The sequence below is a fragment of the Phoxinus phoxinus genome (genome assembly GCF_949152265.1).
Source record: "Phoxinus phoxinus genome assembly, chromosome: 22".
Classification (NCBI taxonomy): Eukaryota; Metazoa; Chordata; class Actinopteri; order Cypriniformes; family Leuciscidae; genus Phoxinus; species Phoxinus phoxinus.
In genome coordinates this window covers 16,937,598-17,514,313 of record NC_136897.1, presented here as the reverse complement: position 1 = coordinate 17,514,313, position 576,716 = coordinate 16,937,598, and the positions used below count along the sequence as shown (strand labels likewise).

General features: G+C 38.0%; 12 protein-coding genes and 1 long non-coding RNA gene across 63 annotated transcripts in view; 7 read left to right on the top strand and 6 right to left on the bottom strand.

Moving 5' to 3' along the window:
- Nucleotides 1-9,723: 9,723 nt before the first annotated feature.
- atp2b4 (ATPase plasma membrane Ca2+ transporting 4) lies at nt 9,724-134,877 on the top strand. 7 transcript variants are annotated; one of them, XM_079598106.1, is made up of 23 exons: nt 9,726-10,398; nt 11,763-11,826; nt 71,468-71,811; nt 88,045-88,242; nt 89,744-90,001; nt 90,473-90,598; nt 91,458-91,577; nt 93,652-93,687; nt 99,814-99,993; nt 100,656-100,870; nt 101,052-101,294; nt 102,442-102,686; nt 104,409-104,637; nt 107,131-107,310; nt 107,391-107,478; nt 107,691-107,797; nt 109,790-109,981; nt 110,591-110,804; nt 116,911-117,122; nt 117,976-118,083; nt 119,424-119,606; nt 124,838-124,927; nt 133,853-134,877. In XM_079598106.1, the coding sequence occupies exons 3-23, from the start codon at nt 71,616-71,618 to the stop codon at nt 134,093-134,095; spliced, it is 3,663 nt and encodes a 1,220-aa protein (XP_079454232.1). In that variant the 5' UTR covers nt 9,726-10,398; nt 11,763-11,826; nt 71,468-71,615; the 3' UTR covers nt 134,096-134,877. The 7 variants fall into 7 exon arrangements, with proteins under 7 accessions (XP_079454228.1, XP_079454232.1, XP_079454230.1 ...); XM_079598104.1 differs by having other exon boundaries at nt 124,838-125,039; XM_079598105.1 differs by lacking the exon at nt 93,652-93,687 and having other exon boundaries at nt 124,838-125,039.
- A 6,616-nt stretch (nt 134,878-141,493) lies between these two features.
- On the top strand, nt 141,494-150,536 carry mdm4 (MDM4 regulator of p53). Of its 4 annotated transcripts, none has more exons than XM_079596697.1 (11): nt 141,494-141,755; nt 142,304-142,401; nt 143,128-143,202; nt 143,311-143,444; nt 143,900-143,949; nt 144,429-144,493; nt 145,629-145,734; nt 145,843-146,003; nt 146,131-146,319; nt 146,420-146,488; nt 148,418-150,536. In XM_079596697.1, exons 2-11 carry the CDS (start codon nt 142,318-142,320, stop codon nt 148,979-148,981), a joined length of 1,497 nt encoding a protein of 498 aa, XP_079452823.1. In that variant the 5' UTR covers nt 141,494-141,755; nt 142,304-142,317; the 3' UTR covers nt 148,982-150,536. The 4 variants fall into 4 exon arrangements, with proteins under 4 accessions (XP_079452823.1, XP_079452825.1, XP_079452826.1 ...); XM_079596699.1 differs by having other exon boundaries at nt 141,583-141,755; nt 146,146-146,319; XM_079596700.1 differs by having other exon boundaries at nt 141,603-141,942; nt 146,146-146,319; nt 148,418-150,530.
- Nucleotides 150,537-156,301: 5,765 nt separating this feature from the next.
- lrrn2 (leucine rich repeat neuronal 2) lies at nt 156,302-210,262 on the bottom strand. The gene is made up of 2 exons (XM_079597420.1): nt 210,005-210,262; nt 156,302-160,500 (listed from the first exon to the last, which is right to left on the bottom strand). Exon 2 carries the CDS (start codon nt 160,181-160,183, stop codon nt 158,015-158,017), a length of 2,169 nt encoding a protein of 722 aa, XP_079453546.1. The 5' UTR covers nt 160,184-160,500; nt 210,005-210,262; the 3' UTR covers nt 156,302-158,014.
- Nucleotides 174,257-180,932, top strand: LOC306990495 (uncharacterized protein). The gene is made up of 2 exons (XM_079597389.1): nt 174,257-180,330; nt 180,786-180,932. Exon 1 carries the CDS (start codon nt 174,286-174,288, stop codon nt 180,163-180,165), a length of 5,880 nt encoding a protein of 1,959 aa, XP_079453515.1. The 5' UTR covers nt 174,257-174,285; the 3' UTR covers nt 180,166-180,330; nt 180,786-180,932.
- A 52,202-nt stretch (nt 210,263-262,464) lies between the features above and the next one.
- On the bottom strand, nt 262,465-269,117 carry LOC306990501 (uncharacterized protein). 7 transcript variants are annotated; one of them, XR_013795877.1, is made up of 7 exons: nt 268,641-268,904; nt 267,850-268,307; nt 267,222-267,286; nt 265,582-265,698; nt 263,751-263,875; nt 263,156-263,610; nt 262,511-263,013 (listed from the first exon to the last, which is right to left on the bottom strand). XR_013795877.1 is itself a non-coding variant. In XM_079597421.1 (6 exons), exons 1-6 carry the CDS (start codon nt 268,819-268,821, stop codon nt 263,231-263,233), a joined length of 1,326 nt encoding a protein of 441 aa, XP_079453547.1. In that variant the 5' UTR covers nt 268,822-269,011; the 3' UTR covers nt 262,465-263,230. The 7 variants fall into 7 exon arrangements, 4 of the variants coding, with proteins under 4 accessions (XP_079453547.1, XP_079453548.1, XP_079453550.1 ...); XR_013795878.1 differs by having other exon boundaries at nt 263,171-263,610; XM_079597421.1 differs by having other exon boundaries at nt 262,465-263,610; nt 268,641-269,011.
- A 1,052-nt stretch (nt 269,118-270,169) lies between these two features.
- LOC306990499 (uncharacterized protein) lies at nt 270,170-279,024 on the bottom strand. The gene is made up of 5 exons (XM_079597419.1): nt 278,719-279,024; nt 277,955-278,409; nt 277,377-277,441; nt 273,176-275,772; nt 270,170-270,810 (listed from the first exon to the last, which is right to left on the bottom strand). Exons 1-5 carry the CDS (start codon nt 278,897-278,899, stop codon nt 270,788-270,790), a joined length of 3,321 nt encoding a protein of 1,106 aa, XP_079453545.1. The 5' UTR covers nt 278,900-279,024; the 3' UTR covers nt 270,170-270,787.
- A 10,196-nt stretch (nt 279,025-289,220) lies between these two features.
- On the top strand, nt 289,221-292,051 carry myog (myogenin). Its single transcript, XM_079597426.1, has 3 exons — nt 289,221-290,354; nt 291,018-291,123; nt 291,259-292,051. Exons 1-3 carry the CDS (start codon nt 289,818-289,820, stop codon nt 291,375-291,377), a joined length of 762 nt encoding a protein of 253 aa, XP_079453552.1. The 5' UTR covers nt 289,221-289,817; the 3' UTR covers nt 291,378-292,051.
- Nucleotides 292,052-292,099: 48 nt separating this feature from the next.
- Nucleotides 292,100-386,347, bottom strand: ppfia4 (PTPRF interacting protein alpha 4). Of its 13 annotated transcripts, XM_079597394.1 has the most exons (31): nt 385,381-386,347; nt 348,909-348,975; nt 328,532-328,633; nt 327,017-327,181; nt 325,719-325,793; nt 322,188-322,271; nt 318,280-318,501; nt 317,090-317,236; nt 315,569-315,703; nt 313,748-313,831; nt 312,037-312,168; nt 310,671-310,733; nt 309,543-309,634; nt 309,268-309,400; nt 308,674-308,900; nt 306,414-306,642; nt 306,241-306,276; nt 305,847-305,977; nt 303,518-303,636; nt 303,309-303,390; nt 301,941-302,022; nt 301,545-301,745; nt 300,657-300,719; nt 300,253-300,279; nt 299,374-299,549; nt 299,188-299,285; nt 297,720-297,895; nt 297,524-297,592; nt 296,349-296,529; nt 295,995-296,091; nt 292,161-294,038 (listed from the first exon to the last, which is right to left on the bottom strand). In XM_079597394.1, exons 1-30 carry the CDS (start codon nt 385,509-385,511, stop codon nt 296,030-296,032), a joined length of 3,591 nt encoding a protein of 1,196 aa, XP_079453520.1. In that variant the 5' UTR covers nt 385,512-386,347; the 3' UTR covers nt 292,161-294,038; nt 295,995-296,029. The 13 variants fall into 13 exon arrangements, with proteins under 13 accessions (XP_079453521.1, XP_079453526.1, XP_079453524.1 ...); XM_079597395.1 differs by lacking the exon at nt 348,909-348,975 and having other exon boundaries at nt 292,100-294,038; nt 295,995-296,088; XM_079597400.1 differs by lacking the exon at nt 348,909-348,975 and having other exon boundaries at nt 292,100-294,038; nt 295,995-296,088; nt 308,674-308,879.
- Nucleotides 386,348-386,975: 628 nt separating this feature from the next.
- On the top strand, nt 386,976-393,520 carry tmem183a (transmembrane protein 183A). Its single transcript, XM_079597388.1, has 8 exons — nt 386,976-387,328; nt 387,436-387,525; nt 388,560-388,724; nt 389,686-389,845; nt 390,275-390,455; nt 390,547-390,627; nt 390,709-390,864; nt 392,191-393,520. Exons 1-8 carry the CDS (start codon nt 387,265-387,267, stop codon nt 392,374-392,376), a joined length of 1,083 nt encoding a protein of 360 aa, XP_079453514.1. The 5' UTR covers nt 386,976-387,264; the 3' UTR covers nt 392,377-393,520.
- Nucleotides 393,521-394,919: 1,399 nt separating this feature from the next.
- tfeb (transcription factor EB) lies at nt 394,920-430,784 on the top strand. 4 transcript variants are annotated; one of them, XM_079597385.1, is made up of 11 exons: nt 395,013-395,141; nt 408,774-408,834; nt 409,910-410,002; nt 418,269-418,534; nt 422,886-423,173; nt 423,901-423,993; nt 426,870-426,987; nt 427,774-427,830; nt 428,331-428,406; nt 428,536-428,683; nt 429,846-430,784. In XM_079597385.1, the coding sequence occupies exons 4-11, from the start codon at nt 418,334-418,336 to the stop codon at nt 430,350-430,352; spliced, it is 1,488 nt and encodes a 495-aa protein (XP_079453511.1). In that variant the 5' UTR covers nt 395,013-395,141; nt 408,774-408,834; nt 409,910-410,002; nt 418,269-418,333; the 3' UTR covers nt 430,353-430,784. The 4 variants fall into 4 exon arrangements, with proteins under 4 accessions (XP_079453513.1, XP_079453510.1, XP_079453512.1 ...); XM_079597387.1 differs by lacking the exon at nt 408,774-408,834 and having other exon boundaries at nt 394,920-395,141; nt 427,783-427,830; nt 429,846-430,579; XM_079597384.1 differs by lacking the exon at nt 408,774-408,834 and having other exon boundaries at nt 394,931-395,141.
- A 13,013-nt stretch (nt 430,785-443,797) lies between these two features.
- Nucleotides 443,798-489,135, top strand: LOC306990934. Of its 13 annotated transcripts, none has more exons than XR_013795987.1 (6): nt 443,798-443,968; nt 444,650-444,840; nt 452,200-452,312; nt 459,835-460,045; nt 474,798-474,981; nt 489,004-489,074. It is a non-coding gene; the product is annotated as an uncharacterized lncRNA (long non-coding RNA). The 13 variants fall into 13 exon arrangements; XR_013795989.1 differs by lacking the exon at nt 489,004-489,074 and adding an exon at nt 479,108-479,963; XR_013795991.1 differs by lacking the exon at nt 489,004-489,074 and adding an exon at nt 479,108-479,963 and having other exon boundaries at nt 443,966-444,077.
- On the bottom strand, nt 487,832-515,821 carry mdfi (MyoD family inhibitor). The gene is made up of 5 exons (XM_079598282.1): nt 515,258-515,821; nt 514,501-514,641; nt 502,772-502,912; nt 489,426-489,692; nt 487,832-489,298 (listed from the first exon to the last, which is right to left on the bottom strand). The coding sequence occupies exons 2-5, from the start codon at nt 514,601-514,603 to the stop codon at nt 489,045-489,047; spliced, it is 765 nt and encodes a 254-aa protein (XP_079454408.1). The 5' UTR covers nt 514,604-514,641; nt 515,258-515,821; the 3' UTR covers nt 487,832-489,044.
- An 8,370-nt stretch (nt 515,822-524,191) lies between these two features.
- Nucleotides 524,192-576,716, bottom strand: part of foxp4 (forkhead box P4) — a 288,002-nt gene continuing 235,477 nt past the window's right edge. For 4 of the 9 annotated variants that reach the window (XM_079596522.1, XM_079596523.1, XM_079596525.1 and 1 more), the window contains 16 exons: nt 572,449-572,571; nt 565,706-565,792; nt 560,483-560,620; nt 558,872-559,025; nt 554,328-554,532; nt 553,768-553,863; nt 552,030-552,134; nt 544,879-544,966; nt 540,934-541,017; nt 537,714-537,915; nt 537,539-537,615; nt 537,152-537,253; nt 531,725-531,846; nt 529,670-529,736; nt 526,842-527,011; nt 524,192-526,255 (listed from right to left, as the gene is read on the bottom strand). In XM_079596522.1, coding sequence (XP_079452648.1) covers nt 526,108-526,255; nt 526,842-527,011; nt 529,670-529,736; nt 531,725-531,846; nt 537,152-537,253; nt 537,539-537,615; nt 537,714-537,915; nt 540,934-541,017; nt 544,879-544,966; nt 552,030-552,134; nt 553,768-553,863; nt 554,328-554,532; nt 558,872-559,025; nt 560,483-560,620; nt 565,706-565,792; nt 572,449-572,571 — 1,968 coding nt within the window. In that variant the 3' untranslated portion in view covers nt 524,192-526,107. The remainder of the gene's footprint in view (nt 526,256-526,841; nt 527,012-529,669; nt 529,737-531,724; nt 531,847-537,151; nt 537,254-537,538; nt 537,616-537,713; nt 537,916-540,933; nt 541,018-544,878; nt 544,967-552,029; nt 552,135-553,767; nt 553,864-554,327; nt 554,533-558,871; nt 559,026-560,482; nt 560,621-565,705; nt 565,793-572,448; nt 572,572-576,716) is intronic. The other 5 variants (XM_079596529.1, XM_079596526.1, XM_079596528.1 and 2 more) reach the window with 2 other exon arrangements.

Sequence of the window (576,716 nt, the reverse complement as noted above, 5' to 3'; positions counted from 1 at the left end):
GTGTGTGTGTGTGTGTGTGTGTGTGTGTGTGTGTGTGTGTGTGTTAGTGTTTGTGGCTTGCATGCTAATGATGAGGCAGTGGTACCAAGCGTGGGAGAGAGGGAAAAAGGTCTAACACAGCCCACGTTGATGACGTTACTCAAGAGAGGCTTTGCAGCAGCAGAAACACAATTTCACACTTTCATTTAGGATTACTGATTTCAGAAAACATATCATAATTCAAAACCAAATGTGTGGTACTGCAAACACATTTCACTTCAGCTGTATAAACTGGAGGATTTTAATCAGAATTGACAAAAGTAATGATTGTTATTCAACAGTTTAGCCTGTGAGAAGAGCTTCAGGACGTCTTTTGAATGCAACCGAGAACCATTATGACAAAGAAATAGATGAATTCTCTTGGGTCCTCTTATGTTTCAGTCTCAACCACTTCAAGATAAAGGTAGAAGATCATCCACATGGAAAAAAAAGTATTGGTTCAGAAGTGGAGATGGTTGCCGTTTTACTGGTTTACTAGCACTAACAGTCACTTTTGTTTTCTGCAAGCTCATAAAATGAGAATACATCACATAAAATGTCTGTGCTTTTTCCTGACTGGAACATAAAGACGGAAATAGTCTTGCACTCTTCTGTAGCTATAGTAACGCTAAAGTATCCAAATGCTTTGTTCTTGGCGTTCCATATAACATTCCTCTGAAAATGAGTCATTATCAAAATGCTTCACAATTTCATATTATGGCTTGCAAGGTATCTCATCATATCTGAAGGATTTCTTGTGTATATGCAAATGCAGGCAGCTTGTCATTTCATGAAATCAATAAATTGGTAAAAAGCTTATGTTTATGGCCAGCATAAATTTGTGATAAATCAATTACATGAAGTATGTCAATATTGCAATATGAGCTAGTTTATGCTAATGACATGGACAGGTGGCCAAAAGCAGGGACAATGCTGGTTGCGTGATGCAGTGCACTTGACGCTCATTGGAACTCTACTAAATTAGTCTAATTAGACAATTGGTCTCCAACACACTGTAATCACTCGCTCATTTTCTGATCACTTTCACCTGAAAGTCAATAAACTGAGGTAACTAATTGCAAATTAGTGTTTGGCATCCTCACTAGAAATGACTCTGTAATATGTAGTAGGATATGATCATGAATAAAGGTGGTGTACCGTGCAGAAGCTTATATCCAAGTGTCTTTCTGCAGCATGTTTGGAAAAAGCTTTGTTAGAGCTGCACCACAGGGCTCATGTATTTCTGAGCCTCAAAATCACCCCGGTACCACATATAATTGTATTGCCAGCAGTGAAAGGTAAGAGCAACAATTCTGCCTACAGGCCGGAAAAAAATTATTCCTCTGAGGGTGTCACACTGTATGTGGAGTCAAGACAACCCTGCAGATGAGGAAATATATTAAGTGAAAAAAAAAGAAAGAGCGATGCTTTACAGAAAAAGACAAGTTGAATTATGGGCTACTAGTATAGACATTCTGAATAATGCGTTTAATCATGAATACATTATTTATCTATAGGCTAAATCAAAATGCATTCTGAGTTGTGTTGAATTTAATTGAGAATGCCTTTTAAATTCCAATTCAATTCCTGAATTTGAATTAAGCAAACTAATTTATTTCATTTATTCAACTTAAAAGGTGAAACTAATATATTATACAGACTCATTACGTGCAAAGTGGGCTATTTAAAGCTTTTATTTGTTATACTTTTGATGATTATGGCTTATGAAAACCCCAAATTCAAAATTTGAATATTGTGAAAAGGTTTTCTGTAAGCCATAATCATCAAAATTATAACAAATAAAGGCTTGAAATATCTCACTTTGCATAATGAGTCTATATAATATATTAGTTTCACCTTTAAGTTGAATTACTGAAATAAATACATTTTTGCATCATATTCAAATTTTTTTAGTTTCACCTGTACATGTTATTTTTTGGCTTTGGGGATGGACACGACAACGATGTGCTAACATAAAAGTTTTTTCTTTGTACAGATGACAATGTCATCAAAACGATCCTCGTACACAAAGGTCTGTGAAAACGACAAATAACGCTGGATTATGCAAGCCAGACAAGTCTGAACACTACTTTGTAAAGAAAGACTACGCGTCTGCGCACATATACGCATTATTTTACTATGTGCAGTTGAGCCGAACACACATGCCTACACAAATTATAAAATCTATCATTTGTTTTGTCCGATTATCATTCTAAGGATGTTAATCTTGATAATACTGTATTATTGCTTGTTCTTCTGGGTAAATTTCATCTTCACAAAGCATGAACCATTCACTGTAATCCCAATTTTAGAATGTTCTCTATTATAAAGTCCCCTTTTACTTCCATTAAGAAAATGTCAAAACCTTTGAACACAAAGGCTTTGAAAACATTTATCATCCTTGAGTCTGTTTGTTAGGAACCTTTAATTTTTCATGATGACAAAATGTTGTATTGTGTTGATTTGTGTAATTCTTATTACCACTTGTGATGATTTCTGTATGCCCCCACCCCCCATTTATTACTGTTAATATCTGTATCCTTTGATTTGCCAAAAAAAAAAAAAAAAAAGCCCATGTGCATGACGTCACCGTTTTCACAGATTTGTGTTTTTGTAGTTTACACTGAGATTATAAGGGTGATGTTTTCAAAAGTTTGCGTTTTCAGGCCACTTAAATGCAGTTGTCAGGAATGACCAAAAAAGAAAACGGTGCTCCTTAGTTTCATTGTGTTTTAGTTCTGTTTTCCTGTGTGACCTAATTAGTCTGTTTGATTCAAGATTCCGTTCACTTAATTCTCATTTAGTCTGTTTTTATACCCCGTTTTGTTCAATTCTTTGTCCGTTCACGTGTAATAAAGTGGTTGTAGCCTATTATCTTTCTCTCCGGCGATTTCCTGAGTTTTAAGTTTGTGGATTTAAATAAAAAACTTTTCCTGTTCGTTTGTTGTGAGCTTTGATTACAACCCATGACACATTTAACTGTAAGTTTTATTTTGTCAAGAACTTTGACAAGAACTTGGTCTTTGAAAAAAAGCCTTGAAGTTTAAAGGTTCCAGCTTTCTCTGTGTTGTGGCCAATTCAAATTCCAACAAAAAAAGCAATTTAAATTCCAACTCATGTTCAGAAAAAACTGACATTTTGCACATTAAAGCAGTCTAATCTAAATATATTGACAATTATTAACAACATTTTTCTGTCCACATCTTTTACTATTATGCATTCTTTTTATTTTACATCCATCGGTTGTCATCACTAGATTTCATTTCTTCAGAAAATGTTTGGCAAAAAAAGTTCCGGAAGGCGAACATTAAGAGGTCAAAGCATCCATAGCAAGTTGCAGGAGAAACATAGATTGCCTGTCAGAGTAGCCATGGAGACTTCTTGTCGCACGTGTTCTTAGGTGCGCACGCTCACGCTCACACTCACACCCACAACCCACAACCCTCCCACTTATACATAGACAATTATAGACACTGTATCATCACAACCATTAGCTTAAATTGTTTTGAATATACCTGATTGCAAAGGAATAGAGATATGGCTGATAGTGAAATATCCACATTGCAAATACTGTTTGAAAATGTAAATAGACATTAAGAAAAAAAAATATGATAACACTTTATGATAAGGTTCAATTAATTTGCATTAGTTAATGCTTTATGTTTCAATGAACAGCATGCTGTAGTGTCCATTATTTAATGTTAGCTGAAACATTACTGAATTGAGCCTTGGTGTGAAAGTAGCGTGTGATGAGGTGCACTAAATTCTCATTGTAACTGATAAGAGGTGGCTTCACAAATTAAGAAATTAGTCTCTGACACACTGTCCTGACTGTGGCTAATAACCTGCGCATTTCCAGCTTCAATGTTGGTTTTCTCCTCACGTTAAGCCACAACTCATCTAAAAGTCAATTAACTCAAATATCAAAGTGCTAAATTCCACAAGTTAAGGCCGATGAGAACATATTTTACAGACCCACACAAGTGCCCTTTCCTGCATGGTAGAATCACCAGTAAATATAAAATAAGAGTAAATGTGTACAATCAAGAAATACCCATTAGTGGGAAGTCCGCTAGGTTCATAAGCTACCTATTAGTAGATAATTTGATTCAAAGTGACAGTGACATATATTATTCATGTACGTACATCAATTGCAGTGACTCTCCCTCTGGAGAAACCTAGGATCAAGTGTTTAGCACAAGGGAATAGTGCACAGGTTCAGACCTTCTCAAACGCCTCCTGAAATCTGCAGATGTTGTGTTAGCAACACACATTCACTATCCATCCCTGTTCACAATGATATTCCAGTCTGTAAATAAAACTGCAGAATGGTTTATCACAATCTGTAGACTGTGGATAGCATAGACTTTCATATGCAAACTGGATATGAGATGGGTGTTAATGGAAGGAATTTTTAACCTTGGAGCTTTCACACCACACGGATGACACACTTTGAGGTGAGGTGTTAATCTGGGCTGAAACTAGTGTGTGTGTGTCTCTATGTGCTTCACACTGTGGTGCTTTAGAGTTAGGTGCATGAATTTGTCTGGCAAATAAATGTTGCCAAGAAGAACTGGAATGTTTTTTTTTTGTAAATCATATGGTACTTTTGAGGTTTGTTAAACTGGAAGATAAATCTTTCCCCAAAAGCAAAAAAAAAGTATAAATAAAGACAGCAAATGTGTCAATATTTCCATGAAAACAGCTTATAATGCATCCTGTCAGAGGGAGTATGTTTACATTATGTAAACCCATTCAGAATGTGTTAAGTGCTGTTGAGAGTGATTTGATGGAAAGTTCCAAAGGCTGACAGGTCTGCCTCATCAACTAGCTGATCTAAAACAGAAAGAGCAGCTATTGCATGCATTGTTCTGTAGACAGATGTGAATAAAAAATATAAAGGTTTATGTAATGTTACATGTAAGGAAACATCTAACCTTAGCTCTTCAAGTTTTGCCAGCTACAGTCAGACAAATTATGCCACAGATGTGTGCATAGCAGAGGCAAAACCCTAACACCCAAGAGCACTGTTTCCGAAGACTCCCTCTAGAGAAAATCATAAATAATAAAACAAACTACAGTGCATTAGCACTGACAGATAAACAGTGAGTCTACTTTCTGCAATCATCCTTATATCTGACTCCATGTAAAATTTAACCCACTGACAAAATGTTTTGCCCTATCTAATAATTTATTCAAACACATAAAATATGTATTCATACAGTGAATACACCTCATCTATGATGCACATGCATTTCATTTTCATAATTTTAAATTATTTTGTATATTTTTGGGGGGATACTGTCCTGATATACCTGTCTTTTATTATAATAAAATAATATTTAAACATAATTGCTTATTATAATTGTTGTACTTAATATTTGAAAAAGGTTTGTCTGTCTTTCTAATATTTTAACAACATTGCTTATTATTATTACTGTTTTAAAAAAAAATCTGTTAAATAAAAGTCACAGACCCTCATAACTGTGTATTAAGGTCAGTAAGTCCCTAAAAATATCAGAATTTGACATTGTGGCAAGGCAATGTTATAGTTCTGGTTGTAAAAAGTAAAGAAAAAAAGTGTTGATATATGTGGCATTTCTAAAATATAAGTTACTTTTTACCTTGAAAGCCATTTACAAAAAAAGGTTGTTTAGAAATATTAGGCCTACATGTATTGAAACAACCCGACCACACTAAATGCGTCTCTATAGCACGCAGTGTGTTTATAGTGTAGGCCTAATTTATTCGCGAAAATACGTTTTTACGTGCATAGGATACGCATGGGTTGGTTAGGGTAGGTTTAGTAGTGGTGTGGGGTGCGTGTGTATTACACGCAATGAAGTGCGTATCAAATGCACGAGAAAACTGCGTATCATATGCACATAAAAACTATTTTTCACGTATAAATTGCACGATAAACACACTGCGTGATATAGTGACGCATTTACGTGAGAACAGGCTGATTGAGAATGTCATTAAAAAAATAGCCCATGCAGTCATTTCGTTAAAATATTATCATTTTAGATGGGCCTACTGAATGTTGCAAAAAAAAAAAAAAAAACACACCAAGAGGACGTCACGGTAGGAAATGTAAAGTTTAACATTCAAATTTAATTTCAACTGATTTTATGTTCTCCTGTTCACTACTCATGGCCCTGCTATGTTACAGTCTATTTTCTCTCTCTAATATTTGGCCAATGGGGATGTAAGAGCGATTTCTTTTCTTTTTTTCAACACACAAAGGAAAATTAAAATTGAGAAAAGCCATTAAAGCTTTAGGCGTTATCTCTCAGTCTGCAAGGAGTCATCTCATTTACTGTTTGCCATCGCTCCGCAACATTAACATTTGAAATGCAAACCCTGACTATTTCTTCTCACTTGTAAAGATTTCCCCTTGTCTCTGGATGGGCTGTCGGCGTCCTCTGCCCTCGGACTTGCCTGCCGTTTTGAAACTCCTATTGCGTCTGCATAATGCATATCACAACAAACATGCATGCAATACTTTTATTTTCATATCGGGATTACTTAAATATCTAAAGATGTTTCTTGAACAGCTCTAATCAACACATTTGTCATTTGGGTGCTTTAATAGCGCAAGCAAAGGCAGGCTGTTTATTGGAGAGATCTGTTTAAAAGACTCCATTACAGAGATGAATATCATTACTATAACAGACTGAGGACTGTTTGTCTTAATTGTTTACTTAATTGACCTTGCAGTGCTGGTTCATGAGACCTAAAAGAGACAAGACTATTTTTGTGGCACAGCTGAGATGAACCATAAGGTCCGGATGAATCATCTTATAGACCATTAGCAGTGACGGTCCATACATCATATAAGAAAGCATTGCCCTCGTCACTTTAAACATCTTTGACCATCTGCACAACATAGCTTCTCTAGCAGTCATTCATCATCATCCATTCCGTGTGTGTTTGGTAGGACAATCAACAGTTTATTCTTGGCTGCCGGCTTCATTCTCCAACCTTCTGCCGCACTGCTGCCACAACACCACTTGTATCAAATGTAAATATGCCATTCTGCAGTCAGATCCTTGAGTAAAAATTAGGCACACAATACTTTGGGATGTCTCCCCATTCGCTTCACACCATACATGTCAAGTTTCTGCTCTCCAAGAAGGAACATTTTGGGAGTCTACACTTTCTTAATGTAGTCCTTCAGATCTGTTGACACCCTGTGTAAATACTGGTATTTAAATAGCCTTCAGCAAGGACGTAAAGTGTAAACAAACAAACAGCAGAAAACCAAATACAGCCAGATCATTTAAGATGATTTAAAATGATGCCATTGAAGGAACACTGATATTAGTTATGCAACTCGTTATTCGGCCGGTGAACTCTTAAGCGGTGAATCAAGACGCATGAGAAGAGGATTACCACACAGTTTTAGTTCGTGTTAGCATCTAAATAAATGATGACTGCACAGTTGATGTTGGAATATCATCAGCATTGGGAACCTAATCTTATAACACGATCAAAAGTAAACGTCCGTGCACCAATGCAACATTTCAACCTTTTGGTTTTCATCAGGGCTGAGAGGTTGAAATTTGCTGAATTATTTTTGGAGTAATAATATCAGCAGGCAATTTCACTTTTTAAAAAAAAATCCATGTTGGTTGCATTTTATACACCTCTACCTGACATGCATGGGACATGGCCTAAGGGGCTGTTTACACAACACCGTTTTCAACTAAAAACGTAAAACCTTTAATGCTTTGGCTGTTTGTTTACACGACAACAGCGTGTTGGGTGCCTAAAAACGCAAACTTTTGAAAACGGGTTTCAAAGTGCAAGTTTTTGAAAACAGTCTCTGTACATGCACATGCGTATTAAGTGCTCAGTCTATAGTTTTTCATCACCATCTAATGACATGGCAGCAGAATACAGGGTTTTTAGTCGGTTTGTTTTCGCGTAGATCGTTTTGACAATGGTGAACGCAACCTAAACGTACCCTAAATTATATATTTATGTGACATTCAGGTGAGTATCTGCCCTGCCCTATCTAGCATGTTTCAATTCCTATCTGTTAAGTATCAAAAGCACTTTTATTTCAGAAAGGCAGAGGTTTTCCTTTTCTAAGGATTACAGCTTTCTATGTAAACTAAACAGTGGCAATCACAATAATTGTGAAACTCATAAGGCCTCAGCCTCATTATATAGATGCAACAGTTACAGAACTGTCCAGGGAATAAAAACATCTATGAAATCTCAAAAGACATGGTGCAGTCACCCTTTTAAGAGTATGCAATAATGATAAAATCATAGGTAACCATGGCTACTAAACAGTAATGGGCCACCTGTGGGCTACTGGTTCAGTAAGGAAGCCGGAATGAGCTTAGTTTCAAAATACTGATGAGATCACATGTCTGGACAAAATAAAATGATGTTTGTTAACCACTATATAGGCCTATTTGACAACTATTCTCTTGTATCATGCTACAATTATCATGTCTTTACATTAGTCAGTCACACAAGAGAGGTGTGAAATGTGAGAAAACTTAGTTTTACAATACTCCCATTCTCATTTTCAAATAAGTATAAGCAGACACCAAATAGACAGTATTTCCAAAGCCCAATATTGTGTTGAAATAAACAGACTAAAACCCAGGATTTTCACATGCTATCTGAATTATCGTAAATTAAATTTTCCTAGTTAAAAATTGGACATGCTGAACGCCTTCTCAAGTCGGATTTACCACTGGGAATCTTGGGCGAGCCATAAACTTTAAACATGGCGGAGGGGAAAGCGATTGCTGCTTTGATTCCACATCAGCTACATCGCCTTGTGTTGCCATTAATATAGGCCTAGTGCAAATTTACATGAATAAAATGTTTAAGTGTATTGTTTTATACACAGTGAAAATTTCCTGAATTTCACCAAAATTACAGAATTTTTACTTTTCAGTCAGCGTGGTGAATGTTTATGGTCGTCAATGAATAGAATGTAAAATATCATTTAGGCTTTAATAAAAAAATCCGCCATGAATCCCGTTCTTTCCGCCAACAAATTACGTGAATGCAACGAGCTCGTAATCACAACGTTGTGGGAAGTAGGACATTTTTAATAGCACATGAAGGCATCATTGATTTTAGTCCCTATTTTGCATTTGTTAATGGATGTCAAAACAGCTTGAGATGCATTTCCGCCATCTAATGGACTGGAGTGAAATGAACTTTGAAACCGCAATCCACAGTTGCTATTAGTAGCTAAGCTACTACAACATCAAGCACATAGACGCGCATGCATCTTTGTAGTCCTTCTAGAAACTTGTTAGCACATTCATTAAACAGCTTTAAAAATCACATTTTAAGTAGGGTTTATGGAGACTATTCATTTATTTACGTCTCTTTACGTAGTGTCAGTCACAAACTTTTTTCATAAACTCAAAACCGCCATCAAAAAATAATATAAAATAAATAAAAATACATGGCTGGAAAATACTAATCGTCATGTCTACAAATTGAAGAGCTCAGCGCTTGCTTTATGATTGAAGCCTGGTGGCTTTTCAACTTTGTAGGCCTATATATTTCAATCACATAGGCTAAACAAATATTTCTGTTCCACGCACTATTTATAATTTACTCCTGTCTAGCAAGTCGAAGTGTTGGGAGTTCCAGGATCTGACCATTCATTGCTTCAATTTTCCTTGTGATCCACCTTAAATGACGGATCCCACACACAAGTCCCTCCCTCTCCGCCGCAGCTCTCCCAACCCTCAGACTGAATCTCTATCTCCCTCTTTCGATTTCCAGCCACGGCAACCAGTGATTGAAACTGTCTTTTTCGTTGCGCGGTGAAAGGTTGCGTTTATCCGCACTTTTCCCGGCGGTTAAACGGGGGGCAACAAATAGAGCAGTTAACACGTAGAAAACAAGATTGAAAACCAAACAAAACTTGGATCTGTAGCGTTTGCGTTCCGTAGCCAAAGCGGAACATACCTCAATCCCTCTTGTGATTATTTCCTCTTTTTCTCTGGACGAGAAAGGCTGTTGGATTGGGTTCGAGCAGACTGGCTTCTTACTTTTCAACGACGTGATATAACAAGTTTATACGTTTTCAGCCTAAACGCGGAGGTCACATTTTACATATAGGAAAATAGACTAATTCCGTCCTGCTGGTTGACTGGCACAAATTCTAAAGTTAGTTTCCAGATGCAGAGTAAACAAACACGGTTCGCAAGCGACGAAAGACATTGCCTATCCGTGCAAGTGTTTACTTAGAGACCTTTTGCGTCTTTAATCTTTGGGAGTTTTGAGGAGAAGGCTTGTTTTTGAGGAGCAGGGCTTGTTTCTCGATGCACTGAACGAGGAGGAACGTCCCATGTGCGGCTTTCACTCTTTCTGACAACCCTTCAGTCTGTGGTAGGTTTGTTATTTTTCCTGTTTTATTTTACTCCCTTTGATTTTTCTGTCCACAGGTGTGCGCGTGCATGTTCCATCTTGTAAACGGTCATCAGAGCCGCGCCGTGTTTGTTCACGAGACATTTTTTTGTGTGCCTGTTGCAAGTATTAATTTCTGCACAGCTTTTCGGTGAGAAATGGAATCGTTTACAGTTTTTACGTTACTTTACTGTGGAAATATTTTTTTGGCATTCCATAAACGCATATAACTGTTACATGTAAACCATATCCTTAGCTTTTACGATTTTGTTATTTATGTATTAGCGCATTTTTGTACCATTTCACAATCATTGATGTCATCGCAGTCATTTAACGTTGAAGTGTGCACGTTTCGCACTACTAGCTAATATGGTCTTTTTAATTTTTATACATAAACGAGTACATTTTTATGTAAAGTGTAAAGAGGCTCTCTAGCTGATTGATAATCAGTCGATCCTTCTGACGTCACCCCCTTGGGTAACGTCCACCGCGCCTCTCTCGCGCCTCTCTGGGTGTGTCCTCGCGCTATTGCGTCGAAGGGGAAACCCTGCAATTTGTTCTCTGTGAGGATCTTCGATTCCCTGTCCTGTGAGGAGAACAAACATCCCCAGTTGTGTCAGAAAGAGAAGAACACAAGGCACATAGTATTTCTGGTTGGTGTTATGTTGAAGTATAATGGTTAAATGAAGATTCGTGTGTTATTATCAACGGTTTGTTTTTTGAAGCTCTACGTCAGTTTCAGGTGTCTTGTAACGGTTAAGTTAGCCTCAGCAGCCTGAGGAGAATATAAAACGGTCAATTCGCCTAAAATTAACGTTAGGGACGCCTCAGTCAACATTGACTTCCATTGTATGTTAACTCCTACAATGCGAGTGAACCAGAGGCTGTCATTCTGACTAACATCTTTTTGTTTCACAGAATAAAGTAAGCCAAATGGTTTTTGAACGACATTTAGGCTAAATTATTTCGTTTTTGGGTGAACTATTCCGAATAGTTCACCCAAAAACGAAATAATTTAGCCTAAATAGTAAATACTAAATAGTATTCGACGACTTTGCATTATGCGTAAACCGTAACGTTACTCTCTTGAGGGCCCCTTGAGGACTTCTGAGGCTCAAAAAGGCCAGGTTATGTTAACGTTATCGCTTGAAACGCACGTAATCTTGCGTAATGTAACGTAACTTAACGTTAACGTAATCTTGAATATGTGGATGGTTTCTGTGGCTAGTAGCTACTAATAGTCCTTTGAGACACATCCTAGCAGTTAGTTTACCATGTTAACGTTACATTAACAAAGTCTCCTTGTGTGCAACGGGAAAGCCACCTTATTGTTTTACTTCCCACAGGTGATGTTCGCGAGCTAACTGCTGGTGTGAGGACGATTTATTTTGTGCTAACCAAAAGAGAAAGGTCAGTCATTATGAAATATGTTGTGATCATTTTTAAAGCTTATCCCTGTAGATCCACCATAATCCAGGAGAACTCAATCCATGACTAAAGGACTGTTGTTAACCAAATGAGAGTGATTGAAACGCACATAGATCAAGGTGTCATCCCATAGATCTACAAACAGTGCGTTCTTCCGGTGTTCAAATGTGGAGCATTGTGTGTGTTTGCACAAATACAGTTCATTTTCCATGAGAAGGTATTAGTAATTATGAAGAAACAGCTCGAGGACATCAGTAAGCAGATATCACAGCTGAACAATACCACTTGTTGTATGAGTTCATGTGTGAGTGGGTGTGCTTGTGCATGCTTTAAACTTTACATAACCTGAAGGGTGGGGGTGTTTGGAGCTATCGAGAAGTTTTCTTCTCTAGTGATTACTCCAGCCGACTGATGCAATTTATTGTTGTGCATATCAAGCTGTTTACCTTGCAGAGCATCTGTTCCCTCTAATTGGGGGGAGTTGTACTGTTCAGCCTTCCTCCTCAGACATGATCATGGGTGCTGGTGGTAACATCAGCCTGTACCGTGACTCAGGTCTCCATGGTGTGAATACTGGCTATAAATGGGATAGCTCAGGGCTCCAGAATAACATTTGAGAGCAGCAGCACTAAGTTCTACAGATGGTGGTGCCAGCACCTGATTTTGAAAGCTGTGATGGGGGATTATTAATCATAAAGGTAATTTAATCATAAAAGTAATTTTTTTTTTTTTACATTAAGCGCAGTAATTAATAATTTTACATGTTTATTTCTTTAAAAGGCACTTTGACAGCAAAGCACTGAACTTGAGTTGAGATGCTGATAAAATTAACTTGTTTTTTTTCCTGGCTCAAAACGAGGCGGAGGTGGTAAAATCCTGATCACGGCTGAAGAAAACACTTTTTACAAGCATGTATTTTAGGTACTTTAATATTAAGCTAATTAGATTTTTACTTTGAGAACACTATTGTAAACAGTGTTTCCCACATGTTTTTGTGGGACTGGTGGGTGGACCTCTGTCCCCAAATTTTTTTAAATGAAGGTAAATTCTTTAATCTGGTGCACTTTGAGAGTTCAAAATTAAGAGCTTAAATCCATGTTCAGTTTGCAAATTGGACAAAGAAAATGTCTGTGGATTGACTTGTACCTGAACTTTAAAGGGTACTATATAGGGACGTCCCGCGTGACGTCACGCCATTTGGAGCAGCCATCTTGACGGAATAGAAAATGCTAAACCGCCAGTGATACTACAGCTCGTCGCGAAATATTCCTATCATGCCCGAGCGATGCTGTGCAGTTGGATGCGATCAAATACGTGATCATATAAAAGGAATATCTTTGTACCGGATCCCAAAAGAAATAAAACGGAGAAACAAGTGGTTGATGGCAATAAACAGGTGATTTTGTTTTGTGTTTTCCCCTGTAAACTCAGTTTAAAGATTATTACAGGTAACGTCACTATAATTTGGTTATAAAAATACATAGACCAACTTTTGCGGTGATGATTGAAAAATCCTTCCCCACTGGCGTCCAAATAAAAGAGTTGCTGACCCAGCCGGACTCGTGATACCGATAGCCTGCTAACGTTAAGCTTTTGTATGCTTTTAAAGCTCCGGTGTAGCGTGATGGGACGTGAGTAGCTGTAAATGTCACCGAACTCAATGTCAGGAAGTTTTTCTACACATTTAATGCCTGTAAAAAGAACTTGTGGTGCTTCATATGGATCTATGATTCCTAATTCTCCTTTTACAGGAGAGATGCAAGTGGGAAATCCTTATTTACCTTTTTAATGTTGAGCGCGTTGAACTTTTGAATAAAAGCTGATGCGGGACAAAATGCCCGGTTTCCCAACACGTTGAACTGAACAATGCCGTTGTGCAATTTTAATAGGCTGCTTTTAAATGCTCAGTAATGTCAGTTTTATGTATTTTCTGAGAGGGGGCGGGCGGGATTTTTCTTGGGAAAGTACGGGGAGAGACGCACACTTCGATTAGACTGGATAAACACATGCGCAGCATCTTAATTGTTAGGAAAATGAAACGAAATAAATAAATGAATAAATAAATCAAGCCTTTATTACATAACACTAGGCGATATCATACAGCATTCAGAAAAATGCTGCACCCGCACCCCTAGTTCCTACGTCTATGGCCCAATGACGCTACTATGAATATTTAAAATAAATGCGGGCCAGGAAACGGGTCGGGTACAAAATTTTCTTTCTTTCTTTTTTGCGGTCCGAGTTGCTGGCGGGTTAGTTGAAAACGTCGGTCGGGTGCGGGTTGTTTATACATTGACCCGCGCATCACTGCACTGAGTAGCTGACGGATGTATTCCGTCAAAATGGCTGACACGCGGGGTCACGTGACTGGGAGATCCCTATAGGGCTTGTGCGTTAGAGATGTTTGGATCAGCTCTAACGTTACCTGAATCTGCTGTTAAAAATAAATCAACCACCCAAAACTATTTTCTATATTTTGATATCCGCACCTGATCATCACATTACAATTATTCAAATTCTCAGTGTTAAGCATGATGATATGGTAACATACACCACTTTTGAATAAGAAACAATATCAAGTCTATAAAACTCATCTTAACTCCGCGAATCACAACAAGCGTATCAGTGAGAACACTAATTTAAACGGCATGCACACACCTGAACTTGACTGCACATGACATTTTTAACATTATTGATACTGCTTTCAATCGTAATCGAAATAGACTGAAATTAAGTCACAATCTCGAACTTCGAATTCAAAGATGGAATCGTCGATGCTGCCACGCCCCCATGTCACGTCCGGTCGTCTTGCCAAGCGAAAAAAAAAAAGCGTACTCAAGTGCAGCGAGTCAACCTTCTCTAAAGGGGGTCGCACACCGGACGCGCACTTTCTCAGTTTATGGCCAGCAATATTGTTATGTTTAAGGACATTATGGAATTAAGGTCATGTCTGTACTAGGGGTGGGCGCTATACCGGTATGAACGTGACAACCGGTATTATGTTGTGCCTTGATATGGATTTTGCAATACCATTTGATATTCATAAATTAAAATTTTGTAGTTATATCGTTTTGTTCAATTTGGTGCTCTTTTACAACTTTCAACACTACTAATGACGATACAGAATCGAGGCTGAACTGAACGTTTAACCTTCTCTACTGTGTCCAACTCGCGGGATGCACAGGCATTAATAATCAAACACAGATAGCATGGTAACAGTCCAAGTTAATAGAGCACAAACCCGCCTCCTTAAACACAACCGCAAGAAAGCGTGCATATGCAACTGCAGTTTGCGAACGCGTGAGATTTAACAGAGCTGCCAACGCATTCAGTGTGACACTTTCACACACCACACATCCATTTTCTCACGTACAGAAAAATCGTGAAGCAAAGAGGACACGGAGACCGACAGACAAGACAGAGCAGGTTACTTATGATATAAAAAAGTCTCAGCTCTCAGATTCTGTCAATTTTATTGCGCAATTCAAACAAGACATTTTTCCACTTGTAAATGTGACGTGACAGATCCTATAGCGCATCAGTTCATAATCTCTACTAGTAAATAAACACGAATTAACAATGTTGAAACAGTACAACTTACCGAAATGTATATTCCTCATACTCATACATAATATCGATCAATCAGTGTTTTTCAACTGCGGTCAATAAAACAGCTGGAGAATAGTCACATAACATTTACCTCAGGAAAGCCATTTAATGACCATATATAGAACGTTAGTTGGCTAGAAAAAAGAGCTAGAGTATTTTGCTAAATATGTGCACTATATTACATATTTATTATATATTTTTTTACTTAAAGTTGTTATAATAAACGCATAATATTTAATTTGAGTTATTTTTAACCTTAAATTATAGGCTACCAGCTGATATAGGGCTCTCTGTGTTTACAGCATTAGGTGAGGTTAGAGAAAGAGAAAATTAACACCCATCTTGTGTACCTAATATTTATACATATGAGTCAATATTATCAAATTTGTGTCAAGCAATAATACAAAACCATAGCTCACCAGAAATTTTACCATGTAAATTTACCCCCATTAAATTGCAAAAGATTTTTCATTTCTATGTCCAATGAAATCCCTCACCTTTTTCTAGTTATATAGGGTTTAAATGCATATTTTGCCTGGGATTTAACTAAGTTGTACTAAAATGTGATTCCAATTTTTTTTCTCATATCACAATATAATATCGATATCGTCCGGACATCGAAAAATATCGTGATATATATTTTTGCTCATATCGCCCACCCCTAGTCTGTACTATGTTATGATTGTACTGTACAATTAAATACAATCGTTGCTTAGTCTGCAGTCTGAATTCACTTTATCTCAGAGCGTCCGTTAACTGAATGAATTGAGAATGTCACCTGAGAATCCGATAACATCAGCAATTTTCATTCAACCAGCTGATTTCTGTAAATGAATGTAAAACTAAATATTGCAGCACAGGGCGAAGTCACATAACGACGATTTGAGACAAATAAATGTAAATTTAATATAAAACTATATAAATGGCGCTCTGTGGCACGGCAGGATTTTGAACAAGGTCCTGAGCCGTTGCTGGGCGCCGCGTACAGACGCGAGTGTGTGTGTACACTCATAGAGAATAACGTGTTTGAATTTTAAAGACGTGGCGCTGCGCTTCTCGTCCGGTGTGCGACCCCCTTAACTTAGACATTCAGTCAAAAGATAGCATGACAACTGTAGATGCAGGAGACCCATCGACAGAACTTGAACCCCCTCCTCTTTCAAAAAAAAAACAGTTTGCAAGGTCTGCTATGTGCGTGTACCATATTCTTTCACTGGCAGCCCGACTAACATGGCAGGGCATCTCCGCAGGCACCACAAAAACATAGATTTATGTTAGATTAATTTTCAAGAATCGTGTCACTCCTAATCGTAATGCAACAGACCGGTATGTATATTAAGCCTTTAAATAAAAGGGTTATTGGGCTGTTTACATTGTCATATACAATAAAAGAGCATGCACAGCGACAGGAAATAGAAATGAACACAGAAAAATGGCCTAGTGCCTAACAAACACAACACTGACGATGGACTTGAGCTCAGGAGTTTGTTTTTTTAACGGCTCCTGACGAATTCTTTCTATGCCCGCACACAAAGCTCACACCTCGGATCCAAACTAAGCTTTTTACAGCTTGATTATGTAAATACTTTTTTTTTATTGATGACGAGGACATTTTAAGTTATGGAACTTAAAGATTGTACTAATGATTCAAAGACCTCCTATATGCCAGAAGATCAAGGAAAATTAGTTTTCTCACGTCATGACTCCTTTAAAATATAAGGGCTTACTTCAAGTAAATATATTTGGTCAAAGAGGTTCAGCTGACAAATTTAGGATTTCCTGCATTGCATGTAAATTTGAAATGACGTGATTTAAAGCCTTCCAAAGACCGTAACGCATGGTTAAATGGCTCCCTGAGTGATAATTCAAATAATAATTCATTTGATTAGATGTATGCAATGTTGAAAAAAACTTCTTAATAGTGAAATGATTTCTTTAAATCTTTGGTGTCGGTTTATGTAATCCAGATTACATATAATCAGTTACTATCCAGCACTAATTACCATTGTGTGTTTGGATATTTTGTAATTCCCAAATTTTTATTTGGTAATGAGAATTGCAGGGAGTGATTTGAAGTCACCGTTGGGAATTGATTGGATTGTTGGATGGATCTTTGTTGTTTGCTAATTGCTGCTATCTCATGTGAGTGACAGTTTACTGGATGAGAGTGATCATTGTCCCTCATACCGGTGCACTTATCGAAATAGATGAGATGTCGTTACAAGCGGTAGAAGTTATTTTGATTAAAGATTACAAGGGGACATGAATTAAATAAAAAAGAAATTGTGCATTGACAAATAATTACAATAAACATAAAAAATTAAGAAATGTTGATTTTGATAGCATGGAGACTTAATCTCACAGTGACCTGGAAAATATAATTTCTACAGCTTTCAATTGATAAAAATATTCAACCGAAATATTTTCATGAAAACAAAGTCAATTGTAGCATAAATTACAGTGCGCTTTTAATATTTCGTTTCTTGTGTATATTACACTTTACTTTTCTTTATTTTCTTAAGGTAATTTTACTTGATGAGCTTAGATAATGATTAAAAAACATGGAGGATGGTTCGATTAGAAACATGAATGTCAAATTAGATCAACTTCTTAATTGTGTTTAACATGTTTACTTTTTAGTCTATTACAGTCCTAATAATTTCTTATTTTTTTCCTTTGATTATAGGTTGAAATATGATCTGGTTAGACATGTTCTTGAGATGTTTTGTAAGATTCACCCATTATTATGTATAGCAAAAATGTTCTTAGTCGATTCTGTACAATTAGGGCGGACACTCAAATGCTTGTCCTGATGCATTCTGCCTTATTACACATTAACATTATCTTGCACCAAAATTATTTTTTTCCTGGATAGCTTCCTGATAGCATGTTACACAAATTACTCAGAGGTCAGGTGATTCTTAGCATCTGCACGTTGTTTTCCTCTCCCGTCAGACGGTGTGGCGTGTTTGTGCTTGGGTTTGACAGCAGAACAGTGCGACCAAAGGAACCTTGTAGGGATGCCACGAGTCACATTGGCTCAGCTTTGGCGAAATGGTGAATGCGTGAATAAGTAATTTTGCATTAGCAGTGGGTTACAGCAGAACGTGGATGCATTTGGATGTGAAGTTGCTCGGCATGTAGTGGCAGGAGAAAGATCTCTGCTGACAGAGATAAAGAGAGGGGCCTCCCTGTAACAGATGCTCATACTCGTTCGGCTGGAAAAACAAACATGCTTTTTTATTTGTCTGTTCCAATCACAGCGAGCTTCAACACTTGTGGTGTTATCACTGGGAGCTAGTGGAGGATGGTCCCCCCCCCCCCCCCCCATCAGCCACTCTCAAACTAGTAGTCTGAAGATGTGCTTTTACTTTCTTCATCTTGTTTTTTCTCTCTTTTCCCTCCCTCTTCTATTCTATCTCTATTTATTTTTCACCCTCCCACTTCTGTGTTATGTTTAATGCAGTGTGTACAGTGATATGTGCATGATTGCTGGTTATAAAACAGTGTTTAACTGTGTTTGCTATTGCATCAACATTAGATAGTAGGTCTAGGCATTGACACAAATCTCACGATTAGATTAGACTTTGATTCACAAGCTTGTGATTTTATTCACTTCGATTCCATAGTTTCATTTGGATATACTGTATATTAATTTGTCAGTTTTGTCTCAAGAACAAAATCTCTATGAACAAATGCTGTAAAATTCAAAGGGAACCCTGTCACTTGATACATTACTATAATACATAACTGATGTGTATACAAATTTTTAAAGGGCACCTATTATGGAATTTTGAAATTTACCTTTCATGTAGTGTGTAACATAGATCTAAGTGAACAAAAACATCCTGCAAAGTTTGAAATATGAAAGTGCACCGTATATAAAGTTATTGTCTTTCAAAAGTGAGAGTCGACTCGGAGTCATTTTTATGAATCGTTAGAAGACCGAAGCTTTTTCTCTGACTAGATGACGTCAACTTGTCAAGTTATTTGAATACGATACGCCCACTTATTGCTCTCCAAGGCCAGGGAAAATATCATGGCGACGAGACGCTGTGTTCTGAAGTGCGGCTCAAAAGCAAACCTTTTTCATCTGCCCAAGGAGGAGCATTTGAAGACTAAGTGGCTACAATTCACTATACCACAGAAGTATAGTCCGAGCCTTGTGCTTTGTTCGCGTCATTTTGAAGACGATTGCTTTTTAAATGCAATCAAACTTGGATTCGCGAGCTGGCTGATATTGAAGGAAGGTTCAGTTCCAACTTCCAAGTGTATTTGCATCAGCTTCCTCCTCCGTATCACAACCTGTAAGTGTTATTAATAATTTTTGCTTTTATATTTTATGTAGCATGCTTAATAATTATTTTGTTTGTTGTGTAAGCACCGTTTAGCTTCTAGGTCTTCAATGACAATTGTATTGAGATATGTGAAGTGTTTGTCGTTGTTTTCGGAGTTGTCTAAAGAATAGAGTAATACCTCGTAGTAACGTAACTGCATTTTTTTTTTTTTGTAAAACGTTATGTTTATGCATCGGGCTAATGCAAACAAAGACTGATTGTGCTTTTACAATATGAACTCTGGGCTATGCTCGCTAACATAACATTAAATTCTTTATCTTATTTTTCGTTTTTTACTACAAACTATAAAGCAGTGGACTATAATCATTATTATAATACAATTTAATTGATAAAAGCATCATTGTACTCCGTGTTAAAAATAAGTATTATTTCTGTAAACACTGCTGGGTCATCTGACCAATCAACGCAGATTAGCGTCGCGCAAAGGAGGGGTTCGAAAAACGAGTCGTTAAACGATTCATTTGGGAGTCGGTGAGCAAATCAGGTAAAAATAAATGCATATTATACGAAAACAAAAGTGTTTTTTGTCATTGCATGCATGTAAAACTGTTGTTGGGGACTCCCACAACAACATTAGGAACATTTTAAATGTCATAATAGGTGCCCTTTAAATTGCATAAATGGTTTGTATTATAACATTGTTATAATAACATTTTAATGACCAAATTGTTTATATTTCAAAAATCGAATTTAAGTAGAGAAACTTTGGTATTGGAATCGAGAATTGTTAAATTGCACTAGTATCTAACATTTTTGGTGTCATAACCTTATTTATTACAATACGAGGATACATGGGTCAAAAACAATAACTTGGTTAATTTATTACTTTTTTTGTGGTGGGGCCAGTGAAAAGTAAATAATTAAATTAATTGAATCAAATCAAGAATCGACTTGAATTGGGACACCTGTATCTATACCCAGCCTTAGTTGAGCTCTGCAGAGCGTTGGCCCTCTAGGAACTAAGTTTGAGACAACTGTCTTAAGGCTTTATTAGACCTGTAGTCTAAAACACTGTTGTAAGCCACTTTGCTGTGTAGTGTGTGGGTTTTATAATGTGTTTAGTATAAAAACAAAATTGGAGACGCACAAAGCAGCTAAGCAAGTTTGCAGGACCCAGTTTACACTCCCAGTGAAGCAGTGCCTACGAGGGCAGAATACACTTTCAGATTATATATCAATTTCAGAAACATGACCAGTATAACAGTGAGAGAACCTGGTCTTAGCTCAATGAGACGGCAGCTTTCCTGGCTCTATCAGAATGATAGCTCTGCTCCTGCAGCCCACACAGCAGTGGCAGTTACATAACGATCACTGATGTCTCCCCGCACAACTGTTAGTCAATTGACAGGTCCCACGTTCAACCTCCACTGCTGGCCTTGTACTGTGGGCCATGGTGGGCGGCATAGTCAATAACTCGAGCCTGGGTGGAAGATTGAATGGAAAAAGAACATGAAAACAATGACCATGCTTTGTAGAGAAAATTCCCAAACAGGGCAGCTTACAGAGATTGCATCCAGTGTGTCATATTGAAACGCGTCATGTTCCCACTTGTGATATATTTAAGAAATAAAATGTATTAATTGAATGGGCTATTAGCCTGGGGTAGTTGGTGACATAGCCATCTGTATCAACAGCCACAGATGAGCAAGAGCCTCAGAGGTAACACTCTTCAAGGGCAAATGAAACCCCCAAAGGGATTTTGTGTACTTCTACTGTCAGTAATTGCAGGCCCAAAACTTGTGTGAACTGTCACAACTTGTTGTTTGTTATTATTGGCCCATATTTAATTCCACTTGTATTAGGAAAGATTTAATTTATTTGGTGGCTGTTATAATCAAAGCTGCTGACAAACAGAAAACGGTGAAATGCCTGGGCTCATCCACTGTCACAAATGCCATTCCCAAGGTTTCCCGCAGCACTTTGGAACACACTTTGTGGCCGCCTAAGCAACACACGCCTGCCACCTTAACTGCGTTGTCAAAAAAAATTAAATGAGCGATATCCACCGTGTTACTCTGTCCTGTTTAGTGCTTAGATTCTCTGCCCGAGCCCGATATTTCCCGCTGCTATACTCCGGCCGGGCCCGTGATCTAGAGACGTGCGGTGCGGGACTAGATTTGATGGACGAGTGCGAGCGCGGGTGGTAATGCACTCACTCTGTGTGTAAACAAAATAGAAACGATTTACAGGACAGAGTTTCTATTTGTAACATGTTTGCAGCGTTGAGCGATGTAACTAATCACAGACATATGTGATGCGATCTGGGAAAACCCGTCGGATGTCGCGCTGGTAAGTTTTCAGTAAGGTCTAAAAATAGATCGAATGTCAAGTTTTTTTTTTTTTTTTTTTTGTCAAAATTGGGTTTTCATTCAATTATTATTCTATAACATCTTGTCTATCATCTCTGAATATATCTTGGGAAAATTCACTAGTTTAGTGCAGAAAAATAGCGATTTATAGTGGCAAGCTGAAAAGACTGTGTCTTTCTCTTTAAGAACACGCACGGCGGAGAGGAGGTGCAAAAAACTAAATCGCCCATTTAGCTCTCCTTCTCTTAACATTATAAAGACCGTTTCACCTATCAAAATAAACCACATATCAGAATAAAGATCCCGCCAGTCCTGTGTAAACTACAACGGCACGCAAGTTTTTATGTATTTATTTTTATCCAACGTTATCGTGTGATGTGTGATGCGGAGGACAAGAGAACAACGGAGTCTGAAGTACCTGCTCGCTTAAAAGATCTTGCTCGCCTCTCAATCGTCCAATTTCAAAACGGTTTTCGCAGGATGAATTTTGGGTTTGTAAGCTTTCTAATGATATATAATCTTTGATGATTACTGAAATATGTGATATGAAAAAAAGGCAATAAAAAAAGAGCGCCAGTCACCCGCTAGCAGGACATGACAGTTAATTAAACCCGTTTTTCTCAAAATTCCGTTCCTGAAAATCATAGCGATCAGCCGACTTCAGATAACCATAACTTTTGTTACAGACAAACGATAAAATAAATAAAAACAGATTTGGAAAGGGCTTGAACCCAGCTTTAATGTGGTATCAAAACTGTAATATGGCACATTTCAACATGTGGTGGGTTTTCCCAGATCGCATCACATATATCAGAGAAGCATTTAAGATAGAATCCCCTCTCCGCTCAAAACAGACGTTTTGTTCAGTGCTGAATTCTGCATGCTGGCAAATCCTCTGATTATAACAAACAAGGTGTAGACATTATGAAAGATTAATTGTGCAGTCAGCTTCATTGATAATAACAGATGTGTGAGATCGCGATGAACTGATGTCAGCTTTTTAGGAATTAAGGGAGCGCACTTTGCGTGCATTCAGTCATGGCAAACCATGCACGCAGCCTGCTTGCTTTTATGTTAAATTAACAGTGGTTTGTGAATGTTAATGCTTTAATAACAAATAATTTATCAGGAGCATTTATGCTGATGTGTATGGTGGCGACACGTAGGCTAACTTGAAGGTATTTCATGGAGGTACAAAAAAAAAAAACCCCTCTTTTTACGGGCAGTAGAAAGTTGAGAACGTCAGTCATAACGGTCGGGTTTAAATTAGGCTCGGGCTCATAATTACAGTTAATGTGTCGACCCAGGCTTGATGTGTGTTTTTTTTTTTTTTACTTGTGAACTCAGAAAAGTACTTTTACTCAAGTAAATTCCCAGCTCTGCGTTTTGTACTTTCTTTTGCACTTCAGTGTTTTACAGTTTGTGTAGTGTTTGTTAAAATTCAGTTGTTGTTGTTTCAGTTGTTATTAGTGGTGCACGATATATCGGCCGCCGATATAATATCGGCCGATATGGTCATTGTTTTACACATCGGTATCGTTCCGATGTCAAAATAGGGCCGATGTGGACAGGCCGATTATCATTCCTGTGTATTTGACGTGCGTGTGGGGGCGGGGATGTTTGTTTTTACACGAGCGCATTTCAGCTGTGAACAGCGCTCGTGTGTAGGGGCGCGCGCTTTACAGAGGGTGCACCCTTTATCACGTCTCTCGTCAGAGCGAGGGGAATAACTGATACTGTGGGAACCGTTTTTATGTGTAGTGGTGCGAACTTTATAGTGGGCACACGATCAACATTTGTTATATCACCCGTGCTGGACGGGGCAAGGTTTGAACCCGTGTTTGTGTGTAGGGGCGCGCACTTCATTGTGGGCGCGCGAACTAGTCATTACACCGTGTCCTAACCACACGCGATGCCGCGACACGCGATAAAATGCATCTTTTCCATGTTAATCAGAGTTTATGTCCTAACCAGCCGCGACGGCGACATGCGACGATTCTATTTTAGAAACTGTTTCTATTTTTCCGAGACGTCGCGCTGGAACAACAAACACAACGTGTGGCGATGATAATCTCAGGCACCGTTTATGTGCTTTATTTAATGTTAAAAGCGTGTAATGTGACTTTGAATATCATTTAGTGCTCCAGCTTTGTAGCTATAAAAGCAACAATGGATAATTCACCTCAGATCTTGAAATTAAACAAATGGAAGGAAACAAGAACGTTCAAACTGAAGAAACATGTATTATTTGACAAAGATTGTTTAAGTAACTCAGTAGCCTATGTATTTGAATACTGTTTAAATGGTGTAATATTTGTGAATTTGATTATGTAGCTACTTATCCATTTTCTTGCGATTGCCGTCAAGATTACTCTCTGGTGCTGTGCACTTGACGCGAGAGCCTGCCCACACGCTGTTCTGATTGGCTCTGGGTTTTGATTGATTTGTACGCATGTCGCGTCATGGCTAGAGTGGACAGACAAATTATTTGTCGCTGGATCTTATCGCATCGCGTCTGGTACACACAGGTAAAGGTGCCCAATATCAGTCATTTCTGAAACTATTGTGTCAGCCACAATAGTCACATCGGTGCATCACTAGTTATGATGTTTTGCACTTTGTAGCACAAATATTTTTCAATATTTAAAAAAAACTATACAAATAGTTTTTAAATATTTGTATAGTTTGTTCAAATTGCACATTGCAACTGTTTGAAAAGCGGATTATTTATAAATTAAAATGGTTATTTAAATGTAATATTTAGTGTTTAATAAATAATTGTTAAATTTAGTACAGAGCCTGTAGTCTATCACACAAACAAGTTTCAATAATCTCAATGAGCAATCTATCTTTGGCCTTTTCTGACCAACACTTTTCCTCCTTTATCTGAAAGATAACAGGTATCAGATGCCCTTGTGAGGAAGTGAGAACGAGATACGGATGAAGAGAGAGAAGTGGGGTGAAGGGGATTAATGTCTCAGACAGTATGACAGACCCTAAACAGATTCTGTCAAATTCTTAATTAAAAGTTTTAAGAGACAAGGCTGAGGGAGTGCTCAATTACAGAACCGATTGAGGGTATTTGGAATGAACAGTCCTACAGGTTGGCTACAGCACATGAAAACTGATGCTTCTCAAATAGGTTTTTGACTTGCATAAGGAATAAATGAAAGTCGGTTTCTCTTGAGTTGTTATGAGATTGTATCTGTTTTAACTTCAGTACTTCATCAATGAGAATCAAGTGAAAGAGAATTTAGAGCCATTGTTTATTTTGCATTGTCCGTTCCTTGGTCTGCTTATTTGATATTTATTTAAAGCCAAACAATGACGACATAATCACTTTCGGTAGGTGCTGAAATTATGGTGAGACCCCACCTGATTTGCTTATCCTTCCTTGCTTCATATAGCTATGCATTGCTTTTTACAAATCTTTTCTGTTCTGTGCCCCCTCTTTTCATCAAGGCTACAAAAAAATAAATAATATCTTTCACTCATGCATTTAAAAAACTTTTCTTTGCCCAGCTCCAGTTGGTTGTAGTTGTTTGTATCTCAGAGGTGCCTGGCAGAGGCATGGTTCTAATTTAGTTGCTGGGCGTCGTGCCAAGTGGGAAACTCTTGGGCATGATGCCTCCTATCGAGGCCCTCCCTGATCTCTTTTGCGGGTTTACAGTGCTGGGATCTGTGTGAACTAAAGGCCACCCGCTGACCAGTGCAGCTTGATGTTTGCTGAAGAAACCTGTCCTTGCCTATCCTCTCATCAACAAAGCAGTTATGCTCCAAAACATGGCAAAGAGGTGTAATGTTTTTTTTTATTATTGCCATTTACACTAAGTCATATGGGCTGTTTTTTTTGCTGCTGTGCCTTAAGACTTCTATTAACAGTTTTTACAAAGCCTTCAATACAACATGACAATCATAAAACAATCTGAGCTTGAAATGTGAAAAGATCAGGGACTTTAAGTTGTTAAAAAAGTGGATTCTTCTTAAAGAAATGCAGAGTAGCAGGTGCTGCGTGCAGAACATATGTTGGGCTCGACAATAAGGGATGCCCGATGGCATTATCGAGTATGTCCCTCACATTACAAAAACTAAACAAAAACGCACCCATTGAGTGCACGTATACACTACTTGATGTAATCTAGTAGATTAGACTAGACTTTTACTGTGTGATTTAGTCTATTAAAATGCAATTAGAATGCCCCCAGATTCAAGATAAGGGGCAAAAATGCCCCTGTATGTCTTATATATTTATGTAATTTAATATATATACACTGAACAAAATTATAAACGAAACACTTGTTTTTGCCCCCATTTTTCATGAGCTGAACTCAAAGATTTAAGACTTTTTCTAAGGCCTATTTCTCTTAAATATTGTTCACAAATCTGTCTAAATCTGTGTTAGTGAGCACTTCTCCTTTGCCGAGATAATCCATCCACCTCACAGGTGTGGCATATCAAGATGCTGATTAGATAGCATGATTGTTGCACAGGTGTGTCTTAGGCTGGCCACAATAAAAGGCCACTCTAAAATGTGCAGTTTTATCACACAGCACAATGCCACAGATGTCACAAATTTTGAGTGAGCGTGCAATTGGCATGCTGACTGCAGGAATGTCCACCAGACCTGTTGCCCATGAATTGAATGTTCATTTCTCTACTATAAGCCGCCTCCAAGGGAGTTTCAGACAATTTGGCAGTACATCCAACCGGCCTCACAACCGTAGACCACGTGTAACCACACTAGCCCAGGACCTCAGCCCAGGACCTCCACATCCAGCATCTTCACCTCCAAGATTGTCTGAGACTAGCCACTCGGACAGCTGCTGCGACTATCGGTCTGCATAACCAAATAATTTCTGCACAAACTGTCAGAAACCGTCTCAGGGAAGCTCATCTGCATGCTCGTCGTCCTCATCGGGGTCTCGACCTGACTGCAGTTCGTTGTCGTAACCGACTTAAGTGGGCAAATGCTTACATTTGATGGCGTCTGGCACTTTGGAAAGGTGTTATCTTCATGGATGAATTTTCACTGTACAGGGCAGATGGCAGACAGTGTATAGCGTTGTGTGGGTGAGCGGTTTGCTGATGTCAACGTTGTGGGTCGAGTGGCCCATGGTGGCGGTGGGGTTATGGTATGGGCAGGCGTATGTTATGGACAATGAACACGGGTGCATTTTATTGATACCGTGACGAGATCCTGAGGCCCATTGTTGTGCCATTCATCCACAACCATCACCTCATGTTGCAGCATGATAATGCACGGCCCCATGTTGCAAGGATCTGTACACAATTCCTGGAAGCTGAAAACATCCCAGACCTTTTCAACATAATTGCGTATTGCGTGACGTCACGAACGCGCAGCACAGAACAGAGCAAGGCGAGCATTTGTGCTTATAAAACTCAACTTTTTTTACTTTTGAAATGACCGAACGTTTGGCTAGATAAGACCCTTATTCATCGTCTGGTATCGTTTTAAAGCCCTTTGAAGCTGCACTGAAACTGTCATTTGGACCTTGAACCGTTTGGGGCCCATTGAAGTCCATTATAGGAGAAATGTTTTCATCAAAAACCTTAATTTCTTTTCGACTGAAGAAAGAAAGACATGGACATCTTGGATGACATGGGGGTGAGTGAATTATCAGCAAAAGTTTTTTTTTAAAGTGAACTAATCCTTTGAAGTTAGTGCTTTGTGAAATACACACTCGGGTGTGTAAAACTTGAATATCGGTCTCTGCCATCTAAAACAGATTTGTTAATATCATGCTGTTCCTTATAATGGATGCAAAATACTGTCATGCCTTCTCAACGCCTGGCAGTGACGTACATTACCACATCATATTTCTCACAGAGATGCAGGCTTTCTGTGTTGTCGGTGTTACAGTGTTCATTACCTGCCCACCATGGCACCGGCCCCCATGGTCGTTTAGATTTTTTATAGTAATAAAATCATTTAGAGAACACGCACTACAGTTGAACTCGTCTGCTCAATGTGGTGTGAGGTGAGCGAGTCGCAGCACAGATCAGCAGCAGGAGTCAGATTTCATTCGAGGGTCACAGGCTGACTGACAAGACGATGGTGGAAGATTTGGTTTCCAAGCTAAATGTAAAAGCGCCTAGGCTATTTGGCAATATTTTGGATTTAAACCAATGCTATTAGGGAACCTGCAAAGGGTTAGTTGTGTTTTTCTAGTTGTTGTGTTTTTCATTAAAGCCCATGTTGCAGGTTAACCACCACTGTCGATTAATGGGTACATAAATCACTCAAGATATGTATATCATTTTTAAAATGTCTCAAAAATGGTCTTAAAGACTTTTTTAAAGTTTTTGATATTAACGTTTTTTTTAATGCAATTCGGTGATGACGTCACGTTGGGGAGAAGTGGAGGAAAGGTAGCCTCAGCCTAGTATTAGAACTATAGCCGAGGAGAATGAGTGGAGAGTTGGTGAAGTGTCCTGGTGAGTTGCTATCATTTAGCAACGCAGCAATGAGCACTGGAGCTAGTCTACGAGCAGCAGTGCACAATAACGACACATATTTTTATTTTTTTACTGTCATTGAATAGCACGTTGAGTGAAAAATCAATGTTTTCTTGTGGCAGTGATCATGACGTTAACGTTAGTTCAGATAAGTACCGGTAACCTTTGTCATAGTAGCCTACTGGTAACCTTTGTCTTTGTCATATAGAAATAGAAGGCATCATGCTTGCTATATGGGCGTTTCTAAGAGTTTATCTCTTCCTCCGGTGAAAATGTTGTTGCAAACGTAGCCGCCGTGTGTTTGTCGCGGTGTTTGGCAGGTGCTTTTGCGGGCGGTGCGGTCCCATGGAAACTGCGTTGGAAAGCTTGTGCTGTAGGGCAGTGAGTGCGTTTTGGTCGCTGGTCGAGGAGCTCACCCCGCGACCCGATGTGACGTGCCTCACTCAGCATCCAGGATTTGAGGCATGCTGCCTCATGCTGCCGTTTGTGGTGAAGATAGCATACACCCATTTCAGGCAGGATCATGGTCCCCTTCAAGCCAGCACGCACGAGTATGTTATTTGTTTGTTTACTTTTTACACCAAGTCTTATGAACCAACTTAAACCGTTATAGGTGACTAGAGATGTGTAGCTAGCTATGCTAACGTTATGCTATCTGGCTGTCTGCCTATCTCTATACTAGCCTATCTGTCTATTTATCTATAATACTAGATTATAGATAAATATAGATAATTGTTCTATAATACTACTTCTATCTGAATACTCTCGTCTACTACTCGTCTCTCTAGTCGCTCTCAAGGCGGGCTTTGGTAAATTCTCTCCCCAAGATGACGTCATGCAATGCATTGTGGGGGAAAAGAGAATCGTTGCAAACCGCTGTAAGAGTATCTACTTCTTCATATTATATTCCGTTTTGTGATACCCAACAACATAAAATACAATGGATAACAGTTTAAATGTTTATTACCAACAAGCAAATTGCACAAATTAGTTGAAAAATTAACCCTGCAACACGGCCTTTAAGAATATTGCCTCGAATTGCTGCTAATTCGAAACTTCCATAGGAATTAATTGAAAACGCTCGCTCTGCGATCAACCGGTGGGTTAATTTCCTCACTGTCACATCACTATAGAGGGAATAGCTTATTCGGTAAGTGGGTGAGGGTGTGGTGTACACAAATTGATGTTTTCTGTGTTTACAGAAGACATTTTCCTTTAAAACCTTATTGTTTGACACATTGATGACGGTTAATCTCTAAAGTATCAGTGATGAATGGAGTGTTTTTTCCCCCCAGTTTTTTTTCCTTCATGTCATCAGCCACTTTCCTCTTGTGGTATTTGGGGAAGTTTAGAATCTATTTTAGCTTTGTCATGGGTGGAAACTGTTGTGATGTTCCATATAGTGTGACACACCCAATATATTCATGGTTTGGTAGGGAATGTGGAGGTTGTGGACCGCACATGCAGGGCAAAATGGGTCAAAAATGCGCAAGTTTCTGAAACCCACATGCTCGCTCTCCACACAAGAACTCTCAGTATTCAAGACAGGCTGTAGTAAGGAATGAAATGCGACCATGTGAGTCAAGTCAGAGGAGTGGAAGAAGGAGCCTTTGTAGATTGCGTTCTCCTTCCCAACTTTTTCCACTGCTGCATAAGGCTGACTATTAATGTGGTTTTGTGTGTGACAAGCAGCATAGCAAAATGTGGTAAGATACGGCTAATGTCGGACAATAAGTTCTGTGTGTTTTATGTCCTCATCACCACTGAAAAAATAGGCTTTACAAGAAATTCCATTACCCCATTTAAAACAAGCCCCGTTATGGTTCCCAAATGTTCTGTGTTTGAGCAGAAGTTGCTAAGAGGTCAAACTTGTGTGCTCAGCATATGCTAGCATCTTGTGACATGAATTCATGGGTGTGGGGGTGGATGGGGATTCCCTAACCTGAGGATTCCTAACCTCTCAGTTATATTTTTGGAACCATTTTCAATTCTTTGTAGTGAAAGTGATGCATGTTTAATGTAGCTGATCTTATGCAGAGCAACATAACGTCTGCCAGAAGATGGATTGCTTTGAGTTGAATTTCCTAAAGGGTCATTGGCTGACATTGGGTGTGGCTCTGTGGTCAAGCCTCCTATCAGCCAATTTCCCTGCAGATGTCAAAGACAAACCGCAAGATGGATGGGAGCTCATGGTCTGTAGTTGGCCTTCAACTGAACAAGCTTATGGTCTTTGGAGGCTCCCTGCAGCTCAATCCCAAGTCATGATGAAGCGAGAGAGACAACCGAGATCAGATGTCAACTGTTAACCTCCTCCCTCTGAGGTGCCACTAGGGTGCATCTCCTCATGTCAAAGCGGAAGGCCTTTACTTATCAAAACAGCCTAGAGTTTCTTTGACAACTATTGTGAAACTTTTCAGTTGCTAAGGCATCATGTCAAGCCATCCATTCAATTTAAAGGCAGGCTGTGCTATTTTAAATACAGTTGGTAGTCAACCAAAATCCCATTTGCTTATTTTTAAATAGAAATTATCCCCTAAATCTTTGCTCACTTAATGTATTTGTGTTTACAATGGGTTAATGCTTTTTGAAATAGCTTACACAGACAGCGCAAGAAGCTTTATTTCAAACTTTAAATGAATTGTCAAAAAGAGTCAGTAATAAAACAATAACAAAAAAAAGTTTTTTGCGAGCAGTAGCACAAATAAATACAAAAAATATAAATACAAATGAAATAAACAGTGCTGTACGTTGTTCAGGTATGTCTAACAGTAGTGTTAAAAAAATAAATGCAACAGAAATTTAATAATCAAATATAAAATAACTGCATAGTCTTAATTGTATAAATTAAATATAGATTAATCCTTATTAAAGCTACAAAAGTAATTGTCTGCGAGTGAGTTTCTTTATCCTTTGTTCTTTGATTAGCATTAGTGACCGACAGCAACAGTTGTATTAGGCTGCTGTCACTTTAAGTGCTGACACATGAATCTATTGTACGGTTACACGTTTCCTTTGTCAACTGTTTATGTTCACTTAAGACATAATCGACTGTTGTTTACAAGGATATTTTGACATTTTTGTGTATTTGTCTGTTCAGTACAAAAAGAAGCTCAAGAGAACTCGGTATCGTGCAGTATACAGTATGAGAGGTGACTTTCTGTGCGCTCGTTTTGGATGTTTGGATTGTCGGCTACCTGGGTGTTTAAGATTTACAGAACAGAGCAGTATTAGGCAAATTGTATAAGTGCCTTGATAAATGTCTTTGTGTCCACACATTTTCATTAAGTTCTGTTTAATCATTTGAAGTGTTCAATCTAAGCGTTCAATTGGTTTTGTAGGGTTTTAGAATGTTCGAACAATGTGTTTGTCATCAAAATCTGACATAATCTCTAATCTGGCCATTGATGTAAGGGGTAAATAAAAATGTTGAGGTAACCTTGCTATAATAGGGGTAAATAAAAATGTTGAGGTAAGCGTCCTTTGCTAACTCTGTAAACAATTTTTTTTTTTAGTGGAGGATAAGATACAGAAATGTAAAATATCTTTAATCCGTTAACTTTCCATACACACTGTTGACCCTGGTGTTAACAGCAATTAATCACTGTTTTGAAACTATATTGTAACATCTATTTATAAATAATGTGGTTTGTTGAGGAGAGATGTGTTAAGTGATATGTGCTACTTTTCTTAGCGATTGGATAAAATAGATCTTCAGAAAATGTAAGAATCTAGTATGTTACTGTAGCTGGATACGGTCTGCTGTATACAGTCTATTGTCATGTCAGAGCTCTAACACACAATTTTCATTAGCGATGATCCTCAGAGGAAGAGATTGTGTTTTGATCCAAAGCTGTCATGGTGTTAAACTTCTCATAGAGTTGTGTGTGTGTGTGGTGTGTTTGGTTTGGATTGTTGTCCATTGAGAGCAAGACTCAAGCATTTCTATGCAGATAGGCCTGCTGAATGGAACAAAAGACAAAAGTCACAAGGGTGTGTGTCTGTCTGTGAGTCAGCTGTTAACATTTGGTTTAAAAAGCCTCTGTCGCTGTCTAATAATTTGTAGCATAAAAGGAGTCTCAGCAGAAGCTGTCTAGTCAGTGAAGATAACCCTACAAAGATTTCTGTATGTTCTGATACTTTTTCCCTCCAGAGCAAAACGGGTCTTGCAAGCGGAGAATGTGACATCTGTTGACATTGTCAAGACTCCATCCATCTCGGGAACAAACAGACACTCTGGATTTGAAGAAGCAGCTCGGCAGAAAAAAAAATGCGGGATGGTTTCAGACAAGAACACATGACATTCATTTCCAGTTTTTGGCAGAACTGTTGATGTGAACTGAGCCACATTCATTGCACAGACAAATTTCAGGCAATGTTGCAATGTGTTTAGACTTGTTTTGCTGGTGGTAGAATTTTCACAAGCTGCAGTGGTCACAAGTGTAGAACTTGCCCTGTGTTGAGAGCGGGCATGTTAAGCTAGCGCAAGATCTAGGGAAGGATGTGTAGATGGAGGAAGAGAATGTAAATCATAGCCTTCTGGCTTGCATGTCACATGTTTCTTCATTGCCATCACAGAGAGCGGAAACTGCTGAGGTGTTACAAATAGAATATTTTAGTTCTTAAAAAAACCCTGTGGAGTGTCATGAATGATTAAGACGTTGCGCAATCTTTTTCCATGATTCATAGCATTTTGTCACAGCTAGGGCTGTAACGATAACTACTTTTTGTTATATTGATATATTGCACCAAAATTAATTGTGATAAACGATTTTATTGTAATTTTCAGACCATTTTACACCACTGATTACATAATGACAATATAATAGCATAATAATGCAAGTACGCTCTTTCAAAGAACAAACTTCTTATTCTATTCAATATTTAGACATTGGAATCGGAATGTGAAAAAATGCCAGAATGTGAAGCCAAGATTACGTATTGCAGCCACAATGTTAGCACCGTAGATATATATCTATATATAGATATCTGTAGATATAGACTTTATGCGCCAGAGAAATGAGGGCATCTTTAGAATATTGTCTTTGAACCTCTGTTTTTGCGTCGCTCTGTATATTTCTATGGCATCGCTGTCCAGGAGTAATTATCTTTTGAAGTGGATTTACTTAATGTAAAGTTAACGAAAGTTATCTTGAGGATTGTGATGTTTAAAGCAGATGTCTTAACAAATGTCAGTTGACCGGGAAGATTTTAAAACGAGCCGTTCATTCATAAATATGCAAGATCACTGTGAAAACACAGACCGGAAGACAAAGGACAAACGAGCGCAACGCTGAAAAGGGGTGGGGCTACACAAGGTCTATACAGACCATTTTGCGTTCATCCAATTCCCAGTCTAAAGCAGACTAAAGGGCTTCAGCAAGTAAATCCGCAGTGTGGTTCTGGGATAGTATGTATCTGGTCTCTAAACACTTTGACTGGAGAGTCCAGTCAGCAGTTATGTAGTGTATAGTCAAGCTCATATAAGGCGTTATATTTGAGCTTGACCACATATCTGTTGTGGCAGAGTAAAAAGAAGTCTTTTATCTCCTTCAGAATGTCATCTTTTACTTTATTGTACAAGGATGGAATGGCAGTTTGGAAGATGTACATTTTCTTTGGCAATTCGTTTGTCAAAAGTTTGCAGCATATTTTTAAATGCTGTTTTTCACTAAAATTTAACCAGATCATCTTCAGACCATGCCGACAAGTTATGGAATTCATGTCGATTCGTCAAACCGTTTTCGAATACCACGCAAACTAATTTTACGTAAGGCTTGCAAAAACAGACGTAAGGCTGTATCTCCGCAACTCTTCATCGCATTCTGACCAAACTTGGTACATGTCATCAAGCATGACCTGAGGCTACATGCTGACAAGTTATGGAATTCATGTCGATTAGGGGTGGGCGCTATAACGGTATGAACGTGACAACTGGTATTATGTTGAGCCATGATATGGATTTTTCGATACCGAGAATACCGGTTGATATTCATAAATTAAAAATTTGTAGTTATATTGTTTTGTTCAATTTGGTGCTCTTTTTCAACTTTTAACACTACTAATGACGACACAGAATCGAGGCTGTACTGAACGTTTAACCTTCTCCTCTACTGTGTCCAACTCGCGGGATGCACACAGCACAGGCATTAATAATCAAACACAGAGAGCATGGTAACAGTCCAAGTTAATAGAGCACAAACCCGCCTCCTTAAACACAACAGCAAGAAAGCGTGCATATTTGCAAACGCGTGAGATTTAACAGAGCTGCCAACGCATTCCTCGGGCCACAGGATTTTTTTACGCGCGTACGCGTCTTTGCATTGACTTAACATTGAAATCACTCGCGCCTGACATGCTATTCGCGTCCGGTGTGAACGCACCATTACACTTTCACACGCCACACATCCATTTCCTCACGCACAGAAAAATCGTGAAGCAAAGAGGACACGGAGACCGACAGACAAGACCGAGCAGGTTACTTAGTTATGATATAAAAAGTCTCAGCTCTCAGATTCTGTCAATTTTATTACGAAATTCAAACAATATTTTTTCCCGCTTGTAAATGTGACGTGACATATCCTATAGCGCATCAGTTCAAGCGGCACGTGAACCGGTCATCTCTAGGCTACTAGTAAATAAACACGAATGAACAATGTTGAGAGATACATACAACTTACCGAAATGTATATTCCTCATACTCATACATATCGATCAATCAGTGTATTTCAACTGTGAAAAGAGGTCAATAACAGCTGGAGAACAATTATGTCATAACATTTAATGACCATATATAGAACGTTAGTTGGCTAGAAAAAAGAGCTATATAGAGTATTTTGCTAAATATGTGCACTATATTGCATATTTATTAGGCTATATATTTTTTTTACGTCATTAAATAAAGTTGTTATAATAAACGCATTATATTTGAGTTATTTTTAACCTTAAATTATAGGCTACTACCAGCTGTTATAGGGCTCTCTGTGTTTACAGCATTAGGTGAGGGGGTTTTTTCTTGAGAAAATGAACACCCATCTTGTGTACCTAATATTTATCCAAATGAGTCAATATTATCAAATCACAAGAATTGAATTGAAATCGTGAAATTTTTGTCAAGCAATAATACAAAACCATAGCTTACCAGAAATTATAGGTAGCCTACCATGTAAACATTGTACCCCATTAAATTGTAAAAGATTTTTCATTTTTTATTTCCAATGTAATCCCTCACCTTTTTCTAGTTATATAGGGTTTAAATGCATATTTTGCCTGTCATTTAACTAAGGTGGAAATGTGATTCCAAATTTTTTTTCTCATATCGCGATATAATATCGATATCGTCTGGACATCGAAAAATATCGTGATATGTATTTTTGCTCATATCGCCCACGCCTAATGTCGATTAGTCAAACCGTTTTTGAATAATTCATAAATATTCTGCTATTTTGGCTTAAATCATCTTAATGTCTTTAATTGCTCCTTGCTGCAGTTGGTCCCAGCCATGTTGGCATGTCTTATCGTTGTCTTGCGCTTGGCCCCGATAATTGCTGTTTGCAGCTATATTTAGGGCCCAAGCCTTGAAAAGGCGAAGGCCCTATTGTTTTCCAAAGGATTATTAGGGCCCAAGCCTTGAAAAGGCGAAGGCCCTATTGTTTTCCTTCGGATTATTATTATTATTATTATTATTATTATTATTATTTTTCTTACGACTATTCGGGCACTTTTGGGTCTCTTAACGTGCTCAAAAACTCTTGAAACTTTGCACAAATGTCAGAACCCGCGGCCATTAGAGCCGGACTGAAGTTGGTACCCGGGCGTGGCAGGGGGGCTCGACAGCGCCCCCTGGAACGCGGTCCGAAAACTTGGTCCATAAATCAAACACGCTTGCGTGTAATAATATGAAACTCGGTACACTTATAGATCTCATCGGTTCATATATCCTTCGTGCTCTGACTTTTTACCCCAGCCCAACAGGAAGTCGGCTATTTGGCGTAGTTTAAAAAACACATGCAATGGAATTTAAAATACTCCTCCTAGAAAATTCAACCAATCACCACGAAACTCGGTGTGCATGAAGTCAAGACATGGAGGATGAAAAATTGCCAGGGGATTTTTGATATCTCGAACGGTTTGGCCGTGGCAAGGAAACGAATTTATGGCGAATATTGGAAACAGGAAGTGTGTTATAACATCCTCATACATTAATTGATCTGGATGAAACTTCAGCAGTGTGTTCGCTGTAAGAGGCCGATCACATGGATGTGACTATTGTGAGTCAAAGTTATAGCGCCACCAACTGGCAGCAGGAAGTGTGTCACTTTCAAAATGCTTTAAAATCACCCTCTTATTTTTACCCGATTTGATTCAAACTTTATGTGTATAATGTAAACACACGGCAGATGTAGACCTGTGAAAGGATTATTGATATCTTAAACACTGTTGCCATGGCAACGCAGCAAACTTTAATATTCTTTTTTAAAGTTTTTGAGACTCTTAGCATGCTTGAAATTGCATGAAACTCGACAGACACTTTACATTTATTGCCTAGTGTACACTTGTGCAAAGTTTCAGAAACGGGCGTGGTAAGGGGCTCAGTAGCGCCACCTTTAGTCAAAAATGGGGTATTAGTTTTACCTACAGTAACAAAAATCGGTATTTATATTTATCTCCCCGAGCCGGACAACTTTCTAATTTACACTCATTAGCTCCGACCAACAGGAAGTCAGATATTTTGGTTTGAATGTGATTTGATGGGATTTTTGCCAGTCTCTCTCAGTGTCTGTGTGTGTGAGAGAGGAGGGGGGCTTTATTTTAACCCTTTCTCTGCTGTGTGGGACTTCTCGGGCACTTTTGGGGCCCTTAACGTGCTCGAAAACTCTTGAAACTTTGCACACAGGTCAGAACCTGCGGCCATCAGGGCCAGCCTGAAGCTGGTACCCGGGCGTGGCAGGGGAGCTCAACAGCGCCCCCTTGAACGTGGTCCGAAAACTTGGTCCATATATCAAACACGTTTGCATGTAATAATATGAAACTCGGTACACATATAGATTTAATCGGGCCGAACAACTTTCATGCTCTAAGTTTTACGCCAGTCCAACAGGAAGTTGGCTATTATGGGTTGTTTAAAAACGAATCCCCCTGGAATTTTATATACTCCTCCAAGAAAAATTATCCTATCGCCACCAAACTCGGTCAGCATGAAGTAAAGACATTGAGGATGCTAAATTGCACACACAGACAGACAGCCCCCCCTTTTCTGTGTGTGTTTGGAGGGGAGCAGAAAGACTCACACTGATACAAGCTCTAAAGCAGACTTCTTCTCGACAGTCAAAGCGGGGTTACGTTATTGCCCGTCGTGCACAGGAACCCGAAAGGCAACGGGGTGGCGGCTTTTTATATATATATATATATATATATATATATATATATATATATATATATATATAAATAAATATAGCTGCAAGCAGCGATGGAGGGCCCAAGCCGGTGGCAGCGCCAGCCCGGTGCCTTTAGTGTAACTAAAGGCACCAGGGTGGCGGTGCCACCGGCTTGGGCCCGTAATCGCTGCTTGCAGCTATATTTATTTATATATATATATATATATATATATATATATATTTATTATTATTTTGTTAACTCCTTTCAAAACCCTATAAATTATAACAGCACATTCGGAAGCCATCCTAGTGCACGGACTACTCTAATTACCTGGCTTTATGTGCTAAAGACTCCACCCATGACCTGATTAATAAAAATGAAAAAAAGCACAGACCTCATAGTGAACGCTGCTGCTCATTAACACAGCTCGGCAATTAAAAAAACTGAAATCTCACATCTGATGTTGCATTTCAAAGCAGTTTACTTTAAATCCCTCTTAGTCGTCACCCAGTTGAGACAGCACAATGTCAAGCTGTTAGACAAGTGCCAAACTGCAAACTAGGTCATTTTGGTTTATCTTTTTTGGCGAAACATGCAAGTCATCTGTCAGTAGTATTACCCAGGGATTTCAAAGATATTGGCCATTAACTTGGATCTTAATACTTCCTCAAGTGGAGTAATGCAACTGTCAGCTGGTGTTTGAGATCCTATAGCTTCTTGAAGGCTTCACTTTGCTCCGCAAACATATTCAGTTCCCATTTTCATCATATACTAAACATTTGGGCTAGACACCTTTTATCTCTGCTTCTTGCCAAGGCTTGTTGCTCGTGTGTGTGTGTTCGGTTATGGGAGAGCAGGGGTGCCGGAGAGGTTACGCAACATTCATTGTGCCATTTTATTTAAAGCGCAACTGCCAATCAGCCCTTGCACAACATGAATGTCAGCATGTGTGTTTTTTGTTTAATGAATCTGAAGTTCATCCAGTCCATCTGGCAGTTAATTTTCTTTAACAAGTACACATCAAGAAGGCACACTCTCGACGCAAAGGTCACAGGAGTGACTATGTTAATTCAATAAGAGCGACCAGGATGGGCGATCTGCATGGCTGCATTTTTTTTTTCCTTCTTCCTAGCGCTGACTGAGTTTAAACTTGTGTAGCGTGTCATTAGTGTGGAGGTGGTTTTACAAATATGGCTTTGGAAGAAGAAATAATCACACAACCACTTCACCGTCTACATGAGAGCAGGGTGGTGTTTCTTTCCCAATGTATTTAAGTTTCCCTAAAGTCATTTGGAATCTTTCCTTTTCCAGTCTCACTTTACTTTGTGGGTCTGTCGTTGGTAGTATTTTCCCACCTCCTTCTCTGCGACTGACAGCATGGAATAATTTCTAAATGAAGGCTGGGCCCACATAGGTTTTTGGGAGTGGCTCGGCATGACCGGCACGAGCTCAGTCTTTTTTTTTCTCTTACCGGTACAAAAGCCAGGCTGGCGAGAGGAGAAATGGAAAAGGGGAACGGGGAAGGCAAGAGGAAGAGAGAATGTGCTGTTGTGTGGAAAGTTTTTCACATCAGATTGTTAGCTAGCAATTTAAAAATTCTTGCAACGGAACTGCAGGAATGCGCATTGTGTGCCTCGGACTGTTTTGCTGAATAGTTTGGAATGGCATATTTCTGCTTGTCTTTGCATTCGGCTGGTGTCTGGACTGTAAGACAGGACTGGAATGCCTGGAATTTGATTAATTTCAATCTTTAGTTAGGGTCTGTAGAGTAACTTTTTTAACAAACATTCACGCACTTGTACTTGTATAAATTCCTATACAATTACAGACTTGTTGAGTGGCATTCCAGGCGACTAGGAGAGCATTCCATGACCCAGATTTCAAAACATGCCTGTCCTGTTTAAGAAATGCACTGCAAATTTGATTTGCTTGTACTAATTATATTCTTCAGAAAAAAATGCAATGTTTAAAAAGACAGCACCAGTAATCTCAAGACAACACAGTCCCAGCTGTTTTATTTCAGTCGTAACATCTGCTGTGACCGAAGTTGGGAATGATTCAGATCTTGAGGAATGTGCTAAATTTGTACAAAGTGCTAATCCTCTTTACCAAGTATTGAAGCATCTTTACTGACTACCAATTTGTCGGACACAGTTGTAGTTATTTAAAGCCCATTGATGCTTCTGTATTTAAGTAGTCTGCTATAATAATAATTAGTGGTGGACAATTTTTTTTAAAAAATGTTTCTATGTCCCATACCGATATCTAGAGTGCAGGAAGTGGCTAATGGCCGTAGGGGTCGACATTAACTCTTGTCCGCTTGTCCGGGTGGATTTTTTTTTTTTTTTAAGGGGCAAGTAAAAGAGCATTTTACTCAGGGTCCGAAATTAACACCCGCCAAGCGCCAAATGCGGGTAGATTTTCCGTTTGGCGAGTAAATCTCAAAAGGCTATCCGCCACACTGGCGGGTGAATGTTCATACCAAAATAGTAATGTAATAAAATGTTTGTCCCGCCATAGTCTTATCTGATCGGTGAGTAGCCGAATGTAGACGAACTGCTGCGCGTGTGACAGGGCGCATGTTTAACTGAAGAACGAGCAGAGAGAGAGAGCGAGCCCCGGTCGCGCGCGCTCTCTCTCTCTCTCTCAGTGGAGCCAGGCGAAAGTATAAAGGCTTCACCGTCTCCTAAGCGCTGTCTTGCTCTCTCTCCCTGGCACATATTTATCAAAATAAATCGACACGATGGTAAAAGGTCGGAAGACCATAGTTTCTTGTGGAGCATTCGGATATTTATTTTTCCTGAATTACCGCTGGGTGTGAATTGTGCTAAAACACCTTCTATGAAAAGCGTTCCGCACATTCAGCTGACATAGGCCTAAACCACACTTTAAATAAACGAAAAAACTATCCAGTGATTAAATGTTTTCTGTTTTGACACAAATCTTGTGGGATGTCCTAGCTGCCGGGATAATCAGATTGTTCAGAGCTACAAAAATAACATGACGCAAAAATCGCACCGTGTACGCCCGCCTTAATGTTTTTCCTCCTGTAGCTAGACTAGTGTTTTTGTATGTAGTTTTTAAAGACTATTTAGCAGACGTGGGTCAGTATTGGTTATTTCTCAGATTTTGTTAAGCTTTTGGTTTACCTCAAAATAATTGTGTAAATACAGTAAAATAATAGGCCTGCTGTTGCTGACATTGAGAGCTCCATGCTTTCCTATGGCTCTGTAACATTAGGTTAATGTTTGTCTTCAGATACTGTTTAAATTAATATATAATATATATATATATATATATATATATATATATATATATATATATATACATGTATTAATTTTTTTATTTTTTTTTATAAAAACAAAACAAAACATATATTTCAAATTTTGCTCTGGACAATTTTTTATGTTTGTATTCAACATAATACCTCATCTCAATTAAATGTACTGAAATTAATGTATATGTGACACAAAAAGGCTGTTTTATTATTTTGGCCGGTAAAAAATATGCTTGGCTGGTGGATTTTTTCATCTACAAGTCCCCGTGGCAGGTGAGCCAAAAAGTTAATTTCGGACCCTGATTTTACTTGCCCGACCATACAAGTAGCCTGATTAAGATGTCAATAATACAAATAAAAAAAACTAGGGAATCACCAAGACGTGAGAATGATTCTGCATTCATTTAGTGTAAGTGGCGATTGACAGTGAATAATAATATATAATGTATTGTAGGGGTGGGAATCTTTGGGCACCTCACGATTCGATTACGATTAAGAGGGTAACGATTATCGATGCGTCTTTTTTTTTTTTGTGTGACTACTTGGTACTTTCCAAGCAAAGTATTTATGATGCTAAGAATGAACAATACTTCCACAACATTTATTAATCTTAGTTAATATTAATTTCAACATTTATGTAATTTGTAATCCATAATGTTATTGCTAATTAAATGAACAGTCACACTTATTTACTTTTTTGGAATGTTACAAGAGAAAAATAGCACTTTTTTTTTATCAGTGAAATGGACTGAACGGCTGATGCCGATAATCAAAAAAATAGCCAAATATGAGACTGGCAGACAATTAGTATATTAGGGCCCTATAATTTCCGCAATCATGGACTGAATTGGCAAATTAACACGGAATCTAGTGTTAACGTGGAATTTCGCAGAATTTTACATATTTGGAATGAAATTCTGTAGTACCGGTACCCACTTATAGGCTCTGCTGCTTTCAGTCGCTTCCGTGTTTATCTAAGCCCAGGGCCTCAGACTAACTTTTTTACTAGGAGCACTGTAGCCGATATATATATACTACGATATATAGTGTCTGTGTATATTAAACCGCAAAAAGACTATTTAAATATTAATCCTGCATGTTCTGCTTGTCTCTGAATGGCGCAGACGCGCGGTTTCATTTACCTCACACACACACTGAACCACGCGTGACGCTCTCGCTGTTTTCAGTCTCTGCTGCCTCACGATATAATGAGGACATGATGAAATTAATCTCCAGAGCCGCTCTGAGAGTCACTTCATGAAAACTTTACTGTTTAATTTGAGAAAAACTATCGTCATATATACACACACAGACACAGAAACTCAAAGGTATTCTCGGCAACCCGTCAAAAAAGTTTTTTTTTACTTGAAGAAATTTACAGAAATAATTATATTAGGCTACTGCATGTTGTACAGTAGTAATGTGTGCATAGAAGGTTGCTTATTTTTCACTTGATCTTTTTATAAGCAATATACGTTTAAACAGCATGTAGCCTTCAATGCTTATATCTATTTACTTATGATTACCGTCATAAATAATAAAGTCTTTGAATTGAATTTAATATTATTTTTTTCAAATAGTTAAATAAAATAGAAAAATTGTTCCAACAGATTTTGCTGTGGTACCGAAATTGGTACCGAGAACCGTAAAAGGTATCGGCACCGACTACTGTAATTTTGGTATCGTGACATCCCTAATGGACTTTATGCACAGCTGCACTACTTGCTGAACTTTAGCCAGCTCCTTTGTTTCCTGTCTGCCATTATTGGACAAACTGATTAATCCAGGTGTGCCTGACCAACAACAATAATCAGACACACCTGGATTAATCAGTTTGTCCAATAATGGCAGACAGGAAACAAAGGAGCTGGCTAAAGTTCAGGAAGTAGTGCAGCTGTGCAGAAAGTCCATTACCTCAATAAATGTAAGGTCATTCCTATTTTATTTGTGCATTTTACATTAACATTAAAAGCACACTCTTTTTAAAAGGTAAATTTTTTTAATTCCCATAAATTTAAACGGAAAAAATGGAGTTGGCAAAAATTAAAACGGGAAAAACGGAATTTGGGAAAAAATAAAACGGAATTTGGGAAAAAATAAAACGGATTTTATAGGGCCCTAGTATATCACTAATAATAATAATACGTAGCAGACCACAAAGCTATGTCCACTACAAATATATAGTGGGCCAAACCTGACTACAAGTTCACACCCGTTTAATCCTGCACGTTTCAGGAGTAGCATGCACATGCTTGTTGAAGAAACAGAAATGTTGGCCCCCTTCTGTAGTTAGTCGTCCAGAGGCTGATGGGGCATCAGTATTTGCCGTGAGTAATACTATAATTAACCCAGTGCAGTTGGTAATTCAGGGATCCCCCCTCCCTTTACACTCATCATCACTTTATTAATAGCTAGCCTCCAGCCTCCGGATATACCCCACTTCCCATGACTCCAGAACAGGTGATACGTCTGCCTCTGCTCTTCCGTCCTGTTGCCCTCTGACTCTCTCAAACTGACGTTGGGATAGACCTCAGGCACCACTCACTTTTTGTATGGACTGGCCATTTGTTGACTTGTGTGTATTTTGGAATTTCAAATATTCTGGTGAGACCAGGTTGAGATCAGAGCCTTTGTAAACTTGACCAGCATTTGCTGATGTTTCTGGAGAATAGTTTGTGTAAAGGAGGTGCACTGTTGTTGATATGCTTTACAATGACTTGTTAATCAGTCATGGGTTGTTCTTCACTTTTTGCGGTACAGAGTGTTGCTTTTTCACATGTACTCTTTAGTAATTTACTTCTCTCAGCTTTAGTTACTTGAGTATTTATCAAATAGACACATGATCAGGGCACGGTTTAGGACAGCTGCCGTGCAGCGTTCTCACTGTGCAGCTCTTCTCGGTTTGTTTGATGTTGGTATTCAGGGGGCATGAGGGTGGGAAATGCATGCTGGTAAATGACCAGGGGAGTAGTTTAGACCACCATGGGTTTTCCCCCCACGTATATAGACTATTGCAAAGCAGTGCTGTTCCACATTTTGCATGAACATTTACATTTGCAAAAAAATTATCACAATATAATGTTTCGCAATATGTTTCATATCGTTCGGTATTGATCTTTTTATAATCTTTTTTTTAAAAACAAATAGAAAAGTTTGAATTTAAACCACTGTTTTATGTATCCACATTAAGGCAAACAACAAATTATATTAGTTTTAGCAGTCAAAAACAAAAAATTTAAACGCATATCATCTTTGTCTTAAGATCTTTCTTACAAAAGTAAGTGTTAAAGAAACTCTTGAACTTAAAATGTTACAATATTAAGTGTAAACGTAGAACAATCAAGGCAAACTTTGAGGTAGATCAACATCTGAAATAAGTAGGGGTGTAACGTAGGGGTGGGCGATATGGCAAAAATATAATATCGCGATTTTTTTCAGGAAAATCACGATTCCTTTTCATGTTGGTTTTACTATTTTGCAAGTGACTGAGCATTACAGCCAAACTAATGTCCCTATTTTAAAAACAAAGCCTTAGGTAACAAAATATAAAATAAAAAAGAATGGCAGACATTTAGGCCAAAGTGGTGAAGATAAAAAAATCTTTGTCATTATTTTCTTTGTTATGAAAAATTAAGAACAACTTAATATACAAATTAAATAAACAGTGCTTTATTTTTTCAGCTACAGTAGGTGTATTTAACAGCATTGAAGAAAGTAATTAAATGAACAAATATGAAAATAAAACACAACATAGACTTCACTGTATACATTGTACATTGATTCTTATTAAAGCTACTATTAAAGTTCTCAGTCAAGAGTGAGTGATCTGCTCTTTGTATTTTGTTGTTTTATTAACAGGGATAGTTCTCCCAAAAATGTAAATTGTCATTTTACTCTCTCAAGCTGTTTCAAACCCGAATAAGTCTCCCTCTTCTGTTGAAAATAAAAGTTATTTGGAAGAATGTGGGTAACCCTAACAGTTGATGTACCCCAGTGACTCCTATAATAGTTTTTTCCTACTATGGTAGTCAATGGGTACCAACAACCGCCCGGTTAGCCACACTCCTCAAAATATCTTATTTTGTGTTCAGCACAAGAAAGAAATTAATACAGGTATCGAACAATAATGACATTATTCGAGTAAATAATGACAGAATGTTAATTTTTGGGTAACTATCCCTTTAAGGACAAGTGGCTGCATGTTTACTATTAGGGCTACTGTCTCTTTAAGATCTGCACGCAACGAGTCTAATATAGGCTACACGCATTTGACAAGCATATTTGTTTTCTTCATTTTTTCTCCTGTTCTTTCACTTATGACAGTGACACAAACAGTGGTTCACTTTAAACATAACCAACTTTATGTAAACCTTGTGTGTATTTGACAGTATTAGCGCAATAAGAAAGATATCTTAGTCCAGTAACCTGGTGCGGTTAGACAGGCTTTTAGTGCATGTGCGTCGGGTGAACTACAGTGTCCTGTTCCTCTGCATTTGATGTGAATATATATACGTCGCGCTGTACAGTATGTTGAGACCGAGGCGCCAGAACTGCAAACTGATCGAATGCACAATCCTACGATATTTCTTCAAAAGCAGATCGTGGAGACATTTTAATCGTCCACGATCAAAAATCGTGATATCGCACACCCCTAGTGTAACGGTTCACAAAATTTCACGGTTTGGTTCGATGCGACACAGTGGTGTCACAGTTGGGTACTTTTTGATACAGCAAAAAGAAAGAAATGCCAAAGAAATGTCCTTGATTTACATTTTTTTTAAAGATTTTTAAATAAGTGAGTTTTCCTATATATTGAAACTTAGTTTTATAAATGGGGATCTTTTGGCACTTTTCCATTACTAGTACCAGCTCGACTCGGCTCGCTTTTCGCTCCGTTTTCCATTGCGGATAGTACCTCCACAATAGTACCTGGTCGTCATAGCGACACCGCAGGAAACTGCCGTGATGTAATCTACGCGACACACATCCACTACCCACACACACAGGACAATGGAGGAAATCGAGTGTATGCTGTTTTACATAATATTAGTAATGGATAGATCACGCAATCTCTGGCCAAACTATTTAAAAATGGCGGGGTTATTCAGGATACTTGAAATGACAATTACAAGTCTGGCGCGTGCAATGATGACGTAGTGAATAGTGATGATTCTCTGACCAATCAGCAGTCTGCCGTGTTTTCACATCACATTTTAGTATTGCCTCAGCTCGCTCAGAACCTCGCCAGAGGGGATACGAAAAAAAGTATCTGGAAGCAGGTACAGGTACAACTTTTACAATGTCGAGCGCTGTATTAAAGATTTTTTTTTTAATATCGTTGCTGAATATGATGTACCGTCGATAAATACCGATACCGTTTTATCGCCCAGCCCTAATTGATCTCCAAACTTTTAAACGGTACTGTACCTTCTTACATATAACACTGTCTGTTTAGGTATTAACTGAATAGGCCAGGCTGCTTTCAGTATTATACATGCTCTGCTTAAAAATTCATCGTCCAGCTCCTCATCATGCAAAGTTATTTAATTTTCCTGGTCTGCAGAAGCTGTTTAGGAATTCCTGGAAGAAATCACCAATACTGGTTTCTCCGCTTGACCATTATGAGCCGGTGCAATCCAGAGTTTAAAATTTCTCTTAGTATTTTAGATTTACGTTAAACTCACAGTTTGCAGAAGCGACCACTACCGACTTGCTACTTGATTTAGACGAGTTTTTTTTTGATTGATTCCTTTATTGTCATTGTACTTTACATACAATTAAATTTTTTATACTTTCCAACATATACAGCCAAGCAAGAGTAGTCAGGTTCATAGTGCAAATTGTCCATTGTATGTTTACTTAATTGAGTAGCATGTCAGAGTATCTTGTGGTAATAAGTTGAGGATGTATTTTCAGTTCATGGTTCATTATCCTGATGGCATTGGAATAAAAACTGTTCATGAATCTGGTTGTACGTGTTTTAATCGATCTGAAGCGTTTTCCAGATGGCAAAAATTCAAAAAGCTGATGGGCTGGATGATTCAGATCCGTCACAATGTTGTGCGTTTTCTGCAGGCAGCGGGTGTTAAAAATGTCATCCAGGACCGATAGCTGTTGATTAGTGATGTTCTGTGCGGTTTTTATAACTCTTTGCAAAGCCTTTTTATCATCAGACGAGCTGCCTCCATACCACACCAAGCGGCAACCTCCCCGTCTCTCTCTTGAAACCAACACGGAAGTGAATTAAACGGCAATTCATCGACTGGCCGCTTGAGGCTGGCTGCAGAAGGGAGTCAAATCTGTATCTCCCCCATGTTAAAATACCCAACTTTACAGCAGAAAAAAACATGTTTACAGCCTGGTTCTCTCTGTGGCTTTGGTCTATACAGCTAATTTTTCCCTTCATAACAACTGTGAGGGGGGTGCATTTTTTTTATAACTCACCCGTTTAGTTGATTAATATTTAAAGTTCTGCAAAATTAAGGGTGTGTCCACTTTTGAGTGACAGGTGGATTCCCGCTGATGTAAATGCTAGCCGGTTAGCCGTCACTTCACCTCAGCAAATTCCAGCTGCTGAACTGGCCATCTCTGCCGTGTTTGTGCTTTTTTCGGGATTATTTCATATAATTTAATACACCCATTACTTCGGCCACGGCTTTGGATTCCGCCGTTGTCGTCGAGTATCGTTCGAGAGACCAGCGCTGTATTCCAGCTGTTCTCCTCTGTGAACATCATGCACTAATGATGTCTGATAATTTCGTTGCTTTTTGGAGTTTTCAGATTTAAAAGCGTCTATAGATATAAAGGCTACACTCGTTCTGCGGTGCCGTTGCTCTGGAACAGATTATAACATGCTTATGTACCGTCTGCTTATGTACCGTCAGATGAAATCCTGCAGGTGTCTGTGTTTCTCCGTCCACCATGCAATAAATGTACACCCTTGAATGAGTGCGGATTTCCAGCGCATTTACTTGAACTTCATAGGTAATATATCTATGTTTTGACCCATTTGAGAATTGAGATGCGGCCAAAATCAGAATTTAAAATGGACTGAATAATAAAGCTCTCTATGAACTTGACGAGCGATGCCGCGCTGACGGACCATAGACTGTTACGTTAATAAAAGAGTGACTGACATGTATGCACATAATCACGGTCACACACACTCAGAGTAATATTGGAAAGTTACTGCATAATACATGTTCAACTAGCAGAATAGCTGTACAGAATCACGATACACAGTCTCACTGTAGCTATGTCTTTAACTATTATAATATTTCGAAGGGCAAAAACAGGACCTTTTTAATTGGCATTCTGATTTTAATCATCAACTGTCAGTGTCACTTTAGCGCGAGCCCCCGTGCAGTCTCAGACTTGGTACTGTGAGTAGCATAGCATTAATAGCTCCCAAGCCTGAGCTAACTCCATAACGTCGCGCTAGGTGGGCGTGGTTTCAGATAGCCAGGTTCCTCAGCTCCGCCTCTTTGCCCATATTCTGTTATCCGGGAGTGACGAGCGGTGACGCGAGGCCAAGATGGCGATGGCCGGCTCCGCCCACTTTAGGCTTCAAAAATGCTCTTCAGAAACCTACGGGTGACGTCACGGACACTACGTCCATATTTTTTTACAGTCTATGTACCACACCAGCATATTGTATGTGAGGACACTTTCAATAGAGCAACGGTAGAATGACACCAGGAGCCGCCCTGACAGGTTTATCTTCCTAAGCATTCTGAGAAAGTACATCCTCTGTTGCGCCTTCTTGACTAATGCTGTGATGTTTGTTGTCCATGAAAGGTCCTCAGAAATGTGTGTGCCCAGAAATTTAAAACTTGATACTCTCTCTACCATCTCCCCATTTATGTGCAGTGGTGTGTGAACAGTCTGTTTCTTCCTAAAATCAATAAGTTATTTTGTTTTCTTGATGTTTAGGGTTAGATTATTCTCCGTGCACCACGTCGTCAGCCTCTGTACCTCCTCTCTGTATGCAAACTCATCTCCTCTGGTGATCAGCCCCAACACAGTCGTGTCATCCGCAAATTTAATTATGATGTTGGTATCATTAGATGGTACACAGTCATAAGTATACAAGGAGTAAAGAAATGGACTCAGCACACAGCCTTGTGGGGCTCCTGTGCTGATTAGCGTAGTTGTGGAATAATGTGAGCCCATCCTCACTGACTGTTGCCTCTTTGTTAGGAAGTCTTTGATCCACAGGCAGATGTTGTGCTGTATGCCTAGGTCAGACATCTTGTAAAACAGTCTGTTTGATAAGATGGTATTAAAAGCAGAACTGTAGTCAATGAACAGAAGCCGTGCATACGTCCCTTGATGTTCCAGGTGGTGCAGTACAGTGTGGAGTGCAGTGTTGATGGCATCATCTGTCGACCTGTTGGCCCTATATGCGTACTGGTGGGGGTCCATGGTGTGTGGCAGAGCAGACTTGATATGATATAAGACCAGCCTCTCCATGCATTTCATAATTATTGATGTTAGTGCAATGGGCCTATAGTCATTGAGGGTTGTTATAGTAGCCTGCTTTGGCACCGGCACTATTATAGACGTCTTCAGGCAGGTTGGAACAGTGCACTGCAACAGAGACAAGTTAAAGATGTTTGTGAGTACCTCACCCAACTCAACTGCACAGTCTCTGAGTGCACGCCCTGGAATGCCGTCTGGTCCAGATGCTTTCCATACCTTGATTTTACGGAGAGTGCGGATCACCTCAGTTGGTTGAAGAATGAGCACCTGGCTATTTATGTCTGGAGCAGGGTTGATGGTAGTCTCAGTACTTTCCACCTCAAAGCGGCTGAAGAACCGGTTAAGCTGTTCTGCCATTGAAGCACTGCTATTAGACAGGCAAGTGGTGTTACCCTGCCCAGTGATGTGCCGAATCCCCTGCCAAGCCTGGCGGGGGTCGGAGTTGCAGAAGTGGTTCTCAATCCTCTGCTTGTAAACGTCCTTAGCATCCCTGATGCCCTTCCTCAAATTCGTTTTACTCTGTTGCAGAAAGTTCTGAGGGTAAGAAATACTACAAGTTATCACAGACTTGATTTCATTCAATAGGATTATAGTCAGATGTTGATGCTCAGTTTCAGAGCCTTAGGAGTACCCCATCCTATACTCATAACTGGCTTCCTCTGAAACAAACCACACTCGCATCCAGGCTTGATGAAGGTCACAAGCCTCATGAATTTGGCAAAATGCGCCAACTCTCTGCCGGGAGGTGTGGATCAACATGACTGCTCCCCTCTGCTTCTCTTTTTCCCTTTTCTTCTACTTCTTATGTGGTTAATGTACAAAGAGTATTTTACAAACAACCCCAGTGATGGTGTGCCTAGGTCCTCATCTTCTGTGATATCAAAAGGGGTCCGCTCTGTTGGCAGCATAAACTTGATCATCTCTCCTGCTCTCCGCAGAATTGTGCTAATTTTCTTGAGGCCTGTTCTTCTGCTATTCAGCCTTGTTTGCTCTTCCATCAGCCAGGGAATCCAGAGGGACTTGTGGCCCAGGTTGTATTATGTCTGTGCATCTAGGTGAGAAACAAGAAAGGAGTATCTTCTGAGAGCCTATTAGTTGAGCCCTTGTGCTATTGTTGTGAAAATTAATACATTTTCTTTTGAGAGACCCTTGAATTCTGGGTAAAACTCTCCACAAGGGCCAGCAAAGGGTTTTTTGTAGCTCCAGGAACAGACAAACATATTGCAGACTCTAATGGCAGTAGTAATAAGGTTCATTACCACTAATGCTTCTAATGATTGTGCATGATTTTGTTTCTCTTTTCACAGCGTGTACCCCTCTTTTCCCATAAATAACAGTGTAGCTCGTCAGGAAGGTCCATAGCTGGAGCATGAGGTTAAACTCTGGTGTGACTCACCAGATGCGACGCGATAAAGTCAAGCTTCTGTGTTATTCAGAGTTTTTGTTCTAAGTAACTGTGACGACGACCAGCAACACTGTTTTGTCACCACTAAAGTTTCTGGGCCCCCAGAGCAGTTTATTGCCATGGTTCCAGGTCCCTTCGTCAGAAAATGCAGGGCTCCCCCAGTTTTGAATCAGGGCCCTTAGAATCGCCATAACATTTCCCCCATTACAGTGCTTCTATTTGTCAGTCACGTTTTGTATCAGACACCATTTTGCATCGTTAAAGCAGGTAGCCTTTCCTTCACTGAAAATTAATTTAGGGCATCATGAAAAATCGATAACATATTGGTCATTATAGGTGACTATTAGAACAATGACAGATGTTGGATATTTAATTTAGTTAATTTCCTCTATTTTTACATTTTAGTTGGGAATCTTTTTTTGAAAGTTTGTTTTGAAATTTATTGTAACTTTTCAACATAAAAAGAAATGCTAAGAAATGTATTCAACATTAATAAGAAAAAAATATTTGTGCACCAAATCAGCAGTTTAGAAATGGATCATGTGACATTGCATAATATGGATCATGTGACAGTAAAGACTGGAGTAATGGTTTTTAAAATTTGTGTTAATTTCGTTAACGAAATCTATGATGATAAAATGTTTGTTGAAGAATTTTTTTTCCCATGGCTAAGACGAGACGATGAGACGACACCAACATCATTAAACGATAAAACTGTGACAAGCATGATGCGTCGCCATGGAAACAATAAGGGGAAATATATAAAAAAAAAAATCTTCCTGGGGGGTCAGCTAGAGTATTTTAAATCACGATGCCGCCTCAACATCATGTCTGTCAGCCATCGACGTTGGCATTGTTTTTCGGCCCAGCCCTATCGTGAGGGGCACACTCGTTTTACATGCATTTTGCGCTCTCTCTGTTGTTGTCTATGTATTATTGACATGTACAAGTCTAGATCCTGACGACCTAATTTTTCTTATATTTGGAACAGTACAGTATTATGACAAATCCCTGAATTTCCACAACAAGCCTATACGTATTACGCTTGATAAGCATCAGAGAAAACGTCTCATACAGCATTTTGGACAGAGAAAGTGTTTGTCACTGGAATCTTATTGTGTTGCTTGTTAGGACGTGGTGTTACTGTGAAACAAATTATTGAAAAATTAGGTCGTGCATTGAAAAATTAGTTTAGCATTGCAAGAAACAGTTTGTGCCTTTGCCTTGTTTGCACCTGTGTGCTATCCATCTCACCCCTCTACCCCCAGGCCTTTTGGCTGGCTAAATTTATGTAATTTTTCTCTTCCATGTTTGATTTGTGTCTTTATTCTTACTTGCGCTCCTGTGGCATGATATTTCTCTGCTACCTACGCTCTGCTAATGGTGGGTTTAATTGCTTGCTACTGACCTGGTTGTTTACACAAAGATTTGGTACGCCACTATATCTGTGCTCGACGCCTCAATGAATTCAGCATGTTGCTCATGAAATGGCAAGAAAGCAAAAAAGCTCACTCTCTTCCTCAACGCTCTCTCTGCATTCTGAAGCTTTTGATGTATGCTTGCTTTAGTTTTTTTCCTCTTCAGCCAAAAAACCCTTGCTTCTCCTATCCCCCTCTCTACACTTTATCTCTCTCTCTCCCCCGTTTTCCATTGCTTTCGTCTTTTAGGCGAGCTATGAGAGATTCTTAGATTGTATAAGGGATTTCCTACTTCCCTTGGGTCACATGACTGCAGACAGGGTGTGGCCTTTTTCAGGCAGCCAAGCTGTTTGTGTCAGTGAGTCAGTGTTCATGCCAACCCCACCATCCCAGCACACACAGACTCTCACAGTATTCTCTCAGAAAGAGATGGGTGTGGCTTTACCTCCCATCTAACCCAGACTCCATATAAACATGACGATGTCCTTTTCAAGTGAAGGGACAGTAAAAAAAAAAAAAAAGTGTGTGATACTGGCAAATGCAAAACTTGCTAGGGCTTCTGAGTGTTTTCTTTCTTCTTTCATTGGTAGCTTGTTGCATGGGTGTTCTTGGTGTTTGGTGGGTGGCTGCATCTCTCTTACAATGCCTTGTTGGGGGCTATGGATGCAACGATTATAGATTTTGTTGGTAGAATTATAGTCTGAGGAATAATCACGGTTTCACGATTATCCCGGTAATTGACCGTTCGCAAAAGCCACGCCCCTTAGTTATTGTTACTACGCCCGTCAAACAATTGAGAACCAGACACATGGCTGGGTTGAGCACCATACATAAAGTGATTGGTTTTGGAGTAATGCATATCCTCCAGGGCACGACAGAAAGTATAGACAGAATAGCGCACGGGAGCACATGCACAAAACAGTTTTGTAAAATTATATATCAATCATTTTTATTTGATCATATATCATTTTACAAAACTGTTTTGCGCATGTGCTCCCGCGTGCGCTATTTCAGTCACAACACTGCAATCAGAGGACGCGCTGAAACATCAACTCTCGATGCTGTTCTCTTCATTCATAACTCGTAGCCGACTGACTGAGAAGGATATATTTGTGTAAATAGTTGTGCAACTGCGCAAACTTTGTTTTAAAGTTTAATGCTTGAGTTCCAGAGGAATTTGTGACTGTGTTCCTGTTCAACCACATCAAAGTTTCGTAATTAGTAAGTCCGTGCTTTTCTCTTTTTTTTTCTCTTGTTTGCTGACTGATGAGGGGGCGCAGTGCCGTAGTGAAACGGTGTTTGTACATGTAGCCTATTTTTTAATAATAGTTGCAAGCAATCATAAAATACAGCAAGTTTTAAGCCCGTGCAGACCTCACTGCCATAGGCGCATCATTGCACTATCTTGCTGAAATCGGAATGTTTGACGGAGGTCCTTCTCCTAGTTACAGTTGCTGAGCTAGGATTGGACGAGAACCGTTAGAGGGCGGGGGTTTGCGAACGGTCAATTATGCATTTGTTCATTTTACAACGATGTATAAAATCACATGAGCACTATTTAAATTTAAAGTGTTATTTATTGCTGCTTTTTGAAGTTTTTCAATTTGTACCCCCTTCACCCCCGGAACACAATTGATTTGAACCCATTTTGGCCCATACGATCACACCGGTGTGATTAGAATATTCTATGCGTCACTGATAATTCAAAGTGCTTTTGCACGTTGGTTGGCACTGAGCCAGAGACTGACGCGCTCAGTGCTTTTCACTTGTATTCAGTGTTTTCAACCACATAATGTTCATTTGAATAGACATTTAAATTAAGTCATATATGTATATATATATATATATATATATATATATATATATATATATATATATATTAGGGCTGTAATCAACCAAAGGAAATCTTGGTCGACTAAAGTCCTGAAATTTTCGACTAAAAATCGACTAAAAATGACGTTAGGAAAAAAAAAAAAACGTTAAATTAATTAGCTGCGCACTGTGCGCAGTACTTGGTAGCCTTGTTGTCCGCCTAAATGAATTATAAATAAACATAAAAAAATAGTAGGCTATTTGCAGTATATTAAATCGTTTTTGACCTAATTATTTTGCACTGAAATGAGTCTGACACTCGATCTGTCGGCTCTGACAGCGTTGCATCACGCGCACCTGCGCAATATCATAGTCATAGCCTATGATTTCCGAAAATAGTACTGTTGTCAACTAGTGATATCATCACAAGAACTTTTGAGGAATATGCAACATAATTTAGACAATTGTTTTTATCATATGTATTATAATAACTGACAGCTCGAAGCAGCTCGCAGAGTGAGGCTGAACACAGGAGCGCGGCTTCGCGGCTGAGACACGAATAGACTATTAACTTAAAGCTTTACTCTTAAACACAAAAGGCACGTCCATTTTAATAAAAACATAATATTTATTAAACAAACCAGATCAAGAGCAAAAACGAAATAAAGTGCATAACTGAAAATAAAGCATAGGCTCAAAACTAATACAAACAGTGGCACAGCGCATTAGGCTACAATCATAAATTTCCCGTTTTCTATAAAAAAAAAAAATGCTGCTACACTGCCGATGTCTTTGTTGACATGGTAGAAGAGGACTGACTATGAATTAAACGCTCTCACAATTAAATAAATAATATTCAGCAAACCTTCTAGTAGCCTACTTTCTTCTATCTGTCTCTCTTCTCCGGTGGGTTGGGCTAATCCAAAAGAAGTGAAAACAAGGGGGGTGTTCTGAAGACAGACTGTTACCTGTGAAACAGGGGTGATCTGAAAACACCCCCATTAGCAATTAGTGCTTTCCACCTGATGAAACGAACGCGGCAAAACCGGGCAAAACTGATGAAATGAACGCGGGAAAACGGATGAAATGAACGCGTCAAAACTAATGAAATGAACGCGCCAAAAAATCGACCAATCAGAATTTTGGTCGAGCCAGAACGTATCGACCAACAATCGACTAATCGACTAGGAGATTACAGCCCTAATATATATATATATATATATAATGTATATGTGTGTGTATATACACAAGACATTTATAGTTTAAATTCAAATTTCATAAACCGATGTATTTGGAAGCTACAATAATAATCCTTTCAATTAGCTATAACTTGACTGAGTGTTTCATTCATATCAGATACACATTGTGTATGAAACAAAGTTTATTCTTCTCCCATGTTCACTGGCCTCTTATGTATTTTGGGAAAAATGGATGAATTTACGTAATCTGACAGATCCTCTGAATTGCAAACTCAATTCACGGTATATTAACTAACATGATCATTATAAAGATGTTTAAAAGACAAAACGAATTCACTTCCACATATTTGACAATTCGGAATCTATCATATAATTCATGATATAGGCTAGTTAACTCGTTTTTTTTTTTTATAAATTAAAAAGGAAATAAACGATGCATATCTCAAGTGTGGCTGCATGACGTGTTGGCATGGAAATATAAAATAACGGTCGCATTAAACTCATGCTGTGGGCTCAGTTAGAAAATATACTGCCGAGTTTAGGTGTTTTTGGTGGATATAAAGCTTCACTGTTGGGTCCCTCTGCCATAGTTAATCAAGTGTGTACAGTAGTAGCCTCGTCTATGATAAGCACGGCACTTCAAGCTGGTGCACCGCTGGTGTAACTTTGTTTTCGTTTTGTGCAAGTTGCAACAGTTCCGTTCAATAAGTCAAGTCACCTTTATTTATATAGCGCTTTTTACAATACAGATTGTATCAAAGCAGCTTCACAGTGATAACATGAAAATAATACAAAAAACAATTTCATCATCGTCCACCTTTAAGGCAGATCTATAATATTGTTGAATATTAAATGTCCCCAACTAAGCAAGCCAGAAGGTAAGGCAACAGCGGCAAGGAACCAAAACTCCATCAGGTGACAGAATGGAGAAAAAAACCTTGGGAGAACCCAGGCTCAGTCGGGGGCCAGTTCTCCTCTGGCCAACGAGGGAACAGTGTATGATTATGATTCAGGAGCATTACAGGTCAGAAGTCAGAATGAATCAGAGTATTTGTCCAGTTGTTGGGTGAAGTCGGAATAAAACTGAAACAGTCGGTGTAGCCAGCTAAGCCTTAACAATTAATTACCGTGACGTTTTTAATCGCGGTTAATCGTGAAATCGGTTAATCGCTGCATCCCTGTAGGGGGTATGCATCTTTCAACTGTCACATTTATGGAAGTTTGATCATTTTAGGTATGCACAATTATGCACAAAATCAGTTAAAAATCAGCCAGTAAAAGTGACTTTATCAGTATATTGGTTGATTTTGGACATTTAGGTGTGCATGCTTTTTGTCTTTTTTGTCTATTACCTAGGTTTCCTTTGCCACCCTTTAAGACTCGCTTGATATAGAATTTAGTATTTATAATGTTAAAAAGTTTGGGGTTGGTAAGATTTTGTGTTTTTGAAATAAATATCTTATGCTCACCAAGACTGCATTTATTTGATCAAAAACACAGTACAACACAGTGAAAATTGTAAAATATTATTACAATTTTAAAAAACTTGTTTTAATGTTGTTTGTTTTAATGAACTTGTTTTCAATTTTAATGTTTTAAAACGTTATTTATTTCTGTGATGGCAAAGCTGAATTGATCTTGATTTTAATGCATCCATCCTTGCTAAATAAAAGTATGAATTTTTGTAAAACACTTTTTGTTTGGAAAGGCAATATGCGCAGGGGCGTGGATGATCCAACACCATCATGAATAGTGAGTGTTTCACACCTGAGAAGACAATGACCCGCATAATGGGCTGCATAATGAGCCTTTCATTCATTCATTCATTCATTCATTCATTCATATATATATATATATATATATATATATATATAATATATATATAAAAAAATATCCAAATATAAATGAAAGTAAAAAGCACATTTTTAGTACATAGTCATACTTAGTCAAACAAATCCTGTTCAAATAGGCTATATGGGCCATTTCTACAGAATTGGTTCGAAGTTAGATTTTGATTTTTTTTTTATACATGCAAATTGTATAATATCCAGTAAACATTACTAGTAATTGTGCAGTTAATTCTCATACTGTATTTTCAGAAAGTTTTGGCATACATCCTCTGCCCAAATGTGTCAAGCTTTTTTATGTGAGGCCTGTTTGTTGAATGTGCAACTTTATTTAGATAAAAATAACTTCCAGTTTCACAGGGAATGTGGTTGTGCTCATTTACTAATAGTGTTTTGCCCACATTTTTCCTAAGCCAGCCACTTTTTGTTTTTTTAAAAGCAACTTGGAGCAGTTCCTGCATACTACACTCTACCACACTGTTGCAGTATATGTTTTTTTTTTTGTATACTACACCCTTGATTGATCGGATACACAACTTGGTAAAGACTACAATGCCATGTCGCAACTTGGTGGTGTTACATCCTTTCGGTTAAAGGTTTTGTGTGTGCATCAAGTGAGCGTGAGTTGACTGGATTGGTGCAGAGCAAGCAGCTGGGTCCAGGACTCCGCATTCTGCTGCTTTAGTATTCAAGGCAGGTGTGGCTGCAGACAGAGGGAGTGTGGGCACAGGCTGACGCCTCAACACACAGACACAGTGTTTCACTCCCGGCCGCATCCAATTACACGCCCCCTGTTACACACACACACACACACACACACACACACACACACACACACACACACACACACACACTGTCCTTTTTTCTTTCCCTTTTTATACAGCTCATCTGTCTGTTCGGCATGCCTTCCTTTCCATCTCACATCCTGCTGTCTTCCCCTCTCTGTCAAAATGCCTCCTCGTCCATCTCTTGCAGTCATTTTCCAGCCATAAAAAATAAAATAAAAGACATCCATAGTCTACTTTGATGCACATCCACAATCATCATTTTTCCGATCAACCCTCCTTGTCATCCGTTTCAGCCACAGCTTATTTGGTTCTCACTCTCCCTGTCAGGGATCTAGAAGCAGCTGATGAATGAAAAGCTGAAATTTAGGAGCTGAGTGAAGCAAAGACGGATGACCTGTATTTTGCTGTGCTATTGACTGGTCAGCACCCCCTTTTGTGGGTTAAAAATGACTAACTATGTACTCAGAGCTGGGCATCTGTTGCTTTTCCAACATTACAAAATAAGAGTTCACAAGTTCCTGCCATGGTTTGTTTATTTGCACACCATGTGTCTCACTCTCCCCAGGGAGCTGCTGGTTGTCTGTGAGCCCTCCAAGCCATTTCCATGATCCAAATGGATGTTTTTGCTTATTACAAATGAAGCCGATGCTCAAAAATAAACCGTCCTCCTTTTAGCATACTTCCTGTAAACGGCTTCCCGTCCGCCTCACCTGAATTGAACTTCATCCTTTCAGGTGTAATTTAATAGCTGCCTCCATCCTGTGCTCCGCCTTTAATCATTGGGAGTGCATCAGACTGTTTGATTCACCCCTCTGGCTTTGATGGTTTGGACTGGCCTACTTTGCTTCGTTGCATCTCCCTGTTGCCATATAGTATGTTAAGTTGAGATTTCCGCCCGGCTCTCTACCACATGATTTTGATAGGTGAATTAGGTAGCTGCCTAATTTGATTTACTTTCCGATTAAAGGCAGATAAAACTACCACTCTCAGTCTAAAACGGTAAAGCAGCATTATTGAGTGTTTGGTAATGGCTGACAGACTGCACTCGGCAAACATTTCAGCAGTGAGCAAGAGCATTATTGTAATTTTTAGACATTGACAGCATGAAGCGGCTTCATCTGTAGGGAATTGAGATTTTTTTCTTGTCTTTTAGATGTGCACTAACTTGCATGTTTTACTCTGAAACTTTTGAGATGCAATGTAGACTGATGAGTCACTCTTTATAAAAAAGCCGACAGAGACCGAGTATGAGGGTGGAGAGAGAGGAAAGAAAAGAAGGGGTGGTGGGGCAGAGCAGGTTTTGTGGTGTTGCAAAGCCCCAGCGGAGTGGAGGCGGATATAAGGCCTAAAGGCCTTCGCTGGCACCACTGCTGCAGGACAGTGGAGGAAACAGATGTGGCCATGATTTACATCTGCTGCCTACCAGTGACTGCTCATACACTTTAATCTCACAGCAATGCCTCACTCTTATTTCCTCCCTCCCTTACTTTGGCATCTTCCACTCACCCGGATGTCCCTGCTCACTTTTTCACTCCCCCAGAGTCTCGCAGCCCCTCTATATCACCACCACCATAACCACTCCCCATCCTCCATATTCTCCAGCTTGATCCACACGTTCAGCCATAGCGATACAGCCAGAGCTCAGATGCTTTAATCCTCTGTCTTACCATCCTCCTCACGCTCACACTGGAATGTGGAGTGTGAACAACTTTGTGCACTAGGGCTGGGCGATATGTAAAAAATATTTAAAGGACAAGTTCGGTATTTTACACTTAAAGCCCTGTTTACAGATCGTATCTGATGAAATAAAACGGTTAAGATAAAAATTTGGACACATGCTCCTGTCCCGAGAATTTTAGGTTTATTTCGCTCCCCCCCCCCCACCATGGTTGTCTATGTGCACTGGAAGATTCCTTCCTAAAAACACATTAAACTTTCTTTTACAAAGACGTGAAACTCACCGAGTGGTCAGGGGTGTTCAATGATACGGTCCCAAAAAAAAATCGCTGAAAAAGATGCATTCCAACAGGTTTTATCGTAGTTTTTGTCCAACTCCATTGACTTGTATTGAATGTGCTGTGTGAGGTACGTTATTACTCCGCTGCTTCTTCTTCTGCTTCTTCTGTGTATTCAATGAAATGCCAGCGGTTTGCTTGCAATTGTCAAAGGTGCATTATCGCCACCAACTGGGCTGGAGCGTCTATTCAAGCCTCTCAACAGAAGAATCACGGGTGTGACGCGTTTGGCAAAATAGGTCCACAAAAGCGAAATAAACCTAAAATTCTCGGGACAGCAGCATGTGTCCAAATTTTTATCTTAACCGTTCTATTTCATCAGATACGATCTGTAAACAAATAATTTCCACACTGTTCTATCGCATGTGTTTGAAACGGATTTCGTTTCGCGAGGAGAAATGTTAAATATAACTGAACTGAACAGAAGACAATTTGGTGATTGTAATGGTGAATGCATGTTGATGTTATAGCAAGGTGTCTTGCCTATTTGTTTTTCATAAGGTCCGATGTTTCTCTTTCTTTCTTTTGTTGGCGGTACGCCTACCTATCGCCTGATTTAATGATGATCAGTTTAATTTCCTAATATGTAGCGCTGTTTTTAAACTATACTAGATCAAAAACGTTTTTCCCCCCTCCTCCTTTTTGGTTTATTTGAGTTAAGGTCACCTTAAGCCGTTTATGAAATAAAAATGATAGCTTTATTTATTTAGAGACAGAAGTCATTAAGTTATATTTGGATATTATTTTGTTTCTTTTTTTGTTTAATTTTTATTTAAAGCAAAGTATAACGCTTACAATATAGCCTGTAACGAAGCTGCCAACATTGTAAACTCCAAACGTGTGCATGAGATATTCAAATCAACGAAATTTCTTCATCCGTTTGCAATATAACGTAATTTAAATTTAAATTTTAATTACAATGGTCATGTTTGTAGGCTATATCTCTGCTTTTCTGAATTAACAGGCTAGTTTATTTTTTTCGTCTGCAGAACAAAATTGTATAAAAACGAATAGCAAATGAATAAAATAAAAATCATTTAAAGCTCAAGAAATCCAGAAAAAAAAATGTTTAACAAAATTACGAAAGTAAGGATAAAGGATGTGACCGGGAACGCATCTCTCAAGGTCGCGGCTACACAGACTCATGTGACCGTTAGAGCTGTCAGCACCGAAAAACGGGCATATAAAATGTTAGTTAAAGTTACAAAAGTTCAGTGCGTTATTTTCTTTTTCCTTTGTTTTTTGATCATCATTAGCCTAATGGCAGCGAGTATTTTTCTTTCTGAACCGAAGACAAAATCGACTGTGTTTACGGGGATATTTGAACTTGAAAAAAGGGGTGTAGTACTGACGTCTTTGTGGTTGAAACAACAATTCTTCTGAAGTTTATTCATGTTTATTTGATTCTATAAATTAACTAAGGATAATTGTGAGATATAATTCTGTGTGTAGCCTATGTGTCCGTGCACTATGTGAGAGGCGGCTCGTTGTTTGAGTGCGCAGCTCAGAACACATCGCGCATGCAGAAGTGTTCTTTCGTCTTGCGCTTAAAGAATTGACAAAAGCCACGCCCCTTAGTTATTGTTACTACGCCCGTCAAACAATTGAGAACCAGACACATGGCTGGGTTGAGCACCATACATAAAGTGATTGGTTTTGGAGTAATGCATATCCTCCAGGGCACGACAGAAAGTATAGACAGAATAGCGCACGGGAGCATATGCACAAAACAGTTTTGTAAAATTATATATCAATCATTTTTATTTGATCATATATCATTTTACAAAACTGTTTTGCGCATGGGCTCCCGCACGCGCTATTTCAGTCACAACACTGCAATCAGAGGACGCGCTGAAACCATCAACTCTCGATGGGGTTCTCTTCATTCATAACTCGTAGTCTACTGAGAAGGATATATTTGTTTAAATAGTTGTGCAACTGCGCAAACTTTGTTTTGAAGTTAAATGTTTGAGTTCCAGAGGAATTTGTGACTGTGTTCCTGTTCAACCACATCAAAGTTTTGTAATTAGTAAGTCCGTGGTTTTTCCCTTTTTTTTTTCTTGTTTGCTGACTGATGAGGGGGCGCAGTGCCGTAGTGAAACTGTGTTTGTACATGTAGCCTGTTTAAGTATGGTTGCAAGCAATCATAAAATACAGCATATGGAAAAAAAAAAATGTCAGAAACGGACCTCGGGTCGGGCTTAAAATATAACCATAATGTTCGGGTCAGGTTAAATTATTTCGGGCTCGGGCTCAAGTTTTAAGCCCATGCAGACCTCACTGCCATAGGCGCATCGTTTCACTATCTTGCTGAAATCGCAATGTTTGACGGAGGTCCTTCTCCTTAGTTACAGTTGCTGAGCTAGGATTGGACGAGAACCGTTCGTGGGTGGGGTTTTGCGAACGGTCAATTCTATCAAGAAGAATCGATTTTCTATTTCTAATCCTAACTAGCCTTTAAAAAAATATTTAATATTATTGTATGTGAATAAATATGTATAACTTTAGGGCTATGTCATTTTTTTTATATCGACGATTATCGTCTAGAAACGACTGTTCTAATCGACATCGCGATACTTGGGAGACATCGTCGATATACGATAATATCATCATATCGCCCAGCCCTATTGTTCACCCTCTTCTCCATTTACACAGCCACGCTATTCCACCACTGCTGAGATTAAGCAGACACCGACCTCTCTTTACTTAACCATGTGTCTGGTGACTACTACAGTGTATAAATGCTTTATGTTGAGCATCACTACCCAAATGAGCTTTGAAATTCATTTTGACTTTGAGCGCTACAATTTACTGATGAACTTTCTATAGGCTATAACTTTTTATAGTAAATGTGTGTATCACAGCATAAGGACATCCAGGCCTTTGCGTTATCTTGCCATAACAACATTCTGCTTTGCAATCAGATGTTTGCAGCTTCATATGAGGTCATGAAGGGATGCATAAAGACCCATTTGTAGGAAGTGAAGTCACCCAACTCCTCCCTTGATATGTTGTCACTGGTGTCTGTTTTAGAAGTCAGGCTTTCTTTGTTTATCTTTTATTGTACAGTTTGTGCCAATGCATGCGTATGGATGAAAATGAGAAGGCCATGTAGGGATTAGTGTTGTCACGATACTGAAATTGATATTTGACACCATTTTTGATATCTCGGGGGAAAACTGCCATGTAAACTGCCATATAAATGCTTTTAATATCTCATAATAATTTTGTCCATCCATTTGAAATTCTTGTCAATCTGTGTTTTCAATTCAAGCTTCAAAAAGTGCCACTGTTAACTGTAATCCATAGGAATCAAGCGGTTTAATCCGTCTTCTGAAGAGACATGATCACTTTATAATAAACAGATTTTAATTTAGTCTTTTATTCAATATAAACTGATCAATTAGGCTATCGTTACATTTGTCTCTCCTTAATGGTTGCTCACTCAGTATATATAATACTCAGTATATACAATAGCTTACACACAGGAAGCTTGATTTCAAACCTTTAATTGAATAGTGAACCGTCAGTAATAAAACTAATAAAAAATAAACGGTGCCGGAAGAAAAACAGAAGTTTTTCAGGTAGGTCTAACAGTAGTTTTGATGTAAGAAATACCACAGAAATGTAACAAAGTAATCAAATCTAAAATAACACTGGATAGTCTTTATTGTAAAAAAATTAAATGCAGTTTAAGATAACTTAATTTAAGTTATTCAGTCTAGCGCAGATTTTTGTTTTTTGTTCTTTAATTTAACAGACAGCAGCAGCTTTATTAGGACATCACGTTTTCTTTCTCTACTGTTTACATTCACTTAAGACTTAACCGACTGTTTGTGAATACTCGCCAAGGCGGACATTTTGACATGAATTTGACGAATTTTTCCACGAAAAAGAACTCCGCAGGTTTATTGAGAGTTGAGAATACCGTATTGTCACTTAAAGACCTGCCACACATGACGCGCGTCCCATTTTCTCAACTCTTAATGTTCATTTAAGACTTTTTGTGTGTGCGTGCATGTGGAGGCGCCGGACTAGACAAAAGCGAACGTCGTCAGCGCGCGAGAGAGAGTGAGCGTGTCCGAGAGCATGCTCGACAGTTCAGAGTGTGTCCGAGCATAATATAGTTTATCACCTGCAACTTTTTAATTAGTTTAAATGGTTATAAAATAACCTGCAGGGAACGTTCCCAGAAAACAACACGACTAGAATTTGGCTAAAATAACCTCTGATGTTCTCTGTAGGTTATAAAAAAAATATTTTTTATATTTTATTATTATTTATGTTGGTACATTGTTCAGTATTATATCGAGAACACTCTTAGTTAAACTGTTTACTTTTGTGAGGAAAAAAAATATTTCAAGTAAGCTGTACAGTATGTCTACCAGTAAAGGTTTTATCATTTCAATTTGCACTACAAAGAGTGTATGTATATTTTATATTACTATTTATTTATTTTTGGTGCATTTCTTAAGAAGCTTAATTTATTTTTGGATTTGTTGGCCAGTTGTGATCTGTGCAATAAATATTAAAAGTTCTAAACCATCAATTGTGTTTTGTTGTTTCACTATAATAATGATAATATTTTAATATTTAATGTTTCTCACATTGTCCCACAGCAACATTAAACTAGTGTAGATTATTGTACAATGTTTTATAATAATAATAATTTGTTCTATTTAGTGTCCATTTCATTCATTTAACATATTTAATATTGGGGGAATCCAAGGTATTTCACATTATTATTATTATTATAGTTTTTTTATTATTGTTTTTTAAGTAACGCAATAGTTATTTCTCTGGTAATTAGTTACTTTTGTAATGATATGACTCAGTTACTAACTCAGTTACTTTTTGTGAGAAGTAACTATAATTTTTTTTAAGTAACTTACCCAACACTGGGGATGGATGCCGAAACCCGGTATTAAACGGGTTCTGCTGTCGGTACTGGAGAAATTAAGAAAATACACATAGACTACTATTTATTATTGCTATAAAGACGTTATTTAAAAAAAAAATATCTTGCCAGCCATTTCCATGTATAATAAATAATCCATTTCCATTTGCATTTTTGCTATTCACAGTCCAAGAAAAAGAGAGAGAGATCTCTCACGCAGAGCCACAGCGCGCACAACACGAGCCCTGCTTAATGAGTGACGACGGAGGACAGAACTTAATTCAAACGGAGCCTGGTGTCACTTTAGATCGGTGATATTAGTCTGATTTTATTTGATTTCGGCTTCCAAAGATTATAAAAATAACACTTGGAGGTAAAACCATTAAAAACTATAGCCGCATTCTGTCTAGCGCAACTTCTTCCCTTCGCAGCAGTACGCTGTCATTTCTCCCTGAAACTCAAACTTAACGACAGAATCAGCACGATCGGTGATTGTTGTAAAATGCAGTCTAGCTACTGTTGTTAAATTGTCGGACGCGTTTAATAATAAAAAGAGCTATTAAAAGCACAAAAATCTGCGCAAGAGATGCTCGCAAGGCGGAGCGCGCTCCGAAACAGACCAAGAAAAGCACATTATACTTTGGGTTTCATGTGCGCGTCTAAACGATCAAATGTACACGAAAATGTCAAAATGTGAGATACACAGTTAATGTCTTAAATGGATGTAGTTATGGAAATAGTTGGGAGAATATGGTGCATCAGTAGCCTATTAGATCTGCACTCGGTCTTAAAGGGGAAGCAGTCTAATGAACATGCTGACGATTTCACCATCACTGTGAATCGCACAACAAAAAGCAAAGAGGAACTTCAGCTTTAGTAAGCATTCTATCTATGATAAACTATGCAGTGTTATTTTACATTTGATTACTTAATTAGATTTATTTTTAAAAACCATACCTGAAAAGTAATGTTAGTAGACCTTCCTGAAATTAAAGCACTGTGTAGGCCTATATAATGTGTATCTTTGTTTAATGGTTTATATATTATACACACACACACACACACACACACACACACACACACACACACACACACACACACACACACACACACACACACACACACACACACACACACACACACACACACACACACACACACACAACAACAAAAAGAACCGATAAGAATACCGTTAAAGTACCGGATCGAAAAGAAGTATAGGTAAGAGTAGTAATACCGTTAAAACCTTAATGAATACCCATCCCTAATCATGATAATTTTTTTTAGCTATATCGCACAGCTCTAATTGTAATTTTTTTTAGCTTTATGATCACACAGCCCTAATTGTGATTTACATGCAGTTCATAATCTCAAAATATTTTACCCAGCCTTTAAATAGACATACATATTTATGTTGTGCTCACATGGAATGGCGCACAGTAGGCCTTTTCTTTCACATATATTAAACTGTCAACCATGTTGTCAGCTAACAACCTTTGGACCTATTTGGTTGCTCATTCACCAAATCTACACCCTGAGTGCTGGTTTTATATGCCAGACCTATTGCACTTCTTACATCAGCCTGCAGCTGTTTCATTTTGATGCATGCAAATGGATTTTTGGGCAGAGCTCATCCTCTAAATGCATTGTAAGAAAGCTCAAAGCATTTAAAATTTGTTAAATGCACCTAAGGGACTGTAATAAATTGCGCCGTTCTTTTGCGAAAGTCAGTGTAACTATCAGGCCTCCACACAAACAGGCTGTTGTTAGATTGGTTAAGCAGTATGACCTTGGCATGGTTATCTTGTAGTATTTTCATGGAATGTTGTACCACCCACTTGTATAGTATGATGTTGTTGGAAACAACCCTATTTTTCATTCTGGTTTTTCATGGGTGATTCTTCTGTATAAAAAGGTGGCATGAGAATCTTAATGTTACAGAGGCGATGAAGGGTGATCAAATTGATCGATTATTTGATTTACCCTATATATTAGGGGTGTGACAGTGAGAGTTCTCACTGCACGGCAGAAACGTCTGCACTCACTTTTGTTTCCAGCTATTATTGACAATAATGGCTCTGTTGAGTTATTTTTCACAATATTTTTTTTCTTCAAGACCTATTAAACTGTTTACCACAGTCAAATAGGAAAAGTAATGTAAAAGTGGAATCAAATCTATGCTTATATCAATATCTATATCAATTGTGACCAAGAATTGATTTGAATTGAATCGTGTAAAGCTTTTACATAAGTAGTGTTTGCTATGGCAAGCATTACTGTTACTATCGCTCATAATTGTTTAGGAACTTGAACAAACTCCTAAAACTTGAACTTTGGTATGTTACTCATCCAAGGTGTTCATGCTGCAGAGATGAATCTCTTGGAAATGCACAATTGACAGTAGCTTGAGTTTACAGTAGCAGTAGCTTGAACTTGATTTGGGATGCAGATGCAAATTTATTTTTATTAAAGAGTAACAGCTGAAAAAATATGAACAAAAAAATTGTATGTTCAAAACTCTGCAGGGTTCAAACTTTGGTTTTAGACTTTGAATGGAAAGAATGCTGATGATATTTCTTAGGTAGAATTAAACCCAAACAACCGCATAGAACCGTTTTAAAAACATTAACCAAACCACCTGCAACACTAATATCGTAGTGGTGAGTTTTGCACAGGCTTTTTTTCCCTCATAAAATAAAAAAATCGAGTTCTCAGTTCTATTCCTACTATCAGAAATTAACTTGGGTGGGTCCTTTTAAGCATGGCATGTGACACTGCTTTATAGATTTAGTTTTTCCTCCTCAGAAGCACTCAGTTTCATTTTATGTGCTCTGCTGATCTGAAGGCTTGGTAATGACCTCTCTCAATGCCTTGGGCAATGGATGACATTTGTTTGGAAACATTGTAGAGCTTGTTCTTGTGGCATTTACACATTTAGACATTTACAGACATCCGTTACATTAGTACTAATGTTAGAACTAAACTCAATAAGCTGTACTCTGTCCTGACTAATACAGTTTGTTCAAACACACACTTGTTCATAAAACGGAACAATGGAGATGTGTTTTTAAAATTTGACCTCACTTTAGGTACTTTAAACTATGAGACCTTTAGCGGCAGGGATAAAATAATGCTGAAGAGAGGGAAGTATCATTGACCTTGGCAGTTCATTCATGTTTAAATACAAGAATCAGGTCACTTTGCTCAGAATAAAACCACCCTGGTCTGATATCTCTTCTGAGGTTAAGAGGTCAATGCAGTGTACAGTGAGGCTAAAGCTTGACTGATGCTGAAGGAGTGGACAGTAATCCAATCTGGGTTAAAATCCACCTCAGGGCTTTCCAGTATCCAGCGCTTTGCTTTTTATGGCTACCATCACTGACTGTACAAGTGTGATAGTGGGAAATTGGCCTTAGCGCTGGTAGATGAATCCCAGTCCGAAATTTCATCTCGGATCACTGCTAGCACACATCAAAGAGTGACCTCTATTTTTCATATTCTGTGTGCATAAGAAAACTCGACAGAGTTGGAAGCTCCCGTATCTCACAGTAACACAGAACCCCTTATCTCTGATGTTGCCAGAGTTTTTTTTTTTTTTTTTTTTTAACTGCCAGCTTATTTAGAATCCAGTGCCCTCTCTTTCTACCTCAGTTTTCCTCCCACCCCCTTCTGTGGGCTTGGAGACTGGTGACAAAACAGTAAACACTTTTATTTGCTCCCAAACTATGGATTGCTCCAGGAGTTAATTATTTATGCATCACTACGTAGGATAGAAACTGGATCTGAGATGGAGATTCCCACTAGATGTGCAAATTTAGTACATTGTATGGGTTGCATCTGTATATTGTGAGTTTTCAAGCGCATGAGGAAGTTTGTGTGAACTGGGGCTGGGCGATATGATGATATTATCGTAGGCTATATTGACGATGTCTTGCAAGTATCTTGATGTCGATTATAACAGTCTGTTTCCAGACGATAATCGTCGATATCAAAAAATGACAAATATAATTCACATAGCCCTATAGTTATACACTAATGTATATATTCCCATGCAATAGCATGCATGGAATGTTTTCTATAGGTAGTTAATAGAGTTAGGAATAGAAAATCGATTCTTCTTGATAGCATTCTTTAACGCAAGACGCGAGAGAACACTTCTGCATGCACGCCGTTTTCTGAGCTGTGCACACATCCAAAGCGCGCAAAGAGTGCACGCACACAGCCTACACACACAATATTTCACAATTATCCTTCTAGTAAATTTATAGCATAATCAAATAAGTTTATAAATAAATTTATAAACATCATCAAATGTTTATCATGAATAAACATCAGAATTGTTGTTTCAACCACGGAAAGATGTCAGTACACACCATTTTTCAAGTTCAAAATATCCCTGTAAACACAGTTGGTTTTGTCTTAATGGTTGAGAAAGAAAAACAGTAGGCCTATGTCTATTGAATCAGTGCATTGACAGCATATACTACAACCATTGATGTTGATCAAAGAACAAAAGAAAAAGTAAATTACTCACTGAACTTTTGTAACTTTAATTTGCCCAATTTTATTTGCCTGTTGTTCTGCGCTGACTGCTCCAATTGCAAAACGAGTATGTGACTTTGGGATGCGTTCCCTGTCAATTTAATGTATCCTTATTTACGTAATTCTGTTACACGTTTTTTTTCTGGATTCTTGATCTTTATTTTTTTTATTCATTTTTTATACAATTTTGTTCTGCAGACGAAAAAAAATTAACTATTCTGTAACTCAGAATTGCAGAGATATCTACATTTAATGGTAACACTTTACAATAAGGTTCTTTAGTTAAAATTAGTTAACTACATTAGTTACCATGAACTAATAAGGAACTGCACGTATACAGCATTTATTAATATTTGTTCATGTTAATTTCAACATTTACTAATACTTTATTAAAATCTTGTTAACATTAGTTCATGCGCTGTGAACTAACATGAACAAACAATGAACAGCTGTATTTCTATTAACTAACGTTAACAAATACAGTAACAAATGTATTTCTCATGGTTAGTTAATACATTAACTAATGAACCTTATTGTAAAGTGTTACCCATTTAAAAAAATAATAATATTATCAAGTAGCCTAGGTCTATTTTATTTTGGTTTGCAGTCAAATAAATGTTTATCAGATAAAAAAAATGGTAGAAGTAGCCTAACTTTACCGTTTTTGAATATTAATTTAAATGTAATAATTAGGCCTAGTCAAAAAGCACAAACATTGCAAATGGAGATTGCGTTGCTTCTCATGCACGCGTTCGGAGTTTACATTGTTGGCAGCCCCGGTACAGCATATTGGAAGCGTTATACTTTGCTTTAGATTAAAAATAAACAAAAAAATATAATAATTACCCAAATATAGTTTTTAATTACTTCTGTTTCTAAATAAAGCAGTAGCCTATTTTTTAATTTCGTAAGCGGCTTAAGGTGACCGTGGAACTCTAAAACCAGAAAGAAGGAGGGTAAAAAAAAGTTTTTGCTCATGCAGAACGAAACAACTTGTTTTAAATCCCTAATTTTAGACACGTATAGTTTTAATACAAGTTTTAAAACAGCGCTACACGTTATAATTAGAAAATTAAAATAATCATCATTAAATCAGGCAATAATGCCAAAAAAGAAAGATAAACATCAGAAGACACCTTGACATCAACATGCATTCACCATTCTTACAATCACCAAATTAGGTTCTGTTCTGTTCTGTTCGGTTGTAGCCTATTCAACAGTTCTCCTCACAAAACGAAATTAGTTTCAAACACAGATGCGATAGGAACAGTGTGGAAATTATTAGCAACACTAACATAACAACAAAGCTAATGTTTTATGTTTGTTTAAGCTCAAACTAACCAAATTAAAACCTTTAACGTTTCAATCATTAAATTAAATTAAGTGAATCGCAGGCTATAATTAGATAAAGTGCAGCCAAACTCAACATGACTCGTGCTAACGGTGTCTGTCTGCAGTGATGTCTCCGGCGGGCCGTGTTGGGGGCGGGGCTTGGGTAGACGATATAATCGGATATCGCAATATTTTTTAAGCCGATTATCGCTAAAATATTTTTTACATATCGCCCAGGCCTAGTGTGAACTGCTGTGTGAAAAAATAATCTGTATTTCATAACCTTCCCAGTCTTTTTCCCACCATTTTATCACAAAATGATGGTACATTCACAAGCACAAGTGTTCCAAGTCATTTAGATGGGGTCAACATTTCCTGTCTGTTCAGTCACAAAATGTTCAAACTTAAAAATTAGGCAATATATTATTATATAATAATACAGAAATAATAATTTAAAACCTGTCTGTCTCATTCTGTTCCAGTTTCTCTGTGGTACATCTCGCGCAGCAAGACCCCTTGAACTTGGGGACATTGTATTACCTACCTGAAGCATTCCTTCATCACTCAGTCTTACGTTTACAAGCTGATTGAGTGGAAGTCCCACATCGTGAGCCGTGACTGAAACTCAAAATGGCTAACAACACTGCAGACCACCCACCGGGGAACTCTGTCATCGAGGTTGACCAGGATGGGGACTTTGGCTGCACGACAATGCATCTCCGTGACCTGATGGAGCTCCGCAGTGGCGATGCGGTCAACAAAATTGCAGAATGCTACGGAGACGTGCAAGGGATCTGCCGCAGGCTCAAGACCTCACCTATCGAGGGTAAGAAGCAGTGAAGATCTACACCTACACATGCACAACCACTTGACACAGTTGTGAAAGCACTGGTGCGTAGGGCTGGGTGATATGGCAAAAAAAAAGTAATCTTTTTTTATTTATTTATTTTTACTATTGATTAATTTGTGATTTAGATTTGTTTTATGTTTAACTAGTTTAACTTAACCCTCTGGGGTCAGCGCGGGCGCGTTTTGCTTGTTTTTTTTTACATAGCAGCAAAATAGACCTAAAATACTTCGTCAGTTTTGGTCATACAGCCTTAAGAAATATGAAAAAATAAGCTGTTAAATGTCTACTTTTTTATGTGTCCACTTACAATCGAAATAAAACATTGTACTTTTGTAAAATAAAGTAAACAGGGAGTGCTTTATGCCTCTCCGTCTCCGTGAACTTTTTTTCTGAAGCACGTCTCTAAACTCAAACAAAACTCAGCGAATACTATTCACTCAGACATGAGCTATATATCTCTATAATCATTTAAGTGTGTAGTTTTAAATTATCTAATTCAAAACTAAAAGAAATATTCTCTGTTTATGTAATCTATATATAAAGAGCGAGAGATCAGCCGTTCTCATTATCGTTCTGGCAGCTCATTATCTGCTAATGTGACACGCCCATGGAGAGCGCGCGCTAGATAACCTGAAGCAAAACATGCAAACCAGTCAACGCCCACAACAGCTGGATAACACACTCGCTGTGAGGAATAATAATATCGTGATAATCCTGGAAATTTTACCTCAAACGTGCTGGAGTAGCCTATCAGTAAGTGCTTTGTTCTAATCGCGATATGAAATGGTGTCTGTAAACCGCAAAAGACTGTTTAAATTTGAATCGCGTTTCTGTTTGAATGAATGAACGGCACATATGCATGTTGTTGTTTAGGTACAGCTTGCGTGTGTCTGTGTGAATGAATATCGCTTTTAGCAAACTATCTATATTGCCAACTGAGATGAGTAAAAATCGACTGAATACGTTGAAATAAAATGTCTTTGTATAAGCAACATATTAAACTGCAAATTAACATTTATGCCCTAATATATATTATAAAAGACGATATGTTACAGATGAAATATGAAAGACAACATTTCGTTTTGGATAGATTATAAAGTTTTTACTGCCACATCAAAACCTAATTTACAAGGTGCAAACAAAATCTTAAAAGGTCAATATAAGCCTTCTCTTTAAATTATTTTTGTGTTTTATTAGTGACAAATTTGGGGAGAGGATAGCCTACATATTGCAAAACTTTCTGAAAATACGAATGAGAATTAACTGCACAATTACTAGAAATGTTTACCTTGGATATTATACAATTTGCAAGCATACAAAGTTTGTGGAAAAATACACTTTTTTTCAAGACGTTTCCAACTCTGAACCAATTCTGTAGTAATATATATATGCGTGTGTGTGTATGTATATATGTGTGTGTGTGTTGTCTTTGCATTCTTTCTTGTGGCTCAGTGACACCTATGAAAGGCTCATTAGTATGCAGCATTAGCAGGTCGTCTTTGTCTCCTCAGGTGTGAATGAGGACATTATTCATGACCTTGTTGGATCATTCACGCCCACCTGCATATTGCCTTTCCAAACAAAAAGTGTCTTACAAAATTTAAATCAATCTATTGTTTAATGTGAACGATTAGCCCGGATGATTTTCAGATCATTTTGAAGTAAACACTTTAGCCGACAACATCCATTAGTCAAAAGTATTGTGGGAATATGTGAAGTTGGCCGTTTGTGGTCTTATATCGGAAAATTTAAGTTTGAGTTTTTTGAATAACCACGCATAAATATTCTCTCAAAAATGCAAACATGTACATACATGTTGCTCACATATTATGATAGCCATGTTCGTGCTAAATAGTGTAATTTCACCTTTGCCATTAATCTATTTATAAGCAACTGAAAAAAATACAAATATCAGGGCATGTCAAACCATCTCAAGGACCCCAAAAACACCTTAGACCCCAGAGGGTTAAAAACGTAACTGCAATATAATTTAAGTAAATTCTCTTTATTAACATCTGGTTAAAGTTATATTCCAAGTGCACCACACCTGAAGTGATCAACATGGTGTAAATGTTAAACAAATTACTTAGTTAAGAATCTTTGCAGAAATTATGAGTTAAGAATGCAATTATTGTACAAACTTACTCTAAACGTATCCTTTATACTCAGAAATAATATAAAAAATTACAAAGTTCAAAAACAGTAATAGGCTATTAACAGCAAATATGTTTTAAAAAATAGAAAATAGCACCTTACAGCCTGTCACTATCATGCAAACATGACATATCAAACATACAGTAGTAGTTACTGTATGTTTGATATGTCATGTTTGCATGATAGTGACAGGCTGAAAGGTGCTGTAATTTTCTTTACAGGTTTTTGCATTCCATTGCGCTGCTTTTCTATTGTTTCTATGTTTGGCAGAAGGGTTTGGCTGTTGCACTCGTGTCTCGCAACTTTTGCAGTGTCTCACCCATGAAACTGCTTTCTAAAAACACGGCACGTAACTGCAACTTGAGTCTAATATCTTTGCTTTTTTCCCCATTCCACTGCCCACGCCTTGTTTTTTCAATGGAATATCGCATTCTGTGTGAACAGCTGCTTAAGATTTTCTTCTCTTAACTGTTATCATTGCCGTATTGTCAGCATGTCTAATTGTAACGTTTGCAAACATTATTCAAAACTGTGATTTTTCGATTTAAAAATATAAAATATCAAAACATTACATTCGAATTACCGGTAATTGAAAAAATTGCTCAACCCTTCTGGTGCATGTTGCACTCGTACTCTGAAACGTAATCAATTCTTTATTTCAACTGAGTTACATTACAAGTTTTATTATTTCAAATCTCTTTTTTAGATTTTTTTTTTATATTAGAAAGTATTTTACAAAAACACTAAATTGAAATCTGTTGCATATATCAGGTTTTGTTTTATCCCCACGTTTTAATATTTGTTTGAATCCTTTGCAGCAATGAAAGCTTGATGGAAAGGATCCCCACAGCACCATACTTCCCTGAAGGCATGGTGTTATGTTTGTGTGTTGTGCTTTGGAAAAGTTCAATCATCTTGTCATCTGACCACAAAATCTTTTCTTGCATCACAGCTGGAGCACATGGGCATTTGGAGCCAACTTTGGACGTGCTTTGCATGGTCCCTTTAGAGTAATGGCTGCTTTTATGCCACCCTCAGATACGTGCCAGTGTTATGGACAGCTTTTGAGATGGGTTGCTTTTTGTTCCCTTCTACTGAGCTCTGTGATTGTTTGCTGCTTTATGGTTTCACATCCAGTCTGTTTTTTCAAGCAGTGTCTTGGGGTACATGCTTTTATAGATAGTGTTTTGGTAATTTGATGTTTCTACTTCTGGTAATTGAACCGCTTTGCCTTTATTTAAGCATTTTAGTTTCTTTGTTCCAGACTGCTTTGGAACGTTATTTAGTCCTATGTTTCACAGCTGACCTTCAAATTCATTAATAAGGGAATATTTTGGGTTAAATACAAGTTGAGCTCTGGCACCTACAAAGTTTATTTGTTTATTTATTTTGCTTATTTTATTTGTTTACGTAATGATTTATTTACTTATTTATTCACTTTATTCTTTTTACTTATTTACTTTTATTTGCTTATTTAATGTTTTACTTTATGTATTTATTAGGTATTTACTTATTTCATTTGTTTACATATTTATGAATTTTGTTTACTTATTTACTGATTTATTTACAAACAAACCCCATAATATTATTTAAACTAAGATCATTTTTATACTTTTTAGTCCTTTGACATTTTTTTCATACAGATAGCCAAGATGTAATGAAACATGTGCTGATGCTACGCTAGGGCACATCATCAGTGACCTCAGGTTTTTCGGGTCTCTCGAACATCATACACCCAAGGTTGATCAAGCCTCAGCTTGCCTTGTGCCCTAGCAGCACACTCCCACTGATCTTCTCTTGTTTCAGAGCCACCTAGAGACTTTCTCTGCATCTTCTGTGCTGTTATAGATGGCCACCCTCCTCCTTTCACTTGTGATGCTGAGTGGAGTATAAGCCCTACAAAGGGACTGTCCTGCAAAGCCTCTGCACCCTACCATGGTCTAGTGCAGGGATAGGCAACTTCGGTCCTGGAGGGCCAACGTCCTGCAGTGTTTAGCTTCAGCCCTGATAACTCACCTGACTGTATCTATCTAGTAATCCTGAAAACATGAATTGCCTTGTTCAGGTGTGTTTAATTAGGGTTGGAGCTAAACTCTGCTGGACAGTGGCCCTCCAGGACCGGAGTTGCCTATCCCTGGTCTAGTGGTTAGCTTGTGCATTTTTAATTCAGTGTAATGGTAGTTTTAGTGAAGCATCTAAACCATTTGAAGTTGAAAAGCCTTATCAAGTGCTACGTATGTACAGTGTGTTTTGAGTAATTGTCACTTTAAGTGACACTTGATGGCAATATACAGGTGCTGGTCATATAATTAGAATATCTTGAAAAAGTTGATTTAATTCAGTAATTCCATTCAAAAAGTGAAACTTGTATATTATATTTATTCATTACATACAGACTGATATATTTCAAATGTTTATTTCTTTCAATTTTGATGATTATAACTGACAACTAATGAAAATCCCAAATTCAATATCAGTAATTCAGTATTACTTAAGACCAATACAACATTTTTTTTTTTTTTTAGAAATGCTGGCCAACTTGAAAGTATGAACATAAAGTATGAGCATGTACAGCACTCTCAGTACTTAGTTGGGGCTCCTTTTGCCTGAATTACTGCAGCAATGTGTTGGGTCTGGCATGTCACATCTTCCTCTTCACAATACCCCATAGATTTTCTATAGGGTTAAGGTCAGGCGAGTTTGCAGGTCAATTAAGAACAGGGATACCATGGTCCTTAAACAAGGTTCTGAGAACTTTGGCACTATGTGCAGGTACCAAGTCCTGTTGGAAAATGAAATCTGCATCTCCATAAAGTTGGTAAGCAGCAGGAAGCATGAAGCATGAAGCGGTTTATTTCTATACTGGGGGAATTTCTTGCTTTTCAACCACGGTAAGAAAAAATCCATATTGTCCCAGCCCTAGTAGACGGTAATGTTTTCTCTCGGTTCATCTCAGTCAGTATGAATTAATTTTGATATACAAGTCGCACCTGACTATAAGTCGCAGGACCAGCAAAACTATGAAAAAAAAGTGCGGCTTATAGTCCGGAAAATACGGTACGTGGCACTGAAGGTGACATATCTTTAAAAGGTCAGCATTAGGGTTCAGCTTTTCTTTAGATAAGCTATTCATCACTCACTGAATAAGCATTCCAGTTAACAGAATGGCTCTACAGTCCTCCCACCCAACAACCTTAGTGATGTTTCATCATAAACAAGTTTGTCACGTCATCAAGGCTGTCTTATTTCACCTCCGTTGGTGCAAGGTGAGATTAGGCTCTGCTGTCGTCCTAATGAACCGCGTGATCACGCTAAGAAAACACCGGCAGGGCTCTCATCTCCACTTCAGCATATGGGCTCTGTTGGATCATTCTAGCATTGACATTTGCTCCACATTGTGTTCTTAATTACATTTTAGATCATCACTCAGTTCCATTAAGTAATGAAGGGACAGCTGTACAGACTTCCCCACACAAGAAATGACTCATTTTATTAAAGGGGTTATTATAGGGGAATATTATGTTTTCTCTTTCACCCTTAAATTTAAGAGTGGGTTGAAAAAGCAAAGTAGCATTTCTTTTTAAAGGTGCTGTGGAGACCTTTTGATGTGGTTTTACAATCTTATCACATAGCATAAACGGGTTTTGTCTGGGGTGTGTAAGTCTGACTGCATTCATACATTTGTTAAAAGAGGCAAAAACATTGAAATAGACAGTAGAGAGGCGTATTAGTTTGGCACTGGACTCGCTGTTAGCTCTTGTTGCATACTTGGCTTGTGAGTGAAAATTAATCATCAGTGGTCTGCTGTAATATTTTTTTAAATCCAGGCCACTCCTGTTTGCATTGCAGCATGACACAGACCACTAAAGCCAATACCATTACAGTCCATTCAAGAGTCTGTGTCCTATTTATGGTCGATTTACGTTCAACCTCTTATCTCAGCGTTTATACTTTACAGGTTGTACTCAACCACTCCTCAAATTCCACTTTAAATCAATTCAACTTGTTTTCACACCCATGGCTCTCAGTGTACTTTGTTAATTTTTGGAGAAATGTTGTCCTGTCATCTTGTTTGGGAGGGTATTCCCTTATTTGTTTGCCTGGATGCCTGGATATTAGACAAGGGCTTGGCAGCTGTTTCAATCACGCCATGGCCTGAACATGGAAGACCTATGTTATTTGAATAATGTTATGTTAGAATGTTAATTATTCCTGTGATGGCAAAGCTGAATTTTCAGCATTTAACCCTCTGGGGTCTAAGGTGTTTTGGGGGTCCTTGATGTTCTGACATGCCCTGACATTTGTGCCTTTTTCAGTTGCTTATAAACATATTAATGGCAAAGGTGTAATTGCAAACTATTTAGCACAAACAGGGCTACCATAATATGTGAGCAATATGTATGTACATATTTGTATTTTTGAGAGAATAATGCTCATTTCAGACACTTAATTTTATTTTATTTTTTCAAAACCATGCATAAGGCCACAAAAACCATATACTAAATATGTGTCCACAAGGCTTTTGACTAATGGATGTTGTCGCCTAATTTTTTCTTCAAAATGATCTGAAAATCATCCTGCCAACTCATTCACATAAAACAATACATTGATTTAAATGATTTAAAATTAAATTTTGTAAAACACTTTTTGTTTGGAAAGGCAATATGCGTGGGGGTGTGATTCACTCCTGAGAAGACAATGAGCTGCATAATGATCCTTTCATTCAGGTGTCACTGAGCCACAAGAAAGAATGTGAGGACGTATTTTGTATGCATGCAAATTGTATAATATCCAAGGTAAACATTTCTAGTAACTATGCAGTTAATTCTCATACAGTATTTTCAGAAAGTTTTGGACTATATCCTCTCCCCAAATGTCACTAATAAAAAACAAAAATAAATAATTTAATGAGAAGGCTTATTGACCTATTAAGATGTTGCTTACATCTACCTTGTAAAAATATTTTTTGCTATTTTATAAAAAAAATACTACAACAATAATTACAATTTTAACAATATTTCAATTGTAATCTTTCTTTGTAAAAAGTATACATTTTATCATACGTATTTCAAAGTTAAGGATTCATTAGTTTGAATATTGAAACAAACACTATAATAACATCTTCGTTGATAATTCAATATACCTACTTTATTTTTGACAAAACATCACATACTATATATTTAGCATACGAGCAGAAATTGTTGAACAAAAGCTTATTTGATGTGACGGTAGTCTTTTTTACAGTAAAAACTTTATAATCTATCCAAAACTAATCAACGAGATCTTGTCTAAACATTCTGATTTTGTTTGTAACATATCGTTTTTATGATTGCATATGAATGTTAATTTGCAGTTTAATACATTGCTTATACGAAGACATTTTATTTAAACATATTTCAGTCGATTTTTACTCTTATAGCAATATAGTTTGCTAAAAGCTAAACTAGGGATGTTTAGTGGTCCATCACATGTTTAGTAGTCTATCACATGTTTATTAGTCTATCACACCGATGTTTGTGTGATAGACTACAGGCTATGTACTAAATTTAACAATTATTTATTAAACACTAAATATTACATTTATATGGGGTACATCAACTGTTTGGTTACCGACATTCTTCAAAATATCTTCTTTTGTGCTCAGCAGAAGAAATATAGGAGGCCAATTCATACAGGTTTGAAACAACTTGATGGTGATTAAATGATGACAGAATTTTCATTTTTATTCCTTTAAAAGTGGGCTGCAATAAGCTTCTACTGCCATTACAACTTGCTATACTCTCTTGCTATGCAACTTCAATGACTTCAATAGTATTTTTTTTTGCTAATGGAAGTCAATGGTGTTCCTGAAGTCCAATTGCAGGTTTATATCTGCATAGATTTACTTGGTCAATTAATGTAAATATTTCCTGCTCATTTGAGTAGTCTGACAGAGACGCTAAAATGCCATCCATCTATTCAGCAGGTTTAAACAATTACACATTAGAAATTGGGGGACAGCATGAATGCCTATGGCAGATAAAATTTCCTCTGCTTTTTCTCCCTTAGCTGTGAAATGACATCTTAGATTTGTGATTACAACACATCTCACAGCCACCGTAATGTTATCCATTAATATCTTCACAGTGAGCAGCACTATAATGATTATGTGAAATGATTTCAATTTCTGTAGAATTAATTATATCTGTTGAGAGAGTTAAACTCAAACTCTTAGTTGTAATCTGTTCAATGTGAAATTAACCTGTTGAGTATGTTCAAAAACCCCCTGAGGTTCTTGCGTGCCAAGAGGAGATTCAGAGGTGGTGTTTTGAAAGGGCACTGGAAGCAGGGGACAAAGATTTATCAAAAGTCCCTCATGCACACTGTTGGACCCCAAATCTTGTCCATCTACTTGCTCCTCTCCAATGACTTTAGGATCCTTCCATTCATAGTAACTTTAGAGCCTGTTGCTAAAAAAGAGAGAATCCATTGATAAGGCTTGAACTAGAGACTGCTGATTTGATTTAGGCCAGCTTTGTTTATCATGCCATACAGGGCTCCAGACTTAACTTTTACACTGGTTGCACTGGTGCTACCAACTTTTTCAGTTGATCGCATCAGCACATGTTTTGGTCGTAATCTTTTTTTCTTTTTTCTTTGCTACAACATGGAATTAATTGGTGCATGCCGATGAATAATTGTCTTAGGGCCCTATTTTAACGATCTGAAACGCAAGTGTCAAAGTGCAAAGCGCAAGTAACTTTGTGGGCGGATCCCGGCGCTGTTGCTATTTTCCCAGCGAGATAAACGACTCTTGCGCCCGACGCAAATCTAAAAGGGGTTGGTCTGAAGTAGCTTCATTATTCATAGGTGTGGTTTGGGCGTAACGTGAAATAAACCAATCAGAGCGTCCTCTCACATTCCCTTTAAGAGCAGGTGCGCTTGTTCCATGGCGGATTGCTATTATAACGGCGGATTTGCCGGCGCACGCCAGGAGCAGTTCACAGCCGAGGAAACCGACGTTCTCGTCAGGACCGTAAAACACAGAGAAGTGACATTGGGGATGATGGGAGAAACCCACCCAAATTAGGTTCGGTTAAACAGGCGTATAATTTGGGTAGTAAATGTTTAGCTAGCCTAATCTAGATTTTTTTTTTTTTTTTATCTAGATAGATCTTTTTCACATCTTCACGGACACAACAATGATTTCCCTCGTGTGTTAATATTTTTCCTTGTAATAATGTATGATTTGCAAAAATGAAAACTGCTGCATCTGTTTATATTAGAGAATCAAAGTGGATGCGCGTTAACATTATGGCCAAGCACGCGCCCTTAAAATACCATATCACTAACGCGCAACGCGCCACTGTCTTTAGACTGTTTTTTTCCTGATCAATGGCGCAATTGCTTTCTAAAACTGGAAAATAGCACCATTGAAGTTTTGCGCCGGAACACGCCTCCTCTTTGCGCTGAACCGCCCCCGCGAGCGCAAGTTCATTTCCTAATTTACCGACGTGCGTCTGTGGAGGGAAAAGTCCGCTGTGCGCGGGTGCAAAATAGGAATGATACATGCGTCGGTGTTCAAAGTCAATTGCGCTGGGTGCAAGATAGGGCCCTTAATCTCCATACCCTAGTTTTGCACTGATGCAAAAAGACTGACAGTGCCACGAGACTTCCTGTTGGCAAAATGTTGTAATCTTTTAACTATCAAATTTAAATCTTTAACAAAATGGACTTTAAGCAGTAGCTGCTGATATATCAGACATCTATACAAGACATCTATATTTATTTTCATAAACTTTATAGTCTTGAAAGTTTAACACTGAGAGGTGTAACATTTGCATGTAAATGGTGAACAAGAACAAACACAACCAAGAAAATCAGATCATTTTGTTCAGTCATGCTTCGGTATGTTTACAAGGCAAACAAAAATGCACAGTGACACTGGTTTGATTTGGATAGTGCCAGAGACTATAGACCTTATGCACCAGAGAAACAAGGGCGCCGCCATCTTTAGAATATTGTCTTTGAACTTCCGTTTTGCGGTCGCTCTGTGTATTTCAATGGGATCGCTGTCCATGAGTAACTAGCTTTTAAAGTGGATTTACTTTATGTAAAGTTAATGAAAGTTATCATGAGGATTGTAATGTTTAAAGCAGATATCTTAACAATTGTCAGTAGACCGGGAAGATTTTAAAACGAGCCATTCATTCATAAATGCGCAAGATCGCTGTGAAAATGCAGACCGGAAGTCAAAAGATAACGAGCGCAGTGCTGAAAAGGGGCAGGGCTACATAAGGTCTATAGGCTACCTGTCTGTGTATTACATAACTAATATCATATTTTCTGGCTAATTTACTTTCGTTTTTTAGAATACACCATATGTTCACCCAAACTGAATAATTAAAAACTAGTTTAAATGGGAAAATCTTCTATAAATATTTGTAATTCTTCATTTTCTTTTCTGACATGCTCCAGTTCCTGTTAAAACACACTAAACATGCTTATTCTGTGCATTTTGAGCACTTTTTGTGGGAAATCAGATTGTATGCAGTACACACCGAAAAGGACAAACACATTAATATGCATACACATTTTATGGTTCATCATTTGTTTTGGCCAAAAAGCAGCAGTGTATTGAGATGTTTCTATGCATAAATGCATTACTGAAATGCAATTAAGAATTACTAGTGCAAAGCAGACATAGATGAAAACAAATATGGAGGTTGTTTTCTTTAAGTGCATGTGGTCTGGTGTGTATTTAAGTGGGTCTTTCTTCATCAGATGTGAGCTAGCTGGAGAAAAAAAAACACATTAAAACGACACACAATTTTTCTTGTCCTTTTCTCCCCTAGTGTTTAAACAAAGTTAAATGCTAATTGAAGACCAGTCTTGCATGACAAACTAAGACCTTTATTAAGTGCACTGCTCCTTAAATTCTCCTCAAGTGTTACATCCAGTTGTGTCCTGTTAGCAATAGTTATTGCTTTTATCCCACTGCACAGGCAAGTTGGGTTCCCCTACACATCACAAAGAGCTGATGAACACTTGCTTAATTAGATGGAAATAAGCAGATTTGAAAATGTTATTTCCTTGCTATTTTTGTGTACTTAAACTACATGGGACAAAAGTCCCAGTAGTAATGTTAGAATGTTATTTAGGTAGGCCAAACAAACACTTTGAAGATACGCATATGATATATCACGTAGCTTGAAAATGTTGTGAAAATAATATGCTATTTTATATAGTAGAAATGATCTATTCAAATAAGCTTCTATAGTCATCCTTGGGTTCATACAAACAACTTAAGAAAGCTATGAAATAGATGGTGTTATTGCTTCGTAATGTCACGTGGGAAAGCATTGCATAGTTTGAATAACAAATTGATGTACAAATTTAAGCAGTTCAGTGACAAGATGAATTGAGAATTGAGTCTCACGGTGCAGCTGCAAATAGATTTAGCAGGGAAAAGAAAAGGATAAAACATAAAAATGGTGCAATCAAGCTATAAATGTTTTACGTTTATCAAATGATAAGTAGGCAATTATAACACAAGCACACATCATGTTTTTATGTAAAATGCATCAATTGTGATTTGTACTTTTAATTAGTTAAATTTTCAAGATGATTTTAGAAGAAAAAAGCACATTCCCTGTGGAGCAGCGGAGAGATGAGCTGACAACCATTAAATATGAAATGATTTACCTGTCCAGTGCTGTTGCATTTTAACAGATGAATAAGCCGTCATGTTGTTCCAAATTTCAGACTTTCTTCCTTCAGATGACCACCAAAGATGTGAGGTAGCATGTTTATGTAGGTCCAAATAGTTGGACTATAGGAGAAGCACCGAAATGAAAATGATGTGCTGAAACCGAAATTCAGGATGCACTTGGCTGAAACCGAAAATACATCATACAAATTAAAATAATAATTTAATCAAACTTATTTAATAATCAACACTCAATTAGTTAAAACTGAATTGTACAAACATTTAAGTTGCACATAAGGCAGTTTTTATATTTATACAGATTTTCTAAGAGAATAATGGCCATGTTGTTCAGAGAGCAAGAAAGTTTGTTTATCTGTAGGCGTTGTTGATGTTGTCTTATGTTGGAGAACAGGCTTATTAGCACTTCACGTTACAAGTTTGGGATGACGCATGTTACTTTTCAAATGCATGTTATAAGCGCCTCCAAATCGCTGTGCTATCAGACTCAGAGATGGAGCAGCATTAACTACTAAAGTCAGAGCTGTTCTTCACTAACATGCGGTGTATATTATTTTAATACAAAATCACAGCTTTTGCAATTTCATAGTCACATTAAGCCAAATCGCAATTTCGGTTTTTAATTTCAATTATGTAGCCCAATCGTGCAGCCCTATATTGGACAGTCTTCACTGTAAATTAAAAACAGATTAACTCAAAAGTTATTCAGTCACGAGCCGTGAGAGATTTTTACCGTTGTCTTTTGTTGTTTGATTAACATTTAAAAACATATTTGGCTGAAGTCTGCGTGTCTGTGCGACACCTTTTTTCTACTACACACTGAAGCATGCGTGACTCTTGTGTTTTAAGTGCCTTTCATCTCACTATATGAGGACATGAACATGTTAACAACTTTTATTACATGGCTTGGTTAAATTCTAATGTAGAATGCGGTCTGTTATTTCTTGATAACAGACCACTGCTGAGTATAACACACCATTGCCATGAAAAACAGAGCGTTGCTATAGACACCGTGTTCTTTAACGGAAGTAATACAATCGTTTTTAAATCAATAAACTCTTTTTTTTTTAATCAATATTTTGTCAAATTATTGATTTATTTGGTAGGTAGCCATGTAATAATCGGGATAATGTATAGCGAGGCGGTTGTTCTAGCGAATACAACCCCTTCAGGCTGATTCAAGACCCCTCCGCCCGATCAGCATGTCGGGGTTGTATTCGCTATAACAACCGCTTTGCTTTACATTATCCCTTACATATCATCATAACATCTCAGGTCTTCATGACAAGATAATAGTTTGATTTAGCTTGAAGTAATTATGACAAATATGTTACTATTGCATTTGTAATCACTGGGTACAATCGGTACATCTAAAAATAGAAGGATTGAATCCCATAACACAGGCTGGACCAGTACTTAAAATGGTTTGTGATGTTCCTGCCCTTCCTTTGCCTTTCCCCCCTCTTTTTCTGTGTTTGGCCTAAGTGTTTGACGCATCACTATGTTGATGTTTGTGAAGATGTCAAATATTTGCTGATGACACATTGACTCAAACCTCTCTTTTCACCTAATTTATCGTCTCCATTACTGTCACATTTATTGTATCAAAGAGATGTACAAATCTAGGTGGGTAGTATAGTTTTATGAAGCAGATGAAAGTCTTTCCCTCGTAAAGTAATTTGTGTTCCGAGTTGGAATGCAGTCTGTTGTGCTTGGCTGTCAGCCTGGCCCCGCTGAGCTCTGCGGCCCTGTTAATGATCTCCTCCATTACCATCACAACCATCTCCCTTCAGCATCCTCTTTCAAAGCCTCTGCTTCAGTTACCTTGACACCAGCCCCCCAGCAACAGCCTCCCAGCCATAGATGTGACTGCAGTTGTCTTGAAGGCAGTCAGCTCTTGTTAGCCTTTAGCGTATAAACACATGAATACTGTTTGTGTGTTTGTATATGATGATCTCTTGAATGGAGACCTCCATCTGTCAGTCCTTACATAATCGCGTTATTACTGTTGATTATTATTATTATTTTACTTTTACTTTTGATTTAAAGGCATACATTTTTTCCTCACAGTGTTTTCTGAGGCCTGAGTGCTCCAACTTTCCATCCTTAGACTAGATCGGGACAGTTTTTTGCCTGATTTGCATGACCGACTGCTCTCTTCTAAATTGAAACAATTCAGTTTGACAGGGCCAGATGCTGTCTGTTGAAGTGAGTCAGGAGTTTTGTGGGAATACACATGGTTTAACATTCTAATACAGTGTCTTTGTTGACGGGTATGAAAAACAACAATCCAACCTAAATAAAGATCTCAAAATAATATAGAGAATCCTCAAAATGATTAAATAAACGCCATGCGACTTGATATTCCACAGAGAGGCCCAGAATGCTTCTGGCCTAATTCCCAATCCCGTAAATGTCGACACATATACAAATCATTCACAGGCTGGTCTGGAGTGGACCGAGAGATAAATGGATGGGGAGAAATAAAGAGAGGGGGCAATCTCTGGACAATCAATTCTGACCTTCACCTTGTTTAGAGTAGAGGGCAAACCGAAGGATTGTTGATTACTAAACATGACCCCAATGATAGAGAAATATTTGGTCACAATGTTTTTTATGAGTAAGCCCCAGTGCAATCTACAGGAGATTTTTTTTTTATTTTGAGTAAGAATTGTATTTAACATGATCAAATGTGCTTAACTGAGCTGAGACTGCTATACTTTTACTGGTAACTGAAGGCATAATCAAATTATAATGTCAAAATATTTAATAAATTAATATGTAAGAGACGATCTGTAAAGTGAAAATTAAAAAGGAAAATCATAATTTAACCTTACCCTCATGTCATTACAAACTTGTAGGACTTTCTGTGGAGTACAATAGAAGATATTTTTGAAGATTTATTTTATTTTATATACAATATAAGTCAATGGGACAAAACAAAAGATTGGCCTTTCATTGTATGGACAACAACAAAAAAATACAAAAAGTAAATGACACAATTTTATTTTATATTGAACTATCTCTTTAATGAATTCGTAAATTAGGATTGTCCTCTTCATGACCAAGATCTTATTGCATCCATCCTCTGGTTCTTATCTAAAATCCCTGTTGCTAGATTTCTGTTCTCTATCCCCCCTGGAAGCCTTGCTACAGTGTCAGTCATCAACAGGCTGGTCAGTTGACAGCTGCGTCTCTGAGGAAGAATGCACACACACACTGTCGTCCTCTCCAATGTTTCTCTTGTTGCATAATAATTTATTTAGAAACACTGACAAGAAAGATTTAGTGCCTTTTCAAAGTCCTGCTGCTGGCATAAAGCAGTCAATCATATCTGATCTTCCTGCAATTTGTAAATGAAGATATATTGTGAGTGAGGGACATCTTGGCAGGGCACATTTTTAGCTAAGTATAGCAGATAAAAGGAGAAAAATTGCTAGCCTTGTTTCAAAATGTTTTTCTATGAGAAATGCATTTTAAAGAAATTTCTATTTTGCCTAAACCCTCCCATACACTATGCACTAGTTTCTGGTTGATTAAAGCAAAGGCTAAAACTCATTCAATATTCTGGGCTTAGCAGCTACAAGCACTCCCCGGTCTCAACACTGATTAATTGTTCCGCTGCTCCTATAAACCTTGACACACACATCCATGATAATCCACCTGAAACGTGGAAATATCTGACTGCTTTTTGTGTGTGTGTGTGTGTGTGTGTGTGAGAGAGAGTGAGCGTGTGTTAAAATAATAACCCCATGAACGTGTGTGATGACTATTCCAACACCATTTACCAAAAAGTACTGATGAAAGTTGACTTGGCATGGAGAGCGTTTTAAAATTCATAGGTGCCAGCCAGGCATGCTTAATTGTTTCCATATTAAATGAATCAGGGTGTATGATTAGTTGGGCTTGCTTTCGTTGCCACTTGTTTGTTTTGTTTTGTTTTGTTAATGTTTGTTTTGAATTATGCTCTTAGAAAAACAAATGACACTGGCTTCTCATCAATACATCTCATTTGTCTGTGACCACTATGGTCTAAAAAGCAAATGAGCTACAAATAAGGTGGTACATTGAATATCAAGTTGAACAGACTGTTTCAAGTGTATACAATCCAATCAGTGATTCAAAATGCCTGTTGCCCAGATATCAAAGAGATAATTTTGCCATATTTTGGTGACCCATTGTATTTATCAATCAATGAGCCATGTATTCAGTAATAGTTAATTATCATAGAAATATAAACCTGCTGCTGCATTAAAATTAATTCCATTGATTTGCTGTAAATGGTATCATCCAATTAGTCAGAACTATGCCTTCTGTTGTAATAATAATTGTGTTTGTATGTTTTGCAGGCCTCTCTGGTAACCCTGCTGATTTGGAAAAACGGCACACATCATTCGGTAAAAACTTCATCCCCCCCAAGAAGCCCAAGACCTTTCTGCAGTTGGTATGGGAGGCCCTGCAGGATGTCACCCTCATTATTCTGGAGGTGGCAGCCATTATTTCTTTGGGCCTGTCTTTCTACCACCCACAAGGGGAAAGCAACGCCAGTAAGTAGTGGCTTTAAACAGAGTTTTTAATAAGTCTAAGTATTGTTTGGGTTGTTTTTCTGCACTCTGCAACTAAGATAAACTATTCCCCCCCGAAATAAACTGAAATCATTAATGACAGGGCGTTGGAAGCAAGATTTTTGAAAGGGGGGCGTTCAGGTGTTAATGTTCACAAGTTTAAATATTACGCAAATTTTTGTTCATTTACTTTTATTCATTTTAAGCATTTAGTAATTTATTTGTAATAAACACATTAAATTATGTTTTTTAAAACATACGCGCTATACGCTATAACTATACGCTGACTAGAATCACGCAGAGGAGGAATGGAAAGTTGACAAGCCATTAAAAAGTATTGACTTAGTTAAGAAACACTTATATTTTTTCAAATATTTTAAATAAAGCATGTTCCCATTCACTCCGGCAACGAATAAAAAACCCAAAACTAAATTATATTAATAAGGGAAAACTTTTACATTTTTAGGCATTAACTAATGCCAATGCCTAATGCCAAAATGTTTTATTTGTTAACCAAGTAATTTACTGGTCAGGCATTATTGTTAACTTGCAAGACAGAAAGGAGAAAATGAAAATTTGATGGATGATTTAAATATATTCTGTAATCACATTTTGGTGTATTAATTCCGCCGGCATATCTGAGTGTGAAACTTGGATAGTTTCAAGATGGTTAAAAATAATTAATACAATAATAATTTAATTGTTCATATGTGTTTATTCTTGATTTTTTTTTTTTACTGATTATGAACACAAATGAATCATGACAATCCAAATGAATTGTAATTGTATTTATTCTACCATTGATGAAAACAAGCTGATACCAAGGTTTTTTAGGCCTACAATTCTAACATTAAATTTTCATGAAAAATCATGATTGTATTTTTTTTTTTAAAGTAAGGTTAATGTAAGCAGCTGCTTACAATTCTCTACTAAATGCGTAATAAAACCTAAGTGCAAACATTACCGCTTTAATGACGTCCTTTATTTTTCAAGCATTTGTTTTACAATATATGGCTGTAGAGCTTCTGCCTTTGCTTTACTGTCCAGAAAGTGGTCTAACGTTTTTTGTTTTGATTCCGACTTTATTAGTGACTAACATTTTGGCTTATGTTTTAATAACGGCTTCATTTGGGACTTTGCTTCATAAGCACTGCTCTGAATGCCGAAGAATTTGAATTTGGCTGCGACTGCAGGCTCTTCCTATTACCCATATGGCTCAAACCACAAGGATGACCTTAGACAGTCTTCAAGATCTCCAGGAGGAAATTAGGTCAATGAAGTGTAAATCTGCGATAAAACATGTTTCTAGCAAGAGGAAACCCATCCAAAGAAGAGAATTTCGAACAGAATTTTGCAGCTGCTGATGTAATTGCTTGGACCCTTAATGGTCTCGGTTATGTATAGTTTAGATTTGTAAAATACAGATTTTTGACAGGATGTTTTATGGGATTGATTTTCTCTAATTGTTTTTCTCTTATTCCAGGCTGTGGCCAAGCAGCTGGTGGTGTTGAAGATGAGGGCGAGGCCCAGGCAGGATGGATTGAAGGTGCTGCCATCTTGTTTTCAGTTATAATCGTGGTGCTAGTGACGGCCTTTAATGACTGGAGCAAAGAGAAACAGTTCCGTGGGCTGCAAAGCCGCATAGAACAGGAGCAGAAGTTTACAGTCATCCGGAAGGGTCAGGTCATCCAGATCCCCGTTGCTGAGATCGTTGTGGGAGATATCGCACAAATCAAATATGGTGAGGGTTCCATCTGAGAGCTGGGAAAATACAGTATAAACATGTTTATTTATTTCCACAATATGACAGACTGGATTCAGTGATCTCTGTCATATTTGGGTTTTATGAATGCTCTGGCATTTATAAAGTATTGTTTTTCCTCCAGAACCCTTTGGCTTTTTTATTAAACCTCAGAAGCCAGTTCCTCATTGAATTCACCAGTGGTTGTGATAGATCATATGTGACTGCCAGTCTTCTCTGAGACACAAAGCATGGCTCATGACTCATGTTACCGGCTTGCATGAGTCACTGTGCTGCTGCTCGTGGTGCCTGCTATGTGGGCGACGCGTGGGGTGTCCAAGAGCCACAGGAGAGATCTGTCGTCATGGTCGCCAAATCAGCCTCTGCTTCTCTCCTCTTGCTGAATGTGTCTTTCTCTGTATTTCTCTGCCATCCCACAGTCATTCACCACCCCATGTTCTCTTCCATCAGGTGACCTTCTCCCAGCTGATGGTATCTTGATCCAGGGTAATGACCTGAAGATTGATGAAAGCTCTCTGACTGGGGAGGCAGATCATGTCCGCAAATCTCTGGAGAAGGACCCCATGCTCCTTTCTGGTGAGATGGAGTTTCCACATCCTCTTTAAAATGTTATCTTTTGTTGTAGGCTGCAAAAGAGATCACAACTTTGGATTAAACGTGGAAATATACAAGTATTAGGATTTTAGAAAATATATATATTTTTTATTAATTGTTTAGTGCTGCTGTCATTTAATTTAATTTTCATCCTGTCAGATTTCAATTCTGATAGTGTAATTTTTAAATGGTTAATTTTAGACCCCACATTAAAGGGCTAGGCATGTATGCTCTACTCTTTCTAGAAACCACTTAGCAGATATATTGTAATTCAGAAGGTAAGCAGTCATTTAGCATATGCTTTTATCCAAAGCGATGTAGAGTACACTACAGAAAAAATCCTCCTGAAGCAGCCTAGGTGTTAAGTGCTTTGCTCAAGCACACAGTCTGCTTATGAAGTTGTGACACATCGACCTTCAGATAATACTGTTTCCGGATGCAAGCCTTTACTCTGTTTTAAATGAGAATACAATCTCAATTAAACTAGGTCATTTATGAGCACTATTAATTTATAGCAAAACTTTAAGCTAAGCTTTTAAAAATGCATGTTATACACTGCAGTCTCCGGGCTCACAGTGTCTTGGACAACAATATTTTAATGAAAAAATACATAACTCTCTGGCCAACTAAGATTTTGGTATGGAGATAAAGGTTAGGATCCTGATCAACAGGATAGGATCAACACTACAGCACACCAACTGGGTGGAAATATAAATTCTTTTGAAATTCTATTGAAATTCTTAATTAATAAATAAGATATTTAGTTAATGTTTGTTAAAATGTAACTTTAAATAAAGGAAAGGACTGTTGACTGACGACCTTTCCTTCTGATTTCATTCAGGAACTCATGTGATGGAGGGATCTGGCCGAATGGTGGTCACTGCTGTGGGCCTGAATTCTCAAACTGGAATCATTTTCACCCTCTTGGGCAGTGAGGATGAGGAGAAGAAGGTGAAGAAAGGTGAGAATCTAACATTCTTTCAGGCTAATTTGGATAACTCCCCTCTCTCTTTGAGTAAACCAGTCTACCTCTCTATTTGGGAGGTTACCTGCAATCAGCCTGCTAGAGGTAAGATCCTTTTACATGATTTGCTGAATTGTCTCCCTCCCCCAAAAAGGCCTGCTGGTCTGAAACCCTCTGCCATGGGTAAAATTCAACATTTATTTAGGGTATGTCACAGTATGTCGATGGAGACGTTCGATATCCCTTGAGTTAATTTCCATTTTACTAACTCTTTTAAAGTTTTTATTTAAATTAATTTTGTTATATTTTCCCCCCTGTTAGCTCAAGTTAAATTTGAGATAGTTATTTCTAATTGGGTAAATGTATTTACTTTTTTTTCCCCACACATAACATTAGGGCTGGGCGATAAAACAACAACAAGAGTTCGATAAATGTTTGATATAATGTTTATGCGCCACAAGTGCAACGAAACAGCACTACTCATTTGAACCGCAGTACACGGACCATTTATCCGCTCGGATCAAAGTGCAAACTGCAGTGCAGCGCTGGCACACTTACTAAAGCAGATGCGTTTACTAGCTGATCGGCCTAAGCAGGGCTGTGAGGTCCAGTGAGAACTAACCGCTTGAATTCAGCGAAGAACACAAAACGTCTAGGTGATTTAAACTAGTTTAAAGCCAGATGAAACGGCGTTGTCAAACAGGAGAAACACTGTGCAACGTTACCGTCAGAAGACTTTTCAATCTACAAATCTCCATCATTTACCGTGGATTTACTGTAGTAGTAACACTAACTGCACCATGGTATTGTGGCAGAAATGTTTAAAGTTACTTGCACAATGTGTATCTGATATGAATAAAACGTGTCTAAATAAAATGGAAAGGATTATTATTGGCGCTTACATAGACATCAGTGTGTATTTTACAAACTCTAAATGTTTTTTTTTTTTTTTTTGTATTTATGTGAATTTATATGTCTGAAACCTAAAATAAACATGTGGTTGAAAACACTGAAAAGTTGTGATATATGACAGCGCTGAGCACGTCCATCTCTGGCTCAGTGCCAGCCAACGCGCGAAAGCACATTTAAATTTAGCAGTTGATCACGTGATGCATTGACCTTTCTAATCACACCGGTGTGATCGTATGCTCCAGGGACCAGCTTAGACTGATCACACGTGTGATCGTACGTGCGAAAGGGTTAAACCTTAAAGGAAATAAAGATTTGACATGTATCACGATAATCAGCTATATTGACTATGAAAAATTTTATCGTGGTCATTTTTTTTTTGGCCATATCGCCCAGCCCTACATAAACTTCTATATATGAGATGATCATGATAATTGAATGGTCAAAGAAACTCATTCTTGTCATGTTATTTTAGCCTCCAATTTAGCATGCAGTATATGTCCCTTCTGCATGCACTGACTCTCCTGGTCCTCCAGGGTATGTCAAAACTGGACAACATCTGCTGTCAGCTGTTCCTTATAGTTGGGTCGCCACTTAATTCAACAGTCAGACTGGTCTAAATAGTTTACACTTTCATTGTCTCATAAGTTAAAAGAACAGCTCTAAAACTTTTCATATTTCGATTCCTGTATTTGTATTATAATGACAGTTATATACAGTCAGACTTCTGCAGTAATTTTCCCTTTTCCCTCATGCTCCAAGAACATCTTTCTGTCGATTGTGTTTGCCAATAAAAATTGAGAGAACTGCTTTTTGGTTTCAGCCAAAGCCTGTTGGCATTGCCATAGTTTGTGAAGCAAGCGAAACAAAACTAGGAAGTCTATAAAACCCATAATCGTAATGAGGTTATGTCAGTTGTGTGCCACAGTCAAAAACAATGACCGAGCCGTCAGTGTACCCTGCATAAAGACCCTCCAGTCCTTGTCTTTTTCTATAGATGAAACATCCAATCCCACATATACTCATGTAATGTAGTGTTACTTATCTAGTTTTTTTTTATTCTTTTTGTTGTTGTTTCTTTCTTTTCTTTTTCTGTCTTTGGTTTATTTACTTTGAGCCATGTTATATCAGCCCTCCGCCCTCTCTCTCTCGTTTTAAACAGGTAAAAAACAAGGACCCCCCGAAAATCGCAACAAAGGTAACCTTACCCACTCCCTCTCCCTTCTCCCCCCCCTCCCCATTCAGCAGCAAGTCTCGGAGTCTCGTGTCAGTCCCACTCACTCACTTGCTCACTTTCTCTCTGTCTTTCACGCTGTTGCTTACCCCTTCCTGCTGAGCCCGGGGGAGCTTCTCGCCTCGCTTTACTGTTAAAGGGTGCAACTCTCACCTGCTGGAAACGGCACTAAGCAGCCAGAAGACTTTGCAAGTTCATTGTTTGTCAGTCGTTTTAAATCACGGTTATCAAAGATTAGTTTAATATTGTTTTATAGTAGTTTAAAATAGTTATTTTCATTTGTAATAAGATTTCACAATATTACTGTTTTTACTGTATTTTTTTTTAGCAAAACAGTACATCATTGGTGAGCATAAGAGACTAATAGTGTAGTTCCTTTTTTAAGGCAAGCAAACTGCTTATTTATAAAAGTTTAGCTTGATGTGTAGAGGTCGACCGATAGTAGATTTTACCGATAGTGATGACTAGGTTGGTCCACGCTGGCCGATAATCGGTTAGATTTTAAAATGGATACTGAATGAAAAAAAATAAAAACAGTGCTGAACTTTTATACAAATTGGAAAAACAGTACTTAAACATGAAAATATACTATACTTTTTGAATATAAAATTTTTATATATTAATTATATAGGGGTGTAACGAAACATCGTTATATCACAATATAAAAGTGCCACGTGTATTGTTGATGTAAATGAAATGATTTGCGATATAGAGTTAGTTTTATCCAAGACTCTTACTGTATTGGTATATTCCACCCCAAAAAATGTATTTCTATCATGTCCTCACCCTTGTCATTTCAAACCTATATTAATTTTGTTCAACTTCCAAACACAAATGAAGATATTTTTGATTAAAACTTAAAAAATCCAAAAAAAATTCATAGAGGAATGGACTTTAATTAGAGGATCAGAAATCTCAAGTTTAAAGTCATTGTAAAAAATAATCAATCGAGAGGTCTAATCTTAATCCATGTCTTCTGAAGAGAGACATGTGATGAACAGATTTACAATGACTTGCATACTGTAAACAACGCAAAAACAACACAAGTGTTTAAATGCAGAATACATTTTTGGATGATCTAAACATTTACAGTTTGGTATTAGTCATTTTAACACTCTTTCTTGTGATTAGAACTGTCAGTGATCCTCTGATGAGCATACAGGCTGGAACGTCACTCCTCAAAGCACAAACTAGCTGATACTAGCATATCACATTTAGTTTTAGTACTATAATTATTCAAAGCATTTCAGATGGTTTATTCTTATGTGTATAGTGCATTAATAGTGGGAGAGATGGGACATAGTGAGCATCGAGAGAGTCCAGCTTGTCTGTGTAAGAGATCCAATGAATGCCTGCAATGAAAGTGCGAGTACTGCGTGAGAAAAATAATTACATTTACATAGTTTCAGTGACATTACTACATTAAACTACTATGTATAATGCATAATACTGCAATGTGGGAATATTTGTGGGTCCTGATGATGATAATAATATTTTAAAATGAATGTAATAATAATTTTTAAAAAATTGTTTGCCTTAAAATATCGCAATAGTATTGTAAATTCAGTATCGAATCGTGACCTCTTTACACCTAATTATACAAGGTAATTATACCTTGATCATTCATTATGATCGTTAGTTCATAGTGCATTAACTACTGTTAAGAGAAACAACTTTAAAATAGTAAATGTTGAAATTAACAATGAACAATACTTTTTATTAACCTTAGTTAGTTACAAATTTAATCTTATTGTAAAGTGTTACCATTTCATATAAATCCAAACAATCATTCTTAAAGATGGCCATCTTTAAATATCTACACAAAGGCCATTGCATTGAAATTAGACGCATATATAAATTGTATGTATACTCTCCCAATTTATTTGCCTCTATTTTAGAACACTTGATTATAATCATAACACAATATGCATTACAGTGATGATAAAAAAATAACTGAAATTAAATGCATTTGATTTGTTTATATGTCGGTAATGCATAATATAATATAATGCATAAAAACGAACAAATGGATATAAACTAATGCAAATAGATGATAACAATAGTGAAAATAAACATTTGGGTCGGACTTGCGTTTGTCACATTGTTTTAACTACTTGAGGTAGGCTACTCTAGTCAACAAATTAATTACTTTATAATGATATGAAAACACGAATGACAGTGTGCTGTATAACATACCGTTTCATTGTTTGTTTTAAATCTGCATCTGAAGTGTCCCACTCTGTTCCACCCCGCAGCCTCGTGTGTCAAAACAAACACTACAAGGCGTCAGTGATTGTTTTTATTCAGCCTCTAGAGCAGGGGTCGGCAACTGGCGGCCCGCGGGCCAAAACTGGCCCGCCAGCAATATTTTCTGGCCCGCCGGATTATTTTGGAAGTCCGTTTTTTTTTTTTTTTTTACTATAACGGTTTACAAATAGGCCCCGTGAATCAGTGATGCGCGGGATGATCCAAAATGAGCGACGAGTGCCTGCGGTCACCCGCGGTTACAAGTCATCCAAAAATATTTTTAATGATAGGCCTATTCGGGTCGCGGCCGGTCGGGTCGTTTGAAATAATGCCAATTAAACCATTGTAATTTATATAGTACTAGACAATGTTCAATGAAATACATAGGTCTACACTTTATTGGCTGAATGCGCGAGGATGACGCACGAGCTCAGTCTGTAGATGACAGTGGGAAATCCTTATTTACCTGAATGTTGAGCGCGTTATTAACTTTTGAATAAGAGCTGAAGCGGGACAAAATGCCCGATTTCCCAAAACGTTGAACTGAGCAATGCCATTGTGCCATTTTAATAGGCTACTTTTAAACGCATATAGCTCAGTAATGCGAGTTTTATGTATTTTCTGAGAGCGGGCGGGATTTTTGTTGGGAAATTCGGAGGAGAGACGCACACTTCGATTAGACTGGATAAACACATGCAGCATCTTAATTGTTAAGAAAATGAAACGAAATAAATGAATAAATCAAGCCTTTATTACAAAACACAGCATTCAGAAAAATGCGCACCCCTAGTTCCTACGTCTATGGCCCAATTTGCGGGCCAGGAAGCGGGTCGGGTACAATATTTTCTTTCTTTTGTTTGCGGTCCGAGTTGCAAACGTTGGTCGGGTGCGGGTTGTTTATACATTGACCCGCGCATCACTGCCGTGTATCATTCGTTCAATCGTTTTTTTTCCCCCAAATTAAAACCAAAAATAAAAAAATGAAAAACGACTTGTTTTTGAGATTTGAGATTTTGAAAACGAGATCTAAATTTTTAAAGCAGGTGAACACTTTTAAGCTTTTACTTTTAAGTATTTTAAGCGGTTGCTGAATTGAACCTTGTGGGAGCGGGACGGAAAAAAACAGTCCCGCGCAGACCTCTTGTGTCCCGAATAAATAATAATTTAAAAAAAGGAATAAAGTTCAAAAGTTGTACAGTCCATTGGTAATACGATACTAAATCAGATATATGTACAATTAGATGTATCCGCGGCATTTTCTCGTGTGCTTAAATGGTCCAGTGGTAGAACTTTCGTCAAGTGTGTAAAAGGTTCTGGGTTCTTATCTGCATTTGTATAGTTTTTTTTTCTTTCGTTTTTTTTTCTTCATCAAAACCGATTATGCTCATCAGTGATTGTATATAAGTAGTAGGGACACGTTTGTGTGCATTATATTTTGTGATTTCACCGTAACGAATAGGCCTATTCCATGTAGCTGGCCCGCCATCTACTGGATAAAAAAAATATTGGCCCGCGGCCAAAGTTACTTGCCGACCCCTGCTCTAGAGGCTGCTCTCGTGCTGTGTAATGACAGCGCACCTTTCTCAGCCACTCCTGCAACCGTTGCAACCCGGAAAAACTTAATGGATTTTTGCCGATTTATAGTCAAAACCGGTCGACCTCTAATGATGTATATCGTTCTTGAAACGCAACACTTATGTTGAGAGATGCATTGCTATGATTAGACTTGTTAGGTCATTTCCTGGACTAAATAACCATCTTACCTATCCCTGTTATTGCTGGTGTTTTTTGCGCTCAGATAATAATTTAATAAAACTTAGAGCTTTGTTAATTTCTGTAGATCTAGTTTTCCACTAATGACATTTAGATGTCTCTCCTTTTCAGAAGCAAACTATCTCTGTGTGCTCGTCTGGGTCATCTGTGAACATTTGTACTTTGTTTCAGAGTGTGCCCTGGCTGACCCCAACAACCCCTCCCCAGCCCCACCCCCTGTAGCGCTCGGGGACTGAGCATCTGCTCCAGACAGAACTGCTCATTTTGTCTGCACAGATCTCCTTCCTTTTGCCCTTGATCTCAAGCACAAAAACACAAGCTGGTATTGGTTTAACTCCGAGTATATGTATTTAGTGTCTTCCTTGGTTTTTAAAATGCTAGCCAATAACTATTTAAGAGTATTTAATCTTGGTCCATTTTGTGATCTTGTTCAAAACACCCACTCTCCACAATCTAATCAATTCCTGATAGATAAATTTAAGTTCAGCCCATGCTTTTTTTTTTATTCTCTTGATTCTTGAATATCCTGTTTCACTTGGAAATATGTTGCAAGTACAGTGGGTTACGGATAGGGTCTTACATTGCATTATAATTCATTCAAATGCAGCCAAGAGCTTTTGTAGAGAAGCACATTTGCCTTTGCAATATTTAATCCTAGCTTCATTGATGGTTTATGATTTTATTGTAATGCTTAGGGGCGTGGCTTATGTGGGAGTTGCACCCTTACATAATGGACAGGCTGTGGATTGTTGTTTTTGTCCGTTTCTTTACTTTAGCTCTTTGTTTTTCTCACTGTTGCTTCTTTCTAGGGTGTGGCTCAGGACTTCATGCTGTCTTGTACACTCTTCTCTTGGTCAAAATTTGACCTTTTCTTTCACCTTTACCCTCTTTCTCTTTACTGCACTCTCTCTTTTGGGAGCGTAAAAATAAACCAAAATCTTTCTGATCTTTTTCGTCTTCCTCTTGATCCTTGTTTCTTGTGGTGGTTGTATCTCTGGCTGTTTGGACTGTTTTTCTGTTTAAGTTGTTTGTAAATCACTCTCCTGTTCGTCGTGCGTGCCTCTGTTCGTGTTGTCAGTCAGTCAGACAGTCAATCCGTCCATCAATCCCTGATTCATGTGTGGTCGTTCTGGTCAGCTCTGTCAGTTCTGGTCAGTTGTTTGTTGTGACTGGTGGTCAGGTAGGCTTTTGAACTGTTTCTCAACCTCAGAGCTCCACTATTACAGAGTTTCAGACTGTCGCACACCATGTTTGAGATGATACATAGGCTAACGGCAAAAAGAAAATGACTTGACCTCTGTATCTTTTAAAAAGACCTAATGGGAATTGGGGTTGAGGGATCAATGCCTAACCTTGGCAAAGTGGCTGAATTTGATCTTCAACTCCATTAAGATTCTATTTTAGTGGGTAATATAATTGGGCAATATAATATGCCATTTTATCCTTGCCAGTTGTGTAATTGAATTAAAACTATCAAAGTTACTGATGTAAAAAGAAATGTTAAAACTAGCTGCTGTTTTGCCTTGATATTTTTTTTTCTGTAAATGTATTATTCCCTTTACTGAAAAGGACTTTTTGTGTATTTTCCAGTTTGGTTTAGTTAATATACATTTATTTGGTATTACAATATTGCACAAGTTCAATAAGTTGCTTTAAAAGTGAATTGAACATCATCAAATACGACTACCAGAGTAGCCATGATGGCACATTGGCTATTGACAACGTAGGGTCCGGTATAATCAAGATGTCTTGTGTGCTGCTTGAATCCAATTTAGATTTACTGTGTGCACCTTAACCTGCCGGGGAATGGCTTCATGAATTTATAGTTTTCTCCTCACCAACCTAGATTCACTCAAGCAAAGTCAACTAACAATAAATAAGTGCTTCTGATATGATTCTTCTGTATAATTCTCTAGGAACCCACTGTATGACTTGCCCTCTAGCTGTTACTGAATTGCCCATTCTCTCCTCCCTTCTTCCCATTTTCCCCATTCCCCACCTCTCATTTCCATCCTTTTTGGCATGTTCCTCCCTTGTTCCCATAACCACTCCTGAAATCAACCTCCACAGCTAAGACCCAGGATGGCATCGCCCTGGAGATCCAACCTCTGAAGAGCGAGGAAGGTGCAGAGTCAGAGGAGAAGGAGGAAAAGGAAGAAAAGGAGAAAAAGAAGGTCAACGTCACCAAGAAAGAAAAGTCAGTCCTTCAGGGCAAGCTGACAAGGCTAGCGGTTCAAATTGGAAAAGCAGGTTAGGAAGCCACACATAACTGAGAGTCAAGGGTGCCTGGTTAACTCATTGGTCTAGATGGTTAAATATCACTTTTTTGTGTGTAATACTGATGCACAAGTTGACAGTTTTAATGTAGGGCTGGACAACATATTGAATTTAATGATAGAATTGCAATATAATTTTAATATAATTAAATATAATAATATAATTTAGAAAATCAATATAAAATTTTAAAAAAAAATGTCTGACTTTTTGGGATCCCTCAAGAAAGCAAAAGTAGATATTTTATCTCTCTTGTTCTTGTTTTTATTTATTTAACATCTTTACACAAAGAAATCAATAACTTTTCAAGATTTTGCACAATATTTATACTAATTAGCCATGTGTTTGCTTGTGCAAAGCACACATATTTCTTCAGATGTCCTTTCAGTAAATTAGTTAATTTGCTTCCCAAGGTCTGTTTTACTTACTGCTTAAAGAAACGGTGTCGCCCAAAATGGAAACAGGCTTGTCCCTTTGGGCTGTGTTCCACCTAATTATCCTACTTCCTACAGTTACCCAATCAAATAACATTTACATAGAGCACATCAGACCACAGCTGTTGCCGTTATAAACAAAAATTAGAAGGCTCTGCATTCCCCTTTACTGTATTGGTCTTGAAACTCCCTCTCCTCCGGCAGGTCTCATCATGTCTGCAGTGACCGTCATTATCCTTATCCTGTACTTTGTAATTGATACATTTGGCGTCCAGGGTCGTGAGTGGACAGCAAAGTGTACCCCCGTCTACATACAATATTTTGTGAAGTTTTTCATTATTGGTGTGACTGTGCTGGTGGTGGCCGTGCCCGAGGGGCTGCCTCTTGCTGTCACTATCTCCCTGGCTTATTCTGTCAAGGTGAGAGCCTTTGGGTTAGTTTACAAACACAAAACTGTATTTTGTTAATCTTGAGGGCCTTCAGGTGGTTATAAGTTAGTAAATGTTGTATGATTCTCTACATTTTTGCTAATCTATGTTCGAGGGCTAAAACACACTCATCTCCCCAAGTAAAACCAGATTAACTGTCTTTCCTCGACAGAAAATGATGAAAGACAACAACCTGGTGAGGCACCTGGATGCCTGTGAGACCATGGGTAATGCCACTGCCATCTGCTCTGATAAAACTGGAACGCTGACTATGAATCGCATGACGGTGGTGCAGGCTTACATAGGTGACACACACTATAAAAGCGTTCCTGAACCAGAGGCCATAAATCCACAGACTCTGGAGCTACTGGTGAACAGCATCTCCATAAACTCAGCATACACTACCAAGATCCTGGTAAGAACTAGCCTTGCGTAAATGAGATAATAAATGAGTGATCTGTTGTTTTGTTTGTTTATTAATTATGTGTCAAATTAAAAGTCCACAGTCAGCCCCAGCAAAAACCCATTTATCGAGAGCAGACCGCACAAAATGACTGAGGAGCTATTCACACAAGGCACTTTAAAGGACAGCTAGACAGAGCACAACAGAATTAAACTTAAAGGACAAGTTCGGTATTTTACACTTAAAGCCCTGTTTTCAGATCGAAACTACCACAGAAACTGAAAATTCTCGGGCCAGCAGCATGTGGCCAAATTTCAATCTTAACCGTTCTATTTTATCAGAAACGATCTGAAAACAGGGCTTTAAGTGTAAAATACCGAACTTGTCCTTTAACACAGGGGCCTTGTGATTCATTTCAAAACGTTAACTTTGTAATTGTTCAAGATGCTAAAAAGATGGAGATGGAATACAATGCCCATAGAGATACATTTTGTGTACATAGACCAACAATTAAAGCAAATATCAGATGGGATACAACACCACATCCTGTCTGAACTAGGGTATCATAAACCAGAACACATTTTTTTTTTTAATTGTTAAATAGAATAAAGCTGAAATAAAATGATCAATGTAAGATAAAAAAAAATATCTGAAAGGGTGCCTTGACAACTAACTTTATATAAGCACTAAAACAGGGAATTCATTAAAACTAACTTAAATTAAACGTAATTAGCAATATTTGAAAAAGAGAAAAGCAAATGACATTACTAAATTATAAAGAACGAAAGTAAAATGAAAAGTAAAAATTTTAATTAAAAAAAGTCTGAACGACTTGGTCCACCTGAAACGGATTGATAAAACAAATTGTGAAATGCATTGTGACTAGACAGATTTATGTCTTCAACCATTTTTGTCATGTCTATTCAATGCTAGACTTGTCTGCCACGATATGTTTGTCATCTTAGTTTGTGGGCTTTTCTCAGCAAATATATATAAAACATTTATTTGCATAGAATTAATTTGATAAAATAATTGTCATATTTAATTAAATAAATTCCGATTCATTACATTTTTACAACGATTGATAGCCCTAATTCATTTATTACTATTCTTAAACCTTTCTTGCCTTCTATTCACAATTGATCTATCTTTCCCATAGCCCCCAGAGAAGGAGGGAGGTCTGCCAAGGCACGTGGGTAATAAGACGGAGTGTTCCCTTCTTGGTCTGGTGATGAACTTGAAGAGGGACTATCAGCCTATTAGAGATGAGATTCCTGAGGAGAAGCTTTATAAGGTTTACACATTCAACTCCAGCCGGAAGAGTATGAGCACCGTACTAAAGAATGCCAATGGTCCCGGCTTCCGAATGTACAGCAAGGGCGCCTCTGAGATTGTCCTGCGCAAGTATGCTAAATAACCTAATCTTCAAACTCTTAAAGGGGTCATATCAAAGTTTACTTGATCTTTTGAGATAAACTTTCAGTTCAAAAATACCATTTATTTAAAAACAAAGCAGCAAAAATGACTTCTGAAGTCCCAGGAACATGTAAAGCTGGGGACACACTTAATGACTAGCTGAGACATTCTATGACTAAACTCAACACACGTAAAGACTGTTTCCATTGACTGGAGCATATTTTAGTCTTTGACAGTCAGAGAGAAGCACAAACCTAGTCAGTCCACTACACTACACAACACACTTAACGATTGATGAGTCATGATGGAACATTCTGCCGAACTCAACTGTGCGAGATCTTGTACCGAAACAAACATTGATGAACAGACAGCTGCCACTACTTATCTGCAGTGCAATTTGTGCAAAAAAATCTAATGGAAAAAAACATGCCTACAACACTGGTGGTTTCATTTATGAAACGTTAAACAAGTGTGTGTTAACGTTTTCTTTTTACCGTGATCGCCTATAGACACATTTCATTATGTATTTCCTGATTAATTTAATTAATTACAACATTTCTAGTGCTGTAAAACAAAAAAACAAACATATAAAGCAGTAATGTAGACTGCTATTTTCAAATCAGGCATTAAAAAGGAATTGGTTTGTTCTGAGTAACAACAACAAAACACTAGGCTATTATTATTTTTTTTGTCCAGTGTTAACGGTTAGAACAAAATATTAAATATTGCTTTATTTATTCTGAAACCGTAGTCATTTAAAATGTTATTTGTATATTTTAATTTCATTTTTATCAGTCTACAGTAAGTGTACAACGACCCCAATACTATTTAATGGAACTGCCAACACTGTAAACTCTGAAAGCATGACTTAATTTGACAGAACTATTTCCTCCTCATATTTCCTCAAATATATTTGACATAATTAACGTGTGTATATTTAAAATGATTTTAATTACAAATGTCATGTTTGTGATTCAGAAACAAATGCAGTTATATAGCCTACATAAGCTACCATTTATCTTTTTCTGTTTAACTTTTATTAGACTCCAGGTTGAAATAAAAGAATAGCTTCTTAACAGTATTTTTTAAAATGAGAGAAATCACTGCTTATTCTGAATTTTGACAGAACTGAATGAATAGCCTAAAAACAATTAACCTGCTGTGTTAACTAATGAAATATTTATATATATATATATATATATATATATATATATATATATATATATATTATACAAAATATATGTTTGACAATATTACAAAGATAAGGATAAATTATATTTGACAGCCACAGCATAGTTATCAGCGCCAGTCGCTAATATTAAACAAGTTTAATACTATCTTTGTGAGGATGACTGGCAACAGCTGGTTTTAAATTCTTAGACTAGAATCTTTAGACACCGCACACTACATGACTATAAACCGACTGAGCGCAACTGGAACAAACTCTGTCCGTTTGAGCATGATCAGTCGTATCGACCAAATTACATTAATAATCTGCCTGGCAGTCGTGTAGTGTGTTCCCGGCACTACCATTTATAATTAAAAAATGGTCATGACAGGAGTAAAATTACATTGTTTTATATGACCCCTTTATTTCCCTTTCTTCCTCTGTTTTTTCCTTTTTGAGTAATTTTTTTAAAAGATAGTTTCATCTTCCTCCTGCAGTAAACTGTAATAATTGTTTGTTGTGTTTATTAAACCTTCTGTCAGGTGTTCCAATGTCCTTGATGCTTCAGGCCAGAAACGTGTCTTCAAGGCCAAAGATCGGGATGAGATGGTGCAGAAAGTGATCGAGCCAATGGCCTGTGACGGGCTAAGGACCATTTGCGTAGCCATGAGGGACTTCACAACCGAGCCAGACTGGGAAAACGAGGCTGACATTCTGAATGACCTGACCTGCATTTGTGTTGTGGGCATTGAAGACCCTGTCCGTCATGAGGTGAGAAATTATCCAGTTTGCTTTTTGCTGATAGCAATGTGCTTGTCCATAGTGCAGGGTTGGACATTTGTATACTTCAGGCCTCCATTAGTAATGAGACATGACAAGCATTAGGGGACGGCTTGTCTCGACAGGAGCAACCCGCCACATTTCATGTAATGAAAAAGTATTGACTGTGTTTATCATGTGATGATGATGAATTATTTGTAGAGTGTCTAACACTGTCAAAGTGTGGACAGGAATAGCCTCATCAGTGGAGCGACAAATTGACCTAATTCCCTTAAAATAAGTACGAGAGGCAACATGATTGTGCTGTTTTTGATTATGGATATTGGATCAGTGCAGAATTGACGTCAGCTTCCCTCAAATGAGGTGGCATATATAATTCTATAATAGAACGCATGACTGATATTTAGGTTAAATTTATTCCTTCCGGCTTTTTTAAGTGGTACAATCCATTTTATCTCTGTTCCCATCTACAGTGTGAATACATTTTCATCCTTTCTATACGTGCTATACAGTTATTTTTATTAATTTACAGTTATTTTTATTGTTAAGCATGCCGCTTAGGGTCATTATGAGCATTTCAAGGGGGGAAAAAAATGCACAGCCGGTAAATTTTTTAACTTATGACTTAAATTGATGCAGAGGACAATTTTATGTTAAGGTAGCAGTCTGATAGTGGCGCTCGCCCATTTACAGCTTTGAAATGGAATCGTAGAGTCGTGTAGCGATAATAAGATGGGCTTGAATGTTTTTGCCCTAGTGAGAATCACTCTCTTGCAGTAATTATCAGAGCAATCTGTAGGTTGTCTAGTTTATTTCTGCTGTCACAGGCAAGACGAGACAATTCTAGAATTTTAGTACACACTAGTTTCTTTGCAGCATGCAACATGTTTTTTTACATGCATCACATGTGCAGCATCTCTGTCCATGGAAAGACTGGGAGGTTTTTAATTATCTATAAATAAAATGAGCTTATTGGTTCTAATAATGGGTATGTGATTCATTGCAAGACTTGAGTGAGGATAATTACATAGGACACACACACACACTCACACACACACACACACACACACACCAAACCTCTAGATCCAGCCCCTTCATGCTTTAAGTAGTCTCGGTACCCTTACGGCTTAACACGCACCACAAACTGTCAGGATGCCACATCAAGAGTGATTCTCACTGATCTGAGTCCAGCAATGACACAGAGGAAGATTTTTTTTCTTGTCTTTGACCATAAAGTCCACAATGACACCCAAATGCAGGTCTCTTTTCCATGGGGACAAGCCTTTATATATAAAAACATTTCATAAATATAATTTATTACTGCAAGATGACACAGCTACATTAATAATATGCTATATGACGTGGTCAATCCAATGATAAATAAAAGTGTTTTTACAAGTTATCTTTTTGAGTGTATACATGATCAGACTGTTTACACAAGTTGGCAAATTGGTCATTCCAGACTTATTTATTTTTATTGAAAGGGGATGAATGCCACCAATATGTAATTTTTGTCAGACTCCTTTGTCTATAAAACCTATTTTGTTGAAATGTACTGCTTTTATTGCCACTAGGCAACATTTTTATTCAGAAAGTTCTCTGATGGATGTTTTAAAAAATGTCACCAGGAATAATCCTAAAAAAAATTCTTAAACAAATATTGAAATTAAAAATTGTTATATTGATGCAAGTTGTTTGCGAGTTGTTGATTTTTATTACTAATGTATGTTACCACTATTTGTGCCAGCAATAGGGGAGGGTCATCCAACTTTTTTTAGTCTAGGGGGAGGGTCACCCAACTTTTGTATTCATGAAAACAACAAACTTTCAAAGTGGCTAGTTTTGTGCATATTTTTCCATGTAACTCTCTCAGTCTCGTAGTTAGCAGATGGGTCTGACCCAACAAAAATCAGACGCGAAAGATCAAGTCTAGTTTGGTGCTGTTTGACAGTGCGCGCGCTCAGAAAAAGTGCATCATGTCAGAACAGAACGGATTTAAATCCGATCTTCAATTCTTCAAATAGTTTGCACGTTGGCTCATCTGCAGTGATGCGTGTTGCAGTAGCGTCGTCATATCTGGCTATATAACATGACATATAGCCTATAACACGCTCTCACACGTTTATTTTTATTTTTATTTTTTGGGAGGAGTACAATTTACATATGTGGTTTCAACAACCAGATGCATATACACTTGTCCAGTTTTGTCTGGAATGTGGCCCAGACCTCCCCCCAAAAATTTGACTCTTGACAAGTCATTTCTAAATTAATCCAAGTCCATCCAGACTATTTTGCATTGATATAAATATTTTTTTTTATTGATTATTTATTTATTTATTTATTAGTTTTTGCCAGAAATCCATTTATCACCAAATTCAACACTAGAGTGTCTGAACAGACAACGACATGGCAGTGGCTGCCCATTGTGCCCAACATGCTTTGTACCAAGCCAAATAATGGTCCTTCTATTCCTCCGGTGTGTAGGTTCCTGAGGCTATCTCTAAATGTCAGCGAGCAGGCATCACTGTCCGTATGGTCACTGGAGACAACATCAACACAGCACGTGCCATCGCCACCAAATGTGGAATCCTGCAGCCTGGAGAGGACTTCCTGTGCATGGAGGGCAAAGAGTTCAACCAGCAGATTCGCAATGACAAAGGAGAGGTAAAAAGTTGCTGCACTTTAACTACAGATGTCTGAAGCGACAAAGAAAGTGCTTATTTTAGTGTTGCCTTTATCTTTAGGTTGAGCAAGAGCGTCTTGACAAGGTCTGGCCCAAACTGCGTGTTCTTGCTCGTTCTTCCCCAACAGACAAACACACTCTGGTTAAAGGTGAGATTTTTACGAATACTTGGGTGATATTTTAGTCCACACTTTCACAGCTAACCTCACTGTTTTGTAATTCACCAATGTATTATAATATTTAATTTATAATAATTTATTAAACCCACTGGAGGGGAGTTGGGGTTTCCTCATTATTATGAGCCCCATGTCACATATATTTTGGTTTACCCTGAGGCAGTTCCTGTGTTGTTGTCTTTTAGGCATCATTGACAGCACAGTTGGAGAAACGAGACAGGTGGTGGCTGTGACTGGAGACGGCACTAACGACGGTCCTGCCCTTAAAAAGGCAGATGTTGGCTTTGCTATGGTAAATCATGTATTTTTTTGTTTGCGTGTTTTTCAAATCGTACCGTTACTGCATAAAAGATACTGGTTTAATACAAGCATATTGTGCATTTACTCTTGATTTTCACTAGTCTGTTCATTATCCGTTCATTTCACTGCCTTGTTGCTAATTTGTCTTTTTATTGTGAGAGTTCATTGCAGGGTGAGTGTCTGGCTTGTTCAATGAGGGCTTGTCAGCCAATGTTATACTTTAGCAAAGATTGCTTTAATAAACACAGAGGTTGCATCCTAATCCTTACCCAGTATCTCTTGCTCTGCAGCAAGCCAGAATGCCTCAGGGCATCATCGCGGCATGCTGATAAGTGGCTGACCCCTGCTTGTTGCTCAGATGACCCCACAACTTAAGCAATGATAAAATTAATTTGTGCTTCCAGAAATTTTTTTAATTTGTGCTTCTCACTCAAATACTTATATAGAATGTCTGAGAAGTCTAAGAAGTGTCTGTTTCAAAAGCTGTAGGTGGTGCAATTGTGCAGACTGCTGACTAAAGGACATTAGGTTAAGATGAGGGCAGGCATGGTTAATTGTTTCAGAAATAGACACCCTGAAGCTCAAATATATGGTTTAATTTGGTTCATCATTTTGCTGTGCTGTTTGAGCCTGCATAAATACCTCTTCCGTCTTTTCACCGAATCTTCATTTAGTTGAAATATCTTTATTTAATACCAGGGCCTAATATAAACACTTGACAAACGCCAAATGCGAGTAAAAAGAATTGGTGAGTATTTTAAATGTCAAGAGCCAGTTGACCGGTAAATTTTTTTTACATGACAATTCTATCAGTGCAATGTTGTGAGAACGTGAATGGAAGATGTGAAATGGAAATCAATTACTTAAGCACTGTGTGGGAAGTTTAGTGTGTGCACTAGAGGTCTTCACGGGTCCACTTCAATCCAAAAAACTCGCAAACTAGGAATTCAGGAAATTTAGGCATTAAATCGTCTAAAAATAAAGAGGTCAATAGCTGATTTCTTAAAAAAACAAAGTGTGGAGGGCGATGATAGCAGAGTCACAACTGATGACAAGAGCCCGGGTGCGGGGAGGAACCGAGTGAGCAAAATAATATAATAAATACATATGTTTGTTTGATTATCTAAAAATGAGGGCGGTCAAAATGAGTGCGTTAACGCATGCGATTCTTTCTTTTTTTTCCAATTTTAAAAAAAAATATTTATCGCAGGATCAGTTCTGCCATTCATTGGTGCGCTACAGTAAATGAACACGCTATAATTCATTCAAGTGCTAATAAACCAATCAAGTGCGATAAGACTCAAAAGCAAGAATCTGTACTGGAACTGGTGCTGTACTGATTGACTGTCTGTGGATCTCCTGTCTGTCTGACATGGGAGACACACACACAGGACTCATGTGCACAGAATGCACTTCAGACAGCACGACAGTGACGCGTTGAGTTCTCTTTCACACTTAAACAACAAAAACACAAAAAGGTATGCCAAAATGTTTGCTTGTCGAGTATCATCGTAAGCACAGACTTAAATGAACGCAAAGAGTGGTGAGGACATTCGGATGCGTGTCCGATCCGGATCCTCATCATGTGCTTCAGATCTTAAAGTGACACCAGCCTATTAAACCCGCGCTGCTGTGATACTGTCATTAATGTAAATCAAGGAACAAAAGACGAAGAGAAAATCACTCACTGCTCTTGACTGAATAACTTTTTAAGACTTTAATAAGGATAAATCTATGCTTCATTTATACAGTGAAGACTATCCAGTATTATTTTACATTTAATTACTTTATTAAATGTCGCTACCTGCAAACTTACTTTAATAATGTTTTATTTTATGTTTTATATTTATAATAGGTTCTTAGGTTAGGTTCTAACTTTTTCAACCTTCCTGTTAATGGGATCCATCTCATTCCTGAGAACGAGCCTGCATCTTCAGTCATTAGACTGCTCTGATATTTACACAGACGCTTCTTTATCTTACAGGGAATTGCAGGGACGGATGTAGCAAAGGAGGCCTCTGACATCATCCTTACCGATGACAACTTCACCAGTATCGTCAAAGCTGTGATGTGGGGGCGTAATGTCTATGACAGCATCTCTAAGTTTCTGCAGTTTCAACTGACTGTCAATGTGGTGGCTGTGATTGTTGCCTTCACTGGGGCCTGCATCACACAGGTACATTTAACATCCTCTGATTTAACTTTCTGGGACCTAGCATTTACTTTTTATTTGCCGCAATTATATAATTATTTTGTGTTTTTAGATAGAAACAGATTTTTGAGGGAAGGAAATATAATATTAATTTAAAAGGGATATTTCACTCTTATTTTGTAGAGCACATCAGGTCATTTATAAAAAATAAAGCAAGATGCTACAGGTCAAAAAAAGTACTGAAAAATCATATAATTGTCTGTAAATAATTTGTAAATAAATGTAATTATTTTAGTTGTTTCCTTAGATTATGAGATAAAGATTTGTTATAATTAAAATATAATTCAGACATTTTTAAAAAATAACAAAGGAGAGAATGTTATCCTTGTATGTCTAAAAATCCCCTAAATAAGGACTTAAAAATAGTCATATATGTTCTCAGAGAAATAACCACTAGAGAAGTTCTGGGTTTACTGATAAAACAAATACTGTGGCCATTTAGTGCTGGTGCCAGATTTTGGTTCATCTGGAGCCGGACAGTCTTATTGTGTCCCTGCCTAACTACATTACATATGACAATACTGTAGTAATGTCCTTTCTGTGAAGTCTCACTCCGGTTTGTTGTGTCTGCAGGACTCTCCACTTAAAGCCGTTCAGATGTTGTGGGTAAATCTGATTATGGACACACTGGCTTCTTTGGCTCTGGCAACGGAACCTCCAACTGAATCGCTCCTACTGAGAAGACCTTACGGCCGGAACAAACCACTTATTTCCAGGACTATGATGAAGAACATTTTAGGTCATGCTGTTTACCAACTTATCATCACATTTACTCTTCTCTTTGCTGGTAAGAGGCTTCAGTATTCATGATGATGTTTAGGCAAATTTGATGAATTCAGTTAAAATGAAGTTTTATGGCATTTTGAACTACCGTATTTTCTGGACTATAAATCGCTCCGGAGTATAAGTCGCGTCAGTCAAAAAATGCGTCATGAAGAGGAAAAAAAACATATATATAAGTCGCACTGGACTATAAGTCGTAATTTAGAAATTTATTTCACAAAATCCAAGACCAAGAACAGACATTTAATCTGGAAAGGCAAGTTATTCAACTACACAATAGCACACAGAACAACAGGCTGAATAGGTGTCCGGCATGTTAACGTAACACAGGGTTTCCTGCAGCACTTTAGAACTAAGGCGGCCGCTAAGCAACACACGCCTGCCACCTTAACTATGTCATCAACAAAAAGTATATGAGCGATGGCCGCCGTGTTACTCTGTCCTGTTTAGAGCTTAGATTCTCTGCCCGAGCCCAATATTTCCCGCCGCTATCCTCGGGCCGGGCCCGTGATCTAGAGACGTGCGGCGCGGGACTAGATTTGATGGCCGAGTGCGAGCGTGGGCGGTAGCATAATGCACTCACTATGTGTGTGCGGGCTGTGGGAGAATAAAACGATTAAATAGAAATATCTATGAATAAAACATATAAAAACTAATAAATTGTTATTCATCTGTTGCAGAAAAGCAACAAGAACAACGAGTAAAATAAAATAGAAACGATTTACAGGCCAGAGTTTCTATTTGTAATGTTTGCAGCGTTGAGCGATGTAGCCAATCACAGACATATGTGTTGATTTCTTGAACGCAATGGCCAATCAGAAGCATTTAAGATAGAATCTCCTCACGGCTCAAAACTGACTTTTTGTTCAGTGCTGAATTCTGCATGCTGGCAAATCCTCGGATTATAAAAGATATTATGAAAGATTCATTGTGCAGTCAGCTTCATTGATAATAACAGAGATGTATGAGATCGCGATGAACTGATGTCAGCTTTTTAAGAATTATTAAGAGAGCGCGCGCATAAGATAATTATTTGCGCGCATTCATGGCAAACCATGCACGCAGCCTGCTTGCTTTTATGTTAAATTAACAGTGGATTGTGAATGTTAACATAGATTAGATTCAATTAAAATAATAAAATAACATTATATTATGTATAAACATAAATATGGAATATCATTTAATTACTGCCTGATGAAAATTTTACTATTTCAAAGTGTGCTCGTTTTTTTTCTGAGGTAACAACATTTAACAAAGTCTGTCTAGCAAAAAATGTAAACCACAGCCTAGCCTATATTTCGTTTTGCCAGCACTTTTAGACATCATTCCATTTCTGTTCTAAATGTGAAATAATAAATGTAATAAACGTGTTCCTTATTATGTTTAATTGCCTTAGCCTCTGGTGTTTGCGTGAAATTCTGTTGTCGAGGTGGGGGATTTAAAGCGGTTTATTTCTATACCGGGGGAAATTCTTGCTTTTCAACTACGGTAAGAAAAAATCCATACCGTCCCAGCTAGAGGTGTGCGATATATCGTTTAGACGATAATATCCAAATTGTTGTCTGGACGATATGCAAAATTGGGATATCGAATATTTCATAATTTGTACAATCCGCCCCCCCCAAACATGAAAAGAGCTGAAGGAAGTTAAACAGAAAACAAATAACACTATAACCTTCTAAACTATGATATGTAGTGATTTTAATACTGTATGGGGTTTGTTTGACTGTAAAATATATTTTGTGTTTTTTTTGTAAAAAATCACGATCGTTCCAGATCCACGAGAGTAATTGCTGCTACTAATTTGCAATACAACTACGGAGTTCTTACCTGTGTGTTGTGACGTTTCTTAGGTTGAAGCAATAATCCAAAAACGTTAAGAGTAAAGCCGATGAACGATTAATGAAATAGCTTTTAGAAAAGGCAACATATGCGTTGTTTGCGGAAAACTGAAGTCTGAAATTAAAAAGTTTTTCTTAAATGTCTGTGGCGTCCTCAAGTGGCGAGTTTCGTGATTTGCATCATTAGAAAATTGCGTTGCATAATGATGAGTCCAAAAGATGGAATACATTTTCCCACGAGATCCACCGTAATAGCCTCCGAACAGGGCTTCTTTTAACTTCTAGTAAATGGGTAGTCACATTGTTGTTAGTCTACTAATAGAAGTACTGTTTGCAAATAGGGGTGTAAGTTACACGTATTCGTATTGAACCGTTCGGTACGAGGCTTTCGGTTCGGTACGTATACAAACCGAACGATTCGTTGGACCATTTTTTCCTGCTGACCAAAATCCGCGCTGGCGCGACCACCATAACCTTTCACAACATCAATGGCAAACCTCTGGGCAAACGTAATAAAAGCGGAACGAAACTGCGCTATTATTTTGTGCTTCACGGACACTTTATTAGTTCGGACCATCAATGTCAGTGCAGCGCGAGCCGAATCGTGATGAAGCGACACTGTTATACACCGCGCTAAGAGATCCAGAAAAAAAAACATTTTAATTCGCCACTGAAGTAATAACATCACTGCGAGATCTAGTGAGAAGCATTCACATTTATCTGTTATTAACGGATCAAACGTTGAAACCAGGAGAAACATTTTGCCATGAATGAACTATAGGCTTTAAGTTCACAGATCAGCAACATTCAACATGGATTTAATATAGTAACACTAACTGAAACCATGGAAGTTTGGCAGAAATGGTAAAATGCCTTCAGGTAGGCCTACATCACACATTTTTCCAGCACTTCAAAACTCAAATATTATCATATTTAAATGTTATTTTTAATGTGATGATGACCAAAACATTATTTGTTCATCCTTCAAAGATGACCCCCATTTATAAAACTAAAAGTTCCAAGAAAGTTCCAAAAAAATTTTTTTTTAATAAATAGGAAATTTATCTGGCATTTCTTTCTTTTTGCTGTATCGAAAACGTACATCACTGTATCGTATCGAAACAAACCGTGAATTTTGTGAACCGCCTATTTGCAAAGCACAAAGTTAATTTATTACGTACATATATTGTACTGAAAAAGCACTGTTCTTGTATTACAATAAATATTTAGTACAGTAACTGGGTTCATGTTTAAATCAATAATGTCTCATATCTTTATGTAGGCCTACTAGTAATTCTATACAATGATAGGTCAAATGCAGCAAGTCAAAAGACCAACTGGACCTTCTTTGCCTGTTTGCACACATTTCTTTGAAGGATTGCAAAAAATATCGTCTGAATATCGATATCGAGATATTGGAAAAAAATATTGAGATATTAATTTTTGTCAATATCTCCCACCCCTAGTCCCAGCCCTATAGTAGACGGTAATGTTTTCTCTTGGTTCATCTCAGTCAGTATGAATTCATTTTGATATATAAGTCGCACCTGACCTGACTATAAGTCGCAGTACCAGCAAAACTATTAAAAAAAAAGTGTGACTTATAGTTCGGAAAATACGGTATAGTAAAAACTCCCTGCAGGAAGGGACTGGCTAATTGCATTTTGTGTATGGGATTGATGTGATGTATGGTTGCTTAGCAACCAGCGTTTATATTTGCAATATTCAAAGCATCAGAATTTGCCTCAAGCACCCATATGTTTTACCATGAAATGGTTTAAAGTATTGGACATTATAGGGAAACATTTTATAGAGAAAAATGGGTCTGAGGGTTTACATGTCATCTCTGGACATGGCTTTTCTAAAATATCCATATGGAAAATTTAAATATTTGAGTTCTTGTAGATCTAGAAATGAAAATGTAAGACCATTATTGCAACTCTGTAGACTCTAATGTTAACAAAAGCTACAGGCAGTCACCGTCTTGTTTTCTTATTCTCCTTTTTTTACTCTTATTTTCTCTTACCAATAAATGCAAAAAAGATGCATTAAAAAATGCATTAAGATGTATTTGTCAAACATATATTGTATTTTTTTAGTTTTTTTTTTTTCCATGTTAGGCTTTCATGTTAAAATACATTAAGTTTTGGGCCTCCATCCCAATAATTTCATTGTGAAAACCTGCCAGTAGTAGAGAGCCTATCTGTAAATCCTGGTATTATACTGGTCTTTGTTCCCTACAGTGTGATAGATCATATCAAAGACTACCTAAAGCATGTCATAGTGCTTCAGGAGACTTTTATTTTATGAACAGTGACATATTTGTTAGGGATGTGGCTCCGATACTGCCATTTTTGTCGGATCGGGTATCGGTCAGACGAGGCCGATCCAGATCCGATATTGTGTGTATACTATTCTGTTATTGTTAAGCCCCACAAAAGGCACAACAATATTGTAGAACAAGTGTTCTGAAGCCATTATATAGTAATGTGAGATAAAAAAATGTATATTTAAGTAATTCAATTCAAGATCACGTACACTTTTCCCTCCGCTGCGGCTGTCAATCATTCTTCATTTAGCATTCAAACAGTGCGTCGCGTTCGGTTACGACAGTAACACGATGAAACTCTCTCCAAGATGATTTAATGTTACTATTATTATACTTGATCTGTAGATAAAGGACTATGGTTTCGCATAAAACAACTTTATCTTGGTGGACTTTATTGCTGTAACTTAATCATGTTACTTTCTACCGGGTGTCTGTTAGATCACAACACCAAAGTAGAGTCAGAGCACTATACTTGTTCTTCACGCACACAGTAACTGAAATTTAAAACCGTTAAAAGAAAAGGCTCAATAAACTCTTGCATAGATACTGTTTAATACACTATGCATCAATATGTCTTTCCTTTTGCTTTGAACTTTTCAATGCGGACTCGAAGCGATGCGCGCTGTGACTCCATGTTGCTTCAAGCACATCATTCTGCGCTCGGGATGCGCATAAGCGCTGTGTGCCGCACTGTATTGGAGCCTTTTATATCATGACGCAATGAAAGATTATTAATAGCGTTTCTTGTTCTGTCCTATCTATCTTTTTTTTTTTTTTTTTTTTTTTTTACCTTTATTTAACCAGGAAAAGTCCCATTGAGTTAAAATAACTCTTCTCCCAGGGAGTCCTGGCCAAGATAGGTGGCCAAAAAGTTAATAAAGCAAATAAAAAAAAGACAGGACAAAAAATGTCATACTACACAACAAATCTCTATACATAGACTATACATATACAAACAAAACATTGTTTAACTTAAGTAAATACAAACATATAATTTAAAAGGGTACCTAGTTTAAAAAAAATTACACCGTTCAGTCAAAGTTGACTTTAAAAGGTTTTTAAAAATATTAATAGATGGAAGTGATTCTAAATTTAAGGTGTTTTGGAGTTCATTCCAGACATTTGGTGCATATGATGAAAAAGCTTTTTTTTTTTTTACCAAATTCTGTTTTTGTTGATGGGATAATTAATTTTTTTTTTTTTGACGACCTTGTTCTGTAAACACTGTTTTGGTAAGTAAGTAAATTTGAAATGTGAATGGGTAATTTACCCATTAGTGCTTTGGCAATATAAATCACACATGTTGCTGCCTCATTAAACAGCTGTGCTATACATTTAAAACATGTCTCAATTTTATAGTAGGCTATATATAAAATAATTTATCTTTTTGTTTTCTTGTTTTTCATGAATGTATTTTACAACAATACAAAGAGCAATGTGTAACGTTTGGTGTTACACTTATTGTCTCTTATTTGTTCCCCACTAAATGTTTTTTTCACTAAATGTTCAGATTTTATACAATTATTGTGCACTCGTGATTTTTCTAGACTAAATTTTACTGCTGAATTATCCACTAATCTAGTTTATAATAGCATTTTTGTCATAGATTGTGATCATATTTTTTTTTCTCGTTTTTTTTTTTTCTTTATAATGAAGTTGTCTGTATTAAGTAGATTGTGTTTAACACACAAAAGAGGGATTATCAGTTCAACACACAGTTATAGAATTTTATTTTTTTAAACTACGCTGGTATCGCATACTAAGAATACGAAGATACTAAGAATTTTTGGGATCGGATCGATTCTGAAAAAAAAAAATGATATCGGTGCATCCCTAATATTTATTGCTAATTCCTATCAGTGCTCCTCCTGAAATACAACACTATGCATTTTGAACTTTCACATCACTTGTTTACAGCAAACATTTTTCTGTCCCCAAAGGTGAGAAGATCTTTAGCATTGATAGCGGCCGGAACACCCCTCTCCACTCCCCGCCATCTGAACACTACACCATCATCTTCAACGTTTTTGTCATGATGCAGCTCTTCAACGAAATCAATGCCCGCAAGATCCATGGAGAGAGGAACGTGTTTGAGGGAATCTACCGGAACCCCATTTTCTGCCTCGTCGTACTGGGAACCTTTGCTCTGCAGGTACATATTTTTATCAAATTAGTTTTTATATATATACATATACTAAACATAAAATAAAATTTCATTAAACAGTAGTTTACTGAACAAATTGTGTCTGTCTTTAAATTAATTCATTTATAATACATTTTCTATTTATTCTTAGAAATGTAATTGTTTTTACTCCAATTCCTTGTTGAAATTTAATCATTTACACACTGGCTGTCATTTTCATGAGATAATCTTTAAACATACATTCAATTATCAAGACATCAGTAACAGGTTAAGTTAGATATAATGAATATATAGGCTAATATAGTGCGTAAATTCAGCGAAAGAGTTTCTCTACCTGACTAACAAGCTGAATTACTTGCTTGAGGTAATTTTAATGCCACATGACATTGTTTACAAGCTGTTTTACTGATGTCTTTCTGCCGTTGAAATCGCTGATTGGTCGATTACATGAAATATAATACGTTTCAGTAAGTTGTACTGTATCTTTCAACATACCTTCAGATGTTCATTCATGTTTATTAAGAAGAGATGATTGTGTTTACTCGTGTGCTGAGGCTTAAACTGAGGCGCCTATATACTATATAGTAATCTGTCACGCCACATTAAAAAGAGTCTAAAACGTCACTATAGAACTAGTAACGAAAGAACTTTGAGTCTCTTCATTGAAGCTTATTGTATTATATATAGTATAGTAGATTTTTTTGTATAATGGATATACTGTTTGACTGTGCTTCAGTTGCTTCTGCATTATAAAAGCAAAAAAAGCTACCTGAGGCCATATGTTACAACTATTTTCACCATGACTCGTTGCTTATTGCTTTACTACAGTATAGCTGGACTAATGGAATACACCTTGTTACAGATCATCATTGTGCAGTTTGGAGGGAAGCCATTCTCTTGCACAGCCCTCAACCTCGATCAGTGGCTCTGGTGTGTGTTTATCGGGGTTGGTGAGCTGCTCTGGGGCCAGGTAAGGCAAATTCTTACAGTTTGTCATTATTTATCACTAATCCGTAACTCTAGCCTTAACAAAATCAGTAAAGACTAAAAATCTGAGTAAAAACTAGCATTCTAGCAAGTTGGATTAGATTTACAGGTGACAAAAGTCACAAAAGAGAGTGAATCCACAAGCTTGTCAGTGGTGAAATAATGAAAACATCACTATGCACAAAGCAGAATGCACATGCGTGGGTGATGTGGAACATCTTTAGTTCTCTCTTCAATCCCACCGGAAGGGCAGGGGAGGGGAGGGGGAGGTGAAGCTGTGTGCGAATTCAAACCTGTGGGAGGGAATGAAGGAGGCTGGCTGGCAGACAGCAACTTGCTGCACAATTCCAGAGAGTGGTTGCTGCCATCTCAAAGTTCAGCTCAGAAAGAAGAGGACAGAGAGGTGTGAGCATCAACCCCGCAGCACATGAAAGGTCCTCTGCCTCCATTTAGCCATGCTTACAGTATATCTAAAACTCTGTATGCAGGACTGACGCATTATGTTAGGTCATCAAAAGGCCGAGGAAGTTATCAAGTGCGGATAAAGTCTTTAAAGCTGCAAGCAGTCTGCTCCTTCTGGCAGTTGCATCACACATAAGCCACTTCCTACTGGGTTTCTCAGCTGATGTTTGTGCATGCAAGCATTTGTTTGTGCGCATACACGCGTGTGGCCTCACCAACCAGATACTGGGAACTTGATGCATAGAAGAGAGAATACACACTACTTCTTCTCCGTGTTTAAGTTGTCTCGTGATGTCTCGTTTCAAACAGCATTAACAGAGCCACCTACATGGGGGATTGGAAATAAATATCTGGAGCTATTTTAGAGCTATCATAGGTGGGAGAGACTCGCATCTGTTTGTGTATGTGTGTGTGTCTGTATTGGAAAGCCCCTTTGAAACTAGTTTTATAATTTAAAGAGGTTAAATTACAGTGAGACTCTTAGCAGAAACTGTCTACATTTAAGCTTAGGGCGCCAATGTCTTTTGAACAGTATAACAGCATGATTTAATTTCATTCAAAGCAGTATTCATCTGACAAAAATTATAATGATTTCAATCAGAGTAACAGAATTAAATTTGAAGAGATAAATTATACATTTATACTAAATACAACTAATAAAACACCCTTGTTGATATAACTGAATTGAAAACTGGGATTCAAATATTTAATATAACCATTTCATTGAAATGAATGAATTATCCTAAAAGATATGATTCACTTAAAATTAATCGACTTAAAATACACACTCTGTTTGATGAGCTGTAGTTGCCATAACTTGACCCTGTTTTTTTGGTGTTTTTTTTCTTCATCCTCCTCCAGTTTGTCACTGCCGTCCCTACCCACCGCCTCAAGTTCCTGAAGGAGGCCGGTCACGGAAACGCCGAAAGGGACAACTCTAATGCGGTGCTAACCGAAGGTGCTGATGAAATTGACCACGCTGAGATGGAGATGCGCAGGGGGCAGATTCTGTGGTTCAGAGGACTCAACCGAATCCAGACTCAGGTAAGCTGGCTCTTTGGTTCTACTTTCCTTCTCGTTCCTTCCAGCAATTGTCCCAGGAGAGAGTATTAATGGCTTAAATTCAACAGCAGTAGTACACACATCTACCATTGGAAAAACATCTTTGCTCTTTGGCAGCTTACTGCTGAAATACTTGAGGTTTATTGGTGTTTTAGATCTAACTTTGATACAATTATTTGACGCTTATATCCTTTCTCAATGTTTAACTATTGCAATGCCACTTTGTTCAAGGGTACCACAATTTGGAGAGAAAAAACACAAAAAAAACTACAACCTACTGTTGAAAAAAATGCAGAGAAAAATATAACACTGCTGGATTATTAATTATATAATATATGGTTTTGATAAAGAAAAATATAACAGGAATATGACTGTCTCAAATAACCCAATCATATTCAATGTCGGGCATTGCTGTTTGAGCTGAAACTAAAGTGCTTTGCAATCGGGTTAATAAACTCAACGAAACGCATCCTATATGAGATTAATCAAGGGCCGTATTCACAAAACATTTTATCTTACCAATAAGAGTTCTCCTAAATAGCAGAAAAAGTTCTTAGGTTGACTGGTTTACTCTCACCTATCAACTTTTACTGAGGAATAGAGAGAAGTCTTAAGCTAAGAGAAAGGGTGGAGTTGACCTTTTTGCTATGGATGATGTTAACACGCTTACTAACAATGCACACAGTGATTGGCTGATGGGGGATGGGTCTCTGTCTGTGATTTAATGGGTCTCTGTCAATGCATGCTAGAAATAGAACCGACGCCTATTTTTCACGCGACACGCAAGCGTGTTGGAAGCATTTCCAGACAAAATAGAATAGGAAAAGATGTTTATATGTAATTTTGACTCTAATACATACTAATAAATGGCATTTTGATGTTTGAAAGTCTCTCGGTTTTGACATAAATGCAGATGTAATTTGTAATTTAAAAAAATGATAATAAATAATTATCTATTTTGAGCTGAAATTTCAGACACATTCTAAGGATACTATAGATTTATATGAAAAGGGGCATCATATGTCACCTTTAAGAGTCCTCTTGACTACCCACTAACTTTTCACAGATTTAGGAGCTGGTTTTAGCATTAAAATGCTTTGTGAAATACTCGTAGAGGAAAAATTTTAGAGTCCTGAAATTAGGACTGACATGCCCATTATTTGTAAGAGTTTTTCCTAAATCAGCAAGTTAAGAGCTACTTTTAGCCTTAAGATATTTTGTGATTACGGTCCCAGATATAAGCAACATCAAAGTAACATTACAACTTACAAAAGGACACGAATGCGCACATGAACTTGACCGTGCTTGTCTGAATGTATATCTCCCGATGTGGATACGCTCTTCCCGTAACAACGCGCTGAATCACGGACAAGTAAAGCACAAAGAAGTGATGACATTCTATTACAACATTCTATTCTCGTTATAATGTTATGTATATGACAGATTAGTGCTGCACATCTTGCATTTAACTGTATTTCCATGATCAAAGTGATTTCAGGCAGCACTGTGCACTTTTAAATCCATAGTTTTCACTTTATTTTGCTTGTCTGGACATCATGCTGTTCCTAACGCTAAAGGCTGATTTATACTTCTGCGTCGGACCTACGCCGGAGCCTCTACGTTGTAGGCAACGTGTTGGTTTTAATTTATACTTCTGCGTCGTTGTCCGCATGGACGCGCAATTACACATGCATGTGAAACCTGAGGGAGGGGTTCAAGTAGACCAATCACAGCAATTGCGTCCGAGTAGAATTGACGCATTGTTACATTTTTGGAGAGGTGCACGTCAGGGTACACACAGCCTGCGACGTAGCTACAGCGGGAGTTCGACACAGAAGTATAAATTGGGCTTAACCAGTCAGACCTCAGGTACCGCCCAAAATGCTGCAATAACCAATCAGAAAAACAAATGGTCATGGCAATCATCGTTTTCATGATTGATTGGTGCTGTCACGTCCGAGTACTTGTGCACATTTCTAGTACATACAGAAAGAAATTTGAAAATTACACAATACATTATTTGTTTAGCTAAATTAAAAAATATGGATCAGTGTTTGATCTATTTTGCCCAATTTCAAAATCAGAATTTGCTGATCTGAATAAATTGGATCAGATCACAACAGCAGGTACGTTGCTCAGAATAGCATTATTAGTGAACATTCTGGACAGCCAGTGGCTGTTTTTATGTAGAAATCACCCTAGTGGCCTTCAAGCTTCTCCATGGGTTCATTTGTGGAAAAGCAAGTCTCTTAAGACTGAGCAGGGACTTGTGAGTTGCTTTGGTGGCCCAGGTTGAAAAGCAGCATGTGCCCTGGAGATGACACTCTTAAAAGGCCAGTGGAGCAGCCAATGTTTCTCTGACTATATGCACAACCTGCCTGGAGATATCAGGGGACTTTGCTCACAGGGACTTGGATACAAATCCTTTTCACTCTGTCTTTGGAAATGAAACATTCGCTCGCTTTCATCTGAAGATGTGCAAGTAAACGACTGGGAACTGGCTTTTTTTATGGAGGCCGTGTGGGAGGATCTCCTTTCACTTACCATTGCCTTCATACATTACACAGTGTTGCTGCTTACAAACAATGAGTGGATTCAGTGAGAGGGTTCACAGATGTATTTATCTGGATCCTCCAGGAGTGTCTGTGTGTTGGTGGGCGATCATTCTGAGAGGGTGTTCTATTAAGAATATTCTATATAAAACACTATGGTAAACCACCCACTGAAGATTGTCAATGCATTCCACAGGCAATGATTTATTCCCCTAGATTTGCTTCCCTTCACTCCTAGCTTTGTTTTTGTTTTGTATCATTAAGAGATATGTAATCTGCCTTTCAGCAATGCACCAGGTCATGGGGAAATCATGTTGCGATTAGGGATGTCAATTTTAAAAAATTCCCATGATCGATCGTCGTTTAAATTAACGATCAATTAATCGATTAATCGTTAGCCTTAATACAGCAATATACTGCTGCAGTGCATGGCCAACAGCGTGACAGGGTCTGCTAATCCTGCTCAGAATGTGTGAGTGGACGGTGCTCTCCCTGAACAACGCACTGAAGACGGCAACTAAACCCAATGCATTCACAACGATTTAATACAATAGTGTTCTCATGTTATATAATGTCAGTCCCAAATTATTCATCTTTATTATTAGTCGTGCATTTCTGTTTGAGCTCCGCGCGCTGAATGAATAGGCTACCGTTAAAATGGAGCACTTAGTTTGCTAGCGCACTTTCTGTCACAATTAGGATATTATTTTTTATTTTATTTTTTTTTCTCTGTCTCTGTCTCCCTCTGTCTGTCCTTCCCCTCCCCGTCACTCCACCAGTCTCTCTCTCTCTCTCTCTCTCTCTCTCTCTCTGTGTTTGTGTGTGGGGCTGGGTGTCTGTTACAGTGACAAGATTTTAACCTTTTCATTGCTGCGTGCAAATTTCTGCCTGCATTAAAAGATAAAGAAATCTCTTGGCTTGTCTTTTACACACACACACACACACACACACGCACGCATTGCAATCTTGACATCGCAGTATGTTCATTATAGCCTTAATAAAATAGTCAACCTAACATATAAAAATTACACTGCTCTGTTTAAATAGTCAGTTGTACAGTTCGTGCCGTTCACAGTAAGCACCACCCCACTGTGATGTTTCAAAGCACATTTTTGCGCATTTGAAGAGGATCATTTTTCAATATTGGAACGTGAGTGAAATACAAAGCCTATAATAAAGAATAGTTTAGCATCCAAAATTTTTAATATATATATATATATATATATATATATATATATATATATATATATATATATATATATATATATATATATATATATATATAATATTATTATTATTATTATTATATATAGAATAATAATATACATGTTAAAAATAGGGAGGGGGAAAAAATATACACACATACGGTATATATATATATATAATTTTTTTTCTTATATGTGCCCTCGATGTGCACTTTTGCAGAACCCACACTGATGCAAGCTCTAAAGCAGACTTCTTCTCGACAGTCAAAGCAGAGTTACGTTATTGCCCGTTGTGCACAGGAACCCTAAAGGCACCGGGGTGGCGGATTTTTATATATATATATATATATATAAATAAATAAATATAGCTGCAAGCAGCGATGGAGGGCCCAAGCCGGTGGTACCGTCTTCCTGGTGCCTTTAGTGCAACTAAAGGCACCGGGGTGGCGGTGCCACCGGCTTGGGCCCGTAATCGCTGCTTGCAGCTATATTATATATTTGCATTCTATGTATAAAATCCTACACTGTTTTGTTTCAAGTAACATCAGTTATCTGTTTTTAGATATTTTGTACTAGACAAGACATACTTAAGATTTTGTTTAAATCTGATTGTTTTATTTTATTTTTCATTTTAAATTATTCTAATATAACCACCTTCTATATATTGTTCCCATATTAACATGAATGTTTCAACAGTCTTAATTTAAATTGTATACTTTTGATGTCGTATGTTGTGTCTAATCTTATTTTGTCTTCTGAGCAAGTCAGTTGGACAGTAATGTGTAAAGGGGAGGAATAGTTTTAATGTGTGTGTGCCCTGGATACGTCCAGACCCCCTGTGGTTCCAGATCACCATCTCTACTAAATCTACCAAGCTTCCCTCCAAGCCTAGATGAAAAAGAGGCCAAAGTCTTCCTGTCCTTTTTCTTTCCTCCTCCCACCCTTCACTCTTATTCCTGATTAGGAGCCAGTGAACTGACCGCAAAAACACTACTCTACTAATTAGCTCCTTATCTCCCCCACTTCATTTCCACCATCCCACTTTCAAAATCCTCATGGATTTCTATTTTATATCTGTCATGCATGGTTAGTGGTACACAAAGAAAGAAATAATTGGCACAAGTACGATTCAGACTCATCAGTACTTTATAGAACTAGTTCCCTTTGTGCTCCCTTTCTTTTTCGCGGACACCTTCAAGCCTTTCCTTTCTCCTGAAAAAAAAAAGTAGCTTCTTACATAAAACTTTCCTTTTTATCTTCCTGTGCCAGTCTTTCTCCTGCCAGACTGACCTAGTACTAACTGAACTTTTCATTTGTGGGGTTGAGGGGATGTTCTCTTTTTCCCTTTCAAATAACAAATTTATCTGCTCTAACCACTCCTTTTGGCCCTTGGTCTTTGTTTTACTCCCTTTCCCTTTCTTCCTCTTCCCCCTCGTCCTCTCCCTGTTCTTTGCAGATGGATGTGGTTTATACATTCCAGACAGGCCAAACGGCGGTGCCTGGGGCCCTGCGTCGCCAGCCCTCCGTGGTCAGCCAGCAAAACGACGCAAAAACTGTTTCTAGCCCCACCCATGTAGGGATTTCCTCTTCCTCCCTGTCCGCCAACTCTGCTGCAGCTGCTGGGCCGCCCGCCCCTGCTTCCTCTTCTACTACAGGCAGTGAGTGCCACATAACACAAACTAGCACTGCCATTGCATGATGGCCATTCTGAATGCTTTCATGACCTGCCTGTTAACCTCCAGTAAACCAATAACCACCCTTTTTTAGACCACTCTTCCTCTCTCTTATTAATTTTTTTCCCAATCGGTCCTTCACAATCTCTCAACTAAAGCTCCTCCTCTGCATTATTTCTGTCTCTCTCTCATTCACTTTGCATTTTTCCCAACGCCTGAACCTGTGCATCATGTGTGATTTGAATATGGATGGCCTTGCTGTTGTCTGCATGTGAGTTACCAGTGCCAGGATTTTTGTAGGGTGGCCTAACATCTAATGTAATTATTTCTCCTAATAAAGGGAACTAAATAGTTTTTTTTGTACATATATATAAGAGGTAATGGCTATTAGTTTTTTTCCATCCTCTTACATTTTTTTCCTTTTGCTATTTTCGGGGTAAACGGACATGCTAAATAAATGTCCAGCCGTGAGTCCATATTTATATATATTTTTTGTCTCAAGATTTGATTTTATATAATTTTTATTATATATATTTATTTTTTAATTGATGCTCAGTTTGCAGCAGCACTATGTCCTAACTACCCCTTACTCAATGGTTAAAACGATATTCCAATAAAATCCGTGTAAGAGTTTTGACCATTAGCAATTTTGTGCATCAGAACATTTTGACGGATGCTAGGTAATGATTTTTGATGCATTTCACTGTGTAATCCCATCGACAGTGATATCTAATTGGCCAAAATCAAATATGATGAGAAATATCCACACAATGGGCCACATTCATGAAATACAAACAGGATTAAAGTTTGTCCATCTTTCATAAAAACCTGTTCTTAAATAAACTTTGAAATTCATTGCAACAACTTTTGCAAAAATGGTTTTACAAACAATTTGCACAGAAATGTATTCTATTAATGAATTATTCCCTATGATTTTATTAATTGGAATTGTTGTGCCCTTGAATTGTACTATGGTAAGAGGATGCCACATATAGGATTGTTTTAAATGAAGTGAGCATCTGAATCCCTTCACGAAGGACCCTCTCTACACTTTAAATTTTGCAGTGTTAAAAGGATAGTTCACCCAAATACAGTATGAAAATTATCATTAATTACCCTACTGTTCCAAACCCGTACAACTTGCATTCTTCTTCAGAACACAAATGAAGATCCCTCCGTTGACAGCTACACAACTACCACTTATCTATAGAAACATTTTAAGTGTCTACTTTTAAATGGTCTAACTCGAGACAAAAACAAATACCGTATTTTCCGGAGTATAAGTCGCATCAGTCAAAAAATGCGTCATGAAGAGGGAAAAAAACATAAGTCGCATTTATTTAGGAATTTATTTCACAAAATCCAAGACCAAGAACAGACATTTAATCTTGAAAGGCAAGTTATTCAACTACACAATAGCACACAGAACAACAGGCTGAATAGGTGTCCGGTATGTTAACGAAACACATTAACAGTTATTCAGCTATACTATAGCATAAAGAACATACCTGGGAGGCTGAATAGGCTAAATTAAGATAAGCCAGCGAGTCCAGCAAGCAAGTTACCGGTAAGCAAGTTCATCAAGCTACCGCGATCTCATTCCACAACACTGAATCCATTTAATTCTTCATCCTCGGTGTCGCTTCTGAACAACTCCGTCAACTAGAGCGCCCTCTCGCGGCTGTAGACAGTCATGTTTTCTCTTGGTTCATCTCAGTCAGTTTGAATTAATTTTGATATACAAGTCGCACCTGACTATAAGTCGCAGGACCAGCCAAACTATGAAAAAAAAGGTTTATAGTCTGGAAAATATGGTATATAAACAAAAGTTTATGTAGCCTAATCTGTATGAAAAGAGAAATGTCCAGTCATTCTTGTTCGCTTATTACCGCTAATGTGAAAATGCCTACTGACAGCACGCACTATTAATACGGTAATGGTCTGAGGCGATCCATGTAAAGTTGAAGCCCACATCAACTCGATAAAACGAATCACATTTAATCAGATTAATTTACTTCACATTGTTTTGAGATGCGGTGAGAACTAATCCTGGAAGAATTTACCTCAGAAAAAGAACGTGACTGGTTTTGGTTTCATTTTGAGGAGCTACTTGATCCAGCGGAGGATATAATTTCTGACGAGTAAGTTATTTATTCTTACTTACATTATAAAACGTGCTATTTTTTACATAAATGTACATATTTACTAGTTTGGCTTGTCCCAAACCATATTGCTATGCTGAAATGAGTGAAATCGAATGAAATATGTTGAAATAAATGTATTTGATATAAGCAATGTATTAAACTAGGATGAAAATGTATAGTAATATAAGGTAAATTGAATGTTTAGACAAGATTGTATTGGACTATTTTTGATAGTTTATGAAGTGTTTACTGTAAAATACTGCCTCATCAATGAAGCTTTTCATGAATTTCTGCTTAGATGTAGATGTTTTGAACGTACTAAGCAAAAAGTTTCTATGATAATATAATATAAAAATTGTGTACTATGTACTCTGTTACGATAATTTAAGCATGTATGACATTACAAAAATCATGTTTTCTGTTATGAGTGGACATTATATTAATGTTAATCCTATATTTGCTGTTGCTATGATCCTGTTATCAGCATGCTCACAGATGTTTTATATGTATTTTTTTTTTTTTATACAGATAAGAATGACAGTGACCAGATACCGGCCTGCATGTGAACCTGGACCACAAACTCTCATATGACTCTTCGAATGTTTGTTTTTCTTTATTTTTTCCCCCCTGAGAGTGTTGTCTCAGTTTTGTGCACAAAAATGCTCAGGCTGCCAGGGCAAATGCTAAAGGTCACAGAGTCAAATGGACAAATGTGAGCATCAGTGAGCTGTACAGCTACATTGGACTGATATTATATGTGAATATGGTGAAGGTGAGCTCACTGACTGTATGCATTGGAGATAAAAGCTTACCTGCTTCCAAACACCAGGTATGTTTACTTGTTTGATTTGTTTCCAGGTATGACTATCAAAATGCGCCTTTGACCCTATATTATATTTGGATTATATTGTTAACTACTAGATTATAAATAAACTACAAACAAAAAACAAAAAAAAGTGTTTTGTCCTCAATTTTTTTCTTAAAGTTTAAACTACTGTCACATTCTTCATTGATAGGGGAGGGGTCATTGTCTCCACAGGTGTGAATTACACCATTATTCATGATCATCTACTTCTTGCATATGGCCGTTCAAAACAAAGTGTACTAAAAGATGTAAATCAATATATTGTTTTATGTGAATGCGTGCAAGATGATTTCCACACCATTTTGTGACAAATTATTGTCTACAAGATACAGTACTTAAAAGTCTTGTGAACAAATGTTTGTTTTATGCCCTTCTTTCAGTGTCTTAAAATTGTAGTTTTTTCAACAACCACGCATAAACAATATTTTCTCAAAATTATCCTTTACTCTGCACCGCGGAGGGAGTAAGGGTCATAGTAATGCTCACCTTCATATGGAATTTTCCCTCTTTCTCCTTTCTGGCTCACTCTCTCTTTTTAACACCAGCCCTCTCCCTCTTTTCACAACTGCTTTCACACACTCGCGCACACCTCTCTCTCTCTCTCTCTCTCTCTCTCTCTCTCTCTCTCTCTCTCTCTCTCTCTCTTTCCCTTTCCTTTGCAGCCCCGTTTCTGTCTCACTCTCATGCTTTCAGCTCCTCTCATCACACCTTGTCTTCTGCTCTGACACTTTATACTCATCTTTCTCCATCTTTCTTCATTGATATTCTAGAAGAAGCTATGATTGAGGGACAGTTTTTTCCCTGCCTTCCTTATTTAGATTTCCTTTTGCATTACACATTAAAAATGTGTGTGTGTTAGGCAGAAATGTGGTGTTTTTAGCGTGTTGCTCTGCGTTTGCTAGATCATCTTTAGGTGGTTGTCTCAAGTCAAAAGAGCCTACTCGCAGTTTTTAGAATTAATTTATTTAGTAGTTGTTCATACATTCAATTCAATTCAAGTTTATTTGTATAGCGCTTTTCACAATACACATTGTTTCAAAGCAGCTTTACAGAAAATGCATTTCAAAAATATACATACAAAAATACAGTTAGTTAATCATGAAATTTAGGGCATAACATATCGCCGGCGTTGGGTCGTCTCTTCACAGGCGTCGAGTCGTCTCATCACAGGCGTTGGGGCATCTGAAGTCTCCATGAGAGGCTGGATACATAACTGGAGCTGACGAACTCTATTTGAGTTATCTCGGGACAGGCGTCCCGAGATAACAACAAAAAAGGCAGATGGGAAATAATTAGCGTAGCTGCTGTTCTTAATATGAATGCATTTGATCTGATTTAACTGTAGTATAAAAGGTATGAGATGCATCATGTGAATGCTTGGCTAAAGAGATGCGTCTTTAATCTAGTTTTAAACTGGGAGAGCGAGTCTGAGCCTCGGACAGTATCAGGAAGGCTATTCCAGAGTTTAGGAGCTAGATGTGAAAACGCCCTCCCTCCTTTAGTGGACTTAGATATCCTAGGTACGACCAGAAGCCTCGAATTTAGCGATCTTAAAGAGCGCGATGGAATATATGGCGATAGAAGATCTCTTAAATACACAGGAGCTAAACCATTTAGGGCTTTATAGGTCAGTAACAATACTTTGTAATTGATACGGAACTTAATAGGTAACCAGTGTAGAGATGATAAAATTGGTGTTATATGATCATATTTTCTTGACCTAGTAAGAACTCTAGCAGCTGCATTTTGGACTAACTGTAGCTTGTTTACTGAGGATGCAGGACAACCAGCTAATAGAGCATTACAGTAATCTAGTCTCGAGGTCATGAATGCATGAACTAACTTTTCTGCATCAGAAACTGATAGCATATTACGTAGCTTAGCAATGTTTCTAAGGTGGAAAAAGGCTGTTCTTGTGACATTTGAAATATGATTTTCAAAAGACAAGTTGCGGTCTAGTATAACACCCAGGTCTTTTACTGTAGAGGATAAAGTAACAGGACGTCCATCTAGATTAAGGTTGTATTGTAAGAGGTTTTGTGGGCAGTTTTTTGGACCAATCAGTAATACCTCCGTTTTTTCTGAATTTAATAGAAGAAAATTACACGTCATCCAATATTTTATATCTTTAACACACTCTGTCATTTTAGATAATTTAGTGTTATCATCTGGTCTAGATGAAATATATAATTGAGTGTCATCAGCATAACAGTGGAAACTTATTCCATGTTTTCTTATAATATTACCAAGTGGCAGCATATAAATTGAGAATAGCAGGGGGCCTAATACAGATCCCTGCGGCACTCCATAATTTACTGACGTTATCTTTGATTTTTCCCCATTTAAATGGACAAAATGGTAACGGTCTGATAGGTACGATCTAAACCAGCTTAATGCCTGTCCCTGAACACCAGTGTAATTTTGAAGTCGATCTAAGAGTATTTTATGATCTATAGTGTCAAACGCAGCACTAAGATCAAGTAAAACTAGTATTGAGATACAGCCTTGGTCAGAAGCTAAAAGTAAATCATTTGTAATTTTAACCAGCGCAGTTTCTGTGCTATGATGTGGCCTGAATCCTGACTGAAACTTTTCATAGATATCGTTTTCTTGCAAGAAAGAGCACAATTGAGCGGACACAACTTTTTCTAGTATTTTAGACATAAATGGAAGATTTGAAATGGGTCTGTAATTTGCTAGGTTATTTGGATCTAATTGTGGTTTCTTAATAAGAGGTTTTATAACTGCCAGCTTGAATGTTTTTGGAACATGTCCTAAAGATAGAGACGAGTTAATAATATTGAGAAGAGGCTCTTCCACTACAGGTAACACTTCTTTCAGTAGTTTAGTGGGTATTGGATCTAATAAACATGTTGTTGGTTTAGATGCAGTGATAAGTTTATTTAGCTCTTCCTGTCCTATAGTTGTAAAGCGCTGTAGTTGTTCTTGAGGGGCGATAATTGAGGCTGAATCATAAGACGCTGTCAAAGATTGTACATTTACAATTGTGTTTCTGATGCTTTCTATTTTCTCAGTGAAGAAATTCATGAAATCATTACTATTAAAATGTAACGGAATATTTTGTTCAGGTGATGTCTGTTTATTTGTTAATCTAGCCATGGTGTTAAATAAAAACCTTGGATTGTTTTGGTTATTTTCTATTAGTTTGCGTAGATGCTCAGACCTGGCTGCTTTTAGAGCCTTTTTATAACGTGACATACTGTCTTTCCACGCGATTCTAAAGACCTCTAAATTAGTTTGTTTCCATTTGCGCTCTAAGTTACGAGTTTCTCTCTTGATAACATGCGTAGCACTGTTGTACCATGGTGCTTTAGTTTTCTCTCTAACCTTTTTTAATCTAATTGGTGCAACAGTTTCTAATGTACTAGAGAAAATGGTGCTCATACTGCTAGTCATTTCCTCTAGCTCATCTGTTTGTTTGGGTTCACTGAGGAGCGGAGATAGATCAGGTAATGCCTAGTTCACACTACAGGATTTTAAGCCCGATTTAAGCCCGATTTGCAAATCGTTGAGCTCGCCGACAGGTCAGGTTGTTATCGCGTGCAAATCGCGGGGGATTAGCGGCCGATGAACGCTCGCCAATCTGTTAGTATGAAAGAGCCAACAACGCATCAAAGACGCTCGCAGACGCCTCGCGGACGCGTCGCCGAGCCCAGAAAAATATCTAGCATGCTAGATATCTGGAGCTGTCGCACGACTCAACCACATGTGATGCCATGAGCTACAGCCAATCAGAGCAAGGCATGGGTTGAGGTCACTGGGAAAATACCGTTTATATACTGTCTATGGGAATTTTTTTTTTTTCCAGAGCAAATCATCGCGCAAACAGTTTGCAGCACTAATTTCTGTCTGACGTCCATATTCAAACAAAGACTCGCGTGTTGTGTACTTGTGTTCTTCTTCGCTGGGTAGTGGCGCGCGTGCTGTATTGCGTCATTTTGCGGTTCGTTTTATCGCGTGATTTCTTCGTGATAAAACGTGGTTTGTAGACAAGAAAGAATCGTTGGCTGACAGAGTTGTTGTCACCTCGTGTAGTGAGTTACCTCCTGTTGCGGATCAATCACGCTGTGTCGTGTGGTGTGAACAGCTCAACAACTTGAACACTCCTGATTTCACAGAGAGCGAGTCATGTAGTGTGAAATGCACAGTTCAGCCCGACGTTTTAAAATCCTGTAGTGTGCACTTGCCTTAAGCTATTCAAGAATCTATCTATAGTGGTTGGAAGGATTGTTCTGCCTGGTCGATAACGTGGCGCAACATGACACATTTCAGCCGTACGTAGTATGCAAGTTACCATGTAATGATCAGTGACATCATCACTTTGCGGTATAATATCTATTTCGGTTGGATCGGTTCCATATGATATAATTAAATCTAGAGTATGATTAAGACGATGAGTGGGACCACTAACGTTTTGCTTGACCCCAAAGGAGTTTAATAAATCTATAAACGCAGCTCCTAACGCATCATTTGTGTTATCAACGTGTATGTTGAAATCTCCAACTATACATATAGTGGTAATAATAATAATATCTTGTTCTTATAACAGAATCTGAATATAATAATAAATAGCTAAAATTAGTTAGAGCATGGCTGACATTGCTGCATAGTACAATAATGTAAACCTGAGAAATAAACAGGAATTGAATAGACTACGCCACTGCTGATTGGCTGAGCTGGCAGGCCAGATGGTTCTACAGATATGGTTGTTACCATAAGCTTGTTGTAGGGAAAAGCATCCAGAACCTTGCAAAACAAGTTATACCAATTCACATTTGTCTTTATGGTCGTTCTCAAGGTTGAAACCATAAAAATTGCAAGATAGCGAGATTGATTTCTGGTGTTTTACCGCACAACACAGAGCCTCTGAGAGGCCCAGAGCATATGTTTTGAAGGACTGGATGCACATGCTATGCATATTAATTATGTGTCTATTTGTATGGAGGAAGAAACCTCTCACTCTCAGGTTTCATTTTAATATATTTTTTTGGCTTGTATTTTTAAAATTCAGATTCAGTTAGATTATTGAATAGTCTTATATTAATACAATTATACAGAACAAAATAAAGAAATTAGTCATTTTAATTAGTAATTTTCAAAGGCAAAGGCATTCAGAAGTTTCTGTTTTGGACAAGAATTTTAATTTCGGTGTAACTTCCCTAATTTTCATCCTGATTGAAATGTTTGCCAATTTTTATTTGTTATTTTTTTATTACTTTTGTATTACCATGTAGTGATGTTTTACAAAAACCCATGATATTCGATGTCTGCTGTTGACAATTTGTACCAGTTTACAGTTCCAACCTGCTGTATCGCCCACCCCTACTGACCCAAAAGAGATGCTGAACATCGGCTGTTTTTGGCAACTAAATGCAACAAACATTGGTTGCTTGTCCGTCTCATTTTGCAGTGGTTCTGTGATTGTCGTCGTTTTGAAGCTTGTGATTGATGTGTCCCACTTACAGTTTTATCCTATGCCTGATTTCCTCATTCACTTGCCCCAAATAGGAAATTGCATTACAGTCATGGTTTGTTTGCATGTTATCCCTGTTTCTCTATTCAGCGGTCTGTGCTGTTGTTTTTGTGTTGGTTTGTTTGTATATTTCATAAGGAGCTTGAGTGCTATTGTGGAAAGGAAATCATCTCCCACCACTGACCATATTTTCATTCCCATCCAGATCCAGTATCCATCCCACCCTGAAGCAGACACCATGCCAATATGATCCCACTAATTCCTTCTCTTTCTGTCTCCCAACTCCTCGCTGCAGATTAAGGTGGTGAACGCATTCCGTAGCTCCTTGTACGAGGGCCTAGAGAAGCCAGAATCCAGAAGCTCCATTCATAACTTCATGTCCCAACCTGGGTTTATACCTCTCTCCGAGGAACAACACAGCATCCCCACGATAGACGAGGGCTGTGTAGAGATCGAGCAGCTCCCCTCCTCTTCCAGAAACGGAGGTGGCGGCGAACCCCCAGGCCGCTCTCTTCACAGCCAGGAATTCTCCATGTGACCCTCCCATCATCCTCCATGCTCCAGTGCAACTGCCCCAAAATCGTCTTCTTTTTTTGTTCTCTTTTAAAAACCTGTGCACCACTCTACCGGTGGAGCCCTGCTGATACACATCTGAGAGACAGCAGCACCTACAGCAGCTGATGGGGCGACCATGATCCCTTTCTCCTCTCCTCCATCTCCCCCACCCCTCTGCCCCTCTCGACTTGCACTGTGTCGGCGGCAGCAGCGCTCTGTAAGTACATGCGGCTGTCCTGCAGCCCATGTGAAACATGGCCTAACCTACACACTAGAGGGCGATGCTGCGGCAAACGCCCTCTCTCAGCCTGTCACTGACATTTTTATCTCTTCTACAGTTGTGATTTTTCTCATTTTTATATTGTTATGTCTCTGGTCTTGTGTAATGCTGTAATCATTTATGTTATTTGTCCCAGGACTCATTTACATAGTTTTTGTTTAGTTTTTTGCTGATACAGCTGATTGTGTTCATGCACTCAATTGCTGTTTGAATAGATTTCTTCTTTTCTCTCTCAATTTGCTCTAAGGTGGATTGAAAAACATGGCAGTGAAGTTAGCCATGTTCTTTTAGTTTTTAAAATGATTTTATGCTCTAATGGACATTTTAAGTAGTTCAGACACACTACATTCTTGTCATGTTTTCAGACATTGTCCCATGCGATGCTCATTTTGGGTGTTCTGTCACTTTATATATCCAGATGTAAGGCTGCTATAGTGAACGTTAGCAGAATAAAATACTATAATAAACTTATTTGATAGCTATGAGTTTAGAATACCTGATTGGCTCTTAAGGGGGCAGGGAGGGTCATCCAACACATCTCATCGAAATCACACCCACTGGGCATCTCTAGTCTCTTGTTAATGCTCATCTGCCTCAAAATGATTGCCCCGGCTAATTGACCAAGTACTTTATCAAAGGTACAGCACCTCACCATAGTGTGCATGTATCTGTCTTTAGGTTCATCTGTGTCTGATTATATAGGAATGGGAATTGTAGTGCTAATCTTTATGGGATTACGACTAATAACTAGAATTTTTCTTTTACTTGTTTCCTCTTTCAAAAAAAAAAAAATTGCGATAGAAGTGATTCTGTATGGGTGTACTTTCAAATCCAATCTTTTTCTTACCTCAGTTCTGCAGTTAGGTGTTCTCCTTGTTATCTAACATCAGGCTGTGCTCCTCATAAGCTCCACGTTACGCAGACAGCACTGATAGAGCTCCAAAATCCCATCCTTGAGCTTAGCCTGCGAGAGTAAGGATACTGCACGTAGTAAGCATGCTTTTGCTATTTAAAAAAAAAAAGAAAACTCACACACCATAGCATGCAGCTGGGGCCTCAGTTGGACCCTGTGAGCTCTGTTGAAACCTGGATGACAAACTAGATCGGAACTGTTTTCATAAAAGCACGGCCTCAACGACATGTGCTTTTTATTAGACGAAACATACTACTGCCACAGACAAAACCTTCTGCTCATACCAGTCTAGGTTAAATGGATTCCTCCAATTACACCTTTTTCTACTTGCTCAGAGCCATATTTTATAAATTGTTATTTTATATCCCATTGTTTTTGCAGTTTATTTTATATTTCCAACCAAATTCGAAAAAAAAAACAGTCACTGCCTAAATATAAAAAAGGGAGAAGGGAGGGGGGAGGGGGACACACAAAAGAATAAGTAGATGGACCACTTTAATGTTTACGGAACGGTTCCACAGCAGTCGGCTAATGCTGCACTTCCCCCTACTGGCAGTTTTTGTTATCTCGCTTAAGTGGAACATGGTATGTTATTGTGGGGAGGCATGCATGAATTTCATATAAAACTCAATGTTTTGTTCCTTTTTTACAATTGTTCTGTATTTTTATATTAAGTACTTTTTAATATTTTGGAAAAAATATAAATATAGGTGTATAGGCCAGAGAGTTTGGTGACATGACAAATTAGCTAAATAAGCAGTTGAGTACATATTGCAGTTATATATATATATATATATATATAAATATAAATATTTATGCCACGTTTGTAACCACATGCGGTGTCAGATTCGATGTCCGAGCTGAGAAAGTTACGTGTTTACTGTAAAGTCAAGGGGTCTGGTCAAGTTCTCAACAGAAGAGTGAGCATTTATTGGCCTTATCCCGAATTGTGTACTCCAAACCTGCAGCCACAGATAGATGTGCTGGCCGTACGAAGTCTTTAAAATATATTATATGCCACCTAATTAGAAACCATTAGACTACAGTGGGGAAATACTAATTAAAAGTTTTCAGTTCTTAAAATTCAACTTCTGTGTTCTTTTTGACTTAATGGGTTTGATTTATTTTTTGTGCAATTTCTGAATGACCCATTAAAGTGGCAAAGAGTCGGTTATAGAAAATAATTGAGATTACTTATTCTTTGTTGTCATTTCTAATTTCGATTTGTTTTTGTTTTTTTGTCATACTCTGGATAAAAATGAAACATACACACTACACTGTATGTTACACAAAATGTATTTGACTTCATGTGGAAGCAGTCAAATGTTTTCCATTTAGAGCTTTATATAAATTCTGCCAAAGTGTTGCTTTGTACAGTCAGTTCTGACATTGTTCTTGTTCATTTAGAATAATTTATAACTGGATTTCATCCTTATTTGAATCCCTAATGGTTTTTTTTTCCTCCAGGATCTGAAATATGCCCCCTTCCGTTTTATTTCTTCATTGCTTGGACATGATTGATGCAGAAAAAAGGGGGGGAAATGATCAAATTGTCTTTAATTTTCTTTTCTTTTTTGGTTCACTTTAATAGCTTTTTAGAACAATTTCTGTTATTGCACATGTTTCTCATGCATTGTGTAAACCGAGAATCGCTTCAAGGTGCTGTGCAATAACTGAATTTTATCGCATTACTACTCTACTGAAGTTGTCTGACAGTTCTTGTTCGTTTGTTCGGGAGGTAATGATTCACCACAGCTGTAAATAAAAGATTGTGTTTCAAAACTGGAATATAACATTAAGTTATAACCACTTATTTTGCATATAGTTTAATTACATCTGATGTTGAGTGAAATTAAAATTGTATTTGATTGTGGGGGAAAGCAGTCAATAGAACATCCGATTTCTGTAATTCATATAAAACAGTAATATACACTGGTGTTATTTTTGTATAAACATAATATCATCTATGTGGCATGCATTACTTATAAACAAATTGGTGGTTCAAAGCAATATGTACAACCTGGTGCGATTGGTATTTTTAATGTCCTGTGTAGCTTAAACCATGCTGTACTTAGGGGAAAAAACTGCATTGGAAAAAAAATCTTAATTGTTCAATATATGTGTTCAATGTTCTGCATGATTACATATGGAATGAGCTGTCCCCAAATGTTTGTTTCCAGAATGAATGTGACACACAAACAAACATGCGCAAACACACTCCCTCGCACATTATCAATAGACTCTGCAAAGGAAACACACACTGACTCAATGCCATTTCAGAGAAGAATGTTCTGCAACGAGGAAATGAAAGCGTCTCGTTTCTTGTCTAGACATCATGAGAGCACTGCTCCATTTAAATTTCCTAATTACTGGGGTGTGGGAATTGGGGAATGACTGCCAGAGTATGTGCTTGAAAGATCTCTAGTTTTATTTTTACCAGTTACGCTTCGCTTTGACTTCGTTTTGTTACTTTTATAGCCATAAGCTGTGGCTGTAGATTGAACTGCCTAATTGCAGAGTGGTACGAGCTTTGATGTTCCATCACCTTATTGTGTGGGTTACCAACTCCATCCTGACAGCTCACTCTCATCCATGCATGATCCATCAAAGATGAAAGACGCTAGCGCAGTAAAGCTGAAGGATTTGCATTTTCAAGGTAGGCTACAGTCGTACTCGAGTCCTCACTTTCCTGAAATGCACTGATTCCCTTTACTGTCTTTATTTCCACCCTTTTCCTCTAATTGAGGGCTTTGAGAAAGAGAGAGAGCATTGTTTAATAAACTTATCTAAGTTATGTTTGGTTGTTTACATCAGCCAATGAACGTGTAGTCTTAAATTTAAAAATTGCAGCTCATTTGTTAATGCTAATTGTTCATGTTAATTTTTCTTTGTATTGTGATTGTGAGGCATTCATCAGAAGCATGCCGTAAATATCTTGGGCTATTAAAATTAGGCTTCTGTGTACATTTAGTAGTTTTGTTGAATAAGAACTCTGAAGGATAAGGGCTTTGTGTAGTAGTAGGGGACAAAATGGTGGTGGTGGGGGGTCTGTTTACAGAAATGTAGTGTTTTGTGGTTTTTACACTAAGCATGCTATCTCTTGGATCACAGAAGTGCCAATGGACCACATGGACAACCTGCACCACTGTGTCTGATTTAGTTCAGAGTAATTGATTAAAATTGTGAAAACTGTGTCTGATAATTGGGTATTGGAAAGTGTGGCGGCCTTAATTGATTTTGACTGAAAGTGAATCTGATTTGCATTTATTTTAAATAATTTAATTTAAAATGTTGACGGGTTAATCTAAAAAGCCTCATGCTCTGTGTCCTGTCTGTTTACAGTCTCTTTAGATGACAGAATATGTGCTCACCTAATGTAATGTAGTTTTAAGGGCTATACTGTGACAGTTTGGGGGATATACTGTTACTGAATCCGTGTCTAACGATGAGAAGTTGACCCAAAATGTTCTTTTGATGGAAAGTAGTGTACATTTATTTGGTTTGCATTCCATCAAAGTGAGGTGAGCTCATTTTGATCCATGCTATGTTCATGTAAAGTTGACCCAACTGTCAACCTTCATGCTGCATGATGGGAAAAAATCACCATAAGCAGCTGAATTACCATTTCATTAATTGTCAATGTGCTCTTGGAGTGAATCATCGAGTAGGCGTTTTGGCTTCAGAAAACAATGTGTTTTGAAAAGAAGATCTTCGCCCTATCCGATCTGACCGTCATGAACAGTGTCTGCAATCTGTGTGTTTTAATTGGCAGGGTAAAAATTCCGATTTTTTTAGCCCTCCTTTTGTGAGAATCATTATCATGCTGAAATATCAGTCTTGCTTGCTTCAAACTATGCAACGGATTCATTTGATTAAAATATTATGAATTATTATTTAATCAGGTGTCATAACAATGCTCTATCTCTCTCTTTCTCTGTTTTTCTCGCTTTCTTTTGTCAAAGTGAATTCAGTCATGCCCATTTTTCATCACTTTATACTAACTCAAGTGTATTATCTATGTAATGTATGTGTGATGTGCACACATTCAAGATTTCGTTACTTTTTTTGTAAGATATGATCATGTGGAATGCCTTGTTCTTTGTCCTGTCGTTTAAATTTAACAGAACAAAAAAAAAAAAAAAAAAGGATAATCAAGCAATTGAAGTCAAAGTTATTATATATACATATATACAAATCTATATATATAAATAAAGCCATTAGAATTTGAAATACAATGGGGCTCAAGTCCTTGTTTCTTGTGATGTCATTTTTAAACCCCTTAAAAAAGGATGAAAGCTACAGTAGGTGAAGATACCAGTTTACAGCTGTGATTGGGTATAGTTATAGTCTGGCTATCACCAGACCAAGCTCAATCTTTTAAGATTGCAGGGCGAAATCAAATCTCCGGCAGATCAGGCTGAGTTTACCCAGTCTAGTAGAAAGGTGTTACAAAAACTATTGATATCTTATCGGTCTGACTTCCTCATGCACATATGCACAAAATCTTATCTATCATCTATCGTACCTATAGGCCTAGATGTAGCCTACTTTAACAGTAGAGTTTGAATTCCAAATAACCGGTGTCAGATATTATGTTGTATATATATTTTATTACCTAATATACCTATGTCTAACACATATTATATAATACATAATTATTTTTTATTTTTTTAGAAGATAATGGGGTGTTAGACCAACTATTTTCTTCATGACATTCAAGGAGCTTGTAGTTGCATCAAACCTCCACAGTGGACCCTGGTGCATCATACTATACATTGCCACCAAGTGGCAAGCCATTGTGTGTCGACCAAGATGGCCAATGGCCAGTCAGAAATGCCAAGTTCCCCCGGAATATCCACCCAAGGCCATTCCTTTTTGCAGGTAAAGAAAATAAAAAATGTGTAGCATCAAGCAATATCTAATGAGTTATATCCAGAGGTGGACAGTAACAAAGTACATTTACTTGAGTAGCCTACTGTACTTAAGCCTACACTTTTTTTAGTATCTGTGCTTTACCTGAGTAGCCTATTATTTTTTCTGAGAACGTTTTACTTTAACTTAAGTAGGCTACATTTAAAAGACAAAAACCTGACTTTTTACTTCACTACATTTCTGCCAAAGTCCTTGAAAGTAGTAACGTCAGTCAGTGGATGATTTTGGTTGTAGACGTTAGATTTTAGTTGGAAAAGAAAGTCGGGTTGACGTCAGAACCCAACGTCGGACAGAACATTGGATGTCGTTGGATAAAAGTCGAGTTGACGTCAGAACCCGACTGATGTTGGTTTCTGACTTCAACCCAATTTTCATTTTCAACCACAATACAACGTCTGTCCAACGTTGGAGACTGATGTCAATCTGATGTTGGATTCTGACATTAACCTGGTTTTAATTTTTAACGTTGGGTTTGGTCTTCTAAATTAGAATTCCTTCATTGTTTTGGAGCACACTTATAGACCGTATATCACTGATCTATATAATGACATTGCTCATTTCAGATGAGTTTGAAAACACCTGATCGCTAGGTTTTCTCAGAGGAGAGCTATGTTAGAAATGTGTCCATCTTGAACATAATCAAAATTATCAGCTAATAAGGGTAAATTGACATATTCTGGTAGGCTACACTGGAGGCAGCATCTGAGTTGGGTTTCCACAGTTGTACCTTGACAGGCTGTAGAAATGTCTGATGGAATCACATTCTCATGTTCTGATATCAAAGATAGGCTACGCGAAGTTCAACTTGTAGAGTTCAATTGCCTTATTTCACTTTTTTATATATTATAGTTTTCACATGATTTGATATTATTTTATTGATTGGTTTGTTAAATACACACATATTGCTGTGTTGTTGTTGTTGTTGTATTACCGGTATGTTTAATACAGTATCTCTTCAGTTTAAACCATATGCTGTCCACTCTAGACATCTGAAAATATATTTGAAAAATATGTGTAAAAAAATAAATAAAATAAAATCTTGTTTTTCATGGCATAAGAGCAATAAAACACATAGGTAAAAAAAACCTGACTGAGATTATCATAATTCATGCATGAAAGGGTTATGCATCAATAGAATATTATAAAATATCCGAATAAATAAAATTACATATAAAGAAAAAACAGTTTTTTTAAACAACGTATCTATCATAGAGTAGCCTAAACTTTTATTTATTTCTGAAGATGATCCCCGGTGAGGTGAGGGCTATGCTGTAAAATATACTCAAGGATCCATCCTTATAGCGCCGCCATTGGTCAAAACGTATAACTTTTTGAATTTAGAAACGGGGATCTGCTTTCTTTGGCACTGGCAACCGTGCTGACGACACGCACCACGTCAACTTCAACTGACTGCAACTGTACTTAAAAAAAAAAAAAAAAAACTCCCACCTCCCCTTCTTTGCACAAACTCTTATTCTTTCAAATCTGGAAACCATGTAATCGTTTACAGATAACACGGTGAGTGTGAGTACAATACCAGCATTATCACGCGGGGTCTTATGCTTCTGAATGTCGCGGGCTAATAGCTTGCGCACGTTAGCTTAGCATTAACGTTATCGTTTCAGCCACGGAATGGATAATTGAAATTTATCCAACCAACTATCACAACTTATCTTATTATCCACATGCCCGAACTTGGATAATGGTAAGTAACGTCATTTTAACATCAAGCGTGTTTCTATGCGCGTGAAATGACAAAAATGATAGTTTTATATCGTTAGCTAACAGCTAACGTTAAGTTACATTGTGACGCCCTCATGGAAATACAGTTGTTTGTGATTTTTAAACATTGTTAACAGGTGCTTGAGTGCACTGGATGTATTGTACACATGTATTGTATTTCTATTGAGCTGTCAACCTCGCTTTGAACGATGCACCCATGATACCCAAAATATTGTCTAGATAGACAGCTCCCTGGGTTTTGATACACAGCCCTATGTTGGTATAATTAATACATTAGACGTTGGCGCTGTTTGTGTTAAATATATAAATGGTTTTCCTCACAGTTATTGATTCAATCATGACCTCGCTGTCATCGTCGTCATTGTCTCAGTTGACGGGGTCAAGCTCTTCATGCAGGACTCTTCCCGGGGAAGGGACTCAGGTGAGCAATAACATGTACATTCACTCCATATTAACTCTCATTGTTCTTTTTCAAATGGAACAGTTATAATAAATAAAACCTTTATTAAAAAAGATTGCAAATGTGTTTTACGTTTTTTTTTTGTCATATTTGCATATTTGAAATTCTGAGAGCTTGTATGTAAATCAGTGACACTTGTATTACAGGCTACTTGTACAAAATGCATATAAAAAAGCACACTGTCACACTTATAGAGATATGGTCTCATTTGTAATGTTTATTAATGCATTAACTAACAATGAGCAATATTTTTTTTACAGTATTTCATAACCTTTGTTAATGTTAGTTAAAACAGATGTTCATTTTGTTTTAATGTGGTTAACCAATGTTAACAAATGAAACTTTATTGTAAAGTGTTATCGGTAAACCTAAATTGCTTCAGTCCTGTACTTGAAATATTGCTAACAACATAAAAGTTGTTTACTTTATGAAGCTTATTAAAGATTTCACAGCTAAAAGACATGTGTACCACAACCACATTTTTACAATTATACTTTAAAATACCTTTTACTTAAAACACTGATGGGCATCAATCAGAGGGCTTGTAGTAGTAGATTGTATGCAACAGGTTTTTCAGCAAAGATTTGATCATGTAGATAATTTAGAGGCCTTAGAAATTCATGTATCAAATATGATACAGTAGGCTTCATAGGTTTAAGCATATGGCTCTCCCCCCCCCCCCTGCAGGTCAACCCCAGAGCTCCTCTACTGCAGATCCTGAGAGTAGCAGGTGCTCGGGAGGAGGTGTTTACTCTGAAGGAGGTGAGGAGTGTGTACAAAGTGACCTCTGCGGATTGACAAATGCTGTAGATATTAAGAGTTTGAACTGCCTGATAAGGTATATTTAATAATGACAGTGTTTTTTATTAGGTCATGCACTACCTGGGTCAGTACATCATGATGAAGCAGCTGTATGACAAACAGAGGCAACACATCGTCCACTGTCAAGATGACCCACTCGGAGAGCTACTGGAAGTGGAGAGCTTTTCCGTTAAGAACCCCAGGTGAGCTCATAGCTGCCAATAAGGAGATTTAAATGGAAGATAAAATGGAGTCGGCTCTCTCTCATTCAAGTCAGCTGGGTACATCGATGGCTGATGATGATGATATCTAGATATAAATTTGTAATATTGTTTGGTGCTCGGCCCTATCCACTTTCAACAGTGTTTCTCAGAAATTGCTTACTGCACCTTTAATTAAGTCACTATTTACTCGCCCTGATGTTGATCCAAATCTGCATGATTTTTTTCTTAATGTGGATGGTTATAAATGGTCATGTTTTGAGATGTCGGTGTTTTTTCATTTGTGGGTGAACTTTAACAACCAACTCTGAAAACTTAGATATACCACATATACCAGCTGATTAATTGCTCTGGCCGATGCATCTCTTAACATTTGTGTTATTTAGAGAAATCAACATATTTTAGGCATTTACCTCTTTCTTTTCTGCCTTTCATAGCCCTGTGTATGAGATGTTGAAGAGGAATTTGTTTATTTTGAATAATTCGGGTAAGTCCATCATTCTTGTTGTTGAATTTATTTAGAATAATCTGGAGCAAAAAAAAATGTCACACAGACTTGTCACTGTCTTTTAGCACTTTCACTCTCTTGCTTTCTCTCATTTTGATTAGCCCCACCTTTCATTTTGAGGTGTGTGTGTGTTTGTATGTCTGAATGTGATGTTTATGGTACAGTAGGTATGTAAAAACTTAATTATTTATGGTTTCAACTTTGTCATTTTATTATCCGGTTAGTGTACTTTGCAATCTTCATACAGGAACTTAAGAAACTTGATTTAAAAAAAAAAGAAAAGTTTAAATAATTTTATTCTTTTGAAATACAATAATCTTTCTGGAACAGTATTTTTCCACCACTAATTGAGGCATTAAGTCTGGGCCAAGTGCGATTGACGTGTGCTTGGTGAATAAAGGGCGGGGTTTTTTTTCTTTTTTTTTTTTTTTTGTTACTATGTCTTATTTGAAATACAGATGCAGCAAAGAATCTTTCTGTCGGCAAGGATTCTAATGAGTCTCCAAGTGAAGATCCTGGTCAGGTAAAACTACAGCATGGTGCACAGGAGAAACAGTGTCCGTTACTCCTCTTCATGGCAAACAATTGATCAGAAAATCAAATGTAATCCTTTCGTGATATATGTAATTTGGTTAAGGCTGATAAAAGTGCATTGCACAGGGCTTTTGGGTACCAAATGTATTTTGCTTTTAAATATGATTTAGGTTATCAAGTGATTACTTTATTTCAGCACACACTACTCACAGCAACCATTTTATACATTTGTTGTCAGCTTTTCCCCTTTTTTATTTACGCTCTAATCAACCAGTTACTTAAATGTAGTGATTGTCTCCCCAACCTTTCACATCCCTTCTTCCATTGTTGCTCAAAGTTTTGCTACAATGCATTTTTGTGTGGAGAATTGCATCGTGATCAATAGCCTGTTTGCCATGAAGGGGAGGGCGGCAGCTGTCTCCACCAGCCGTTTCTGTACAGAGTGGCACCGTCTCTGTACTTCCCCACTGCCGGCCTGGCCTGGTGGTCCTTTTGGAGAAGCCACCAGCATGGGCCTGGCTGCTGGGGGACAGAGTACCTGTCTCTGTTTGTCGCTCAGAGTTTCCTTCTCTGCGTCGCTGCTTCTTTCGGAAGGACTGCAGCTTCCTTCTCAGTTCACTGGCCCTCTTCACCCCTCATACACCCATCCACATTTAACACCTTACGGTTGTGTGTTGGCAGAATGAAGTTAGGTGGGGTTGGGAATAGCAGTCTGGGATGAGGTCACTGGTACGTCTTGCATTTGTACTATTCATAGGACTTTAAATGGAAATGAGTTTTGTGATTTATGCTAATAATATTAACTTTAAAAGGTGTTATGATTTTGGATTGGCTTTTTCCATCCGATATTACGTATTAGTGGTGTGATATTATTTAGGTACCAGATGTCTTTGTTTGCTGCCACTCCATTTGCAATTTACATTACAAAACAATACAGCAGCAATGGTGTTAAATATCTTTTCTTTTTTTTTTAAGAAAGTTCCTATTATTTTCCCCTTCCCTCTACTTGTGAGGACGTGGCCTTTTGTTGCCACACCCATGGGCACCTGCTGTGAAGGAACTGCCGTCCTACCGAGTGTCATGTCATTACTATGTGCTGATTCGGCTTTTTCCATACTGTATAGGTGTCCAGTGGGTCGATTGGCTCTGGACAGGCTCTCATTGCTGGCAGTACCAGCACTGGCGCAACACAGAGCTGCTCACTGCGCAGGCCACGTGATCCTGATGAAGGTCAGCATGAACCAACAAACACTGCACTCACATTAGACAGTGTAAAGACTAACATGACTTGCAATTGTAATATGTATTTAAAGATCAGACACCTCTCTATCCTGACAGACTCCTCAGACGACTTACCCAGGTCTGCTTGCAAACGGCCAAAGCTGGACGTGACTCTGGAAGAGTGGGACCTTTCTGGGTTGCCCTGGTGGTTTCTGGGTAACCTGCGAAGTAATTACACTCGCCGAAGCAATGGCTCGACTGATATTCACACCAATCAAGTAAGAGGGCAAGCTCCCCAGAAAATAATTCATATGGCTCTTTTCTTATTCATGAAGAAGATTATAAAAAAATTTTTTTTTAAAGTCGATGTAATGAGACTGTCACACAACTAGACTGAGGGAACAGCTCTCTCCTGTACAGGATGAGGACACGGCCATCGTTTCTGACACCACAGATGATCTTTGGTTCCTAAATGAGGCAGAAAGCGAGCAAGTGAGTGTGGAGATGAAGGAGGCGGTGCTTGAGCAGGGAAGTGATGCTGAGTCTCCACATGAAGAAGAGGAGACCAGGAAAGACAATAAAGATGACAGGAAGGTAATGTTACTTGCTTTTTTTCTTCTTCGCTGACTATCGTTTTAAGATGATGGACTTAATGATGATGGATCATAACCAGCTGCTTAAAATGCATTTTCAGATGCAAGAAGAACAGGATGATGACTCTCAGTGTTTAAGTGATGACACTGATACTGAAATCTCCACACAGGTAGACATATCATCAGGAAATTATCAAGAAAATTGTAGGGCTGTGCAATTAATTGAATTTCGATTTCAATTTTGGCTCCCAACGATCACCAAAATAGTACAATAGAGTAAAAACGATTATTTTTCCATGTTCTGTTTTCATAGAACACTCTTATTTTGTCTTGTGTAAACTATAAACTCTCTCAGCCTATACAGTCATATATTGCAAGCACAATAAACTTCACAATTACAATTGTCTAATTTAATATAGACGAGCGAGACCATAGACGTCTCTCGAGCTGTCGCGATATTTTTCTGCTCGATCACTGCAGCGCCTCAGTGTTCAAGCAAACGGCAGCGCAAGTGCACATGAGCTGATCATCTGTTCCGCTTTACAGCACGAAAAAAATCATGAATGAACACAGGGCTCGACATTAACACTTGCCTGCTTGTCCGGGAAAAGTTTTTATTTTATTTTACATTTCAAGTGAAAGAGAGTTTTACTTGCCCGACCGATCGAAACGCCAGAATGATTCTGATCTTATACAGTAGGCTACACAAAAAACTCACAGTAGAAACATACTAAGGTAAAAATGTTGAGTTTTTATTTATTTATAATATGTGATATAGTTAGGTTACATAACACGACTAAGAGAGCTGTTCTATAATATCACGATTGCAAATTTACATTGAATTTATAGTTTAATAAACAAGTAGCCTAGTTAATATGTAAGTTAGTCACTTACAATTTAGACACGATATTGACTGGTTTTGTTTTATTTCACAGACGAAAATAGTTACAAAAGAAAAGCAACACTAAGCACTGAGTTTTGTTATTGAATGATTCAGCATTTTGAACGAATCGTTTTAATGAATGACTCAATGATTAATTTATTAAGACGGTCACTTGCCGCCACCTATTGGTTTATTGTTTAAAGGCATAATTTATTTTAATTTTAATTATTTTTTTATTTTATTTAAACATTAATCTCATAAAAGTATTTATTACAGTTGTAATTTTGCAGTGTAAATTAATTAATTTGATTGATAACAGTAACAGCCCTTTTTATTAAAACTGAATTTGATCAAATGTAAGAATCTGACATGAATGATAACACATCATTTTTGTGAAAAAGTTTAAATTTTTCTTTCATTTTTTTTTTTTACTTGAAGCAAAGCATTGCCTTTTTCACCACTTGTGAGTTTGCGTGTCTGTTTAATAGTTAAAAAAGTACAATACATTTTTGTTTTTTAAGAATTGTTGAAAGGTAAAAGAATTGTTTGGAAACACGTTCCCAAAGTCATGTGAAATAATCGTGTTACATCATTGTGATTTCAATACTGACCAAAATAATCATGATTATGATTTTTTCCATAATCGAGCAGCCCTAGAAAATTGTGCTCTCTATTAGTGACCATTGTTTTTTTTATGAATATTTTACTTTCGCCAAGGCTGCATTTATGTGATAAAATACAGTAATATTGTGAAATGTTATTTTATATTTATTTTTGTGATTGCAAAGCAAAATGTTCAGCATCATTTCTCCAGTCTTCAGTATAACCTGGTCCTTCAGAAATTATTCTTAAATGGTGATTTGGGGCTCAAGAAACATTTCATTTTTTATTATCAATGTTGAAGAACAGTTGTGCTGCTTAATATTTTTGTGAATACAGTGATAAAAAAAATCTGGATTTTATTTAAAGCAGCATTTATTTGAAATTCAAATTCTTGGTCAATTTAATGCATTCTTGTTGAATAAAATCTTGTAGACCCCCCAAATTAGGAATGATAGAGAATAATGAAAAAAAAATTAAGAATCATAGGGTGTATTAAAAATATTGTTTGATTACATTTAAGTTGATCATGTTTATATTTTTTATTATTATTTTGTAAAATAGTTATACATGGATAAAAGGCACAACTTATTGAAATGACCTTATCTTCTGGCAGGATGCATGGCAGTGCTCAGAGTGCCGCAAATTTAACACCCCTCTTCAACGGTACTGCATGCGCTGCTGGGCTCTGCGGAAAGACTGGTACAAGGATTGTCCTCGTCTCGTACACTCCATCTCTGTTCCAGACATCCCCGCCTGCAGTTCACGTCCTGAGAGGGAGGAAGACGAGGAGGATGATGGAATCGACATGCCTGACTGCCTTAGGACCGTGTCTGACCCTGTCGTCCTCCCCTCGCACCACGTCTCTAGAAACATCCCCCCATCATCCGCTTCGTCGTCAAAAGGAAAGGGTCCTTCCCAGCTTCACCCCCACTTACAGGAGAGCTCAGAGGGTGACAGCCAGGACACGCTGGACATGGAGACAGAATGCCAACCCGAGGCCTTGCTAGAACCCTGCAAGCTGTGCCGAGTGCGGCCGCGAAACGGCAATATCATCCATGGCCGCACAGCTCACCTGATCACCTGTTTTCCCTGTGCCCGCAAGCTGCACAAATTTCATGCTCCTTGCCCGGGCTGTGGCCAGGTTATACAGAAGGTCATCAAAACCTTCATAGCATGACCGAAACATCTTAAAGGCACGCATGTATTAAACACACACTCGCTTACTATTAAAAAAAAAAGTTTATATACGCAAGGAGGCAGGGAAATTTACAAACGGTTGCTAGGCTGAAATGAAAATAGTACAATGTATCTATACTAATTTTATTGTAAAGTACAAATCGAGTATAAATAATGTACAGAATGTAACTTAAAGAAACTGGCCTCATATTGATCGTTAGCGTAACTTGGCTAAAGACAGTTTGCCACATTATGCTACTGCCTTATTGGGAAGATATGCATAATTAAAATCTTAACCTCTGTACAGTCCACTCAGTTTGTAATAGCACATTTAAAACGCCTTTCAATGTTCTTGACCAACTTTGATTTTACTTTATTTTAGAAGATTTTTCCCCTTGCGGATTTCTGGCACTTAACTAAAGCATCACTTAAGTTGACCTGGTGAAAGGTTTTCCTTAGACGGGTGCTTGAAACAGATTAAATGGGAATATTTATTTATTTATAAGGTTTAGTTTTTGTTGATGGCATCTAATAGAATGACCAGTCAACAGTTCCAAGTCATTCCTGTGCTATGAGAAGAACCGATTATTTACAGATTGTGAAGTATTAAAACACCTTTGGATGTAGAGGTGGTAAAATAGAAAAGTGTAATTGGACCAATGACCGCGTTTTTTCCTTCCAAACCCTTTGGTTGTTTATGATGCTCGGCTTCTTGTTCCATTGTTTGTTTGTTTTTTTATTCTATACCTGAACAGAAATGATGTATGATTGAGGACTATTTGTGCTCTATCTGTTCAACCCTCTGCCTTTCCTTCTAATTCAGTTTTCCTGTCATCCACACACACACACGCACGTATTCTTCTTTTATGAAGGTTAAGACACATTTATTAGTGGAAGGATTTATTTTCCACAGCGCTGCCAGGTAAGATGATGTTTATGGGACAAAAAAAAGTGTTTTGAAACCAATGTCTGCCATACTTTTTTAAATAGTGCTTTATTTTGCAGAAAGGTCTGTATTGTTAGCCGAGTTATTTACCAGAGCACTTCTGTTATGTGGGAATTTAGGGTTATTGTCCTCTGCTTTTCTTAGTAATGTGTTGTTTCCCATAACAAAGTGGATTCGGTCTCTGTTGTGTATTATGTAAGCGCAACCATAAAGGACTCTTTGAAAAGGAACTGTTGTCCTCAGCCACCAGAGGGCGAAATAGCTTTTCACATGCAGTAAACGCATGGGACTAGCTTTGCTTACTTCTAATTAATGCTGTGTTATTTACCTTTTGAGGATGTGGAGGCTGTATTACAATCCCATCCAAATTTACCTGAACTTTCTTGTGTGGTACAAACACTGCTATTTCACTGCCATTATGCCTCATATGGAACCTAAAACTAATTCATCCTAAGCCAATGATGTTATAAAATGAAGTTTGTGTTTGTTTTTCAAACATTGTTTCTGTTTAGATTTAGTCTGAGCAGTAATTTTTTGTTTTTGTTTTTAAAATGTAAAATAAACAATGAAACCAATTGGAAGGATGCTCTGGTTCATTTTACTCATCCTCATTGCTGTATTTTTATTTTGACTACATCCATACATTTCAGAACATAAATCGTCAACATACTTTGCAACAGATGTGACTATTTGTTATGCAACCTATAGGACTATACATCTGTTACCAAAAAAAAAGTAAGTTTATTTTTTTTCTACCACAAGGAGGCAGTAACAGTCTTTCAGTTTCTTAAGAATCGTTTTGAAAATATTTGGGAGGCTAACATGCTCTGCTGCCTTGAGGTTGGCCTTTGGAGCTTATGCATAACCCAACCATTTAAAATGTTTATTTTTATAAACATAAAAGCCCGTTTGTTCATGATGCATATTCTGGACATTTAAATGTTGGTCAAATTCCTGGTGTGTCTGAAGACTGTGAACATGAACTTTACATGAAATCCTGCTTGTTTATGTCTATCAGGCCTGTCCAATAGAAGCAGTGATGTAACTGGAAATCAATAACGCAAGTGTCTCGAGGGGTGAGTCTCCATGCTGAAGGATAATTGGGTTCTTCCTCTAATCACACCTCTAATCTCTCACCATCTCAGGTCTTTGTCTTAATGGGCCTACCATCAGGTTAGATCTGTTAAACTGGCAGTAGCTGGTCGCTGAGAGGTTCACACATAATCAGCTCAATGTCCTTTGCCATATCACTAGTAGAAGGATGAGACAATTAGGAGCCCTCGGCGTTTCAAGCTTCAATGTGACATTTTCTTTGCATTTGTCATGCTTTGTGATCTCATAATGAAGAAGAAACTCATTGTTTGTAATTATTGTCCCTCTTTCTTTCTTTCTATGGTGTATTAATCCTCCCTCCTTTACACGCACAGGCCGTTGCTTTAGCTGTGTCGTGTTTATGGAGGCACCAGGGCAGGCTGACATGTTAATGAGTTTTGTCTTTAGGTATCTTTCTCCAATATTTCTTACATTATGTGCCTTTAAGGGAGATGTGTTGTTTGAGAAATTAGTAATTCACGAAGGAACTATTCAACCACATATTGGTAACATTTTCAGGCTGTTGCGTATTTTTGGCGCTGTCAGGCTCACAAATTCATCCATTGCTGTCATGAATGCAGAGACAATAACGTGAATTTCATTAAATAAGATTCCCCTAATGATAAATGCTTATTAGAAATCCTAAAATAGCTTGATGCATTGGCTGCTAATGGCGCAGCTTAGATCTGCCTGTACAATGAGTCATACACCACAGGAGGAATGACGTCTCATTGTTTTCATTTATACAGTCATGGTCAGACTTTGTAAATAACTGCAAATGATTTCAAATCGATTTTAAAATGATGTCATTATTTACTCACCCTGATGTCGTTGTTGCGTAGCTGTTAAGTGACAGAAATCTCTCAGATTTCATCAAAAAGATCTTCATTTGTGTTCCGAAGATTAATGAACGTCTTTCAGGTTTGGAACGAAACAAGGGTGAGTAATTTTTGTGTAAACTAACCCTTTAAGGTACAACAAGGCTGCTGCACCTTTCACATAGGCCTATTCTATTTCAAAGTTTAGGGCCTAGCATAGCCTATATATATATTTTTTAAAATGTTTTTAAAGAAAAGTCTCATGTGCACCAAGGCTGCATTTATTTGATCAAAAATACAGTAAGACAGTAATACTGTGAAATATTATTACTATTTAAAATAAGTTTTATATTTGAACATTTTAAAATGAAACCTATTACTATGATTGCAAAGCTGATCATTACTCCAGTCTTCAGTGTCACGTGATCCTTCGGAAATCATTCTAACGTTGATTTGGTGCTTTAGAAACATTTCTTATTACAAATGTTGAAAAACAGTTGTGCTGCTAGTTTTTTTTTTTTTTAGGATTCTTTAATATTAATAGAAAGTTCAAAAGAACAGCATTTATTTGAAACTGAAATATGAGTGTATAAATGGTCACCAAATTATTTATCCCTTCAATATAGATGAGTTGGAATGCAGAGCTGAATGTGGAGTGTTATAGTAGATGTGGAGACCTCTCACATGGATATATGTGCACACGCTCTCATGCCCTAAAACAGCCCAGTTCTACTCCATTAACCAGTGTCACTTCCCATTTCTGGGCTCTTGCTCCCCCGTTCCATATTCCATTATCCTACTCACACGGTCTGCCTTCCTTCCCCTTATGGGGAAATCGATAGCCACACTAAATAGATTTCACAATCAATTTTTCTATCATCGTTCCACAAAACTGCTTCCTGGCTTTTGAAAATGGGAACGCTTTAAAGGAAAGGAAAAAGAGAGCAACGGGATGTTTAAAGTGCTCCGATTCCTGCTGGCCTGGCCTTGAACGGCTGAGGTTAAGGGTGTATGTAGCATGTAGCCTGAAAAGTTTTTTAGGTGAATGTTGTGTATTAACATTGCAAGAAGTGTTGCTATAAGCCAGTTAGCAGTCATGGTGAGGATTGTATACACATGTCCTTAAAAAAATTGGGGTCTTGTGTCCTGTTTAAAAAAAAGAAAGAAAATAGACTAATAATAGATTAAATTAATCAAAATTCACAGTAAAAACTTTGTTTAAATTTGTTTTGGATTTTAAAAAAATGCTGTTTTATCTAGAATCAACATTGATATAAGATCATTTTTTATTATGTGACACTGAAGACTGGAGTAATGATGCTGAAAATTCAGCTTTGCCATCACAGGAATAAATTACATTTTTAAATATATTACAACACAAAATGGTTTAATTATAGTAGGCCTATGTATTTTCGATCAAATGAATACAGCCTTGGTGAGCATAAGAGAGCATAAATCTCTTCTTTCAAAAACATTCAAAACCGACTCAAAGCGGTAGTGTACCGAAAGCAAAGTCTATGTTACATATGTCTTTTAACTGGATGTGTTATTTAGTTGGGTTAGTAATTAAATGTTTGTAACTGTACACGTTCACACCGCCGCCGACTAGAGCTTCCAAAGTTACCGGAAGTCATTCATAGGAAGCTGGCTTCTCTCAGCTGCAAGGAGCGTCAAATCCCTCGGCGTCGCGTTTTGAGCTACTGGTTTGATATGCTCTCTATATGGCTCTGGTTTTGAGTTCAATTCATGAATTGGAATTTGAATTAAATTGACTCCGCCCCACAGGAAGTTGAATTGGAATGACACGAAGTGGAATTAAATTCATGACAATTCAAAGAAATTCCACACAGTCACACAACAGAGATAATGTGTTGAATCTCACATACATACAGTGTTAGGAAGGTTACTTTGGAAATGTAATTGCTTACTTTTATAAGTTACCCATTATAAATGTGGTTTGGATTGCTTTATTTGGATTACTTTATCAATGCAAAGCAATTTCCTTTTAATTTGATTATAACTAATTGAATTACACATTTTACCTCAGTAATACAACTAAATACAATTACATTAATTTTGTAATTTAATAACATAATTTCATTACACATACTGTAACTCACTCCTCAACCCTGCATACATTTTGTTCTAAAATATAATGATCAAATTCTTGAAATGAATTACCCCCTCAATGTTGTTTAATTAGTTTTGTGCCAATGTTATTTTCATTTCAAAGTAATCAAATAACACAAAGTCCAAACTAATGTCATTTCTATGTAATGCAATCATATCTGACATAGACTGTAAAGCTTCATGGTTAAACACTTCACTTAAAATATGTATATGAATTTCTATGAATTTTTATTGAATTGCAATTCTGCTTCTTTTAATTCATATTTGAATTGTAATTCTAGATCCTGTTTTTGACATCAATTCAAATTCAAGAATTGTATTAGAATTCAGGAGTCATTCTCAATTCAATTCTGAATTGTGCACAAGCCTGCTCTGTTAAAGCATGGAACAATGTAGAATATATGTGACATGAACATTGCCTTCAATGTTAAAATTTTGAGTGTAACTGAGACTTTTAAAATAACAATATTTGACTTTTTACAAAAAACAAACCTTTTCTTTTAAAAAAATATAAAAACCTGATGTTTAATATTTGTTCTGGAGTCTCTTTATTGTCAATATGTTTGGTGTAATTGTCTTGTTGAAAGAACGTGTGATTTTTCTCATTGTTTGTGCAGAGAGTATTGATGGACAATCATTTCCAGGCAGAGCTTGGATGGGGCTTCCGCTTCATGATAATTTAACCAGCAGTGCCCGCTGAGACATCCAAACATTCATTTGTCAATACGTGAGTAATGATTCCTCAACAGTGGAATGTAGTTTTTATAAAATGGCCAAGCAGTGTCCTCATTAAAGATGATTTTTTCATCAATGTAAACTTGTGACCTCTTGCATCACGGGGACTGCAATCTTCCGTAAATACAACATTTCTTGTCTTTTTGTCATTGTGGCATTTTTAATTTCCTAAAATCGAGTCTGGCTGAAATGTTTTTGCAAGGCACTTGTATATAAATGTGCTTGAGATTTTTTTCTTTAAGGTTATATATATATTCATCTTAATACCTGAGCCAGTAATAGACCAAATGTCACATTATATCAGTTGACTAGTGTAGCATTTAATTGTGAATTATATTTTTTTGACTTGGGCTAAAACCAAATAAACAATTCTCAAGCTTGAGGCAATGAAATCCAATGCACTTCTATCTCTTATTGATCAGAAAATTGAATTGAGAAGGTCATTTATTAAATCACAATTCAGCAAACCTACCGTTTATGTACTTTGGCTACAGATACTGTTGTAGTTGAGCTCACTTGATTGGAATATTCCTTTGATCTTGCACTGTACAATTTTTTTTTTTTACCTCCATTAAATGGCAAAGTTACTGTTCAGTGGTGCATTGAGCTTTATAGTTTGGCATTTCTAGCCTTGATAGATTGGAGAGGGTCCACTTGAGTGTGAAGGATGCAGTAAGTGTTACAAAACAGAACCCTGCCGTCCCACTTTCAATATTCCCTTAAATAATGGTAATGTGCAATTATAGTCATCCACAATTATGTATGATTTCTGCAAAGCATAACGCTATTATGTTCCCTATAAACCACTGCCCCCTGCCAAACATATGTGTCTCTATTTTTTTCCCTCTTCAGGCATTAATCAATCTCTCAAAGTTCCTGTTTTTAGACAACAGGCTCTTTGCTGTAATTCTGAGGTACTGTATGTAAGAGCACTGGAGGGGGGAGTACTGAAGATGGTTGTACCATTTGCTGCTGAGAAGAAGAGCATCACCAGCCTGAGGCTCTTTTCTCAGAGAATTTAAAAAGCCGAGGGCAGTTTTGCAAATCTCTAGAAACTGGAGTAACTCGTTGTGGTGATTCCATTTCAAAAGACTGAATATTTGTTCCTATTATAAGTGGGGGATATTTTTCTCCAGTTAACTCCAAGGTGGTTCTGTTAAATGATGCCCCTTTTAGACCAACAGCTTAAGGGCTCCATGAAACATAGAAACGTACATGAAAAGTAGCCCAAAATCCTGATTATGAAAGCGCATGATTTAAAGGTTATATGCATTGAGGTGATATATGATGTCCATACTATTAAGTATGTTTACATGCTCTGTTAAAAACTGTCTTTCCAAGTATAATGGACAATGATATTAAATGCACATTCCACACTGTATTTTGGATTAAGTGCAAAAGGCCAATTGTAGTCCGGTTAAGGCATAATACATTCTAGATGAAGCCAAGCTAAAAAGAAATCAAGAAATGTTTTTGAGACTTAACAAAAAACAGACTGGTACTTATATTTACTGTTTATATGACATTAAAAAAAATGTATTATCAAAATTTTAAAGTGCATGTAAACACACTAGGTGTCCTGCAATTGATGAAACGTTGATATCAGTCCAAAATGTTTTAATAATAGCTCAAAATAGAATTTAACACACAGTCATCTAAATTATTTCAGAAAGTGGTATGTTGAATAGGAAATTCAGATAGACTTATGTACAGCTTTGGGGTTGGGAAAAGACCAATGATCAACAAAAAAAATAAAGGAAACCAATTTTAGGACGAGACAGTCAAGTTAGAGAGAGTGTCACTGAAACAGGAGGGCACATCAACCACAAATTGACAAAAAAAAAAATCAAAGCAAACAAAGTTACTGTAAAATGACAGCCTTTAAAAATGGATTTCCCCATATTTGAGAATATAAGAGAACCATAATCCCCAATGCTGCTTTATTTTCTTTCCCAGATAAAAGAGGGGCTCACCGGTGCCCTCTGACCCTTCTTTCACTGGATATGTCTCTCATAACTGTAGCTGTCCAGCAGTCAGAGCAGCGCTCATGTACTGTGCATTGAATAGTCACCTGACAAACGGGTAAAGAAAAAGCCCATTTTGAATTCAATTTTCTCTTTTTACAGAAAGAGTTGGCACTACATTTCCATGAAGTGTGTCCCATTAGCAGCCTGACAGGACCTGTTCCTTTCATCAGTACTGAAAGAGATGGGATCTCTGACGTGCTTGCTTTGTACAAAACAGTGTGCATGTAGACGTGGATCTCTTCCCTGTCACCAAATGTTTGCCTTCATTGCTGGAAGGAATGGCGTCATGGGGCTTTTCCTCACGGTTTCTCCATGACCCTCTCTTCTTGTTTGACATGTTTGAACAAAGAGGCTGACACATATGTCTAGGCTGTGTGTCCATCACTGGAACATCTGTTCACTTGGGTTGGTTTTCTAACCAAGGGTCTGCAATATTTCAGGAATGAGGGAACCGACATAGGCAAACATCCCACAGAGCAGATTAGGTCATAAGTTTGTGGCCCTTGTCGATGTATAGATCAGTCTATATTTAGGGGAGAACAAGATTTTTCTTTTATGCGCCAAAAACTTCCCCTTTCTCTGGTAGGGTCTTTAACTTTGGAGTGTTATTTTGGGGTCCTTGTACAGAGCACAATTTAACACACTGTCAAAGAGAGAGTACATACAACATTAGTTATACAACATTTAAGACATCTCCCTTTATATCAGCACTTTTCATAATGCCTGCTTTGAGATGGTCAGTTTAATTTTTCACCACAAAAAGAAAAGTGAATTGTTGCCCTCAGCCTGTAGACCACCTTTCAGAAAACCTCAATTCTCTCTTTTTGAGTTCTTTAGAGGCTTTCTTGCAATTTGTGTTCTTTGCTTTTCTGTGTCAAGTCATTGTCGTCTTCAGTATTAAAAATATATAAGTGCGTATCTTTCTACAACCATTTGGCCTGTTGTGACACAGGCTCATAAAAGGTGGGTGGTTGCATATAAACAGACTCTATATGAACAGTTATTTATGATTGGCAGCACAGCTTTAGTGTCCTTTGATGATATATTGAATGTGAATATGAACAAATGCTTTTAATATACATGTGTTGTATCTTTTTTTGTTACAAAATAAATACAAATATCTTTTTTCTTTTCTTTCTTTTTGTTATTATACTATACTTGAAACTGGGTCGCTGTTATGTGAAGCAGGTCTGCTATGTAAATTTATAGTATTGTTTATTTCAGACTTTCAGTAGTTTTAACTGTCAGATCAGATCAGATTTATGTCCATCCTTCTTGAACTCTGCTCAGCATGCCTCTTTTGTTAGCCCCCGAGAATCTTGCCCCAGCAAAGTATTTGTGAATTCTTTCCCTCTGCCATCTGATAGGACTTTGTCTGTATCTTGCTGATTCAGATGCTTAACTGGTATTGGAGAAGTCATGAAAGCCTTCGCCTCCTGGGTCATAATGGTGGTGTGGGGTTTCTCAAATTCCAGCATGTGGTCTTTCCAACTGAATGAGGCTCCCCCATTACATGCTCTGGCCATTAATAAAAGGAGCAGAGCTGATACCGCCAACAGGACTGCTGGGGTCAGGTCTGGTAAAGGATCTTGCATGGGCACATCTTTGGTCCTTAGATGGACACATGAGGTGTCATTTGGCCCCAAGTGTAGACAAACTTTGTAGTGAGTGCCTGGTTGCAGACGGGTTAGGTTAAATCTCCTGGTACCAGCTAGAATTCGAGTGCTGTCCCTATGATGTTCTTCTAGACTACCATTGGCCACCCAAGATAGATGGGCAGTTGGGATGTTACGGCTTGCTTGCCAGGTCAGTAAGGCATACCTTTCTTTGACATCTTGAACTTCAAAGCTATCTTCTGTCTTTTGAGTATTTGCCCGAATCGTGTCACCCCCCTCCACCTGTAGAGTCAAGCTTCTAGTATCAGCTCCCACTAGGTTCTGCGCAACACAAGTGTAGAAGCCAGCCTCTTCAGCAGTGACTCCAAAAATCTCTAATGTACCTTCTGTGAGAACCTGATAACGCCCATAGCTGCTGGATGGAGTCAACCTCACGCCTTGGGGAATGACCCAGTAGATGCTTGGCTCTGGCTCTGCTAGTGCTCGACAGTGCAAGGCTACGTTGTCTCCATGTTTGACTTCAATGTAAGAGGGGAATGTGCTTGGGGCAATCAAGGGCAGGCAGCTCTCTGCCATCTCTCTGAATGAGACTTCTTTAACTCGCCGGGCTTTCAGCTCAGGAGGCTCAGAACAGAATGTGGATTGAGGCTCAATGAAACGGACTGGCTTGTCATTGTCGGCTCCCACCCAGCGGATCAGGCAGTCACAGCGAATAGGATTGGTGTGCAAGCTGATTTCTTGAAGGCTGGGCAGCGACCTTACTGTCTGGCTATGCAGGGCACTCAAGGCATTACTGTTCAGCATTAGACTTTCCATACTCAATAACTTTTGGAAGGCCTGAGGGTGGATATAGGAGAGCCGAGGATTGTTTGTGATTTCCAGTTTGGTCAGTTCAGGCAAGTTTTCCATTGCTGAGCGCTCGATAGATATCAGCTCTTCCATGTTGTTTAAGCCAAGCTCCTTCAGGTGAAGCATATTTCTAAAGTCTCCCCTCTGCACTAGCTGAATGGGGTTCTTGTTCAAGTCAAGGAACTTTAGACCTGGCAATTTTTGCAATGCTTCTTTTGGAACCTTTATTAGGTGATTATCATAAAAGCTAATGCTCTCCAGATTTTGAAGTCCCTCTAGCGCTCGCTCCGAGATCTCACGTAAGCCCATGCCTGCCAGGACAAGACTACGCAAAGAGGCCAGTGGTTTAAAATTTAGGTCCTGAATAGTGTCCACAGGGTTTCCACCAATCATGAGCACCTCCAGTTGTGGCATAGCATGGAACCAGCGCCGGTCAATTACAACCAGTCGGTTAGAGTTGAGATGAAGCCTTATAAGTTTATCCAGACCCTTAAAGGCCCCAGGGGAGATGCTTCGAAGCCTGTTGTGATTTAGGTACAACTCCTGCAGGCTAGGGAGACCAAAGAAAGCTGCTTCTGGGAGGTGTCTCAGCTGGTTTTCCTCCATGTGTAGGCTAAGAAGAGCTGGCAGGTCAGTTATTCTCAGGTTGCGGGTACTGGTAAAGCTGTTATGTGAGAGATCCAACTCTGTCAGATTGACAAGGCCCTGGAGTTCACTCTGGTCCACAGAACTGATGAGGTTACTTTGCAGCCGGAGGGTTTGTGTCTCTTGAGGGAGGGAAGTGGGCAGCTGGATAAGTAGCAGGTCATTGCAGTCTACTGTAGGAGCCTCTCTGTACACAGACTGGGGAGAGTACCAGGGCTTGATTTGGCAGACACACTGGTGAGGGCAGGGCACTCTCCAGGGCATGGATTGAATGACCAGGGAGCTTGCGACTCCAAGCAGCAGATGTGTGTGCAGAAGTAGTATTGCAATCTGTCCCATTTTCATAATTAATATAAAGTGATATAATTTGATGTAGATTCACTGTGAGCTAGACCCTTCAGTCTGCTTTTAATACCAGTCTCTCACTTATCTCTCAAGTTCATGTAACAGGAGAGCCAAGGGTTTAGTTGAATTTTGCTAAGAAAGTTCAAGTCTCAAAGACTAAGCGTTTCTTCATCTCCAGTCTTGTGAAGTAGTTACACGAGTATCTCAAAATCCCCTTTTCGTCTCCTTCAGATGGCTTTAATTCTCTCCAGTCTCACTCCAATGATCTTACATCCTAGCACAGTAGAGTAAGTTTTAGGATTGGTTTAGGGGCACACCTGGAAAAGACAAAAAAAATATATTCTTAGTCACGGGAGAGATTACCCAGGAATTATATCATGAGATTTTATAATTCCATTTGCCAGAGCATGCTGTATGATTGCAGGAGCTTAATATGTTGTTTCACTTTTCACTTTGTTTGCAACAAACTTGTTCCACAGTTGTCCTTTTTCAATAATCCCCTTACACTACAGGTATTTTTTTGTAAATAAAACTAGAATACAATTATGTAGTTAAGTCATTGTTATAAATTGTTACTGTAAAGAATGGAAAATATATTGGTTGCCATCAACACACTTTGCATCAACACACTGACTGTATATTGTAAAAAGCTCCTCTGAATTAGTTCTGGGACATTCCAGTTTAATTTCACTGCACGTCTTGTAGATGGTGGAAAATGACTACTGTGAAAATACGAGAGAAATGCAGGCTGAAATTTAGTGAGCCTAATTCATGGCTTAGGATTTAGCTCTGCAAATAATCAGGGCCCTGGTATTACTCATATGCTGGAGGCTGGTAAGGAATGGGGGAAATATGACATGTTTTTGGCTAAATTCACAAGACTCCGACTCAGAGGGGACATAAAAATGCATTAAGAAAGGAAACTCTGACTGTGGTCTAACCTACTTTGTTTAAACTTTGTGACACGGTGTGTAGAGGGAATCTTTCAACTGTCGTCTTTGGATTTAGAGCTTCTCTACTTTTGGAGAAGAGTAGAAACCCTTTTCATAGTTAACTTTCAGAACATCAGCTTTGGAGTTAATGCAATTTTATTATTGCACTATAAATTGCAATGCTCCAGCTTGCAATAGTGTATGCTCTCACCTCACACCCTTCAAACTAACCATACTGTATCTTTAAAACAAAAATCTTCATTGGGGTTCAGATAACATAACATTGCATAAGTCTAGACAACAATGCATATTATATTATTTTCTGGAGATAATTTTGGCCCCTTCACAGCACCTCATGCACCACAGCAATGCAATATTCATGCTTCATTTAGACACCACATCTATGTTGTAGAATGGCAGAAATACTAGCTCTGATTATAGTATCCACCCTTTTCCTCCCTTCCTCAAAGCTCTGCCACAGTAATCCATCCTTCTCCTGAATGCCCAATTAGTCGTAATGTTCTCTCTGTCTCTCCTTTGTCCCCCAGGGATCTACCTGCCGGTTCAGAGACTATTTGTGCTTCCTCTTTGCTCTCTCTCATATATGCACACTGGCGTGGAGGAATAGAAGAGCGATCCATAGCTATCAACGGGCCCATGTGAGCAAGCCCTGATCTCTCCCCCGCCAGCCATCGGCCTGTGCACGTCAACTTCAAGCTCATTTACAAAGTGTCAACTTCTCAAGCAGAAGCTTGGCCCTCTTGATGCACCCCGTTACCTTGGCCCAGCTGGTCCTGGGACGTGTTGCGTACTGTCAATTCCCTGCCTGCGTCGTGATAAATTGTGAGGGTGTCTTGAGTGCCCCTAATGTGAGGAGAATGGAGACGTTTGCATGTGGGCTGCTCGCTTGTGCATACTGAATAATGCATTTGCAGAGTTTGCCCACTAATCTTTCTTTTCACTGCTTTTAGCTCTCATTTTGGCCATAAAAAAAAGCACGCTAGGCTAGACAAAGTGCATCCAGGAGACCTCCAGAAGGAAACAGCTGTTGTGTTGCCATGCAACAGTTGGTCCCATCTTGTAGGTACCATTTTATCGCCTCTAAATAAATGTGTTTTCACCTCTTGCTGTCATAATGTCATTAGGGCTGAATAGCAATACAGATTCAGTTCAGTCTCGTGTCCATTTAGCTTACATAAAGTATATAAATATATAAAGTTTATACTGAGTCTTTCTCAACGAGTCCTTAAAAGGACTGGCTCAAAAGTATCTTTTGTTTGTGACAATGTGGCTATAGTGGTTGCGCTCTGTTTTTGATTTGTTCTTTAATTGGACTCCTACAAGAGTGTTGAATGTGTTTCTACTGACACATTCTCCGCTCCTCAAGGTTTTCAAGTCAGATTCTGTTATGTTTGATGCAGCCTGCACAAATGAGAATAGATCTGACATGTTTCAATGTGGCTCTGAAAGCTTCCTGTTCGTAATAATCGTCTTTTGTTGACCTTAACAATGGATTGTGCAAGCTACTATTATCTCTCCTGGGAATATAATGGCAAGACATTAAAGACATTTTGACACCAGCTTGTGATTTGACCAATGAAACATACAATCCTGTCACTACCCTGACAAATGCATCCCTGCAAAAGCTTTCTTTTCTGTCAGATTACTTTAAAACCAAAATAAAACCGTGCTTTGTTTCAGTTTAATCTCAATTTATGTTCTTGATTTGCTTTGCAGATTGCAGGGATTAACCGAATTTGCTGCCGCCAGTTTCCTTACGGCCCTGATGTTCATTCATGGCATGATTGCTGATAGGCGAGTTTACGAGCCACCTCTGGCTGCATGCTGATGCCTGGATCTCTGTGCCAAAGCTCCTCCTTTCCTCTCCTTCAACAACTCATTTCAGAGCTTAACGGTGAGTGAAAAAGAAAAAAAGGTCTGTTTGCACTCGTAGTAGTAATGCAGATTTGCCAGACTCTATGAATAATTCTTTGTGGTTGCACACACCTGGAAACGATTGCCCGGTCCTCAAAGGTGAGTTTGTACATTGCATTAACGGCTGTTTTGGGTCGAACAGTATTTGTTTGTTTTTTCTGTGCCAAAAGTAATAACTTCACGCCTGCTTTATTTATTTGACTCCTTTGCTTTTGCATGCTTTTATCGTATTAGAATTCCAGTCCATAATCCATACCATCACAAAAAAAAAAAAAAAAAAAAAAGATCTTATCCTCGTGTATTATCATGGTTTTCTTCTTCGAGCCATTTTCTTTGAAAAAAAAAAATGTGAATGCTGATTAATGTTTCATCAAGGGTCTGAATTGACTGGCAGTATTCATCATTTATGAAGCATGCTTCAGGTTAAGAAATGAAAGGGAATATCTGAATCAATGTAGAATCCATAAATTGTTATGGGATGTGAATGGTCCTCTCTTTCACATGTATACAGAACACGCTGCAAAGAGTGTATGATGTTCAGGGATACTGAATGGACCTGACAGTCTTAATTCATTTGAGAAGACTCAAAAAGACTACTTTAGAATTTGTCTTACCACGAACTCCAATCCTGACGCCAAGATATATTCGAACACCTATGGACATGTCACTCTTAGACATTATTTACTATAATCTTAAATGCAATTACATTAGATACAAAATATGAAACCAAGTGACATCTGCACACAAAAAATGCTTTTCTCAAAACTAACTTTCTTGGCCATCTTATTATTCCAATTACTTTAGACTTTAGTCAGTTTAAGCACCATATTTATTTCACAAGTTAACACTGATGAAAAATTTGGTTATGAGGGATAGTCTTAGTCTTTACAACGGCATTCACTGTATAAAGGTCGTAGATCAAATCATTTTCACAACCCACAACTTTTATGGAGTTTTTGTCTACTGAAAGTTTTTTTTCCAGAAAGACGTTTAATCCGCTGAACAATTGGATTGTTTTTAAACAACCGTACACTCCATTGAATGCACTGCACTTCTATCCCTCACAGCCTCATTTTTATTCCTGTCAACAATAAAACATGGCACTACCAATACAATGACATTTATACATGCATGCATAAGTGTGGCTTAAATGTCTGAAAACGTAGATATCTTAAAGATGGTAGTTTTTATGTGTGTGTTTTTGTGTGTGTGACATTGGAATTGAAAGATCTTAACTGTCTGTCTCCTCCTGCACTGACCTTGCCAGCCTATTTTCCGCCAACTTAATATCAAGCTCTGACAGCACAAGCTGACTCTACTGCCACACACACTGTGTCTCTCTGCTTCTCAAAACTTTAGTTTGGCCCCTTTTGCTTCCAGTGGCCCTGACTTTTCCTGGAGTCATATATCACGGAAAGTCTTAGCTCGTGTGTGTGTGTGTGTGTGTGTGTGTGTGTGTGTGTGTGTGTGTGTGTGTGTGTGTGTGTGTGTGTGTGTGTGTGTGTGTGTGTGTGTGTGTGTGTGTGTGTGTGTGTGTGTGTGTGTGTGTGTGTGTGTGTGAGAGAATTTCTTACATCTAGCAGTGAATAAATGGTTTTAATCTTAATCTAATAAAAAGTTGAAATGACTTCTGTACACATTTGTGTGCTTTTTTGTAGATGGAACAATGGAAAAGCAATAGATTGGAGCCTGACAGCTGTGTGCTTGAGAGAACATATTGCCCCCGTTACTTTTCTTGTTAATAACAACAATAACAACCACACAGCATTAAAAAATAAATTCCAGCTCCATATTGCCACTCATTATAACGCATTGGCAAAATGAAACCTCCTGCTCAACAATTGGAGATGCTTGTTCTGTATTAGATGACACAATCGTAAATTCATAATGTACTATGGCAAACTGTGGCGGGGACTCGTCTATGCTAATGTCCTGTGCAATAGTGACCAGATTTCCCATGTTATCCAAAGCTACTCCTTTCCCAGCAACTGCTTGTTTATTTGGTTGCAAGTCATCCTTATTTGTTCCAGTCTTTGCAAGAGATGTTTGTTTCCGAGGCATGTGCATGCACACACACATAACTTATGCATGCGCAAGCTTAGTTTAAGCCAAAAAGTGAGATCCACACCTGGTTTCACTAACCCTTGAGAAAAAGAAGAAAGCGTTTGAATAATAACAAGGGGAACAGCACCTAAAGCTGCAAATGCACAAGTTAATTGAATATTCCTCTTTATTCTCAGAAGAGGCTGGGAGAAGCAGGGAGAAGGGCCCTTGAGCGTGTCAGCATTGGATTTACCCAAGGCTGTCCAGCGTCAACCGCTGCTTCGTAAACATCGACTTGGTGTTGTGGTGACTCAAAGCCAGGCTAATCCACCATCGCCACAGATGGAATCTGATTGGGGATTTTCATCTTGTTATCTTTGCCTTCATCAGCGTGAGTCTGTCTTACCAAAGCTTTGGGCAATTCCTCCAGGGGACGGAAGGGTGAGCACTCTTGTATTATCATGACTTCAAAGGAACTTTGAAACCTAAACCCCCCCCCCCCCCCCCCCCCCCCCCCCTAAAAACTCTCTGATTAGACACATGATTTGGGATGAGGCCCCGGAGCCCACCAGCATTTGAAGAGAAACAAGAAGGCTGTTTATAATGGCTTTTATGTACATGGGCGTCTTTGACCATGGCGCATTTTGTTTTTGAATGCAAGAGCCTGTCCTGTGTGAACGACCCCTAAGCCACTTTCACAAGTGTCTTTGTGTAATTATAATGCACGTGGAGTCATTTAGAGAGTGAATAACAAATGTTCCTTAAAAGCTGTGCAGAATAGCTGCTCACGTATCACAGATTTGCTTGTTTGTCTGTACATCTTCAAACCACGGTGATGTAAATGTAAAAGCAATGACAGTGATCAGTAACATTCGCCTTTCTTCTTCATGTTTTATTGAAAGTTTCAAAAAATGATCCTCCATATAAAAGATTTCATACTAAAGCGACAGGTTAAATATATACTACGAATAGATATTATATGATAGGCATACTGGTCATCAATTAAAACTAACTGACAGCTCTGCATATTGACTATACCTATATATGATCGCTATTGCCCATATGTCCATCACATTGCTCTTTATAAAGCAGTTTTATATGCTGGATAGATGCAAACTAGGATATGAACAAGAATTATTCCAACCTTACCGCAGCATCCCCCCCACCTGCATCTCAGGAGAGTGTCGTATATTCTCATTCACCTTCCTGAGGAATATTGACCTTTGTAATAATTAGATGAGTGCTGCGGCAGCGAGTTGATAACAGCTTCTTTTCAGAGCGGGACAAGAAGCGGTTCACCCTACATGAATGTGTAATCTAGACCAGCTGTTTGTTTTTGTGTGTGTGTGTTTAAATGTGTCTTATGTGCTTTACTAATAAAAAAAGTTGTGAAATCTCTCTCTTTCTCTTTCTGTTGTAACCCTCTGCAGAGCCACCGTCATTTATTTCTTGGAAGGAGCTATTGCAGTGCTCGCTGCAGAGTTGCCATGGAGATCTGCCTCCGTTTTCCACAAGGTCAGTGTGAAAGTTGAAGGAGCTCTGCATAACAGGTCTGCTCCTTCACACAGCCCACTAAAAATATAAATAAATACTTGTTTTTTTGTTTTGTTTAAATCAATTATTTTAAGTTTAGTTTTATTGCAGATCTTTTTGAGCATTTTTATATAGATGTCTTGTTTTTTTTCCACATTTCTCCAACTTGCGTAATATTACAGTCATTTTGTCAGTTTGCCGCATTTAAAAGGGCCATTTTACTTTCATAATCGGACATATTTCTGAGTAAACAGGCTATGCAATAAGGCAAAGGGTGTGAATTTTGTCCATCAGGCCACATTTGTGACTTGGTAAATGATTAAGTCCCCATTATAAAATTGCAGATTTCAAAGAATTGTTACATTTAAGTGAAGATGCATTTATTTTTGATTTATCATTTAATTAAACATACCTGCTAGTAATAACTGTGCAATATCAACACTATACACAAAAGTTTTGAATAGTATTCTTAAATGTTTTCATTGTAATATTGTGTATATATATATATATGAGCAATAAATATCACACCATTAGGATGTAATCACAGCCGTGCTGATATAGAACCGTGATATACGAGTATATATCACGACTGTGAGTGTGATACTGATTTTAAACCAGTTTGACGGCACAAGTGTGTACTGTAAATAAATAAGAAACAACAACAGAATCTTTAAAAAGTATCTTTTGTGTGGAACTAATAAGTAATTTTAATAAATAATGTGATGTTCACTAAAGTTGAAATCACAATCACTAACCCCTTTCTTAAAGGTGCATTAAGCAACTTTTCATGTTAAAAATACCCGTTTTCTAACCCATACATGCTTAAACAATTGCCTGATGGGCTGAATGAGCCCTTCTCTGATCACTGAGGTTGTCTCTATAATCCTGTAAAGTAAAATAAATAATAGGGATTCGGGCCGGAATTTTAGACTGGGCGTGACGTCATGCGCGTTCACGGCACGCTCACATAGCTATGTCTGGCAGGTTTGTGTATTCGCCGACATTCTCCGTAGAAGATGGATTGTAAGAGACCTGCTTGTAGTTCATTAAAACAGGCTAAACCCCCGCAAATCTTCGGCGGATTAGCCTGTTTGGCTTTTATGGTAGTGCCATTTAATTGTTTATTACCTTGAGACAATTGAGTGTACTTTTTTGACCGACTGTGTAGCTTTGAGCTTTTACAAAGTAACAACTTAACGTTATATTGTTCATGAACATGTTTCCATAATAATACAATCATAAGTGGATACAGTAAACACATAACACAGTTCAACATGGAGATAGATGGAAATAAAAAACTAAGTTTTCTACTACCCCCGTTTTCCCCTCACACATAAGTGTGTAATTTACTCAATTGCCTTTCCTTTCATATTTAAAATGACTTGCAGATTTATAACTTTATTACCTCTGAAGACATTATGATTGTAAACAAAAGATTTGCGGCTGATGCTTCTTTGGTTATGAACAGCTCGTGCTCGTGCAAGCGTGCGTGTGCGTGTGGTCCATGAGCGTGCACATCTCTGGCTGCAGTTTCGCTTGCCGCCAGAGGTGGCATAGTTCTGCAAAAACTCAGAATCTTGCGCTATGCACCTTTAATACCAAATATGGCATTTTATTTTTTTATAAATAAAATATTATTTACTGAACAATGATATTTAAATGAATACTATAGCCATAATAAAAGTATAAGACGTTTGTACAATAGGAAATAAACACAAGAAAACAGTGTTCTAGTTAGTATAGGATTTATGTTAAATAAAACTATACATTTATTAAACTTAACTTTGTCCTTGGTCAAATCGATTTGCCCTGGAACAAATAACAGATTAATAAGGCAAAAGTTTGATATACCAAAAATTAGTTAGTTATACCTTTATCAACATAAGAGCCACCAGCTAATTCCTGAAGGACTGGTCGAGATGAAGCTGCGCTCGCAACTCCGAAAATGGCTAAATACGTTTATTTATATATAAATCACATATTTGAGGTCTACACAACTACATTCTTACCTAAACAATTGTTTAAACTGCATTCCATGACACAATAATAGTATTATTATTTGTAAAATGATAGTGGGTTTGCTCTTCTGGCATTGACGTTCGCTGTGAGAAATGCTGCCGGTATATCCAGCAGAAACAAGCGGAGTAATACAAATTGTGAAACAGTTAATGTGTGATATTAGTCGAATAGCGCATTGCTGGATTTTTCACCGGGCTGGTGCTGGAGTTGGAGCTGGTGCTCGGTCTATCAGATTTGAGAACCAGAACTAACTATATATTGAATATATTTTAAATGTCATTTATTCCTGTGATGGCAAAGTTGAATTTTCAGCATCATTACTCCAGTCTTCAGTGTCACATGATCCTTCATACATCATTCTATGCTGATTTGGTTCTTAAAAAAAAAAAAAAAAAAAAACACTACTTCACATTATTAATGCTGAAAATAATAATGCTTTTGTTTGAATTATTTTTTCTGGATTCCTTGACGAATAGAAAGTAGAGAAGAACAGCATTTAATTGAAATAGAAATATTTTGTCAAATAAAAATTGTCTTTACTGACACTTTTGATCAATTTATCTCACTGGAAAATGTAGGTGTTTTGTAAAGGCCTCATTTTATGCTGTACTCCATAGCTCCCAATGTGTGATGACAGAGGACTGACAACCTAAACTGGCATTTTTCATCAGAGGTACCACTAGTGTCCAAGCATGAAAGAGGCAGGCTTCCAGGATGGAGATGCAGAATGACAGCAAGGCTTATCAAACGCTTTTTCTCTCAAACAACAGCCACTTTGACTTTTGTAGAAAGTAAAGAAATGTGTTTTGACACCCCTCATCCACCCCCCCCCCCCTATAGTTAATCATTTTATCCCTTAAAACTCATGTTTGATCACCAAAATGACATATTTTAAAAAATTCCTTGAAAAAAGAATGTCTTCATGGTTTAAAATTGCTTGAATGTAACTCTACTACACCCTTGCCTCATTTACTAATATACGTGGTTCTATGAAAGTATAAATTAGCCCCGCCTCCACGCACTCACACCAGCTCAGAGATCCACTCGTTGACGATCACACACGTGATGTGATTGGTTACAAGGTAGTTTGTGATGTCAGAAACACCAGCGATTTCAAACTGCGTTTTTGAGATAAAATACTCAGCAATGGTGATAACTTATGGTTTGTCTTAAAGCATATTAAAAACACCACATAGACATACAAACAACATTAAAAACTTGATTTCTTTAAACTCTTTTAGAACAAAATGATTACGGTGTACATGTTATCCTAACTAGAGTGATGTCAGTTGTAAAGTAAATATTTTTTAGTAAAACTGAACATTTTGTTACACTTTATTTTAAGGTGACAGTTACATTGTACTTACTCAAATAAGTCCTCAGTGATATTAATTAACTACATGTACTTAATATAGAGTTACGGTTAGTTACTTGAAATTATGCATCATTTACTGTTATTACTATAGTAAGTATGTGTAACTACGTCACCTTAAAATAAAGTGTTACTGAACATTTTTCTTTCATTTTCTGGTTGAACTCTTTTAACTCTTTTCTTCTTTCTAGTTCAAAGATACAATGCTAAGTATTTGTTTCCGTTAAAAAAGAACTCTGGCCTGAGGTTTTTCATTAATGGGAAAGTCTTTCACACGTGGAGTAAACATCAGCTCTTTAAACATCTCTCGTATTTCTTCTTTTATATTTCAGGAAAGCCCTGCAGTGATTACTGAATACTCTATGCGTTTTCTTGATCAGCATTTTTGCACCTTTTTGTATTTTTTTTCGTTGTTCCTTTTTTTTCTGGATGGGGGGTGGGGGTGTGTGTGCCGATTACAGTATTTTCTCCCTTACTAAATGTGAACAGTGGCCGCTTGATGCACTGTGTAATTCTATAAATGTGTTCATGTCTCTGACATCTCAGTTTTCTTTTCGTTCGGTCTGTCTGGGATGTCTGTTAAGAGCTGTGGTGTTGATGAGAGACAGATGGATAGGCCAAAGAAAGTGAAACTTAAATATCAAGGATAAATCAGGGGTTAAATTGAACTGGAGCAAACCAGAGCTGTGTTCCATCTCTATTTAGTGGGTGTACTCACTCGAAAAACCTTCATTGCATTACATTAAACATTATGCTTAGTCAGTGCATAAAATTGAAAGAAACTAATTTCTGGTAGACATCCACTGATATGTACAGTACTAGCAATTTTGAGTTATATAAAAATTTACACTATTGTTAAAAAAAATGTTTTTAATGTTAAACATTTTTTTCAAAAAAACATTGTTCACTAAGTATCATTTATTTGATCAACAATACAGTAAAAACAGTAATATTGTGAAGTATTATTACAATGTAACTATCACTTTTGATCAATTTAATGCATCCTTTCTGAATAAAAGTATGAATTTCTTTAAAAAAAAATCTTACCGACCCCAAACTTTTACAGTAAATAGTAGTAAATGTTCTTGTAAAATGCCAGAATAATATCACTGGACTATCTCTTATCTGATATAACTTATCATTTGTTTGCATCACTGTTTAAACTCAAAGTCTCTCTATTATTCACTTCTCTCTTTTTGTTCTCACCAGAATAACGGCACAATGGTGTTGAAGGGATAAATCCATCTCAAGCTGAAAGAAGGGGCAAATTAAACGCGCAAACTGGTACGTTCAATGCGCAGCTCAATTAGACAGTCATTGCCGAACTTCACCGAAAGTGACAAGAGAACAAGAGCAAGGGATCAGCCTGTGCTGTTTGCAGATCATGAAAGAGTGTTTCCTCAAGCGTCCTCTGAAACTAGCTCTGCTGGTTGAGTCTTCCATGCGGGTCCCCTGCTGGTGGGAGGATGACTCATGCTCAGAGTGACCTTCTGTCATACCGCCCTCAATAATATTGACAGAGGCTTGCCTGTGGTCCTTACATTCATCTTCATTAGCACTTGGCTTTAAGCATCAATGTCAGTGTCCACTCCTGGGAGGCTTTCATTGCTATCTCTGCTTCTGTCTGCCCCAGTCGCCACATCTTTCATCCTCTTCCTGCCATTGCTTAGCTTAGAGGAAGCTCAATCAGACTATCAGCCGAGACATGCTTGCCTGCAATCTTCCCTTTTTTACTTCTGAAAACTAGGGCAAAGCAGAGGAAAACATCGATCTAGGAAGATAATTGCTTAAAGGTATAGTTCACTTTAAAATTAGAATCTTTCATCATTTACTAACCCTGTCGTCCTAAACCTGACTGACTTACATTCTTTATCAAATAAACACAACCTTGGTGAGCATAAGAGACTTCTTTCAAAGACAAAACAATCTTAGAGACCCCAAACTTTGGTTACACTTTATTTTAAGGTGACGCAGTTACATTATACGTACTCAAATAAGTACTGAGTAATATACTTACAATAGAGTTAGGGTTAGTTCTTTGTAATTATGCATAATTTACTGTTATTACTATAGTAAGTGCATGTAATCGGCTAACTTGTAACTATGTCACATCAAAATAAAATGTTACCCAAACATTTGAACAGTCGTATATATTCCAAGTCTTCTAAAGCTGTATGATAACTTTGTATTAGTTATTTACTGAAATCCTCCCTTCTACTGCAGCTCTCAAAAATGGCGCCATTAGAGGAATTTAACAAGTGATGAACCAATAAAGTTTGGATGTTCTTCAGGATCAATATATTATTCTTAATTTCACTATTTTAGTTACACAGAAGAAGAAGAAAGTCATAGAGAGCGACATGAGGGTGGAAAAACGATGGCAGAAATCTTTTAGGTGAAGGCTACCTTTAATTTTCTGTAACTTTGTGCGTCCAGTTTAACAAGAATATAGTCTGTGTTGTTCGTGTATTTCCTGTGTGTTTACATTGTTTGTTGCAGTTACTTTATCAGTATTTATGTCCTAGTCTGTGTACAGTACATGCGTATGTTATCGTTTGCTGCACAGAAAGAGTCATCCATCATCTCCTGTAGTCAGCGTGGGACCTACTGTTGAAGACCACAGCTAGCAGGGCTCTGCCGCACATCAGTGTATCCCTATCAGCTTCAGCGCGGTCAGAACAGGTGAGGATTATCTTTACTTCACGCTGGTAGTCTCTCTAGCTCTTTACACAATCCCTTCCCCACTGCTGCTGTCACACCCAGAAAGACCAAACGGAAATGCTCTCCTTTGGTGCTTTAAATGAGCTGTGCGTACATCCAAGAAATGTGCACACTGCCGTCTGCCGTAGTAACATGACCCTGCTGAGAGTTTAAACACAGCATGAATGTTTCGCCAATCATTATTACATATCCGGGTCTTTAGCGACCCGGATCTATGTCTAACGCGGATGGGTGGCAATAATACAAAACTCTCCTGATATTAGAGTAACAATCACAGAAGAATAAAATAAAGCATATTTTGTTAACTTCTGGAGCTTGGAAGGAATCAGTTTGAGAAGATGTTTTATCATCATAAAACTTGTCAGAGCTCATTTCCCAGTAGCTACATTCAGAATCTCAAACATAGTCTCAGAACTACAATTCGCTGTCAGCTGTTTATTAGACTTTACCATCTTTGGAATAAAGGTGAATTGTAGTTATTCAGTCATCAAAGGGTTGGATTTTTGTTTTTGTCTCTTATGCTCACCAAGGCAAAAATACAGTTGTTTATTGTGAAATATTATTACAATTGAATATATTTAAAATGTAATTTGCTAAATAAAATAAATACATTTTAACACCTTAAAAAAAAATATTTTAATCAAAAAAATTCTCCACCTTAAAACTAAAACTTAATGTTATGACATTACTTATTTGGGTTTTATACAGTAGTACGTTATTATTTTGTCATGAAGAAAAATACATTTAATTTTATAATTGTTTTGTGACTGTACAAACGGCTTTGCGTGTGTGGCCCCTTTAAGACTTGTTGCCCCTTTAATTGGTGACGCAAAGTGTTCTGTGAGGAGAAATGCGAGCCGATCCGAGTTGAAGTGTTATATGTGTGCGTGCATCCTATAAAGTGAGTTAATTATTCTTATTAATATACACTTAGGAGAAAGTTTGTGTTGTAATCTTGCATATAATGGTTGATTGTTGGAGTTGTTACTATATTTGAGTGTTTGATCGTGTTTAACTAACGATCGTTACATGCATGATCATATTAATCTGCCGTCGAATTATGCAATTGCTTTTATTATAATGCTGTCATATTTTATGTTGAGAGAGATCGTTTTTTCATGTTCAAGAAAGATGTCTGTAGTAAATTGCCAATATAAGTGTGAGTTGATTTAGTTAAAGCAGTTAGAGATTATAGTTAGATGGTCTATTCAGATGCTAATATGGCTAATCAAGAAGCTATTGTGTCACTCTTATTGCAATTAATATTCCACACAGATTGTAATATTGGATTGTTAAATAATTGGATCTGAAGTCTGTATTATTTACTAATTGCAATTGTTATTTATCTTTGTACAGACCACACACAAATATATGCTTCAGTAAAGACATCAAAGGAAAGAACTGTGGTTGACTGAGTTCCTGGGTTCTGATAGGCCCATCCAGGGCGAGTGTTGCTTATCCTACAGTCATTAAGAAATAACATTCAAATTTCCAATTCCAAATATAACAAATGGTCCTTCGAGCCGGATACACTTCCCTGGATCAAGATGTCAGCCAGTTCAGCACCAGTAAACCCCTCAGTTCGCCCAAAGCGCCGTCCGGTCTATTTACAAGATTATGAGGTGGATTTCCCAAGGCTTCATAAATCAGCTTCACCAGTTAGTATGAGAGAACAAACAGTGGATTCATCTGATGACGATTACACTTCATCACGCATTAGAGTATCTGCAGCAAAACCTCAAATAGCTCATAGTTTACCTGGTTTTTCTTCCCTTTCGAGACTGACCGTAAGGGATGAGCATCATGACCTCCCAAACCTTCTACATCAACGCATTTCCAACTCTTTCCACCAGTCATCACCACAATGTCCGGATCGACAACTACAGTTCGAATCCAATGCAGAGTCCCTTCCCCTTGGTGATGGATACCAGAGCGATCGGTCAGATGCTAGCTCTATAAAGTTGCAAAGGATCTCAGAGGAGAATGCTAGACTCCGTGAAACACAGCAGGCCATTAAAGCTGACCTCAAACGAATCGAAACAGCCAAAGATGAGTTGATTCAGCTTTTAGACAGAGCTTGTAGTCTGCAAAGGCCTTTATCCACTCCTCAGATCCAGTCTAATCATCCATCAGTTAAATTCCACCATGCAGAGCATGTGAATGATGAAGACTGGCCAGAGCCTCCTCCACCCATCGCATATGAAGAGCCAGTAACTATTAATCAGCATGACAAGCAAAGGCTTTACAGCAGTACAAGGGCCACACCAACTTTCACTTCAGTGGAGAAGACTATGGATTTCTGCCATCCAAGTCAGTATGATGAGCAGCTGCAGTATGGTCAGTACCCTGCCCAAATGATACGTCCTCAGTACGTTTATGACCACCCATGGGACTCATCCACACGTCCTAATACTGAACATCACAGAATGGCATCCTATAATGTGGCACCTCCCATGGCATCTACGGATCTGACTGAGAAACATTATAAAGGACCATGCCCCACCATCCCATATTTCCGCAACAAAGATCCAAGTGAGTTTGCCCGATTAAAAATGGCCTTAGACAACCTTTTGCCATCTGATAGTACTGAAATGTTCAAATATCAGGTCCTGGTCGACCATCTGAAATTGGACGATGCTTGTCTAATAGCAGACTCCTTCTTGCACTCCCCTACACCTTATAGAGACACTATGATGGCCCTCAATGAACGGTTCGGTCAGCCCCACCAGATAGCATTAAAAAGGATTGCTACTATTCTTGATGCTCCTGATATAAGCCGCAATGACCCATCAGCCTTTGAGAAGTTCTCCCTTCAAGTGCAGTCTCTAGTTGGTCTGCTAAAGACATTAGGACAGGCAGGTAGCATTGAGCTGCAGTGTGGGTCGCATGTTGCACGCCTCCTCAGTAAGCTGCCACCTGAAAGACGAGCTGATTTTCGCCGCCACATGTTACACCGGCCTGGGGTGACATACTCATTGATGGATCTGGCCGAGTGGCTAAAACATGAATCTTGGTGCCAAAGCTATGATGATCAGTCAGCAAGAGGAGATAGCCGGCCCAAACGAGAGTCTCGGGTAGCTCCATGGTCACGCCGAACCACTGCCACTGTACTGACTGGATCTGGGAACAGTGCTGAGGTAACAAACACTACATATTCTTCTGCAAAGGTTGACGAGAAGGCTAAGAGTAGGCCTTCAGTATATTGTTCCTACTGTCAGAACTCTGAGCATGCATTCAGTCAATGCCCCAAAATTCCAACCCTCACCAAAGATCAGCTCTCAGAGTGGATACGTGCCAATAGGAGATGCTGGCGTTGTGGTCTTGCTCATCAGGCTATCCACTGTGGTCTAAAGAAACCATGTCCGCTTTGTCAGAGAAAGCATCTACGAATCCTCCATGAGGTAAATGAGAGGCCTGTCATAAAGGCATCCAAAACAGAGGTTTGCCTAGTCAGCTCAGCATCACAAACGTTGTACCTGAACAAACCAGTCAGCAGTAATAAGGTTTTACTCAAAGTTGTCAGAGTACTCTTACACCATGGCAATTGCACACTGGACACATTCGCAATCCTTGATGATGGCTCTGAGCGTACGATGCTCCTGCCAGAGGCAGCACAGAAGCTTGGCTTAAGAGGTACACAAGAAAGCTTAGCTCTGAGAACAATCCGTCATGATGTGCAAACCCTTGATGGAGCTTCAGTCTCATTCTCCATTTCTCCATACTACAATCCGAAGAAGCGATATCTCATATCCAGAGCCTTTACTGCCCCACAGCTTGATCTAGTTGATCACTCTTACCCAATTCCCAAGCTGCAGAAGCAATACAAACACTTGATTGGACTACCACTTCAGCATTTTGAAAAGGCAAAACCTCTTGTCCTTGTTGGTGCAGATCAAACTCACATAATCTCACCAATTGAGCCAGTAAGACTTGGTCCACCTGGGGGTCCAGCTGCAATAAGAACCAAATTAGGATGGACACTCCAGGGCCCTACCAGCCTGTTGGAGCAGAGACTTAAGCCAAACCAGTGTCTCCACATATCCATTCCTCTCAGCACCACAGAACTGTTCAAGAATGTTGAAAGGCTGTGGCAAGTGGATGTTTTGCCATTTCAGAATGAAAAGGAGTGCACAAGATCCAAGCAGGATCAAATGGCCATTGAGTTACTGGAAACCAAGACCGTTCGTGTAGAGGTAGATGGAATACGTCGATATGCAACACCCTTGTTACGCAAGTGTGACATGCCCTATCTTCATGCCACTATGGAAGCGGTCATGCCACGCCTACGAAGTACTGAGAGGAAACTCGCAAGAGACCCAAAACAAGCTGAAGCTTATTCCTCAGAAATCCAGAAATTGGTTCAGTCCGGAGCTATCAGAAAGATCCTTCCAAAAGATATGGAAAGAGACGGTGAATCCTGGTTCATTCCACACCATATGGTGCGCCACAATGAAAAGAATCGTGTGGTGTTTGATTGCTCCTTCCAGTTCAGTGGCCTCAGTTTAAATGATTCACTCCTCGCTGGGCCCACCTTGGGCTCATCACTTCTTGGGGTCTTACTCAGATTCCGTGAGCATGCAGTGGCCATCAGTGCAGACATCCGGGGCATGTTTCATCAGGTCCGCCTTCTTCCAGAAGATAGACCACTTCTTCGGTTTGTCTGGCGTGACTCAAAGGAGAAGGGTCCACCTGATGTCTTTGAATGGCAAGTTCTGCCATTTGGCACAACCTGCAGCCCCTGCTGTGCTACCTTTGCCTTACAACGGCATGTGAAAGAACATAGTCAACCTGGTGAAGACGTGAGATTCTCAGTCGAACGATGCTTCTACGTTGACAATTGCTTGCAGAGCTTGTCATCACCAGAGGAGGCTAAGCAGTTGGTTGACAAGCTGAGGGAGCTGTTAGCTGAAGGAGGCTTTGAGTTGAGACAATGGGCCAGCAATGTGCCATCTGTCATTCACCATCTTCCACGTGAAGCAAGATCGGAAGGTCTGGAACTCTGGCTAGCCCATGAAAGGACAGATGTCCAGGAGTCCACATTGGGTCTTAGCTGGAATTGTCCTGTGGATGTCCTGACGTACCGTCACCGGTCCATAAATCATGGCGCTCCTACCATGAGGATTATCTATAAAGTTTTAGCAAGTCAGTACGACCCCCTGGGCTATATCCTGCCATTTACCACCAGGGCTAAAGTACTGGTCCAACAACTGTGGAGCAAGCAGCACAGCTGGGATGACACCAAACTTCCCCAAACTCTAGTCCAGAGCTGGAACGAATGGGAAGGTGAGCTGCAGTTTCTTCACAAGATCAGTTTCCCAAGGTCATATGTACCAGTTTCAGTAGATCAAACCAGATCTGTTACAGACCTTCATGTATTCAGTGATGCCTCAGAGAGTTCATATGGAGCAGTCACTTATCTGCGCACCGAAGATCAGCTTGGTAATATCCATCTGTCATTCGTACTGGCACGGTCTAGAGTAGCACCAAAAAGAGTCCTGTCAATGCCCCGTTTGGAGCTCTGTGCTGCTGTAATTGGTGCTCAGTTGGCAAATCTGTTAAAGAAAGAGTTAACTTTGTCACTTCGCCACACAGTTCTTTGGACAGACTCCACCACTGTGCTGTCCTGGATTCAATCAGAGTCCTGCCATTTTAAAGTCTTCGTCGGTACAAGAGTGGCCGAAATCCACGAGCTTACCAACTTCACTGCCTGGCGATATGTGAATTCTGGTCAAAATCCCGCAGACGACCTCACAAGAGGAAAGACTCTGAAAGAACTTGCTAAGCCCAACAGATGGAGCCAGGGGCCCCCATTCCTGCTCCTTCCACCTGAAAGCTGGCCCGCAAACCCTACAGAGCGCTCTGAGATTGACAAGTCTGAGCTTAAGAAATCTGCATTCTGTGGAGTAGTAGCTGTAGATGAACCAACTGGCAATAAGTACAGGACATGGGCAGAACTAGTAAAGGCCACTGCACAGGAGCTACATGGGGCGGCTAGACAGTCAGGAGAACCTACAGCAAACACGTATCAAGCAGCAGAGACATGCATACTCCAGAAGGTGCAAAATGAGAGTTTTCCTGAGGAATTGCAACGACTGAAATCAGGCAAGGCTCTTCAACATAATAGCCGCTTACTCACACTAGCTCCAGAATATGACATGGCTACCAATCTAATCCAGGTTGGTGGTAGGCTAAGACGTGCTGAAACCTTGGATCCTGCCTTGAAACATCCCATTGTACTAGATTCTAAACATCCAGCTGTGAAGTTACTCCTCCAAGATTATGATAAAAGACTCTGCCATCCAGGCCCTGATCGGGTGATTGCAGAGATAAGAAGACAGTTCTGGGTTCTAAGAGGAAGAGCAGCCATCCGCAGCTTACAGCATGCCTGTACAGAATGCCAACGTCTGAGAGCCAAACCTACCATTCCCAAAATGGCAGACCTTCCTTTAGCACGCTTGCGCCTCCACAAGCCAGCCTTTCATTCAACTGGGATGGATTGTTTCGGTCCCTTCCTTGTGAAGATTGGTCGACGAGTAGAAAAGAGGTGGGGAATCCTCTACAAGTGTCTTACCACTCGGGCTGTACACCTAGATCTTCTGTACAGTTTGGACACCGATTCCTTTCTGATGTCACTTCGAAGGTTCATTGCACGTAGAGGCTCCCCTGTAGAATTACTGTCAGACCAAGGAACAAATTTCCGAGGTGGGGAAAGAGAACTCCGGGAAGCATTCCAGTGTATGTCACCTGATCTTCAGCAAAGACTTGCACCACAGAAGATTGCATTCCATTTTAATCCTCCAGCAGCACCACACTTTGGGGGAGTGTGGGAGAGGGAGATAAGATCCATTAAAATGGCACTATCTGCGACTATTGGAGCCCAAACAGTATCAGAAGAAGTACTCAGGACTGTGTTGGTTGAAGTGGAGAACATCCTTAATTCAAAACCCCTGGGGTATGTATCTTCCAATGTGGCTGATCCTGATCCGGTAACGCCCAACCTTCTTCTCATGGGGCGGCTAGATAACTCCCTGCCTGCAGTCATATACCCTAAAGAAGAAAGCCTAAGTCGTCGCCGGTGGAGACACTCCCAGGTGCTAGCCGACCACTTCTGGTCCTCCTTTATCCGCCATTACCTTCCGAACCTGCAGGCCAGACAGAAATGGCACCGCACCTTCCCTAATATAACTACGGGCACGATAGTCATGATAGTGGATCCCCAACAGTCCAGAGCACATTGGCCTATTGGAAGAGTTGTTCAAGTGCACCCCAGTCAAGACTCGCAAGTGAGATCAGTGGACGTCCAAGTTCAAGGGAAGGTTTATACTAGACCTGTGGCTCGACTGGTGGCTCTACCCCCCATTCCTGAAGATACGGAAGAGCCCAATACACCCACTGCAGCATCGGTAACTCACACGCAATCATCTTAAATGTCAAATTAAACACACAATTTGGGGGCGGCTGTACAAACGGCTTTGCGTGTGTGGCCCCTTTAAGACTTGTTGCCCCTTTAATTGGTGACGCAAAGTGTTCTGTGAGGAGAAATGCGAGCCGATCCGAGTTGAAGTGTTATATGTGTGCGTGCATCCTATAAAGTGAGTTAATTATTCTTATTAATATACACTTAGGAGAAAGTTTGTGTTGTAATCTTGCATATAATGGTTGATTGTTGGAGTTGTTACTATATTTGAGTGTTTGATCGTGTTTAACTAACGATCGTTACATGCATGATCATATTAATCTGCCGTCGAATTATGCAATTGCTTTTATTATAATGCTGTCATATTTTATGTTGAGAGAGATCGTTTTTTCATGTTCAAGAAAGATGTCTGTAGTAAATTGCCAATATAAGTGTGAGTTGATTTAGTTAAAGCAGTTAGAGATTATAGTTAGATGGTCTATTCAGATGCTAATATGGCTAATCAAGAAGCTATTGTGTCACTCTTATTGCAATTAATATTCCACACAGATTGTAATATTGGATTGTTAAATAATTGGATCTGAAGTCTGTATTATTTACTAATTGCAATTGTTATTTATCTTTGTACAGACCACACACAAATATATGCTTCAGTAAAGACATCAAAGGAAAGAACTGTGGTTGACTGAGTTCCTGGGTTCTGATAGGCCCATCCAGGGCGAGTGTTGCTTATCCTACAGTCCTTAAGAAATAACATTCAAATTTCCAATTCCAAATATAACAGTGACAGTTAAAAGTCACTTTTAAATTCAGAAATCTGAAATGATTTACTTAACAATTGTGGCAAATTGTTTAAAATGTGATATTTACTTCTCAAATGTAACTTTTCACAAATTTGCAGTTGTATTTGTTATTTGTTTGCTAGAGCATTTTCAAAACACTACTGCAGTGCAACCTCACTGCAACATATGAAATACTTGAAAAGTGTTTTGTGCTTGCTGGGCCATTCCACCACAAAGCTTCAGTGCCCACATTTCTCTTTCAAACAAGCACATACACACAAAAACACCTGACAGTTTGTAATATTTAAGTTCAGCACTTTTTGTTTGTGTTTTTTTAAAATCTCCTGCTACTGCATTGTGTTAGATGTTCTAGCCAGAACTCAGTGCCCCCCCCCCCCCCCTTCCAATATAGCGCACCCTGCTTCTGCCTTCCAATCTAATGTTATTCAATCTGTAAATCTAGGCTACAGAATGTCACTGCACTGGAGGCAAAACATGCATCAAATATGCAGAATAATATTAACCTGCTGGAGCTTTTTTTTTTTTTTTTTTTCATGAGGGTCAGCAGTGAACGAGACTGATCGATTGTTTTTCGCAAGTTGCCGGGTAAGTATTTATTTTTTCCTTACAAGCATAGCAGCATTGTAGATTGCCTCATTTTAAGAGTGCTTCGCCCTTCTTTGTTTCGCCTCCATGGTTTTTTTTGGCAGTCGTTTAGCTTGACGGATACAATGCTGTGAGGTCTCAACTTCATCACCACCTACGAGTTTAACTTATATTTATGCAACGAAGCTTACATCCTCCCCTCTGCATGCTTTCATCCACAACTTCACAAGCCCACTTTGCGCTCTTTGTTTCCGTATTTATTTTCATTTTCGTAATAAAATCAAATGGCGGTTCCAGAAGCCACTGCATCGATTGAGGCTGACACTGATTGATGACCCGTTTTTTCCATTGTGCTGATGGATACACTAATGGAGTTCAGTCTCAGCCCAGTGCTGAGATGGTCTCGGTGCAGGGGTTTAAGTTTGATTAACTAAAACCTCCTGCAGGCCACCGAGAGCCAGACTCCTCCGCTGCTGCGCCATGAACCCCAGTCAGCCATTTACTGACCTACACAATCTTTCAAAACCTTCAGGATGTGTGTGATAGAGTTTGTGTATCTGCACTTGTGTATGTGTAGCCATGAGTGAAAACCACTCAATAAACCTTTATACTTAACCTTCGCTTTGAAATACTGCAGAACACTTCAAACGCTGAGCTTATATCACATTTCCTTTGTTTGTGTGTCTATTCTGGCCAGCTTATAGACTGCCTGTGCTGACATCCCAGTGTGTGTGATATCCCTGGCAGAGTGTGTGGAAACACAATGTGGGGACAAGGCAAAACTGGCTTGTAGAAGACCACTTTGGACGAGGACATATGAGACGCTTGGCTCATTCTGGAGATCACAGTCCACGACTGAACCATGTTCTCAAGAGCTGTAAGAGTCTTGAATGCTTCATAATGGCTTCTGTTTTGCTTTTTCCAAGATGCATTTCTTCCACCTACATAATAATGCATAAATCCAGGCATTTGAATGCCTCTATACACCACAGGCAATGAATTTAAGTGTGGTGCATTGATCTAAAACTAAATACTCTGAATTTCATCATTATGCCCAGTGTGTTACAAGGGGCGTCTCACAATAGAAGAAAGAAAAGCACACTTTGATTTATTCATATTTTCATGCATCCTCTTGTGCAAAGTTAATTGCTATTGTTTTCTTGCAGTGTATTATGTATTCTTCAATATACTTGTGTTTTAATGTGCCATGTCCCATGATGATTATTTGTTAATTAGATTTAGGATGTTATGCTATTAATATACAGTATAGTAGTTAATTTTAGGATCTGGTTTGGTTTAAAGATGGTCAGTATTCCCCTATACAGCACACGACAGCAATATATTTTCAAATTAACTGTTTATCTGTTTGTTTGTGATATTATCCTTCATTTATTTATTTATTTATTGTGGATCAGTAGTAAAAGTAGATTAATGTCAGCATATGTAGGCCTGTAGAATACCCCATGTTTAGATGACGTGTTACTGGTGCTTGGAGGCTGCTGACCTCTTCCTTACCCTCAGTACTTTCCCTCCAGTAAATGACGCCCTTTCCTTTTCCAGTGCCCATTTTGGAGTAGGCTACGGAGTGATGTGGCAATAATCCCAGCATGCAATATGGTCCTCTCAAACCTCCAGGCATTGACGCACAGCAGACAAGCGCTGCCACTAATAAACTTTTAATTAGCTTTAGAGGAGACAGCTTTCATTTACAACAGGGGATAGAATCTCAGAGAACTGCGACAGCATCACAAAAAACGGCTATTGTGAGATTGGAAATTTACATTTATTTATCTTTAGCACAGCTGAACATGCTTTCATAGCATTACAATGACAGTCTATAGCCCATCTTATGTTGCGGTCAATTATTAAATAGTTTGCTTTGTTTTTTTTGGGCCAGAGTCGAGGTTTTCTCTCACATAAATCTGAAATCACTGTGAACTGAAACTGAAACGAAATCTTCCTTGTGCCCTGAGAAAATCTCTTCATCAGTCCCTGTCTGTGTTTGCTTTGCTGCCCTCCTGGCAGTCTCTGTTTCTATGCCTCCTCTGAGACCAAGGGTGTGTGTTATCCCATCACCTAAGATAATTGAAACAAAGCCATCTATCAGCCTACTTTGGTCATGCTTAAAGGTTCTATTCTCTCTGGGCTACTCTAAGGGGAAGATAGACAAGATACTGAAGACTCACATTTGAGACAAGATGCCATATTGTCGGTCGTCAAGCAGATGTTATATGATCATTGGCCATAACAGAAGAATGCTGCTCATTTAAGTAGTTATTTTCAATTCGCTATGAGTTATTTCAGCTGTCTAAGATGGCATATCCATCCTGCATTGTGTGTGACATTCAGATTAGTGTGTCCTAAATGCTGAATGGTAACAGTACATCAAATGCCATTTCAGATGGATACATGCATGCTAATATTCGTATGTTAATGCTATTTTCTGGCATTGTAGTATATAGCACATCATGTATTTTTGTATCCACCAGGATGGATTATTATAGTTAACTAAAACTAAATCCATAAAAAACTTGAAAAAAACTTGAAATAACATATTAAACAGTTTGTTTTCAGCTAGTTGCCACAAGCAACTATGAAGACAAAAAAAAAACAATAATTATAAAAAATTACTAAAACTTTCAACTAAATAAAATTAAAAATACAGTATAAAAAACATATAACCCAAATATACTAATATATATTTATATCTTCATCTTCAGAAAACAAATGAAGATATTTTTGTTGAAATCTGTGAGATCAGCGGACGTAAACAGAAGTTGCGTAACATGAGAACGAACATCATTGGTTCTTGCACGTCAACGGAGGAACAGAAATCTCTCATCAAAAAGATCTTCATTTGTGTTCCGAAGATGAAAAGGTTTCAGGGGTTTGGAGTGACATGAGGGTGAGTAATTATTGACAGAATTTTAAATTTTGGGTTAACTAACCCTTTAAGTAAATACTTAATCAAATTCGTTATGCTAAAAATGCTATAATTCTTTTTGGATTTTTGGAAGTTGGGCTTGTGCCGCCTTAGTATGCAATATGTGATTCATTCATGTAGTTGTTGTTGTTGTTGTTGTTGTTTCTCTCTATTTAAAGGTGAAATGTTGATATTTAGGCTACGTTTACACGTGGACGGCTATTTTCATAAACGGACATTTCACCCCTCTCCATTTTCAAAAATAACATCGTAGACACCTGTAAGTTTTCAGAAAAGTGTTCGTTACACGAACCCGTGTATATGCCGTCAAGAGCATGCCAAACCTGTAGGTGGCAGTGTAACGAGAAGCTCAAGCCCACGTTAGCCAATCAGAATCCCGAAAATAGTCACATCTGTGATGTCAGCTGTCTAAAACTTTGTTTTTCTCTGTTTACATGCAAACGTGCAAACAAAGTTTTCCAAAATCTCCTCTCTGGCCGGAGTTTTTAGAAAGAATCGTTTTCAGAGGAGAAATAACCATGTATGTGTAAACGGGGCCTTAAAGTTACAGAGGAAAAGATTCAACACAGACTAAGGAAGAAAAACTTTGACATGCAAATGTTTCCGAATGTTAATGCTTTTGGCTGTTGCATTTAGTGAAGATGTGCCTTTGTTAATTAGATTGGCTCTTGAAGCTCTCCAGTAAATGACCTTCGCTTCGCTCACACTGCAGAGTGATCTGCAAATGGGTCATCGATTGAGAAGCCTGACAGATAGCAGGCCGAACCCCCTGGTAAAAGACTGAGGGTCAGAGCGGGACCAGAAGATCTAACAAGATCTTTGCCCCAGCCAAGGATGAATTAAGTTAGCTTGCTGAAGCTGCTCTTTCAATCCAGGGCTCTCCGGATTGCAGTCTGTGTGCTATAATGTTAATTAGAGTTAGCTCATAAAAGCAATGTCAACCAAGGGGGGTCGATCTGTTCACAGATTGTTTGAGAAATCAATAATAATACCAGAGTGTGGGACTGGATTCCATTTACTTTTCTCTCAGCCCTTTAACAGCGTGTTTGTGTGTAGAACGGCAACATTGCACCTCGCTCAATAGTTTGAAGTCATACGGAGTATGGCGAATTATAGCGAAAGCCGGTACAAGGAAATAGGAGCTGCATTTTGTCTTTTTAATGCATTCTGCAGTTGATCCCACAGTATGCTAACAATAGCAGACTCATGGTAACCAGAAGTGTCACTCGCGAGTGTTACCGCTTAGTTTTTTTCCGCTTATATTTATTTGATTTACCCCCTTGGTTGATTTTCATTATACATTAGACGCTGTGATGGTGTGTGGTATTTCAAGGCGCCTGCACTAAGTAACTTCAGTGACTGGTGACAAAAGCCTATGGTATCCTTGGAGTGCTTAATGTCTATAACAGAGAGCATTAATTACGTATGTTCCTAATGAGCTTTCATCTGCTCTAGCATACTGAGGTTTATATGATAATGGCTGATAAAAGGACTGAAACAGTATTCAGTTCTTTGGAAATGCATTTGTTATGTCCCTTTTCAGTTGTGTTGTTCAGTTAAACACATAAAAACACAATAAATGCAATTGCATCTAAGCCTTGAAGCAACATTGTCAATTCATAATGCTTTTACTGTATTTAACTTGCTGTGATCCAAGGCCATAAATAAATCAATTTGCCCGAAAGGGGAATGGCTTTTTTTTTTCATTTTTATAATAGGTGTACCTCAACAGGATTTTTTCAGTGTTATTTGGAATGCTGCAATGTAATAGTAGAGTATGGGAATATGCTATATTGGTTTATTTCATATACATACAGTAGATTTTAGAAAACAAATTTTCATTAATCTTTTGAAGTGAGATAATTAGTATTAAAACATATGGTTACACTTTATTTCGATAGCCCACTATAGATATCCTTCCTAATAATAAGTAACTTTACAACTACATGACAACTACCTTTAATTACAGTTTTAGTATAATGTGAGGTTACGGTTAGTAAGTTGACACTAATTGCATAGTTACTTATAGTCAATAGAATGTCTATCGGGGAGCAGCAAAATAATACTCGACATATACACTGTATTGCAAAAAGTTATTCATAGTTAGTATGTCTAAAGTGGACTATCGAAATAAAGTGTTACTACCCAAACACACTGTAAATTTCAGAACTCAAAAAAAAAAAATCTAATTTTGTACTTCTGCAACTTTCTGTTGTCAGGCAGAATACTTTTGAATAGGCGTTGATGTTTAAAGATCAGTGTTCATAAACTTGGCCTGTCCAATCACAATGAGGTAATGAGGAAGTAGGATAGATACTGTTAATCATTAAAAAAAAAACAAGTTTATTTTTAACAATAAAAGTAAAATGAAGTCAAACCAAGTGCTTTAGTTGTTGTGTAGCACCTGCCGCTCTGCAAATCTGAAGGGTCACATTCGTTTTTTCTTAATTTTATCAGTCCTTAATCTTTTCTGAGGGGTTTTCTTAACAGTTTGTGAAGCATATTGTGCAAATCTGTCACAATGTTTTGGAGGGTTTGCAAAGAGGCTGTTATTGAATGATGGAGCGGTTAAAAACTATATCAGTTTTTCTTAAAGGCACAGCCTGATTAATTCTAACAGTCGGAAAGAGTTTGGAAAATTGTCATGAAAAACTAAAACAGACACTGAGGTTGAAAAAGAGGTGCACTTTTTTGCTTCACACAGATTATTCCCTGCGCTTGCCTGTCATGCGGTCTTCATTTTGATCATTTTTTGTACGTCTCCAAAAATCTGCTGAAGCCAGCATAATTACAAGCTCCCTCTGACAGTTCTGTTGCAGTTTTGTTGCTGCCGGCTGTTAGGTGATTCGGTAGATTTCAGGGGCAATTATGAATTCATGTTCTTCCCTTCGCAGTATATTCTTTCTTGCTTGGTGCTGAAGTGATGCACAGTATCCCCTCTGAAATAGTGATGACTCGGCCTAAAGACACACTGGCAGGTACATTGTGGGCCGAAATTGCTTTGCTATAAATCATAGCATCAATACCATTCATCTTCAGCTATGCTCTAAACACTGACTCTTGAGACTTGTCACAGCCATAAGAAATCATGCATTTACTTCCATTCGGGGCTTTTAAATAGCTTTGGCAGTTCTTGGTAATTGCATTTCATCAATGAAATGATTTATAGCCCCCATTAGCTGTTGAATAAACACACCCTCTTTATATGTGAAACTAAAGCGATAGAACAGTAAACTAAGCAGAACTGAGAGGAACATTTATTTCTAACATGTGAATGTGTAGTACAAGACAGACATGAATTCTTCCTCTCAGACTGCATATTGTATTCAGATTTTACGATTGAGTCAGTTTTTTTTATTAGTTTTTTATATACAAATGCAATAATGGTATCCTTTGAATCTGTAGCTTGCGAAGAGTTTTTTTTTGTATTTATTAATATATTTTTTCTTAATATTTTGAATTAACTATTATTTTTTAGCCTATTTTCAGGTTTCATTTAAAAAGATTTCAAATTTATGTGCTTTCGTAATTTAGTTTAAAAAATCATTAGGTTACTATTTAGTTGTAATTTCTAGTTTTAGATTCAATTCAAATTTTGTTTTTATTTATTATTTGGTCATTTTAGTTAATTTTAGTTTAGTCAGTAATGCCCCCTCCTCTTCACTGATTGCGAGTGAATTCGAAAACGAAAAGAGAGCACTCATTTGAAAGTGATTATGTAAATGAGTGAAAAGCATGCACCCGACCCACTACCCTTGTTTTTGATTGCTTTTTAAAGACTTTTTATGTTAATTTAGTGGGCAATAAAAGTTCAAATGTTCATTCTTCTCAAATATTTTCATTTGTGTTCCGCAGACAAAAGAATGTCAAACAGGATTGGTGAGAACGACATAAAGGTGAGTAAATGAAACATTTTGTGTTAACTACCCCTTTAAGTTAGTAACGTCACTAGTTACTCCCGAAAACTTCACCAATGCTTAAACGTTTAACAATTAAATGTGTTCTAATAATTCTCCATTCATTTATAGGCAGATTCTCAATGGCACAAGACTTTGACTGAAGAGGAGATGAATTAGCAAAGGTGTCATTTCCTGTCTGTGCCGCTGCCAAGGCCCAAGATCACTCTCGCTGTTAAGAGAAGTACTGCTGGCTGTAAGTGCTGCCCCGTCGGCCTAACTGGGCCAAAATTCAATTTGCATCAACCAGAAAAATCCAATGCCGGGCTTAGAGAGATTTCATCCCTCAAGGTGAAGGAGAGGTGAAGTGGGAAGAGAGAGAGGGAGGGTGGGGCAAGCAGAAAGAGATGGCAGGAAGCCATTGCTATCACCCAGTGGGACTTTCTGAGGTGTGTTTACAGATCTGGTGTAGACACAGGTCCTCAGTGTGTGTGCATGTCAGCTCGCTCTGTGATCTGAATTAAATGGGCTCTGCTTTCTCAGTCAGCTTTACTGTCAGAACTATGACCTGATATCTAACATGTTCCGCTTTGATGTTGATTTAGAAATACTGTATATATCTGTGGCCGTACAACTCAGGCTCTATATTCATATTCAAATATACCATATATGTGCGTGAGGAAAAGATCCCAAATGTATTACCTGTACGCCTCAGTGTAAAGAATAATAAACATTACTGAAACGTAAAGTTTAAAATAAGAAGAAAAATCACTGTGAGATATAAAGTCTCAATTGCAGTCAATAGTCACATCACAAGATCACAATTCTCACATAAGAACACATAAGAAAATGAGAAATATAAAGTCACATTGTGAGTTATAAAGTCGCAACTGTGAGAAATAAAGGTGCGTTTGTGAGATATACCACAAGATTACACCACAAGATATAAAGTGACAATTGGGAAATGTTTTGAAGTGTTGCTTTTGTGAGATATAGCCATATCACAAGAAGTCAGATATTAAGTCGCTATTACAAGAAATTAAAATCATAACTGTGAGCTATAAAGTTGCAATTATGGAAAATAAAACTGCAATTGAGATATAAAGTAAAACTTACCTAATGGAAAAGGGTGTCCATGCATATCTCATTCAGATCTAAACAACTAATTTTCAGTGACTAATAACTCGCTGTAAATATCAGCCCTTTCGCCACACAAAGCTCCAGAAGTCTTTTAATATAGTGCAAGTCATATGGACCACTTATATGGTGCCGTTTTGTCATTTTATGCTCCTGTTTTGAGCTCAACAGCCCGGATCCCCATTTTCTTTTTGGGTGAACTATCCCTTTAAGGTCAACATGTCACATTAGATATGACTGAGTGGCACAATGTGACCCTCAGTGCAGTGCATCAAGACATGCTGTTTATAAGACTCAGAAACAGACAAATGAGCAAAGGAAAAGGGATGGCCTGAAGTTGAGAAGAGATTGCGAAGATGGGAGAGAGGCCTATAAATCAGACACCACCCCCCCCACTCAGAAAATGAGAAAAAAACGAAGAGTGCAGCAGTAAAACCCACTGCTCAGCTGCAGTCATCTATCTACACAAGGACGAGGCTATTAGAGAGATGACAGAGTCGCGGACTTGGGTGTAACCACTCTCTCCCTCTCTCTGAGTCCCCAGAAGTCTCTTCTGAAATGCTTATTCTTACCAGTAAACACTGCATAGGCCTCATACATTGAATTAGGATATCGTTCAATGTGAACAGATGGCGACCACGGAAAGCCAGCAAGCCTATTCATTACTGGCTTCCCATCAAAACGCATCTGCTTCATCAGAAACGAGATGTCTTTGCTTATCACGTAACATCCATTAATCAGAGTTGAAACGGCAAATGAGATGACTTGCACCCCTTTTGTAAGTCTGACCTCGGCACGCACGGCCACAAGACCGTGGCGCATCGTCATTTGGATCTCCTCTGACAAGCGTGCAGTAATCTGACATGCAGGCCAGCTATGACCACACGGGCCAATTACGCTTTGAGTCACGAGAATTACCAGAGCACGAGGACCCTCTGGCCTTGCCCCCCCCCCTCCTCCCCCTCCCCAAAATGGTGACTAATTTTACAGAATATCGCAGGAGTCAGAGCTGACATGCATATATTACTGATGTAAAGACCAGCTGTGATTCAGGCACTTCTGAACTCGCTCGGATGCATTTCTGTAGAACGCATCGCATATATAAAGCAGCGTGTGTCGTAATTGCGTTTAATGAGGTCTAAATTGGTCTGTGACATCTTCGAATGAGATGATCCTATTAGCGACCAACGGCTTTTTAGAAGATGGAATTGGATTTTCTCGCGCAAAAAAAAAAAAAAAAACCCAGCAAACCTTCGGAGAGTTCTCATTTCTTGGAGCTCGTAATATTGATAAGTCTCAGAGGAACGCTGGATAAGAAGCCTACAGCCAACAATTTATTAAACATATTTGAATTAATGACGATGATTGAATTAATCTTTGAGTAAAGTGCAGTAATTCACTTTCATGAGATGTTTGAGGGTTAGAGAGCATGTTGATGTACTGCACTGCATCGGCGCATGATTGTATGCTGTTGTCAGCTATGCTGTTAGCTAACTGTGGAGATAAAAGAGCGTAAGTGGTGATTAAAAGCTTTAATCCAGACTCAGCAGGCCTGGGCATGAATATGAAAGGCCAATGCTGACGTACGTTTTGTGATGCAGAACAAAAATGTTCTATTGACTATATAGATCGAACTATTTAAACCGTAAAACGACTGTGATAGGCCTACTGTATGTAACTTAAGGTTGCATTATAGTGGGTAATTGACTGAAAGATGCATGAGAGGTAGCTGGAGGTTTCTAAAATATGACATTTTCCATCTATAATGTAGTCTTTGCTTTGCTTTTTACATCAAATCACAAAATGTTTCTGCTAAGACATCACTGAAATTGGTGGTTAAAAAGAATAATGTTTTGTCAAACTTTTGTCATTAACAATTTAGTCTATGCCTTGAAGTTCAGTCTGCCTAGGATCCTGGGAGGTTGCCGTTCGCTATGCCTGCTTAAACAAAAATGCATTTAAAATGGATTTAAAAACATGAAGCTGAACATTTTCACCAATGTTTAGTTGTGATAACAGTTCAGAGAACAAATATCATAAAGGAGGTTTTGCAGTGTTTCTAAGCAAGCGTTGAATGTATAGTGTTCCTCAAATGATTTCTGCCATTAGAGTGCAACCGTCCCGCCCACTTTTTCAGCGACCTTGCTTCCCAAAGCATTTTCCTAATTCATTTCCCCCAGAGATTTTAATAAAGTCTTTCAGAGCTACAATCCATGAAACAAACCAACCAGCTAAGCTATGAGGTTAATCATAACATTACGAACTTACAAAAATAGACAAAAAGATAAAGGACTACAATCCCATGAAGCATCGCAAGTGACGTATTCATATTAAAAACAATGGAGCAATGTAAAACTATTGATTTAAATGTATGTTTATTGCAAAATATGCATATTAGGCATATAAATATTTAAGTAGTTTCAGTAGCATAGTCATTCGCAACGCTTCGTGGGAGTGAGTGGAAGCTAAAGAGTTCTTTACCATGATTTGCTTGTAATTCTCTGATTGGTGGAGACTTCTCTACACAATGATAGGTAATGTAGTTTTTCACCAGGAAATCCTCGGTTGAGCACAATTATTTAAAAAATAAGTTGATGGCTATAGCAAAAGCATACACCAATGATCATCAAGTCTGTCTTTAAAGGTTTATAACTGTAACTATATAATCACTGTTGCACTTTACAGAATCGCTTTGGGGTCATAGATGGACTCAACTCAATGGGAGGATGTAAACTCTAACAGAAGTTAACAAATTAGGCTAAACTCATTTACAGCATTGTTGCAAATCACATGAAATGTTGCAGATGTTAATTTACTTTTCATTTTGATCGTTTCTGTTTAAGGTGTTTGGAACTAGCAAATGGCAGCACATCGGCCTTCTGGCACGGTTGGAGGCCACATAGGATGTCACAACGCTACTGTGAGTTTTGAAAATGTCATCCTAGTGAAACGTGGATCATTTCAGGCGACAGTTCTGAGGTGAGAGAGACAGGTCTGCAGGAGCTTTTGGCGGCTTTGCTGTAAAGATCAAACGGCAAAGGAACAGCCCTGAGATAGAGTAACTCCAGCATGAGAGAGAGAGAAGAGCTTCACCTCGCTGTGACACTGTTGAGGTAAGCTGCCACTGCAGAATGTCTCATACACACATTTCCAGCATTTTGCAGGCTCACAGCCGTCACCTGGCTCACACATGTTCTATGGAAGATTAATGAAGAAATCTGTCTGGGCCAGAGCAAGTGTGTTTATCAACTCACCAAGATATGAGGGCTAACCGTCGAAGGCTAATTAAACACAATTATTAATCATTAGTGCGCGTCATTTTTTTTTTGCAGCAGGAGTTTTTAACCAAGGCTGCTCTCAACAGAATGAATCAAATCCTTCGCATCGTGCCGGAATTATACAGAAGGCTGTTGGATTGCCGCACACGGCCCCTGTCTGCAGCCTCCAACATTTGACAGCACTACATTTTACCATGACTGCCCAGTAATGAGCTGACATTTTCTGGAAGAAAAGAGATTAGTCTTAACTGCCACCACACACAATGGTTTAAAGATAAAACTCTTTAAGCCTAATATAACTTTTTGAATGTGAGTGGCAACACATTTTAAAATGTGAAATGCAAAATGTGCCCTGCATTTATTTGTTAAAAAAATACAGTAAAATAGTAATACGTTATTAGAATTTAAAATAACTGTTCTCACAGAAATACAAATCTCACTGATCTCTAACATTTGAACGGTATATATATATATTTTAAAAGCCACATCTTGCAAAATAAATCACATTTTTCAAACATATTTAATGTGGTGTGATATTTATCGGCAGCACAGAGCGGCAGTGAACAAATCGTCTTTCATATACTAGTCATAGAATGAAAATCGGAAGATATGTTGAAAGATACAGTATTGCTTATTGTATAGCGTCTACGAGCAGTGTACACGTAATGCAGTGTATATATATTCCATTGAATAAAGGCAGGCATAGGCAAGTAGTCAACATTTGAAATGGATCAAAACCTTTGATCAAAGTTATACATGAATTTTGAACAATACCGTTCTTGTCTTAGGACAACTTTAAGTTTTTTGATCCACTTAAATATATAGCCTACACACACATATATATAGGCCTAAACTATACAATAATATTAAATCTATGCACTTTATTATAAATTCATTTTTTTTTTCTTAACCTGCTATTTTTGTTTTAATTGTTTAATGGATGTTTAAATTTCTCATTTGCCAATAAAGAATTACAGGTCTCCCCATCCTCCCTTGTAAAGGTGTAAATGTATAGATCTGTGTAGATCAGTGGTCTTAAAGATTCATAATGAATGACGAGTGTAAATTGACTTAAGACATTGATGAGTCACTGATTTTTCCGTAAAGGGTTCTCCCAGGAGTCTAGCCTGGAACGATCCGGAACGATCCGGAACACCACTCACCTCTGACATGCTCTATACATAAAGAAGGAACATAAAGGAAACATACACTCTGTCTTTATTAAGCGAGTGCATTTACTTTAAAACATAAACATTATTACATTAAGCATTATGCTTGCCTTTGTTCAATGGAAGAAGTGACATACTCCCCTTTAGCAGCACAAGTCACTGCATATCCTTAACCCTGACGTAAACCGATATCATTTATGTAGTTTTTCTTGGAACAGAAACCATGTATTAAGCGGGAAAGCTGGACTCATGAATCATGCTATGCACATGAGTGGTGCTGAAGATAATGATAACGGAGGTAGATCTACCACCCGCAGATGTCTGACCTAGGACTGACCTGCTGTCCACAGTCATGCTGGGGTATCTATCTTAATTTTAAAAGCTGAATATGGGTGTCTATTTCCACACTTTTAGTTCTGCAATAGGCCTTGGCCGAGAGTGTGTATTGGCAGAGTTGATCAGACCTTGTAACAAGCCTGCCTTCAGTAAGTCAGCTTGCCTGTCCTCTCTCATCACCTTTAATCCCGTCTTTTGGAGGAAAGAAGGAAAACCCAGTGGAGAAAAATCCATACCCATCCAGAAGGTCCATCCTTATGGCTTATGCCTCAAAAGAACCACAGGGATCGATGGCATTTGTGTAATTGGCTGGACAAGGTTCTTCTCACAATGTATTTTTTCCGCTCTCTCTCTCTCTCTCTCTCTCTCTCTCTCTCTCTCTCTCTCTCTCTCTCTCTCTCTCTCTCTCTCTCTCTCTCTCTCTCTCTCTCTCTCTCTCTCTCTCTCTCTCTCTCTCTCTTTTTGGAGGGTAGTGCTTTCAGAGATAAACACTTTATTGTTACAGTGTAATTATACAAGTAAATACTAAATTATGTTAATTAAAAACATGTGCTTAAGGGTTAGGGTTTGGTTTAGGGTTAGGGTTAGTTGCTTGTAATTATGCATAATTTACTGTTATTACTGTAGTAAGTACATGTAAGTTGTCTAACAGGGACATTGTAAAATAAAGTTTTACCATAATTTTTTCAGCAAGGATACATACAATTGATTAAAAGAGAGCGTGATGACATTTATGTTACAAAAGATTTCTGTTCATAAAAAAATATCAGTTCCTATAACAATAGTAGGCTACAACTGTTTTCAACATATGAGAAATGTTTCTTGAGCAGTATCAGCATATTAGACTGATTTCTGAAGGATCATGTGACACTGAAGAGTGAAGACTGGAGTAATGATGCTGAAAATTCAGCTTTGCCTTTAAAGAAATAAAATTACATTTTAAATGGTTAAATAGAAAACAGTTATTTTAAATTGTATTAATATTTCATATTTTTAGTTTTTACATGTATCTTTGTTGAGCATAAGAGACTTCTTTCTAAAACATATATATTTTACATATATATTTTCAAACACAATATATACATTTATTTATTTTTTATCTGCTCCCTGTTCCTCCTAATCTTAATTTTCCATTTACTGTCCGCACTGTACTGAGGTTTTGTGTTTGTTTCTTAGGGATCATACACCAAGCTAAAAGTGATCCCAAACTAACCAGTGAAATGAGATTTGTTATATATCTGCCAAACAAAATCAGCTTCTGAAAGCTTCCTTTCCCTAAGTCACACTTTTGTTTGCTTTCATTTGGCAATGATAGCCAAACCGTAGTCAGTGTTCATCTGTTATGCTAAGCAGCATTCATGCTAAAGGAGAAAAGCCAAGCCATTTGTGCTTATAGTTCTCCATGCCACCTGCTAACGCTAACCAATGGAGATTTATGCAGTGCGATTTGAGTGGGACTCCACATTGAAATGGACATGGCAAAGAAAAAAGGGTGGTGGATGTGAGTGAAGCCGCTGTATGTCCGTAGCATTCAATGAAATGCAAATGGTCCTCTCTAGAGCTCAGTGAGAGGGGTCACCTGAGGGCTCTCTCATTCACTCTATCTGCATTCTCTCTTTCTCTCGCAGCGCTCACTAGAAATGTCACAGCTGTCACTCAGATGCTTCTCCGTCCTCTGATCAGCTATCATGCGAAGGGACAATTGACTACTTTCCACTGGCCGTAGTACAACACACACCAAAGGGAAAGTTTAGAAATGTTAGCTCACAGAGGGGCTTCATGCATGATGGGAGGTGGCTGAGCATTTAGAAGATCACTAACTTAATAATGTTGTAAAGTAGAGTCCTCTAATGGCAATATTTCCTATCTGAGCATCTCACAGCGTCTGCCTTTTTTTCTGTGTGCATATTGTAATATACATAGCACTGTAATATGTGATTTTTCTAATCTTTTTTTGCCATCCGATTACCCTGCTGAATAACTGCTTGGCAGAAATGACAGTCGAACTATCTGCTGACCTATTTCTCTATATTTGAACCAATTCCATCAGCTCCTAGAACTTAAACTTTACAAATATTTAAAAACTTTAACGTAAAAGGCCATAGCTCATTTTTCGTGCCTGCTGCTTCCTCATATATTATGGATGCAGTTCCTGCATTTAAAGAGGACACAAGCTTTAGTTCACAGGCAAAGAAAAGCTCAGACACTGACCTAGCGCAAACTTTCACTGACCCTAGAGAACGGTTAACAATACTTATAACAGAAGACTTATGGGAATTTTTCAGCTTTTAACCGTGGCCTTCAGGTTTTGTCACAGATGACGTAGGTCTGAAGTCAGAGATGCAAATGAGAAACTTTATTCATGCGACCTGAAAAAAATCCAGAGAATGTATGTCCCTGGCATTTTAAATGAATAGGGTCATTTTTTATAAAAAAAAAAATAATAGTCAGTGAAATGTGTTGCTTAGAGATAGATAGTGTATACAATGTTTGTATATGTTTTTCAGAAACACTTTTTGTTATACTGGTTGAAACTCTTCAGATCCTAATAGCAATCAATAATAGAAGTGGTATAAATATAAAACCAAACAATTTAAATATCTTCAGTGGAAGTCTTAGGACCAAACATTTTTCATTCAATCATTGCATCCGGTCTGAATATAATGATAGGATGTCCTACTTGCCTGTCAGCCCATGTATTTATCAGGGGTGTTGAAAATAATTGTTTCTACGATGCATTGCGTTTTTACGATTCTGCATCGATCCAGTAATAGACCATAATCGATTATAGACGTTTCTCTGACGTCATCCGTTGCATATGTGCTTGTCTCGCTAGCCTAAAATGGCAGAGGAAGGCGAAACCAAAAATGTCTATTTTAACATTTACAGCATGTGCATTTTATGCAGGGTTGATGTTACAGTGTCCCGTGCCTCTTTCTCACAAGACTGCGGTGCTATAAATATGAATAGGAGTAGGAGTGTGCTTATTCTTTAAACCACTTCTGTAAATAAAAGCCTGAGTACAACAAGGACCACTGGAAGATGCTGGATTAGCACATGATAAAGAGGGAGAATGAAAAGTATGTGATTGGATACAAGAGTTGCTTTCTTGTCGCGGTGGCTTACAGAGCTGCGTACGTGTCAGTGTGTGTGTCCTCCTCTCAGACTGCTGGTAAAGAAAGCAATAGAAGGCCTAAATAGCTATTAGTGTGCTAAGCTTGAAGGAGCTGCTTTTAAATATGCAGTGAGGAAAAGTCTCAGTGCTAAAACATGAAGGAGGGAGACTGACACCATCACCAGAGGCAGCCTGATTTTGAGACCAAATCTTTCCCGGTCCTACATGAATGACAGGAGTGCACATTTTGTCAGTATGCCTAAAAGCTTTATTTTAAACAGACAAATTGGGATACATGTATGCCTTTTTGTACTTTATTTTGGGCTCGTTTTTCATAGTTACAGCCTGCCAAAAAGGGAAAATCTTCCCTTATGTTCTGGCAAGAGTTGTAAACAAACGTTTCTCCAGTTGACCGTTTGTTCAAAGTTATCTGGTCTTTATTAATGTTCTCAATTAATGTTAGCATGAAAATAAATATAACGTTTTCATAGTGTTAGCAAAACGTTCTTAGAACATTTTTGATTAGTTGGGCAGTTGCAGACTACTTTTTTTTTTTGCAGGGTTATCCCAGTTGCATACAGTTTGTTTTTTCCTTCATGGGCTGTATGTGCTAGTCTAGCCTAAATGGAAATGCTAATGCTAACTCTCTAGAAAGTCCTTGATTGATATAGGGTTTGTTTTTCTCCGTTTTCCGTTTGTCCGTCACATTTCAACTGAGAAACCTGTGAGTATGTCTTTCTTTATTTTACCCAACACTTGACTTTTACACGATAGGTCATTAAAGTGCCCGGCTTCTCAATCCTTTTACATGTCTGACCATAAATAGGCCAGTAAAATACTCCGGCCATGACCCTGGTTGTATTTGTCTATACATCAATAAAAGCTGGGTAGATCTCTGCCGACAGCCGCATGGAACGGACGAGCATTCAGTAAGATTTGTGGGTCGTGCCCCCTGCAAACGAAACGTTAACCACAGCATCACCGTCTGTGTAGTCTTCTTTCTTTCTTCCTTCAGTTTGACTGTTTTGCATCTTCAGTCTAATTGCAGAAAGGTGTTTGGGAAATTATCTTGGCACAATCCCCAAATGACAAATTAGTTTGCATTAGTGTGTGGATCCATCCAGATCCTTCCAATTACTTCCTGTATGTAATCAGACTTATTACAGTGCCCTGCTGTGTTTGAGGGGTTTCTCTATCATCGCAAAATTCAAGGAGAAAATACAGGTTTTGCGAACTGTGGGAATATGCTGATCCAATTTTGGGCTTTTTATCGGCAATGAGTCTCCGTAAATCAGAGGAAGTTTAAGAAGGGAGCTGTCTGCTTTTAATAAATGGCCTGGCCATAACTTTTCTTTGGGAAACAAGCGTATTGAAGAATATAATTTAATTTCTCGTTTAAATGGCTCAATGAATCAGATAAGAGTAGTGCGCTCGGAGGCAAAGGATGGCACTTGAAATTAAATGGAAGCGGAGGAAGGTAGGAGTGTAAAATGGGGGTCCGTCAACATCAGGCATGTCATTTAAATCAATGCACTACCTATCAACGCCAACATGCTTTGCAACCGCAGATGTGTGACAGTATCTCTCTTTATAGGACTGCTCCACTTTCCTCTGTGGAGAACTGTAAAATCAGCTCACACTTTTAGATTAAAGCTCCACAGAATTGGAAAAGTAACCATAAAATTCTTAAAGTCCCTTTTTTATTTTTACCTACCGAAAGGGTGGCCATCCATCCATCCATCCATCCATCCATCCATCCATCCATCCATCCATCCATCCATCCATCCATCCATCCATCCATCCATCCATCCCAAAGTTACAGTAAAATAATACTGTAAAATATTGTAAATATGTAAAATAACTGTTTTCTATTTTAATGTATTTCAAAATGTAATTTATTTTTGTGATGCAAAGCTGAATTTTCTTTACCCATCTTCTTCAGAAATCATTCTAATATGCTGATTTGGTGTTCAAGAAATTATTATTTATTCCTATCACTGTTGAAAATGGTTGTGCTGCTTGATAATTTTTGGAAACTGTGATAAAAAAAAATTTCAGGATTATTTGATAGATAAAAAAAGTTTGAAAAAAACGTTTTTTTTGCATTGTAAAATACTTAACTGTCCTTTTATCAATTCCGTGTATCCTTGCTGAATAATTCACGAATTGAATATTGCTATTGCATATAATTATTTTCATATATACAATAAATTTGCATTACCCTTTGCTGCTGACCAGATAACAGTTGTAGGTAAAGGAAAGATGGCTTTGAGATTAGTGGCCACTGTATCGTCTTATGGGGCAGATGAGGATATTAAAGCTGGTTCGTTCAACTAAATATTGGATGAAAAATGAATTGCAGATGTTTGGTTCTCCATTCCCTTGTAAAGTACATATCTGCATTTGTTCAATCATGCACAAACAGAGTTACGTAAGTTTGTTTACACTTTGGCCCAGAAGCTTAATGGACATGCGTTTGATGGTCTGCGGGGACATAAACATGCATTCGGATAACAAACAAGTGCTACTGCTCTTGCACGCAGAAGTCTCACTGAATGCTCAGCGACCCATCTCTTCCATTTTATCCATGCTCTTTGGCCACAAGAGGCCGAGGGGTTGTGCGAGCGTGCAATGACGCTGATGGTGGTGATTAAAGGCTTCCATTACTTTGGGAGATGCAGGGAGGAGTGCCACTTAGTCTCTCACTGGGCGCAGATGGCCCGTGGCAGCCTGGATCATGTCACATGGCGCCGGGCGAAAGGGGGGCAAGGTGTCCCCTCCCTGCTCTTCTCCTCTCGCCGTGCGACCTGTCACCAGCCATCGATGTCAGGTGTCGCTGCAGGGAACGGACTGCTCATTAGGTTTGCCTCAATTTCCTCCACCTTCCTGCACCAAGAGGAACAACATTCAATTTGTGTCACTCATTAAGCGTTTTATTCCCACTGACACTCCGCAGAGGGTCACACTGTGCCCCTGCTCGCAATAATGGGAATTACTCATCTTTATAAGAAAGATTTGTATCGTTCCCAGAAAGAAATGCCAGACTCAAAGCGAGAGGACGGCATGTGCATGAAGGTTAGAGCGTGTGGCCCCAAGTTGTTAACATTTATTCATTCTGAGAGACCTAAGTATAACTGCCTGCTGTCTAGGGAGGCGTTTAGCACTGTCCACTTGGTTTTTATACTGGTGTGAACAATTTTGCAGCGGATATATTTAGCTGACTGGCTACCTTGGGGCCGTCGATGCAGCAAAAATCCTGTCTCATGCTGTATTCGCGTGTCTTAAGCATGTCGTCTGGCAAAACCTGTTTTATAATTACTATGGCGTTATGGTCTGATTGGTTACAGAGGGTTATCGTTTCATGTTATAACGTTTATGGCATGAGAGGCCGTGTTGGGCTTTTTATGCTTTTACATACACCGTAAGATCAACTGGTGTACTTTACATATATAAATGCCACATTTTAGTTAAAAATGTTACGAAAATTTTATTTGCAGTACTCATTTTCTCATTATATGTTGACCATGAAAGCACTTATTATGGAGGAATTCATATTAAATCTGACAATTTTGTTTCTTATCAGGAAATTAAGAGACGCAATGGTTCACGAGGGGAAAAAAAATAAAGTCCTGATATCATAATGCACATGCCAACCTTGAAACGTGACTAACACGGTAATGGAAAACTCAGCCTGCCGACATGAGACCGGCCATCCAATTTATGGATATCAGTGTGACCATTATGACTTCAATGGCCTTGGCTTGTGGGAATAATTGCATTTCTATGGTTGGGCAGGGGCACGTCTGAACGTGGTTATCAACATGCATGTTTTCCACTTTGGCTCTAAAATAGGAGGAGATGTGAATGTTACACTTGAGTAAGATGTGGACAAAAATAGCAGTTCAGAAAATTCCTGCACGTGGCAGGATGCCATGTAAAGAATACATTATGCAACCTGCATATAGGCAGAAAGTCATACGTTTTCATCAGGAAATGTCTGTCCTGGTAAACGGTGTTTTGCTTAGACTTTTCATTACTGAATTGTGGGGTAGAATTATTTGCCATGAAGGGATGCAAATATATGCATGTCTGTTTTCCAGCGGATGTTAAGAAATATGCTCTCCGCGGAGGCCGTCACTGCCTTTTGCTCAACAATAAGGATGGCCTGATGGTGTGTGATTGTTTCAGGCCAGTTACAGGGGGTGTTGCTTGCTGGGTTGACACTTTGTTTTACTTCTGTTGCTTGTGTGTACAAATATTAGTTTTTCTTTGATATATTGAATGTTTTTTTGTGAATTCTAATGATGCAAATGAATTTATACTGAATAAAATAAAATAAAACAATATACCATAATGCTATGAGATAGTTTAGTCTTTGGTTTAGTTCATGACCTCTCATTAGACGTATGCACATTGGGAAGGGTTACGCTTGACATTGTTTACAAGTGTGGAGAAGGAGCACTGTCCAAAAGTTGAATAGTCGATGCTGTATATCAGTATTTGTGTCAGTTTATTGTTTAAAATGGTCCGTTTGTGTGTGTATCCTGGATGCCTGACATTGGGGCGGTTCTTGCAGCCTACGCCAAGCGTGACCTTCCCAATGTGTGTATAGGTCATGCGAGAGGTTGTGAACTAAACCCTTTTACGTGCATCACAGAGCAGGATCAAGGTGAACATTTGTAGTTACAAGTATATACATTTTTGATCGTTTTGCTAGTGAAGACTTGGGGTCAGCTGGGGTCGTGTGGATTACTTTGAAGCTGCCTAAAAACGTTTTTTGGAACATTAAAAATGGACTAAGGTTATCTTTGTTCACTTTCATTAGATGGAGAAAAATCCTGGAATGCTTTCTGTCTTCATCTGAAGAAAGAAAATCCTACATTTCAAAGGGCCTGGGGTGAGTATCAGGAGATTTTCACTTTTGGGTGAACTATTCCTTTTATGTATAAAGTACATTTTATTTTATTTTATTTGGCCAATAAATGCCAACATTTTCACTAGGGTTAGTGAATATATTGCCATGGCAAGTAGACACCTTCAAGTCTGACTTTTCCAGCAAAATGCATAAATGTAGAAGACACAAAATGACTGTCGTCTTGTGCTCTGCTTTGCAGAAGCCTTGATCTGCTATCATGTTGTCCTCTGTTTATGAGTTGCTTCCTTTTAATTTAATATACGGGGGTATCTTATAAATAATTCAGCTGCATACCTTCTGATATTTCACAAATGCCTTGAGCCGTTGGAGCAGACAGCAGCCAGTCTGTCTCCATCTTCCATGTTAGGCCATTCTACTAGGCAAAGTCCATCTGTTCATTTAAGACCTGGTTTGTTTTCTGGAACTGGCACCTTAATGAATGATAATGACAAATTGTCCAAACATTTTGAAACCCGAAGGCTGAAAAATAAAATCTCGAAACAGATTGCCATATCCACTCAGAGTCCCAGAGTTTCTTTCTTTTGTTAATGAATTTCCAAAATGATCAGTTGCTCCGACAGTGCAATCTTCTCGCTCAGCCAGTTTGATGCTGTGATTAGTATTAATTGGACTGAGTCAAAAATGCAGAGATGACCCTGGCTAAGCTGCCTGTGAGAGCAATTAATGAGAAGAGATGCCTTAGTATTCACAACTGAGCTCGCTTGAGAAGACAGGAAGAGAGTTTACAGGACAAAGCAGACTATTTTTGTTTTTCTAGCAGCAGCCCTTTTTAATGAACTGTTCTATTGCTATAGGCCTGCAAGGATACATTTAAGAATTTAGGGGGAAAAATGCATAATGTAGTTACTGAAGCAAGTTCTTCTGACGTCCTCATTAAGACACTCATTTTTTTTATATAAAACTTTTTTTTATCTCACGCCTGCATGTTTTTTTCCTCCTTTTCTCTGTTTTTCTGAATCACATTGTTAAAGTATGTCCATACAAACAGAGTCAAAGGGATTTCATTACATTTTTTTTCTCTTGTTTGTACAGGCAAATGCATTTTTTTGTATGTCCAAATGAGTTCAGATGTAATGCTCACAAATGACACTGTGAATCAGACAATACGCATTGTGAGTTGAAAACTGAAGTCATAAAGGATTTGATTCAACCAACAGCGAGAGTAAACAATTTTCCACAAAGCAACTCAAAATCTTTGTAGCTTGCTTCAGTACAGGATAAGATTAAGAACTGATTGTCAAATCAGAGTGATCAGAGTGACTTTTCCCTTTTTGTGCTTTTTCTAAAATGGCATTCATGCCTTTTAAGTCAGTGTGATGGGTGTTAAAATTGCACACTGAAAAATAGCTTTTCAATTTGCCTAAAAACAACAATTTACAGTCCTATCTGCTAATTACTTGCCTTTAATACATTGACAGTTATTTGTTCACAAGGCATAAAATGTTAAAACGGTTTATTATTATTCAAATATCCCTTTTAAACTAAAAACTGAAAACTTTATATGCATTTTGGCCGCTCATTTACACGACAACAGTGTAATGGGGCAAACTTTTGAAATTGGGTTTCAATGTGCAAGTTTTTGAAAACAACACCATTATCATCTCTGTGTAAACTACAAAAACGAGAACTTGTAAAAACAGTGACGGTGCATGTGTGTTTCATGTTGTCTATACACTGTAAAAAATAATCCTTTAAAAAACATTAAACTACTGGCAGCTGTGGTTGCCAGCATCATTACGTAAAAATACGGTATACTGTAAAAATACAGTGTTACTTTTGAAATTAACAGCTAAATACTGTTTTGTCAGCTACATTATAAAACTGTAATTTAACAGCATATTGCATTACAACATTTAAAACAGTAACACACCATATTTTTACGGTATGATGCTGGCAACCACAGCTGCCAGTAGTTTACCGTTTTTTTACATGATTATTTTTTACAGTGGAGCGTAGTGTTTCCTAAGTGATAATGCCAATTACTGGCCTGACAGCAGAATGCAGCGTTTTTAATCATTTTTGTGGATCCGTGTGAATGGGGATTGTTTTGCGAAAAACGCAAGGAAAACGGTGTTTCCGTTTTATCAAAAATATCTTTGCAGATTTCAGTGCAAACAATCCAAAAAAACTGGTTCAATGAAGTAGCTGAACTGACCAGAGCTTTTTGCTCTTCACCAGTATGTCTACAATGTATGAAAACGTTGTTCTGTCGAGCAACAAACTTAAATGTTAATGGGCGACCGCTTGATAAATCTGTTCGAGTTGTTTCACTGTCACTGTTTGCGTTCATCGCCGTGCTGCAAGATGGCAGACTGATGTGTTTGCTTATTCACAGATATGCCCTTGAGGCTTGTGAGCAGTGCTCTGTCTTCACCTCCTCCTTCAGACGGATCCGTACCACTCCCAGCACAAAACATATTAATTTCTGACAGCATGGCATACTATATGCCAATGCAGATATGATGCACAATATACTCAGCCTTATTTGTCTTTTTGTAGGGTGCCTGTAAGGCGACTGAAGCCTTGGAGCCATATGAGCTACACAGAGGAGACATCACATCCTGGTCCTGTCTTTCACTTTGATTCAATTTGATTTCTCAGCTCCTTTAGCTGATTTGTTTGTATATGTGCTTACAAAAATTCAGCGCACAGACAGAACAGTGTGTCTGGGTGCGTGTGTGGTGATGGGCTGTGTTGTGACAGTGCAAAAATAAAAAATGTTTTCTCTTTCAGACAGATGTCTGTGATCTTTCCTGCCCTGAGTTCATCTGCCCTCTTCAGCGAGTACAAGAGGTGAAGTCCAACAGCCCTTTTGACCCTATTACGCATATGCTCGCTCACATTTACGCACATACACACACACACACGAGGCTCATTTGCAGTACTGCTGTTTGTCATGGCCAGGAGTCCTTGCCCGGGGATGACCGAGCAATAGAGGGAGAGGTGTGTGCTTAAAGTTGACTGTCCGGTGTGCTGTACATAATTGAGCCAAGTGAGATTATACACATCAAAATAAAGCCCGAATCCACTTGGATGTGGACAGACTCTGTGTGCGTGTCTTTGGGTTGGGAATCATACAGAAAATCTATTCTGGTTTCTTAATTATTCCATTAATGATTCATTTAGTACTTTTCCCAAAAGTCCCCTCACAAAGACTGGTCCAAACTAAGCAGTACTATAATATATATTTCAGTACAGTTTAAAAGTTTGGGGTCTGTACGATTTTTTTTTTTTTAATTTTTTTTTAAAGAACTCTCTTATGCTCAAAAGTCTGCATTGATTTGATAAAAAATAGAGTCACATTTTTTATATATATATATATATATATCATGTAATTTATTCATGTGATGGCAAAGCTAATATTCAGAAGCGATTACTCCAGTCTTCAGTACCACAAGTCACAAGAAACATTTATTATTATTATCAGCGTTAAAGACAATCTATACAGAAACCATGATATATATATTTTTTCGGATTCTTTGATGAATAGAAAGTTCAAAAGAACAGCATTTATCTGAAATAGAAATATTTTGTAACATTATGTCTTTTGATTAATGTAATGTGTGCTGAACAAAAGTATACAGTTCTTTAAAAAAATCTTACTGACATATATAATTTAAAATTACATTATTTAGATTTTATTATATTAGATATTTTTGTATAATTTAACAGTACCAGTTAAAGACGGCAAACTAAAAAAATAAAAAAATGATATCATTCACATCTATGATTTTTTGAGATGTTTAAGATCCATTAACAGAACCGATATAATAAATCATTCCGTTACAGTATGAAACCAGTTCTGAAAAACAAACGGTTCTCTATTCCCAATGTGTCACCATATTATATTCCGCTGAACCACACATAAACTTTATATTTCTTTTGAGAAGTTTTTCCCCTAAGTCTCTCCAAATCAAATCCATTGGCTTTTAATGCTATACATTTTTATTAAGACCAGTTTATTAGGGATTATCTCGAATTGTTCACAGGCCGATCCATGATAATAAAAGGGGATTACAGCAGCTAGATGGCAGGGACGTTCACGGAATGATGATAAGTTAAACAAGACTTCACACACACAAGTCTTAATTTGGTTTGAGGCTCTTGAATGTCATTGTCAACCATATGGAACGAGAGAGCCGTTTGCATGTGGTAAATAGCACAAGACTGTTTCCTCTGTGGCAGATCAATAAACATAATCGACCCTGCCGTTATAGTCAAATGGGCATGTCTTTGCAACAGCGAATATATCTGCCAAGCAGCACCTAGGCGGTCTAAACTTCTTAATCATGGAAACATCTGCCCTCACTGAAGACTCATCTGTAGGGGATGAAGGGATGTGCTGCATACACTTTCTCCCATCACTCACCCTTTCATTCTCTCCCTTTCTTCCAGTCTCGCCTCTGTATCTCTTTTTCGCACTCGGAGGCATCTGTTCTGTCACACCCTCCGCCTCATTAGCCATGCTAACATGAGGAGGATTTAACAGATGTTTATAACAAACCAGCTCACACTTACCTGCAGGATGAAGACATTAAAAGCTAAAACCTCCTCCTAACAGACCACACAAGCCTCAAAGCCAGCACGAAACGGTGGCATAGGGCCGTTGTATTTGCAAGCTAGGTAACCCTTAGTAATTGTTTGCAGCTGTACAGTCAGCCCCTAGTGTTTTTATTTTTAGAAAGCAGAGCCGTGACAGCGTTTCGCCCTTCGGTGGGGGTTCTTGTCTTAGGCTCAATGTGAAGTGGTTGTTGACAGTGCACCGTAGGCCTGGACACGCGCCGCTGTCACCTTTTAAAGAGCCCATCCCAATGTTTTTCCAAAAGCAGAGCAGACACCAGTGGTCAAGCGTGTTTTTCTATAGGGGAACCGGTAGGGAACATGTCATGAGTGTTTGTGATTACAGTTTATTCGCCACATTCTTAAAAATAAAGGTTCTTTATTGATAGTTACATGAAGAACCTTCACGGAACTTTCATGGAAACTTTCCATTTATAGTGGAAAAGGGTTCTTGGGATTTTTTTAAATGTTCTTCACACTAAGGGGGAAGAAATTGTTATTTTAAGAATTGTTGACTGAAAGGTTCTTTTGGAGAACCGAAAATTGTTCTTCTATGGCATTGATGCCACAACACCCATTTTGGAACCTTTATTTTTAAGTGTGTAAGACTAACTGTTTTTAGGGTGTATTTTCATGAGATTATGGGATATATAGTGTCTGACTGAAAATTTTGTTTTTTAAATATGATTTATTAACGCATCGGTAACTCGTGAGTTTGAGACTAATTAGAGTCTTTTTGAATAAATCATAGCTCATGCGAGTCATTAGTTTGGTAGTTTAATGGGCAATTCACATTTTTTTCTGCTTTTCTTAGACATGATTTAGCCTTTGAGCCCCTCTTTGGATACTTTTCTCATTGCGATGGAGAAATTCAAAATAACTCTAAGCTGAACTCAAATAAATTGCCTCTCATTTAGATTGCCTTTGGATCTAGATTAGATGTGAAGCACGATAAAGGTTGATTTAGATAACAATAGCTGTGAGCATTATGGAATCAAGACATCTGAGGATTCAAAGTGGATTTGGGTTGAACAAATGAGTTTTCGGCACAGGCAAAATAATTTAATCCTAAAAGAGAACATTTATGGTTTACTATCTACTACAGCACATTATATAGCTACATACAGCCCACTGGGACTGTCAATCCGGTTAAAGCCTTGCTAAATCATTAATTGGGAGTAATTTAAGGGTCATGGTTTTCATTGAATTAAATGATATAAGCCATGCCACTAAATTTTATTGTTGTAGATAACAATATTCCATTGGGTTGGCTAAAGTTTGCCTTGTAAAAAGGACATCTTGAGTACTTAGGAACTAATATAAACCACTAAATGACGAGGAACTGTAAAGATAATAATGTTTACAGTGATGCACTGTCAGGGACTGTAGAGCTCCCTCATGCAAGATTTGCATTCAGTAATCATGCCCATACACAACACTGAGGGCTAATCAAACTTGTGATAAACAAACTATGCAATTATCTTTCCAGTCTAGTTGTCAGGACAAGTCATGTGTTTAATTTCTTGGTATGACTTATTAAGAATTTATTCATTGATGTCTGGGTGCATTTTTATGAGCTGTCAGAATATTCTTCATAACAAATTGGACTGTGTGATTCACTGTCATCAACACATCATCATCACCATGTCCAAAACTCATTTCAGGGCTGATTTTCTTTTTTTATGTTTTGGGGAAGAAACTAATTAGGCCTATTAAACATTCACTCTCTTTACTTTCTTAATGCACATACCTGGTCTTATTTGGCATCGCCTAATTGATTGTATTTCCATTTTAAAAATGTTAAAATTCATAGAACAAAATGTTATAACATATCCGCCTTTAAAACGACTATCGATTTTGATAGACCCTCAGTGTTTTCATTTTCAACCCCTCCTTTCTTAAAATTGGCTACATTCCGTAACATCCCTTTTCACAATCCAATACATTTTTTTTGATGGATTACATAAAGTTTTTGTTTTCTCTAAAATACTTGTTGTGTAGTAAAATAGGTTGAGAACTGCTTTTTTTATATAGTGACCACCTACGCTTTTAAAATGCGGTTCCTCAAGTGGCTATTTGGTTAAGTTGACTAGCCTATGTTATGTATGCACAAACAAGAAACAACCACACACGTCCAATACGAAATACATTTGAGCATCATCTAATGTATTTATCACACCCAATCTGTCCTCATTGCACACTCGTTCTCTCTCTCTCTCTCTCTCTCTCTCTCCGAGCCGCATAATGCACCGGACACCTGCCAACACTCTCACGTGTGTTGCTCCAGTCTTCCAGGATGACACCCACACGCGCACACTTCCTCCCCACACATGAAGAGGCTGAGAAGGATGATTAGCACCGTGAGCTGACACCCCTCAGAGGAGAGTGTGGAGGAGGACAACAACAATAGGCTCGCTGTGGAGAGGCAGAGCGCGCAAGCTAGCTTTTGCAAATTCAACTGCGACAGCGACGCGGACACGGATAGCAACAGCAGGGAGGAGGATAGAGGAAGAGAGGGAGGGAGAGTTTCTGGACGCTAATCACTTCAATGAAATGACAGATGCGTCTCCCCACATGATCCACACAAACGCGCGCGCACACTGCGTTTTCCTTATTTTCGCAAAGCTGTGGAATTTCAATGCGGCATGAAGCGTTTTCCTTCCTCTCTCTCTCTCTCACTCTCTCTCTCTCTCTCTCTCTCTCTCTCTCTCTCTCTCTCTCTCTCTCTCTCCTCGGCCAAGCTAATGTGTGAGTCAGTGCTACTCTATCCCGATGTGCTCTGCATGCTGACCATAACTGCCATGCAGCGTGAGCGTGGAAAAGTCTCGACTTGTCAGTGCATCGCATAACTTGAGCTCCGTTTCAAACTACCGACACTTTACCGCACGAAATTTTGAGACACACAAACACACTCAAATAATCCTTAAATGTTGAAGAATTACGTGCTTATGATGATTTCTGACAGGTTGCTCGAGACATTTTTTTTTTACCCTTTCTTGTGTCAACACCACTAGAAAAGCAACTGCAGTGCGCGCTCTAATGCAAAGCGTAAATGTTTCGACCTAGAGAGAAAATTATAAACTTCCCTACCGTGAAGTGATGGGTCATTTCAGCGTAGGCTACATCTCGGTCTGTTCTTCTTCTTAGCTTTTTTCTTCTTTGCGTTATTCTTCTCGTTTTCCTTCTTGACGTTAGTCAATCAACCTGTATCCTCTCTCACGACTTTGTATTAGCACATCGCCTAGGGTTTCATACGGACGCACCTGCCTTAAACTCAGCTCTATTTCTGACACTGTGTAGGCGATCTATAGAGAACGGATCTGTGCGCTCTCTCTCGCTCTCTCTCTCTCTCTCTCTCTCTCTCTCTCTCTCTCTCTCTCTCTCTCTCTCTCTCTCTCTGCCCTTACCGTGTAGCCCCACCTCCTTCTTTTAAAAGTCTCCCTTTCTTGCCCCCAACCCCTTTGCTGTCTGCTCTATTTTTCCTCCTCTCCTTCATTTCTTTCTCACAGTCAGAACAGTACATGAAACCTGTTATTGCCTCACTTGCCACTTTGCCATGTAACTGGGCTGTTATAGTCACGTGCATCATCTAAAGTGCAGCTACTGTTAGACGGTCTCCTGCCTTCCAGCAGCTCTTATAAAGACTGACTTTGATTTTGTTTGGTTAATGGTAGCCTATGCTTTCATATACATACCCATTCAGGTTCACTTTTCCTGTGGATGAGGGACAACATAATGGATTGAGCATGCACCACTCCATTAGAATTTGTTAAAAGTCACTAACCCGGGAGAAAAAATAGAGCTTTTATATAATCCCATTTGTTTGTTTTTGCAAGATTGCTCATGGCCCTCTAAAGCTTAGGTTTAGGGGTTCAGCAATACAAATCACACAAATTAGTATCTTGTGAGATCAGGTTGGTTCTGTTACCCTGGTTGACAAAAGTTAACTTGTGAAATATGATTAAATCTTCATATTTGTATATTCATCCATCCACCAATTCATCCAAAAATTGTGTATTTCTTAACTAATTTTAATTATACTTTCTTACACTGAAATGCAAGTTCAAATTCCTTAGTTAATTCAGCAATACTATTGAAACTTAAGTCATTCTCAATTTAAATCTCTGTGATTCACAACCTTAACGTCACCAAACTGGGCAGACATTCAGTTACTTCTGACTTTATTGTGCTAATGATCAAGATTTTCCTCCCAGTGCAGATTTTCAGACTTCCATTAAAAGCTTCAAACTTTTAGGCAAGACTTTGCCTTTTCTAGATACATTTATCAGAATAAATATGTACCGTCGGACTGTTTCAGATCCACGCACTGCGTTATAGTCTATATGAGACACAGTACATAGTCAGAGCTTCACAATATTTTCACCAGGCATGCTTTATTAAATTTCAATGAGATAGCGATAGAGCGGAGCTTTTCTCAATTTAGCAGCATTTCACAAGTTTTCTTGTGATAATGAATTTTTTTATTGCCATCTCTGGCATGATGAATGGATGTGTCTATGACATGTCTACAGGAATATCCATTATGCACTGCCGTGACAAGACGCTCAGATCCGCGCTGAAGAAAATGCTCACACGACCAGCTTTGACATCAATTAAACAGCCTTACAGCTCAGGGGCATGTGGAGCAGCCAAACGCTCTTCTCCACGAGGACACATCACCCGGGGGAGGGTTGGATCAGAGAGCGGGAGGGATCACAGTTCACTAAGTCCCTTTTCTACGACCAAAATGGCACGATGATTTGTCCTGCGCCAGTTTGAGCGTGAGTGTTTGATCGATAACCCGTGCCTTGCCATCATTATTCTGATGTCTATTTGAATGGATGAGAGGAGGCAGGCAAAGAAAAGAGAACGGGGTGGTGGAGGGTGTAATATGAAGTGTGAGTGTGAAGACTGATGAGTGTGGAAATTGAATGGCAGTGGAGCCAGAGCAAGGCTCTTGAAGTGGCTGAGCTTTAACCCCAAGCTCTCCTAAAACCCATATGTCTGCTTGTTGCTCGTATAGATTATGGGCAAACCAGTTATTTGAAAAGTGCTACTGGCCAAAATTGACCAGCCTGTCCTTTCCACCATTACATTTTAAAAGTGGTCAAGCGTCTGATCATGACTCTGTACTGGAGAAAATGATTTCTGGGGGCCAATGAGGCTAAGCTGCTGTCTGCGATCCTCAGTCTCCCATTTTCCATTGCCAACATCTCAAGCATGTAATTTCAAAACTTGTAACAACACAGTGGGCTTAGTAATCAAAGCTGTTACAGACGTAGCACGAACGGCAGATGAGGTTTCAATCTGTGCCAATTTCAGCGCTTGGATATATATCACATAAAAACCATCAACAGAGCATCTTATATCACTGGCTGAGACGTCAATGACAGGGCAGAAAGCCATGGCAGATATTAAACGTGAGAGAAATGGCGTCCTAAGGAAGCAAAGCAGGCTGTTTCTTCAGACAGACAATTAAAAAGAGGGATGGGGCATGTCTTCGAAATGCTATTTTTCTTAATAGTCAAGTTGACCTTTGGTTTGCATGGGCGCATTAGAAAATAGCTGACATGACAGAGAAGAGAACATAGGTCATTTGCACTACAATGCTAATTCTCTCAGTAAAGCTATTTTACATGCGGACGGGTCATAAAAATGCAGGGCATAAAAAAGACAAACTATTAAATGCCTTTAGATGACTGTATTGAAAGTCATGTCTGAAATTTAAGTCATTTTTATGTATATTGTTTTTCATGACACTTTTATGGTGCTTTCGCATCTATTTTAATGCTTGAAAGCTTCAAAACAATATTCAGATTTTCTCCTTTTGTTCTCCATGGAGGATGAGGGTGAATAAATAAGTTTAGTGATGGGAATCATTTGTTATATTATCAAATTTGTTGTGTACATATTCCAATTTGGCTAAAACTTATCCCTCATTTTTCTTTGCCTTCATAGGCATGCCACTATACTGATTGTTTCTGGTTTCAAATCTGCTCCCTCTGTCGACATTTGATTTGAAATTTTTTCTAGGTTGGAAGGGCAAGCGTGGTAGAGACAGAAATCATGCATCAGAGACTTTGGCGGCTGGAGAGCCCAAACCTTCTGCATGATGGATAAATCTGCTTTTTCTCCCATCATCCTCCTTGACTGAGTGCTGGGTTGAGTGATGTTGGGTTGGGGTATCGGTTTGGTTCTGTGACTAAGATAAAAGAGCCATCTCATCTTACTCATGGCCCAGTTCAGATCGCATTTCCTTTTTTCCGCTGAAGATGAATCCTGGGTTACAGCGGCTGACGCGGATCGTACAGTGAGGAAGATGCTCTTTGTTCTTAAAAGAGACTTCTCTCATTCAACTGAATGCTGCAACATTTTTGTTATATTGCAAAGATGGTGTTTTGATCATGGCAACGCTCGTTACTGCCCTTTTTTGTATGTAAACATTCAATGATGTCTGCGACTAAAAAAACACACTCACTCTCTGTCCAAAGATCTTTAAAGTTTCTAATTTATCTCAGTAAACAGAATGTCAAGTAGAGTCATTTTTAGCTGCCATATCTAGAAATCTTTCTAATGTGCTGATTTGGTGCTCGAGAAACCGATGTTCATATTTTTGTGGATATATTTTTTTTCTCAGGATTCTTTGATGAATAGAACATTGAAAAGAACATTTATTTGAAATATAAATATTTTATAACATTATAAAGCAAATAACTGTCCCTTTTAGTTATTTTAATAGTAATAGACATTCATTCTTGTGGGGAAAATTATTAATTTCTAATATTTCTAAAATAAAAATCTAGATTCTAACTTTTGAACAATAGTGTGTGTATGGGGGGAGACTTGATAAGGTTGTAACATTTTTTGCTTCAGCATCTGTAACTCACTTAATTTTGGAGTGCTCAAACTTCCATACAAAGTATCCACATTTGTTTCCCACAAAATGCACCAATTCAAACCTCTGCAAAAAATGTCATAGCCCCTCAAATATATGGTACAATCTACCCCACTAGGTTATAACAATTAGACAAAAGAAGCAAAAACAGCGGCTGCACCATGCAAAATTATTCAAAAACAGGTTTATTGAAACAATCCAAATAATGTCTCTCAATCTGTGACTGACCACAGCTCAAATTCACTACTGTTTGACTGTGTGCATGTGTGTGTAACTTAAGCATAAATATTGTCTAGTAGACTAATGTAAACTCACAGTGAAGTTGTGAGTTTGTCAATGTGTGAATATTCTCAATAACAGTCACAAATGAATGCTGACCCTGTGAGTGCAGGCTTGGTGGACCCATGAATGCATCATGATCAAATTAAATTGTGAAGTAAAGATTCACACTTACTGAATAGCTGGCACACATCTATTTCTATTTGAAATCTTCATGTGCCTATTTCCAGCCTTTACAACCATTCATGTAATACAACCTTTACAACCCAAGTGGATGCTGCACACTGGTGGTGGTTGAGGAGAGACCCTGACATGACTGTAAAGCGCTTTGGGTGTACAGTAGTACACATGAATAGCGCTATATAAATGCCTCATTCGCTATATAAATGCCTCATTCATTCATATACGGTAGGATCTGGGAGGAAGTGAGTAAAAACTAAAATGATCACAGGACTCCTAGCTAATCCCTCATTGGTGGTATTAGTGGTGTTACAACTCCCCATGTTACAACCATAGTCTCTCCCTATATCTTTTTCTAGGTATTGACAGTTGAAATGTTCAATAGTGTTTTTGTAGTCCAGACTTTAATGTGTATGCCTATATACAAAGTGATTTTTAAAAAATAAAACTACCCCGAGAAAAACTCACTGGAGTAACAAGTGTGACAACAAGCTCCTCTACCCCAGACTGCTCTATTTGTCTGATTCGGCCCACAGCTCTACTGATCCTGCCACCGTCTCATGCAATATCGTTTTGAGGGCTCATACGTTGCCCAAAGGCATGTCAGCAGGCCATGCACTCATTCACAGCCAGCACTTTAGCATCCTTCCAAAAGTAGCTCCCTCCATGTATTGCATGCAAAATGACATGCATTCTATAAGCCCTGACAAGAGAAACTGTGAAAATAAAAGCACATTTATGGCCAGCGAATGGTGACTTTGATCCAATTGTTTTTGTTAATGTGAAAATGAGGATATTAATACTGTTAAAATCATTCTCAATGCCTGTCTTTTTCACTTTTGACAACACACATTTTTTCTCACATATCTGGTAAGAATATGCATGCCGTGCACTTAGCATATGTATTACAGCATTCTTAGTCAGCTCAGGACTTCACACATCATCACGCTGTGCAGATCAAGGGTTACATTTTGTCAGCCGTTTGTAAAAACTGTGAATCTAGGTGTTATCTAGCCTCACCTACAAAGAGCATCACACAAAAAAGGCTGAGAGTGATCAGTAAACATTGACATTTTTTATATTAAAGCTGCAGATATGACACGATTGTGTTATAATTAACAGAAATTCATCCAAAAATATTCACGAGCATCTCAAAATGGTCTATGTGATGTTTACATAACATGACAGAACCTGCCTGTTGTATAATTTCTGTTAGAAATCAAAAGTTGTACAATTGCTAAAACATACTACTTTAATTCCAATGGCATTTACCATTGTGTTTTATTTAATGAATCTACTAGGTTTTAGAGCCCTTTTGTGCTATGTATAGAGTGCTGATTGTTCCACTTATGATTTTTCAGAATAGGTTCTTCCTTGCTGCCATTACCTGTGTGGGCACACTTTATACTTTCTAGCCTGAACGTTTACAATTATTGTGTTTTTCTCTCAATTAGAAGATCTCGTCAATGTTTCGTCACTTTTTCATTGTATTGCTGATCTTTTTTTAAATGAGGTGATATGGATAAGATGGATGATATTTACTGTGAATATGCTATTTTGTTTGTATTATGCAGAATGTTTGTTCAAGACTGTGAAAGAGTCTTTAGTGTTCACACAGAAGAACAATCATGAATCTCATAGGCACAAAGTACGATTGTCTCTACATCCATATCAGTAAATGTGAGCCATTATGCTTAAATTATTGACGTTTACAATTGCTTGAGTGCAGAAACTATGCAGCGGTCGATCTATATAGTGTTCTCGGAGTGAGGACAAGCGTACATTTTGCCTCCCTTGAGATATGATGCTTCTTGATGTCAAACTAATGCCTCCTTTAAATGCTTATGGGTTAGTTAAGGTCGAAAGATGTCAAGAGGACCCTTGAGTTCATGGGCACATGAGGAGGTAATCTTTATTTAAGGGCAACTATTATGAACTTAAAATATTATGTAATGGTTGTAGTGACATGTGGTAACCCATACTTTGTCCTCTGCATTTAACCCATCTAAGTTAGACACATTAGGAGTAGTGAGCACACACACGCAGCAAACCGCCCGGGGGAGCAATTTGCCTTACTCAAGGGCACTTCAATCATTCCCTGCCGGTATTGAGAATCAAACCCACATCCTTCGGGTTACCAATCTGATACTCTAACCATTAGGCCACGACTGCCCCTTATATCATCACATCATAATATGATGACTAGTCACTACTGTCTTTCAGTAAGTCATTTGAATCATTCCCTCAAGGGAAGAATTCACAAATTCTGATTCATTCAGGAACAAAACAAGTAAAAAGTAGGCTATGTTCCACTAAAAAGTATGTTCTATATAGTTTGAATGTGTGTACCGGTAGTATGAATGTAATCCGGACACACATTTGCCATGTTGTAATTATCATGAGAGCTACCAGCGTCAGTTGCGTCGCTTAACTGCCATTCACAAATCCTCTCCTGTGGCCTCATGGGATAGTAAGGTGTCCATTGTATGCACACTTCAAAATCTCGCCCAATGTAGTGGGTCATTTTTGCCTACTCTTTTATGAGTACTGTGAATACTTATTTTGTCACATACTGTTTTTCACCTTTTTGAGAAGTACGCGATTAAGGATGCAGCCATCATCTTTTGAGTCAGTCGTTGATTCATTATCTTCCAATTCCTTCAAAAATGCCTATTATTCAATGAAACAAGTGGCTGTCTTAATGAGTGAGTCATTGAATCATCCACTCAATAGATTTGCTCAAGAACCAATTAATTCCTGAATGAACACCACTACTCTGTGTTACTCAGAGACGTGAGGCGAGTCAGTTCTGCTTTCGCCATTTCTTTGTTTGGAACTATTTTCATGGGCAGAGCAGAAGATATTTAGATATTTATGAATACCTTACATAAATGTTGTCTTTAATAAGATTTCCCCAAGACATAAGCTAAAATTAACCTGGTGTATGGCCTTCCTATTCTTTTTGACAAAAAGGCACTTGAACACGACAAACTCGTAATTACGACTTCAGAAGTGCAATTTCCCTTGAAACATGAAATGATCTGTGAACGAGTTGGTTTTTAGATGCACCTTTGCCTCCACTATTTCAGTAAACACCTATTGTGTTTACTAAAGATTTGACTAATGGTGCGAATCGAAGGTGAATATAAACAATGATAGCCAAACAGCAGTTAAATAAATAAAAAAGAATATGCCTCATTGTTATATACTAGTATTATTTTTGAGGCAATGCAAAACATATTTAAAAATTGATGAGGCTTTGATGTGACTTGGCTTTAATAAATGATACTGCTTGTTGACAATATCAAGTGTAAGGTAAATTATTTTAAAGTACATGTCTTTTACCTGGAAAAGCATATAAAATAAAATAAAATAAAATATATATTTACATTGGACTAAAAATTCAGAGGAGATGTCTGTCACATGCTGCTGCTTTAAAACAAAAACAAGAACTTATTTTCTATTTATCCTTCATTTAAATTATATTTCCCTGGTTTGACCACTTAAAAACTAGCCCTGACATTAAAGACTTTGAAAAGTCCTACACAGCAGGTTAACAGCATATTAACTTTCTGAGGCCTTCGGTGAGCAACTTTTCAAGGCTTTTTCAAGGCTTTAGTGCCAGTTAAGGCCCAGATCCTGGTCCCCTGACCTTTTACAATTTTTGGGAGGCCCTGTCAAGTGAATTAATTGCCCGGTGACACACATTGCGGCTGGATCAGTCCCACGCCAGCCTAGCCCAGCAAGCTCCATTAATTACATTAGTCCTCTCCGAACTGTGGGTCTGCCGCTTGCCCATGCTTCAAACTCCTTCTTCCAAACAGAATGTGTGACAATTTTTATTTTCTGCAATAGTGTGTGTGAATGAGAGAGAAAAACTGTAAAAGAAAGAAAACTCTCAGTTAAGCCATTTCCATGTGTACCCGAAGGATTCACTCTTTCAACACACTATCAGTCCGAGCAGCTCAACATCAAGCCCATGCAGAAACCAAATACAGCCTTGGGACCCAAATTAAGGTAACTAAGAGAAATATTATCATCAAAACGCATCGGGAGTTTGGCTGCAATTAGCAGTGTGTTGGATGTGTGAGTTGCTTCCTGTCCTTCAGTTCTTCCTCTGCTGTTTAAAATCCCTTTGAAGAGGACCTTTCCCTGTTGACCCATTCAGTAGACTAATGAGGGTAATTTTGTAGTCTTGACATCCCCAAACCCACCCCTTCCATCATCCTTTACTCCCACACATGCCCACCTCCTACTGTTTACTTGGCTAAGATCTGCCTGCAACAGCTTTCATGTTATCTACACTTAGCTTGTATCTATTGTTTCTCTACCAAGTCCGATGTTTAAAACCTTATATAATGCTGCGACTTTATGATTCGTAATTGTATAGTTCTTCCACTCTTAAGAATGGGCCATAGCTCTTTATGTTAATGTTACTGGATTGTTTTACATGTTGCAAATACTCACAACGCAACCAAATAGCGGTGGATTGGAGGCGGTCCCGGTGGAGGGATGGCAGTACAGCGGCACCAGTGCGCTCCCAACACAGTACACCAGCTTTTTGGGGGGATTATTAGTAGGCCATGATTGGTAAGGGCCAATGGGTGGAATGTGGCCACACTGTGGTTACACCCCTACTTTTTACGAGAAATGTCATGGGATTTTTAATAACCACAGAGAGTCAGGACCTCGGTTTAACGTCTCATCCGAAGGACGATGCTCTTTGACAGTACACAGACCACAGGATGAGAACCCCCTGCTGGCCTCACTAACACCTCTTCCAGCAGCAACCTGGTTGCTCCCATCCAGGTACTGACCAGGCTCAACCCTGCTTAGCTCCAGTGGGAAACCAGTCTTGGGCGACAGCAGGGGTCACCAAACTCGGTCCTGGAGGGCCGCTTTCAGGCAGGTGTGTTGGACCTGGTTGGCGCAAAAATCTGCAGGACAGCGGACCTCCAGGATCGAGTTTGGCGACCCCTGGGCTACAGGGTGATATGGCTGCTGAAATAATATATGATAATATGATAATGCCCTTTTCACAAGATGTAAAATAAGTCTTTGATGTCCCCAGAGTGTGTATGTGAAATTTTAGCTCAAAATACCCCACACAAATTTAATATAGCATGTTAAAATTGTTAATTTTTGAGGGCGAGCAAAAAACGCACTTTTTTTGTGTGTCCCTTTAAATGCAAATGAGCTGCTGCTCCCGGCACAGAGGGCGGAGCTACAACTGCTCCTGTGTTAGCAGCTTACTTCACACAGACACGCACTGAACATTTCTAAAACTTCTAAGACTTTTATGTTCAAACCAGAGTCAGACAAAGATGGAGAGACAGAAGAAGTGACAACATAACAGACAAAATGTTATGAATTTATGTAGCTTATGTGTAGTTATCTTCTACTCATTGATTACCATATTCTGTTATGATAATCTATAAATTGTTGCGGGGCAGGGTTAATGTAATTTTTTGAGTTTGTTATGTCACTAACCCAGGAGAACACTTGTGTAGTCCCAGCCGTTGTTGTAGCAATTTCTTTAAAAAAAAAAAAAAAATCTCCCTTTTCTTTGAACTTCGTAACTTTGCAGATGTTGTTTATGCTCAAACAGCAACATTATACACTAACTAAAGTTAGAAAAGTGAAATCATAATCAACCACCCCTTTAAAACTCCTTCACATAAGTCTCCATGGAGCGATCACCCTGAGAAAACCACAAGAGCTGAACTGCTGGGTTCATATTTTTTGTTCTAGTATTCTGTAAAGGATGTCCACTGGAGGCAAAAGTTAGTAGAGAACCCAAGTGTGCAGTTTATTTACAAAACGTGATCAAACATAAAACAAAGGCATGACGTGGCATAAACTAAAACATTGACATGAACAGACCGCTTACCAACAGTGGTTACACAAACAATACTTGACCAAGACACATGGCAAACATGAGGGCTTAAATACACAAGGACTAATGACTAGACAAGGAACACCTGTGAACAATGAACCAATGGCAACATGACACATCAGACAAGGGAACACATGGCAGGATCACATGACAAAGATATGAAACAAAACGTGACATCTTTTAGTTCGCTATTTTTCAACGTTGGTCTGTGTATATGCTGACGGACGTCTTTGCTGTTGCATCATGTCTAGCTTGTAATTTACTAACAAATAATTAGTTAACCAAACACATGTACAACTCTACTATTGATTACATTTTTGTTCGTCTCAACTTCAGCCCTCAAAGCAGCATGAGAAGGTAAGAACAGTTGAGAAGAGATGACGTTTTGGACAATCTCCAGACCTGAGATGAGCATCCATTGCATCATGGATTAATGGCATAACTTATGGCAATGCCATGGAAGCTCAGCCGTCAGGGACCCAGATGTATAAAGGGACAAAAAAAAAAGACTGAACAGCTGAATCTGCCATGATTTGGCGCTCGTCACAGTCCTGCCTAAAAATAGAACCCAAATCTGAATTTCAAATGAATCTCAGTGTTTGAAGATCAGTTATGTCCACAGGATACATTCTCCTGTTAATTCTCTCACTCTCTCATCCACTTTCTCATTTAAATCAGGCAAGTGACAAATGATTGCAGTATTTTTTGTCCCTGATACGTAGTGCCTCTTTCAATTTAGAAAAATATGCAGCTCCAAATAACCTGCCCAATAAACACTGAAGACAAACTTCTCTTGGGGAGGAGAAATACTACAAATGGGTCATGCAAAAGTTTTAGCCTCAGTTGTCTGAAGCAAAATGTACTCTTGAAAGTTATACATGCAAATATAAATTAAATGTATGGTTGTTTAATAATTTATTCCATATTTTATTAAACATTATGAATACGCATCTTTGGTATTCAGTATTGTGAATACCGTTTGGCACATTACAAGTGATATGTTGGATAGGAACCTGTATGATTTCACTTATAGTGGCATTGAAGCTAATGCTATGACTAGCGGTTAGCGGTTCCTGGGAGATCTCCAGCTTTAGAATGCCAGATTGTCAGGAAATGTCAGGAACCCAAGAAAGGATAATGCACAAAAGTGCTGACACCAACCGTTTAAATATTTAGAAGCAAAATGAATGTGATGTGCAGGATATTGGGATGATGATGGACAGGTTGCCTCGCATTATCCTTGTGTTAATGGTAAACATAAAGGTTCCATTTAAAAGTAAATGTACAGGTTTTTTTTGAATATGCGAGTCACTGTTTTCAACGTTGATGATAATAATAAGAAAAGTTTCTTTAGCACCAAATCAACATATTATAATTATTTTTGAATTTCTGATGACTCTGAAGACTAAGGTAATGACTGCTAAAAACTCAGCTTAAATAAATTACATTTCAAAATATAGAATCAAGATGGTGAAGGAGTTTAGCAAGAACTATAAAGTTTGTAGAAGTTTGAAGATATGAGCAGATGGGCAGTAGGGGAAATTCAGACTCGACTGACATTAAAATGTTCCTTGCAGATAAAGCAGCCTTCTTTAACACTTTGGAAAAGCGGGAAATCATCAGTCCAGTAGGAATGGAAGAACAGAATGAGAGAAGATATAGAAGAAATGAGGAGGAAGCCACCACACTCACTGAGGATTCCAGACCACATGAATTATGCATCCCTCCATGAGAAGGTGAAATAATCCTCAGTCTCACTTTTTAAAGGTCTTACTATGATAATCCCTTCTTTTACTTCAGAAAGCCTGTTTTACTCTCTTTTTTTCCCGCCCGCTATCTCTTTTCTGCTATACCTTTGCCCTCTAATCATCATTGAGTTTGTGGGGTTAAAAACAAATCCCTGAAACTAGATTAGGAGTTTCTGGATGTACCTCGGTAATAAATGTGGTTGGACAGTTTCACAGTTGCCAAACTTTCTTGCTTTGTTCTGTTTTTGTCATCAAAGCACAAGTTAAGACCCCACAAAATCAAAATGAGTATTTTGTGCCCTTTGAACCCATCTACATATATGCTAGTTTACAAAGTTCACTTTTAGCAGATACACATTTAAAGTATTTCTCTTCCTGGACAATTGATTCATCCTGCACTATATGCAGATTTGTGTTAGAATATTGAATGAAAATGTCCCTCTTCCTAATACCACCTGCAACCGACTAGTGAGTAAGAAATAATCATGGCTGTGATTCAAATTTCTAAAGTCAAGTCCCCTCAAATATTACATTTGTATATGTATTTATATGCAAGGAAGAAGAGATTAACATTTATAAATAAACTAATATGCATTTAAAAAAATATGCATAATATGCATTTTTTGTGATCATTATTTTTGTCAGGACAATCCCCGGACAAAGGCCTGAATGTAAGTACTGTAATGCTTATTGGCTATTTTTTATGTCCCACCCAAACTTACTGTTTCAATAGGAAAATGTAAATACAGGAAAGAAAACTAGACAATTACTTGTTTAATTTGCTTAATTTTTCTGAGAAACACATCACACTAATTTCATTTCATGGGACACGGTTTGATGTACTTCTGGCAGGTTTGAGCATGATTTGACAGGCACCCCAGGCCTTCAAAGTACAAAGTTTATTTTTCACATGCTCATTTGTTATGACAGTCCAATGCTTGATGCCAGTAGCTAAAATGTATGTGTTATAGGAATAGTTCACTCTAAAATTAAAATTCTGTCATAATTTACTCACCCTCAAGTTGTTCCAAAACTGTATGAATTTCTTTCTTTTAATGAACACAAAGGAAGATATTTTGAAGTATGGGTAACCAAACATTTAATGGGCCACATTGACTTCCACAGTATGGAAAAAAGGACTATGGAAGTCAATGGGACCTATTAAATCTTTGATTACCATGCATTCTTGAAAATATCTTCTTTTGTGTTCAACAGAAGAAATAAATTCATACAGGTTTGATACTTGAGGGTGAGTAAAGGATGGCCATTTTCCTTTTTGGGTGAACTATCCCTTTAGTAGTACAAATACAAGACAAATGCAGATAAAGACTAAATGCACAATAATACAAAAAAATAGGAAAGGTTAAGTTCCCTTAAAAACATCTACAGTGTGTGCAGAAATATCCATAATCCATTGCACTATGTTTCCAGATATTAGCGAATAATGACATTTAAATATTGCATTTTGATAAATGAAACATAAAAAAAAACGTTTTTGGTATTTATCAAAATCCAGAAACATGTAATATTGGGTGGCTTAGCCGAAAGCCGGAGAGTGTTGCAAAATTAACAGCGGAAAAGATTAGGAGTTGATACTTTTAACAGACGCATCTGACACATTTGCAAATCCTCATTCTTGCTTTCTATTGTTATCGTGAGCAGTAGAGCTGAGCTCAGTGCAGATTGCAGTCATACATCTCTCTGATGCTGCCCTTTTTGAGCCAACAGGAAGTTATTACAAAGCTTCCCTAGCAAAGAATGACTGACACAATGACAGCATAAACCAAAACAGAAAGGGCTTCCGATTCACTTCAAGGTTTGGAAAGTGCAGGGATGTTTTTGACTTACACAATTCTCTTCAGTCGGTCTGGCTGTGTGAAGACTTCCCAGCAAGCAATTTTGCATTTAAAAAGATGTCTAATAGCCGTCCAAACACAGTCCTGACATCTAGACTAGACTAAAGGAAAACAAGGAAAATGAGTGAAAATTTAATAGACGTCTAACAATAGCCCAAGAAAAGACGCACAGGCTACGCATAAAACCAAAAAATGAAATCAAACATCTTGTAATCATTGTCGACTTTGCTTACATGATGGAATATCATACATCTCGCAAGTTATTTTGGCAAAAACGACATGTAACCAAATTCAAGGTAATTTTGTCTAGAAGTGGGTTACTCATAGCCGGACTATATTGGGTGACGGGTCTATAGTTAACCTAGACGTGAAATGACGGCTATTGCTTGCTGGGTTCCCTCACTATTCGCATTCTGTTTGCTAAAGAAAGTGATGTCAATATGTGTTGACACTTGAAGCTCAGCTAGAATTGCTGAGGGTGGCTTCACAAATCGTCATCTTTGGATGATACTATATCTGGACAGAGCATTTTTGAATGGATAAACCTTTTCACTTTTTAGAAACCACAAGGAAACTGCCTGAGCAACAGTGAGCAGTTTGGAAAAGATTAGAACACATTTTCTTACCCACAAATTGCAGCGGAAGACCTATTTTGTTGAAAACCTTTGCCGACCCCCAACAGGCGTGTGCATCAATATAAGAGTTTTCTTCGTCAATCTCACTTCCTTTTCCTCAAGTTATTTGTTATGAACCAGCAGTCATTAACTGCAGCAATATCGAGCCAAGCACATCTCGTGTTTCAAATATTTCAAATATTTGATGGATCATACAGGCTTACTTCCCCAGACAATCGTTGCTAACGCTTTCCATGTTTAAAAAGCTCATCTTTGTTTGTTTTCATCTTTTTAGAAGTTATCTCTCAGATGCAAAATGTTTCTGCTCCTTCTGTTGTTACAGGATCTGGCAAACCTGAGACAACTCCTTTTTTTTTTTTTTTTTGTGAGTTGGTGTGAATCATGAGGAGTCCCAGCGTACATCACTGCCTAATTAAGATGCTTTTGAGGACACTGTCAGCACATACATGTGCTTTGATCTCCGATACGTACAAATGACACGCCCACGTCTGGAACCAAACGGCATTCCGAACGCCAACCCTTGACTACTAGTGCCAACCTCATTAGAGAGATCTACCTCTCCTGCTCCACACAAATTGTAAACTTCAAGGAATTAGAGGAGAATTAAGCCCACGAATCATCTCTAGAGGTTTAATCTAATCCTTCCCTTTTTTTTCCACTGTTCCTTTCAGTTCTTGCCTGGAGTCAGACTGTCTTACACTTTTCCATTTCAAATAATCCGAAAGCTGGCAGTAAAACTCCAACTGACCCCTGTATGCCTTTAAACGCACATTTCTAAACTCATGGACTGCTTTTAAATTTTGTTCTCTGTAATATTCCCTATTGTTCACACTAATTATTTAATTTGACCATTAAGAGAACTAATTAGCCTCTTGGAAAAGTTTCTTATTTTGCTGCTTAACATTAATTAATTTCAAATCAAGCCAGAACTTAAACAGCTCTTTTGGTTTTTAATTGGGGTTATACAGACACTCAAGGTGAAGTTAAAATACCCTTGTGGTTTAGAAGGACATGCTGAGGAGCAGTCTTGAAAATTTCATCACTATGCATCGTTCTAAGATTTAATGATTGTATTATTGTTATATGTGACTGATTTTCCTCGTTTTTGCCAGGTGATATTCAGCATGTGGCTGTTTTCACAAACGGCTCATCCAAGAGCAAGGCTGTTGAAGATTTCTGGGATTTTTCTTTTTCCTCAGGCGATCTGAATCATCAGACAGGTCTTGGAAGCATAAATTACACATGTGTATGTATAATTCTGTCACTAATTAATTGTGCCTAACTCTAGGCGATAGCTTGCTTTCTGCTTCTAGCACCTGCTATAGTCGGCATGACAAACTTGCTTAACTACAGCATTGGCTTGACAAGAAAGGGAAAAAAAACAGCTCAGTTTTACAAATCCTATTTTTATGTTGGTGACAGTTTATGGAGGAATGCTTCTCAGCAAAGCTCCTCAATGAGGCTGCTGTCATTTACCCACTTGCCATCTTCACAAAAGGCATGAATTAAGCTCTGCCTGATTTTGAGACATTAGATATTTGTTGGCTCAACTCATATCATCTCATTTTGCATGAATCAAACCAATTAGTGGACAGCTGCTCTTTCTCTCTCCTGTGCATATCTATAATTGTGTGTAGTGTTTAGGGAAGAGCAGATTCAGGAACTGGAGATAGCACACTCAATCAATGTTCTCTGGGACAAAGATGGGCCTTTCATCAGATGGAACATGTCCTGCAGGACTCCAACCTGTGGCTCAAGGGGAAAGAAGCTGCCATGCACTTGCTCTAACAAAGCTGTTGTCAGTACAGTGTGGCTGGCTGCCGCTTCCATTTTGATGATTTCATTCTTCGCCTCCTTGACACAGGTCATTCCCTCGGCTTTCATAGCTTTTGATTTCCAGATGAGCACAGCAGAGCGCAGCTGAGAAATCGACCTATATAGCACGACTATCTTTGCCACCAGTTTAGCTCTTTAAGAACAGGAGAAAGAAAAATTACATGTATTAGGGCTTCCATTATGGACAAGAATGGAATCCTAATGTAATATCAAGGTCTGGATCAGAATGAAAAAAAGAAAGAAAATGGAGTATAGGAAATTATTTGTGTTTCCGGATTGATGCCCCTCTTTTGTCATCTAAAATAAAATAAATAAAATATAAAAATAAATGTATTATACAAGCAGAGTGTTTTTCACAGACATTTGGAGCAGGCAGCCAGGGCAGCCAAACGTTTATTGATCGTTTAACATGAATGAATTTAAAGGAGTAGTCCACTTAAAAATTAAAATTCTGTCATTTACTCACCCTTAATTTGTTTCAAACCTGTATGAATTTCTTTCTTCTACTATGGAAGTCATACAATGGGCTACATCAACCTGTCTGGTTTCCGACATTCTTCACGATATCGTCTTTTGTGTTCAGCAGAAGAAAGGAATTCATACAGGTTTGAAACAACTTAAGGGTGAGTAAATTATGACAGAATTACATTTACTGTAAGTGAACTATTCTTTTAAAGTGTGTATTTAAAGTGTGTAAAGTTTCTTTAGAATTATCATGCTGAAATACTGGCATTTTGAATTTCATGTGAATTTTATCACACACAGACACACACGTGATCAAATTTACATGAAATTCAGAATGTCTTAGTATTTCAACATGATTTGAGAGCATCTAGTTTGCCAAGAAATAGTGGAGCATAATAAAACTTCTTTCTTTTTTTTTTCTTTCTATACAAAATACTAAAATAAACAAATACTAAAACTTTGTTTATTTCAAGGTTTCAAAACGACATTTTGAATCCCAGATGTTGTCTCAGACTTTTGGGCCCCACCGTATATTTTTTCATTAAAATTCTTTAGAGCGTCCATGCTTTTAAAGAGTGTATTAAAATCTGTAAAGCCTCAGTGCTGAAGATTTGAGTGTTTCCAAGCTGTTTTGCCCTGATGTGTTACCTGTACAGACATGGCAGGTGAAGAAGTACAGTGACTTCCCCCCCGAGCTCCTCTTCTATTGGCATCCCCAGAGGCTCTGAATTATTCACACATAGTCTCCAAGAGTGCAGTACCAAATCTCAACCATTTGAGCGGTTCATGTCTGCAACCACTGCACACATTTCTCTGTCACTTTACCTTGAATGACAGTAGTATACCCGAACCTTCTCCACATGGAGGCTGCAGCATTCACTTTGTTCCCAGAGATTCTCACTTTCCGTGGTTCGCCTTTTTGAAGTCAAGCTATGACAACCCCTGGGATCTCCACTATGTGCTGTATGTTTATGCTCTCAGCCATTCGCATGCCATTGTTGACAGTCTTTTGAACTATGAAATGCACAAACTTTCTTTCTCCTGTTTGTCTCACATTCAGAAGTCAAGCAGTGAGCTGGAAATTAACTGGAGCGCAATTTGAATACAGCCAAAAATCACAGGGAAAAATGTGCCTCTACTTCTTGACAGATTGGAAAATGTCGCATGATGCTGAGTAAATATTTACATCATCATTATAATCAAATAAATGATTGTTGTCTCTTCCCTGGACACTCTTGAGTTTTTTATTTTGACGGCAAAAAAATGTTCTGACTCAAAACGTAAATCAGTCCATTTTTCACTCTCAAGTCTTTAATGGACCATTTAATGATACCGTAAGATTTAATCTCTCTTGTATCATGGTCTTTGGTCAGATCATTTTCATGTTTTGTGTTGTTTAAATGCATAATTGCTAAATAAATCAGTAATATTGACAACAGCAAGATAAATGACATTTGCTGTGGGGGGCTGGAACTTTTTCAACATGACTTTATTTTCTGAAGAATATTTAGAAGAATAACTGTTATTGTCCATGTAATGAAAGTCAATTGGGTCCAAAACAAACCTGTTTTATATATAGTAAATGATGTCAGAATGTAATCCTGGTAGTTTCAGTTAATATATAATTCAGTTAATGATTTTCAAAAGGAAGTAAAACACCAGAAAGGCATAAAGAAATCTTTTAACCTCAGTTTGAGCCGTGTCGCTTGTAATGATGTGAAAATTCCTAATGCGAGTTTAGGTAAAAGTAAAGGGGTGCATTTTATTCCCAGGATGGAGCGTATAGCACAGGTACAGGGGAGATACGAACGTGGCTATTTATTTAATGCTATGAAGCAAGCCTTCCATTCCCCTCATGTTTTTTCGTCTTCTTCTTTTTTTTCTTTTTCTTTTTTTTTGTAACTACAGGGAAAGCACATCAAGTGTGTCAAAAAGGAAAACAGAAGGGGAGAGAAACAGCACCAGAGGAGATAGCTTCAGTGGCATGACAAGAAAGCATATTGATTTCTCTTTAGGGTCACTGAACTCGGTGGGACATTGCAGAGCAGGAGAAAGAGGGTAAGATAGAAAGAATGGGGTATGCAATACATTAGCAAAGGCAGCGGAGACGCTGTCTACACAGAGTGATTTTACCCCCAGTCTCTCTCAATGCATGAGTTCACAGAGGGAAAAAAGTGCTGGGCGTTATTTGATGTGTCTTGAAATGACAGGTTGCTTTTATGCGGCCTGTGACCTAATAAACAACAAGGAGGAAATGGATTTGCAGCCATTTCTAAGCTACATATGCAGAGTTATTCAGTTTCCTTGATTATTCTGTACGGCAGCTCCATGACTCCTACACCGCCTCAAGCTTTTGAATAAGAAAAATTACTTTGAGTTTTTAAACGATGAGCCCGGCCCTCTGAGATTCTTTGTGGTCCTGTTTCACAGGTCCCTCTCTGTTTCGCAGCGGATTGCCATGGTGACGATGCACAGGCTGTGCTTGGCCTTGGTTTGTATGGTGTGCCCTCATTTCCATCTGAAAGGTTTATTCGCTTTCACTATCTCGCCGCTGAATCCACTTCAGCCAGCGATACATATCTCGCACAGCTCTTTCTCTCGCTGTTTTCACCCTCTATTTTTATTTTATGCTCCCTTTGATGAACCATGGGGAGGTACTGATTCCCATTTTGGAGGTGTCTGACCCCTATTGAAAGGTCTGCGGGGCCAGTCATTCAATTTGCCCTGTAGGAAATACAGGACTAGAAGCTCTCAAAAAGAGAGCAAGAGAACAATTCGCTTAAAAATGAATAAAACACAAATCCAGCCTCTGTTTTACCTCGGCCTTCTGTGTCACTGAGCATGTTTAAAAGCATGTTGACATTTAGTCAGACAAAGTAATTCTTTCTATTGTCTGCTCTTTTCAACTATTTTCATCCCTGACATGAAAGAGATCTGAAATAGTTATGGCTCTTTATAAGGAGGTGTAAATAAGCCATGCTGTTTTTCTATTTTTTTATTTCTCTTGATCTTAAGCGTTGCATTGGTCGTGTTCCTTCCATCCCGCCCTAATCATGTAGCAGTCTGTTAAGACTTTGTAAATTTTGCACTTTTCTCATTCTTTGATCGTAGTTTATGTTCCCTTAATTGAAGTGAATGGCTTTCTCTAAACTCCAACATTTGTAAAAATATCAACAAACTACTGGTGACTGGTGCTTTTAAAGAGTGGTGAAGCACAGATGTCACTTATCATTGGCATAATGTAAACTCAAATCTATTTCATCATTTTTCATGTCTGCAGGGTTGCTCCTAAACATTACCTCTCAGTATTAAACATTAATTGACAAAGCACATAATTGTATTTTTGCAATATTTATATTAGCCAAAAGGAATTGTTTTTGGAAGAAGTCTCTTATGCTCACCATGGTTGCATTTATTTGAGCAAAAATACAGTAAAACAGAAATATTGTAAAATATTATTACAATTTAAAGTATAACTGATTTCTACTGTGATATATTTAAAAATTTAATTTATTGATGCAATGGCTGCTGAAATTCCGTTTTGTCATTATTCCAGTGTTTAGTGTCACATGATCCTTCAGAAATCATTCTAATACTCTAGTGGTTTTTTCATAATACATTATCTTTAATGAAGTTCAAAAGAACAGCATTTGAAATAGAAATATTCTGTAACAAAGTTTATTCTGTCACTTATAATCCGTTTGATGCATCCTTGCTGAATACGGGTATTAATTTATTTTAAAACAATTGGCTCTAAAGGCTAAATATGGACAATTAGACATTAAGGTATTACAAACAGTAACATGATACATTTCTTTAAAGCTGCTTTAAAAAAAAATTGTATTGTGAAAAGCACTATACATATAAAATGTCTGACTTATACACTGATGAACCAAAACATTATGACCAGTCACTGGTGAAGCGAATATCGTTGATCATCTTCTATCAAGGGCACATGTTAAGGTTTGGGTAGATTAGATGGTAAGCAAATAATCAGTTCTTGTAATGCTGGTTGCAGGAGAAATGGGCAGGAATAAAGATCTGAGTGACTTTGCCAAGTGTCATATTGTTATGGTAGGGCAAATGGGTCAAAGTATCTCTGTGCGTTGCTCCCGGTCAGTAGTGGTGAGAATTTACCAACAGTGGTCAGAGGAGGTACAAACCACAAACTAATGAACTGGACCTTGAAGCAGTGGAAGAAGGTTGTCTGGTCCAGTGAGACCCATTGCATTGTCTTTTACATCACGTGTACGGCTGTGTATGTGTGCGCTGTTTACTTGAGGAAATGTGATGCTCTGGGCAATGTTCTGCTGGGAAACCCTGGATCCGGCAATTCATCTGGACTTAAATTTGACAAGTGCCACCTACCTAAACATTGTTGCACAACAGGTACACCCCTTTGTGACAAAGATGTTCTCTGGTGGAAGTGGCATCTTTCAACATGATAATGCACCCTGCAAGACTGCACACATTGTTCATGAATGGTTTGAGGAACATGATGAAGAGTCCAAGCTGTTGCCCTGGCTCCAAATTCCCCAAATCTCAATCCAATTGAGCATCTGTGGGATGTGCTGGACCAACAAGTTCTATCCACGGCGGCTCCCTTCACGGGACACCTTCAGGAGTCTTGTAGAGTTCATGTCTCTGCGGGTCTTGGCAGCACGTGGAGGACCAACAGCATAGGTGATCATTATGTTTTGGCTCATCTGTGTATATATTAGCATAAATACTTGTTTATTTGTACTGGAAAAAAAATATAATTCTTTAAAAAATACTTAACCTCTCTAACCTCTGTGTAATTGGTCAGTTGTGTACTAACCTTAATTGGCAATCAATCTATTCTCTAAAGCTATAAAGATGTGCTGATCCAATAATATTAAAAAAAGATTAAGATTTAATCCAATAATCAGGCACCACAACTGCCAAGGGAGCATGTCTGATTGTATTTATTTGTCCATCAGTATGTAATAATAAAATACACTTTTTTATTTATGGTTCTTGCTAGTTACTTAAATGCATTTACACCAAACAGAGGATTTATGCTAACACTGTCAAAAACCTGAATGGATGGATGAATAGATATAGTCTTAAAGCAATCGTCAAACATCTAAACAAGGTCATCTGCTGTACGCCATTGGTCCAACTGTAGATCTGAGGACGTATGAACCACCTGGCTCCTGCTCAGGCATATACCATAAACTCTTTCCTTTTGAATGTCTGTTGTTCCTGAGGCAACAACGGCCAGTATACTGACTTCTGTTGCACATTCTGTGTCTCTAATGACTTTCTCCTTCATTAGCCTGATTCATTCAGGATGGCAGTGCCCCCGCCCCCACCAACACCGATCCTAGAGGCTAGAAAGCACTGAGGCCGAGAACTAGCATGTCGACGAGGATCTGAGAGGACATGTCGCCATGGCAACACTAGGGGAGCATTCCTTTTTCAAATGAGAGAATGAGTTATCTCCATTTCCCTTCGTTTCCCTTCGGCTGTGCCTTTTCTTTCTCCCCCCGTCTCTCTCTGCTGACGTTAAGCACTTTGTGTTCTAGACACTGCTAATTGCATTTTGTCCCTTCACTGGAAGTTCTTGAAATAGATTTCTGCTCTTTATAGTTGCAGATTTCTTTATTGTGGCTGTAAAGAATGTTTAAGTCATCAATTCGAGTCATAAATCAACAAGTGTCCGGTTTCTACTCCCGAAGATTTAATGGCCCTTTTAATAATGCTGTAAGATTCACTCTCTCATATCATTGTCTTTGATCAGTCCAGTTTCATAGTACGTTTGAATCTAATATTCAACATCTCTGGGCCATGTACTTTGTTTCTGGCAAGTTGTCATGGTTTTGCTCTCTGGTTTTAATTGAATACCTGATCATATTTCAAAGAAAACCCATTGTGGGACAGGGTATTGCAGAGAAAATTGGATCTGTATCTTTGTTTTTGTGAGGTGAGAGGAATTCATTTATAAGGCCTGCGGTAGCCTCATTGAGTTGACAGGGTCAGAACATTTGCCGTGACCTGAGTGGAGAACAGGAGTGGGGATTGAAGACCCAGGCTTCACAGTTCTAGTGCCATTGTACTAAAACTTGTCATTTGGTCTCCCTGCAGTTGGGAGAGTCTTACCTGGGGTTTTTCACTAACCGAAAGTGCTTTCTTGGACCTCTCTCACAAAAAGTCACTTCGCCTCTACAATTTGACACATAATGGATAATTTACTTCCAAACTGACAGTCTGTCCAGTGAAAATCTACACAAGAGCATATCTTACAGCTATAGTGTCACTTTAGGCAGAGCATCTCATCACCTTTCCAGCCTCACAGGTTCTCTAGTATACAAAGGCGAACTCTCAAGCTTTGAGGAATTAGGTAGTCATCATTCTATAGCTGTCAAAGAAGTTAGATTTGAGGGGAAAGTGATGAGACACCTTTGAAGAAAGCTACCTATATCTAACTTTTTGACTGAAATAGCGAGGAGAGAGTATAAAAGAAGGCAGGCGACAGGAGATGCTGGCAGGCTGCACCGCGGGAAGCCTGAATGGGGAAAGATCTGAGGCTCTCTCTTTTCAGGTAACATGATACCACTATACTTCATTCCCATTATCCCATAGGCTCAGAGCACTTTTACTCCAAAGGAAGTGGGGAGGGGGTGAAGGGATCTAATGTGAAGCCAACATCCTCGGTGGACCATTACTGGAAGATTTTACTCAACAACAGTATGTAAAAACGGTAACAATATGACTGAAATATGTTTCATCTTTGCGTCGTGTCACGTGGGAATGCCTGCTGCTGCTATAGACTCCCAAATGCATTTATTGGAGATGAAGGAGCTTTGTTCATCCTAAACCAGTCATGATGTTTTCTAGTTTACAAACTGGCCTACCTTGTATATAGCAAGCGAGCAGTTCTCGAAGACGTGACTTTGGTTCCATTTACCAGTGCTACTGGGATTGTTGTCCACAGTCAGGTAAACAGAGCGACAGCTTAATCCGTTTCTGATATGATTTCAGGCAGATGAAGGCTAACACTCTCAGTCAGCCAAAGATGAGACTATGTTTTTGGAAACGCAGCTAGATGTATCTGCCAACCTTGTTTTACAACAGGGAAGAGATTCCTCATGAATTATTTGTTTTCTTGACAGAGATGACAAGCAGGCAACACATGTAGCTGCATTTATAAGCTAGAAAGTATCCTTTTAGAAACGCATACTTCAAAGCTATTGCGCCTTTTATTATTATTTTTATTTGTATTTATTTTTGTATTATTACTCATTGCTGATAACTTTTTTTTTTAACCTAAGACAAACTTTATCTTTTAGCTTGTGTTTTAATCTTGCACTTTGTGCATTGATGGCTCTTTTGACAAATTGCTTGTGATGTTCCTCCGTTGTAAGTCGCTTTGGATAAAAGCATCTTCTAAATAAATGAAAATGTACTTTTTTATTAGTAGTAGTATTAGTGGTGTTTGCTAAGGCAGAGGGGTTTGAACAAACATCTTACCCTGATTTATCACATTTGAGTGTGTAATTGCAAATATACAAAAACATCGGAAAATTGCTTTGACTAGAAGGAGGGACCCAAGCCACATTTAGGTTTTGATTTTGGCCAGTAAACAACCAACTAGAACCCAAGCATTATGGCGATAGATTTTGCGTGGACAAATGCCACTTATGTTTTCTTCTACAATTTTGTCATTTTCATGTTTTCTTTCCTTTACCATAAAACTGACGTTCAGAACTCAAGCTGGAAAGGAAATACAAGAAAAGTAGGAAGGAAAATCTTTCCGTAAAAAGGGCCGAAAATGTCTCTGTAATGCCTTGTTTAAGCTTGGAAAGTCTCCAAACATAACCAACAATAGCAATCAAACACTGTGGGCAACAAACGCGTCTGAGAGAGGGTCCAGTGCTGTGTAATTCCTTGCTGGAAGAAAAGAAAAAGAAATAGGCAACAAAAATGCTCATCAGGGAATCTTAGCAGACTGATAGATGAGTGTACCATTGCTTAATTGTGTTCCTGTTAGGAGAAGCCCAGATGTGCATTTGAGATGTAGTCAAAGGTTTGATGAGAGTGGCTATGTGCCAGAGGAGTTGATTTCCAACACAGCACAGAGAACCAATCCAATTAGGGTGAAATTAGAGAGAAGATATGTTGAGTTTCAATTCTCCCCTGTGTCTTTCTCCGCAGTGAAAGTGCAAGAAAGAGCAGCCTCCTCAGTTGCTACACCCAGGGTTTAACTTCTAACTAATCTTTTCTCATTTAAAATCTAGATACAGCAGATACTTTTGCCTTTGTTTGGGAGAAGTTTACACAGAGGACAAAACATAACTAAGACTTTTAACCTATCTGTGAACCCTGTCAATCACGTGGAAGTGCACTGAACCCTCACCTGGGGCAGCAACAGAGTGCTGTGTTTCTGACCTTGACGCTGTTAGTGGCAGTCAAATCTGTCAGCAGCTGTCACTGCAGGGGGCTTCATTCTCAAACTGTGAGGGAGGACAGACATGCTGTTGGCCAGCATAGGTTGGGGACAGAAGAGGACTTTTGGCTGAGAAGTTGGTGTTAAACCTTCAGGGTTCCATTCGAAATCGTTAAAGCTTGAATTTGGATTAAGCTGACTCTATATCTGTCCGACAGGGGGGTGCCAGAGAAGAAAAACAACAGACCACTATACCATTTGCCCATCTGTGCTTTAGTGACCTCCATGTGGTCAAGCTGGCACTTCCAGCTAGTGGGAAAAGGGCCAGGATGTAGGATCCACACACCTGTTTGGTGTGCACTGCTGATTGTGCCAAATATAGGGAATTCAGCTCAGCGCCTAGAAATTTAAAGGGACAGTGAAACCAAAAAAGGCATCATTTACTCATTGTGATGTTCAAAATATATTTTTTTAGATGTTTAGCAGAATATCCAGGCTGCTTGTTTCCATAAAACAAATGTGGCTGTCACAATTTAGAAAAAAGAATACATGATACATGATGAGAAAATGTTCACATTTGACTGAACTCTCACTTTAACTGTAATTAAAATGTTTACAATGTTTAGCAGAGTGCTATACATCATATACCTTTTTCCACAGCCTAGAAGAAGCACCTAAAAATGACTAGCTTACAGACACAAATTTGTTCTAACTGCTGTTTTTATTTCCTTATTCTTAATCTGGTTTCTTAACTGAGACTGTTGTTCTTCATTTCATGCCAAATATTAGCAAATGTGTTATTTACAATTCAGAAGAAATGACCCCGGGTTATTGTTCTGTATTCATAAACATCAAAATCAGCTGTCCGTTCCCTAGCATTGTTTATTTGTGTATTCCTGTTTATGCACATAATGGGCATACAATTGTTTTTCTTTATTATAATGACAAGGTCAATATATTACGTTATTAATGCGATCTGATTAGAAATTGTAATTGTGCCACTGTGACTCATTGCATTTAAATTTTTGCTCATATATTTTTGTGTTACATATGTCTGATTGTTCACTGCAGCTTATTCACACTTTTAAAGGAATAAAATCACACCAAAACGAGAATTCTGTCATCATTTACTTATCCTCATGTCATTCCAAACCTGTGTGACTGAATGACTTCAGTGGAACACAAAAGAAAGATTTTGAAGAATTGCACTGGTGGTCGATATTTTAATCAACCCAGGCTCTTTGGAAAAACATGAGGACATTTCTGCAAAATTGTATTATGTCGTTTATTGCATGTTTCACAACAATTTCAAAGTGAAATGTCTAGTGTATGGCATCCAAAACAGATTAATGTGAATCTGACAACATTGTATTACATTGTTTGTTGTATCGTGGCAGTTTGGAAATTAAATGTCCAGTTAATCAGGACAGGTTAATTAGTTCACCCAAAATGTTTAATTATCCCATAATTTACTCCCCATCAAGCCCTCCTAGTATATTACTTTCTTCTTTCACCCAAACTCAATCAGAGTTATATTAAAAAATATCCTGGAAGCCCATAAAAGTGCATCCATCCATCATAAAAGTAATCCATACGACTCCAGGGGGTTAATAAAGGCCTTCTGAAGCGAAGTGATGCATTTTATTAGAAAAAAAATATCCATAACTATAACTTTATAAACTGTAATGACTGGCTTCCTGTTTTACTGATTTCAGCTGAAAACTGCAGAGACTTCTATGTAAACAGTAGCTATATTTTTAGAGTTTTGCACAAATGTAGGCCGAGGCATGTTTTTCCATTGAGCTAATGTTGCTTTTAATGCAATTACAATGAATGAACACAAAACTGAGGAAATAATGACATAATTTTATTTTTGGAAGCTAAGCAGAACTTAAATGCACAGAGATGATATACAATTTGTGTATTTTGTATTATTTAACAAATTAGTATGGTATTATCTGTGTTTCTGTCTCAAAGGACCTGCCTTCCTGGATGAACATAAGTGCAGGATGTTTATGCTTGTTGTAAGTGTAATTTTGGAAAGGAACAGACTAATGGATCAGGATTATACAGGTTCCATACTCACTCTGCAGTATTGCTTTAGTTTGTGTGGGTGTGTGGAGCATCAGGGCTTCATTATACACATGCTGAATGTCAGTATTTTTACACAGAATGCCCACATGATTTCACAGAATATCCCCATTTCACACACACGTTAGTTTTTCATGTCATAGAAGAGAGAGCAAGGGTTTACAGTGCAAAGGGAAAGAAAATGAGTGAGAATCCGCTGCCATGGTGACTGGCCCAGCAGTATCTAATAGCAACGGGTTGCTAGGGAGCCGCTGCAGTTTCGTGAGGCTGAGTAGAATAGAGCATAATGCATGATGTGCTCATGGAAAATGACACAGGCGAGTATGTAGAGGTATTGACATTTGACCACAGAGTCACTCACTCACAAACTGACGCACCATTTCCTTTCATTTGATTGGCATGTTCGATTGCAATGCATTTGAACATTGTGTTCATGTGGGGAAGGCTGGACAAACTTACAAATTTGGAGGTTTGTTATGGACTGCAGCCTTAGTCAGTGCTGATGGTGAAGAGCAGCCCACACACACACACACACACACACACACACACACACACACACACACAAAATAGCCTATTATTTGTGCACCAAATGTTAACACCTTTATGCCAGCGATCGCTTATGTTATAAAGCTTGGATTTTCAATTTTCAAACGAGAGAAAGGGCAAAGAATCAGTTGTATTAGCTCATGTTATCATTATACATTTAATCTCATTTGGATCATTTGCAAGGTAAAATTAAACTACTGTTTATAAGTGTAACAAGCAATGAGCTGTAATTAGATCCAAAGAGCAGAGGAACTAAAGAACCGTTTTGTACCTGGTGTCTGTCAACCAAGCGCACTTTGCTTTCTGTGACACCATAGTTGATTCATTTGACAGCTCATGAATGTGGGGTATGGGAATGCCTAATTAATGCAGACAAATTGATTAGTAACAGGTGAGAGAGAGGGTGTACGAGGCAATTCTTCTTACCTGAATGGAACAGACATGTTGTCTGCCTGTCTGCACGGTATGGCATTCTTCCTTTGACATGCCAAGTTGAAGGGAAGGTCATCTGCACACTGTTATGTACTGTATATTTAATTTTGTTTATTGCGTGTCTCTAATACTATGCTGCCGAGATGGCGACGGCCGGCTCCGCCCACTTTTGTGCTTCAAAATGCTCTTCAGAAACCTACAGGTGACGTTGTTTTACACAGTCTATGGTTTTAACTGCAAAAACACGCTCTGTCTGAATGGTCACTTACACGTGTCTTCACTGGACATGAGTGGCACAGCGCAGTGATTCTGTCTAAACTACGTCTGGAGGAACGAGTCGCCCGTAGTAAACTAATGCCGTTCTATTTTTTTACGTACTCCAGTCGGTTGTGCTACTTCTGACAACCAATTAATTTGTAACATTCACTAGGAACGGTTTACACACAAGAGGTTGTTTTTTTGCACAAGTTTTCATTGTTTTTCTATGTAAACATGGTGCTTTTGACAATTGCTCTGGTGTCTTTTGCAGCGTGTCGCATTATAAAAAACGAAATATTAATATATTATAAAAAATGCAGCGCTCAAGTTCAACTTTTAAAAATGTGTCCTTGCATCAAAAACACGTACTGTGTGAATGGCCCCTCAAGCTCTCGCAACGAAATGCGACAACTATTTCACCTGGTGTATCACACTGCGGACGCACTCTCTTGTTTCTTATACAACTGGCGACATCTAGCATCTCAGTTACATCTCAGCGATTGCTGTGAAATTCTTTATCGGCTGCCATTTCACACTCTAGCCCAAGACTGTTTGCCCACTAGCCTGGGAAAACCCTGACGAACTTCCAGCAAATTTGAGATTTGCTCTGCAAGTCCGTCTGGCCAAGAGCCCATTCAAGGCCCTTTCCAATTTTTCCAAATTGAGGCACCAATAACAAACGTTAGGCGGGATTTACACGATGACAGTCGCTCTGATTGGTTTTAGGTCTATCCAATTGTGCCCAGATGCATTTGAGCGACGTCTGTTGGTGATGGGTTGGTGACGCCTTTGGAAATGGGTTGTGAATGAACCTTCCCCAGACCCACTCTCAGTTACAACTGAGAAGGGTCTGGTGTCAACCAGGCTAGTTGCCCACTGAAGCTAAGCAGGATTGAGCCTGCTCAGTATCTGGATGGGAGACCTCCTGGGAAAACCAGGTTGCTGCTGGAAGATGTGTTACTGGGTGCTCCTCACCCTTTGGTCTGTGTGAGTCCTAACGCCCCAGTATAGTGATGAGTACAGTATACTGAAACAAGCACCATCTTTCGGATGAGATGTTAAACCAAGGTCCTGACTATCTATGGTCATTTAAAAATCCCAGGCTGTCCTTGTAAAAAGAGTAGGGGTTTAACCCCGGCATCCAGGACAAATTAGCATATTGGCCTCTGTCCATCATGGCCTCCCAATCATCCCCATATATACTGATTGGCTTCATCCCTCTGGCTCTTCTCCACCAGTAAGCTGGTGTGTGGTGGGCGTTCAGGCGCAATATGACTGCCGTCACATCATCCAGGTGGATGCTGCATTGGTGGTGGTTGAAGAGATTCCCCCTTCCATATGTGAAGCACTTTGAGTATATATAAATGCAACAAATTATTATTATATAATTATTGATTGCATTGTCTGCATTGTCGTTTATTTTCTTGGTTCATTTTGCGATAGTGGCCGTAACTTTTCTGTACATAATCCCTTGTACTATGTTAATTATTTAATGGAAACTGTATTGTAGGTCACAATTTGTGGTCATTTCATAAAACTTTTGTCATACTTTGTCTGGTTGGTATACGGACTTGTTCGGTGAACGTGATTTCACCAAGAACAACATGTTTCTGTATCAACATATTGGAATTCCAATCAACCAGTCAGATTTGAGGGAAACGTTATGTCAAGTTTAGGCTTACAACCAGGGTAAGGTGCTTCTACATCAGTGTTATTCACATATCATTTCCCCCCTATTGTAGGTATGTGGATAGGGTTAGGTTCCGGGGTAGGAATCAAAATAAAAATCATGTCCACTGAAAATAAGTGTTGAGAATTGTTTTATTTATCTGTTGTTTTCATGCCTTTAGACTTGCCCTGAATTTTGGTTAGCCACATTGTAAATTGAAAGCTTACCTATAGCTATAGGATCTTGTTGCTAGGACAGAAATATTTTATGACAAGCCAAAGAAAGCCAAATAATTCATTTTTTAGGAAACTGTTTTAATAATTCGTGGGGCTATTTTTACATCATACTAGGACGGGATGTGCCTACGGGTGAGCTGACTAAGCTAAATTTTAACTTTAAATAACTAGCTCTCCTGTAACAAAAATTTACTTTTTCTATGAATCATGCTCAATTTCTTCTTCAGTTTCCCTGGGCTGTTGTAAATTAGATTTTGCACATCATTTAATGGAGTTTCCTCTGGTTGATGAGTGAAAGTTGGCATAGCCAGACACAATACACCAAGGAAAGAGGTGCAACGTATATATTCATGCATGGATGTCTCGGATGGTACATTATTCATCAGCACTCCGTGTCTGGCAGGCATGTTTCCACACTGCATGTATATTGCAGAAGACATGCCTGCGATTGATGTGTTTGAGCAAATGGCACATATTTAAAATGTCTGTGTGCCAGAAAGAAACCCTCCCATGTCTATTGAGCCCTCATTCAGTATCCATCACGCTTCTTCTCTGTAATTGTTGACATGCTCTTTGGGTGCTTAACACCCAGGAATAAGTGCTGGTAAACTGCCATATAATGAAGAGCAGGCATTATGGGCATATTGTTCTAATTACTGGACCGATGTTCTGGTACTTGCAACCATCTTTACCAATTTTTGTCCTTGTGGCTTGTTATCATTACAATATTCCCCCCGCCTGTGTGGTATAACCATTTATTGTTTTATATTTCAGTCCATACCTTAACAAGAGGATCTGTTGCTTGCTGAATTTATTAGTGCCTGATCGTGATTTCAGCATCATATTAGTGATGTCTGTACAATTTGAGTTTGTTCTAAAACCCTGCCCTTGAGAACCTCATTTGCATTAGTAAGCATGAGTAGATGTGGTCAGATTAGTGTGCAGAGTTATAGTTTTCAAAATCCTGCTTTATTGCCATTGTGGCCCTGAACAAGCCACATTAGATGTTTACATGGTTTCTCCCACAGGTCTGCCCCTGTTATAACTGAGTCATCTCAGCACTTCTATTAAACTTGATTATGGTTTTGTTTTGAAAATACACTACGAGTCACCAGTCGACTACCAAGTTTGAATGCTAATGCTTACATTTGTAGACAAATATATGTTATGCTTATAAATATATATACAAAACTTACATTTTAATCTGATTATTTTATTACAGGATGCACTTTGTGAAACTTTGAAGAAGATAAAATATATGTTGTATTTTTTCAGTACATTATTCTCCATATATTGTTATTTCTTTTATTTTTTATTATTTTTACTATTCTACAACATTGCATATAATAGTGCTGTCAAATCGATGAATCACATCTAACATAAGTTTTTGTTTACATAATATTTGTGTATATGTACTGATTAATATATTTGACAGCACTATTAATAATAAAAATGAAATGGTTTGTCTGATCTTTTGACTGATATTTTTGAAAAATAGCTCAGAAACGTATTGGTTTTAATTTCATCATAACATGCGGTAAAGTTTTCATACATGTATTGATAAGATGCTTCTGAAGAATTTACCTTTCGGCTCAGATTTTAAAGGGAATTTTAATGGCGTTTCGAAATAACCTTTGAAAGATAAAGTCCACCAATAGTTGAAGTAATGCGGCTAAAGTAAAAAAGGTAGAGTAAAACATTTATTTGCCTAAATAATTAACTGTATCCCTATCTAATCCTATCAAATAACTTTTTGGAATCACTGAAGCCTAAAGAAATTAGAAGACTGGCAGTGTTTTATAAAAGTAACAGAGAATCTCTTCTATACAAGAGAATAGAAACTTTCGTGCTGAATTTTGCTTTGACTTGAACTGAAGCAAATTCTTATTTACCTCAGAAGAAGAGCTTAGATCTAACCTCCTTTACCTTTTAGTCAGGACAAGGACAGTTGGGTTCTTTTAAAGACATATATGCCCACAGGCTCCATGATCTGGGTTCAATTACAATTTCTATTTGGGTTATGATGGGAAGCCAGCAGGGATTTAGTAGACAGACACAAAGCAGCTTTATTGGTGACGGCTTATGTAACATCAATTAATGAAATATAGCTGCACTAAAAGAGATATTCACCTCAGAATACCTAAAAAAATATGGATTTTGATATAAAGCACTGAAATACTATACAGTAGTAGTTCTATCCATCACTACGTACGGTAGATTAATAAAGACAGATGGTAACTCTTCTGACTTATAGTTGTCAAGTTTTGACCATAAAAGTGTTTCCTATGACTCTTGCATTTTCTGTACTGAGTGATGAAACACCCTTGACCTTGTTTCTATGCATGTTTAATGTGTGCGAATCTGAAAAGTGCAAATTTGGTTGAATGTGAGTGGATCAGACATGGGATCACTGACCTTACAGACTTGATTGATTGTTTCTCTTTGCATTGAGCTGGATAGATGGTTATATTGTGGAGTGGTGGACGACTTGTCAATAATGCCTTTTTATTTTTGTCTTCTTAAAGTGAACTGACAGAGAATCAGAAGATAAATTAAACTTTTTGAGAGAACTATAGCAACACAGGTAGTAAGCACTTCATATTGTTGAGTTTATGAGGGGCATGAGGTTATTGTCTGAAGATATAGGAAAAATTTCAAGGTATATGCACGCAAGAGACATTGTCAGGGACAATGGCTGTGATTGACGGATTGCTGAAAGAATACCAAGATGCTGATATTACATTTTGAAAGTAGAGGTTGCTCTGACATTTCCTGAACTTGGTGAGATGAGATATCTGACATGTTCTGGTCTCTCCGACAGAGACTGCTGTTTGAGAGATGTCACAGATCTTTTGTTTTTGTAGATTCTTCTGGGAATGTGTGTGTGTGGCAAATATGCGACTTAACCTGTATACATTTATAAAACACAAAACATGACATATAAAAAATATGACAAACTGACCTGACATTTATGGAATACCTTTGTCCTGAGAACACAAAGCTTTTGTGTTAAAATCTGCCGCCTTATAGTTATCAACAAAAATTCTAATTAAAGTTAATAAAAAATAAAAATAAAGTTCACATTGTTCTGTGCTCTTTGATTATAAATTCACTTGTTTGTGAAAGCTAGGCCAGCATTGAACACAATTTGCAAAAAAAAAAAAAATCTGTACAAAATGTCTAATACTTACCGAGAAGAATGGTTGTGTTGTTTTACGTGTTTTTGAGCTAAATGAGATACTAAATATACTATACAGATACTAAAAAAGTATCTGTTTTGTTTGAGTTTTTGAGGTTATGATTGTGTGGAACCTGTGCTTAGGTGGACGGTGGGCTACTAAACATGCAGATTATGCTATATGTTGGTTTAATTATATATACTGTAGTGTACTGAGAAAATGTCAGTATAATGATGAGTTTTCTCTTTGTTATGCTTCCCAGCATTGCTTTTCTAGCTAGTAGATAACTGCATAAGATTCAGTAGTTCCCTTTCGCAGTCATACGAGTTACATCGTGACGATGAATGGTCACGACGTAACGTCTCCGTTCCGTACTCAGGGAACGAGGGTTACATGCGTAACCGAGACGTTCTGCTGTGACATGTCTAATTCCAATGTGTGTTTAAGTATAGCTCAGTTTATTTCAGTGTATATATTTGTAATTATTCAATTCATTGAGTTCATTTTGTTCAGCCGTCAGTTATTCATAGATATCATCATATGGTCCCATAGCTCTCTGGGTCTTTTTGTTCAACCTTGTACATCACTTTCGGCTCATGCAACCGTTCAGTCTTGAGTGGTCTGTTATCGATAATAGCCACTGTCTCCTGACCGTGATGCTGCACATTACCTGAGGGACACAGACTGTAAAGCTCTTGTGAAACCCCTACAATTATGGCTTTAACTGGGTTTCATTGGTTAATGCTTTTATGATTGCAGAGAATGAGGGCAAAGGGAGAGGGCCTCCCTATAGGTTTCTTTAATGAGGGCACGTACAGTGATTTGTTATTTTAAGGATTATATAGAAATTAAAATATCTTACATATATATTAATAGTTACATGTAACACACATTGTAATGCATATTGTATTACATTTTATTATACAATAGCGTATATCAGCAAACATTTACACTGAATTTACAATTCTGTTTGTCAAGTTTTGTTTGCTTATTTAGTTAATGACCTGAAAATTTCTTTAAAAAAAACTTTGTATATTTACAGATTTGCTCTTGGACCTTTTAGATAAAATGTGTTCATGTGCATATGAGTGCATGCCTATCTTTTTGTTTGATTTAATGCTGTAAAGCCTACTTCAGCATGTTGAATCTAGATGCAAATTTGTCCTTATTTGCACATCAGCTGTCACCGGTGCCACATTTTCCATTCACGCTGGTACTCCATTATGCCCGAGTCAGTGTGTCACCTTTCTGCAGGCTATGTGCAAACAGAGCCCTAGCTCTGTTAGGCGGCCTTCCCTCCTTCACGCTTTAGCGTGTTTAACCCAGCGCCTCCTGTGCAGGTAGTGTTCTCCTCGCTGCCTGTGCTGCAGTAGAGACGCCTCTGCCAGCACACTGCTCTCCTGGTGCCAGCGGCCCACAGTTGCCAGGATACGCCATCATAAACAGACTTTCACAGAATACAAATGTGCCTTCCAGAGGAATAACTATACATTGCGGGGGATGTGAAAACAGAACTGACGAACATAGATGAGTGCAACCCGGAGAAGAAAGTGTTAAACCATCCCACATAGTTCAATACTAATTCATCTAAGCCTTTAGTTTGACCTTCCTTGAGGAAAAACAAATCCTCTCTCTTATGGGCCTAGCACAAATGAGTTTAAACTGTAAGTTTGAATCGGTTATTACTAAGTGCTTTCCAGTACTACAGTATGTACTTAGAGACATAGAAGAATGCATCTTAGCAATTTAAAACAGGCATATAAAAAATGATTAAAGTGGAAATGAAAGCTCCAGGCAAGTTGGTACATGTGATGATCCATGGGTGCCTGGTGCTAATTTCTTTCTGCCTGCCAAATCTAAAGGGAACCTGCATGTTCCCACTGTGCTGGTCTGCGTTTGGACTGCAGGTTGTATCCGTTCCGGCAGCATGGCTCCAAAGGCCATCCAGAGAAGCTAATGATCTTGTTTCCAGTTTGTGTACTAGCCACGTCTCTGGAATAGTGAATTATCTCACACTGTTTTCGGATTAATTCACTCCATACTACAGCAGAGCGTCCCTCTTTCTCGACAGCATATTACATAATGACAGTATTTAGTTTCACTAATTCAATGCACTTAGAACATAAATACATTTTTTAAGAGCACGTGAAACATCAAGCTGCAGGCAAGCATTCAAATATGGTGCACAGATTATTTGTTTATAATAAATACCACAATATTCCATAAATAGATTTCACGATTTCACTTTAATAGTGGTGGTTAAAATCCCTAACACTAAATACGAACAATAGCAATGGGTACAATGATTTTCCACAGTGGGAAAATATCTAATTTTGTTATCAAGGTCCTTGCATAACACGTCTAACACATTAATTTTTTATTTAGCTAGCGGTGTACATAGCGGAGGCACAGATTAGCACTTTCTTTGACCGCTAATAGCTTTCAAACCACCACCATCTGTCACATCTGAACGTATTTTATTATTAAACATGTAAAAGACATGTGAACATATGGTCACAAATGCTACATATTGCATGTGCATATTAAATCCAGCACCAATACAGTAAAGTGGCAAATGAATAGGACCACAGCTTAAGACACTGTTTAATTCATCATGACTTCCCCGGGGAACAAAACATTAATGAAAGAACACAAACAACATGTTACTATCACTGTACATAATAATACTGGCATGTGAGATTATAACTGTAATAATCATTATAATTTTACTGAACTATTTAAATGTATGATACATTAATATGGTGTTGTAGGGATCGTATATGTTATGTTAGTACACCTGCATTGCTGTGCAACAAACATAGTTTTGTAGTTCAGCACAGACAGTTTGCATTGCGGATGATTTATTGCTTCATGATCTTGTGCTGTAGTGCTACGTTAATAATTTTCTTGCATCTTTTTCTCATGTTGAGATTTATATATATTGTATAAGCAAACACATTCTGGGTCAAGAAAAAGGCTTGTTATTCATGCCTCAGGCAAGAGAATAGATTTTGCATATCTTGTTCTGATTTACCACAGAGCCCACGCGAAGCGTTTAGAGTGTCCTTCTTATATTTCGTAGAATTGTGGGTAATTTTCATTGCCATTATGTTAACGACAACCCAACACTTACATTGTGATTTAATGCATGAGTTGTAGTGTGACCACCATGTGAACCACTTCATTTATAATCTGAATATTTTCCTCTCAGAATTCAGGAGTGAGAATTTACTATGAGTACAATGACTTGATTAAGGCTATTTTCCGGATGCATCAGGAACACTGGGCAAAATGTATAAAGATGTATCTGCTGACTTCTGGAACCATGTTATGTATTCATATTATAACCATTCTAGATTAGAAGATATCAAAACAGCTGCACAGTGTAAATATTGCAATGTGATCTTATTAGTAATCATAGGTGTTTGTATGTGAAATGAGGTTACAGCACACATTAACAGTTATATAGATAGACGCTTAAAAGTACTTAAAATGTCTACAATTTAGATTCTGTCAACATGTTATGTATGAACAAGAGTGAATAAAAACAATTAGGAATCTTTTTACATTTAGGTTAATTGTAATAGATTATTTAATAGATTAAATTGAATAGATTATCTGATTTATTAAGATCACTTAATTAGATTAAATTCAAAATTACATTTCTAAAAATATGTTTAATACTTTATAAATGTTTTGATATTTATCACATGGTGTATTCATATAAAAATAATCATATTTTTGAAATATCAATGAATATTCATTCTACATTTATGTCTGCATAATTACAATTGTTAAATTGAATTGTTATTGTTAGTTGCTACAAACAGGATTTCTTTATGCAAGTTTAAAATGTATTTGTTTCTTTTTTTTTTTTTTTCAAAAGTATTGTTGTTTGTTTCCTTCAACATCCATTGGAAATCTGTGCGCCTCTAGTCTAAACCATCTTGTTAATTTACGATTCAATTTCCAATTGTGTCTGCTAAGATTACTGTGGTAGATGTCTCATTCTCAAATAACACATTCCCACTCTCAGGACAATTTACGTTTTTGATGGAATTCGCTATGGCTTTAGTTGGGTGATTTCAGACCTTGTTAAAAGTTCAATCACCAGCTCCTCTGCGCATAATGGATTAATAGATGACTGAACAACATCCAGGGTCACAGATGCTATCAGGATAGGAAATGTCTCCACAGATCATCCATATATGTGGGTTTGTTCAATAAAATAATGTTAGGTTAGTAGAATGAACATTTATTTGGCAATACTGAATCACAGTTTATTTGATAATATCTAAGCTTGTTGAGTACAGATAAAAGTGTCAAGATTAATATTACAAGTGCATCATTAATATAAAAGTACACCATGATATTGAGTCTCTTATTGGATGATGATCAAATGTTAGTAGGCCTATACAATATATTAACAGTAATGTTTATGTAAATTTTATATTATACCGGTAAATAAAAAATGTGCTTAAACCGGTAATCCTGTTCTTGTTCACACATACGCTGCGTCTGAAATCGAATACTTCCCTACTAACTTATAAAGTATGTGAAAAACTACACCAACAGGATAGTATGTCCGAATACACAATACATACAGTCTGCGAAAAGTACCTTGACCTACATAACTCTGCCGAGATTCGGAAGTGCGCATTCGATAGACGCTTTACTATCCCATGAGGCCACGGGAAAATATTTGTGAATGGTGTTGAAGCGACGCAACTGACGCAGTATGTCACATGACTGACAACATGGCGGATGTAGTACGTCCGAATTTCATTCATACTACAAACATTCAGATATAGAATGTACTATTTTAATGGTTGTGAAGTAAGTTTCAAACCAAACGTAGTACCTACTCTACAGTATGCTATTTCCGATCCAGCGATAGCATCATACCGGTAAGTTACTGGTAATGTACTTCTCATCCCGGAAAATTGCTTTTTGATTTATGGTATTTTTGAAAATGTACTGTTCACACATGATCTCTTAACGGTAATTTACCAGTAAAGACTGTATGGGTGAAAGGGTCTATAGACTATGTTCACAGTGTCAGTCCAAATCCGATTATTTGTGTATCTGATCTAAATGATTACCACAGTGTATCGCAACTGTTCAGATTCGATTTGTGTTGTTTCTATGGTTTCTCTAGCAATGATGTTGCATTGGTAGGCCTACGTCAAAAACAACTATGGGTTTGCAATGTTGTCTTGCAATATGAAAAGCACTGTGGCGCTAGGCTACTATGTCTAATGAATGGGCGTAGTAGCCCAGTAGCACAGCGCTTGTCAGAAACGTACGACTTTATTTTGTGCGGCCGTCTCCGCCACACAGTGAAGCAAAGTTGATACCTCATCACTGCAGCGGATATGTCTCCATTATATTATAATTTTCTGTGCGACCTGCACATCGACAACAACACAACCTTGTATCAGCAACAACAATTTATCAATCACACTTGCTAATTACGATCACATTTGAATCGGATATGCACAAACATTTGGACTGATAGTCTGGAAAAACACTATTGTTCTAAAATAAAGTCACAGGACTGAATCAGTTCGACCTTCAGGAAGTATTTAAAAAATAGTTTTAGTTTCCAACATCGGTGTGAACTTTGGTCTGTGCGTGTGGGTTGTATCTCCATATATTTTGTCCTCACGAGGATAGTAATACCAGGAATTTTCAATCTTTAGGGGACATTTTTGGGCCCCATGAAGAAAAACATCTTATAAATCATATAAAATGTTGTGTGTGTGTGTGTGTGTCTCCTGTCTGAATCTCACTCCACACTACCCAGACAGAATTACACAGTACCTACTGACAGTGAAATAAAGCTTTGCATCTCAGATCAAAGGCTCCCCTGGAGAGATGACTCTATATCGACAGATTAAATGGAAATGTATTCTACTTTTTGTTCTGCTATTCCTCTCTTTCTTTTTTTCTCTACTAAATTGCATAGGGGCGGCATTCCTACAAGAGCAACATGTATCAACTTCAAATGGTCCCTTTCTACCTCATCTCTTTAATGCAGACAGACATGAAGCTGCTTGGTTTGGAAGGGGTGATGTGAGGGGGGAAAAAGGGAGAAAAAGATTTAGGGTAGTTGAGACACTGTCTTGGCTCTTGCTGTTGGGATCCAACCATCATCTATCTTTTATAGTCTTGGTTAGACTCATACACTCGGGTTCAAAAGTCTCAGTCAGACTTTTAATGAACAAAGTTTAGGATTTTGGAAAATGTTAAACAATGTAACGTTATGATGTAATTGTAATGTGTCTGTTTTGGCTTCGGTTTCACTGCTCCAAATCCAAAATGTTAATTAATTTTCACACCTGTTCTGTTCTCTGTTGATTACTCTCTTTGTGTTAAGCCCTTAGTTCTCTCAGTTCATTGTTCAGAGTCATCTATGTTTTATTTGATTGTCAGTTATTTCAGAGTTATCTCCTACGTGTTCTCTTGTGGATTCTGCTCATTAAAGAAGGTTTTAGTTACCCCTTTTATTCGTGCGACTCTCTGCAACCAAGTGTGACAGTAATACTAATAAGATACTAATAAGATTCTGCACCTTTTTTTTTTGTTCACTAATCAAATACATAAATCGTGACTGATTTTATAGACCATGTTATTTTAATACTATTTGGAGATATATTATTCAATTTAATTGTATGACATTGATGCAGTTTTTTTTTTAAGTAGGTCAATAGCATTCTGTATATTTTCTGTATTTACAATACACTGTACGTTATTGTTGGATGCATACACTTTTTGGGATGCCCAGTAATTCTGCTGTGTAATTTAGTTGATATGATAAAGTGTCTGAAGCTCCAGCTGCTCACAGCATTATGGAGTTTGCTACACTACAAAGCTCTTGATCATGGAGGTCACTGAAACAAGGGCATGAAAGTGAATTGAATCGATCCATATACCTGATCAAGCCTCCATTTGATAGATGGTATTCCACACAAACTGGCACAGTAATCTGTTTTTCAGGATAAAATGAAAACAGGAAGAAAAAACAAGCCATGAAAAAAAAAACTGCACTACAAAATATGGGGGATTATTTATTTAAAAATATTTGAATAAATAGCTGGTAGTTTTTAAATTAAATGATTAATTATCATATATTTATGAATTTACCTGAACTCAGTTTTAAATAAAGATTGTGCTAAATGTCATTACTATATTCTTTTAGGATTCCAGTTGTTTTAAAAATCATCTGTCACTTTGTTTTAAGCACAATTTAACAGATGGGCGGTTATGAAATTGAGATAATAGAAAAGGAGTGCGAAAGTTTTTTTTTTTTTTTTTTGGAACCAGGAAATGACACCAACTGGATATGACCTTTGGTTGCCCCAACTAATTATATGGTTAAAGTTGTATTAATTTTTTTCATATAACAAATGAGAAAAAAACGTTTTGATTTGATATATTCAGACACATAATTAAACCCACATAGTCAAGTGGATCTGACAGTTCAGTTTGACAAATAATACCCCATTTTTTCTTTAGAGAAGAAACGCATCAAGAATTGTGCTCCTGATTCCTGAACAAGAATGATACTGCCGATGGTTTGTAGGGAAGGTGACTGACCTAAAATATTCAAATAATTGAGTGAATCAAGTATTTATTTTTCATAAACATGATAGACACGGAGAGGACAATTTGTATTCTCATGAAACCATCTGCAGTTTGTTCATTTAATTTAAACAGCTACCTCACATTTGCTGGAAAATGAAAGTGCTGCAGAGAACAGAAAGCTTGGATTACAACAAATAGATATTTTGACCCGTATCACATTATGAGATGGTTCCTGAACAACATCAAACTACTATATGGAATATCAAAAGAAAAATTATGCCATTTATTTAATAGTGTGTATTTACTCTGTTACGCTGTGGGAATTTTGGTCAATTTAGCCTTGATGATTAGACATAATTTATATAGACATCATCAATCAGAGCTTTCATCACTGACCTGTACTTGTACCTGTGCCCAAAAAACACTTACTTGTAATATCAAGCCAAACCAGAACACTTGCATACATTGACCACTGAAATTGGCCCACAGTAGCTTTTCAAAAACTGAATGAAGACAATACACAAGATAATGTGGGTTAAAAAAAATCATGTGAGCACATAAATCCTTTAAGTAGCCTATTTATTGTCTTGGGCAAGTATTCTGAAAAACTAAAATGTCTGTTTAGCTTTTCACAGATAAGGCCAAAAGTAAAGGACACACATTCCTTACACTGTCAGAAAAAAACAGATTGTCACTAGAGTAGTCTAAGTGACCATTTGTTTTATCTTATCTGAGAAATATACCCTGTAAAACCTGACATTATATAATAGTCTGAAAAATCGATTTTTTAATAATGGAACAGTTTATCGAACCTTTAGACAAAATCTAAAAAGTCTGCATGTGTATTTTTTTGTTGAGTATCATATTTGGTACAGGCTTTTATGGCTTTACAGCAGTATGATATATATGGAGCTTACTTGAGGGAAAGATAATACCTCAGTTTTATTCAGATTCAAAAATATGCAATCTGGTACAGTTTCTGATACTTACATAACCAAAAAGTAAGATAAAATTCTGATTGCTTGTAATGTAAATCAATGGAATTGTTTTAACGGTAGCAGACTTGCATAAAATGCATACATAATCACTTGTCAATCTATATATCCTAATAATAAGTCTTAGATGATTTTTAAATGCTTAATGATCAAAGCTCTGTAGTGTTTAATTGTGAGGGGCAAAACATAATGCAATGCAATTCAATGACTGAGGATGTATAAATGAATGCTCCTCAAAAGCCGTTGTATCGTATTTGATACATTTTAACATGACTTGTCTAAGAAATTATGTATTTGTAATCAAGTAAACTAAGATGTTTCAGTCCAGTAAATGTTGATCACAAAATATTACTAACAATATAAAATGTAATAAAATACAGTAAACGAAGACGTGTGTATACCACAGGCTTCAAATTATACTTAAAGGCCTAAAAAAGTTTGAACCATCAATCAGACAACGGTAGATTGTGTGCAACCGCTTTTTATTCAGAAGATGATAATTTAGTGACCTTAGAAACTTGCATATAAAATATGATATCATAGGCTTTATAGGGTTAAGGAACTTCTACTATCTGAACTTTTGGGGGTAAATAAGGTATACAAAGATGTCCCTTTGAGAGAACTGCCCCAGTGACAAGCAGTTGCATGTTTTGCTATTTTTTTCTTTGTAGATAAGCTATGGATGGGGAACTGTCCACATTTGAGTTACTTAAAATCAATTGATGTAAATGTCACCTTGACTGGGTACAAAGTACAAAGCCCCTAAAGGGACATGGTGAAGAAAAAAAAAATGAGATTGGAGGATAAAATATATTTCAATGCTTTCACGTTTTCTTTTCAGCTTCATGAGTGTTTGCAAAGTTTTTGTTTCGAAAACATTTTTCGAACGGAAGCAAAATTTATCGGGGGAACGGCAATGGGGACATGGTGGGGAAACCAAATATGAGATGGGAGGAAAAATAATAAATCGATGCATTTACGTTCTCTCGCTAATGTTTTTCGTTTCCCCGAGAAACTGTGTTCCCTCGCAAAACATTTTAAGTTCCGCCGATAAACTTTGAGGTCCCTCGCAAAACCTTATGAGATCTTTGCGAACGAACGCAAAGTTACCCAGCGGAACACAAATGTTTTTGCAAGAGAACACAACACTCTAAAAAATGCTGGGTTGTTTCAACCCAATTTTGGGTAAAATATTGAATAATATTGAATAAATTTAACCCAATGGCTGGGTTTGTCCATATTTTACCCAAAATTGTGTTGAAACAACCCAGCATTTTTTTAGAGTGAAAGGTTCTCGGGGAAAAGCAAAACATTTGCGAGAGAACGCAACCATTTTTCCTTTACGGGCTCCGTAACATGATACAGCACGAGACACATGAAAGTAGTGCATGTTTCAGTAATTTGCAATGGATGACGGAAAACATTAGGAAATATCATGATGCTGAATGCAGAGATTGACCAATCAGAATCAAGTATTCCAGAGCGCCACAGAGTACATAATAACCAGGTAAAGTAATAACAAATTCCACTGAGGAGCATTTACAATAATAAAATAAAAGCTGATGTTGGAGGAGGATTGGGTAGTTCTGTCTTAAGGATTCGATGAATGTTTCACATTATTAGGGAGATGAGGCGGTGAAACCCTGAACTATATTTTCTCGGGAAGTAGCTGTATGCCACAAGCATATATATTATGTGTTCGCGTAATGATAAAAACATTTGGGAATAATTTTGCCTGCTCCTAATTTCAAGAAAGATAACGTAGTACTCTTATTCCCTATTAAGAGTGTTTATTGGATTTACCAGCATGATCGGTACCACCAGCATCGGAGCTGATCTGTTGGTTTGCTGATCGTGTTAAAGCAAGGCCCACCCCCTCACATATATCCTAATATGTGTAACCTTAGTTTGGCATAGGAGCTGCCTGGAGCTTTTGCCAATGCGAGTTTGTTGTTGTTGTTGTCGTTTCTACCGTTATGTGGATGTAGATGTAGGAGGCAGAGAAAATGGCAACAGGTATTAATACTGCTGGTTTCTTTTCATACAGTTTCCATGGCAATTGCAGAGAATCTTTCTCAGGTGGAGGGGCTTGCGTGCCTTCTGCAATCCAGTAGCACGATGAGTTTTTCTAAATGGCCATAGGGGTGAGTCTAAGGAAGGACAATCGCAATAAACAGTGTTTTTCAGTCAATCTGTTTTTGCAGGTCTATTGCATAATGACATTTTCTCAGGGAATTGAGGAAGAAATCATGTTGCTGTATGCACAAGTCACTTGTGCAAACAGGTGACAGTGAGAGAACACTGGAAAGTAAAAGTAATGCTTTACTGGGTTATAATTTTTTTATTTATTTTTTTGTTCTTATTGGAAGAACATTCCTATCAAAGATTCCTAAACCTTACCATGAACTGCTCATAAAATCAGAGATTATGTGGCTGAACCCTTTAACTCAGAGACTTTTCCTGATAATAACTAAAATACGATTTAAAAGGAATGTTGATCGAAGATCAACGAGGATGTTGATGAGCATGTCCTACTCTGCAATATCGCAGTCACACTTGTTTATCCATAGTGCTTTGCTCTGACCTAGCCATGAAATAAGGCATGTCACAAACTCATGTTGCAGCATAGCATTGGCTAGAATGATTTAATCACTTTGTACTTTGAATGACAGCTCCCCCTGGGCATTATATTTGGTACTGCAACCTGTGCAAGGTAAGTAAATGTCCATTGTATAACTTTTTTTTCTGTTCTTGTCTGATGTCTGAAGCTCTGTTCAGTGTCCATGGAATTTCCTTTGTAACATCTCCAGATATGACTTGGCACTTTGGCTTTGCTGGAAACGGAATTGAATATCTTTTTTTTTTTAATGGGTCAATATCTTTCATGTACCATCTTAGTATTTTAAAATCTGTTGATCTATTTTGTCTGTTCTTGTGTCACACAATAACAGCAAGAAAAATAACATTCTGTCATCATTTACTCACCTTCATGTCGTACCAAACCTCAGTGACTTTCTCTTTCTGTGGAAATCACAAGATATCCAAGCAATAAATTGCTCCTTCATTCAATGGCAGAAGTTCTCATTTGATACTCAACATACCCCATTTGATCTAAATTTGAAGCATATGAGAGCTTTTTGTGTAGCCTGGGAAAACCCTGACGAACAGCTTAATATTTTTGTTAAAGTTCAGCATTTAATTAAAAAATAATAATAATAATGCATCCTTGCTGAATAAACGTATTCATTTCTTTAAAAAAAAAATCTTAGTTACTCCAAACTTTTGAACGGTAATGTAAAGATGAGCAATATGCAATTATTTTGATGATTGTGGTATTATTTCTATTGTACTGACTTTTATTTACATGTATTATGTATCACATGCAATGTAAAGTGTGATTATAGGGTTACAAAGAAAAGCATCTATCACTTTGAGTGGCCTTCAAAAGAAACATATTTCCAGAGATTAAATCCCATGTCACCGTAGCCTGTACCAGTACCTGTCATTTGCTGGATAAATAAGATTTTAGCTCAAAAATATGTCTAGATGCCACCAGTCCCATGGGTCACATAATCTGAGTCGTGTGTTTTGGTATATGAATGTGGCATCAGTGTATATTCCTTTCAGTGACGTTGGTTTTTTTTCCGTTAGCATAAAATCAGGCAGACACACAGGCAGATGAATTATTCAGTATGTCAAATGAATTCAATTTCCACCTACTTTGAAGTAAGGGGTATGTCTTTTTGCCCAATAAATAAAGCATTATTTGAGTTTTCTCTTTATTTTTTACATCAAAACACGTCAAAATATTTCCTGTTTATTCCTAAATAGAATGAAGAAATAGTGGATTTACCATAAGCTGTAACCAGGGTTATTATAGTTCAATCTAAAACTATTAAAACATTTATGTTACTTGAAATAAAGCTGAAATAAAATAAGCCACAAAAGCCACACAAAGAACGACGACTAAGAATCTAGAAAAAAAAGAATCATTCTCAGCAACCTGTTTTTCCATAATGCAGTAAAGCAGGGAAACTGCTCATGATCAGCCAGAGTTTAGAGGTCATCCCGTCCCATCTATAGAAGCACTGCACCCCTCGCCCTCGACCGCACAGTAGCCTAGCAACTATACATGGCTAGTGACACGTGCAACTGTCTCCCACTTGCCAGTATGGGATGCTCTGATGCACAGATGCTCTTATGTGTGAGGGACAAACTAAATGAGTGCTGCTATTTGGGCAAAAAGTCATGCCACTTATGATCCATTTAAAGTACAAAGTGAGTCAGACGCTGAACACAGATGGCTATAACCAGCCCCATTGCTTTTATTCAACATCCGGGACCTTATCTCTGCTTCTTTCACTGTTGGTCTGTAGTGTTTTGCAACTGGTTTCTAGCTGCATTCAACTGGGGTGCGTTTCCCAAAAGCATTGTTAGCCAATTATGGTCGCAAAGTTTCTTAGAACTCTGTTGGCAACGACGGAACTTGCGACCATAGTTGGTTTTGGGAAACGCACCCCTGATCAGAAGCACGGTATATCTGGTAGACAAAATTCAACCAACAATCAAACCAGCTTGTGGTCGTTTTTTGACTAGCTAGTCACTATATATTATATTTACATTGGATAATACAATATAATAAAATAAGTATTATATTATGTTAACATTTTATAGTAAGGTTCCATTCGTTAACATTAGTTAAATACATTATTAAACATGAACCAGTTGCATTTTGAATTAACTAATGTTAAAGGGCTAGTTCGGGGTCAGAGGTCACTCTTCTGCCGGAATTCGTTACCGGAAGTCAGTAATTCTAGTTATAAATATGGATATTTTTCTCACACAAACACATCGCTTCGCTTCAGAAGGCCCCCTGGCGCCATATGGTTGACGCCTTTTATGATGGATGAATGTGATTTTCTGGGCTTCAAAATCTCAGTTACTATTGACTCCCATTATAAAGCCTGGAAGAGCCAGGATATTATTTAATATATAACTCTGATTGTGTTTGGCTGAAAGAAGAAAGTCATATACACCTAGGATGGATTCAGGGTGAGTAAATTATGGGATAATTTTATTTTTTTTAGCTAAATAAACCTTTAACATAATAAATAAATACAAATGTATTGCTTATTGTTAGTTGATGTATTAACAAATGTTAAACTAATGGGACATAATTGTAAAGTGTTACCTGTATTATATAATAAAAAAAATTGAATGGCTTAATTTCAGATTATCTGAAGATTCCTGTGTAGGAATAATATTCAACATTATAGATATACTAAATGTATAAGTTTGGGGTCAATAAGTTGAATTTTTTTTTTTTAAAGAAATAAATACCTAATTTCCAAGGATGCATTAAACTGATCAAGAGTGACAGTAAATACATTTTTTATGTATTTTCAACAAGATATATTTTATATATTTGAAATACTGTTCTTTTGAACTTTCTATTAATCAAAGAATCATGAGAAAATAATAAAAATATTAAAATATAAAAAATAATAAACATATTTATAATAATAAGAAATGTTTCTTGAGCAGCAAATCAACATATTAAAATTATTTCTGAAGGATCATGTGATGCTGATGACTGGAGTAATGACACTGATAATTCAGCTTTGCCATCACAGGAATAAAATGCATAAAAAAATATATAATCAGTAAATTATTTTAAATGACTGTATTTACTGTATTCTGAATAAATGCAGCCTTGGTGAGCATAAAGAGACTAATACAAATATTACTGATCTGACACCAAGCTTATGTATGTTAATGTTGAATGTTAAAGGTATATTTATGACACGCAGACATCTTTTGAATCGTTTTTTTTTTTTTTTTATCTGGAAGAGCAGATGTTGACAATTACAAGTGCCAGGCTTCCGATCTATTTGTGATAGAATGGTTGGGTGATATTGTAACCGTGTGTTTGGGCTTTAGCCAACATTCGGCTGGCATCCAACCTGCACTCTCTGCACAGCTGTAGATTTTAAATGTATTTATGTTTTGTTATTTTTATTAACCAAAGATTACATAATAAATGGCTTCCAAGTTAAAAGACAAGCTAAGCGTACATTTACATGACAACAATGTGCTAAAAACAGACTTCTTTTTTGCGTTTTTCGCGTACAGACAACAACATTGTCAAAACGATTCCCCTTCACATGGATCTGCGACGACTAAAAACGCTGTATTCTGCTGCCAGGCCAGTAGTTGGCAATGTCACTAAAGAAACACTATGCTCATATAGACTGAACATGTAATACACATGAACATGGTAGTCAACATTTTCCAAAATTTGGGGTTTTGTAGTCTACACAGACGATAATTGTATCATTTTCAAAAACATGCACTTTGAAACCAGTTTTCAGGCCCCCACAACACCGTTTTGATTAAAATGAACGACCAATATAAAAAAAAGTTTTTTAGTTTTAGTTGAAAACAGTGCTGCCCCTAAAACCAACAAAACTTCATGTAGCCAACCTTGATGAAATGTTTCATGGGTAAATCAATAAAAGTGCTCTTGAATAAGGTGAAGAAAATACTGCTTGAATACATATTCTGAATGTAGTATGGAAAACTCGCTCTTGCTCTTTGACTGGTTATTGGTGTGTCATGGACTCTAGACTGATCCTGTTAACCGGTTTGGCTTCTCTTCTTATAGCTGGCAGGCAATGAGAGGGCACCTCATTCATAAGAGTGAATATTAATCGAGTCAGGCTGGACCAGAAGAGTGCCTCACATTAACTTTTATGGACTCATCAATTTATCAGTAACCCGAGGTCAGATTGTGTGATATCTGAGTTGGGTGGAAAAAAAGAAAACTTTAATAAAATGTCTTGAGATGCTTGGAGATGACTCGGGTTTAAGTCCATTTTGTGCCCAATCCAATTCACCTATTCAAAAATGAAAATTATTATTATTTACCGATCATCATGTCATTCCAAACCCCTTCTGTAAGAAAATAAAAGGCTTTCATGCTACAAACCTGACACAAACGCACCATAAAAGTGGGCTTGCGCACTTTATTGTTAACTTTATAATGTCTTTATTCAGATGTAACATTTTAGTTTTGATTAACATGGTAAAAGATGACCGAATTTTAATTTGGATATGTACCTATACACATACATACATGATATACTCACTACCATTCAAAACGTTTCAGAGTTGTTTACGGTGCTCATAGAGGCTGCATTTATTTGATCAATTAAAATGGCAAAAACAGTAATATTGTGACATTATTGTGACAAGTTTTCTATTGTAATGCTTTTTTAATGTCATTTATTTCTATGATGGGCATCATTACTGCATTCTTCGGTGTCACATGATCTTTTCACCAATCATTCTAATATGCTGATTCGGTGCTCAAGAAACACTTCTTATTATTATAAGTATTGAAACCATTTGTGTTTCCATACATTTTTTAGGAAACCGTGATCCTTTTTTTTTTTAGAATCTTAGAAATCTGAAAAGAACAGCATTTATTTGAAATAGATTTGTTGAACAATGTAAAAGTTTTTACTGTCACTTTTGAATAATTTATTGCTACCTTGCTGAATAAAGGTATTAAAAAAATCTTACGAACCCCAATTATTGGAAAAGTAACATGTACAGTGCGTTTCTTCCACAGCTACTGTCACTTTTCATTGTATGTTCACATGACAGTACTAAATGAAGTGGATTTTTCTTTCAGTGTTGATCCAGTGTCAGTCTAGCAACAGCGGTGAAGCACAACATGAGTCCTTTGAGATACGAGCTCACTACTAAGCCTGCAAGGCTTTTGTGTACAGCAGTTCAACTCTTAATTGCAAGAAAAAATAGGCACAGTCCTCCACTCACCAAAGAGGCGGATGTTGCCATAGAAACGGTAAAGTACTTCAAGGCTTTGGCGAGCGAGAGGCCTTGGGTTTGATTGGCCTGGAGGTCTGACCGCAGGGGAAAGAGACCAGACACAACTCCGGTATTACAGGAAACCCAAGGATAGATGAGAACCACAAGACCATGTTATAAATACTGCAGAGCTTGATATTGACCACATGCTTCCAATACTGCATAAAGCTAATAAATCACAAAACTGACTTCAACATAGCCCATTTAATACTTGACGACGGCTATGCATATCTTTTAGCAGATCAGTTGTGTTTTCGTAGTAGGTGTTTCTCAAGAGGGGAAAAATGAACATATAGAATTCAGAAAGCTACTTTATGAGGACTTTAATGTGTTTTTCCCTTCAACTGTGCCTTAGGCGATCCACAGCCAAGAGTCCATCGAAAATACCAATGAGCTATACAGGCCAAGAGTTTACTGCGGTATTCGTGTTCCTTTATATTTGCACAATTATGCACATAGTTGGAAAGTGTCAAAATGTCAGAAAAAAAAGGCATTTAGCTATAAATAAATTAATAAAAAACATACCACTGACCTTACACTTGTCCAGAAGTCAGACTGAAAATAAAACTACTAGCAAACAAAAGGAACCAATGTGCTCTTCATACCGACAAAACAAATTGTGTCATTATCTGAGCTTGTTATTTTAAACTAATGAGCTTAGCCGAATATTCTTCCATTCTTCATGAGGAAAAACAACAACTAATGTGGTCAGACCAGTGTGAAGCTTATCCCTACAGCAATGTTTGTTGTTTGTTTAATAGATACATTTAAATTCTTTTTTTTTGATCAGGCATTAAACAAGGGCATCTTTCCTCGCATTGTTTTGTATTGCCCTCACAATAATGAAACTGTGAGGATGGGTAATTGCACAAGCTTTTGAAAAATATTTTTAAAAAATTGTATCTGTATAGCCTTTTTGTTTCTTTGTTCTCTCACGAAGGTCAAAATCGACTTGCCAGAAAGGAATACCACAAAGCTGAGTAAATAACACTGTAATGCTTGCAGAGTGATAATAAGATTTTCATTCAGGGAGTTTACAAAGTTCAAGAAGCTGCAGGTGAACTGCGCTTCAGTGGTTTACTAATACAGTGTATTCATTACTCTGTAAACACAGTCTGTGCGACTCTTCCGGCATCATTCACAGGCCGGGAGGCATGTGGGTTAGCAAGGCTAATCGTAATGTAGATTTCTATTGACTTGCCTATTGACGTTAGAGCTGCGTGAATGCAAATGTGTGCTGTGTGGATTGTTTGTAGTGTTAGCTTTTACAGTCAAAGCTTTTCATTTTAAAAGGTCTCAGTGTTGTGGTGACAACAATTGACTGCTAATAAATTGAATTAGCAACTGTATACACAAGTGGATGGAAAATAGGCTGCCTGTATGGCATGTAAAAAAAAAACTGCTTTTTGAGATTGTTTTTTATAATTAACAGAAAGTGGCATTAAAAAGCTTCTTCTGATAATAAAAAGGACAGTGGATCACTTCTGCCACCTAGAGTCTCAGATAGTTAAAGCAGTCATCAAAAGGGCAGCAACCCACGCCATTTCACCAGTCTTTTTAATGTTAAAATACTTTCAAGTCAGCTACTGTTTCATGTACAAAAACAGATTGAAAATTGACTAATTATATTCAGAAAAATCACAACCGTTTATTTATTTTCTTTTGGATTACATTGTATATGACAAGTCAGCAGAGCTGTAATCCTTCAAATTAAATTAATTTGTGAGATTTATGGAGTGACAAATTCATAATCATAATCATCACGCGTTAATTCAACATTTAAATGTGCATTGTAACTCTTGGCCCTCTAGCGGTAAAAAAATTAATTGCGGAAGAACATTATTTTGTTCGTGCTTCGACTGAATATGGTTATCCTACTGCTCATAAAACAACATTCCCTTCTAGGTTTAAGAGATATAACCAGTTTAGATGAAAAGGATCTCAATATAAATATACTGTAGCTTTACCCATTAATATATATACTTCCTTGAAAATAAATTCCAGCACAACGCTACAACAACCATAATGAAACGACCCTTCACTAACAGATAATGCTTTACAATGCACTCTGTTAAATAGCTACATATGGCAATTTATCTGTTCAATAAAATAACTTACTCACCTGTCGAGTTATAAAAAACCTCTCCAAAAAGCCACGCCATGCTGATTCTCGTTTTATTACGAGCTCTGTAGGCTAGTTTCTGCATTTTTTTAAACGGTAAATTCCCCGGAGGTTCAAGATTTAGCATTCTCCATGTCAACCTTTCTCACTTGCGACAAGACAACTAATCTCTGATATGACGAGACAGGCACGTGACGTGAGTGAAGTATGTAACTTCCCGCGAAAACCCTCCCACTAGGTCTAAATATAAAAACGAACGTATAATAGGCTCACCACTGAAAGACGGACTGATGATATTTAAATAGTGTTCAATTTGAACAAAAAGTTTTATATTGTATATTTAAGTACAATTACTACAAGTAGCATCATGTATTTTTTCTTTTTGTCTGCTTTATATATTTTTTCAGTTGTAAGCATTACTGTTCATGCCAGGAGAAATCCTCAGGAATAAACAAATCAGAATAAAAGACAGTATAATCTTTAATTTATAAGACGTTACAGACAATATTCACCTCTTTAAAAAAAACTGTAAAAATGAATGACTATAAACTGCAGTAATGTTTACATTTTATATTAATAGTGAAAAAAGAGACCAAAGAAATGTATTCAAATAAAATAAAATATTGTTTGAATAGAAAACAGTAATAAATAAAGTAGCAAAATTCCTCATAAATATGCTAGCTAATAAACATTTAATATAACGTAGAAGCAACAAACAAGATCAAATTTTGGGGCATGAACAGCTATTTCAAGAAAAAAGAATCATTGCTCATTAAATGAACACTGCATTAAATGGTTAAAATGTGAGCCATACATGTCAAGAAACACTATTAGTCCAGCTGTGGAAAATGTACCATTGCAAGTGCTTCAAAGAGTTCAAGTGAAATTTCCCTGGAAAAAAAACAAGTACAATCTTTTTAAAGACAGGAGGAGCTGTTCTCCACACTATGCCACATAACTTTTTTAATGGTTCATTTTTATAAGGTCACTGGATTTGACAATCAATTGATTAAACCATTTAAAAAAATCCAGCCTTAAAATGATTTACCTTGACATTTCCATTTCAGCAAACAACGGAAAAGACCTCCAACAGCTGCTCCTTATGATTTCATTGTCCCTGCAGAGAGATAAGAACACATTTTTTGAAGTGTCTGTTTCTTGCACTCGAGTCAATAAACGTCTTCCCGCAGTTCTGACAGATGTGCGGCCTCTCTCCCGTGTGGATCCTGACATGTGTGTTCAGGTGGCTGGATTGTCTAAAGTTTTTCCCACAAAAGTTGCAGTGGTAGGGTTTCTCTCCAGAGTGAACTCTCAGGTGAATTTTCAGCAGTCCTGGTGAGCTGAATCTTCTGCGACACACGACACACAAATACTCTCCTGTACCGTGTGGATTTCCGTGAATGTCGTGATGCGGCGGGTGACTTTCACACAGTTCCTCTTCATGCTGAACGTCTTCCAAACAAATGTCAGCCAGGTTTGTCTTGGATTCTAAAGAAGAGGCAAAATTACAGTTTTATGTTTATCCTGTGCAACTAAAAGAAAGGAAAAACGCCATATCTGACCAATACTTTTTCAAAATGTCATTTTTTACATTGATTTTTAATTAGTATAGTTTTAAATGTCCTTACGCATTTGTTGTTGTTGTTCTTTATCAAGTGACACTTCCTCAATGTGCCGGATCTTCTTTATTCTGTGCATTTCCTCATTTTCACTCTTATTCCTCTTGTTTCTTTCCCGCTGTGATTGCAATTTACTTGTGGGAAAAAGAAATAGACATTACTTCGATTAAAGCAGCATTTATTGATGAGATTTATCGGGGGGAAAGGCTCCTATAATACTATAGGCCTATTTTCATTGGGTTATTCTCACGATAATGTAATGTTCAAATAATATAAATATTTATACTTGGCCCTATAGCTAAACCTCTGTACTTAAAATATAATTAATATCTCTAGTTAACACAAAAAAATAAGCATTTTTGTATTTTCCTAAAGTTGTTGTATGTTGACATCCACCATATTTTATTGATAATTTCTCCCTCACTTATCAAGGCAATGGCAAATACATTTTTGCGAATGCATTTGACTTCACTCACACAGCAAAAACAGCAAGCAAACTGCATGGAACTGCTTAATTATTTTTTTTTATTTCAAAATTCATAAAGAGCAAAAAAAAAATCATGGTTCAAAATACTTGGTCCGTTTTCTGAAATCTAAAGTACATTAAGAAAAATGATTACACTGATGACATGGAATTAATGTGTATTTGATAGAATTTTTGTCAGAAACTGCATGCACAGTTTACTTTTTTGTGGAATATTTGCATTTTTGCAGACGCTTTAAAGCACATAAAATACATAGATTTTATCATCAAGTGCATTTTCTGGGAATAGTACCAATGACTTTGGCATTGGCTAGTGACATGCTCTACCAGTTGAGTTACAGGAATACAAGTATATTTTGCACATATTTCTAAAAAGCACTAATGTTGAGTAGAGGAGGTGGTCGGCACTGGCTCTGGGGTGATTTGATTAATGTCTTCTTTAATGTTGTCTAAAACCTCATGAAATCCTTTCTTTTTCCTGTACGCAGCAGAACTGTTCCTCCATTTTTTCTGTTGCCTTCTCAATTCTAATGGGCTCAGATCTTTAGCGAATTTCACTTTCCCCTGAGATTTTCGTCTTTGATATCTACAAAAATGAGAAATATCAATGAGTCAGTGTCTAAAAAGCTCAATCTAAAGCTGATTTTCACATAAAGACCCCATTTCTAAAAACACTGCAACATGTCACATGCAACCTGTAAAGCAGTGGTTCTCAAAGTGTGGAGGCAAGATGATATTTTAAGGGAGGCGACTATATCTATATATCTATATATACACCGGTGTGTATGTTATGGGGGTTTGCATAATTTGCATAAAAAAGAAAAGAGAGAACTACTGCTAAATGGGGTCAGTATGACTTTTTTAAAATCATTTTTAAAATAAGTACTCACCAAGGCTGCATTTGTTTGATCAAAAACACAGTCAAAAATTTTTTTATTGTGAAATATTACAATCTAAAATCCATTTTATTTATGTGAATTTGTACTTAACCTTATTCTTGTGCTGATTCATATTTTTGTGGAAACCATGATACATTTTTATCAAGGTTTCTTGGTGAATAAAAACAATAATATCACCACACACACACAAAAAAAAACATTTATTTGAGATAGTAATCTATTTGTAACATTTGAAATGTATTTACTGTCATTTTTGATCAATTTAATGCCTCACTGATGAATAAAAGATTAAAAGTATTAACTTTTTTAATAACTTCTTTAAACGGTAATGTATTTATTAAGAATACATGTTCAGTTGTTACTACACCAAATGCATTATGTACTTGCATTGGTAATAAAGCATCTAACCTACAGTCACTCCTGAACAGTATAGTTCCTCATGTAAGCTGCAGTGTACCTCTCTCTCTCCTTTTTCCTGTATGCATCACGAAGCTCAGGATTCCCGTACACTTTCTGCCTGTGCTTATGGGTTCTAGCGCTTGCTGCAGCCTTCTTTCGCTCTTCATCTGCCAATCTAAACAACAAGAAAGATTTGACCTTAAAAAACAAACTATCATATGTATTTGCTTCTTTAGGGCGATGTCCCACCAGCCAACTCAAAACAACTCTATTTTGGTAGGGGATGTCACACCTGCAAACTATTTCAGCGGAGATCTCACCCTTTTCTGTTGGAGCTTTTCTGTCATATGCACAGGTTAAGAAAAGAAGAGGCTAAATCACTGCCTCTGACTTTGCCCTGAATGAGTGTGAATTTGTTTATCCATCCAGGTCTTGCCATAGATGGTGTGTGGAAAAAAACTCTGAAAACCGTGTGAAAAAAGTTGCCAGATCCAAATAGGACTTGTTTCAATGGTCATTTCCTAGGCCACAATTGTCCAACTGAGCAATTAAATCACACATGTTGGATATTGACCAAGCAGGGCCATTAACACCCACCTGCTACCTGAGAGATAAAAATACAGCCACAAAAACCTACCTGGAAATCTGCTGAACAACTGGCTAGTGGGATGCCAACCCATGCGTTCACATGCGCATGACTGAAGGGGAATGGAGTTTGTAGTCAAGCGTGACTGTGACTATAATCATAATATAGCAACTTATTGCTTAAATGTACACTACAGTTCAAACTTTTGGGGTCGGTTTGACTTTTTTGGGGGAAGTAGATGGTGACAGAATTCTCGCTATTGGGTGAACTATTCCTTTAAGCAGCACACATGTTTTCAACATTGATAATACGAAATGTTTCTAGATCATCCATATCCAAATCAGCATATCAGAATGATTTCTGAAGGATGATGTAAATTCAGCTTTGCCATCACAGGAATAAATTACATTTTAAAATATAACAATTCTTTTAAAACTGTAATAATATTTCACAGTTATTACTTTTTTTATTATTAAATAAATGCAGCCTTGGTGATCATAAAAGATTTCTATAAAATCTTACCGACCCAAAACTTTTGAATGGTACTGTATTAATTCAATAATGTTTTGATAAAAGTAAAAAGTATTGACATCAATTATGCTTTAACATGAAGTTCTCTGACATAATCTAGCGTTCACATTACTAATTAAAACTGTCAAATGCGTTTATGCGGTTTTGAGAAATATGTGCAAAAGTAAAGAAAGTCATCCGATTTAAATAAGCAACTAATAGTAGTTACAGTACAGCAATATTTATGGAATAGTAAATATGATTATGGTGTGGTTGACCAGGATATGTTCTGATGCGTATGTGAGAATCACCCAGGATGAGCACAAACCAAAGCATTTGAAAATAAAATATATTACATTTTTGGAGACACTCTTGTTTCTGGCTGCCTACAGTCAGTGTAATACTAAAACAAAGTCATATTTAATAAATTTGTATTTACATACAAACTTAGTTTAGAGCTCAGCTGACAAGGGAGTGTCACAATTGAGCATTATTAGCAAATGGCATGTATGACAGGCAATGGATTTGTGCACACTTAATATAACTAGAATAAGTCAACTCAAATCAGCACAGATGAAACACTAAAGAATTCGTTCAAGTACCTCTCTCTTATCTGAGCCAGCTCCATACTCTGCTGTGTCAACATCTCTTGATTTCTGAGGGGCAGCTGTAAAAACAACGACATCAATCAGCTCACATTTATAGATACCGGTAAGTGTCTTACAATTCAATAAAAATAATAGTCCTCAACTTTACAATAGAAGCTTGTTTAAGCCACGGATGCAAGTTTTTTTCCCTCGCAATTGCTAGTTATATCTCTTTTTTTCTCCGAATTTTGAGATAAAAAGTTGCAATTTAACTGCGAGTCATTTTTACAATTATGACTTTTTCGCAATTTCCAGTTTATATCTCACAATTCTTAGAAAAAGCCAGAATTGCGAGTTTATATCTAATAAAAAAATTCTGACTTTTTTCTCTGAATTTGAAGATAAATTCGCAATTGCGAGTTATAAAGTCTTAATTGCTAGATTTAAACTTGCAATTCTGAAAAAGGTAACATTAAGAGATATAAACTCAGAATTGCAAGAAAAAAACTCAGAATTGCAAGAAAAAAAGTCACAATTGTGAGATAAAAAGTCACAATTACCTCTTTTATGTATATATATATTATTATTTTTAATCAGTGGCGGAAACAATCTTCCATAGTTTATTTTGCATACACAGACTTACATTAAATGCTTGTGTCTTATGTCTGGGGCTAATGGGGCTAACTTTGATTTTGCTGACATCACTGGATGCATCACTGGCCCCTGAATCATCCAAGACGTGTCTTGTGAGGTGCTGTTGTGCCTGACAGGTGGTTCCTGTTCCTGTTTCAGTATTAGTCTCAGGTTCATTCTTAATTTGCGGTGCTTGATTAATAAATGGAAAAGTATTCTCGCTGCTGTCCATCATTTGGGGTTCAGTGTCTTTGCTGGGCATCTGGTCATGGTAACTGTCCATACATGGTGATAAAGATGCTGATCCGTGGCACACAGGTATTCGCACTTCATTCTCCTCTTGCTGTGTATAAACCTCTAGCTTCATATGCATTTCTGTATCCTTCAAGTCATGTTCAGATCTCCATTCGTCTGAAAATGCCTGGGTGTATTTCTGAGCGTGAGTCTCAGAGGAGCTGGGCTGCAATTCTATAATGAATAAACAAAATAAACTTTAGTTCTTAAAAATCCTAAATGGGAGATCATGTCATGTGTACAGTGTGCCATGAGTACATTAGTAAAAAAAATAATACGTGAATAACAAAGAAGAGTTCATAATAAAAATGCCAAATTAGTGACCATCTTATCTAAACATCTCTATAAGGTAATGTCAGAAATATATACTATTTTTTTGGATCATGATTGACTTAAATGGCTATGGTAAAGGAATTAAAGACTTTAACTATCGATATTTCGTGTTCTTAAAAACCATAACATAAAATAAATAAGTATGATTGTCAGATTTAAGGTGAATTGACTAACCAGAGTCCATCTGAACTCCTGCCTGCTGCAGTCTCCTCTTGAGCTGCTCAATCTCCTGTCTGGAGCGACACATCTCCTCATTATACTCTGAAAATATGTCTTCCACAGCCTTGAATATCTCCTGCGCAGCTAAGGTTAATCGCTCTGTCAGAAAAATGCTTAAAATCTGCAGTTTGGACATTGTTCGTTGATAAATATCACTGAAGTCTCTATCAAGCTCTTATTTCCACATTCATAACAGATATTTCTCGTCTATTGTTTTGTTTGCGGTCATCCTGCTGAGCTCGATGATAATCAGCGCCACCTGCTGGTCTGGATGAACCGACATTGAACAAACTCGGTCCTGGTCACTGCTTAGGCCACTGTCCTGCATAGTTTAGCTCCTCAAACCTAATAAAACACACTTGAACCAGCTAATCAATGTCTTCAGGATCAGTAAAAGGCTACAGGCAGGTCGGTTTTATCAGGGTTGGAGCTAAACAGTGGCTCTCCAGGACTGACTTTGCAGGTAGTGTTTGCACAATAAGGTAGCCTACCTCACGAAACTGATTTCAGACATACTTCTGAGGCAGCAAAACAGTTTGACAAAAGATGAGAGAGTTTTGGTGATAACTAGCAAACTGTTACTATAGTAATTTCTTCCAAAAAAGTCAGTTAAAAAATTACATTTACATACAAACAGACCACCAACTGCAACTTTTAGACGCCGTCTTTCTTTTTTAAGCTCAACTATCACAGAATGGAAGCACAGGATTGTGGGATATCAAAGGCAGCGAATGATACATCTATGCTGCCATCAGGATAATTTTCTGTTTGCCATGGATACATGAATGTAACTCTTAGAAGAATAGGCCCAGAACCTTAAAGGGTTCTGTCATAATACCTTAATGGGTTCCCATATTGAACCAATTTTCCTTGAAAATATGAGTTAGACGTTTAACGTCCCCAACAATGTCGTCCCATTTAGCAACTTTTAAAAGCTCTTATTTTTATTTTATTTTAATACGAGTTGGGTATACTGGTGTATTTTGTTACAGAATAAAATCTTGAGTTGTTCACCACAGACCTTATTTCAGGCTTTTAACCAAAGTCCCATTAAAAAAAAACATCGACTTCAGGATGATTGGACTCGTTTCTGGGTTTTGGCCAACAAAACTATATACGTCATCACAGGAATAAATTACTTTATAAAATATGTTTAACTAGAAAACAATTATTTTAACACTGTATTTTTAATTTAACAAATGCAGCCTTGGCTTTCCAAAAACTGTTTTGGCAGAAGTATTGATATCGATTATGCTTTAACGGGAAGTTCACATTGCAAATTAAAACTGTCTAACTCTGCGGTTCTGAGAAATATGTGCAACAAAAAGAGTAACCGACTGAAATTAGCAACTAATGGTTATAGTAGTTACAGTACAGCCTTATTTAAGTAATACATGACTTTGGTGTGGTTGACCAGAATATGTTCTGATGTGTATGTGAGAATCACCCAAGATGAGAACAGATCAAAAGCATCAAAAACCCTTCACCAGCCACTTAAGTTTTATTTGAAAATAAAGTATAACTTTATTATTAGTATAACACTGACTGTAAAAGCACAGCCTAAAAAAGAAAGTCATATTTCATTTGTTTGTATTTACACAACTCAGTTTAGAGCTGACAAAGGGAGTGTCACATTTGAGCATTATTAGCATCTTACATGTATGACAGGCAAAGGATTTGTGCACACTTCATTCAACTACAATAAGTCAAATCAAATCAGCACAGATGAAACACTAAAGAATTAATTCAAGTAAGTACCTCTCTCAGACAAAGGGTAATTAAATGTAACATTAAACTCAACACGAATAACTATTGAGACAGTATACACTCCACATTACAATTATGCTTGATATCAACAAAAATGCATTCTTTTTTTTTTTTAATTGTCTGTTTTTAAACTCCTCTTCATCAACAGAGAATGGATATGTCCAATCAAGTTCACAGGTCCATGAAATATGTGGACTGTATCCACTAATTTTAACATCAGGAGTCTTGGGCCAGGAAAACAAATTGCTGACTCCACGCTGCTCAATCTTCATCCGGACTCCTCTGTCAGTTGGTGGTTCAAGAACTCTGCCCAAGCACCACTTAGGTGGACATCCCTAAGAAATTCCATCAGCAAATCCTGAAATTACACAATAATAAATAATATTGCTTAACTAAGTGCCTTTTTTTTTTTTTTTTTTTTTTTACCTGGGCACCGTTCCAATAAAATTCTTAAGTTCCCAGCCCATTGTCTTCCATACATTAAACAGTGCAATTAATAGTGATACCTGGCTCTGAATTCATAAAGTATGCTTCATGTTAAATCGTCTAATGCCGGGACCCACTTAACCACTAGCTGAAACATTCTAAGACTGAACATACTTACTGTTTCCAATGACTGGAGCAGATTTTAAACACTGACTGAACGCAACAGTCTCCGACTTGGCACGTTTGGGCATGATCAGTCGTAAGTATCAAATTACATTCATAATCGGCCTTACAGTCATTAAGTGTCCCCCCGGCTTTTAGATGCCAATGGTGACAACAGTACATCGATGGCCTCAACTAAATAACAAAAGTTATTAGCAAAAATAACCCTTTTTCAGATCTCATGACCTGTAGGCGGCGCTGTTACCAAATTTGGCATGGACCCTCAGATCATGGTTCCGATAAAGCCTACAAATTTTCGTTTCAATTGATCAAAGTTTGGCCGAGATACAGCTTCTGAACCAATTTTGGGTCGATCTCGTAAAGTTCGCAAAATCATAACTTTTGAATAAGATGAATAAAACAAATATGTTCAGTCATTTCGGTGCAGCTCAGTCTAAAGATCATCTAAGCCAATTTTTGTAAGAATTGGACAAAATTTGAAGGAGTAGCGAAAAAACTTAATACTGTACTTTTCAAAATGGATACTACTGTAATGGGCAGAGTCTTATGGCTCGTTTCCACTGAGGGGTACGGTACGGTACAGTACACTACGGTTCGGGTTGGTAAACCATGATCCGGCTAGCGTTTCCACCGCCAACAGTGCTCTTACTTGATAGGCGTGGTGTTTGCCGGAAAGAAGTGATCAACGTCATTTTCGCGTGAAGAAAAAAGCGATAGTAAACAATGGACTTGTTCTTGCTTCTCGACATGTTTGTCACAAGAAGACAAGCGCCGACATTAGGCGTTTCTCAATACCAAGTACGCAAAGTTTGGACTTGCCAAGTCCAACTCAGGAGAATGACTCAGGAGAACAGCACGTTCTTGAAAGCGTCACTCAGCTCGCTCTGCTACTCCGGTTATATGTACATAAAACGAAATGTGTTATAAAACACCACTCTGCCTCTTTTTGTTTTCATTTAAATACATTTTAAACATTAGGCACACAAATGTGGTTCAGGCAATGCGTATTGATTATATTCACAGCATGTATAACGTTAGCCTATTTATAACTAAACGAACTATAAAACACATCCCTGTTATTCCAGGCAATATGTGCATTTGTACAAATGTTGCAATAAACAACATTACAGTAATAATCTTGTAATAAAATAAAAAATTGACAAAACTCAACCCAATCTATTTTTGTTAAATTTCAGTTTTATCAATAATAGCCATTAAAAAAGTATAAGTAAACAGTACAAGAAGCGATACAATAAGAAATAAAGCAAACAATTCAGTCAAAAATACAAATTCAGCGTTCTGGTCTAACGTCACAACGGTAAAGTTAAATAGCCTAAATATATGAAACTTCACTTAGCCCTCAGCCAAAACGATTGGCCAGGGAACGAATTATAGATTCACGAGACCAAAGATCGCCGGTAGGTCTACACAAGACGAATTATATCTCATGTTTAACCACTACAGAGACGTCAGAGTCAGCAGCAAACGTCAGAACGACTAGCCGAGGAAAGGCTGTTCCAGGAGGGGAACATGAGCGCCGAGCGCCCGGTGATCGCCTGGAATGAATCTCATAACCTGGATCAAATTTTCATAAATCTTTATAAATAAACCACAGATTTGAGCTTTAAACAACTACATTCTCGCCTGAAAAACTCTTAAAACTACATTTCGTGACACAATAACAGTAGTATTATATTTCAATTGTATATTAAAAAAATGGCACTTAAATGTTGTCATTCCCCTTGTAGCACACGCGAGGGACGATTCTCTGTCAACCAATAAACGTTCTGCAGCGAGACTAGCTCCACCCTTTAGTACCGTACCACTGTGCTAGGTACCCCAACGGAAGGGTACCCAAAAAGTGGTACGGTACGGTTTGGCATTTTGGTACCATTCCCAACTTTTGACAGTGGAAACAAAAGATATTGACTGTGATCAGCATGATAAGAGGAATCAGGTGTAGTAAGTCAATTTTTTCTAATTATGGGGGGTTAATAAAATAAACTTACAATTCCAATAGGGGCTACAGCCCGTTCAGGGTAAATATGCAAAAGGTAATTGTCAAGAATACATTGTATGTCTAAGTTGGAGTTATAATCAAATGGAGCCCTTACCTGCGTTAGTAAGTTTCATCCAGAGATCTTCTATTTGTTCACCGGGATGTTGGTCAAATTCACTTGTACTTGTAGCAGAATTATCAGGTACGGTGTTCTCATCTTCAGTCACAGGCTGGTATAAATCAACTATTTCAGCATCTATGTTCAAGGTACGTCGTTGCCAGGGAAAGACATCATTGGAGTTGTAACACTGGCTTCCATCATCAACATTCATACAGCCATCACAGAAGCATGAATACGCACGAGTATCCAGAACCCCAGTAGAAACACAACGTACAGAATGGAGAACACGAGTTCCAGGATAGGCAGACTTCACTTGTGTTATAGGACGGTCACGCTGAATTTCACCTCGTTTAACCAGGTAAAATGTACGGAGTTGCCTATCACAGCCATCTTTTGTCAAATTTAGATTGCAGAAATTATACATCTCCTCTGCATTTTTGATAGTGATCCTATGTGACTGGACAGCACGTTGAACAGATGATTTTACAAACCCAGAGACACCATCACTGGGCCCCTTGCTGTGGTGGGATCCAAAGTAACATCTTTCAACAGACAAACCATGTGAAGCCTTGGAGTTGCTAATGTCAGCAAATGCCACCATTGACTTGTATTCTGCGCCACAACCATTTGTGAATTCAACTACATGCTCTAACTTCAGTCCTCGCTTTTCTTTTAGATGCTTTATAGCCAGAGTTTCGAAGTGGTGAACGGCATTGGTATCATGGTTGAGGTCATCAGAGACAAAAACCAAGGCTTCCTGGATGGTGTATTCATGACCCTCTGTGGGACACTTGTAGTAACAAATAATTGGGTGAACGGTTATCTGCTGTGTGGACCAATGTGCCGGCTGTATTTCGTCTTGGGATATGCACAAGTAATTTTCGGCAAAATCCATGATGAACAGAGACCAGGTGTTGGGCAACTTTTCCCGGATAAGTGAAAACTGTTCGTGCTGCCAGTTGGCTGTAAACAGATGTTTAGCCAAAAAGTCTGTTTCGTGCAATAACTCATCAAACATTGTCTTGAATGTGCCACACTTATTTGATTGAAACTTCTTGGTCTTTTGTTTACCATCGTGGTTAAAAGCCTTACTCTCCCAATTTTGCCAGGACACTTCTTGTTTGCCATACGAATCTACTACCATTTTGAACTTTTCCTTGAGTAGTGATACACCACAGTCAGAGCAGGTTCTGTTAATGCACTTTAGATTATGGTACTTGCTGTTGCCACTTTTGGGACATAGAGAAAAACTGAGAAGTTCATATTTGTTTTTGATCTTGAGTTTAATACACTCTGCATTGTTAGTAGCAGTGAGAATTCTGTTCAGGCTCTGAAGCTTCAGTAAAACTCCAGTACAATATTCACAGAGACACTGGTTTCTGTCTGTCCGACGCTGAAGAAGAACACATGAAGGTCGAAGCCATGAGAAAACCGGAAAGGACACAACATTCTTTTCTGGATTTTCCAGCTTCCAAAGTTCATAGGCTTCCTGTAGAGAGATCTCCATGAGGAATCTTTGTTCTTGTTTCTTTACAGTCCTCATGTAAGGAAGTTCTCGTGCTACCTTAGGATTACGATAGAAAGCGGTTAAATTGTTCACAACATCCATGCAAGTGGCATCAGACTTGAGTTTTTTATGTAAACCTTCATTGGATGAGGAATTTGGTAAATTGGTGAGATTTGCTGGACGGAGGTTAAAGCGCCTTGCTACAATATGTTGCATTCTGTACTTTTTGGCAACCATTAAACTAGTGACAATCAGGCGCCTCTTCCTCAAGGATGCAGCATCCCTCTTCTTCTTTAGAGCTTCAATCGTGGATCGAAGTTTTTCTTGAGATGGCTCATCATAATCTATTCGTCGACAAGCTGTTTTCAGACCTCTGGCTTTTAAAGCTGCTTGTTTACGAGGAGTACAATGATGGATGAAGTCCATTACAATGTCCGCAAACTTTTCTGCATCAGCCGGAATTTCTTTGCACATCCGTGACACTGCCATTTGTTTTGCCGATTTAGTTCTAAAGCCTGTAGATCCAGCTGTACAACGTGGAGAGCCAACATTTGTTTGTGGAGTGTCAGTTCGCTTTTTTGTCTTGTTTCTTTTTTCCCTCTTTCGGGACGCATCTCTTTCACGAATTAGTCTTTTCTTCAGTTCTCCCATCCGCAGCCTCTCCTCTCTTTTCTTTATCCTATCATACTCTCGTTTCTTCATCCTCTCGTTTCTTGTAAAGACTTCTCTTTTCTTAGGTGGTGGAGGCTCTTCATCAGTTTTACACTGTTTTTCATCTGTTCTTGTACACTCTGACTTCTTTTTGGCTCTGAATCTTCTCTGTCGCTCACGATTATTTTCCTTATCAATTTCTATAGAAGTAGCAGCCCTCTTTCTTCTATACTCCTTTGCTCTTGCAGCTTCCAAAGCTTTGAACTCAGCAAATTTTACAGGATCTTTTTTCAAACGATCCCTCCAGGCCTGACTGTATCTCGCATTTTTGGCTCTCCACTTGTCATATTTTGACACATCATCCTGACAGACAAACGGTTGACTTTCATTACTTTTACACCCAGAGTTACGGAGCTGGATTGTCAAAGACATTCTGAAATGAAAATTTTTACACCATTTAGTTGATTTATTCAAACGGTGGAGGGAGTTTTAAAAAGGTAAAATATAGAGAATATACATAATATATATATATATATATATATATATATATATATATATATCACAACATTGATGTCTGTCAAAAAATATCGTGCACAATACACTGTAGAATTGATGAGAAGCAGAGGTCCAGGTAGTGTGTGTGTGTGTGTGTGTGTGTGTGTGTGTGTGTGTGTGTGTGTGTGTGTGTGTGTGTGTGTATGTATATATATATATAAACATCAGCATCTGAGTGTCAAATTGAACGACTACAGGGACTCATCTCAAGATTACTGAATTATAAAAAAAAGGGTCGGTCAGAATCAGAATGAGTAGTTTTTGCATAATAAATGTCCGTCAAAATAGAACGTTTCAACTTCCTGTTTACATCAGGAACCAACATGTTGAACGATGTTTACTAATCTGTTGAAGTTTTTCAATTGGATTGGCATTTATTCTCTTTAGCATGCAGTGTTAAGTATTACACTCAGTTCCCTGATCATTCGGATTCAATTTCAGTGAGTAAAAAACTAATTTATACTCATGTGCGTTATATATTATCTACATTTTCGTCTCTGACAGACAGCATGTTGAAGCCGCTCAGGCCGGCATTTTCTCCCTCTTCTCGGAAAGCAATTTTCCAGAAAATATGTGTACTACCAGGACACCTCTGCTTCTCATAAATACTACCGTGTATTGTCCACGTTATTTTTTAATTGAGACATCAATGTTTTTTGAAATTTAAAAACAGATGGATTGCAAGGTAATAATTTTTTTATTTCTTAGCCGGTAAATATTCAGTGAATTGACCGATGGCCATGAGTGTGTTATGTTCTAATATTCCAACCGACAACCAGCCTAAGTTTTTGACGGATGTGAAAACGTATGTGAGGGGTGAACTATGTTTGATTTTGGGGTAATTATAAAACGTTATAAGATGTTAGAAATGTTTTTTTTTTTTTTTTTTTTGCATAGCTCATTATACTTATTTTACAGAATGAAGTTTATTTCGTGGCTTAAAAAAATTACATGTTTGGCTCATTTTTCAAGTTCAGAGTTTTTGATGCACAAAGTTGTTTTATGGTCTCTTAAAACAAAAAAACATGAAAATGCAGATCCTGCTGTAAATAATAGTTAAAAGACTAGGCTAACTGTTGTACTATTATTAACCCTTAGCAGATTTTGACTCATGTGCAACAGTAGAGTCATCGATTGAAATTAGCAACTAACGGTAGATACAGGACAGCAACATTTAAGTAACAGTAAACATGAATGTGGTGTGGTTGACCAGGATGTTTCATTTTTGGAGACACTGTTTTACTGTTTTTTAGTTTGTATAACAATGATTGTAGACAGCCTAAAACAAGAAAGTCATATTTAAGAAATTTGTTTGTATTTACAATTTACATACAAATTTGGTTTAGAGCTGAAAATGGAGTGTCACATTTGAGCATTATTAGAAAATTACATGTATGACAGGCAAAGGATTTGTGCACACTTCACTAGAATAAGTCAAATCAAATCAGCACAGATGAAACAGTAAAGAATTAATTCAAGTACCTCTCTCTTATCTGAGCCAGCTCCATCCTATGCTGTGTCAACATCTCTTGATTTCTGAGGGGCAGCTGTAAAAACAACGACATCCATCAACTCACATTTATAGCTAAGTGTCTTACAATTCAATAAAAATAACAGTCCTCCACTTTTCTATTCAAGCTTGTTTAAGCCATATAATTAAAAATAAAAAAGGTAATTGGGAGTTTTTATCTCACAAATCAGACTCTTTCTTCTTGCAATTGTGACTCATCTTTTTTTTCCTGAATTGTGAGATTGCAAGTTATTAACTCAGAATTGTGAGATATAAATTCAGAATTGCAAGAACTTTGAGATAAAATCGCCATTTACTTGCGAGTTTATATCTCACAATTCAGAGGAAAAAGTCAGAATTCCAATAGTTTATATCTTGCAATTCTGGCTTTTTTTCTCTGAAGTTTAAATTGCTAGATTTAAACGTGCGAAAAAAAGTCTGAATTGTGAGACAAAAAGTCACAATTACCTCTTTTATATAAATATATATTAAAACGGTGTCGGAAACAATCTTCCATAGTTTTGTTTGTTTTGCATACACACAGACTTACGTTAAATGTTTGTGTCTTATGTATGGGGGAGCCAACTTTGATTTTGCAGACATCACTGGATGCATCACTGGCCCCTGAATCATCCAAGATGTGTCTTATAATGTACTGTTGTGCCTGACAGGTGGTTCCTGTTCCTGTTTCAGTATTAGTCTCAGGTTCATTCTTAATTTGCGGTGCTTGATTAATAAATGGAAAAGTATTCTCGCTGCTGTCCATCATTTGGGGTTCAGTGTCTTTGCTGGGCATCTGGTCATGGTAACTGTCCATACATGGTGATAAAGATGCTGATCCGTGGCACACAGGTATTTGCACTTCATTCTCCTCTTGCTGTGTATAAACCTCTAGCTTCATAATATGCATTTCTGTATCCTTCAAGTCATGTTCAGATCTCCATTCGTCTGAAAATGCCTGGGTGTATAACTGAGTGCGAGTCTCAGAGGAGCTGGGCTGCAATTCTATGATGAATAAACAAAATAAACATACTTTAGTTCTTAAAAATCCTAAATGGGAGATCATGACATGTGTACAGTGTGCCATGAGTACATTAGTAAAAACGATACGTGAATAACAAAGAACAATTCATAATAAAAAATCTAAATTACTGCTAATGTCAGAAATATAAAACCTACTATTTTGGATCATGGTTGACTTAAATGGCTATGGTAAAGGAATTAAAGACTTTAACTATCGAGATTTCGTATTCATAAAAACCATAACATGAAAGAAATAAGTATGAGAGTCAGATTTAAGGTGAATTGACTAACCAGAGTCCATCTGAACTCCTGCCTGCTGCAGTCTCCTCTTGAGCTGCTCAATCTCCTGTCTGGAGCGACACATCTCCTCATTATACTCTGAAAATATGTCTTCCACAGCCTTGAATATCTCCTGCGCAGCTAAAGTTAATCGCTCTGTCAGAACAATGCTTAAAATCTGCAGTTTGGACATTGTGTGTTCATAAAATATCACTGAAATCTCTATCGAGCTTTTATTTCCACATTCATAACAGATATTTCTCGTCTGTTGTTTTGTTTGCGGTCATCCTGCTGAGCTCGATGATAATCAGCGTCACCTGCCGGTCTGGATGAGCGGATATAAAAACCAAATTTTTCTTATCCTTACCAAAAAAATAAATTTTATAATTAAAAATAAAATCATTATTTGACAGTTGCTAAAGGCAAATTTCAACGGTTTAATTTTAGCATTTTATTACAGCTTTATAATGCAATATGATGCCCATAAAAGTTTAAATATCTGACTGGAATGTTAAATAATTTAGAGATGTTTTAAACCAGATTAAACAACAGTGTTTTACCTCAAACGACTGTTCATCTGTGTTAAAAAATGTTTTGTTTATTACAAACTATACATCAAATCATAAGATAACAGTGGACATCTCCCTAAGTTGTTTGATTCAAGATTTCAAGATTTGAGGAACTAATGTGCTGCATAATTTCTCCCCTCAACAAATTCAATTCAATTCACATCCTTTTACCTTCAAAATAACACTCACATCCTTCTTTCTCCCAAAAATAAGGATCACTTTCTGTTACCATGGAAACAGCAATGTACAGTAACTCTTAGAAGAAAAGGTTCTAACGTCCCCAACAACGCCTAGTTTTAGCATCACCGCCTTTTTCAAGCTTTATAAAATCACATAGTGAAGTATACAGGTGTATTTTGTGTCATAAAATATAAAATCTTGAGTTAGTGTTCACCACAGACCTTTAGGCTTTTAACCAACATCCCATTTAAAAAACCCATTGACTTCAGAACGATGGGTTTTGGCCAAAAAAATATGTCATCCCTTCAGCACTCTATTGCGTAAAGAACCCTATAACCCCATTTAACCTTTTTTCAAAGGGTGTTTAATGGTGGTATTTGTTATGAACACGTTAAGAATAAGAAACTATAATGCTGTAATAATAAAAAAGAGGATATATATATCCCTCAAATAGCTTTCAAAAGTCTTTAGAATCAGCTTTACAAAACATCAGCATCAAATATTAGAAACCAACCTCAAATACTCTGAAATATTGATACTGAACTTAAACAAAAAATTATAAGATCAATAAGTTATGATAACATGTTTTTGAATTGCTTTAACTCATCAAAATAAGTTAAGCAATTTTCAACTTTTTTATAGAAGTTATACAAGATTCAACTAATTGTAACTATTGTAACTAAATAGTTTGTAATTTAAGTTGAAATGACTTAAACATTTAAGTTGACTGTAAAAATAAGTTGCTTAAATTAAGGTACAGAGTAATATCAGAGGAGAATAATTACACATATGGTCAAACGCACATGGCCCTTGGAGTGTGTGTGCGGTTAAGAGCAGATTTACAGTGCTGTGAAGAATAAGTCATTGTTTGACAGGGCCAGCTGTCAGCTCCACTCTTCCTCACGACAGGCCTTGCCTGGCCACCTGCCTACTATTCTCCAACTATGGTCACAAACTCTCTCCTCAGACCACCTCAGATTAGTGCCAAAACACATTACTTTATTGCTAATTGCCATTTTGTATTGTTCAGTATAAAAAAAGTAACCAGTTGCTCTTCTCAAAGAATCAAATATAATGCCCATTTGGAGCCATTTAGATAAAACACCTTATATGTAGCAAATCAATCATTTATTTTACTTGAATATTCTATCGTTCAAAGAGTTTGGGGTCAATATGATTTTTTTTTTATCATAAAAGGAAACTATTACTTTTATTCAGCACGGGTGCAGTAAATTGATCAAAAGTGACAATAGAGACATGCATAAAATGCAACAAAAAATTAGGCTATATTTGAAATAAATTCAGTTTTTTTGTAAATCAAAAATTGCTGAAGTGTTACGGTTGTGTATCATAGTTTCCACAAAAATATTAAAAAGCACAACCGTTTCAATATTGGCAATAATAAGAAATGTTTCTTGAGCAGCAAATACAAGCATATTCGTGATTTCTGAAGGACCATGTGACACTGAAGACTAGAGTAATGATGCAGAAAATTCAGCTTTGACATTACAATTTTAAATACTGTATATTTAGATAGAAAACAGTTATTTTTAATTGTAATATTAATTGTTTTTTACTGTATTTTTGATCAAATAAATGCAGCCTTGGTGACAATAATATAAAAATATCTTACCGACCCCAAACTTTTGAATAGTATATACAAATTAAACCTGAAGAAATTGAACAAATTACAATATGTATGCACTAGGAAAATGCAAAAGTACAAAAGAAAAAAGAAAAATAATACTTAACTATTTAAACAAATATTTAATCTATATGAGGAATTTATTTATATAGCATATTTCATAATGGATGAATTTACAATCTATCAATCTTGTAATCACAATATACAAATTTACTAAAACTGCTAAGAATGTATCTTAAATAAATGAATCTTAAAAATAATCACTGGATAAAATTGTTTTTGATCATGTGTGCAGCATTGCAAATCAGTCAGAATGTGTTTTTTAAAACACAGTGACACAAACAAGATTGAAAAAAACAAAACAACAAAACCAGTGACACATCAGATGCCACTGTACTGGCATGAACATGCCACAGACATGTCAGTACAACTACAACATAACTGTCATTCTGTGTCATCCCAACGCCCCACAAAAACACTCAGCAACATGCCACTAACCAGCGACTCCTAAAGCACAGTTCTGTCGTAAACAAGCCTTAATGCTTTCAAACACGGAGAGTGGGAAGGTTGTGTTATGTTTATGTGGGAAGCTGCCTTGACTGGAACCTGTCTTTGTTTATCAAGTCATTGAAGTCAGGGATATGCCTGGTATCTGTGCCACTTTCCTAGATTTGCATTCCAGTGACTGGGATGTTTACGCTATTCCGTTTATGTCTCTTCAAGCAAGAGTAACCGTATCTGCATCATGGGCATTCTCACCCCGTCTTCAATGTTGTCTAACTATTTGGTCGCTCCAGAAACCCAAGCGCTAAATTTGTGCTCCTGATGACATGGGAGAAGGTCACCGGAGCCCAGAGTCAGATATAAACAGTGAGGGACGAGCAGAGAAGCTTGTAGGCCATATTTTTACTCGCAGATAAAGCCTGGGACGGGGCTCAACTTTCCTTAACGTCCCTACTGGAATCCAGACATGGAAGACAAACAAAATTAGGACCATTGCCGACATAGTTTCCGCTGAGAACATTTGAACGCGGTCCCATCCCTGCCCCACCTTTTCGAATGGATGTCATATACAAGTAATGATCACAAATGTTTGAATTGAAAAGCGTGGCGATTTCCATGCATTCATCTATGGAATGATCGCCGTTAACGGCTGAGAATGAAAAATATGCACGTCTGAAATCTATATTTCGCATTCCAAACACTAATATTAGGTCCACAAACGGCAGAGAAACGGTATTTAAAGGATGCTATTCTGAGAAGCATTCCTGGATGTTCGTGGCATTGAGGCATCAGTGTAGGTCTGTGGGTGACAATCAAATGGAATTCAACAGGAACACACACCCTGTTATGTGAAGAAGAAGAAAAAACAGAATATATCCAATCTTGACTGACGCAATTCATAGGGAGGTCATAGGTGATCCATTTTTAGCAGTTCTAGGCCTAGACGACATGAAAATGTAGAGGTGCTTTTTTCCATGATGTCTCTTGAAGGGCAATGCAGCATATTATGAGGTTTAATGGGTTTGTCAGCTGTTCTATGATGCTCTTGTCGAGAGGTGTTTCCACCAGCTTCCCACATGGACAGCCGCCATGATGGTGCACTTAGAAAGTGATGTATCGTTAACGGCTTGTCTGGTCTATTTAAATGACCCATGAGAGGCCGCAGTCGCACTGCCACAGTTTAAGAAGATGATTGATAGTTTTCCTTGTGAGGTTGATACTGTTGTGGAATACATGCTAATTGGGCACATATGATTTATGGAAACAATCTATCCCTGAATGAGTTGAAAGCGAGGTTAAAGGGTAAGTTCACCCAAAAATGAAATTTCTCCTTCATGTCATTCTAAAACCCTTAAGACCTTTGTTCATCTTCGGAACACAAAATATATATTTTTTTTAATCAGAGAGCTTTCTGAACCATCCATAGACTACAATGCAACAACCACTTTCAAGGCCCAGAAAGGTAGTAAAGACTGTGTTAATGTTATGAAGCGACGAGAAAACTTTTTGTGCGCAAACCCCCCCCCCAAAAAATAACAACTTTATTCAACTATCTCTTCTCTTCCACGCCATTCTCCAACGCTGCTGACGTAGTAAACACAGTGGCGCGCAGCGCGCTTCTGGGTTCTGCACCAGAACGCCGCTTCACTATTGGCCGACGGTGGTCACGTGAGCACTACGACCCACGCGCGTGATGCTGAAGCAGGAGCTGGCCAATTAGTGAGGTGGCGTTCTGACAGAAAGCTCTCGGATTTCATTAAAATATGTAGATCGCAAAAAGAATCACTTCTTCCATTCTGAGGCATTGAGAATTGAGAGTCGAATTTGAAGGAGAGTCGACTCAAGGCCAAAGAAAAAAAGAGCCAAGAGCTACAGTAGTATTGGGAATTTTGATTAATCTCAGCGTATCGTTTGATTCTGTTTACCAAATACACGTTCAAATATGTTCATTTGTCCATCGTGTATGCCGATTGATATAAAAGTTTTTTACTTTTCTTCTTCTCACTAACATTTAGATATGCAAATCAAATAAAACGGCAACAATAAAAAGAACTAGCTGATTAACTTAAAAGATATCGGTAACACTGGCTTTTTCGGCTGACATGGACTCTCTACAAAGAGCGGATATTCCATTTGAATAGAAACTGTCAAAATATCTTATCATTGACAATATCAATCATAATAGTATAGATTATATTTACTGTAAGATCTCACTTTACCTTAAAAATGTTTTTTAAAGAATCAAAATATGAGTCTGGAATCGACTCTTACGACTCAAATAGTTCTCTTTTTTAACAAGTGTGTCGTTTGAGTGGACCCAAAGTTGAGGCTTTTACAACAATATCTGCATACAGGGGTTTGTTAGATCAGAGGACACATTGAAAAAAGTTGGGCAAAATTTCAAAATAAAAAACGGCTCATTTCAAAATGACTTATTTTTACACACACATTCTTCTCAGGGACCCCAAAAAGTACAACAGTCAATCACAACAGAATATGAAGGTTAAATTGGTCAGCCTCTCAGGAAGACTGAATCCACCAAATCGTTTTTATGTGGTATTCTTCTTTCTGCTCCGACAGCGAGGCAGATTTGTTTGTGGTCTCTTGGAGAGAGGCATTTACTAACAGTGAGTAGCGTGCCACTGAGGGGTGAGGCAGTCATGGTGCTCCGAGAGCCAGGATCATTCCTGTGACTAAACATGACACCACTTGCACTAAGACATCGACAGCTGCACACGCACATGCTTTCCATTCTGTTTGTTGTAGAGGATTATAACCTGATAAAAGAGACCAGTGACTATCGTATTGTAAGGCCCTGTCCACTACTGTGCTGCGGTTATCACTCCGCCCAAGTAGCAGCGCTTCGCCTTCAGAGAATATAGTTCCCAGTATTTATACGGTTAAAATATGTCTGTGTCTCATGTGACTTTGTTTTTTGTACACTCTGTGACTATACAAATCACAACATGTAAATAGGAAAATGTTTGCGTTATTTTGTCACTTATTTGGATTAGTATGCTAGCTGCAACCATTTACATCCAGTCTTTGTGCTAAGCTAGGCTAGCGGTGGGTGCGTCAAACAGACTTATAGCACGCACGGCGATGAAAAAGGTATGTATGGACTTATCTAACTCTGGGGGATAAGATGAATAGGCTAAAGTCCCAAAAAGTCGGAGTGTTCCTTTAACTTTTTTTTATGACCAAAACATGAAAAATACAAGTTAACAAATATAATCTTATTTGATTTGTTATGTTTTGCTTCTCCATTTAATTGATCTTGTTTTAAGGATGTTTTTTTGGAGAATAACACTAAAATATGTATAATTTTTTTGACGTGTAAAAAAAGATAAAAAGGTTTACAGATTTACAAATGTGTTGACTAAGGGGCAGACAAAGTGCACTCTTAAAATATATATTTTTTTCTTTATATATGGATATATATATATATATATATATATATCCATTTTGGGTTCCTCAAAAAAATTGTCAAAATAACCGTTTTTTTTTTTTTTTTCTTGTGAAGAACATTTTCATAATCTAAATAACCTTATTTTGGTTGGAAATGTGGAATGGAAAGGTCCCATGGATGTTGAAGATTCTTCATAGAACCATAAATGCCAATGAAGAGTGTGACCCCAGAAGTATTTGGACACAATCATTTTTAATAATGTAAAAATATTATTGCATAACAAAATGTTGCAACATCAATATAGCATCTGCAAACATGTGATTCTACACCTTTTTTTTTTACACTTCACTTGTACATGTATGTCCTTCTGTATATCTAATGCAATATCTAATGTATATCTAATTTAATGCAATCATATATTTATAATTGCGTCTTGAACACTTTCTGGGGCCGCTGCATTTGATAAGGCATGCTTAGAAGTCCTAACAGAGGTGCTTGAAAAGAGAGTCCCTGACAAACAGCCCTGATGAGACTTGAACCTGTTGCTAGGCCAGCTCAGCGCTGCATGCGGTCCAGAGGATCCAAGCATCTGTTCCAGTCGCTACTCCCTCTCCTAACAGCAATAACAGAACTCATCATATCTTTCTAGGGTTTGAGAGCCAAATATGAGCGAAGAGTGAGCATTCCATGGCTAATGCAGCCACGTTCTGGGCATTTCTTCACAAGAAGCCAATTCCCCCTCTCTCCTCCTCCCTTTCTGCCAGCTGTCCTGCAATGTGCTGCTGCTTGTCAGTGAAGAGAAGTAGCGCACTGTTTTCAGTGACAGGGCAGCACACCATGTCGCCTTACACCTAAGACCCACTCAAATAGACTGATATCATCTGTCTGGTTGAGGATCTACTCAATCCCCCGTGATAAACCTTTGTTTCTAGCGTGCTTGCCGGTAGTCAGGGACACTTGAACTTGAAACGGATTATAGTGACTTCAAGTAGTTGAAGTCATATGAAAACGATTGATTGCATGGTGATTGTTACCATGTATAAGAGTTTTAAAACTTAGAAATGGTTAATAAAATGGCAATTAATCAGCCAATTCACAAAGAGACACAAAAGCAGATAGCTGCACAGACCCAAATAATAAAAATCATTACAAAATACACTGCCCGCTCCCCCAAAAAGTTGCTGATTGGATTTAAATATGCAAATGCTAAGAGTCTATGACTGGATCGTTATGAGTTTTAGCAACAGTTCTTCTAACCCTACTTGATGGAGTGTGTAGCTTTTCATTTATTAAACAACCATGTATAGGAAAACACATCATTGCCTTATAACAGGATGACAAAGCCAAGATTCATCAGGCTCAAATTGCTAAAAAAAAAAAAAATGGTTGGGAGGGAGCATGAAGAATCATTGGCACCTCTGAGTCCAGACGTTTTGGTCAAGATCTTGTATTGACAATGCAAGAGTCAAGCACTCTGTAAAGTCTCCTCCAGCACATCCCAAAGACTTTGAATTAATTCAAGGTCTTGAGTCAGAGTTGCCAATTCATGTGTGAAAATTAAATTCTTCATGCTGACTCCCAACCATTCTTTCACAGTTTGAGCCTGATGCATCCTGACATTGTCATCCTGGAATATGTGTCTTCTTCATACATGGTTGTTTAAGACATGAAAGCTACACACTCCATCAATTAGCGTTAGAAGAACATATAACATGCTAGAAACATAATAATCACTGCAATAATGATCCAGTCATAGACTCTTAAGCATTTGCCTATTTAAATCCAAACGGCGACTTTAATTTTTTGGGTGTGCAGTGTAGTTACAATACTGTTTATAAAGTGTTTCAAACTTTTGGTAAGTACAGTTTACTTAGTTTAAATATTTTTCTTACACGATGGCATCAGAAGGCCTTTATTAACCCCACAGAGTTTATCATGGATGGAAGCATTTGATGGACTTCAAAACATAAAAGACATTATAAAGCTTGGATGAGCCAGGACATTATTTAATATAACTCTGATTGTACAGTATTTGTTTGAAAGAAGAATGTCATGTACACCTAGGATGGCTTGAGGGTGAGTAAATCATGGGGTAATTTTTGGGTGAACTATCTCTTTAAGCTAGATTTTCTTTCTCATGTTCTCTCACAATGCTAAGATACTGCATGTGGTTGCCTGTTGTCCACAAGCTGGCAAAAAGTTTACTTTTAATGACAAGGAAATGTTAGTTTGTGAAATGTCATGTGGTGTGACTAACCAAAAATGTAATGACATTTATGAAGTATTAGTTATGGTTATTGATACGAAAATAAATAGTTTAAAAATACATTTAAAAAAATATGTTTGAAAATAATGATTAAGATCATATTCAAGGTATAAAATAAATATAATATTACTTTTTACTGGATGGTGCACCGTATATTTAAAGTCATTACATTTAAACTTTCTTGTTAATTAATTGATAATTGTGTTATTTTTCAAAACCATATGATGCCAGTGTGAACACAAATAATAATTTTATAAGAAATATATATATATATCTTCGTGATACACCTTTCGAACAAGACAACTGTGTTATAACATTGGTAACCTGACCTTTACTAAAAATGCTGAGAAAGTGCTTTCCTCTTCAGGAAGAGTTCCTGGGTGGTGTGTGTGTTTGTCTTGTGTGTGTGCTCATGGTAAACCCTGAGTTGTGGGGACAAAATTAAAACATTTTGGCACCCATGAGTAAAACAGCTTATAAATCATACTAAATGTTTTTGTAAAATATAAAAAACGAAGAAAAAAGCTTTCTGTGAGGGTTGTGTTTAGGAGTAGGTCTAGGGTTAGGGGATCAAATATACAGTTTATACAGTGTAAAACTCATTATCTCCCCATGAAAAAGTGTGTGTGCGTGTGTGTGTGGTTGGTTGCATGGACCTGTCACCCTGCCATCCTCCATTTCTGCTGACAGTAGGCTAAGAGAAGGTCCGGGGTGAATGACTCCCCTGCAGCCTGGACAGCCACAGAGGCCCCATTGTGCTCCTCAACCATCAGTGATCATCCATCACATTTTAACCTGACAGCCAACTGCACAGCCTCCTAATCCTGCCAAGGATGGAGGCTTGGGTTACCATGACGAGAGCACCACGGGGCTTCCAGCTCGGGACCTGTGCTGGACAAGGGCAGAAGGTACCTTTAAATTCTGAAACCGGTCTCCACTTCTACATTCACAAACTAAAGATCTGTAAGGACACCGTCAAAAGTATTTGAGGGACTCTTTCACCAGTGACATTGCAGAAGTGTTCAGCATACTGTCACTCAAGGAAAATATCATAGTGAAAAACCCCCTTCACCGTGTACTACATGAACCTCGAATAGCTGTGGTGTGTCAGTAACCATAAATAAGCCTGTGGATTCATTAGGGAACATAGCGGAAGCTCTTCCGAATTAGCATGTGAGCTATGAGCCCACACAAGCACATTAGGGATTTCCAGCATCCGGAGAGCTTACGTCAGGGACAAGAAAGGTCTACCTTACTGAACCAATGCCATGCATTACAGGACAGGTAAACGTATAGACACAGTAGCTACCACAAAGATTTTAAGAAAAACATAATTTGTTAATAGGACAAAGGTTGCGAACACGATAATTTTAAATATGAAATATATTAATGTATTTGTTAGTTATAATGTATTCTATATTTAAATAATATGTATTATTATTAACAACAGCAAATTATTAGTTAATTGAACAAAAATTAAGAGGATAATTTTAAATGTATTATTTCTGTAATATTAAAATGCAGTATTTATTATTATTATTAACAGCAAAGTATAATAAGATTGAGAAGATTATACGTTTATATATTAATATATGTATTATTATTTTTATATTAACACTATTATTGTTATTAAAATGCATTTATTATTATTATTATCAAAAATGATTGCTGATTGGACAAAGATTGAGAAAATGGTCTGTAGTTAAATTGGAAATGGAAAATTCATCAGTTCTAGTTTATATACAGAGAATTGACAGTTATATATATATATATATATATATATATATATATATATATACTAATGTAATGTTGTTTTATTTTTATATATTAATATATTCTACTTATTATTCTACATTATTTTACAATATTATTTATTATATTTTGATTATATTTAGTTATATTAATTGCATTTATTGTCTTCGAAAGAGCTATAGAGTATACAAATAAAACCAGAGGATTCTCTAAAGATTCCCATTTATCTTGAGCTTCTTTTTCCAAACAGACACCCTCAAAAATAAATTGCTCCAGCCAAGCTATAGAAACAATGAACTGCTAATAATACATTCTTCTGCTTTAGAAGAGAAGGTGATATTGTCTGACAAGAATTTCGATCAGTTAATTAAGGAGCCATAGTGGATCTTTCATATCTGCTGCAGTCTGTTTGATTTCCACAGCACCCAGATCATGTTCCTGCACTTTCAACAGCGGCCTGACGCCGTTCTTGAAGCAAACCGGTCCCAAATCCCCAGAAGATTGGGGAATGAAAAGAGATGTAAAGTTTAGATGTGTGGCAACAGCTAAACGCAGGGTCAGGTTTCTCAGAGCCCTGGCTATATTTAACCTACTGATCTAACACCAGGCAGAGAGTTTAAATGCCACCACTGCAGTTGGTGTGGAGCAGTTGTCGTCCACAGATCTTCTTCAGCACGAGCTCAGCTCCGAGGGTTACACCCACACACGCTCGCAAGGACCGTAAAGGACCTATAACGCTTTCAGAGAAGACACAGCAGAGCCGGTGGACTCTAATTCCAGCGAGACATGGAGCTTTTCGAGACCAACCCCTACTTCTTCGCCGACCAGCGTTTTTACGAAGGCGGCGATAACTTCTTCCAATCCAGGCTGACCGGAGGCTTCGACCAAGCTGGATATCAGGATAGAAGCTCCATGATGGGCTTGTGTGGAGACGGAAGGATGCTGTCCAACGGAGTGGGATTGGAGGACAAACCGTCTCCATCATCCAGCCTCGGTTTGTCCATGTCTCCTCATCAGGAGCAGCAGCACTGTCCGGGTCAGTGTCTGCCTTGGGCCTGCAAGGTGTGCAAGCGCAAGTCGGTGACTATGGATCGACGGAAAGCCGCCACTTTGAGGGAGAAGAGGAGGTTGAAGAAAGTCAACGAGGCCTTCGAAGCTCTCAAAAGAAGCACGCTTATGAATCCCAACCAGAGGCTGCCTAAGGTGGAAATCCTGCGCAGCGCCATCCAGTACATCGAGAGACTGCAAGCGTTGGTCAGCTCCCTCAACCAGCAGGAACACGAGCAGGGAAACCTGCATTATAGAGCCGCAGCTCCTCAAGGGGTGAGTGAGGCTTGGGGGAGCAGGGGCAGGTGTACGGTGGGATTTATCAATGACAATGATGTTGTCAAACAGGACTGTACTTCCAAAACCTGCACTTTCTTTCTTTTCTCAAAGCAAAAGTTATTGGAAAGCGCTTCACATTAATTAAGTGGGCACTCTTTTGAGATTGCACAGTTTTGTGGGTGCAATTTTTATTACAATACCTATTTGATTTCTATTGTGTAAAAGAAATTGTGCAAGTGCACTCATTCATATTGAAATTGTATTTTAAATTGAAGGCTGAATGCAGCCTTAAATGCAGCACGGATTGTAAAAAAAATTTTTTTTTTACATTTAAATTAAGTTAAATTCAAGACTAAATAAATAGTTGAATGCAGCACGCATTGCAAAAAAAAGCGAACAATTAAAATAAAAGTTTAAATTGTTTAAATTTAATTTAAAAAAATGCATTTTAAACAGTATAAAAATTAAGTCAGTAGTTTGCATGTTTCAACTTTTAAAAGCACAAAAACGCCTATATAAAATGTTCAATCAAATGTGTAATAGAGGTTGCCGAGAGCAGTGCTTGTCTCTGATGGTTGTGAGGGTGTTGGGGGTCCAGTGGTCGGGTGGGGTAGCTGGCGATGTGACTGACAGTAGTGTGTGTGTGTGTGTGTGTAACAGGTGTCGTCCTCCAGCGAGCAGGGCTCTGGCAGCACCTGCTCTAGCAGTCCAGAGTGGAGCAGCGCATCGGAGCACTGCGTCCCCGTCTACAGCTCCACCCACGAGGGTAAGACCACCAAGACAAATATGAAGGATCAAGAACATTTTTCAAACCAAAATTCCATATTTTTTTGATTTTACATTCAAATGTGAGGTTTGAACGACTTGCCTGGCAAACATGTGACAGTGACATTTTCCTCAGATCTCCTGAATGACGACTCCCCAGAGCAGACCAACCTGAGGTCTCTGACCTCTATTGTGGACAGCATTACAGGAACAGAGGTGACTCCCGTGCCCTATTCAGTGGACATAAGCAAATAAATGAGGAGGGTGACCCTACCGTCATGTTCAGACCACCTTTCAACGACCATAACAGCACTATCTATGACACCCAAGGTGAACGAAGAACCTTTTAAAAGTCATAAAAGCCTTGGGGGCTTAATTTCCAGACAAATCTTGATGATTATATTTCCAAATGTTTCTTATCTCTGTGGGAATAAGAACGAATTTCAGATCAGCCTAATTCCTGCTGAAACTTAAGACAGTCAGGCTGGGCAAATCATATTTTCATAATTTGTCCTTCTTTTCCTCTTGATTCCTTTATTTTTTCACTCTGTTTGTGTGTGCTTTATGCTTACCAACAAAAAAGAAACATTTGTGGGTCCAATGTTTTACATCTGGTTTTGACCAATTTCTGCTTAATTTAAACTATAGTTCCGAATGCCAGTTATGTAAATATCTTCCTATTTTCTACAGAGTGGTTTTGTTATTTTATTTTGTATTTTTTCCTGTGTGTTTGGAATAACTTATTTGGACTTTTATAATAAAGATTGTTGTGTATTTGTAAATATTCATTTCTAATCCTATTCTCCGCCCTCTAAAAAAAACTATTTCCTTCTTTCTTTTGCTGATTTGGTTATCAAATTTATAAAAACAAAATTAAGTACTTTTCCAGCGTTCCCATCCATCGGTAAAACATGCTTAAGTTTAGGCTTGTGTGCAAAAAAAAAAAAAAACAACCCAAAAATCCAAGAAATGATTTATAATACATAAGGTAAATATTTATTTTATATACTCATATATAATTATTTATTTGTGACAGATCTTTACATTTAATGTGAAAAAAAAGGAAAAACTCAAACAGTATCTGACACGTACTAAACAAACAAACATCACATTAAAAGAAAACTTCTCACTTGTTCAACCACATGCTTTATGTGGAATCTGCATCTATTCTATACAGAATTATATACATAAATCATCTATTTACACACACATTAAACCTTACATGCACACAAAAGAGAAAGAAAGAGAGAGAGAGAGAGAGAGAGACCTGCACCTGTTTTACAGTTCACATTACTGTCAAGAGCTACAGAAACAAATTAGCGTAAAAATGAGCATCACAGGAGAACACACTGCAAAGCAAGAGGCTTCAGTTACTCCACCACTGTCGCATCAGGGAAACGTCTCGGCATTGTACTAACGCTTGGTCCTCGTCAAGGCATTTTTTTTAAAGCAAGCCACTAAAGGATCAAATCGATATTCAGCGAGCGTGCTGAACATTAAGGAGGCATTATAAATTAAACAGAAACAACTAAACTGGCTGTGAGAGGCTAGGCACAATTGGCAGACCGAGGCTTAAAAAAAGAGCAGCACACCACAGGATTTCAAGTTCAAGTGTTAGCGTGGTGATATATTCCTTTAGATCTGTGGTAATGACGATTGAGAGTGAGAAAGAGAGGCAATAGATGCTACAGTGATTGTCAAGTTTAGTGGCATGCATGCTCCACCGGACGCCCCAATGCCAACAGTGACCCACCCAGCACAAACAAGATCATTCATTCATTTCAAAGGATAATAAGAATGATGATTTTTTTTTTTTTGCGTATAAAATGAAAAAACAGTCACTTATATTAATACTTTTTTTTTAATAGAGAGCACTTCTTAAAGTAAGAACATGATTTGTCAGCATTGTGTAACACTTAAAATACACATACACACGTTTTCACACACAGTACAGTAGCTGCCACAATAGCACGATACATCCTGTGAATTATACAGAAAATATTGTCTTAAAAAAAAAGAAGAAATGCCCAACGCGCACATAACTTGTTTGGTAGGTATGTTGCTCAAGAATCATTTGCTCCCATAGTGGTTCAAATTCAAGTGGCGGCACCAAAAGAGATCATATGTTCATTTGCAGGTCCTACGTGCTGGAAATCTTTTTTTTTTTTTTCTCTCCTGATGCTAAGTGAACTGAAGTCAATTGCTTTCCCTGATGCTTGACAATATTTAGCATCATGGCTTCATACGATCTCAAAGTCCTGGAAGTGTGTGGACCGAAACTCTACGTGGATAAGCACTGCTGATGTGAACACAAACGCACGTTTCTTCAGTCAACACCGACTACAAGTGTAACACCCTTTCTAGCAGACGGAGCTGTCTAACCGACAGGAAACAGTCACAACTGAGACTTTAAAACTCATATAATAATGATATATTCATCTCGATATACAAGTCTGATATATATTTCCATAAAAAACATAATCGCATAATTTTCTGTTTTTCATATATACATAGACATTGATTAATAATTTGCATAACCAAAGGGAAGAAAGCCTTATACAGTAAAATGCCAATGGCACACCCAAAGGAGCAGACTAGCACTGACAGACTACAGGGCCAAGTACACCAGTTAAGTACGACCACCACAAAGACTATATAACCGGGATTACTGGGAAACGACTGATATGACGAGATTTCTCCTTTGCGGCTGCAATGCGTTCCACGCGCTCAAAAGTTCAAAATTCGTCTTTCTGTCCCCCTCTATTGCACGGTGTCCAAGAAAGCTCTGGTGTGGTTCAGGACAGGGGAGGGGCGGAGGTTAACCCTTCCCTCATCTTTTCAAGGTGTCCCCAGATTTTGGCATATTTCATTGTCGAAAGGCCGCAAGCATGTGTCCGTACAGGTAGTGGGAATGCACTGGCAGGGAAATGAGAGGATACAAATCACAAGAAATCATCAAAATCATATTCACGAGGTCTTAAAAACTATTTGTTCCGGGTTAGAGCATGTCAGGGCATAAAAAAGCAGTTAGTATACCTACAAGTTATCATATCAATGGCAAGTAAATAGAAGTTATTTCATGGAAGGAGTCACGCCAAAATAATCAACTTAACATTTAGCTTTTGTGTGTTCCATTGTAAGGGGTTATACACACAGAACGCATGCATTTATTAAAAAAAAAATTTATTTGAAGCACCACATTTTCAGAATGCTGTGTCATATGGAAGACACACCAAACAATACAAGACGGTCACACACTCCTGTTTACATATAAAAAAAATGGAAAAGCAGAGTGGAATGTAAAAATACATTGTGTATGAATGTAAAAATACATTGTGTAAGTGTGTTAGGGGTTTAAAAATGCTAGATGGAGAGCAATGTAATGACAATGTAAAGATCTAGAGAGGCAGTTTTTAAAATTTAAACAACTTAACTTGAGAGCTAGATTTTTATGTGCAATGCAGCAGATACTACACAAGACGCAAACGCAACAGTCAAATTGTCAATGTGTGTATTGTTTAGAAGCACAATGGCTAAGCAGTGCAGTGGAATGCAAAAATGTGTTAACTTGAGCGCTGCGTTTTAGAACGCCTTGCTTTGAGCGAGACAGTGCTAAAGATGTGAGACGCGAGCGCAACAGTCAACAAAAGCAGGTTAACATTGAAAAACAATGGAAATGCAAAAAAGTGTTCTGTGTGTGAACGGCCCCTTGCTCTGCAACATCTGCTTTGAAATAGTTTTCCAACATTACGCTACAAGTTCTGACAATCGAGCTTAACTTGTATCAAACCCAGAACAACACTTTACCAATAGTAGTGTAATAATTATAAAATGTGACACATATTAATACATAATAACAGAAATTAAATATATACTTGAAGTCATGTAAAGACAGAAAATGTAATTAGTTCAGATGTTCATATAATCCATGAGACTGATTTAATATAAATGAAAGGACATTGAAAATTGAAGAAGAAAACATTCGCGAGCGGAGCGCAATAATCCATTGCAATCAGTACTTCATAATATGGATGTCAGTGTGTTGCTATGCAGTTGCTAATGTGTTCTGATTGGTTGCTAGGTGGTTCCTAGGAGTGTTGAAAGGATTATATGAACTTTCATTCAATTCTGTTTTAAAGAAGTCTACGCTACTTTGAATTCAAGCACTTGAAAAGAAACTCAACTGACCATTCATGTACAAAAAGCAGAAGAAAAAAAGCCAAGCAGACAAATCTGAGCATCATTGCCTAACCAGATGCGACGCGATGCTGCGGCATGCGTTAAAAGGTTTCTTTTCCATGTTAATCAGGGTTTATATCATATCCAGATGCAACGGCGATACTCGACAATTCTATTTTAGAAACAGTTTCTATTTTCCTGAGACGTCGCAACAACATACAAAGTATGACAATGATCATTTAAGCTACTGATGCTGTGCTTTATTTAATGTTAAAAGAATTTAATGTGAGTTTGAATATCATTTTGCATGACCTTTATAGCCATACTGAAAGTGACAAAGGATAATTCACCTCAGATCTTGAATTTTCAGATCAGGAAACAAGAACGTTATAACGTTGACCTCAATGCAAACAAACAAGTGTATTCTATGACAAATTTACTATCAGTCACTCAGTATGTATTTTTTAACTATGTTAAAATGGTGTAATATTTATGAATTTGATAATGTACTTAATCATTTTGTTGTGAGTGCAGTGCACTCTTCTGATTGGCTGTGATTTTTTTCATATCTGGTGTGGACAGACTGCTTGACGCTGGAATCGTATCGCATCCCGTCTGGTTAGGAGATGGTGTTAAACATCTCTTACTGAGCCATCAGAGCTTATAGACGAGAGGCTGAAGTGAACAGCTTACCTGTTAGTGTAAGTGCAGTGATTAGTAAAAGCAAGTTAGCAGGAGTAAGTCCTGACAGCTGAGGGGTCTAGTCTCTGCGGGGCCGGGGGACCGGCTGCTGAACCACAGAGGGGAGAAAACATGCAATGACATAAACTGTGACCCCGACCTGTGCCATTCATATTAGTTACTTTTAACACATGCTTTCACAGTCAATATGCATTCATCTTTTGCAATTAGTGTCGTAAGACATACTGTAAAAGAGTTAGAGAAGGCACTAATTGTTAGTACAGTACTGCAACCATTAAAGAGCAACGTGCTAATGGCAATGCTGAACTCCTTTCCCCTTGTAAAACTCCCTGCCCCCCTTTCTACCTTCTGGTTGCAGCTGTCTCCTGGGCACAGCAGCCATAGAAGCGGGAATGGACATGGTGTTGATGCGGAAGCTAGCGGGAAGAGTCTCTATGGACCCCGGCATCATACCAAGACCCTGGCCGTCCCTCGGCCTGAAGCGCTTGCGCCACGACGGAGACCTTCGGAATGACTTGTCATCACACTGATGAGAAGGATGACATCACAACAACTGGGTTCAGATCTTGTTCAAAAGTATGACTGCACACACATCCGTATAATTTCAAATATGGCAACAGAGAATGAATATGACAGCACAACGATATTTAATGCTTCAGCTCATTTTTTCATTCTATGTTGAACAAATGTCAACGTTAATGATGAGCAGAGCAATCCTGGCTATTTCTGCAGAAGGGTCTCGCAGCAGACTCCCAGCTCACAAATGTAAAAGCAACCATCTGACATTTTAAAATCACATTTCATACTTTTATGAATACTTTCAGAATTGTTATAATTAAATATGCATTTATTATCTTTATCGAAAAAGTTATACAAAAAAAATAATATTCTAGTTTGTTTCAATTTGAAAAAGCAGGAAAAAATATATATAATAATAATATGCATTTTATATATACATTTAGAAATATATTTTATGTTTCTGTTTCACTTAAAAAAAGCTGTTACACAGATCAAATAAACAAACAAAATAAATGAATAAATATTTTTATTTTATGTTCGTTTTATTTTGAAAAAGCCATTACAAAGATCAAATTAATAAAAAATAAAATGTATATATAATATAAATACTGTATATAGACAATTATTTAAAGACATTAAAACATTTTTTGAAGATTGGTACCTGATATATAAATAAAAATATATCCACCCCATAATTTCTATAAAATGACTAATAAGATGTCTTATCGTGTAATTAAAAATGATTATGATTGCTCCATCCTGACCAGCGCTGACTAAGTAAATAAATACATCATGACAGTGTCGTTCTTAGCTCTACATTTTGCACCTGCAATCATTACTTCCCCATTCAAAAGAATACAGTTAAAACAAAAGAAAAACCATAATGTATTACCATGACAATCTTTTGTTACATGCTTTTGGCTTCATAAGAAAACAAACCCAAGTGGACAACAGTGCATTTTGGCTGAAATCCAACCAGAATCCAAATCATCATCACCTACCTCTTCCAGGCGCCGGTCAGTTCCCAATGCTAAGAGGTTATTGAACTCCCTCTCCAGAATCTGCCTGGCCTGGAAGACACATCAGAGACAGTGTTTTGGAAAGTATACCCTCAGTATACTGAACCACAATATCACATAAGTGAGTTTTATATGTTAGAACATTACATAAGTTCTGTAACGTCTGTGCGGTCCTCACCTGGGTGTTCTGCATGGGGATCTGTAGAATGAGGGCCAAGCTGCAGAAGTCAAATGTCTCATCTAGGGCAATGAGAGCTCCATGCACGCCACATTCCAGCAGGTTATTACAGTATTCCTTCAGACCGATGGTCTGAATCCACTGCATCACGTGATCATTGGTCCACACTAGGGTATCTGGAACAGACAGCGGTACATGCATTGGTATTACCTTTGCCAGACACAAAATGCTTCATTGTTTCACATTAAAGGGGTGGTACAGTATAATGCCCTTTTCACAAGGTGTAAAATAACTCTTTGATGTCCCCAGAGGGTGTATGTACATATTTTTATATAGCATGTTAAAATTGTCACTTTTTGAGGGTGAGCAAAAACGCACCGTTTTTTATTGTGTCTGTCCCTTTAAATGCAAATGAGCTGCTGCTCCCGGCACAGAGGGCGGAGTTTTTCAAAAACTTTTAGCCTTTTATGTTCAAACCAGAGTCAGACAAAGATGGAGAGACTCAAGAAGAAGTGACAACATGTAGAATACAACAGGACATTTCTGAATGGTTAGTTGATGAATTTATAATTGTATAGTTGATGAATGTAGCTTATGTGTAGTTATCTTCTAGTCATTGATTGGCATATTCTGTCATGATAATCAATAAATCGTGTTCCCAGGGGTGGGGTTTGTGTAAATGTTAGGGTTAGTGATGTCACTAACCCGGGAGGAAGCTTGTGTAGTCCCTACCAGCCATTTATTGTAGTTCTTAAAAAGCAATTTAAACAAAAGAAAATATCTCCCTTTGCTTTGAACTTTGAGCTTCGTAACTTTGCAGATATTGTTTATCCACAAACAGCAACATTACACACTAACTTAAGTTAGAAAAGTGAAATCATAATCAACCGCCCCTTTAAACTGACTCCTATTACTTGCATTATAAACCATATTATAAAAAACATGTAAAATTGTTGAATTTACAACAACAACAACAAGTATATACAGTTAGCGTGATATAAAACGATTTTGCTGAGACCACCCCTAACCCATGCAGAAAGCATTAATAAAGCAAATCTTCGAATGGGGCTGTGTTTACAACTGTACTGGAAATATCTGTGTTTAGGTAATAGTATATGTGGAGTGTGATCATTTTGCACAGCTGGCTAGCCTGCTTTCTGTTTGTTCAATCCTGTGCGTAATGTGCTTAAGTGTGTGTGTGAGTCTTAAGCAGTTGGTGCGTGTGTCTTTAGCTATGAAGATGAGAGATTTGAAAAAGCTGTGACAGCTGTGTCAAGTTCATGTGTTATGCTGAAGTTCAGCCGGGCGCCGTCCCTTTAAATGGATTTGACACTAAAAAGCTCAGCTGTTGACCTCACACATTCCTGCCACCGAAATGCAAATAACAGGTACGGCCACTAGATAGTGCTCTTCCCTTCATAAGTTAGAAGTAATGAATCCAGAGAGTGCAATGATCATTTACTCGTACCTTTGATGTCATGTTGGAAATCATCTCTTCTTCGCTCCAACTCCTTCCTGTCATAGTTCAGCCTTTTTAAGCACATGATGCCATAGTGCAAACTAGCCCTGTAAGGATATAATGAACGTACCATTGTATGTAAAGTCTAGTGCACACTGCGGTTGTAAAAAATTAGCAATCACTGCTATAGTTTACCGGTGGAAGCTGTCCACCATCTTGAGATGTGTCCGCAGGTCTTTCTTAGTGAGGTGGTCCAGCATACGAGCGTCCACCAAGCACTCCATGAAGTAGCTGCGGTACTGAGGCAGTCCGAGACTTGGCAGCCACTCGTTCCCAATCCACTCGTGGTTCATGTCACCATATGCTAACGTCTGAGAAAGAAAAGAGAAATTATTCTACTGTGCCTCTGACAACTGGATCCCACATGGGTTTAGTTAGTTTAAACAGTTATTTTAATTAGATTTTACATAAAGTAAAAAAATATACTTTTATTAAATTAATATAAAATAAACATTTATATAAAGTCAAATCATATATATAAATCGATTATATATAAAATATGTATTTATAATATATAGTACAGTATTTATAATATATAGCAGTTGTTTATATTTTATTTTATAATTAATATTTACATTTTATAAATATAATATCAAAATATTTAGTTATAGCATTATATACATTTATAATTGTCCATAATATAATAAACTTATATTACATTTGAATGATACTAATAGTTTATGATATTCATTATATATTTAATAATTATACTATAATAACCTAAAAAATATGGTTATTATAAAAATGTATATAATCTATGATATCATCATAACTACCAAATTTGAAACATTGTACCTTCCACATACAGTATAACTGTATTCATTTCAATGTGACAAACCGTGAAAATGTTTCAATAAATTCTTATTTTAAAATCACATTCCATATGAAGATAATGCATTCTTTCTAAGCCATAAACCAAGTCAATGACAGACTTTGAAAACGAATGGTTAATGGAAAGGTAAGTGAAAACCACATATAAGAGTCAGTGGAAGGCTTTAGTTTGGTCTCTCTCACCTGAGCCCAGCTTCCTTCCTCATTCTCCTGTCAGTCAAAGGTCAGAGTGACAGCGTGTTAGAGCAGAGGAGACAGTGTTAGCAATGCTCTCTTCTAGCTAAATAGCTCACTTAGCTCAGTTCAGTCGGGAAATGATGCGCACACCAAGCAACAGCATCAGTGCTTGTTACTAGGTAACAATTATTGCAAATGCAGTTAAATATGGATTAATTTAGCAAAGCAACAGGACATGAATCACACAGAAACATGCGAAAAGGTTTAATAAGCGCACTCTTTGGGTAGATTGCAGGGCAGAGGGGGATGGGGGTAGAGTCAGGGGCAGCAGGCTGGGGGTTGTGAGGGCTGCGGAAGCGTGGCATATGCATGGCACCGCGGGCACAAGGGAGTCACCCAGATGGACTAACCATTTTGGTGGAGCTTGCCATGTTTTCCATCTCCTCGTGAGTCACCCACACATTTCCGGAAGACTGCACGGAGGAAAAGAGGCACACACACACACAGATACATGATCACACATTGCATATTCCTCATAAACACTTTTATGAGTGAGTGTTTACAGCAAAGTTCCTTTGGCAGCCATGTTACTACCGCCCCCGGGAAACTATTTTCTATGTACTGTAAGTAATAGGTGAACAGGTGCCTGTTTAAATGGGGAAAGACCAAAATCTCCTAAAGTGTTTGTCAATTTATTAGTGTTTAAATTAATAAAAATATTTTGTTTTATATAATTTTTTTTTTTTTTTTTACACAAAAATTGTTAAATCATTTTTATATAGTATATTAGTATTTATTAGTATAGTATTTATGTAGTTTTAAAAGTTACATCGTTTTTTATATAATTTTTTTTATAGAAATTATTAAAACAACAAGCAAAAAAAAAAATGCTAAAAATCATGATTAATTAATTACGTTAAATAAAATATATTTTTGAAAACAACTATTTAATAAAATATATCTAAAATAGGTTTCAATCAAAAAAAATTGTTACATAAATTGTTACATGTTGATAAAAATAATGATAAAAAAGCACATCTAATTTAAAACTACAAATGATTTAGGAATGGGATTGGGACATGATTAAGGCTACATTGCAGCCAGCAACTCCCATATGAGCAAAGCATCTGTCTAAAGGTCACATATTACAAATAACCCAATAATGTAATAAGAATGTTTATGTAATATTGTTACACAAAGACAAAGGAAAGGATCTGCACGGACTCATTTTTGATTCATATCTGTTTTCAGTTTGAGACTGTATGTGAAAATGAGCAGTTTAGGAGCAGGCATCTTACTGTGCGTGAGGTGAGAGGAGCTGACGGACTCGTCAGTGACACCATTTCTTGGATGGCCAGTCTCAGCTTCAACCGATGCAGTGGGTTACTGATGCCGATCTCTCGCTGAATCTCCGTGTCCGACAGAGCCGACATGATGGCGCCGCTCTTCACATTGGCACGACACGCTGCCACGTACCAAGCTGGCATGCCCACCCACAGCTGGAGGATGTCAGAGAGAAGACCGTCAAGATGCATCTTCGTTATCTCCGTCATCATAAGAGCGAGTAAGTAATTATCCTAATTATTGTCATCCGAATCCCCCCCCGTGATTTGTGTGATTATAATCATGGAGATCATGAGTGCTGTGCTCATTACTGCACGGTGGGAGGGATATGGTGGATGATGTCTTTGTACCTCGAGCCAGGAGACCACAGTGGGGCCGTCCCACTGAGCAAAAGGAAGCCCTTTCCTCCTGGCATCCTCCAGTAGCTCATGCCTAATAGAAGACAAAGAAAGGTCAGAGCTGAGAGGAAATACAACCCCAGAGACATCACATCAACATAGAGTGTAGTAGTTAAAACATATGGGGTTTTCACAGTCCAGTGTTCTGCACAACCTCTTGAGAGAAGGTTGGCTGATATCAACCAATATTAACTTGAGGGTGAGTAAATGAACAACTTGAGGGTGAGTAAATGATAACAAAATGTTCATTTTTGGGTGAACCATCCCTTTAATTTCTCATACAGTACATGGCCTCTCTCCAAATCAATTGATGGAAATCCATCATGGCAACCGAGAATTTTTTTTCAGGATTCTTCGATGAATAGAACGTTCAAACAAACAGCATTTATTTGAAATAGAAATCTTTCTTACAATTATAAATTACTTTATTGTAACTTTTGATCACTTTAATGCACCCTCACTGACATCTACAGTAGAATTGTTTTAATGGATCTATATTTAATCATTTAAATAATTGTAATAACAATATATTATATATATTTAATATATTAAATATATATAATAATTATGAGTATTTTTTATTATTATTGTATAATTATTTTATAAAATTAGTAGTTATACATTATTTTATTTATAAACTATTATAAAAAAGTAATGAACATAACAAACAAGGTTTAATGATAGCATATGAGGAGTACATCTGTTTTCAATGTTTTATGAATTTTGAGTACATTGTATTGAAGTTCAATTTCAAGAACTGCAAAGGCTATTCTCTTGACATTATTTTTTTTATTAGACTGCGAAGGGTATTACATTTCCCCCCCCTCATCTTACTCCCAAGCAAGAAGTACATTTCGTTCTTTGCACAGTGCCAAAGAATGGACACACACACACACACACACACACACACACACACACACACACACACACACACACACACACACACACACACACACACACACACACACACACACACACACACACACACACACACAGTGTTAATTAGGAAACCCAGCTTTCTCTGTCACACTAATGGTCAGGGGACAGAGATAAGATGTGGAGATGAGGACAGACTCGACAGAATGGTAAAGTACACATAAATGAGGCCCTCTTATTAGCCTACTATTAAGCGTTATTTGTAACTTGTTTATCTGCAGGAAATGGCACTTTGCCATTGAATTGATTGGTCATTTGCTTTAATTGAGCCGTATAATTAGGTAATAAGGATTAGGTCAGATTATTGAATGTCTCAGGGTGATTTGGTGTGCGTCAGTGTGAAGGAGCTGTATGAGTGAAAATCACAGAGAAGGGAAGACCTACTTTTTCTTCATCCTGCGGTCTCGCTCTGCCTGTGTGCCCAGTTTGCTCAAGGTCATGGTATCTCCAATACCCATCTCGAACTCTGTGACACAGCATATTAAAATACAGTTAGTTAAAGAGTATACAATCTTCATTTACTTAATTATCTAAAATCTAATACAAATGAGATTTTCTGCGTGTAATGTGTGCGTGTGCTTGTTTCATGGTACCTGGAATGACAGGTGGCGTCACCTGGCCGTCCCTGCTCAGAGGCTGATCAAACCGCGCTTTCTCCTTCTTGCCAAAAAGACGGCCGATGGAGGACTTTATGCCCTTCTTTTTGTTGCCCCTAAGCAGAGATAAAAAGAGAAAGTGAGGAAAAAAATGACATTGTGTGACTTTTAGCATCGTAATGGGTGCTCACACTGACAGATTTGTGGTGACAAAGCAACCGGAAGTCATAATTTCTGGTGGCATAAGCAACTTTGGCAAAAAGCAAATGGACTTAATTTTTTGCAAATGAGAAGTAAAGCAATGTGGGAATTGCAAATGGGTTTGCAGACAGTGATCTGTCAGCTTATACAACTGAATCCTGCAGTTGAATAAGAACCGCAACAATCACGAGGCTTGGAGACCTTAATCACTGTCAGTAAATGTTTCCATTCATCTATTTTTATGCACGTTTTGGGATATCGCATTTAAAAAAACGATGGATAGAAATGCCAACATGCACATAAACTGTAAAAATTCTCATTAAAAACATATGCGCTCAATTTGTGATGGAGTTTTTTTATCTGATAAGAATACATGCGCATAAACTACGAGGGAAACACATTTACTTAATAAATCTCTTAATGCGCAACAAAAAAGAACCTCACATGACTTTGCTTGAACAGATCATGGGAGATGGCATAACTGGACTAACCAGCAGACCAATTTCTTTGCACAGCATCTCAATCTCGCATGTTGGTTTGGTCATTTTGAAATGCCTGGCCCAAAAGTCTGTCATCAAAATTATTTGGTATAATTAGTTTCCAGAACTGGCTTCCAGCTCCCAACACAAGATAACATGACAGCGTTTATTGTGTTTTGCCTGCGCGGTCTGGGCCGCAAGTAATTTATTCTGTAGAAAGCGCTACAGTGGTTTCCCCAGTTGCACCAACTTCCATATTTATTACAGATATTTTGCACCATTTTCTAAGGAAGTGATCAATTTTTTTCTCTTGAACACATTGGATGGAAACGGTGTTTAATTCTCAAATTTGGATGGAAATTAGTACGAATGCATCACTTACAGTGTCTTACAGTACACAAACAAACATTTTTAAAAAAAGGTGCGGAGAAAATGCAAAAAAAAAAAAAGTCCTGTGTGAACATCACCTTATATTCTATATCATACACAATCATTTCTGTTTGTAATCTTTTTTATCTGCCAGCACCGCTGAAAAATGCTTTGTTATTCCAGCACTCTCATTTGGATCTATTGAAGCCAATTCAATCATAATGAAATCACTCCTCCCCTGACATCACCATACATTTGTGTGAAGCATTACATTCTGATAGAGTCTGGCTGCTTGCCGTTTAACTCCCTAACAAAGATATGGAAGTAGAAAGGACAGAGGGAGACTGAAAAAGAGCACATCAGGTTTGATTTCTTGCTTTGATTCAAATCAATGTATATTAGTCTGAAGATGCAGGTCTTATTTAAATTAAATTAGCCAGACTACAGAAGTGTGATTTTTATTCGACAATGCCCATGGTCATCATTAAAAACATCACACACAGCTAAAACCTCACAGAGCTCAAATAGAAGAAGATTCTCTAGAGAGAACATCTGGAGGAACATCATTAAAAACTCAGCATCACTGATGGCTAAATATGGTGCTGCCCACCAGGAAATCGTTTTGTTCTTTGTATAAGCTTAAGATTGGAAAGTATGTAGAGACATTGGAGCTCATTTATCAATCTAACGTAAACGTGTGCAAAATCATCTTACGACAGGGTTCGAGTGTGATTTATGAAACATTTATATGCTGCCAATCCCAACGTACGAATAATCGGACGTTGATATATATATATATATATATATATACACACACACACACGTTTATTACTTTAGCAAAAAATATTTCAACTGAACTTGACAGTGATCATACATTTTCAAGGCGTGTAGATGATAATACAATGTTCCATTTGAAGCAAATTATCTGCACAAGGTATAACTTTATTAAAGAGCTGACATTTAGACATGTAACTGTGTTTTAGACACAAGTTATGATTAAAGTTTTTTGGTTCAAAAATCTGTGTTTGCGGGGAGAGGGGGTGCATTACACACCTGGAGGTGTATAACAGGACAAATGTGACTTGAACAAAGGCAAACTGACAGTAATTAACTACTTTATAGACCCATAGTCTCAAGAGCAGTTGAGTGTGTGTGGGAGAGTCTGTGCCTGTCCTCAAGTGTGCCTGCTGGGTAAATTATGTCTCATCTAGTTCAATCAGAGAGGGATCTATTAGCACCTGAGACGTGATCGTCAGTGGATTTGTGTGTGCGTTTACCCTCGGCCATCCTCAAGGCTTCCTGTTAGCTGAGCGAAGTTCATTTGGTCTAGTCTGAGACTTCGGGGGGAGGGAGGGGGCGACGTCTCGCACTTGATGGTGGCTTTGTCCTCTCGTGCCTCTACAGGGGACTGGGACAAGCAAACACACACAAACAAACAGACAATATCGTCACAATATACAGTACCCTAACATTAGCAAAAAGCTAATGACACCAAATCTTTCCCACTCCTCTGAACAGAAACTCATTTATATTGTACATAGTCACCTGCACATAAACACACACAGAGTCATATTCATTTCCTTCACATTCTTTATCCACAGAAGCTACACACGCACTGAATTAGAACAAGCAAGCTGGTGTTCAATCATTTAGAGATGAAGACACACTTACAGCCACTCTCCTGCGGTGTTTCCTTAAATCACTAGGCTGAAAGTGTTAGCAGGAAGAAAGAGACAGAGGGAAAATACAGGGTGACAGATGATTAAGTGTTGTCAGTGTTAGAAAAGGGAGATTTAACAGGGTTAGCACAAAATGAAAGCATTGCAATGTGAAGCAAGGATCACCAGGGTCATGATGCCCAACTCGTGGGCCGCTGAACCGGATGTCAGTTTTGGTGTGGATCGGCCGCTGACGGGAGGCGATGAACTGGCCAGAGAGAGGGCTGTGACGGAGGTGGGGATGGAGGAGCGCGGGCGCAGGGTCACATTGAGGCCGTCCATACTGCCGCTGTTCACTCGACTCTCAATCTCATCAGCCCGGAGCTCTGCTGATTCCCTCTCCACTTGGATCATTCTAGAACAGAAGAAGAGAGAGAAAGAGAGAGCACTCAGCACATGGACAGCAAGAACTCAAACTTCCTACATAAAACACACACATCCCTAGACAGCACATATTCTCTGCAGAATACACTTCAAATCAAAGGCAAACTCAAGTGTGTCTGAAGAGCAGTAAGCACATCTGCCTTCTTTTCCCAAGCTTTTGTTGGTCATTTTTTTATCTAGGAGAACATGCGCAATTTCTTTTTTCTGTGCCACCAGCCCATAACCAAATGGAAGTGCAGAAACAATTTAGACTATATTATTAACAAATAAATAAATATATATTATATTTATTTAATCATTTAAATACTATATATAATTGTTTTGTTTGTTTAGGGTTAGTTTAATAATTAATTTTGCATAATTTACTGCATTTACTATAGTAAGTACTTGTAAAGTACATATAAAGTGATACAATATCCAATGCCGACTACCCATTTTTTTATATTTCAGGTTATAAATAAATTTCTAAACATAAATTATGTAAATAATGCATTATCATCCAATTTCATGTATTATGTTACATCTTAAAATGAATTATAAGTGCATGATGTGGAAAAATAAATGGCTGTATTTTATTAAATACTATAGCGGTGGCTAGAATTCATTGTTAAACCATAATGCACTACTAATAGCCTTATTGGGCATTATGTATTCAGCTTTCATAGAAAATGTCATCAGGACTCCGCTTACTATTGATATCCATTAGTTTTCATGCGGTGGAAGAGGAACATGTCTGTTGAACCCTCATGAGTTTAACCCACAGCTCAGGTCATGAGTCATCCCTATCTGCACATTTCAGGTGATAGCGCTGCTATTGTATGTCATTTATATTCATCCACAACTCAGAATCAATTTGTGTGATGGGCAGATTCAGCTTACAGACTGTTCAGCTTATTGCCATATATGACAGATGTTTAACCGCCAGTGCTTTGTGCTGCTGAAAGGAATCCAGACAGCTCGGTATCAGGACAAGCTTCAGAGGACTGTTTGGATTTGACTGAAGTTTTCGGCCTGCCAGACCGTTTCTGTTACAGTTCTCGTTATATCTGCCGTCTGTCAGAGCACAGAGAAGCAGACGAGCTCCTTTACTCAAGTCATTCTGAAATCGAAAAAGGTCAGTGAGTTTGAGAAGGAAGTTGACTCGGGCTTTAACTGGCCACCAGTCTGAATCCTGTGTTCAACAGAGCATGTATTTAAAGCGGAAGCTTGGATCAATAAGACAAATGAACATGACATTTGAAGGCTCTAAGCTGATATACTCGAGGCAGATGATCAGGTCTCATGCAAGTCATCCAATTTGTGACATATAAAGTATTCATATACAAAAGCAAGTATTGTTAAGTGTAATCCTTAACTGTAAAGAGTTGTTATGAAAAGCTGTTCAAACTGATGAGAAATACATCAGCGAGATGAGGACTTTTCTACTCTTTTAAGGGGGCGTTTAAGCACCTTTAATTTACACTTTTCTAGCATGCAATTTCTGCAATGACTGAAATAGCCAGATTTAGCTACTGTACCTTTAAGACTAATGCAAATGCCTTCTGTTGATTGGCTAACATTTTTACAAGTTAAATGAGTAACAACGCCCCCATCATAGCAATCAACACTGAATAGGTTCTGATATATAAATATGGGTGGTCACATGAAAATGTGTTGATAGTTCTGACATCATAACTATGACACACTCTGAATGAGCCTTTTTTGCTGCCAAGTTAGTGGTTAGTCAGTTCAACAGTTAACAGTAAAGTGGCGCTAATTCATGCAAAACTCACTGCCAAAATGCAAAGGTGTTGTGACTGGTTGTCAGGCTGCTGGTAAGGTGTAATGAACTATTCCAGTGCATTGCTAGGTGGTTGATAAGGTGTTCTGAGTGGTTCTAGGTGGCACTGCCCTGCCCACTGCCCATGCCCTGACACTGCTCAGAACACCGTATGCAAGGTGGTTGCATACTGAACCCCAGTTTTCCATGTTATGTCTTCCTTTAAAAGTCTATATTTCCAACCTGATTTCCTCATTGATGGCATCCAGCTGTTCTTGAAGCATGAGGGCAAGCGTCTGGGCGTCTGAGTGCCCGCTGGGGGACAGCATATCGGCTGAGCTGAATATAGTCTCGCGGTCTTCATCGTCCAAGTCAGACAGCTCAGTGTCGCTTCCCATCAGGTGAGTCCGGCTGGCCCGCAAGCTGGAAGGTTGAGAACGATCCCAATCCTGCTCCACCATTGGCAGGATCTGGGAACAAAGACATGGATCAGTGCACAAACCAATAATTTTGAGGATTTTTTCAAATCAGGCTTCCAGATTTTAGTTTCAATAAGATCTGATGTGCTATAAACATGTTTTGTTGTGGATTTGAGAACTCAACTTACAATGAACACATCCAACGGGGCAAAAGAAAAGAACAGAGAGAAAGAAAGAGATATGACTGAAACAATAAACATTGTTTGTGTCTATTACTTTAGAATAAGGATGGTCAGTGACTTGCACCAGTTATACCATTGCTCATACTTATTACATGCTAGTACAGAGAAGAGAGCAGAAGGAGAAGTTTTGGTTAAGACAGTGACAGATGGAGATGTGAGATGTGTGACATTGACACCTTCATTGGTTCATCCCTGAGTGCCACCCGTCGACCTTTCTGAGCCCGTCGTATGACCCCTGTGGAGGAGTAATGATCCCCCTGACCTTCCACCACTGAGAACCGCAGGTCTGTGGCACTGCCAACATGAGACCTAATACAGCAGATAGAGAGACAGAAAAAGAGGCTCAGATACTTTACTTGGCATGTTTCCATACAAAATAAAGCAAATAAAATAAGAGCTCATATTTTAGAATACTTATCTAGATGTCTAGTATAATTAATCTAGATGTCACCTAGGATGTGTTCCGTCTCCATATGCCCCGCTCCTGCGCTTCAGGTGATCCAGTTCGGCCCGTAACTTCTCAATCTCCCCAATGAGCCTCTCCTACACAGCCAGAAAACACTTGATTAGTCCAGCAATCTCAAATTAATTTAATTCATTTTAAAATTACTAGGAAATTAGATTTTATGTGCTCGGAAATAAATTAAATGAATTTCAAAATACCTAGTACAAATACATTACTGTTCAAAAGTTTGGGATCAGTAATAAGGATGCATTAAATTTATCAAAAGTGACCGTAAAGATATGTATAATGTTACAAAAAAAATTATTGTAAAAAAAATGCTGTTCTTTTGGGCTTTCTATTAATCAAATAATCCTGCAAAATATGAACACAAAACATATTAAGCAGCACAACTGTTTTTAGCATTAATAATATTTATCAATATATAATGTTGATTGAGCACCAAAAACAGAATGTTACAATGAGTTCTGAAGGATTTGCTTTATTTTTTATTTTTCCTTTATTTTTCCAGGAAGGTTCCATTGAGATTAAAATAAATCTCTTCTTCCAGGGAGTCCTGGCCAAGATGGCCATACTAAACTTTCACATAAACATATAACACACAAAACAAATTATAAACAGTCAAAGCAAAAAACATAAATCATAAATCAACAAATTAATTAAAACAGCAACATGGTTCATTCATTTTACACTGCAATAAATGATAATGTGACACTAAAGCCTGGAGTAATGATGCTGAAAATTCAGCTTTGCCATCACAGGAATAAATTACATTTTCAAATATATTCAAATAGAAAACAACTAATAAATAAACAAATAAATACAGCCTTGGTGAGCATAAGTCTTCTTTCAAAAACATTAAACGTTTAAATGGTAGTGTATGTATATATTTTTTAATTTTTAAGTAAATATCTGTACCTTTAAAAACATTAAAAAATGAAATAGTGACAGTTCACAGTATATAGAAGCAAAGACTTCTTTATACATTGATATAAATATCTTAATTAAAAGTCTTGATGTTAATAAGACACTTTATGCTACTCAGTTATTTCTTGCAATTGCAACATCTCTGACTGTTGCTTTGCAGATCTGTGTGATATTAATGAGCAGTGGTACCTTATTGTGATGGAACTCCTCCAGTTGTTTTTGGGAATTCTCCAGATCATGGATGAGTGAATTCTTTATGGGAGAAACAGAAAAAAACGACAGAATAAGCTTAAAGCAGCAGGCTGTGCGTGCAATAACCTGCACATTCTCTCTCTCTACATGTGGTGCTTCAGCCTGTCCCTTCACATTTGGCCATTCAGTCTGTTCTGTCCTCTCGGCTTACAGCTCAAAAGAGAAACAAACTGGGTTCTATTAATTCAAGCTGCATAGGGAACCTTTTCATCTGTTTTTCACAAGCTATTCCTTGTGCCATTTGTGACCCTGGACCACAAAAAGTCACATGGGTCAACTTTTTGAAATTGAAATGTATACATTATCTGAAAGCTGAATAAATAAGCTTTCCATTGATATATGGTTTGTTAGAATATGACAATATTTGAAAATCTGGAATTGAAAAAAAAAATCGAAACATTGAGAAAACCACCTTTAAAATTGTCCATTTATGTTTGCGATTGTTCTGCACTCACTCACAAAAATAAATGTTTTATATATTTACGGTAGGAAATTTACTAAATATTTTTATGGAACATGATCTTTACTTCATATCCTAATGATTTTAGGCCTAAACGAAAAAAATCGATAATTTTGACCCAAACAATGTATTGTTGGCTATTGCCAAAAATATACCTGTGCGACTTGTGTCTGGTTTTGTGATCCAGGGTCACATCTCAATGTGGCCTTGCACTCTCTAGGGTGTAGGCAGAGTATAAATGGACATTCTGCTACACTAATTTCTTTTTAAACAATTATTTTAAATAATTTATTATTTTCAATCATATCTAATGCATTTGGGTCCGTTTTGACTAGGAAGAGGTACATAAATATTAAAAAAAATATTTTTTTAGTATGAAACTTTGGGTATGTGTTAAGACTGTTAAAATACGCATCATTTATTAGTATATTTTTTCAGATAAAAAAACCAAGGCTTATTTATAAGCTTATGTTCCATCTGGTCCAAAAAGACCCATGAATGTGCATACAGTTTTTTTTATGCATTGCAAGGGTTAAATAATAATTTAAATTTTTTTAAATAACATTTATTTTTAAGTAAATTTATTAAGAAAAGAAAAAGCAACAATAAAAAACTATTTGCCAAAAGTAATAGAAATTTGATTTCTGAAGATAGCTCTTACTATCATTTTTTAAAGCAATTTTTCTTTCTTTTTTTGTTTTTAGTTCTAAGGATGAAAATGTAATGCCTGTTTGTGACTGTGTGCCACTTGAATGCATTAAGCATCAGATGATAATAGTGTTTAAGGTAATAAGTAATAAGTGTGTACAGTATATGTGCAGGTAGGCATGGTAAAATCCTAACCTTGTCCTCCAGCGCAGCCATGCGCTCCTTCAGGTGCAGCTGAAGACGTTCATTGGACTCGGTGAGGAGACGGTCCACAGTGTCAGACAGACGTTTGTTATGCTCCTCATTCATCTTCTCCCTCTGTCGAGCCTGAGAAAGGAGTGAGGGAGTGAATAAAGAAGAGAAAGAAAAAAGGGAAGTATGAAACAACATAATTTATTTTAACAGTAAAACTAGATGTTTAGAAGAAAATGTGACGGGATGGCTATAGAAAATTGTGCACAGTATATGCACAGTATAACCAATAGAGGGCAGTATTACACCCTAAAGCTCTGTGAACATATTCTAGGAGTTTTACGTCAGATTTTTTAGTCTGGTTCATGATATTAAAACGCAGCTGACTCTGACGGTTCACATTTTGATTCAGAAAGTAATACTTACTTCTCACATATTTCTAAAGGTGTGTATTCTGTGATCATCCCTCTTGAAAATGAATAATGACAGTCCTTGTAGTTGAATGCAGGGGTGATGATGACTTTTAAACACAGTTGTGGTGGGATATGGGCACTCAGTTGCCTGGCAACAAAATCTTAATTTTCTTTTGGTGGCAAACAGCCTTTAAAATGTAGTCAACACAGAGCTTCGTGACTGTCAGGGGAAGAATTCAAACTAAAGCTCAGTCTGAGGTGCATGTATCAAGGTTTAATTAAGGCTGACTCTCGTTGACTGCTTTAAGTCATTACAACCATCAGCTCAAACTCAGGAAAAAATTAACCATGCATGAATTATTCAAAATCCAAATATAGCAGCCAATTACAGCTCTGCTCTCACTGGGGGTGGGGAAATTCATCTGCAAGATGAGCTAAAAAATGGCCCATATTCACAGAGCAGCGGCATATGCGTGTGTGAGTGTGTTTGTACAGGAGTGCTAGCTTATCGATCTTTGTATGCCTCAGTTTGTGTGTGAGAAACACAAGATCGGGCAAAGCAGCACAGGCTAATCTGAGTCCCTACTGTGAGGTCAAACACACCGCCTGAAGGCCTGGTCAAGACCGATTGTGCAACAGGTAACATCTTGACATCTTCATAAACACACACTTTACTATCTAATTAGGACCATATACTTAAAAATGTATACATTATTATAATATTATATTTCTGTAAAGCTGCTTTGAAACGATATATATTGTGAAAAGCTCTATACAAATAAATGTGAATTGAATTGAATACATTCAAAATTACTGCATACTAACCTTGACCCAAACTACAAGAAGGTTTTTTTGTTTTTGTTTTTACAAACAATATGGGTAAACAAACATTTCCATTGACTTGTTTAATACTGAGCTAATATCCCTTATTCCAATCCTTTAATCTATCCATAAACACAACTCATACACATATTTTTGCTATTTTACATTTTAGTAAATCTATTAACCCTTTTCCTTAATGGGAACCATTTGAAATAGGAATTTCGAATTTTGAGGAGACATTGTGGCCACACATTCACACAAAAAAACACTGGTGCCTCTTTATAGTGTTCATTCTTATGTGCACTTAAACAAATCAAAACCACACATAATGAACCAAAGCCACTCACACCTCACACATTTTCTCCCTCCCATCATCCTTCAAGCAATCTCATCATTTCTCTATGAAACATTCACTCTTTCAATGACACGCTCTACATCCCATTCCCTTTTGGTGTCCTGACCCCCAACCCAGTCCTCACCCTGCCCAGCTCTTGGTTCTTCTCCTCCAGCTGGGCCTCCAGTTGGCGCAAACGCTCTTCGATGTTCCCATGACGCTCCTCCGCCTGTAGGAAACACTGACATTAGTATAAAGAGAGCAGGGCAAAAACCTTCAAATATTCGACACTTCACCGTCCCATATTTAAGAAGAAAGAGGTTTAGAAATTGCTTATATTTTATTGGTTGGATAAATGTACTTGTCATATATTTGAATAAACCATATTTAAATAAAAATTAGTCATGAATGTACAGTTTTTTCAGTGCGTGCTGTTGTACAGTTCAGCTTCCCTGACTAAGGTCTGTAGATCAACGATGGCATGTGCTGTGTATAATAAACGGGATCTAAGGAAGGATGTTGGATATGTATCATTAGGAGCATGAGGTGTCTGACAGGATGCCACTGACTGAGAATGACAAAAAGTTGCCATTTTTAATTAGCTGCATTAGCGAGACAATAAACAAAACCCCACTGCCTCTCTGCCACACTGACAAGACATTTGGCTGCCTTGGAAAAACACTGTCATCCACAATTCCAGCTGATGCTCGGATGGAACGTGACTGCGACCGAGTGAGGGTTATCTGAACTGGCAAGAAAAGGAGATGGAAGCCTGTAAAAGAGAAATATCTGCTCTACCTGTGCATGTTTGATGGCTGATGCAATGCAGTGCTTTATCATGAACAGTGCAGCTGTATTTTTTGGAACTTAACTCAGAAATGAGGAATTGGAACAAGATAAAGAAATACTGCCAGACTCAAAACATGAATGAGCAACACGACTCATTGCATGACTGCTAGGCCACAGGTCTGACCAAAACAAATAGTTTGAATCAGTGATCTTCAAAAGGTTTTGCTTCAGGATCCAGATTTTACATTGGACATCAAGTGGAGATCCACCACAGTAAAGACAAACCAAAATTAAAAGGTGTGTTGTGTTCAGCAGGTTTGGTTCGATTAAAACTCTGGTGCGATTGCTCTGTTATTTTGGTTCATTTGAATAAGTGTGAACGCTGCCATCTGAACCCCAGTGTGTGGCTCGACTGGAATATGAACCAAAAACAGGACATGATATCACAATATGCGGCCCTAAAAAGAACAAAATGCTCAAGAATACAATTTTTTTTCTCATCATGCAGGTGTCAGAAATGCCGACTTCCTTGCAGCCGTTTGTGTGCAACGGAGGAATTCCTGCTGCTGTTTTGACTCTTTTACACAATTTATAAGCTCTTCTTAGCTGAAAAATACTATCATACAATACTACAATGAGCGCATTTAGTCCAGCACAGAGCATTGTTCTGGATGTTCAAAAAGATCCGTCACAAGATATGTCATTAAAGCCAGTTATATTTCTGCATCCTTAGGTTCTTAAAAAATTTGTGTGAACCAGGACTAAATGTAAACATACTAAAATTACTAAAACTAATTTTGAAATAAACTAATTAAAACTAAATAGAAACATTAAAAAAACTAGTCTTCTTAATACGGTAACGGTTTAACTTAACTGCTTAATATGCAATCAGTTGCATTTGCAACCCAAATTTGGGTCTTGACCCATCACAGAACTTGTGTTTCTCTAAATCATGTCTCAGTAGGCTAAAAAGTCTTTTGAAGAGACTATGTTGTTTATCTCTGTGTAATCCTGCTGGGTAATCTAATCTTTTCATGTCAGTTTCCGCCCTTCTTTACCTTATCATTTTGTTTCATCACCATCTCAGAGGGTGTTTTCCTGACAGAAAAGAATCTTATGAACTGACTCTCTCATTGCTTCCTGTTGCTGTTGTCTGGAGGAGTGATTGAGTACTCGCCTTGGTGAGAGCAGCCACTCTCTGGGCCAGTTCAGCCTCCACCTCGGGCAAAGTCTCCGCCTTCCTCATAGTCTGCTGCAGACGCTGTTCTGCCAACTCCAGCAATTCCTGGAGGTGTCGTACCTTCTCCTCACTCTGATAAAAAAAAGACACGCGCACACAAACCGCACGAAAATAAGACAAACAGAGGGTGTACACTCATGAAGACACCATAAACACACCCATTTTAGAGATATTGAGATATTATACACCCAACATATGCATTCACACACACAAAGATATCAAGTCCACACAAGGTTACAAGGTACTCACAACATACACACATGAACGAAAAACATACCATACATATGAAAAGGAAGCACACATACAATACGAAATAAATAAGTGCACATAAAAACAAACCACCAGTGTACACATATACACACAACACACACAAAATATAAAGACATGATAAAAGTATCCAAATCAAAATGTGGATTATACACCACAGTTCAAAACTTTGAGGTAAGATTTTAAAATGTTTCTGAAAGAAGTCTCTTATGCTCACCAAGGCTGCATTTATTTGATCAAAAATACAGTAAAAACAGTAATATCCTTAAAAATTGTTACAATTTAAAATATTTGTTTTCTATTTTCATATATTTTAAAATGATGCTGAAATCATTTTTTACTTACTCCAGTCACATTATTCTTCAGAAATCATTCTAATATGCTGATTTGGTGCTCAAGAAACATTTCTAATTTTATCAATGTTGAAAACAGTTGTGTTGCTTAATATTACCATAACTGATATATATAGAAAATAGAAAAATGATATAAAGATAAACAGAAAGTTCCAAAGAACAGCATTTATTTTAAATAGAAACCTTCTGCAGCTTTATGAATGTTTTTACTTTAGCTTTTGATCCATTTAATGCATCCTTGATTAATAAAAGTATTAAAATCTTACTGACCCCAAACTTTTGAATGGCATTGTACATCAATGCAATGTAATGCAATATTAAACAGGGCTAGTATTCAACATTTTATTGGGTCTGTAATCCCCTGGGCCCAACAAATAACGTTTCTGTATGTCCCCACTGACGATAGCCCTGCCTGGAGTGCAAAATCACAAACTTATGCCGTCTAAACAAGAGCAGATGTCTTGATTTATCTATCTCTTTTGAGATATTTATACCCACTGCATTCAAAACAAACACTCTGTCCAAACTGGCACCAACATCAATGCAGTTGGGAATCCTCTTTCTTTCTCCAGATGATGGATCTGGATATTAAAACAGTCGGGTGGTACCTGCTTCCTCCCAGCATGCCTCTTCTCAGCATGCTGTAGGATTCTAACATGAGTCTGCTGCTTTAGGGCTAATTAAACCCCCTCTGACTAACACACACCCTTCATACGCACACGCACAGATGGAACATGACTCTCATAACATCTCAACTGAATTATGGGACATCAACCAGCACTGACTTGCGGCGTTCATTTGAAATGAACAGCCCAGGTCTGATTCAAGGTTGGCGTACCTGTCGGTAAAGCGAGTCCTTGGTGGCCAATTCGTTCTCTAGCTTGTCATTCAGGTCATGGATTGAGGTGGTTTCTCTCTGGGCGGCCAGATAACGCTTTTCTAATGTTGTGATTCGCTCCTCCATGTCCTCCTTCTGTGCCATCGCCTGTCGAACAGGCACATAGTAAGAGAAAACAAAAACCCTTGGGAAGTTTGAAAACCTTTAATAGACTACTACAACATTTGGGAAAGATTTTTTAAAACCATTAAATGGTGCTTAAAGTCAGCATGAAATAGAAATGTATTTAGTCAGCTTAAACCACGCCCCTTGCTTACAATCAAATCGGCTTCCATTCAATCAACTACCAACAGATAGAACCAAGTCCCCACATTACATTTTTTCGACAATCTGTTTTGCTTGGATGTGTCACAATTTCGGTCGACAGTTCTGATACACGTTGTGACTTTACTATAAATATTTACAATCATTATACAAAGGTATAGTTCACCCAAAAATTTTAATTCTGTCATCATTTACTCACCCTTATTTCATTCCAAACCAATATGACTTTCTTTTTTGGTGGTAAACAGAATCTTCAAGCTACTCTTACGCTAATCTTTAAGTTACTCTTCTATACAATGAAAGTGAACGGTAATAATATCAAGCTCCAAATATGACAAAAACACCATCAAAGTATCATAAAAGTATCTATGATATTCCATGTCATAATTTTATGTGAAGAACAGATGCAAATTTAAGCCATTATTCACAGAAAAGCATCACTTCCGCTGTAGCTTTGAAATCTCATTCAGGTTCCGGTCACATTTGGTTACAAGACACAAGAACCTATATTATTTAGCTTGTTTGTTGCTGATGTTAAACCTGGAGCAACATGTGAATATGGTTTAAATGTATGGAAAAGAACAACATTATATTTTGAAAAATATAATCTGTGTTCCACCAAAAAAAGTGATACTGGTTTGCAAAGTAAATGTTTGTTTTTGGGGAGAGCTGTTCTTTTAAATACCCTAACTTTAGACATTGTCAAGGAATGAGTCACAATTGCATTTTTTGTAACCTGTCTCTCAGCGAAAATAAAGCAGAGCTAAGAAAATGTCTTTGCTGCCTGACACGGTATCTTCCCTGAGACAAGCCCTCGTCGGTCTGTCCCCATTCTGTCCCTTTCCTCTCCCCCCAATCATTCTAACCTCGCGTATGTCCCTCTGGTGTTTAGTGCTCTGCTCTTCGCTCTTCAGTAAGTCTTTGCGGGTGGTCGCCAGTTCCGTCTCAAGCTCGGACATGTGATTGGTCAGGCCGCTGATCCGGTCTCTGTTTTGGGCCAACTCCTTATTGGCCTTATCCAGCAGTTCCTGCAGCTCCAGACACCTGCTGGTGTCGTCGTGCACATCGATGGAGCCATTGGGAAGCCTCTGTCACAAACACAAAGAAATGTTAGAGATACAATGGAGAGCTAGTTGAGAACTTGTTTAGCGGTCCCCTGATTTCAACTCAGGGTCCTAAATAAGCTTCTAAATAAGTTTCAGAGAGGCAAAATATGCTGAGTCAGAGTCTGAAGAACACGGTCAGCAAGTTAAGCAGCTTCATTGCAATTATGGCCTCGGGAGTTCACAGGTTCTCTCGCATGCATCACATTGTGACCGTGCATTTCATCCATCTACTTAAACAGCTGAGCAAATTAAAACCTCCAGATTTGTCATTTTGCCAGCCCTGAAACTCAGGGTTCCCGAGGAACAAAAATACGACCTGGGTGAGATGCATATCTATGCTCCCTAAATGACCTGCTCTCTCAAAACAGAAACGTCCAGTTCGGGACAGAAGAATTCCAATGAGGCATATTTAACGAGGACACTTTTACATGGCTGTCTAAAGTGAGTGGAGTTTGCTTCACTGATATGCTTGGCTCTATATCACTACAGGAAAGCTGAGACAGGGACTTTCAAAGAGACCTGCCTGAAGTGTTTTTGCACATATGTGTTTGTGGATGTCAGTAATGCTGATTGTCAGATGATTTGATGTGCTTCTCGGCCTTAAACTGAATTACATGCTGTTAATTAAATAATTCTTCAGAGAGAGCTCTAGATTCAGAAGCGCAGCAGGCAGTCCGACAGCCAACTAATTGACAGTTTCTTGTCTCTCGCATCTCTACGACATTTAACCCTTATATTTACATCTGCAATAGCTCAATATACTAATTTAATACACTGCCTGCCAGTAAAACCCCTTCTTTTTTCATTTGAATAATTTAATAGGCATACTTTCTGAACAGAACAGGCACTTAACTACAGGCACTTTCGTGTCTTAAGTGTTTGATTTTTTTGAAACAATTCGATTTCTAATGTATTACCTTTAAAAAGAGATTTTATACTATGGCATCAACATACTTGTGCTCCTTTTTAAACAGCTTTATGTATTGATTTCATATACATTGTTTTAACCTTAAACATAAAATATATATGTAAAAAAACAAACAATTTTTTTATAACAATAATGATCCAAACAAAAAGTGAATATATATTAGTATTTCTACCATGACCAACAATTTTATCTATAATAACGTCTTTCTCAGAATAATAAGGAAAAAAAGGACGTTTTTGAAATTATTATATTTATTTGGGACATAAATTGCTACAGTAGCTATGAAATTAGCCCTTTGTGAATACCAGAGTTTTATTTAGAAAAAACAACAACAATGAAAATGTCATTCTTACCACTGATATTTCTATTAAAAAATGCTATTAAAAACAATACATAATTAGAAATGTGGTGGAAATGATTGATTCATGATGTGGCTCTATGTGACAAAAAAACTATGGCTTTATTGGAGAAATTTTGTGGAAACCCTCTCCGTCACTCTACTGGGAGTCCGCTGAGAAACCCACGTCGGCCTCTAACAGTATTTGATGAACCATGAACCCCAGGGACTATCAACCATATTTCTGCTCTCCAGGGAGGCTTCAGCCAGCTCTCCAGAGAGACACAGTCTGGACCACGTCTGCCGTGTCTGGGAATCTACTTCTGTCTGCTTTCATCCTCTCCATCCAGCAATCCTTTCTAATTGCAAATGCAGATTCAAATGTACAATTCACAGAAACGTCCGATTTTCTGCTAAAATTCAAGAAAGATATATTTGGAAAAAGCCTGCAGGCCTCTCATTTTTATTATCTTACCCTGAAGGTGTAATATTACGAAGCGCAACCTTTAAGGTGCGAACTACTCCCAGAGGAAACCCGCCAGAACATGTTTTGCTTTGTTCTATTAAAATAAAATTATATAAATTATATCCATAACATCAGAGTGATTAGAGCACAAAAAATATTTTTTTTAAACGAGGGCTTCCTCAGTCCACATTTTCTTAGTCTCCGACTACTTAAATACCTGACAGTGATGATCTAAAATAAGCACAGAGGAGCCAGACCGTGACACCTGGAGGAGCTCCACTGATAAATGGCAAAAGTAGAGAACTTAAAGAGCTTCAGAGACTGGTGATGAGACAGTGAATCACACACTGTGAGCTATCAAACAGTCAGCATGGAAATATTTCTCCTCATTAGGAGTGGTAACATTTCAGTTACCTTTTCAGAGTCAGAAACCTTTCAGAAAAACGCTGACACAGAACATTGGCTATCAACAAAATTGGAGAAAATTACGTTAAAAACGCATGAAATCAAAATAGAGTCTACGGGCCAGATTCAGAAACAGCTTGCACCAGCTCAAACCCTCTTTTGGTGTTAAAAAAAAACTACTGTCAGTATTTACTAAAGACACGCAGTGAAAAATTAGTGCTGAAAAGGTGTGGACGCAGTTATTGCATATGCATTTGTAGTATTTTCCCTGTCAGACAGCAAAACCTATGGGAGGAGAGTATTTAAATTAATCATGCAAGGTGATTTACTAAGGTTTGCACTAGTAAATTTACTGGCATTTGCACCATTGTTTACCACCAAAAATCAATTCAATAAATTTGCGATGGACAAAATAAAGTCCCGTCGGACCAGTCCTACTTTTTTTTTTGTTCGAGAAGCTGTTTCACCTGGATATACTGTACGTCACAATAATGAAGAAAAGACTATCTCAATTTACATTTCATGCCAACTTCAACTATACAGTTTATCTATATACTATTGCACTCCTAAAAGCTAACAAAAAATGACAGAAATCTGTTTGTGAAGTCTATCAGTGTAGGTTGCAATGAAACTAAAGCTGCATCAGCTCTTCCGTATTGTGATTTAAATGCGTGTGAGGGGGTTATCGAAAAATACATTTCCCGATGTGGACGTTGAACTTAAAAAGGGAGGCAGATTGAATGATTGAAGAAGTCCTGCATATGTCACCAGAGAAAAGTCGGAAAAAATTACGAGGTCAATTTTTTTTCTTACGAAACACATACATGGGTGAATAATTCACAATAAGATCTATAACCTGCATTTATCAAATAGTGTGAATTCTCATTTCATGCCGACTTTAAAGACAGACCTTTATAATGAAACCACAAGCTAACATCTGCTCCCAAACTAATTTTGCGTACTAATGGACAAATCGATACTGCTGCATTGAAAAAAAATCAAAGGGATCAAAGTTGAAGAGCAATTCACAATTCTCCTATTGACCAGACTCCAGTTGGCTGGCTGCTACAAGTGAGTCACACTCAGAGACAGGAGACACTTTAGCAGCCTGTGCTGCAGGTTGAAGGGCAAAAGCACTTGGCGCATAATCAATGCAGTTTGTTTCTCAGTAGCGAAGAAAATGTCATCTGTGAGAGAGGTATTAGAGAAGGAGGGATCCCTTTTGGACCAAGGCCTCAGATATAAACAGTTACAAAGTTTAATTAATGATAAAACCAATGGGGTCATACCCTATCTTTCAAAAGTCTGGGGTACAGCATGTTCACAGCAAGTTCACTAATGTAGCTTTATTTTTTTTAATGTCCGTGATTTGACCCTCTTAAAAAAAAAATCTAAATTCTAAATGATTATTAAAAGAATGCTTGTACTTTAGAATGCTTTAGCACAAGTGACTATTTTAAGCACTGACTAAATATTAAATAAATAAATATTTTAATTTATGCTAATCCAACTTTAAGTAAACACAAACATACCTTCCAAGTAGGTTTCGAGCTGTCCATCCTGTCCACAGCATCCCCGTCTGCTCGTCCATCCTTTCTCTGTCTCAACATGATCACCTAAACAAAAACACAGCAAAAAAAGTCACTCTATCAAAGTGTTAAACAAATAGCATTCATGTTAAATAAATTAAATGTGGCATACCCCATAATTACAGTTCACAAAGCACAGCACAGGCAATGATGCACTTTTCCCCAATTGCACATTATGAAGATGTACATTTTCAGTGATAGTGGGATTTAATAGTGTTCCTTTTAATAGCATTTGAGCGATGTTCCTGTTCCTGTCTTCTTAAGGCAGGCTAGGAGTCTTGCGGGAGATAAGATTATACGAACTACCCATTTTGAGGAATTAACTTATCATTGTGCTTAAAAGCAGCATGTTATTAAGGTATTAATGAAATACTGGTAGGCCATTTGCATTTGAATCCTGCCATATCAGGACCAGTGAATGTGAAATTTGGAGGAAGACAATTAAAATATGTACACATTCATTTGCAAGTATTTGGATGAAGGGATCTGATTTACATATTCGCAAAGCTCTCTTTATTACAGCTCGTTTGTATTAGAGTATTAGAGCAGACTGGCGAGACAAAGTGAGCGATACCGCTTCGTTATAATACCTCAAAACCAACTACTTTCAACACAGTTACAAAATAGACTGAAGAAAAGGCAGAATTACAGACTCTCTTTCTCCAGAATTAGGAAAATAAATTCAGATTTGGGAGAGTGAAATGAAAGAAAGTTTGTGTTCTTAGAGTTTTATGACACAATCTACCACAGTGACCAGTAATGGTGAGTAACTTGGTAATGGTAGCACTGGCAATATCTCGTGATGTAGTTTAGTGGTTTTCAAAGTAGTGTCGATTTTTCATATTAACATGACCAAATGCTTCATCGCTGTTTTAATATCTGAGCTGAGGGACAAATCAAACATGCAGCAATAGTGCAATAAAAGGTAAAACTATCTTGCAGTACAAACCAGCGTGTTTATGATTATGATTCAAAATAACATTAACAGTTTGCAATATCAAGCAGCATAACAAACTGTTTTTGTACAGATACAATAAACCAAAGCAGAAGCCTTAAATGCTCAAATTAAAAATGCTCTTATGTAAAAATAAGGTTGGTAGCTTGACTGTAGTTTAACTACTTTCAAATTATGATTAGCTTGTAGCTTGGGAATTTCAGAGTAGATACCCACACACTAGTGATGACCACTTCCCCTGTTCCCTTTGCAGCATTAGGTCCTGTTTGTCAGCATAAAATCTTCCCGTTGGTCTAAATGCAGCATCATGACACCCAGAGGCCACTTCTCATGCCGCCTCTGCAGTGCGGGCTGCAGCCAAAGACTCCTCTTACTCAGCGGATGATGAAAAAATAGCTTTTTTTGTCAGTGTGTTTACACATGCTGACTGACCTGTACTAGACAGTTATGAATGATGTGAAGATTTATTCAATGGAGAAATGTAAAAACTGGGATATTAAGGCAAAGGACATCTATTTAACATGCATTTACACAAAGGACATTTATTTGACATTTCTTATGTGTTTTTCTAGGGCTGCCCCCTAATAGTCAATTAAACGTTAGTCGGTTAGTCTCAGAAAAAAAGATTTTAAAAAACTTGTGGCGCAGTCACACACTCCATGAGGGACAGATTGTTAACGATGGTTCTTTGTGGTAATTAAAGTATGTTTGGCAGGAGATCCAAACGTTCGCCTATCATCCATTGACCTCAAAAATGGCTTATCATTTGAAACATGCAAGTAGCAACTTTACATGGCTGCTCACTCTAACGTTAACCTAGATAAATATGAGCTATTATTAGGAACATACAGTATCCAAGTGTTTGTGTGGAGTGTGGAAGTATTTGCACGCTTACTGCATGACATGGAGGTGCCGGCGCAATCACAGAAACAACTTAAAATACTCCGTAAAAAAACAAGAAAACTTTGTGCCTTTGTAAAATAAAGAAAACAAACAGGATGCGCTTTCTGCCGTCTTGGTCTCCTGAACTGAAGTGCGTCACAAAAATGAACTGAAACTAAGTAGCATATAGGCTACTTGCCTCACAGACATGAGAAATATATCTATAGAAAGCTTGAAATGTCTACTTTTAAATGAACCAGTTCAAATCGAAAAGGAATACTCTCTGCTTATGTAATTCGTATGAAAGGTGCATTTCTCTCTAAAGATGCGGTGATGTCGAGTCATCATCATCAGCCTCATCTTTGCAGCTGACACGGACACAGAAAACTCTAGTTTATTTATAAATAATTAAAATGTCTCCTTGCTATTTTTTCAGACACATTCATAATCGTTATCATTTACTTTGCCAGTGCGGCAAGCTTTATGCGTGAGCTTGAGTACGAAATAAGTTATATTATGCCTATATATATATATATATATATATATATTAAACTCTCATTATGGTTTAGCATTCTCCTCAGTATATATTTAAGTAATTCAATTCATATAAAACATGTGATTAGTCAACTAATGGGTTAAATGAACAACTGCTAGTTGACTAGAAAAATCTTTAGTCAGGGGTAGCCCTATACTATTTTTCACTATAGAGTCAGTATAAATCCATTCTACTTAAAGGTGAACTATGCAGGTTTTTTTGCTAACGAGTTTTCCGACAGTGTTGTCAAATATCTATTCCATGGTGTAGGGGGAGCTCTATAGAGAAACCTGCGAGCAAAAAGCGAGAATACAGCGAAGAAATTCCCGAAGCTGCATAGCCCTGCTTTAAGCTTTTTAAATTAAACAATAACAAGATAGTTCACGCAAAATGTTCCAAACCCACAAGCCTTTAGTTAATTGAACACAAATTAAGATATTTATAATATTCTCTTCATTTTTGTCCATCCACTAAAAACAGTAATCAACATTTTTGATGACAGAATTAAAATTTTCGTTGAATTTATGATTGTGACACTGGAAAGTGTTGTTGATGGTCGCATAGTTTGCACAAAGTCTCTAAAGCAGTTGCAGTGAATTGCTGAAGGCAAGTAGTTACTGAAATATTCAAATGTAAGTTACAAATAATGAGTATAATTGGTTTGTAAAAAAGTATATTTTGTTTTATTAGCAAATTCCCAAATCATCAATTAATGAACAACATGCATTAAAAAATATATATAAAAAAGTGTGATGTTACAAAGAAACCAATTAGGCCCCATGGATTATGGTAAACAAAAACCACATTCAATTATTCGTATAAGCTACAAAAACAGAATGCATTGAAAATGAAGTGCAGTAAGTAATTGTGTTGTCAATGCTTTTTCTTCTCAGTGTAAATCTATGCAATGTCAAGTGCATTCACTATGCTTGAACTCTCAGTGGCATGTGAGTGATGGAAACAGACAGAGTGCATTTCCTGCACGGGTTGACAACAGGGGGCAGGTGCTCATTGGACAGAAGTTAATGAGATGAGATCAGCAAATCTATACAAGTGTTCATGCATATACCTAAACACACACACATGCACAAAACAACCGTACCTCCTGACTGGCGGCTGCCAGCTGTCCTTCTAATGTAGTTACCCTTTCAAGAGCCACCCGTAACCTTTCACGCACCTGTGCAAATGAAAAACAAAAGAGACTTTAATTGCCAAATGTACACGTGCCAACATCTACTGTATTCCACTTGAACTACCACTAATATTACATGCTCATACTGACTTAATTGAAAAGAATTTAGGAGGACCTTTTATGCCCTTTTACAAAGTCTTGATTTTGTTTTCGGGGTCTACTAGAATAGGTTTTTATGCTTGAAATCTTAAAAAATATTTTTTTCCCCCACATATTTTATATTGTTGCTACACCTCTCTTCCCAGACTATCAGTAACGCTCTGTTTAGACCCTGTCTCTAAGGCCTCGTTCAGACTGTCAGTCCAAATCCGATTTTTATGCAAATCCGATTGGAATCCGATCAGATTTAGATAGTGTGAACGGTTACAAATCACATGAAATCCGATATTTACAAATCCGTTTCAAGCTACATTAATATGTGGTTTGAAATCCTATTTAAATCACATTTCTGGATATCGGTCTCAGTCTGAACAATCTGATCGGATTTTGCATGGTTTATGTGATTTTCTCACGGCACATAAAACGTAAACGTCAGTCAACCAACGTCATTGCCATAGAAATATTAAGGAAAACGGTTTCTAAACAGTTGTGATACACAGTGTGGACATCAATAATTTTAGATCAGATTCCAATCGGATACACAAATAATCGGATTTGGACTGACACAGTCTGAACGAGGCCTATGAACCCCCTCCTTCCGAAAAACACAATGTGCTCTTGATTGGTCGGCTGAATCAGTGTGTTGTGATTGGTCAAACACTTCGAGCGTGTTTCAGAAATGTCACACTCTAACTATAACCATGAGTTTCAGAACACTACTAATCAGCGTTGTCACGATACTGGACTTTCTAACTTTGATGCGATACCTTGAAAAATATTGATATTCAATGCCATTTTTAATACCACATGGAAAACTGCCATATAGATATTTTTTATTAATGCATTTCAACCATGCCTTGGCCCCTTTATTTGGCATATGCTTTCGGACGGAATTATTTAAATGAGGGATAGTCTTAAGAAAACGTAAAAGGCCTTTCAGGGAGTTCAGAAAAAAATGCTTACTGATATAGAAAATAACTTCTTTTTGAGTGGACATTGTGCTTTGTAACACACAGACCTTTTTTAAATGCTCAAAAAAAGCAATATTACACACTAAAGAAAGTTGAAAATTTAATGCTATAAGACAATATGAATTTAAAAAGTCTCACTTTTTCATCCAAGGCCTTATGATGCTCGAAGAGGGATTTCAAAGCCTTGAGCACCTCCACCTCACTGGACACCCCGGACGGAGGAGGAGCCTGCCTCTTCACCACAGTCATCCTCAGCGAACGCTCGTGACGAGACACCAGACACTCCAAGTGCTCCAAAAGAAGCTATACAACAACATAAAGATGCAGAAACACATGCTAGCACATCCATCGACAAGTCCTGTATCACATAACTTCAGCTGAGCTTGTTCTTTACATGGTTACACTTACAGGAAAATAATTTCTCTTCACACACTGCTACTCATTAGCTTTGTATAGTAATATGTAACAGCACAATACATTATTAAAATTACACAAGAGTGAAAATAAAGTGATTTTTGGGTGCTTTGCATTGGAAAAGCATGTCGTAAGCGAATTTAGCTGGCACTGTGACATTAATGGTCTGAGTTCATCTGGGGTGCTTATACCATACAAGTCAAAAACCTTGCAAACTGCCCTGAAGCGAATCAAGTGTTGCCTAGAGGCTGACAGAGTCTACAAGCAAATTGGCATCTTTTACATTGTTCATGACAATGTACAGTAGCAGCATGAATCTGGCAATGGAGATATGCACACTTCCACTTGTCACCCGCATCATCTCAGCTGTATGAACATCCAGCAGCATCTAGCAGCATTGGTCTTGCTAGAAACATAAAGACCGCTGATTCTGCACGATGTATGGCAAGTCATTTAATTAAGCTAAGCATTTACATAAACATGAAACATTTACATGATTACATTTTAGGACAACTAGTTGACAATTAAAAATTAGTTATCTCACCATTCAACAGTTTAAGCTCAGTATGATTTTGGTAAAAAAAAAAAATTTTTAAAGTCTCGATACTCACCAGGGCTGCATTTATTTGTTCAAAATAGGGTAAACACAGATATATTCTGAAATATTATTAGAATTTTAAATATATCCATTTAAAAATATTTTACAATTTAATTTGTTCCTGTAATGGCAAAGATGAATTTTCAGCATCATTATTCATTATTCAGAAATCATTATTTCAGTCATAAGTGTCACATGATTCAACAGAAATCCTTCTAATATGCTGATTTGGTGCTCAAGAAACATTTCTTATTATTATCAGTGTTTAAAACTGTTATGCTGCTTCATTTTTTTTGTGGAAATCATAATAAAAAAAATTCAGGATTATTTGAAGAACAAAGTTTTAAAAACAGCATTTATTTGAAATATACATCTTTTGTAAAAAAAATTATGTCTTTACTGCCACTTTTGATTAATTGAATGCATCCTTGTTAAATAAAAGTATTAATTTCTTTAAATTCTTATGCGGTATATATATATATAATTATTATTATTATTTTATTTTTTTCATAAATCTTACTGCCAGAAAACTTTATCTAAAATAAACAAAAGCTAAAATAAAATACTGGGACAAAACACGGGCCTGTACTGTCCCGAATGTATTGGGATGTCTGGTCACCTTAACGCACATGTACACTTACCCTGGTATTATTCCTCTCTGCTTTAAGCTCTGATATCTCCTCCTCTTTTTCTAGAAGCTGCTCTCGACACAAATTCAGCTCCTTAGTCAGGGTAGCAAATTCCTGTCAGGAGAGAGAGAAAGGAGGGAAATTTATTATTTCACTCAATATAAATAATTCACACCAATATGCTACCATTACACCAAACTAATAGACAACGCTGTAGTTTAACATTTCTTTTTTTCCCCCTTTCTCAGAACTATTCTTCCAGGGCTATACAGATCAGCTCAGGGAATGATATTAACCAATTGTCACAAATAGTACAAATAGTCACATTTCATACTGTATGTTATTTACTGATCTATCTTTACAGTCTCCTCATGAGGCTACAGTATGAGAATGAATGGTCATAGCCCATGGAGCTCCAGAGTTAGTGAAGCTTCAAGTCCTGTTCCCACAATAATTGGCCTTTTATTGACCAGGGCCACACATTTTAAACACAGGACCACAAAGATGGACATCACTTATTTTGTGTGGTGTGAGTTGGACATTCAGCCAGCACAAATGCCAAAACACCAGTCACATTTTAAGGAACAAGAAAATATCAGTTTGTTACTTTTAGAGATGTTTAAGTTTAAAATATATATATATATATATATATATATATATATATATATATATATATATATATATATATATATATATATATATTTTATCTTTTTATTTTATCATCTTTATTTCCATGTATTGTATTAATATTAATCAAAGTTGGTGATGTACCAAAAATATCCTTGTAAAAAAGTGAACTTGTGATTATTTTTGCAACAAACAAACAAATGCAATGCTCACTTGCAAGATGACCATTATAATTATAAAGGGTTTAGTTTGTGCAACAATAGCTTTAAGACCTCTACAATATACAGTATGTAAATGACCGCTGCTCTCTTCTTACTGGCATAACTGGATCTGCTGTCTGTTTATCATTAAGGGTTGTGAGTACTAAATAGGTACTGATGTGTAAATGTGGGCTCTCAAATGTAAATTAACTCATGGTCATGACATCATAACCATTTCTGCATAGTGCAGTCAAATTTACCATTGCAATGCAAAATTCCATGGATGAAATATAGTCACTTCAATTGGAATCTGCGTGATTGAATATTTTTGCGTGAGGGCAAAAAATGTCCCCACAGTGATTGGAATAGGTTCAAGATTTCCACACCAAATTATTCAAAGGGCAAGAGAAATATTGTTTTTCATGATTAGTTAATATACCAGAACGTCCATTAAACAAAAACCATGTATCTCAAGGATGAGATGGATCTATAACAGGACATCAGCCACATTATGCATTACATTCCACTAACATTTACACTGTGCATTTCTCATGAAGGCAACGACATTCTGATTTGGGCTCTGCCTCTCAGTCCCGCTGGCATCAGAGCTGCAGTCTTGCATGGCTCAATTGCTCTGTTCTGCGAAGTGCCCTGGCCGGGCCTCTGGCACTAGGCCCAGTTAACCCAGCTGTTACTCGTGGTCTTTTGGGAAACTTTCAGGGCACTGTTGAAGTATGTCAATACCCCCTCCTGTTTCGGCATGCATGCATTCATACGCTCTTTAATTCAAGTGCACAAAATACTAGGGGGCTGAAAAAACGGTCACATGGATTTTCCACAGATGGTGAAATGGACAGGAGAAACTGTCATCCTTGCTGAGCGGCAACAGGGGTATATGAAATTATTTCGCTATGGCGGAGCAATAACAATCCTAGCGTGTGTGCGGAAGGGTTTGGAGCTTAGTTATAATGTCTTAAAATAATGTAATATCAAAACAAATCACAAAATTGCACCACACCGGATCATGTGATCAAAAAAGCTTTCTTAAAGGATAGTTTGGCCAAAAATGAAAATTCTGACAATGTTTACAAACCTCTATGTCTTTCTTTCTTCTGTGGAACATGAAAGAAGATATTTTTGAAGAATGTTTTTTTGCACATTCACTAAAAGTCAATGGTGGTGTTCATTTGGGCATTGACTTTCAATATGTGGGCAAAAACGGTTGAAACATTTATTGAAATACCTTCTATGGTGTTCCACAAAATAAAGAAAGTTATACAGGTTTTGAACGACATGACTTTCATTTTTTGGGTGAACTATCACTTGAATCGACCATCACATGTTCCATATGGAAGTTTCTCTTCTGCGAGCTGTCTTAATGACTGCTAATGTAGAGATGACCACACTGACAATCGCTGCATTCAAATATGCATACTTCCATACAATATAGTAGGTGAAACACAGTATGTGAGCCGAGCACGCAGTATGTCTGATTTCATAGTATTTATAAAACAGTAGACGAAAAGTACCCGGATGACCTACTTCTTCCGGCGAGATTCTGAAGTGTGCATTAAATGGACACTTGACTATCCCATGAGGCCACAGGAGAGGATTTGTGAATGGACAAACTGCAAGTGAAGCGACGCAACTGCCACCGTATGTCACGTGACAAACTGCCGCCGTATGTCACGTGACAATGACAACAGTGAATGTAGTACGTCCGAATTTCATTCATAGTACACACATTCATACAGTACTTTATACAACATACTTTAACAGTCGCAAAGTAAGTTTCAAACATAATGTAGTACCTACAATATAGTAAGCGATTTCGGAAGCAGCAAATGAGTTTAACACACTGTATTCAGGCTATTGGGTCAGCTATGATTGCCATGCTTAATGAATACTTTCGAGGCCACACATTGTGTTAGTGCGCTGTTTTTCTGCTTTTTGAATAATGCTTCCTGACTGAAATATAGGGGTAGAAAGGACTGGGAGGGGGAAGAGAAAAAGGAAAATGGGTCAGTGCGTTCATTTGATTTTTTTCACAGGAGTGAAGGAATAGGCAGGACGCACGTTCAAATCCACAAACAGATGTTAGATCTTCCCGCCTCTTCCAATCACTGCAACAGCCTCTGAAAAAATTTAGCATTTCTCTGATGTAGCAGGGCATGGGTGGAAAAAAACAACAACTAAAAAACACATTGTATCAAAGAAAGCAATTCTATTTCAATAGGTCACAGCTCCTCGATAAATGCTTGAGAATAAACAAAAAAGGAATTGAAAACAAGCATTTGGGGTTTGTCATCAGAGATTGCAGTTTCAGTGCTCAATTCAAAGGTAAATTGCGTCTCCCCGAACTATAGAAGTAACAAGAGGATTTTCTGTGCTGAGGTTTTGCATTTGAAGCCCTGGATTATATTTGTATTGTGACTTGTGAGCGTGAAGAGCTGAAATCCCCCCAGTTAGAAGTCGACTTACTTTCTCATCTAGAGTGTAACGTACGGAATGAGGCGGTCGGATCCATATGCAGCACTTTATTTAAACTTGACACACAAGCAGTTGAAGCAGACATACACTCAAACAGACAGTTCAACGAAGGGCAATCCGGTAACTCGTGGTCAAAACAGGCTTAGGTCGAGGCAGGCAGCACAGGTTCATAAACGGTCCAGATAACAGGCAAGGGTCAAGAGTCCAGGGAAACACGGAATACTAAAACAGGGAATAATGCTCGGAGATGTACGCTTACAGTGTAACAAGACTTCGCACAGGACACAGGGAAAACTCAGGTTTAAATAAGGAACTCAATAACAGGTAATCAAACACAACTGAACGTAATTAAACAATAATGAGTCCATGGTGGAAAATAACACAGGAAGAGAGTGCCCTCCAGTGGCTCATGCGGGCACTCCAGCCGCTGATTGTCACATAACCCCCCCTCTAAGGAGCGGCTTCCAGACGCTCTTAAGAGCTCCGGGGGGAGGTCAACGGGGGATGGGATGGAGGGCCAGGCCCGTGCAGGGGAACGGGACCAGGACACAGCCAAGGCGGGCCTGGACCATGGAGCGTGGGCGACCAGGGCGGAGAACATTCAGAAGGGAGCCAGGGTGGAGCACACTTGACACAGGACCAGGGCAGAGCACACTTAACAGGGGACCAGGGCAGAGCACACTTAACAGGGGACCAGGGCGTGGGGAGCACAGGGCTGGACAGGACTAGTGACATGAACTCAGGCGAAGGTGGACGTGCAAAGGTCCATGTAGGCGTCGCCTCCATGGCCCTCACAGGGTACCTACGGCCCCCCCCCAAAAAAATACTTGGGGAAATCTACGGCTAAAGCCTCCAGGCTGGAAACCACCACAGGAAGAGGCGCAGGTAACACGAGGCGAAGAGGCGGAGCCGGCAAGGCGAGGCGCAGAGGCGGGGCCGGCAGGGCGAGGCGCAGAGGCGGGGCCGGCAGGGCGAGGCGCAGAGGCGGGGCCGGCAGGGCGAGGCGCAGAGGCGGGGCCGGCAGGGCGAGGCGCAGAGGCGGGGCCGGCAGGGCGAGGAGTCTGGGAACGCCCTCCGGAGCCTGGCGAGCCCAACGAGTCCTCCTCCTCCTTCTGCGACGGCGCTTCACTGGGCTTGATTCATTACAGGATGCACTTGACTCATAGGATTCAGTAGACTCAGTAGACTCACAGGATTCAGTAGACTCCATAGACTCACAGGATTCAGTAGACTCAGTAGACTCACAGGATTCAGTAGACTCACAGGATTCAGTAGACTCCGTAGACTCACAGGATTCAGTAGACTCAGTAGACTCACAGGATTCAGTAGACTCAGTAGACTCACAGGATTCAGTAGACTCAGTAGACTCACAGGATTCAGTAGACTCAGTAGACTCACAAGATTCAGTAGACTCAGTAGACTCTTTCGAGTCGGCTGGCACGCGCTCAAACTCCGGTTTGACTGGCGAAACCTCCGCTGTCTCTGGATTAGCAGACTCAACAGGACCAGTGAGAAATCCGGGCTCGCGGGATCCAACACGATGAGTGGGTTTGGCAGAAACGGTATATTTGAAAGCCCCTCTGACGGTTATCAAGGGAGGATCAAACAGTTTAGCGATATGAGTCTTCAGTGGCGTGCGGAATGAGAGAGAGAAATCCGCCGCATACGAACCTCCCCGGCGCAGGGACAAGAGCAGTTCCTCGGGATCCTCCTCTCCTGCGGGGAGTTCAAAAACCTCTCTGAATCGGGCGACAAAAACGGCATACGAGGGGAACGAAATTCGACCGGGTTCCCAGAACGCGCCTGCCCACTCCAGAGCCTTTCCAGTGAGCAGTGAGCAGATGAAGGAAACACGGTCGTAATCCGAGGTGTAAACCTGAGGCTGATGATTAATATACAAGCTGCACTGCTGAAGAAATCCTTCACACGCCCCAGGTGAGCCATTAAACTTTTCAGGAAGGGACATACAAGGATAGCTAGATGCAGTACTCACACTGGGTTGCAATGGAACAGGTGCAGCTGGAGCTTGGGCTTGATTAGCGGCTGTGCTTGAGCTCTGCGGAGACAGGGATTGCGTTGAGCTTGCTAGTTCCTCGAGGAGAGATGTTAGTCTCGTCAGCTGTAACCGATGAGAGGCTAGCATGGAAGCTTGGGTCTTGATCACGGTGGATAGATGCTGAAAGACTGCTGGATCCTTGTTTGGCGAAGTCTTCTGTAACGTACGGAATGAGGCGGTCGGATCCATATGCAGCACTTTATTTAAACTTGACACACAAGCAGTTGAAGCAGACATACACTCAAACAGACAGTTCAACGAAGGGCAATCCGGTAACTCGTGGTCAAAACAGGCTTAGGTCGAGGCAGGCAGCACAGGTTCATAAACGGTCCAGATAACAGGCAAGGGTCAAGAGTCCAGGGAAACACGGAATACTAAAACAGGGAATAATGCTCGGAGATGTACGCTTACAGTGTAACAAGACTTCGCACAGGACACAGGGAAAACTCAGGTTTAAATAAGGAACTCAATAACAGGTAATCAAACACAACTGAACGTAATTAAACAATAATGAGTCCATGGTGGAAAATAACACAGGAAGAGAGTGCCCTCCAGTGGCTCATGCGGGCACTCCAGCCGCTGATTGTCACATAGAGCTTGTGGTTCTGCTTAAAAGTGGATGCTACTGTATAAAACTTTTCAGCTCCTGAAGTCAACCCAACAACTAATAATGCAATAAATGAGTCTTTAAAAAAATAATATTTCAAACTGCAATGTGGCACAAACACTTTTTTACAGATTTAGCATTTGATATGGGTACTTTCAAATGTGGTAACAACACGTTATATATGATTATAAACACTCGTATCTGATTCTCCAATTAATCCAGAAACGTTCACACTGTGTAAATGAGGGATGGCATAAATTAAAGAAATCAGCATTTTGTCTCAAAAATTTTAATCACTAGTTTTAACTGCAATGATTGAATTTAAAAGTATATGCATTTTTTTATTTGCTAAGGATTGCATTTATTGAAGTCACTGAATTCTTAGAGCTTTTCCACTAAAAATAGGGGAAATGACCATCCATAATGAAATACCCATTTGGCTGATAACGGATATGTTACCAGTATACTATGCACTGTGCATACTGTATATATGCAGCCTAATTTGCATTCAAACACTTTAAGCCCTACTGGTGTTAAACACTTGCAACAGTGATCTCCCATTCATAAGCACAGAACTTCTAAAACTCTTCAGGTGAATACTATATGAAAAGCAAATCAGTCCAACTGAGATGTAATTCATAGGCTAAGCCTCTGGGAACACTTTCTTCATTTAGGCTTCAATATACTGTAGCTACCACAGTTAACTTTGCTGTGTGTTTTAAACCCAGTTTATCAGCAGAGGAAATTATAAGGCTGACATAATTACCATTTTCCTCGAAAGAAAGAAAAAAATGGCACCACAGGAAAGGAACACTGCTGTTTCAGGTCATTTTATGGACATCTATCATGTAAAAACAGTGAACTTATACTGGTTGTGTTTTCATGAGGTGATAACATATGAGGTGTGAGTGCTTTTTGTCTCATGTGAACACTTTTAATACCTATTAGCTCTTAAAATACTAGATACAAACTTAACAACCTATATGTTTCTGTTATTTTTGATGGCTATAAACCACCACCATCCTCAATTACTTAAAACATGTCTATGGCAAAAATACTCTTTCAAATCAAGACAATGTTTTGCATGGCAGCTAAACTCACTAAGGGTTTCTAAAATGCCAAATATTGCTGTACCAATAAAAGAGAGAAAAATCCGCAACATGTTGGCCAGCATTGTGACCTTGTGAGACGGTTGTCGGCAGGTGAGCAGTGTTGAGCTCAGACTCCAGGGATTTCTCTGTGTTTGGTTGGTAAAAGCCTTGGGATTAAGGAAAGGAAGGAATGTTGCCAAATACAGCAGCGTTTTTGAGCACAGGATTAAGTCATTCTGCAACCCGCATTACTACAAGCACCAATAGACAACACTCACACACACACACATAGAGAACATTCAATATGCTACAAATGGTTTCCATAGTATACAACTGATTTAGGGGTGATAGACTGAGAAATCTAATTTTCATTGAGCTTTTGACATATAAGAGGTTATCATACTATAAAAATATCCTGTAAGTTTCAGAACTGAAAACCTCCTTGTTAGTCCAATAAAAGCTTTTATTGACACCAGGCACAGCGAACGACAGGTTTTTCAAAGTGGGGATCTATGACGTCAAAGGGTATCAAACACCGCCTCCGCAGAAGAAGATCAACGCCTACATCAACACTGCCTGTTTAACCTTTCATGTGATGAAATAGATTTAAATATAATGCTTTAAACAATACCTTTCACGATTTGTTAATCTCGATAGCTGTAATAGAAAAAACTTAGTAAAAGTTTTTGAGAGTTCCACATGTAATACTTGCTATTTCATATGCAAACATGTCCACCAATCACAGCAGTGGGCGTTTACACTGAAGTCTCACACAGACACGCCCCTTAAAACACAGCGTTTAAATCCGAGGCTAAAATCAGGCTAGGAAAAATGCCTTTGATTTCTAAATTATGACCATTTTTGTTGTAAAAATCATACTAACATTACATGGGCACCCCAGGCAACATTATAAAATAATAAAACAATCCAGTTCATGACCCCTTTAACAGTATTGTTGATTTGAAACTCAATATATCAAGATATCTTTAATACTTCTTGAGTTACAGGCATGCAAACTTGAGTTCATTTTTAAACTGTCACTGTTGGCATTTAATGCAGCAAAGCTTGCTAAAGTCAACCGCTTTTATTAACAGACCTACCAATTTCTATGTAAATATAAAATAATGATGCTGCCATCTTTCCAAAGTAATTTTTACCCCCCTCTAATTTGGCTCCAAATCTCAGGTGAAAATTGTCATTTGACCCCCCTCTACAAAATAGTGGATTACTCAGTATATATACATCTGTGACATTGAACATTTTGGCTTTCATCACTTTTTTTGTTTGTATTTGTACAGAAAAAAATATTGACAAAAAAAAGAAATTGAACCGGGGACCTCGGGAAGTCAAGATGACACGGGAATGACCCTAAAGGCTTGAAACACAAAATATAATATCGGCATTAAAAGCAAAGTACTTTAGTTTTTCATAAATGCTCCACAGACGCTCATGCAGACATGCCACAAACAGCTTTAAACTTTTTCCCCACCTCCACCAGACAAGCTTACAGTAAGCCGATTTCTCTTAGTCTACCCAAATCCATAACAATGTTCAATGTCTTACACATGAAATGAGTTCTGAATAAAGAAACATGTAGAAAATCCAGTATTGAAGAAAGGCCATACAACTAAAAGCAAACATCTGTTCTGGCCTTTAGCCGCTCTCTGTTGTTGACTGAGACCGCTCAGTCAAGCCTTCCTGCTTTTACACGTACCGGTACAACAAAAACCTAATCACTAGCAAAAATCAGCTCATTATAATTTTTTTTATAACATTTTATAAAACCAAAAATGCACGTCAGATGTGTGCATATTTAATAACCAGACATAATGCTGATAAATAAACTAAATCAGGGTAATGGGCAACAAATATGTCCATTGGGTTTTCATACATCATTAGTGACCTTTCTCCAATTAAAGAATATGATGATGGTTTAACCCAAACCAGTGTTCGATGCAAATGTAAATGCGTGACTCAATAGAAGAAAAAAACGAAATAAGAAATGTAATTCTGTCAGGACCACTATCGTCAAAAACAATTGACAATTAGCAGCATACAGTTTGGATTGGCGGTATGGTTCTGTTCTGGGCAAGAACTCCCTGCACATCCATTCAGCCTAGCATGGATAAGAGCAGGAGAGCAGCAATAACCCCCCTTAGAGTAAACAGAACAGAACCAATGTATGTATGAATGTATGCAGATATCATTAATTCAAGATTTTAAAGTACAACATCATTTGAAAATGTATTCTTATTCAAGGGGAATCCATCCATCCATCTTCTTCCGCTTATCCGGGGCCGGGTCGTGGGGGCAACAGTATAACAGAGATGTCCAGACTTCTTTCTCCCTAGCCACTTCCTCCAGCTCTTCTGGGGGGACACCGAGGCGTTCCCAGGCCAGCCGGGATACATAATCCCTCCAGCATATCCTAGGTCTTCCCCGGGGTCTCCTCCCGATGGGACATGCCCGGAACACCTCCCCGGGAAGGCGTCCAGGAGGCATCCGGAACAGATGCCCGAGCCACCTCAGCTGACCCCTCTCGATGTGGAGGAGCAGCGGCTCTACTCTGAGCTCCTCCCGAGTGACCGAGCTCCTCACCCTATCTCTAAGGGAGCGCCCAGCCACCCTGCGGAGAAAGCTCATTTCGGCCGCCTGTATTTGGGATCTTGTCCTTTCGGTCATGACCCACAGCTCATGACCATAGGTGAGAGTAGAAACGTAGATTGACCGGTAAATCGAGAGCTTCGGCTTGCAGCTCAGCTCCTTCTTCACCATGACAGACCGGTACATCGACTGCATTACTGCAGAAGCTGCACCGATCCGTCTGTCAATCTCGCGTTCCATCCTTCCCTCACTCGTGAACAAGACCCCAAGATACTTGAACTCCTCCACTTGAGGCAGGGACTCTCCACCAACCTGAAGTCGTCAAGCCACACTTTTCAAGGGGAATCAGAATGCCAAATCCTGACTGGGCGAGAGGAGGAGCTGGAGATGGAGGAGGGTAATCAACTCCTGAGAAACGCGATAGCTGCTGATAATACTGAAGGAGCTTATATATACGGTGATAGGCGTCGTATTCCTATAGGTAGACGTGGATCAGCTGAGAGTCAGCTGATGCGAGCTTGACTAACGTGACCTGCCAGAACTAACGCTACGCTTGATTATAATTTACATTATTAAATGTCAAACTGGACTTGTGAATTAAGACCATCACAACCCACATCACATATTTATATTACACTAAATAAATGTAAGTAGGGCTGGGTGATATGGCACATTAAAGGCCCCAAAATTATCACAATAAAAATGTTCATATCAGTTGATACCTACAGTATAATTATCACGTTAAATGTCAAATCTTTATTTCTTTCAAGTTTAAAAGCAGATTTTTGCAGACAGTTAAGTGTGGTTTTATTATCAGAACATGACAAACACTTGCCAAACAGGTAAACATTTCAAAAAATGTATATTACATGTTATGTCTTGGAAATCTTAGAAACTGTATCATTGTGGCTCAATGTTTCTCCTGTTTTCCGTATCAGTGTTGGTGATAATGTCAACGCCGTTTCATCTGACTTTTAACTAGTTTACATCACGAGGCATTTGATTTGTTGTTTGTATAGGACAAAACCAAACTGGAACACTATTATTCACTGGATCTCACAGCGCTGTTTAGTGGCCGCATGTTCAAGATGGTCAGCGAGTAAATGTATTCTTTCTAAGATAAAGCTCACAGTGTGTTTTGAGCCGAGTTGATAAATGTTTCGTGTGGCGCACGGAGGGAACATGTTTTCTTAGCTAGCAAATAAGATATGACAACTTAGAAATCAACATGATTTCTTTTCATTAAAAAAATAATCCAACATCTAACAGTAATCTAATTGAATAAGTGAATGCGTCTGGAGATAGGATGGAAGAAATCTAGGAAAGTACGCTAATAGCTTTAATTAATCATTAATCATTAATCAGAGAGCCATTAATCAGATGGCTCTCTGGCACAATGTACAGTCAACTCATACTAGTAATCTATTCCATCTTCATTTTGCTTAGTGGGCATCTGCTTTCATTAGCTTCTTTACATGTTGGAAAGCATGTGAAATATGATATGTCTTACTGTAATAGCACAGAAACCACATGGTCTATCTTTTCAATAGACCTTGTTAGCAAAGTGTGCTTGAATAGGACGATACAGCTAAAAAAAGCTTTTTTAGACAAGTGAACCACTGCAAAATAATCAATTCATTAAACTGATTCATGGAAATTAATACAATTTACAAACTAAAACACCCTTATGCTAAAACACCAAAGGCACTATTGAAACATCACCATGCATGCAAGTTGCAATACAAGAAACAATCATGAATTTAATGAATCATCAATAACATTAAAGTAATTGGAAGATTACATTTTGCTTACTTTTATTAAAATTGTGAATATTGCGAATAAACATTGCTTTATACATCTACACACCCTGAAGGTCCATCCATGGTCATGTCAGAGTACAAAAAGCAGACTGAATCTCTTGGCTTGGTGTTGATGGGTTATTAAGGACTGATATTGGTTTATTTCATACCACAGCTGCTCTTTTTTGGCTCATCTTCCCCCTGGCCCAATGCAAAGAGGGAATTGTTGGAAAGTATGCAGAACCGGGTGCTTAATTAGCTGCTAATGGATTGATTCCTCTAAAACACGGCATCTCCTGTGGAATCAGGACAGATTAGGGCCATGCGCTCCAGGGCTGGAATCAGTTGGGCAGAGTGCAGAGACAGGCATGTGAGGTTTGGACAGCAGTGGCATAAACGCTGACAGGATGCCTGTGGGCACTGGGACAGGCGAAGCAGAGGTGAGGGGCTAGACTTTCAAATTGACATTCTGAAACATACTGATTGATCAAGTCACTCCACAAATAATTCATTTTCACTCAGAAACCAACATCCTGCAGATCCACCACTCCCTTCATCAATCATTTCAGAAAGAGATTTTATTCTCAGACTTTATAAAAATCAAACTGAACTGTAAAAATGATCACTTTGCTCACTCTTTGACATGACACATGGAAAATAAACTTATGCCAGCTCAGTTATGACAGCGCAAATATGAAATGTGAATAAAAACAGTGAGAGTAAAGGCAAAGCAGTTAACGCTGTTTTATCAACTGCTAGCAGCACAGATGGTTTCACTGACAAACCAATGTGAAAATTATACCAATCACTCATCACTCCAGTAGTTAAATTAAAACATGCAAAATATGTACGGAAAAATTTAAATTTCCTCCCTGATTGGTCAAAAGTGGGCGATAGCTTGCACAAAGACTTCATTCCAGGTCAGGGTCACAGAACGTTATAAATCACTGGCCACAGGGAGTCCCATGGGTGACAATACGGAGTAAAATCAAACCCGATGCTGCAGAAAAACTACAAAATGTCACTGAAGGACAGAATAAATCAATAAGTCACTCAAGGTCATGTGTTACAGTGATTTTACCATGGGCACATTGTCGTGACATGAAGCAAAGATGTGATAAAACCCCTGCAATGCATTGTCTCGAGTGGCTTTTAAAAAGTGGCAGCAACAGCAATATATTAAAATACATAATTGCATATACAAAAATTAATCGCAGCAATTAACAAGCTAATTTTGACAGCCCTAATAAATTGATTTGATCTGAAGCATGAGTATGGACCATTACACCATCATTTTCACTGTGTTTGTAGACCATTTCATTTATCATTTCGAATGGGCCTCCAGTCACACATCTGAATGCAGATTTATGGATGAAGTATCAGATAACACAGAGAATCTAGGATCAGATTTCTCCATAACACCTCTGATCTTCTTCAATACATACTAAAGAGACTCGGTTGATCAGCATACAGGATGCATATGTAAATACAGATGAGTGTTTTCAGCCCCTCTACTTCCCTCTGAGGTGTGATATCAGTACCATGGTAACGATGGCTCGAACACATCCGTTGTCATCACCCCTGCCAATGCGGCAGAAAGCGATGCATCCCTGAACTTTGTGTGTGTTATAAACACAGACCTGCCTTTGCCATTTCTACACTACTCCGAGTCCCTAACATATAAAACTGGGCTTGTTTAAAGAGTTTAAAAAAATCAAATATAGCAGGGCTCTCATGAATACTTGATTCTGATTCTGCAGTAAATCTGGATGAATTGGCAACCAATATCCTACACATCTGCGCTATAGTGTGATGTGTCTCATATCACTCTGTACCATGTTAATTTGAAGTAATTCATTAGATGTTTTACCTGTATTTTGAATTATGCATTGCATTGTGTTGGTTTAAATGTCCGTAAACTTAACGGAAAAGTATAGGCAATTTTCTCCCAGGACATTTTTCGTTTTTTCTGCTATGGATTTTTTTTTTTCTTACAGTGTCGCTGGTTAGTAAGGAACAATTGATGAAACATCACCTAATTCCAAAACGTCATTTTAGAGGTAGTAACGGAGACTTGAGCCACTGATATGCAGTTATGAAAGAGAGAGAGAGATTTAGCGTATGTGAATCATCTGTCACTCAGCAGCAGCGTCTCTACTAACAGCGAAATTACTTCAAGTACAGAAACTTTTCTTCTTCCATTCTGAAACATGTCCTGTAGCTTTTTAGTTGTGTGAAACTGTTTTATTGATTAAGTTGCCAATGCTGACTTTTCTAAGCTTAATTTTGCAGTAGTTAGTGTAAATGGTAATAAATAAATGTAAATAGTTTGTCATTTTTTAAAATATTTTTCTATTATAGAAAGTAGGTATATCTATTTGTTTGGGTTTTGGTTCTTTTGCTGTTGTTGACTGTAAGGACCTTTGAAATAACTGAAAACATTTGGCGAAGTGATATGGAACACTAATACAGACCTGTCTGGAACTACTTTAGCAGTGCATCTCCTCAAAAATAATTGCACACCTTAGAACGTTCTTCAACCAATCATAATCAAGCATTTAACAGTCCTATACTATAAATAAGGATAGTATACAGTTAGATGTTCATATGTAAATTGCGCAAGCTTATTTTGTCCATTAGATCGAAAGATCTGAAAAACAACTACAGTTACATTACCTACCCATTGACCCTTCCCTCAAATAAATCAGGACAGAAGTGGTTGAAAGTGGACGAAAGACGGATTAAAACACCAGGTGTAAACGGGTATGTGTCTGCCTCGTCTACTTGTGATCCGATCGACCAAAACACATCTTAATACCAGGTGTAAACAGGGCCTTAGAGATTGTAAAATGTCAGAAGAGGCAGCTACCCGATAACTGAAAAAAGGTTTTGGCACAGGACCAAAAGTATGAATCAGTCTTACACAAATTGAATTAGGTGCAAAGGCAACAAAAGCTGAGTTGACAAAATGCCAAGATACACATTTACTGAAGTGTGTCACAGACAGGGGACACGGCTCAGTGGGACCGGTTCTGATCCTACAGCCCAAAGCAAAGATTACTGACAGAAACCGAGAAGATAAGAACAGAAAAATCACACAGAAAAGAGACCCAATATACTGTAAAACAACTCTGAAAGTTTCATAGAGTTCTGACAAATTACCTTTTTTTCCCTATATTTATTTTAACAGCAGTATTTTAAAATATATATTTGGAAATATGCTATTGTAATCACACCAATTGACAAAAATTAGTACAATTCCACAACCATTTAAAGGTTTGGGGTCAGTAAGGTAAAAAAAATTATAATTATTATTAGTTTTATTGAGCAAGGATGCATTAAATTGATCAAAGGTGACAGTAAAGATATTTACACTTTATATTCCGAAAAAATGCATTAAAAATAATCACGATTAGCACAAAAAAAATTAAGCAGCACAACTGTTTTCAACATTGATAATACTAATAAGAAATGTTTCTTGAGCACATCAGCATATTGGAATGATTTATGAAAGATCATGTGACACTGAAGACTGGAGTAACGATGCTGTAAATTTAGCTTTGCATCACAGAATTACATTTATTTTAAAATATGTTACAACAGAAAACAGTTATTTTAAATTGTAATAATACTAACAGTTTTTTCGATCACTAAATGTAGTCTTGGTGAGCATAAACAACTTCTTTCAGAAATATATAAACCGTATATAAAAAAATCCTACCAACCCCCAATGAATCAGTGTGTCCAGAAATGTTGGTTTCAGTCAAGAATTTTTGTGCATCACTATCAAAGACCCTAAATGCCTAAATGTTTCGCAAACTATTATTACATATTTGGGTCTTTAGCAACCCATATCTGTCTAACACAGATAAATCGCTTCCTGTCACGATAATATAAAACTCTCCTGATATTAGAGTAACAATTATAGAAGAATAAAATAAAGCATATTTTGTTAACTTTTGGAGCTTGGAAGGGTTTAGTTTGAGTAGATATTTTAAACCATCATCACTGTCCTTGTCAGAGCTCATTTCCCAGTACATTCAGCATCTGGCTCATAATCGCTGTCTCTACATAATAATTCTCAAAACTGTCATTTTCAACATCTTCAAAATCAATATTTTGATCACTGTCAGCTACTTCACCAGATCCAGCATCAAGTGACACCAATATTAGATTGCAGTACTTGCTCTGCAGTGAATCGCTGAGCCATTTCAAGTTATGCTGATGATACTTCCTATTTTTGTTTTGTTATTTGTTTTCTGCCTGCGGTAACTATGAGTGAAATGTCACTTCGTCATTGTGTATCAGACATTGCCACCTTGTGGAATAAAGGCAAATTGCACTTCAGTCATTAAAGATTCAATTATTGTTGAGCAGGAAAATATACTATTACACACCTCAATTTTTACAAAAAAAAAAAATAGGAAAACAGGCATTCTTAAATATATATTTTTTTGTTATATTGTTTATAATTAATTGATTGAGGAATACTAAGGTTGATGAGGAGGAGGGTAGTGAACGACGTCCCGTGTCACTAAAGACCTGAGGTATGCGTTTAGAGTTTATCGTGTGTAAACAAGTTGAATGAATTTGGATGTGTGAATATATTATCAGATCTGTGCTGTGAAACTGTAGCAAGTAGCTAAACAGTGAGACAAATAGAGAGAGAAAAGCAGAAAAGGAAAAGCAGAGAGTTCACAAACAGACAGAGGGACACATCTCTCATCAGACCGAATCTGTCAGTCACACTCTAGTGGAGGCAGATGCTGTGAAGGTGCGGACAGATGTCGTTCTCATCGGTGAACTCCAGTAACGTCCAGCACAGTCATCAGGCTCACCGAGAACGAGAGGAAGCAGACTCGCATTCGGCTGGAACATAAATACGCCACATTTCAAAGGACATATACGGCTAGCTAGCCTGACAGGATTTTGGGTAAGGATATAACAAGAGTTGAACTGAGCCTCAATACTGAAAGTGAATCTTTTAGGTGATGTGACATAACATGACCAAGGGAACCGTCACATCCACATCATCAGCTCTTCCAGAGTTTCGTTCTTTCATGCATCACAGACGGCCTGATTTTGACAAGCTCAAAAGTGCCTTTGGTGAGATAGAGAGAATATTCATCATCAGATACACAAGAGAACACAAAAGACAGTGTCGGTCGGCACCTCCTGACAGAACCAAAGTTAGTTATCTACAACAACTTTCACATCAGCTCACCTCCTCTATCGCTCCTTCTCTTGTTCTCTGTGGTGCCTCAACCCAAAATAGCTTCACTCATGTATTCCTCATTATCAAACAACAAAATGTCTCAAGAAACCTGGCTTGGAGTCCCTCCAAATCTCTCTCTCTCACTCTTTCTCTCTCTCTCTCTCTCTCTCTCTCTCTCTGGGGATCCAGGCGACAGAAAAAGCTCAAAAGCTCAAGAAGTTCACTGCAGTCAGTGCTTGAGAATGCGTCTTGGAAGAGGACACTGTTTTTATGTAGAGAAATATGCAGCATGGAGATTTACAGTCAAGCTATTATGCCACTGTACTGGGCATAATGACATTTTCGGACATGCCCATTGACTCCAATGTTAAATGGGTCCATGGCCAATTATTTTATAGTCAAAAACTCGAGAGAGGAACCATTGTCAAAAAAATGTTGTCCACCACTCTTGTTCATCCAAAACAAACTACAATATAGACTCAAGGTGTTAAATACCGGAATTATCCTTTAATAATTGTTTTTTCTACAAATATACATCAGTGTAAGTCCAAGAACAGTGTATCGGCCAACAAGTTTAAGCTACCTTCAAGTTCAACGTTCATGTAAATGATATTTTGCATCCATTGTTGTCATGACACTCATCAGGGTGTATCTTGTTTTCAGCTGTGTAAGGCAAGTGATGCATTACCAGTGCAGTGTAAGGGAGGCTACAGAAGTTTAAAGATGCAAGAATGAAAAGACCAACAGCTAAATGTCTTGCAAACACTGCAATTAGTCTATGCATACAATCTGCAGACACATACAGGCAGTTATCATTCAGCAGCACAGCACCAAAGACAACAGCTTGTCTTTAATTAGCATTAACACACGTGCGTGACACTGAAAGATGCCACTGTACTGGGCATAAATGTGGATCTGCCACTGTGATGGGAACAGCTTTGTGGACCACAGTGTACAGACACCCAAAAGGGCACTTTAAATAAATCCCCAAGATAAGCACTGTGAAATTTTTTTAAATAAATAATAATAATAAAAAAGATCTAAATAAATATTAAAAAATGATTAAAAATTTTGAATAATAAAAAAAAAAAAAAAAATATATATATATATATATATATATATATACACACAAATTTGTTAAAATATATAAAAAGAATACATACAAATAATAATATATAATCACATATTTTAATTATTACTTAACATATGAAAAAATATATATATATATTTGCAACATTTCCCAACTCAGTATTCATTTCTTTTTTCTAGTAAAATATCTAAGCATCCTTAAAACAAAATTAAATGCTTCAAAAGGAAAAGTGCATAACATATTAAGACAAGAACATAAATCTTGAGTTTGTGTCTGTTTCAAGCATACATCTAATCTTAAACAATTTAGTTAGGTTTATGCTTAAAACAACTATTTGGCAACTGGGTATTAAAAAACAAACAAATTCAAAATATATTCTCTGAATACAAGTCTTATTAACTTCTCATGAAAATGTATATCATTTAAGGATGATCTTTACTGGGAAACAATGCAAACATAACAAATACCTCGACACAAAACACTTGAAATAAGCAACACATGTATATACGCTTCCATACACACACTAAAGTTTAAATACGCCACTGAGAGTGGCCTGTTTCCCTGCTTTGAGTTAATTAATGCACCGTCAAACCTGCAATGTAAGCAAGTCAAACAGCCATTTAGTCTGTGTTCCCTTCTGCGATTTACTTTCAGAATGACTCTGCACAAGAATTCCCAAGTAGGCAAAGGCTCTAACAAGAAACACCTTGGACAGCTGACGCAGAGGTACATGTTTAAACAGCCAGCCAATGGCAGGATGGGTCACAGCCCTTCACCTACCTGATACATGTATGTGCTAAAGTAGATCCCATTGTTTAGTTGGATCTTCGGAGAGGTGAGGTTCATCTCGCAAGAATCATATCAGAACCTGGTTTGGATCTGCGAGCCCCCCGCAGCGAGGAGTGAAGGGGAGGGTGGAAAGAGAGAGAGAGAGACAGAGCGAGAGAGAACACAAGTCTCCCTCTGTCTCTAAATCCCTGATGGATGACAATAAGCTAGAGAATAAATTAAAGTCTTCGATGCCGGCTCTGCTTAGCAGACAGCGGTTCAACACAACTCTCCGGACAGAGACCCACATGAAAACGAAAGAGAGAGACTGGGAGAGAGACATGGGGGGAGGGGGGGGGGGGGGGTGTAGGAGAGAAAGTGTAGCAAGAAAAAAGGATGCTACACAGTGCAAACAGAAAAGGAAATAGAGCAAGGGACAGGGGAGAGGCAACAGAATGAGGATGGGAGGGACACAAACACAGTTTGGATAGAGCGTTTACAGGCATCGCATGTGCGGTTCCATGAGCCCTTTCACACAGAGCGTTGATCCCATAAAATTGCCATAAAATTGCTGGAGTGCTGTCTGTGTGAATGCAAACACGTCCCAGGATTGATCCCGGGATGGGGACCTGGTAACATTACCGGGATCAGTACTAGAACACGACCTGTGTGAACAAAAAGCAGGACCAATGCCGTAGGGAGTGTGTGATGACGCTGAAGCTGACATCGTTCGCCAGCTTAGTGGAACGGCACACGATGCGCTAGTTTATGATCGAATCAGAAATTTGTTTGCACAAGCGTGGTTTCGAGAGAGAGAGAGAAATTGCAGGTCATAAGCAAACTTAAGACGCCGCGGAGACATTACACGTCACATCCTGAAGTCAAGTGACTTTACGGGATCTTTACAGGATGTGTGAGAACGCACGCACAGATTCCAGAAAATCAGTGGCAGTGTTTTTCCGGAATCTCTGTGTCAAAGGGCCTATGGAGACAGAAATGGTTCAAAATATGGTGGACATCAGCCCACCTGTCATGGGCATCCAAACCTCGTAATGGCTCCATCAAAACATTCATATGGAAGAGCTACTATACCCGGACCGATTGTTTGCAGGTTTACAACCAGCTTTGTACAGTTGTTATGAGCCAATGAAAAAAGACATGTGACTAGCATTTGAGGCATTGGTGTTTAGCTGAGAGCTGTTCATCTTAACCTGCGAGTGTTTAGGGCTAATCAGGGTTTTTCAAATAAAACATCTATCTATCCATCCGTCCGTCCGTCTGTCTGTCTATCTATTTATGTTTTATTTCTTCTTCTTTTTTTTGCTGATACTGATATCAGGGAGCAGGTAAGGTCGACAGATATAGTCGATATGTGATATCAAAATATTGTATTTAAAGATAGTATATAATGTGACAAGATAGTAAAATTCAATATGACATAAAAAGTCAAATTGAAATAAATAAATCTGTAAAATAAAAAAGGTTTATACTTCAGATATCAACTTGATTCTGTAATCATATTATAGTATTGCAAATATTTTACCTTGCTTTGGATGTAAGACAATGAAAAAATAAAAGCCAATTACGTATCTCTGTTAAAAAATAAAAATAAAAAGAGAGAGAGAGAGAGAGAGAGAGAGAGAGAGAGAGAGAGAGAGAGAGAGAGAGAGAGAGAGAGAGAGAAATAAAGGGGCAGTTTTCACAGTATAAATGGAAACTGCCCAAATAAAATGACCTGTTTGTTTTGTTTTTATGTGACATTTAGGGGCAGGTAAATCTGAAAAGGATATCACCATAATAATAGTCTGTGGAACGAAAGAGTGATAACACTCAAAATCTGACCTGGGTCATGTCCTGAAGCCATTCCCCCTCTCGCTCCCTCTGTTTTCCTGGCCAAATCTCCACTGTCCTACATAATATGACATAAAGGGGAAAGAAAATGTGCACCCTAACATTCAGAAGGTGTTAAGCACATTAAGCGGAATTTACTATGTATTCAAGGGTGTGATATATGGGTCTGAGACAAATCAAGACCTAAGCCAAGTCAATTAACACTAAATCGCTTTCATAAAAAATAAGTGATGATATAGTTCTACAGCCAGAATTACACTGAAATATAAGCCACAATGCAACTTGACGCAAAACAAAAACAGAGGCTGCTATAAAGGGAAAGGGATTAGCATCATATTCTTCTGTTTCTGGGTTAGACATACAGCCACTGTTCAGCTCACAACACACAGCTCAAAGGCTTTTAAAAGTAAAAGTGACAGAAAAATGGTCCTCCCAAAAGCCTTACCAAGAAAAGTTTTCAAGAAACCAAACCATGTCTCAAGGCACAGAGAAGATGTGAATGTATATTGAAGCAGAGCTCGCTCTGCAAAACATACATCCTTCATCTCTATTTGTGTGTGTGTGTTAGTCATTTCTTTTCTTGTTTTTTTTTCTCATCGTCATCTCAAACCACAAGATTTCACCCAACAGACATAGAGCTACTGGGATTTCACAGTTTGTATGTTGGTTTGCATTTTAAAATTAACAGGGACAGTCTGGATGTTTAAGAGAAAACAGAAGATCTTCTTGTCGAGACTCGTGCTGAAAAGCTAAACTGATCTGGGAACAGTGTGTTTGGTTAGTGAGAGGAAGAAGAGTGACAGACATCATTCTGCTGGGACCGTGGGAGACATGATTAGGCTAAGAGACTTGCTGTGGAAGACACAAGATGAGGAGGAAGAAGAACAGGAAGGGTAATGGCGAGACAAAACACCCAATGGGACAACACAATTACTGGGCATCACGGGTGGCTGACACTGACTGGAGAGTCCCACATGTGGGAGGACATAATGGCAGGACTAAAGGAAAGCACAATGACTCGAATCAAGAACAAGCACTTAGAACCAGATCAATGGAAAAAAGCCAGAAAAGACAGAGGTATCCCAGCACAACTGCAACTGATGCAGTTAAAGGTGAAGATCCAGATCCAGAAAAGAGCAATCCTTGTACCAATTAAGCTCTCAGACCACAAATAAAGAACCACCTCTGATCAACAGAAGCACATGTGCATATGTGTCTATGGGACCTACTTTATAAATGCCACACTTGAATATCAGCCACTGAATATAAACACAGGCTTTCCCACAATTGATTGTGTAAAACTGTGTGAACAATTGTCTGAGAAACAGAACCAGAAATAGTACATATGTCAAAAAGAGCAGAGATTTCCTTATGAAGTCAAATATTTATTATCTAATTCTCCCAAAACCAAGTTATCTGACCTATGCAAACTACTTTACATTTAGGTGCCAATCAAAAATTTTGGTTGCTACCAATAAGCTAATAATTATTTTCATAAAATCTTAACTTTTTTGTCTGAAATCTTTTAAAAATAAAAAAAATATTTAAATGCTTTAGGTGAATTTAGGCCTGTACAGTATGATTTTGTTTTTGTTTTTTAAGACTAACTTTAAGTGAGGACTAGTTGACGGCAAAGATAAATGTAAAAATAAGGAAATTAGCATATCCAATTAAATATGCAATAATCAAAATTTTAAAAATTACACATGTACCCACATACACTGTTAACAACCATTTAATTCTCCTCAAATATTTTAGGAAAAACTGAGTGAGACTTGTATAAAACATAAATAACATGTCTGCTAGTTTATCAACTAGAAAGTGAGGAGTGATGTTTAAAAAAAAAAAAATGTGTATTTGTAAAACTTCACAAATAGCTCTACACTATCACCGCTCAAGTGGTGTTATGAAAGAGCAACCTCTGAGAAATATAATTGCTCTTTCTGACTTCATGTTTTCACACATGCTGAATGACCTGTAAGGAAGGTTCCACTTCTTGTTCCCTGTCTGGAAGTCTTTAATCTTCAACCGAGAACTAATTACTAATCTCATATCCACTCGTTCAGTCGGTTCAAACACACTGCACTTAAACGCAGTTGTCAAGGAAACTGTAACACATCTATGCCAAGTAAGAATCTGGTTCTGAGGAGAAGAGATTACAGGAGAGCGGCGCTGCGGTCACTATTAAACACGACACAATGAACACACCAAGCTAAATGAGCAGCTCTCTCCTTCACTTCTTATGGGAGCTCTAGAAAGTCACTGAAGGAATAATTGAGTTTGAATAGGCACTCTTAACCACCGATTCTCAGCAGCAAGTTTTCTAATGAGAAATAACAATAGTGTGCGTTCGGGCTGGAGGCCAGACTGAAACTGGAGGGCTCTGGCACTCACAATACAGCAATGCATCAGTAAAACAGATTGCTGTCATTGGACACTCAAAGGCAATGGGTGAGACGAGAATATCCCGATGACCTCACTTTGAAAAACAGTGAAGTAAAAGTTCTGACATGAAAAATGAAAATCTCCCCTCCGGTCTCGCCTCCCCCCTACAAGCCACTGTTGGAGACCTGCTCCATCATTTGTAATGAGACTGAGCCCCCTTGTGACTAGGAGGTGTAAGTGCTGACCTGGAGTGGGGCCGCTTCTCGGACTGCATTTCCCATGATGCTCTAAAACAGATGTTCTTCAGTAAGAGCTTGATGAAGAGCAGCTGAATTTCAATTACACACTCTCCCTAAAAAATGAATTCTAGAGTTATGTGACGTTTAGTTCATGGGTGTTGGCAATTTGTGGCCTTTACAATTGTTTCCCATTTTTCACTCTCCCTACAAATATGAAGATTTGTAGCAGATAAACACAATTAAAATGTCTTAAAGTCTTTCTTTTCCAGGAAATGTAATATTTAATAAAGCGCTTCAAAAATGACTTTGAAAAATTTGTTTCAGTAGAAACACACAGGCACAGGAAAGCAGAGGGCTTGTCAAAATATTATATGGCATCTTTAACACAACTTCTAGATGATGAAGAGACAAAGCACTATGACAAGGACAGAATAGCTGACATTTTACAAATATTTTTAGTAATTGCTTCAGTTGCATTAACATTGGTGAGAATCCCATCACCCCTTTTCTGTCTCATCACCATAAGGTGAAGAAAAAGAGACACATTTCTGGAAGGAAGACAGGGTTTCCCCACAGGGCACAATGATGTCAGCAGCTAAAAAGCTTTCGCTCATCTATTCCCACCTGGTCTCATCTCTTTTACCCCACGCCATGCATCTTTCTTTCCTGCGGTTTTCTTAAAGCACCTCTTCAGATAATCTCCTTATGCTGGACCGGGTGACTGCATGACCGAGGAGCCATTTTACAGCTCAGCACGGTTCTTGAGGAACATGCTGTAGTGTACATAAACATGCACGTTAACGCCCAGTTGCCGGTGTCAGCACAAAAACAGAGACTCAGCCACATATATAACTCACAAGCACACAATAACTGCGGCCACACCCTGAGGTGTCCCTGGTGAGGTCAATTCACCTCCAAAAAAATCACCACTGGGATTTCAGGGACGACTCAAGCTCTATATCTTCTCGTAATGTAAGATTTCTGTGGATAACATCTGTCAGAAAAGGTGCTGGTTAACCTGATGCTGAGTTACAGCTCCAATCCATCATTGCAAAATGGCATAAGCAAACCATTAATCACTCATACCATGTAGTGCTGAGAACAGAATGTGAGCAAGTGATTTTATTTTAGCATGAGAAGGTTATTGAGTGTCCATGATGCTATTTACAGCAAAACTGAGACAATCTAAATGCTAAAATGTTCTGAAATAAATCTTTCCTCATTTACTTTGTATAATTCTTCAAATAAACGCATCTAAAAACTAAAATACATAGCTCACTACAATACATAGGCACTATATTTTATCACACCATTTTTACTGTGTGAGACAAATAGTAAGTGTAATATTATAAAGAAAACATTTGAATATAATGATATATTTTATGTTTATGCACACACAGTATGTATACTGTATACAGTACACACCACACATACAGCATGATATTTTTAAGATACTATAAAGACAACATTGTGTGTGTGTGTGTGTGTGTGTGTGTGTGTGTGTGTGTGTGTGTGTGTGTGTGTGTGTGTGTGTGTGTGTGTGTGTGTGTGTGTGTGTGTGTGTGTGATTGACAATTGTACATATTGTGTGTGTATAAATATATATAAAATATATCGTTGTATTCAAATGTTGTCTTTGTAATATCACGCTTACTACCGTATTTGTGTGTGTGTACTGTGTTGTGTGTGTGTATATATATATATATATATATATATATATAAAATGTAAAAAAATAAAATACATTTGTTAAGAAATATAATTGTTAAAAAGACAATATTTGTTAAGAAAATGTAATTTCTATGTTTAAAAAAAATGCAATAGATTTTTTTGCACTTGTAGTCTCAGACTTTATAAAAAGATACTGTATATATCAGCAATGAATATTTTTTATGTTTATTTGCCAACCACTAACACAAAAACACGCATGCTCTCATGAACACACATGTTTATTACACACACAATGAACTACATAAGTCAAAACAGCTCAGACACATCCAAGCAAATGACATATTCCCTCCTTTACAGTTGTCACATGCAATTATTACAAGAGTTGGTTCACCCGTCTCTCTGCTATCATGCCATCATCATGTCTTTCCATTCTCTCTTTCTTTGACTGTCTTATAGTCTGCCTCCTTTTCCAAGCATACTGTGTCATCTGCTAACAAAGCCTTTCATGTACATGGCCATGCCATTATAGCTCTCAAGGGTGTGTGAATGTGTGTGTGTGTTCCTTTCCTTCTCTGAATCTCTGTATGCATTTTAACTCGCATACTCGCATGTCAGTGTCATGTGCCTGCAAGCTCCTTCCTCATTAGTTAGTCATGCACAAAGCCAAATAGTAAAATTGCCTCATTCAAAGCTTCAATCATGGAAAGGCCAACAACAAAGCTGAAGGAGCTATCAGTAGACAAGATAGCACAACAAGGAAAGCCATTCTATTTCAAGTTCTTGTTCACATCAATGAAAATCTCACACAGGAATGCATGCAAAATGCCCATTTTTTGCTTTTTGAGGTCTGTTATGCAGATTTTTTTTTTCCATTGACAGGATCACAAGCAATTTCTGCGCCCAGAGAATTCTGCAGAAAGCTACGAATTTCCAGATAACGTACAGTAGTTGCCAAAAGTGATGTCTGGAGGGGATATTTGCACAATATTTGCTTTAATGACACTTCAGTTTCTATTCAACAATCCAAATGTGAGGACTATGTTATACTGGGAAGAAGAATACACTAAACTTGGTCAAGGTATTAAAAATCTCTTATCTTCAAATCATCTTCTTCTTCTGAGGTAAATCCAAGGTAAACTTGCAGCGTGTCTTCCAAACCCGGTGAAAAGCAGAGGAATGATGAGGTGTGATTCTTTGTTTTGAGGTAATGAGGACATTTACAGGTTCGCGTTCCTTCATGTGGATCACTCGTGCGCGCATGGGTGTGGTCACATCAGAGGTAATGAGGACGCGCTTGAGAAACTGTACCTCTCGTTAATTTCATACAGATTACTTAAACAGAGAATATTAGTTATTTCTCTTACTACATTCAGTTGTATTTTTTAAAATGTCTGATTTTAGTTTTTAGGTATGGTGTCCTTAATTTATATTTAAATATAAAAAATAGTATAGAACTTTGATATTGGCCATTTACTGGCCATAACATAACAAAACTCGTGACAGGCAGAATCTCAATACCCTATTTTACAATTCTGCGTTTCCTGCACATTGATAATTGTTTTCCATTGATACAGCTTTTTATGTGTCACTCTGAATAACATTTTATTACCCAGACGTTCAATTTCATTATTAAATCAGATTTTAATATCACTGAACGCTCTCTCCGATGTAATCTGTGAGTGCTATTAGTGAACAGCCTCCGCTGTGTAATCTGATACGGGACATGATCTGATACCTGCATCACATTCATCAAGAGGAGGAGGGGAAAGAGATGAAGCAGGAGGAAGGGTGAGAGAGAGGAAGTGGAAGCTCATTCCAGTGGGAGTGGTTATGGCACATTTTGCAGAGTTTGTGAGTATGCAGTGAGCATGGGCGGACTGATGCCTTTATATAGTCGTGTTTATGGGAGTGAATGCTGGAATATAAAGAAGAGGTGAAGGCCACAGCTCATATCCTCACATCCTCACCAAAATAACCTGTATGTGTTTGAATATCTAAGCTGTGGATGAGATGAAACCTTACACCTTATAGTGGATGATGGGATTTGAATGGGTGAGAAAGGAGAAGGTCATGTGGCAGGAAGCTAGGGTGGCGCTACCGCCTTAATCTTGACCTTTTTCCAATCTGCGCATCACACTCCTCCTCATTAATAATAAATAGATGCTAACACTGTCATCTCACTGTAAACATTCTTGTGTATTTAGTCAATTTAATTTAGTCACCTTTACATGATTTACTCTAAATATAGCGGAGTATTGAATGGGGGGACCAGATGTCCAAGTTTCGTGAGGTATGCATGCACTAGTGTTCTGACAATTCTCTAAAAAATGTTTTATATATTTACTAGTTTCAGCTGTTAGGCTTGCTGACCTTTTTTTTAAAATTAAATATACTCAAATGTCTTTCTAACTAGGCCTTTAGCTTATGGCATAATGTCCCATCAGACAAAGGCAGACAAATACCGTAGGCCAAAAAGTATTTGAGACAATTCTGGACACTAAAATAATGTCTAAATGCCATTGCATCAGATACGAAATACCAAACCAAATATACAAAATTATCAAAAGTGCCATCTGCAAACAAATTATGCTAGAGCTTTTCTCATTTTACAATAACACGTTAAACTGAAAAAATATTTAAAATTGCATGCGTTAACAAGTAAATTTTGACAGAACTAAATATAATATAATAAGACTTATTAAATGTTTCAAGTTGGCATGCAACGAAAGTTGCGATAGTCTCTTTTCTTGTAGATTTTAGTCCATCTGGAATTGATTGAATTGTTGGACTTTTGTTTGATAATAGTTTTCTCATGCGAGTGACAGGTTCTGGAAGGGAGGAATTATTGAATCATATTGCACACAAAGTCATCAGAGAAGAGATATCATTGCAAGGGGACACATTCATGTTTTTGATTAAATATTACGAGGACACATGCATTTAAAAATAATGATGTGCATGAATAAAACCTAAATTGCTGTATTCCATAAAAAAAATATCACTTTAAATCATCCAGAACATACTTTCTATACTCTATTAATGTATCTGTCCACAGCATTCAACAGTTAATCACAAACTGTTGATCTCAGTGCTCACAGAGTATTACTGAATCTGCATTTTCCTGGTATATTGCCTAGATCAGATCACACGAAGTTAGCTGGAAAGGTTCAATCTACTATAGTAGATCTCTTAGCACTGTTATCCAGCTGTATAGATTATCTTATCACTGTTAAGCCGCCGATACTGTGCATCTCATTTCCTTCCTCTACATTCTCAGAGGCATGCCTTCCTGACATATTGACCTGGATGACTACTCATCACCTCCCGATTATCCTTGACAAGACTAAGCTCCTCTACCTCCCAGCCAAGACCTCCCCCTCTCACGCTTTTTCCATCTTGGTTAAAAGTAATTCAGTCATCGCCTTCATATAACCCCAGGAGACGTCCTAGATGACCGAGTGTCCTTTCTAAGACATTGCAGCACTAGCACGCTTCTGCTCACCCTCAAATCTGCTCTTTGTCCAGGCTCTGGTCCTGTCATGACTAGAAAACACGCCAACCTTCCTGCCACATGTCACTCCAAAACCTCATGTACTATATATTCTCTGGCAAAAAAAGTATAAAGATTATCCATATGACTATAGATAAGTCTTCTAAAGCCATATCTTGTGAAGAAAATAAAGACATTTTAGTAATTACAGGGTGAAAATCACTGTAGTTCTCAAATCACATTCACAATCACTTAATTTAAAGTGAGACAAAAAGACAAAGTAGAAAGAAAAAGTGACAGAAAGAGCAAAAGAGACAAAGGAAAAGTGAAAGACTCAAAAGAACTAAAGAATGAGCAAAATAGAAATAGCAAAAGAAAAAAGAGTGAAAAAAGAGCAAAAATAATAAAAGAAAGAGCGAATAAAAGACATAGGGCCCTATCTTGCACCCAGCGCAATTGACTTTGAACACCGACGCATGTATCATTCCTATTCTGCACCCGTGCACAGCGGACTTTTCCCTCCACAGACGCACGTCGGTAAATTAGGGAATGAACTTGCGCTCGCGGGGGCGGTTCAGCGCAAAGAGGAGGCGTGTTCCGGCGCAAAACTTCCATGGTGCTATTTTCCAGTTTTAGAAAGCAATTGCGCCACTGACCAGGGAAAAAACAGTCTAAAGACAGTGGCGCGTTGCGCGTTAGTGAATTGGTATTTTAAGGGCGCGTGCTTGGCCATAATGTTAACGCGCATCCACTTTGATTCTTTAATATAAACAGACGCAGCAGTTTTCATTTTTGCAAATCATACATTATTACAAGGAAAAATATTAACACACGAGGGAAATCATTGTTGTGTCCGTGAAGATGTGAAAAAGATCTATCTAGATAAAAAAAATAAAAAAAATCTAGATTAGGCTACACATTTACCCAAAATATACGCCTGTTTAACCGAAGCTAATTTGTGTGGGTTTCTCCCATCATCCCCAATGTCACTTCTCTGTGTTTTACGGCCCTGACGAGAACGTCGGCCTCCTCGGCTGTGAACCGCTTCTGGCGTGCGCTGGGAAATCCGCCGTTATAATAGCAATCCGCCATGTAACAAGCGCGCCTGCTCTTAAAGGGAATGTGAGAGGACGCTCTGATTGGTTTATTTCACGTTACGCCCAAACCACACCTATGAATAATGAAGCTACTTCAGACCAACCCCTTTTAGATTTGCGTCGGGCGCAAGAGTCATTTATCCCGCCGGGAAAATAGCAACAGCGCCGGGATCCGCCCACAGAGTTACTTGCGCTTTGCGCTTTGCCACTTGCGTTTCAGATCGTTAAAATAGGGCCCTAAGAGAGAGAGCCAAAGAAAGGAAGAAAAATAGAAAGAAAGAAACAGAAAGGGAAAAGAGCGAAAGAAAGAAAAAGTGAAAGAAAGAGCAAACGAGTGAAACAACGAAAAATAAAAAGAAACAGGAAAGGAAAGAGCAAGAGAAAGAGAGATAGAGAGAAAGAAGACATGAAAATGAAATAAAGAGCAAGAAACAGAGAAAGAAAGAGCAAAAGAAAGAAACAGAAAGAGCAAGAAAGAATAAAGTAAACAAAAGAGGAAAAGACAATCACAGAGAAGGACAAAAGAAGAAAGCGCGAAAGACTTACAGAGAATGAGTGTGAGAAAAAGAAAGAGCTAAATAAAAAGTGTGAAAAATAAAAAGGGGAAAATAGTGAGAGAAAGAGCAAAATAAGAGAGCAAGAAAGAGTAAGAGTGAAAAGAGCAAAAGAGAAACAAAGAGGGAAAAGAGTGAGAAAGAGTGAAGGAAATGCAAAAGAAAGAGCAAAAGAGAACAGAACAAAGAGTGAGAGGGAGCAAAAGAAAGAAAAAGAGTGACAGAAGGATAGAGACTGAGAGAAAGAATGATACAAAGACATAATAGAATGGCAGACAGACAGGCGGACAGACGGACAGACGGACAGACAGACAGACAGACAGGCGGACAGGCGGATGGACAGACAGACAGACGGACGGATGGATGGATGGATTGATAGATCAGAGGTTAATTTATTTCAGTGATTGTGTCGTATTTCTCATTGAGTCAGACAATTTTTTTTTAACACAAAACCCTATATAATTTTTCAAAGAAATAGCTTCATTAAAACCCACATCACTTTTCTTACATCAATAAAAAGCAGTTATGTTGACGCCGCAGAATATTAATGGCCCTCTCTCTACTGTAACTGGGAGTAAAATCACTGACCACGACGGCCTGGCTGTTTCCTGTTTCACAGCGTCCGTCATACATCTCTAATCTATTTGATTTAACAGCATTCACGCCGGACAGCCTTTAAACAACAGCATTAACCTGCGAGAAGCTTCAGTTCACCAGCCGGAAGAGAGAGAAAAACACACACATTTCATAAATAAATCAGACACGCTCCCTGAAAGAGAGAGAGCTACAGCGGTGCTGCTGAGATCCGCCACGGCCACCCAGAGACATCTGAGACGTATGACTTCAGAGCTGTATTTAAAGCTCGGTGTGTCTGTCCAATGACAGGGGAGGAGGCTGGGGGAGGCACATGGAGTCTGGGTGAGAGAGAAGCCATGACGGAGAGAGAGAATATGAGCATGTTCGTGTGCATGTATTTCTGCATTCACGACCGCATATGTGAACGTGAACTTGTGCAAAGTGATCCTATAAGCCCTTACACCGTTACAGAACGGCCAAGTGGAGGAGCTGGGTCTCAAAGAAGTGCTCCACTCGGGACCGGTGATGAGTTTTAGTGACCTTGAGAGCAGACCAGTCAAAACAACTCTCATTAAACAAGGACAAGTAAAAAAAAAAATAAAAAAAAAATTGTGCAGCGTCTCCCATATGTGTGGTACAGAACAGTGTTATACATTATAGAACATATGTCCATAAAACAAATGAATAAAATAATTAACTTTTGGATTTGAGAGTGAAACTTGGATTTATAAAGATGATATAATTATATTAAGATTTAATCAATATTATGAACAGAGATGTACTGAAATTAAAATAATGGCTGAAAAAAAATAAGTCTGATAACTGAAATATGTTCCATTAAAATGATATACTGTTTAATCTAGATACATTTTTTTAATAAATAATTTTAAATGCTACAGGTGAATATAGGTCAGTGTTGTTACTGTCAACTAAAACTATATATATATATATATATTTACATTTTTGTTATTTGAAAAAAGAAAAATACAATATAAATATTAGACATTATAGAAAAGAAACATATAGATAAATTAACAAAAAATAGAAATGTTGCGTTGGCAGCTAACTGACAAAATAAGTGGAAGTACTAAAAAAAATTATTAAAGCTAAATAGAAATACTAAAAAAAACTAACAAATAGAAATCACGACATTATAAAGAACAGTATAACAATAGATATTCATTTGAGATTTGATAGATTACAATTAGTTTTATTTATTTATTAGTGTTTTTAAAGATTAGGCTAACTGTAAGTGAGTGTTAGATGGCATAATCTAGATGTAAAAATAGGGAAAATAAATATCTGATATAAACCAATAAGACCAAGAATGTGCATTTAGAAATTAAACAGGGCCAAGTAGCCTAGGTTTTAATTTCATGTTCACATTAACCCACCAAGGCAAATCGACAGAGAGCGATCAATTTAAATAATGTAATATGCAAATGCATCTTGTGCAACTTAAAAATGACAATGAACTGTTGAAATTTCTCTAGAACAGATATGGACATTCCTTTGAATTTCATCTTTAAGACTATATCATAAATGTGTGCTTCTTTCTATCCTCAAGGTCTTAAGCGAGGCATCTGGATGGTATTTTTGGCCCAGGATTGGTTTAGCTCGCGATCCTGACAGCACAGCCCATGAACAGCTCTAGCGCCTCTGCACTCACTCCATGAATAATGAAGAGACACGCTACTCAGCCAGACTGTGGATTAGCATTAGTATGATGTAATGCTTCTGGAGCGGTTTGGTACTTTTTTTTTTTTTTTTTTACTTTGTAACATTGTCTTCATCTCACAAGTCTGGAAGAACAATTTCCCTCTGTCGGCTCCAATCCGGGGCATTTTTACTTTGTTAAGTCCCAACATAAATAACACAAATGGGAGCTACAAAAGCTGTATTTGGAATATCAACGAGTAGCAACTTCAAACACCACCTCCTGAGGTGCAAACAGATCTAATATCCACTGGCACAATGTCAAAACAACAACTTTCTCCTCTGTGTGCGAGCAAGACCACACCGAGCTAGAGGTGTAGTTGGAGCACGTGCCAACCTCGAGTCACCCCCTACTGGGCTGGCATGGCACTGTAGATGGCAGACAGTGTTGTCTCTTTGTGTCTGAAACTAGAGACACCACACCCCACTCATGCACGACTGACTATATCAGTCACGACAGGACAGCTACAAAAACAGAATTGATCCAGTACCCATATAGGAGGATGAAAAAACTAATCCCACTTAAAGAACAGGTGTGATATAACATACTTAGAAACGGCATACTGAAAATTGTAGTATGTCTAATTGACTGACAGACCCAAACAAGGTTGTCCTTTTTTTGCTCTTTCCACTGTGTTTGTATGTAAATGCATGATTGCGCCCTTCGGCTAACATGGTTAAGATGACACATTTATAAACAGCGCGTGCATAACGTATGCAATGCACTCTTGGCATTAGCTGTAAAAATGCTTTAAGGAAAATGTCTTACAGTATAAATAATCACAGTTTGAATAATTCATGAGTCCCTCTGAGTTTAAGTGTTCAATTTAGGAAGTGTGAATCTAACATTTCGCGGATCTTTAACTATATTCTTCCATAGCATTCATAGTTTACGAGCAATTCACTTGCGACCATGTCCCAAAAATGCACTCATAATTTGGCTGAGGATCAAGAGGCAGACAATGACAAAGAGAATGATGTAATTCACTCTGCTCATATAATGCAAAACTGCCTTAAAACTCGACATTTACAAACAAAGCACTGTATCTTCTATTAAAGGGGTCATGACATGGGTTTTTTTATTTTATTATTATGTTCCCTTAGGTGCAAATATAGTATTACTATTGTTTTTTTTACAAAAAACTTTTAAAATGTAGTGATTTATGACCTTTTCCCACCCTGTTTCTCATCCTCTGATTCAAACAGCCTGTTTTGGGGGTGTTTCCCCTTTAAGAGTTCAGTGTTAACGCCCACTGTTATGATTGGCTAACGTCAGTGCCTATGCATCAATTATTAACGCCCCCAGCCAGAACCTGTGCGTATTCAGCGTATTTAAAAAGTAGTTTAAAGTTTTAAACACATTACTTACAGTTTGCGTCGTCGTTGTTGAGCCCAGAATAGTCGGCAAGGACTTATCTTTGAGCAACAGTTTTCTGGCAAAGCCAGCATCATTTTGGGATTTGTTCTCAAAACGGTCATCCTTCAAATGTATCTACAAACGCTTAAACTAACACTGCCGTGACTGAGACGTCCGCAAAAAATAAAGTGCATCCATTTTTCCCTGACGACTGGATCTTTCGCAGCGTATTCAAAGATGTTGTTTGTCCACAGCCAGGAACAGCACATCTGTGGCATCCATTTCCCTGTACACACAGACCCACTCGCGCTGTCCGTCGACTGAACACTTGTGAGGCGCGCGGCGCGCGGGCGCGACAACGATACGAAATGAGCGTAGTTGTCTTGCGCTTAAAGCGTAACTGTCTTGTGCCTGGAGGCGGTCATATGCAAACGCTGGTACGTCACTTCGTACCGTGACGTCACTTCTTACCATGAATCCAGAACGAGCTGTATTTAGAGCTTGATTAAATAAATGATTCGTTTATAATGGGGAGGACGTCTTAAGCTATGAAACTTGCAGGACGTTTTAATGGTACAAAGACCTCTTATATACTAAAAGATCAAGGGAAATTTGGTTTCTCATGTCATGACCCCTTTAACATTTTTATTTATTCACCTTCATGCAGTTTCAAACTTACACTGTGAAAAAATATGCACATTTCATGAAAATTTACAGTAAAATACTGTTAAATGTACAATTTTTGGAAGTAAAAGGGAATGTTGGAATGACTGGATTTACCGATTTTTGGATTTGCCAGATTTTGTCTTTTTTTTTTACAGTTTACAATTCCAGAAAAAAAAAAACTGTATATGGGTACAGTAGCTTGGCACTGTACCCTCAAAGGGATAACTTTGTACCTTATTTACCCCTTATTTACCTTAAAAGGTACATATATCACTACTTTAAGGTACTAAATGTGCACATTTTAGGGGTAGATAAGGTACCAAATGTGTCCCTTTAAGTGTACTGCCCCAGTGTCAAGCCTTAATGGAACAATTATTGCCTCTTTTTTTTTTACAGTGTATTTTTCAACTATCTTTCTGCCATGGAATACACAAAAGAGAAATTATGTAATGGCATAAAAGTAGTTCATATGAATCAAACACTATATTTACATTTTATAATACAAGTGTGTAAGAAAGTAACAAAAAAAAATTTCGCTGATGATCTTCACTTCAGCCAAAGTTTGTACCCATGTCCAAATTCAAAAATGGTCAATACTCATTGGTTTCCGCCCATTAGAAAAAATGAAAAGCTGATATGGATTTCTTCCATATCGCCACAACTGTTAAAGGGCACCTATTATGGAATTTTGAAATTTACCTTTCATGTAGTGTGTAACATAGATCTAAGTGAACAAAAACACGTTTGAAATATGAAAGTGCACCGTATATAAAGTTATTGTCTTTCAAAAGTAAGAGTCGACTCGGAGTCATTTTTATGAATCGTTAGAAGACCGAAGCTTTTTCTGAATACTGAAGTTATTTGAATATGATACGCCCACTTATTGCGCTCCAAGGCCAGGGAAAATATCATGGCAACGAGACGCTGTGTTCTGAAGTGCAACTCAAAAGCCAACTTCTTTCATCTACCCAAGGAGGAGCATTTGAAGACTAAGTGGCTACAATTCATATAGCCTATATAACTATACCACAGAAGTGTAGTCCGAGCCTTGTGCTTTGTTCGCGCCATTTTGAAGACGATTGCTTTTTAAATGCAATCAAACTTGGATTCGCGAGCCGGCTGATATTGAAGGAAGGTTCATTTCTAAGTGTATTTGCATCAGCTTCCTCCTCCGTATCACAACCTGTAAGTGTTATTAATAATTGTTGCTTTTATGTTTTATGTAGCATACTTAATTATTATTTAGTTTGTTGTGTAAGCACCGTTTAGCTTCTAGGTCTTCAATGGCAATTGTATTGAGATATGTGAAGTGTTTGTCGTTGTTTTCGGAGTTGTCTTAAAGAATAGAATAATACCTCGTAGTAACGTACTGCATTTTTTTTTTTGTAAAAACGTTATGTTTATGCATCGGGCTAACGCAAACAAAGACTGATTGTGCTTTTACAATATGAACTCTGGGTTATGCTCGCTAACATAACATTAAATTCTTTATCTTATTTTTAGTTTTTTACTACAAACTACAAAGCAGTGGACTATAATCATTATTATAACACGATTTAATTGATAAAAGCATCATTGTACTCCGTGGTAAACAATAAGTATTATCTCTGTAAACACTGCTGGGTCATCTGACCAATCAACGCAGATTAGCGTTGCGCAAAGGAGGGGTTTGGAAAAATGAGTCGTTGAACGAATCATTTGGGAGTCGGTGAGCAAATCAGGTAAAAATAAATGCATATTATACGAAAACAAAAGTGTTTTTTGACATTGCATGCACGTAAAACTATTGTTGGGGACTCCCTAAACAACATTAGGAACATTTTAAATGTCATAATAGGTGCCCTTTAATGAATAAAGACTTAAATGTGGGTCTATTCCTAACACAAAGTCATCATACGGCTTCAGAAGACTTGAAATATAGTGCATTATTCATATGGACTACTTTTATTTTACATTTGTAGCATTTTTGGTGATTTTAAGTAGCTTGTTAACTGGTCACTATGAATGGTCATTTCACGACAATAGCACCATGGAAAACATCACACATTTGGACCACATGAGTAAATAACAACATAATTAAACATTTTGGTTGAACTATCCCTATAACTCACTATACCTTTCTGACAAACAAATTGTTGGTCAGTATTTGCACCTGCCTGGAGAATGAGACCAATAATCTTCTAGCATGAAACAAACCCATCAATCCTAAAATCAGGAGAGGTTGTTTCCTCGTGTGTGCATTTGTGAAAGGAAGTCACTGAGTGTTTACACCTCTTGGGGTAGATGGGAGATGTAAAGTTGACTTCAGCTGCCACAATGTCTCGCTGTTTCCAAGGAGACAGGATTTTCAGGGCCCCTGGACATGAGCCATTTTTTTAAAAAAAAACAAGGAAAGAAAGAGACAAAATGTCCAGAGAGCACAGAGGCAGGGCACGAGTTACCGAATGGAAAACGGTCAGCATACCTAACCAATATACACAGTGTAAACACGAGCGAGCTATAGCGGTCGTGTTTACATGCTGCATACACTTAAATAGACGAGCCCCTCTTTGTCACAAGCTTTAAAAAGCACATAAGGGTAGCGCTCAACTGTTCCATCAACACAATACAATGCTTTCCTCAAGAGAAAACATTAGACCATATATGCACCTTGCTATTTCAAAACCCAACAACTGCTTCCAATTTTACTGACTCTTTACTTGGCCTACATTTGAATCCCCAGCCAAAACCTCCTCCAAAAACGCCCCTGGCAGAGCTATGGCGTCATCATAACCTCCTGCACTATTTCCCAGAAGCGGCACAAATGACATGACCCTGTCATCGAGTCCCAGTGAGCGCTGGCCGAGACAGCCACGGCCATTCCAGAACGGCCTGTGGAGCCACACATGACCCTTATTTTTAATTACAGCCCGTCCCAGTCTGGCACACCGATGCACACCCACTATCACTTAAACACAACAAGAGACCATTACACCGACAATGGAGATTACTGTTGTGTGTGGTAAAGAACATTAGTCACAGAGATCTGGGGAAGGAAGGAATGGAAGAGAAAGAGAACTGACTGTATTTAACCGTTAAATTGAGCAACATGGAGGATTCGAGCAGCGTTTTTCAGGGGGCGAACCAATTTGACTTATTGGAGGGAAAATGAAAAACCGCCAACTTCTTCAACTATATCTTAAGTTTTAAATTAGTGAATCATTTATCCTTAATTCATACCATAGGGGTCCTCACACTATTTTCAGGGACCCATTGGTCAATAAAGAAACTAAATATAAAATTGAGTATCACATTTTAAGTGTAGCCTATTATAACATGCCTACTGTATTCATGTATTTACATAGAACCATTACTGAAAAAAAAAAACTATATCTTAATTAGTCTTAATACATTTAATGTGAACAGACAATAAAACACATCAACTTTAGCTATGGTAACATAATATTGCATTTTTCAAATATTTTCATTTTATTTTTTAAATGAAGATTAGTTTGAGATCAAAAAATAATAGGTGGACCCCCTGCAGTACCACCGCAGATCCCCTGTTGAAGAATCTACAGCTAGATTACAAAGTAGGCTCACTTTAACAAATAATTTAGTAAAATTGTCATTTTGTTCTTTATTGAAACTAACTAAACTAGCTAATGCACCTAAGTGAGCTGAATGTTTGCCAGCAAATCATGTTAGACTGAACACTTACTTAACGTACACCGACTGTCAGGTAGCTATTGAAGTGAGACAGGAATACTGTCACAAATTAATTTACACATTCATATTCACTTTTTTTTTTAACACTGGTTACATCATTATGCCCGTTTGTGGTGACAAGCATTTGTGTGTGTGTGTGTGTGTGTGTGTGTGTGTGTGTGCGTGCGTGCGTGCGTGCGTGCGTGAGTGCGTGATCCTATTATGCCCTTTTACGAAGCCTTTTGTTGTTGTTGTTTTTTGGGGGGGGCATAGGTATATACATAATAAAGGCTAGATGTCTTACGGCGGAGACTCTAACGTCATCACCCGGTGGCCATCTTGTCACAGGGAAGCTTTCTGGCGGGCTCTGTGGTACCTGATGTAAGCTGAGTGATCTGCACGAACACAAATACTCTTATCTCGCAGAAATCTTGACAGATTTACAAACGGTTTGGTTTCTTACAAACGTTATTAAACGTGGCTATAATTCTGGATGCTTGAACATGTTGAAATATATAATATTAGAATTATTCATAAGTATGCAGTGTCATAACTACATCTCTGACGTTTATAACAAACCAACCCGTTTGAAAATCGGTAGAAAATGTAGCAAGTTATGGTTATTTAAAAAGAACATGCACCATTAAAACACAATGTTACGAGTGAGCGAGCGGACTGTGACAAGATTGCCGCCAGGTGCAAACGACGACCTCCATTGGCCAGCAGCGCGGACGAGACATCTAGCCTTTATTATGTATATCTATGGGGGGGCCTCCTTCCGAAATATGAAATGTGCTGTGATTGGTTTGCTGGCCCAATGTGTTCATATATCAACACTAATGTTGCAGGCAAACGTAGCAACAACATAAAACTTATAATTGGAACTGTTAATAGAAAATGCAACTACAAATAATAAGACATACAAGTTGTGATCCACAACAGATTGTCCAGACAAAGTGGAAACCGCTCCATTTCAGGAGAAGCTTTTGTGCGTAGTGTTTTCTGGAAGCTGTTCTCCGTAAAATGTGCAGCACACAGATAAACGTTGGGATTATAATGTTCAGGAACAGTGTTTAAAATAAATGTTAAGTTTGTCAGCCTTAGGAAGGTCAAACAAATGAGTTGTGCAAAAAACAGTGTCTCGACTCTTTGACATAGCAGCAGCTCAACCAGGCCTTGTCTGCTTTTTTGCGTATTCTTTGGACGGGGATTATTTAAATGAGTAAAACTATGAATTCACAAAGCCTGGAAAAAAAAATGCGTTATATAGTCCAAACGAGACGTTTGTTGTAGTTCTTGGAAAGTGAATAAATAAAATATCTCCATTTGGATTGAACTTTGAGTTTTGTTACCTTGCAGATCTTTTTTATGCTCAAATAGCAACATCACACACCAACTAAAGTTGAAAAAGTACAAAAACATAATAGGACCCCTTTAAAAACAAAAATATGCTTCCGTTCGTTAAGCTCACGGACAGTCTGTGTGACATAATGTTTGTGTGCAGTCTGCTTTTTGTGTCAGACAACAGCATGTGGGAATGATTTGAATGCTTGAAAAGAAAGGAAGACTGAATAGTGCGCTCACTCTGAGCACATTCAGCCGCCATTATGGCCATTTTGGTGCATGTGCGGAGCGTAGCAGAACGTTTTCAATTCATTCCTATAGAAAGTTGAGCTTCACGCTCATGTGATGAATTGTGGGATTGACAGCGAACCGGAGAAAGTGTTGAGAGCGGCAAGAGTTTGTATGTGTGTGTGTGTGTGTGTTTACTGTTCACTACTCACTACTCCTCATGTGTGTGCACTAACTTGGATGGGTTAAATGCAGAGGACAAATTCCAAGTATGGGTTACTATACTTGGCCTTCACATCATACTGGTTTACAAAAATGTATAAAATTACAAGCATATCTTTACTTCGGGCATTCAAAAGCAACACTTGCCTCTTTCCAACTGTAATCGTTTGTATTTTGTCATTTGCTACAGACACACCCTAAAGCTGAGGCATTTTAGCAATGTCAGCGGCACTGAGCTGAGTTTTGCAGCTGTAGTGGACATTCACCATTAGAGTATCCTTTGAAAGGTTTAAGCGCTCAACTGTGCACAAGACGGAGCGAAAAAATGCAGTATATCTGGGTTTTGAGTTATCTTACACAAGTCATTGAAGCGTTTATGCTAGTTATCATTAAAGGTACAGAGATTTTCTGTTGTTCTGCAAATCTTCGAGGGCAGAATTCAGTCATTTTACAAAAGGAATCCACATGATCTGGAATCCATGAAAGAATTCTCCATACAGATGGGGTTCACATCGTGTTTAGTTGGTAATGTGAGTTTGCCATATTGACCACCAAAAAGCTGCTTGGTTTGAAAGTGACTTCTGTGTGACCTGTGCTACAGTATCTCAATAGACAATGAACCTTTTCTTCGCGAAACTTTACTAATGGACCACACCTTTAACACAGAGCCCACACTCAAATGCTCATTAAAGTAAACTAGAAGGATTTTTTAACTTAAAAGATTTGTTTAACAAAAATATTGATTTCCCGTAGTTCTTCTGAACAAAACATTACTATTCACTGCAGCTGTCAATCACTGCGATTTCAGGAGTGACTCCTTACAAATACAGCATTTCCTCCTGCATTCAAATGCTGCTGTCACTCTTCCAAAACTTATGTGGGCTTTAAGAATAAATGCAAACAAACACAAAAATTTTCGAACCTAAAAATCAGCGATTTCCACAACTCAAGATTTAGCATCTCTCCTAGGAATCCTTATTTATGCCTAATGCATAATCATTAGCATTGACTTCCAAATAAGCATCAGTTAAAGTGCTCAAACATGCCATGGTATGCAGAAACCTATCCCACCACACTTTCTCGCAGTTCTCTTTCTCAAAAGACGCTGTGGCGAACGCCTGGAGCCATATTAATCTTAAGATGGCTACCATGGAAACAGTTTGGAATTGGGAGGATCAGACGTGATCTATTTTTAACAAAAGAGCAAAGGTGCTCATGCCAGGCAGTCAATGCGCCACGTTTATACATATTACACATTTTAATATGGACAAGAAGACATATGCTTACATTGGAACAGATCTATTTCGGTCTTAAGTGTAACGGTTATAGGACCACACACACACGAGTCCACGTGAGCCAATTAAGATTGGCAAACTGAGTGGAAAGGAATGGCACTGATCAGAAGAACGCTTCAATTCCTCTCAGCGCCTTGCCAGTGTCTTCAGTTTACATGCCAGTGACTGCATCCAATCTTGAACAATTAAAGAGCATTGCCCTGTGTGTATGTGTGTGAGAAAGAGTGTGTGGAGCCTGTGTGTCCGCCCTGAAGATAAAGGACACCCTGATGCATGCGCGCACAAAAAGGAAAACATTGATTAACCCTGAGAGACCTAGAAAGCCAGAGGAAAACAATGTGGATGCAAAAGGGCGTAAGAAATACAAGAAAGAGAAAAGATTTCTTGTGTGCACATGTGCAGGTATTGCCGACAGCTAGAGGCATAATTCCCTGTCACTTTTATGCAACGAATCTGAAAGCAGTTGTTGCTCGCCTCACGTTTGTCTGATTTTAGGCTCATAGTCATATTCACAACCTTTCAATGGCAAGAGACTGCAATGCACCCCGACCATAACTCTTCAGTAGAAGTCAGGCATTTTGTTGATTTTGCTGAATAATCTGCACTGATAAGAACTTTCAGAACTTATCGGACATTGAAAACAAACACTGGAGGTTTCTAGAGCAGTGGTTCTGAACCAGCGGGCCTCAGTAAACTCATTAACAAAGCTTTTAAAATGGTATCCAATTTAATTTCTTAAATAACATTTGAAAGTATTTAAAATAATTTTTTACTTTTTCTTTTTTTTACTTTTTACCAGCAAAACAATGTCAGGCAGTACAACTAAATATTTGTATATATTCCTAAATTTATTTCTAAGTGAAATCTTAGCAAAGTAACCATTAGGATGACTACAGCGCCTAACACATTATTATTTTGTGGTTGTGTATTTTATTCATATTAATTTAGAATTAGCGCATTATAGTAGCCAGATATTTAGTATCTTTACTTTTAAAGACAGAAAAATAATCATAAAATTACTAAAATAAATGCATTCAATAAAAGAACTATTCACAATTTAGTTTTCAGCCATTTGCTCACTTTGACCTATTATTTGTTGGTTGAAATGAAGAAATTACATGGTTGCACGACCTGATGAATATTGATTGTGCCGCACGACAACATTAATAATGACAGGGAATATGCTGAATACTGGATTTCTATTTATTTGCTTATTTATTTTTTACATTTCAATATAAAAATAAACTACAAATACAAGTGTTTTTTAGTCATTAGTCTCTATTTAAGTAAAAGTAGTAAATTGATCAAAAACAATAAATCAAATGACAACGACATTCAGAACATTTTATATGACTGTATAACATTTTAATTGTTTAACTGTTTTTATATAATAATAATAAAGTTTAATAATAATATATTAATTTAAATAATTATGTCATCCCAAGGCCCCCATGGAAATTTGCTGAGGCTCCCTAGTGTGCATTTAAATTGGAATAAAAACAACTAAATTTTGCATTTAATATTTTCGTTATATATTGATTTTAATAACAATCATATTATATATTTAAAATACATTTTTAAATAAATAATGGGTTTTTTTTTTATCCCACCTTAGATAGTGCCCTGAAGTCACACGGGCCCAAAAGAAGAGAAGGTCTTTATATCTCATATTATAGATCTGTACTATGTATGCTAACTATCAATTAAGTTGCATACTAGTAGTGATTAATTAAATTATAGGGAATGTTTGAAGTGTTCCCACGGAGATCACAGTGTAACCACAAGCAGGAGCGGTCATGTTTGTGCCTCTATTAAAAGCAAAACATCTGAAGAGGTACTGTAGTTAAAAGCGAGTGTAGGGAGGTTGAGATATACAGAACAGAGGCCCGCCGTTTCGGGTGACTGGGACACGGTGGAAAACAACATTGGCATTCATGGCTGTGGGACAGGGAATCTGTCACACATGGGGATTACTTAATATTCAAGGACTAATATTTGTTATTTACGGAACGTATGCCTTTTCCACCCTAATCTCCTTTCCGTCTGTATTGTCCTCCCTCTCTTGCATCGTGGACTGTAGCCAAGTGTTAAGGTCTACATTGACCCATCCAAGCTGGACATTGAATGAATGGGTTTGTATTGATCTTCTGGGCATGCCTGGAGGTCCAAAATAGCATACTGAAGGAGAAGACCCAAAATAAACATCTCATAAAAGTTACATGTAAATATGGCTGAGTGTTTGGCTCATGTTGCCTATTTGTACTGTACTAAAATGATGGAGGGAGAAGGAAAGGAAAGATTATATTGTGTTAATTTTATATTCTATTTTATATTAGCCTATATAACTATGACTTTCGTAATATAATTATTCTAAATGAATTATTATATGTTAAAAATCGGAGCTACTAAAGGTGCAGTATGTGAGATTGACAGCTAGAGGTTGAAATGGGTACTGCAGTCCAAATTGAAAATGTTGGAGAGAGTTGTTTCCAAGGGCCCCTTCCTCCTCAGGAACGAGCGCAATTGACAATGGAATGCGAGGAGACTTACTCGTAAGTTGAGGAGTGGATTTATTGATTTATTGATATCGCATTTTAATATGCTCCTGTTCATTGAGATTTTTAGATGGGTGCGGAGGCTTTTAAGGTCGGGTAGTATCTATGATCTCTGACCCAGTTTGATCGCTGGCTTCCATGGCTGCAATAAGCTGTGTTTTCCGCCAACTGGCTACCTGTGGTGGTGAAATACTATTGGGTAAATTGGCAACGTGCGTGCGGTATCGCAAAACAAAGAGACATTGTGACACGGAACGCACATTTCAAAGTAAAATAACTATCAGAAAGTATCTTCTATCACTAGTATCAAATATACAAAAACACTATCAATGTTGTTTTTCAGAGAAACGAGTAGCCTATATGAACTCAGCATGTTTCCTAAATATCTGCAAAGTGCAAACATATTATGGTATTTGTATGCTTTAGTGCAATCAACTTACATACAGCACATGTAATGTATTAAATTGACAGCCCTAAAAAATGAGATGCATTTACTTCTATGTGCTGGAAGCAAATCTCTTGGTGGCTCTTTATGTCTTCATGTCAAATGTTTACCAGAATGCAGATGACCGTCCCCTCATAAAAATCGTGTAGTTATAAGGCACCAAATTGAATTACAAGGACACATGACTTGGCCTGACTCACTGTTTACTGAGACTGTCTCTCTTAACAAAGCCCTGTGCTGGGGACATTCAGGGAGTCCTGCTAGCAGAGCAAAGGGCGCTACACATCCCAATTACAGCCCTAATCAAATGAATCACATGGCTTATTTCACAGAGTTTAGAGGAACAGGTTAACAGTCTCATTAGCTAAGTTGATTTCTTTCTTTTTTTCCCTTTCTTGTTGGCATGCTCGGTTTCTTGAGGCTTGTGAAGCCACATGAGTTTAATCTCAGCTGTTTTGAAGTCTTTAAAAACTAGTCGACAAGACCTATGCCTCCAGTCAATACTCACAAAGATTGAGTAAAATCAGATGATGACTTACATAAAGTTAACAGTCTGTCAGTGACTTAAATCGGTCATCAGTTGCTCAATAAACACACACCCTTTTCCAGGTAGAATGTTACCACCATCTCCAGTTGGTTTAAACTTCTTAATTATTCTGCAGATAGTGAAAATTAGTATTCCAACAATTAAACTATTATCTTATAACCATTTAAAGATTTGTGCAGCTCAACAATCTTTTGTCACACTTTTGAAACAGGAAGTCATGACTTATCACTTAAGTATTACTGATCACTAAGGTGAACTTAAAAACATACCACATGAATGGGAATATACTTCAGTTAGATATGTACTTATTAGAATATGTAAAGGTGCCAATCATTTTGGTACACATATTTTGGAGAAAAATGTAACATTTTATTGGTGTTTGTCATCTGACGAATCATATTATCGAAAAGCAAGCTCGGACAACAGTTTCAACAGAAAGCGAATTCAACCTATTCAAATTTCATGTATAGGGGCTGTACTGTTTCTATGAATGGAAATGGCTGTCCAAGACTACCAAGGCCATTGGCTGGACTGACTTGCTTTAAAAAGGACTTTGTCTTTAACCACTTAGTGAGTGATACCAGAGAAAGGAGGAAATAATGATGGAGCATTCGAAGAAAAATTAATAGAAATGTCACAATGCTCAATATGAATGTTGAAATGGAGCCACATGCTTTCTGATAGTGGCATCAATGTTTTTTTCTCTCTATTTCTTTTAACACTAGAACAAACATGCACATTAGCTGGACCAGTCTGGAGGATTCAAGCAGCTGTACTTGTATGTCTATTGCCCACATGAAAAATAGCAGCCAAGAGGTGGCGACTTGGCTTACAGGGACTGTGTTGGACTTTGGCAGTTCTTTTTGCAGTGAACAGCTTTGGCATGAACAGAAGCATCCATCAATTCTGCATGTGAAACAGAGAAAGTAACTGTTACAGTGGAAAACTAAGTATTAAATTTTGCCAAGTGTTTTTTTTTTCTGTTTCCTGAGGACAGTTGGAGGTTGAAGCTTTGGTGGGTCAGCAGCGTGTTACTGGCTCTGGCTGCAAGTAAAGCACTTTCTTGCCAGTAAGTGCAAAAGCAGCACTGGGCGCTCCAGGAAAACGTTCCATAATGCGGTAGTAAACTTATTTTGAGGCTAAAGTTCCTTTGAATCAGAAACAATAAAAAAGAAAGTTATGTAAAACTGCTTTCGAAGTTTTTCAGAAGTGGTAACATCTTCTCTACGTCTTCTCTCCCAATGGGAATCATTAACCTAGTTTGGAGGACTTCATTAAAAGTCTTGACGGTCTAATTTAATTTCTTTAGCCTGACTTTACAGAATTAAATTATTCAACAATTATCATCGAGCATCTTAGGCCCCAATCTATACTTTCCATGTTCCCATGTAATGGTCCACACAAGTGCTACGCTACATAAACCGAACAGTTTCTCTAACAGACTGCTCATATTCTCTTCATTTCATACTGTACCTTTTGGGTATGCTAAAATTGAGCTGTCTGGCTCAGTGGATGACCTATTTAGCATGACAGAGGCGAATTTACTTGAACCTCCTTGAGATATTTTCCCCTCCATTGATTTTTGGGTCCAGCACGGCACCTTCTTGGCAACGTGCACGTCTTGACGTCTCGGGGGTTGTTCTCAAGGATATGCCAGAGCTACGCGTATTAGTCGAGGATTTGGAAATGCTTTAAAATACTAGAATATCATTAAGTGAATGTGTTTACTGCTGCATGCATGAGCAAAACAATGTCCATGACAACCGAAAAAATGAGCTCATCCTAAATGTAATTAAATTGGATTATTTCCCCCGTGAAAGTCATGAAGGAAATAAGACAGCGTCTAATTGATTATTCAGCTGTGGCTGCCAATTGTTGTGTCTTCCACGACATGCCACAGTAAACCAGCTCTGTAAATGGACAGGCTGGTGGGAGATAATACCAACTCGCAAACGCACACAAACACAAGCCTGTCCTGGAGAGGGATTGTTAACGTGTAAGAAAAGAACACAGATGCTATCTAGAGAGGAAACTTAACAAGATGTGTCTGCCTAAGTATTACTGTTACATTATATACTGTGCCACTCAAGTTGTATTCAAGTTGTCTTCTAAACAAGGAGAAATGAGAAATAGTTTAAAGTAATACAGTTATATTTATGGATGGATGGATGGATAAACGGACCAATTTTGTTACATTTAATTTTTAAATTTTTAGGCAGAAAAAGGTTTAACATTCAGATCATTAATAATTTTTTTTGTAGGAGTGTTTTTAATACTAGTTTCTACATGGAAAAAATACCTTATCTCAAAGAATCTGACACACTACACTAGCTAGCATTTTGGGGGGAAATCCTTCATTTATCAGTGACTAAGTTTTAGCCAAATAATATACATGGTATTGTACACTGGCAATTCACCAACATGTGTAAAAAAATTTAATCTGTATACATTTGCTTTGATATAAAACTGCTCTAACCTTTCATGTAAGAAATGACATGAAAACCGGTGTCTCCCGTTTAGCTGTATATGAAGGGCCTTTTCCAAACATAAGGTCATGTATGTGCACAGTTTGCTAAATTTAGGGGCGCTTACCCACTTACACATCTTTCCCCACTATTCCCTACTGTCCTTGACCCATTCTCCACTTATCCAGTTTTAAAATAGACGCCACTATGAGTCACGCTCGACCCCCTAAAAGGATCTTAAGCGACTTCAAATGGTCCATCTTGTGCATGAAATCTTTCTTGTCACCTTCCCTCGGTCCAGTGACAAATGGCAACGCTTTCATTGGCTCCTCGATGTAATGAGGCTATCACATCCGTGTTTGGCTTAGCCGGGGGGGCGGGTGTGAGGGCTGATGATGTTACAGTAACTGGACTCTAAATTGACTGCCTCAATGACTACATTGAGCGATTATTCACAGTCCTGTCAAACACTGGAAGAGAAGAGAAGAGAAGAGAAGAGAAGAGAAGAGAAGAGAAGAGAAGAGAAGAGAAGAGAAGAGAAGAGAAGAGAAGAGAAGAGAAGAGAAGAGAAGAGAAGTGCTCTCCATGAAATGCTCATAAGCCTCTTCCAGTGAACTTTTCCCAAATATCCTCCTCTGATTTCCACATCCATCTCTCAGAATATGTCATGCTAAATCAAATATGCATTAATTATACATCTTATCCTTAAACACACCAAATGCAGCCTCCTCGCCATGCGCTAATGCTACCGCTATGACTTTTTAAAGAGCGCTGGTCCTCAGAAGGGTTCGGCACTTCAGTGATGTTGTGGGAGAATTGCGAAAGGTTCAGAAATGGGCTGTTTTCTGAAAAACTGACAGTCAAGCCCTCGAGGGGAAATGCTTTCTTGTTCCTGGCTTGAGTGACGGACAGCTGAAGTTAATGTACTGCACACAGATCAACATGCCTGACATATTATGTGTTTCTGTAATACAGAGTTGGACATTTATACTGACAGATCATACACTGCAAGCTTACCAGGCAGAGCGGCCAACAATGACGCAGCATATTTTCCTTTTTAGAAAAACAGTTTTACTATAGCGATCTACAGTAGGTACCTCGTGTCAGGACTGTTAGTGTTCAGCGCTGGAGTTTTATTGAATATAGTTCTGCATTCATTCATGCTTGGAAGAATCTGTATGAAGAAATTGCTAAATCTAAATGGGCATATTAGGGTTCTTAAAAAGTTACGCAAAGTGCTCATTTTTTAAAAACCCACAAATGATTGCTCTTCATTCAGGTGTGACAGTTTCCATGTTGCTGCTAATATTCACCCCATCTGATGGCAAGAAGGGACAAATTGGCATCTCGGTGAGCTAATCGCGCTGAGAGCCTTTGGTGGCAGATGGTTTGGCAAACCTACAGAGGCTAAGACACGGCATCATGCTGCGTGAAAGCACTCACAGCAATATTTCATTAGTGTTCAAGAGTCTTATCTTTACGTGAACGCACAAAAGAGTGAACTCTGGCCAGGGTGTTGTACAGCACAGCCGGGACATCACAAGACACTAGCCGTGGTTGTGCAGTAAAACTACAGAGGTGGCAGAACAGCAAAGAAACAAAAGAAACACCTTAACCTTAACTATTAAACCTTGGCAACTAACTCGCCCAGCACTGTTTGTGCTATGGAGATGAATGCCTAAAAATTCAGGATGTCTAAAGTATTAGTACTTTGATACTTAGCTGACAATAAAATTAAATTAAAAAAAGAATGCACTGTTTATATATTTAGCATTTTTCTTCAGTTGTTTTTTATCATTCTTAATTACTTTACTTATTTTAATGGCATTTTAGTTTTTGTAGTAGTATCAAAATTGCTATGAAGAAACATGGAACTTTGTGGTTTGTTGAGGAGAGGTGTGCTAGTAGGAGAAGTCTAACAATACAAAATTATCTTGGTTGGTAAGATTTTTTAAAAGCTTTTGAAAGATGTCTCTTATGCTTACCAAAGACTGCACTTGTTTGATAAAAAATAGAAACAGTAATAATATGAAGTATTATTATATTTTTTAATAAAACATTTTTTTTTTTTTAAACATAATGTATTCCTGTGACGGCAAAGCTGAATTTTCAGCATCATTACTCCAGTCTTCAGCGTCTGATTTGATAGTGATAAGAAATGCAATGTTAAAAACAGTTTTGCTGCTTACGGTAATATGTAAGTGGAAATCGTGATATATATATATAGAATTTTTTTTTTTAAGAATAAACAGTTTATTTTAAACAGAAATTTCATTTATTTCAATAAGAATTCTTTAACATTCTAAATGACTTAACATGGTCAATGCATTCTTGCTGAATAGAAGTATTAATTTACTTGAAAAAATATCTTACAAAACCCAAACTGCATATATGCCTTTTTATAATAATTAAAATGGTAATGGTGGTACAGACTCATTTTTAACAATCTTTATGTCTTTTTTCAGCCAAGAACACCACACATATGACTATGTTTAAAAATTGCCATCTCATTGAGTAAACACCTCCTGCTTCCACAACAGAGTGTTCAGACTGTTTCAAACAGGGCCAATTCTTAACAAATTAAAAGGCTAATTTTCCTAATGTGTATTCCAGGAACTCATTCAAATTTTGCATTTCTTGAATCAATAAGACCTCAAAGATTTGACAACTTATTGAGGCCTTAATGAAAATAAAGATTTAAAAAAATGTATTTGTGTGTTTCATGGGTTAACCGCCTCCTTGCTTGAAACAGGAGACACTTGGAGACACGAGGATCCACAACGATCTTTGATTCTCCCCAGTATTTGATCACTTTCAAAATGTCAAAATAGGCAGATACTGTAGATACTGTGTCTGCTTATTTTCTAACTATACAAAAGCTAGCACAAAATGAGTCACGCACACAAAAAAAAGTCACAGCATCTTGAAAAATAAAAATAGACAGACGTTCTCTGCTCGCCTATGCGGTCTCCTTTAAATATACATAAACACTTTCATTTTTAGCCCGTGACACAAGTCTACATTAGCATGACCTAAAAAAAGCTGTCAACCCCCATGCACTTTTTCCCAAAATCTGCACCTTGTCTCCAACATTTCACAATTTTTTTCCCCTCTGCACACAGTAACTGCCCTCAGACTAATCCCTTAAGATACTCAAAAACTCTCTCGCTTGCTCTGTGACTCTCTTCCTCTCACTTTGCAACACTCTTTCACTGTTTGTCAAGTCACCAAAGCTCTCCTCCTAATCCCCTGCCACAGCATCTGAGTGGCATTACGCTTATATCACGCCTGGAGGAAAACACACCAAAGATAACGAACCAATTCCACACATATTTCCGGAGGTTTCGTACATGACAAACTTTGGCATGACAATCATAAACCCAGACAGACCAGACCACCATGACAGTCTTTTCCTGATTTTTTTTTTTATATGGTTGGTTCTTCACTCTATAACCCAAGATCTCATAATCCCCTACAAGAGACCCTCATATTTTGCCTTCAGCTTCAGTCTTGAAGGAAAAGGTCCTTGAGAAATTGCAAATCAATTTCCCCTCTATTATATCAAGGGCTCTTGTCTTCTTTCATAGCTGTTAACATAAAGCTATAGATAATAAAAAATGACTTTTATAGGCTACTCTAACATGAGAAAGAAAATACATCTTGGATTACAGCCCCTTCCTTCCAATCTTTCCTTTGGGAGCCCTGCATGAAACAATCATTACTGTATTTGGTCCACATATTATCTTTACAGAGAGTTAGACTTGATAAAAGCAGCCTGACACGAGTTATTTTGTTAAGGAACATAGTAGCACGATTCCTCTAATTTAACTGCAGTTGTAAAGCCGTCTGGGTAAAAGACCTTGATGGGAAAGTGTTGTCAGAGATCATGTGAGAATATAGTCCTTTTCTCCGGCACTTCTGTACAGTCAGCTGTGCGCTACAAGCTCGAGTGCGCAAATGACTTCAGACATAAGCCGGCCACACGCTTCGGGGTGCTTCGTTTTAATTTAATTACATGCACACACACACACAAAATTGCAGCAGAACAAAAATGATGTAAAGGGGCGGATCTAAATTTATTTTCCTTTCAATCAGCTGCAATAGAGATCATGAACCAGCAGATGACCAAAAAAAAAAATCCAGTGCTAAATGCCTGAAATACTCTAATGTCAGGGTGGTCCACTTTAAAAAGAAAAACACAACAAAATCATCTGAAATATACAAGCAGCATACATTAAACAAATGATTTATATATGTTGGGCAGCCGATTAAAATACCAGTAAATGTACTTAATATAAAATTCAAGAGCGTTGCTTTGTCCAAAACAAAGAAACAGAGAGAAACGTGTGCATGTGTGAGGTTAACTCAACAAATCGCCCGCAGCTGCTGAGCGAGGGTCCGGCAGCTCTGAGGTGTCATGCTGGAGATTACGGCAGCTGCCAAAAGCCATGTGATGCTGTTTTTACACCTGTGCTGGCACGGTACCAGCCTGCAATGGTGTGAGTTTAAGAAAACAAAGCCAGTATTGTTTCTTTTCTCATAAATGTAAACTGGATTTGTTGATTTGATGAAATATAATTATCAGTGTATGGATTATACCAGCATAAAGAAACAGCAATGGCATTTTCTGCATTTACATTTTAATCATTTAGCAGACGCTTTTATCCAAAGCGACTTACAAATGAGGAAATGCATCATGATTTCTATAATATTGGCCCAGTTGCCTAAAATTAAACTGTCTGCAGGGTCGCACTGTTCTCTGAGGGTAGAGTGTAAATTTTCAGAGACTCTGCAAAACTGAGACATCCTCCAATGAGGCAGTGATGAGAAAATAGCATTTATTGATCAGGCTCATCTATCACTGAGAGCTGGGGAATGCTGAGTCGCTCAATGACGGGAGACGAAGAGCAGTCGTGTTGTCAGTGAAGCACAGCTAACTTTATTTCAGGGGTTAATAGGACGGGAGCTGTTCTGGGGTCTGTTATTTTAGAAAAATCCTTAAAGCATTAATGATTGTAAGGATTAAGATACTGTATGACACATCCATAAAAATCTGAGTGAAAACTAAAGCTAAGCAATATGAAAAATCTATGATATATTTGCTGAGATTCTGCTGACAATTTTTTTTCTCTTTTAGTATTATTTATTACAAAATATTTTCCCTTGTGTTTTCATTTGGGGAAAAAGGAGAAAGAATACATTATTTTTAATAGTTTTTTTTTTGTTTTTTTTTTTACTGTATTTTTCTTCTTGATTAAACATTTTGAATCTCATTGGCTTGGATGTTTGGTTGAAATGTTGGATCCTCTGATTGAAAGCAGTCATCCTTTGAAACCATTCAACATCTAATCAAAAACCCTGACTGGCAACCATTTAAAAAGAAATAGATATTAATCTAGCTTAAAACGGGAAAAGACATCAAAAGGCAGTTTTCATCAGATAGACCAGCACAAAGAAGCAGAAACGTCTCAACTCTCCCCGGCAGGACTTCTCAGTATTCTCATGTCTCATACACACACACTGCTACAGAATCCACCCCGCCACAGATCACACACAGTGATAGGGGGATCAAATGGATCCCTTGTTTTGCTATTTAGTACAGCTTACTATTCAAGGTCTTCTTGGAACAACTGCTTGGTGAACAAATTAAACAATCCCACACTTGACCTCCATTCTACATGAGTGAGTAGATGACTCAGGATTTAACTGCTCAACTCAAGAACCATCTCCACATGCCAGTTCCTCTAAACATCACTCCGATAAACAGGGTACAGAGCTCCTCCCCACCGCAGACAGAGACAGCCTGGCATTTCTCCCCACTCAATGCATGGCGTCCGGCCAGTTCCCCAGCCCTCATACCCACTCCACTTCTCCCTGATCTGAATGGACAAACACGTTTGATTGACGGCACTGCTGACAAGCCAACATCCCTGATAGACTATAATTCAAGAGTGAGAAGGAGGATGCTAACTCTGCACTGAGGTAAACCCCATGAGTGCAGGACACATATATCTGTCAGCTGTCTTTGCCAGTTGTCTTAAAGATGACTCTGCAAATTGCAGAATCAAGTCTGTATGTATCATCACCATCCTCAATACCGTCTTCATGCTCTGCATTAACAATACACTCATAATCAATAACACAATGCCAATGAATTTCCAGGACCTAACTGAAGGGTGTTTACTGTTTTGCAATGCACATTTTTGTGTTTGAAAACCTACTCGTACTAGCTGCTCAACAGCAATTACAGACCACCAACCAAAACAGAAGTGATCAACCATGGCAAGGTATAATTAGCTTTATACACTATGGACAGAAATGAAGGTGGTGTGCACTAAACGACTATCAATGAAACAGTTTACTGCACTTACAGCGGCCTATGAAATTACAATACAACGCAATTGGGAGTTATTCACTGAATCATAAAGATATTCAATTGACAGAACTGATATTTTATCATTTATCATTATTATTAAAAATTAAACACCAGCAATTATTTGACACTACGAACGTTTACAGTCGATCGTTTAATATGTTTGAAAGTAATTTATTAGTCTCATCAAGGCTGCCTTGGTGCAAAATTACAGTTAAAACAGAAATATTTTGAAATATTATAACAATTTAAAAGAACTATATCTCTTAAAATGTCATTTATTTATGTGATGTCAAAGCAGAATTTTCAGCAGTCGTTACTGTCTTATGTGTCGCATGATCATTCATTCTAATATGCTGATTTGATACTTGAAATTGAAAAACAACACGAGTTGACCAAAGTGCTTTACAGACTCAACATTTGAACAGAATTACACAAACAACAAAAAGCACAAGAAGACACTCAACACTACACCACATGTACCTAAGAACAGTTAAAAGCAGCAGAGAATAAATAAGTCTTCAACATAGATTTAAAACACTCAATGAAATCACAGGATTTGATATGAGGGAGACTATTCCAAAGACTCGGTGCCGCCACCGCAAAGGCTCGATCTCCTTAGTTTTCAACTGAGATTTTGGAACCTTTAAAAGCAAACAACATAAATGTCTTTACTGTCACGTTTGAACGTTTTAATGCATCCTTGCTGAATAAAAGTAGAATTTATTTCAAAATATTTTTTTTTGTAACCTTTGTAGAGCAAGTCTGGATATCTGATGACTTGATGACATCTGATGACTCTCACACTTTTCATCCACAAAAGCATTCATTGCATGCTTCATCTCAGTATAAGACCTTTACTCCCAGAGACAGCCAATAAAATTAGAGCTTGCCAGGTCAAGAAAGTGCAAACAGTCTGAGGTCTGAGGTTACATGCCATTTGAGGATAATGCAGTATGCAGCCAATAAGTTAAATCAGAGGGTTTAAATGTAAACGTTGGCTGTTAACTTGATTAATTGGCCTCGTAGCAACAGTCTCACATACCCCAGAGCATCACATGAAAGGAGGCATTTTCCTTTGAACAGTCCTAGACATGCAAGCCGCAAGACAGGAAGTCCAATTTTCCTCTAGAGACAGAATGGTGATGCATCTCTCAACTACATACGCTGGTCCTGCTCTCTGTTTCCATGGTTCAGTCATATCATTTTAAAACTAGTTTGCAAGTAACAGTCTTAAAATCTTCCCACATGAAGAGATTTCTTGATCCACCTATTAGCAGTCTGGATGAGCAGGGTGACGTAAACTGAGAAGTAAGCTGCTTTCGCATCACTTGTGTGAAAGACAAAATTAGAGGGAGGGAGACGGGGGAAGGAAGGGGACAGGATACTCAGATGAATCGATAAATATCACTTGTGTCCTTGGCGAATGACCAAAAAGAGCTATGTGATACACTAGAAGATGCCCTCTTCATCTCTGCTCCTCTGAAGCCTAAACTATACACCTCACTACTAGGGGGGAAAGTAAATGCTTTTGACATGCATAATTGTAGGTAGGATTTGTCTTTAAATTATAAACTGGTTGCCATTATTTGACTGGGATGATCTATTATTCTGATTGTGCGTGCACAATCACAACCGCTGACATTTCTGGGACACAGATATTCAAGTAAATGATGCACCTTTGTGAAAACAAGTGTTTACCTGCCACCAGCAGTTCCACAATGCATCCCCTATAATTGTGTGGGTCCGAGACGCTACTAAACAGAATGCACACAAAATGAATAATAGATCAGTTTGAGCTATTTTGCCAAAACAATTCATCTGGGAGCATTTCTTCTGAGAACAATTATTGGTTCATATACACATTTGCGGAAAAATTCCACCATAATACCATATTAATGGTCACTTAAGTCATAAACAATAAGGGAACCTTTAAAGCTTCAGTTCTCATTGCCATATCCATTTAACTAGATTGAAAGATCTTACAAAATCAAATCATCATTGTCTGTTAGATTTGAAGTTACTATATGTTTGTGTACACATAAAAGTTAAAGGCAGGGTAGGCAATTTTGGAAAGGCTAGCAAATAGCAGGCCCGCTTTGAAACCATGAGTTCCCACCCTCCCTTCAGAGCGTCTCCAAAGCCACGTCTCCTTCAAAACACATGAACGAAAACAGCTGAGTCTGCAAAGTGGCACGAGACGAGAGAAGGCGTTAAATTACCTCATGTCTCAAAGCACATAACAATACAATGATAATGAACATAAACATAAACAACTTACAGATTCATTTTGGCATTGATAGTGTTGACAAAGAAACGTATAAATCCCAGTCTGGGTTGCCATCTCGTAATCACGGTTTGACATGCCGTGAACGCAGCATAAGCTTGTTGTTTTGGTTCAGGAGGAACTGTAAAAGGCGGCTGCGCTTGGTGACTGTCTGTCCACAACTCTGCATATTATGGAAAGCACTGATGACTGATGTCTGCGCGAACAGGGTGCGTGGAGGTATGGAAAAACATATATTGACAGGCAGGTTGGACATCCTATCATTGCATTCGGACCGAATGCAATGATTGGACAAACATTTTTTGGTCCTGAGACTTCCTCCGAAGATACTGAATGTACATTTAATATTTATTATTGATTGCTATGAGGAAGTGAAGAGAGTTCCAACCAGTATAACAAAAAGATTATAAAAAATTGCCTATACCTTACCATTAACAATTATTGTTAAGCAGACACAGACATTTAAAATGTTTAGTCTCTTCTAGGAAAACAGATAATACTGATTACTCACTACTGGTAACTAAAAACAGGCCTGCTGTGAGTTATGAGGTTTATATCGATAGTACATGCTTTTGTTGAAGCCATCATCCTGCATTATATCAACTTTTTCTTTCTTCTTTTTATTTTAAATAATCAAGACATTAGCAAACCACACCATAAGAACTCTTTAAGGCCCATCCACTCCCATTAAGCACTGTGCTATAGATATAATATGCAATCAGTAGGCCTATGCCTATTATGCTTCAAATCAAAGTTTGTAATGTTGTGATTCACCATGTACTTGGTCCATGGCTAAAAAGTCTTAAACAAGGACATCCCTCTGGGAAAAATGAATGTCTTAAAAATCCATATGGGAAAAATATTTCCAGAACCAAGACCGTTGAAAAAGTAGGCGGGCCGGGCTAAACAAAATGGGATGAGCCCTTTGGCATGTCCTGCCCCAACTTCCTGTTTCCACAGGAAATATGTCAACACTAGTCAAGCAATATCATGGGGTCTTTAAACACATCAATGGACTGTTAAAAAAAACTATTTTGAATTAACTGGGCTAGTAACCATAGTTTCTTTCAAAATAGGTGCTACAGTCAATTTGGGAACATAAAAATAGACGTTCAAATTAGCTTCTTGCACTGTTCGAAGATCTCACATTTAATGTATTGCGGGTTTTAAAGTTAAAAAAAAAACGCTATTTTAGCGTTAACTGGTAAATGATTACGCAACTTCCTGTGTACCTGTGTCAGGTCAGGTGTGTGTGTGTGTGTTTACCTGCGGTAAGGCGGAGTTGAGCTGTCTCTGAAGCACGTCTCTCTCGTGAAGAACATCCTGGAGTTTGGTCTGCGACTGGATGAGGGTCTCCTGTGTCTCCCGTAAAGACTCCAGCAGCTTATCTCTCTCATCTAACATATTCACCATCAGCTGTTCAAAATTAGCTTCGGCATCCGTGCCGTTCTGAGAGCCTCTCTGGGAACTCACCGAGTCTCCTTCATTTATGGTCGGCATCACTTCGCACATCATATTGCTCGGTGTACTATGAAGTCTAAGTCAAATTGGGAAATTGCTTTGATTTTTTTTTTTTTTTTTTTTTTTCAGGAATGAGGTGCACTATTAATATTTAGTGCCATTTAAATGCACATTAATATCCATGTATTTTAAAGTGCATCCTCTAATTTCACTAATTGCATCCCTGTCTGGATTCTTCACACACCTTGACCTCTCTGGTCCATGACTGTCGGCCTTTTCCGCTCTGACATTATCCACCTAGTTTGACTTGGAACTCAATGCATTTCGATGCACGCTCATCACAGCGCTCGCCACATGCATATTCCGATTTCAGCTGCTTGAACCTTGGAGCCCTTCGCTTTACCATCCACCAGTTGCCATTAACCTTTCAGAAAACGTTGAAATTCGCGTCTGCCGCATCCTCCAGATCCCTCTGCCACCATCATCATCATCATCTCCCTTCACGGCGAGCCGAGCGAAGCGCTCCTCCCTCTACGAGCTCATTCCCGCTTGCAACACAGCTATTCCGCTATCTCCACAAACATTCGCGCATGTTTTAAAATATGAATGCACCGACGCTTTGGTGGATGTAAAGGTTAAACGTCTCCCACGTCGTCGGCGAAAATCATATCCACCCGGCGTGGCTCTGTAAAGCTCGTGCAAACAGCGTAAAATCGGAGTTCCTCACATCAGCACCACGCGACTACATGACTGTCATGCACGAGACGCCAGTGTGAGAAATGTTGTCTCGCGCAGTGCCCTCTGGCGGCAGGCAGGTGCATAGAAATGACGGACCTATCATGAAGTGTTCAAATATATAATATTTAAAAAAAAAATCCAATAGGGATTTTTTTTCATGCATCTTTTGTAGCAAATCTCATATTTATAATAATGTTATTAAATGTTATTCAGAATTTTATTCAATTGTGTTGCATTTTTGTGCATTGTTTAATTAACATAAATGTTTTAATTAAAACATGGTTTAGATAGATTAAATAAAGTAAAAATAAAAGAAGAGACAATTTGTTTAAAAAAAAGAAAATGTTTTTTTTCTGGTTGCTCTATATGGAGTCAGTTTTCATCAACACCGCGATCAAATGATCTTGATCAAATGTTGAGAAGAATCTCATGAATCTTATTAGAAATGCATAATCTAAAAGGATTCCGTTTAAACTTCCTCCTAAAATTTAATTTCTCGAGGTTCAGTAGTCTTTTAATGTTTAGTGACTCTCCGATATATTTATTTGTATAAATATTAGTACTTCAAGAACTTTCAACAAGAAAAAAAGAAACAGCTGAGGTGACGTCATTGTTTTCCGGTTTAAAACCGTTTAAAACCATAGACTGTAAAAAAATAAAACGTACATATTTTTCTCTGAAGCCTGGGCTTATGAATATACATCGTCTGATTGGACGAATCATCTCACATATGATTTCTGCGTCCAATTAGCGTCCAGTCTTCTGAGTCGTTTGCCTTCTGAGATCTCGCGAGAATGTACGCGACCTTGAGTGTCAGTTCCATAATGGCTGAAGATCCTGGAGGAGCTCTCTTTAATTTCACCCTCATTTTTATCGGGTTTTCGTTACCTCTGCTGGAAAGATGGCAGGGCACACAGCCTCGATAAACGGCCACAGACCCCCGCTCTCGTCATGCCCAAGAAAGGGAACCGAAAACGGCTGAAATTTAAAGCCGAGGATGTGTGCTCGGAGTCAGGTAAAATAGCGAGACGGGCTGATGTTATGATGTGTGTTGAGTATATAGCCCAAGTCCACTTTAATGTCAACTTATTTTTTTTATATTCCTTCATTCTTTTCTCACAGTAACTGTGGCTGACTATGCCAACGCTGATCCAGCCATCGTGAAGTCAGGAAGAGTTAAAAAGGCGGTTGTTAATGCTATTGAAAAAGAAGGTAAATTCAGAAATACCAAAGTCACCATAAAATCATTGTAATCATGGCGGGACAGCCTGTCACTCATTTGAGATCATATCAATAGACTGCATTAGTGTCCGCCCATGTTTTCAATGGCGTTGGTTCCGGAAGTATTTTTTTCTTTTCTTTTTCTCATAGGACTTTAAAAGTCTTTGTTTAAGAGTGTTAAACCATGAAACAAGTCAAACAGCTACGAGGTGAATCACAACATTACAATTGTATTTGTAGTTATGGAAAGAACTACAATCCCATGAACCATTGCAAAAAGCGTAATAGAATTGAAAACTAACTTACTCATTGAAACATGTTGATTAAATCTGAAACAATATATTTTAAGTTTATTGCAAAATAGGCATATATGTCCTCAAATATTAAAGTATTTTGAAAGCGCAGAGAGAGGCTGACTCATTACATCGATCTAATTGGTGGGATTTTCTGTACAGAATCATGGGTAATTCTGATGTTAAACACAATTGTTTAAAGTTGAAATAATGCAGGCTGATGACTTTAACGAAATAATATACCTGAGGTGGCCTACATTCACAAAAAAATTGGTCTAAACACTCAATTCATATTAGTTTCACGATCTCATTATGAACTTTATGAAGCGTCAAAGTGGTAGTTGCGTAGCTGTCAATGGAGGGACAGAAAGCTCTCATGTTTCATCAAAAATATATTTTGTGTTCCGAAGACGATTAAATGTCTTACTGGTTTGGAACAACATGAGGGTTAGTAAATTATCAAATAATTTTCATTTGAGTTAACTATCCCTTTTATACACCTGCCTGTGATTTTACAATTACAGCCTAATTAGTTGATTCAGGTGTGTTTGGTTAAAACTAAACTCTATTCAGGATGATGAATCTCCAAAAGCTGGATTGAACACCTCTAGTTCATATTATTTAGAAGATGCTGTTATCCAGTATGTTGCGATTATCAGTATAAATTGCTATGATGACATTTGACACTCTTAAGATAAAATAAAAAAAACGGTGATCTTTATTCTTTTTCAGTGAAATTACTCTGTGGACTCGAGGCATCACAGGGTCCTGTGCAGGAAGTGCTCTCGTCTGCAGTCGGTGTGAGTAACGCAGTTCATGAGAGCAGTGATGAACTGGACTCAGAGGAAGGGGATGAAATCAAAGAGTTCAGCAAAAAGAAAAACAAAAGACGCAAAGGTAACCACTAGTGAGTTTTCTAATGCAGAGTTTCCCAAACTGGGGTTTATGAGGGAACTGAAGTGGGTTTGTGAGTTAATGTAAAGACACTTACTTACTAAAACACTCACCAAAAAAAAAAGTAAATATTTTATTTCCTTACCTGCATGTCATGTGATTATTATTATGGTTAGTTCACCCAAAAATAAAAATTCTTCATTAATTACTCTCTCATGTTCCAGACTTCGAAACACACAAGCATGCTTTAACTTTTGTTTACCATATTTGAGTGCTCCATGTATTTTCACTGATCAATTGTTAATTTAATATATGAATAAAAGCCTAAATTAAATCTGTTCATGATATGAAGCGATTGATTACACCGCTTGATTCATTTGATGCTTTAAGAGAAGATTGTAAAAGAAATCGTGAGTTTTGGCCGAAAAGACCTTCAAAAGAGGGATAGAAATATTTTAGGTTTCATTAACCTCTGTCGATCATCATCACCTCCTAATCATCCGCATATATACTGACAGTCTCCTCTCCACCAATAAGCTGGTGTGTGGTGGGCGTTCTGGTGCAATATGGCTGCCGTCGCATCATCCAGGTGGTGGTTGAGGAGATTCCCTTCTTATATGTAAAGCGATTTGAGTGCCAAGAAAAGCGTTATATAAATGTTACTAATTATTATTATTATTAAAAATATCTTAATTGAAAGAATGAAAGTCTAGTGGGTTTGGAACAACACAAGGATGAGTAATTGATGAAATTAATTGAGTAATTTTTTTGGTGAACTTATCCTTTAATTTTAAATATTAAATTAAGTTTAAATTAACTTAAGGGGTGGTACTTTCATTCGTTATTGAGGTGAAAGGGGTTTGGCTGACCAAAAAAGTTTGGGAATACCTGTTCAAATGTATTCTGATATTATACATTTTCTTGTTTGTTGATATTAAGTAAACCCTGTCATTATGAATGTCAGAACACAGTGAAAACATAGATGGAGAGGAGTATCCCATTGATATTTGGCTTGTGCTTGCTGCATACATTCGTCCAGAAGACGTCTGCAGATTCTCTTTGATCTGCAAGAATGCGTGGACTGCCACATGCACTGCTGCATTTTGGAAACGACTCTACAAAAGGTAGGCTGGCAAAAAAAAAAAAATAATGATTTAACATATTTAGTAAAATAAATATGTCGAGTTAATCTTTAAATTAATCATTTTATATTTCTCCTTAGTTTTTAATTGTATTGTTATTCACACAATGCTTAATGGGATTGTCCTTTTGTCCCTCATTAAAGCTGTTAAGTGCACAGTCTTGTACCTTTTGTCTTTTTGTCCCATTTTTCAAGTTTGTAATGTTGATTCACCTCGTAGCTTCTTGTTTTTTTTCTTCATGTCATAACTCTTTAACAAAGACTTTTTTATAACCCCTGTGAGAAAAAGGAATGGGAAAGATACTTTTGGAACCAAGCTTGCTGAAAATGTATACAGGCACTGTTGTTTTCCCCATCCAGGGCATTTATGCATGACTAAATTCCCTCTTGATGTTTTTTTACCTTTCCCCAGGCACTATAATCTTGATGCAGACCTCCCCGATCGCCTTCAGCCTGATTTTATCGCGAGGATGCATTGTCTTCGTGCCCGTGTGATTCGCTCGCTTTTTCACTTATATGAGCCCTTTAGCTCGCGGGTGTCCAAAAGCCCTTCTCTTCCTGAATCTACACCTACTACACTCCTCAATTCCAAGGTGTGTAGATGATTTCTCTTTTAAATGCTTCGTTTTAATTTACCCATTTAATGTGAGGATTTTTCTGTTGTTGCCTTTCTTGTTCCTATAGTGTTTATTGTTTTGGATCCACAAAGTTTCTGGAAGTAGGTCAGAGCCGATGTGGGAATTCAACTTCAAGTTTGTGAAACTGGTATGCACACAACAACATTGTTGTAAAAGCAGAATACGAGATGATTGCATTGTTTTAATTTCATTGTATTTTAACTTTCAGCCAATCAAGAGCAAAAATGGATGTAGTATTGGTCTTCAGCTGCCCAAGCAGTATAAAGATGTTCACACTAATCCAGACTCAGACTGTTATCTACTGCGGGTCACTACCCTCAATTTCATTTTTACTTCTGTTGTGATGGGCATGACATTAACTTTGGTGAGTTATGAGAGAATCTATTTAACATGTTGTTATTATTATGTATATATAACATTGTTTAATTACAGGAGTAAGCTATGTTATATGTCTGTAATCCCTTTGCTTAATCTAATCATCAGATCATTAAAGGGTTAGTTCGCCCAAAAATGAAAATGTAAAAAATTTACTCACCCTCAAGTTGTTCCAAATCTGTATGAATTTCTTTCTTCTGCTAAATGCAAGCAAGACGATATTTGGAAGAATGTGTAACAAAACAGTTTATGGGCACCATTGACTTCTGTAGTATCGCAAAAAAAATACTATGGAAGTTAATGGGGCCCATTAACTGTGAACTATCCCTTTAATGTTCTATATATTGTAAATGTGTGTAGTGAGTGAAAATTCGCCCATACAACATTTGGCATCTTCCGGTATCATTTGTCGCTTTAAAGCCATTCACAACCCCTCTCCCGTAGTAAAGTATCCATCAAATATGCCCCGCAGAAGTACAATAACGCACGTCATTCCAGGAAATCCCTATGGGCATCATACTATCGCTGTAGCTGAGTAAACAGAAGATTAAAAATGTTGTCTTTAGTTGGATGAGGTTCATAAATGCTTCTCATGTTGGGAAAGATGTTCCTTTTTCAAATTCACGTTATAAGTGACCTAAACTCGCAGTGCTTTCAGATGGAGCAGCATTTACTACTGATCACAGAGCCGTACGTCACTGACAAGCTGCACATAACAAATAATCGCAGCCTTTGTGGTTTCGTAATCGCAATAAGCCAAATCGGTTTAAGGGCGATTTCATGTTAATTGCGATTAATCGTTCTGCTCTACTTCAGAATATTGCCGGAAGTAGTAGGTCATCAGGGTTCTTAGCACCTACTGTTTAATGAGTATTTTGAATTTGGACATACAATTATTTTCACACACCTAATAGTAGGGCATTAGGTATATACAGGCTCGTATGTTTTTTTTTGTTTTTTTTTACTTGTTGTGGGTCTCCGAAAACACCATTTCTGCATGAGTTTGTTGTGTTCGGGTTCAGAACGACTGATAATCTGTTAGTGTTTGATCCTCAGTCTATTATTGAATGCTATTCAATATTCAAAAGTCTGCAAATGTATGATTCCCTAAAGGTTGTGTTGTAAATTCCAGCCTTGAGTAATCTGCTCCATGTCACTTGATATTTGTAGCGTTGAATCTATAGGCTCAGAGGAACTTCAGCGTTATGCCTAGTGGTGAAGTTGCCACATTAATTTTTGCTGAAGTTTTTACTTGCATTTTCACAAGTCGTAAATGTCATAAATGACAATGAATCTTTCGCTCCTTGTCTTTCAGTTCAACATTAATGTGAGCACAGACATGAGGCACCACCGAGTGCGCCTGGAGTTCCAGGATTCACCAGTCATTCGAGGAAGGAAATTTAGGGGTGAACAGGGGGTGCAGGTAGTGCTGGACCCTGTCCACAGCGTGCGTCTCCTGGACTGGTGGCACCCTCAGTACCCCACATCTTCATTTAATTAGACTGCTGAACTCCACCAACCTTCTGGATTATAGAAATATTGCAGAAGACAATTTGGGCCTGTTTCAACCAATCATAAAGTCCTGAGTCGGCTTGGCAGTCACTTTTTGTTTTTCTGTTGATTTTTAGGCTTTGCGCTTAGTGTGCTGCTTTTATGGACACTTTAGTTTGATCAGAAGTCCTAACTCAAGGTCTCAGGACATTGGAGGAAATTGCCTTTAATAGTTCGGGTAGCTGCCATATTTAATTTGACATAAATGAAAACAAAGTGGGATGTCATGCTGTCAATTTTCACGCTTTTTTTTTTTTTTGTCCACTAAAATGTTTTTTTTTTAATAATCAAATTCCAAGTGCACAAATGTACTTTCTGAACAGACTGTACTTGCCTCCCTCAGTTTTCGTGTATGGCAAAAAAATTAATCAAATTAAATAGGACATCTACATCAGAAGTACATGGTGTGCTTTTCTTTCCATTTGAAATTGATTTAGTAATTCAGCATCAAGTCATCGTAACAATTGCATAGTTGGATTTGCATGACTCTAATCTTGAATCATATGTGATTTTTATTTTATTTTTAGAGTCGGTGGTTTTTGTCTGTCTTTTGTAGCATTCCCAAGATTCACAGGAACTGTAGATTTTTCTCACTCCGTCTCTGCAAATTTGTGATTTGGTAAACTGGATGAACATTCAAATCTATCAAAAAAAATTGTAGTGTTAAGAAAAATATCTTGAGGCTGTGCTGGAGAGGTGTAGCTTAACCCATTTTGAATCACTTTTAGATTGGTGTTAGATTTAGGGAAGAAAAGCTGGCATTTCATGTATTCAGGGCTTTATTTGGGGCCATTGTGAGTTCGACTTTGCTGTGGTGCATGATTGCCATTTTAAAGTGGTTCTAATTGACTGCATTGGCGAGGGAGTTTCTAAGTGTTGTAGATGTTAAAGTGTCTTGGTTAAAAGATTGACATTGTGATAAAGAGAAGTTATTAAGCTTAAATCAATGTGCAAATTTATTTCCTTATAATCAAATATAGAAGTTTAAGTAAATTCAGTTTCTTTTAAGCCTTGGAGCATTTTGTTTTAGACTGGAAAGTTGCATCAGAGGACACCGATGTTTTGGGCTATTAAATAAAATGAGCTGTAATCTCTTCTGTGGTTCTGTCCTGCATGGGAAAGTATACTGACACCAGGTGGGCCAAGCTGAAACAACAGTGGCGTTTGTCTGATTGTGTTGCTCGGTTTTGATTGTAATACCACTGAATTACACACTATAAGATTATATACTTGCTGGAGTTAAGAACAGCTGTGCATAAAACAAATGCTTGACAACTGAATGCTGCAACTGACCAATCACAATGAAGATGATATATTTGTAATGAGTGAGAAATAACAGTCAGCTGCTCTGCCTCTGCTTTTATTTTTCATTCTGGCTAAATTTATTTGCACTAGTAACCGGCTGACTGCATTATCCCTTAATTTATAGACGATATAAGATTCTATATAATTATTCCTCCTATAGTCAATTGTATCCCTTAACTCAACTTTGATCACCAAGTTACATATTTAAACATCTTTTTCTTGTAAAAAATATTTCTTCATGTCTTAAAATATCTTGAATGTAACTACACCCTTGAATATAAATCATGAATATGCAAATGAGCTCAGCCTCCACTCACATACAACAGTTTAGAGATCCACTCAGTCAACTTTACTGTAGTAAACGCTGCACAATGGCAAGTGGAAATGTTTTAATTCAGCCACATGTTTGAACCAGAAACTGATTGGTAAGAGTGAAAAGGCTCATCTAAAAAGTCGATGTATCAGAATGTTAATGCTTTTTATGTATCGCTCTTTAGGAAAGGGATTAATATTATTAGCCTTTTGCTATAAAACGGCTAATGTGTTGCTTATGTTACACAAACCTGTTCTCGTTTGCCATCTCAGTCAGACAGCTTCCTTCTAAAAATCAGTATTCTTAGAAATGCTTTGAACCACTTAGAATGTCAGTGGAGATAGGCATATAGTTCATATAACATCGTAGTTTTATTTTTTTATATATCAACAGAAAAATATATACCTGGATAACCTGGCTTCTCTTGAGACGCCCCTGCTTCAGAGCATAGTTAAATATATGCTAAAGCCTGCACACACGTTGATGTGATTGGTTAGTAGTTGTGATGTAAGAAACACCAGCGATTTCAAACCACAATTTTGAGATTTGCATGGCATTACACTTTAGACTTGATTTTCACCACAGAGCTATTCAAATGTAATGTTTAATGTCATGCAATTAAAAAAATAGTTTAACTGCTCATAAAAGTGCGCAGAAAGTGAATGTAATTGCTTGTATTTAAAATTTGTTTGGCCCTGTGCAACAGTATTTTCAAAGGTTTACATAATAAATACAGACACGCACAGCACAGTTATGTTTACAGTCATCCTTTAACATTGTCCGAACTGAACGACATTTCCCACAATGCCCTGTGCGCGCTGTGATTGGTGGATGCGGCTGTCACAAGTGCCTACAGGTGACTGGTGTACAGCGCTGTCACATCACGGCGCAGTGAGAAAACAAATCGCACATCACACAGGGGAGTGAGTGAGTGAGTTCTGCAGAAATTATCGAGAAGTTGTAAACGGTGCTCTTTCGCAGTTTCGCTTCCATACGAATGTAGAGGGAACTGATACCAGGTTGACTTGAAGTCTGCACAACTGCCGCTCCTTTCCAAAAAACTACGTCCCAACTTTGTACTTTCTGACCTTCAGCGGGTAAGTGATACAGCCCATTGCGCTCCACTCTTGTGTCTAAATAAGTCTGCCTCTGCTTGAGTTGCATTAATGTCCAGCTTATTCCATAGCGACAGTGTTTACGTACATATTTTACATGTTAACAATAGGCAGAAGCGCAGTTGGTGCGTATGCTTTTCGCTGTGTGAAAGTCATTGACTTGTGCTGGAGCGAAAAGTGACTCAACTGTATATTCATAAAATTAATAATGCTTGAAATGACTAGCTATGCCTTAAATTCAAGTTGTCTACGCTCTCGTGACGTCTTTATTTTTGTTATTGAATATATATTTATTTTCGATGCTTTTCCCTAGGTCAAGTGTTTATAAATTGACATAACTCATGGCTATTGCAAGATGAATGTGCTTATATTGTTGGCACAGAGCCATACAGGCTACTGCTGATATCTGCATAAACTCTAAATATGTATAAACAGCATCTTATGTAATGCGAACAGCGCAGCGTGCGCAACCACCACATATGCGTCCCTTATAAAAGTTTAAGCTATTTACACATAATGTACAAATATAGCGCGCAAGTTATTTATAGGCAGCATAAGCAAGGCATCTGAATATACTTCCTAGTCTAACTGAGACCATGACAACTTCAGTATGGCTATCAGAGAACACATTAACCATTTATGCGCATGCTAGTTTTCTGATTAAGCTCGTGTCATTTAAGAGTTTCTTACGAAAACGAGCATATTCTGAATAAGCGTACAAATACTCATAATACAATTATTTTGCAATGCTTTATATATGAATATTAGTATAGTAGTAATGTGTATATATTCCAATATTAATCTGAATATTCTTGTGCATGTGAATGCAGTCACTGATAGTCTTACTTTCAGTATGTGACACAATCACTGTGTAGTGAACAGTCATTCTGTCACTAATCCCAACCACAATGTCATTATAATATGTTTGAGAGTTGTAGTAGCTACTAGCTAGGTGTTTTTTATGATAGCGTTGGTTTGGTTCAAGTATCAGATAACCCACACTATAAAAAAAACAGTACATGGCTACAGTATAATCCAGTATTCGGATTTAGCCAAGCAAAAAAGTGAACAATGCATGAAGGTTTTTGCCTCAGTGAAACTGATAGTATCAAGTTAATCCCTTGTTTGTTTATTATCGTCTTTCCCTTCTGTCATCCGCAAACCTTCACTAAGGGGAATTAAAAACATTTAAATAATTTTGACTGCATATTTAAAAAAATTCTCAAATAAAAAGTGAGGCTGTGAGAAATATATAGTTTTTCTTTTAGTCATTCAGCTGATGCAATATTGAAAATGTATCTTTATAAAAAAATCCTTGTGTTGTGAGAATTAAACATGACAAGACGGTTGTATAACATTAGTTAGGTTTGGTAGGTTAGTTTTCTCTTTGATTTTGTTGTCACTTTCACACAAGTGAAAAATCTCAGCCTCTGGCTCTCGCGTTTCTCATTAAATTGAATGGGCCTGTCCAAACGTTCCCTCTGCTGCTTCTTGTAGTTCAGCTGAATCATCCATAGGATACATTTTCTGGCATGCCAGAAAATCAAGTTCACCCACAGGTCATATCAGAGAGCGGCAGAAAGCTGGAGGCTTTATCTATCCTCTCTGATGGTAAGCGATAAACACACAGTCTTGTCGCAGGTGTGGCACCACAGCTTTATCCATCACACGCGCCGACACGTTTGACCGGTGCATGTCATCCAAACAAAGTCAGAGCATTAGGCGGCAGTTATGTGTTTGTTTTGATGCAATTGAGTGACTTGAATCAGATATACACAGAGAGGAAGACAGTAGGTATGGCTGATGAAAGGTAACTCCAGAACACTCACCTCTCCCACACACCTGTGGACACACAAACACCCAGCAGCGAGGACAACGGTAAACACATGTGTTACTGTGCATTTGGGTATTTGGGTTGGCTTGCTGTTTCTTTGTTTCCATTACGCTGCCTTTGAGTCAAGCATTTTAGTTGAACATAAACCACACTTGTGTTAATTCTAGACATGACCCCGTCGTCTTGACTTAAAATGAGCTGCTGGAACTTTAGTGGAACAATACGTTGGTGTACACAAATGAACAGTGGCGCATAAGGTCTATACATGAAAAAAAAAAAAAGGAATTTAATACAGAGTAACAATGGGCGCTGCCATATTTAGAATATTGTCTTTAAACTTCCGTTTTTTGCGGTCGCTCTGTATATTTCTATGGCATTGCTGTCCATGAGTAATTGGCTTTTGAAGTGGATTTACTTAATAGAAAGTTAACGGAAGTTATCATAAGGATTGTAATGTTTAAAGCAGATGTCTTAACAAATGTCAGTAGACCGGGAAGATTTTAAAACGAGCCATTCATTCATAAATGCCTAAGATCGCTGTGAAAATACAGACCGGAAGACAAAAGACAATGAGTGCAGCGCTGAAAAGGGGCGGGGCTACATAAGGTCAAAATGAAAATTCAATTAAATGACTGTTGTAGTATCATCATTTGATTGAATTGTAATTCAGTATTGTTTGGTTGAACAACTAGCGCCCTATGTTCAGGCTTGAAAAAAGAAAGGTCAAAGTCTTTTTTTTTTGCCAACTCTTGCACCAAATCATGCGCCAAAAGCCTGCTTTGTAGATGTAACCCTTTCCTGTAAATGTGAAACCAAATTTTGTTCCTCTCTGCTTGTTTTCACAATGCTACTCTGAGGCGATACTTGAAGCTGATGGAGCGTGGAGAGAGAAAGAGCAGTGGGCCATTTAATGCAACAGCTGTTCTCCACAATGACGGAGGCATTACTGACTGAGAAAGTAGAATGTACGATGGACAATACGGCTCACTGTTCTGTTTCTAAAGTCCGCTGCACAGATTTTGGCCATGGATTTGCTGTCTGAGAACATTTTCAGGAATTTTAAAAGAAATATTTGGTTATGAATAATCTGCAGTCTTGGTCAGCTCAATGTGACATGGACACGATTTCCTGTCTTTTGCGATGAATCTGAGCCTAAAATTCTGCATGGAATCAAAATGGACCCTATTTGCTAGCTCACATTACTAAGTGCAAGTTAATCCACAGACAAAATTGTGGGTCTTTGTAATCTTTAGTCAAAATGTGAACATTTGCTCCGCCTGTGGAATGATGCGGTTAAACATTCATCAACATCGTAATCCTGCAATATTTTTTATATTTTCATTTTTAGAAATATGCATTTACATTGTCATTTATAACACTATACTTTGTATTATATTACCTTTGCATCAAATTACAAGAAACTAGTTAACGCTGTTGTGAGGGTGTTTCTTATAGTGGCTATGGGAGTGATGTTAAAATTGGCGTCTTTCTCTCTTCTGACTGCCATTATCAATCTCTCTCTATTTTGCCCTCTTTTTGATGGTCGTGAACACACTTAAGTTTTTCTTTTGCTATTTGAGCAAATGGGAACACTAAAAACATATTTCATGTACAGTAGTCTCTCATTCACCGCTATAGAAGCTTACCCAACTATGACGACTTCCGCTTCCACCCAGAAGTGTGAAAAGGGTCCATGGCGTTCCTTCTCTGATGACATCAGCGTGATGGACTTCCAGTGGTAAAGAAATGTCCTTACTATATGTGAATTTCATTGGATTCGAGTTTGAGAACTTTTACACATGATTTTGCAGCGCCGACCAATAGCAAGCCTGTCGGTTCTCCATGGGCAGAGATTTGTAACTTAGCAAAACTGAAGATTCAAAATGGATGAGACAAAAATTCTGGTGGTGTCTACTTAACCAGACACTGCAAAATTATAAATAATATCCATACAAAAAGAGGCTGTTTGGAAAGCAGTTATTTAGTAGTGGTCTTAAATGGCTAGGTCACCCAAAAATCAACATTGTCATCTTTTACTCACCCTCATGGCATTCCAAACCTGGGGTGCGTTTCACCTTCAATGATGTTCGTAGCTTGTTTATTATCTACAACGATGCATCATTTTACAAACCAACTAGTCACGACTGTTTCCTGAAACTGTAGTAACATGTTTCTGAAACTTTTTTTACATCTGTGGTTTGAACCACATTGGTTCAACAATATAGGACTGTCCTAATGTCGTCACACTCAGGTGGAGGAGTAATAACTTCTGCTAAATAATCTATTCGAGATCTCCGAGAGGCTTCTGTAACACACATTGAACAAAAACAGTGAAGTACTCATATATATATATATATATATGTGCCATGTCATTTTGCTTTATTTGATGTTTGGTTCATAAAGGTTTCCCTCATACGTTATACTCAGAGTTCCATTGCGCATTTTACGCACTCTATAAAACGGTGGTGATTGCTGACACTAAAATATAGCTATAGCTTAAAATGTATATATATATTTAAATCAAATGATGTATATATAATATACTTAGTGCTAGCTTGCTTATTGAGCCAGTGCCATGTCATTTAACAAGAAACTATGCTTCTAACCACAGGTTGAGAGCTGTAGTTCTAACCATGTAAGTTTGTGTTGCCGTTTAGGAATTTTCGTTGGAACTATGGTTTTGGGAAAATGCCAAATAGTTGATTATGTTGGTAACACTGGAACTTGCTGCTAACAATGCTTTCGGGAAACGCACCCCTGATGATTTTTTTTTTCTTTTTTTTTTCTGTCAAACACACACATAAAAAAAAAAATTCTATATATATATATATTGAAAAATGTTGTAATGTTACTTTTGTCCATGAAATAAAACGTTAATTGGGTCCACTGTTGTTTTGGACCCCATTGACTTTTATTGTATGGACAAAAACAGTTAGTTTCTGGACAAAGACAGAAATTTTTGAATTTTTGAAACAACACAATGTTAATTTTTAAGCGAACTATCCATTTTAAACGTCTATCGTTATAATTGAAATGCTAAACCAACAATTGGACACAATCCTCAAAAGCACCGGATTTGATTTATAATGTAATTTGCAACAATTAATGTGCACATTTCATAATAGTTCTAAGCCTAATTCATGACTTCAGGAAGCTGTTGCAGTGCAATCCAACCTGAAACCCGACCAGGCGGTCCTGTTCTTATGTATACAGAAGCGCAATATCCTGTTTAACTTCAGCCTCATCTTCACTGTATGCATTAGCAGGGAGTGAAGATAATGTGATAAATGGTTACACTTCGAGAGTCTTGTAGTCTTTTAGTATTCAAGATACAAATCAAAGGTAATTAAAGTGTACATAAGGAGGATGGAAACAGCAATGTGGTGTTCACAGTGTACTGAGGAAAGTGAAGGCCAGAAAGCACAGTGCAGAATTATGTTAGGCCCAGCCGATCCCAACCCTGTACCCCTGGTTCTGGGACAGTTACGAGAGCAACAGTGATACAAATGTATTTTACATTTCTATAATGTCTTTACCCAGCTGACCAATGATCTGCTGATCCAGTCAGTCTCCTATCCCTCTGAAAACACACACCGTTAATGCTAAAATACAAAAAGCCTTTTCATGAGATGAAATGTATGTAGCACATATGCAGAGACACAGTAGAGGAATCTGTAGCAGTATCAGTACATGGTTTAATTTAAAGTTCAACCTCTTTAGGATGATAATATGGTCATTAAAGGAAGCGCATGATACATATTTACTATTATAGTAGTTCAAGCTTTTAAAGGTCAGTTTCGATTTCAGTAAATTATTGTGCAAATCTTGGCAGATGGTGGTTCTCAAGCAGGGGTCCAGGGCCGACTAGGGAGCATCAAGATTATTTCAAATAAAACAAAACGAGTATTAAAATAAGCTAAAACGAATATTTATTATTCACAAACTTTTAATTTACTTGATTTTAATTAATATGTAATTATTTACCTTATTATTTTTTATAACTGTTCATAACTATAAGTCAGTTATATAAAAACATAGATTGGTCTAATTTGATACCGAAAAGCAAGACTGATACCCCTAACTGCTAGTTTGTAAAACTAGGTCTTAAAGATAAAATAATGTCAAATAAAAAAAAATAATAGTCTTAAAATAATGGCTATGTTCAACTGGCCCATGGAATATTATGAAATATAATTATTTTAATAATCAATGTTTAATTTATTAAAAATATACTTATTTTAGTATATTGAGACAGTTTCTGTCATTTTGTATTTTTATTGATTTATTTTGAAAATTAGCAGCTTTTTCATTACAGTAGTTACACAAATATATTGGGGGGCTTTAACAATGGGGGAACCACTAGTCTCGTGTGGCAGGGCTTGTTTACTTGCCATCTGATGCATATTGCGTACAAACATGGGAAGTGTTGGGTAGCTAATCTCCAGTTCCAATCTGATTTATGCAATTAAAACAAACTGTGTTTGAGCCTTTGACCGAGATAAGCTATGATGATGACCAGAGATTGTGCTGTTTACTCTAATTGGCATCATCTGTGTACAGTTGTCCTCCGCTGGCACTGAGTTACCATATTGTGTAATAATAACAAATGAAATTACATTTGTTTGTTCTCCTTCCCATATTGTCTCACAGCGTGCACAATGTTTATTTCAGCATCACCCTGGCCTGTAAATCTCACACAGCTAAACATGGACATGGTTGCTTTCTTTACCCTCTGACTAAGGTCCCAAAGCATCCCGTCTCTCTTTCTCAACCTATCTCTCTCCACACACATGCCAGATAGGCCAAAGCCGGGCATAGTTGCCATACTGTCACGTAAATGCTGCTAGTTTTGAGTGGGGGAGGTGGATCCTGTGTTGTAATGCAGAATAAGCAACATTGACAATCGCAAACAGTGTTCTACCGCTACCAACGCTCCTAATCTCTCAACATATCTCCCAAAGAGCCCGATGGCTGATCTCCAAGCATTCTTGCTTAAGCCCTCACCAACAATTTAACCCTCTGGTATTCCTCACTTAGAGGTCACACTTGATGAATGAAACAGACCATCATTTATAATATATATTTATATAAATATAATATATACATTTATATAATTTATATATATATATATATATATATATATATATATATATATATATTACATGGCTTGGTTAAATTCTAATGTAGAATGCGGTCTGTTATTTCTTGATAGCAGACCGCTGCTAAGTATAACACACCGTTGCCATGAAAAACAGAGCGTTGCCATGGACACGGCGTTCTTTAACGGAAGCAATACAATCGTTTTTAAATCAATAAACTCCTTTTTAAAACAATATTTTGTGTCAAATTATTGATTTATTTGGTAGGTATCCATGTAATAAGCGGGATAATGTATAGTGAGGCGGTTGTTATAGCGAATACAACCCCTTCAGGATGATTCAAGACCCCTTTTTGTCGGGGTCCCGATCAGCCTGTCGGTGTTGTATTCGCTATAACAGCCGCCTCGCTATACAATATCCTTTACATATATTATGTTTAATGTTATTTTTTTGTTCATATAGAAAGTGCCACCAAATACACCAAGTTCCGTTCCTCTCCGGTAAAGTAAAATATTAAAAATGTCACTTTTTTTTCTTTTTCTTTTTTTTTTTCTAAACTTTTTATTCAGTCTGGCTAAAATAACACCTACGTTATTACAAAAACACTCCACAAGCAGACCATGAATATGTAACTTTGGGATCCCCCTCATACATTTTAATTTGTCATTGCAAAATGCACACGTTTTAAGTTTCCTCCTGATCAGAAAAACGGAGGGAAAATAATAGAAATGCCAGACCAGCTGGTTTGGTCTAGAAATATCCTCCTTTCCATAGGCTATTGTCAGGAACACAACAGTTCCTTGGTCATAAACATGGCCTCCTACACAGGAGCTGGATCACTGCAACAGGCCCGCAGCTGTTCAGACCAATGAAATGCAGATTTGTTTCTAACACTCCTTCCATGGCCCAAATACTACTGTAAATAAATACATTGTTGTCTGTATTTAGTTTATTAAACTGCCTCAGTGTGTGCGCACAAGGCTGGTCTTGTCTCGCATGCTGAATGTCAACAAGCCATTTAAACTGCTTTAGCTACAGTTTGCATCTGCGTAACTCTTTCTGTCTGTTTATCATTTAAAAAGCCCCCTAGCGAGGTCTTTTTAGAGGAAAGGTCACCGGTGGTTTTAGTGCTCTGCAGAGGTCACAGCCCCTGAATGGAAATGCATGGTGTCCAGCCTTTTATTACCCATCATGCACCTTCCAAACAAAGCCATTGAAAAAAAACATAGCTTTGTATTGATCACAGAAGCCCACAGAGAAAGGAAGATACAGTGAAGCTTAAAGGTGATGATGGGGGTATATTTTTTTTTTTAATTTTAAGAATCAAATTTAGAATAAATTAAATTAAACTGCTTGTTTCAGTTAATCATAATCAAAGGTTTGTGACATTGCTGAGCACAAAGTTCTTTTCTTAGGGGTAAAACCAAGTTCGCAAGCGAAACGAACATCCAACACCGTCCAATCTGCTGAGAGCGACGTTTAGATGAATATGTAAATATGTGCTGCACGCTTTCCTCTAAATAACAAAATAAACACGCAACAAAATTGAGAAAACAGCGAGCATTTCAATAAGCATAAGAAAAACATCCGATCATAGAAACGTGGATATGTTTGCACCAGCTCTACAATTGTGCCACGCTTGTGATGTCATATAACGCTTATTTATATAACACTGTATACAATAGATTGCTTAAAATCAGTGTGAGTGTCTCAATCGGAAAAGATTTCCTTGTGAAAGAAGGCGGAGCCTCCACGCACATCTATTATGTATAATCGCCAAGGATCAATCGTAGTACCGGTACGAAGGCGTTTACCAGCCGTAGCGAACTTTTCTGGAAGGTTTGCTTTGGCAAGCTGTTTCAAACTCCCCAAACTCCACACAAATTTCCTTTTGGCCTGATTTTTTTCAAAATTACATCACATCAGTTTGTTCTTTGATTTTGAAGTATATCGGGGGCTGTGAGCCCCTGGGCTTTAGTCACAGTTCAGGCCCTCTACAAATGACCTCAACTAGAACAACATGATTATAGAGTATAGCACAAGTAAACTAGGCCTATGCTTTGAAGTTCCTAGAATAATTAATATGCAACATGCCTAGCCCAGTCAAAGTTTAGAGGTAATATTAAATAGCCATTACAATACAATATAATACAGGAGGTGCTCTCTCGGTAGCAAGAAGATACTACTACTAGAAGTTTTTTTTTTTTTTTGTCATATCTTTGGTCAAATTCTCTTTGGTCAAATTCTTAAATCTAATCAATACATTCAGTTATAAAAAAGAATAAAACGACAAAATAGGGATATTACCAATCAAATGAGATCAGAGGTGGCACAGAAGCTGCATCTGAAGTCGCATTTAGTTTTAGAAGTATTTTCACAGACTTTTAAATGCAGCTCAGAAGGCATGAATACATTTACACTGCAATTACAATTATATTAATGATATTATGAGATTGAAGTTTGAATATATATATATATATATATATATATATATATATATATATATATTTTTTTTTTTTAAAGTAGAAATGTGAAATGATTGAAATAAAAAAATTCAATGATTCTTTTCAACATGAATCTAAAACCTCCGGTAGGTGGCGGCGAATCACTGAGTGAGTTAATTTATTCAACCGATTCGTTCAAAGCGCTGATTCATTCAGGAATGGAGCAAATGACTGTGACTGAATTTGGATTCTGAACAGCTAGTATACTACTTTTACTAAATAGTAAGAATAGTATGTGGTTCCGAATTCAGCATGCGTTTAGGTTATTGTTCATTAAATCATTTACTCTACTGATTCATTCAAATACGCTGATTCATTCAGGTACGAAACGGCTTGTTGCTCAGCAGCTGATCTGCTGTGGCTTTGTTTAGAACTTTTTTCGGAACTATACAGTTATCCGGACCACACGTGTGTCTTTTAGTCCCGTATAGTCCATATAGTCATCCCTGATTGGTCTTAACCCCAGTGACGGGTAGGTTTAGGGGTGGGATTAGGGGTAGGCCATCGTATGATTGGTCTTAACCCCAGTGACGGGTAGGTTTAGGGGCGGGATTAGGGGTAGGCCATCGTATGATTGGTCTTAACCCCAGTGACGGGTAGGTTTAGGGGTGGGATTAGGGGTAGGCCATCTATGATTGGTCTTAACCCCAGTGACGGGTAGGTTTAGGGGCGGGATTAGGGGTAGGCCATCGTATGATTGGTCTTAACCCCAGTGACGGGTAGGTTTAGGGGCGGGGTTAGGGGTAGGCCATCGTGTGGACCGTATAGTACCCTATTTCTTTGAGTGAGCAAAACAGACTATTGTGTCTAATATGAAAGTTACTCAACTTGTTTATTGAACCGTTGTATAAAATCATATTTGTGTTGATGTTGATGTTCAGAAAAACAGCACTGCTTGTGTATATCAAAATCAGGAACCCATTACAGAGTTATTTTTGTTAATTTTGTTAACAAAATTAAAAAGCTTCTCAGATTACATCATTTAGCATAAAATGAATACAAATTATCATTCTCTCTAAAGAAATGTGATGTGAACATGAAAAATCAATATTGTATAAATGTGCACTCTTTTAGACTAAAAGCCCTAATGGAGCTATTTAAAGTAATCATTTGATCACAAATAAACAGGAGCAATTGAAAATGTATTTTTGAGTGAAAATGGTTGGACTTATGGGTAAGCTCAGTCTGGCCCTGTTGCTGAGCTGTGATAGGCAGTTTCACATTAGTTTGCCATTAAAACAGAATCTGTAAACTTCCATAAATGGCCATAGACTTTCTGCTGTCTCATTGTTATTTTGGTAACTTTGGTTTATGGCAGTCGTCTTTGCATGGAATTCATTGTGCACCCTAAAATGCTTGTTTAACCTTTATAGAAAGTAATGCACACATACAATTACAAAACATTTCTGGCAGACTGGAATAATGTGAATTAATATTGTATACTGTAACTGTGCTTCTCTACTGTTGGATGAGTGCTGCTATGGGTCACGGGAAGCAGCGAAAATACAAATAAAAACACTTGCCATTTATTTTCAGTTTTTTCCCAAATGTTAGGCAGATAAACAAACTATGTAGGATATTTTACCAGTTTTAAAATGTATTCCTGTTATGGCAAAGCTGAGTTTTCAGCATCATTACTCGAGTCTTCAGTGTCACATGATCCTTCAGAAATCATTCTAATACTTCTGTTCTTTGATGCACATACTGTACATATTTTAGTTGTGATGCTTTATAGTTTTGTGGAAACCATGATAAAAAATGTTATATATTATTTGATGGATAGACAGTTTAAAACCTCAATTATTTGGAACAGAAATACTTTGTTATAAATGATTTTGTCTCTTTTTAGATCTGTTTTATAATGTCTCTTTTGTTCAATTTTATGTATCCTTTCTGAATAAAAGTGTAAAAAAATGTTTGCAGCTTTTAGGTTTAGTACATTTTGTTGTATAGAGAACCAATGGTATACTGGCACTGAAGCTTTCTATAACAAAATTAGACCTTTTTGACCTTAAATGTCAATAAGTTTGGTCCTCCAATGTCATTCTAAATGTCACAGAACCCCATAATGCAGAAATCTATTTTTTCATGTGCACATGATCTAAAGCAGAGGTGGGAATTATTCAGGCATAATGCAATACTCATTTCTTGTAACTAACATCTCGCTTCCTCTTAACTCACCCTTCCATCAGTCTTTGTTTTGTCTGATTGTGATTCATTACTGTGGTGGTAATGGTTGATGATAGTCCTCTGTGTGTTAACTACACACGCTTAGTTAGTAAATCCATGGCCCAAAATCATGGTGTCATTCCTTAAATTCCACATCTGGCCTTTATCAAGGGCACTTAATGGAACTTTTCACTTAATATAAACCGCTTGTATAATATTTTGACTATTTTGATGACCACTAGGGGGAGACACAGTTTCACAGCTGTTGTTTTATTCTGAAAGCACCATGTAACATTTCTTAATGTCTTTGGCTTGATCTTGCATGTTAGGAAAGCTCTCACTGTATCATGTTTTCTGCTTTCTAGCAATTCACCTTCCATTACATTTGACGTTTCACACCCTAAAATACAAGAATCGAAGCATTTGCACTTTAGCATTTAGTAGAATCATTTATCCAAAGCTTCATTCATGGTTCACATTTTTGCCAGAATATTTACTCACCCTCATGTCATTGCAAACGTGTATGACACTTTCTTCTGCGGAACACAAAATAATAATTTTCTGGAGCATGTTGGGAGCAACCCCATTCATTTTCATTGTATTGAGAAAAAACTTTTTGCAAAATATCTTCTTTTGTGTTCCAAAGAATAAAGAAAGTCATACCGGTTTGGAACAACACGACGGTGAGAAAATTATGACAGAATTTGAATTTGTAAGTAGACTATCTCTTTAATAGCCAATGGTTATGCTTTTTCATTCAAAAGAGCTGCTTTGATCATGTATTTTAATATTAACTCCTTGTGTTTACCACAAGAAAATTGGTTCTAACCGACATGAGGAAGCAAATGATCTTTATGAAGTGTGACTCAATTGGACTGACTGAATTTAGACATGTGAATGGGGATTTCTGCATTTTAGACGCACTGTTTAAAGTAACTTTGATCATTACATTGAACGGTTATTGTATGATGCTTCTATCTTAAAAAAGCGACAGCTTGTATATTACCATTTAAAAGTTTGGGGGCAGTATTAAAAAATTACCCCTTTTATTCAGCAAAATATGCATTAAATTGATCAAAAGTGGCAGTAGTCTGTTTCAAATAAATGCTGTTCTATTGAACTTTCTAAGAATCCTGAAAAAAGTGAAGAATCATGGTTTCCACAAAAATATTAATGTAAATTTAAAAAAATGATGACTTGTGAACAGTAGTGTATGTGAAGCCTTAACCACCATCATCATCCCCATCATCATCATAATCATCATCATCATGTGAGACTTGAAGACCATATCAGAGCATCATCACATGGTAGAGCATAATGCTATAGCATGACCCTGGTTATGGTTTATATCCCAGGAACTGGTTATAAAGACACAATAATGCAAGTTGCTTTGGATTAAAACCTCTGCCGATTAATTATAGACATCATCTGACGTTCTAGTGTATCCGCATGCTTTAACTTGCGTTGAAGTTAAGATCTTGAGGGACAACACCGTGCAGCAGTTATCAAGTTTTTATTTAGTCACTTCTCTAATATCTCACAGTAGTCCAGATGTAGTCGACTCGTGTGAAGTGTGTTGACACGCATGTCCATATGAGTGTTTTGCTGACCCAGTAACCAGTGATTCACCACACTCCTCCAGACTCATTACATTCAGAGGAGACGGAAGAGGACTCCGGGAATGGGATGGGGGACAATAAAGTTCCCTTGTTCCTCTCTCACAGAATCTCACAGGGTTTGGGTAATTTAAGGGAACTGGAGGAGGTAATAGACAGAAGAAGAGAAGTTGTGGACACTGTACTGTAAGACTTCATGACTAAGGATTTCCCTGTGACTGTTGCACGCTCTCCCTCTCTCTTTCTCTGTGGCAATTGGTCACGAGTGGCGGCGCTGTCAGCCAGCACAGTGTCTAGTATAAGAGCCATGCTTCAACATGAAGGCTATGCATTCTGTTAGGACGACACTTGGGTTTGGACTTACATGAGGATTGTGTATTTCTGGTGTATAGGACAAGATAATCATTGACCGGCCTTCTTCATTTGCACTGCCCGTCTACAACTGCATATAAGGTATAGAGAGTGAATCATTACCGAGATTTGTGTAATTTGACATCAACGACCCATAGCGGGCTTGAATATTAATGGGCACACATATTTAGTGAAAGTCATCTCAATGGTTGGGAAATGTGTTTTATTGGAAGTCTCACACTTACCAGATATACTTGTGGAGCTATTTTAAACCGTTTATAGGTCGTTTTGACTTGCACTAGCTTTTATTATGATGGCGGTGTGGGATAAATCAGTGGCAGAGACCCATAAGCAGGTCTTGAAGGAGTCACTGGACTTTTTGGACTTTTTTGTGCTGATTTTTGAGGTATAAATCTGCAGATTAGGTTTAAATATAGTAAAGCGTGTTTATGTCCATTGGTGCTTTTTGGAGAACAATATTGTTAGTGCAGTTTCACGGCACTTGCAAAATAGGGTTATAACGTTAAAAACCACAGCGTAAAATAATAAAGCATAATATATTTAGCCAAAACATTAGATAGACAAACACTCAAATTGGTGGATGGGATTTTTTTTTTTTTCTACATGGACAATTCAGAATAAAGTTTAGCATTTTAAATTTAGCATTATATGCTAAGAGCTACATTTTTACCTCTAGTCCCCATTTTATTTTATTTTTACAAAGACAATGGCCAACAAAAAAATATTTCCTGTACTGGAGGCATCTGCTCTAAGATCATTGGATCACACTGAATATAAAGATTGTGGTTACATTATCACATCTTTATCATCAGCTTTTAACATGGATACTCAGAGTTACACGTCATTGTGCAGAATAACTTTACGGAGTTGTTGGGTCTATAAGAATGAATGCACTGTCCAAGTTTAATTCTCACACTTTGGAAAGAAGTTTAATTAGATGTTTCATGGTTTGACCCAGATATCAACTGAGCATATAAATAGATATATCTGCGATACACCTGTTGCCTTGTTACTTTGACCGCTAGAAACAGCACAGCCGCAGCGATCTGCAGTATTCTCATCGCTCCGATTCATCCAGCCACAACCGGACACCTCTTCATGTTACTCACTGGACAAAGCATGGCCACTAATACACATCTCTGTGTTTCTCTTCCAGTTTTTCAGCCCACTCATAGGCAGGCACCCAGTCATGTAGAGAGCAGCGCGTGGAGGACACCCAGATCACTTTCAGCACTTTCTACACAAAGAGGTAATTGTGAGATATTTCTCACAGAGAGAAATGAATAAAGGCACAGAAAGCCGTGGAGAATACAGCGTTCAGCGTGTGTCCAAGTGCAACTGGGCTTGTCTGTTAGGAAAATCCATTGGGCCGTTTGTGTATTTTCCCGTAAGTGCCGACAAAGTTGGAAGTTGCATTAGGTCGTATTGGGTTATGATTTCCTGTTGAACGAGTGAGTAATCGGTGACACAGGTTGAGAAAATATAGTGCCCCATCAGAATGAAATTACCCAAATGAAAGGGCTTTATATAAAAAGGACATTTGACATTGTTTTTCAATCTTATTTGGTCTGACATAAACTTTTTACCATCCTTCCCAAGTCCATGAATATCTTTGCACGTGGTTCTGACTGCACACCCCACAGCATTTGCAATATTAGATGATTTATTTTTAAAGACAGACTTCTCAATAGCAGCATTGTCTGATAATAATAAACAATTATATTTTCCACTGCTTCAGAGTCAAGAGGTCAGATAATTGACATGGCAAAGACGGTAGAAACGAGGTTTAGAAACATGTTGTTTGTGTATGTTTTGAACATTTTGAAAGAAGTCACCCACAGGTCATTGCAGTCGTTAGATAAGGTAGAATCTAATCAAGTTAGTCTACACACTAGCACATAATTGAGCTTGACAATGCTCAGTCTAGATTTTATCAAGAATCTTGACACACTTGTACAACAGTGACATTTCAGGAATGTAGGAGTGTCATCCTCATTTTTGTATTTCCCCTTTTTTTCTCTCTAGATAGTAGATATAACTACTGGTGGTATTGAGATGAAGTATATATATATATAGGCCTACATTGTTTTTAGATAAAATAATAATTTTATTCAGCAAGGATGCATTAAATTGATGAAAAGTTACAAAAAAAGCTATTTCAAATGAATTATTTTAAACATTCTAGTCATCAAGGAATCCTCAAAGAATTTCACAGATTCCACAAAAATATTAAGTAGCACAACTGTTTTCAACAATGACATTAAGAAATGTTTCTTGAGCAGCAAATCTGCATATTAGAATTATTTCTGAAGGATCATGTGACACTGAAGACTGGAGTAATGATACTGAAAATTCAGATTTGCCATCACATGAATAAATTAAATTTTAAAATATGTATAAATAGAAAACCGTTATTTTAAATAGTAATAATATTTCTGTATTTTTGATCAAATTAATCCAGCCAAACAAAATATAATTATTTTTTAAATAATATACATTATATTTTAAAACTGTCTGGAAAAACCAGCTGTGTTGTAGAAAGTAAACATACTGTGTGTAATGTATTGTGACAGCTGTGTCAGGATTAAGTTGTCTTGCCTCTTGGACTAAATCCAGCAATCCGTTTAATCCAACATATGACCACTTAACTCTTTCCCCACCAGCATTTTTTTTTTTAAGTTGCAAGACAGCGACAGCATTTTTGATTATTTTCCCCAAAAATTAATTGACCCCAGAATATGTTGTTGTATGAATATCTGATTTAAAAAAATTATATATAATATAACTATATATATATATAAAGAGAACAGAGCCTCTGGTTTAAAAAAAAATCTTATTTTATTCTAGCTTCATGCATTCTTTTTGTTTTATCAACACTTGAATGTGATCATTTAAAAAATATTCATGTATAGGTCTCATAAAAAAAAAAAAAACATTTTGAACTAAAAGCTGAGAAAATTGTGTTTTTGTCAAACACTACTTCTGTTCGGATCAGATCCAAAACAACACAATATAGACGGAGTAGATTGAGTCCATCAACACTCCCAAAGCTTCAAAGTCCTATACCTCTTCCTGGGTTCGACTTTCATTCAGTAAAATTTCTATGCTGTTTAATGTTTGATGATCATGTTAGCTTGTGCATATTAAACAATGCTTATATCGCTTCTTCTTTGCTTGTTTTTGGATCCGGAGATTCTGTACAATTTCAGAAGATGTGTCATAGCACCCCTACCATATAACAGTGAAAACATGGATTGCCGGAAAAAAAGTCAATGGCGGGAAAGCTTTAATAATAAATGACAGAAAAACTCCCATCAATGGCAGGGAAAGAGTTAAAAGTATGGGGGGTCATGGAAGTGTCTTGTTCACGTGAAAGCTTAGAAACCTGAAAGTGTTTGTTCTCTTGATATTTAGTAAATTGGCATTTTCTCCATTTTCATTGTCAATCAACAGTGAAATGAAATGGACAGCAGATCAGTTCAGGACAGCAGAATCAGTGACTTTAAAAGCAGAAGTTTTAGTGATGTTTATTTACTTGATTGCATGAGTTTGCGAGTGAGGTAATCGCTGTGTTGTTTGCAGCTCAAAAGGCATGACCACACTGCACATGACACAAGCATCATTTGGGGATTTTTCTGTTTTTATTTTCTTGAAATCATGGGACCCTAGATGATATTTATTTATCAAGTGCTCCATATTGTTTTAAAAATCTCTGCCATCTTTGTGATTATTGTACGGAATTTATAAAAACGGTGCACAATATATCAAAACCATATTTAAGTTGTTGTTCGTTATTCATTTAGGAGACACTTTTATCCAAAGCGACTTACAGAAGGAGAACAAAGCATTCATCAGAGAGCCACAATCGTTGAAGTGCACAATGCTAGGTTTATTAGACAACTGGATTAGGAAACCAGCAAGAGAAGAAATGCAGAATTGTTTTAAATAATCATATTATATATTTTTTTAGCGCATCGCTAACGATTAGGCTAACTTAAAAGTTCAACATTAAAAACAATACTTTAATAGCACAGTCAAGTGCAATCTTTAGCAAATCTCAAAATGAATGTCCATTTTGTTTATACTCTACACTATAATGTTGTGATGCCTACATTTGCTTGTAGATTATTTATTTTGACAATAGCATAGAACTTTAATATCTGCCGTTTGTCGTTATCTGCTCCAGTTGAATTCCTTGTAATGTTTGTGACTTGGTTTAGTACCAAATCCAAACTCAAAGTAAAGCAGCTTTGTGGAAAACTGAGGCTCTTGATTATCTTGAGGAAAAAGAGGAAGGAAAAGGGTGCTGTGAAGACACTGTCAAAAGGTTCAACTTCCTACTTGTCCTTCCCTTTATCCCACCTAGCATTATCCCGGCGAGTGTTAATCCTATGTGCGAGTGTGAATCCTTAGAACATGACGGATAACTTGGCCAGAGCATGGAAAGTTCACTGCGTGCTGCAGAGTCATTTTACACAGCCGCAGTCTATTACCCGAGGGAACAGGGTGTCTCTGCAAACAGGAACAGAAAGTGTGGGTGTTATTTTTGGTTCCGCTTGCCTCGCTGCTTTGCTAGAGAGGGCGGATGGTAAATCAAGGGTGGGCAAGAAACTGAAGAGCCAACATAATCTGGTTCTTTACCCTGACCCCTGCCCACCATTCCTGTGCAGGTTACTCCAGTGTCCAAAACCCCACGACTAGGAGGTGTATTCATATTTGCATATACAGTGCTATGCATAAGTTTAGACACCCATGCTAAAGTTGACTAAAAAGAGGAATAAAAAATCATCTTTTGGAAATTTAACTTAATGCCTTAATTTAAAAAAATAGGAAAAATCCAACCTTTAAGGACACCAATTTTCTTTGTGAATGAATAATGTATCGTAAATAAATAAATGTTCTTCCTTAAAATACAGGGTGCATAAGTTTGGACACCCCTATGTTAAATTCCCATAGAGGCAGGCAGATTTTTATTTTTAAAGGCCAGTTACTATATGGATCCAGGATACTCTGCATACTGATAAAGTTCCCTTGGCCTTTGGAATTAAAATATCCCCACATCATCACACAACCTTCACCATACCTGGAGATTGGCATGGTTTTATTTCAGTTAGCCTAACAGCTGGTTTGATTTGCATTGAGAGATGATCTTATGGAAAGTACTCCATGCCAATCTCCAGGTATGGTGAAGGGTGTGTGATGATGTGGGGATATTTTAATTCCAAAGGCCAAGGGAACTTTATCAGGATGCAGAGTATCCTGGATCCATATAGTAACTGGCCTTTAAAAATAAAAATCTGCCTGCCTCTATGGGAATTTAACATAGGGGTGTCCAAACTTATGCACCCTGTATTTTAAGGAAGAACATTTATTTATTTACGATACATTATTCATTCACAAAGAAAATTGGTGTCCTTAAAGGTTGGATTTTTCCTATTTTTTTAAATTAAGGCATTAAGTTCAATTTCCAAAAGATGATTTTTTATTCCTCTTTTTAGTCAACTTTAGCATGGGTGTCTAAACTTATGCATAGCACTGTAAGCAAAAGTTTCTCACCAGATCTCAGATTTGTGAATAAGCTCATGTCTGATATTGCAGACGCTAGCTCTGAACACAAACTGAACACTTTTTGCTACTCTGGCTAATGGTCATTGCATTCTAGGAAATAATGAAGACATAAGCAAGCTATTCCATTCCCTGGAAATGTCTGCCATGCTATGATGAAATGGTAACCATATGTTTCAAATGACCTGCAACTTGTTTTATTTTTGTCTGGATAAACTTTTAAATGGCTGCTATTACATATGGATGTTTTTATATCCATTTCGTGTAGTTACATTATCTAGTGGCTGGGGCTAGGCGTTGGCAAAACTAAGACCCACCCAGTGTATTGGTATTCTTGCATTAGTATTTACACACAAGTGTTCTCAGGGCATTTTCAGATTTGCGTGTTTCTTAGAATTGTTATGTTTAGGACATTTGTTTGAGTACCTGGTGGTTAGTGTATGTGCTCTGACACATGGTGTTTGTGTAGGCAATGCGAGTTTGAGTCTGACTCATGTCATTTCCTGATGTTTTTCCTTTCTCCTTTATCACTGTCTTTTCCATCATGCAAATAATTGTTTGCTTGCAACCAATTCTGAAATATATAATAAATCATATTTAGCAGTATTGATCTTTGTTGTGTTAAAGGCATAGGCCTAGTGACGTATTGAATGCTATGGGACTTTGTAAGCATGGAGGTGTGTTTGTGGTTTTTAAATTTTTTCTTCATCCTTTGATGTAGAGATGCCAGGAATTCACTGGCTACTGTGACAATGGAGCACTTTGATAGCTGGCTCTGTTTGGATGCGTCTCCATCGGGACAGTGTATGCCTGGCATTCGCTGATGGGCGGTGTGGGAGAGCGACGTCACAGAAGGAGGTGGCTTACGCACAGAGCAGCGTCAGTATATGCCGGATATATACGTCACTATGTTCAGGGCTGAGCCTGAAATGTTTTGTTGATACAAGATACGAGAACGCCCAACTCTGACTCTTCAGTGGACTTCTGAGAAACAATCAAGCTATCAGGTTGTTTCTTCATTGGAAGAACTGGGAAATGTTTATACCAGTTATTTGACCAGTTATAAATTGCCACCTAGTCATGTACCAAAGCTATTGCTCATACTTACAACTTAAGTATTTTTCAATGTTAAAATACTCCTATTCCCATTTAAGAGGTAGATCCGACTATGATTCCCTTGAAAAGTAGTTATTGGCTGATATTAGAGATTTTCTAAGTATTAGTACTTTCCTATCTTTTCAGTTATGGTAATATATAAACACTTAAATGTAATATTTATCAAAGTATAAAATTAATATCCATTATTTATACTGTGCATTATGTGTTCACTGTAGATTCACAAAACAATTGATTTTATTTTTTGTTTATTTAGTCAAAATAATATAATTTTTATATAGATCATAACATAAAAATATTATAATAAATAAATTCGCTTACCAGCGCTGGACATAATTTTAATATCATTGCATCCTTTTTGAAAAGTGTAAATACTGTGGCTGTGTGGCACTATCAAAACATTGCTCTGTTTGCTTGAATCCCGATCAGCCCGACACAGCAACACTGACTCAACCAATGGTGTAACTTGGGGTGGGACCAGCTATAAGGCCAATGGCAGATTGCGTAGATTATTATTATTTTTTAATAGTGTTGCAATGTACGAAGTACATCTCTGACAGAAGTCACTTTCAAACCAAGCAGCTTTCTTTTGGTTAACAAAGAGAATTCACATTATCAACTGAACCCGAAGCAAATTATGGAAATCACTCAAAATGGAAGTAAATCGACGCAACTGATGTCATATGGCACATGACAACATGGCAGATGTAGTATGTTCAACTTTCATACTATATAAAACATACTTTTTTTTATCTGTCCTGAAGTAAGTTTCAAACCAAGTGTAGTACCTACTATAGTACGCAATTTCAAACGCAGCGCTATGACTTCCAGACAGGTTTATTGAGGCAACAGGCAGGCTGGAGCTAAACTCTTCGGACATTGGCCCTCCAGGAGCAGGTTTGCAAACCTTGCACCATCAAAGCAACATAATAACACGAGTATCATAACAGTGATTTTTTTCAAATGTCTGGTGCCACCTTCAAATTTGATCTTGCCTCACTTATTTTAAAATCAAATACCAGCAGGTAATGAACCACCCCGTTGGTCCGGTTCTTCTGTATATCAGTCCAGCTGTTTGCGAGACAGCCCGTCCCAAAACTCTGCTCTCCTGGAACTGAGTCAACCTCTGGCAACTGCCCTGGTGACAGAGCCTGAAAGTGTCCACTGACCAGCATGAACCACAAAGCTTGTAGTGTGTTTGCCCCCCTCCACTGCTGAAATGTACACTGTGGGCTAAATACTGCTTCAGTACTATCTCAATAGGAGCTGCTTTGCTTATTGTACCTCTAGTACAATAAGCTTTTCTCCATAGGCGGCCCAGTCCCTCTGGGTTGTCCTTTCCACCCCGTGGCTATGTACAGTATAGTTTGTGATGTGAAGCAACTGAGGACGCGCCTGGCAGACTTCAGATGGCTTTAGTGTGCATACTTGGTACCCCATCGTTCTCAATCAGTACACTTAAATTCCACTTCATGTTAGCAAAGTCATCCTTGTTTGCATATTGGTCTTCTGTGGCACCCCAAAAAGAGGAACTCGTTCAAATAGGGACTCCCCAGGACCACAGAAGAAACCGGGTGTGGGGCTTTCTTTATTGTGGGGCAATGGACATGGGGTGAGGATGTTTTGGAGGCAAATTAAAAAAGGCTACTCACATGAGCTTTAAAAGAAAAGAAAAACATCACCTGACCCTCACATGACTTCCCTATCATACTCATCATTACTTCTGAGTTGTATTTATTTAGAGCCATCTGTCTCATTGTGGTACCATAGGAATGCCTTAGGCTTTTGATATTCTTACAGGCAATTTAAAGACACCTAAATTACATTATGGATGCATCATATGGTGGTTAAATGGGAAATGTGGGTATAGTAGCTACCTAAAATTCTTAAAATATTTTTTTTGTACACAAAGATTTTTTTTCTATTTTAGGAAATGCCAAGTTACATGATTTATCTTGGTTCCTCTTTACGTTCTACACTTTATTCTGTTATTAATTTAAACTTGAGGCTTTATATTGTGATTGTACCTTATTAATATGTCAAGCCACAGTGTGTGTGTGTGTGTGTGTGTGTGTGTGTGTGTGTGTGTGTGTGTGTGTGTGTGTGTGTGTGTGTGTGTGTGTGTGTGTGTGTGTGTGTGTGTGTGTGTGTGTGTGTGTGTGTGTGTGTGTGTGTGTGTGTGTGTGTGTGTGTGTGTGTGTGTGTGTGTGTGTGTGTTTACGCTGGAAAATCCATCTTAACCATGTTGCTGTGTTTGAAGATAGTACTGTAGCTTGTTTCTAGCTGTTTTAAGATGGTCAAAAAACATAAATATATATAATGTCATTTATACATTTATTTAGAATAATATCCCTGATCACCTTGTCAGGGTTTATTATGTGATAACAAAAGTTCGGGGTCAGCATGAATATATATATATATATTTATTTTTATTTTTATTTTTTTGCTATGTTTAAATGATCACAAATACAGATACAGAGTGCAATGCGTATTTTGGAATATGTGATTCAAAGCTGAATCTTTACACTGCTCCAGTCTTCCGTGTCATGATCCTTCAGAATGTATTCTAATATGATGATTTGCTGCTCAAAAACATTTTTTATTATTATAAATGTTGAAAACAGTTGTGCTGCATACTATTTTTGTGGAAACCATGATTTTGTTTTCTGGAGTCTTTGAAAGTTCAAAAGAACAGCATTTATTCTAAATATATATATTTTTTAACATTACTAAATGTTGTTACAGATACAGTTTTTAAAACAGTATAAATATAAAGTATAATTCCTTGGATCCATTTACTTCATATTCACTTCCTCTAACTATTTCCTTTGCAGACACCCCACCACTCTTCGGGCTGGACTGCGCGGCGACAGCAGCCCGCCCCCCGCGTCCCCCAGCCATGTCGTCACGCATCGGCCTGCGCCTGCAGCTCATGCGGGACCAAATGCAGCAGGAGGAGCAGCGGGAGCGGCAGCAACAACAGGCAGCATCCATGCATTACATGCAGCATCGCATGCCAGGCCCAACTGCACCCTCATCAGCCATCAGCGCACCAACTCACTTCCAGGCGCCCATGCAGGTGCCTGTTGAAGTGCTAAAGGTAGATATATCCATCATCCTGTGTGTGCTCATCCGAATTTGGGTGTGATGAAGCGAATTAACAAAAAGGAAGAAAAGCACTTTGTCAAAGAGCCAACAATAATCATAAAGGTGTCATACTCATAATCATAATTTCCACAGTTATTAATGCACAATTAATATAAAGTCTAGCAAAGTTTTTTATATATATATTTTTTTTATGTTCATTAAAGACTACTTTGGGAAAGAATTACTAAACAGGGCAAATTAACACGCAGCTGCAATCCAATAAAAACGCAGATGGGAGAGGACATTTCTGCGAGTGATCTACTGAGAATGATCAAATTCAATGTCATGTTAGATCCAAAATCAGTTAATACATACTTATCTAATGCCGGAAATACCACTTAATTGACTACTGCAAAGTGCAAACCAAAATAAAGAATCTCCGCACATAAGTTTTGCTGTCTGACAGGGAAACTCCTACAAATGCATATGCAATAAGGTCAGCCGCAAAAAATAACTGTCCACGCTTTTTCAGCGCTATTTTCTCACTGCGTGTCTTAAGTAAATCCTAATAGCAGTTTTTAATGGGGGGTTTGCACGGGCACAAGCTATTAGTAAATCTGCCCTTTTGTGTTTTAGTACCTTCATTTTCAGATTTTATCTATTGATATTGGATCAATTGGTAACCCCAAAATTATTTTTGTTGAAGTGTCTGTTCACCACTATAGAAGTTTACCCAACTATGAACACTTCTGCTTCTGAGAACCCCAGAAATGTGAAAAATGTCTCTTAGTTCAAAACCTTTTTTTGGTTTTCATGAAAAGCGTGATAGGTGCTTGTGGGAAATACTTTGCTAAGGTAAGAAATCTCTCACTTAAATCTTGCCAAATTCCATCTAATCATTGTGCAGCTATGTGTTCTGTAGTATGAAAGAGCTCCCCCATGAGACCCTAATCTTGCCGTCCATTGGGTAGTCTAGCCGTGCTCCGGCCACCCTAGTGGTCCCAACTGGATGAATGAGTTCTAAGGAGTGCACGAAGACCAAATTAGGCAAGATTAAGTACTCCGGTAATCTCCTCTTGTATTGCGGTGAAAGAGTAGTGGGCAAAGTCCAGAAGTCAGTGGGTCGTGCAGGACTGACCACGGCTTTGGTGTGCCAGATTACATTTCAACCAAGATCAAAAACAAAGTGAGGAATATTTGTAGAAGAATGCGGTGGAACGGCAGCCAGGTAAGAGGAAAGAGACAGAAAAGAAGGGCCACTCTGACATGACTTTTACAGAGATAACACACAGGAAGACATTCTTACAGGTGACATGTCTGATTCCATCTGTTATCCTGGATTGGTATCAGTTAGTTTAAAGAAAGCGACTCTGTGCTCAGTGTACATACATGGAATTTTGAGTTTAGGTGTGTGCGATGTTATGAAACTTTGTACTTCACCTACAAGAAGTTGTTATCCGGATGTTTTTTTCTTTATTCTTCTTTTAGAGCCTGACAAAACGTCCCCACAGTTTTTTTCGGGGGGGGGGATCTGTAAAGCTTTAGAAAGTTGAGGTTGTGGAATTTATTTGTTATTTATTGTTTTAGTTATTTAAGAGTTATTTATTAATTTATTGTATTTACTTCAATAGACAGTAACATGCTTTATCAGTTCAGTTACTTGCTCAACAACTTTGCGTGTGGTAGGCGACTAAAAACATTAAGGTTTTAAGACAATAATATCTGATTAATTACTTCGGAAGCGTTAACAATAGAGACTCATAATCAGTTTGACTGTTTATATATGGATAAACTATTTTTAACTAAATTATTTCAAATAATAAAATAACAATACTAATAATAATATTAATATAATTAATAATAAACTATAATGCATATTATGGTGTTAATGTTTTACTTTAAGGTCATTTAATTGTGTTTAAAAGCATAAATAAAACTACTTTCACTACCGTTCTAAAGTTTTGGGGTCAGTAAGATGTTTTTAAAAGAAGTCTCTTATGCTCACCAAGTCTGCATTTATTTGATCAAAAGTACAGTAAAAACTCGAATATTTGTGAAATATTATTACATTTTAAAAATGCTGTTTTATATTCTAATATTTTTTTTTATGTAATTTATTACTACGATGGCAAAGCTGCATTTTCAGCATCATTACTCCAGTCTTCAGTGTCACATGATCCTTCAGGAATCTTTCTAATATGCTGATTCGCTGCTCAAGAAACATTGAAAACATTGAAGTTGTGCTTAAAGTTGAAGTTATTATAAATAATAAACAGGATTTATTTGAAATAGAAAGCTTTTGTAATGTTATGATTGTCTTTGCTGTCACTTTTGATCAATGCATCCTTGCTGAAAAAACGTAAATCCCAAACATTTCAACTGTAGTGCATAATTTAAATTCGGTATAAATAAAATGACATCTGACAATTGACATGTTGGTTATCACAAATCAAACATTAAAATAATCTGTATCTAGATCATAAAGTAATATTAGTCGACTACTGTAGTTCTTTAGTTCTCATGTTTAACTGAGCCAAACGAACCTGTTTGCATAGTCAACACATTTTAACATACTTTTACATTTAAAACATACTTCTGTTTTGCTCAGACCAAAGAGGTATTACTTTCTTGAGTGTAAGTGACAATAACTTGTGCCACTAGCATGTTGTTGCTAATTTCCCATGCGGCCAACCATGTGTTACCTCGGGATTAAGCAACAGTAGCTCATGTTTCACACAGAGCGTATTATTTAACTGGACATTTACCACCACCGTTAGATTGAATCAAAATATGTAATGAAGAGCTCCCTGCTAGATGCACTTCTAACCACAACTAACCTTCTGTAATTTCACCTCTGAGAGCTCAGAGCAACTGGCCCTACCCAAAATTCCTTTACATTGCCTTCACGGAGAGGTTTAACACCAGGGAATTGCCCTCCCAGGCAGTGTCCCCGGTTTACAGCTTGTGTGTGTAAATTGGAGTCCTGTATCCTTCACTTACACTGCCTATAAAAGTTTTACTTGCTCCATCATGTTCGTTAATCTTTCAGTTAAATAATACAAGTGATTGGACTGAAATGGAATAATTTGCAAGCTGAAGAGTAAAGGCTTTCATCCACTAATCCTGAGGCTTGTTTTCATTCAGGAATGTGGTTGATGTATTGTGGCTAATATTTTCCATCAGTATACAGGCATTGGAACTCAATTTTGTTGATATGCATGCCCGCCCAAATATGAGCACAGTCATGCAAAAGTTCACAGGCAATATGTTGCTTTGCTAACACTTAAATCCTTTTTTCTTTTCATCACTACACATCTATCACACATTTTATCAAATGTCAGTTTTGTGTACTAAATCACTCAGTTAAAGACAGTCTGGCTTTGAAGTGAAAGAATGAGGCCAGTCCAGTCAGACGTCACCCCCGCTCTAAACCTCCACCAGCAGGTGCCTGTGTGATTCATTGAACCTCTCTAGAGGCTCTTTCTGGCCCCTGTGTGCCCCGTACATGCCTAGATTTAAACCCCACCGTTACATAACCATCTATGACTGTGGCTCTAAAACATAGCTGGCTGAGACTGAAGGCTTTGGCTTGTTTTTTTGTTGTTGTTTTTTTCTAATTTGTAACGATGACAGTAAAAACACTGTACTTTCCACTGGAATAGTAAGTCATGAGACATGATATTGCCAGATGGGGCTCATATTTTTTTAAATACTTTTGTGTTTAATACTCGATGTGTGGCTTAGGAAAATGCAAGTTATTGCTTTCTTACAGTTCTGATATCTCTGTCAAAATATATTTCCACTACCGTACATTTAGAGAATGTTTTTGAAAGAAGTCTCTCTAAAGTTTCATTTATTCTAATCAATATTACTGTTTTCTATTCAAATACATTTTAAAATTTCAGCAGCCATCATCACAGTGTATCATGATCCTTTAAAAATAATTATAATATGCTGATTTGGCGCTCAAGACATTATGATCGATGTAGTTTTTTTGAGGAAACCATGATACTTTTTTTCCAAGATTCTCTGCTGAAAAGAAAGTTCAAAAGAACAGCATTTATTTGAAATAGAAATGTTGTTACATATATGAATGCCTTTACTGTCACTTTTGATCAATTTAATACATCCTTGATGAATAAAATAATTAATTTCTTTCAAAAAAAAAGTTATTTCACGTTTACCCAAACTTTTGAACATACAGTAAGTGTACTATTAGTGTACTATTATTATTAGTACTGTTCTAAAAGCAATACAGGTTTGGAACGACATGAGTGAAAACATGATGACATTATATTATATTATATTATATTATATTATATTATATTATATTATATTATATTATATTATATTATATTTTACAGGTGCAGACCCATCTTGAGAACCCTACAGACTACCACATTCGACAGTCTCAACGGCAGCAAGTCAAGGAGTACCTGTCCACGACATATGCCACCAAGCAGGCAGTACACGCTGTCACAAGCTTGGTACAGCCCTCTCCACCCACCATGCCCCAGGGTCAGACAGGATCCGTCCCAGCAACCATGCCCTCTTCTTGCATGCGCACTGAGCAGCTCATGAACTCCGCTGGGAACAGCGCACCCAACAGTCCCATGGCAATGCTCAACATCGGCTCCAGCCATGAGAACGAGGTAGTTTCTTAGTTTTCATACAGTTGTGGGTTGGAAGCATGTCCAGGCATGTTTGAAATAAAGACTTTTCCCATAACATTATCTTCACATTCATCAATTATTCATTTTGATCTCTCAACACGTCTAATTTACAGTTTGTTACAGTTTTATATTTAGCACCATAGTTCCTCTTTCAGTTCACAGAAACCTAAAAGTTCAGTAAATGACAATGTCTTGCTCATCTTTCATACGCCCTTTATGAATTTCTCCATTTCTCACCCTTGGTTGGTGTTTTTTGCCCAGGTGCACATAAAGGTCAGAGTGTTAACTAACTTAACTTCATTGTCATTGGAGTTTAAGTGGCCAATTATGGCCGTGGAGGTATAATTACAGATTAAAGAGTGACAGGTAACCCAGGGCAGGATGGCCCTTTGGAACGAAGCAGACTTTGGTCCTTCCTTCCTTCCTCCGCTCCCAATGCCACCAAATCCTATGGGATACTAAGTGAATGTTTGCTTTTGGCACACTAACAACCTTTGTGAGCTAAGCTACAGAGGGATTATGTCTGTACGGCTCTTTAGAGGAATACATCTTTCATCTGTCATTTTCAGTGATATTATAATTAGATATTTACTCAGCACAGTTATTTTGGAGGATTTATACCAAAAATCTTCAGTAGAAAGTGTACATAATTTGTAGAATGCAAATGCACAAGGTGTCTAAATTCTCCTTATGTGTTTTTGACAAGATGGATGAGGTTATTGATGACATCATCAGCCTGCAGTCCAGTTATGATGACATCCAGGCTTATATTGACCCCGTGGTTCAGATGCCAAACACAGTAAGTAAAGATTTCACTCAGTTTAGGCCTTTTAGTTGTTTATATTGACGCCTGTGACTAATACAGATCACTGAATCCCAGAAGGTAAGTGGAAAATTAAGTGAATAATTCCTGTTTGTGATGCATAGTCTGTGTCGTCTTGCCTCTGAATAGGTCTATTTTTGAAACCCCCGCAACCTCGTACTTTGACAATGGAGGAATTATGCTGGATCCATTTGTTGTGCTGCTTTTTATCAGGGTTATAGGGATGAAAAGCATCTTTGTCTGATTTCCAAAAGTCACATCTAATTATAGCAAAGCACCGTCTCAGTAAAATGAAGCAACTGTTTTTCTCTCATGCAACTTCAAAATGCCTTATTTTCTGCTTGGACTCATCGAGAACTTTGCTTGCTGAATATTTTGTGCTTGATTTATTGGATAACTGATATTAGGAGCTTGCCAGGTTACTTCGACATGTCTCGGGGGAAATGTTTTAAGTATTTAAAATGTTTAATTGACTTAAAATCGTGCTGGCCTGATTTACTCAAGGGAAGACATTGCGTTAGAAATCAGGAAAGTGGGAGCACTGTGCTTTGTATTTAAAGTAACTGCCCAACATTAACAATTAAGCCGCTCTCAGTTAGAGTTCAACTTGTTTACAAGGCATTTCGTGAAGGTGGGGGAGCAGGGGGGAGGTTTGGGAGAGAGAGGGCTGGGGAGGGGAGGCTGAAAGTCCAGATAGGGGAAAGTTCAGTGTTTAGTGGTTAGGAGAAAGTAGAAGAGAGAAGGTCCCTGGGCGACTCAAGTTAGTCTCTTCGGAGAGGTCTAGGGTGAACGACAAGTGTGTGCAGCAATGAGAGATTCAGAGGCCAATATGAAAGACACAAATAAAACTTATGCTATTGTGGAGGTTATCGATGGAGAGAAGATTCAGCTGGTAAGGCCGACTTTTTCCCATCACTCTCCTTTCTGCAGGCCGAAGCGGGGGGTGGGGTTGTTTAGTCTTGCTGCTATTTGTTTCTGTGCGTCTGATTCCTAGAAACTAGAGGGACTAGAAAGAATAAAGCGAATGCCATGGGCACTTTAAGGACACCGGTAACCTTGTCACACACATTTAGCTGTACACTTATAGCAGGTTGTGCTCATATATCTGTAAATGGCTCGTTGTTTATGGCTGTTGTTTTGGTGGACCTGCAGGGGAGCAACTGAGTACAACTGTTAAAGAGATAGTTCACCCATAAATTAAAATGTCTGTCATCATTTCCTCGTGGTGTTCCAAACATAGACACAGCGGAAGGCAGTGGGGTTCATTGTTGTTTTGGACCCCACTGCTTTTCATTATATAGACAAAAACTTCAAAATATGTGTTCCACAGAAGAAGAATAAAAGCAATACAGGTTTGGAACGACATGAGAGTGAATACATGATGACAGAATTATATTATTTTAACAGTATTTTATTTTAACAGTATTGAGTGAATGCGTCTGATTGAATCTCCTATTGATCAGTGTTCTTAGGGATCTATTTTCCATTGTAATGATTGATCTTTGGTTCCAGACTCTCTGACTTGGTCTCCTGCATACAGGAATCATCATGCATAAGGAAGTGCTACTGTTGGTTTACCAGCAACATATTTACCTGAATGAGTCCCGTACCTTTCCATATGCAAAGATTTTCCTTAATAAATGATGTTATTATGCTTATCCACAGAACAATTAAATCCCTAACCCTGGTGGATTTGTAATATGGCCATTGAAAAAGCAAACGGTGGAAATCGACCACTGCTCAATATTTAGTGCGCAAACTATATTTTTCTGTGGGGCATTAGGGGTTTTAAAGGTCTGAAAATACATGGGGGTGAAGAGGTGGGGTTTCAACTCCTAATGAGGCCGCAAAGGCCGCCTCTGACCCTGTTGACCATGTCCCTCTTTGATCACGGTTTCTTTGATCAGTGATTAAAAACCTCTAAGGACGGGATTCCCTAAACCGATAGGGCATCAAACACTTTGCATTGTGCATACACATACTTTGAATCATCGCCATTGTTTGTCAGGAAGCAGCATTCATAAGTTCACACCCTCTTTTATACACTTTCCTCTTGTGGAACGTTTCTCTTATCGTTCCTCTTATCGCATCCGAAATGCTAAACGAGCCGATTCTGTTTTCTCAGTATGTCACTGAGGCGTGCTTCGCCAAGAAATTGATCGTACGAAAATCGTAAGGATTTATGTAACTGTGGAAGTTTACGTTTATCCAGAAGTAATGGCTTCGCATAACGGGCACCACTCTCTTAGCTGATTATTTTTTTTACTGTTGATTTGTGTTTGTTTGCCTTCGTGCTTCACAGTAGCTTCTGTGATAAGGTATCTGAGCTGATTTATCTGTCACGGCTCATTAGGAGCTCATAGCCGGCTCGCTTACAATTATACTCTGACACTAAGATGGAATAAAAGATACAACTGTTATAAAACCATAAAGACCCAGATAAGAAAGAACATAGTCAATCATTTCTCTCACCTAGAAGCAGTTGCCGAGTGTGATATTTTTTTGTTTTATCTTCATTATCTCAAGTGTTTATGGCTTTGCTCTAGAGATAAGCTGAGTGTTTATTGGGTTTCTAGTGATTGTGATGATTTACCAGGGTTACGCTGAATATAGCTTCATAAAAATGCCATTTGCAAGACAAACTAGTTGTATCTTCTCCAGTAAGTAAAGCATAGATTGCAGTAAGGACATGCAGTAGTCTTCAAATGCAGGGGAATATGTTTGTCAACTGTACCCATGGTTTAGTTTAACTGATACTCAATGGTTTGAAAGATTTTTGTCTTTGTAGCTTTAAATACAGCCGTTGTCGGCTTACTCGCCAAGACTCACATATAACTCTTTTTGCTCTGTAGCTCCCGCTGTCCAGCAGCCATTTGGATGTGTACACGGGGCCAGGTATGTCCGGATCAGCTATCGCCATGACCAGCAACTCCTGTCCTGCAAATCTGGCCATAAAGAGAGAACTGTCAGGTACATTCTCTAGAAATGTACAAAACAAAGCACGGCTGCACACACAGCTATGGCATCAAAAGTTCCAGCAAAAATCTAAAGTTTAGTCACATTATTAGCACTACTTCCCATATTTTAGACTATTTTACAATAGTGGTCAACAAATAAGCCATGTGAAATAAAACAAATGAAAAAATAGGAATTATGTACCAAAATGTATAGGTGAACTAACTTTAGCCTTATTGTTTTTCCCTATTTAAAAAAAAATAGATATATATATTTAAAACATTTGTTTTGCTAAGAAATCCAAATGTAAGATTGGTTATATTCATCTACAGAATTTATATGACATGAAAAACATACATTTTGTCTAAACATTTAACTGGTAATATATAGTAGGTTATACCCTTAAAAAGAGTGTATGTAAGTGATCTGAAGGACATGAATTATGTGAAGCAAACATGACCTCATTTTGACATCAAATTGATGAGAATGTTAGATCATAATCTAATTTTTAATTTAATATATATATTTTTTTTATGTTTTATATCATGACTGTTGTGTCTTGAGTAATATGTGTTGCCGTACTAACCCAAAAAAAGCCTAAAAGACACTGCTTAACATCTGTAAGACACGAGAGAAACTTTATCACATAACCCTGCTGGATAAAATGTAAGCACATTTCACCATTCCAAAGCATTGTCACGTATCACCACTATTGCAAAGCCTAATAAATCCAGTTCTGACAGGATTTGTGTGTATAGCAAAACATGTCAGTTGACAGCATTGCCTTTTGTTTTTGGCAAGATGCTGAAGTTCGGGCAATGGCTAAAGAGAGGCAGAAGAAAGACAACCACAACCTGAGTGAGTATGCGCTTTTCCCCCCTCATTTCTTTCAGTTTACAACCCCTCAAAGTTTAAAGTACACTATCTCCGCTAGTGCCCTGCCATTGACACCCCCTGTCACCACCACCTCTGGGCAAATTTAGCTGACAGCGCACTATACTTTGGTCTATCGTTAACTCGGACAGATCCTGCTGCCGTGGCATTAAAATGTAATTGCCTGTGGCATTTCACAAGTATTGGAGTTGTACAATAAGAAGCTTGGCCTGTTCCCAAGTACTTTGGTATAAGAGGGTATATATTGCTAGTGCATTATAAACAATTTACACACCAGAATTGATCTCATTTCCCATCATTACATTGAGTCAGAAAACAAATAAAAAACGATGGTCAAGGTCAGACATCATGCTATAGAACTGAAAGTCTGTATAAGAAAGAGTGAGGTGGATTCTTCATTTTCTCCTAATACTACTAATTTTTAGTATTACCATACTAACAAAAATGTTTTTTTTTTCTTTTAGTTGAAAGGAGAAGAAGGTTTAACATCAATGATCGAATTAAGGAGCTGGGTACCATGATTCCCAAAACCAATGACCTGTGAGTTTGTGTTGTTTATTTGAGCATTTAATTTCATACTGACTAAATGTGAATTTAGTGGACTTGGAGATGAACTGTAGTATTCTCTCATTGATAAGCACTTGACGACCTGGAACCTCTTGTGTTCAGGGATGTGCGCTGGAATAAAGGCACTATTCTGAGGGCCTCTGTGGAGTATATTAAACGCATGCAGAAAGACATCCATAGAACCAGAGAGGTGGAGAACAACTTCAGGAGGATGGAGATGGCAAACAAACAGCTGTGGAGTCGTATTCAGGTGAACATTCCTTCAGGACTTATGTGACAGATAATATAGTCATTACAACAAATAAAGCCTAAAGCATCTGCTAAGAATAATAGTCTGTGACAATATGGAAATCAATTGGCCTAGCAACAAGATGAACACTGAAAACCATATCAGTTCCTTGTTCGTCCATCTTTTTTTAAGAAATTAATGTTTATTCAGCAATTAATCTGATCAAAAGTGACAGTAAAGAAATGTATAATGTTACAAAAGATTTCTATTTTAAATAAATGCTGTTCTTTTGAACTGTTCATCAAAAAATCCTGGAAAAAAAGGTATAATAGTTTCCAACTGTTTTCAACATTGATAATAATAAGAAATGTTTCTTGAGCAATATTAGGAATGCACAATATTCAATTCAGGCATATACTGTTTTTTCTGATTGTTACTTTTATGTTATGAACAATGCAAATAATAATTATAATAATTGTTTAAAATAAATATGTTTAAAATCATTCTAAAGTGAATTTAGGCATCATAACTTATAATGTACAGTGTGAAAAATGGATGTTAACTTTCAACATTTAAAAGTGTTTTACAGATTCATTTTAAATGAGTGATGAATGACAACACATGTAATCTGAATGTAAATACAGGAAATGGTCATGAAAAAGTAAAAAATAAAATATAGACCAGGGTTAGTTTAACTTAAACTAAAACCATTTTGTTACTTGAAATAAAATACACTTTAACTAAAATAAAATAACGTTAACTTATTTTATTTCAGCTAGTTTCCAAGGCTACATTTCTCATTTTTTATTTAGTTTAACTTGATGTACTAAAATAACTAAAACTGAAATAAAAAATTATATAGATATATAATAAAAAAAATTAAAATCAAATTTACTGAAAACGTTAACAAAAATGTAATGGAAAATATAAAAATACTATTAATAAAAACTTTATAGTATCTCAATGATACTAAAATAACACTGGTATAGAACAATACAAATAAATTAAAAAACTATCTAATATCGACACATAACCATTATGGTACAGTATGTATATATATATATATTGTGTTTCTCTACTCATCATACAAAAATACATAAAAAATGAGAACTGGGGGTAACAACTATTTTGAGAGATGTTAAACTGACCATCTTATTGTGATCTTCTTGTGCTTATTCTTCAGGAGCTTGAAAGGCAGGCCCGAATGCACGGCCTCCCCAGCACCTCTCCATCGGGCCTGAACAACACTGAGGTTCTAAACCCCTTCGTCAAGCAGGAGAGCAGTCCCGAAGAGAACCACCTCCCGCATCAGCCCCATCTCCCTCCTCACTACCCCCAGCATCAGCAGCAGCCCCTGTCCCACCCTCAACTCCACCAGCACCAGCACCTCCACCCCCAGCCCCCACTGCAGTACCCAGCAGTGGGCAGCTCCCAGCACTTTGACTTTGCCCAGTCGCTGGACTTGTGCAACGGCGGCATCCCGGGATATCATGATGGCATGGGGGATCTCGGCTCGTTGGGCGGAGGTGTCGCACCGATGGGAAAGAAGAGCGAGCTAGGCTTCTTGCTGATGGAAGAGGCCCTGTCGCCGCTGGGAGGAGACCCGCTGCTATCTGCCATGTCCCCCGATGCTTCTGTCGACAGCAGCCGCCGTAGCAGCTTCAGCATTGAGGACTCGGACATACTGTGACCTGGACAGCCTTGGGTGCCACTGCACCACATTCATATGATGCCACACACACACAGATATTGCATTTAGTCTGGCACACTGTTAACTGGGAAAGGTGCGTTTTCAATGCTCCTGCCTCCATGAAATTCAAGTTTAGCTCATTTTTATTTTTTAGTCTGACATTTTTTGCTCCACAAATGTCATGCACGTTGATCCATTGAACTAAACAAAGAGAACTGATATGCTTGAATTCTGTCACCCAGAATTGTCCTATATATTGAAACTTTTTTGTGACATGTGAAGGCCAAGTATGGTAACCCATACTTGGAAATTGTCCTCTGCATTTAACCCATTCAAGTTAGTGCACAGCACACACATTAGGAGTAGTGAACACACACACACACATACACACACTGAAAACCGTGAACACACACACCCTGAGCAGTGGGCAGCCATTTATGCTGTGGCGCCCGGGGAGCGATTGGGGGTTAGGCGCCTTGCTCACCTCAGTCATTTCCTGCCGGTATTGAGAATCGAACCGGTAACCTTCGGGTTACCAGTCTGACTGTACAAAAATATGGACTATGATACATACAGATTGTCTTGAAGGCTATGAAATAGTGCTGTTTTGAGTCTGAACTTTTACACTCCCTGCAATATAGCAGTATATCTTTTGAATAGTCCAAACAAATTTAAATCGGCCTTTTAGATACACTTATTCACCCTAGAAGTGTAACAGTCCAAACCACACACTCACATTCTCTATCTGTAGAATTATATATTTTTCGCTTTGACATATGTCAGCCTTTCCCACAAGTGAGATTGTCACACTTAATGTCCTCTAAATCCAGACAGAAATGACTATTGGAGCATTTTTTTTTATACCGCCTCATCTGAGCTCTTAAACACAGTGCCTGCTCTATCAGAGCAATATGCAAAGGCAGCTTATCCTCAGACAGTTTATCAAAACACAGGAAGGACAGGGTTCCCACAGCCATGGAAAACCTGGAAATATCAAGGAATTGTGTTTTCTTAATTTAGATTAATACATTAATACAATCTTAGTTGTATTAATCTTAGTCCTAAGCCTTTAAATTAATCTTTTTTTTTTCTTTTTTTGGTTCTTTTTAATGAGTCTGATTCACAAAACAGTCTGAATGATTAATTAGTGAATCAGTCTGAATTTGAATGGTTTGTAAAAGTGACACTGAAACTTGAAAGGTCCTGGAAAATTCATTGGTTAAAGTGTATGGGAACTCTAGGAGGGCCCTGTAATGTCAATGCAGTGAAATGCAAGAAGAAAAAGGACAGGTCATACTCAGGTGTGACTCTCCACCAATATGGAGAGACTTGGAATATATATATATATATATATATATATATATATATATATATATATATAGCTGCTTTTAGCAATGTTGAGGCATTTGCATACCAGACCAGGTGCTAGTGTGACAGTACGTCCAGTGGACAGTGCAGCAGAATGCAACATAAATTAACTAGTTAGTCCTGTTGCCACACACTCCTAGTAAGGTGCCTTAAAGCCAAGGCCGGATTCTTCAAGAAGCACACACTCAAATGCCCTCTTGTATTGGCACGCTGTAAAATAAAGCCGACAGCTGTGAGCGCCCATTTGTCCAACTGAAGTTCATACAGCCCAAGGTGCCTTTCAGGGAACCTGGATCAACAAGAAATTTGATCCAGCTTTTGAGCTGTACACTGAAGGATGTTTAATATATAGAAAATGTATTATAGGTTTTCTCTCATTTTTTTCTTCCCAAAGCACTGGAAAAAAACTATTTTAATTTTATTGATATTATAAAGATTTTATGAAGTGAGTTTTATTTCAAATGTTTTATGCCACTAAGCCATTTAAATGTACTTTATCTGACCTTTTTTATTTTATTTTCTATCACTGCCGAGCCATTAAAATATAAAAAAATATATATATCTGCCATTCTATTATACTAGTGGCAAGTGCAGAGCCATATTATATTTTTCTTTTCTCTTTTTTTTTGTGCGTGTACAGAATCGTTAAAACACATTAGACTTTTAAGAGATTTAAAGAACAATGTGTAATGTTGTTTTTATATTGATTTTATTCCTTTTTTAAGAAAAAGACAGTTGAGGAAAAGTGATACTGTTGAGTAGTGATTCATTGTTTTCATTCAGTTTTAATTAAAACGTCGAGAATGTGAATTTTATGTATTGTACAGTTAAACTAAGGTGGCTGTGTTGAACATGAGCTTTAATAGAACCTATGCGCTGTCCTCAGAAACAGTACGATGCTCCTCCAGTGTCTTATTGCCTAACCACCTCTCCCTGTTTTACTGCTTTATTGTTTTAAAGGTACAGTTTATAGGTGCTGAAACGGCACCATTCAAACCTCATGAATTAGTATTGAAAATACTAGAGACACTTTTTGTGATAGTGTATTTTATCCATTATTATTGCAGGTGTATGACTAACTGGATCATACACCGAATTCAGCCGAGTTAAAACCAGCCAACAGCTCTTATTAAGAGTTTGTTACTCTATGCAAATCTTTGACTTGGTTAGTTAGAATAGGCGTAGCGTTGCAAAATAAGCAAGGGCATTTTGGATAGCATAGCAGGAAGGGGCTTCTAATTTTGCTTGTGTGACATTTTTGTTTTGTTTTGTTTTGTTTTAGCCACGCACCAAGAATGAGAAGGTTTGCCATTTAAGAATGAAGATAAATCACTTGAAGTAAAGAGTGTGCTTTGGTAAAATATCTTGATGATTAAAAAGAAGACAAAAAAAAAACACTTTGGCATTTCATTATACAGCATGCTGAAAGACAATACAAACAGAACGTGTCTCAAGTTTTTACCTAAAAACCCTCTGAAGGCATTGAGAATGTTTCAGTACTGTGGATGTGTCATATTTATGGGATTTGCTCTTTCATCTCTGGAAGTAAATGACACCTCACATTAAATGTATTTAAGTTGATGGTATATATTGACTGGCTTGTGTGTTTTGTGCACTTAATAATGGGTTGCGTATGAATTGAAATCTCATCTTCTCTTGAGTAAGTACTTATTTTGAATAAGTGATTACTTAAATTACTATGAATGTGTGTAGTATGAATGTAATCCGGGAGGTACTACATCCGCCATGCCATGTTGTCATTATCATGTTACCTACCAGCCTTTTTTTATTTTTTATTAACAGAACAGAATATAGGCTACAACAGTATACAGAAATGTACAGAAAATGCCAGTGTACAGAACATCATTAATCCAAACCGCTGTAGTAATGAAAAAAGTCAGATTTATTTCTTTTCTTTTTTTTTTCTTTTCTTTTTTTTTTTGCTTTTTTGTTGACAATATTCTCATAACAAGTGCTGTAGCCTAGTCTTTGATCTCCTGGAGAAAATGGATGGAATTTGGCTTGGACCCTGACAATTTCCTCTTGTGTATATGGAACTTCCCCGAAATAATAAAAAAGTTGTACAAGAAAAATAAAATAATAATTATTTTCATTGGAATAGTATGCCTAGATATATCACAAATCACAATTATTTAACTTGAATATAAACCGTTTTTCTTCTAATAACATTAGCCTATTATGTGACCTACCTGCGGTTGTCGGATCACTGCCACTCACGAATCCTCTCCCGTGGCCTCATGGGATAGTAAAGTGTCTATCATAAGCACACTTCAGAATCTGACCAGAAGTAGGCCTAGTAGGTCATTCGTAGTAGTAGGTCATAGTAGTCATACTCTGAGTTCGTAGAGCACACTTCTTTAGTTTTTCGACTACTAGGCCTATGAGAGATTTCGGTTGTAGCCATAGACTGTAATTTTTTTTTTTTTTTTAATGGTCTTCGGGATATGACCGTTTCTCGAAAGTGCCATGAGAGGGCGCTCTACACCAGCATACTGAATTAAAAACAGTAGCCTAATCTTTAACTATGTGAGGAAGTGAATACTTTTAGTCAGTTAAATAGCTACTGCATATTAAATATAATTAATTATGATACATTATGAACATTTCAATCAGTATGTAGTGTCACATGATCTCGTTACTCTAAATGTTAAATTCATAGTGATTTAGTCATTTGAAACGGTAATTTTACCGAATGTCAAATGTCAACTTCTGGCTGGTTAATCAAATTAGTTAGGAAAAAATATTGAACTGCGTTTTAGTATGCTAATATAGGATTTATTAGCCCTATTTATTAGCTACTATTTTGAGTTAGATTTACTTTTTTATATTTTCAATTTTAATATGATTCTATTTTAATTGTAGCGACTTTGTGCGCGTTTTATTAGTTTTATTTAGTTGTCTTAATATTAAATAGTCTATAGCTCCAATAAAAAAATTATTACAGCTTTATTTCTATTATCGAAAATTATTTTTAATCGTTTTAGTTAACAGTAACACTGCTAAAAGGTTATTCAGGTATTCCATTAATTCATACAGAATATGTGCTGAGTAGCCTATGCATTCTATAGACTGCAGAAACTGTAGTAAAGTAAAATGATAGTAGCCTACACTATTCTAAATGTTTTCAGCTTTCAGTAGTAGGCTACACACACTTTTTGTTTTATCAAAAAGCATGGAAATAAAATATATCTGCCGAGAGAAAACATGCAACATAAAAATAAACCCTGGAAAATATTTTTGAGGTAAAAAATTAAACAGGAAATGTTTTTTTCATCAGAGATGAGCTGACACCAATAATATTATTAGCCTACCTTGCATTATATCGGATTTCTTATATCAATGACATGAACAGCATGCAGTTTGATGTGTTTAGCACCATACTTATTTGGTTTGGCTCAAATTACTAATTTTTCAAGGGTATAAATAGATGAAATGTGAACATGGACTCATTACTTAACTCAAGCATCAATCTTGACTAATCTGCCATAACCACTTAATTTCCCCATACACTCGTGAATCAAGAGATTATCTTCCGTGGGAAGTATGACTAAAGCAGTCGCAAAAAAAAAAAAAAAACCCACACACACACAAAAACACGCTGTATCCTCTAGGGGGCACCAGAGATCTGTGAAACTCCCTCAGTGCAACCTCATTTATTTCCTGTAACAATTACAGAAACAGCACTGCAATGCAATTAACCTATTTTTAAATACAATTTTATTAGGGCGGTTTATCCCAGATAAAGAGAGGCTTAAAATAGGACGAGGTGAGGAATAATTAGCTTGCAGTCATCTTGCCACCTCACGCATATGAAACGTTCTGTCCGAGAACTGTGTTGCTTCATTAAAACGAGTGAACTGTAAACAGAGACTAAGAACAACTGTAGAATTAATCTGCTCTTTATGATTGGCGTCAATTAAACTAACCTTTTGATATATCATCTAAAGAAAACAAACACGAATTCCACACGTAGGCTATTAAAGATAAACACGACTCACTTTTTATAGGAAAATATTCACATCCAATTATCACTAGTGTCTTTTAGGCCTTGATCTAGACCGGGGTTAGCACTTATCTGAATACAAATACACACCGTTCACACTCCAAAAGACTTATCTAATGCATTTAGGCTATAATAGCCTACTTCGTATTATTAATTTGTGTTCTTGATTAAATATTGCATATTTAATTTATTAATATACTACCAAAATTGTTTGTAAAAGCATTCGTTCAAAAGATGTTTTAATTGCACTACAAGTGGAGGAAATTTTCTAAACGTTAAAGACCAGCCGCAATTTTTTGCACAATATATATATAATCAATTATTAAACAAATTGCTTCAGTCCAGTAACTTTCATTTTAAAATATTACTGACAGTATAAAAGTTATTCTTATTTAAAAAAATCCCCAAATCATTCAAGATTTCACTGCAAAAAGGCATTTATCTCGACCTGAAGGTGGACATTTATCCAATTAAACTAAAGGGCCTTTTACTTTAAAAAAAAAGTGTGACCTATCAATTATTGGGCAGAAGGCATGCAGATTGTGTGCAACAGGTTTTAATAATTTAGAGGGCCTTAGAAACGAATGTATCAAATATGATAATGTTGGCTTTATAGGCTTAAGCAATGCGAATTTGATGATGAGAATAAATAACTTGTGGCATACCCCGCAGCAAGCTTGCGATTTGACCAGATTCCCATGGAGTGTCTACAATGCAAAAATACAAAAAGAAAAAGTCAAAGAGCAGCACTTTCGAAATAAGGCTGGACCTGGAAAAAGGCCCATTGAATGTGGAGCTTGCATGTAGTTTTCTACTCACTAAAAGGGGTCTGGATATCCAACAGTGAAAGTGTGCTCTATTTTTCATCTGTCAAAGTAAAAGGTGCTGGAGATTGTATCTTTAAGACTGTATTTGCTCCTGCCGTGCACATGGACGCATGTACACACTCACACACTCATTCGCCAAGCCACCATCTGCATCAAATTGGGCACTGCCATAAAGAAAGTGCCGTGCAAGTGTGGACTGTTGGTGGTCTTCCTTCTCTCAAGCCATGATTATTCACCTTCCTTCAGACTCTGAGAGCTGAAGATGCATATCTGAGTTAAACAGCCCTTCTTGTGCTTAAATCAAGACAAATCGGCTTATTCAGATCCAGACGTCCATGTGTCTTTAAGCCTCCTCAGGCCCCAGCCCTGGCGAAGCGCCATTCACTGCCAGTTCTTTATGATGCTAATGGACTTCCATATCTAATAAATCCCTGTAGATTTGAAGTGTGGAGATGTTATGGCCCGCTTGTTGGAATCCTCCCTCCCACCCCCCTCAATACACATACACCTTTATTCCTTAATTCACCCTCCGGCTTATTTTCCTCCCCCTGCTCGTCGTCGTCAAAACACATGCAAAAATGCCTGACCAGCACATACTTCCTCGTGGTTTCCTGACGAAAAACCTTGTAAGTTTGAGGAAGAGAAAAATCAAATGTGGAAACATAAATTAAGGTACAGGAGGGCTTGTGTTACGCCACAAGGTTTTAGCACTGCTGAAGCATGTCTGCCCTGGAGGTGGCCTGGGCGGGCTCTACATTTCCTGCCCGCTCTGGTGCTTTGCAGAAAAGCCTCTTTGGTGCTCTGGAAGAGCTTTCGGATGGCATGCAGAAGGAGGGTGGAGGAGAATAACGGCGTATAAACTAGAAAAAAAGGGAAAATGATCAAATAGGTCATTTTATTGCCTCAACAAACGAGAAACCTAACAAGGGAGTCCACTCATGGAAGGGAATTGTATTGTGTCAGATTGGTTTCCTTACACATATCCGTTTGAAATCAATGTTTTCATCTGCAAAGTTAAGAAGCTCTGCAACATCTGCAAAGTTACGAAGCTCAAAGTTCAAAGCAAAGGGAGATATTTTATTTTAAAGAAATTGCTTTAAAAGGACTACAACAAACGGCTGGTAGGGACTACACAAGGTTCCTCCTGGGTTAGTGACATGACAAACCTTACAATTTACATAAACCCCGCCCCTGGGAACGCGATTTATAGATTATCATGACAGAATATGGTTATCAATGACTAACTTAGAAGATAACTAGGCTACATAGGCTACATATGAATTCATCAACTAACCATTCAGAAATTTTGTCTAGCCTATATGTTGCCACTTCTTCTTGAGTCTCTCCATCATTGTCCGACTCCGGTTTGAACATAAAAGGCTAAAAATTTTAGAAATTTTCAGTGCATGTCTGTGTGAGGTAATCTAAGCTGCTAACACACGAGTTGTAACTCCGCCCTCTGTGCCGGGAGCAGCAGCTCATTTGCATTTAAAGGAACACACAAAAACAGTGCGTTTTTGCTCACCCAATTTTAACATGCTATATAAAAATGTCTGTGGGGTATTTTGAGCTAAAACTTCACATACACACTCTGGGGACATCAAATAATTATTTTACATCTTGTGAAAAGGGCATTATACCACCCCTTTAAAAATCCTATTCAGGTCTATCTTTAATCAACACAAACTAATAAGCCTACTTCGTATTATGGATATCATTAGGGAATCGTTGACATTATCATTAATAATAGGCATTATCAAACTTACCAAGTGGCACATATATTCTGCTATGAGCGTCATCTACTCAAATATAGGCAGCCCAAGCTTGCAGTCGCAGTATTCAGTGTCTGATATTTCCTAATCGCTGTCATCCAGCCAGAGCAGCGCTGTCAGTCCGCTCATCTGTGTACCTGAAACCGGTGCTACTTCCATGTCTCTCGTATCACTCCGCAGACTCCTCTTGTTTCATCGCCGTCTTCCGTCTCAGATATCGAGTATAGCGAAAATTATATCAGAAGATTTCGATATTGTTCAAGTTTTTGTTGCTAAGAAAAAAATATTTTTGTAGATTGGAGTGGACAATTTTTGGCATTAAAATAATGTTTAGGTACAATTATAAAAAGCATTTTTTTCTGGAAAAAAAAGTATGAACTATCAATCAGAGGGTAGCCATACATTGTGTGCATGGAGTGTGGTCTACAATGAAAGAGAAAAAAGTCAAAGAGCAGCACTTTTGAAAGGAGACTGAACTGGGGGGGAAAGGCCCATTATGTGGAGTTTGCATGCTTTTTTCTTCTCACTAAAATAAGGTCTGGATATCCAACAGTGAAAGTGTGGTCTATTTTTCATCTGTCAAAGTAAAAGGTGTTGGAGATTGTATCTTTAAAATGGTGGTATTTGCACATGGCAGGATTCTATCTATCTATCTATCTATCTATCTATCTATCTATCTATCTATCTATCTATCTATCTATCTATCTATCTATCTATCTATCTATCTATCTATCTATCTATCTATCTATCTATCTATCTATCTATCTATCTATCTATCTATCTATCTATCTATCTATCTATCTATCTGTCTATCTATCTATCTATCATCTATCTATCAAACTGCCCCAGGTAACCACGGTTGTTTTGCCCCCTTAAAACCTGGAAAGAGGACTTCTTTATCTGACACTTTCCGCCATCAGATGACATCTCCTTACATGCGTCTGTGCTTTTTCCATCATGTTCTGTAACTCTAAGGGCTTCTCCTGAACCCTGTCTATCAGGGCAGTGTATCATCAGGGTTTAAACCCAGAGAGCAGAGGGCAAATATCTGCTGATTGAGGTAATTTAGCCCCACGTATCTCTCTGTCTATATCCTCTATCCTTTTTAATAGGCATGTGTCAAGATCAGTAAGGAGGAGGGGGCTGGAGGCTGTAAAACCTGACAGATTGGGATAAATTTATCACATTTTGTTCACAAGACAGTAAAAAAACTTTTATGAACACAAAGTGACATTGTGAAGTTCGTAAAGGTTTATGCATACTGGCTGGTTTTAAAACTTCTAATATTGCTTATTGATCCTACACTTATCCATTACCACACTATTCATCAGGGGCTTTTTTATGATCTTGTCTTGAGAAATTGACAGCTCATTTTCTCCGCCAATGCACAAAGCACTGAACGTGTGGATTCGGTGTAAAATTGAAGGTTATGTATTCTTTATGGTGAGATGATCAATTGTAACCTCCGCCTGTCTGCGGTGGCCTATTTTAATGAGGGGAATGAGACCAAACTCTGTGTCCTGAGAGAAGAGCCTCAAAAAGAGAATAATAAAGTTGGACAATCGACACATGGAGGATTGTGTCAGAGAAGTAAATGGGGGCTCTTTTTTCCTCACAGAAAGGTCAATTATGTTCGGTGACAGCTTCCTCTCAGGTAGTTACCCTGTCATCTTCCTCTCTTCCTTCACTGCAGACTCCACTACATATTTAATACTTTTTTTCCTGACTTATTTCAATCCACCATCAGACGGAGGCCCAAATTGGCAGGGGTGAGAAAAGAAGGTGAATAATTCTCTTCTGCATTAACATGGTTGGGAGACTGATTGCCCTTTCGCGTCTAGAGAACGTGAGCCGAGGCCAAAGGAGCAGAGGTGAGAGAAGGTAGGAAAATGACATTGTTCAGCCTTGAGAATGCCATCGCTCTTTAATCCGGCACAGATCGCAATTCTCCCTCGCGACGCCGCCTGCGACCTGCCGATGTCTCACAAGGTTCTTTCTTCTTTTCATATAGGCTTAATTAAGTAAGCTGGGCTTGAAAATCAGGAAATAAGAGGTCAATTTACAACTTATAGAACGGAGAGATCAAATCAACTCGCTGGTAATTAACAAGGGAATGAGTGAGAATAAAAGATGGGATTCTGCTGCTGCCGAGGGTCTCTTTTAGTACTAGTGCTGTAAAGGATTAGTTAGAAGGTCATCTATAACCACGGAATGACCTTGAAGATTAGACCCCCACGCAGAATCCACTCTGTCCCAGTGTAACCAATCTAGGCTGCCCCAAGGATGGATCTGAGCTTCCTTTGAGGCCCACGGCAGCTCCGGCTGGGGTTCTTCTGCTCTGTGAGCTCCCGCGCTGATCAACCTCTGTGTCATTCTAACGTTTACAGAAGGAGTGCTGGAAGGTTTTAAAGTGCATACATAATGAAAGGACTTTTCCTGCTTAAAATCGTTTCATGCTTCAAGTTTTTGAAAAACTCTGAACACTTCAGTTAAACAGACAAACTCCTGATCTCAATCCAACTGAGTGAGCCATCATTTGAAACCTGCACAGGCATCATGTACCAAACATGATGTAACTGTTACCAAATCTGGAAGAATGGGCCAAATATCAAACCTGAATCTGAAGGTTTTGAGGGATCCTTGGAAGGCAGCCTTTGTTTTGCGTCCTTCATTCAGCTCATTTTGAAGGATGCAATAAGTCTATCATTTGCTTCCTTCAATCACCCACAATCCTTTGCACGCATTCACACAAAAAGAACCGGTGGAAACGAGTCGGCACTGAGATTGTCTGAAATGTAAGACAAAAATAATGTTTTCGGAAATAAAGGCATCTTTAGTTTTGGTGTAAATTAACACTAAACTCTTCACTTAACACTAAACTGCCAATAATGTAAACCACAGTGGTTATCATTCACTGTATTGTATTAATAGAAAGCCAGTTAAGATTAAGACTTTAATATAAAGTATTTTTCCAAAATTAAGTTTTAATAGTAATTCGGCAGATCGGCAGTGGCTCGGTGGTTCTAAAAACCGGAAGGTTGGTGGTTCAATCCCCGGTTCCACCTGACCAAGTGTCGAGGTGTCCATGAGCAAGATACCTAACCCCAGCTGCTCCTGCCGAGCTGGATGGCGCCTTGAATGGCTGACACTGCTGTCGGTGTATGAATGGGTGAATGTGAGGCCACATGTAAAGCGCTTTGGTCTGTGAAAGCGCTATATAAATGCAGCCCATTTACCATTTCATGCTGAGGACTCTATAGCAAGCCTCCGAAAGATTGGACTAGGAAGGATGCAGCTGTTTGAGAAGCACATAAAGTAGCCGGAGCAACTTTTCTCTATTTACGGACATGACGAGACATTCAGGGGTGAGTGAAAAGCATCCTGCTAGGTCTTAAGTATAAACACTTATAATATTACCATAGTCAATCAGAGTATAAGACAAAAAACATATCTTGGAAGAAGGATTGATGATGTATTGACTCATTATTTAAATTGTGTTAAAAAAAATGTTTTTTAAGTTACAGTGTACATTTAACTAACATGAACTAACAATGAACAATATATTTTTATTAAAGGTGCAGGAAGCAATTTCTGAGAAACACTGTTGAAAGTGGAAAGTACCAAGCTCAACGACTCTGGCCGAGCTGTGATATAAACAAAATGCAATTGGATATTTTTAAAAAGGGGAGGAGCTGTTTGATATGTCCCGCCCTGTCTTCCTGTTTAGTGGACATGACGTCAACACATTGAATAATGCTGCAAGTTTCAAGGCACTTCAGTGGGCCTTTAACAAATGAAATAATATTGTAAACTGTTACCAAAAATACAGAAGAATCCAAAAGTGATACAAATATTAAAAATAATCTTATTTTGTATATTTTCCCCTAATTCAATACAAATCGTATATACATATTTGATATTTTTTTCATACCATTTAGAATAAATGAAAATTCATTTATTTGTAGGTATAACATTAGGTCATGTACCCCAAAATGCCAATAATACAAAAAAAAAAGAAAAGAAAACGCAACCCCCCCCCCCCCCACACACACACAAAAAAAAACAATAGCTATAGCCTATAACTGAGCAAATTGGTTATTTATGTTTGATCATTTATTAAAAACATGTAATTATTAAAATGTTGCAGTCCAGTGTGCATGTTTGTTTCTCTGTGTGTCTGTTTGCACGCTCATGTGTTTAAATGTTACATGATGGATGTTTGTATACTCTCTGATGAGCCTCCAGCTGTGTTTTCCTGGGCCCCGCTCTGGTCGAATGAACCTCCAAACTAAATAAACCAGAGCAGAGCCTGATTAAGACACATATTCCTCCCTGTGGGCCGTACTAACAGATCTCCTCACCTGAACACCACAACAATATGCAGATGAGACTAAATACACCATCCAGCAACCAGAGGACATATAGCAGAAACCAGCATCCAGAGAACCAACAGGGGGAAGCAGTGGTTCACACTTCACCGTGTCTTTATGGTCAGTAAATGATGCCTGAGAGCAGACTGCAGCCTGAAAGCAAAATTCATGTTCTGTATGTTCCAACTGTACATTTTATTAGGTGTTTTGTGGGTATTTGGGGAAACAAACATAGGCCTACTGTCAGGCTCTGATGAGGCTGACTTAATTTTCTGTAAGTTTGGGGTACCAGAGGCTTTATAAGACACCAAACATATAATGCAACATTTTTCATTAAATATTTTCATTTAAAGCTTATTATCCAGTTGAAATAGCCTATGGATATATATATATATATCTCTCTCTCTATATATATATATATATATATATATATATATATATATATATATATATAGAGAGAGAGAGAGAGAGAGAGAGAGAGAGAGAGAGAGAGAGAGAGAGAGAGAGAGAGAGAGAGAGAGAGAGAGAGAGAGAGAATTCAACTCAGCACATGCAAATTGAATTGACAGAGGAAGATAGGGAAAGAAGAGAGTGCTCATATTTTTTCAGTTGGTGCTTGACCCTAGGGACTGCATGAAGAATGCAAGAAAATTATTACGCAATAATGCCTTTGCCAACTACAACACCAACACACAAAATGTCTTTCACAATAACACTGTTGCAAAAACCTTGTGCAATAATCACTGTTTACACTACTTGATATACCATATCAAAATGGAAAAGAGAAACAGCTGTCCAAACTAAATCAAATTCACGAATGTCAAACAGCAGGACACATGTTGGCCCATAGGCCTACGCATACAATTATAAGGCTGTCAATTTAACATTTTAATTTAGTGTGATTAACTAAATAAAATAAAATAAAACACTTAGGCTACTTAATTATGCCCCATGATAACCTGTACATTTATAGATAAAAAAATTAAAAAGCATTGCAGACGAAACACAGGCCAGTAGGCGGCGACAATTAACTGTTTATAAACATTGGGGAAATTGTCTGTGTCCGATATCGTCCCCTATACCCTTAAGTAGGGCACTATTTGAGGAGACAGCAATTAGTAGTAGTTTCCGAAACCGTTGTGGACGTTATCGAGTGCACTCATTCAATCTCAACGGCTACAGAATACCCATAATGCACTGGGCGAGTCGCGAGCCGAATGAAAAGACCTTATTCAGAGCAGCGCCATGATGACAGGTATGAAAGCGAGCCTGCGAGGGATAGACTATTTCTGCTATTTATAGATATGTCAGGAAAGGAGTAGAATAGTATCATGGTGTTTCGAATTCAGCCCGTGTCTTTTTGAGTGAGTCACCGAATCGTTAATTTAACTGATTTGTCTAAATTATTTATTCATTCAGTGACGAAACATTGCAAATGCAGTGTGTAAGTTACCTCGGATACGCGCAGCGTTTGATTCTACTGTGGCTTCGTTTGGGAATTATTATTTTTTTCATTTGCGGAGCAAAGACGGAGTAAGTTAAGTGGGGATATAATGTAAGCTACTGAATGTTAACCCCTTGTGTGCTGAACTGCTGTATAAAATAACAATATCACGCTAGCAATTCTGTTGGGTCTGAATATGAGCATGGCTGTGATTACTTGTGGCGTGAGGTTGCGTGCTCTATTGATTTCTAAAACCACTTTTGTAACGTATTTTCAGTGCTTGGCTTCCCTCTACAATAATGTGATTTCATAATATCCTTCTTTAGAATTAATACTCTTAGAGGTCAATACATCATTCAGCCTTGATAGTCTACTAGCACTGGAATATGAAGTTGCCCCTACAGTTATAGAACTGACTCATTTGAGTACTAATCCTTGAATAAAATGAAGAATAATATAGTTGCCTAGATAATGCCTTTCTTATTTCTGCAGATTTAAAGACTGGGACAATGCTGCTGTTGCTGGGATCCCACTTAAATCCCATCTCTCTTTGCCGAGGAGCCCAGAAGCCAAACCTCTAGAACTTCAGTGAGAGTCAGTGTGTACTGAAAGTGTTGGGTTGGATCCAGTCTTCCTCTGAGATATGTGGAGACTTAAAGTTGGATTCCATTTTCACTTTCCAGGTAATAAGAAAAGTTTCTTCTTTCGTCTGTACTGCTCGCAGGAGATAAAGCCCTGGAATGACTTTGTGGCGGAGAGATCTTAACACCACATAAGGCACCAAGAAGCTCTTCTCAACTATTATTACAGCTCTTGAAAAAAGAAAGGAGAAGATATGGAGAGAGAGAGCGAGGAAGGGAAACAAGTTAGTCGCTAAATGCAATGGAACCTGGTTACAATTAGAGGGCGATTTCCAAAAAGGTCAATGAATTCAGATAATATCCTTAGAGGGAGAAAATTTAATACCCTTTTTTTGCTGAATTAATTAATTGTAATATTAGGCTCACTCATGGGGGCTCTTTCTTGAGTGATTAAGCGAGCACATATCTTTAAAAGAGTCCTCAACCCTCATGGGTGTTGTGCCTTTGAACCCAGGGTGTAAGATATATTTATATATAATGCATGAGTCTAAAATAATATACATAAATGTGATCTTACCTCCATCAGAGAGATGCTACAATTATTCGGATGAATTTCTTTTGCCCTATTCATCTGGACAAATGTATAGTTCCTTGAATCATTTTCCCTTCCACAATAATTTGTTTCCATGTCAATGTGTTAAATGTTGTTTTCTGTTTGCAGTCAATATGAATTACTTTTCTTGATCAGAACCCTGAGATGCCCAGATTTTCTCAATAACACTTTCATTAGTACCGATATATTAACTTTGATTAAGAATATACAGTATATCAGATTGAAATAATAATAGTAATAATAATAATTATTATTATTATTTTGATTCATCACTATGTATTACAATGATTAACATACCATAAGTTAGACAGAGACAAAATATTCAATAGTTCAAATCACTGTACATTTTTATCTTTATATCTTGGAGAATTTTTGTGGACCCCAGCTTGAAAGCCCTGTGTTTTAATGGCAAATGTATAATGTTAGGTCATTATTATTGTCAAACTTTGTGATCATTTAACAAACTTTAGCATTCAATTGTGGAAGTGTCAAACTCAACGCCTCATTTAATAATCAAACTTAATATTCAAGACCAATCTAACCTATGTATTTAGTCCTGTCTGTCTGTCACATTTCAAAAAATTCAGATACAGCAAAGCATCTCCTTGATGTTACTTTTATGTTTCCATCCTTGTACGAACCCCCCTTTTAGGGGTCTGTGTTGTCCCAGGCCTCCTTTCCTGTCAATTGCTTTGCCCTGGGGAGAGTTACACAAAGACCTGCAACATGACAGCTTCCTTAACCTGCTGCCAACAGTCCCCAATCAACCTCTCATAATGCGTCATGTCCAGCAGGAAAATAACCTCCCTCATTCCCTTTCAGACTGGCAAACGCGTCAGTCACTCCCTAACTAGTGATATGTCAATCAAACGGTTGCTTTAGAAATGCTGTTGTTTTTTTGTTTTTTGTTTTTTTCAGCTTTACAGAACCATTATTTTTGTTCGGTTCGAATTCTGTTAGCGTTCACTTTGAGAACTTGATCTCTCTGTTTGTCAGGTAAGATTGCTGGCTGCGTACAAATAGACTATGAAGGCTAGAGGCATGCCATGCTCCTATTCGTCTTTTTTATGGATCTCAGAGGAGCAGGTAGCCTGTTTATCCGAAATGTTCCCAGAAACGGGGGCTAAAAAAAACAGGAAATTGTATTTTGTTGAGCGAAGGATGTCTCTGTGAACATTGCACACAGTGATTTTCTAAAACATCCTCTCGCCAAGTTCAGGGGTTAATGTTTTTGGTGTCATAAACTGCTCTCCTTTTAATGGGCGTTTGTTGAAAACAGTTGGGAATGTGCTCTTAAATTCGTTGCTTTTCCTTCTCCTTCTCACACATTCTCTTTCTAAATCTGACACATCAGGTTTCTTCCACCGGTAATGATCAAAGTCATATTAAAACGATGCTCGTTTCACACAGGAGGGGGGTAGGGGGCAATGTGTGTGCCTCCAGCTTCGGTTCCTGAATTAATTTCCAGATGAAAATGTTGGTTTAGCGCAATCAAGTGATGTTATAAACATCCCTCTATACCTCAGGCGTTGTGCTACCATTCTCTGACCTTGCTAAACATTCAGGTGCAATTAATTATTTCAGCGAGATCTAGCGACTGCTTCAAACTGATTAGTCTCCCTGGGGGGTTGGACATTATTTTAAAAACACTTTCTCATCATGAATTTTAATCATCCCAAAATGTATCGATTAATTATTAATTAAGTAACTTTAAGTGATGCCAGGTGGGTATAATTTCAAAAAGAATTGGAAAAATCCTTTTGGGGGTGAAGACTTTAAAGTACAGGCGCTGTGAATTTATGTGTTGGCAGTTTGGTTTCTTTCATGTTCAAAAACACTTTTTTCCTCCCTAAAGTGGGTCTTTGGTCTTGTTTGGACAGAAGAGACTAACTATGGATATTTTTTGCGCTTGTTTGCACGGAGCGCCAGTTCTTCGCTTGTAGCCCTGAGATATATTTAAAATTGAGTGCACTCGCTTTAAATGGCAGAGTTGTACTATTTAACAGGTGCCACTGAGAGCCAATATGTGAATATGGGAACTTGTCTGAAACTAATCTTGTCTGAAATGAGTACTTACAGTCAACCCCCCCCCCAAATAAATGAAATACATACATGATAGCAGATTTTGCCCCCAATTAATTGAAGGTGTCCTTATAATCTACATTTTAAATGTTGAAGCCTAAATAAAAGATTGCATAATGATAATGCTAGCCATTGTTAATGAATTTTTTTCTTTTACACTACCGTTTAAAAGTTTGGGGTCGGTAATTTAAAGTTTCTTATACTTGCCACGGTTGTATTTATTTGATCAATGCAAGTCAATACAGTAAAAGGTAAATTGCTACAATTTAAAATAACTTTTATATTAATATTTTTTAAAATGCAGGTTATTTCTCTAGTGACACCTGAATTACTCTAGTCTTCAGTGTCACATGATCCTCCAGAAATCATTCTAATATGCTGATTTGGTGCTCAAAAACCAATTTATTATTATTATCAATGCTGGAAAAAGTTCTGCTGCTTAATATCTATGTGGAAACCGTGATAGGTTCAAAAGAACAGACTAACATTATACTGTAATTTAGGTAGATAGACACATAGATACTGGAGTAGATATATAAATATTTTGTGGATCTGTGTTTTCGTTTTATTTAGCAGCTTTTTATTTCAAATACAGGTAAATCCAAATCCTATTATGCTTTGCAACATTGCATTAAAATCCAGATTGTGCAGATTCTAAATAATGCTATTTGAAAAAAAGGATCTTGAATTTACAATAAGCAATTCAATGTCATTTCTAAATAATAACCTGGCGAATTGTTGCAACCTCTAAAGATCTTTTGATTTTCTATAACATACTCAGTGAAAATGTCAAATGACAAGTTTTTGAAATTTTCATAATTGCACTATAAATAATAAATAAATAGCCCAGGTAAGGCAGGCAGTACTTCAAAAATCCCCCTAGTTCTGTTCAAATAGATGCATATTAACCTATGCGGCAGGTCCTTGGTGAAAACACAGCAAATTACAAATTACCTGCCTGATTATGGCTGACCCCAAATATCCTACAGGCATGAATATTCATTACGAAATATATCCCAGTCTCGAAAAATTATTAATTTCTTCCTTCTCTATCTCCTCTCACTCTCTCCGTCTCTTTTCTCGTCTGGGTGGACTGTGAATAAGAATGATTAATGAAATTCTCACACATACAAATTCATCATTCTCAGGGAGCCGGAATGGTAATAAGGATCCAATTAAAGACACAGTAGGAAAAGAGCAGTGGGGGCTTTAGATTCACACTGCACTCTGACTGCAGCGAGGGCAAGTAAGATAAAGAAGCAGAATCGCTTAGTTTGCCACAATATGCTCCGACGTGCTGTTGAAATGTAACTTTTAAGATACACAACTGTTTATGTTTTAAAGGCTTTTTGTTTTAAATGTCATAGCATTACATTAGTCAATTCTTTTTTTTCCCAGAAGTTCACAGCCATGTTACTGAGCATATGTCACCTTCGACCTCCTCTGCTCCACACCTTTGCCACCCACTCTGTTGTATTTACAGAGGCCTAAATCATGTTTTTGGTTGCTCTGCATCCCTGCCCGTCTGCACACCGCTTAATTTCATGTTCGGTTGGATTCTAAGATGGCTCATCCGCCGGCCAAATATTTGTTGTGAGTCAGCGGGGTAATCTGTGGCTGAGTACATACACTTATCTTTGAAGCTGCCACCGGAAAGGAAGGACACTGGAGTCATGGAGGGCAGGAGGTTGTGTGCATGCTGAACCCTGTGATAACAGCATTTGGATAAATCCTCTGCACTGCCAATACTGCTTCAACCATGAGGCATTAGAGCTGAATCCACTCTTTGAGACCACTGTAAAAGGAACCTCAGGGTTTGCAATGGGGTGCTGGTATGGTGGTGCTGTGGTAGACTAAAATGCAAGCATGTCCTTTGTTTTGCTGTATATTCTAATACTATTTATGTTCGCTTTTTTATTTAGATCCAAATAATGTGGTAAGATTGTGTGTGTGTGTACACTGATGAGCCAAAACATTATGACCAGTCACAGTTTAAGCGAATATCGTTGATCATTTTCTATCAAGGCTACATGTTAAGGTTTGGGTAGATTAGATGGTAAGCTAACAAACAGTTCTTGTAATCAGCGTGTTGGATGCAGGAGAAGTGGGCAGGAATAACTTTGACAAGAGCCATTGTTATGGCAAGGCAACTGGGTCAGAGTATCTCTGAAACGGCAAGGCTTGTGCATTGCTCCCGGTCAACAGTGGTGAGAATTTACCAACAGTTGTCTGAGGAGGTATAGGGAAAAACTGGCGGAAGGGAGGATGTTGGACGTCCAAGGCTCATCGATGCACGAGGGCAACGAAGGCTATCCCATCTGGTCTGAGCCAACAGAAGGTCTACTGTGGCACAAGTCACACAAAATTGTAATGATGGTTATGGGAGGAATGTGTCACAACACACAGTGCATCACACTCTGCTGTGTATGGGGCTGCGTGGCCGCAGACCAATCAGAGCGCCTATGATGACCCATGTCCACCGTCGAAAGTACCTACAATGGGCACGCGAGCGTCGAAACTGGAGCTTAGAGCAGTGGTCGCCTGGTCCAATGAGTCCCGCTTTCTTTTACATCACGCATACGGCCGTGTACGTGTGCGCCATTTACCTGGGGAAATGATGGCACCAGGATGCACTGTGGGAAAACGACAACAAGCCTATGGAGGGAATGTGATGCTCTGGGCAATGTTCTGCTGGGAAACCCTGGATCCGGCCATTCATCTGAACATTTTGCAAATGGAAACATTCCACCTGCCTAAACATTGTTGCAGACCAGGTACACCCCTTCACGACAAAGGTGTTCCCTGGTGGAAGTGGCATCTTCAGCAGGATAATGCACCCTGCCAGACTGCACACATTGTTCACGAATGGTTTAAGGAACATGAGTTCAATCCAATTGAGCATCTGTGGGATGTGCTGGACCAACAAGTTTGATCCACTGCAGCTCCACCTCGCAACCTACAGGACTTAAAGGATCTGCAGCTAACGTCTTGGAGCCAGATATCACAGGGCACCTTCAGGGGTCTTGTAGAGTACCTGCCTTGGTGCTGTTTTGGCAGCATGAGGACATTATATATATTCAGTCCACAGACACAATATTTGAGCATTTTTCTTCCACCACCCATACATTAGGTAAACATGCTTATATATATATATATATTGGATATAATATTTGAAATATATTTGAAATAATATCACTTTGAAAAAATTATATTAATACAATATATGTATATACAGTGTGTGTATATATATATATATATATATATATATATATATATATATATATATATATGCTCCATATATACACACTGTATATACATATATTGTATTGATATCACTTTTTCAAAGAAAGCACAATCTATTAACAAAACTGGACATGACAGCAGCTTTCTTATTTCTCAGCTAAGCAGAAACAGGACAATAGAAATGTTATAAACTGTTGATGATGATCATGATAATAATTTTTAAATCACTACTCAAATTGAACATGTAGAATATGTGAATGAACAGAGTAAAAAAGGATGTTGAATGAGACAAATTAACATTTGTTCTTTTGCGTGCTTCTTTCTGCCACACAATAACTTTCCCTGTGCTAATTAACAATTAGCAAAGACTCGGTGGCTAATTGTGTTATTCCTCGTAATTAAGGGGCTAATTACTAGAATGTCAATTTAGATTTAATTACTAAGTGCTTTGGTAATTCCCAGTGAGCATAAGTTACCATTTTCCGACCCTTTTGCCTGTCTGTTCTTTTGACGGGTTTTCCATACCTCGTTCCCTTTGGATAAAAAAGGAGAGAGAGGGGAAATATGTAAATAAAAATAAATGAGAGAGGTGTTTGAGCTTCCCAGATCTGTTATCAAGACTGCAAAGCTTAATGATTAATGAAAGGCTTTACCTCAGGGCCTCCAATTAGAGATTTTTTTTTTTTTTGCTAAAAAAAAGAAGAGAGAGCTATAGGATTTTGTCATCTGTTGGAGGAGATTAATCTGTGACGTTTAGTTTCCACTAATGCTGCAACATGCTATGCAATTCTATGCATGTATATGTGAAACCTGTACTGGCAAACTCTCCAATTGACCACTAATAGGTGCTATTGGCTTAAACATTGTCCGGTCCACATGAAACGAGCAAAAATTGGCAACGGCCTACAATTCCTCTATAGCTCTCCTGTTCCTTCCGCATAACGGCTTTGATTTTCATCCTAACTGTCTGACTCCCTCAAACCGCTGCCAAAATACAATAGGACAGGGTATAATATATATAATTACACCCACTTACATTAGCCATTATGCCAGTGAAGCATTCCTTGGAAAATGACACACGACCTGTCAAGACTTCATTCACGCCATTAATAAGCATCATTAGTGTCTAGTTTGAATACCTCTCTTGCACATTGCAGTCATTTCAACATGTCATATATTTTAATTTGAGGCCAAAAATAGCTGTGTGGATATTATGCACTCTCACTTGCTAGTCTTTGTGATCTCTTAATGGCCAGGAAGTTCAGAGTCTGACCTTGGATTTGCTCTCATTGGAATTAAAAATACTTGGCCCTCAAGAACTATCCACCGAAAATGTGCCAGCGTGTCCTTGTTGTTGTTTATGCCTTCCGTTGAACCGATCAAAAAATGATTTGCATCATATCATTAACTCACTTTTGAGGAATGCCCGTGGGAATTGATTCAGTTAAATTGAAGAGGAAAATAAGATTTCATAAATCCTCCCTTGAGCTGGATCTCAATGCTGGTTCTTCCTCTCTCCCTAGAAATCTCTCCATCCAGCATCCCTGTCCCCCAGAAGTGGCTCCGCTGCCCCTGATGACGAACTGATGAAAGGAAACATCTCCATGTTGCTGGAGCGCAACTGAACCTCCCACAGGTACTGCTGAAAAATAAAGACAATAACTCATCCTTTGATCTGAGTAAGTCATTAACTTCACTTCGCCTTGTTTACCGCCTTTGACAAAAGCAGCTTAAGGGGCTAATTAATTGTAAAAGTGCCGCACAATGGTTAATTAGCAGTCGTCTGTTGTCAGGGATGTACCTTGGCGGACTTTTGTAGAGGCCTCTCCGTCGTCTGCTTTCTCGCGCTCCTCCCACAGGGCATTCTGTGGTGAGAGGTGCCATTTTTCATACGGGGGTCTGACATTTTAGCTGGTAAGCCCATGGGAGGTCACCATCAGAGAATCCTCAAGGTCCCCTTTAAAGAACGCTGATGTGTCATGTACACGCAGGGCATCTGAGGTTCAGGGGTAAATGGATTCACATATACAGTAATTGACTGGCAGTAATGGGTTAGAAGGGCAAATGGAAAGTGCCATATAAATGTATAGCACAGTTAGCCACAGTGTCCATATTCTTTGTTCAGATTGAAGTGATAATGAAATGCGTGATAGAAATGATGATGTTGTGCACTTTGTTTATATTAATGACTGCATAGTTGTGCATTGATGTTCCATTTTCATTGTTAATAGCAATAATATAAGACAATAAAATGAAAAAAATGAAAACATCAAGGGATGGATGATTATATATTTAATATTTTGATAATTTTTAAATAAAAAAAACATATTAGTGGCCAACAATAATTATATTATTTCAAAATTATTAAAATATTAAATATATAATGATAATAAATAAATAAATATACAAAAAAAAAATATATATATATTTGTTTATATATATATATATATATATATATATATATATACAAAGCAAATAAAATAAATCACTATTTAAATTAAATTTAAATATATTTAATTATATATATAAGTTATTTGAATTTTTGCATCAAATATTATAAATTAATTATATAAATGGCTTTGCAGTGTATCATAAAGTAAAATAAATACATTAATATGCATGTCATGATATTATAGACTAGAATTAGAGAAAAGTCATACTCAATTGTATGTTATATGTAGCAGGTGCTGCCTCATTTTAAACCTTTAAAAAAAGCTTTTTGAAAAGCTCAGAAAAGCAAATGTAGTTGTTTGTGATTAAAATTCTCTGATTCTTTTTCATGTCATCACTTGCTCCTGAAGTCAAGCACAGAGGCAGGTACCTAAGCAGGATAACAGAGAGAAGGGTTGATGTTTACAAAGTGCATTCTGCTAGACTCCTTCAGCTCTGGATGAGCACCATTTAAGCTATTATGACTTTTGAGTCCCAGCATGCTCTTGGCCTGCCCCGCACCAAATATTACCGCCCACTGTGGCGATCTCATATCTTTCATTAACCCTCAGTAAAGTGCTATATTGTTTGTAAAGGAGCCATTCTATAAACATGCATTAGTTTGATTATTTGGCTAGATCAAAGAAAGGTGTGTGTGTGTGTGTGTGTGTGTGTGTGTGTGTGTGTGTGTGTGTGTGTGTGTGTGTGTGTGTGTGTGTGTGTGTGTGTGTGTGTGTGTGTGTGTGTGTGTGTGTGTGTGTGTGTGTGTGTGTGTGTGTGTGTGTGTAAAAAGTAAAAAAAATGTATGTCAGCAGCATTTTTCAAATGAAAGACATGTCTTTGTAAACAGTCCATGAAGCAGTTCTTTCCATTAGACTAGATGCTTTAACTCGAGAACCTCAAATAGTATACCTTTCCCTACTAATTAGAAGGAAATAATAAAAATTCGTCTCCAAGACAAACACCTCATGACCTTTCGAAGCCACCCTAGAGAAGTGTATTTTCCTCTGTGTTTGAGGGCGGTTAAGACCACAATGAAAGTACAGTTATCCAGACATACTGAAGTCTTCTCTCTGCCATTTTATAAAAAAAAAAAAAAAAAATAGATAGATTGTGTGTATTCAGTTTGATGCATATTTTGTTTGCTAGTTAAAGGTTGCAGAAGGTCAGAAAAGTTTTAAATATGAGTCACTCTGTTTATCCAGCTGCCATTTTGAGAGTTTAAGTGTTTTTTTGCTGGCATATTGTGAAAGAGACCTGTCAAAACTAATTTTTGATGGTTGAATTGTTTGGAAGGCAACATTTACATTGCAGGTACTTATTATGTAATTCTTAAAAAATTAATTCAGAACAAACAACAGAAAACTTGACTTTGGACTGCAGATAATTAATGGGGTGGTTTGTTGTTATTTAACGGCTCAACTTTTCTAAAAAATTACTTGCCTAATGTGAACTGTCACATTCACATATCAAAATAATAACAATAAAAAAAATATTACTGTGAACGTGACCATTTTAAAGTGAATAATGTGTATATGCAATATACACAAGCTCTGAAAGTTTGGCTTTTTTTAAATGTTAATAATAATAATGCCTTAATTTCATTTTTTTCCCCCCTCAAATTTAAATCCAAGTCTAATCCTAGTAATTACAGTGTAATAATTTGACGCACTCTTCCTCAGTTCTTTGCTTTACCCAAATCTCTTTATGTAACTCAAAAGTATGACTGAGACTATATATAAAAGAAAAAAAAGAGGATCGGGTGGGGGTGGGGATGGAGGTCTAAGAAAAAAAAAATTACATTTGAATGAGAAAAAGGCAGTCGACAGCCGTTTTTTTTCTTGTGACATATTTCTCCCATTACAGCAAATTAAATTCATTCAATTAGGCCACTAATCTCACAGTTTTCTACTCCACATCAGCTGAGGTGTCATGAAATTTCTGTTTATATTACAATGTTTATGATTTTGTGCTATGAACATCTCATTACATGCATTGATAGATAGACTTTTGTCCACTTTCGACCACTTCTGTCCCGATCTCTTCGAGGGGAGGGTCTATGGGTGAGTAAATGTATGGCCTTTTTCAGATATTTTGATCAAATGGATGAAATAACCTCACGCAATTTACATATAAACGCGACGGAAGACGATGGAAAACGCTGATCTCTGCTCTGGCAGTCGCAAGACCACGTGTGTGTTAGAAATTAGGAATAGTGAGAGAACATTGTGATTGGTACGTTTTTTTTCTTCAAACCAGTCTACCTCCGACAAAGTTTAAATCTCGTATGGCTAGCGCGCTTCCCATAATGTGTACGCATTAATTCAGTAGGCGGAGAGTAGGCGGTCTTTTGTGGCTGTTCAAACACATTCGACCATATGAGCGTTTACACTACGAAAGCAATCCGGTCAAATGCGTCGTCGACTACCTCTGGAAGTGGTCAAAAGTGGACAAGCTTAAAACGTTTTAGACCCTATTTATACCTGTATTTATTGCGTCATCCACTTGTGATCCGATCGACAAAAACGCATCTTAGTACCAGGTGTAAACAGCCATGGAAGGAAGGAAGGAAGGAAGGAAGGAAGGAAGGAAGGAAGGAAGGAAGGAAGGAAGGAAGGAAGGAAGGAAGGAAGGAAGGAAGGAAGGAAGGAAGGAAGGAAGGAAGGAAGGAAGGAAGGAAGGAAGGAAGGAAGGAAGGAAGGAAGGAAGGAAGGTATCAAATTAATATCTTAATTTTGAAACAACCACCAAACTGGCATTACCCCAGTGGTGTTTTGTGGAAGTATTGTCAGGATATGAGGAGCATTCATATTGAACTCCAAGGTCAAGGAGCTGCCGCTGATTATCTGAAATTAATCAAAGCCCCGAGGGCAGCCTGCTGTAAATAGACTCACGTGCACATCAGGGATTTTCACCACGTGAAGCTGACTGCCCCCGTCATTTTCATATTCGGTTTTGGATATTACGATCTGGCAGGATCTTGATAATAAGGGTGTGAGCGAGTCACGCGTCTGCCTCAAGACTGAAAATAAAATTGATGTCATCATCTTCTCTTAAAGCTTTAATCATTGATGTAATTGAAAGAAATGCTACAGTGGGCGCCGCACACCATGTCTTTTGATTCAACACATATACGCCCATTTAGACTGATCTGTGTGTGTGTGTGCAGGGTTGCAGGAGTTAAAGTGAGGGGATAAGAGGGGTCCTCCACGTCGTCTCGGCACCGGGGGGGCCCGACGCACCCGCCACACGCTTCCCATCTCCTTCAGCTCTCCTCTAGTGCTGCCGTGATTGGCAGAGATGTTAAGTGCCATTTGACACCTGAGAGGGTGAAAATTTGTGCGAGTGGGCAGTAATGAATTGGAGATGTCTACGCAATTAAAATCACTGTTAATTTCTCCAGGGAGATGGGGCCCCCCCTGAGCCCATGAATCATAGGACAGGAGGAGGGATGGAAAGAGTGAAGGATGAGTCACTGGCTCTCCTGGATGGAGAAGAACGAGGGCCCCCACTGCACCTCTCGCATCGTCCGCCACTAAGCATTTTTGATTAGGAAATCGCTTGATTTTTGTTCTGCTTCTCATTTGGTGGAAATTACTGTACTTTGGTTATCATCCACATTCGGATATGATTGTAGCACTTGTGATGTTCAAATCAGCGTTCAATGACACTGATTGAGATATGCATTGTTTCAGAGGGAAGGAAGGAACCCTGCTTGGTTATGTCGGTCCATCTCATGCCAGATTCTTCACTTGGTTGCTTTCCTCACAAAAGTTACAGGAATATCCTGTCACTCTGGTTCCCTGGCAGATGATCCAGGACACGTCAAACGGAGTAACATTATAAACTGGGAAAGCTTTCAGTTCACACAGCGGACGGTTGTTTTTGTTTGCACTTGGCTTACGCTATACTTTCCACATTTCCTTTGGTTTGTTCTGCTTGATCCGTTCGCAGTGACACCATGAGCTCGTTTTACGACGCATTTGGCATTCTTTCAACCTCAATAATGTCACCCAAGTGCTGAAATCATTTATGAAGAAATGTAGAAGTGTAATTTCTGTCAGAGTTCAAGCCAATTAATAAAACCTGTCAGAGTCTTTCCTTCTTTGACCAACAGTGTTCTCGGAGGAGCATGCCCAAAACACTGACCTTGCCGAGACCCGAACAGCCCTGCTGCTGATCAGTGTCACCATACTCAGGTGTTCTCTGACTGCCATGTGTTTAAATTGCCTCCCACTGGCATTCAAATTACAGACCCTATCTCATCTGTTGAGATCTGGCATTACAGCGAGTCCACCATCTCCCTTCACACATACACACACACACGCCACCCAAGCACATAATGAGGCAAAGTCATCTCCTTCTGAATCCCCACTGGGTGTACCTGTGAAGTGTAAGGCCCAGATGCGCTATTTTCGGATCTCGCTCTTTTAATTTATTTCCATGATTTGGTGATAATAATAATAATTGTGCTGTAGGTGCTGCATTGAAATTAGCTGACACTTCCTAGGGCGTTATCGCTCAGCCATCGCATCCAAAAGTGCCTCTCCTCTGCTCGCATGCCTTCACTTCTTCATCTTTCGCCGTGCATTGACACAAAGGCTGTCGAAGCAGTTCTTCCTTCATATTCCTTTCCTTTTTTCAGCATATTCAAATCAGGTGTTTGAAAACTAACCTTGTTTGAATTGTAATGCCGCAACGGAGGGTTTACAATTTACTGATACAGCGGCATAATAGGAAGCGGAGCAGGTCTGAATTTGAAATGAATTAAATTTCTGCTTGTCTGTATTCTAATCACAATGTTACATGATAGCTTACAAGAGTGTCGTTGAGACCGTTTCTAACTAAATAAATTTGATTTTGAAAGGGTGTGTTTGGCAGATTGGCTTCTGCATATTTTTACCGCCAGCCAGGTGCTGTCATGGATAAAGTACCTAGTTTATTGCACATAATAGGATGCAAGGATTGCAAAATATACATGAATTCTATTTGACAGAGAGAAGAAATATCACAAAGACTCCCGCCCGCCCGGAGATGGCATTTACCCACTATTCAGATGGCCCATGACGCCCACACCGGGCATAGATTAATCAGTATGCTAAAGAGGGAGCTAACATGTACATGTCACATTTTACACTTATTCTTGGCTGAATAACAAAGTGAATTAAAAAAAAAAAGAAAGCTAAAAATGCTTTTCTGAATAATATATATTTTTTAATTCCAGCAAAATTTCATTTGTTGTAAGTCATTTTTAATCCAGTTTGTGTGTTACATTTTATTTTGTTAATTAATAACAATTATTTTAGAGATATCAAGAAACACAATTTTAACGTGCGCATATCCTGAATTACAACGATAATATTATCATTTTCCAAAATTTAGCCTCAGTGGACATCAGTGGATTGTTGGAAAGGACAGCTTTGGAACTTTAATTTGATTTTACATTCCTACAGTTGCCATGTTAAGTGTTAAGACTTGTCCCATTCATTAACTGGTCCTTCTCCTCCCCTTATACTATCTCCGGATGAATCTTCATTGGTAAAAACAGCACAGAAAAGTTAAGAGATGAGCCAGATGTCTAGCAGCCATTGACAAGGGAACATTGTGTTCATCACTCCTCCATCCTCAGAAAGCCAAAATGTGGATTCTGTAGATTGCCTGGTTAAAGCCTCCAGATGTGTCCTACTTTTGTTCAGCAGTGACATGTGGTTAAACATACTTCCTGATGACCATCTCTGTTCAGGTCTCGAGTTTCCCTGTCTAGGGACAAAACTCACAGACCTTGCGAGTTCACACTGAAACTTCCTCTGTGGCTGCCACGGACTGCCATATGTATTAACTTGTTTTTCAGGCCAGCTGAGCTCGTAATTATCTGATAGAGCTCATTATAAGCTGTAATTGGAGGTGCCTGTTTCCTCTGAGAGAGAAAGAGAAATAAAATAAGCAGAAAATTGGGGAATACTCTAAAGCCCTGGGCCCTTTTTTCCCATACAGCAACCTTGCATCTTATTTGAAAATGGGCAAACATGTTCAAAATGGGCAAACAATAAAGTTATGATTATGACAAAAAAAAAAAAACTCATGAGGTTGAGAACATTAATTTTCAATTATCTATTTTTGTTTTAATTAAAAATAAAGATCTATGTGTATGAGTTTATTTATATATCACTATTATTCTTTTCCACTTAATTCCCAAGCAACATAAATATTTATAAGCCTTGATGCGTTCTTTTGAAGTCCCAAGCGAACATTCGATATAAAATCCCTATCAAAACAATCGAAGAAAGCACAAAGAGGAAAAAACTGGCCTAGCTAGCATTGTTTTTTGCCCCGTCCCAGTGCACACGTAGAAAACATCAACCAAAAAAAATAAATTGCACGAGAGCATCAGGATTGGGACCAGTGCACTGTCGCTTTAAGATAAAATATTCTATCTTCTACATCATAATTATCTCCTTAAGGTAGAAATATTAGCATATCTTCCAATCTTATTATCTGAGAAATTGCCTCATTAAGTTGCCTGCCTCCCCTTGTGCCCACCTTGCTCGCCATTGTCCATATTTCATCAGTGATCCCATAGAGCTCGGGGCTGCTCTGATTGGCAAGAGGCATATGCCTTATAACAGATCTCTATGGGGACTCCGAATGGGCCGAAATACGCCAGCAGAGCTCTGTTTCTGACACTGGGATGATCATCTTTAATTTCATGTGCCTTTGCTTCTTTATAGACAACCTACAAGTGAGCGGCTTCATTGCCTCTTCTCTCCTGCCTCCTGCCCTCGCTCCATCTCTCATCTGTCCTTCACGCGAGAGCATGGAGGGGATGCCAGTCAGGAAAATTTGCTTCGCTGCAAACGAGGGTCACGTCACAGAGGGGGACAAAGTCCGAAGGTCTCAATGTCTGGGGAGGAAACCTGATATGTGCCTGCAGCCGTTCATGTAGGTGTGTGAATATTGAAATGTACCTTGTTTGGATGAGTGTCATTCAGTGATGTGTCTCTCCTACATATTGGTCTCTGCAGGGTGGTCGCAACAATTCACGGTCACTCTCTGGACAACATTTTTACAAGGGCAGCAAATGCTGAACGAGTATGCTATACTGAGGCATTTAAAGTGTTTTAATGCCAAGGACTACAATGTAAAATAATAAAGCAAACATTTGTAAGTAATAGTTAATGAATGCTTCCAAAATTAAATATTTGGAATGTAATTGCAGTAAATCAAATCTTTAAAATATTATTATTATTTTTTTAAATATATGTATATACCGAATCTGAAAAAAAAAGAAAAGAAAAAAAAAACTGTGCAATACCATATAGAGGACCATAGTGAGCTCTCCCTTATTCGTAACCCCCTGTCGATGGCCTTGGGTCTCTTGTCTGTCTGAGAAATAACCGTGGACAGAGGACAAATCCCTGTTTGGAATTATAAGTTAATTGTCAAATAGAAGGGTCCCGCAGCGTCCTAAGCCTGAATTGTACTGCTGCATACATTCACAGAAATTATTTAAATGATTACCACCACAAATTACACATTACCGCTTTCAGATATTAATGAGATGCGCTGGAATATCTCTAACAGCTTAATCTGTGAAATTTAAGCCATGAAATGAAATCTGACACCCATGGATTCATAATAAAATAATGTCTTTTTATCCCAGGCGATGGCCGAGCTAGCGGCTTTAGGTGAGATCTGAGAATGTGTGGATCCCATTTAGAAAATGTGCTGGTGTTGACAAGTCACCACTAGAAAGAGATGGTTGAAGAGGATAACTGTCACCATCCTTCACTCAGCCTTGATCAGAATGAGAATGATGATGAGATTTAATTGTGGTCAGACACTGGCATCCTCTCAAATGGATCGGTGGACTTGAGACTCAGATGTTAATTGAATCTATTGCTCAGTTAAATGATTTCACTACTGTGTTTTAAATAGGTAGCCTCCAGCTTTGGTAATGTTCTGCTCCACAGCGTGTTGGTAAAAGAACGCTCATTTAAATCTAGATTGATTTGCATAATGATAATTTTGCATTCTTGCATAATGAAACCCTTTTCCTCGAATTACTCAACGCAACATCTACAGCATTAAATGATCTTCTTTTATCTAAATTTCACTTATACAGGTGAACATGTGAAGCGTTCCATTGACTCATAATGAACAATGATTAGTTTAAAATCAAATAGCATTATTCATGGAAACTTGATTCGTTAAAGCAATAAAAACGAAGAAAAAAACTAATGAAGCATTTCATTCAACCATCCGGTATAGCTCTATTCGTTGCTGATAGCATTTCGCTGTCAAGCTCCAAAAATGGACAAAAAGTTAAGAGGGATAGTTCACCCAAAAATGAAAATTCTGTCATCATGTACTCGCCCTCATGTCGTTCCAAATCCGTAAGACTTTCGCTCATCTTCATAACACAAATGAAAATATTTGAATGAAATCTAAGATATTTCTGTCCCTCCATTGACAGCCTACGCAACTACCACTGTGACTCTTCTAAAAGAAGACTCTTCTGTGTAGAGAGAATCGTTGCGACGGAAGTGAATCAATCAAAACTAACTTTAGCTGGAAAATATCTTTATTCAAGAACCGCTTAAAAGCCAAAACAATCTCTGTTACCTTAAATGATCCGTTTATCACTGTAAAGCTGCTTTGAATCAAAATAGATTGTTAAAAGCGCTATATAAATGAAGATGACTTGACTTGACTTGACTTAAAAAGTTCACAAAGAAATCATTAAACTAATCCATATGAATCGAGCGGTTTAGTAAAAAAATTCTGAAAACACAATTGCTGTATTTGATGAACATATTTGATTTAGTCTTTTATTAACATATTCATCAACTCACACATTAGATATGGTAAACGGAAGCTCAAGCATGTTAACTTGACGTGCGAGAACAAATGAGTTTCATTCTCGTGTTACGCAGCACGTTTGAGCTTCCGCAGGAACCAATGAGATTTGTTCTTGTGTTACACAGCAGGTTTGATCTTCCGCAGGAACCAATGAGGTTAATTCTCGTGTTACACAGCATGTTTGAGCTTCCGCAGGAACCAATGAGGTTAATTCTTGTGTTACACAGCATGTTTGAGCTTCCGCAGGAACCAATGAGGTTCATTCTCGTGTTACACAGCACGTTTGAGCTTCCGCAGGAACCAATGAGATTTGTTCTTGTGTTACACAGCACGTTTGAGCTTCCGCAAGGAACCAATGAGGTTAATTCTCGTGTTACACAGCATGTTTGAGCTTCCGCAGGAACCAATGAGGTTAATTCTCGTGTTACACAGCATGTTTGAGCTTCCGCAGGAACCAATGAGGTTAATTCTCGTGTTACGCAGCACACTTGAGCTTCCGCAGGAACCAATGAGATTTGTTCTCGTGTTACGCAGCACGTTTGAGCTTCCGCAGGAACCAATGAGGTTAATTCTCGTGTTACGCAGCACACTTGAGCTTCCGCAGGGACCAATGAGGTTAATTCTCGTGTTACACAGCATGTTTGAGCTTCCGCAGGAACCAATGAGGTTAATTCTCGTGTTACGCAGCACACTTGAGCTTCCGCAGGAACCAATGAGATTTGTTCTCGTGTTACGCAGCACGTTTGAGCTTCCGCAGGGACCAATGAGGTTAATTCTCGTGTTACGCAGCACACTTGAGCTTCCGCAGGGACCAATGAGGTTAATTCTCGTGTTACGCAGCACACTTGAGCTTCCGCAGGAACCAATGAGGTTAATTCTCGTGTTACACAGCATGTTTGAGCTTCCGCAGGAACCAATGAGGTTCATTCTCGTGTTACACAGCACGTTTGAGCTTCCGCAGGAACCAATGAGATTTGTTCTTGTGTTACACAGCACGTTTGAGCTTCCGCAAGGAACCAATGAGGTTAATTCTCGTGTTACACAGCATGTTTGAGCTTCCGCAGGAACCAATGAGGTTAATTCTCGTGTTACGCAGCACACTTGAGCTTCCGCAGGAACCAATGAGATTTGTTCTCGTGTTACGCAGCACGTTTGAGCTTCCGCAGGAACCAATGAGGTTAATTCTCGTGTTACGCAGCACACTTGAGCTTCCGCAGGGACCAATGAGATTTGTTCTCGTGTTACGCAGCACATTTGAGCTTCAGCAAGAAACAATGGCAATGCGTTTTTTTCTTGCGCATCAAGCAAGTACAGTTGAGCTTCTGTTTTTGTTTGCTGATCAATGTTTCAAATGCTGATCAGTGTGAATAAAAGCCTAAATTAATCTGTTCAGCATATAAAGCAATAGTCCAATAATTTGGACTAAACCGCTCGATTCATATGGATTATTTTTGCGATCTCTTTATGATTTTTTTTGAAGCATCATGAAGCAAGTGGTAGTTGTGTTTACTGTCAATAGAGGGACAGAAATCTCTCAGATTTCTTTTAAACATCTTCATTTGTGTTTCAAAGATGAACAAAAGTCTGAACAGGTTTGAAACGACATGAGGGTAGGTATTTTTTTCATTTTTGATTAAACTAACCCTTTAATTAAATTGAGTAAATTATTCGTAATAATAAAACAAAATTGAGCAAATTGCTATTGCTATTTAAATGTGCAGATATTGATGTCTCTCATTAACTGAAAATAACGCATTGCGCTTTGTTTTGAAGACTTCGATTTCAAATTAGAGGAAGTTTCCATCTGTAACAGTAAGTTTTACTTTATGAGTGTGTGTGGGAAGGCGGGCGAGGGCGGATGTTGTGTTCATTCTGGAGCATGTGTGGGGCAGGTTGGTCGAGTCCTGATATGCTTAACAGCCAATTTACAAAGGTCAGGTCCTATGGATCAAACCGTTCAGTAAATTGCACCTTCAAACTCATAAATGAGAAACAATCATCTTGCTAAAGGTCACGGCGCTAGCACTGTGGATTACAATAATAAAGTAAGCCACCCTGCTCTTCCACTAATTTACTCAAGGAACTCAGGAACATTGGCTAAAGAACGTCTTCTTTGTTTCTTTTTTTCTCTCTCTCTCTCTCTCCCTCTCTCTCTCTCTCTCTCTCTCTCTCTCTCTCTCCCTCTCTCTCTCTCTCTCTATCTCTCTCTCTCTCTCCCTCTCTCTCTCTCTCTCCCTCTCTCTCTCTCTCTCACTCTCTCTCTCTCTCTCTCTCTCTCTCTCTCTCTCTCTCTCTCTCTCTCTCTCTCTCTCTCTGTCTTTCGATCTCATTTTGTCTCTTTTTCTCTTTCTTAAATCGCAGATGGATACTCTCCCTTAAGAGTGTTCATTATTTTTCACAACCATAACAAGTGATTATTTCAACGCTTACATTACAGAGAATTTTACATTCCAAAAGTCTTTATACCACACTGAAATCCATTTGAATTTATTCTAATTAAACCTGAAAATAAACATTTTATTATTGTTAAAAAAGGTAAAAACAAAGAAGGCATCAAATGTTATTTTTTATTTATTTTCAAAGATGCAAAACAAAGAAATGTCATGAAATATTTATTTGAATCGTTTTTTTACAGGTTTAAAGTAAACAAAGAAAAGTTATGGAAAAAATTATATATTTATTTGAATTATTTTCACGTTTAAAATATCGTTTTTGATGATGCAAAACAAAGAAAAGTTATGACATAAAATTAAGGAATATTTCAAATTCATCTATATGTAGCCTACTGTACAGTTACACTGAAACCATCTTGACATTATCACTTTTTATAAAGTTAATCCGTTACAAAAAAAACTATAGTAAAAAGTTGTGATCCTTTAATGTGAGTTTTAATGAATCACTCCGTGTGTCCATTTCAGGTAGATTGCAGTAAGTTCATGAGGGCGCACATTTACCGCTGGACTGTGCCAAGTGTCAGATTACTTTTGACACCTCATTAGCAAGCATCCATAAAGACTGGATATGACATCACCTCATCACTGCACCTGATCAAACTGTCACTCAACCTTCATTCACACTGCATTTGCGTTTAAGTTTTGAACTTGCTCTTGCTCTGTTTAATAGTAAAACATGTTGTCATGTGCTAAAGCTGCGAAAGAGATCTTAAAACAGCTCTTATATTAAGAATCGTTCAGAATGTGTCCTCATGGGTGTCAAATCCCACACATCCCTGCTTCTCTTTTCCAAGTTCTGAAACTGGGGACGGGTGAGAATAGGGACAATCTGGGGACAGACTGGCAGCCTAATTAAGCCTGGGGAAAGATGCCCGGGGTCAGCCAATTACAGCCTCATCTATATGCGTCTGTTATGAAGGGTTCTCCAGGGAGACAGGAGGATGGGAACACTGAACGGACAGCAATCGAGTCCAATGCCCAAAAACACTGGATGCACACTTTTTATGTTATTTCAAACAGAGATACCGCCCCCCCCCCAGAGGGATAATTCACCAAGTAATAAAAAAATACAAAACATTTAGTCAACCTCATGCCATTTCAAACCCGTATGAATTTCTGTCTTGTGCATATCATAAAAGGAGATGTTTGAAATATTGTGCTTGTTGCTCTTTTCCATGCAATTACAGCAAATGCGGACTGAAGCTTTTAAGATTCTAAGACAACACAAAAAAACGTTCATAAATGTCATCCATACTGAAAATCTAACCTGGCTGCATTCATAAGATGATTACGGTACAAATTGTACTTTTAAGTAGAAACTTTTCAGTGAATCATTTGATCTGATTCACAAAAGCAGTCTAAATGATTTGTTCACAAATTGTTGAAAACGTTAGGTGAATCACTGCATAATGACTTCAATTTGGTTCCTTTTCTCATACATCTTGTATGGCTTCAGAATACTTGGATAGGGTTTCTGCGGGTCTTAAAAAGGTCTTAATTCTTAATTCACCCTTACACAAATTAAATTCTTAAAAAGGTCTTAAATCTGAGCTGAAAGTCTTAAAATCATAGAATTTTCTGAGCCCATTTGCAGGTATTTGTACTTGTTTTAATCATAAACTAGTGATCAATTTGATACATTTCACAGAAAACAAGACTCAAATTTTATGTTATTTTTTATCTTCAGTAAATGCATCTTGATTTTAGAATCTTTAGACAATTATTCTGAAAAAACAAGACAAAAATACTGAGGAAGAACATTACTTTTTCAACATCAATATTTCCATATTCTAATGGTTAGGAGCTGAGCAATTACAGCTTTTTATTGTAAATTGAATTAAAAAGTAATGGATATCTGGGAGTTGTATTCTGAAGTTGTTGCTCCCTAGACTTTTACATTCAGAGAACATATTGATTTATTGGTTTTCCTTCAAATTATTACTTACATTTTGCTTACTTGGTCTTAAAAAGATCTTGTATGAATCTTAAATTTACCTCCATTAAACCTGCAGAATAGTGCACTAGTTATTTGGAGCATTTTTTTTTTTTTTAAGCTTGTAAGCCCCAGTTCACATTAATTGTAACTGCACTGAAAGAGCAACAAGCACACTCTTCAAAATACCTTATTTTTTGCTTCACATTTGTACAGGTTTGGAACGACAAGTTTGTAAATGATGAAATTTAGATTTTAGGTGAACTATTCCTTAATGCATTGTCCTAGATCAGTGATGAAGGGTGAGGTGTTTGATGTAGAGATCTCACGAGCAGCGTTTTACTCCTCTGAGTCAGGGCTAATGGCTCCGTCAGTGAGACACTAATGACAGATTGGACTAATCACAGCTTCCATCCATGTGACTGAAGTCTTCTGAACCGCTGTTTTAGCAACACTAATTTCTCCGCCGATACTTCTTTCACATTCTCTCTTTCCCGTTGTCCTTTTAAACGGACGCAAAATGATTCTGTTAGTGTATCCCCCAGCATTCTCTATTCACCTGTCAAATGACAGAAAATACCAAATTGCTCTCTTTTAGTGCCTCTGGAAGCTATTTGTACAGATGCTGCGAGAGAAAAGAGACGATTGCTTACAGTGTGCACTCATCAGGGGGGTGACACGCAGACAATAGGTTTTGCTGTGGGGTAATTGCAGGCCGTTGGGGTGTCAGTCTGCCCAACAGAGGCCTGCTCGCTGCCATCCATGAACAAATGAGACTCCTCTCCCTGGTGGATGGAGCTCTTTATGGACAACAGGGGGCAGTGTTGAGTCGCAATAGCTTCTTCTGTTTGTGTGGCCGTCTCCTCTTTTGCGTTCAGTCTTACCCAGATGATGCTGGCAGGGGTCCAGGAGCTGGACCGAGGCAGATTAATTACACTTTTTTCAATTAATGTTCTAATGACGAACTGTTGTGTATTCTGCCGATAAGCATGTATAATCTATGTGTCAAGGGGGCTGATAGGGGAGATAATAGCACGCGAAGAAATAATATTTCACACCTGACGAGGTAAATAGAGCCAGATACGTCTGCCTTGACCACTGAAGCCCTGACCACATGGATCTGTGTGTAGGCAAGCATCACACAATTTTCCTTATGTCTGTATTTTGAATAATCATTCTGATTCATTTGATTTGAAGCTCTGGGCATTGATGAGGATCCAGAAAAAATGAATTGCTCATCTTTCATTTGATAGGAGATGGCCAACTGCATCCCCTGAAGATATATAATATTAATATTTAGAAATACAATAATGATATATGTACATCACTGTTAAAAAATTGGTGTCAGTAATATATAAAAAAGGAATAATATTTCATCTTTCAGTAAAGATGTTTTTGAAAGTCTCTTATTCTCACTGAGGCTGCATTTATTTTATCAAAAATACATAATATTGTTAAATGTTAACTGTTAAAATAATTTACAATTGAATTTTTATTGTGATGGCAAAGCTGAATTTTTAAGTCCTCATTGTCATATGATCTCTCAGAAATCATTTTAATATGCTGGAATTCTACTGACTCCCACACGCACACACACTCACACGCACACGCACACACACACACACACACACACACACACACACACACACACACACACACACACACACACACACACACACACACACACACTCACCAGTAATCCAGACTAATAGTTGGTGAACTTTTAGTAAATAATGGTTAAATCTTATTTTAAATTTCAATTAAGCTTTTTTTAAGTTCTTATCACATATATGTGGCAATATCAACTTTTTATTTTAGTAGCAGTAGCAGTAATAATAGCTCAAATTCAGGAAATAGCTTCTTTTTTTTTAAATTAGCTGTTAAGCTCGGTCTGTCCTCAGAAAAAAAAAATCTGTTTTTAATTCCACAGACACTTAACATGAGTCTTACTCTCACTTTAGCTAATCAGGCCCAATGATTTCATTACACATAGTTTTTAAGATAATAGGAATTCAAAGTGTGTTAAATTAAAATACGCTCTCCATCCATGTGCTATACAACAGTACTGGAGGAGAATAAAATATTGGGACTGAGGGCTAGTCTTCTGTCCATTATATCATCTCCATCCTATTCATGAGGGAGAGAGAGAAGGAGCGAAAGAGAGAGAGAAGAAAAAAAGAGAGATAAGTCTCTTACTGCCTTGTGACTAAAGACCTGAATTCAACTTCCCATTAAAGTGTTAAAAAATTTAAATAATAAAAAGAGAGTGAGAGAGAAAAGAGAGAGAGAGAGAAAACTAACGCACTTTTTAATTAAAAAGGATCCTAATAATCCACATCATATTATACACCGTAGATTCATCGGTCAATTTAATAACATGCAGTCTTTTGGATCTTAATATCTTTGGAAACAGGTTTCCTTCATAACTGAGGGGCTTTGTTAATTACACACAGGGCCTAATGATTTTGAATATTCAGTGGCTCTCGATGTTTTGATAAATGGGCTTCCACTAAGATTTATTCCTAATTATCTCATTTGTCTTTCTCCATTACTTTTTATAGCTTAAATTTATGAAGTCATTAAGACGTTAGTGGCCCTGATAATGATTAGGAGAAAGAATTGTATGAAAGTGAATTATACGAAAATGATTATGGCTAAAGGAGTCTTTAAAATGAAGCCGGTGAGGAAGTTGTGTGGGCTTTGTTTAAAGGTGCAGGGTACTGTTCAATCACGCAACCCCTGGCACGGCCCTCGTTCGCCTGGGCGCAGGCGGAAATAACGGTGATTAAAATGTCTTTTTGTCACTGTTCGCCCCTCTCTCTCGCTCCTTCTGTTCTGATTCATCCCTTAATGTGCGCTAGTGCTGACGGTAGCAATATTCTCTGTGGGACCCGAGATGAGATCGCTCTCTGAAAAAAAGGGGCTATTTTTAAAATGGCCCTTTATACTTGCACGTTTGTTTAATTTCAGCCCGTCTTTGAAGATAAAATGAAACACATAAATACAGGCCATTACATCCGCATTTGAGCTCCTTTATTATTATTACATTTTTACTGGTTTTCAGCTTCCAGACCGACAACCAGGCAGAAACATTGACTTTATTACTTTTCCTCTCTCTTTCAAAACTGATTTCCACCCTTTCTTAGCTAATTAAACAATGAGGTATGTAATATACCATGTGTCTTCTCACATTGACAGTCTGTTATGAGAAGCATCTGGCAATTCAAACATTGGTCATGCCTTGATTTTTATTTTTTAGGAGAATATCGATGGTCACATCCTCCGTTGAAACCATAAATGTCAGCTGAGGATCTAGATCATTGTGAGTAAAACCAAAACAGTCGAGAGCGAATTTCTACATCACTTACACGACGTCCCCTGAAAGCAACTTCCAAAAACATTAACTGGTGTCTTCGATAATGAAATATCAAATTTTAATGTATACATTTGGTCAGTTGCACCTTCTGTAAATCATTCGCCTTGATTGGAAAATTCTGCTTTCGTCTTTACACTCTCAGGTTGCTCCAAAGTCATTTGTTATTAAAGGAGGTATTGTAATTTTGATAGTTATTAAATCAAAAATAATTAATTATATTAAAAAAGAAATGATTATGTGTTAATATTTGTATATTAATATATTAAAAACTAATATTTATTATTGTTATCATCTTATAATTTGAATCAGGGTTAGTTGCAAAGTCTTTAAAATGTGTGTTTGTTTTTTTACCCCCAGAAAATCTCCCTTCGTGGACATGAGTAAATCTTCTCAAACAAAATACAAATGTTTTTATATACGATCTAACATTTTGTTGGGTGAGTATAGCTAACTAACTAAAGGAAATGAGGTGCAGGAGAACATGTTTTGCTGTCCATTGAGAAGCTCTCCGGATGGGAGGCTAACTGCACGCTCATCTGTCCTCCTCTTATTCTCCCTCCCGCCCGCTTCTTTTCTCTCTACAGAGAAAGACAGATCTGAAGAGGTTGTGTAAGCCTCTGGTTAATTAATTATTTAATTATCTAATCAAGCAGATGAAGAGCATCTCCCTACACCAGTGTTAATTATGAAACAGCTGGGGCAGTGTGCTGAAGGAATATTGAAAGCTTTAGTTTCTCCATCTCTGCTTCTCTGTTCTCCCGGCAGGGGGAGCAGTGTGTCTGCTAGTGGCGGATCAGAATGGCACTGGAGAACAGAGAGTGGGGTTGGGTGGAAACTTCCTAAGGCTGAGAAACATCATAGATTTAGTAGGTGAGAGTTTAGAGCTCAGATTCAGCAAGTGCGTTTCTGTTTACCAAACCATATGGGTCTCATCTGAATGACAACTGTACACTTTATTTATCTATTTAAATTTTTTTTTTTTGTTAGCCAATTTTTAGTAATACTTGGATAATAAATTCCACTCGTGAACATTTAAGGAGACATGTCCTCAATGATGGTTACAAACATGTTAGGAACAGATGAGCGGGAATATAGCTAATTCAAACCTGCATTTCCCACATGAGCACCAGAGCACTATGCACTACACACTATGTTCTTCTGCCTTCACCAGTGCGTCCAGCATTATTATCTACCATCCTCCTTTGATTTCGCTTAGAATTATCTCTCTTCTTCATAGTGCCTAATTAAAGCATGTGAAAAGGATGTCAAGAATAGCCCGTCACACCGGTCAATGATTAAGACCACCTTGAGTGTTTCCCCCATCTCCTTCCCCAGCAGTGTTTCCACCTTACGGCAGCAATGTAGTGGAATTGCCTTTAATTGCAATCATCTAGACAGGCCCTGGGTGTCCGCCTGGTAGGGAGACGCAGTTTCATGGGCTCCATGCGTTGCATAAAATTAAAGGCAGAGTGGGGACTGGATAATTGGCTTGAGTCTCTTGCTCTCCTCAGTCACGCAAAAGCGCCAGCTTGTGTCCCTCCGACACACGTGTTTCACGGTCACTTCCGCTCGCAGGCCAGCACTCAGTGGGCTGAGATTAATGAGAGCTGGCTTGCCTCGCTCAGCTTTATGTGGCCTTTGGGTTAGGAGACCCTATGTGGGGTCTGAAGAACTAATTGTGCTCAATTTAGCAATGAATGCTGAGCTCTTAGTCAAACGTCTACACCTAATGGTTATTTAGTTAATGGTGGCTAGTTAAGAGCTAAACAACTACTACACAGGAAGTACCTCGACTTGTTCTAAAGCGGTTTGTGTTTGCTGTAATAGATCGGTTTCACCAAATCAAACACAAGCATACTTTATTTCTTTCAGCTTTACAATGGCAACACATTGCTTCCATGGGAGACTGAAACGAGTATTTGTGTCACATTATTCCTCAAATGCACCTTTCAGGTACTGCGTTTCAGTAGTGAAGCTATTTTAGTAATAAAAGTCGTAGGCAGCGTTGACAACAGGTTTCTGTGCTCCTGAATGTTTTTGTGTGTGCTGCACGATCTCTGTGTTTGAGTGACTGTCTGTATGTGTGCGCATGTGCTTCAATGAAGCCGTATAGGCCTTATGTAGCCCCGCCCCTTTTCAGTGCTGCACTCGTTGTGAACCGCTCATTTTTAAATCTTCCTGGTCTACTGACATTTGTTATGACATCCGTTACAAACTATTACAATGCTCATGACTTTCGTTAACTCTGCTACAAGTAAATCCACTTCACCAGATAATTACTCTTCGACAGCGATGCCATAGAAATATACAGAGCCAACGCAAAAAATGGAAGTTCAAAGACAAAATTTGTTTTTATGAGTGAGTCATTGAAATATTCACTCAACCGATTCTTTCAGGAACGAGCGAGTCATTGAATCATTAATTTAACCAATTCAGTCAAAAACAACTGACTGTGTTTCTCAGAGATGTGTAACGTCTGGATTGTGGCTTTGTTTTGGAACTATTTTCATTGGCGGTACTCCCGGTACAATATTGCAATATTCTGTCTAAAAAGTAGTTGGTAGTTGGCTATAACTCCCCAACCCAGCCGCTCTGGAGCTCCAAACTCTGATACCTACTGTAGTAGTATGTTTATTGATCTGTTGTTGCAAAAGCAATATCACACTTGCAATCATGCTGTTTTATTTGTAAGATCAGCCATTTGATTTTAGACTGTGGATACTGGAACAACAGAAATTTAGCTTGTGTGATATTCAACACTGACACTTCAAACTGGTCTATTTCTGTGCTGTTTTCCTTGTCACAGGTTTGTTATAGCTTCACATTTCCTTGCTGTACAGTTGTGTAAACACAGGGTAAGTAAAATCTTCTCTTGTTAGAAATTGACCTGTTTACAGCAAAGCCAGCACTTCAGTACGTGGTTCAAATAGATCCTAACCAACAGGATGCAGTACATAAAAACGATGCATTAAATAGCTTATTATTCTGTTGTGAAAAGCATGCAGTGCAGTTCTCATACATTTCATCTTCTCTCCCCTCGGTGTGATTGTGTCTCATTTGAAGCGAAGCGACTGAACCTCTGTGTGCACAGGGAATAATCTCGGTGTCTGTCGATGCATACCTGATCTGTGCTGTCTGCATTCAGAGATTAGTGTTGTGTAGTGTCGCTTAGGGACTGTTGAATAAGAGAGTGTGTTTATTTTGGGGAGTACAGTGGAACAGAGATTGAACAGCATTAAAGATGGAGAACATGACAGATTACATGGATCATTTTAATCTAAATCAGCATTGGGTATATCTGGCGATTGGAAAATGACTGCTTTCCCATGACTGACGGTATTCAGTAATCCATGACTGTTGGCACAACGGCTCCTTCTCTGTTTGTCTCTTGACACCTTTTCATTGAACTGGAGATCGTTGTTACAGTGAAAATACTAAATAGTTATACTGTAGTGTACTAAATAGTTAAACTGAAGATAAATAAATAATCCAAGTCAAGTCACCTTTATTTATATTACACTTTATATAGTAAAGATTGTTTCAAAGCAGCTTTACAGTAATAAACAGGAATACAGGGATCAATGTTGCAAACAGAATTCTGCTGTAAAGTATCTCTAAAAAGTCAATAGTGTCATTGTTCAGCTAAAATAATTTCAGTGTTGATTTAGTTCAGTTTATTAACTGTGTAAAGTGAATCAATTGTGAAATGAGTTCAATTCAGCCATAAAGCAGCTCTGTGTCAGTGCAGTCAATTAATGTTGTTTTTATTAAATATCTAGTAAATGTCTTTTTGACATGATATACACATATATCTTTGTGAATTTTCACAATTAAATATACAAACATGTATAGATTCATCATACACTTTAAAAAGACAAAAATGGTTTGTCAGTTTTACATTTAGGCTAATTCAAGATACTTTCTCTGAAAACAAGTACATTCTAATGCAATTTACTCAAGTAAATGTATCTTGATTAAAGGTACTCTATGTAACATCTTTGTTCAAAATCAATGAAATTGAAATGTTCTTCAATAAAAAACATCAATCATCTTCCAAAACTAGTTTTTGTCTTACACTGATTCACTGTGGTAAGCCTATTATATATTTTAGACCTCTTGATGCATGCCTCGCCATATCCGCAAATAGAGAAAAGTTGCTCTGGGTAATTTGATGCATGTACAGTATAGTGGCATACACAAGTGAGATAAGTTGACCGGCTAAATTACCCGTTAAAAAAATAAATAAATAAAAAACAGAGAAGAGTCTGCTGGTAAAAGCAGAATGCGAAAGAGCTCGTAATAAAACAAGAATCGACATTGGCTTGGCTTTTTGGAGATGGCGAGAACTGAGGGCTTTTGAAATGTTGTAAAAACGACCTAGAGATGGCGATTATATTTTATTAAAACGAGTGCACTCAATGTGCATTGTAAAGCATTATCTATTGTGAAGGGTCATTTCATTATGGTTGTTGTAGCGCTGTGCTGGAATTTATTTTCAAGGAAGTACCTTGTATATTAATGCTTAAAGCTACAGTAACGTCTTCAACTAGTCAGCTTGAGATCCTTTCCATCTAAACTGGCTATATCTCTTAAGCCTAGTTGTGAATGTTTTATGAGCAGAATAACCATATTAATCCGCTCAGTCACACAGAGTGGTCTTTTTGTTGTTGTTGTTGTTGTTGTTGTTGTTTTTTACCGCTAGAGGGGCAAAACTTACATACATTTTTTTTTTGATATTTTTTGCTCACAAATAATAATTTATAAAATCATTTTTGCACTGTTAAAAAAAAAAGCAATTCATAACACTAATTTATCAGAACATTATGCTTTGCTCTACTCTTGCAACAGCACCACTCCTGTACCTTCAGTACATTCATGCATTTGTACAACAGAAACTCTAGCACACCTACAGAGATCTCACCAATAGTGTGAAGGTGAGCATTCGTCAACCCTGTTTTTCCTCTGTTTTTACCTGTTCCCTTAAAAGGTTAACAGAGAGGACTCGACGAGGCACTCACTGAGCGGCACAAGTGATTGCCGTATTAATTGCCTCTCCCTTTTCTCCACAAGGTCACCCCTGTCCACTGGAAGATAAGACAAAGTAATTCTTCTGTACTACACTAGAGCACCGCACATCACAGAGCCATTCAGCCTGAACCAACGAGAGCGGGGTTGGGGAGGGGTGAGGTTTGGCACAAAGTGGCTTACCTTTCAAGAGGCTTGACATCCGCAACAATACAGACCTCATTAAAAGGTAGGGATATGCCCTCGCTGGCCAATTTAAAACCTCTGGTCAACTGCGCTGCGACTAATTTGCTATCAGCATCAGTGACGCCTCGCACAAACAGCTCAATTATGCCTGTAATTTTAAGTGCAAAGAGTAAATGATCATATTTAGGATATATAGGATAAAAAGGGGAAAAACAGGCCATTTTGGGTATAACTTTTATTAAGGATGATTTTCTGATTCATTGGAACTGTCCGTATGAGAGACAATCATGGGTCAGGGCTTCTGGTGGGGAGGTATGTGAATTATCTCTCTCCTCCAGCTCTCTGGAGCTTCTCTCTGTGAGGTGAGAAAAGCCTAATTCCCACCTGACAAAGGGACAGATTGGATATGTTCTTCGCCCTGCCCCAGATAGTGCTGAATACCATAGAGTCATTTCTAATGTGAAGTTGGACAATGGCTGTCATTACTCATTCCTCCTCTGGACAACCTTGAAGACTTTGCCCGAGTTTTGAGAATTGGGGAAGGTGGTCGTCTTCATGCAAGTTCTAACTGAATGTAACTGGAGATCACTGCCGTTCAAAAGTTTTTGATCGGGAAGATTTTTTTATGTTTTTAAAAGAAGTCTCTCTATTATGACAATTTAAAATAACTGTGTTCTATTTTTAATATATTTTAAAATGTAATTTATTCCTGTGATCAAAGCTGAATTTTCAGCATCATTACTCCAGTCATAAGTGTCACATGATCCTTCAGAAATCATTCTAATATGCGGATTAATACATTCATTATAATATCAATGTTGAAAAAATTCAGGATTCTTTGATGAATGAAAAGTTCAAAAGAACAGCATTTATCTGAAATAGAATCTTTTGCAACATTATAAATATTTTTACTGTACCTTTTAATCAATTTAATTAATCCTTGATGAATACAATTATTGATTTATTTGATTTATTTCTCCCCAAAAATAAAATACATATTCTTACTGACCCCAAACTTTTGAACGGTATGTCACAAAAGCTTTTTATTTCAGATTAATGCTGTTCTTTTGAACTGTCTATTCATCAAAGAATCCTGAAATAAAAATTTACTGTTTTCCACATTAATGATAATCATAAATGCTTCTTGAGCATTAAAACATTATATTATAATGATTTCTGAAGGATCATGTGACATTGAAGACTGGAGTAATGATGCTGAAAATTCAGCTTTGATCGCAGGAATAAATTACATTTTAAATATATTCACATGGAAAACAGCTGTTTTAAATTGTAATCATATTTCACAATATTACTGTTTTTATTGTTGTACTTTTATTTAAATAAATGCAGCCTTGGTGAGCAGAAGAGACTTCTTTTAAAAACATTAAAAATCTTACCGATCAAAAACTTTTGACTGGTAGTGTAAGTGATGAATGTATTTTGCATCTCTTCTGACCATTTGTGGCAGCATTATTGACCTCATGTGGGATTTTAAATAGTTGATTATACTGATGTCATACAGAGTTTTATTTGAGATGATATTGCATAATACTATGGCCATGCAAGTTACTAATACTATAAGGCAATGTAAAATGTAATTTATTGAATTGCAAGGTGAAACTCGAAAAATTAGAATATGGTGCAAAAGTTCATTTATTTCAGTAATTCACACTTAAAAGGTGAAACTAATATATTATATAGACTCATTACATGCAAAGTGAGATATTTCAAGTCTTTATTTGTTATCATTTTGATGATTATGGCTTACAGCTATGAAAACCTTTTCACAATATTCTAATTTTGAATTTGGGGTTTTCATAAGCTGTAAGCCATAATCATTAAAAGTATAAAAAATAAAGGCTTGAAATATCTCACTTTGCATGTAAAGAGTCTATATAATATATTAGTTTCACCTTTTAAGTAGAATTACTGAAGTAAATTAACTTTTGCACCATATGAAATTTTTTCGAGTTTCACCTGTATATATATATATATTGTTATAGTGTAATACTGTAGTGTACCATAGTGTAATACTGCCAAAAAATTTGAGTCTGACATTTTTCTTAGTCCTTATATGGCCCTACAAGATGAATAGTCCTTCCCATGTGTGTGCGTTTCCCGAAATACAGCTTACTGTAAGCAAGCAAGCTTATGGGATCAGTTTACAGAATATGGACTGGTCTTTTGTGAACTTCCTTGAGTGATAGTAGCTATCGAGACAGATAATGAAGTTAACCAGCATTGTAGACCTTTCTTTTCAAGGGTTAAATTTCATTTACTGTACTGTTTGCGTTTACATTGTCATGTTTTGATAGGTTATCCGTTTTTCACTGTGGCTGTCACATTTTCTCTTGCAGAATTATTGCTAAGGGAGTCGTGATTCATTTCCAGCTACAATTCGCAATCAGCAACAATTTGTAAAAAACGGTTCAATTATCAATTCATTTGACAGCATTAGCAACAAGTTCATGGGCTAAGAAGCTGATGATGCTTTCCAGATGCCCTTAAGTGACACTTTTTCTTGTTTAACAAGATGTTCAATGTCAGTAGTTCTTTCTAATATCACTGAGCCCACATTTTCCGAAACATTTGCCAAATCTGCACTTTTAGTCTGGCAGCATTGTACCAAACGCAGACCGAAATCTGACACACGTGAAGCTGAGAGAAATAAACTTTTGTTTATCTCTCTTGCGCAAACTTGAGTCCTGACATTTTTCCGTCTTTCTAGCCCTGGCTTCCACTTGCCAGCTGTCATTCATTTGTTTGCACAGAAGGACAGATGCCAGCAATCAGCTTTTTCCACACACATCTACATTACTCTCACATTTAAGATGTCTAATAAAATTAAGGTATGATTTGATTTGATTTGTTCCCAGAAAGAGCAATATTTAGGCCACTGTTACGCAGTCTCATGCTCTACACTATATTACCATTTGCTGTTTGATTTTCCCACAAAATATTCCATTCAAACATTGATCATACTTTAAAATGAATGTGCTCCAAAGATTTGATATTACCATTAAACATCCCCTTTGACTGGCACTGGGTGGAATTCGGTATGAACTTAGTAGCTTCTTAAGCTAGACGATTTTTAAATATTAATGTCAAATGAATATTCCATATAGAATATTCTTGTTAAATTGTCTTATTAATCAATTTCCACTCTTGTTTTGTTTATTCAGATGTGTCGCCTGTAGCAAAACAATGGGGTGACAGCAGGTGTCTGGGCTCTGTAGTCTCTGTAGTTCCCCTGGCAATGGATACGTCATGACCCGAACACTTCAGGTCCCCCGGCGGCCCTCTAAATCTGAGAGGAGGGAGCAGTATTTTGGGGGCGAGGGATAAAGTGGAGATTTCTATTAAGAGAGACCCTGATAATCAGTTCAGCCCTCAAACCTTCTTCCTCACCGCTTTCTTCAAAGGATGGCCTTGTGGTCCGCCACACATTGGTGAACTAATGCCTCAGTTTTGCTCCGGGCAGGCTCGGGTAAAGGGACGAGAGCACATGGAAGGGGTGCTCAAGAGTCATGACGGGCCCCTTCTGAAAACTAAAATGTACCATTCTGCAGTTTGGTGGACCTAATAAAATAATATTGTATTTATGCCTACCCCTCAACCATCCTAAAAGGAGACTGGAGGAAACGGCGACAGGATTATTTTTCTTATGTGGAGCCTCTTACTTTAGAGTCCCAGGTGCCATTTCATTTTATTTATTTATTAGTTTATTTTTATATTACGTTTTTGTTACAATTTTATTGTATTTGTAAAACTACAATTATAAATAAAATATTAAATAAATATTAAATATACAAATTGTCATGCTTCTAATATAAAAATATTTCACTTTTTAAATGATTTTTAAATAAAAAATAAAATGTAAAAAATAAAATTGTGTTTACTGTATGAAAAACATATTGAAAACATATTTTATTAAACATAGTATATTATAACATTGTCTTTTTTAAATGTATATTTTAATTAAAGCCTAAAGGTGGGTTAGTGAACGGAGAGTGACTGTGAGATTGTGAGAAACAAATATTTCAAATATATATGATATATTATAGTAATAATAAATTAAAATTTAGAAACGTTTGAAAGTGTGTTCGTGAACGGTGTCACTGAACTGTATTTTGTTTTATTATTTTTTAAATTATTTTATTTTTCCTCAGCCATCCTAAAAGAAGATATTTTTTTGGCTGATGTGGAGCCTCTTCCTGTAGACTCCCAGGGGCGTCCTTGATGCTTGGGTTCCTATTGTGCTTTTGTCCCGCTGCAGACGCACCTGCTCCAGGCCTGCTGAGCACTGTCTCGGTGCGCTGGGCTTCATATGCCGCTGATCTGTGACACATCTTCACCAAGCTGTGCAAACACATGCTTCATTTCAGGCCGTTTTGGGACCTCAAGACCGAAAGAAATGAACTCATTCTCACGCTTCCAGAATCAATACCCAGCACTCCAGTCAACGCACCGGCCTGTGTGCCAGACTGGCCAGATGCTAATTTGACTCACCTGGCACATTTCGTTTGCAATCTTGGAGTCCGGTGAGCATTTCGCACAGTGAAATATTTCAAATCAAGCATGTGTAAATATTAGAGAAGACAAAAATCTCCAAGTGTTTAAGATGAGCTGGAGTTCAAGGTGAAATCAGAGAGCCAGTTAGCCCTGAAAAATGTTTACTTGTGGCAAGCCTCCATGAAGGGCTGCGACGTCCTACAAGGCCACGGTCTGTGCTCCGTATTTGAGCAGTGTGGGTTAAACGGGTCTGTTTTCATGCTCCCCTTTGACATTTAGCTCTGATACATAAAATGCTGTGTTCTGTTGGGCTTAGACTCTCACAAAGCTCACTTTTGAGGGGACGATACCATATGAGATTGCAGTACTGGTTATTTAAAGCAAATAAATGATCAGTTGTCTTGCATTACTTGCTGATTCCACTTTGATAAGTTCATATAGGCTCTGTCTTTGATGATCATTTTAAACGGGTATTTTAAATACAACTTTGCATAGTCTTCTGTAATTCACTACCGTTCCAAAGTTTGGGGTTAGTTACTTTTTATTAATTCAACACATTTGATTGATTTAAAAAAGACATTCAACTTCAAATGCTGTTCCCCAGTTTCCACAAAGATATTAAGCAGTACAACTATTTTTAGCATTGATAATAATAAAATGTTTCTTGAGCATCAAATCAGCATATTAGAATGATTTCTGAAGGATCATGTGACACTGACGAGTAATGTTGCTGAAAATTCAGCTTTGCCATCACAGGAATTTATATATATATATATATATATATATATATATATATATATATATATATATATATATATATATATATTAGTAGCAATGAGTAGATATCTATTTTTGTAGAAAATATTTATTTTAAATTGTAATTATGTTTCACAATCTGTTTAAATAAATGCATAATAAACTAATTTCAAAAACTTTAAAATATCTTAACGACCTCAAACTATATACATATATATACAAACAAAAGAGTATAATTATAATACTTTGTGTCAACAATGTTATTAATATAACATCTAAAAGAATGACACCAGATTTCACATCATTCTCTCATTCTGCTGTTATCAATATCCCTATATTTTATATTACTTATATTTTTCATAAAATCGTGGAATCGCTATCATGTATTTTTTTATTTTGCTGTTGGAGCAAATGGGAATACAAAAATGATATTTGCTGTGGTCTTCCATTCACCGCTAGAGAAGTTTACCCAACTAAGACTTCCGCTTCTGGGAACCCTATGAATGTGAAAAGGGTCCATTTGCACTCGGGACACGGGCACTCGTGCACCAGGTTTGCTGATGCAGTCAGGCGCGGTGCTTTTGGCTGGAGACCAGTAGTTGCGTAACAGTATAATAAAACAGCAGGGTGCTTATTGAACTGCATTTTTGTCGCAGACATCCACGTCTGTTAACGGCAGACACACTGAGAGGAAGTTTGTGAAGCAGACAACCTTACATCAGAGAACACCCACCCACCAAGATCAAAGCTGTACACCACTGCCTCCTTTCATAACCCAGCACCAGAGATACACACCAGACTGCGTATTAGATCTTTGTGGATGTACAAACCTAATGCAGTAATACTAAAAATGTTATTCCTTCAAATAAATCAGTTTATAAAATGTTCTAATGGATTTCATCAGCTCATAAAAACATTCTCAACACATTCAGGTATTAAAATGCTCTCATTTAGCACTACCATAAAAGAAGACTAGGCACTAATATTGTGTTTGTTGCACCGGTCAAATTATACTGACACCTAGTGATTTGGATGCACACAAACGTTTTTTTTTAGTTACTGATGCCATTCAGCTTCCGATGCCATTGTAGAAGCGACTATTCACAGTAACAAGTGACGCAACAGCGTGAGGCTGTCTACACTGAATACCACACAGCCATCATTGCAAATCCATTTGTTCTTTGTGTCAGAAGTATGTCAGAAATAGAAAGGGGCATCAGTTTACTGCCGGAGATTTGTAGTGTCACGCCACATCCAGTGTAGAAAGCTTCGCTCATTATAATGGTTTCTCTTCTGTCGCGTCTCTCCGCTCGCTTCTGGTGTAAGCCAGATTCATTTATTCTGTGAGCAAATGGATCCAATACCAGAAGGGTTACTGATACTGTCACTGTATTTTCATGGGCTTTTAGTTTTGTTTTCACTAGTCATGTGTTTCTTTGTCCTTGTTTCCCGTCACTCATTCACTTCTATAGACACCGATTCTTCTCACAGCTGCTTGTCGTTTAGTTCGATACCTCCAGGTTCCTCACTGTTCACTCCGAGTGCTCGTTTGTTAATCGTGTTTGTGTTACGTCTTATGTATTTACCTGAGTTTACTTTATTATTAAAGACATTTCGTATCGGAACCTGTGGACTCTCATCTTCATCTTTTTCATCTTTGGGACAGATGCAAAGTGAGTAGATTTCAACTGGTCATGTGATCTCAAAATTTCAGCCCCATTGAAGTAAAATAAAATGTCTTTTGTGAATAGAAAAAAAAATACTTTAAAATATTTTGTTTTAATTTTGTTTGAAAAAGTACAATTATAAATAAAAACACAAATTTAAAAAAAATATATATATATATATGTATATATTGTGCTGATATAGATCTAGATATATTAGTGCGGTCAAATTTGAATCACGATTAATTTCATCAAACAAAAGTTTGTTTACATAATATGTGTGTGTGTATATATGTATTATATTTATATATATTATACGTGTGCGTGTGTGTGTGCATGTCTGTGTATATACGTAATACACACATATGTAAACAAAAACTTTTATGTTAGATGCGATACATCGCGATTAATCGATTTGACAGCACTAATATATTATACTGTATATACATACAATTATTTTATTTTGCATAATTCTCTTAATTGAAATAAAACAAAATTCCCGTTGAGAATGTTATTTTGAGGTGTTTGAGAAACGTTTAAAGTTGCATTAGTGAACAGAACGTCACTGAACTCCATAAGCTTCCTCACGCTCATCTCATTGCAGCATTATCTCTAATATTCACTGTATGTATGGCAGGTTCATTATTAAAGCCACTTACAGTAATCTCATCCATCTTTTAATTTTTTTCCCGCTTCTTAATTTTTCCCCTTCTCTCCCTCTCTTTCTTTCTTTCTTGAGACTGGTTTTTGATTAAATAAAAAGCCGAAGGGATGGATATGGCTGTTAATTGCATGGGTCTGATGCGAGAGCTGAATCAACACAGAGGAGAGGTCATTAAACCCAGCCGGTTCGTCTGACTGCACTCCCCCCCCGTCTGTTGTGCAAATTCTGCCTTTAATTTAACTTTGCAGTGTTGGGTTGCTCCAGTCCACCGGAAATAATCTCCCCCCTTCATCTTCAAACCACTGTTATCCCCCTGCTCTTATTGTGCAGTCACGTAGCCCCATTGTCCAACTACCAAACTTCAATTAAAAGAGGACGAATATATCTGGGCATTCATCAACTGATTCATTATTCTGCAATCCGTCTCCCATCGTGGTTATTTGGATAGGTTGATTAATCTTTCTGTCATGCATCTATAAAGATATATGATGATTACATATCAAAAAAAGAAAAGAAAAAAAGCCATCATCAAGACATCACCAGAGTTTCATAAAGATTGGTTTCCCGAAAAGCGCTCTGAATTACATTCTCCAGATTGAAATGATTGTTTTAGAGAAATCGAAAGGGTGAAACTCCATCTTATTATCATCTTTGATTATATTTAAGTGTTTGCGCGGCGCCCGTTGGCATTATCAGACAGAAATGTGTTGGATTGACCAGCGAAGACGTATTTCTGCTGACGTTGAACCCTCAGCTTGCAGAAGCTGCCTCATTGTTTGCTGGGACTAAAGGGAAGCATTGTGCTCCACATGTGTTTCTGATGAAGGCATCAGTGCACCGCAGAGCTTCAGAAACAAACTGAGAGTGACACAGCCATGAAGGGAGGGAGAGAGAGCGAGAGAGGCATTGCAAAAGCGTATGATTTCCTTAGGCAAATTCCTTCATATTCATTGCTTTATGACATTGCAGAACTCGTCTCGTCGAACACAAGAGCATCTCTTGTTCTCTCTGCTGAGGTCATAAGACAGGAAGTTGAGCTCTCAATAAGAACTTTTCAGATCGGATTCTTCTTTCTGAAGTAGTGTTACTATGCGGTGCCATGGGAAATTCATCTATTCGGTAGGAATTAGATTGGATGTCATTCATGTTCAGGATAAACAATAGGAAGTTATGTCACTTTCCAAACGTCCAGTCCAGACATCCACTTAATAGTTTCATCATAAGCCAATTGACCTGTTATTGGAAGTAAATTGAACACAAGCGCAGAAGTGAGTCCATAAGGAGCCATTTGAGTCCGTCATGTTATGTTCAAGCTTCATTGTGCAAGTTAAACAAATCCAGATCCAATCAAATCCATCAGTGTTGCCAGGCTGAGGCAGTTTAAAGGAGCCACAATAAAATACACATTTCCCTTTCATTTGAAATCATTTTCTTCTCGGATGTATTTCTTGTAATAAGCTCCATTGTGTGTGAAGTAATTCTGAGCGCATACAGTACGCAGCTGTGCTTTCCTGACTGCTTCAGTTTGGATTCATATATGTAACGCAGTCATGAATATTTTTTGCGTTGGCTGATCTGATTATTGTCTACATGGGTGTAATGTGTTCATGTGTGAAGAGAGTAAAAACAAAAAAGCTTTTATTATTTAGGAATTAATATAATAGTAAGTTTGTGGAATGTGCAGTTTCATTTTTGTAAATATTACACTACTGTTCCAAATGTCTCTTGCCTCTATTGCTTATATATAAAATTACAAAAATATAATGTATTCCTATGAAGCAAAGCTGAGTTGTCAGCATTATTACTCAGTGTTCAGAGTCACATGATCCTTCAGAAATCATTCTGATATGCTTATGTGATATGCTTAAAGAATGTCAGGATTCTTTGATGAATAGGAAGTTAAAAATTGCAGCAATTATATAGAATAGAAATATTTTGGATTATACATGTTTTACTGTACCTTTTGATTAATTGAATGCGCGCTTGCTTAAAAAATATCACATTAAACGTTCGAACAGTATAGTGTACATTTAATATAGAATTTGTTATTTCTTAAAGTAAAGGTTTGGGACAGAATATTACAAGGTTAGAAAAGCTTATGTTAATAAACTGATATTGATTAAACATTTTTAACAGCACACATTACTTTACATGGTCAGAGAGAAGGAAAAATATTTTTAATAACTAAATATTATATTAATATTAGTCAAAATGGTAAATATGATAAATGAAATGAATTATTTAAAAATAAAATTGTGGTTGAATAATAAAAAAATTACCCTTTTGAGAAAGTAAACTATTATAATATGACTTTTATTGTAAATTCACAAGCTGTTGTGATTGTGAATCTCTCTACTGTGTGTGTTTGAGGCACAATGACGGCTTGAAAACAGGCCTGTGAGTCGAGTGTGTAAGTGGGAGGACAAGATGCTTCACTGTAGAGAGAGCAACTGGCTCTGGTCTCACATATCTGGTGACTCACCAGGCCGTGTGTGTGTGTGTGTGTGTGTGTGTGTGTGTGTGTGGTTCTGCATGTACAGTACATGTGCACGGATCCCACAAAATGATCATAAAACCACCGACCGTGCTCAACCTTGGGTATTAGGAAATCCAAACAGAGAGATGTGCTCCATTGAGAGCCATCCTCATTAAGACAAACCAAAAGAACCTGACCAATATATTATATTACGCTCTGAATATACCCACTCTCTCCGCAAAACATTTATTCTACTCTCTTAGATATACATTTGCAGTTGGTTTGATTAGTGAGGCCGGATGCATTAAGTATAACCGACATTCCTCTATTTGATCCGGTTTGGTTTGGATGGGCAGAGTGAAAAATAAGGAGACCATTGTTTCACAGGCATTACTGTTAAGTGCTCTATAGTATCCTCTATACACTTCACTAACACTCTGAACTAGGGCTGCATGATTAACCGGAAAACCCCCCGGAATAAATGACCTAGTGCAATTATCAAAGTGCAAAGTTAATGAAATGAATATATGCGCTGTGTTTCCGAGTAAAGCATGGCACTGTGTTCATTTAGGCTGCGTTTACACTGCAGGTCTTAATCCACAGATCCGATCGTTTGACCATATCTGATTTTTTTGACCCGCCTGTTTACATTCACTTTAGACAGGACTGGTATCCTATATCGGTGTTTATATTAATCCCCGCCCAAAATGATTCTGTTGATGATCGCTTTGCTATGCGACATGGTTAACCCCTTGGGTTTTGGCACCAGGTTTATTTATAATCGTTGCTGAGAAATAACCTATACAGCTTTCAGTACCAGACGGTTTATTTAAAAATGCACAGGACAGATGTTGAAAGTTTCTATGCTCCTGAATGTTTCTGTGTGCGCGCGCGGATATGTTTCTGATTTAAAAACACATTTAGAAGTGGCTCAGAACGGATGCAAAAAAAACAGATCTCGTGCAGATTTTTGCGTTTACACGTGTGCAACAAATTCCGATCTGTGTCAGATGTGAGTAAACAATCATATTTACTCAGCCTTAAAAACGAACAGCTCATGATCCAGTGTTTTCCGTTTCTCAGAGAAGCCAACTGTCTTCCCAAACTTGCAACGAGAAGCGCTTAAACTGGCTGTTGTCAGCAAACGCAAGTTTTTCCAACAAAATAAAAGCTTGATTGTTTGACATTTGGAAAATGAATTAAGACGGCCATAAATAATTATTCTTAAATACAATTTTTTTTATTGTACAGTGAAATATTACAATAGTTATATATTTAATATATATATATATATATTTAGTAGTAGTAGTAGTAATTATTATGATATAATCATTGATATACAATCATAAAATGTTGGGCCAAGTTGTGTAGTCCTACAAACAAGCACACTAAACCTGCAGATAAAAAAAGAAAAGAAAAAAGCAAATCTCAATTACAATTGGAGATTTTGTTCACTCCTAAAACAGTCAAACTCGCAGCGTGAACTGGACTACTTATGGGGACACAATGGAAATATGGCCGCTGTTGCCCTCTGTTGACCCCTGCATTAATAAAACAGACACGATGTCTTCTGTTTGGCATCTTTGTGACTTCTGAAAGAAAAGAGAATCTGAATTTTCTCAGAGCTTGAGTTCAGTGGCGTTTTCACGCCAGGGTTATTAATCTAGGATTTTCATCACAGCTGGCGACCCCTTCACCTCCATTATAATGCGCTCTTTGTAATTTCATAGTTAATATTCAATAGCCACTTGTCCTCTGTTGCTGAATTGTGAGAATATCTGGACAGGATTTGTGTCCGAGAATGAATACGCGCGTGAGAAAACGAGAAACTGTACAAATGCATTGTGTATGAAGACACTGGATTCCTCAAAACAGATGCAGATGTTCAAGAATATGTTTAACCTTTCCCCTCGACTGAATGGCTCCTCTGTTTCATGCAAATTTTTAGAGACCAGAGCTCTGACCACCAGGTTAAAACTGTCAACTCCCTATCTATAGATGTGTGTGGTTAAAACTCAGCCAGGATAGAATCTACCACCCACAAACATATTTATAGAACATACACTTGAAAGACCGAGAGAAAAAACAAGGAGAGATAGAGAGAAAGGCAAAGTGAGCAAGAGATGTAACAGAGAAGGTCTTATCACATATTGCACTGTTGCCTTGAACAGACATTCCTCTTCAACGACTTTGGCAGCCTTTAAGAGCCTATTAAACCGCACTGTTTTCTGTTGCCCAAACCTCACACAGCTTTCTTGGGCAACAGAGAAGAGGTTGGAAGCGATGCCTGTACATGCAGGAGTCTTTATCACACAACTTCACATAGCTAATTGCCAAATAAGATGAAAATATGAGGATTATGCGTAACAAATGCTAACAAGATGCCAATATGGATAATGTGATTCGGTTATGATAAAGCAGACGCCGTTTAGAGAACTGATGTATTTCCCAGCATGAAAGGACCTTTTTGACCAAAGGCAATATTCAAAGGCTCTCATATGTAATTTAAAATGTACCTCTGGTACTTGTGTTGTAATTCGAATGAACTAAACAATATAATGTCAATTTAATATTATACATCTTTATTTTTTCAATTTTTTGTAGCATTCTAATTAATAATAAGATTTAACAAAATGTAACTTATTAGGGCCACCTGATTGCAAAACTGAAACATGTTTCCTTTGCGCTTTTGAAAAGTTTTACACACAGAGGACAACTTTAAAACCCCCTTTTTAAAAACATTTTGGTGGTTGAACTGTGATGCAAGAGAATTGGATGCCTCTCTATCAAATAACAAAACAACCATACAAAAGATACAACATCAAATTTGACAGGGATAGATTTATTTTATCCTGTTCTTTTATTCCATTGTTGTACACTCTTGTCCAGTTAAACATCCTTTCTACCTCCAGTTATTGCAAGCAACAATAGAAACTTGTCCTTAAAATGTAAACGATTCAAATCAATGTATTAAATTGCTTTCTGTAAGATGATTATGTACTGTTTATGGTATGAATTATGCTGATTCTCAAGACTAGATCACCTCCTGCTTTAGATTTCTTTTCTTTTTTTGAAAGGATAAAATAATGCTGCTATAATGCTAGGCATTTACTACATCGAAACAAATAGGTAGATACGTAAAACTAACATTTAAATTCACACAACTGATTTAAATGGAAAGTTTTGGAATTACAAGACAGACATTTCACATTGAAAAGAAGAAAAAAAACGGAGCAATTCACAATGGTTTACAGTATAATATTCCAGTATGCAAGAAGATTGATTGATGAAGTGAAAATGCAAGAAAGAGTGAGGATAAAAACATCACAGGACCAAATGTAGAGACGGACAAGATTCTCTTCACGTTTATATACAATCTATGATACAACTGTAGAATGGCAGCATATATTAAATACACACATCTTTCTCCCGCTCGCATACATCTATGAGTTTCACACTCACATTTTATGGCTTTTGTAATCCTCAGAGGACTACACCAGTGTACTACAGTAAGTGTGCGTACTGAGAGATGATATTTAGGATTACCTTAAAAAAAATAGCGGTAGTGTAAGTGATCTTTGGATACGTCTTCCATGAGAACTCAACGTCGGAATGTTTTTAGGAGACGCCATTGTTTTCTAAAAACAGATCTGAGTTGCAATTCAAGCTCTTTTATGGTGTGCATTATTGTGGAATTCTTAAACCACTGGATTGTGCTTTTTTTTTTTAAGTTTGGCACTAAAACGATTTCAAATAAGTAACAAACACTGACATTTACAAATGTTTTTTGGACCTTTCTCAGTGGCCTCATAAGTCTTCTGGATGTATTTGTGTTCAGCATCATGCCAATATAGACTCAACAAAACATTTGAAACAGAAAGAGTTCATAGCAAGACAGTTCAAAAGAAAGCTACTAGACTGTAACTCACAACTCCAACTAGGTTTGCGGCCACTCCAGATCATTGAAGTCTTTCTTTGCCTGTTTCTTCTCAGGTCTCCAAACAGTGAAAGAGGCAGCGCCCCCTATGGGAGTCTCAGGAGGAAAAGCACAGGCCGCAGCATTCCATGCAGATCTCCAGACAGTCTGCAGACTCGCAGCACGCGTCGATGATGCCACAGTCCATGTCACAGGGCAGGTCGCAGTCGCCACACTCCTCTGAAGCGCAACAGCAGCAGAAGCACGAGTCGTCTGATGCGCAGGAGCCGCAAGTGGCGCAGTCCAGCACGATGTTGCACAGTGTGAGGAACTCGCAGAACAGACAGGCCAGGATGCAGTGGACACAGCAATCTGGACGCAGCAAAGAAAGTTAGTCACAACAAAAAACTCGCTGGCTAGTGATGCTTATCTGTGTCACTCAAACTTCCTGCAAGTGAAAGAAATGTGTACAAACAATCACGGCTTATGACTGCCTCACCATCCTGAGCCTCTGTGGGGATCTGGGAGCTGTTGGATTTGGAGCTGCCTTTGCTCCTCTGACTGTTGATGGATGGGTTCGACTGCAGCTTCTTGGGGTTTTTATGGGCTGAGGATGAAGATGAGGAGGACGAGGAGGTGGCTCGTGAATAGGTTCCGTTTCTGACCCCGTTGCTGTGTGGCTTGCTGTCTCTCCTCAGCAGCGCCGCCGATTCGGTCGAGCTAGCTAGCGAGGGGTGTATGGGTGTAGACCGTGCCTGAGGTTGATCTGAGAGAGAGAGAGAGAAACAAAACGGTGAGCAGTTTTATATCAGCTTTTCTGCGGCTGTGTAATTATTCTCCTTCTGCTGCCTGAGGACGTGTAGAAGAAAAGCAGCAGCTGCATATTTGTGGCCAGTAAACTTAGTTAGCATCTTGTTTCTTATAATGGAATTTAGCCTTTTCCTGATGTGGACCAATCAACTTGACACTACAGATTTTTTTCGTAATTAGCTCTTAATCCTAAATCTAACATATTACCCCCTACGCCATGTCCTAAAACAGACATTACTCCAGTCTTCAGTGTCACGTGATCCTTCAGAAATCATTCGAATATGCTGATTTTGTGCTCATGAAACATTTTTTATTATCAAGGTTGAAAACAATTCTGCTGCTTAACATTTTTGTGGAAATTGTGCTAAAAAAAAAATCAGGATTCGGATGAATAGAAAGTTAGAACAACTTCTATTTCTATTGTGACATTATAAATATCTTTACTGTCACATTTGATCATTTTAATGCATCTGCTAAATAAAAGTATTAATTTATTTTAAAAAAATCTTACTGACCCCAAACTTGAATGATAGTGTACATGTCAATGTTTCTTAATTTGTGTTTTTTACAGTAACTTTAACAGTATTTATTTATTATTTAAAATATAAATATTTCATATTTACCTGCATATATTTTACTAAAATACTATTATTATACAATATTATATATTGGTATTTGAGTGAATCATTTTTAAAGAAAAAAAATTATATTAAGTTTGAACAGATTCATAGAAGTGAATGATACCAACTTTTTTGCTGCTGAAGTTTAAATCAGAGAATATTAAAAACATCTGTCATACTTGTTAGATTCCAAAACTAGTCTAATGAGTCTTTAGGAAACTTAATGAGCATATAAGCATATATTAAAATCACAATGTTGCTCAATTTTATAAACACAAACAAAACCAGTGAATTCCATTTATTACCCAGCCCTAGTTTTGTCAACTGGTCACTCCCAGAAGGAAACAAAGGGCAAGATCGACTGAGATTTACACCTAAGTGGGGTTTGTTTCTGGGAACTAGCGTTCAGCATTCAGTAGGGACAAGGGTCCTGACGGGAAGAGCACATGTGTTTACAATATCCGCTTGGTGCTTGCTGGTCTGCAGTAAGCATTGGATCTAGACTGTTTATATGACTAGACACAATGATATGGCTCATATTTGAGATTCACCGTCTTAGTTATTACTCTATTATGTTCATCATCAGTCTCTTCTATAGTTTGTTTACTCATAATGTTTCCTTTCATTTTCGGTTGTGTATCATTTCAGTCTGATGGCTTTCCCCCTTAACAGCTTCAAAGAACCAAGAAGAAAAAGTCCACAGCAAACAGACAAGCAAACAAACAAAGAAACAGAAATGAATAAACTGAGATCAAGAGACCAGAATGGATTTGCATATCATTGCTTCAGAGTTGTAGGAAGAGTACACAACGGAACAAATAAACAACATGAGATCACCGCTATGCTTCGTTTCCCACAGAGAGCAAATGACAAGACAACATACACAAATCAAGCAACGGAGCAGAAGTTGCAGGAAACATTTCAGTGTGCCTTGAAAATGAAAAATAAATAAAAAACAGACGTCTAGGGGTTCAAATAGAAGAGATTTATAAAACAGGATAGCTTTAATATAACAAATGCAATACTCAGGTTCTAACAGTAAAGAGTCTAAACCTAAAGAGTCAAGATGCTAGCTAGCAGCCAAACCTGTGCACTTCATATCATCTGAAATGTGCAGCGACTTGTGTTCCAAAGCACACATAATGTCAAGCATGTACCCATTTGGAAAAGTGCACACATTTGGATTTGTGCTGAATAACAGAGGTAATTGATCCCAAGTTTATTTGTGTAGCGCATTTCCCGCACGCTGGTAGTTTAAAATACCACGTTTATAGTGTTTATAACAATTTGGTTTCATTTACCAGTATATTATATTATTTCTAAATGTAATAATTAAATGTGACTTATATGCACAATGTGACTTGTGTGTTTTTTTCCTCTAAATGAATGCATTTCGACCCGATGTGACAGTATAGTCATGTGCGACTTATTTTCCAGAACATACTGTCTAAGCTTTCTGACTTCAGCCACTCTCTCGAAATTGAATGTCTCGTCTGATTAAAAAGAAAAGCTTTGTTTCAGGCACAGGCACTGATTAAACAAATGCTCAATTAAGCTCTTGAATCTGGGCACTGTATAGTGGACAACTGTTTGAAAAGTGAACCGCAATCCACGCAGCCTGCCATCAAAAACAAAAGAGCGCGTACAACGATACGCCGCGGTGCAGCCAGATCAGGGTAATGAAAACAAAAGGAGAGGCATATCAGCTAAGTTATGACTAACGTTATGATTAAAACGTCAGTCTTTTTTTGAGCTGGGTGTGAGGATGAGGCCAATCGTTTGGCGTTCTGAAGTTCAGACACCGTCTCCCTGTGAGTTTACAGCCTACAAATGTTCTAGTGTTCCTCCACAAACTGCTCGTGGAGTTGACTTTGGCAAGCGGTCCACAGCACTTCGTATATTTTACTCTTGAGCACCGCAAAAGACTAATTATTCTGGAAGAAAGAAAAACTATGTGAAATGTAGACCTTCAGAGCCAAAGAAAATAAACCCCCAAAACAGAGAAAGGCAAAATGGACCTTTTACGTGAAATGTTTTGTTATATTTTTTTTCTGTGAAGGATGATTGTATTTAATCCCATCCTTTTGCTGCAATAAACATTTTCTTGACTTTAACGCATGTTTCAGGTCATGTGAGAAATGAGAAAAAGAAAAGAGCGAGAGTTCATATGAAGAGGTCTGGTGCCCATGTGGAGGCATGTGGACTCTGTATAGTCCAGGAAAAACATACACAAACACACCTCGTTCTATTCACAGAGTCTGACGCTCGAAGGTCTAGAAGACAGAACTGGCAATCAGCTACATTAGATAATGGCTGAGCGGACACATGCCCACAGTGTGCTGGTGTTGGAGCCTGGCCGAGCAAATACGCTCTGATTGGATATTTTGCCGTTTCAAACTTTACTCCAGATGTTCAGTTTGTTGTTAAGGGAAAAAAAAGATAACTTTATATGAAGTGCATTAAAAGTCAGAGTCTATGAAAAGACTAAAAGCCAGTTCCTTCTTTCCATCGGGTAAACATCATCACCCTTGTGTCCATATGTTCGGTGTTAGATTGGCGGGGTGTTTATAATGAACTTCCACCCCCATTGTTTGTCAGGCATTAATGTGTATGATCTTGAGTTTGCCAGCTCTTGTTGGAGGATCAGCGCTTTAGAAACCGCTACAGTTCGCCCTGGATTTACATCTGACATTTTGAAGCTGTGATGTGTGATTCTTTATGAGAATCTAATTTCAATGAGATTTTTAAACCAAAAAAAAAATTACTTAATACTTCTATTCAGAAAGGGTGCATTAAATTGATCAAAAGTGACAATAAAGACATTTGTAATCTCACAAAAGATGGAAATTCTATTTGTTTACCAAAGAATCCTGTAACTATATATATATATATATATATATATATATATATATATATATATATATATATTAAGCAGAAAACAGTTTTCAACATTGATAATAATAAGAATATTTATTGTGCACCATATCAGCATAATATTAGAATTCTGAATGAACATGTGACACTGATGCTGAAAATTCAGCTTTGCCATCACATGAATAAATTACATTTTAAAATAGACCATTAGTTAAAATAGTTATTTTAAATTGTTTTACTGTATTTTTCAACGAAATGCTGCCTTGTTGAACATAAGAGACTTCTTTCAGAAATATTAAAAACTCTTACCGAACCCAAACTTTTGAACGCTAGTGTATGAATTTATGTCCACTAATACATAATGTGTTTACTAGGAACCACAAGGCCATGTCTTTAAACACAGAATCACAGCTGTGCTTACGATTACGGTACAGAGATTACGGTACACAAATTTGTATACTCCTAATATTGTGTCCAATTATCAAAATATTATTAACCAAATAGTACTTTGGTTTAAAATAATAGTAATATAGCACAGTTCAAAAAACATTTGCACTTTATTTTCTGAATCAGGGTACAATGGCCTTGTAGTTCCACTTAGTAGTTTTCAATAAATAGCTGGATATTGTTGTAGGACTGTCTACAAAGTAAAATAAGTTGCACTAAAACTCAAAATGATTTTATCCTCACAAAACAAAGACAGTGTTAAGTGTCGGAATGTGAAGCACTTGAAAGCTACTGTATGAAATGAAAGTCTGACTCTTTTGTAAGGGTAAGACGGTATCTTTCAATGAGAAGATGAACAATATAACTTGTTAGAAAATAACAGAATGGCTTTTCAAATCCAGCTAATTAAAAAGTAAACATTTTCGAGAAAGGTTCAAACTTAAGTCTTGACATAAAGAAGTGGCTTCCCAGAAACACATTGTTTTCACTTGTGACTCATCCAAACTTACATTTAAAGGGTCTATTTCAAGGTTAAATAGAAGCATTAGTAGCTCTCAGAACAGCACTGTATTGTACACTGCTTGAGTTACGCCCACAGTATTTCAAACTTTTTTGACCCAAATAAAAGTGCACACGCGGTTAAAGGGTGTAAACATATTCAAAGACCACAGGGCCTAGGTTGGGGGGTGGGGGCTGGAATAGGGGTTGGTGGTCAGGAATTGAATCCATAAGAACAGGGGGCATATTTGTGTTTTCCTGTGCTGCAGTTTTTGAATCAGGGATGTTACTTTCTTTGTGTGCATTTGTGTTTAGAGCAGTAAACAGGCAGCGTCAGCCGGTCTCCTGGGCATCTGCCAGAAAGACAAAAATTTCTACAGAAACCAGACGTTTCTCTGCTGAGAATCAGTGGGCAAAACTACGACATGTTTTGTCCTCTAGCATCCAAAATAAAGTGCATAATCATGCACACACACATGTGACATACTCACGAACATTTCAAAGCTGACATAATTCTTAATCATACTGACGGAAGTTTGTGTGTAAAAAGCATATAAGTTGTTGCTAGGTTGTGAGTAAATCGATACAAAAAAATACATACATTTTTTATCATTTATCATGTATCCAAAAATCACATAACACCGTAAAAAAGGGAGAGATGGGCAGAGCAAGTGTCAAGAAGTAAATGTGAGTGTGAAGCTGATGACAAATAACAGGAAGTAAATCAAAGGGGAAACAATTCTTTAGAAGAAGCAGCTTACTGAATGTCTTCTGCTGCTAAATTCATTTTTTATTTGTGTATTACACTGCAGTCTGACATCATCTGTTGGTGTGAACAGAGACAAGGGGTGAATCATATATAATTTTTTAAATAAAATATACTTCTTTCTTTAAATATAAATTTATGCTATTTAAATACTTATTTAAAATATAACATTTAAAATGTAAACATTTAAAATTGATTTTCTATTAATCTACTGCACAAAGGAAATATAAGTGTTATTCCTTTCCTAAAGCCTGCACACACCAAGCCGACGCCGACTAACTAGCACTGATGAAAGCCGACTGTGTTGTCGCCTCGCGTCGGGGTAAAAAGCTGCACTTGAACACACCGAGAGAACTACAGCCGACTGTCAGCTAGAATGCGCGTTCTGCGCCTGCGAGTAAATGTGACAACTGTCTATTTCTGCAGATATATTCGTCATGCAAAAAGGGAAACCGACACTGCAGGCTGCAGATACACAAACCGTAAACAAAGCAATGCGTGCTTACCGTTTTGAATATCAATCCTGCTACACACTTTCTTTATTTCACTCTGCTCATGTTGATATTGAAATATTCACCAAGGAACATTCAGGTAAGATACCGTGTTTTGACTTGTTTGCTCACTGTTTTGCTATTATTATCGTGCACTGACTCGTTCAGTAAGCTAAACAGCCAATCAGAGTTCCCTCTTCCACCGAAGGGCCGACGCCGATTCAACATGTCAAATCGGCCGAAACAAAGCCGCCGAGGACCAATTTCAGCTGACGGTGCGGAACACACTGAAAAAACTTAGTCGGCCGACGCACAAAAACTGCCCCATGGCCGACCGCCGGCTTGGTGTGTTCCAGGCTTAAAACAACTTAAATGAATCCAAAATCATCCATATAGCACATGGACCAACAGCTCTTAGCATCACCTATTCTGTCCTCGTCTAAAACAAGTTAGTCCTGAGATGTCACGTTTTTTAGGGGTCTAGATTAGAATCATCCAGGACCCATTTCATCTGAACACAAGCCTCTCAGGGCCCCTAAGAGACCCCCAGACATCAGCTGCATTATCTCATTTTAAATTCCCTGCCCAGGGCCCCAGGCTTCCCGTAACACCTCATTTAAAGTCCCTCATTCCCCTAAACAGCTGTGAGTAACACCACCTTCTGTTTAAAATCCACAGAAGCCAATGAGTCAGCAATTTCTCATTAATACAAAATGAAAACACAAACACATGAAATCTCCAAGAGCAACAAACTATTAAACGCATACATGATGATCTTTTCTTAGAAATGTTCAGCTGAAGACAGAACAAATGTGTAGGACAGATGGTGCAAATGAAAGCACCATATCTTCACACCAGTTACATGTAGATGGAAATCCCCTACTTTCTAAACAAGAATGTCTAAGCTGAAAATGTGGCAAGGGATAAATGATACGGCTCTTTGAGAAGCAGAGCCAGATTTTACAGGGTGGCATCAAAAAAAAAAAGCACACAGTAGGTTCACACGAGAGACCAAGTAGTCTTTAATCCCGTTCTGCCTGAGCTCATTTCAATGACAATCTCCAGCGATGAAGACTCTAATCAGAGAATTTTAAAGCTGTAATTTAAGCCAGCATTTCCCCCTCTTCCTTTAAGACGTTTATTTCCCCTGATGCCAGCGCCTCTGAACTCTGATAATAGATGATGCGATGAGTGAGACAGGAACTGAGCTTTAAGTCCTGCTGAAGCTGAAAAAAGCACTGAAAAGGCCAGAACGGGACTGAGAGAGGTGGGATGCAATGAGACTATTCTCTGACCAAATTCAATTCTTATCAAGCCATCTCTTCATCTCAGAAGCTGTTTTCCCTGACTTTACAGTACATGGCCAGTTGCCTTTAACTACATTGTTTTTTTTGCATTTTATTAGTGAAATCATCCAGACAGACAGACAGATAGACAGACAGACAGACGGGATCAGGGAAAATCCACGAAAAACTCGAACTCCCAATTTGCAAACATGCAAATGTTGGAAATATTCTAGATAAGTATTAACCTTTTTATGCCAAAAAACAGAGAGTTGTGTGAGTGTGCATTTTTTAAAATGCAACCAACAAATGGTTTTGTAAAATCAGTCTACACAAGTTCACATGTTAATGAAATCTGATGTAATAATATAATACGTATTTGGCTCTCTGTCCGGGGGAGGGCTCCGAGCTCGGCCCGACCCCAGAGTACCCCCCCTATGAATGTATAGATCATAGGTATCTATGAGCAGACCCGCCGAGTGTGAGGTGATGCTGAGAAATTTGTCATGAGACAGGAGGTAAAGAAGACTTTATTTATATTGGCTTTTCTTGCGCTGATTGGATGATTACCTGAACATGCTCCTCCCAAACTTTGTTACATAAAACTTCATATGGCATCAACACAGACTCTGCTAGAGGACCTTAACCTGAACCCATGTTCTCACTCTCTTTTTTCACTTCTCACTCACACTAGACACAGGTCCAAAGTAGGAAAGTGAATTTAACAGCCCTTTCTGCACACTCACAGCCTGTCAAAGGCATTCAGTCTAGACACGCTTGCAACATCCATGACATCATCGTCCTGAGCTGGAGCATTTGGACCTGGTTGAATCTTCACACTTCTGCTTTCAACAAAAGTCACTGATTTCTGCTTGTCAGCAAAAAATTTCACTTGCTACATCACTGTCGAGAAGCAGAAATTTTAGATGTATGAAAAAAAAAAAAAAATCAGTAACCGCCAGCCTCAAAGCACACATGGATCCATAAAGGATTGCACAATCCTTTTTAAACCTGATGATGCAATAGTGTTTAACATTTTACGAGTCCCGAATAGGCACATCTCACGGGTCCATCTGCAAATAAAACCAGACGCGCCAAGGGAGACACGTTTGCAGGGAAAAAGTTGGGATGGAGCTGTACATTTTGTCCGTTCTGTTATGCAATCGTAATGCTGCCATTTTTATGGGCATTTTAAAAAATGTGCAGAGGAAGAACAGCCAAGAAATGCAGGATGCATAATCTTCTTTTTATGTTTTCTTCTTACTGACGCGGAACGCTGGGTCTTCACAGGGTCTCTTAAACGCTCTGGCCAAGCATTTACATGAATCAGCCTGTAGAGAGTCTCCATTGCACTCCGGCCAGCTCATTACTGGGAACTTTTAGACAGGTAATGTTGTTCCGTCACACTAAATCTCACACTAAAGGGGTGACAGATTTGTGAAAGTGGGCTAACATGAGCTACACTTTCAGTACCATTGCCATGAGAAGTCAACATCCAAACATGGTCGATGTAAACGCATGGTTTAAATTGAAGACAATTCAATTTACCGGAACATAATTAATTGTTGCTAGACTGTGAATAGCCAATGAGATCATGTTACAAGCCTTTCCGCTCTTAAAGTCTCCCAAAGAATTCCAGTCACTGCAACCAATTTTGTTTTTAGTCTGTGCCTTTCCTGCGACATAGCGTCTAGCTGGTTGCATGCTCAGATGTGCTGTAAGGGTCTTTAGGAGGAGGTGAAGGTGAGAGGAAATGGCAGCAGAGCCCGTGTGCAGCCGCCCCAGCACAATTATTCCTGTAAATAAGCAGCAGTAGGTGTCTGGAATGTGTCAGCCCACGGGCTCGGACTGGACAACCAGAGCACGACCTCACCTACCGCGCACACACAGTGAGGGCCTGTCCTTAGCATACTTTCTCTCAGTAAGTTTCTCATAACCTGTGACTGTGTGCAAACACACGGACGGCTGTGACAGTCTCGTAGGGGTCCTGCACGGATCTATTTATTCTATCATGGAATAACACTTATGGGAAGTCACTGTCAGTTTTTTTTCCAGCTATAACTGGTAAAAGTACCAGTAAGATGAGGCTAAGTTAGGGCTTTCATGACGTCTTCTAAAGAAGCTTGTATTAAGCCATCCATGGAAATAGAATAGAATGAGGCATTTATATAGCGCTTTCATATGAACTACTGTATACCCAAAGCACTTTACAATCATATCAGGGGGTCTCTCCTCAACCACCACCAGTAGACAAATAGACAAAATGTTCATACTGCGTCCTATCACACATTTGAGTTTAAATGCAAATGTGAAATATTGGTTTTGGTAAAAAGAAATAAATTTTATTTGCAATGGACGCATTAAATTGATCAAAAGTGACAGAAAATACAATGTTTAAAAAATATATAAATATTTCAAATAAATGCTGTTCTTCTGATCAAATAAAATTAGTCTTAAAAATTTTTAAATCACAGTTTCCACAAAAGTATTAATCAGCACCAAATCCACATATTAGAATGATTTGATTTCTAAAGGATCATGTATCAGACTGGAGTAATCCAAAATATTTTAAATTGAAATATGAAAGATCAAATAAATGCATCCTTGGTGAGCACTAGTAGAGACCTTTAAAAAAAAATCTTACCAAGCCCAAACATTTAATCGGTAGGCTATCCATGTAAGCAACAAAATGAAATTTAACACCTCTTTTTCATTCTTCTTCTTCTTCTTTACTTTAAAACAAAACAATATACAGTAACAGTGACCACAGATCAACAAGTACATTCCAACATTAATTATAGACACGTTATCATTAAAAAAAAAATTATTAATGAAATTCATGTTGGCCTGCCATGGATTTGTAAAAACTATACGTGAAATCCTTGTAACTATATACTAAATAAAAGGGGATCAATGTCAGATAAAATATATCCATTTCACTTCTGACCAGTAGGTAATATATTGCAGTGAAAGAAAACCAAATATTACTTTATGCCACTCTTACACTGTCGGCAGTTTATCAGAGATCCATTTAAGAAAAATGCTTTTTCAACACCTCTTAAGAACTAATTCTTCTTCATCTTGACTTGTTTTGGGACATGTTCTGCAATGCATTTTTGCACCATCCATGTTTGATCAGTCTTACATCAGAACTGAGTATATGTTATAGTGTTGGGCGATATGCTCCATTTTCATATCGTCCTATCGTCAGCCTGTGAGATCGGCGATACACGATATTATCGTGAGGGGGCGGGGCTTACTTATTTGATTATTAACTTGCTTTTTTACTTATTAATTTGCTTGTTTTATTACTTCGTTTTATATATGAGAATATTTTTCTATTTTGCTGGTAAAGGTGGAGTGTTTATTAATAGGCTAAATCAGGTTATTTCCCGGTATAGTGAGATAAAAAAAAGATCAAATCATTTTTGTATCTGACTCAGAGTATTTCAAAATGTCAGCGGGAGATTTACGGACACACATCCTCTCATGGCGTTACTGATGCAGCATTCTGACTGTAGGCTATTTCTGCATGAGATTAGAACACGTTTTAATAATTTCTTGGATCAGGAAAGATCGGAGTTTGGGATTATGTCCTCCTACCAGTGCTCTCTGTCTGGATGCACTTCACATGCGCTCTTCAATAAGCGCAACGAACGCGGGTTAATGTGTTTTAAATGCCGGGAAAAATCAGAGTTAAGGGCAAACAGAGTCGATCGGTTTATACTAAAACTTCTGACTTGACTCCGATAAAGGAAAACAGTTGATGCGTTTATATGACCACATGGATTGTCAGTTTATTCAGCATAATCAGGTTAAGTAGCCTATGTGCTTGTAAACGCGCTCATTCGCTGGCATCTGTCAACGCCACATTCTCCTCTCAGAGACGACGATTGATATAACGGTATAGCAATCTTAATTTACTGCCTTAATATTTCTCTTGTGGACCTACATTAATGACAGTGAAAAATTTAGAAGAATATTTATTGTTAAACAAGTGTTTAAAGAGTTGTGCTGTGTTCGTGATCTAAAGACATATTATTAGGTCGCCGGCTATTTTAGCGATATTATTATTATTATTAATATTTTGTAATTGTATTGTTTTTAGTGTTATTAATGTCATTAAATGTTTTTTTAACTAACACATGTGTAACCATAATGTGCTATGGAAACAATAGGCCTACTGACGAACAACAATGCCGTTTTCATCTTGGATCTCTATAAGAATGATGCGTCTGTTAAAACAAGCACTTGTGACAATTTGTGAATGGATCACCTTGCAATTCAATTTTAATGTGGATGTAGTTTTTTGTGTGTCTGTTTAAAAAAAATAAAAAATCTTGGAGTCATCATACGCGCGTGATGGTGATGTCGCAAGTGTTAGGCAATGAGGTGATGTCGTTAAATTTAGGCAAGGCAAATTAATTGTAGTTCCTAATATTAATTTAATAACAATACTATTTTTATAATAATAATAATAATAAAAATAATTTAATACATAAATAAGAAAATGAGCCCATTATCGTATTGATATCGTCAAAGGCATCTGCCATCGGCAATATCACTGACTATCGTCGATACACGATACTATCGTCTATCGGCACAACCCTAATATGTTATAGCTAAATCTCCGCTGGTCACACATTTCTACCATTGTATGGTATATACGGGTATATAACACTCAGTCCTATATACTTCAAATAAATTGACATCATACAAATTCAAAAGCCCATGTTTAATGTGAAAAGTAGGCTGAAAGACCATGTAACACAATCACCAATATATGCTTTGGACAGCAGTAAGAAAGCGGGCGTTGACTGCCAAAAGCACAGTGCTATAATTCACCTGGCACTGTTGCCAAGGCAACATCACAACAATAGCAGCTACCTCCAAAAATATCAAATCTCAGTTGTTAAATAAAGCAAGTATGGGCCATTTCACGCACCTCTTAACCAACTTCAACTGACACAAGGAGAGCCTCTGCCATTGTCCTGCCAAAGTGAATCTATGTCCGGGTTCTTACAGCAATATTTGTTAAACCCTGCATTTTTTTGTACTGTACTGTTTTAGAAATGCATTTAATACACTGAGCTGTAGATAAACACAAACACAGCTGAGTGTGTGAATAGTCAGTGTGCTCATTATGTGTATGTAGTTATTTCAGGTTATGGGTGGATACGCTGTCCCAGAGGGGACTGGTGGTGAGTCAATGGCAGGATATATCCACAATCTATCCCTTAGTCAGAGGACTTAGTCACAGCCTACTGACTAGTACACACCCAGTCTACATCTACACACACTCAGAGACACACTACGGACTCATCACCGGTACAGATTTTATGATCAGTCAGGGTCACAGCCCTAAGGTTTGTGTACTTACACTGACATATTGTGCCGAGGCTCTCATATAGGTAATTTTCTTCTTATTTTCTTTTTTTAAATCTTTTTTCTTAAGACAAAACTTAAGAAGAATTCAAATTCTTGAAAGGAATCTTTTTAAAAATCATTGTAATCATTGTCAGGATAACCTTGACTTAAATCTCCAAAGTTAAGAATAAGCAAAGAAAGTGTGCATGATTATTATGATTCTTACGATAATCTGTAGGCAGCACAAAAAAAACATTTGAAGTGATTTTAATTGAGTTGATCAACGAGTCTTCGTCAAGAACCGCTCTACAATCAGATGTAATTTTCTTCTAAAGAAAAAAATAAAACTATGTTAAGAAATTATTTCAGAAATTCATAAGAACTTTTCAATAATTGTTACGAACTTCTTTGAGTTTTTTTAACTTCTTTCTTAAGACTTTCTTCATTTGGCCCCTGTTCCAATTCCCTACATAATTTCCTGTCCTATTAAAACTGCAATACAAACACATTTCACTGACAACCCCAAGTTCACTAAATTCTTTTAAACAGAGACCTTACCATCTCAGTCCCTCTAGCCAGTGACACCAGTCCTAGTTTCATAATTTCATCTGTTTCCATAACGTATATACCAAGCAAAAACAAACTGTGAAGGGCTGCTGGGTAATGTAGTCCAATTGTTTCATGCTTACATATTATGCTCTTGCCAGGAGTGCTGGTGAGGTCTGGTTGGGACAGGCTGTTGTTGTTGTTGCCATTCTCCACATCTCCTGTCTTTTCCATGGGTGGAGTGTTTGAATTCTGTGCTGTCTGCTCACCGGTTTCATTCCCTTCTGAGGCCAAAAAACACAAACACGGAGGAGAGAGAATGAATATAAAAGTTACACAGATTACACAAAGCATTGCTTTCAGATTCATTTATAAAATGTCTTGATGCAACACCAGTACAATATGGAAGCTCAGTTTGTGTTTACATTTGCATCAGCTATTTTGCTAGATCATCAGTTGGTGTGCTGTGCTCACGTATCTGTAAAAGCGCATTCATGCGGTCAGCAGCATGTGTTTGTGTGTGTGTGTTTTATAAGTTAGCGCTGGAGCCAAGTGGTCTTATTATGTGGCCTGGTAATTATACAGGACTGTCTGAGGAGGCTAGAGCAGCATGACATCAAAGAGGGTCAGGACTGGGTCTTAGTGAGGAGAAGCGCTGTGTTTAGCTGTGTTGAGTACAACTGAGCTCTGCTCCTTCTTGGCCTCTGTCCCATACCTACCCAAATGGAAGCCAGCTGGGCTTCACTGGCTGTCTGATAAACACACAGCATCTCTTGTGGAACATCAGTCCATTGCCTGTTTATTTCCTTTAGTGACTCTTTGCCTTTTATCTTGGCAGACTCCAGTTTCTACCTTTTTTGTGTGATTGTGTTGATGGAATTTTATTTATTTTTTCCTTATCTTGTAATTTTGTGGACAAGAGGATCGCTTTTTAGAGAAATGACCTTGGCAGGGATGAGTCTAGATGGCATATAAGTTGATTAGTCATTCAATGAATGACTATTCTATTAGCCAGTCTGCATGGTAAAACCCTCTCAGAAAAGTTACATCTTTTTTATCTCCATAGCAGGTACAGCATTCAAATGGACGTCTTTAAACAATGCATTGTAAATGCACTTTGAGAAACATCTGTCCAGAATCAGGTGAATCCAAATCCAACCAAATTAGACCAATTAGTTGTTCAGGCACTGGACTATTAGACCACAAACTAGTCGATTTTCCCAAAAAATATATGTAGTTTTTGAAACTACAATAAAGGTTCCCTAGACCTTAGTGAGAAAGAGAGCCAGAATGAGAAAGAAATAAAAGAGAGTTTGAGTGACATGAATATTGACCTATCAGCATCAGATCTATCTGCTGACAGCATCGTAACCAGATGGCCTTATTTATTTTCTCTACTAAACTCATTCACCTCTGAGCAGGCAAACTAAGACGACTCATGAGGGGCTTACCCCCCACCCCCCATTTCCTTAACCAAAACTCCAACAACAGACAAATTGTCAGGGTCTGAGCTCATAGCTCACAGAAACGTCAACATTCTCTCCTTCTCAACGACAAATAAAAGTGTTTGCAACACTTCATGCTAGCAGCAGAAATATCCCCTGATACTTTGCCTACTGAGGTCTGAAAGCATCCTGTGGTGCTGTGCAGACCCCAAGGCCTTATATCCTGTATGTGTTGTGTGGTAATAATGGAGCTGGAATTGGTAAGTTCACATCTGGAAGCAGCTGCTGACGGAGCAGAAAAACTCACAATAACAGCAGCAAAAGTCGCAAAAATTAACCTCTAACCACAGCAGAGAATGTGTGAGCCTAAAAAGACTTTGAGAAAAACACATCTTAAATACATATCTAATGACTTATCTCATGCTCACTTTAAAATTTAAGTCAATATATCAGTGGGTTTCGTGTTCGCTGCTTAGGCTACTCATAACATAGCAACAAAGCTAAAGTTTTATATATAATATATGAATATATTTGACCTTTGATTAAAAGTAGCCTACATTTACCTGTTGATGCCTTCACAAGCACCCATAAAAGCAGTTGAGTTGTGTTTGATTTGAGTCAGGTGCGACGCTCGAAAGGGACAAAATATACTGTATTTTTGTAATTCGGCTAGGTGGCATTAATGTCACAGAAAATACATGCTTCAGGGTAGGAAAAATGCCTTTTATTTCTAAATTATGAAAACATTTGAGGTAAAAATCATACTAACATTATAAGGGCACACCAGGAAACATTATAAAATAATGAAATAATCCAGTTCATGACCCCCTTAAACGGTACGTCGCATCGGCTGAGGACACGCATCTAAATCTGAGACGACAAATAAGAAACACCATGGCAGGTGTCAATTTAAATGTATGCCAGAAGTGCTTTTTTAGTGAGTTAAAAATAAGCATAAAATAATCAGTATTAGAAGCCTATTATAAGTCAAATATAATTAGAATAAATGTAAGAAGCTATAATAAAAAAATATAAGTAGGCTATTCTTTAAAAATATGTTGAAATAATGCAAACTGATGACTTTAGCAAACACATAGTCATAGACTACGATTAACAGCCTCAGATAGTTACAGTAGGTCAACTTATCTTTTCGTTAACATTAAATTTCCTTATGGAGAAAACAAACCACTATGAAAATAGTTTCAGTTATCACGTTTTTCCACTTGATTTAGTCTATTTAGTTTTGTATCAAATACAGTGTGACTTTCGTGATCGAGATCTGGCAGCAGCAGCACATTTTCCCTCTTGGGCGAGCAATCCGCGGACAGCTTACCCTGTGCATTAAATCACCCATATGCCAGCAAACCAATGCGAACGCGGGACAATGATGACGATACATAACAACAGAATGTACGCGCTAAAGCTGCTGTGAATCAGCTTACCCGGAACTATCAGTGAGTGGCAGATTTGACGAAAAGTACTGTCGTTTGGCACATAAATATATGACGGAGAGTTACATACATATAATTACCTACATTTTATCATGTAAGTTTTATAGTACACTTCAAACAAGGGACTTTATAGTAATTTATAGTGTTAATGTTAATTAGCAAGTCCACAAATGGCTTGTGAGCATTTGCAGCTTACATGGACCGCACGCCACTGCAATATAATTACAGAAAGGTGATCAAAAGGGTGACAAGAGTGTTCTTGTATGAGGAAGAAGAGGTTTACTTTGCGATATCGAAGATTAAAAAAAATATAGATATTTAAATAAAAATAAATAATAAATTAAAAATAAATAAACTTGTTTGAGTTCTGAGGGAGAAAAAAAAAGAGACCACAGAGTAATAAGAAAGTCTACCATATAGTTCAGCAGTTTAGCATTATACACAAATATTTGGCCATTGAATGCTGTGATTAACCAATCAGAATCAAAGTATTCCAGAAAGCTGTGTTATAATACACATTCAGTTTATTAGAGGAAAGCATTACAGAGACATAGAAAGAGAAAAATGAGAGGGTGAAACCTGCAGGGTTCAGAGAGTTTATAAGCTGTTGTGGGTGAGTGTGAGAGCAGAGCTGGGGCTGTGGACAGACAGGGATCACGTTTATGAACCATTTTAGCTTTAAAACACAGACCACTGAAGCCTGCCTCGGTAATGCTGCTGAACAGAAGTCTGCCTTTATACCTCTGTGGCACTAAAGCGTGCGTCAGCTACTTTTGTTCTCCCATTGCAGTGGATCACTGAGCATTAGCAACTGGAACCCAGCCGTTATCAAAGGCAGAGCTTTAATTCCTCATCATAATCAAGCCGTACAGCAGGCAGGGGACATTCACAGTGCAGGCATCATAGTTTCAGCTAAACCTTCCACATTATGTGGCTGAAGCAATGACGAATTTCATGAACCTGCTCTTAATGATCTCAGCAATCATGCCACGTTTGCAAAAGCCTTTCTGAATCAGATCTCTGGGTTAACAATCTAGTGCTTTAGACATGCGAGTTGTTTTAAGCTGGCCAAGTACATACAAAAAAAATTAAATATGCAAAATGTAATGAGTTATGGTGTGTGTATATAGGACATTACTTACGTGTGTGGACCCTAGAGGCAGAAAATGTGTGGAAATTTTACTTGACTTGTAAACAGGGCTCATGCATTTCCCAGTAAACAACACAAGAACATAGGAATAAAAATATAGTATGTGAGTAATGGTCATAAAGACTCTTTATGGCAATAAAGGCATTGCGCTACATGTAATGTTTGCTGTTGTGTGTGTGTGTGTGGGGGGGCACCTACATTTTATAGCACTTTTCCCACGACAACAGGAATGAGGTGTCTTGTGGTAAAGACTGCTTGGAAAATGTACATCAGCATCCTTGGTACAATCTCAGTTAAGTTTTACAGCGATATTCTGTATTACACTGTCACATGTGATTATTTCTTAAATGAATAGTTCACTGAAAATTAAAACAGTTTCCTCTGAATAATAAACTGGGACAGAATGTTTTTACAATCCAAAAAAAGGGCATTCTTCACCTTTAATGTTCTGGGTGTGTATAACACCCTCCGGTTAACAGGCCAAGACACTCATACACGGGTGATTCTGAGTCACTCTCTCTGCCTCAAAGCTCTTCATCTCCCTCTGTGTCTCTCTTTTTCTCAATCTCTTTCTCTCCTTTCTGTGGTGTTGCCTTATTTACTCCTGAGATCTGGGAACGCACACTGAGACTTTCTATAATCTTCGAGCAGTCAGGTATGAGGCCTGGTATTAGAGACTGAGCAGCCATGTGGCTTTACAGGGACACTTTGAAATACTCTCAGCCCTCAAACCCCAACCTTCTTTATTTTGTGGCAGAGTTGCTCTGTCCTCAGCAACCCCTACTAATGCTCTTTCAGAAGAAAGAGACAAAAGAGAAAGAGAGAGAGAGAGACTGACAAGAGACTTAGAGATATTTCACACCCCCATGCGTCTCAGTGGAATAGCTGAACTGAAGAGACATGCTTGAATTAGAACTTTCTCCAACTCTGAGATCCAGAACTTCTCCTTTGACTCGACGAGACCTCCCCAAACAGTGATGACTGTAAATTCAGTTTTTAATAGAATACAAGAGATTACACCATTTGAAAAGTACTTTCTCTTGTACTCCAGTGAAAACATTCCTTTCAATCTAGAAATAATTTGCAGAGTCGAAGTGTAAAACTCGCAACTTCACTATACAGTGTATGCCTGGAGAAAAATATATTAGCGTAACTTGACAAAGAAAATTGTTAAATATCAGGCAATCTCAGAGGCGGGCCTGGAGGAGCAGGCACCGGCCACTTGTGTTGGGAGTTAATTACTTGTCATTACCCTGACTAATTAAAACCATCACTCTTTAAAATCCACCGAGGGTGATATTATGCTAGCACAGGGCAAGGATGGGAAAAACAAGGGAGAGAGGTAAAAGAAAAAAAAAGAACAGCTGAAATGAAAGGCATAAAAATGAGGTCGATTTTATGCAGCTGTAGGCTAATATTATCATCGGCTTCAGGTTTGGCAGACAGGGTCCGCTGTAGCTCTGCAGGCATCTGGAACAATGTGCTGGCCACAGGGCACAGAGAACAGAGGGATACAGATTTGGGAATTGGAGGGCTACAGAATCAAATTACGCTGCAGGCTGCGTTCCTCAAATTCACAACTGGTGTACTTGAGATCACTTTGAGAAAAGAAGGTGCTAAACACCAGATTTAATGTTAAAATGCAAAAATAGAAGGCAAAAACCCAAGTGATAAAGGACAGATTCCTAATGTGTTGTGTCATGTCTGCATAATAACTGAGAATGCTCTCTCTAAAATCCTTATGCAACATGTGAAATGTAACAGTACATGCTGGGAGCTGCTATAGGTTATATAAAGTGGGAGTTGTGCTTTCATAAGACCTATTTGGAAATATCAACAATTGTGAGCTGAAGTTAACGTCTGTCATTTTATTGAGTAAGTGTGTAGTATGTGTTCAGAAATGTCTGTACACAGGGCTCAAGACCGCAACTAAACTGTAACATTTTGCAAACATTTTTCTTGCCAGTTTGTTAGAGGTCACACTGATGCAAATTTAAAATATTACTGTAGTATTTATTTTAGCTGGAATGTTCAATAATTATATTACATTTTTTTTGTAATTATTTTATTTGAGCAGAAATGTATAATTATTATGATTATAATATTATATTGGTTTATACTATACAAATGTGCATTTCTATGGGACAAGACATACAATATTTGTAAACTTAAACCAATATATATGTGCAATATTATTAATCATACAACTACTATTATCGGTTTTTGTCTCTAATTTGTGCTGGTGGTGGTGCTACCATTTTCACCAGTGCCAGCCCTATGTTAGTCTGGAGCCCTGGGATGACTAGATCAGCACTCTCTCTATATTATATTCTTTTGCTGTTCAACTATCTGAAAGTGTGCACCAAACATGTTATATTACATCTTTATGGTTGGTCTTTGCCAGGCCTTCGAATCAATTACCCTCAGCCATATGGTATGCTGCTCCCAGAAACAAAAACTCAATGACTGTTGCATATTTATTCACATTTATCTGTACCTTACTTAACGCACTGCAATTGTACTGAGTGCTACAGGAAACAGGTGGTGCCACTTAGTGGAGCATCTCAGATGGATTACAGCAGAGCACCTCATTTAAAGCCCACATTCATGCTCCCCTGTTACACATTTGTGAGCCCATCATGACTTTGACACAATTTTTATAGCAATGACCCCTCAGGGATGTAATTAGGGGAGCAAAAAGAAAATAATTAAGGAAATGTCTGTGGCTGATCCTCTGAAGAGACATGCTGATAACTACGGTAACGTCTTCACTAAGCTTGGCTCTGAAACAATAGAGTCTAATCTGGGCTTGTAAACTGGCCAAGAGTAAAAACACACGCTTGGGGGAAAAAGCTTCAAAGAACTGTTTTGGAATTTATCCAAATTCACAGATTATTTAGCAAGTACAATAGAGGAGGGGGAAAAACACAGTAAGCTCATTAAAAAAGAAAATGTCTGGTATTTAACAGGCTTTAGGGAGGATTTAACAGCACTATATCTCGTGCTTGAAAGTTTTGTGAGGAGATAGAGCAGTGTGAAGAAAGTGGGGGGTCTGTATCTCGGTTTCAGGGCTTGGCATCTCCGTGCGTGACATTCCATGTCTCCTGGTTCTCTTTAACATAAAAACATTCACTTTTGCACAGTCACGCACCTCTGCTGGCTCCAAAGAAGCAACAGGAAGTTTCAAACACACTGGTGAATGGCCAACAGCTGCCTCATAGGTCAGCATTGATCTGCACTTGCACTCTCTCTCTCACTCTCTCATTTGAACCCTCTCAGTCCAAAAATCCAAATGTCCTTGAGCAATGCTTGCTAATTTGCCATTTTAACAGTAAGATTTATGACTGAAGTGAAAGCTGCAGGAATCCCCCCACATGAGAATCACGACAGCAACTTAAAACCATCAGGCCAGGCATCAAAGACAGACCCCACAACGAACAAACATTATGAAATCTCCTCCATCTTTCTCACAAAAAGTGATATCTGCCCCAGACATGTCAGGAGAAGCCAGAATATACATCTTGAAAAGCCAGCTGAGCATTTGCAAATAATTATGTAGCGTGAATATCAAGTCATTTGAACAATAGTGCTCAAGTGTGTCAGAATACAGGCTACGTCATGAGTGGACCATAGATTACTGCTGTCACTTGGCAATATAATTTACAATAGAGAGTTTTACTGGACTGTTTCAGGAAGAATAAATCAAATGGAAATTTATAAACGCCTTTCTTTTTGAAGATGCACCAAAGATATCCCAGTTTTTCATGGGGTTATGAACTTGTTAGGATCCAATCATAATAAACAAGGAGAAGCACCAAATACATTATACAGTTAAAAAATATATAAGGATGTTGTGACAAATTCATGTTGTACTTCATAATTGTTTTATTAAAAAAAGAAAAAAAAAGAAAAAAAACTAACATTTCAAATATTACATTTAAGGAATCCAAATGGTGGGTTATATAAACCTATGCTTTAGTTAAATAGTTTTATATTTTATGTTTTCATCCTCAAAATGGTATTTTAATAAGATATTTCACTTTGTTCATACAATACATGGTTGACCTTGTTCATAAGGTAAACTGTGGCTCACTCACAAGTGACAAGTACATGTGTGATGATGCCAAACAAGAATTTTCTTAAGAAATAAAAAGAGAACATTCTTAAAGGGATAGTTCACCAAAAATTATGTCATTAATTATTTACCCTCCTGTTGTTCCAAACTCGTAACACTCGTTCATCTACTAAACACAAATGAAGATATTTTAATAAAGAGATTTCTGTCTCTCCATTGATAGTCCATGCAACTACCATTTTGATGCTTCAAAAAGTTAATAAAGAGATCATAAAACTTAATCATATGAAGTTTAGAACAAATTTTCAGAAGAGACACGAACGCTTTATATGAGGAACAGATTGAATTTAGGCTTTTGTTCACATAAACATTCATCAACTCACACATTAGTTGTGGTAAACATAAGCTCAAGCATGTTCACTTGATGTGAGAGAACCAATGAGGTTCATTCTCATGTGTAACGCAGCACATTTGAACTTCGTCAAGAACCAATGAGGCTTGTTCTCACATATGGACTAAACTGCTCGATTCATACAGATTACGTATGGATCTCTTTATTAACTTTTTGAAGCGTTAAAGTACTAGTTAAACTCACTGAGATTACATTTAAAATATCTTCATTTCTGTTTTAAAGATGAACGAAAGTCTTAGAGGTTTGAAACAACATGAAGGGGAGTCATTTACATTTTTTGGGTAAACTAACTCTTTAAGAAATGCTAATAAAAACTGTCCTTCAGTCTACGTAATGTGTATTAATTTAGAAATCGAAATAATTGATCAATTTAGTAATTCTTTGATCGAATGAACCATAACGTTTTTAGAAAGTTGATTATTATTAACATTATAAAGACCAGTATGTTGTCTATAAGGACGCTAAAGATTGCACAATTTATTTATGTAAAGAGGAAAATCCCCCCTAAAATCCCTTTAATTTGAACATAATGCAAAAACACGATGCATAGATATCATAGAAATGTGTTGCCCTCTCTGCAGTCTCCCAACATTTATGAAGCTCTCTTATATTTGCATTTCATGTAAAAACTGTTACAGGATTCATAAATCTTAAAAACAAACAGAGATCTCTGTCATAGCTGTCAAATCATAACTCAATTCAAGCATGAGCAGAGATGTTGGCAGTTCCTCAAGGATCAAATTACACAAAAAAGGCCTTTAGCCTTAATTCTTGCTGAACTGAAGTGAAAAAAAAATCAAGATTTTCGAAATAGCAAATCCTTCTGTGTATCTAGCGAAAACAGCTTTAGTCATGCACTCTGGAGAGCAGGGAGTTAGTGTGGATGGTTCATCTCCTACAGTGAGTCAGGCCTGTACACAGAACTATGGCACTAAAGCTGAAGAAGGCCAGTCAATGCAGGCAGTGTTCAGCCTCGGACGGGCGCCATATCCGTAACCAGGCGGCCTCATACAAGCTTGTGTTTTCAAAGAGTTCTCTAGACTATGAGTGCAGATCCTGTTGGGCTTCGAGGTTAAAAAAAATAAATAAATAATAAATAAAACCATCGCAATATCATCATTATTTAAAATGTTAACGTTTAAATTTAGACTAATGCAAACACCAGGATGAACAACTTAAGCTAATGCCTAAACGCAGCAAGATGAGAATCCTCACAGTCTAAATGAGTTTGCTTCATGTTGAGGCACAATCCTCAAATGTTTAGGAACAATTCAGAGTTAAATGTAATTTGAGGTTATTGGGCAGATGGCATATATGCCTGGTAGCCTAATTTTACCATGGTGTATTGGCTGTGTAGTCACACAGGAATCAACACGCTCGCTGGTTTTTGCAGCACTGTTATGCAAACGAACGATTGGGCCAGGACTTGCCCTCAGCCACAGTAAATACAAGGCCTCCGCCTGCAGATCTGATTCCTGCAGTTTGCAGAGGTGGTGTGCTCAAAGCCACTTGTTGTTCGCACACATGCCTGTATCAATACATATGTTCACCGGACGGACATAGACCAAAAATGGACACACACAGGCCACGCATATTCTGCAGTGCCCTTTGTATAGAGCACCATGACTAATCTGGAACTTTGACCCCTCGTTAGTAGGACCGTCCCGAAGATCTGAAAAACATTTCCAAGTGGCCCATTCCTCCTCTGGAATTCAAACCCTCAATGCCCTACTGACAAACCAAAGCTTGCAAAAGCTTCCACTAGCGAAGCACAAAAACACTCTACTCATATTAGCTCTGTTCTAAACCTAGAGAGTGACCTCGCGGTCTACTGCCTAAATAGGCCGTACCTGAAATGGACGGGAATTTCAATACAGCCAATGCAAGTGGAACGTTTTGAATTATTGTAAATTATTTTTTTGTATATTTTTAATATACTCGCATATATTATTTATATCATACATTACCATACCAAAATTTGGGGTCAGATTTTTTTTTAAATTAATACTTTCATTCAGCAAGGCTACATTAAATTGATCAAAAATGACTACAAATTTTTATAATGTTACAAACTATTTCTATTTCAAATAAATACTGTTCTTTTAAACTTTCTATTCATTAAAGAATCCTGAAAAATAAGTATCACAGTTTCCACAAAAATATGAAGTAGTTTTCAACTGTTTTCAACACTATCAATAAGAAATGTTCAAAATCAGCATATTAGAATGAATTCTGAAGGATCATGTGACATTAAAGCCTGCAGTAATGGCTGCTAAAGATTCAGATTGGTGATCACAGAAATTAATTTAGGAATTAATTAAAATCATTTGTATTTTACAATATTACTGTATTTACTGTATTTTTTTATAAAATAAATACAGCTTTGGTGAGCATAAGAGACTTCTTTCAAAAGAAAAAAAGAAAAGAAATCTAAATCTTGAAAAAAAATCAACCAGATTTGAACAGTAACGTACAGTATAAATTCCTCAAATTTTTTCCACCATTTTGGAATTTTGGCTGCATGAGACTTAAGAGTTCAGAAAACTATAAACATCCTGACCCAAGTATATTTGCATCTCATTTTAGGATCGTCAACACACTGCATTGTACAGAAATCAGCATAGAAAGGACCCGATACAGCAAAGGATCAGATGAGAAGCAGACGACCGCCTCCTAATTTTGAATGTCTGACAGATACCAAAGACAGATTGTATGTCCTGATACAGTAACAAATAAACTGTAGCTTTTTCTCTGAGCTCAAAGCAATGCATTCTGGGATTGTCTTCTCCATAAAGGATACATAAGATGCTGCCTTGTAATTTAGTTTAAAAAAGGTATCCTCAGGCAGTATAATTAAGCTACATAACTTTCAAAACTGTCGGAACCGTACCTACGATGCCATAAAATGCTGCCTAGAGGAAGCTCACTAGCTTTTTTTTTGCATGTGATCGAATGGCAACGATCCACTTATTAAAGTCAACATGAATGAAATGGCTTCTCAAACTAGTAAAAATGTAGGGCGGGATTTGATTTTGTCCATCGGGAATTAATTGGTTGTGGTTTGCTACTGCTGTGATCTCATGTGAGTGACAGGTTATTCCACCTTCACGCCTAGAAAACATCATCAGAGAAGAGAAGTCGTCGCAAGATGGAGGGGACGTTATTTTGATTAAAGATTAGAAGGGCATTTTTAAATAATGATGTGCACAGATAAAGTATTAATAATAAATACTGTAATATTAGATACAAAAAATAATTGTAATTTTGATTTCAAGTAACTTTAACAATTATATAAGTTATATCCAGACTCCAGAGACCTGCTGGCTGTGTCTATTGTACCTGGGCATGGGTCGGTGAGAGTTTCCTGGGGCCGGCTGTCCGGTTGGGCTCCATCTGAATGTTCGGGCGGGCTGGCACTGTGGCTGTGGTCCTCCTTGGACATCTGTTCTGGAGCCAGGTGCCAGGCGACTAGAAATTACCCTGCAAAAGAAACACAGAAGAAAACAAGGCTCACGCCTGCGAACACACAACTGTCCTTGTTCCCACTATCACTTTTCCCTCCTATTGTTCGGCTCATGTCAGTGGGCCAAAGTATTTAAAAACACCAGCGGCTTGGGAAATAATGCTTGGCAGAAGAAGAATGGCACAATCAAGCACATGGTATGAAACGATATGATTCGCCAATATACAAAAAAACAAAGAAATAAAAGAGTCCGAGAAATAAACAATTTTGATGCTCATACCATGGCATTCCTGTGGTGAACATGCTATTTCACGAGTTTCTTTAATTAAAATGTCATGTGCTGAATGAATAGCCTACTTGTTTAACTTCTTAAATTAAGGTCATGTAATAAGACATGGTAAAGTTACTTCGTGACTACTAAAAACTCCACTAATATGAATAATGATAATAATCTTGAAAGAATCACGACTCACGAGGAGCACAAATAACTGTTGGTTTTCATGCTGTGGTTTGTCTGTGGCGAGTCTCTGCACGCTCCTGCTAAAACTCACTCAAACCTGTTGAACGTGTCCACAGTCCACTTTATAGACAAAACTGATGAATATGCAAAGCAAAACAGTCCAAATGTCTTACCTGCGATGGTCACTCGGTAAAAGTGTGGTTTCAGTGATGCATCTTTCCTACTGCTCGCGCAAAACAAACTTTCAAGAGTCCCGTTTCGCGGGGGAAAGTATTTTCTTTCTCTTCATGTATCTCTCTCTCTCTCTCTTCAAGTTTTTAAGTTGCTTTATTATTTACATTAAAGTTGACACTCGTTATTCCTCATTTGTTAATCTCGACCGTTATCTCCAGCGTTGAATAAATGAAGAAAGTTATCTTCGTCTTCAAACTCTTCCAGAGCCAAGAAAGTTGACAGAAAACATAGTGGAGTCTTATTTTTTTTCACTGTACTAAAGGAAGACCAGAAATAAACTGCTACGAAATGTTTTTTCCTCTCAAATCCTGCAAATGTCCAGTAATGATGAAAGTTGTTGAGGGCTCTCTTTAGTGTTTTCACCTCGCGCGCTGTCGCTCAGACTCTCGTGCAGCAGCAGCCGCAGTCGCGCACTCAGCTCGAGTCGAGACTGTTCGACAGGAAATGACATTGAGGGCTGATTACTCCCTCCAGGCAAGATGCCTGTACTCTACAATTACACTGATTACACTCTCCAGGACCACATAATAGACACAAGCTTGCAAATAGAATCATAATAATATAATATAATCTATATATTTTTTAATTTTACATAGCCTAAATCCTTTTTAATATATAGCCTACATACGTACACTGTACACACATATTGTATCAATATGTTTATACAGGTGCACGATGCTTATTCATTTCACTTTTGATGTGAAAGGACCTTTACATTTGCCAAAAAATATTAGCCTACTTTTGTTTTTTTCTTCTTATATATATATAAAAAAAGCAAGCTCAGCCCAGGTAAGAAAAAGTAACACAAAAGAAACACAACACATTATTTCTCTCCACAAAAAGTAACGCAATTACTTTTTTTAGGGAGTAACGCAATATTGTAAACTTAAAAGTAACACTGGTTTTAAAGGTCAGCATAGACCATTGTTCAGTTGACATGTTGTTATGAAAGCCTGAAGGCACATTGAATATCGTGTTTTAGAACAGATAAAAATCATAAGTACAACTGAGATAGAAGTTTTAAATCAGTTTAAGGCCCATGTGCCATCTCTGAGTGTTTTTTCTACACAGGGGGCAGCAGGAATGATTTCACGCATTCCAATTTATATTAATTTGTGTCCGTGTCAGGCCCGAATTCCATGTTTATGGTTCACCTCTCTCTGTGTCTTTGCACGTGTAAAGGGAATGCTATACACTTTGATACACTCCCATTGTGCAGTTTTCAGACTTGAGCTCTGCGTATGTGTCATACAAACTTAGATGATGAAATCAATTAAAATGTTGATGACTGAGTAAGGTGTAATGTCCACACCCTCAGCCACTACTAAATCCAAAATGACACTCATTGCAAATAACATAGCACTCCTAAGACAGCGTCAGACACTCATTATCCTCCGCCAATGTTTATTGACCAGTCAATGATATTCAACCCTTCAAGTTTTTGTCTTGGTAATTAACCTGACATTTATCAGGTGCCACTCTTCTTAGTTCCTTCTCTCTGTGGCCTAAGATTGCTGTGGTCCTGAAGGCCTTAATCTACTGCATGGTACATGAGATTGTATGCGTTGCATGCTTAAATGTGTCCCAGATTGGGTCTAACAGTGCTTGGCCAAGCATGAATTGTTAAAGGGATAGCTCAGCCAAATTTGTGTATTTCTCTGATAATTTACTCATCGTTTTTGACTTTCAAAAAGATACTTTAAAAAATGTCCATATAGAGTGAAAGTCAATGGGGTTCATCAGTGTTGTTTTGGACCCCGTTGAGTTTCATTATTCTGAAAAAAACATTGAAGTTCTGAATGACATGAGGGTGAGTAAATAATGACAGAATTTTCTATCTTTGGTGAACCTTTGGATTAAAGGGTTAGTTCACCCAAAAATGAAAATTCTGTCATAATTTAATCACCCTCATGTCATTCAAAACTCATAAATCATACATTCATCGACATTCATCTTCGGAACACAAATGAAGATCTTTTTAATGAAATCTGAGAGATTTCTGTCCCTCCATTGACAGCCTATGCAACTACCACTTTCATGTAAAGATATCATGAAAGTAAATCATGCGACTCACCTAATTTTGCCAATTTATTCACAAAATATTCATTTCCAATGCACATTCATAACATCTCTCGTTTCAGACTTGCGCGTCAACAACGAGAATGTGTCGTGGTGCTCTCGTGAACGCATTGGAGATTAATATTTTGTAAATAAAGTGGTAAATTGTATTTTTTTTTCCTCAAACAAAGCATTCGCAGTGCTTCATAAAATTGAGGTTAAACCATTGTGGTCACATGGATTACTTTAATGATGTCTTTACTACCTTCCTGTGACTTGAAAGTAGAAGTTGCTGTCAATGGAGGGACAAGAAAGCTCAGATTTCATTAAAAAGGTCTTCATTTGTGTTCTGAAGATGAACGAAAGTCTTATGGGTTTGGAACGACGTGAGGGTGAGTAATAACAGAATTTATTTTTTTTGGGGGAACTATCCCTTTAAGTGCTTAACGAATGCATCATTCTATGATTATACTGTGGGTCATTGTACATAATAACCATATCTAGGTCAACTGCTGGAACCTGGATAAGTGCTGACTAAGTAAATGACTCCCCATAATACTTTGTTCTAGTGATTCATCAAATAATATTAAAGCAGTCTGATATGTCTGTTGGTGTTGGCCCAAACATTTATGATAAGAAACAAACCATGAGCCAAAAAGATGTGAGAAAAAAAAAAGATTTTAAGTGTGAAACAGCTAGATTGAGAGAATGAAATATGTGTTATGGTTTATGAAAGTTTTCATGTTACAAAAAAATTACAGTAGCATTGTTATAATAATGCTAATTTACGAGAACCTCTCCACGATAACAGTAAGAAACATCGAGGCACAGAGTCGCGCATTACTCATGTCCAACAGTGTTTTTCTCTTGGATGTTATTTTAAACGTTTGACACTGATTGTTTGTAGCGGAACTGAACATTTTGGCACGGCCGGTGAAGGAGAGAGGGATGAAAATGTGTTTCTAATCACTCACAAAGATGCCTTTGTTCTCCTGTCCGTGGCCTTCTGTAAGCCAGCGGTCCGGGCTGAGGTATTCTGTCAGAGCCATCTTAATTAGACTCATTATGTAGCTTTGGAGGGTGCAGGATATACTTAAATGAGTGTTTATGTGATTTATCATTTATCTAGGATAAGTCGTGCGGATGGCGTATTTTGACAGTCAGTAGTAGGCCACTGTGCAAACAGGATCAGTCAGACTTGAAACTCAGAAAGTACCTGAGTTTACCCGAGTTTAATGCTGTTTCAACAGAAGACAACACATTTTCCCAAAACTTTTACCAAACCGAGTGGGCCAGTGTAAGTTTCCTGAGTGTCAAACTCTGGGAGAGAATCTCAAAATACTTGAACTTTCCTGAAAGCGACCACTTTTTCCATCTTTTCTCTCAATATTGCAGCAACACCTCTTCAAAAACGGGGGCCTGTGCGTTTTAAAGATAAGCTTTCAGGGCAGATTTCAAACGAAAGGCAGAGAGAGAGAAAAAAAAGCAGAGAACCTGATCCCGGTCTAAATGGGTTGGAATAACACTCTCCACCCTGTCTGTATGTCAGTGAGAGATTTTCTCAGAAGACTGAAAGCGCTCTCTGACTGGGCCTGTCCTGTTATTTTCTTTTTCTTTTTTTCTTTTCATTCTATCCCATTCAGTTTTTGGCTGGTTTATTTACCCCTCCTGGTGGACAGAGCCTGTAACACAACAACAAGATTATCACATGGACACACTTCTGTGTTTGAACATGTTGTCAGCCTGCTGGTCAGAACAAACTTGATGTAATGCCACACTGCAGTCTGCAGAGCTGTAGACAACAATGCATCAGCAACAACAAAAATCTTTTTTTTTATGCTAGTCAGTTTATGCTAGTCATAATGTTTTTAAGATTCAGCGCTATTTCTAGGTCAAATAAGTACATCAGTGTCTACAGCTTACGCGACAAAGTTTAAAGCAAGTGAGAGAGGGTTTGTGCTCATATTAAATATGTGCAATCAAGCGATTAGCTGGATGCCATAACACAAAGAGGTCAATGTATAGATGAAGCACAGAAAGACACAACCACTGAAGTTTTTTTTCTACTCATGTGTCCCATATATCTTGTCCTCCATCCCCCCAACAAATATCATCAAATCGACAGGGCCATGAAGTTAGCTGGAAAGGCAAGTGCTCTGTAGACATTCCACTTTCTTGAAGTTGAGTTCCCTGCTTTCTGGTCCAATCACTCGCTTTACACCAAAGTCAATGTGCCTAAGTGTCACATGCATCCTGCATGATTTAGGGGAAGCCACCTCCCTTGCTTGCTCCTAATTGAGAGCACATTTTGTACACCTCACACAACTTTTTGTAGATGTGTCTGTGTCTGTGTGTGTGTGTGTGTGTCTCTGTGTGTGTGTGTGTGTGTGTGTGTGTGTGTGTGTGTGTGTGTGTGTGTGTGTGTGTGTGTGTGTGTGTGTGTGTGTGTGTGTGTGTGTGTGTGTGTGTGTTGTAGAGAAACACCATACGCACAAGCTCCAGCAGAGCCACACAACCTCTTGTCTTATTTCAAACTGCCAAATGCTGGCAAGGATGTTTGCATGTTTTAAAGTGATTTATATATTGACTTTCTGATGCATGATGCGATGCATGCATTTTGAAAAAAAAATACATTTTGATCACATTTGACCCGTTCCCATATTTTTTATTGCTGATTTATGTCATTGTGTTTTTTATTTGTGACATTTATATGATCAATTCAAAATGGCTGTACATTTTAGACATATATTTAGATTAAGGAACACACTTATTTATTTGATTTGTATTCATTTTCTTTTTGCGATGTACTTGCCATAAACTGATCATAATGAATCAAATAGTATATTTTGTTAATTGGATATTTCAGTGGGAATTTCCTTTTGGTATTTTTAAAATAAAAAGGAGGATAATTTTTTTAATAAAAAGGAGGATATTTTCATTAAACAATACTGTGGATAATTATTAATAATATAATACTTAAAGAGATAGTTCACCCAAAAATGTTTTACTCGCCCTCAATTATTCCAAACAAAAGTTGTTTAATTTTTTTCCCCATACTATGAAAGTCAACGGGGTCCATCAACTCTTTGGTTACCAACATTCTTCAAAAAATCTTCTTTTGTGTTCAGGGTGAGTTAATGATGACAGAATTTTCATTTTTGAATGAACTAACCCTTTAATGTGAACATCAGTGCATTTATGTTGTAAACAAATATAACAATATGCATTATAAGAGAGATGAAAAAATAAAAATAAGAATGACTAAAACAAAATACCTTTGTAACTTAATACATAAATCAGACGGTTATTAACAAAACCACATTAATATGTTAATTTTAATTAAAGTGTTAAAAATAGAAAGGAACTTACAATGCACAGCCTTAGACAGTGTAATAAGTATTTTTATTGCATTTTATAATGCCATTGTCAATAATTAGTACAGATTACATGCAACTAGACCTACTGTACAGTTTTTTATTGTCTGCATGAACAGACACAAGAAGATTCAGGTTACAAATACACAGATATATGTGTTTTTTTATACAGCATGAAGAAAAACGGCAGTGACTGGCATAAACATGGTCACCGGGGGTTAGAATGACAAAGGTGGATGGCTAGTTGCCTTTTTTTTTCTTTTTTTTCTATACCATTTCAAAAGCCACCACCTATTCTTCCCCCAAGTCTCATCTGAAAAAGCAAAACAAATGTAAAAAAAAAAAAAAAAGAGAAGTAAACAAGTTAAAATGAAACTAAAGTACATAGAAGTCACTGCTGAAAATGTACACACATTCGTAAAAATACAATGAGAGGAGAGTCGAAGTGGTAGTTCCATTTGATTGGCCGAAGAAGTTAATACCATCAGGCAAAAGCTCCCCTGTAGGGGTCCTTTACTTAGAGAGCGGCACCTCAAAGCTATTCATAACCGGGCAATGGAGCTCTGGGTTGTAGGGTGGATAACCGTGAAATGTAAAATACCGCCGTCACCTACGTCAGCCATTAGTTTGGTTACAGTTGTGGCAGACTTGATCGATTTAGAATACAAAAGCCTATCCACAATCCCTTTGGTGGTCACTGAAAATGAACTGCATTTCTAAAAGCCTTTTCACAATCTTATTTGGTATGCTACAGTGGAAAAGCCACACCAAGTTCACAGCGAATGGCAAACAGTGGTCGAAAATAGCCTGCATGACATCATGTATGACCATGAGGGTGCAGGAAAGTCTGAAAATATAAGGAAGACGCTCTCAATCGACATAATCACCCAGTTATGCTGAAGAGAGCCGATCCATGCACTTTCTCAGAGACTTTCTGTACAGATCTGGAGCGCTATTGCCTTATGAGAGACAGCTTTGAGTGCTCATGGTAAATATGAGTTGACTTTAAAGGGAATCTGTACACATATTGGCACCTAAAGGACCAATAATTAACAAAAAAACACCTTAAAGTTGCTCTTTCTTATAAGCAAGAGAGGGCTACACATTTTTTCTACAATGTTTTTTTTTCTCTTTCACTGTTTTCTGAAGTTTTGGTCCTGTCTTCTGAGAAAAGTCCTTCTGAGGTATCATTACACAATGAGTTCAACTTTTTAGTTTGTTTTCTCTCTTTTTTCCTTAAAAATGCATAAATGCACTACAGAGACAAAAAGTATCAAAATAGACCTAGCTAAGATAAATATACAAACAGGTGTGTTACCTAAACCACTTATCTAACTCTTAATCTGTCTTTTTTCGAGAGATAATACACTTAAAAAAAAAAAGAAAAGAAAAAAGAATCATCGTCCCAGACGTTTTATGACAGAAAAACTTGGGGGAAAAAAAAGAAAAACAAAATTTAACCATGATACCTGCAGCACATAATATGATAAATACATACACTTTCAGCATAAGCAATATAGTATAGGAATTCTGAGCTCAAAACTTTACAATAGCTAAAAAACAGGTGCGGAAAAATAAAAGGCAAAAGAAAACAAGTAAATGAAACACGAAAAAGAGGGAATGCCCTTGAGAGCAGCTAAGCCGAACGGTAATATACAATAATACATCATTACAACTCGCGTAAAAGTAACAAAGGAGTCATGGCGATCACCACTGATGTGTTTCGGTCCACATCTTACAAAACAGCTTTGTTTACACATGTACCTTAAAGCACAATTGTAGTCCATTTCGTGAATGCAGCAATTCATTTGTGAGAGTTTTTCAATTCCTCCGCAATCCTCAGTTCTTGTAGCACAAGCTTGATGCTTCTCTTTGGATATTTTGGTTTCGTCGTGCGGTAAAAATAAAGGCCTGTTTTACTAGGAGCGTGATGATCTCTCTGGGATGGTGTGTGTGTGTGTGTGCTATTTTTTCCACAGCCGTCACGAAGCTACACTTTGCATTAATTGGGAAGCGGGGTCCGTGCAAGAGTGGCCTGCGTTAATGCATTCTGCCTATCATCATTTCTGACACCCAACTGACTGGCCCATTGAGTACGCTCTAATGACCGGCCAGCTCGATGGCTCTCATTGGCCTGGCCTCTCATTATGCATGTGGAATTAGAACACACAATTAAGCCTCCGCACAGAGGACCTGTACATAGACACTATGCTAATAGATCACTTAAAGTGGGGAATATGTGATTTGGAGTAGACCCTTTTAAATATGTTGACGACTTAATGCTTCATACTTAACAGGACTCAGCATTTTTTTTTTTCAGGAGGGGGTGGAGAGGTAGTCGTCTTTCCCCCCCCCCGTTGTGTCTCGTTTATTTGTTTCCATTCATGCTAATGAATTTGGAATCGAGAGGAATCGACAAGCTCCGTTCACAGCTATGCAACAAGAATCATATTTTGGTTTTTCCGACAACGCACGTTTTTTTATTATCATTATTTTTGTGGATGAATGAAAAACTAGAAGGGATTCAAACCTTTTGAATGACTACAGGTGACTTTCATTGGCCTATCTATTTTGTGAATCGTTTTTTCAAAAGGAGGTAGCATTATTTTTGGTTTTATTTCTTTGTAGGTGTTTCGAAGGTGTGTATGGAATGAATACACAGGTCTCGCGTGACCAGGTACGTCAAAGATCCTCCAACATAAGAAAAAAGTGGGAAATAATTACTTGAACAGTACTTAAAATGATTCCTGTTGTGTTTGAAACTAGTCCCTAACAGACATCCCTTATTAGTGTGGTAAATAATACTGTTCAACAGGCAGGGTTAAGCACAACAAGCAAGTGCTTGCCTGCTTTTTTTTTGGTTTTCGTTGAACTGCGTAATATTGTGAAATACTGGCAATTGAAGTAAACCATAATGCTGAGTAATTGCTGCTGGATTCTAGTGTCACAAAGTACATCAACTGTTATTCAAGTGCCATTTGCATGTAAAGTCCTTTGCAATCTTAGACGGTGAAGACTGCGTTCTCAACACTGTAATCGCCTGAGCATAAGATGGGGTAGAGAGCTTCCTTTCTCAGATCGTAAGTGCTTTGTACATTAACTAAGGAACTGCAAGAGGCTTGTTAATACTGCTTTTTTTTGCTTTTTGTTTCCTTTTCGGTTTGTTTTTTGGCCTTTAAACATATGTAGTGTTAAGAACTCATTAGGTTAACTTATATTAAAACAGTTCTCTCCTTTTTTAAACAACAACAAAAAAATTTGCATTTTACACTTTGGTTTTTGGAATGCTCTGTAGTGTCAGTGAGTCAAAAAAAACAAATGATTTAACTGAAGAAAAAAAAAAAGGATAAATTAAATATTCAAATGACGTGTTTGTGTTCTTTTGGCCAGTTCTCTAAGAATAAGAAATGATAAATAAAAAGAAAAATTTTTTTTTTTTTTGGTTTACTAAATATCTCTTTGGTTACCTGTAACAAAAGTAAAATGGGGAAAAAACTAAAAAAGCAACATATATTAAATTAAAACTCGAAATTTGGCATGGCACTACTGAGAAAAGTTTTTTTTTTATAGTTCAGTGAAAGCAAAATCTCACATGCTAATCAGACACTTTCTACTCACACAGTGAATTGCAAATAACTTTTATATATCTAGTAACTATAGAACTTTGAACTGATAATGAGAGAGTCACTATATTGGTTAGCCACAGTACAAATCCCCTTTGTAATAACAGCGAGAGGGGGCAAACACTGTGGTCTGAGGTATTCCGTGACCGTGTTATCTTTTACGTTAAAGCAATATTTTGTATCGCAGCTGATATCAACTGGCTACTACAGAAAACTCTGAAACGAACGAAGGAAATGCCGCGAATCTGGGAAAATAAGATTAAAAAATTCGAAACAAACAAAAAAATGACGCAAATTTGTGAAAAAAAGAGAGATATGAGTGCCTGTAAAGTTTTTTTAGGATCTTACAGGGAGCCCTGCAATGCGTATTCCACCTCTTTAGTTTCAGCTTCTCTCTGCTATAGAAATGTTCGAGTGGTTTTGTTGGTGTTTAACGTTAGATTTCATCTGTGGTTCTGTTTCGGAAGTTTTCACTTAACGCTAAGTGCTATCCTCATTTACGTGTGATCTAACGCTAGGATAAGTTTTGGACTTTTTTTGTGTTTTTTGGGGGGTGGAGTTTGTAGAATAAGGATTTTGGAACTTCTCTCCCAAACGTAACCCCTATTTGGAATGATGATTTAACAAAACATAACAAAACAATCATTAACAGAAGACATATAATAGTTGAATTACATCACAATGAAAAATGTTGATCCTTAAAGAAATAAATGACTATGAAAGTAAAACGAAATCGAAAGCTACTGCACACATATCATAATCAACAATACAGTCAATAAAGTCTCTGAGCCGGTCCTCCACAAGCCTCATGTCAGTCTGGCTGTCATAACAGCACCACAGGAGAACAACAGAAAAAAAGTTCCTTTTCCTGAAATATGCCTTTTTTGGGGGTAGCAACATTTTCTATGTTTAGTCTGACAAAGAGTGAGGGGGAAAAGCACGTTCTGGCAGATTCTTGTGGATACCATCAGATAAAGATAAGGACAGCGCAAGCACTGCCTCGAGACAGAACGTGTCCCCGGTTTCTCCAGTCCAGTCATGTAAGGGAGACGAAAAAAGAAACAAAAGGAGTTGGTCAGGTGGCCAGGGATGCCGTTGCCAGTCTTTCAGCTTATATTGTTTCAGTCTTTGCCTTTGTCAAGAGTGGTGAATTTATCTGTGTGACCGCAAAGTTACTGAGTCTTACAGCATCCCCTTTGAACGAGTACAAAAATCCGGTTGAAAGCAGAAGTCATTCCGAAGATGTGTGTTTGGCATCTTTTTCCTCTCTTGTCAGGCATGTGAACATCTTTCTGAGGTAAATCACCGCTGTGTATTTATCCCATAGAAAAGCAGTGTTCTCAGGCCCAAGGAACATACAAATTAAAGCTAAAAAGACTTAAAATAGAGAAACCTCAAGTGACTTCTGGGGGACAAAAATGACTGTGTATACTGACGTCAGTCTTCCCTCAGTAGCTTTAGATACGCTGGTCCATACTTCTATCAGACCATGTTTCAAACACAGGAGGACATAAACGCACTTGCTCAAAGGGCCATTTCGAGGGTACTGACTGAGGAAACAAAAAAATCAAGGGGGAGGGGGGGACGTGTGTTTTTGCATTGTGAACAGATGAGGTCTAACCCTGTTTTGGTTTTTGAAGTTGTAGTTGGTTTTGTATCTTTGTTTTCTCACTTGATCTTGAACATCTTGAATATGAGGGAGTGGTCGGGCCGGTGAGCTCCGCCTCCATCCTCTTACTCCAGCTCCTCCGTGGGAAGCTCCTCCTCCATGTCACGCTCGTCACCAGGCATGCTCAGGTTTTGATTGACAGCTGCCATGAGAGACACGGGTCTGCAGTCCTCCTCCATCTCAGCTGGCTCCTCTTTCACATGGATTTGGTGTCTGAGACAGAGTAACACACAATAAGTCAGTCTTTACTAAGATTATAGAAGCAAGATGAATCAAATGAGAGATAAACCTTTAAATATGCAACACTTTTTAAACATGTCACTTTTTCAATTTTCAATTGCTTTCAAATATGTAAATTGACATAATATTATATAATTTGTAATATAATCCCTTTCATTAACGAAGAAAGATTCACGCACGCACGCACACACACACACACACACACGCTGATGCTGATAATTCAGCTTTGCCATCACAGGAATAAATTGCATTTTAAAATATATTAGAACATAAAACAGTTATTTTAAAATTAAAACAATTATAAATGTATTTATGTAATTAAAATGTATTTTTGATAAAAAAAACCCCTCCTTGGTGAGCACAAGAGACTTCTTTCAAAAAACAAAACAGAAAAAACGCCAAACTTTGGAAAAGACTTAAAAAACTTAAAAAAATGGATCCATTATTTTTTCATTGCTGTTGTTTCATAAAAACTAAAAAACACACTTTAACTTTAGGTTATTGCTTTATTCAGTAGTACACTACATATCATCTGGCTGTGAGTGGACTATAGTCTTACCCATATTGCTGCGGAGAGAGGCCCGGGCTGCAGCTACCGTTACTGTTGACTTGTTCAACAGTGCTGCTGACATCATCGTGGCCGACGTGCAGCATGTTGAGACTCGCACCTGTGCTGTTCATCAGCGTGGAGCTGTTCAGAAGACCAAGACTGCTCTCTGCGAGTGCAGCCTGCACACACAAAATGGAAGTATAAAGTCATTATGGAAAGTTAAGAGAGATTCAAATGATGGACATGTTGTTGTAAAGTCATAAGGCATTGATGGTGGTGCAGGTCTGAAAGGTCTTTAAGTGGATATAGAGGACTGCAAGGTGTACTTAGGCACAAAGTCCTACACAGGCAATGGTGACTTTCACAGTTAGTCAGAGGAAGTGTGTCATTTTATAGATTTTTTTCAAAAACAAATTATTTAATAAAAGTATTCTTTGGTTTTGATAAATGTGCTGGCTGGACCGAATCTGTATGTTTTGAGAGAAATCTGGGGGCAGTGGAGCAGCAGGTTGGTTTGAGTGACCACTAGGGGTCTCCTCGCCTCCATGCAACAGGCCCGATTGAAACAGCGACACACTGACTCGCGCTCCTGTTACACATGTGCTCAAATGAAAACGCCTCTAAAACTCTTTAGGACATGAGATGTTATAGTGTATTATAGTATTTGGTAATACTTCAGTATTTTTGCTTAAATTTTCAACTTTTTGCTTAATTTTTTTTTTTAAGGGAAAATAAATGAAGTGAGGTTCTAAAGTCTGAAAACTTGAAACGTGAAAATGCTTATACTACTCATTACGGTTTACAATTTAATATTTTTTAAATAAAGTAATATTGCCAAATATAATTTGATAAAATAATATAATATTAATTAATAATATGATATAATTTTTCATTACAAATTACGTCATCAGCATAACAATTTGAGTGATAAACTAATTCATAATAATTATTAAAATAATCTGAAATATCTTCATTTTACATAATAGCATTCATTACATTATCTTTTGGATAATTTTATAGTAATTTTTTTTTTAATTTCCATAAAATAAAATAAAACTACCCCAGATACTGTTTACTCCTGGTTTTGAAGGTATACATCTATAAACTGCTAAAAAAGTACAAAAGTAAAAAGAAAATAATAATAAAAAAGTTCCAAGTCAGAAGTAATGGCAGAGGTAAAAATTAATGTAAGTAAATGTTAAATTTATATTACTACATACAAATCTACATAAACAACTATGCATATGGATATTTTAATACATGAGGAAAAGCGGAACGGAAAACGGTTCTGGTTGGTTTCCTTCGTCTCCATACAGTCACTTCTGAACTTAAAAATGTTGTGGTACTCGTGCCAATCCAAACTGTCGTGACTGCCGAAAATATGCCGTCGAGAGAAAGAGAGAGAGGGCGAAATGAAAGAGTTTGAGGGAAATTCATTCTGATTCTGTTGAGACTGGGCGGTGGCGAGAAAGATGATCACGGTCACACAAGGTTTAGCTGATGTCAACTAAATAAAGGCTAATTCCCCCCCCTTTAAACTATAATTAACAGGAAGAAAGTGGCAAAAACAGACAGATTTAATAGGTAAACATGCTTAACGCCTGTTTAATGAGAAGATGACCAGGCTGAGTCACTTTTAAACGGACGATTTTAGGCGAGATTGTGCTTGGAATACCAGACTAAAACACACAACACACTCGAGGAATTACAAACGGAAAGCAGAGAGCCACAGTTCTCTCACACACTCTGGAAGGGCGTTGTTGTGCACACTGTGTGTCTGCTCTTTTGTTAAAGGCTAGTTTATGTGCGGCCTTTTCAGGATGAGCAGTTCCATTTCCATAGAGATGGCCTGTGGGGTCAGAGCGGGACAAACTGGGCCAGGGCGGTGGAAGTGTGTTTGTGTGTGTGTGTGTTGGCCCGTGATTAGCTGGGCTGTTTGTTTGTCAGCCGCTGACACTGCTTGTCCTGTGAGGAGATGGATGGGCACAGACCTGACAGAGCGCCACACACGCTCACACACCCAGACCAGGACGCAAGCACAAAGGCTAACCTCCCAGATCCATCTCTGTCTCGTCACACAGTGTTCTTGGGAAAAACACACAGCTAGGCTCTGAACGCTCAGAACAGGAGTCGCGGAGACAGGAGTCGCGAGTTCCAGATGGATTTTCTAGGACAGACACTAATTTTATGCTGTGACCTTCATTGACAAATATTTGACGCTATAAATCACATATGGCTGGCTGGGAGCGCGTGTGCGATGGAGGGAGGAGAACGGAGGAGGTTTGGGAGAAGCAGCTAATTAGAAGAGGAAATTGTTATCAGTGCCCTTGTGCGCTTCATCTGGCCTGATCTGTTCAGGATTCCCACACTTTCCGAGGAATGAATTATCCAGGATTTTTTCAGTGGTGTAAAATCACTTAATGTAACGAAACCTTTAGACTAATTCGTTGAAAAGAAAGATTCAACTATGGCAACTTGTACTCTACCCAAGGCACTGCGTAGCGAACTAAATATTTTAGACCTCTAGAAAAAAATTATATTCATATTAAACGTCTATGATTTTCAATGCACATATAAATTCAGACCGATTTGCTAATGAATCCTTCGGACTGAACACTGAACTGGTTTGACAAATTAAATGACTCTTGCAAGTCAGACAATCAAACACTTTAAGTGCAATATTTCAATCAACAAAAATTTGGGAGAATAGAGTAACTAGATTTTTTTTTATGTCATATTCATTTCCCCATCATTTTCAATAACAACCAGTGTGTGTGAGGATGAATGTTTAAGTTTTGTATGTTGATTTGATGTACTGAAAAACCACACGCACGTACCTGATAGCTGGCATTAAGGGAGCCAAATCCCAGCCCAGAAATCATATTCTTCACAAGAGTGGGACTTCTGAGAAGGAGAAGAAGAAGAAAGATTAAATACACGTGTGGATTACGAGCTGACCGAAGTCTGTTAAAAAAGCTCCTAAACCCGTGAAAAAGGCTGAGGCACTATTCTATTTACACCAGATAAATAGAAAAGTTAAACAATAGAGAGTAACACATGCATTCTGACACAGCATAAACTGCACACACACACAGACACACACACACTACTGTTTGTTCGCTTGTGTCTGCGCTACAGGGCTGAGATCTGGCGGGCAGGCCGTCGGCTGGGTAATTTGCCGTCGTCTCTCTGGCAGAGCTTGAGACGGCGTGTAACATCTGTTTGTACAAATGCAAGCAGGCACGCTTTTCTGCTGTGCATCTGCTCACAATGTACCCTAAACAGTGTAGACACAGACGGGAAAAACACACAGGCACACCAACACACACGCATGCACTGCCAAACACAAGCAGGCGAGGCACAAAAGAGACCTTTGTGCTTTTGACTAGAGAGTCAGTAATAGGGTAATGATGGGAAGCCCATTAGGGTAATCATACATGCCAATAACGATTACAGCCCCACTTACAGAGCAGACCTACAAGCTCACGCTTTAGCTACAGGAATAAAGCCTGTTTTTGGGACTTCCACTCAATAAATAGTCTACACTTAAAGAGTGCTCTTTTAATCCAGTGCTTCGCAGGTTATTGTGATTTGTATGACTTCGGACAGGCTCCTATTTCAGTCTGTAAAGCTACAGAAATTCTGAACAGACGTTCTTAAGCGAGCCATGAGTGGCAGCACAACTATTTGATATCAATGATGTCATGGGTCACTTCAGACCTGACTCAACTTGCCATATTTGACTTAAGAACTACAGCAGAGCAGAGCTTTTAGTGAACAGTGATTATATTTCAGTTTGTTTTTGAAAAACGATACGGTAAAAAATATATATGTAATATTACTACTGTTTTTGGAAATAAAAACTATAAATTGCCATATATTTGGCATTATTATATATATTATTTTTTACACAAATAATTTTAATTAGTTTTTTTTTTATCAGTAATTTACATTAGGGTGTGATACATTCATGATAGATTATTTAGTTATTAATGTTTATTATTGCATTATTTTAGTGTCATGTTTGTTACCCTGATACCCATCTATAATGAGTATTGACCATGTTTATGGATAAGATTCAAGGAGAAGTATATTAACATTCCATCACTTAATGAAATATGTGACCCTGGACCACAAAACCAGTCATAAGTCGCACAGGTTTATTTGTGGCAATAGCCAACAAAACATCGTATGGGTCAAAATTATGCCAAAAAACATTAGGATGTTAAGTAAAGATCATGATCCATGAAGATATTTTGTAAATTTCCTACTATATATATATATATATATATATATATATATATATATATATATATATATATATATATATATATATATATATATATATATATATATATAACATTTATTTTTGTGAGAACATAAATGGAAAACTTTAAAGGTGATTTTCTCAATATTGAGATTTTTTTGCACCCTCAGATTCCAGATTTTCAAATATTTCTGCCAAATATTGTCCTATCCTAACAAACCATACTGTACATCAATGGAAAGTGCATTTATTCAGATTTTAGATGATGTATAAATCTCAATTGAAAAACAAAATTACCCATAAGACTGGGTTTGTGGTCCAGGGTCACATATATGGTTATAAAATATACAGTGCTCTCTCGTAATACCGGAAATAATATGGTATTTTTATAGATGTATAGATTCAGAAGACTTTGAATGTAGTGCATGAGTCGTATATAGAGAACTCTTATGGTCCTTTTATGAACATTTTGGAGCTTGAGAAAACCAGTCCCCATTCACTTTTATTAAATTCCCTGGAAATTCATAAAAGGCCATAGTAGTTTGTAACAACACAAGAGTGATAAACAATGACAGAATTTTCACTGTTGGGTGAACTATCCCTTTTCCAATCTGAGTCTACGTACCCGGTCATCTTTGGTGGTCTCCTCTTTTGGTATTCCACTTCGTCCACGGTCCAAACAGCACCCTTGACGTTCTCGACCCGCACAAAGCACTTGTGCAGACTCAGGTTATGGCGCACAGCATTCTAGGTAACGGCGACGGGACATACAGAGAAGACAAGAGAGCAAAAAGTAGTAGTTAGTTTCCCGTTCCAGCCATGATTCTACACCATAGGTATCTTAAGCAGAATCGCGGCCGCGTCGCTGTCATTGCTGAAAATGCAATTATAGCGAGGCCTGATATAAACAGCCTTTAATAATGGCATAAATCTTATACCTGCTTTCTAATTAAAAGAGCGCACGTGATGATGAGCACAAAAGATTGTACGGCTCAGACGGGGACATGTCGACTGAGCGTATCTCTCCATCTCGAACCCCGTTCCCCCGCCCGCACCATCTCACAGACACACACAACCAATTAAGTGCACATTCTACCAAGGGGAAGTGACAATGTGGTGCCACACCATCATAACAGTGGGAGTTTGGAAAAAAAAACTCCATCTTTGAACGCAAAAAAAAAATAAGAAACGATGCGCCCTATCCCCCCACCACCATCAGCAAACCCACCCCCTGCTTTTTTTATTTTAAATTTCACTAATCAGCCACTATCTAGAATAACACCCCCAAGGGAGGTCCCTTCCTTTTCATCTGCTATTTGTAGTTTGTTCATGCCCAATTTCATTACCAATTTTAATTCGTGTATAATTAAATCCTGTGTATTTTTTCCGACGCACTCTTTTTCCCCCCCCAATCCATGAGGGAGGGACTGCTGATGCCGGAATCACTCCTAACCATAATTACAAGTGCCATAATCAGGCGAGGCCTCCCTTCTTTGAATAAATTTCCCCGCGCAGGAGCGATGATGCTTAGTTTTGCAAATGAGTATGACCCCAATTTCAGCCTGCCACCTCACCGATTTTATTTGCATTCCCATCCGTGATGAAAGACTAATTCTCCCAGTTAAAACATTAGCAGCAATTTAAAGGGGGTCAGCCTCTGCAGACATAAACAAAATGCCCGCCTGGTTGTGTGTGTGTGTGTGTGTGTGTGTGTGTGTGTGTGTGTGTGTGTGTGAGAGTGAGAGCGCATGAGTGACTGGAGGGGTGGCGGCTATATTAGAAAGATGGCACGCGTGATGCGTATGTCAAACGGGTCTCTGTTCCTTTGGTGACTGTGCCCACATGAAGAGGAGCGACACTATGGTCACTATTTCACCATCTCAGCCAAGAAATGAACAGCGACTGTGTCGTACAGTACATAATCTATAGCTTAAAATGACATTTGCAATGCATTTTACTTTCATTTCAGAGTGAAGCATGATATTCCGATTTTGCAATATTGATAAAAAACTACTTAAAAAAAAAAAAAAAAAGAATCACTCATTGAACAAGGAATGTGTATTAAGAAAGCAAATCTTAGACAAAGGGGGCTTAACAACTACACAGTCTACCAGGGACACCAAGGCCATAGACACTTGTAGCCTCATACAAAAGGAAGTTCAAGTGTACAAGCAAAATTAAATATGTCGTGCAGACATCAGGATAAATCCTCCACTGAGAAAGAGAGTATGAGGGGAAAAAATAAATATCTGACTTTAATATTCTTTATAAGAATAAGGCATAGAGAAATGATCAGTGTGGGTTACAAATATTTCCCACTTTAAATACATGATCATTAGTAAACCTACAATGGCGAAATTCAGAAAAATAATGGGGAAATTAATAGAAGACTGAGAATTGCACAAACTGCTGACAGACACTGCACTGTTATACCTCCACATATACTGTATATATACACCGTATAGTATTATACTGTACATACACTACCATTCAAAAGTTTAGTGACAGTAAAGACATTTATAATGTTACAAAAGATTACTATGTCAAATAAATGCTATTCTTTGGACTTTCGATTAATTAAAAAGTGGTGTATTAAATAATAGTAAAAATAAAAAATATATATTTTACAGTTTCCACAAAAAATATTAAGCAGCACAACAATTTTCAACATTGATAATATAATAAAATGTTTCTTGAGCACCAAATTAGAATGATTTCAGAATTATCATGTGACATTGAGGACTGGAGTATTGATGCTGAAAATTCAGCTTTACCATCACAAGAATAAATTATATTTGACAATATATTAAAATAGAAAACAGCTACTTCAAATTGTAATAATATTTCACAATATTACTGTTTTTACTGTATTTTTGATCAAATAAGTGCAGCCTCAGTGAGCATAAGAGACTTCTTTAAAAAAAAAATATATAAATATATAAAATATAGCTGCATACATTTAATTTCCATCATTAATTGTTTTCTGCTAATACAGCAAGGAGATTTTGTAGAATTGTTTTTTTTATAGTAACAGTAAAAGTTAGCATCAGCCCTTCATTGTTCAAGTCATTTTACACAAACAGCAGCAGTTTTGTAGAATGACCCAGCTGGTGTCCATCTTGTGAATAAGAGCTGCCCTCTAACTGATCAATGACTTCCCCCTACTCTCCGGACCTGACTTTTCATGAAATATAGATGGCCATTAAGAGCACCGGAGAACATGTATCTCCATTTCTATATTTAATACCGGGCCAAATGACTAGCAAGAGAGGAAGACGAGTGAGAACGTGCAGTTATTAAAATAAAAGAGAGCGAGAGAGAGAGAGGTTGAGAGATTGAAAAGGTACAGTAGGAGGTGGAGGAGGAAAAGTAGACGGATCCATTAATTGTTAAATTTCATAAAAGTGAAATGAGTTGTTAAAGATATTCCTGCCCCTTTCACCTCCTTCCCCTCAACTCTCACTGGCTAAGCTCACTAACTGCTCATGGGTGCCGCTGCGGTTCAAGACTATTAGCTCGCTGTTCTGTGTCTGTGCCCTCGGCTGCCTTGGGTCCCTCTCTAACCTCACCTTCTCCGTTTCTCTCCCTACTTCCTCCCCTCCAGAGGCTCAGGCACACAAATGAGCCTTGGGCCAGTGTTGTGTGAATGTGGGGCAGCACCTCCTCAGCCCAGGCTCCAGGCTCCAGGCTGTAGGCCACGTGAATGGCTAATGAGGAGACAGACTGACAGGAAGAGATCTACTCTACGCGGTGTCCGTTTCCTCTCTTCGGCCTGACAGCACCTTGCCAAGCTCCTAGTCCACAGGGGGATAGGGGTGGATGGGAGGTGCTGGGAAAGGAGGGATGTATTAGCACATCTTTCTGAGGGGCGAACTAATGGTTAAGCAGGGTGATGAGGAGATGGCCAGCTAAATGGGACGGTTACATGGTCGGCCCAGGCCTTTAATGACCACTCTGCTTTTCACTTTGGACAGAGCGAGAGAGAGAGAGAGCGAGAGAGAGAGAGGGAGAGAGGGAGAGAGGGAGAGAGGGACTTTATTTCATAAAGGTATACGTTTAGATAAGTTAAACATTAATAATGCACAAGTAAAACACGGTTACACTTTATTTTAAGGTGTCATTGTAACAGTGTATTACATGTACTTACTATAGGGTTAGGGTAGGATTAGGATTAGGTTGAGGGTTATTTGCATGCAATTATGCATACTTTACTTTTATTACTATGGTACACCAATAAGCAAGTACATGTAACACATGTAACATGTAAAAAGGACACTGTAAAATAAAGTGTTACCTAAAACACTATTATTATTAATAATAATAATAAATATTAATATATATATATATATATATATATATTTAGTTATTATTATTATTATTAATATAATAATTTTTTTAACTCCATAAAATTTAAGTTTAGGAAGGTTAAATATATGGTTACTGAATAAAAGATCCTATTAATATTAACATAATTAATCATTAACATTTCATAAAAGCAAATGTACATAAGTTATTGAATGGTTATTATAATAATAATAACAACAACAAAGATTATAATAACATAATCTCATATTCAATAACCATGTGTAAGCATCTAAATTTACCATTATGGCATTTGAAAAAATAACAAATTATAAATGTTTCATAATTTTTTTTCTTTTTTTAAAAATAATTTCTTAATATTTCACTATAATTAATTTTTCCTATTAGGCTTACATTTTAGTCTTAATTTGTACAGCACTTTGGTTCAACTTCTGTTGTTTAAATTTGCTTTACGAAGTTTGTCCAGACCAATGAGGCAGATAAAGAAATAGAGTTCACTTTATAATATTAAGAAATTTAAATATGCAGACTCAACACCACCATACATGCATTCATTGATGCCTAGTATCGGCTCTGCCCTCCCCGGGTGGCATGAAACCGAGCGTGGTGTGGTTAAAGCAGCTGATTGGACATCAAAGCTTGGGGTGGAACACACACACAGGTGGAGGGAGGAGTGTGACAGCAGCTGGTTCACAGGGGAGAGCTGCGCTCCTGTGGCGGGCTCCAGTGGACTGTGGCATGTCAGAGCTGGTCAGGAGATGTGGAGCTGATACACAACTGGCTCCGGACCAGCAGGGTGCATGCTAATCAACTAGCCCAAATTAAACGGTCTGATAAGAGTTACAATGCTACGTGCCCATAGAGTGATAATACAGAAACTGCGTTGGCATATGCATATGCGTATACATAGAAACAGCAGGCAGCCATTGGCTATGCAAAGACTGATTGAATTTCCAGTTTTTTAGGGAGTCTTTTGCCTCTTTTTAGTGAAGTTTAGTACAGAGTGCAAAGGAAATGAGGTCGAATCGACTCGACTGAGTCAGACTTGAACTTCCTGCTCCCACCTACCAAACACCAGTAGGCAGGCCGACCGACGCCACATAACACAATCAAAACAATGAGAGCACATCAGGACACCAAAAAAAGAAAAGAAAAACAGATCTGGGAATGGCCGGCTCATAACATGGCTGTCTGGGTGATGCCAGGCGTCATTAATAACCTCACTGTTATTGGAGTTCTACAGAAGGCCGTATCTCTGTTGTACCCGCTGTACCCATTGGCACGGAGGGAGGATTTATTGTTGTTTGGGTCATGTTGAACAAAGGATTGTGTCCGTTGCTCTGTTTTTATGTCTGTGAGTCATTGCCAGGAGGCAAGCATAGGCAAGCAAGCTCTTCTAAACATTGACCGCTATAGACTGATAGTTCCTTAAGATTTAAGGTATAAAGGCCTGTTCAGATGATATATTTTAGTTCAATGGCAACATTTCGTCAAATGTTTCAATACTTTAGAATTTTTTGGTATAAATAAATAAATAAAATAAATTAAAATAGTTAAAAACAACAAATCACTGCAGGACAATATTTCATGCTTAGTTTGGAAGGGTTTTGGTGCAAAACAACGCTTGTTGATTGCCGTTGTGAAAAATCGGAATGCTAACGTATATCTCAAAGTATTATAGACGTCCATGGTGCAAAATATATCGCCGTTTCATCTGATGGGACATTACCTTCCATGTTGCTGTGTTTCTCCTGAAATAGGCGAACATTCGTGTAAACCAGTTATAGATCTCGTTTAGAGTCAGCTGTCGGTCAGGGGCTTCCAGAATGGCCTGGTGAATAAAGTGAAGAGAGAACGGAAGAGAGAGAGTGAGCAGGTGTCAAGAGGTGATTCAAGAGGTGATTCAAATGGCTGTTATTAGTGAGACATTAGCTGATGGACTGTTTCCAGACGGGCAGGCAGTGCATTATGGATAGTGCCACGCGTTTCAGCATGACTGACACCGAGCTAAGAGATGCGCATAAATCCTTAGTTACCAGCACACACCGTTGAACTCTGCTAAAGTGCACTGGAGCACAGAGCGCACAGTCCAGATCTCTACATCAGGCTGACTTACGTGTCGTATGAGGGAGGCGTAGGTGAATGGAGGCCTGACGTCAGCGTTTTTGTAGAATTCACAATTCTGTGCAAGTTCTGTAACAGACAAAACCAGCCATGATTATTTCATAAATATTGCAGTGTTGTAGAAATCGATACGTAGAGTGTTGATGAGCTGTGGTCGGGACACTGACCCGAAGCGATGGGGGTGCAGAACTTGTCAGAGTTGCGCCGACGGATGGGTCCGACTCCGTGCAGGCTGGAGGAGCTGATGACGGAGGGTCCCTGCCTCATGGGGGTGATGGGAGTCGCGGCAGAGGTGGGGGGATGAGGCAAGCCCTCAGGAAAACCCTCACTTTCTCTTTTTGAAAGCGACATACTAGAGGCCAGGTTCAGCTAGACGAGAAGAAACAAAATAGAAACTTTATTTACATGACAATTAGTTGTTAAACTAGTAGTAGGTCATACACTACTTGTATGGTTAGCATTAGCTGGCTAGCAAATCTCTATATGATCAGCAATTTAAAACTAGCAGTGCATTTTGAATATTTTTGCAAGCAACATATAAATCATAAGATTTACAGTCTGACTGCTACCATTCAAAAGTTTGGGGTTGGTAAGATTTTTAAAAAATGTGTTTAAAGAAAAAGTCTCTTATGCTAACCAAGACTGAATTTATCTGATCAAACATACAGTAAAACAGTAATATTGTCAAATATTATTAACATTTTAATGAAGTGTCTTCTATTTTAATACACTTCAAAATGTAATTTATTCCTGTGATGGCAAAGCTGAATTTCAGCAGAAATTACTCCACTTTTCAGTGTCACATGATCCTTCAGAAATCATTCTAATGGTACGTTCACACCGGACGCGAATAACGCGTCAGGCGCGAGTGATTTCAATGTTAAGTCAATGCAAAGACGCGTTACACGCGTTTTACGAGCGTAATGCGTCTTTGCATTGACTTAACATTGAAATCACTCGCGCCTGACGCGCTATTCGCGTCCGGTGTGAACGCACCATAATGATGATTTGGGGTTCAAGAAACATTTATTATTATTTCCATTGTCGAAAAACAGTCAAGCAGCTTAATATTTTGTGGAAACCATGATACAAATTATTTCCAGGATTATTTGATGAATAGACAGTTTTAAAAGCATTTTAAACAGCATTTAATTGATATAGAAATATTTTGCAATATTATAATTGTCTTTACAGTCAATTTTGATCAAACTGATGCTTTTAAAAAAAAGAAATACCTCTTACAGACCCCAACGTTTGATGAAACTAATTATATCAAATGAGATATACACCATCAAAATCCACTCAAAATACTGGAAAACCAGTTTAAATGTTATCCAATTACAAGGATGTTGTTATGACTATTATTTATTGAAAAAATTTTTAATGAATGTTGTAAATATTAAACTATCAATATTATAATCTATAATAATATTTGTAGTATATATGTTATTGTGTCAAATTTAACAAAATAAGCTTCTATATGTGTATTATGCAGGTAACTATTTAAAAGAAAATTTGCATTAAAACTTGAAAAGTGTGTTTTATGTTTGGGAAGAGTAAGAGTTAATACGATATTGTATTCAACATACATGTAATGTTGTTTACTTGCATTTTTTGTTGTTTACAAAAACACATTCATACACATACCACAAAACAAAACAATGACCGTGCAAAAACATAAATGTCTGTCTCCCTCTATTTGGCATGCGTTAAGTCCCCGCGCAGCTTTGATTCTAATTCGCATCATCTTCACGGTGTACAATAATCTCCAGCGTTGCAATTACAAACCAGGAAATATAATCATCGTCAAATTGTCATTGGTCTCCCGCTGTGAGAAGCACATCCTGCGATCCATGCCAGCACATCCATGCCAAAAGCAGTTGGCACAATGACTCCATTATAAGATGATCCTGTTCACCCGGTGAAATTCAAACAAAGCACCCCGCAAATCGTGTTTCTCAGGCACACGCAGGCACAAATGAGGCTCCTCGGTGACACAATGTCTGCAATTAAAGCCACACAAGAGGAGCAAAACAAAGCGATACATGGTAAGGGGGGGTAAAACAACAATCTGGCAACAAACAACGCTTGCGGTTACCCGCCCTCATCGTGGCCCTGCTCTGCCCAATTAGCTTTGGCGGGCACGGAGCACTAGGAAACAGCTTTCCCCATCGCTCAGGGAGTCTTTTTCGGGGTTGCTTGTTTTGCTCTAATTAAAACCATCATGTGCACGTGTGAGCAGCGAGAGATAGAGCGAGTGAGAGGAGGGGGCGGGCGTAGCAGGGTTGAAGCTAATATGGCGAATTAAACAGCGCCAGCCCTCTTTTCTCTCCATTCTCATTGCCACAGGAGCCAACCTGGCCCATCTCCAGTAATTAGGGGAGCAAAATGGTTTAACAGGTACTTAATTAACGCTGGAGCCGCGCCAGTTTGCTGTGCCAAACACCCAACGATCTTAATAGCGGTCAATGCCACACACGGGTTTGAGCTTGTGCTAAGCTCCGCCCTAATGCTCACCCTTACCACTTAATGCTAATTCTTTCTCTTGATCACACTCACAATTATCATTTTTTTCATTCTCTCTCGCCCTCGTTCTCTTATAGGTCACTCGGCCCGGCCAGGCCCGGTCGCTGTTTCCCATTACCGTCTAATGGCAGCTGATCCAGAGAATTTGTCTCCAAACAGGAGACGCGGCCTACTTTCGCCCTCCGCCTTCATTTATATCCCCTCAAATTAAGACACTCCAATTCTAATTGACAATTAATTTCAACATCTTCATATTTTAATAAGACTCCTCATCAATCTCAGCATGAAATATTCATTAGATTCCTAATAATTGCACAGCCAGCTGGTGGCTTGAGGGGAAATGCTTTGTGATGCCTGCGTATAAAGCAGCGATGTGAAATATCTGGTAAGTCTAGCCCAAAACACTCACTTTCTTTTACACCGCAAGCATCTTTAAGTACACAAACACTCTTCTAAAGTGGATTGAAGGAAAACAGGCCAGCTGTAGCTTCTACAAATATCTCAATCTGACAAATATCTTTCGTAAAGTGCAAGAATAAGGTGAACAGGTATTAGTATGTATACACGTATGGGTCTGCAATGAGGTCTCTCCAGGAACACAATCGAGAGAGAGAGAGAGAGAGAGAGAGAGAGAGAGAGAGAGAGAGAGAGAGAGAGAGAGAGAGAGAGAGAAGACGGCAAAAAGAATACAGCACTTCCTCCTTTCTCCAACAGAGAGCGCTCTTTAGTGCCTCACACAGTTGATTTACTGATCATACTGTGCACTGAACAGAACTTTACATGCAAAAAAATAGATCAAAATAAGCAGGTTATCAGAGGATGTAAGAATGAGATGGTAGAAGGCAAAGGTCATGAACTCACGGGTTGGTTGAAAGGCTTTGGCTCTGATGGGCGCATATGCAGGTGGGTCATCATGGCCTGCAAACGCTCGCTCTCTTTGGCCAGCTAGACAAAACACATATACACACACATTAAAAAAAGAGACAAACCAAATCCATTAAGGTTTACACTTTTCCATGCGTCAACGATAACAATAGACAACAATAAGTAAGCCATTTGTACATTGATTTCTCCAAAAATGTAATGCAATCAAAACATCCAACCAGCCTGACACAGCAACTGCATTATTACAGTATAATAAATAAGAATATAAAATAATGTAAATATTTAAAAAATATTACAAAATAAAAGGTAATAATTAATAATAACGTATTTTTGCTATCCAATTTGTTTTTATATAAATTAAATATATACATAAAACATAAAGGACAATGAATAATTATTGAATGTATATAATTTAATGCTATCCTTTTATCTTTACTTTTCAATAGCATTAAAAATAAGATTTCTTAACTTTTAAATAAAAGAAAGTATTTTTTAACTTATTTCAATTATAAATGTTATTTTTGTTTCACACTATTTTCGTTATACGCAGCTGTTAAAGCTTTGGCAGCGCAAGTGTACAATTATTTGTCATGCCAATACAGCACATTAAAACCCGAGTGTCGTCATAGTGTGTGCCTCTTGTAGGCGCCGCTGAGAGGAGGAGGGAGTGACTCGAGATATTCTCTTGTGAGGATAATTTTGCATTCTGCCTGTTAACTGAGTCAGCTCACAGGGATGTTGACATGCCGTTTCACAGCTCTTGATACCTCCGGGAGAAAACAGCTCTCTCACCGTCCTTCTTCCCTCTCTTCCTCTTTCTCTCGATTGCTGCGTCTCTTTCAGAGACACTTGCCCTGTAACCACACTCGCCCTCGTTTGACATTCCTAACCGCCATTTAGAGGAAGTGTGGAGGCAGCCGGCCCCTCTTAATCAGGGGGCGACACGCTGCCTCAAAATGCTCCAAGACCTGGCACCGTACACTTTAGTGGCAGTAAAAGTGCCATTTTTTTCACACAGAAAACAAAACAAATCTGCACATACGAGAGGACTGAGCGACTTCAGAATCAGAATTAGAATCATTTTCTTCTAAAGAACATTTCTGTCATGCAAACGTCATTGACATGATGTCAAGCTATTCTGGGTGGTTGCTAAGCTATTCTGGGTTGTTACTAGAGCAATGCTTTGTGGGGTCTAGGGTGATATGGGTGGTTACTAGGGCGTTGCTATGGTTTCTAGATGATTGCTAGGGTGTTCTGATTGGTTGATGATAGGCTATTTTGGGTTGTTACTAGAGAATTGTTAGGTGGTTGTAGAATGTTCTGGTTGGTTTCTATGTGGTTGCAGGGTGTTCTGGTTGGTTACTAGGGGTTTCTAGGTGGTATAGGGTGTTCTGGTTGGTTGCTATGGGGTTTCTAAGGTGCTATGGATGGTTGCTGGCCATTGCTGAATGATTGCTAGGGTTTCTAGGTGGTTGCTAGGCTATTTGGGGTTTTTACTAGAGCATTACTAGATGGTTGGTAGGGTGTTTGGGTGGTTACTAGGACGTTCCTTGGTTGTTATTGCATGTTCTGGGTGGATTGGTTAGATGGTTGCTAAGGATTTATGGTAGGTTGCTAGGGTTTCTCAGTGGTCGCTAGGGTGTATTGAGTGGTTGGTAGGGTATTCTGGGTTGTTACTGCTAAAGCATTGATATTGTAGGTGGTTGCTAGAGCTCCGTTGTCAAAAGAAAAAAGTCCCGATATGAGCAACAGTAATATTGATGGTTGTCTTAGCAAACTCCAAAACCTAAGACTGGCTGTTTTTTTAATACTGTACAGTAAAAATCATCCTAAGAAATGGATTAGACTATTGTTGTGTTGTGCTTATGCTCTGTGGCTGTGCAGTGTTGCTGGAGTCATCCACAGATCTGGACTGTTTATTCACCCATTAGCTGATATGTGTGTTTAATGAGGGGCTGCCACATCAGCGGGGTAATAAAAACAGTGGAAAATCTGAGCTGGTGAGCTGGGAGAGACAGCAGGTTGGCGAAGTGAGGTTCTGGTTGGTCTGGGTTGGCATCGGGGCGGTGGGGGAGTTGGGGGCAGAGTAGGTGACAGGACAGAGGTAGACATGAAAGGAAATACGCTTGGACATGGACTGACTCTCTTGTCACTTCTCATCACCCCTGCATCGATCTGGACACGTGTTTAAACGCTGTTTGTGGGCCACAAAGTGAGCTCGCTGCCCTCGTGCCTGGCAGGGCAGTTTTTTGAAAGAGCTTTGTTGTGAGGGGTTTATTTTTGGGAATGAGACGAGATGGAGAACATGAAGGGGAGGTGGCGTGGAAAGAAAAGGGAAGCTGACCAATTACTAGGTCTGTTTGACTGGCTGTGATGATGGGAAGTAGTTCTGCCACGTAAAGCTGGAGGGCCTGAAGTGCCCGTCTCAATGTAAGCCCGTCCAGGAGACATGCTTTTCTTTTTTTAAAGGTTGTTGATTTAAAGCTCCAAAAGCAGAGGAATTCAACCGCTGCAGGCACGGTGAGGTTACTTGACCTGCGTTTTAGTTTGGCGTGTGTTTGAGGAGTGCGAGCAGTTTCCTCATAGCTAAAGGTTTCTTTAATGCGAACTAATGTGCTTGACCGAAGTCCTGTCAGTGTCAATCCTAACTGTCACTAGACGCTCTTCTGACAGTCTCTGCGTCCAAACAAATTACTCACACGGACAATAAAACATTGTTCACCACTAAACATAGCGCATTTCAGGGTTATAGACTGTTACGGCAATACAAATTACACGTTTGAACATTCCCTTGCATTGAAAATCCCTCCAAATTCTTCTCAAATTTGTAGCAAAAAGTAGTAGAAGAAAAAGTTCTGAAATATAATTATCCTGAGAGTTCTGGACTTTTGCACACTTCACAATAATTTTGTTTACGCAACATTTACTTTTTCTTTCTTTTCAAATAAAAATGTTATTTATTCATTTAAGTTTAGTTTTTATTATTATTACTATTTTAAATGTATTTTTAATTTAGATTATGACAAGCGATTTGTTTGTATTTTGTTCATTTAAATGTTATTCATTTAATTATTTTGTATTATAGAATGTCATACATTTTTATCATTTACATACAATAATAATAATAATACATTTTTGTTAATTGATTTATCATTTTATTAATAAGTAGCAGGACAACCACAATTGTAATCTTAATAATTTTTCTGATTAATTGTGCTGCCTTACTAAAAGAAAAATAACAAAACCACTGAGCTGATTAGAAAAACGTCTGCAATTGGCACTAAGGCCGACTTTAGAAGAGTGGAGAGGCACACAGAGGGTGTCCGCGGGCAGAGGAAGTCTCTAGCACTTCCCATGTCCACCCTTCTCCTTATCAGCTCTCTCATTAGAGATGACACCACGTATATGCGAGCGACAGGCAGCCCACGGTGCTTGCCGAGAGTCCGCGGCAGGAGGGACGAGAGAAGTGCTGGGAAACTCTCTAATTGGGATCCATCAAAGGCAGATATTCTGGCCTTCTCTCTCGCACCCGCACTCTACATCACTCTTCCTATTACAAGCTTCAGTGATCTCTATCAACTTATGTGACATGTAATGGGCAGAAAATCATGCCAGCTGGGAAAGTGTGCAGTTCTCTATGTGAAATAGTACAGGGGAGTTCTGGAAGACCAAATTTTCGGCATCTATTAACCATATTGGTGAACACAAATTCAGGCCTTGATCCTCTAAAGTTGACACTTATGACTCAATTACCTGTAACATAATTACGAGGCAAAAAAACGAGACTAAACAAAAAATAATTATAAAGCATGCGGCAAATGCATAAATGTAAATGAAAACAGGAAAAGTCAGGCAGCTTGAACATTGCGTTTGCAAGATTTTTAGAGAAATGTTGATTTTGCGTTTGTGTGCGCATCCCACCTGTATCTCCAGCTGTTGAACGACCTGCATCTGGACCCTGCACTGGGCCGTACTGCGATCATCCAGGGCGTGTTCACTGTTCAGGTGCCTGAGAGAGAGAGAGAAACGCAAACATGTGATGACATATCCTGATACACAGTCTACTAGATCAATCCACGACCCTATCTAAACTCCCAGAGGGAGATCTGTAAGCATATTTGGACCATCTGCCACAAACCGTGTCGCTGACCTGCCTGATACAGCGCACACACACACACACATACATACAGTAAGGCTGTGTCTCAGCCTTTTGGGATTGCCTCGCAGTTTCTGCTGTGTATGCTAACGTGTTAACATTACATGCCCTGGCGTCACGTCCTGACTACACACACACTTACCCAAATACAGAGGTCACCGAGACATCAGAGATCTAGTTGTGGCGTCTTGGCAAACCATGACTTCACATAAATCAAAATACGAGCACAGATAGTGGTTTATTTTTCCAATTTGGGGTAAAAATATTTAATGGAATCCTCTCGGGATCACAACGGCCCTCTCAGAGGAAACCCCTAACAATAGTGGATTTCCACTCGAAAACACACTTTTCACTAGGCGTATAAACTCAATTTCCTTTCGCAAGAAAATAAAAACAATATTAGAACATGAAAGACGTGGAAAAAGAGGTTTTCCGCTGAGGATTGTCAGATGAACGAATGTGACCGTACTGTGTGCTGAAAGTCTACTTTTGCAAATAAATAGTTTTATTTATCGTCTAACCCTGTTTACCGTCACTCATTGAAAAAGATGAAAATAAGTTTAGACATGAACGTCTCTCTATATTAGGTCTAATCTAGTGTCCTAATGTCTCTGTTATTCAGTTGAAATGCAGCTGGAGTGGGATATTATTTTGGAAACGGTTTTTGTTTCTTTTGTCAGAAATTGCCGCAGTCCATGAACTCTTGAGTGGGAGTTGAAATAGGGGGGGGGGAACACCTGGATATGACATCATTTGTTTTACTCATCAAGCGCTGCTTTGGATGGGTGAGCTTTGCCCGTAGTTATTTAAGTCATGTTTTCTTTATGAAGCAATCCAAAACAAAACTCCAAAACATAGGAAAACAAACAGATGATGCAGGAACCAAATGAGGAAGCAAAAATCGAAGAAAAAGAAGGAACCTAAAGGGACTGTGTCAGATAGGACACAGAGATGGATCTTGGATCTTTCCTTTACGCCATCTGTCTCATCCCACCCATTTTATTTACAGCTTTCCGATGCTTAAAATCACACAAATGAACCCCTGCATGCATATAAACACAATTATATAATCATAAAATCCCAACATCCAAATGATGATGAAATGAAGCATTTGAGCAATGATGTCATTATTCCCTCCAGGTGCGGAAGGAGGCCATCCCGACTTCTAACCACACACCTGGTGAAGTTTAATGACTCCGAGGTCAAGGGTCACAAGAGCGCCTTCAGAAGATGAGTAGAGGAATTACAATGAAAGCATTATAAAACAAAATCTTCATGAGATGCTCATTTCTCCTATTGAGTTAAAGTTTGAATTTAATGAAGTTTTATTTAATCATATTTTTAAAGATTTACTTTACATGAGCATTAGTTGATGCCAAAGGTAATCAAGAAATAGGAGAAATCAGCATTGTAAATTAATGTTTTAACATTCTCTACCCCATTTCTCATACTGTACATTATAATGTTGTGTATAATGCTCATTTCTCCTATTTTCTGATTACCTTTGCCATTAACTAATGCTTGCTTAAAGTAAACCTTTTAAACGTTTATTGTAATCTTCAGCAAATCTCAAAATGAATATCCATTTTTCATACTGTACATTATATTGTTGTGAATTGACTGATTTTAGTATTAATGTTTCATTTTTAAATTTATTTGGACAACATTTTAATATCAGCTAGTTATCAGATATTAAAAAACATTTGTGCAGTCAATCTTATTCAACAATTTTTCCTTATTTTTTTAAGACGTTTTAAGATTGGCGTGTGTGGCCCATGAGTTAAGTTCCCCGCACTGCAGGAGAGCGACAAACGGAAGTGTGTGTGAGCGGCAGGATCTTAACCTTCGCAGTACACACTCATCGATGTGATCCCGGCCTGCTTTATCTCTGTGACACCCGCCGCATGACACAACCGTTTTGAGAGTCCGACTGAAGGAAAAGAGGGGTGCGCATTCGCTTTCTCATGAGAAATTAAACAAAAACAATGATGTCACCCACTCGACTAATCCAGGCGCAGATAGACATTTTCCCCCGCAAGCACATGATGATAATAACAAAAACATGATCTCATCTTACTCTCCCTCAGCCCCCCCACACCCCCGTCTCTCTCTCTTTTTCTGAATAAAGGAACAGACCACAAATTTTATGGCTCATAATAAACAGTAGCAGCGTTTTTCCGAGAGATCCGACAATGAGGCAGTGTTTACTCCCTGCACCCCAACAGGGATTTGAGGAGCATTTACAACGGTCACAGAAAAAACAGTCACAATCCAGACCGACAAAGGGCTTGAGTATTCTAACACATGTCGTCCTGGCATGCCAGAGAAAATTGAACATCATTAAAGAGCTCAGGACGAGAGTGTGTGAGAGATCGAGACAGAGCGAGCGAGAGAGAGAGAGAGAGAGAGAGAGAGAGAGAGAGAGAGAGAGGAGAGAGGGAGAGAGGGAGAGAGAGAGAGAGAGAGAGAGAGAGAGAGAGAGAGAGAGAGAGAGAGAGAGAGAGAGAGAGAGAGAGAGAGAATGAAGATTAAGAGTGAATGAATGTTTTATTCTCACACTACTCTAGTTAGAGAAAAAGAAAAAAACAAGAGAGAGATTTCATTTGGGGATAAAAAGTGTTCATATCATGTCCAGATTAAACTGACAGACGTTTTAAAGCATTTTCTGAACTGATTTTGAGGGGAATTCTGTGAAAAGGATTTAAAAAGTGGTGAAATTGTATTAAACAGAGCTGAGAGTACTACATTCTTAGCGGATGTTCACACAGGACGTTTTATGTGTTTAACTGCACTGCTTTTTAATAGTTTTGAACTAGATGGATGTCTTACTGTTTGTTTTTCTGTTGTTTTTTCTTGTGCTTGAGTATTATAAGACACAGCCAACTTAAAAGTTCCTCTTCAAGGTCAGTTTTTAAGGCAGTGGACCAATCAGAAGAATCAGTGGGCGGGGCAAGCATCACAAGCATGTTTACAGAAGCAACTGCTAATTATTTGTCACCAATACCTTAGAAGAGGCACTTAGTTATGGTCAGGATGACAAGTGTATATTTTAATATTATATACATTTATTTTTATCCAAACACTTATCCAAAGCAACTTCCATTGCATTCAAGACAAACAGTATATCAGTTCATGCAATCCATAAAATAAAATAATAATCCATCTTGTGTTTCTAAATGCGAAGTGCTTCAGTAAAATCGACTGCCTTATGGAACAGTTAAAACAGTTAAACACTTCAAAACAGTTAAGACTTCAAAACAGTCAAAAACATTCATCCAGCGCATGTTTAGATAGACCAACAATTAAAATAGTGCGAAAAGAACACATTCTGTGTGAATGTCCCCTTATTGAAAGCTGAAAGCAATATTAAATTACCCAAAATGAACATGTGCGGGGAGAGGGATGTGTAGAGTTTTGTGAATGGCGGGCGTTCGTACAGCGGGCACCGATTCCATGTGGGCCTCATTTCCTACTATAAGTGGCAGGCAGCCAGATGGGGCTATAGAATAGACAAAAAGAACACAAGAAGAGAGAGAGAGACTCCTCTTTTCCTGTCTTTAGCGATGACTAAAGTGTTCTGACTAGGCCAGGGTGCACGGCACTGACGGCAATATCTGTCACCCCCTCCTTCTTATCTCACCCCCCCCCCCCCCCCTCTCCGCTTGCCCCGAGGCTATGTGAAATGAGACACCGCGCAACCAAACAACAGCTTTACTCTTAAAACTTTCCCAGACTCTCCGGCTCTTTGATGTGTGTGTCAGCGACTATCATACGCGCTTCCCTCTCCCGCCCGAGTGCACCAAGCACGCTCTTCACCCCCGTCGCCAGGGACGACCGGAGGAAATTTACATACACATCTTTCCGGCTTGTCAATACAGCGGTCCCCTCGAGAAAGCACAGCCCTGGAGTCAAAAGATGACGCGAGGGCTAAGCATTTCATCCCAGTAAATAAACACACGGGGATGTGACCGCCGCTCATTAATGGACAAGAACAGACTACTGTTAGAGATGGAGCTGACCTGCTGGATATCAAAGAAGGTGTTCGAGGGAGAGGAAGAGAAAATAAACAGCAGTTGCGTTGCGAGCCTCGAGCCCGTTGGGGCCACGCAATGGCTGGCTCGCACCCCTGTGACAGGCGGACATGTCAGGACTTTCCACTGTGAAGTCTCATTATTTTAACACACAGAGACAATGGGACTGTTTACATCGCCTTCCCTGTCTGATCTCTTCCTCTCTTTATCTCCTCTCGCCCCCCCCCCCAGCATCCCTAAAGACCCCAAACTGGCAAACACACGCGCAAAGAAAAAGAGATGGCGAGAAGAAAGAAGATTGGGAAAAGGGAGATAGAGGAGGGGAGGGAGCCTCTTTTTGATGTCTTTGCTTGTATCCAAGAAACAAAGGCTTCTAATTGTAAATGAGCTAATTAAGTAAACCACTAACGAAGCGTGAAAACAATTTGCTTGACCCAGCAGTGGAGCGCTCAGGAATGGAGAGGCAGAATTATGGGAGTGGGGAGTTAATCGGCCTCTGACAGCATTGAAGAGTTGCAGGCAGCTACCTGATCAGACTCAGACACGCACACACGCACACACACACACACACACACGCTTCCTCTTGAACGCAGGACAGGTCAACAAGAAGAGAGCCGGACATCTGTCTCTATGGTTACTAGCTGGGCACGTGTAAACTAGTTTCCTGTGCAAAAGTATTAAGCTGAACCTTTGGGAAAAAGTGTTGTGAAAGACATACAGTTCATTTCTGGAGTTCTTGCACACTGTTGCACATCTGAATTCAGAAATGTTTAGGCCCAAAAGGTACACTAAATAATGTATCAACTTTGTTACCTCTAAAGAAATTAGAAGTAGTACTTTTTGTATAGTAGCAGAGCTGCCAACTCTCACGCTTTCGCCGTGTGACACACGGTTTTGCCTGTTTTCACACGCACTCACGCCACACATCACATTTCTCACGCAAAAAAAAAAAAAACTCCCCGACCATAGATGGCGCTGATGAGCGTCACTGAACCCTATGCGCTGCACCCCGAACTTAGTAACAGAAGAAGAGATACAAGAAAGACGGAAAGACGGCGGGGAAAACCGGAAAACCGCGACGACTGGTGATGAGAATCTGAGCTCAGCTGAGAGATATTAGTAAATAAACCCGAACTTACCGAAATGTATGCCTCGGATCAATCAGTGTTTTTCAACCGCGGTAAGAAGTCAATAAAACAGGTAAATGGTAAATGTAAATGGACTGCAAAACAGGTCGGCTAGAACAATGTCACATAAGTTACATTTACATCAGGAAAGCAATTTAATGACCATTTATAGGCTGGAAAAATTAGCTAGAGAGTTTTGTTAAATATGTCCACTATATTAGGCTACATATATTTTTACTTATATCATTAAAATATTATAAAGTTGTTATTATAATAAAGAACGCATTATATTTTATTTAAGTTGTTATTTTTAACCTTTAATAAAAAAATAGGGCTCTCTATGTTTTCAGCATTAGTGATTTATTTGTTAACATGTATCTACTGTAACTAATAATTATCAAAATGAATCGATATTGAATCAAGATGTCAAGCAATAATAAATACAGTAACCGGCCAGTAATTGTAATCATGCAGCTAAACATTGTAACATGTTGTCAGTAAACTTAATAAAAATAAGTTACCAAATGTTTTGACAATCACAACTTATTGTGATGCAAGTTTTTTTTCTCCCACACACAGAAATGTGGGAGAAATTTGCTCCCTTTTTTTTCTCCCATAACCCCCCCACCCCCCCCCAATCTCACTCCAAGCTAAACTCAAAAGTTGGCAGCTATGTAGTAGTAAAAAATAAAGAAAACAAGATGTACAGTATGGTCACATCAGAGATAACTTCTAGGCAAAAAATTACTTTGTGTACCAGGAGTGTATTACTAAATAATTACTTTAATACAGATATTAAACTATATATGTGTACCAGGAGTTTATTACTAAAATAAATACAGATATATATATATATATATATGTATAAAATATTATTACAATTTTAAATAACTTGCCTATTTTAATATATTTTAACATGTAATTTATTTCTGTGATGCCAACACTGAATTTTTAACAGCCATTACTCCAGTTTTCAGTGAATGTCATACCATCCTTAAGAAATCATTCTAATATGCAGATTTTTTTGGGGAATCTGTTGTATATATTTTTTTTGTCAGGATCCTTTGATAAATACAAAGTTCAAAAGAGCAGCATTCATTTGAAATATAAATCTTTCGTAACATTATAAATGTCTTTACTGTCACTATTGTATTCCTTTCTTTCTTTAAAAAAAAACACCTCTCTCTCTATTTATAATCTTTAAGGAAAAGGTGCGTACAAACATTTATAGTCTGTGACATACTACGCATTTGCTTGTAACTCTACAGAGGGCACTCTAGTTTACTCTGATTGTGTCCTCTGACTGTGAAATACCTGTCTATCAAGCGTTAGCCCTCTTTTTTCATACACGAGTACAGTCCCACAGCGCTGGCGAATGTCTCACGCTCTCTTCAGCAATAACCTTGCACCCCCCACCTCCCTGTGGAATTCATTCGTCTCTTGTCTGTTCAAACATCACACCTGAACATGGCTGTCAGCCGCCTGGCTTTATCATTGCCTTTCCTCTCATCCCCACACTTACTTCAGTGCAAGAGAAGGCCTTTAGTTTACAAGCGATCTGCAAGCTCATCGAAAAAAGGATGAATGCACATTGACAGATGGAAATGCTAACAGCCAGAGACTTGTTTTGCGGGACGCAGCGGGCAATGATGAATGCTCTGCAGCTTGGCAGGGGGTTTTACGCGTGTTACAAGGTTTGACGTGAATGTAGCACACGATGTGCTTCTGGAGTGGATTTGACGGACAGCTGTCACTCACTTGATGAACTGGCCCATGTCCTCGCAGAGCGCTTCGCAGCCGGGCCACTTGCACTCGCCGTGTCCGAAGAGCGGGTGGGAGGCCGTGTGTTCCTCATGGGTCGAGCTGAGAAAAACAAAAAAAAAGATCTGGTTAGTCAAACTATAAATGGTTATGTCACACTAAACTTTTACCCAAGCGGTAGGAGTGTTCAGGAAAACAGAAATTACACACTCCATTCTTCAAAAACATCAAAATACCTGCTTGCTTAATCAAAACAACTTATTGCGGTCGATATCTTATTGAAATGTTTTCAGACAGTCGGCATGGTAGTCTCACACACATGCGACTAATACAAAGCAATGAAGCAATGGAAACAGTCTTAAATGTTCCCTGTCTGGGAAAGCCGATAGCTTTGAGCCAGTCCTTCAGGAAGCTTTGAACAAATGCAGTTTGAGAGGACCTGGTAAATGTAAATGTAAAAAAAAACAAAAAAAACACGTCAGCTTTCAATAATCGTGACTGACAGGCTTCCAATAGTAAGTGTATATCATTGTATTAGCATCTTGCACTACGACGCAGGTTCAAATGTCTGAGATGCGGCCAGGAACAACACGCCGCTATCTAATTACGAATGAACGTGGATGATCTTCAGATGTTTCTCGGTAACGATGGGAGTTCGGATAAGGTGGCTGCTGATGTGCTGACAGGGCCTGCTGGTGGGGCCTGGGGATAAACGCTATGGTTTTGTTTCATTTGAGATACAGCCACTGTGTGCTCTGTGGCCGAGAAGTCTGGATCGGGTCTCTCTGGCCCGGCTTCTGTAGAGATCCATAACGAATCAGCCTCGAACTCTCGCCAGCCGTCTCATCCAGCAATTTTTCATTTCGGGCCTGGCCAACAGCCATGGGCTAGCATGTAGCTTGGTTTTTTTTGTGAGGGCAGGGACCACAGAATCCTTCGTCATGTGTCTGACTGTTGCTAAGCATGGGCAGGGGGCTAAATGGGGGGGGGGAGTGCGGCTTGTGGCGGTTGAAGGTCTGGGGAACTCTTCCCAATTCCACATCAGAGTACTGCTTAATATAAAGCAGCTTGCTTGCAGATGAGGCCCTCCTGATGCGGCACACACATGCTCCCTCCACCTCTTCATCAGATGTGCTGGCAGTGGACGGCCCACGCAATTCAGAAGCTGCTCGAGCGCTAGACATTACAAACTACTGGCAACCACACTGTCCACATGTGCCATGCATTAGCCTCACCGCACAGTTTTTCTTCCCTTTTCAGTTGCGAGTGTGTGTGTGTTTGTGTGCAAATGTGTTAGGCCAAGTCAGGGAGAACAGTGTTAGAAGAAAACATGATGGAGGGCGTGCTTTTCTTTCTGTTTAGCCATGTCCGTGTAGCATGACAGGGTGGGGTGTGTGATAGTGCTGCTGGTGTGTGTGGGTTTATTTAGCTGTAGTTTGGAGGTCTAACTGGTTTTTACTGGTGTAAAAATTGCCATATTACATAAAAAGATCCACAGAACCACTGCAAACATCACACTGCAGAACCATTCAGGTGAATATGAATGATACATGATTCACTTATTTACATCTTGCATGTACTGTATGTGTGCATGCATGTATAGGCTTGGCTGGCCCTGTGTAGGTTTGATAAATTACATTTATATAAGAACAACAGCAGTCTAAAGTGGGTCCCCATTTAGATGTCTAGGTAACCATGAGAGCATATACATACATCATGTGTGTGTTTTACTCACTGAGTGCTCTGCAGGTGAGCGCCTTTGGAATAAGGCATGAGATGCTCATCACTGGACTCCTTGGTGAAGGACGAGATCCACTCAAAGAGTCTTGCTCTTAAAAATTGATAGAACGTATAAGTACCCCACAGTAGGACCACTTTTCTCTCTCTCACACACAGCTGCTCACCTCTCAGCTAAATTTTCACAGTATACTTTCACCCACTCCACACACACACACACTCATGCTAAACTGGCACAGGGGCGTCAGTCATGCTGAAGGCATGCTATGTTCTGAGGAACTCACACGAGCACCTAATATCAAATGAACCCAGGCATTTTACATCAGCTCATCAAACAGCACCTGACAGCAGAAACCTTGAAATACGACTTGTGACACAAATATCTATTTACGAAATACTGTCATGTAGCAGTTGGCACTCTGAATGCTCATGATGAAAACACATGAGTATAACTATAGCACTTGTTTGTTTCCATACTTTTATTTTAAACTGTGGATACTGGTCATTAATGTCTTTGGACTAACTATAAAAAAATATCCCTGTGAATTTTCCACTGACCTGTCTCTCTTTGGAGTGTGCACAGAGTTCTGTCCATTTGGCAAAGGATGATGGGGGATCTGAGGTGAGACCTTGGAGGCCGAGTATGAGGTAGTGTTGGAGCTGTTGGTGGTCAGATCGAGACCCTCGTGCTTCATGGCCTCCTCTGTGCTCTGAACACAGGCCACGTCCTTCCACAACTGCTGCAGGTCAGTGGGACACATGGCTGAGATGGACAGAAAACAATCAGGAGATTACTACAAACTATAAATCAATATTTACTACAATAAACCATAATGTCCTTAGTCAGAAAAAATACCACCTTTAGTAAACTTTAAGTGCTATAATCCACAAACTCCATTGAAACACAAATAGGTGAGTTGACAATCCCTGAATCAACAACAGGTGCCATAGGAGACATTTTTTCAGTATGTTAATTAGTTTTCCTCATCCTTGTTGTGCTGAAGGTTATAAGCCTAGTGTTGAATGATGAGAGCTCCTTCTGAAAGTATTCAAAACCTGCGTCTCCTTATCACACATCTAAAGCCACCCCCTCTCCACCTCACCTCATCTTGAACGGCGGCCAGCTGGCAGAGCATCCCGCCCCAAAGATCTTAAACTCTGGCAGTGCGCTGACATTAGTGTGGCAAGCCATAAAACACCAGACGCACACCGTGCCACACTTCACTACGGGAGGGGGGAACGCCAATGGGACTTAAGTTCACAAATCTGAGGAACCAAATGGCTAATTTCCACGTGTTTTTGTTATCTTTCAACATCTCCGCAAATCCCCCTGGCTACCTCCATTTGTAATTATCACTGTCCCGACCGGCACTGGAACTCACTAGGTGAATTAATCTTGGCGAGATGCTCTCTTGGCATTTTTTGTTTGTTTTATTTTCCCCTCAAACTTGCTGAATTCGGGATTGTTTTCATCTCTTGGAAAGGCGGAGGGGGTCTAGGTTGGGAGGGAGATTTAAGGGTGTAAAAATGAGGGGGAGGGGGGTAAGCTCATCTGGCGCACACTGTTCCCGAAAAGCCACAGCCTGCTACCCTATCTCACATGGCAAAGACTTAATAGCAATCTAAATATTATGTCTGGTCCGCCAGCATTCTTGTCCCGGACCCCGCCAAAACAAAACTCCTCGCCTGGCCTGGCTCTCTTCACCCCACCCCCTCTCTTCCCAGCAGGCCCGAGGCCAGGGAAATGATGTACGGCCACACTTGCAGCTACAGGCTGTTGTTCACTAGACACAGACAACCTGACAGAGCACCAACGTACTTTAATGTACTTTAACCCAGCAAAAAACCAAGCCAGGCCGGTGGTGTGGTTGCTTTTGCCATGGACAGAGGAGGGAGGTGTTTTCTGCAAGTTTCTACTTTTGTGAAAGAACAGCCAGAACATAGGAAGTGGAAGGGAGGACGCAGGGTGGAGATGGAGCGGTTTACCTACAGTGAAGTGTTTTTGTATTACATTTGCTTCCAAACACACACACACAGTCGCACACACAGGGGCAGGTGAGGCGTTTCCCTTGTGGTTGGCCGCACTCTCTCTCTTTCCCTCACACACACTTTACAGAAAACATTGAAGTCAACCTCATCCCTGTGATGGCAAAGCTGAATGTTCAGCAGCCATTACTCCAGCCTTCAGGGTCACATGATCCTTTCATAAATTATTATAATGCATTAATAATGCAAATATCTTGAATCATTTTTGTTCAATTTAATGCATTCTTGCTCAATAAAAGTATTTTTTCTTTGACATCTTACTGACCCCAAACTTTTGAATGGTAGCCCAAAGACTCTTTTTTTAGGTGTGAACATGTACAGTATGCTACTGTTTCACCGCAGCTCGGACTATATTACACTTTGTTTACCATCTACATGTGACTAACATTCATAAATAGATGGCCAATCACAAGGCAACATTAAAACTTCCCCTTTGGTTTTTCATGTCTGCTCCCTCGTCTAGCTTCATGCATCATAACTCAAGAAAAAGAACTGAAGAAAAGTTTGGCATGGTGATCACAAAGCATTAAGCTGAGTCCAACAGATCTGGTTGCACACTTTGGACAGGAATTAAAATGACTTACTGTAACTGTTAAGTGAATATTACAAAGAAACAAAAGTCATCCCAGCTAGCAGTCTGTCTAATGCAGTGAGTCACTTGGGTTTGAAACTCTAGCCTTTCTGAGGGAATGACTGGACACGCCAAACAAACACGAAAACAACAACAACGGTTGGCGCCACCCATGGATCAGAGAACAAATCCTTTTCAGCAGCAGCTACGGCCAAGCATGACTAGCCAGAAGAATGCACATGGTTGGCTGGCCAGTCATAATGGAGGGCTTCTTTTCAGAGAGGGATTGTGGGGAAATTCCATGATTCTGTTCTGTCGCAGGATTTGTTGAAGGGATTCCAAGAGCCCAGAGTTTATTGTTCTTCAGACCCCTTGAAACAATGACATAAGCAACGGGAGTGGGAGGCGGGCGCTGGGGTCTACGCCAGAAAGATGCCAAAGCCAAAAGTTTACAGCTGTCGCTAAAAATTATTTTAATCAATCTGCAAACCTTCCTCTGCTTTACTCCTTGCTTTGCTCTCTCCCTCTCCTTTTTTTCCTAAAAGCAGCCGTGCGCATGTGTGTGTGAGTGTGTGTGTGTGGTAGGCCCACTCAGGATTCCGGATGACGAGTCTCTGTTTTCTTAAGACTGAAATAATCAGAGATGTCAAGAGCAATGGGCGAGAATAAGTCAAGCACTCTAATAAAAGACCGGGATCATTTTGGAGGCCCTATCGGCAAGAGTGGCAGGGATTTCGGCATGGAAACTGGAGTCGGCTCCCTGTTTGTCCTGTCCTGTTGAGGCTCTTGTAATGTTATGGCCACTGTGGAACCTGTAAAAGTTGATGTGTCTAATTTCGGCAGATGGTGGCCAGTTTTCAGTCAAGATCCATTTCTGGTTGGACCCTTTGACAAAATGAGGAAAAATGGAAAAGTAAATTTAAAACGGATCCAAAACCTCCATTTCCTTCTGTAGGATAAGCGTGTCTGCAGCGTGTATAACTCACATGTGCACACACACATAAGCCCCCTCCCAGCCTGTGCACAAAGCCCAGTGAATTTTGTGGCATATTTTACCTATTATCCAAATGACTGCCTTCCACAAAACCAACAATCAAGCTTTGCTTTTATCTCTTTATGAGCTGATTAAGTTAACAAGCTTCACATGTGGCTCTACGGACATGGCTGTAGTTAGTCTCCGGGGGGCTTCATCCCGCTCTAATAGATTGAGATGATAGCTCATTGCCAAATTTTGGAGGAAGAAGAATGAGGGATTCATTTTACAGCCAGCTTTATTAGCATTTAAGGTTGAGCATGTAGTAGCGGGGCAATTTGAGAGCATGCATATGTGTGTGTGTGTGTGTGTGTGGTGGAGGCTGACTAAGGAAGAATAAGTGGGCGGCGGACGCAGGTCTGGCCTCAGCCTGAGAATGCCATCTGGTCCTGGGCTACGGGCATGAACACAGATGCTGCATTTATTTAGCACACTGCATTTCCTCCAGAGCTCCACTTTCCTTTAATAGGCATCACTAAAGGAGCGAATCAGACATTCTGTGGTGTTTTTCTGGCTGTTGAGGACAAGAGGAGAGCTGTGAAAGAGACAGACCACCGGGTTGAGAGGCCTGCGGTTGTAGCACCTCACCCTGGGGCTAGACAGAGTCATATTTTTGAGGTCAATATTGACCAGCTAAGAGTTTTTTTACCTTCAAAGATAAGCATTAGTTCAAGTGAGTCAGTATCTGCAACAAGACTAGTTGAAAAAAAAGTATTGCACCCAAATTCCTTTTCATAGCACGTAAATTCGATAAAGAACATTCTTCCCTTGTAACACAAATAGCAGGTGTAATTGATTTCAATAGTCTGACGTTAACATGTTGCTAAGCTTAGCAGCACAACACTCTTCTCATAAGCAAAAACTCAGCAAAAAAATACTGTATAAAATAGTACACTGAACTATTTTTAGTGATATCCATGAAATATGTTTATTTATACGTTCCTTTGACTGGTTCGTTCTTTCTTTCTTTCAACTAAGGACTAACATTTTTTTTTAAATGTGTTTATTTGTCTGTGACTTGTTTTCCAGTTGGAATATATAAAAAGTCCTTGGCATAAAATATATGTCCACAATGTGTAAAACATTAAGACTTGTTTTCAAGATTTTGTCTTACTACACTAGTACATTTCACTTTAAGTATAAACAAGAAAATCTGGCAGTGCAATAAAAAAACACTTATGTTGAAGATACAAACTACGAAAACAAGTCTGAATATTTTATGCAGTGTTGATTCTCATAAATTCATCGTAAGGATTTTTAGATATTTGAACTGGAAAACAAGACAAAATACTGGCCTCAAAGAATGGCAAAGTGTCTGTTGAAACTCAACAGATGCAGTTTGTCATACAGGTACTGTATCAGAAATACTAACCTACTCATTTGCTGGAAAAACAGTGAATCCTGAGCCTTGTTTAACAGATACTTTGTGTAATTGCATTGGTATATGTGTACCTTGCTGCAGGCTCTGAATGGGTACTGCTCCTTGGCCCGGTTGGAGGTTGACCAGGCCCTGTCTTTGTAGATTTAGAATGTGTTGCTGCTGTAGTTGTTGCATCTGGATCAACTGCTGTTGGAAAGCCAGCTGTTTATTCCCCAACTGCTGCTGCTGAGAACGAGAGAGAGAGAGAGAGAAGCATGTTAAACAAACAACAAAACAAAGAGATGGGAAAAGTGGGAGGAAGAGACTTGGAGAGCTGCAGGATGGAGAGGGCGGGAAAGAGGAGACATTCATTGGTTTTTATAAGCCTTCAACCTCGTCCAGGACATGTTTAGATAGGACATATCCTGGAATAGAGATATTTTCCCCGCCAATCACCAAAGCACATCCTGTGGCGGTAGACAACAAGCAGACAACAGGCTTGGTTCAAAGTGTCGAAGTGCATTGTGAAGCCTCATGCATTAAGAGATAACGCATTAATCTGTGTGTGACAGTTCCATGTGGTCTAGGACCGACAACCAAAGACACGCTCGCAAACACGCTTGTTCATTCCTGCATGTAGAAATCTGTTAGCATGTGGTTGGCTCGCAATTAACACGGCAATAAACAGTGACTAACAACATCTGTGCGCAATGTTAAGAACAGCTCCAGATTATATGACATCAGATGTTTATCATTTTACAATAAGGCTCGGTATTTTTTCACTATGCATGAAATGTGTTTTGTGAAACTTGAGAAGCATGACTCCAAAACTCTCTTGCGCTGTTTAATAAACAGGTTCTCAATGTGTGTGGATAGTCATCGTTCAGCTTTCAAGAGATTTATTTTTGTTCCAGCTGACTTCTGGTGACGTTTAACAAAGAGATGAAAAACCGACTGTTTTATCAGCTATGACATAAGCAGAGTGTACTCCAAGACTAGCCCTAAACTTATAAAAAACCCTTCAGATCTTCAGCCAGAGGTAAGAAAGAACAGAAAAAAGGGCCAAGGTGATGAAAAGGCTTGAAAAGACCAATTTAAAAGCGATGTGATTTAAAACATATTTTATGTTTAAAGTGACCTAACATGGCATCATTGACATTGAATTTGTGCCGGGACTACACTACCGTTCAAAAGTTTGGTGTAGGGTAACGATTTATTTGTTATTTTTTAAAGAAATGAATACTTCTATTTAAAAAGGACACATTGAATTGATCAAAAGTGATAATAAAGACATTTATAATGTTACAAAAGATTTATATTTCAAATAAAGCTTTCCTTTAGAACTTTCTATTAATCAACAAATACTGAAAAAAAGTAAAAAGTTTCCACAAAAACAGTTTCCAACTTTGATTAAATATTTATTTAGCAACAAATCAACATATTACAAAGATTTATTGAGGATCATAACATAAGATACTGAATACTGACATGAGAGCTGAAAATTCAGCTTTGTCATCACAGGTATAAAAAATATTAAAAAAAATATATGAAAATAATATTATAAATAATATTACTTCACAATATTACAGTTTTTACTGTATTTTTGATTAAATAAATGCAGCTTCAATGAGACTTCTTCCAAAAACATTAAAACATTAAAAACAAAAATCTTACAAACCCTAAACTTTTGAACAGAAGTGTACCTGTTTTTCTATATATCCGATAAGGTCAGTTGGTGTCGTGGTGATAAATATCCTCCTTCCTGAACCGGCCTGAGTCAAATCACTGTTTCCAGCAACACGCTTTTTGATGTTCCCCCAATGAGAGATGGGCCTTATCTCCTTTAAGATAACGGCACAAAAAAGTGGGGGGGAGAGAGAAAAATATGTTGAAGGAGGGAAGGAAAATAAAAAAGGAAAATAATTAAAGGTAGTTTCTTAATCTCACTGTCAGAGAAGAGCTTGAGGCCACGACCCGAGGCACAAGGCCTCATGGGAAAGGGCCACATGGGTCAACACCAACAGAGAAGAGAGAAAACACAAGCCCTTTCCAAAACCCACTGAGCTGCGTTGTTCCCTACAGTACACCCTACATACGCAAGTCAAATCCTCATAAGTGAACGATTTGGAATAGGCAGCATATAATCAACTCATCAGCAATCATCTCACAATTGATTTCACTAGACTGACATTAACATGGTGCTAAGCTAAGCTAACTGAGTATAATTCTATACTTAATAAGCAATGATCTGTCATGCTTTCTGGTGAATTAGAAATTGAGCAAACATTACAAAATTGCCTCAAATAAGGACCTCATTTTTCATTTTATAATTACACCTAATTTTCGGCAACGTTCAGCACATATAAGCGCACCCATACAAACACAAACAAAGAAAATATTTGAGAACATCTTAGCTATTTTTCAAGAATTCCACTTACGAACTTCGTAGACTTTATCTAAAGAAATTTCTTAACTTCTTTCTTAGTCTGGCCCCAAATCTCTGTGGAGAGACGCACCTGTTCTCCCCCTAACTTTGAGACTGAAAGATGAGATAAAAGTGTGAACAAAGAACATTCAGTTAACAAACACACAACCGAAGAAGTGAGCTAATGCCAATATTCAGCATGTCTATCCCTCTCTCTTCCTCCTCCTCCTCCTCTTCATCCCCGTCTCCTCTCCTTTCTATTTCTCTCCCTGTTTCGGTCTCATGGGACACAGTTCAAGTTCTTTAACACATTGTGTCTGCACGCTGTTTACATTAGATGCAGTTGAGTGGCTAAAGCTAGCGAAGTAACAGGCCTGTCAGCTTGATTTATGAGCACATCAAACAGAGTTTGGGCACGCCAGGCCCGACTGACAGCGCTACTTCATTAGGCTGACTCCAGGGTGACTCCACAGCTCAACCGTCAAACTGAGAGAGAGATAGAGAGAGAGAGAGAGAGAGCGGGTGAAACAATAAAAAAAAACAGAAAAAGAGCAAAAGTCTGGATTGATGATGCAAAAATGTGTGTGGCAACCATCTCTCCCGCTTTTCTATCTGTCTATCTCACCTCTCAACCTGCTTGTGTTGACTGGCAGTGATATGGGCTGCAATTAAAGCATCTTTTACTGAGGGAGAGCATAAAGTGTCATCTCTCCATCTTCAGCTGCTTTACAAAAACAAAGCCCCGAGTATGAGCTTCTGATTTCAATCACATATGAACAGGCCTTAATTGTTAAAATATGATATTACTAATGATGAATGAAAGGAAAATATTATATTTTGATGACAGAATTGATCGTATTATGGCCAGAGATACAGTTTGTTTCATGGTTTCAGGGGTCAGTTTCCAGTGCCAGTTGAACCAACAGCATGGCAGAACATGGAAAGGTAGGTTTCAGAGGACGAAGGGCTTTAAAAGAGGGCTAGAGGGATGAGAAACAACGCCACACGTTCTTGTGTTTCTATCTTCTTTCGTCTCCTCACGCCTGACTGCTTTACTCTTAGTCCAGTGCTGTCAGTGCACTCGTCCCCAGGGGAACACCACTACATGCCAGACAAAACACACACACCAATCCTTAAACATGGCCTAATCCAATATGCTTATATCCAATTTTCCTTGCAGTAATAATCCAGAAGGCATGCATTTATCAGTTAAAATAAATATATAATTGATATAAAGGACACACACACAAACACACACACACACACACACACACACACACACACACACACACACACACACACACACACACACACACACACACACACACACACACACATTATTTATTTAATTAATTCATAAATAAATAAAATATAATAAAATTAGGGGTGTCAAAATAAAAAAAAAATCAGTTTAACGCGTTAAAATATTGACCGGTTTTTTTCTGTTATCCTTTGGCTGCGCAACAGTATACTATCATCACACTATCATTCATTCAAGTGCTATTAAACCATTCAAGCATGATAAGACGCAAAAAAAAAAAAAAATCAAATCTGCACCTCCTGAAGCATAAACTCCTGAAACGTGCGCACAATGTCGCTTCAGACAGCTCGCCAGTGCCGCGTAAAATAAACGTAGAGTTGTGAGGCGGGGGTGTCTCACCTCTCTGGCCTGCTTTCCTGCTTGCTGTTGCTGGGTAATTTATGCAATGAAAGCAGTGTTTGATTATTCAATGTTTGTATATTTCCTACCTGTTAGACCTAACTGAAAATCTTAAAGCACTGTCAACAAGGTTGCATAAGTCGTCAAAAACAATGAAAACAACTTTTTTGTGCATTTTAGCAGGACAGGTAAGAATTTGAACCGGCCTGACTGTGCCTTAGTGTAAAAACGTAGTGTTAAGCCGTGATATATTAAAGGTATTTTCAATATTGGTATCAGTGACGATGTCATTAAACAAAAAAAATTGTGTTGTTTCTACATTATTTTGGAGATTCAATGTGAAAGTATTACAATAAAAGGTGAAATTAATTACAGAAAAAAATTATTAATTCAAAAAAAAAAAAACATTTTTAATTCCAACATCCAACCTTAAATTATTAATATAATAATATTAATAATATAAAAAAGTAAAATAAAAATAAAATAAATAATTAAACCTATTTTAATATTAATTTAATTTTAATTTGAGAAAACAGGTGGCGGTATAGTAGATTTCCAACCTAGATTTCCAAAATTGTGTGGTGGGGTAGCAGTAAGGAGTACTTAGGTTTCTTACCCAGAGAGTAACGCAAAAGCACACGTTCAGTATGTACGACTGGACTGCAGTGTGTTGGCCAAGCATTCTCGTCTACATTTGAGTAGTTGCACAGTGCCAAATCTCAGGCCAACTAAAGGGGCCCTGAACAAACGTGAGCTGATCCGCGGGGAAGAGGAGCTGACCACTGCCCTCCCCATTTAATTTCCCTGCTCTCCTTCCACTCAGAGAGCACACCATCTCCCTTGCTCTAATATTTAATAAGGGAAAATGTCTGAAAAACTCCTGAGGCCTTGAATAAGGTTAGTCATGATTTTTTATACCTTTCCCCTCCCTCTCACTTTTCAATCTTTTTCTTTTCTTTTTTTCCTTTCTGTCTCTGTCACGTTCCTTGGCTATCTGTGGAAAATGTCAGGATACTGGTCTCATTTGAGGAGTGTGTGTGTGTATTTCACTCAGTGTACGTGTGTTTCGGGCACCTTGTGCATTTGCCACGCATTTGCTCTATCAGTCACTATATTGTCTAGGGAATATCTAACGGGTCTTAATCTCTGTCGTCCACGGCCTTAGCATCCTCCCCCACCTCAGTCTCTCACCTGCTATGAAGTCAAGAGCTCATTCATTTTTTGATCCTCTCAGTCACACATACAGAGGACTGCAAACCACCCTCAACTCTATGCAGCTTAGATGGGGATTTGTCCTATTTGCTATTTGTGGTGGAGTTGTTAGCGGAGACCATAAATACAACTGAGACTGTAGATTATTCTCTCAATTAAGCCAGTCTCCTAACATGGTCAAGCTGGTTATGGTGTTTTCTCTGTTATGATGGTTTTTGGGGCGCTTTTCAGTTGAAATGTCAGCCAAAAATAACCTTAGTCAGGCTTGGAGACAATCTAGGCCATTGTAAAGACTAAGCCAGCTAAGACTGGTTTGAACATTTTGTTTAGCAGGGCTCACCTCAATTCCACAAATTCACTGATCTCCTATCATTTAAACACGAAACCACTTGCTAGCAGCTATGTGCTAATATCTGCTGTTTTGATGGTTCTGGGCTCATTTCAAATAGTTAGTCTGTAAAACCATCTGACTGACCAGTTAAACCTTCTAAATAAAAGTTTAGGGAGGCTGGGAGACTAAATAGACCATCTTAAACCAGCTTAAAAAACAGAAATCTATCTTAGGTTGGTTTGAACATGTTTAGCAGGACTCACCTCAAACCATCAATCCACTGGTGGTCACTTTTCATCAAGAACTGGTACCACAACCTGCAACTTGTGAGCAACTGTGCTAGCAGATATGAGCTAATCTCTGCTGTTTTCAGATAGGCAAGGCTGTAAAACCAGTTAAACCAATTTTTACACACCAGTTTGAAGAGGCTGGAAGACTAACTAGACAAAGCTACACAAGCTAGTTGCTAGCAACTGTTCAATCAGCTCACTCCGCTAAGCCGTTTGTTCATTAAGCCCTCGCAGAAACTCCTTGATTAAGTTGTATCAGATATAGCTCACGCCCCTAACACACAGGCCGCAAAAGTTTGGATTTCATTTGACCGCCAGATTAGCGCAGATCTCCTCTCCCGCAGTGCGCAGACGGGCGATTATGCCCTCGCCTTTGTTGTGCTTCAGTCTTATCCTCAGTGATCCAACATGATTCCCCTCACCTTCATTACCCACATCAGGTCCTTCTCCTCCTCCAGTGCCTTAATTGACAATTAAAGAAACTCGTCGACTCCACCATAGTGGGTTGTAATAGGGATTTTCCACTAGGCTTAGCAAGCGGCGACTTGTAAATTAATACTTAACGAGTATTAGCGGGGAAGCCCATGGTAAGGTTTGGAGCATGACTTTGGTCAATGACAGAGAAATGAAAATCCTTATTCCCCAAATGTCTTAATCCGCATTTTTGAATCACTTAATACACAAAATGCAATTGAGTGCTTGACAGAGAAGGGGGGGGGAAAAAACATTCATCTGTTTTCCTACTGAGGATTTCATGTAAAGCTCAGTGATTACAGAGCCTTTATAAGGTCTGTGCCGCTCAGTGCAGCACACAATCAGCCATGCAATCATCTCACATATGAGAATACAGTTATTTTCAAAGAGTTCATTTCTGGCTTTCAAGAGGAACTGGCCTCTGCTGTGTGACAAATGATGTGTCAGCCTTCTTGAGGATGCTCATCTAGGGTGCTATGAAGGTGAAGCACACCGTGAAGTGCACTACAGAGGGAAGGGGTGATGGTGTCTCACCTCTTTGGCCTGCTTCCCTGCTTGCTGTTGCTGGGTAAGGAGCTGGAGGTGCAACTGCTCCTGTTGCTTCTTGTAGTACTCCTGCAGCTAGACACAAAGAAAGAGAGAGAATGATTTTAATTGAACAGAAATGTAACACTTTGCTGCAACAAAATAAATACAATTATAGAAAAACTAATAATAATAATAAATGAATGAATACATTTATAAATAAACTAAAAATAATAATATTTTATTGAATAAATGAAATAAATGAAACAAAAACCAACTGCATCAGATATTCAAATCTTATTTTCTTTACCCCATAGCATAAGCATAAATCACACTAAATTATTACATTTATGCTTAAAATATTCTTAATTCAAAATATATTTTCTGAAAACAATTCATAATATTTTATGGTCTTTTGCAAAGCCTATCAGTGAATTTATTTCATTATATTTTTTGTTGTCGTTTATGGATGTTTAAATATTTTACTAAAACAAGTTAAAAAAAAATAGTGAGAGAAAAAAATGTGTTCGGTGTTGCAAGGACATAGCACAAATATGTAGAAAAAAAGGAGCACATTAACAAAACATCAATGACATACACTTTAAAACAAACAGATTAATCTGTAATGCAAATCCTATTATGAGGGTATGTATTGTACCTTTTCTCTCCATTTTCTTTATTACCACACACAAACCCAATAAAGGACATTTAAACATCAGTACTTCTCATGTAAAGAGACACCATGGCACAATAGGCTGTACCAAAACTGTCCTGTCCATCGGCATACACTGGAAAATGTGGTGCTATCAAATACGTCATATTTGAGTCAAACCCAGAGTCACTGGGTTTCTAGGATGGGGTAGCTGGGTGCAAGGAGTCGCAAAGGCATCAAATGCATGTCTAAAGGCATCAAAAAAAATGAAAACAGGATAAAACAAGATCAGCTTCTTGCTTAAGGGCTAAAGTGCCTCCATAATAAGGCATATTCATCTTTTTTTCAGCATTCCTCTAAAAGGCAGCTTAAACACCTGGCAGGCGGCGTATGAATGTGTCCTGTAAATCATCTGGCCATCCTTCTCTTGGCGTGGCAAACCTGACAGTGTGGAGACAGGCTTCCTTATTTATGATTGACTGAACTAAAACACACAACACCTGTCTGGGAAAGCGCTGGTAAAATTTGCCCTGAATTACACTTATGATTAAAACACAGCTGGTAAAAACCAGCCATAGATCAGCACAAAAGCCAATTTATGCCTTAAGCATCTGAGAGATCTGACATACAGACACCTGCCTGATTCCTACACTGATGCTTCCCTATTCCTGGTACTATCCATTAATAATGTGCAGGAAAGTTGATTAAATACAAAATCCTGCCATTGTCAAATGGAAAAAGCACCTTTTAGACGTTTTTATGGTTCTGTTTGCTTGCGTGAGGGTTTTATGTAGTTAATAAAGCACATGAAAGGTGTTTACACACTGGTTACTTATTCAGTGCTCAGCTGAATGAGTCTCTATCTCCTCTACACAGGTAAACATAGACCTGTATGTGCTTTATCACTGTGAAACACCTCACCATGGCACACCTTGCTCTGATTAAAAGCTTTGGGAACAGACAGAGGCATGTGGAAGTCAATGATTTTAAGTGTGCATAGTAGGGTTAGGGGTACGTTTCATTCTCCAGAACAATGAAGGTTATTAGACAAAAATAAGAAACAGGTGTGTGAGGGCAGAACAGCCGAGATAGGATTAATCATTTACAATGATCAATTACTAATTCTGTGAAAACTTCAGGAAGCGGAAAAGTGTTTTTATTAGTTGCTAAGGCAAACATCACTATTATTATTCGTCACACTTAGCGTTGGGGTCTGATCGAAACTTGTTAACCGAGGGTGTATTGAAGATATATAATATTGTGGAAAGTTTCATCTGAATGAACGTCATTGTCCAGTAGTTAATGCTCATTCAGATAATCAGAAATGTCATGACAGTTTTAAGTAACATGCCTTTGATGCTCACTTGAAAACCTGGAAATAATTTTCAAAAGAAAAAAAAAATCAAGAAGAAACTGTATATGTGTGAGGTTTACACTGCCAAAGATTTAAAATAATACACTCAAAATAATACTCTCTCATTTCCTGCATTCGAAGTGGAAAAAAATATTAAACACGAGAAAGGCTTCCTGTTACGCTAGCATGTTTACTTTCGCCTGTTTGAACTAGCTGCTACTTTCAACTAGCTACTCTTTTCTAAGAGTCCTAAGTGAGACTGGCTTGCACCCACTAACACTGTCATTACACATCTCCAACCGTAGCTCTGGCTAACCGCAGTGGCCACCGCAGACCCACCGCTGTTTGTTTTACTTTAAGATTATTAATTTACCCAGGAAAGCCTATTAAGATTAAAATCTCAGCTTTGCATGGATGACCTATCTGACATGGAAGTACATGTTGACCGAAAGAGCAGAGCACGGAGGCCCTTGGACACGCAGGGGCAGTGGAGGAGCGCCTGGGGGACGGCGGCTACAGCTGCTGGAGAAAAGTAGAATAATGATACCCTTATTAACTCCTTATCACACAGTGTTTACAGATGTAATGCAGGCTTACTCAAGGAATGAGGCACTTAATAGTGGGCTACATCCCAAATCACAACATAAAAAGACGTGACAAAATACTTTTAGCGTACTTTTAATACTTTGTGTGTCATGCTCAAGAACAAATTCTCTAAACTAATTCTTTAATAATATTTTATTATGCATGTAGCTTTTTTTTTTTTTTACTTCAAATTAATTAAAATAAGACTAACTGAAATATTTGTACTTAAGTTTTATTTTGACAATGCAGGACATTTTAAAACTATTTAAAATGAATATTTTCACCATTTAACCTAAAATGTTTAACCTGAGATGTAAAAAAGAAAAAAGAAAAGCCAAGTTATGGACCCTATTGACTTCCATAAAAGGAAAAAAAACAAAAAACATTTAAGTCAATGGGGTCCATCAACTGTTTGGTTACCGACATTCTTCAAAATATCTTCTTTTGTGTTCAGCAGAAGAAAGAAAATCATACAGGTTTGAAACAACTTGAGGGTGAGTAAATGATGACCATTTTCATTTATAAGTGAACTATTTCTATTAAAGCATTATTCTCCAAACAGAACTTAAAAATATATAATTATATTTATAAATGACTATCACTCAGAGAGCCGTTGCCTTCAACCATTTTAATGGTGTCTTTAGTCTACTTCATACATCGTACACATTTTTATTGCTATTTGTTATGCATTGTTTATATTATTATTGTGTGTTTGGTGGAATTGAAGAGCTTGTGTGACTCATGTTTACCAAGTGTGCATAATGCAAATTAATTGTTATTGTTTTGGTGAATGTCAGTTTCTCAGATCATAAAGTGTGCCCCCTTATGAAAACGTAATACCTCCCTATTATATATGTTCTGGCGACGACCCTGTCCCAGGTCAATCTACAGACAAGCCTGATGTTCAACCATTCCAGACTATGTCGCTGACAGAATGACAGAAAACTCATTTGATTGGGTGTCTGCCCTCAAAAAACTTATTTTGGGCCAACCCGAGTGCACAAAACTCTTTGGTCTTAAACGAGCCTTGAACTCGCTCATATCCCACTGTTTTTACCAGGCGAGTGGTTCTACCGAGCAACACTAAAACACTGTTTGCCCTCTACAAAATCCATCTCACACCACTGCGTCCTTTTTTACTACCTGTCGCCATGCCGCTCTACGGGATATTGAAGGTGAGCTACCTCGCGTCTGTGATGCCGAGCCACGGCCATTTCCAACAGAGAGAGTCAGCGAGCCGTAAGGTGTGAAGGGAAACTCCATTTACCACACTCGAGGCATTTGGATCGCAATATGTCGCCCGTCTCTCGGTTTAAACTTTCCTCCACGCCTCGCTGCCACCCGACTGGCCCCGCTGCCTCTCGCCCACTCATTACCCCTTTAATTCATGCCAATATGAAGCTGAATAGTTGCAGGAATAATTAAAGAGTAATTAAGGGTTTTTTAATGATTTGATTCAGTGGGCCCTTTTCACGTTAACTGCACGCCTTGAAAGGCATTCACCTTAGATTCCCATTATTGTGACCTTGGTTTTACTTAACAGCACAGAGAAGGGATAAAAAAAGGAAAATATATCAGCTGGGCTGTAATTAAGGGTTGGAGGGATGTAAAGGTTAACTCACACATGCACAAGTGCACACGCATACATAAACATGCACTTGCTCTCTCTTTCCTGCGCTCGCTCTATCTTTGCATGTAAAATCATATTCGTAAGGGTATTCACATGCAGAAAAAGCCAAAGCCCACTCGTTCTCCCACACACACTGGGACGAGATCAGGGACGGATTGCTGTATGTGTGTGTTGGCAGGCTTTCTGATTGCTCCATTTGCCGTGTGCGAGAGAGTGAGCATTAAAAGCCACTTCTCACGTGGTTCATCACCACTGCGAACCATTAAACCCACTGGCTTTTACTGGAGATGTAAAACGGCCCATGAACGGTAACTATTTCAATTTCAATATCCTCGTTAAATATAGAATAAAAAAAAGAGAGAGAGAAATAAAGCGGGGGGAGGGGGACAAAAGAGCTAAGTTTCTTTCTCAAACAGCTGAATTTTGATTTCTGCGAGCGAGCGACTCTTGATAAATTTGTCAGATCTGCTTGGTGCAATTTATACTCGCCTAAAGCAACCTCCCTCCTCCTTACTACTACTGTAAATCAATTCTGCTCTGTCAAGATCATTTATGTAACAGAAAACTCTCTTTCCTCTTGTACTTATGAAAGATAATCATACGTTCTTAATCAAAGAGGTTTCGGAGAGGTGCCTGACCTGATTTCTGCCTGAGAAGTGTGTGTGAAAAGGTCGAGAGTTGCGAGTTTTGGGACGGTGATAAATATTTGAGAGACGTGAGAGAAACGGGGTTGTTTGTTTCTTCATGTCTGCTCAGGGGCCACACCTCTGGCCTCCAGGCGATATCGCAGCGAGATAGCAGAGGCCATGCAACTAATAAACAAAGAAAGAAAGAGAGAGAGAGAGAGAGAGAGAGAGAGAGAGAGAGAGAGAGAGAGAGAGAGAGAGAGAGAGAGAGAGAGAGAGAGAGAGAGAGAGAGAGAGAGAGAGAGAGAGAGAGAGAGAGAGAGAGAGAGAGAGAGAGAGAGAGAGAGAGAGAGAGAGGTGGGAAGAGATATGGAGAAGTCTGGCTCAGCAGCTGGGTGAGAAACATTGTCCTCACTCTAACATAAGCGCTCCCTGACCGCCGGCGAGTCGACGTGTAGCGACACCAGCCAAAGGAGGCGTCGTCGACACTAGTACGCTAGTAAATGCTGCTTATAAACGCCAGAGCCAAGTAACATCAAAGCCGGGGAAGATATCATTCCGGGCATGCCTGTGAGGATGCAATCAAAGTTACACAAAACGCGATTACATTACACACTCTGACATCTAAACTCAGGGCCTATTAACGGGGATCACACATGAATGTGCATTTACTGTGCCATCCGACGGCACTCTATAAAAGCACTGGCAACAGCTGAAGGATGTTCAGTCAAGCTGGCCGGATTCTCCTATAAAACGTATGGCTTGAGCAGTTAGGAGGGCCGGACGGGAGGGAAGAAGTTTTCTTATGGAAGTATGGAACAAAGCGTTTGTGTTTATGTCTGAGTGCTCTATATATTCCAGAAGGGTTAGAATGCTTGTTTTAGTATGTACCTCTTGGCGGCAACTTGATATTTTCCACTTAACGTTAAGTTGTGAAGAAGCCCGTTTCTGCCCCAGAGTAAGAAATTAAAATGTAAATGTATTTATGACTATTTCCTTCATAATTTGACCTTTACTTGTCATAAATGTGAATTTATACATTACCATTCTGTATTCAGTAAGTATGCATTCAATTAATCAAGTGACAGTTAAGACTAACATTGTTAAAATAAAATAAAAATCTGTTCTTTTAAACTTTTTATTGATCAAAGAATCATAAAAAATGCTCTTCCTCAAAAATAAACAATAATAAGTCAACACTGATAATAAGAAATGTTTTTGAGCACCAAATCAGCATATTAGAATGATTACTGAATAGAACAGAAAACACTTATTTTAATAATATTCCAAAAATATTACTGTTTTTACTGTATTTTTGATCAAATAAATGGAGGGTGAGCATGATTTCTTAGAATTTCAGAATTATTCTTGTAAATGAAACTATTTCTCACAACTGTGACTGTATTTCTCAGTTTCTGTCATCTCACAATGGTAACTCTCTAGTAGTAGTGACTTTTATATCTCACAATATGACTGTTTTTTGTTTTAAAACTAAATCTTACAATTATCTGTGGAAACAGGCTCATAGATTTCTATACTCTAAAACAAAATGATGAATTCATTTGGTTAGGTTAAAATAATTAAATAATAATGGACCAAATAATTATCCACTATAATGTCTTAACAAACTTCATGAAAGCTATGATGTCATATCTTTGTTGGAAAACGATGGCATGCGGAGCGAAACATGTCCCTGCAGCACAGTTTTTGATGACATGATATTACCGGTATAGCTAATAGTGTATAGTAATATTTTGATTAGCCAATAAAACTGGCATCAACTGGCATTAAAAAAAGTACCTTTTGTGTGGCTTGTTTGAGCATGTCATGTCAGAACAGCCCAGACATCTACAAATATTGTTTTAAGTTGTGTGTGTGGTGACTGTGTCGGTGTGTGTGTGTTACCTGTTGCAGCATAAGGGCTTGTTGCTGCTGGAGTAAAGCTTGGAGCTGAGGCGGAGAGAGGATCTGCTGCATCTGCTGAGGAGTTATCATCTGTGGGGTCATCATTGCCATGGATACCGGCACCTAAAAAAAGGTAAATAAGGAAAAGAAGTCCAATAAGTGACCGCAAACATGGTTGTGGATGAGCGTTTGAGCATCATAATCTGTAACAGTGCTTGTCCCACAACTGGTGGGCCGTCACACTAAAATGTGTCACAGGTCTGAGCAGCATGGAAAAACAAAATGAAATACAAATTATAGAATGCATGTGATAAAACAAACAGACTTATCAACTGTTAAGATGCTGAAGATGCCCACCTCTACAGTGAGATAAGCATAAATAAGCACATACCCTCACTTTAACATGATACAAAGCCATTTCTGTTTTTCTAGCTTCATAAAGGAACGTTGTACTTCACTTTAATTAACTCTTTATCCTGTCATGGCAAAGAGAGTACACAAAACATCAGCTCTGTTGACACAATAGAGCTCCACACTGCTTGCATTGTAAAACCCTGGCAGTTTTTCCAAAAGAGAGAGAGAAAGAGTGTTGATCAAATCTTCCCTTGAGTAGGTAGTCTTTATCAGCCTGAAAGTACTTCAATAAACATAATATTATGATTTGTTATCTAGAGAATCACATCTTGGCAAAAATAACAAACAGTCTGATAAGATAGCTATCGGCAGGAAACAACTTGCAACAGTCTGGAAGTGAGAGCACAATTTGCTAGACAAGAACGAGGCGTAAAGATGGAAAGCGTGATTCTTATCTTATGACAAATATGCAGAAAGGGAGAAATGGAAAGAGAGCCGAGCTCAACAACAAGGATTTCTCTCTGCAAGCCCAGTCGGGCCATTAGTTCACATTTTTACTTGCCCAGCCAGCATTTTCACTGGCCCCGGTTTTATTATTAATATGCACATGTGTGTATTTTTTTTACTTGAAGTTTTACATTGACTTACTTTGGAAACTCCTTTCCCTTTTTTTTTTTTTTTTAATTAAAGATAATTGTGAATTAATCAGGAATTCTTTCTTTTTTGGAACTCTCATACAGGTCATGGGCATCCTTACTCTCTTTCTCTGTGTGTGTCTGTGTGTGTGAGAGAGAGATGGTTTGGAAAGGCCTGAAGGCAGGCCGCTTGTACATGAATACATCCTTTAATGCAGTAGTAGCGGCCACCCTGTGAACTTATGGGCAGTTTTTTAACGGGCCAGCAATTTCCTCCAGTACAATTTGCGGCTGCTTCCTCGAATGCAGCTAGCGATCTTCCACTGAGACACACACACACACACACACACACACACACACAGCCGCTCCGTGGCGTTCCATTTATTTTCCTATTTACTGCTCAAGGGCCAGAACTGATCATCTCCCTGCAACTGCTCAATAAAAATAAAGCTATTTACAGGCAACGGCTGGCTTGAAGCTGACATACGAGTGCAAACTACAAGCCAGCATAATACGTACATTTATCTACATTTTCCACTCAAAGAGAATAAAAAAGACAGGCAACGGCGTGACGACTTCCCAGTCCACTGCCAGTCCGATCTGATATTTGCATTCATTTGTTTTCATGTAGCGCCTGAGCGCTCATATTTTCAGCAGTTTATCTATTCGGAGCTCGAGGGCTCGTGAGGAGGGGTGGAGGGAGGGGGCGAGATAAGGAGAGGAAAGACGAAGAGAGAGAGCTGTCAGACGCAAATTAAATCTGTAAAGGGCTGATTTGACTTTGTAAACAAGATTGGCGGTAAATACGAACACTGGCTCTTTTCCCCCGCCGGAAAGAGGGATGAAAGCTTGCGTTCGCGAGCCTCGCGTGGTTATCTGTGACTGTCCGATATTTTATTGTAAACGTCCCTATCACAATGAAACGAGCCATCCGTATCCTTCACTATGAGGAGGTGGGAACGCTTCCCAGAATCCATGACAGAGACAAAGAGGCAAAATTATGCACTCTTTTACCCTCTACGACTTATGTGCCACAAGACAGACACATTTTATGGCCTGGCGTGCCACTCACCTTGATTAATTGTAGGCGTGACGCAGGTGAGGCTATGTTAGACTAGCGCTTACAGCTAAAGCTAACAAGCACAGACACATTTCAGCTGATGATATCATGCATCTGATGCCATCGTGGGAGAGCGTTCGGCCCTCCGCCAAATATCATGCATCCGCCTTTGATGACTTCTATCAAGGGTTAAAACATCAAGGGCCCTACAATTACTGCTTTGAAAGCAAGTATGTGCACCTAGAGAGGAAAAGCGTCTGAAACAAAGCCAGGGCATCATCCGAGGCGAGAGCCCACAGCAGGCCAGTCGGGCCGGGACGTGATGTATGTGTGTCTGTGCACACATCGGGGTAGACGGAACGTGAGATAGGGCAAAAGAGGGGGCTCGGTGTGGCGGGCGCTTGGCGTCACGCCAATTTGCCACGCACGGCTGCTTGTCACCGGGAAAGAGCGAAATGAAAACCTGTAATTAATTGCTCCTCTGCATCCCATTCTCCCGCGGTGACAACCCATACATTCTATTTTATACACACGTTCATTGACATTTTCAAGTTGCAGGCGTAATAATTACCAGAGTTATAACACCTTCTATTGCGGCGCGACAGTGGGATTGACGAGCCGCCTGAATGCTGAGTTGTTAAGGTTTGACGCCATTAATTGCCCCTATAATCTAATATCACAAAGGCGGGCCATTACACACCATGAGCGGAGCGTGCAATTCGACACTACGGTTTCAGAGCAGTGCAGGAAAACAAAAGCGCGCCATTAGGGACTTGACGGCCGCTAACAAAAGCGCAGCACAATGCGGAATTATATTTTCATTCGGCTTTGTCTCTCGCCATAAATGATTCCCCCGTTCATTTGCCGCTGAATAGACCCAGTAATAGAGGAGCCAGAAACCCCAACCATTTGAAGTCAGGCATTTATTAAATGCATTTAATTTTTTTCTCTCTTTCTCTCTTTAAATTAACATGCAAAGGGAAAGAAAGGCGAGGGAGATATTTTGCTCGATGAGCAGAAGCACAGTGGCGAGCACCTTGCTGTGAATTATCAAGCCTGAACACTCATTTACTATATTTTAAAAACAGAGACAAAAAGCATTCTCTCCACATATGACGTGAGAGAATAACAAGAGACACCTGTTGTGATGTGTTTTCAGTAAAGGACTAGTAGAGATACCTCACATTTGGACCACAGGTCCACCCATAGCGGAGCTTCAATAGGTAGCCAAATAGGAAAAGCTTTGAAATATATAGACATTATTTAGAAAAAAAATCATATATATAAAAAATATAAAAAAACCTCATCAATAAAAATATACAAGATAAAACCAATAGCAAATATATTAACAAAAATAAATAAATAAAAATAATCAACCATTATGATCGATTTCCTCTTTGCTAGTCAATAGGCAATTTGTGGAGGTTGCACCGAACCCAATCTTTTTCACTTGAACGTAAGAGGTCAAGGTTTGGTGTGTTAACAGAGGTAGTTAGTCCCAACTGGTCAATGTTTTAACTACAATTACATGAGGGTAAAAGCATATTTCGGGGAAAAAAAAAACATTTAAATCAAAACATTTAAATCAAATTTATATTTAATTATATTATAGTACAGTAGATGCATATCAATCGTCTATTTTTAATAGTTCTTATTCATTGTTTATTTAATAAATAATATATTATTTTAAATAATTTTCCTTTTCTGTAATTATTAGTCAAATGACACCAGGTAACTGGCTCAAAAAAAAAATCTAGAATTGAGTGCTCATAAGCAAAGACGGCATGGAGATTGCATCTTTTGTGAGTCCTATGCTAGCTGAACAATTGCCATTGAGATGAACAGGGACGCTAACATATAGCTTGCTCTGCAACAAAAGCAAATAATATCAGGTCTTATGCTATAATAACCTGTGTGTGTTTGAGAACGGCCTCCACCAATCAGTGGCACGCAGGTCAAGGGTCGTCTGCATAGGGCGGCTCTTGTGGTCATTTTCAGCATATTTCACTTATATCATCCACCTTTAATCAGGTATGGGGTAAAACACACAATCACTTTAGAGGTCAATACGGTAAATGGAGCTCATCTGTACAAGCAAAACCTCTTTTCGCACTCACCCGCAGCTTTGAGTTTGTAAGTGGCATCTGAACGCATCTGTCTGTGAGAGAGCGCATAATATATGGTGTGTATTTGATGGCCATCCCCTAAAACCATCTCCA

Bases quoted from the DNA above. Each gene is read 5' to 3' on its own strand.
- atp2b4 (XM_079598106.1), top strand. From the start codon at position 71,616: ATGGCTAACAACACTGCAGACCACCCACCGGGGAACTCTGTCATCGAG. The intron at 91,578-93,651 runs GTGAGAATCTAA...CGTTTTAAACAG, and splicing joins GGAGAAGAAGGTGAAGAAAG to GTAAAAAACAAGGACCCCCC. The intron at 118,084-119,423 runs GTAAGGCAAATT...ATCCTCCTCCAG, and splicing joins GTGAGCTGCTCTGGGGCCAG to TTTGTCACTGCCGTCCCTAC.
- mdm4 (XM_079596697.1), top strand. From the start codon at position 142,318: ATGACCTCGCTGTCATCGTCGTCATTGTCTCAGTTGACGGGGTCAAGC. The intron at 143,203-143,310 runs GTGAGGAGTGTG...GTTTTTTATTAG, and splicing joins AGGTGTTTACTCTGAAGGAG to GTCATGCACTACCTGGGTCA. The intron at 146,004-146,130 runs GTAAGAGGGCAA...CTGAGGGAACAG, and splicing joins CTGATATTCACACCAATCAA to CTCTCTCCTGTACAGGATGA.
- lrrn2 (XM_079597420.1), bottom strand. From the start codon at position 160,183: ATGAAAATGGGACAGATTGCAATACTACTTCTGCACACACATCTGCTG.
- LOC306990495 (XM_079597389.1), top strand. From the start codon at position 174,286: ATGTCAGCCAGTTCAGCACCAGTAAACCCCTCAGTTCGCCCAAAGCGC.
- LOC306990501 (XM_079597421.1), bottom strand. From the start codon at position 268,821: ATGTCCAAACTGCAGATTTTAAGCATTTTTCTGACAGAGCGATTAACC. The intron at 265,699-267,221 runs GTACTTGAACGA...CTTGTTGTTTAG, and splicing joins CTGGCTCAGATAAGAGAGAG to ATTGGCAGATGAAGAGCGAA. The intron at 263,876-265,581 runs GTACACTGCAGC...TTTTCCCACAAG, and splicing joins AGGAAAAAGGAGAGAGAGAG to TAAATTGCAATCACAGCGGG.
- LOC306990499 (XM_079597419.1), bottom strand. From the start codon at position 278,899: ATGTCCAAACTGCAGATTTTAAGCATTGTTCTGACAGAGCGATTAACT. The intron at 277,442-277,954 runs GTAAGTCTGTGT...TTGTTTTTACAG, and splicing joins ATAAGACACAAACATTTAAC to CTGCCCCTCAGAAATCAAGA. The intron at 270,811-273,175 runs GTAAGGGCTCCA...GTGTAATTTCAG, and splicing joins GATGAAACTTACTAACGCAG to GATTTGCTGATGGAATTTCT.
- myog (XM_079597426.1), top strand. From the start codon at position 289,818: ATGGAGCTTTTCGAGACCAACCCCTACTTCTTCGCCGACCAGCGTTTT. The intron at 290,355-291,017 runs GTGAGTGAGGCT...TGTGTGTAACAG, and splicing joins GAGCCGCAGCTCCTCAAGGG to GTGTCGTCCTCCAGCGAGCA. The intron at 291,124-291,258 runs GTAAGACCACCA...CATTTTCCTCAG, and splicing joins CTACAGCTCCACCCACGAGG to ATCTCCTGAATGACGACTCC.
- ppfia4 (XM_079597390.1), bottom strand. From the start codon at position 385,629: ATGATGTGCGAAGTGATGCCGACCATAAATGAAGGAGACTCGGTGAGT. The intron at 302,023-303,308 runs GTAGGTCTTCCC...GTCTTCTATTAG, and splicing joins GACCGCAGGATGAAGAAAAA to GCATGAGCTACTGGAGGATG. The intron at 296,530-297,523 runs GTAGGTGATGAT...CCTTCTCATCAG, and splicing joins CTGACCGGCGCCTGGAAGAG to TGTGATGACAAGTCATTCCG.
- tmem183a (XM_079597388.1), top strand. From the start codon at position 387,265: ATGCCCAAGAAAGGGAACCGAAAACGGCTGAAATTTAAAGCCGAGGAT. The intron at 387,526-388,559 runs GTAAATTCAGAA...ATTCTTTTTCAG, and splicing joins TAATGCTATTGAAAAAGAAG to TGAAATTACTCTGTGGACTC. The intron at 389,846-390,274 runs GTAGGCTGGCAA...ACCTTTCCCCAG, and splicing joins TGGAAACGACTCTACAAAAG to GCACTATAATCTTGATGCAG.
- tfeb (XM_079597384.1), top strand. From the start codon at position 418,334: ATGTCGTCACGCATCGGCCTGCGCCTGCAGCTCATGCGGGACCAAATG. The intron at 418,535-422,885 runs GTAGATATATCC...TATATTTTACAG, and splicing joins TGCCTGTTGAAGTGCTAAAG to GTGCAGACCCATCTTGAGAA. The intron at 428,684-429,845 runs GTGAACATTCCT...CTTATTCTTCAG, and splicing joins AGCTGTGGAGTCGTATTCAG to GAGCTTGAAAGGCAGGCCCG.
- mdfi (XM_079598282.1), bottom strand. From the start codon at position 514,603: ATGTCCAAGGAGGACCACAGCCACAGTGCCAGCCCGCCCGAACATTCA. The intron at 489,693-502,771 runs GTAAGCATGAAA...TCTCTCTCTCAG, and splicing joins TCCTGGCAAGAGCATAATAT to ATCAACCTCAGGCACGGTCT. The intron at 489,299-489,425 runs GTGAGGCAGTCA...TGCTGCGTCCAG, and splicing joins CCCCACAGAGGCTCAGGATG to ATTGCTGTGTCCACTGCATC.